We start from the raw sequence: 530176 nt of genomic DNA, 5'->3' as shown, positions 1-530176 counted from the left end.
ACTTAAGATGAAGCTTAACCATGTAGGATTTCTGATGACCTCTTGGTCTTTCTCTCTTTGCAGTCCAGTGCTTTTCATACATTAAGTGCCTGAAGAGGATTTAAAGACATTCCTAACAAAGAAGACAGGAAGGAATCCACCTTGCCAAATTGTCTGAATCTGAATAAATCAGCATGTCTTGCAGTCTCAATTTCTCCTTTTCATCTTCACCTTATTATAAAAAAAATCACAAAGAAGGGACTTCTTCAACCTGTTGGTAATCAGAGCAAGAGTCTGTATTAAACAAAGTGTACTACAATGATGCTGAGAAGATGCGTCCTCTGACATCCTCCTCTGTAAAATGATTCAGTCAGTTAATTCTTGGTGCTTAATTCTTCTGTCAATTCATAACAAACACATGGCAAGAACAATAACAGTAATAAGCCTTGTCTGAAGACAGATGTCTTACCTCTATGTTCCTCTTGAGATATTCCCCCTAAATTATCTATAACTGCAGGGATGTTTAGAGGAAACCATCAAAGAGGTAAAGCCATAAAATTCCAAGGCTGAAGTTTTCAGACTCTCCATGAATGCAACAACCAGCATCTTCTTAATTTTATAATCTTCAAATTCATGGAGGAAGAATAACACTACATTATTTTGGAAAGCTTGTTTCTCTGGGGATAGGAAGAGCCTAGCCCTCTGCTAGTGGCCATTCACAGCATTTATAATGAGATCTCTCCAGAACACGCTGGGAAAAAGCCACCAAAGCACTGCTCTGACTTGCTCAGTGTCTGCAAAATTGATTCAAATCCCTGTCCAAACCAAGGATAGTGCTAACTTGAAATCAAGTTTCCCATCTCTCAGAAGATTGTATTACCTCCTATCCTGTGTGGAGCAAAGGAATCCATGCCCCATCCCACTGCATTTTGGCTGAGAGGGATGTTCTCTTTGCCTTTCCGAGTATCTAAGACCTTTGCTAGGTCATCCATCAATGTCTCAAAGTGAAATAGGAGGCTGAAGAGCAAGGTGTTTCTTATAACACAATGCCAGGTTGGTGACAGATCACAGGGAGTGGTGGGGTTCAAGGAAATACCTGGTTCCCATGGTGAAAATTCATCTTTCACTGTCAGAATCTGCAACCCAGAACATGCATTGCTGTGGAGGGCAGGGTTTTCTTGGAGGTGGAACATCAAACTGGCACAGCAAGAAAACAACACAGCCAGAACAGCTCTATCTGAAGTCCCAGAATAGTTCTTATTCCTGTCTATAGTGTGGAAACCACAAGTCTCGTATACCCCTGGCACAGGAAAATTCCTCATCCCAGTAGCACAGAGGTGGCAACACCTTCTTAAGAAAATTCTAAAATGCTTTCAGCCTATTTCTTTGTGGAATGCCTTTAGTTTCATTTTTACTTCACATGCTCAGCTGTAAGCTAGAGATCTGAATGACAGGAAACAAATCCTAAAATCCCATAAGTGTTTGCTAATTTTCTCCAATCACTGTGCAAATCAGGGCTATTTGTTCCAGCATTACTAGGAAAAAAAACCAAAAAAAACCAAAAAAAACCATAATACTGTATGTTAACTGCACCTCTCCTAAAGCTCTTAAATCCAGTTCTCTGATGGAAAGGGTTTCATTAATTACAACACAGAGTTCTGATATCATCACTGGAACAATGCTCCTGGTTTTTGAACTACCAACAAATCACCAATTTGTAGGTGAACCCTTGCCCTGTCTGCATTGACTGCTTCAGCAGTCTGGGCCTTTGTGCTCTCACTGAAGTTTCACCCTGCCATACATGCACTGAGTCATGGTGATTATTTCCTCACTTAAATTGTTTCTTCTGTCTCTGCCTGTCCCTGTTAAGTGAATACAAATGGCAAAATATGTTCACTCACTAGAACGGAGGAAAAACAACAATATAGCAGCATCTTATTGTCTTTTTCATCCAAGACATTTTTATAACCCCAAACAACCATGACTTCAACCAGCATACAACTAGCATAATTTGGACTGTTTTTACTGTTGTCAGTGTCATACTGGATTAGGCCCTAAATAACTATAATTTAGTCCAAAACATCTCTTTCTGCAGCCCAATTTCTCAAAGTTCCTTTTTCCCTCTTCCTCCCGTCATATGAACTGTGTCAAATCCCTGAGTCAATCAACAAGCTAATAGAATGCCTGGAAGTATGAACAACAAAAAGGGTAATATATAACAAATACATCCCTGCATTCTGTGGAGCAGAGCAGCCATATCAACTGACATGTAAGAATGGTTTCTTGAAACCAATGGATGAACAATGTTGTCACAGCCTGATGCAAAAGTAAAAACTTTAATTGAAATATTTTTGCAGACATGAGAGGCAAAATTTCATTGTCACAATATTAAGTTCATGGAGTAAAATGGTCTTTTTCATCATTCCAAATGCAAAGTCATAAAATATCTTTTTCTTGGAGTTGGGATTTTGGTTTTCTTTGGTTTTGGGATTTTTTTAAAGGATTTTAATGCCCCCCCTTATTATAACAAAAAATTGTCTTGTGTGGAAAATCACAAAAATTCTGGTGACATCATGCCTGGGAAACAATTTCTCCTTGAAAATGACAAGATATAAAAAAACCCCAAGCTTCTGAGCACCTCAAGTTCTATTTTGCAACTTCAGAGCATTTTGTACCACATGAAATGGAATTATCTAGGGTTCTACAGTAAGGCTTCACAGTAACCATGTGTGCTTCACTTTCAGAAATGTAATAAGAATTAGGAAAACAGCAAAAGATTGGAAAAAGCATTCCCCTACAGGAATTGGATTTGAGCTCTGATGTCTGTTTATCTGTGTCAGTATACTAAAGTGTCTTTAATCAATGAATGACGTAGGAAGCATTAATTTCTTCATACCTGAACATACACAAATAATGCTATCTGAGAATGTAAAAACAAATTAGCAAGGAGAGGTCATGTACTGCATTTTCCCTCTAGACAAAGAAATGTAAATTTAATCATACCCTTGATGGATGAGACACCACGAGAAGTATACTTGAGAGGATAAGAAGCAAATGTATGAGTGACTAACAAATACAATTATCACAGATACCAAAGTTCTCAATAAAGATGTTAAAAATTAAACAGTAATTTCTATCCAGGAAGAAGAATATCTGGGTATAGTCAACTGGGTGTTATTAACAGTGGATTTAGGGGGAAATAAAATAGTAAAATAAAATAAATAAAATAAAATAAAATAAAATAAAATAAAATAAAATAAAATAAAATAAAATAAAATAAAATAAAATAAAATAAAATAAAATAAAATAAAATAAAATAAAATAATAAAATAAAGGTACTTTGCACAAGCAAGGTGTAAAAGTTGTAATAAAAATTACTCCAAGAGGGTCTGAGAACAAAAATGAAGAAACCATTAACTTGATGTCATGTTCTCTCATCATCATCTTATGATCCTGATAGTTCATCTTTGCCCACATGTGCAATAGGATGAAGCCACCAACCTTAGTGGGTGAAATAGCCAAGAAAAGGGCTAGCTGCAAGAAAGTGTGTGTATCACAGTTTTAACTGCACTGTTGTGAGGCTTTTTCTCCATGGCAGTATTAATTTCCATTTTCTTTTCTTTCTTATGTAGTAATTAAAACTTGATTATAAACACTCCTGGATAAGACTATTAAGGCTTTATTTATACTAACAGTACAACATTGGCTTTATATATAGGATGTGTTTCTCTTTTGCCCTTCCCAGTGCTAAGACTGAAGTGATGCACCTGTACTCCCTCCCTACATCAGTGTTCTGGCTGATGGGGGTTCACATCTGATTTACACATGCCAACAAGTAATTCTCTTTTCAGTATGGTTTTACACCTGATAGCCCCATTCAACCCAGTGGTACAACACTTTCCACCCATGATGTCTGAAGAGGATTTTTCCTTTCACTTCCCTGCTGGCCCCTGCAGCCAGACTGATGATAACTACCACAGCACATTTCTACTGGATCCTCTGCAGCTTGCCCCCCACTGCATCTCAAGGTGAGAAGAAAAGCAGTCAAGATACAGAACAGTTTTCCTACTTTCCCCAAGGTCTTCACACCTAACAAACTGGTCCCCATAAAGCTGTGAAAGAAAAGCAAGGCTGCTCTTGCTGGTTTGATGTGCCAGTAATCATATTTCGATAAATATCTCAGAAACAGCTTACTTGAGAAATAAAAAGAGCAACTCAGCAAAAGGACTTCATGAATTTTAAAATTAAATTAACTTGATGTTAATTTATTAAATTTATTGATAGAAATTATCTTTAATGTTAAATGTTTTCAGACATTACTTTATTAAGCCTACCCAGGGCAGAAGTATTCATAAATATTTTAAAACAAAAAATTATTAAAGTACTTTAAGTTGTTTCACTAAAACAATTCTTCTGTGATTGCACACGCACATAGGCACTGAAGGAATTGTTCCTCCACATAATTTGGTAGTTTTAGCTGGTTGTGTCAGACTGGGTGCCATCTGTATGATGCCCTGACTTGACAGAAATATGAATTGGAGAAAGTAACAACAGCACCATCCCTGAGAAAGGAGGGAAACCTCTCTATACCACTGAAAGCAGAACACACAAACAAACCTCCCACTGGGAACAAACCTGTTCTACCCTGTCTACTTGTTAATGTGCTTTATTCTTGCCAAGCTGTATGCAGAGAGGTTCTGTGTCATTAGCTAACACAAATCCAGGTTCAAAGAGGTCTTTGAAGTGACAAACCCAAAATGACAGGGGATGGAAAAATAAACTGTGTACCCAGCAAGGCTGAGCTCTCTTTAATGATGAGTATAACTGGAATACACAATAGATCAGAAATATCAGCTTTTAGGCCCATTACACAAATATCACTCAATCAGTAGTTATGAATTAGTGAATGATAGTGCAGGGACAGTTCAAAGAATGCTGAATTTTCATGACAGGGTTCTTAATGCACAGATGCATAAGAGCAGGACTCCTAGAGTTACAGCCTTCAGATCACAGAGATGTCATAGCTTTTTTCCAGCAATGATGCTGTGAAAATTTGCATCATTAGAGGGTTTAGCTTGTTGACTGCATTGAGATATCTCATATATACATGTGACACTTGGGGCCTGAATTAAAAGATGTAGGTCCACAGCAGGTAGAGTATTGCAGCTACATGGAATGCCAGGAATAAAGGCTCTGAGGGCAGGAGTAACCAATGGGACTGGACTAGAAAAGGTGAGGAAGAAAGAAATATTATTTATGCATGCAGAGAAATTCAAACTTGATATGGTGTTGAATGGGAGCCATCTGCATCCTGCACTTGTGCAGGAGATCAGGCAGTGCCCTCCCTCCCCTCTGCTGCAGGAGCTCAGTTCTGGCAGGATTCTCATATCAGGGCTGTTTCACAAGAGCTGATCTATCTGTGTCTCTTAAACCAGATGTGATTTTACACAGGATTTTCCTGAAGCCTGTGACACACTGTGTTAGGGACAGAACCCAGCCCAGAGGTAAAAGGAAACCCCACAGCTTCAAGCCCTGAGGTTCACCAGGGTGAGCACATCCTGCCCTGAGCTGTGACTTGTGTGAGAATATCTGCAAGTCTGCTTTGAAAACCTCCTGTGCTAGTCAGGCTCCCAGACCCCCAGTGGCATCTGAACTAGGGGCATTTTGAGCACTAACTGAGAGACATGCCAGCATCTCTTGGGCCAGAGAACAAGAGCTGAGCAAGGTCTCTGAGGACCCCAGTGGCACATGACCTGTGGCGATGATGTGTCCGTCTGGTCCCTCTCCTACACACTGGATTTACTCCTACACACCCAAATACTTCCGTGAATCTCAGCGCTGAGCTTTGATCTGCATCCTCTTTTCCTTCAGTCGTGAGTGCTTTATCATTAGCCTGTCATCGAGCCTAAAAGGACTGATGTCACTTATTGTTCTATCCTGGACACTTTAAACTTAGAAATTGAAGGACAAGAAGCTACAAAGGATACAGAGTATACACCTGGGACCTGGGAGCCAACATCAGAATCAACTGGTTTAACAGCATTCAATCTCCTCTTGTTTCCTACTGAAACATTCAAAAGAGGCCAACTCTAGGCTCCTTTAAAAGAAGTTTCAAAGCATTTGGGAGTTAAAGATGACCTAGTTTGACTTCAGATAACAACTGAAGACAGAGCAAAAAAACATAGTAACTAACATTACAAAAATTTGTGAAAACTGTATGTTTTGTTTCTGTAAGGAAGAAGGTAATTAACAGCAACCAGTGAATAATACACAAAGCACAATAAGCACAAAATCCCATTTATGTCTTCCGACAAAACAAGAGCTAAAGAACATTCAACTATAACATGCAGCAATGCATTTACTCAGATTCAAAGCACCAGTTGTCCCAAGATCTCAACAAGATCAAAAGTAGAGCTTGGTGTGGCATTTTTCAGAAAAGCATTTTTTTTTTAATCAGAGAATGGATGCTGGTTGAAAGATAAAACATGTTTTCAGAAACCTGTTTTGACAGAACTGTTTTCACTTGTCTAGGATGAAAATGCTGGTGAATAACAAAGAAAGAAACATAATTTTTCACCTGTTCTCCCACCAAACCAGCATGCTGGGCAATGCGTCTTGTTGGCATGGAAAGCATGTTCAAAACCTTGCCACAACTTAGAATTTTAATTTCTTTCCTTCCCTTCTCAAGCAAGTGCTGTGTGAGCTCACTCTGACCCAGCAGGAAGACACAGTTAGAGAAAACATCTCCTGAAGGAGAGGTCAGCACAGGTTTGGGAGGAGAAAATGTTCAAACCACAATTTTGCATTCACGTACAAACTTCATCTACAAAGCAGAAGGAACAATCCTATTCACAAAAGGCTCAGAAAATTTTTGAGCATAAATTTGTTTTTATCTTGCATTTTTTTTTATTTCTCAGCAACCCACTTGATGATAAACAATGCTGAGAAAAAATTAGCCATCATAACAGATACTGGAACCATTAGCAAACATGTTGTATATGTTTATACTTCTCTCTAAAAATACCGAGTGTACTCCAAACACAATGGCCAAAGAAAAGAGCCCTTGGTAGATTTTTTGATATATATTCCTCCATACTAATGCCCATTTACCTGCTTTTCCTTCCTGTCAAAATTGGAAGCAGACATCATTACAAGTCTAATGCAGCATGACCATCTGTATACTTAAAAAAAGGATACACAGGGAGTAGAATAAATGTCACGGTGTACCCACAGTTGCAAAATACATGTAGTACTAACTTTAAAAAAAAACAGTAAAATGGCAATTCACATTTCATGAAGTATGATATATTAGACCCTTTTCTATCTCATCAGAGAGTAAAAATAACAATCAGAAGTATCCCCTTTTTAAGTACCAATGATCCCAGACAGAACACAGCACTCTCTGCGAATTGGGAAGTGCTTACAAATTTATGATCTCTGAAATCATATTTCCCTGATATCAAACAGTAAGCAAACAGCTCTAAGACTGTTATAGGGAAGAATTTTGATAGTGCTGTAGGCAAATTGGGCATGCAAACTGAAAGGCAAATGCCTTCTTTGAAAAATCTTTAGTATTGTGGCCTTCTCTGACTATAATTACCAACCTCTCTTTTTAATTGCTTGTTAACCATGACCAGCCTCTGCCACGCTGACATAAAATTAGCAACATTTCATTGCAATATTGAGTGGTTCACAATTTTTCTTTTCCAGAAATATGTCGACTTCCTGAAGAATAATGACAAGATCTGGCTGTAGAGTAGTATAACTGCACTTTTCTTTGATGTACTTAGAAGTGTCAAGTGTTAAAAGAATAAACAACCCGATAATTGCTAGTTAGAACTAAAGTAGGTCTAGAAGTTGCATTTTGTCATGAAAATTGTGACAAGAGATGTAAAAAAATTACTTTAGCTCAATCATCTTCGCAGTCTGTCTCAGTAAAATAAAAACCTGAAATCATTGCTCTAGTTCTTGGGGACTGAATGTCTCTAATTCTTTGTTCTAAAAAGACAAACATGGGTGTGAAAATAATGCTTTAAACACTGTGTTTTCCAGGTGAGCGGCTCAGTGCTTCTCCAGGCAATTGCTCATCTGTTTTTTATCTAAGGCAGATGCCATTAATGCTCTCAAAGCATATTTTCATTGCCTAAAACAAATGCACACACAAAGCCAAGTGTCCTTACTAACTCAGGGTCAGTTCCTGCCACTCCATTTAAATTAATGAGAATCTCCCCAGAATATGAACTTCAGCAGTTGTTCTTCATGTTCAACATCAAATTGGCTTTCATAGTGGAATTAATGATGGGAAGTCAAATATGAAACCCAGAAGTAATGATTTAAACTACAAAATACTCTGACAAGAGCAGTGCTGTAAGCACGTCCTGCAGGGTTTTCCTATCAAATGTGTATCAATAATCAGTGTTGCATGTTCCAGACATAAAGAAGACAGAGTATAATTTTCTGATCAGAAAAAATTCCCTGTTTATTTGACACATGATAAATTTCTCTTGCCGAAGCAGAATGAATATATAGGCAAAATCCTCAGCTGGCATTCAAAAAAGAGGCAGAGATTCCCTCATCCCTCTATCATTTTCCTCAAAGTATTTGCATGGAAGCAGGTTGGCACTGAGATGAAGGTATATTTCTCTCTTTCAGATGGTTTGTAGGTAGCTGAAGGAGAAGGCAGAGGCAAACAAACCCAAGGACTACCTCAATCCAAAGCAGATTCTGCTTCAAGCCTTGGGTAAATCTTTACAAGGGCCAGGCACTCAGGAGCATGAAGGACTCCCTACAGTGGCAGAAGGGCGCCCACCTGGGTACTGCTCATTCTCATTTTTCATATTTCCTAAAAAGTATTTATTTTAAAATGTGGGATTGATATTAAATGCCATGTTTTGCTTAAAAATACCAAAACCATTTCAGCTTCATAAATTTCTATCCAATTTTCTTCCAAGTTTTTCTTTCTCATGTTTCTAATCTAATGATTTTTAAAATTCTCAAATTTTCTTGGTTACCCACCCACCCCTCAAATCTGCATTGCCTTTTGCCAAATCTGTAGGCTTAGTCACCAGACAGGCTGTAACATTTCTAGGTGGGAGAAACCTCTTTTTAATTACTGGTCAGCCAGGTAACTAAGAATACAAAAGGCACAAAGACTGATAAAAGGCAAAAGTAAAAGAGAGATCTGTCCATAGCTCAGAGTTACTAGACTGTACCTCTGTCCTGGCACTGGCCATTGCCACACTTTATATGGATAAAAAGCAAAAGAAAGCTTTACTGAAAGATAATATAAAGATATTTTATTTATGTATTTAAGTCTGCTCAAGGCTGAGTGTACCAGGTGGGAAAGCTGAAAAATACATGAAAATATAATAAACAGTGTGTTCTGGTGAGCAACATTTTCATATTGAGATAGAGTCATGAAACAGAATTGAGAGATGCTGTGAGGAATTTGAAAATATCTGAATTGTGTTTGGTCCTACCAGAAATAGGGACCCAGTGAAGAAATATATCATCTCAAATGGTGTCAGTGTTAATGATAATCCCTGAATTCCAGGTCAAAATGTGAATTTGACACTGATGTTATGGTGACACTCTCTGTGCTGCAGGGAGAGCTGCTGACAAAATGAACACTTGTGGACACACAGGCAAAGCTGCAACACTGGCATATACTGGCATTTAATAACTGGTTTCACAGCAAGGAAAGTATTTTGCCCAATCCTTTTTTTGGCTGTTGTTTCGGAAAAAAAAGTTCAAGTACAGCTCTAGCTGGAATGGGTAAGACCAATGCTGAAGTTATTAGGATAGCTTTGAATAAAGATGTGCAACCACCACAATTTGTGAAGGACCACAATGGGCTCACTGAATTTTGGTGGCACCAGAGTGCCTGATTCCTTTAAACTCTCTTGAAATCCCCAGTACACAATTTAACAAAGCGTTACAATAGAATGCATTTCCAAATTATGTCAAATTGAAATTCAAACATGGCTGGCTGCACTAATACATACTAATGGAGCAAAACACTCATACCCTTAATCCTCACTGACACTTCTGGTTTACATTCTTCTCTCCAGTGTCTCATTATGCATGTTCTCACTACTCTTATAAATTTTCATTGATGTGTCTTCTCCCTTACTTAAAATGCAAACATCTGGATTAAATCAACTAAATTCACTCTGTCAGTTTTGCACTTACTCAATAGTTTTTTAAACAGAGCTTCCAGCTTGTCTGTATTTTCAAACCTCCATCATTAAGAAAACATGAACTCAGTTGGTAGTTTCACTGTCTGATCATGTTCCTTTGAATGATTTGTGCTGGAATGTAAATATAATCACTCTGATTTGGTATTTGCTAGCAAGCTGCAGATTCAAAAACAAATATAGATATGTAGCTACACAGCCTACATCTTTTATTAACAACAAATTGAGTTGAATTGAGCCCCAGTCTGAGTGAGCATTTCTTGCCAGCCCTGAGGCAGGTGGGTGTAACTTGTGCTGCTGTGACGAGCCTCTGGTACTAGAAATGTTTTTGGGTCTTAGCCCAGTTTAGCATGGAAAACTTTGTCCAGTTGTAAGAGTAGCTCCACCACAGGTTTTATGTTTTTCACACCAAGGGATTATCCTCCCAGTATTGCTCTTTGGTGTGTTGAATAACAAGCCACATTTCTAAATTCTTTTCTGAATCATGCTTTGCTGAGCTCTCCTCAGCAGGGCACCTGTAAGGCCCTCCCAGAGCAGCCAAGCTGTGTCACAAACAATTAGGCAAGTGTCTCAGGAGCACTAAGAAATGTGGAGAGCACTTGTGAAATAAAAGCTTTGTAAAAAAAAAAAATAAACAACACAGGAAAATTCTAAGCAGAGAGAAGACAGGAGCATGCCTGACAAGCATCTTTATCAGCAAAGGTGTTACCCTTCTCCCACATCACCCTGCAAATGGAAGTCTGTAAGTAGGACATAAGGGGGTTGTGTAAGCCAAAACCTGATTGAAAACAGTTGGTACTCAGGGGGTTATGATGGAAAAATTTTGGTATAGCCTTACAGAGCCCAAATGTATCCTGCCTGTGACCTCCTCTCTCCCCTATGCTTCCTCAACAGACTTTCACCACTGATCAGTATCTTGATATGTCTCAAAACAACAGCTTTTCTTTAGGGTCCCTCTACAGCCCATGGTGGTGCCTTGAAATTAATGTAAATAAATATTTTCATTTTCAAGCAGTGTTCAGCTGGAAAATAGAAATCTTTTCAAAATGCTAATAAAAATCCAATGCTTTCAAAACTTTTTAGATGTTTATCTATAAAAATTCACAAAATAGCTCTCCTCCCACAGCCACTTTTGGTTTCAACTGATTATTGCCAGAAAAATAAGTGCAAATGTCCTGATTAAGTCCTGTAATAAAATGTCAGGCAAGTAATGTCTGCAGGAATGAGAAACAATTAAATGTTCAAGTAAAACAATCAAATGCAGGAAACTATGCTGTGAAAGTCAAAAGTCACAAGGCCAGCAGAGAAAACTTGGAAAAAGTACATAGGTGACTAGAAAAAAAGCTAAAATGAGACTTTTGTAAACTCATCAGTGAGAAGAAATTATTATTCTCCTTTGTGAAAAGAGTAAATGAAGGAGAAAATAGAATATAAATAAAATTGTCAGAATGAAGATCCAAGAGATGTGAAGCTGACAAGATGTAGGAAAGAGATTCAGAGAAAACTGCAATTAGGAAAAATTGAACATACCAGAATAAGGCATCTTGGTCATATTTCTCTGTAAAAATTATAAAGTTCACTGTTATTGCCTTAAAGATAGAAGACAGCTGCAGCTCAAATATCTCTACTTTAAAGGCTGTTGTCGTCAAACTACCAAATTTGTTAATTTTAGCAAACCAATAATTTCATGTATTTAGGCCAATAAAGGTACTTCACAATTTTTAATATATGCCAGAAGTAGCAGATAATTTATTTGTTGAAAAATTCAAATGGATGGAATTACTTTGTGAACAGAGGTTTTCTTTCATTAAGAAGATCCCAAAATGTGGAAGGGAAGCTACCACTTGACAGCCAAAAGCAAACAAACTGCATGGCCTTTAAAGAGGTGTAATCCTCTGATACAGAAGGAGATTGCAGATATTCACAATGAGGTAACATTTTATTCTTCAGGAAAGGAAAGCTGAATATGTAGATGAACTGCTCAATGAGTTGAGTCAAATCCAGTCTGCTAAATTTTTGCCATCAGATATGAAGCACGTGAGAGAAGTAAGAAATTAAAACAAGTTCTTAAAATACTGGTAAGGCCAGAGTTGTTGGGATGAAGATTCTTTGCTTTTTCTTTAATTTTATGTGAGGGTTTCTCTCTAGTTCTGTTCATTTGTGTATATATTCCACTCTTACCAAGACTTCTGAAAATGTGTAAGTTCTGAAATTTGCACAGAGAAATTTGTGTATGGAAATGTCTCTTTCACTCTTTCTAATGTGACTGAAAGAGATTTTTTTCCTTAGCTGCATTTCTTTCCATCTTTTGTGAAGGATAAAGGATTCCCTTTGATCACTCCACATCAACCTTTTTCAACTCTGTGCTCACTTTACATCCAAATACTTTGGTTTTATCTGTCATCTCCCATAGCAACGGTAAATTTCATTTCCTTAATGCTGAAATCAGTTAAAACTTTGAAGATCTGTAGCTGCTGTGGTTAGTGGGAAGCACGTCTCATCCTCTCCCTCAGTCTGGATGTCATGCTGGAGGGATAGCAAAGCTACTTTAGTATTAATTTTTCCTCAGTAACAATACCTGTGTGATTTATATGGTAACACCTTCCAGCAAGACAACTGACTTTAATCTCTTTGCAGTATGTGGCACAGAAAAATAAGTAACTTCCCACTTGACTGTCACACCAGTGAAATACATGGAAATGTTCTTCCTTTAATGAGTATTTTACATGAAATCCCCTGCTGCCTACCCTGGGCTGAGGCCAGGAACAGAGAGATGTGAACATGGGGGGTGACCTGGGGTGGGGAGTGAGTGACATTCCCACCCAGCAGCTCCTTAAGTTCCCTCCTCCGCTAATTTGCTGCCAATGGAGTGGTTTTTCCTGCAAGCACCGTGGGTGTTTTCCTGCTCAGGGGGGAGCAGCTGGCTGATGTGGAGGTCAGCAGGGCTCAATGTTCTAATCACTCCATGCCTGGGAGAGTCAGGTACCACTCCCTGAGTACCAGCTCTGACACCCATCATCCTCCTTGAGGAGAGCACCCAGCGCTGCCAGAGCACTGAAGCCACACTGCTACACAGCTCCAGCGTGCTCCAAGCAACCAGAGAGGGAAAGGGGCTGCACAGCCTGCCCTGAACACAAAATGGAGCACGAGTATGGAAGGAAGAGGGCAGGACCCCGCTCCTTTTGCTCCCCAGGAAGCAGCCTGTGTATTTTGTTAGAGGAGATGATTACCAGAATCAAAAAGCTTTCCCCATCTTCAGCATTCTGACAGCCAGTTCCCTGGCTGCAGTGAGGTTTACCAGCAGGAGAGGAGTAAGCAGAAAAAGGTGGAAAAGACTCCATAAACCCCAGTGTTTTCTTTTCTTTGCTCTTAATTTTCAAAGCAGAGCTACACTCTTCTGAGACAGAAATCCTACGACACTTTTGAGTGTCTGTACACTCAAAAACATATCATCTATTCATTATAGATATTTTGCTGTTCTTTACCCCATACAGAAAGCCCGGATGTGTTCTATGACACTGCCCAGGAGATCATGCTTAACTTTCCACAAACAATTTCAATTTATTTTGAGCCAGTGCAGTTTGTCGAGACCTACTGTTGTCAACAAAAGAGCAAGCACAGTTTTTTCAGTCTGTCTGGGTTTTACTTCCTTTACTTTGTGAAGTGTTTTGTGTGCTGATACAAAAGATACCTGGAGCAAAAAAAAAAAAAGCACATGGTTCTGTTGGACTAAAGACACTGTCAGGAGAGACTTTTTTAATCCTTTCACTGAAGTTGTGCTCCTGTTATAGTCCTGTGTCCACGCCTCCTTTTAAGATGCTTTTTATTTTACAAGCAAACAGAAGTGAGTTCTCACTTCTGAGAAGAACTGAAAAGAACTGAGGAGCTTCTTAAAACACAAGCAAGATCTTGCTCACAAGGATGGCAGTAATTTCCCACTTCATGTTCTGTATCAAACATAAATCAACAACAAATCATCATAACAGTCTGCATGGTGTTTTTTAGGTATTGCTATTAGCTCTAATCTTGCAGTAAGCTGGAAAGGTTGGTAGGTGCTATGTAACTTCTCAATGTGATTGTCAGGGCCTAACAACTTGACATTTGTAAGTTCTGAAGAGAAACATATAGAAAGAGTGAAAAAAAATAGTTCTGGTGCTAGGACCACTCTTGAAAAGCACTCACTGACCATTCTAAATTGCACTGGACTGTATGTGAAGACATAAAAATGCAAAGACTAATTTTGTACACATAAATGCTGAAATGAAAGTAAAACCTTGCAGCAAAGCTGCATTCTCTCTGAATAATCTCCAGTTCCTTTTTTTTTGACACCAAAGAAAGCTGGCACCATCTGCCCCAACTTTTTCACCAAGTTTTATTGAAATAGAGCCAAAGACTGCCTATTACCCTTGTTGAAGAGTGAGAAGAGCTGGGAAGTCATAGAGTGCATTATCTGCATTTAATGTGGTGCACATGCTCATTGCTTAGCCCTATTAAAACCATCTCTCTTCCCAGGGCCACTGGTTCACCAGAAGCTCTAAGGACTCTGACCATCCCTGGCTCTCCAAATCAGCTGCTCACCCACTGACTGCAGCTGCTCCTTCAAGAGCTTGTTTTCCAGTCTTACTCAAAGATGAGACTGATTCAGGCTTTCCCAGCTGTACAGCCCAACTGACTGTCACACTTCTCATGTGGTGAAGTTCAGAGGTCTAAAGATGTGCACTGGCAAGCACACAGAACTTGGCAGTGTTTAATTATTAAGCTGCTTCAGTGCAACAAACACGATCAATAATGTCTTATAACTTAGCTTCTTGTGTAAACACTGTAGCAAGTGTTCATCAGTGAGGTATCTTCTTACTGCACATGCCACTGTACTTGCCATGGTGATGAATACCTTAAGAGTGAAGTGTAAGTACTTCAGGGATGCAATTTTTAAGAAGTTTTAAGTCAGAGAAATGGAACCACGGAGTTGAATCAACCCAAGTCACAGAGCTGTAAAGCCAGATATAACCCAAGTTGCACGTCCTCCTCAACAAATCACCACAGGTGTCTTGTGCACGCCTTTGTCAGCCCTTTGAGAACCTCAGTTACCTCCTCTTTAATGCAGTGTCTGAGTGCTTATGGTGCTCAAGCTCCCCATGCAATTGAATAATTAAAACAATTACATTTCTTAATTTTTAGTCTTCATAGTATTACTTTACCTTACCATGAGATTCCTGGATCAGCGAACTCTTAAGAGCTCATTGAGATCATTACAGTACGTTCCTGAAGAGAGGAAAAGAGAAAATATATTTTAAAAAGTATAAAGAAGAAGGAAGAGGTACTATTTCAGTACTTCAAGAGCCCTTCCCTAGGATAATTTCACTCCCTGACTTTTCAGCTCTCACTACATGTGCTCTTGCTCTGGCAAGTCTTCCCCACATGCAGTGCAGTGGAGTTGCTCTTAATGTGCAGCAGAGCTCAAAAAAGGCTGTTCTGTCACTGGCAACTGCTGGGCCTGTGTTAGTATCTCACTGCTCCCCTGTCTTGCTGCTGAGGAGGTGACAAGGTCTTACAGGGCTAAATCACTGAAAGGATTCCCCCACCATGATATGCCCAAATAATGGAAGTTTGTGGCTAAGCGGAGGTGAAGTTCATTGCAGTTCTGTTAATGAAAGGAAAGCTGAATTTCACTTTTTTTATTTCATCTCAGCAATGGAGAATCCTGCAAGCCATAGAGAGTGGGTTTTGATTTTTCAGAAGGGGAAACAGATACCTACATTTCACGATTTGGGATTATGTTGTGACATTATGCCTTGTATTATATTATGTTTTCTCACCTGTGTTTAATGGACAGATGGAGTGCTGACCATTGGTCTTAAAAAGTGCTTAAAAATTATTTCACCTCCAAACAAACAAAAAAAAATAAATTAAGAAATAGCTGTTTGTCATAAAAAATGTTTCCTCAGTAAGTGCTGTGCATGTTTGGCAGATTTATATGCATTTATGTTGACAGGTTTCTTGAAATCCCCATGAAAAGAAAACATAGTTTAAAGCCACAGTTTAATGCTCTGCTTCTCTCAAAGGTTGCCTGACACTAAGAGGTTACCATGTTTCATTAAGACAAAATTTCAAAGGATGAAAGCAATGACTGTAATCAAACCAAACACCCAACTTAAAACATCAGTTCATCCGCCTCTCACCTGAATTTCGTTTTCTAGGCTATTTCATCTGCAACTACAATGGCATAAATACATAACCTGAGATAACTCAAGGCTTGTTTAGCAGTATATATCTAAGTAAACAACTGCTGAGTACAAAGTACAGCCCCAGCACTGTAGCACAGTCGATGGTGCTCAGGTCTCTGCAGTGTGGCTGCAGCCCCAGCGCTGCAGGACCATGGCATATTTAACTGCAATTATTTAGGGCTGAATTGCTGAAACCAGTCCAAGTGTGACTCCAGCAGGTTCCCAGGTGAGGAACTGGCTACAGGGCAGGGCTTCCCTTCAGCCATTTACCAACTGAAAGGTTGGGAGGCTCCTACTTCCATCTTGCTGCTCAACAACACTTTAGTTATGTCCAGATCAAGTGTGGGCTGCAGCTGACAGCTCCCTAGAGACAGCTGGACCAGCTCACAGCCACCCATGAGAAAACCCCTGGCAAGACTTTGTATTTGCACCTCACAATGCACAAAACTTGTCTTCAGACAGTGAGAACAATCTTGCATAAGAAAAACATGATTTGATAAGCAAAAGCTTATGGTGCATCTCAGAGCTGGACATTCCAGCTCCAAGTGAGAAGTTTCTACTTTGTTTCTGCACATGCCTACTCTCCTTCTTGTTATCTTATTTTCTTCTTCAAGAATTTTAAAGATTTTACCAAAATTTTGTGAACCAAATTATGTTCCTGCTATTTTTTTTTTCTAAATTTCATTTTTATTATCAAGAAGTAATGTGAAGACACGGATAAATCAAAGGAATAGACCTTTTGTCTATCTATTTTTTCACCATACAGTTATACTGGAAAAGAAGGAATTATACAGAAATAGTTGTTTTCTCCAAAGGAAACATGAAGTGTAGTCACTGAAATGTTTCTCTATTAGAAAACTACAATGGTCTAAGCCAAATGCTTAGTACAAGTCTTACCAAAAGGAACCAAATAGAAAACATTTAGCCCAGTAAGACTCACAACTATTTACATGTATAATACAGATATTTCAGCATGACAAGCATTAGTCAACCATTTTGCCTCTGTCCACAAATAAGTACACACAGCTGCTAGCTGTCTGAGAGAGTGCTGGGGCTAAGCCCTTGAGATAACCCACTTATTCAGATCCCTAAAAACAGATTTAGGTGCCTTAAAAGAGTCTTCTAAATTTGGGAGCACTGTCCCAGATGTCTGGGCTGATACAGAACTGTAAGAAATTAAATACTCCCTCATCCCACCACAATAAAGGAACAATATCAGACCCACTTTAAACTTAGATTTTGCCTTTTCCTTGGGTGTACTGTACTTCAAGGAGTTAATGGCTTTATTTATATCTGGGACACTGTCTCTGTCTCCTTTCCTTCCCTGCTCAAAAACTTCCACCATATCTGAAACTGATATACTACCTGCAGAAAGTCCTCTGAATTTTTTTCATTATCTCCATTAGCATTTTGCATTTTTATGCCTTTGATTCATGTGTAATTGGCATTTTTCCCTTTCTTCTCTTCAGTGGACTGTGCTTACCTCTCCTTTTTTCATCCACATAATGCCCCAGGTAGTTTTAGCCTTTCTGTTTCACTTCCTGCTCTTCCACATTTCAATATTTCTTTACTTCAGCTCATTGTTCACTGCTTGTCAGCAAGGCTTCTATCTTTTCACACATGGAGGCACACTAAAGGCAGTCTGATTTGAAATGTCACCTATAATCTTGTTTTTCATTCCAAGAATTTTATGAATTCTTACAAAATTTGGAAAGCCATGTTCTGCAGTCAGTTTGGTAACATAAATCCAATATTCCTCTCAGCAGTAACTCCAGATTACAACGGTATGTACATAAAAAACAAAAAAACACAAACCAGCTTCCTGAACTAAAAATGTATTTTCTAGTATAACATTCTTGTTCCATCAGAAAAAAAAATTTAAAAATAGTGTAAATTAAGGCTTTTCCTTGTTTATTATATGGAAGACATATGCAAGAAGTTCTAATATGATAATGTAGGAATGTATCGGTGTTCATATTTTTATAGTAATGCCCAAGAAGTCCAGGAAAAATCATGGATCTTTTTTTGCTAAGAACACTAACAGCTACACATGCTGAAGAAGAGATAGTTTCTAATCACAACATGATTAGCAAAACAAGGCAAGTTCGAGATGAAATGTAAAATGAGCTCGTCAGGAAGCCAAACAGATTCCTTGAGTGGAATGTGTTGTCTGAAAAACTCATTCCTCGTCTTTGCCAGCTCAGATCTCTCTCACACAGAATCTGATTTAAGCTTCAAACCATATAAAACAGAGGGAGTTTTTACTGTTTTCTCTCTTTTTCTGCTATGATTTAGTGTCTACTTCTCTTTGAAACTGAAGCTCTTGCTGAGAACTGCTGGAGCCATCAGACCATGTTGCAATTTTAGTATCTGGAGAAGTAAGGTAGGGAAAAAAATTCAACCATCTTTAAAATGCATATTGTTCTGAATATTGATAATCAGAAGGAAAAGAAAGAAAAATGGTAAAAAAAAAGGTTGGGATGGGGGAAAATTTTCAAAATCCTTCTCTACCTTGGGTTCCTATACTAGAATTAATCTGAAGGAGTGTTCTGACTCAATCTCGTCAAATTAAAGAAGACAGGAATAGATACATTTTCAGAGAAGGGTTCCAGAAGGACAAAGGTTCCTGCTTGTACAGAGCAGTCCCTGTTTCCACAAGTCCTGCTTGGTGAGGGTGTGCAGTCTGGGGATGCATTGAGAAGCAGGAATTTTATTCTCAATCAATGTGAACTGTATTCATTTGGACTAGAAAAGCTTTTCTTGCAGCTGCTTGTCCGATATGATGTCTCTCTATCACCTACAGTGTTTCTCTACATGTACAGGCTCACAGAAGAAATCAGTCCAACAGCCTCTCAAAGCAAATATGATCCCACACAAAACTTGCTGAAACATTTCCTGATGCAGCTGTAAATCAAACAAAGGGAAAAGAGCTGTAATTAATCTTAGAACCAGAACAGCTGCTTTCAAAAGACACAAAATTGTCCAGGAGTCTGGGATTTTAACTGTCTGATGGAGAGCAGAGCCCTCAATGTTGGATTCATTTCATCACCAATAAGTGCTCAGCCAACCATTCATATATTCATATTCATCCAGTCTATGCCATTTAAACCTGTACTTCAGTTATGTGAAAAAGCATAATCAAGACAAGAAGGAAAGCTGGGTTTTAAACTCTCAGCAATGGTTTTGCAATTCATTTGGTGTTCAAGACTTTCTTGGAGTCCAAGCTCCTAACTCATATCTGTACATAATAATCTCAGCTTTTATTTGGGGAATGGAAAATAAGTTTCCAAGTTTCTGGCCCCACAAGTTTCTGTGGCTTGGGAAGATAAGAGGAAATATGTACAGCCTAAGGGTTTCCAAATCAGAAAAACAAATTTAAAAAATCTCAGAGGTGATCTGCTTTAAAATCCCATGATTTATAATCTGCTCTGGAATTACCTTTGGCCTCTGACTTAATTACTTTTGTAAACATGGACTGTAAATACTTCATTTCCCAAACAAACTTAACAGGAGCCTCAGTTCTCATCATCCTAAGGTTTTTCTGTCATACAACTTTTGACTAATTCCACTGTAAAAATGGCCTGTACAATATTTTTAGGAGTGTTTCTTTAACATCTGCTTATTACAAGACATTTTAATATACTGTTGAGGGACTATAAAATCACCATAATTTATCACTGATGCAAAATAAGGCTGTGAATAAAACACCTAAATAGGTTGTTTTATTCTTATTCCTGTTCTCAGTGAATATTTGGCTTTGAAAAGCAGAAATCATAATAATTTTAATGCAAATTAAGTTACCTTATTCCCTCTCCACCACCACACAATCAAATAAAGTGGCAAGGGAAATTACTGCAATTCCCTGAACTTGTTTTGCTATGCACAGAAACTTCTGAATACATATCATGTGAGGCAGTAATTAAGTTCCTAACTTATTTACTTCTTCTATTGGGGCTGCTTCATCTGAGCCACAGTCTTTTGGCAGGAAATCCAAATTTTCATCTATTATGAGATGCAGAATATCCTGAGCTGTTCTAGCTGCTCACAGTTTAATTTAGATATTAACCATAAACACACCTGGGATTAGACAATGGCTATGCACTGCCTAGAAATAAAGAGGCTATAGAAATCCCTGTGAAAAATCTGGCATGAAAACATAAGCATTGTTCACGAAGAACACAAAACAGAGCTTACTTCCAGAGGGATTTGAAGTATAAGGAATGTGAAAGAAGCAGAGGCTGGAGAACTGCCTTTGCTTTACACAGGTCCCAAACAGGGATTCAAGAGAGCAAGTGGGTTTTGCAATTCCACAGGCTCTCAGCATCTCCTGAAAGGCTCTAAGATGAATATTTCCAAGCAAGAGAGAGAATAAGATATCTGGCTGAGGGTTATTGTTGTGACCAGCCACATTGTGAGAGGAGGAACAGCAGCAAAGGATAAGAATCAAAAGTCGCTGCATCACAGCCTCCCACCTGTGTACTGAGACCAGATTCTCCCAAAGACTATACAATTTTAAAAATTTTACAACAATCAGGCCAGAAATGTAAGGGCATCAAGTTTCACTGGAGAAATGATACTTTAATAGCAAGGGCTTGTATTTTTTCTCAATTGTCTTGCTGTTCTGCCTAGTTTTCTGGGCTGATTGTAAGCAGAGATTCTGCCTGCAGACCATGCACACACTTTCAATATTCTTCCAGAATTAAAAAAAAATCTGCAAAGGTGATTTCAGATATGGAAGGCTTTGTTTGTGTGTTCCACCACTACCCACATGCCCTTTCTCCTGTAACTTCCAACTTATTCTGCTCATGAAGAAAGTAAAATTTATTTTAAATAAGAGCATCTATAATAACTATTATATAATAACTCTGTCATGATTTTACAAACTTATCCAGCCATATCTCCTTTATTTGTTTTAGCTGAAAGGGCTGTAGTTATATTTTAGCTTATTAGTGTTACAGTCATTTCCTTTTGTGCTTATATTTGTGCCTGGGATTCCTTGATGTTTCTAACAAAGAGAGGCTAAGAAAATCAGATTTAAATACTCATTGATACATAAAATTTTATTAAAAAAAACTTAACAAGTGATGAAATACTATATGATTACATTACTATTAAAAATACAAATTTCTACTTAGAAGTTTATTTACTTTGTTTCCATTACAGATGTTTTGACAACTTTATTAAGAAACTCCCTTGTTCCCTCATTGTTTAGCTCTAATTGCCAAATGTGTGTTACTGCTAAATTAGACTGTTGTTGCTATGAAAATAAAGCATTCTCAGGATAAAGCCCAGTTGTATCAGTAAAAACATCATCACAAAATGTAAGTAAATACTCTGAAATGAGAAAGAACACCATGGATGTGAGGTTAGCAGGATTCAGTCCAAGCTGTGGACCTTGGCCTGTTACAGAAGAGACTGTCAGACGAGGTTTTCTGCAGTGAGTTTGATGGAGAACTGCCAAGCTGGGCTGGCTGGGGGTAGCAGCCCTGTGAGAAGGGCACTTTGCAGCCCCAGGGGTGACAGCAGCCAGCTGCAAAAGGAGCCAGAGCCAGAGCTGGGGGTGAGGCCAGCACACTGCTCCAAGCGGCACAGGGCGGGTGGCAAAGCCTGAGCTCCCAGAGACAAGGACAGGAGTGTGGCTGAGGTCCCAGGCAAGGCCAGTCATGGGCACTAGGCCCAAAGAGTGGCCCCAGAGCCTGGCACAGGCACGCACCGAGAGCAGAGAGGCTCACACTGGAGACAGGGAGAAAGCTTTGCACTGGGAGGGCAATCAAACAGCAAGGATTGCCCAGAGAGCCCTTTGCAGCTTTTCCACAGTCAGAATAAATCCCTGAACATCCTGGTATAACCACACTTCTGAGCCAGATGGGAAGTGAAGGTGCCTTCCAGTTTGATTTCTTATGAGAGCCTATATTTATGTAAAATTTAAGTTACTATTTAACTTCATCTTAATTGTCATATTTCAAACATGAGTGCAAAAATGTGTATCAGTGGCATTTTACTTACACCACTCAAGAAATTGATTAATACTGATTTACCTTTTTTATATCATTTCTACAGACAAGTGCTGGTACAAAGAGGAGCAAAGAGCAGACTTGTATCTTAATATTCATTTTTCTTGCATTGTATAACCTGTACATGATACAGTGTTTTTAATTGTCTTCATGTTTCAAATGGATTTATCCTGTAGCACTTAGACATCTTTTGCATGTATCTTGTGCTCTCCATAGAATACCGTTGTTTAACAACTTAATACACTATCAGATGCTTCAAAATATCATGTATTTCCCTACCAAGCCTGTCATTTTTCCCTTGGTGAGACAAGTGTTACAATGGCTATTTAATTATAATAGAAGGTAACTGATTGGCTTCTTTGCATTTATCAGAATGAAAATGTTTCTATTAATTTGCTGCTTTGTGCTTTGGCATTGCCACTGATGTGTGCAAAGAGCTCTGATGAGAATACAGAGGACCCTGCTACCTCAGTGGATGGGGGAATGTCATCAGGAAAAGAGAAATGTGTTGCATGCCCATGGGGTTTTTTTTGCTAAAGCAGAGGAGTGTGCACTTCTCACCCAGCAATATTCTATATTAGCAAACATTGCTAATGTTGCTGTTTAATTTCAGATGTTCAAATAGATCAGTGCACCAATTCTTGTGGTTCTTCTGATATCCTCCAACAGGCCAAACTGAACTGCTTTAAATACTTTGACAACAGCTGTCTAGAAATGTGTGTCATTTAAGCCCTGTTCCATTCAATCACTTGCATTACCCAGGTGACAATGTTGCACTCTCGTACTTGTAACCATAAACCTGTAGCACATGAATAAAAACTTCTCCATCCTTTTTCTGCCTCACACTCATCCTTTAACATCCTGATACCTGATACCAATTTAGAAATTCATTTCAGAATGGATTTCCAGCACACTAATAAATGTTCAGGGCAAAAATGGGAACGCATTGATAAGGCAGGTGGAAGAGGACCCCTCTATGCATTTTTGGCAATATATGCAGCCAATAAAATGCAACCAATAACTGCAGTGCAGACTGCATATACCATGAATAAGCACACTAGATTCATAATGCAGGTTATCAGCCTCTGGATCAGGCTGCACCTCTAATTTCATAGAAGGGGAAATAAATTTATATATTGTCAAATACTAAATACAGCTTCTATATCTCATGATCTACGTACCTGAAACCTGAATAACACAGAACATTGACCAGTCTAGCTGCATCTGGTTTTCTCGGTATTTTTCTCTAAAAAAGAATTTTTTGGAAAATAACATTAAGAACATCAAATCCAACCACTAATCCAGCACTGCTAAGTCCTCCACTAAACCATGTCCATAAAAGCCACATCTACATACCTTTTAAATACCTCCATGGATGGTGAAAATGACTGTTCCTGAATGAGTGAAGGGCTTCATCCTCATCAGATTGCATCCTGTTCCTTCATACATCAAGATCAGCTTAAATACTCACCCATTCATCCAGAGAATCTGCAAAGTGAGCAAGCATCATTTCCATACCATCATTCAGTCCTTTAATAAAAGTACCAAACAGCATTGCAGCTAGGAGAGACCTCTGAAGGTCCCTCATGACACAGCTGTGCACCACTCAGTGCACAACTCATATCTACCTCTCTGAAGCCTCCAGTTAGTTTTGAAGCCCTTTCATTATTTTATTATTTATTACTTTCATTAAAATTTTCCATTTTACAGATAAAAGAAAAAGCCTGAGTTATAAAAATCGGGTAGGAGAAAAATTTGGATTGAAATTTGAAATGTAGAATTATGAAAGTCAAATAAAATTACTTAACAGTCATGCAGTGGGATCTCAGGTATACAAATAATAGATATTGTGTGTAAAGCTCTAAACCCTTCATTCAGTAAATAAGAGCTGCTTTTCTCAACCTCAAAGACAAGTTTTAAAAAACAGCTACTTAATAAACATTAATTCATGTGCACCTATGAATAAGAAACCACTTACCCTCTTTGTGATTCTATTCACAATGAGCAGAACTATTACCATATTTTATCATTAAGCTATCATGAGTTTTGGAAATAAAATCTGCTTGCTGGGAAATGAGGCTTTCATAAAGGAAAGGCTTATTTAAAGTTCATTACATGCATAGAAGGCTATCTAAAATGTCCAAGTCCAGGCACTCTGAAATTACAGGGGTCATCTTTGGAGGAACCACTGTTGCTAGGAGACTCAAGCATCAAAGTACCACAGATTTGTAATTTACCCTTTTTTTGTCAGGGATGTTGATGATAAATGTACTCCCCCTGAATGCAAAGGCTTTAACCAGGCCTGCATCATTTTGCATGAAAAAGGGGGGCCACAACCTCACCTTACTGTGTTCTAAGCACTCCCCAAATTCCTGGATTCACAGTAAAACAGGAGTTGCACATTTCCTACTCTTGGAGTAGAAGTGTTTTGCCATATCCCTTTCCCATGTCATCCTATTCCATTAACAACTCTCAAAGGCAACTGGCCCTAATGGCCAAGATAAGGAGAGTCAGCATTTAAAGGTCTGTGATTTAAAACATTGCCCAGTGGAGGAAAAGCAAGGGGAGTTTGGGGTGAGCAGCTGAATTTGAAAATAGCTCAGACTGCATGAGAAGATCGAGCCATATGTGGTGGAAAAGATGTTTGTGGATTTTTGCCTGGATGTAGCTACAGCTTCAGATGCACAGAGGCACCAGGATGCACCCCTGGATGCAATAACCTATTTGCAACTGTTGACCCTGGGGATCTGGTATCAGAAAACAACCACCTTTTGACTGGGCAAAAGAAAATGTTACACCCATCTTCAAAACAGGCAAGAAGAACTCAGGAAAACTACTGGGCAGTCAGCTTCACCTCCATCCCTGGAAAGGTGATGGAGGACAACATTCTGGAAGTCATCAAACAGCATGTAAAAGAAAAGAAAATCTTTGGGAGTAATCAGCATGGACTCACCAAGGGGGAATCACACTTGGCCAATCTGACAGCCTTCTGTGATGGCATGGCAGGGTGAAGGAAGAGCAATGGTTGTTGTTTACCTTGACTTCAGCAAGGCTTTTGACACTACCCTGGGATTCTGGGATTCTCTGAGCACATCAGTGCAATACTTTCAGTCTTCCCAAGGTAGCAGTCCCAGGGCACTGCCAGCCTCATAATGAACAAATACTTACAGAAGTTATTTTGAAGAAGTGAAATGAAAGTGCTGAAGGCAGTCTGCCCTTGAAATGGTTGCAGAGGCTCGTGGACACCTTGACTGCAAGATTACTGAGATGGTTCCAGCACAAATGAACAAATACAAAGTAGAAAATAATGGAACAAGGACCATCCTCATAAGGACAGGTTGTTCATGACTCTCTGTACCAAGTCCAGGAAAATTCTAACAGCAGTGTGAATTAAAAGAAAAGAGGAAAAAAAAAATGGGTGGGGGAAAGAAAAAAGGCCAGAAAGTGTTGCAACTGTAACAGAATAACATCTGAGACACTTCTATACTAAGACACTGATGACCTGATACTGAAATAGACTATTATGGGAGGGCCTTCAAGATCCAAGGAACAGCAAGGAAAGAAGGGGAAATGCCCAGACAAAGACATACACAGTTTCACAGGTAACTACTTATTTGAACTGATCTCTCTGGACAATTTGAACTGATCTCCCTGGATGGGAGACAGGCTTTTATTTACACAGTCTGGTTACCAAGTTCTACCAAAATGACTTGAAGAATTTCACTACATGTGTGTTTTCCTTGATTAGTAACAGGTCTGAATATGTATTTCTTTAACATCAAGCCAAATTTTGATTATTCCAAGCCAGCTGCTTCTCAGGGTACCAAAAAAGATTCTATAAATTATTTATTCACATGATAGGGAAAGTGTGTTTCTTCCATATCCATATGAATTATTTGGGGTTGGAACTAGATGGTCTTAAGGTCCTATCCAACTCCAAATTAAGTGAAAATCTATACACAGATCAGGACTATAACAGTCTGTAACCCTGAATCCACCAAAAGCTTGACTCAAAGCTATTCCTTGAATAGTACTGTAATCATTCTTTGCTCTTTCAGTGATACCTCTGAGTCTCCAGTGAGTGCACAATACAGCACTTTCATTCTCTGTAATAACCATAAAATCTGCAAAATAATAAATTCGTGAAATGGGCATTTGTTTGCTCCTCCTGTATTATACAGCCAGGACTTCCTCCCCAGGTAACACACCACTGCTGATCCCTCGAGATGGAAAATTTAGGGCCTTGCCTTCCACCTCAGTTTTAAGCCATCCCTGGCTCAGCAGCTCCAGACAGTTGTCCAGATCAGGAACAGAAAAGCTCTGGTCTTGGTCTTATCTCTGCCCTCCCATCGCTGTGGTCTGCAGAACACAGGGTTTCAGCAGCAGGATAACAAGTCCTTGTTGCCAGGAGATGATATCCATACCTCAGATTTGCAGATGTCTACCTATCCAAGCATGTGCCAAATTACATTTAACAGTGCCAGAGTCATAAAGGAGTTGAATGCTAATTCCAATCTCACACTCTGTCAAGATGAAAACACACTTGAGGGATCTGTTGACGTTTGGTTCCCCGTGCACACCCCAATTCTTTTTTCCCTTGCTGTCATTCACATCTTGGCTCATTTGCATCTTGAACATAATGATAATCAGAGCAAGACTACAGGGCATGAACTCATTCCATATTTACTCCTAATCCCAGAAAGGTGATCAGTTCCCATAGTGAGCAGATTTCAAAGTGCTGCCATTTCAGCACCTCTGTGTCAGGTGTCTTTTGACCTCATAGTAACTCTGCAGGGACTTGGGGTTTTGTCAGCATGAGCTCTGTAGAGCTTACCTGTAATTATGAATCCATTTACTTAGTACAGTTCTTGACATGTATTTTTTAATTTATAGATGTTTTAAAGATAATTACTTAGTTTCATTAAAAATAAATCTGAAATGGGAATACACTGCTACAATGGTCATATTTCACATTAATAAAAAGAGATATTGACATATTGTAGATGCAAACAAACCAGGGAGATATAGTGAGTATGGCCACTTAGGCTGATTGAAAGATGATTGAATAATGGTCATATTACTGTGAGAAAAAGTGGCTTCCCTCTTGAAAAATAATTATGTTTTTCTGTCAAGCTGCAGCAAACTAGGTGGGAAGCTTAGATTGTTTTGCTCAGTCAAAAGATGACAAGAGTATGGATGTAGATCTGTACATTTAATTTAGGTTCATTTTTTAATAGAAAACTGCTATTTTAAAACAAAGCCAAAGTTAACTCCAAATTCACTGAGATGTTGTATTCAGATATTTAAGTATTTTCCTCCATTGTTTACAGCCTCAACTATTTACAAAGTTGTAAACTGAAAACAGTTTTGTTATTCTCCCATAACTCAGTTTTTAATTGAATGTATTTCACCCACAAAATAATATCAGTCTGGCTCCACTGGGAGTATAAAAAAATAATCTAAAATTTATTGTGTTCACAACCAATGATTTTCATCAGTTACACAACCCTGCTCCATTTTGCTCCAAAAGACATCAAACATTAGTCTCCAAGGATATGGCACCAAATGACCAGGCTCTTTGATTTCTCTTGGGAAATCAAAAAGCAATAATATTGGTCTATTCTCCTAGAGTGGTCAGGAGTAAACTTATTATCTGTGTTCAGATAATAACTTTCAGAATGTGCCATCATTTTCCATCATACACGTTTCCATTCCAAGCAGCTTAGAAAGGGAATATTTTATCTTGAGGCTTCTTTTTTTTCTACACCCTGAGCAAATGTTAAACAAGATTATGGCAGTACCTGAGAAATGAGCCCTTTTCTCCCCTGGCTTGCAAATCTGGTATCCCTCATCACAGTGTCTTACTGGGGGCTGTGGGGGCTGTCTTCCTTCCTGTTTGCCAGCTCTGGGGCTGGAGAATTGCAGGTTAAAATCCAGGTAGCTTGGTTCTGTAATAGCTCTACAGAAAGAGATGTTAACCTGGAAGCTACACAAGTAAAACCACCAATTCAGGCAGTGAACACACTGCTACTCTGCTGTGCCAGTGCTATATTAATGATGCAGCATCTCACAGCTGCAGCAGAAGTTCCTCAATTTGAATGGAGCTAAAGGTGAATCAACTAGTTTAGATATAGAGGAATTAGAAATTAGTTCAAAAGATCCTCTCAGACTAATATACCTGAAAAAACTGTGAAACATTTTTCCAAAAACTGCTCCAAGCAGAATGTGAACTTTGTGTAATGATCATGATAGATGTTTTACCTTTACAGTCTGATTTCCCAAACCAAAACTCACTTGAAATGCCAGAGAGGATCTGAAATGTCTTGGTTTAATATCAAGAGAAAATGAGATCTGAGAAGTCACCGGAGGCATAGAGCTCTGGCAGTGTACTGTCCCCTAGAATATATTATTTCAAATTATCAGACAACTTTGCCACTTCAGAGTTGAATGCGTGGCTAGCAGGGATGTAAACAAAGGGAGCTTGCTAAAAACCAGGTTATTGGACAGAAGCTGAGCATCACTGGGGCAATCTGCCCCTCTGCCCTCCCCACTGGAGGCATCCACGTCCCCACTCATGCTGCTGGCTCTGCACAGCAGTAGAGGCAAGCACCACCCCAGAGGCTGCTGGGTCACACAGCAGAGCTTTGATCCTCCACCACAGGACCCATGGCAGTATAGAGCCTGGTCCAGGAGGTACCTGGAAAGAAAAAAACCCACAAGGAGAAAAATCCGACCTTTTCCAGAAAACTGTGTGTTTCTGAACCACACCCTTCAACGTGGGGAAGATATCTCCTATTCTGAGTCTTCCAATAATCACATCAAAAACCAGCAACAAACCTCTTGACCAAAACATCCCCTAAGCGTGGAAGCTGGAACAATTTCAGTGTAAGATGAAGATGATAGAACTTATCAAACAGATGTGGAAGGTGGCAGATATCTTAAAGGGGAAAAAAAAAATATGAGTACAGCAATAAAACAGTGTGACAAAAAATATGCATGCATAGGGCAAATTGCACTTTTTTTGAGTGGCTGGAGTTCTGGAATGTCGTATATTTCTATGCTTTTCTTTGACATCTTGAAATTCTTTTAATATCTTTATTCAAATTAAACCAGTAATTTCCTTTATAGATATCTGTCAGACAGTAAAAGTCTATTTTCTCCGTATACTCCATGTATACAAAACTCCTTCATATTTCAGTATTATTGGCTTAATAAAAAAAATAAATCAATTACAAATAGCTTCAAAACTGACAGTGAAAGCACTGAAGTCATAATTTGTAGAGTTTTGGGATACCTCTGACGCTTCTGAATTGAATGGGGCAGCAAAAGTGGACTAAGATTGGGGAACACTGCACATCTTCCAGGGACGTTTTTTTTTAATTGTAGATTTTTAAATAAAGAATTGGTGAAGAAAACCAGATTTCTTTCATATTAGTCAAAATAGAAGAAACTGAAAACACTGAATATAAAACACAGCTAGAGTCTCTGCTAAGAAGGCACTGCCTGTGAAAGGTCCATCATTTTCAAGACTTACAGCAACACAGGGGAAAGGTTATCCTGAAACAAAATAGCTTCCACATCCATCTCCACACAGGTTTAGGAAGGTTGCCAGGATGCTCACGTGTTATAGAGTAGTAAAATTCTTTCTAAAGGAGGAAATGCAGCTTTTCGCAGAATATGTTAGACCTAAGGACCGGAAAAAAATTAAACTGTAACATCTCCATGGACATGGAGAACAGAGGGAGATCTCATCAGTAAATTATTGTTTATTTTTCAAGTTGTTCATCAGATATGAAATCAGTGATATCCACTTTAAATGAAAAATTGAACTGAGTGCATTTAGACAAGGAGATCTGAATCTCCTAGGAAATGAAATTACAGGAAATAATATGGATGACTTGTAGATGGCAGCTTTGCATTGTGGTACATGAGATATTTAGCAATGTCACTGCTGCCTAGCATGACAGTTTTCTGCATATAAGTCACACATGACCATTAGGCATGATCCTCCTGTGAAAGAATGCTATTTCCCTATTTTGAAAATATAGCTTAAAATTTCTGAACAGTAATTCCAAAAATCCTAAAATACTGTGGCTATCCATGGTGAGTTATGTAATGCCTGCATTTCAGAGTTACCAGAGGGTTTTGTTCCTGGAAGACAAAGGCAAAGAGATGATTTTGTTATTTTTCATGGTGTACTATCTATAACATAAGTAAGGTGAACACCAGTGTTAGGGAAATAATACTCTTGTTTATCAGACAAAAGTCCTCTGTGCCTTAGGGGAAATTAGAACTGTATAATCTTTTGCAGTCTACATTTGAACACAATTTTGGCTTCAGACCTTTCTGACTTCACAATTACTAATCTATGTTAGCATATTAATCACCAATTCTACATATGAAGCAACACCTCAGCACATCAATTGTTCCAGCAATTCAATCATAAAAAAACTGTACATTCATATATGAAAACTAATAGATGTAAAACGTAAGTTAACATTTTGAAAATCACTTCTACATTACAAAAGACCAAACCATGGATTTAGGTGGTGCCCAGACCCCATAGTACCCCCTCAGCACTCCTGTTGGGTGTCAGCTGTCTCCAGACAATTTGGAAATGCAGACCTCACTTTTTCACCTTCAAACACGCAACCAAAGTTTGTGGAATAAGTAGCAACAGTTTGTTCCCCAGTGGGTTCCAGACACAAGGTCAGATCTCAGGAACTGATAACTCCTCAAGCTGAGTCATACATTTCTAGCACTCCCCCAGCTGATGGTTACACAACAGAAAAGATATTTGCACTTTTTCAGCTCTCCAGTACAGTACATCAAGAGGGATTATACCTGTAGATGGTACAATCCCATAGTGACTGTATTTGAAATAAATAAATAAGATCTTTCTCCACCAATTAATCATTTGAAGAATAGAATGTAAAACAAGTCTCAGCTGGCCTCTCCTACATCTTACAGGATTGTCTGTGAATGGGCACATCAAAGCAATGACCCAAAGCAGTTAATCATTAATGTCATTGCCTTGCCAGAACACAGAGCACCTGCCAAGCTGCACTGATCATTTTAGTCTTAATGTCTTGAGAGAAAAAGCCTTGTCAGAGGCAGATAGATATTCTTACATATCCAACCCTATCAACTGCTTTACTTAGATGCACATTACTAATCCAAAGCCTGAAAGCTGTATTACAGCACTTACTGAATGGTATCTAAAAGAGAGAAATCATTCACACTTGATTATTTTGCTCAAGAGCCCACAGGTCTAGAGGATGATCCTAACTGTGTTGTAAATTAAACAGCTGCTGTGATCTGATTGAAAAGGCTCAAGTGATTTAACCAGTCACAAAAGCTGTTCATTAGAATTACAAAACAACAAAGAAAATCTTTGGTTGGTGACACACCATCATATTTTCAAATATTCAGCATGGCCAAGAGGACAGGACCTTGTGTATGCTGTCCCTCTCCTAAGCTATCACACATTCACACTGCTGGTGTTGTAGAACACCTATCCAGAAAACATAAACATCTAATTTGTTTATACCAGCCCTGAAGATCCCCTCTTGTTCCACAAATGAGTTTTTCAGTTCAGTCAAATAAAGACCATTTGTGAAATGTTCATTTAAAAGAACAATATCCCTCTACCCATCACAGTGACAAGTAGAAGAATTAGGAATGAGCCACAGATTGCTTGGTAAAACATTCCCAGTTCGTGAATCCCCTCAAGATACCTCAAATATGGTTTAGTTCTTCCTTATAAAATGTGCTTATTTTAACACCTTTCTTCATTTTGCAGTATAATTTATTATTCTGTTCACATTTGAACTAACACATGCAATATTTTACAGTTTTTTATTCTTCCTACAAGGCACAAGGACTGTTTTTTCTATCACTTCCTCATACGTGATTCAAATGGTAGCTAAGGAGACATTCATGATTATTGTCAATCAATATAAAAAAAGAATCAGACTCATATTTTCCTCAGCATTATTAGATTTATGGTCTCCTTGGTTTTATGAATATTTCTACTGGGCTTATATCCATTATAGCCTTACATCTATTATTGCTACAATATCATCTTTGAAGGAATAGAAACATAGAAAGGAATTCAGCAATGTCCTGTTTGGCCATTCACTTAAAGCTTTAATAACTTTTCCAGGTTTTTGCTTAATAATTCCATTAAAAGCATAATTTCTTGGATGCAGGCTGCTTCTAGAAAACAAAGTTAAAGTTTATTACAACATGAAATAAATATGTACTTTATGCTGTTATTCAGGGAACATAAAATATTTAAATTTTTTTCCACTCTAAGTTGTAAGGCATTTTGCTTATCTGCTGCAATTTTGTAGTAATTTTAAAAGGCCACAGACCTCTTTATAAATTGGATAATACAGTGCACTGCAGCCCTTCCACCAACGAATGCAATGCTATGCTCCCTGCAGTCAAGTGGATCAATGCCTGGTTCTACAAAACATTTTGAGCCTCCATAATGAGCACTGCTTTTCTTCATCACTTGGGTTTTCTTATTTCCTGCTCCATTTTAATGGCACAGCCAGGGAGATATTGTCAATGCAGAATCTCTCTCTAACACTAAATAGAAGGAATTTGTCATTTCAGTTAACAGTTGTGCCTTGTTATTTCTGTGCTTAGGGAGAAACAACAACTTCTCCATATGGCCAAAGTAGCTCTTTAGGAGAGATTTCCTAAGGAGAGAGCTTTGCTTTTCTTACTGGGATTGCATTGCCCATGAGTTTTGTTTTGCCTTCTGGTTTCATGCCAAGAACTTTAAAGCCTGAGTGAAATATCACAAAAGAAAAACAAAAAAACTGTATCTAACATACCTTTCACTGTAAAATAGAAGTATTTCGATTCAATACTAGGTATTATAGAGGGTTATGATAAAATACAACACAAAGTACAATGTCCCTGTACCATATTCTGTGCATCTGCAGAGTTGCTCTGAAACCCTGACAGCGAATGCTACATGAGCTGGTTCCAGGCCACACAACAGCCAAAGATGCAGCTTGCTCGACAGCACTTCTTTGAGTAGACCAAAGAGAGACTTTCTAGAAAAGACAATCAAGCTTATCTCTTTGCAAACCTGACATCACTCTGATCCATCAGGAATCCCCCTGCAGCTCCCATGGCTATAGGATGGGCCATTGGATGGGGCAATCGATTCTCAGTCTTGGCACAACCAAGATATTGCACAGCTGCTCCTCTGGTTTTATCCAGGTGTTCTGAAAGAGAGGGAACAGATAGGATAGAAACTGGGACCCCTTAAAAAAAGGCACTTTGAGAAGAATTTATGGGCCTGGTGAGTGAAAACTTCTGGGCAGTCTGTGGACCAAGCCCTGCTCCTGCTGAGAACAGGAGCAACAACAGCCCTTGGTAATCCCACTAACCCTGCCTTCCTAAACCAACACTTTAACTTCCCAGACCTACTTGTGTCATTAACACTGAACATGATAAATGTTAATTGTAACAATTTTGTTCCATTATGGATTTTTCTTTGTCTATTATTTATTTGATTCAATTCAGAAATTTTTCTACATTATTTAAAAGGCACCTGTCTTCAGCCTAAGAGTAATGCAGTAAGACAACTGTAGAACAAGCTGAATTGATTGGAAAATGGATGAAAGCTGTTATATTTAATAGAAACTATTTTGTTTCTGAAATGGCATGTATATGTCACCATCCAATTGACTAATACTTGCAGTAAATCATCTTGTAGCTGATAGCTGTGGTGATGTGCTGGGATTCTTCTTTTCTAGGTCTTCAATGAAAAAGGGAAAGCTGGTCACAGTTGCAGTAACATAGAGCCAAAGTGTTAGATAAATTAAGTGATGAATTAAAGACCATGTTAGAAACACAGCTGAGAAAACTTATGTGAGGGCAAGCACATGGCAATCCTTTGCAGAAACATTTATATGGGTAAGAAAAGCCTCTGTGAAAAAGTCCTTAAGGTTACTGCAAATAGAGCTGAGAGTAGTTTAATATGAAAACCTGCATCGGGGAAGGACAAACCAAAGCAAGGCTGTTGCAACACAGATAAATTTCAATGTTGTTCAGCACAGATAATTTTCCAAGGTCCAGGAAGAATCATAAGGTTTGGTTTGTTGACAAGAAATAAGTTTGTAGGCTATGATATAAATTATAAATTAATTTGTGGTGACTCCTCTGAAATGGCAGAAGGAAATGCAGTGGCTGCATTTCATCAACAAAAAATTGCTTAACCTTATTAACTAGCAGATAAGAGAGGCAATGAGCCACATGGAAACAAATAAGTTTAGGGGTTACATGCTTTTAACAGTCAGAAATGTGAGTGAATTCACATACCTGCTGACATTTTGCTTACTGCAAAATTCTTAGTGCCACAGAAGGTAATGACATTTTTAAAATAACTCAAATTCAACAATAAAGCTGAAAGCAAATGCTATGTAGCAACTTCTAGAAACAGCTGAATACGTTTTGTAGGTGATGTGGGAATTCTGTCCCTCTAGATCTGTTTATTAATCTGAAATAGAAATTGCAGAACTGAATGAATGCTACAGAAATAAGTCCCTGATCATGGTGGATATAAAAGACTGCCATTTCCCTTAGTAGTCTTGCTGTGAGGCACATTTTTTTCTGTTTCTGTGTTTATCTGCTCCAAATATTCTGCCTATTCTAGGTCTGAGAAATGAAGTTAGTATTGGAAAAAAGTGAACTTTGAGTCTATGTTTTTACAGGCTCTAGAAGAACTAAACTTTTATGTTAAAAATTATATTTCTTTTAGTACAGAATACAGGAGAAAAAGGTTGAGATATTGTAGATAATCTCAAACTCGCAGTACAAAAATCAGAAACCACTTACTGGCTGCCTCTGGGGAGAGTCCAATATCCAACAAACCATTGAAATTGAGGCCAATTATATGTTCACATTCAATCCATAACAGAAAATGAGCTCCTGGTTATTATGGCTTATTTTCCTTCTCTATATAATGATTTGACCTGGCCAGTGAAGAGACTTAAGTCACTAGATTTTATTTTGTCCAGTATGACTCACATTAAATTTCCATGGTTAGAGTAAGTTTACATGTAGATATTGACACTTCTGGTCCATCAGGTCAGTCATTTCCAACTTAAAACCCTCTTGCTGAAGGTACTGCTGCAGCAGAAAAGTAATTTATCATATTGTGATAATGAAGTGGAAGAAAAATATGTGTCATTAATTTCCTTTGTGAAAAGGGCAGATTTTAAAAATACAGATTAATAAGAAAAATTAAAAGATCGTGGATTCTGATGTTTCACTGCTCCTCTCCAACCAACCCACATGGTGGTTGAAGGTCATTTTGAGTGTCACATGTTCTTCCACTGACTGTAGGGCTTCACAAACTCCTGTGGTAACATACAGTCAGCAGATGTATCTCTGCCTTCCAGAGCAGTGATAGAATTTTTCCCTGTGGGAAATATGTTCCCAAACACAAACAGCAATTTTCTCAGCTGGTAAGGAAAAACAGGTTAATATTTCCACTCTTGTCTTACTGTGTAGTTGAAGGACTAAGTTTTGGTCTGTGTTTGCATTTGCAGCCTAGTTAATCTCTATAGTAAAAGGCACACATGCACTGTTACATATTCCCAGAGGTCCACAGTTTGTGGAAAAGTTATATATGTAGAAATAATATATCTTACATACACAGTAAAAGCTTCAGCACTACTCACCAGGCACTATATTATTTTAGGGTATCTTAAAATCTTACTGGAAATATTATAACTTACTTAACTGGAGTCCTGGAAATAATTCTGCCATGAGTTCATTGGGAAGAACACAAGGCTCGTGAAGAAGATGAGGGTCCATCTTAGATGAGCAAAGAGAGAATTCCCAATCAATGCTGGAATAAACCCAAAGACAAGATCATGAGGTTTCATTAAAAGAATTGCTCTAAGACATTCAGTGCCAACTCTTGTCCTAGATGATATCAGCATAAATAAGAGAAAAAAACAGCAGCCATAAACAATTTTGCACTGAATTTGGTGTAAATTATATCATAATTTAATAACATCACCTAACAACTTTTTTGTATGTGAAATACCCTAAGTTATCAGTTCCAGTATATCTCAACCCTCTTCTGGCAGTTTTGATGCTCTCACTGTTTCATTTGCCAGTTTTCCTCCTGGGAATATATTTGCCATCTAAGTTTTATGACTTTCTATACTTGATACCATTTTATGCTTATGTTTACTAATAGTTCCAGACTAACCTATGAAAACAAATGCTCTTTTGTTCCACTAGTGATTAGTTCAATCAGGTAGCACCAGACTCATCTCTACTGTTTCTCAATTTCTGTATTTCAATATTATTTTTATTAGGATTAATGCTTATAATCAAAAAGACAGCCAGGCTTCACATTTTTTTAAACCTGACTCAAAGGTTTTTAAAAAGAGCAGGTCCTTACAGAAGTGTTTGGAGTCCTTCATTATAATGCAAATGACAAACCATGACGATGTTGGACATAATAAGCCTATTCTTGAAACACATTATTTGAAGTGAATTTCTAGACTTCCTTAGAAAAGGTTACTATTGCTAGCAAAAGACAGGCTTCAAGAGGTTTTTGTTTATCTCTTGGAGCTAAACCTATTTACAGCTGTGGAGAACCAGGACTACAGCACTTTGCTACTGTCATTAGGAAATAATTCTGCTTTCTTGTTTGCTGTTCCTACCCCTCCTTCCCAGGAAATTATGCCTTATATACATACTCTTTGTTGTTGTTTTTGCAGCTTTTCTTTTCTCTGCAGATCTTTTCCCCTAAACTGTGATCCTACTTCAGATGGGAGTCATCTTTATCATCATATCCAAGTTCCCCAACCATCATTTTCATTCTGGATGCAATCATTAAACAGAAATATAATCAATCATTCTCAGTAGCAAGTTTATTTAAAAAAACACCCAGTACATAATTCTACATGTCATCAAGCTCTGCTCAACACTTTCCAAAATATCTGCTGTGTAAATACTTCCCTTTCTGAGAACATTTGTGTTCTTAGTAATAGCACAGTAACATGCTCCGGGGAAAACAGCCCCTGGTGCTCAGAGGAAAGCCACTGCTAAAGGAAGAAGTTGGTGGTGGGTGGGGCTTTTCTGCCATGTTTCATTTACCCAGAGAATTGGAACAGGACTAGATTAACCTGCACATCTATAATAACATTGCAGCTAATGATCCAAGCCCAGGAAGATGGCAAATTCAAAGCTTCATTGACTTAAGCACTCACAGCAGCAGCTTCCTATTCTGCAGAAGAGGAGTAAAGTCCTAGATTGTCCCTCCCCTCCCCTGGCTCCCTCTGATCCTGTCTCATAAAATAAGTTGTTGCTTTGTAGAAACTTTTGTGCAACACTGAAGGCACCTGAAAAGCAACTTGACAGTGAGGGCTGTGGCAACTGTCTCTGATAATTGCCACAGTGCAATTGTGTTGGAAGAGGATTTCCCAGACCACAGGGAAGGATGCTGAGCATTGTTCATTGCCCTTCCTCCCCCAGCCTAAGGTACAGACACTGCTGACTGCATCCCTCTGCACACTAGGGTCAAAGGAAGGATTACCTTTGTTCACACTCACCTTGAAATAATGAAGATAAAAACATGAAATAGGAGAGCAATTTAACATCTGGAAGCAAAACCTACTAAAAAAAAATGATGGTCCACATATAATGACATTTTGTCATCATTGGAAGTCTCAGAAAAGACATGAAGAGTCAGTGACTCTGCACTGCCTCTGAGACTGCTGGAAGCACTGAATGGCAATGCAAAGGAAATCTTATGTCAACTAAAACAGGAATAAAAAGGTATCACAGAGCATGCATGCAAATATATTTTAGTCTTGCAATGTTTTATCTAGGAGAAAAACAATGGGGACTATCATCTACTAAATAAAAGCAGAAAAATAATTATAGTAAAAAGCCAAGCAGGAAAAATTTAATTTCTGAAATGTTTTCTCATTTACTTTGCTGAAAGCTTCTCCTGGTGAAAAGGTCCCACAGCATGGAGTGTGACTGTTTTAATTACCTGCAGTGTTAGGAGTTGAAACTTGTGAGGGAAGGGGAAGGGGAAGGGGAAGGGGAAGGGGAAGGGGTCACTGGTTTGCAGGTGTACATTACAGAAATACCAATCTTGTCTCCACCTTCCACAGCAGAATGACACCTCTCCCATCTCCTGCATAACATCACCATGGTACCTACATCTGGCACTTGCTCAAACCATCGAATAAGTGTTTCTGCTCAGCCAGGCTGCCCTTAGAAATCTACATGAATCAATTTCCATTAACTATTCTAGTTCTCTCATCTTTCATACCTTACTCTTCTCCCACCTAAAGTTTTGTTCCAAATGAAGTGCAGCCACTTTCCTGCAGGGAGTGACCTCAAAGGGCAGGAGCAGCTCATAGAGCAGAACTGCACCAATAGTAGTTTCCTGGGTGGACAAGTCACTGAGGCAGAGTGGCTGCAGTTCCTGTTACAGCTTTTCTAACCACCTTTTGCACTCAAAAAGCATTGGATGAAATATGTGTCATTGCTATTATTTTCAGTTAGCTGCCTGAGACTGAGTATAAATGTGGCCCAAGCTCAGCAGCCATGACTTTATACCCTCAGCATGTCTTCAGTTGCTAATCCCTACCTTAATATACATCAGAGATCCCACCTGCAGATTGCTATTCCCACATCAGACAGCTTCTCTGAATGTAGGACTGAAGGTAGGAAGGAAAAGCAGCACGAGATATGCAGTACATCACTGGCACAGATACAGATCTGCATAACAAAGAGCTTTGTGCCTCTTATGAAAAGGGGATTATATGAAGCTCACACGATTTTAACCATCCCAGCTTTAACATTTCTTGTAAAGCCTACGTGTCAGTTTGGTTAAATGACTTTGGAGAAGTAGGAATCTTGTGAGTCTCAGCACTTCTTTCTGGAGGTGGCAGGCTGTGAGACACTGCTATGCTACAACAAAGTAAAGAATATGCACTTCTTCACAGCTATGAAACAGAAAATATTTGAATATTCAAATGGGATTTTCCTACAAAAATTGCAAATTTACTCATTTGATAATGGGACACTTTAGTGTGCATTTCAATAGGATAAAAATCTAGTATTGGTGTCAGGTAAAAAACATTTTTTGCAAAAAATTTTTAAAACAGAATTAAAACATTTTCAGATCATTAGTCAATCTTTTCTAGCACCAGTGGTCTGAAAGGAGCTCATTTCAGAGCCTTCAAATTAAATACTAGAACATATCTACAGCATGATATACCAAGATGTTATACCCTGATGATATACTTACTATTATTTCTCCAAATGTCCTTTGAGCACAGTTTCCTAACTAAAGCCACTTCACCCTCTCAAGTATATATTTACTCAAAGAACTATGGTTCTATGGCTTGTATCTTATTTATCCATACCCCAGAGCATGCTTACCAGTACATCAACTTGGCAGCTGCATGTACATTCTAAAATTAATATCAAAAAACAAATAGCTGAGGTAGGAGAATGTGCTGGCAAAACTAAATAGGAAAAATTAAGAACTGACAGGATATTGTGACAGACTTTAAATTTTAAAGCTCTAACATACTGCTGTAATATATTTTACAGTACAGAAACGCTTAGAATTAAATCCAAGAATACAATTGGTGACTTAATCTGTTTAGCTACCTTACCTAAGTATAAAAGCCAATAATTTCAAGGCTGAAGAAAATACTTTTACTTACATAAATTGTGGACCCAAATTGTTCACTGGTTAAATTAAACAAAGATAAACAAATAATATTACACTTTATTTCTTGCTTTAAATCCTCTGGTTTCAGCCTGGATCTTGCTAAACTTTTCTCCACAAGATTGAAGAGCTACCTGGAATTGGAGCACTGCTCATTCTAATTAAGTCTTTAGCCTTCTGGATAAAACGAGAAATCTGAACTTCTGGGTCCTTTCACAATCAGCAGTTGTGAATCAGTATATTGTGAAGGGATAAGGTGAGTTAGAATCATAAAACCATAGAATATCCTGAGTTGGAAGAGATCTACAAGGATCATTGAAGTTCAACTCTGCTCAGTACACCCCAGGAATCACACCATGTGCCTGACAGCACTGTCCAAAGGCTTCCTGAACTCATACTTGGTGCTGTGAGCACTGCCCTGGGGAGCTGTTCCAGTGCCCAGCCATAGTGAAAGGTGATTTCTGAAGATCACCATTGAGAGGCTCTCTAAGGAGACAGCAGCTGCTCCTTTCATCACTATTCCTGCACTGTGTGCAGTGTGACATACACAGTCCCGGTGCACTGATGTGGCTGTGGCTGCAGAGCAGTTTTCTGTCCCATTCCCACTACAGCTGGCTCTAACCTATTTCCTAACTGAGGCTGACGGGCCCTTGCTCCTCCATAAACTGCTGGCACACCACTGCAGCAAAACCCTTGTTTGACAAGGGTGTAATATAATCATACCATACATGTCAGGCACATTAACCCAATGCTCAGAAGTACCTGGAGAAAAAACCCCAGAAATGTCAGTCTGTGTCATAAAACACATCACAGGAAAGGGGCATCTTCTTGATTTCTTAGCAGCCACAGAAGCATGCATCACACTGCTTCTTCAAGCTTATACACAAAGTCTTTATTGAAAATATACATCGGTGTGCTCTGATTCACCTCTCTCTGACATCAACAGAAAAAGCATTTTGGGTTCAGAAGATTACATAAAATTCAGGTCTGTGCACTTTCACATTCGAGTGATGTTCATCCAAGCTAACATTGCACTTGGTCACTTTGCCAAAAATTAAAAACTGAAATGAGAACCTCTGTGAGGAACTGAAAGCCATACCAAATGTAAGCTGTCTACAATGGGAAGTAGAATTCAGAAGCCTCATAATAAAAACCTTACTAAAACATTTAAAAATTGCTTTTCCTTTTCAGCAGTATTTCCATTCCTTTCAAAACTGTTCAGCTGGAAATAAATGAAACTTTTTTGGGTGATGTTGCCATCTAATTTTAAAAGGCCAGCTAAATTTCTAGATGTAAAAAATTTATTTTGAAATAACTTTTGGAATATACTGTTTTTCAAATAGGCAACTTCCCTGGTACTTGTGTATGCAGTGCTTCTCATACATCAGGCTCTGCCCTGAAGTGGATTACTGAGCACTGCTATAGAACAAGCAATAAATAAGAACAGCAGCTTACTTCACATATCTCTGCACATGTTTTCACTTTAGATACCTAAGTATATAAATCATGGTTTTATGGTTCTTGTAGAGAGAGGATTAACTGGAAAATTGAAATCCTATTCTGGGCACTAAAACACTCACGTGTTTTCTTTTGGTGTCCGAGCCCCTTCTGGGAACTGATGCAATCTCATTACAATTCCATAAAGCTTTAGAGATTTTATCGCATCGAAATTGCTGTTAAGTGATCCAGCACTTCCTTGCATTTCACACCATTTGTGACACTTCATACAGTATCTGGTCCCCAGTAGTGTACACATAGGAGAGAGAGGCACTGTTTGTGCCACAGACTTGTACAAAAATTTTGCTTCTTCCTTAGAGGGAGAAACTTGGTTACATCTCTGCAGGGGATCAGTGCCGAAACTGCAGTGATCAACATCACAATCAGAACAAACTTATGAGGTTTTCCTACCAGAGGCACAAAGAAAACACTTCTACATCAGCAAAAAAATTAAACTTCCAATTAAGTTTCTCCTTATCTATCATAACATAGACATAACACCTTATCTATCTCCTACAATAAAGCCATTATCATGGCAGCAGTGCCAACTCTACAAAAATATTTTCTAGAATCAAACGTCATTTTCTGCCCTAATACTTCCACTTTTGACTAGAATCTTGTGAGTCTCTCAATTGCTCTAATTCAAAACAGGAATGAGACAATTTTACCTTGTTATGGTCACAGTAATATTATTCTCAAAAAACTATTGTTTCTAAAATAATATTTTTGAGCTCTTGTGAGAAATGATAACATCTCAAAGTTTAAATATGATAAATCAAAATATTTCTCTGGTTAGGTTTGTCTCTGACAGTTGCCATTCAGAATATTTGTTCTGTGCATTTGGGATAATTAATATTGTGCTGCACCTTGAATTTTGCATTATTTTCTCAGAAATCCCAACATAATGGAAGGTTTTTCAGTTCCAGTGCTTATTTCCAGGACAATCTATTGCAGATGAAGTTCCTGGAATGAAACGCCCATATGATGATGTCAGTGAGAAAGTTGTTGTTGTCTTTAACAAGCCCAGAATTTCCTTTTTATCTCCTCAGGAGAAGAAATATTGGTTGCACCTGGCAACAATTCAGTGCACTGGTCTGACTTCAGGACTCCAGATGGCATTGGGTGACCTCAAAGATCCATGTCACCTAATATTCTCCACAAAACCAAATTTCAGTACATAAATACTTTATCCTGATTTCCTGTTATCTAGCATTGTCCTCTTCAGGAGATTCCTGGGTTGCATGCTCTTTTCTGAGTATTTAGTTATTTTAAGCTCTTTTCCAAGAAATTGTCTAGTCTCTCTCTGAGTCCATGGTAAAATCCCTTGAATCCAGAAGCCACAATGTCCTGGATAAGGGCATTCACAAGTCTACAATCAAACATGCAATGTACTGCTTCCTCCTGTCTGAACTGTGCTTCCCATTATTTCTGTTCAGTACTCCTACTTCTTTATTTCTATAAAGTCCCTATCTTTTTCTCCAAGCTTGCTGTTATTTTGTGGCTCTCACCCCAAGGGTCTCTTCCAGCCAGAAGATTCACCAGTTGCACAACTCTTCCTTGTGTAGAAGCTGTTTCACTTTTTTGATCCCTGTTTGCTTTTCCTGAACCTGACCATGCCAAACCCCGACCCTTCCACCAAGTGGTGACACCACTTTGAGGCCCATTAGGGGAAGTCCACATAAATTCTTCCTGCATTCATCAGTTCATCTACCCTGAATCCTATATGACATTCTGTTGACTGATCATTCAGACCTGTCCCTTCCACCACATCTCCTAGTCAGGTGTCACTTTTACCACCCTGAATAACCTGCTACCTCTGCCCAATTTGTAATGTTCATGTCCTTGTACAGATGGCATGAAAAAGAATCCCCAGTAGCAACCTGGTGGAAATGCATCAAGGACAAAGTTTGCTTTGGCTATGGGTTTTAATATACTGAGAACATCAAAAGGCAAGATTTCCCCTAGTAATTCCATGCACTTGGTTTTGTTTGCCTACTTCCACCGTATAGGCAAACATGCCATTAAAAATGCCAGAGAGGAGTGTTTTCTGTAACATATGAAACAAGAAAACATGAAAGGACTGCATTGATTGTGCATGGAGAAGACAAGAGTTAGAAAACTTAATGGTCTTCCAACTTGTCAAAGATTGGAACAAAAATGAAGGCAGCAAACCATTATTCATGTCCACTGAGGACAGGACAGAGAGTAATGAGCACAAATTGCTGCAAAGGAGAAAATGTGTAATTATCCAGGATAATTAAAAATCTGAAAAGACTTTCAGGAAAACTGGGCTTGACATTATTGAGGTTTCTTTAAAGAAAGCTGAAGTATCTGCTAGGAAATATTGCAGCTGTATTTTTCATCTCAGCTTAAGGCAGTGAATGGAGTGGGGTTAAGTATGCAGATTTGTCTGAACTTATCATCTTTCCAGTGAGGAAATATGAAAGAAGAATTCAAATTTCAATGCTTAGAGAAGAGTTTCGGCCACCTGTGAACATGATCTGATTTTCAGAAGAGCTGAACTTCTTCAGCTCTTACTAGATACAAACGACATGTAGATACTAAGAGTCTTGACATGCTGGACTTTTCTCTTGCTTTGACAGCTACCTAAACCAGACTTTACCTTCAGCTACACAGGACTTAACCATTTTTTCACTAATAATATTCAAATGGGCAACTCATTTTACCTGTGAGATGGAAACACAGGAATATTTCATCTTTTGGCTTATGTGGAAGTGTTTTACACATCGTCTGAGTCAGAAGGGGATTGTGGTGACTGTTTTATAGAGGTGTTTCTGTTACTTTTCTCATTCTGCTTGAATTCTAAAGCTTAAAGTCCCTTAAGAAGAGAAGGTATCCTTCTTTTTTATTGATCAGTAGGTTCTGTGGTGTGGGGAAGCAGATATCTCTGCCTTTGTGGGTGTATGACATAAGTGATGCCAAATGGAAAACACACAGATCGTGCTGAATGCTAACTAAAAAAGGACTGAAAACCTCTGTACCTCCCAAGCACTTGTCAGTACAGAGACAGGAAAATACAATTATTTCTGTTTTGAATATCCCAGACAAATGCAGACACTCAACCTGAATATCCGTATGTTTATATGATAATGATGAGTAAAAAAAAAAATAGCTGTAACTTTAGACATTAGACAAATTTAGACATTGCCATAAACAAAACACAGCAGAGTATCTCTGCATTGTGCACAGGATACCACAAGGTGCATGGATCCTCTCAGAGATTGGGATTTAGTGCAAGGAAGGAAATAGCTGGGAATTGTAACACCTGCATTTGAGCACCTGCAGTGTCAGTGGTGAGGAAGATCTTTCAGATGAAAAAGGCAGGGGGAGAAGTGCAGTAAGAAGCAGAGTCAAATATTCAGATTGTGAAAACTGGAACAATGCCACTCAAGTCAATCAAGCCCTGACAACTTGCAAAAGCCAAAGTGTTACTCTAGAACATTATCAGCAGAGTTTTTATGTGTTGTGCTATCTCCCTTTATCAAAGCAGAAATTGCTCACAGATGCAGAAAATTTATTACCTCTGGAACAAACTCACTTCCATCAGTTTTGAGAAGGTTTTGGACAAGCCTATGTTCTAAGACTGTGAGTATCCAGCAGACTGTTTCTGAACTTTTTTTTGGTAAATTAAAACTTCTGACAGGTATTAATTAAAGTCTGCAATGTTCCACTGCTTCAGTAAGCAAGCTAGATGGTCCAAGAGCTGTGATACAATTAAAGGATGTGAAATGAAACCTGTCTTCCAGTTCATCTATCAATTGCTGAAGCAGCATAAAAAAGGTCTAAGCTCCTGAAAATGAACATGCCATAGATACAGTTGTGCAGAAGAATGTCTGCCTTTTGGGAAAGACAGGTTAATCCTTCAGTTGACTTCAACCAGTAAAGTGAAAAGCTATCTTGATTTTTTTTTCCCTTCACTAAAGCTGGAAGTTGTGAATCTAACAGAAGGCAGAGTCCCTGACAAGATTTTAATCTCTCTCATAATTGTAATCGTGTTGACATAATATGGTGAGATTTCTGCAAAGCATTTCACTCAAAGACATTCAACAGTCTGATTTTAAAATTTTGGCACAACCTACAAATTAATGTTGTCTTTAAAAACATTCAAATTATGGTTAATAAAGTCACCAACACATATCGATGTTTGCGGGATGGAGAAAAAAATTTAAAAAAAATAATCCTGGATGATGTTGTTGCACATTGTTACAAAATGTTAAAAGTGGCATAATTTTATCAGACACTAAGCCAAAGCAATTAACAATTATAAACAATTAGTTCATTATTGATGCAGAAATGGCTTTTTTTTAATGACAAGAAAAAGGCACTCCTCTGAAAGACCAGAAAGGACCTTTGGGAAATCAACTTCTAATTCTGCATAAGGCAGGCTGACAACATTCTCTGGCTTCAATCATGACTGACACAAGGTGCTTTAGAAAAACCACATTCTCTTACAATTTCCAGTGATCACTCCATCAAACACTTCATACATTGTTCTATTGACTAGCCATCCGCATTCGTTTTAGTAAAAAAATAACACATTCTCACTAAAAATGCAGCAATGATCCTCATATCTGCCCTAAATGGAATTGCATCCAAACCTCCAGCCTGCAGTGTGGCAGAGTTATTTGCCTGCTCCAGAGGGGAGCCCTGGCTCAGTCAGGGGTGTCAAGCAGAGGTGTGAAGAAGCACGAGGCTGTGCAGAACAGCCTGTGTGACTTTCAGAGCAGGAGCCCCTCACACTCTTGCTGCCTTCTGCAAGGCAAAGTTAATGGGAAGGGAAAATCCTGTGCTGTGGAACTACAGCACATTGAGAGGATAGAGGAATTTCACATTACAGGAAAAAGTCCTCCACTTTCCATCCCCTAGTTCCAGAGCCCAGCACACACGGCCAGAAGTGCAGAGGTCTCGAGGTAAATAAATGGTTTTGCCACTTACACAGGCATGTTTTTTCTTTGCTTGCCACACAGGCAGAAGAACTAAAGGACTGAGGATATGAGAGTCAAAATATATGCCTGCTCTTAATATAGGAACATGTGCCAAAGCAGAATAAGCTTTTTAACTGCTCTAAATTATGTAACTCTTCTAAAAGCATTGTGTAATCCACTAGAATCCAAAATCTATACACTCATCCCAGAGAAGAAATTTACTGTTGTAAGACATCCCTTAAGGATATGGAAATAACAAATATCTGATAATTAAATATGTTAACAGTATAGAAACACTCACTGAGAACTTATTGACTAAGCCTCAAGATGGAAAAACCAGCAAAGAAAAATGACAGTCTCAAAAGCCTAGAAGAAAGAGCAAACATAGTTATGTTAATAATTATTGACAAGGGTGAAGAATTTTGTATTGAACAGAGATTTTCTAGGTTTTTAATCCAGCTTGTCAGAATTGACAGTTATATTACTAGACAGTATTACCTCATGATATGTCTGTTGTTGAGTTTGAACCTCATTCATTTAACTTTTCCCTTCTACATAACAACAATTTTGGCCTTTGTGATACTAAATTAGAAGAAATAAATTACATTATTTTAAACTATCATATTTGCCTAGTTATTAATGGACATATATAAGCACTCTGCAATTATTAAATTGGCTAAAAGAAATCATAAAACAATGTACATGCATTAAAGCATATAAATGAAAATTACATTTAACATTTCAACTATAAAAAAATCCTTGAACTTGATGCAGAAGAGGTGTACTGATTTAGTGCCAACATTCTGAGTTTTCTCTTTTGAAATCTTTAAATATTCTCCAGAAGTCAAAATCTTTAGCATAAATCATGATTACATTAGGTTTTACATTGATCTTCAGTAAAGCTGGTTATCTACAAGACAGTACAGTGTAAAGCCTTATGAAGAGTTCAAATATTCCAGAGACCTCATTTATTGACCGGTTAAATAGCAATAAAAAAATTGTTATGCTTGTTGCCTCTCTGAAATTGTGATGTACTTAGACTTGCATAAGTTGATTTCCAAAGCTCTTCTGAATTTAATAGGTCCCTTTTCTGTCAGTTGTAAACTACTGCCTTAGCTGATTTTTGGCACACTGTTCTGAAATGCTGGCAACTTGGCTGGGACAGAATACAATGAATGGTAGAATGGATGAATTACCAGAAAAGCAATTGTTCATAACAGATTAATGGGCATGCCTAATATTTCTGTAAACTTAATGCCTCTCAATGCATATACAGTGTCAGCAACCTATTTTTGCCACATGTTCTTTCTCTGAAACCCATTATAAGAGTGGATTCAGCCATGCTGTTAAAACTTCTTTGTAAGAACAGGAGATATTGACACACACACACACACAAGTCTTTCCTCAGGGGCCTTGTTTAAGACATAGAAAGGCTGAGGTGATACAACAGCAGAGAGCAAAATGTGCCAGAAAATATTTGCAATTGTCCATTTGGTCAGTGGCTCACACAGCTATCAGACACTATCCCGAAACCTTTAAGGCTTTTGTATGTGCTGTTTCATACATCTGCCAAAAAAACCTTTTTAAAGAACATCTGACAGAGGTCTGACAAGAAGAATGATTTCAGGTATGTTCCAGTCAAGAGGTTGAAAATTGTATTTTTGAAGCATCAAAGGAAAAGCAATATGTTTACACATCTCATTTTCAACACAGTCAAATCCTCATCACTATCTCATTCTCAAAGTTGTCATTATGGCATTTCTTTCCTCTTGAAGAAAGCCTCCCTACACATTTTCATTACATCAATATGTTTTCTGCCCCTCCCCACTAAATTCAGGCAAATTACATGCTTAGAGAGAATTGAGCTTTTGGTTGGATATGCTGTGCTTTATTAAGAAACCACTCTTCTCTCAAAACTGTTGCTGCTTCCACCATGCAGATCTTAAAAATCCCCAAATTCCATGACACAGAGAGATCACTTTGGTGTGCTGACCCCTCTGATGTCATGCCATTCACTGAAGAGCCCACTCTGACGTAAATTAAAGAGAACACACAGTCTGCAAGGAGATTAAAAAAATTCATTCTCAGTAAGCAGAATTGTTTGATGGCTTTAAGTCAAACTCCTTATACCAGCATTTCCATAACAGTCCAAGTATTCACCCTGGTGCATTTCTTCTGGCAGCATTCACTTTGAAATAAGAGAGTTTAAAGAGGATACTTTTGTATAAAAAAAGATCACTGTAAAGAAACATTCTCATAAACAGGTGGGAGAAGAAATAGGACAGCACTTAGATGTACAACTGGCATACAAGTAGTTGTGAAAGGCTGTGATCAGCTTGGAGGTATTAAAGCAATCTTAAAATTGAAGCTTTCAAATCATATTATGTTTGTGCTCATCAGCTGGGAGTCATTTAGGGTGATCTTGGCGATACTAATCTTTTTGAAGATGTTTGTTGAAAGAAGCAGCTAAGCAAATGCATTCACTTGAATTTAAAATTGATGAGGGGGACAACTAAGCACACCTGCTACGAAAGCATGTGGAACAACTAAGGGATGGGAAATATAGTTAGGATTTAGGGCATCTCACTATCTTCCCTGCTTGGAGAGAATAAGATGCCACGAACATGAGCTCTCCCTTGAAATAGCCTTTAGAAAAACAGGCTATATTCCCCCATGTTCTGAGCACTCCACTGATAATATTTATAAAATGCTTTGAAATTTTTTAACTACAGAGGAAATTTAAATGCAGCTTAGGGGCTAACCTTCTTTTAGACTTTCTTTGTGAAGATACAGAAGTGCTACATAAGTGCTCATGAGTTATTACTCACCAACTCTTATTAAAATAATTCAGGATTAGGCCAGTTTTGAAGATGAGGAAAAGACAAAGGTTGGGCTTGGTTTATATATCACTAATACTGGTGTAAAATGAGTTCAAAAGGAATACAATGCCCTTCATGTAACCAGGATGACTCTCTTTTGATGTTGTTACGCAAGCCAACATGCAGACAAAATCAAGAGCACAGTTGAAACGATTAAACATTCAGGCCTGGATTTCTCCTGCCTAATTCCAGAAAGAAGGATTCTCAAATTAGCTGGGCAAAATCAGTTACAATTCATTATATAACACATGCAAACAAAAACTGGCTTTTCCTTTGTATCCTTGGCTGAAAAATCTGGTTTTTTTCTACATGAAAGCAACCTGCTATGCTCACTATTCTTGTTTTTTTTATTGTTAATTCTACCCGAACCTGCTTGTACTTTTTGTCCTGTTCTGTTACTATACAGAAAGGAGCTTGGCTTTTCTCAAGGAGAAGTCATTTCCTTCTGTACCCAAACTAGTTACCTAATCCACAGCTGAAACGCTTCCAGTTGGCCAAGTAGCTAAAAGTAAATAATGTATCCTAACCAACTCTCTCATCACAAAAAATTAAACTATAAGATATTGATGTAGGTAGAGGCTGGTATCAGTGTAAAGTCTTTACTGGTGCAGCACATTAGTATTTTGTCTAAAAATGAATAATACAGGTTTCTTATAGACTGAATAAGTGTATCTGATGAGCTGCTTGGCCAGGTTAACTGCACCATTTGTTATGACAATTCATTAGAACTACAGCTTCAGATTTTTCTACTCAGGGCTGAAGTAAAAAGCAGACTTTTGCTGTCAGGGGTTCACAGCTGTGGGACAATATCCTATCTGAAAACTGAAGGAGAAACGAATTCAGAACTAGTGAAGACCTGGGGATTTCAAAAGCATTTCCCATCATCTTTGCTGGAGCTGTTTCTTAGAGCAGTGTTATTAGCACACTGAGTATGAACTGATGCAAGTCATTCTACAAAACTACATGTGAGATGTGGCTGTAAAATCTGCAATTGCAATTTAGGTTGAAGGATTCTTTGATTGTAATTAAACTCTAATTCCAGTGCAGGAAAGGTGAATTGACATGTTCTTCACATGATATTTAATTCTCAGATATCGTTGCTTCACCTTTTTCCTCTGGAAGCAAGACTCCAGAGTACAAATTATCAAAAGAAAGCTATAATTTTGGATCTGACATAAAAAAATATGTGTGACTCATAGACACTATGCATCTGTTATCACAACCCTAAATACATGATTATCTGGTAGATTGAACCAGAGTTTCTGGAAGAGAAAGTTGCAGTTTCCCCTTTGAATTACATTTTAGGTTTGGTAAATAATCACAGGCACACTTTTTCAGCTTATTACTACAATCAAAGTAAAGCATAAAGCACTTGGCAAGTGACAGGTGTCTTTTAAAGAATAAAGATGATGTGGGGGTGAGAACCAAGATGCAGGAATTCTGCAATAGGATAGAAAATAGATATAATCTTTCAATAAAACACTGAATATGGTGCAAAGCCTGTAATACTGCCTTAAAAGTGAGATTCAGAAATTGAGGAAAATTTTCTATGGTAAATAAGGAATTGGAGTGTTGACAGGGATGGTAGGATTCTACTTTTTAGAGTTTTTAAAGAATCAGTCTTGGAGCTGATGCTAGCTAATGTTTTTAATAATTACACCAACCAAAAGAAAATTACCTCAATGAAGTTTCCTGGTGACACAAAATTTAAAGAGAATTTATGAGTACATCAGATGTGAAGAACAGTGGGACTTTGAGGAAACATGCAAAATACATTCATGCAAAATACAAATTTAAATTCACCAAGTACAATTTGATGGGGAATCACAAAAACTTGCAAAATTTTCTGAGCTGCAAACAATATAAAAATAAACTGGCAGTCTGAAACTAGCTAGGATATGTACTTAGCAGCTATTTGTGAGGTTAAAATCAGTCTTTAATATTCTATATTTATAATATAATTTTATTTATTATTATATAATTTAATAAATTATATAATTTAATAAATTTATGCTCTGAAGCACTAACAGAGCCTTATTCACACTCAGTGATTAGTGTTTTGATCTTGGAATATTTTTCCTGTTTTGTAACAGGAAATAGTAACTTCAGCATTCACAGTCACAGTTCATATCTATTTTTTAACTTATTTTCTTTGGAAATAAGACAGATAATATCATCTGTCTTTCCTAGTGAACTGCAGTGCTATTGGTCATTTTTCTGTCCAAGAAGAAAAAAAAGTTGACATTTCAAAGATGATTATGCTCTTACTGTCATCACAAAAAAAAAAGATGGGAAAAAGAGAACAGAATTTCTTGAAGACTTCACACAGAAAATCTGCAAGGCAGAAAGACCTCATAAAACCTCCAGCGACAGGAAAAGCTTTATGTAGCACTTGCTACCAAAAGAACTAAAACTCTGGTCCTGGAGGAACATCCCGCATTTTGCAAAAGATATGGTCAACATGTTAAAACACAAGACCTAAAAAATCAGTGTATCAGCCATGCAAAATTGCCACCAAGAGGTGAGTGCTGCTGCTTGTTCCTGATGGAATGGATAGACTTGTGAAGGATTTGGTTGTGTGAAATATTTAGGAAATTATGATTTGATCCTGACTTGGAAGAGGGCATTTCAACGTTTTAGTGCCTTCCAGGGAAACAGTAACAGCAGACTGAGAAATGCGTGTCATATATCAACATGCTCACTTCTGTGCCTGTGCATATTCTGTGTGTTTATGTGCTTTGCATGCTGCTTTCTCCTAAACACTGAAAGTTTGAGACCTGCCTGGGGCTCTTCTTTTCTTCCCACATGGTACTGGAAACAAAATATGGCAGGGAGGGCAGGAGAATACCTAAATTTTCTGCTATCTAATCTATATTTGCACTGCTGATTTACAGTATTTGTAGAAGGACCTCATAGCTACTGTAAATTATATGATGCTATGGGATTTATTTTTAATTATTTTTAGTTGCAAATGGTACAAAGCTAAGAAAAATGATTTTGTAAACTATATTCTGAATAGAAAATAATATCTGAATAGAGAGGAACTAGTTAAAGGAACAGTTTCATGTATATCTTAATTTTGTAAATGAAAAGGATGGACAGAAAGTGTCAGTATCAGCATTTACAGCCCAGGAAATACCAAAAATAATGAGCCAAGTTAATATCTGAGTACCTTCTAAGCATCCAAACAGCCTTCAAAGTTGCAGAAGTGATTACTCAAACCAGAGACTGGGGTTACCAGGTAGCTTTTTAGTAAAGCTAAACGCAGCCACAGAAGAATACAGCTTCTGTTAAGTCACTGGTCTGACTGTCAGAGTACATAATTGATATGGAATTTTACTTGCTTACCCACTGATGTATGAAAGCACTTTAACACACAGTTCACTTAAAATTTCTTCAGAGGAGCTTAACATTTCTTTAGAGACAGGAGTGGGACATAGGCAAATGTCCCTATGTTTGCTGCCCCTACTAGCAATACAAATATCCCACAGGTGTTTGTCAGATTCCTCTGTGCAACTGCATTCCTTACAAGAATCAGTTTCCACCAAAACCTTTTGGCTGGCCAAAGAAACAAACTCCTTAATTCTGACCTGATAAACTCCCTGAAGAATTCAGGGTTGGGGCTTTTTGCTCCTGTTGCTTCCTTGTTCAGCACAAAGGCAATGAACAGGCATCAGGCTGCCAAACACTTTTCATCACCCTGAGCCCTATCTCTCAGGCCCCTGGTACCAGCCACCCTGGATTAACGATTAGTCCACAGCAAAGCAGCTGAACTTTAATTCCCTTGATCGTGTGAATAAAGCCCCTGAGTCCATGATTAAATCAACCTGGTTTTCAGACACTCTGGGGCTCTGAAGCACATTTTATAACCAGCTAAGCAAACTAAACAAAGCTTTAATTTTCAGTTAAGGCCTCTGCAATGTGGTGTTTCTTTTCCATGGGGGAGACTGAATTGCTCACTATCCCATCTTTCCTTTCCAGTGTCAATATTTCCCACAGTTAAGAAACAACTGCTGCTCTAACAAATTGCACAAATCTGCTGAACATTCCATGTGTGATTCCAAGGCTAGAGACAATTAAGCATTCCCATTCTATAATAATAATAAAAAAATTTAAAAGACAATTCTGATGTATTAAACACATCGAGAGATTTTTCTGTATTTTGGATAGATGCATGCTCAGGCACATTCTTGCAAAATATTACATCACCAAATGTGTCTTTTTACTTTATAGAGGTCTGTACAAACTGATAAACCATAAATACAAAGCTGAAACTTTAAATACATTGAGTTACTTGTCTGTAGTTTAAACATCTTCCACGGTGAATATTTTCCTGCTTAAGATGATCCAAAAGTTCATTAATCATGAAAACCACACCTGTACTTCTTTAAATGCTATTCTTTTAACTAGAAAATTTGACAACACTGACACCTGCTCTTAGGTAGATTTGTAAAATGAGGCAGGCAAAAATTGCTACATAACTATAAAAAATAAGAGGATTTTTCCAGATGTTAAATTGTATCCTTGGTTCCTGTTCTTTGCATTAATATCTATGTTTCCTTACTGATATGTTTAACTATAAATTATTATGCTATACTGTAAACTGCTACCACAGACAAATCTTTCTAAGAGATAAATAAAGTGCAACAAGAGAGTTCAAACAATTGCCTTTATTAGCCTGTGCATAATTCAGCACTTTGGGGTTTTTTGCTTACAGGGAACACATGAAGTATCTTTCTGTGTACCTGCATGGTCCTAAACTAATTGGGCAGTGTCTCACAAATTGCATAATTGGCTGAACATTCCTAGCCTTCTGATTTTAATCAGGAACACATGGTGCATATCAATAGACTACTTCATTACGCCTCAAGAAGATCCAGGCTACTGTCCATTTTCAATTAAATTGTATTTTAAAAGAACAGCAACTTGACCTTTCAGAATACCACATAATAGGTTTAAAAACTTAAGCAGCTTTGGGTTTTTTCCCCCTGGAATAGCTAACTAGCAAATAGAAATAAGCACCCCTTACTGCAGTATGTCACCAAGGATCAGCCTTCGACACAGCTTTGGATCCATTTGCTTTCTTGTGATAATAATAACACCTGGGAAAAAAAATCAATTGCAAAAAAGTACAGTGTTTCTACACAAAAGTACAGTTTGTGTCTCTACTGCCTTGCAGCTTCCTGTTAGCATTTGCTTACTAGAAGAACATAGAAGCCACAAGAGAGTGGGTGTGATCAAACAGAAGAACATTGAGGGGGCTCCATTCCCAAAAGGCTCATGTTTTTAACCAACAATAGCATGCAAGAGAAAAATTATGAAAAAGCCTTTCTAAAGGTAACAAGCAGATCACTGCCAGAGCTGAGAACAGAACATGCATCTTTGAAGTGGTCAATTCTATTTATTTCTCCTTAATTCAAACTCTGATTGAAATATCTATTATTTTAAGATTCTCATGACATCCCTGAAAATCTGTACAACAGCCAAGAAGATTTTACCATCAGCATAATTTTCCTCTAATTTGGATTACTGGGACTCTTTTTGTTTCCCTGTGGTGACAGCAGTTTTCAGCCAGCATAGTTCTGTGCACGATCCAAAAGGAGAACTGAAACAGCAGCAAGCCATTAGATAGCCAAAGACAGTATTGCTCAGGAACTTTTAGTTGCTATGTGAGATTTCATAAGACTGAACAGAAGTCATGAGAGGCTTTTACTGGAACATATCAGCAGTTCTGGGAAAGCTCACAGGAAAAAAAATCATGCCCCTCCAGCCTGTGCTGGCCATGTTGCTGAAAATCTCCCTGGTCTCTTAAGTTGATGGGTTGTGTTAAAGAGCTGGCTCACTAAAGTGCACTGTTCTTTATTATAATAAATATCTGTGATTCATGTGCCCCAATGTTTAGGAATAATACTTTTCTCAGTTTGAATGTCACAGTGGCCTTGTGTAAAGTGACAAAGCACTACCATATTTCTAGAGCTCAGAAACAATCCTACACAATGTGTTTGTTCATCACCAAATGAGATGAAAGCATAAAACAAAACCAAACATAACAATAAAACTGAAAAACATATAAAACTATTCACTAAGCACAATAGCCTAAACAAATGGTACACAGCATCTCTGCAGAATGAGGTCAGAGGTGATTTAATAATCTAATTGATTATTAGAGACTTTAAATGTCCTTATCCTATATCAATAGAACTATTCCATCATCTAAAAACATAAACAGGCACCTACCACTCTCCAGCTAGGAATTCATCTAGCATAGGTAAAAAAATGACCTTTATTTCAGATATAAGTAATTTTTTCTTTATTGACAGGTTCTTCAGTGAAAGTCAATCCACTTTTTTGGAAGTACACTTCCTTCAGACAGTCACCCACATGTAGTCAAAATACTACTAAAGAAAAATGGAACAAAATTAAAGTTCTTAGAAGAGTATATTGTGGACATGACGGAATATTTATAGAGCATCCTCCTGGGCCCTGGATAATCAGAAGCCTAACTTCAAATATTTTAATTTAGGTATTCAGAAATACAATTCTGTTTTTCTGCTGTCAGAGGAACATTTAGATTTTGGATAAAGTTAGCCTTTGTGAATGTTAATTCTGCTGTCCCAACTATCTTCAAAACACAGACCTTTAAAATGCTGGTGTGGATATTTTTCTGAGTTTAAACCAAAAATATTTGAGGATAGTTCAGCTGGACTGCCAAAGGCATCAGGGTCCAGGAGGAACAAGACAAGTTATTCTTTGTCATTACTTTGTCAAGTATTTTCTCATGAGCAAAGAAACCAGATGTATCCAGATGCCATAGCAGCCACCTGACATTAATTACATCCAAGGATAGACAGAAGATGCAATTCATAAGCAAAGGTAATTGGGGATTTCAAAGACTTGCTAGTTAATATAGTGATGTTTTGTCACTGGAAGTCCTGAAACAAAATATAATATCATTTTAAAATCTGTGTTTCTCATCTCAATAAGAACCTATGCTGGAGCTATGGAGTTCAGTCCCCTGGTCTGGCTTGTACAGGAGGTCAAATGAGACAATTCTAATGGTCTCTTCTAGCCTCTGAATCAGTGAATAAAGAATCAGCAAATATTTCCATGACAAGTTATAAAAATAGGTTGATCATAATAAAAAAAAGGATCAAAAGAAATAAAAGGTTGTGTTTGCCTACTAGCATTCAGAAGTGTGACAAAAATAAGCACTTGAAGTAATAATCATTGTAAATTATTTAAAAAGCAAAAGAAAAATATAAACAATGAAGCTGAAAGCTTCTACCAACACTTGGTCATCTGCTTCAACCCCAGGAAGGGCATTGCCTTCTGTGTGTTTTATTGTTTTGTTTGATTTTTCCTAAAGGTCACAAAACAAGATTTTCTTCTCTTTTGCACAGGGCTATTGGACACCTTAATAGATTTCATTATAAGAGCATTTCTCTGACATTCAGTTGACATTTGACTGTTCATGACCTCTCCTGGAGTGACAGAAAATATGTGCAAATCTACCTAGGAATACACTACATGTGTGGTAGAGAGCAGGAAAAAAATTTCAGGTAGAAGCAACATCAGAATCATCTTTGACATGATCATTTTCACATGTTTTAAGTGTTTGAAAACACAAAGACTGAAAAAAGCATTACTCCAACTCTTCTTCAATACTTAAGACAGGAAAGTCAATAATGGCATTTTTAATGTAGTTGTTTCAGCAGAAAAAGTGACTATGGACTGAATTGAGAAAGGGATTATATTTAAAAGTGCACAACAGACTTGCATGACTTGCTCCACTTGCTTTATCTTCACAGTACATACAAATTAAGTGATAGGTAAAATGAAATATAGTGTCTAATACAGTGTCTAATTTCAAAATGTACATTGCCCTAGAAAAAAAAACTTAGCCAGAAAAACTTCATCACATTGTGAGTTGTATCACCATTGCTCTCCCTTTGCCAAAAAGACATTGGCTGTCATTCACCTGAAGGAATTCCTCTCTTTTTCAGAGCATTCGAGGAGACCGGCTCCCAAAATTATTCAGTAGTTTGGAAGATGCTAACTGGTAGTTTGGGCCACAAGCCCTGCAAAGGACTTGCCATTTTCCTTGGGTTCTTGGGCTCCTTGCCAAGCCAATCACCTTGAAACTCTCAGGTTTCAAGCTCATACAAGCTCATACAAGCTTAAAAATAAAAGCCTTAAAATTTATGCCTGCAAAACAAAACATTTTGTTCTTGATCATGCTATTTAAAACACACTTTAAAATATAAAACATAAAATAAATAAATTGACATTTAAGACAAACCTGATATAAATGCTCTTTCTTCCCTTAGACACATTCAGTGGAAGCTCAGCACCTTCTAAAGAAAAGCTATAGACAAGAGTTCCAGCATTCACAGATCCATTAGAAGCAGTGTACAAACTACAAATTGAAAAACATCAATTGGAAGAATTGTCTTTCAGAAGGAGACCTCTTTGAGTGTTTATTCAGAAACAAAAGCTAAAAGGGCAGCAGCTCAGTAGCCTTCATTCTCTGAAACATTTTCATTTCCAGATAACCTAAAAGGTTAGCTTGCAAGCTAGCAATCTATCCTTCATAAATATGCCTCTTTAAATTTTAATATTACTTTAATTTTTCTTGAAAACTATTCCTGTCATACTAGTAACAACTGATGACAGAGCCAGCCCTTAGGAGGCTCCCTGTTCTCCTCTATTAGTCTGGGGAGTAAAGCTGTCTCCAAAATAAAGATACCCAGACTGCACAAATTACTTTCATATTAATGTTTAAGTACTTGAAGTATGTTAGGTGATGTATTAAGTACTCAAATGTACTCACATGTCTGACTCTGCCAAACACCATTCTCAAACTAAACACTTAGTCTTTGCAAATCAAGTATTCCCCTCCCTTTAAAACTTAAATCCACTGGTCTCAAAGCACTCCTAGCAGATTAATCTTCATAAAGAACACAGTGGAGCTTTCATTTTCTCTCACAAGACCAAACAGTGGTATCTCCTATTCTTCTAAGAGCCACAAAATGCACACTCAACACAATAATCTCCTTTGGGGAATTAAAACCCACAACACTTGTTTCTCTGGAGAATCTTCTAAGTAATGAGATTTATCTGACCAGCTAAGAGCAAGGGCATGAATCAACAAAGAGCAAGGGCATAAATCAATGGCCTAATAAGTTAGGATGCCTGCTCCTGGGCCTGGATTCTAGTAAAGAAGAACATGCCCTCACCCTCTGGGGAAAACACAAAAAGTTTCTAAAGGGAAAAAGAAAAATAAAATCCACCTTTCCCAGCTGAATACTCCTACCAGTATTAGTGAGAGGCACACACTCTGATCATTATCGTTAAAATTCTCCTTACTTCAGTTTGAAACAGTGGAGAGACAAGGGACAAAGAGCCCTCCACCAGCACCGTGGGGGCTGCCATAGTCGCTGTGGCATTGCTTGTGCCACCTCCTGCTTCTGGCCTCCAGCTGAGTTGGTGGAAGGGAGGACAGCACAAACCAGTACCAATCGGAACCAGGGACTCAGAAGCAGTAGTTCCATAGATGTCATCACAGCTCTCAGATTCTGTGCTGCAATTTGCTCTTCTGGAAAGGAGGATTGGGAGAACCAACTGCTCAGCCCCTGCAAACTTAGCTAAAGGCATAAATCCACCTCCTGATCAATACAACTTTGATGACTGTTAACTATGATCAATACCATTCCCCCCCCAGTACCTATGACAATCCAGACTTTCAGGGAATAAAGCTTGCTAAACTTATTATAGAACAGTATTGCCCTCCTGTGGCCAAAGAATATTCCAAAGCGAATCTTATTAGGGTTTCTCATTTCTCTCATTTAATTAAATAAATTTATCTTCCTTCCTTCCTTCCTTCCTTCCTTCCTTCCTTCCTTCCTTCCTTCCTTCCTTCCTTCCTTCCTTCCTTCCTTCCTTCCTTCCTTCCTTCCTTCCTTCCTTCCTTCCTTCCTTCCTTCCCTCCTTCCCTCCTTCCCTCCCTCCTTCCCTCCCTCCTTCCCTCCCTCCTTCCCTCCTTCCCTCCTTCCTCTGCTACACACCTTCTTGAAAGGAACTGACAACTGAGAGATTCACCTGCCAGCCTCTCCAAAACCTAGATCCAAAGCTAATTTGGCATAGAAGCTGAACAGAAAACTAAGCATAGATGATGCTCTTCACATCAGAAATTATTGTCTGCATTCATCTTCAATAGTGACACTTGATAGTGACAGCATTTCTTTCTGTGCTCTGTCATTAATCACTCCTCTTCTACATCAGATTTACTGCCTTTTTAACAATCCAAAAGTAGAATGTGCCCATTTTCAGACTGAGACAATCTGTTCCTCCAGTGGGAGCAAGCATGGGCCTTCCAGACCTTCCAAACCCATGTAAGAAAACCAATTTTCTCCGATTTAAAAGTACTTCAAATCAGGTCCTGAGTGACTTAGCAAACACAATGTAAGAGTCTGCAGACACACAGCAGTAACAGAGACTACAACGGGGACTGACACTCGGCTCCCCATGGCAACATCCAAGCCCCCAGACTACAGAATTGCTGTGCAAAGCAGATTACATCATCCCACCCCTGAACACATACAGTTCTCTCTGAAATTCCCATAATTTAGCCAACAAAAGTATATCTTAACCAACAAAATTACAACTTTTTCTTGGACAAAATACTTGGATATAATAAAAACCCCTTAAATATTAAAAAAAAATATTAAATATTAAAAATCAGTCACACATCTATGAAAACACTGTTGCAATAAAGGATTCACATAAATGACAGGACAAATATAACTTAAAGCAGTCTAAATTCTTCACCATTATGTCAAAGTGTTGTTGAAAACCAAGCTACAGTTTATGTGGAGATCAATTTTACTTTACATATTCATGGAATGGGCTTGGCCCAATCTATTTTACCTGCCAACAGTGAGTTAATATGACTCAGCTTTTCTGCCCAGCTGTCAAAGGCTGAAGAAATAAGGATAAGAAACTCCATCTTCCTTTTCTGATTGCCAGCTATGCAGCACAAAAATGATTAACGTTTCCTTTTCACAACATATATGTCTTTAATCAAGTCTGATTTCAATTTATACGTATGTTCCAGTATCTTCTTCACTGGATTTTTGTGTTGCTCCATTCAAGTTAAAGAAACAGTTGCAAACAATCCATATAGCCAGAGAAAGTCTGGGAATACATCTGTGCTCAAAATATGCAAAAATACTGCCAGTCATTTCTGGAAAACAAACAGACCAAAACAGAGGACAAATAGGAATCCTGGGCCACAACAAACTTCCTTGGACACAGCCCTAGTTTTCAATGCACTGGAATGCAGCCAACAATGTCTACTCCGAAACATAGTTTTGTTCTGGTTAAAAAAAACAAACCCTTCTGTTTCAGGTAAGTACTGACAGCAAATTTTATTTGCTGCCTAATTTATGAACAATTAATTTTAATGATCGTCTCTAGAGAAGCAGCATCTGCTTAGCATTAGGTTCCAGGAGAGTCTGTAGAATGTGATGAAAAATGAGAACTTCATACCCAGCTGAGTACACAGAGACAGGGAGAGAAGGATAAGGAATAATTCTCCATCTCTTGGAAGTATCTGAAAAGGTTTTTTACCTATGCTTCCCTTCCACAAACATTTTGTACAGACCAAGCATATAGAACTGCAGTCTGGAAGGAAGGAGGATATCTGAAAAGGTTTTATCCACAAGATGACAGTGAACACAGCTCACTTGCTCATGAATTCTGTGTAATCTATGTTAAGAGTCACAGGCTTGCTAGTATTTGGTTTAATTGGGCAGAACAAGTGTGTCTTCTGGATGGAGGTACAAAAAAACAACAGCATTTTTCCAGCTCAAGCTCCACTGCAGTCTTGCAGAAAGGATATTCACTGGCCACATCTTTCAGCAACACATCCTGTAGGACAGGTGAAGAAGGACATCAGATTTCTTCTAGGAACCATGGAGACATCATCCATTTCATTTTGTGTACCTTCTTCCTAACCCTATGGCAAGGAAAAGCCATATTTGGACGTTGCTACTCAGTCCCAAGTGCAGTAAATTTTTGATTGTTCATTTTAATTTTCCGTCTTTTCTTATCAGCTTTTATTTTGGATGCTATCTAGGAAAAACAAATAAAAAATAGTAAATGGCTCACATTTAGATTCGCATTTATTTTTATTTTTGGCTGATGGATTTGTCAGCAGCTCAGTATTAGTTATCTCACATGTAACAATCTCCAGAATCATTCTTTTCATTTAACCACTTTTCCCCAGAAAGCAATTTTCTTGACAATTACCCTGATTTCTTTTCTTATGGTAGCCTATCTTGCAACAGCATTCAATTGAAAAAGAGAGGATAACAGGATGCCAGCAGCTAGTACAGCCTTTTCTGCCTCTCCTTTGCTTTCTGACCCAGTCTGTGGCAAAGAAAGTCAGTTCAATCATCCCTCCCATAACACACACTCACCATTTCTATTCTATTTGTAAACTCAGTGCTCCTTGCTGTGTTATAAAGCCCTAGCTGCTCTCCTTTGCAGCACACCTCTACCTGGATAATGTGTACTCCAGGCAAGGAACAAGCCTTGCCTTCTGGCTCCTAAGTCCTTCTTCAGGCTGCTGCACACAGGAACTTACAAATCTATGAGAATTTCTCCCATTCTTAAGAATGATATCATCTCATCCCCCTCTGCAATTATTGTCCTTTTGGGTTCATTCCTCTTGAGCAGATTTTCAGCCACTGCTACTCAGGCTTTGTACATCTGAATGTCTCATAGCCAACAAGGATAACAAAATACCCTGCAATCAGTGTTTGGGTGGTAGAGTCCTAACTCAACTGCAGTTTCTCCCTCCTTGAGGAATTCTCTGTGATGCCCACTAGGAAGCACTAAGATCTCAGACATAGCAAGGGATGCAGATTTTTTTCTAGCTCTGAAATCCTCCCTTTGAACCTTCCATAGGAAGAGTAGTTATTTCAGCTGGACTGGAAGAACCCATCTGCTTATTTGCTCCATTTTCTACAGCTCCCATGACCCTTCTTCTGCCTAAATAGCTGAAAATTCAGGAACAGTAATGAGAATGAAACGTAATGAGAATTAAAACTACTCCTTTTAACATTCTCAGGTGTTCATGCCGCAGCTTATAATACTCTAAAATGCCAAGCCACTGCTGAAGACTGCTCACCAAACAGTAAATTCCCTGTATAACAAAAACCTGAAAAAATATTGCTGCTTCTCTTCACGAGTTCTGATAACAAACATGCCAGAAAATAGAGATGCTTCTGTATGTCTCAACAGATTTAAAAAAAGATACTGAGCTACAACTGAATACAGTATATAGCTACAAGAGGAAGAAGAAGAAAGTAAGCAAGGCAGAGAAGCAAGAGGCAGAAATTATTCATGGCAGCAGGACACGCAGCTGTACTTGCTGAAAACCTCCTACTGTCACAGCTCACCGTGAAAATCAGCACTGCAGAAGCCATTGGCACTGCTGTCCTACATTTTTGAGGAGAAATGGGGATCAAGTGAAACTGCAATCATACTTGGAAGGAGCCCCTAACTAAATTCCTGATGAAAAGGACACAGTTGCTCTGATAGAAAACTGATCTAAAGGAGCACATCTGTCAGGTTTGTTTCTATAGTGCACTGTCACATTCCATAAAGGATTCAGGAGGAATGGAGTTACAATCTGTTATCTATAATAGGATGATGAGAGAAAAATACAACACTTAAGTATATGGTTTTCAAGGGGATGGCGCATGGCATTCTTCAGAATACTTTTTGTAATTCCATGTTCTGTTCCACTGAATGCCTCTTGCACTTTTTCTGTTTTGAACTAGACCCAACCATGAGTTCCACTGATGGGCTTCATCTCAGAGGAGCAGCACTTTACAAGCAGGTGAGATACCTGTTAGCAGTTCATTTGTTCATTTTACATTCATTGTTTATTTTATACTAATAATCTACAGCCCAAATTCTATTCAAAAATTATACCTATACACTTACTACTAAAAATGTAAGGAGTCTCACAACAGTGTAGTCCATGGATTATAAAACATTAGTACCAGAATTATGAATCAAAGATGGTTTCTGGAATTCTGAGTTCCTGAGAAAAGATCTCTCAATTTCAAATCTTGAACATATTCAGTACCTAAACACCATCTCATTGAAACAAGTTAAGATTCCACCTAAAAAATCTTCTAAAAAATTCCCTGCACACTTAAAAAAAAAAACAAAAAAAAAGCTATCTAGAGCTGCAGTCAGAAGCACTAAAACAAAGAGCCAAGAATGTCAGTGAGTTCTTTGTTTCTTCTCAAACCAAGTCGTGGTTCACTTTAATAATCTGTAAAGATAATTGCTGAAAGGGCAGAATTGATAAGTTGGTTTTCATACACTTATCTTCAGCATCAGCCTTAAACAATTTAGCTGAGGAAGTAATTTCAGGAGGAAAAGGGCAATAGTAAGCTGTTATAACTTCTGAAAATTAACTACTCTGGAGGGATGTCTGCATAACATTATACCAACACTTGCTTTTTTTCTTCCACTAAAATTAAGTGCATAGAGGAAATAACCCACTTTATGAGAATACATATTTTAAAACAAATTCCAAACTGGTTAGTTCTCTTTGATGTTCCAGTAATTCACACTAAAGACATAGGTAAGAAGGGAATGTAAAAACAAGTTATTTCCCCAGTTCATCTTTTTGGCATGTTATGTAATTCATATTTTCTGCAGTCTGACATTGTTTAACTTTCTGTTTGAATGCACAGAATTAAATCCAAGGAAAATAAAAAGCTGTTTCACAAAAAGTTACATAGATTAATTTAAATGCAAAAAAAAAGGCTCATTCACACTACAACAGAGTAGTTTTCCTACAATTCAAACTTGGAACAAAGCAGACATAAAACTTCTGATGCTGGAAAAGGACACATTCTCTGGGTTTGCTTAGACAGGAAAGTGAGAGTGACCCATGCAGAGAATCATGGAGACAGAAGCTGTGACGCAGCCTGCTCTTCTGTGAGCTGAAGACAGAGTTTTCCCAGAGAAGGCAGGTTTACAGCAATGTCTCAGGTACAGCTGTCAGCCTCTGGGCCACTGAGGGATGAGTGTGTAAAGTGCTTTTAAGACAACTGTGACTTTCCACCCCAGTGAGCTATTGCAGATGCCTCAAGGGAATATCACAACAATGCAGGTCCTTTTAGCCCTGCTGAAGTAGTCAAAATTTATGTCTAAAAGATGATCCTGACCTTGGTCTGAGATTTACAGAACAGCATCCAGTGAAAGAACAGGCTTAATCTCTTGACAAACAGGATTGTATTTTCAATGAGAGAGCTCAGCTCAATTAGTCCAGCTACGTAACTCTAACTGTCTTGTCCTGGAAAACTTAAAGCACATCTGAACAAATTATCTTTAATTTAAGGTGAATTACAGTACAAAGAGCTACATATCTCCAAAAAATCAATGTATAAGATTCACAAAGATGTTTTCTCTCTTATTCCTAAAAGAAATTAAAATAAGCAATAGGTTATTTTGCTCACAAAACCATAGTGAGAGATGGATGCCAGGCACAGAGAATGATTTGTATCACCAAGTAAAGACAGCCAGGTATCTCCAAAACTATCTTGATTTGTAAAGCTCCTGTGCTATCAATTCCTAACATTAACCCAGGAGAGTTTGTCAAGAATGAACCTGGATCTGCACAGGGCCAAAAAGCCTTCAAACTATTAATACCTAATCCAAAATATAAAAAACCCCTGCAGGCACAAGCAGAGCCAGTAGGATTCCACAGGGTTAAGGTACTCAAATATTTTTTTCACTGCTGAGTGAGTTCAGTTTGTCCAGCCTGGAGAAGAAAAGGCTTTCAGGGGACCTTAGAGCAGCTTCCAGTGCCTAGAGAGCCCCTGCAAGAGGGCTGGAGAGGGACTCTTAATCAAGGAGCATAGTGACAGATAAAATTGCTACTTTCTCCTTTGTTTTCCCCTTTTGCCAGTCTTGCCTTGATTTTCCCTGGGGCTCTTGTTATGGAGCTGCATGTACCAGCCTGGCTCTTGACAGGTTTAGGGTCTGGCCAGTCCATGCCAGGGACCAAATGGAATCTGAAAGTCACAACATGGTGGCTGGTGCTTCCCCTTCTGTGGCTTCCTTGCCTTCACCAGCTCAGCAAATCTGGGTTTTCATGACAATGTCCTTGTTACAACACACTCATTTTCTCTCCACTTCCCCATTATGATGCTCTTATCTTCTTACCATTTCCCCATCTGAGGCCCATCTATGTGATCCCAGCATTGCTGAGTCCTCCCAGAAGCCAGGTATGATCTCCCTCCCCAGAAGACAGCCCCATCCCCTTTGATGGGACACCCAAGTCCATGTGGAGAGCTGGGAGTGGGTGCTGTCAAAGCAGCAGGTGGGATACTCCTGTGCACCTCTCCCCCACAGAAATGAAGCATCAGGTCCCCAAGGAGGAAGGTGAGTGCAGAACATCCCCCTGAGCACCTGCCAGAGCAGATTTTAGCTGGTACCCAGCTGTGCAAGCAGAGGCCCCTGAACTGTGGAAGGTGCTCTGGTCTCTCCCTCATCCAGTTTCTGGTATTAACCCCACTGGTACCCCAGCACATTCTATGGGAGACACTGGTGCACCTCCAGGCACTGTTCAGGCTGTGCCAGTGAGCTGACAGCAAGGTCACTGTGCCAGCAGGACAGGCTCAGTGTCCACCAGAATGGATTGGAGAGTTCCCAGAGATGACACTCCATGGCCCCCAGCCCCACACCTCCAACAGTCCCTGGCACACACTCTCTTTTCCCCTCCTGCAGTACCAGGCCAGAAAGCTGAGCCAGACAAGGACCAATGAAGAGGGATTTTACAACTTTTCCCTGAAAACCAGCAGGAGCTGACACAGTTGGCGCAGAAAGTGAGGTTAGGGGTTTTCATGCCCCTGGCAGTGCACAGGCCAACAACCCAGCAGGGACTCTCTGGTAGCCAGCTGCAAACCACCCACTCGACCCTCATTTACCCAAAGAGGTTCATTTTTGCAGAAATTAGGTATTTTGAGAGGGTACATGATTTTATCAATGGTCCCTGTGGCTAGTGGTTCTCACTAACCAGGAAGCCCACGAGCAGTGCTGGGCAAGGGGTAACCAGGCTCCCCAGGGCCTGCACCTGCCAGCTGGGGGGTACCTCAGACACACCACTACAGCAAAATTCTTGCTTGACAAAGGTAGGATACAATCAATTCCTAAAGACCCCAACAGTGCACACTCAGAAAGCAAGCTACAAAACTTGCTGCTTCCTCCTTCCTTTCCTGTGCCTGGCCTTGTTCTGCTTTTCCTCAGAACTCTGGTCAGCAAATTTCATGTCCCAGCCTGGCTCTCAGCCATCAGGTCATTGCAGCAATAGCAGGGCTCACCTCACGGGGACCTGGGCTCTGGCCATTCCCACCAAACACTCACATGGAATCTGAAAGTTGCAGATCTGTGGCCAGCGCTTCCCCTTCTGGGGTTTCTAGCTAAACTGGGAAATTCTGGCATAATTTTGCTATCATGATGCACTCATTTTCTCTCCTTGAAACTCTGGGTGAATAGGAGGGAAGAAGCAGCAGGGACTGAGCATTGTGTAGAGGAAAACCCTGCAGCCACCCCAGCTCTAGCCCTGCTTGTGTTCCCTCAGCCCCTGCAGCACCAAGAAGTCCACAGAAACTATAGGATCATTTACATTGGAAAAGACCTTTAAGAACATCAAGTCCAACCATTAATCCAGGTTACAAAGTCACCACTAAACTATGTCCCTAAGCATCACATGTCTTTTAAATGTCTTTAGGGATGGTTACTCCACCACTTCCCTGGGCAGCCTGTTCCAGTGCTTGACAACCCTTTCAGAGAAGAACGTTTTCATAACATGCCCTGGTTCAATGTGAAGCCATTTCACCTCATCCTTGTCACTTGTTACCTGAACAAAGAGAGAACCTCCACCTCACTACAGCCCTCCCTTCAAGAAGTTGCAGAGAGCAGTAAGGTTCCCCTCAGGGGGTCTCCTCTTCTACTGTCAAATAAACCCAGCGCCTTCAGCTGCTCCTCGTAAGACTTGTTCTCTCTTGAATCTGAAAATCGCAGCCCTGTGGCTGGCACTTCCCTTTCTGCAGTTTCTTTACATAATTTTCCTGGTATGATACACTCATTTTCTTTCTTGAAACCCTGTGCCCACCCAGTGGTGGTGGTATAAAAGGAGGTAGCAGGGGCTACAGTGCAGGGGAGAGCCTTACAGACACCCCAGCTCCAGCCTCACTTGTGCCTGCCTCAGTCCTCCCAGCATCATGAGGGTCCTGGCTGTTCTGCTCCTTGTGGCCATCTGCTCCCTGGCTGAGGCTGATGTCAGAGTCTCCAGGAATGCTGCACTTTTCCAGAAGGACGGTAGGCTTTCCTTCCCCAGGAGAGAGCCCCATTCCCACTGATTAGACCCTCATGCCCATGGAGAAGGCTGGGAGCAGATGGTCATCACCTGTGCAGGGACTAAGCCTCAGAGACGGAGCTTTCCAGGGGATGATCCCAGAGCACTCAGCATGGGTGATGATGGCAAATCCCCTGGGAGCCACAGGCAGAGCCTCTGCCACAGTGTGGGGTCTCACTGGGCCCATCTCTCTGCCCCCACAGAAAGCATACCCATCTCCTGCTGCCTCGCCTACATTTCACGCCCCATTCCACCCTGGATAATCCGCTCTGCCTACAGGACCAGCAGCAGCTGCGTAACGCAAGCCGTGGTGTAAGTACCAAACATTGCCTGGGTGCAGGGTGCACCAGCCAGGGCAGCACCCCAAGGGTGTTTAAGGTTGTCCTGGATGGGGAAGGGCAGGGACAACCAGGGTGCTACCAGCGAGACCTAATGCAGGCACCCTGATGCCCTGGCTGAGTGCCTCAACACTGATTTGTTTCCCCAACAGCCTGGTCACCAAGAACGGGAGGGAGGTGTGTGTGGACCCCACTGCTCGTTGGGTGCAGATATACCTGAAGCACTTGGAGCTTCTGGAGCACTGACTCTCTGCTGCTTCCCCCGGGCAGTGGGCTCGGCCCCCCGCACAAGACATGCAATAATAGTGCTTAAGCTGCATCCTTCTTCAAAGGGAAAATTTATTACAATTGGCCCCTCTCTATTTCTAAAATTTTTTAGTGTAGCTAAAAAACTCAGGCAATCAAATGCATAAAGCTGTGCATAAGTACACTCAAAACAAGAAGAAGAAACCTGTTGGAGTTTATAGAGCATAGAAGTTGAATTTATCAGGAGAGAGACTGAAAACTCAATCAGTATTTCAAAGGGAAAACCACCTATTCCAAAATTACTCATGAATATATGTACACTATAATAATGAGACTAAAAGAAGCACCAAATCCTAAAACTGATGTGTAGAGCTGCAGAAGATTTGGGCAAGGCTGATGGGCTTCTTTCCGCATAATCTGTTTGCTGTACTTCCACGTGTACTTCAAAGCTTGTTTCAACTTCAATAGTGTTCAATGCAATGTATGGTGCAATGCTTTTGCCCACTTCTGCAATTCAGTCTTATAGTAACAGTTTCTAGATTAATAACATTGAAAATCTCCAATTTAGGAAAAGTGTGAAAGAGAAAACACAAGACTTATATTACTTACAAGACAAATATGACAGTCTGGTAAAAATCCTCCCTGGGACACTGTTTTTGCAAATCTCTTTATAGTTTAGGCAATCTGTTTGTTCTTATATATACACCAACCCCGGATTAAATACTCTGCATTTTCACAGCATCGTGGAGGTTTGTTTTTTTCCTTAATACAGTTTGACTTAATCCCCTCCCAAAACCACCTGTTGACCATTGAAATCTTTGGCTGGCTCCTTGAGGAGGACACACTGAGGCAGGAGGCTGGCCCCACCAGGACTGGCTCCCCGGCCCAAGAGTTGCACTGTGAGCACATAGCACCGAGCCCAGAGCCATTCCCACACTTCACCCCTGGAGAACAACCCAACCTCCGTGTCCCTGCATCCTCCTGCCCACACCACCACCCATCCCTCTGGGCTGTCCCTCTGGGCTGTCCCTCTGGGCTGTCCCTCTGGGCTGTCCCTCTGGGCTGTCCCTCTGGGCTGTCCCTCTGGGCTGTCCCTCTGGGCTGTCCCTCTGGGCTGTCCCTCTGGGCTGTCCCTCTGGGCTGTCCCTCTGGGCTGTCCCCCTAGTGTTCTTCTCTGCCACCACCAAGGGAGCACGGGGGAACCGGTGCCCACTCTTGCCTTCCGTCCTCCCCGAGTTGCCTTTTCCTTTTCTGTGTACCTTGGATATTGTTAAAATCTGTAAACTTTGTTTGATGAAAGTAGTGGTGTTCGAACCCGCTGTGTCCCCTCGTTCTCGCACAGCTGACATCAACACCGACTGCTGGGGGGGAAACTACGCATAAAACGTGCCACGTTCGGCATAATTTGTAAAGCAAGCACCGAGGAGAACGGCACGAAGATAAACAGCTCAAACATAAGTTCCCTCACTCCCCACACCCCAAACCACCTCTGCATTTCCAGCCCTGGCCGGCCTGGCCTCCGCTCTCCCAGCACCGACCCTCCCTCCCGGCCGGGGAGGGTACGCGGGGCCCGCACGGCATCTCGGGAGTTGTAGTTCCCCGCCCGGCTCGACATGGCGGCTGTGCGGGTGCTGCCGGCCCTCACTGCCGCGCTGCTCCTGGCTGCCGCCGGCCAGGCTAGCAAGTACTCCCGGGAGGCCAACGAGGGGCTGGCGGCACCCGGCGAGAAGCGACGGGAGACCGGGGAGTTCCGGGTGGTGAGGCTGAACCAGATCTGGGAGAAGGCGCAGCGGGTGAGTGGGGCGGTGCGGGGCGATGGCGGTGCTCCGAGGGGGGCCCGAGGTCGGGCCCGGCCGCTTCAGACATTCATTCCGCGTCAGGGAGACGGGGACGAGCGGGGAGTGTCAGGAGACACCGAGGCTGCCTGGCTCGGGGCTGCGGTGGCTTTTGTTCTGTTCTCGGGCACGGCTGTCCCGACCGTGGCGCAGCGAGGGCTGCGCTCAGCCCCGCGCCCGGCGCTGTCCCGGCGGCGGGGAGCAGCTTTCTCCCGGGCCCGGGGACGTGTAGCTGAGTCCTGGGAAGTGCTGGCCTGCCCGTGTTTATATACAGCACCTAATCCACATAGCCAGGAAGCGGGAGAGAGGGGAAGCCCCTCTGGTGCCATAGAGGATCTGCGGCTGGCTCCAGCGCTCGCTGGTTGAATGTTTCAGCCGTGTTCAGGACTGCGATACCCTCATGTGGGTGCGGGCGGTGGCCTCGGTTCCAGAAGTTCACTGCAGGAGAAGCCCCTCCACCCTGGCGGTTCTGTCAGCTACATTCCCATCGAGTGCTGTAGACAAATGCAAGAGGACCAGCAAATGGGTATCACCATTCCCAGATGAGAGCCTTGATTTTGACACTGATTCTTGAGTTTCTTTCACACTGGACTACAAAAAATATTTAAAGTGAAAATAAAATCAAATTATTTCATTACAGTGAGAATATTTACTTAGAACTAAAAAGAACAGCTCCAACAGGAGGAGAAGTATGCGCTGTACATATCCCTTGAATATTGCGGATCATGGGAATTAAGGTCGTGACCAGCAATGATTCAGTTCTTTCAGGCAAAGAAATACAGTTAATATTAATTTTAGATCTTCTGTATCCTGGATAGCCTGAGCTATTGAATTGGAGGTAGGGCATCCTTGGATTCAGCCAAAAACTAGAATTCTGCCATAGTGCTGCCTCCCAGTGTGCTAGAGGAAGGTATCAAAAATACCCTTTCCTCGATGGGAGAAGGATGGAATAGGGCATAGGAAAGCGTGTGTTAATGAAACTCCAGCTGATGAACTGACAGCTGAAAAAGAAACAGCACTGGGACTAGAGATAATCTATAGTAATAGTAATGTCAGTTACCTCTCACCTTTCCAATTACAGTCTTTTCTCATGTTCATACCTGGCTCTTCTGGAATTAAAATTTGAGGTGCTTTTCATCATCTTTGTTAAGATACTAAAATATAAAATGGATTATCTGCCAGTAAAAAACTAAGGCTTAGTAAATTCTATATGTGTGGGATAGATTAGAGATGCAAAACCTACTTGAACTAAATTTGCCAACATCTAAATTTCACTTTGAGTACAACTGTCAACCAGTGTGTGTTTTATAAACTGATTTTTCAGTATGTCTGGGCAATATATGAAATAAGAGGAAAACTATGCCTTTGTGTTACATCTGCTTTGAAATACTTCCATAATAAATTTGTAGTAAAGAGCTCTTTCCTTTTGGAGGCAAGAGTGTAGGTAAGGATGTAGCAGGTAATGATTGCAGCCAGCCCAACAGCAAATGATGTAATTGTAATGTTTGACAAATTTCCAGCATTTATTCTCAGAATTGCCAGGTACCTATGTTGGATGTTAATGTCCAGGCAGCATAAGGAATGAGTTTAAGGAGCTTGTTGCTTGGTTATTTAATCATTAAACTTAACTTTTCACCTCTGCTTCTAGTTAGTTATTCCAGCATGTGAGTGATGTTAGTAAAGTGATGAGGAGTTGACCGTTGATATTTTTTACCTGGTGTAGTCAGGGTCCAACATGGGATAAAGTGAAAGGAAGTAGTTTTTGAACTGAATACTTTAACTGATGTATTCACTCTGTATGACATAAATGGGGCAGGCAAGGAGCTTCCAAAAGGTTTCAAAGGATTTATAATGCTTACAAGGAGAGTTACTTCGGTTTCCTACTAAATTATAATGAGAATTAGAAAAATACTGCTCTAATTGGGAGATATTTGAACAGAATCTTGTTTTCTCTTAAGGGACAATGGGCTTAATGTAGTTTCTTAGTTTTTATTAAGACTTTAACATGTTTGATTGATGATGTCTCTAAACTTCCTGGTTAGAAGTTCTGGTATTCTTTTCTATAACTTTTAGAAAACAGGAAGCTGTACATGTTTATGGGTTTGCACTAACTGCAGAGGGACTCTAACAGAAATTGCACTGTGTAGTCTTTTATACAATAGTGGGTTTCTGATGACAAGGTCACATATAAAAGATTTTACTGTATCTGCAGTACTTATGAGCTAAATTACTTATCTAATTATGCTTGGCTATTTATTCCTGTATTTCCTCAACCCAACTACATGATGTCCACACTACTTGAATGCTATATTACATGACTACCAAAATGCTTGGCCATTCCCTTCACAATTTGTGGCAAACCTTTCACTCAGTCTTGAAGCTTTAGAGCACGATTCTTGCTGAGGAAAAATGTTGATACTTGGTGCCACTGCAGTAGTGACCTTGGGCTGTCTAGGTAATCCTGTACCAGAAAAGCAAATAAATACATGATTAAGGTTTTTCTTTTACTTTAGCACATACTAAGAACCATAAATAAAGTGGTTCCTTCTAAGTGCTTTGTTTCTATAAAGCAGTTCCCCAAAAGTAGATGGTAAAGAAGGCAACAGAGACACTCCTTTGCTTTAGTATTAGAGGGATCTGAAGGTTTATTGTGTTTTATAAGTATTCTATTTAACTGTGATTCTAACTACTCTAGGTTTTAGTAATTTCAATAAGCCAAGTACAAAATGCAGAGAAAATAATAGTTTAAAAATCAAAATAATTATATGCAGTGGCACAAGGTTAATTAATAGGACAGCTTATGATGGAAGCATAAACAATGATGTGGATAGTTTCCTGAATTCCTGTCAATAGGAAGTGCATTAGCTCAAAGTAATGACAGTTTTCCCAGTTACTTTAAAATAACCTGCTGACACACAAAGGAGCAGCTGAATCTTTTCAGCATCATTCTGATGTTTAAAAACAATACTGGGTTCTGAGTCTGTGTTCATTAAATATCCTTCCTCACTGAAAATGAGCATTTTTATAATCTGTTTAATGATTAAAAGAAACCTTCAATAGATAAACTTGTCCTAGGACTGACAAGCCCGGGTAGTTTAAGGCTGGTTTTATCTCCTCTCTTCTCTGGGCTTCTCACCTCAACTTCTGTTTGTTGGCGTGCATGTAGACACAGACAAACGTAGTTCTGAAGTGTTAAGATAGTTTGTTACATTTCTTTGTTTTAAACTGAATAACTGAGGTGTCTAAAATCTGGAAGTTCAGGATCAACTCACAGCAGTGCTGCTGTGACAGATTAGTCATTGTTGCTGTTTTCTCTGAAGCTCACAAAATTTCAAGCTGACCTAGCATTCACTTAAACTATTTCTTTTTTCCTATCTTCAGCCTCAATGTCTTACCTTTTTTTTCCTAGTATGTCAGACAGGAATACCTTTAGGTTTTGTATGTTTTAATGCACATAAACCATGCAAAGAAATTATCTGAGATTTTTTTTCATCTTGATCATAGTAAAAATTGCTGTTGAAGTGGCTCTTTCATCTGCATGGCCATCCTCAGTAACCTGGTAGACTGAAAAACTGTACTAACCAATAAAGTTTTTCAACTCATTATAACTGTATGGTTGGAAGATGGTCCACAAGAAAGCACATGTGGTTGCAATGGCATGTTGTTTGAGAGGAATTGCTGTGCCATACTGGTTGTTCTGCATCTGTTCTGGTTTCTGAAGGTAGTTTTCTGTAACTCTGAAACAAAAGGGGACTCCAAGTAACTAAATACAAACCTTTGTCTGTTCTTGTTAGCTGCATCTCTCTGCTGTGAAACTGGCAGAGTTGCATAGTGATCTAAAAATACAAGAAAAGGATGAGTTGAGCTGGAAAAAACTGAAGGCTGAAGGTCTGGATGAAGATGGAGAGAAGGAAGCCAAGCTCAGACGCAACTTAAATGGTAAGGTCTGTCTTGGAAAGAAGGAGTTTAAACTTTGCATCAGACACACACATGGTTAGACACTTGTGTTTAAACTATTAAATAACAGTTTGTCTTTCTGGACACTGAGCACACAAGTTCTTTGGAGGCCAGTAGGGAGCTGCAGGAGCCTAACAGATTCCTTTGCTCCAAATAGTTGCAGAAGAGGTCATAGAACCTGGGACACTGTGTTTTGAGCTTTTCCTCTGTCAGCTGTAAAGTCCAGCTCTGCAAGTCACAGATGTAGCCAATCTCTCACCTTCCATACATCCATAGCTGGTTCTCATGTTTCTGTATCTTCTGTTCCCTTGCAGTCATTATGACTAAATATGGAATGAATGGAAAGAAGGACTCTCAACTAGTTGATACCAATTATATTAAAGATGGCACAGAAAGTGACACACTAGATGATCCAAGACTGGAAAAATTATGGAGCAAGGTGAGTAAGATTTCCAGGAATTGGAGTGTAGGAAATTAGTATTTCTTCACTGAACTCTTAGCTGTGTCTTCTGAGAGCACTCAGACTGGGAAATTAATAGCTGAAATTAATACTCTTTTGTTAAGTACTGACCAAGCTGCCTTACTCTGTAGTTCACATCTTCATGCCCTGAGGGTACCCTGCATCCAGACCATCCAGCTGTGGCAGGTTGTCTTTGGCAAATAAAACACCCACATTAGTCTGAAGGGTGGAGCCTGGGTCCCCTCAGCTCAGAGTATTTCCTCACATTTCCCTGAACTCATGGCTTCTCTTAGTATGAATGTCATAGTGTGTGGTGGTTTTCCCAGTTTTCTTATTTCTGTTTATGGATGTTTCTAAAATGATGCATTTAAAATAGAACCATTTTGTAGACCGTCTAAAACTGAAATGAATTGTGGGGAACAGTTTTAAATAAGGACTTTCTCAACCCAGTATTCAACTGAAAAGTTCCAGGATTTGCATTCATGCATAAAAGGGGAAGATGTACTGTCAAGTTTGGGCAGTTAAAAATGGCAAAGTAATCTTCAGAAATTAAATAATTCACATTTTAAGAAGCAACTAGTCAGGTGGATCTAAAGAATTCTCCCATGAGTCTAGTGCAGTGGTAGTAAAGCAGAAAAAAAGATTTGCTGAATTTTAAAATACTACTGTAGCTAGATACAAGCTATCTCCTAGCTCTGGCAAGGAACATCATGTCCTGTGTTTTGGGGAGCAGTAAAATGCAATAGGAGAAATATTCCCTAAGCAAAAATAAAGGGTCTGAATAGGTTTCAAAAATACTCACTTTTGATCAGGCATTGCAGCAAGTATGCCACCAGATTTGTGGGTAGTGCCCCAGCTGTCTGGGCAGCACTTCCTTAATAGTTAGAGAGCAAGTGCACTGATAAGTGATAAAATCTTCATGCCAGTAGAGTAAGATGAAGTAAAGACTGTGTTTAATATCAGGCTGCATCCTTCATGCAAGTGGTTCCCTTCCAGTTGTCTGTGGAGCTCCATGGCCCTTATTTCTGTATTAAATTATTTCCCATGGAGTAGGAATGCCAGACACCTTTCACTGGGTAGTCCATAGCAAGTCCAGCTTTATAAGTCTTTTTAAAACTTCTTTTGACACGATTAGAGGCATCTTATCTGTCAACATCTAAGTCCTGACCACATACAAATATTAAGAGAATTTAAACAAAAAGATCTAAAGGAAAGCTGCACTTAATAATGTGCACTAAATGTGGTGAGAAGTGGGATGTTGATGGCACCTGAAAGCACTTGGTCTGTAAAGCATAAAGAGCTGATGTTTCTTTCAGGCCAAGACCTCTGGGAAGTTCTCTGATGAGGAGTTGGATAAGCTTTGGCGAGAATTTAAGCATCACAAAGAAAAGATTCGTGAATACAATATTCTGCTGGAGACTGTGAGCAGAACAGAAGGTGCCTGAACATTTCTCTGATATTTCAAGATCAGTACAACTCTTTTCTCTGTCCATTGTTTCCATGGCTTTCAAATTTCTTTGTAACTCCTGACATTTCTGTCAGAACCGCTTGCAGATACTTCATGGATTTAGTTCGGCATTAGCTGCCAAAATTCTTGCCAGCTGACGGAAATTTTGCCATTTCAGTTTTGTGATTTTGCCTGAATTTCATGCAGGGATGATGCCGTCAGATTAGCAATGATGGCCATTGTAGCTCACAGGAAATGCAGCAAGCAGAAATCCACTGCTGCAAAATGCGGTTCTAAAGTCTGCATAACATGCATGTTTTATCTCACCAAGAGCAGATACTGAATATCTTAGGCACCAAGCCTGAAGTTTATTAGAGCATCAAGGATCTGAACCCAGCTTGCTATAATAATCTGAGCTAAAATTTTTAGAGCTGAAGAATTCTAAAGCTGACAGTTTTGTGTTTGCATTACATAGTCCAAGCTGGAAGCTGCTGAAAATCATTTCACCCTGAGATGTCTTGGTTCATTAAATGTCCAGGGTAGAACTCATTAAACTTCCTTATCCCATTTTCTTGGGAAATGGCTAACCTGGGAAAATTAGAGCATTTCCTTACTATAACTGAGTGGCTGGAAGGGTTAATATATAAAGGCATTTCTGTAACATTACCCTCCAGAACACCAAGGGACATTGATCTGAATACTGACCTGAGAAAGGAATTCTTAAAGTCTGATATTGATTCTTTATTTGTGTTTAACTTAATCCTAAGAATTTAGCTTCTTTTATTCACCTCAAATTTGGGGGATTTTTGGAGTTTCTGACCAATCAAGATTTGGCCCACAATCAATAACATTTACTGTTCTTCAACAGATATCCACAAAAATGTTATCAATCCATCTGAGGAGAACGTGGTGAAAGAGGAAATCTTGCACAACAAACACAGAGAACTCAAGGAGAAGTTAAGAAGCATCAATCAGGGGTTTGAGCGTTTACGTAAAGTCAGTCACCAGGGATATGACACAACCAGTGGTATGATACAGTGGGGTTTGTGCTTATCTGGGATATGTTTAATTTTTTTAAAAATTTAAATCAGTGGGCAAGTAAAAGGGTATAGTCACAGTATCCCAGTGCATCTTGTACCACAATGGGCTGAGGAGATAAGGCCAGCTAGTTCTGTTCAGAACCAAACACTGGGAGCCTAATGAAAGGACACAGTCAGTGTGTTAAGAGGATAGTTCTGTCCTCCATACCCCCGTGAGAAAGGATACTGCCCCAGGAGGGCAAGTAAATGAGACAACATGCAGGGCAAGCAATGCCTTTATCCAGTTCCTCAGGTTTTTTTTGCTTTTAGAAACTTAGTAGTAGAAGTATCTAGTTCTATCCAGTACTTTAATACTTCTCCCTTTGCATCTAGATAGATCTATTAGAAGCGCAGTGCTTATTGTCTCTGCTCTTAATATCTATATGTATGTGAAAAAGCATCTCTTCATCTTTCATAGAAGTTGGGCATTAAAATCGTTGTGTCCAGATTTTCATTTTGTTATATGTGTTTGTTTAGAATTTGAAGAACCAAGAGTGATTGATTTGTGGGACATGGCCAAATCAGCTAATTTCACTGAGAAAGAACTTGAATCTTTTCGGGTAAGTAGAATTCCAGTGACTTCTCTTGCAGAAAGATATTTTACCACAACAAGAAACATTCAGTGTTACTCTGATTGCAGCCACTTCTGTATTACCCTCCAGTCACTATAAAAGTCATGCTGCCTTTTTAATACTTTAGATATATAGACATGTATGTAACTAATCATATGCTGATTCTGTTATAATCAGCAGAATGAAAATTCTGAATCTTCTCAAAACAAGTGTTGCTTATTTTGAATCTGTGAAAGATCAGGCCCTGCTTCTTTGTTGCCAATGCAGCGATCTACCCCTCTTACCCAATGTCTTAATTATGTCCTTGGGAAGCACTGAAATTTGTAGACCCAGCAATTTCCCTCTCATGCCCATGTCTGGTACTGTTAACTTCCCATGTTGGAGCTGTGTTGAGCTGACACAAAACTATTGTGATAAAGACTGCTTTTCAAGGAAATAATACAGAAATTCATTCCTGTGCAGCTCATACTACTTTTAATCAATTCAAGCTGTACAGATAAAAGGTTTTTCTTTTTAATCTGTCTGTTTATCAGATTTAAAAAGAGGCTTTTTAAAAAAATTGTCTGTCTCCCCTCAGTCTACTGTTCTTATACCTAAATTTTTATGTGATGTTCACTGCTCTCATCTTGTGGCACCTCACAGCCACACAGAGTCTTCTTTTGTGGACTCTGCAGTGGGTCAGCACCTGCTTTCCAAATCAATAGTCTGGTGGTGATGGTAATGGATTGTCCAGACATTCTTAAAAAGCAGGGAACTGAAAAAGCTTTCTGTGCCTGACTTAGTAAAGTACCATTAGGAGTGTCTTGGCAAGAGAAAGGAAGGCTTGGAAAGAAATTCCTCTGAAGCTGTGTGTATTTGTTATCTTAGGAGGAGCTGAAACATTTCGAAGCAAAAATTGAAAAGCACCATCATTACCAGAAACAATTAGAGATTTCACACCAGAAACTGAAGCATGTAGAGGGAACTGGAGACAAGGATCATCTGAACAGAAACAAAGAGAAATATGCCATGCTGCAAGAAAAGACAAAAGAACTAGGATATAAGGTCTGTATAAATCCAGTGTTACATACATGTTGAAAGTTCCCCTCAGTAGCAGAGGGGAAGTAGATTATCCAGTGCTGACTTTTCACACAAGCTGAATGACTTCCAGAAGGGGAGTTCAAGGCACATCTGTTCACCACGTTTAATACAGCATACACATAATTGTTTTTTATGAACTTAATCCCAAAAGGCCTGAAATCTTCCTGCTCTCTGCTCTTTCTGTTGTTACAAATACTCATAGCAAAATCTGAATATATTTCTATATTGATAATTTATTGACTTCCTGAAATTTGTTTCACGTGTTTTGTTTTCCTCATAGGTAAAGAAGCACTTGCAAGACTTATCCAGCAGAATCTCTCAAGGTCTTCAACACAATGAACTATAAAAATTTTTCTGCTTCATGGGATCAGTCTATTAACACAAAGCAGTTAATATGATTTTTTGAACAGGGCTTACCAAGGAGACCTTCTGAAATAGTAAGGATTGAACAGATGTGTCCTGTAAGAATTTTTTTTTGACTACTTAATTACCAATTTTGTACTTGCAATATAAAATTAAATAGATTAAATATTAAGGTTACACATCTTTGATCATATAAATATTACATCTGAATCAAGTAGCAGCCTTTGAAATAATCAGCTTTGTCAAAAGGCAAAAGATATGTGAACTCTCAAAGGATTCCTGCTAGTAAAAAAATACTAATCTTATAGTCAGGTAAGGTATTCTTATCAATGAAAGCAGACACTGAGGTACAGGAAGGTTAAACAGAGGCCAGAAAAGTCTTTATTTCAATGCTTGGCCTGTTACATTTCCATTTACTTAAGGTAAAAAATATATTTTTACTGATTTTGAGCAGTGGCTCAGAACTGCACTGCTGCACTGTATATTAGTCTTTCTTGTGGATGGGGGAGGGAGTAAGGAGGGAACAAGTACTGAGGTCAATTTCCACAGTTTAGTTATTGACTAACACTTGTGTGTACGATTATCATGTTCATGGTTGCTTTGGTTTTGCTACACTTGGTCATTAAAAAATCAAAAGAAGATATTGGTGAGGCTTTTTTTTCACCTTCCCTTTCATATAGTGAGAAGTAACCAACACCTGTTTTTTGAGCATGTTGCTAATTCCTGTAATGTTCATCCATACATTAGTTTTTAAGAGAGGAGGGGTAGTTTTGCACCACAAGGATCTGTTTCTATGGTCTGAGTAGACAGAAGGATTTCTAAAGCAGCTTATCTCTGAGTGTCTACTCCAGTGCAATCTCCAGTAAAGATTATTATTACTTCCCCTTTCAAGACCAGATTTTTCTGGTCAGAACTTTGGCAGACATCAGACACCTGGGTTGAAATTGTCTATAATAACAATGCTGACTCTTCATTTCAAATGAAAGTTTCAAATGAAAGTGTTCCAGGAACAAGACCAAGCCCAAGGTCCAGTGTGGGTGAATTACAGCTGCTTGATTGAGGAGCTCTGTCCCTCACAGATGGCAGTGCTGAGGTGTGCTGCATTAGGCAGCTGTCCTCAAGCCTTGCTCTCCCTGCCTCTTCCATGAGAAACACTGAAGAGACACATTCAGTCAGAATAGGCCTCTCATCCTGGGTGATCATGGGTTAAAAGTAAAAGAGTTCTTTACTTAAAAACTGTATCTTCATTTGCAAGTGACTGAAACCAAAACTTTGGTAGCACTGTTACTTTGAGATTTCCTTTGATGCTGGAATCTTTTTTATATTTTTTTCTTTTTTTACTTTTTTAATTTAATGCAAGCTAAGTGTTATTTATATTCCAGAGAATCATTGTCCACCACAACAACAGGCCACCACTAATATTAGCAGTCTCCATAGAGATGGTTCTGTTCATGTAGTTTATGGTATACCTTTGCTTGGCAAGCTAAAAAAAGTAAATCCAAAAATAGCTACAAGTCATTTATGAGAAATTGCTTTGTTGTTTTTTTTTTCAAAATGCTACACAACTGTCTCAAGGACAGAGACTGAGACCCTGAATATCACAAGGGTCTTGGTTTAGGGGTTTGGGCCTAGCTGAGGTGGATGTTTGCTAAGTGATTGTTTGCAGGTGGTTGCACGGTACACTGCTCTCGTTCCTGCTGGTGAGCAGAGGCTTGCAAGATATGGTTTGCTCTGTACCCTACACCTGCCCCCTTTGCAATGGAATTCATCACAATGATCATTAGTCTCCTCTGCTTTTGGCCCTGTGCCCTTTTGGCCCTCGCTTTGTAAAAGACTATGAAAAATACACCCCAAACTTGCCCTCCTTTGAGATCTCCCCAATGGACAGAAGACTCTGCATCGATGGACAGCTGAGTGGACTTCAACATTGGTAGCTATAATCCCCTTAATCTCTTTTTTTTTATGCTTTGCTTTCTCTTCCCTCTATCACATATTAGTGCTGATGAGCACTCAATAAAGTGTGTTTTGCTGTTTAAGTCCCTGGTTTGCTGATAATCTTTTGTACTCTAAGATGGAAAAAATCACAAATCTCACCTTGTGGATCGTGACAAGGGCACAGCACAAAGCTGGGTTTCATCTTCAGTGTGTACCTGAAGTTTATGCTTATATCCTTATCCAAGAATTTGTGAAGAAGTCTGGAGCAGCAGAAGGGGTTGAATTCATGGAATGAATCAGGGTCTGATCAGTTACTAAGTGCAGAGGTGCTTCAGCAGAGGCATTAAAGAGACAATGGCTGAACCAGGCAGTGGCTGTGCTGTGTCTACCTACCACACCATGACAGTAATTGGGCTCAAAGGCCAGGTGGGCTCAAGCAGAGAGAATGCTTGGCAAATGCTGCAAACTACAAGAGGCTGGCAAAATATTTACATGTCACAGTAATTTAAAACTGGGAACAAGTCACAGCTCATCGGAGGCAAAGGTTGGAGACAGGTCAGCACAGTCACCTCGCTTCAGTTGCTGAGCAGAGCTGTTAATGAGTCATCAGGCCCAAAAACTGGGCACACAAACCTAGAGAACAAAAATAAAAAGGTCCCTGCACCCAACTTCCCCCTGAAATAGTCTGTGGCTGAGTTAGAGTCTACAACAGCATAAGGGAAAACATGAGCAATAGTCTCTGTTCCTGTCAAGGGCTTTCCCGACTTTTTAAGGTTTGGGACAGGCTAGGGAGGTAAAAAGTCTGATTCCACCCTAGTTTCCATGGTCTGCACCTCACACATATCAATGTACGTACAATTCAGTTCATTGTTGCAGCTTTAATCCTCCAAAGACTGTTCATGTGGTCAAAATAACAGAAGTGGGTAGTGTTTGAGACATTAAAGATTAAAACATAACTTGAGTCGCTGCTTCTGTGTTTCTGTAAATAGCAACAAAAATTCAAAGACGAGAAAAAAGGTACAAATGAGATATACCTACAGTCCTGTACCCTGTGAGAGGTGAATAATGGAGTTCATACATTCCATGGAAGAGGCATCTGAAAAGGAAAGAACTAACACTTTTCTACAGTGCTTGAATCTTCTCTTCCTTAATAGGTGTTCTAGCCAATCTTTTTGTAATTTTTCAAATTAACAAGTCTTAAATGAGAAACAATTTGAAAAACAAAAGCAGGAGCAAAAAAAAAAAACCCAAAAAATGTAAGAACTGCATTTCTTATGAAAAAAAAAAATGGGAACATTTCATATTTTATTATCAAGTCAAATTCTGCCCTGAAAAGAACCTCAATTTAAGTAAACATGTCAGTAACTTCATGTAGGGACAGATTTTATTTGTTAAAAAAGGGGGTGGAAAGGTGAGAGAAATAAATACATAAGGCACTAAATGCAACAAAAATAACCAAGTCTTTCTTTAAAAAAGCACATCCTACATGTTGATACAGCAGCTAAGATGGCATCATTCTACCAAGACAGATAAGGAACAGCACTGTAGCAGATTTATTGCTGCAATAATTTCCCCTCTCCCCTCCCATGGGATCCTGATGAATGATAGATCTGGCAATAGCAGGAGTATTTAAATTCACCAAGTAAAGATCATTTACATTTTGTCAGGTGAAGTGCCATCTGCCTTTTCAGATCCTGTTTCTGCATGTAGGGATCCCTGTGCTCAGCAGCTGCTGGGAGCAGGACCCTTGGCTGGGCTGTCCTGCTTGCAGTGTGTCCAGCTCTCCCTGTGGGGTTCCCTCAAGCCAGGGTTAATGCAGATTTAGGTAAAGAGACAGAGAAACCACCTTCGTTTCCAGAATGTGCTGCCTCAACAGCTGATCTTGGCTGAGCATTTACCAGTAAGTAGTACACAGGAAGTTCTAAAGTATGTTTCTTCATTCCATAGCATTTAATGAGATTAGAAGAAATAAAGTAATTTAAGTCAATAAATAGAATAGATTATTGCTTTTCATTACAAACAGACCTACCTTTGTAATTGAGAGCTGGGTGCTGCATTCTCTGTATGCATTATGTTATCTATCAAAGTGCATCTAAATACCAGAACCAATGTTTCCACATACATACAGTTAACTTGTATTTCAGTCCATTCACCCAGCACCTATTGGGAAGCAGCATGTCAATCTACAGAAAAAAAAAAAAAAGACTGTGTGGATTTATTTTACTACATCTACAGGCATAAAATGGAAGCATTCATACAATCTGAGCAGTAGAGCCAAAATAAATGTATAAGCTTTCCTCCACAGTAAATATTTCAAGTTGAGCCATATTTGGTACAGCTACAATTGCAACCCAAATGCTTTTATCAGTAGCCCTTAAAGCACTTTCATATCCAAATGTTCAAGTATATTATCCCAGCACTCAAGAAAAGAGCAGTCTCCTAAATCAGAAACAGTATGCAGATATTAATGCTTAATATGTGAACTTGGTTCCTTTCACTGATGCATTAATTTATCTCAAAAGCTGTCCATTTTAATAAAACTAAGCATTTCAGTCTCAAAGGTTGTCTCTCAATAACAGGTCCACTGTAACTTAAACTTGCCAATTTCTATAGGCAAAGTGAGCATCAAATCACTTTGAAATAAGCCTCCTACTAAAACAAAATGGTGTTTAATGTTCTACAGTTGTAATTTTCCAGGCAATTTAAAGAGAGAAGGAAGCTACACTATTTTAAGAATAAACACACTGGGAACTGGAAACTTGCATGCGAAAACCATAATTTACAATGCCTGGCATTGGATCTTTTAATCCAACCTCAAAATTCAAATCTCAGTTTCTAATTCAAGAAGACGTCTGAGCCAAAACCATTAACTAAATGGTCCTTCAGTGGGGAAAGAGTCCATTTTCCAACAATTTCAGATCAAAGTTCTGGGTCTCACATTTACATTTTGGGATGGTTATGTCATAAACAATATTTGCATTAGCCTCAGTTTGCTGGTGTCACTAAAACCCTTGCTACCAGTCTGTTGTTTCAGGCCTTACACAAACTGACCCTCATTCTTTGCAGAACTGCAGAACAAAGTTTTTATTCATGATTATTAATTCAGGATGAGAATCTGATTTTCAGATATGTTCTTAGAAATTGTTATCCTTCTCATTTTAATGTCATATGTACAAACAGCTTTTTAGAAAATTTAGAATTTTTGAAAGAACAAAATAGCCAATGTAGCCAGATAGGACAGTCAGAATTCCAAATCAAGGTGCTGCCACAGTATGTGTCTGGGATTACAGGAGCAGGAGTGACCCAGTTTAGTCACAAGCATACCATGAGAAAAACATGAATTTTCATCAGCTCCTTCCAGCCTAGGAACAGAGCAACTCACAGCTTCGACCACGTACAGCAGAGACAGAGCAAGGTGCAGTTAATTTGGCATATTTGGAAGTGTTGCTGCTTGGCCACCATGTTTTCTGTTATCCAGTTGTTCCGTCTCTTCCTGCAGTGCTCAGGGCAAGCTCGTGCTGATGGACAGAGGGACAGGGTTCCCATCACAGCCCACACTGCAGATGTTGCCAGCTGCAGGCTGTAACTTGTCAGATGTTGCCACTGTAAAGGAGGGCTTGGCCAGAGGCAGACGTGCTGAGGAGCATTTGCTGCCTGCAGAGCTCCAAAGCAGCACAGCTGGGGCTGTCACTCAGGAAAGGCATTCCCACAGCTATTGCTTATGGTCACTTATGGTCACTTACGGTCACTACTGTCATGAGTGCACCATAGAAAGAACAGAGACAGCAAATCTGAGATCAGGGCCTGGGCTTCCAGCAGACCTGAACCCTCTCTACCAAACACCCCAGCCACTGCAAATGACACCAGTGCAGCTGAACACAGAACTAGGGGCAGGCTCAGGTTATGGTGCTCTCTGTTTCACTTTATCCTCTTTACAGACACACATCTTCTGGTCCTGCCCTTCTGCCAGTGCTGCCAAAGCACAGCTGCTGTTTCCTGGTTCTTTGCTAACATCTACTTCATCAAATTCCCAGGAAGATACTTTCCTGTGCTTCCCAATTTGTGTCCAGGACTGCTGGCTGTTGGCAGTAAAAGGACAAAATGTTACAGCAGCCAAAGGCAGGCCATGGGGTACGTCCTCCAAATGTGGCAGAGACATAGGGGAAGATGAATCTGAGTGATTCATTACATAACAAAACTCCAGCATCCAAAGACCAGGTTCCTTTCTGAGCATCTAATCAGCTCTATTTTCTGTATATGGACTATCCATAAATTGCCAGCTCAGCCCACAGATGAGTAAAATTTAACTTATACAATAGCAGATGCTAGGGCTTTTTTATTTATTTATTTTTCTTTTTAAGGATTTCACAACCATATAATGTAGAGAAAAATTACTGTCATGCTAAATGTGCTTTCTGATCCCACACCCCCCCCCCCACTGCATATTCCTCAAATAAGTTGACACATATTATTTCAGTAAAATGGTGATGTTACATACGCCTCTGTGTACACAGTGGGATAATAAATTTGAATTATTTCTAGATGCTCTGATGCAAGCGAACGTTTGAAAGTATATGTTTTAAAGTTCACTCACCCTCAAGTTTTTACTAAACTCAAAGTTCACATGTCAGCTGCACTTTCCTAAACCTGCTCAGTGTCTTACAAAGCTATTCCTTGTGTCAAAATCCAGGTCAAGATTACATGTATATTCCAGCCATTCAGAGAAAATTGATAACTGATTTATCAATATTCACCAACTGATACCACTCAGAATGAGGCTACTCTGAAGCCTGTCATCTTTGGGATGGGATGTAAATAAGATATTTCAATTGGGAGGGAGCAGTATCAACCAACTTATCCCCCTGCCTCACCAGTTCAGGGCTGAAGTTAAAGCATGTTATTAAGAGTATCTTCCAAGTGCCTGTTAAGACTGACAGGCAAGAATCACCTCTCTGGGAAGCTTGTTCCCATGTTTGGCCAGCCTCTTGGTGAAGAAATGTTTCCCAAAGTCCAGCCTAAACCTTCCATGGTGCAGTTTTGAACCATTCCTGCACATCCAGTCTCTGGATACCAGCAAGAAGAGCTCAGCACCTTATCTGCTTCCCCTTAGGAAGCTGAAAGGAGTAATGAGTTCACCCCTCAGCCTCTTTTGCTCCAAACAACATAAACGTAGAGCCCTCAGCCTCCCCTCACAGCCCTTCCAGCCCTTCCAGCAGCTTTTTTGCTCTCTGGACACATTCAGGGACCTGCCCTTGCTTCTTAAATTGTGGGGCCAAGCACTGCACACAGCACTCGAGAAAAGGCTGTACCAAAGCTGAACACAAATTCACCACTTTTTCCCACCTGTTCATGCTGTGTTTGGTGCAGACCTGCTCCTTACAAAATTTCCTTTCAATTACTTTTAATTCTCTCAGCCTTATTCTGCTTTGCTTGTTTTAATTGCTGTATGAGATTAAATTAACATTTCTTTTTAACCTAGGTTGTAGAACATTGTTTGACTGGCCAAATGAGAGCTGAGGATCTTCCCAAAGAAAATATGACATAAAAAATGTAACAACATTGTCATCTTTAAAGAAAAACATAATTTTAACAGTAACTCATAAAATAATGTGTCTTCCTCCTGTGGTTATTTTAGCAAGCATGTGTCTTATTCCAGACAAACTAGAAGAAAAACTTACCAACCCCTGCATGTTTCAGCCTCTCATGGAAAATGTAATCACCATAGTTCAAATTCAAATATAGTTTTCCAAGCTACACTAATTAAAACTGTTCCGTTTACAGCAGAGAGGAAAAATGAGGATTTTTTTCCAAACTCTTTTCTAAAGACAACTCTCAGGGCAGATTTTCACAAACATTTGCATGCCTAAAGACACCTATTGGCATTTTCCACAATTAAGTGCTGGAGTGCTATTAAAACCCAGACAACTATTTGCATTGTTGGGAAATTAAATCCCTCCAAACTCCAGCCCTCCATCCTGCAGCACGTTACCTTAGAGAAAATTCCAGCACCCAAATATTTGCATATAAATCTGTTCCACAGCAGCTTATGAACAATGCCATAAGCCCCACTGAAGCAGCAGTCACATCTGGCAGTATGTTTATCAGGAAGAAAGAGGAACATACACAGTACCCCAATGCTTATGCCCAAACTTGCCAAACTGCACTTGCTGACAGAGTTTACTTATCACCAAGAGCACTTTTGCCACCTTAAAGTCCTTCAAGAACACCTTACAGAAGTACCAGCCACATCACATTGCTTTGTTCTTCTGGTAATTAATGCTTTATGCTCCTGGTAAAAACAGGAGGCGATCTGACTCTGATAGAATGCTAAATTAAAAATGAGCAAGTCCTTTTTATCCTCAAAAGTTACAAGTTGCATTTATTTCCAAAAGTGTGGGAAATATTTTGATTTTTTTATTTTTTTTTTTGCAAAGAGCTTTGAATATGGACTCATCCCATAGAAATCACAAACTGTATTTGAGATCACTCATGCACATGTCTTTATGCATGCTGTGTAAACAAGCACAAGGCTGCTTGTAGGATTATGGTTTCATTTCCAGCATACCCAGTTCATTAGAGGAAGTTGAAGGCAAATGGTTATATTTATTTAGGAAAAAATGTTTTCATTTCTGTGAGCTGCTGTTGTCCAAATAAAAAAGCTCTAGTTTCTTCAACAGAAATGTCAAGCCTGTAACTTGACAGGGACATACAACCTGCAAGGTACTACCAAAAGAACCAGCAAGTTTTTAACAGATGCAACAGTATGGCTCAGCCTCCTGCTTCAGCTGCTAATATAACTTAGTGCATGAGAATATAAAGTGAATTTAAATACTAAGAGAAAGTCATCTGTTCTATTTTTTCCTATTCAAGTGAAGTAAAAATTATTTAAAATAAATAGAAATTACTGTGACATACACGAACACATGTGCACAGAGAACCATGTGCATGCACAGATTCACAGCCCTGCTCAACCTGAAAGAAAAATTTTCTTAAATTGTCATTCCTCTGTGAAGCCAGAAGCAATCTGATGACCTTTACTATTGTGTCAAATCCTTACCTGTGCTACAAGTCCCAGATTTAGCATAAGCACCATACAGAAAGGCAGCCTTTGTAGAGACTCTGGGTAATGTATTTTCCTGGTAAACAGATTTTTGCAATAGAAATACCACCGTTTCTATGTATATAGAATTATTATATATTGTCATGGAAAACACTGCATTTCAATGCATCAGTCAAGCTATGTTCATCCAAATATTAAATAGTCACATAACAAGAGATTTAACCTTGCAAGTCCTCTAGTGGAGGATCCTTGACTGAAGAACATTTCAGTCAGACAAACCTGGCCCCAGGAAACCCAGGCCATTCCAGTTGTACTGAAATTTAAAAAGCAGATCACCACTGTCCACTTGTCAAAGGAAAATCTTTTAAACTTAGACTCTCACAAAAAATATCTCTCTTCCCTTCAGAAATATGCTAGGTGGATCAACAGAAAAATACTTCTGAACACCTGACAGATAAGAATGGCAATTGTCAACTCTCAAACACTTTTTTTTTTTATTTGAGAGATTGCTGGTATTTTACATTAATATTGAGGCTACATTCAAATAAATCTATAGGTTAAATTTTGCCTCAAAAACAAAACCCCACCTCTCATTCTAAGTCAGTAAAACCCTCACTGGCACAAAACTTCACCTCACCAATAGAAATTAAATGCATATCTAGAAAACAGAATTTGGCTCTGATACTGGATCTTAAGAGGACACAAACAAAAAAATCTTAATACCCAAGATGTCACTCCTGGCAACTTCTGGAAAGCCAAAACTTCTGGAAGCTGATATGTTATCAGAAGAAATTTTGTTTCCTTCTTAAGTACATTTCTTTGTTAATCTAGTGTCACTGACATACATTTAATACAACATTTTATTTAAATAATATTTTATATAAGGACAAATAAAAATAATTACATAGATAACACAACATGGGAAATTAAATTTTGAACAATTAAATCTTACTGTACAAAAGCAAGAGGTGGCAGACTCATGGTTAAGCCTATTTTACAAGATAAAATCCTCTTGTGCCTCAAGTGTAGCATCTCTGGAGACATCCTCTTACACAGAACTGGTCTTCTGCTACTTACAGACAGCAGAGAATTTTTCAATAAACTTTTTAGATTTAAGGTGGATGCTGGTTTTACATTAGGAATAGCTTTTGTGATATAAAAGACTCAATTTTGAAAAGATAATGTTTCTTTTGAATACCTTGGTTTTAAAATATGCTCTGTGAGAAAACTGAGACCTGATTTTTCAGTGATACATATATCCAGAAAAAATTGCTAAGAATTACAGGTACCCAGCAACTACAAAATCAAACTCATAGTTTGACCTAGGCTTTTTAAGAACAGAAGCACCCAAATGCCCCTCCACATTACTGTGGTTTATAGACATAATTAAATAACTTGTTTGTGTGCTCTTGTCTGTTTGCATGCACATGTGCATCCCTGACACTACAGCTTTTACATCTGAGACTTTTTCCAAAGCTGCAGGACTTGGTGAGGTATAAAACTGAATTATCAACAGGTATAGTTGAGCATGTTCATAAATAAGCACATAAATTGAACAAAACTGTACCTGCAAAAAGAGCAGACACTGAATTTTCTTGCTTTCGTAAGGGTCCATTAATATATTAACAGAGGTTTTACATATTTTATACACTCAGATATATACATATATTTTATCAGTAATGTGTGCTTACTTACACACATATGCAAACATCTGTGTACACTTACCACACACACACTCACACTCCCTTATCTACACACATTCAAGTTCTTTGTTTTCAAAGAAAATGCCACCATTTAATAGACACTGAAATTGGTTCCAGGCTCTCCATGATTTTAGAATTATAGAAAAAGTTAACTTACATCTGGCATTGCATTTGACAAAAAAAATCTGGAATTTACAACCAAATTAAAATAAAAGGAAAGACCAAACACATCCCTCACGCTATCAGCTTTCCAATTAGGAATCAAGATATCGGAATGAATCTGGTATAACTGCAAGAGGCAATGGCAGCATTTTGCGTGAGTGCTTTTTTAAAATAAACGTGAACCTTTTGCAAGATGAATTAGTATGAATTTGTGGCGTGCACAAAGTTCTTTCCTAGGCAGGTCACTGCTGAGCTCCTTTCTTCTTCTGCTCCAGCTCCTGCAGGCGTTCCTCGCGGCACTGCGCGTGCTGCGTCCCCACTTTGTGCGCTGTCTCGGTGGCTGCAATGTCAATCTGGGCATACCGGGACGATCCACTCCCTGAAACACCAAGTGGCATCCTGTAAAAGACTGCATCCCTCGCATATTCCTGAGTAAAAAAGCTGTTGTGACAATTCCTCCATGGATTTCCTGGGTTAATTTTTTCCAGTATTATAGAAAGCTATATAAAGAAAGTAAGGTGATAACAATAGCTGAAACAAAACACCTCGAAAGCTTTGTTATCTACATATTTTAGTTGTCTGGTTTTCCTCAAATAAGCAAATTAACCTCTTGCATTTCTGCCCCAGGTTCAAATCTCCACCCCTATTACTTCTATTACTCCCAGTCAATGAAATAATCGAGCTTGGCTCTTCCACTTCTGGGAGGCTTCCTCACCAGGCTATGAGTCAGGAAATGAACACTTGGTATTTGAACAGAAAGCACTTGTGGCAGCTGGCAGTGTTCTTTGTGTGCATCAGGCACCCTGTGGATGTTTACCAGAGCAGCCACCTTCATCCTCACACAGAATGACACTTCAGCTCATTTTTCTTGGAGACAGGGGAGACAAAAGCTGCATCAGTCTGTTAAGTTATATAGTTCTATATACTAGATATATAAGGCTAGAGGCTGGGAAAACTTTAATATGAAAAAAAAATATTTCTGGTCATTAAAGGAACCTTTGAAGTTAAACAATTTGAGTGGGAGAGTAGTTGACATTTAGGAAAATTTATAGCTTTTAACTCTTCATTTTTAATGCCTTGGTTCATTGTCTTTAAAACTAAGAGAAAATATTGCTTTTACATTTCAACAGGATGTTGTAGAGACAGCTACATTAAGGTCTGAGAGAAGCTTAGACTTACTTAATAAAAACATAAAAGCATTTAAAAAGCAATGGGAAAAGTGCTAGCATTTCAAAGTTAATAAAATTGCTGAAATTAGAAGTATAAAAATGAAAATCTTTATAGCTGAGAAGTATAGATGGAAAACCCATCAATATCAATGCAAGCAATTAAATGCCAAATTCTGATGAGGGGCTTTCTATAGCAAGGACTGCATCTCTAAATGACAACACATGGCAGATCTATTGCATGTTTATGTGCTAATTGCCCAAGTTAAGCATTAGAAGGAAAATACCCATTCCAAACAAAATAATTTTTTAAAAACCAACAAAAACATTAAAAAATTAAATAATTTTCATTTTCTCTGTAGAACTTTCATACACCCTCATGGAGAGCAGTTAGAAAAACACCGTGTTCTGTTCTGAATTATTTGCTGCATGGCTCCAGAGCCAATGTCTTCAGGAGCAAGCCCTGTACACCCACACCCACAGCCCTGCTTCTGAAGCCAAGAAAGAAAAATGAGGTAAGTGTAGTTGTAATATGCAATGAAAATCTTGAGAACACAAGCAAATTACTGTCTTTCAAACTCCTGAGTTTGAAATGTTGACTTTAGAAGGAGCGCGGATACAATCACCTGTCAAAGGAATGCAACATCTTATAGAACTTCATTACTCAAAAATCATTTCCAAGAAGAGATGCCAATTAAAAAAATGCCTCAGAAACAGGGGTTGAACAGGGTTCAGCTCCTCTGTTTGCAGAAGCCTGTGGGTAGATCATTCTTGTTGGAATCATTAAGGTTGTAAAAGACCTCCAAATCATCGAGTAAAGCTCTGACCAAGCTCCACCATCAACTAAGCCACAGTACTAAGTGCCACATCAAGTCATCTTCTGGACAGTTACAGGAGTGATGACTCCATCACTTCCCTGGGAAGCCTGTTCCAATGCCTGACCATCCTGTCAGTGAAAAATTCTTCCTGATGTCAAACCTGAACCTCCACTGGGCAGCTTGAGGCCATGTCCTCTCCTGTCGTTGCTGCCTGGGAGAAGAGGCCAACCCCCACTTGATTACAAACTATTTCAGGCAGTTGTAAGAATGATAAGGTCCCCCCTGAACCTCCTTTTCTCCAGGCTGAACACCCCCAGCTCCCTCATCTGGTCCCTAAATGAAATCAGGATTCCACATACCCCATACATTCTGAATATTCTTTGCTGTTTAAAAGTAGACTTCCTTACCTCTTATGCTTGTGCTAGACTCTTGAAGTTCCAGTTCCATGTAGTGAAGCTGTTTTTTGGAAGTAGGGCTGACAGGGATATTGACATAGGTGGCTGTCTCACTGTGGGGTCGATCTGGTGTAGGGACATCAGCTGAATAACCTACTGCCCCTTCTAAAATAAGTAACAAGTTACAACAGGCACTGCTTGCAAACAATTCCTCAGGGGTAGATGGGACATGAGAAAAGCAAAGTTAAATATCCTGAGACACTGATCAAGACAGGATCTATGCAGAAGGCCACAGACAAGATCTTCCTGTGTTGTGGAAGAAGGCAAACACTCTGCAGATCCTCTAACAGCAGCACTACCTTACAAGGCCTCCACCTCTACCTTAGGTTAGTAAAGCTTTATATGAAGTAATTTGTTCTAGGAAGATGTGAACTACTTTATTATCTGCAAGACAGAGAGCAAAATCAGTAGAGGTTCTTAAATCATGTCCCAAAAACAGGGACTGAAGAGCTGTTTCAAGCAAAGGGAGGGCAAACTTGAGGAGACAACACTGACAGCTTCCCTGTGCAGAAATGGAAAATATAGGAATGATGCCAAATGAGGACAACAAAGTATTGAAGGACTTTGAATGAAAGTACTGCAGGAAAAAAATTGTGGAAAAGCCCTTTTAAATAGTAAAGATCACAAGAACTTTAGATGAAAGCCTACAGAATTTTGTAGAAATTTCTAAAAAACACACAGACTAACACCTACTAGGAAACAGTTCCTATAAAACAATTTTTACTAAAAAACAAACTTTTTTGTCTTTTTTTGGTTTGATTCTCAAGACCTCATCTAGCCCTGCTTTCAATTATTTTAATTTTGTCTGCCTGTTCAGTCCAGTTGGAGCCCTTAGCCTTAAAGACTTTCCACCTTTAAGTCAGTTTGAGACAGAGGAGTGCAGAGGGAAAACATCATCACTTTGAGGTTTGCCTTTTTCATGAAGTTCTCCTCTTAAGCTCTTCCTTGTCCCCACAAAGAACTCATATCAAACATTTTTTTGTCTAAACTGCTGCTTTTCCATTTTGCCCATTTAGACACTTCTGAAATGTGAATGGAGAGGTAGTAAAGTATCAAAGCATTTTAGAGCATAGGGGAAAATGACTTCTTGTATCCAGACAACAGCAGTTGTGAATAACCACTGAGGGAAACTTCATCTTCTTGGAAGTATAATGAGTAGCAGAGATAACTTATACAATGTTAGGCAACAGTATGGGCATGTTCCAGGATAATTGAATCTCCCCAGGCTTAAACTGTTTAAATCAAAGGAGTCTACTATACAGTCAAAAAGCTGAAAAGACTGGAAATTTGGCCAATTTTCTCACAGATTTTCATTAAAAAAACAGGAAAATCCAAAAACTATACAAACATTTCTCTGTCGGTCAGACTTCAAGATGTTGTTGCAAAGCAAGATTAGGAACAAAATGACAAAATCAATGCAGAAATGAATGCAGAAGGAATTTTTATATTTTCATCAAACATCATTCTCAGAAATTATTTTCAATTATTGTGTCCAAAGTATTGCAAAGGAATTTGGCCTGATTGAGCAAGAAGAGAGAAAAATCATTGCATTGACAACTTGCATCACAAAAGGTTAGAAGTTGCAGGCAAGTGACAATCTTAAGTGCAGTCACGAACAGTCATGAAGGAAAAGATAATTTTTGAAGTCTTTCTGTCTGCTGTTAGAGTGATGTAACAGAAGTGTTAAGTGAAGCACCCTCAAAGTTAGCTAGCATGAAAACTAGCAAGATCCCCTACAGAACTAAATAGTTAATGGGCTTAAGGAAGTTGAACATTATACCTGATGCAAACAAACCAAGTGATTTTCCTGAGAACTAAAAAGCTACACATGGAGAATTTATAGGGCTTTGTGCAAGAAAAGCATAAGAAACACACAGAAAAACAAACAAACAAAAAAAAAAAAAACCCTAAAAGCTGGCAACAGTCAAATATTCTTCTCAAAGGAGGAAGTAGAAGAAAAAAAAAAATATTGGGCAAACTGGAATGGAAGGAAGGGGAAAGCCTTCTGTTTTTCAGTCTGTGGTGTCTCAGTAGAAACTACTTTCTTTGTATGCACAGGAATACTTGGTTTTCATTTTTCCTTAAAAATAAAACCAAACAAAACAAACCATTTTAGGCACTGAAAACTGGCTTTTATTTGCTGGAAGAGAAGGGTTTATTTAAAAAGTACAAAAGAGTCAAATGTTCCTACTAATGCAAACATGGTGCACAGAGCGAGCCATGGGCAGTGCTTTCAGCAGCCACTCCTGGGTGGACAGGGACAGGAGGTGTTTCCAAGAGGGGTCAGAGGGACAGTATTTGAGAACATTGTGAAAAGAGGATTTGTGAGAAAAACAGACCACAATGCATGGTTACACCATTCTGAAAGAATTGGTAGAATATCATGATGGCTTGAAGAGAAAGGGGGAAACTGTAGGAATCAAAAGAGATAGTCAAGCAAGTAACAGGAGAAAAATAAAAATGAAAATTCAGTGGCCCTCAACTGAGAGGAAAATAAATAAAAGGACTATAATTGGGGAGGGAAGAAGAAATTTATATTTGAAACTGGTGTTGCAGTCTTTCTTTCATCAAGTGTTATTCATATTTTCTATGCAATATAGGCACTATTCTCAGAAATTAACAATAAACTACACAGAAAGAAAACCAGCACTATAAATGCAGCCCAAAGATAAGTGTGTGAGCATGCATGTAAAGCTGAGATGTTCAAAGGGCAACACTTCAAAAATCACACTTAGAAGAGACCTTAACAATAAAAAAAATAGGGAAAATTAAAAAGAAACAGGAGTTGTTAGTGACCTCTGACACAAAAATCTGTACTCACCAGGTTCCTCAGAACTAGTTGGAGTTCCAGGTTCTGAAGGAAGTGTTAGCATCTCATATCCACCTTTAGGACCTAGAAAACAGGAACACTGTTAATGGCTTTGGATTTAAGAATTTTACAATATAATCAAAGCCTATTCTTTTCTGGTTTTGACTTGCAACCTTATAAACTAAATCAGACAGAATAATCTCAGAAAGCACAAACAGTGGCTAGTGCTGACTTTTCTGTAATGGTGATGTCAGCATTTCCTCATGAGTGTAACACCAAGGAAACAAAATTTAGGACACTTTTACAACTATTCACACTGCAGGCCACTGAAGTCAACAGCAGTGCATTTTGCTGTACATCAGTGTGGGAGCAGAGCTATCTTGCATGCATGATTCAGGGAGAAATGCGTGGGTGATCTTGGGAACACCTGGAAGACTCTTGTTAAAATTCCACCTCCAGCATGATGGATAACTTCTTGATTTCTGAAAAAACATCAATAATGCTTAAGCTAGCCTTTAGAAAGAGAACTTTGCTTTCCAAGCTCAAATCACCATGTTTACATAGAAGTCAGGCTGCACATCATCATTGGTCTTTCCTGAGCATGAAGCTGAAAGAGATGCCTATATTTCTTCACTATTACAGACTCCATCCCAGTTAAAACCAGGCAAATAAAAATGCTGTGTCCATAGAATGAACATATTGCAATTAATTTTGAATGACAAACACACATAATTCTATCTGCTGGCAGTGTTTTTTTCCTCCATTATTGTAAGGAAGTATATTTAAATGTAGTGGGTGTTTTTTCCCAGCACATCATTGTTAGGGTACAGGATTTCTTATGGTCTGAGGTGAACTTTTTTTGGTGGGTGCCCTTTGTTAAAGTGATGGCAGCATTTTACTGCTGTGAATAAGATTACTGCTTATACTCAGTCACTTATCTCATCTGTCACTGCCTCTTCTAAACTTATCCCATCTGTCAATGCCTTTCTGACAAAAACTCCTCAAAGCAAAAAACCCAAAGAAATACGTAAGCCTTACAAAGGGAATCAAATCATGCATTACCTTAAATTATTTTAAACTTCAGAAATTATTAAAGTTTAAATTAGTTTCAATTTACATGCACACACATACCTCATAATTATTTTTACTTACCAGCTTGGAGACTGTGCCCTCTATGCACTTTCAAAGACCCAGAAGCTGCCAAGACAGAAGCACCACCTGTTTTCAAACACAGAGATTCATTAAATCTAAATACCTGTTTCATTTTTAGCAGATGTTTCTGAAATATCTAGAAAAAAAATAAAACAAAACATGAAGAATTACAGATCATTGTTCTTCATTCAGGCAATTATTTTATTTTTTTTAGGGGTTTTTGTGGGTTTTTTTGGATTTTTTAGTGTTTTGCTAAATTCTTTATCCTGAGTTTGTGGCATTAAAATCTAATTTAGTTGTTTTCTTTCTTTAGAGAGAAAGGAAGGCTTCTATTAACCCCAAGGATGCTGTCCATCCCTGCCTGTGGTGGGTATTACCTGCCTCACAGGGAAAGCTGTCTTCAGCTAAGAAGTAAAATGACAGCAAGAACTGATTTAGGAGATCCTTTGCGATCCATAATGTAGCTTTAGCAACAAAAGTTCGAGTGTTCATTAAAATCTGGTCAGACTGGATCGAAAACCTACGAGAATGAGAAAACTGCCACACTTTAGGAGTCCCCCACCCATGTTCAGACGTGGACACAGCAGGCCAGGGGAGAGGGAACACAAGGGATCTGGTCTGTGGGGATTGAATCCAGGCCACAGCACGTTCTTGTGAAACAGCCTCCCAGTGTTCCAGCCAGGAAAGCTTCTCCATGGGCCAGATGGCACAGCCAACCTCCCTTCCCAGCCTGGTTCTGGCCAGCAGGAAGCTGCCCTAGGGAAATCTGAGGAAACAAGAGCTATCAGCTCAGAAACCTGCAGAGGGGTGCCCAGCACTGCGGCTTGTTGCACACACACAGTTCTCCTTTCAGCAGCAAACCCAGCAGCATCACCTGCTGCTGCTGGCTGTGAGCATCACTGCCCTGGGGTGCCTCTCCCAGATCCGCCCCAAAGCAGGACAACCACCCCATCCAGCCCTGAGCCTCTGCTCCCCGGGTGGGAGGGGGTGTCAGGAGCCCTGCCACGGGGGACAGGGCGGCTCTGCCATGGGCTGCGCTAAACAGATAAAATTAACACTCCTCTAAACTCCTCAAGAGCCTCTGAGCAGGTGAGACACCGCTCTGCACATTGCTTTTAAAATAGCCCCCAAAAATTACCACAGCTCTTATGCAACATGAAGAAATTCTGTAAGATAAATATTCTGAAATATCTTAGAAAACTGCATGGCCTGGGAAGCTAAAGAAAATGTCAATTACTTTTTTTTTTTTTCCCTCCTGTATGAAGTATACATACCTTCTAGATTTAGAATTTTAGTTCTAAATCTAAGAATTTCCAAGCTTGTAAAATTAATCCTACAGTTTTATAAGATGAATCGAAAAAAACACTCATTATTACACATAATAAGAACAATGGATTAAAATAATACAAAATTATTTCAAAAGGGCACAACTGAACTAAAGCCTTTAGTTTGTTGTCTTTATGTACATGAAAGCATATACAGGGTAATCCAAGGCTACAAAGTTCAGGTTTAAAGTATGCCAAACTGAGAATCTGATTTTGTATTTTAACAAATGAGATCAGACTGTAGAACCTTTACAGATTGTGGAATTCTAGTGAGGACTTAACACCTAAAAATGTTACTTGGAATTTTGTTTTTAACAAGACTGCTGATAAAAATAAATGCAAAAATAGGACAGCCCCAGGCTAGCTGATTTACTTATATTTTTACTGTAACTCATCTTCCTTTTTCTCTCATCAGGGCGTCCTCTCTCTGCATTAAAAACGTCAGAAAATGGTTTATGAAGCCAAAAGCCTCACCTTCCTTTGAAGAAAGATTACAGTCATATGCTAATTCCAGCTTCATCACAAAACTAGTGTGGGGTTGGGGGTTTTTTTTCCCCTCAAAAACTTATGGCAATTCAGCAGAAATTATTCCAGAGGCATTGTGGATTTTTAAGCAACATTTTTAGGATTTGTGAAGAACATGTGGGACTTGAAAGGAGATTTAAAACAATAAGAAATTCCAAACCATTTATGGTCAAGATTATATTTTCCCATTCAGAGCTTATTTAAAAGAACCATGTTAATGTTTCAGGATTTGACCTGTTACATTTTCCTTATTTTCAAATCTGGCAACTAACAAATATTTACATAGTCAAATCTCTCAGGGAATTTTTTTTTAAGCTTTGAACTTCATCATGTAAACACATATCAACAGAGATCAACCTAGATATTTACTTCTTTCTTCTTTTCAGCTCTATAACTGTATAAACTGGTTTGTTTCTTATTCATTAATTCTAGGATAACACTTGCAGGAATGGAAAAAGCAAGTTAGAAAGATACATTTCTTAGCAAATGAAGTATCCAGCAGGAGACAGACATTAACATTATTCTTTTCATTTTACAAGGGATTGTTAAGAATTTTATTTTTTTTTTTCAGTTTCCCTTACCATCCAGTTCTGTGTGGCTGACTTGCTCAAGTCTTTGTCAGACCTGAGTATCTCATCAAGAGAGTTACTTCTGTTCTACTCTCTTCAGTGTGTAAGAGGAAGAAGATATTCAAAATGTGACAAAATTAAAATAATCTGCAGGATATTTTGAATTCTGACATTTGATTAGATTCAAAAGTTTAATGTAGCTCCATGAAGACAACAACTATTTGAAATATTTTTCTAACTTTATAGTTATTGTTTTATGCTCATTCTTCAAAAATAAGGACAGTTTACAGCACATGTGCTACAAGAAAGAGCCATGAAAAAAAAGAAACCAACCAAAAAAAAACCAGAGGGAAGATGGAATATTAACTATAAACTGAGCCCAGACAGTTTACATTTTCAAATCTTCTGGCCTACCATTGCATGACCACTGAGGAGACACACACAGCCCTGCACTGCATTCACCAAGTGATCACTTCTCACTGCCCACTTCAGGTCACAAACTCTTCAGGTCTATAAAGCTTCCTGACAAGGAGTGAGGCCAGAAGAAAACACCACATTCTGTGATAAAACCCTGTTTCTTGCTGAAATAAAACTTGCTTTATTATGAAGAACTTTGACCCACTCACCCAAAACATTCCCATCTCCTTTGAAAACAGATACCTTGCTTAAAAGAGCATCCAAAGGCCAAAGAGGCTGACTGACAGGAGAAACCCTGCAAGTACACCAGGAGGTTGTTCCATGTAAATGTAATAGGAGACTTCCTGCTGCTGTATATTTGCCCTACAAAACTTCCCTGTTTGTTCTCTTCGATTTTCAAAGTAATTTCATATATTTTCTGCTATACAAATGGCATTATCTGCAAGACATAAAAGCTGAAGGGGATTCTTAAGAATGCTTACTTGCTCTACAGATTTCTCCATATTGAGCAGTGTCTTCTCTCTCTAACAGACAACTTTAAAAGTGGTAGAATCTCTCAAAATTAGAAATGCATTCAAGCACTCTGTTCAAATATTGCTCCTCAAAAATGTCTATTTAGTCTGTGCAGAAAAATAACAGAGGATCTAACTACCTCTAGCTATTATTCATCTTCCCATGCTGCGGGCAATTCCAGCCCAGCCTCCTATCCTTAAAAATGCAAAAGCATTGAACCAGAATTATTATCATTTTCCTGTGCTAGGAAATTCAGTTTCCTGGGGTTTTTTTTGGGTTTTTGTTGTTTGGGTTTTTTTTTTAAATACACCTTCAAAGTTGCTTTGAATACATTTAATTCAAAAATCTTGATACACGTGAAGGTCAGGACCTACAATGGCCAGGGATGAAGGTCACAGGCAAAACCAATTTTTTTTAAAAAAAAATTTGAAATAATCACTATATGTGCAAATAAAGTTCTCATCTTTGTGTTCTAGAAGGCTGGGATATGTAATTTCCCCAGATTTCAGTGTCAGAGAAGGCATGGGGAAGCAAATCATGAATAAATAAAGGACAGGACTAGAGGGTCACTGTGTCACTTTCTCATCAATTTCTGTCACCCCCTATGCAGGGAACAGGAACCTGCTGGATCTGCTCAGCCCAGAGGATGAAGCAGCAGAACTGGATCATTCACTGGCATGGTTTCCCCACAGTTTTCTTTCCCCCCTGGAAAATGACCCCTTTTACTTCAGACAGTCACCAAGGCAAACTTATAGCTTGTAAATGCAATATGCATTTTAATCAGCTTACTTTTCCTGAGCTCCTATTTTTCTTCCCTTACAGAAATATTTTGAGTGCACTTGTAGAATAAAGCAGGACCAAGAAAGAGCATGTCATATTATGGCAGGGTTTAACTAATCAGTTTTTCATTAGAATGATGCTTTTCTATTACAGAGTTTAGCCCTATAAGGTATGACATCACATACCTATTGTGGACATTGTTCAACACACAGTCCTTTACTGGCTCAATAAAAATATCAGAGTGCACTTGATCTTCCTACATCTGAAGAGCTGACAGCATAAATCCTGAAAAAAGTGAGAATTGTAAATTGTTTTCAACCTAAGCAATAATAACCACCACAGTATGGCCTGGATTCCTCCTTCTCATTGCTCTGAATTAATTCCTTAAAAGCTGACCCCTAAGCTTGGAATAAAAGTATCGTGCTGCATAGGTATGCAATAAAAATATTTTTAAATGTACAAAAAAGCACCTAGTTTTCCATCAGAAAAGCTAAGCTGTCAGACAGCTGACTTCATTTTCAGCACCTGTTATATATTTAATTTTATTCTTTCTTCTTGTCTGCCTGCCTGGAGTCCCTCCCTACCTAAGAAAAATTTAACAGAGATACATAGTTCATAATCAGCATTCAGGTGATATTTTAGCTGAATTCCAATCCACAGCATTGCTTTATGTTTTTCCCTTAATTCATCCCCTCAGAACATTTCCCAACAAGCATTGTGTAGGTTTTGTATTGCAAGCTAAGAGGCTGCCAGAGAGCAAGACTGTCTGTTGCAATGCTGAAGGATTTGCTCCTATGGAATAAAGGGGGAAATGGAAAAGAAGAGAGACAATTTACAAGTCAAAAAGCAATATGGAAAGTGTATTGCTTCCCTGGGAGCATATTTGTTACTTGCCCAATACAACATTCAATTCTGGCTTTTGCAAAGCCAGAGCCCATGGCACAGAGGCACAGGGAGATCAGACCTCCCCCCAGGAAAGTTTAATTTGAGTGTGGAAATACTCAGGGCTGGGCCTGGCTCATGGGAATGCCCAGGAAACCAATTCCCCTGTGGGAATGTGGAAAGGATGAAAGTTTCTGAAATATGGTGCAGAGAGCTGGCATGAAATGCCTTCTCCAGGGACTGCAGTGTCCCTAAGCACTTCTGAAAGCTCTTCCAGCTTCCCTTCTCTAAATAGGAGTCTTGGGATTCAGGCTGCTCAGCTCATTTGGAAGGGGTTGGCAGCTAAGGACAGAAATAGTGGCATTTCCCTAAGGACAAAAATAGTGGCATTTCCCCTCCACACAAAACAGCCTCATGACTTAAACATCATTCATAAAAGATTGCGGTGACAGAGTTCTACTCAAATGAGAAAACACAAATATTTTGAAGGAAATCATTCACCCTAATGAGTAAGAGCTGCAGGTTCCTTACCTAAGGTGTTGCAATGGAATAGAAAGGAGAACAGTATTTAAGTAAGAGGCTTAAATTACAAATTTAAATTTCTAGGAAATATATAAATGTAAGAATAGCAGAGGATTTTGGATGATTCAAGGTGAATTAAGGATTCCCACTGCAGAACTAAACAAACATCTCTCAGACATACACAGAAGAGCATTCAAACCTCAGGGCAGAGACTCTGGCTAGAGAACTGCTTCATTCCTATTTTTCCATCAACACTTTGGTTTATAGTGCCAGAAAGATAATGAAGATAATGACAAGCTCTTCAGCTCACCATTCTGTAAAGGAATGAGCAGTCTATTATTTCACCTCTCAGCACTGAATGTGGATCTTATTCATGATCCCTTAACTCAAAGCACGTAAGCAGTTCCTGAGAAAAAGACCTACATCTCTGAAATTGCAACCACCAGATCAAGATACAGGATTTTTTAAGCAGTCATGAGAGTCTCTCTATGGGTCCCATGAGAACTGCTCACACAAAATGTACTAAACTGAGGTGTCCCCAGAATCCAGCAGTCTCAGGAAATCTGAATCATATTTTTGAACCTCTATCTTGTCATGGTATTTTGAGGTCCATCAAAACTATGAATGTGGTCTATTATACTTGAGAGCACACATCCACACATCATATAACTCCTAAGAATCCCTTACCTTTATCTGTAATACAAAACTATGATAACAATGGGAACATTTTCCTCCTACAAACTCAAGTAATTTAATTCAGTCTCTCTTTCTAATCAATATTTACAAAGTTATTTATAACAAAGGCAACCAAATTATTTAAACCAGAATTAAATGATTCACCCCAACTTGGTTTTTTCCATCTAGTAATACAACTTAGAATTGTTGCCATATTTAGAACACTTTTCTGTTTGCCATTAGAATGAAACACAATTTTCTAAAGTTACTGAGTCTGTTGCTGAGCATATCTAACTAAAAGGAGAAAGGGAATACCCACTTTCCCTTCCAACAAACTGAAAAATACACAAACAATTGATCCGTGACTGTTTAATTCTGTATCTTGCTACAGAATTCAGGCATTCAAGAGCAAAAACATTGCATAGAACCTGTGGACACCTGTAGCCCAGGAAGGAATTGGTTTGCATTCTACAGTGTGTTTGAATGAAAATATGATTAAAAATAAATTTGTTTGTAAGTGAACTGCTACATTAGGAAATTTTATATGTGGGTATTGTGTCATTGTATAATCATCCATGCTAGCAGAGGCACCTTGCCATGGAGGTGCACAATACAGGCTTTGAAAGTAGTTACCTCAAATCAGTGTGTCTTTATTTTATTCTCAACAATTGATAATAATCTCTCATAACAGAGAACCATAGACAAGTCCTAATGCAGTTGCTCTAGTCCAGCAGAACAGTGTGAATGACTGGGACCTTCAGCTTGGATTAAATATTCAAATGCTACAGAATATTATGAAAGTTTTGAAATGACAAGTCCAATTATACTTAAAATTTCATACATATGAAAGACAAAACTTTAATATGAAGAAATAATAATAATATTAATAATAATATTTAAATTAAATATCTAAGGACAATAAAAATGCAATGACACAGAAAACTTCAGCTCCTTTTGTATTCTGAAAAATAGTTTTAATATTGAAGAATTAAATTGTACTGGTATATTGGAGTATTTGAGAGGTGAAACCCCACAAAGAAAGCTTCAGTCACTGACTTTAGATGCTGCATTTGTCTTCAGCATTTACACATTGTACACAATGTCTTAAGCATTTACACTTATTCCTGCAAGAGTTCTTTCCATAAACTACATTTTCCCAGTGTACCAGACAATAAAACACACCTGCTCAAACTTCTTCAGTCTTGCAGCTTCTCTTTCTGTTGATACAAAAATCTGCTCTGTATTTCTGCAGTTCCAATTTGCTTCATGATAGGTTTTATCAAAACAGCTAACTCCCTCATATGCATGAATAGTCTGAGATTAAGTTTTTTGTCAGATGTTGTTTGCATCCAAAATTAACTTGACACTGAAATTAATACAGAAATAACATTCTGCCCACCACATGCAGCAGAAGCTTCCCTGTATTTACACACATTTTAATCATAAGTGTTCTGCTTTCCTTGGTTTGAGTGGAGGACTACAAACTTGAGTATGAGAAAGATAAAATTAATGATCCAATTTGGGCTTCTACTTACACCTCTATAAATCAAGCATAATTCCACTGGCTTGAGTGGAATAACTAGCAACAAGATCTGCTAAATGCTTCTGGATTTTCTCCTGCTAAGACTGACAAAGGAAGCGAGTTACTTCTAACCTTCCCCAGAGACACTTTCTGATCCTGAGTATCTTGCTGGATTTGTCCACACAAGTACCCATCAGCTATGCTGCTTTATGTATTTGCCAAGGTTTTTAATGGAGTAAAGAAACCCAGCCACAAAGAGCTGTTCCATGCCTATTGGAGGTGGATATCCTATGAAATTTAATTCTGATGAATTATCAGGTAAACTATTTAAGGAATAAAAGGCATTTAAGACACTAACCAAATTCTTTGCACAGATTCTCTCTAAGGTCTAAGATGGAGAGAAACTACACAAAACCAAACGCTTATGAAATGTTTTCTTTGAAGTAAAATGATAATTCAAAGGTGCCAGATCAATTTGACAGTGAACTCAGTGACCAACACATTCTACTGAGAGAGAAGTTTACAATGCAAGGATGGTCAGTGCCTTTGCTAAAATAATCTTTCCAGGCCAGATACTCAGAGTCCTCTCATTAGTGATTTTGTTGGTCAATCAACAAATAATTTCACTGACATGAGAGAAGCATTTCCAAGTTGCTGCTAGTAAAGATTCATTCCTCTGATTTTGTGTTATTTAGGAAACTGTCTATACACACTGAACATATAATCAAGTTTGCCTTGGTGATAATATCGCCTAAAAAGAAAAATTTCTTGGTATTCTTTGAGAAAGTAAGTAGAAAAGGCATTAAACAGCATTTTAAAGAATCTGACAACTTTGAACCTCTTCAAATTAACAAAAGAAAGAGAAAAATAAATATATTCATCTTTTCAACCAGGGTTATTGCAGATTACAATGTATTTCAGAACTGCCATACATGAATTGCAGCAGCAAAACCAACCACGAACAGGACAACTGTCAATATAGTATTTAATTCTGCTTCCACAAATATTCTGTTCTTCTTATCACAATTTGAGACTTAAACATACATCATTGTTAAATAAAGCAAATAACAAAAGGCTCCTACCTGATATAGCTGGTAAGACTCCAGACTGTAATACTGCTGTTCCCTAAAGAAAACAGAAAATTTTAGAATGAAAAATCTTTACAAGAAGTAAAAATTTGACAAAATGCAGGAAGTATACAAAAGTAGAAGGAAGAGGAGGAAATCAGAAATGTGGCCAAAATTTCATTTTTGAAAGAGAAAAAACATCCCAAAGCATTTCAGAAAACATTAGCTTATACTTGAAAAAGATGCAAAAATGCCAACAGAAGCTTGATGTGTGAAATTATATCAGATCTGGGACACAGTTAAAGATCATTTAAATTCTAGGAAAGACAACAAATAACTACAAGAATCAGCTTTGATTGGATAAAGAAAGGAGCCTGAGATTAAAAAAAAAAAGCAGTGTTTTGTTATTAAATGATCTTTTCAGTCTTTAAGATTGTCTTCATTTCCCTTTTCAATATATCATGTTTTATTGTTTCTGCAGCTCTGAGGCCTCCTGCTGCAATCCTCTGTAAAGCAGAGACATCTCTAACAGTGGCAACTGCAAAGGCAACTCAGCAGAAAGAGCAATAGAGACATGTAAAAGCTACCTTTTATAATTCTACAAAACACAGCAAAACATGCTTTTGCCTGTAGGAGAACTTTTTAAAATTATTATGTCACCATGTAGAAATGTAAGTGAATGGTTTTCAAATGCAGAGCATCAAGCAGATCTCAACCCACCCTCTGATTACATCAAAGGAGAAAAGGGGTAAGTGACCTCACTCAAATCATATGCTTTTGTCACGCCTGCTATGATACTCAGACAAAAACTAACATGATTATCTAAGGCCTCATAGTATAACACATAAATATAGGTGAAATATCCTTCTATCATGTAAGCTTTCATCTGTGGCCCAGGAGCTGAGTGCTGGGGTCTGTGATGCATGGCACTGGCTCCAGCACGACACCCACCGTAAGCAGATATTCACCATCCATGCATCACACACCAGGAGCTGCATGGCCAGGGCTATTTTAGCTCTGGACTGATCTGGCTGCTCTCAGATGACACTCACTTTTTATCTTCTGCTTCCAAATATCTTGGGTAGAGTTCAATGATAGGTGTTTGGAGAAGCCACTGGTTTGATATGCTGGATCATCATTCATATATTAGCTCAGTTGGCCTAAAAAGCTAAATAAAATTTAAGCCTGGCATTTCTTTCTGTGTGTACAAATAACCACCATGGCACATAAACCTTTTCACAATCAAAATGAGATTTTCTTTTCCTCCTTCTGTGTATATTTGGAATATCTTTACCATCCTCTGACCTTTTTTTTTTTCCTATTAAGGTTTCATTTTTTTTATATCCAAACTTTCACTCACTTTAAATTTCAAAAAATATGTGATTGGTCACACCTATTCTCATTAAAAAAAAAAAAATAAAAAAATCAGAAGTTAAAAATATTGTCCCATACAAAGAGGAGCAGGCCTACCACTCTCTGTACAACTTTTCAATGATTACATACCTAATCCTGCTCTGGTGCTGCTTATGGGAGTTTTAATCTTTGGGTCCAAGATCAACCCAAAAAGTCTAGATCATCTAATATAAGCTCCACAGCAAGGAGCAAAGATTCTGTACTGCACAGTTTCCTGGCTACAGAAGTTTTGCCAAATTCATAGTGAGAAAAAGCACCAGAACAGCTTTGCAAGCTCACCTCTGTGGCATAAAAAGGTGCCAGAAACTTGCAAGTTAGGTGGACAGAAACAAAAGAAGGAAAATATCATCTTAAAACTAATTCTTCCCATTATTGGCTATGATGGATAGCTGATCAATATTAACCAAGCATTTTCACTGAGCAAAAATATTTTGCCTCCTAAAAAGAGTAACCTACACTTCCAAGAAAAAACAGATTAGCTTCTGTAGGTTTGAATGCAGAGCAGGGCTCCATCATCACTGGCAAGAGGAAAGAAATGCCAGTCACCTGATAACTGTGTCAACATTTCAGACACACCTCATCAGCCACAGCTTATGTAATTCCCTTTGTGTATCTTTAGAAATAAAGCTTTTCTTTCAGCTCATCTAAGTTTGGCAGCTTTTTATAGCTCCATTATTCTGTGCCTACTGAGAGTTAGAGTTCTCAGCACAGGAAAGATGAACCTCTTGGAGCAGGTCCAGAGGATGGACAGAAAATGATGGGAGGGCTGGAGCTCTGCTCCTTTGAGGAAAGGCTGAGAGAGCTGGGCTTGTCCAGCCTGGAGAGAAGGCTCCAGGGAGGCCTTGGAGCCCTTCAGTACTTACAGGGCTTTATAAAAAAGATGGGAACAGATATTTTGGCAGACTGTGTTGTGATAGGACAAAGGGTAATGGTTTTAAAATAAGAGTATAGATTTAGACTGGATATAAGGAATAAATTTTTTACTATAAGGGTGGTGAAACACTGGCACAGGTCACCCAGAGAAATTGTGGATGCTCCATCCCTGAAAATATTCAAGATTAGGCTGTATGGGGCTCTGAGGAACATGACATAGTGAAAGTGTCCATACTCACTGGTAGGGACTCACAGAGGGTTAAACCAGGTGACCTCTAAAGGTCCCTTCCAGCTCAAAATATTCTGTGCTTTTCAGGTCTCTTTTGCTTTAGCCTAAGCACATATGTGAAGTTTTGTCCCAGTCTGAGTTCTCAAGACTGGAAGAAGAGTTCAGCATAAATGAGAGCCTCCCAGATTCTTCTTGTTATGAAACAGGACTTTGTACTTGACAGTAATAGAAGCAAATATTTGCATTCTGAGATTTTTATTCTGCACATACCAAAAATGCACTCATAAACAGAGGCTTGATTGCAACATTGGTCAAATGCTTAATTTTCACAGAGGAGATGATCTAGATTGCTTTTTCTCCTCTCCCTTTCTTTATTTTAAAGCTACACAAAATATCCAGTTTTTCAAGAGAGAACCATGAAAATCTTGACTCGAAATCCCTGAGCCCCTGAAAAGCAGGAGCTGTGAAGCAACAACGAGCACTCTCCTGCCTGCTGTGTGTAGCTGGTGGCACAAGCCTCTGACTGCTTCACATAGTTTGTGTTTAGAGGGAGGCAGCAGATTACAGACACATAATATAGTGTATTACAATAAACTTGAACTATCAGAAACTTCTCAAAGGAGCAAAGGGCTAAATGAGAGATCCTGTAAGAAGATTTTGAAATCAGCATCACAAAGAAAAGCTTAAAGTGTTTTTAGAAAATGGAAGAGCAAAAGTATGTCCTAAGTTCTGCAAAGCTCAGATATTTCAGCAAAATGAACCAGTCCCTAGTGAAATTGACAGTTAAAGTACTTTTCTTGTAAGGATTAACGATTATGACTTATTCTATTATTCTAAATCACAGTAAAGTTTAAAGCTTGAATGCTTAGGCTGCCACAAGAAAAACAAAGTTCCCAGGAAAGGTCAATAAATACAGGCACATGGCCTTTAAATGTCATCTGCCTTGATGGGCTGTTTCACCCAGCAGCTGATCAGGTTCAGAAAAAAAGATAAAAAATTTTTAAACTCTATGATCCTTCCTAATAACTCCAAATGAAAGAAACTCCTGCCCATAGCATGTTTCAGGCACAGGGCTCCAATTTCAGCCACAAACTCCTGATTACTCAGCTTCATCTGTCGCAAGCCAAGTGCTGCCCTACAGAAAGATTGCTGAAGTCAGTTCAGAAGCATCTCCACTTGCTCAGCCAAGCCCAAACATCAGCTATTTTATGGGGCATGAAGCTGGCAATTTCAGTGGCACTGGCAAGCCATGGGCTGTGCCACATTAAAATATACCCCTTAAAATACACCCCTGTGGGATAATCAAGCTCTGCTCATCTACAAGTTACAGGTGTTATTTAAAAAACAAGAGGTGAGAAACAACCAAAAGTATTGTTTAATTCTAGTCCAGATTTGTCGCTGTTTTCTCTCTCATACATTTTTGACAGAGTTGTGATTCATATATGCTTCTGCTGAGAGGCATCTCCTGCTCCTTGCTCTGGGCGTCCCAGCTGCCTGCAGCCAGGAGCCACAGGTCACACAGCCCAGAACACAACCATCAACAGCAGAATGTGACCTCCAAAAATGACACAACTTGCCTGCAGCACACTCATGGGAGAGAAAGAACAGCTGGGCTGAGTTCCCTACCACAAAAGTTGGGTCCATCTGCCAGGCAGCAGAAAATCTGATGGTGGAGTCTCAGTTGCAACACTGAGGGGTCAAATTTCAAGCCCTGCTACTGATAATCTATCAGCTCACAGGGAAACTGACGCAGCAACAGGGCGCATGATTTGCTCTTGTCCTTTGCTTTCAAAACCAGACCTAGAGTTACATCACACTGGACATCACACTAGGAGTGTGCTGAACAACTAGACTGAAATGCAATTGCACAGTCACATACCAGTTTTTCCAGGGGACATGTATCACATTCACTGCACAAGAGACACGTGTGGGTACAATCAAGATGGCATGAGCAATGATAAATCTGTCAATTCAACAGTGAGGAGCTTAACTTTTCAACCTAAACAACATCCTTTTAACATCATACACACATCTCATTATGCACAGAAGTATTCAGACAGAATTCTAGAGGAAGCAGCTATGCAATACCATCCCAGGCATATAAAATACCTGGTGTAAAACATGTCAGTCTTTTGTGCCTGTTTGTGTCTGTCTCCAGGCATTGCTACAAGCCAAGCTTGCATACTTGCTAGACAAAAATATAATTCTGGAGAATGTACAGCTGCCCAAAGCAGAAACCCTCACTCCAAGTCGATATCAAAGTCTGAAGACACACAATACCAAACCCTCTTAAACTGTCCTAATACCAATATCAGCCAGACAGCTTGTGATTACAGAGACATGCCCAAAACTGCAAGTACATAAATAAAATAAAAACACTCTGACACCTCTGTCAAACTGAGGGTTTGGGTTTGTCTTACCATTTCTTACTAATTTCATAAGGTTTGAGTTTCTTGTGGTTCCTCAAACTGGTACTATGGGCTGTAGATCAAAAAAAAAAAATTATTTAATACTTCTGTATTAATTTTTGAATTTGAGGGTCTCTCCTCTTTAACCCCAGGTAAAATTCAGAAGCACTGGTTTCTATCCAGCATTTCATTATTTCATAGAGATTTTGTAGGGATACATATAGTGACAATCTGCAGAGAGAGGCTGCAGTAGAAAACCCTCTAGGGAGAGCTGCATAAGAAACTCAAACGGAAAGATGGACACCAGTGGTTGTGAATATTGCTGAAGAGATGAGCTCATCTAAAATTCTGAAGAGACCTCACAGGACAAAGACACTGAAGTACAGTCAGAGAACACTTCACTCGTGGTTCATGATACAGGAGGATGTTTCACAGTAGGAGCCAGGACTAGGCTGAAGAATTCCACCAACCAGTGGAAATGGCTACACCAGACATAGCAAAATGCCTCTGAAACCAACTTTAATCCAGTATATTTGATAAACACAGCCAGAATGGTGGAAGAGCTAGAAGACAGGAACTAAAAACAATTATTCATGAAAAATAAAAACACCATATGCAAATGTCACGGGATATATTCCTCAAACTTAACAGTGGGGTCATAGCATCTCCTGATTTCAGAGCACAGAGCCCTAAACAAATACACCTGTGAATTGATGCTGGGTACATTATACAGTGCATTAACATCAGCCTTCACTGCCTCATCTTTCACCAGGTATCTCATAATAATCCCTCTACCATTCAGGGCATTAAAGACTCCTTACACATTTGCCATTAAAATAAGCCACACTCAGCTCAGAAATGATAAATGCTTTCTCTCCAGTTGTGAGATCTAAGAATGAAGGGAAATAACCCAATATAATCTGAAGTTCAGTATGTCATAAATTCTTAGGGCCAAAATAAAGACAACCAATTGTTCCAGGTAATTGGAATCATCTACATTGTTCCCCCCAACTCCTCAGCTGAGCTGTCCTGATTTACAGTAGTGGATGATGTTCTGCAGTTTTATGGAAAGGAACAATTTTTAATTTAAGCATTAAGATACACTGCAGATTTTCCAATTCGAAACAGTGTTGTCAGCTTTTTAGAGATGTTTTCACAGAAACATTAAATTCCCTTTTCCCCTTTCCAGAGCCTTGTTCTCCTCAGCTCCTGTTAAGCCACCTCTCCTAAGGCAAAGACAGAAACTCCTGCTGCAATGCTCATGCTCAAGAGTTCAAACACACTTTTCCAGATGTGGGTCCAGCAGTGCACCCACAGCACTGCTTCAGCCACCCCATTCCCACAGGTGAACACAAGTGCTCTTCCTCAGCTTGCAGCTGAATCACAGAAAACACTATAGCTTTAGCCATGCAAACTGAGTCTGCATTTCTCTTTTAGAAGTTGCAAGGCCCTTATGAAGAGACGTTTGTGAAGAATAAAAATCAACATTAACACGTTATACATTTGTATTCTTATAGAAAGACAGTAAAATGACAGGCATCTGTGCCTGCAGCTGCATTTTACCATGAAAGAATATATTAAATTTAATTCAGTGTAGACAACTGGAAGGAAAATAACTTTCCTATTTATGTTAAAAAATACTTTTTTTTAGAGAGACTAGCACTTCTAAAATCTTGTCAAATGCAATGGAAACAAAGTAATGTGCACAAAGTAAGAGGCTTCAATTCCGTGTATTCTGGCTTGTTTCATATATTCCAAATTCCAACAGGGGGTAGCATTACACTTCTGCAAGAACATTTGTTATTTAGAATACACTGTTTCCCCACATTTGATATTCTGAGTTTTCTTGTACAACAGATCTGTTAATTTCCACTCATTCTGCACCCAAGGAAACCACATAAGGCAGAGGCTCCAGCAAAACTCCCCTAATACTGAAAGTGAGGCTCAGATGGGCCCAGCCAGGTATGAAAAGCAGCAGATTTGATAACTGTGCAAATCATCAGTGTGTGGTTCTCAGCTCATGCTTCTTGCTCAGCACATGGCACAAACAGGAGAGGCAAGGTGCTCACAGATGGGATGCAACAGCTCCCTTTGCATTTTAAAGTTCACAAGACTGACTGTGCCCCCACTGAGCACCTCAGTTCTGCAGAAACACCTGTAAAAACCTGACCAATGGGAAGTACTGCTGTACTTTTTCTCAGAACAGCACAGCCCAATAGAAACCACCGAGTTCTCAGTCAGAGCATTAACCCATTTCAAGATAGTCACAGTCAGCACAAAAGTACTGTGGAGCAGGAAGCTTGGAGAGGCTGAAAATAAAGAAGGACCATCATTATTATCATATGGACACACGTGCTCACAATGGGATTCAGGTGGCCTTGCTCTTGTGGTTAGCAAAGCAGCAATTTATGGAAAATTTACATACAAAAGTGCCTTAATCCCCTTTACCCAAGTTTTCTGTTTGCAACTAGATTTAAAATCCAAGTCAGCTATTCAGGAAGAAAAGGGATCTCTTTTAGCAAATAAAGAATTCAGCTACAACTCTACAGCTGCAGTGACAGCAAATTGAGAAGGACTCAAATGAAAGCATTTCAAAAGCTGGCAAAGTGAAATCTCAGATTTTAGAGACAAATTAAACCTGCCCCTGTGGGTTCTTAGAGACAGAGAAAGTTTATGTTAAACTTTAATTACCATTTTGAAACATTCACCTGGGGAAAGCCCTAAGAAAAGTCTTTTTCTTCCTCTATTTCCCCAATGACTGTTGTTCCACAGTGTGAGCTTAGCTTCTGCTGGCACTAAAAATACACTTGTGCCTGTCTTGTAGCTGATGGAGCTATGCCAATTTACATTAGACTAGTTACTTGATTCCTTCCTTCCAGCCCATTCCACATAAAGACACAGAGAAAAGAATCCTTGTTATAACCTGTGCATCCTGTTCCACACAGAGAGAACTAGAGTGGGCTTAATTATGGGCCTGTGAAGAATAAAAATGAAAGCCTTGCTATATGATCTTCACATTCATTTTCCTCCTTTTTCAACCTCATATTTAGAGCTAAAGTTAGTCAACTTCTTACAGAAAAAAATTATTAACAAGATAATCAGTGATCATCAGTAGAAAGAAATGGATGGAAGTAGAAGGACAAATAAGGGAGGAAAAGCTCAAAATAGTAAAATTAAGACAAGTGTTTTTCTTTATTCCCAGCCCATCACTGAAATTATGGTTTGTCAAAAGTAATGAAACTATAATTAAGCTGCACAGCTTCAAAGGATACAGATACTTAACTATGCATGGGGGGCTGCTCCCAGGCTTCTATATCAGAGAGCAGTGCAATAAATTATTAGGCACAATTATATCCATAGTTTTTTTCCAAAGCCTCCTGCAGTAGTTATCTCTATAGCACGTGTGTTCTGCTTGACTTTGTGTCTCCAGGAATGAGATGAATCGGCAAACTTCATCTGGAAATATTTTCCTTGTGCTACAGGGGATTCAAGTATACAGTTACTAGCCCTGATATAGCCCACTTAGCACTTCTCTGTCCTTCTAATAAACCAGATCTGGAAAAGGTTTATATTTCCTTAATATTTTCCAGGCTCAAATTACTAGTACATCCAAAATTGCTTCCAATCAGCATTGAATTAGCAGAGGATTCCACAGAATCCAGACTACTGCAGAGGATGTGGCTAGGGGAGAGGGAACACAGCCAGAGTTCATGTCCCACTGATTCCCAGCTGTTGAAACAGTCATTTTAGTTGACTGACAGCTGGCTGCTGCACTTCATCCTGCGAATAGCCCGATATCCTCATGTGACAGGACTTAGGAGCACAAAGTCAACTTTAAAGCCCCTTTTCCATCTACACTTTGGACTCCTGTGGGATTGAACTTCTTCAGAGAAAGTCCCAAGGTCTGCTTTCTTTCATCTACCCTGTTTTCGGAAAAAAACATGGAATGACATAAAAGATAACTCCAAGGAAGACGTACAAGCAGAGTTTGCATGCAGCAAAGGCATTTTACTGCAGCCTAGAAGCCCTATTATATGTGAGTGGTATTCACTCACCCCATCCTGGCTTTCATTTATCATATTAATCACACTTATTTTGACCTTAACATCCTCATCCCACCCGAGGAAGTTCAGTCTAACTTTGACACACACACACAATTTTTGCATTGTTATATTGATGCTTCAAAATTCCCTGGAGCTGAACCAGAGTGGAGAGAAAAACAGCAGTAGGTCCACATAACATTTTTCCCCTGCACTTCTGTCCTGAACTCAGGGGTTGAATTACTGGCTGAAGTAAGATAGTTTTTCAAGGCACAAAATGTTGTTACACTAGCAGGGATGGCCAGAGTGCAAGGAAGCACTTCCCTCTGCAGTGTCATTTAGGAATGGAATAGAAAAGCTTGTGTACAACTGTAAAAAGAGCTTTTTTCACACTTTAAAAAAGCTTTACTCAGCTGGTCAAGTAAAGTAACTGAGGTTTCACTGTGTCACCTTGGTTCTTACCCGGAGTTCCTACATTTCAAAGTTTAGCCAGAACCAAGGGAACTCAATTGGGTCAACTTGCTACCAAAAATACTGCTCCAGAAATTCCTTGCAGTCATCTGCTCTCACACCTCTTATGGGGGAAGAGTTCAGTTTTACCTGATCCCTGTTTGAGCAAAATAGCTTTTGATCTAATAGAGAAAGTGGGGGGGTGGGGAAAAGGTCGTTGCATCCAAAAAAAAATTGGCAAAATTTTATTTTATGCAATACGACTCTCCATAAGGATTTTAGAAAAGAATACATTAAGAAAACATAATACCAGTATAGGATTATCCTCATTCTGTTGTTACAAATTGGCTTGAAGTTCAGGCATATCCTCAAGCATGTTCTTGATACCCTGCTCCCCTCTAAATGCTAAAAAATCGCTCAGCCCTCAGGCTAATCCCATTCTTAGAAAGAACTGATCTTCAACCGCCGTGTCCTCAGTCTCAGATTTTCTGAATCCACTGAGTGTAAGGGCTCCCACATTCATAACTCTTTTCTGGTAACTGCAGTTCTTGAAAGACACCATTCTTCAAGCTCAATTCCACACACAAAAAAATTCTCTTGAAAAAGCTTATTCAGTGCCACTGCTTTATGGACTTTCATTAAATAGAAAACCACTTTCAACAATTTGTTGAAATTACAAAAATTAGTGATAGACTTGCCACCATTTTAAAACAAAAATTCTGGAGCAGCTGCTTCATCCTGGCAGGCTGATTTTTTTCCTTTAGCAACTCTCATTAATGACTTCCTTTTCTGTCCACAGGTGTCTTAAAAGGCAAAGTTTCTGTCTCTCTCACTGCCATGTGGACAACATTGCATTTAATATAATCTTTAGCACTTGGACAAAATTTTCAAGATCCAAAGTCCTGTAGAAACACCATCCCATCAGCCAACAGCCTTGGGAAACAAATATATATACCACAGAGAGAGTGAGGTAAGCTGGTCACAAGAAAACCCTAACACAAAATCCCTGCATTAGTCTAAATCTCAAGTTTCTAACCTCCTTTAATAAACAGTGTCCAAAACAGCACTTTGCCATCACAAACTCCTGCCAGGGGTCTGTCTGCTATAAACAAGCAGCTTTATAGCACAGTGGGCAGGTTTGTCAAATGCATTCAACACTAAGCCAGGCAGAGAAAGAACACCAGAATTCAGTATGGATTCTTTCTGTATTCCCTGAGGTCCACAGCAGTCAATTGAACTCTTCTACTATGGGACAGAGTTCAAAATCTACCTATTTTAAATATCAAAGATCCATCTTATTTATTTTAACTTGCATGCAGCCCCAATCTCTAATGAAGTGAACATTTTAGCTTCACTGATTTCAGTGGCCTTGCTTCTAGGAGTGTCAGAGGAAAGGAGATGAAGTCTGGACAAGGCTTCTGCTGAACTCAGAGGGACATTTTGGTCAGAACTGTACAATATTGCATGACAGGTAAATTTGATAGTCTTATCTTCCTTATGGGCTTTTAAAGAATTCCTTCTCCTTTCTGCTCTAGACAAGTTTCTTTGCATTTTCAGCAGAATCATTCAGAACTTTGCATAATAAAGCAATACATAAAATTTCAAGGTACTTTAAAAACAGTCCAGCCTGAAAACTGGTAGGCATTTTTGTATCACAATGGCTTATGCACATATACTACCTTCTTTGCCTATGGAAAGCATTCATTCAGTTCTGAATATATAAATGTATTTCAGTGATTCATTCCTCAAATTGGTTTCAACATAATGAAACCATGGAGCAGGTTCAATAGAGCAGGTAATAAACCATTTTCTATTCTGTAGATTTGTTGCCACATATTTTCTTGCTAACAAATGCCAAAATTTTATTACCCATATGAAGATGTTGCTACCATATTATTTAATTTCATAAATGTAATAGCTGGAAAAATTATTTGCTCTTTCTGACTAAAGTGATGCAGGTTGGAATAGGGTCGAATATGACAAACAGTAAGGATTTGCCTACACCCCAACACAACCAATACCTTCAGATATAATCTGATTACAATTAATTATAACTCATTCTAATTCTGCTGACATATTATTGGCCAGACTGAAAGTATTTCCATGGATATCTTGAAGTAATAAATATTTTGGGAACCTTGAATTACCAAAACTAATTCCACTCCTATGCCTTGTCCTGAGTTGTGGACAAGCTTAAGCACAGTTTGTATAATGTTGGAACACGTTTCACCCTTCTAATTTGCATGCTTCCAGTTTTATGTGGCTCTGTCAAAAAAAGGTTGAAAAAGTAGGAAAGGTCACACCCCTGCTGAGCATCTATTTTCAGTCCTCTCATCTACTCACAGTGAGCTGCTGTCAGCCCTCCAGACATCCCATCTAAATGATTGCTATCCTACTGACACTCGCCAATTCCTTCTGAGCCATGCAATTACTTTGATATCACTGACTCTTAATCAAAACAAAATATTTCCTGCATAGTCTTTTTAATGCACAACCTTAAAAACAGAATGTTGGCAGGCATTGCAAACATTTTCAGAAATGCAAATCAAGGAATTGAGGTTTTTTGAAAGAAGCTTTGTTTATGATCTTCCAGAAGGAGACAAACCATATGGGAATCAAACTTGGAAATCTTAATCCAGGGCTGCTACTGAAGTTATTCACTTCCCCTGCATTCAGCTCCATGCAGTCTATGCTTTCCTTACATCTTTTTTGTGTATCCTTCCTCTGCAGGTGAATTTTACTTTCTCCCTTTTAGAAAATGAAGTTAGAAAGTGTCTGATAACACTTTGTAGGATTCTTTTGAATTTTTCCATACATAAATGGATTTCTATTTAAGGAGGGAGGTGGGGAAAGAAAGAAAGAGAAAAAAAAAAAAAGTCTTAGATTTTCTCATTTTGGCCACATTCTAAGCAATCTGAAGAGTCTCCTTTACATCTGGATCAAAACCAGAAACTCCACAAACCCTACATTCCAAAGGGAATAATCTTTTCCAGCTTTTATTGTCAGATGACTCCTCCTTCAAAACATTTCCTTCTCTATCTTCAGAAAATCTCCCAACAGAGTAAGAAGTAGCCATTGGTATTAGTAATAATAAAAGCTATTACCCAGCTTGATTGTATTTAGGGGAGGAAGCCAGTTTTCCCATTTGTTCATTGTGATGGGGATAGAAAGTCCACACTGTGGTTTACCAATATCTCCAAGGCCCTCTGACAGAAAAGCAATCCAGCAGCACTTGTTCTTGGTACAGAAGAATAAATTCTGCTGAGTTACATTGTCTGCATTCCCTCGTGTAAGGAAAGATGCTCTCTTCTCTTGACATTGTTATTTCACTTACCAGCGCTTCTGTGGCAGGCACTTCTTTTCCCATTACAGACCACAGGCTGTCTATTCCCCTTAGTGGCAGATCCCAATAAGTGTCAACTCTTATTATTCCAAATTTAGATTAAAACCCTTATTCTTTGCACAAAAGTTGTGAGGATTGTTTCATGATAGATGGAGAGTACCTTGAGTACAGTTTTTTAGGTAACCTCCTACAGGGCTGAAAGCAAGTGAGATCTGCACTGCCCTGGTAGGGTTGGCATGTCTCATGTGTTACTGTGACACCTCAAATCCAAATTCTTACCCCTTCACTTCCTCCATGCACACCTTTGGAAGAGCTGGGTCACTTACATGAGCTCTTCCCAGCAACAGCAATGGAAAAGGAAGCTGGGTCTCTTCTTGATCACCTGGGAGTGAAGCCTGCTGCCAAGAACATTACAATACTGTACGAGTTCACTGAGGAACTGGGAAGGAAAAAAAGTCCTTCCCTTCCTGGAAGCTGACATTAAGCAATATCTCTGCACAGTGCACAAGCAGACCTGGATGGGAGATGAGACCAAGAGGACGGAGATCATCTCTACAATAGACTTGGGCTCCTGGCCAACACTGCAAAGAGGAAAACAAAACAAATGTAGCTTTAAGCCTGACACTAAATCCACCTGTTTTATGCCCCTTTTCTCTGTCACCTTCAACTGGAGAACATACTTTTGCTTATCTTTGATCTGCACAGCACTGGGAGCTTTTGTCAGCATAACCAGCTCCAGAAATGACTGCATTTCATTATCAAGAGCAGCAGTGATCATGGGGTTTTTTTTCCTATTTCAGAAAGATGCCGTGTGGAAATTGGTGGGCTTTAAGATGTTTTTGAATCTCTGAAAAGTCTGAAGAACCACACTATTTTACTGAAAAATTTCAGAGCTTTCAGAGCCTTTTACAATAATGGTAAATGTAAGTAAAATGCCAGCTAGCCAAATCATTGTCCAGTGCAGACACCTCATTTAGGGGTGACACGTTGAGAGATGCATTCACTGCTGGTTCATGTATCACAGTCAGGAGTCATAGAAAAACAACTGGAACTAAATCTTGAAAGAAAAGAGCACAAAAGCAAGTTTTCTAATTCATGCAACAAGTCAGCAAGACCCAGATACAGAAACCTCTCAAACAAATCATTTGGGTCAATATGACAACTGACTTCCAGGTTCCTCTGAGGTGCAAACTGTTCCTGTTATAGCTCTGACTGGGTGTTCGTTGCCCAACTGCCCAGAGCTCTGAGATTAAAGCAGAAATACAAGCAGCAATAATGCTGTAGAAGATGACGAATGCATCCTTCTCAGCTGAGAATTTAGACAGCTTGTAGATTTCTTAAAGGTGGGAGGAAGCATAAAATGTTACAGCACCACACATCAATACCGTAAAAAAAAAAAATCTTTGAAAAGAGATGTAGAAGATGTGCAATTACAAATAATCATGTTCCTACACTCTCAGAGAAAGCATGGAAATAAACACAGTACAAGATAAACACATACGGTTTTCAGTCTCCTGGGAAGAGGTAATGACTCCCAACAGAAAAAAAAATAGCTAAATTAAGGTTGTAGCTAACAGTACATTGTGATTTCTTTAGTATGTTTTAGTACTACATTAGAAAAGTACTTGATTAAAAGCCAAGAAAAATTAAAACATTCTCAGTTACACAGATATGGCCATGTAGTCATGCAGCTGCCATTTCTCAGATTTCACTACGCAAGTTAACACCTTACAGGCCTTCTCTTTACCACTTTCAAAAGTAACATCTACAAGGAAAGGAGAAACACCAGCTAACTCTGGGGTTAAGGGTTTTGTACAGGATTTGGAGGAATAAGGCTATATTCCCAACCCAGTGACAGGCTGCTCATGACCCTGGTGAAATTAGTCCAGGCAAGACAGCAAGAGACCTCAGTGTAGGATGCTCTAGAGCTCAAGCCTCTTCTCTGCCTGAAGTCATATCAGCTGTGCTTCTCCCTAGGCTTAGTCTCTCTCCCTGGTCTAGAGTGCACAGGGGACACACAGATATTCACAGCTTCTCTGGAACACAGAGACTCTGCACTCACCCAAGGCTGCAGGTGATTAACCAGCTCTGAAAGGGAGATGTGGAGCTGCACGGTCAAACACGGTAGTAAAGAACCTGCTCAAGGATGACAATAAGGCATGCACATGCCTTCCTGTGCAGTTGTAATGCAAAATAAAACAATTTCTACAGGACAGACTAAAAGAGTTAAATATCCTATCATCTAGCCAAACCAACTCCTCATTTAAACTGAGACCCACGTGCCCCCAAGGCAGGTGGCAGCTCTCCCTAAGTTGTGTAGTGTTCTCAGCCCCTCAGTGCTGTGCAACACTCTGCCTGACAAAACCTCTTTTATCCAGCAAGACCACAACATTTATACATTTTCACTTACTACAGATACGCTGGGAGGTTCAAAGTTTGAGGCACGGAGCCACTGTGGTAGCAGGAATTGTACACCTCATAATTTGGGTAGATCAGCTCATAATTTGGGACCATATTGTCCCCAAAGAGGCCTCAGTATTTTAAAATCATCAACTTAAGTAGGTGGCTGAATATCAATAGAGATTGATGACAACAGCCACACACAAAGTGACAACTTCTTTTCCCCTCTATCATGGCAAGTTAACTACCAAAGCAGTACTCGTGACTATATTTCTACATAAATAAGAACTCCCACTGACATAAATATGAGTTTAGCATGAGCTAGCCGTACATAAATGTAATTCCTACTAATAGGCACATTTGGAGCTGTCAACAGTGATTTGAGTATAACACTAAGTAGCATGAAGAGACAGCAATAAACACTCCATATTAATTCAGCTTGCAAGAAGAAGGAGGTCAGGGGACAAAAAAGCAAAGCAAAATGAAACCCAGAACTTGTCAGATGGAAAAGGACAAAACCAGTTGGAAAATAATTTTATTTTTCAGACTTCTAAGAAAATTTACAAACAATGGTGGTGTAAAAAAAAAAAAAAAAGGAACACCCTATAAAAAAAATTGACATTTCTCAAACTATAGCATCAAAGGAAGTTACAGAGCAACAAGCATACAATGAAATTCTATTCATCAAATTAGTATTAGTTAAGTAGTTAAAAAATTTAATAAGTCAAGTCTAATAATAAATCTCTACAGCTTACTCAGAAATTGTAACAATCAATTCTGAGCTTAAATTATACTTACAATAGACAATGAATTCACCTCTGCAATCATCTACAGCACTGAAATCAACTAGGTCAAATTACATAGCAAAGGCACACCTTGGGAAGTCTGTAAAGGACAACTTGAGCACAGCAAAATTACATACAGCATAAAGCAAATCACCCTGCATGCTTGTTTCTTAGTCCCCAGTGTCTAATATGAAATACAATATACAAATAACAGAAGCAATATTTAGTAACTCTTTTCATGCTGGTTCTATTTTTCATGCAGAGTGACAGAAAGGCTTCCTTTCCCTGTTTTCTGTTTGAGCCTTGGCACATTCCCAGGGCCTGTCCTCCCTGTTTTCATCATCATCCTTGTCATTAGAGGAGCAGGTAGTTCTTAACAAGTCAGTCCCAGGCAGGACCCCCACCATGGCCCCTGCATATGCACATCTTCATCCTGCAACCCCTCTCCAACTCTCCACATGCTGAACTCCAACATGCACACACAACATGCCCAAACCTAACCTCCATTCGCCAAAGCTTACAGATGGGGCACAAAACAAACTAATGCTTGTAGCATTAATTACTGCTGCAGGCTTTCCTCTACTTGGGTCACTTTGAATAGTAGGCATTTAAAAGCCATTAACACAATTTAATTAACAGCTTAACTCAAAATTGCACAGGAACTCCAAACACCGGCACACTAAAGCTTTTTGAACGCAAATTTGAATACACATGATAACCTGGTGTTTTCATCAACCCATAAATCAACTCTTCCTGACCCTAACATATATATTCTGTTCCAAGTAAAAGGAGCAATAACTATTTTTTAGTTACAGTCTATGGATTTGGGCTTTCACTGTGCTCATCAGGAGAAACGCCAAAGACAGAGTCCATTAAATACTGCTAAAATAACTCGTTCTTGACAGTTCAAGAGAGTGCATCAAAGGGTTATTTTTTCTTTCAAAAGTAAAAACAAACCCATGAATCATCCCATTTAATGAGACCTCTTTCGTGACTGCTTATAAATGGGTTCTTAAAAAAAAATAGCAGATGCGCATATCTCATGTTAAAACAAAAGTTAGTAAGAAGGTTGCACCAGTGTTTATCACTGAATTTGTTTACATATAGACAATATCTGAAATTCTTGCCAAGTTATCTTATTAGGGCTGCTAGAAACACCATTAAACCTGACAGCACTTTGCAATAAAAGAGGTGGGTATTTATGTCATTGGGGTCAACAGGCAGTTGTAGGGACATAATTTAGCTTTTAATGATTTTGAAGATACCAAATACTCACTTTCATCTTCCCATTTTCCACAGATATCCAGGGTAAGATCTGATATATTCACATCTAAACCAACAATTCAGACCACAACATTTAGACCATGTGAGCTGATTGTACTTGAATTACTTTCTTTCCTCCCTGCCTATAAAAAAGCCACCTTTGAGCTTTCTAATCCCAAAGCAGAGCCCTTCCAGAAATCAGTCTTGGTCATTCTTCCCAAATTCTCCCTACCTACAAGGAGCAGCCACAAGAAACCAACAGCAGATGCACAGTTGTGCACCCCACTGCCCGCAGCCACACTTCCAGAACTGGGCTGGAGGGCTCGTGAGGATCTGTGGTGCCAGTGGTTGGCAAGGATGGCCTTGGAAGATCACTGATCCTACTGACCATAGTCTTAGAAAATGTGTCCCACAAGGGCCTCCCTACCTGCCAAGTGCTACAGGAACATCCAAGGTGCTGTGATGGGGCTGTGCAAGTGTCCCAGGCAGACAGAGCTTTCTAGTTTGCAAATATGCAAAGGCACTCAATGACAGAAATGCATGAAACACCTCATGAGAAGAAAACAATCCACATTTATAACCTTTTCATTTTTCTTTCATCACCTACTAGGCATTCAAGCCCTTTTCATAGCAGTGGTTTATGTAATCTCACATTTAATTAAATGTACACACTTCACTGGCAGTGTGTAATTCCTCATGAAGAAGTCTCTCTTGTTGAATCCTTGCTTCACACATTCCCTAAATTAAGCACTCCCTCTAACCTTCCCAGCCTTTCAACAGCTCACTAATACAAGCAGCTTTACCTTCTTCTAGTTTAGCAAACACATTCAAAAAAATCTTCTCCAGCATGGATAAAATCAGATACATTTTCATGCAATGTATAATTAATGTATAAAGCTTACTGCCATAAAAAGACAAGAATGTAGCAGGTCCAAAAAGAATTTATAAGAACATCAAAGTCTTAGCAACAGATACTGGCAAATGTCTTTGGAAAGACAAGTGAACCTCCACAGTTTAGGTATTAAGTCGTTATGTGACTGGTGATCAAAAATAAATTTTCCTGCAAATAAACTGTCCTGTTTGTAGACTGCTAGTGAATTTTTGTCTACCTGCTCTGAAGTACCTGTCATTGGCCAGTCACATTACTGCACTGCCATGCTGACTTGAATATCTTGTATTTCCCCAGTGAGAAATGGGTCTAACCTGGCTTCTCGTGCAAGGCGTGTTCAAACTACAGTGACAAGGAAAAGAAAAACATCAATAGCATAAAAGTATGCACTCAGATCTCCTTAAGAGCAGCACATACCATTTGACTTCTTTCTTTGTAAATATCAGCAGCAAGACAGGTCAGTGTCTTCCATGCTTGCTTGCCATTATATGACAAATCCAGTGCCTGCAAAACTTTTGTCTTTCACTTACATGTACCCAAAGCCAAAATTGGCTGATTTAAAAGTAATGATTGTGGTCTATATTGTTCAGTGTTTCCTTGACTAGGCACAGATTTTGAGGAAACCATGTGCTAAGCCTCTCCATTTCAGAATAAACAACAGAAAAAGTTATTACCTGTTCAGAGTATAAAGGAAACAATTTTACTCATGACCTACAACTTACATAAATTTAAATTAATCATGCTATATTAACTAAGGTTCTTTAGCATCCGCTCAATGTTAGGTATTTACCTTTAGTCCACCACAGATTGGACAAGATGAAAAAAGAGCTCTTGTCATCCCAGGGTGGGGGCTACATGTGTCACAGGGGTCAGCTGAGGCCCCACCAGGTGGTGACAGCTCACTACTTTTGGAGTCTGACACCTGTCCTTGTGGTTTTGTGTCTGACCACCTTGAAACAAAATCCACATATGTCTCATCACTTGAGTCCTTGCTGCTTTCTGTGAGTAAGGATGAAGGCCTCCCTCTGTGCTGGCCGTGCTCAGGTCCCCTCCGTGCTTCCAAGTGTGGAAGTAGCAGTTTTGGGTCACTGGCACCTTGAGCAGGCAGGGCCTGGTCCTTGGGTAACGTGGAATCTGCACTCTTCAGTTGCACTTCTTTAGAAGCTGCCTGTAACACACTCCTGGGTATATCATAAACGTGTCTGAGAGAGCTGGGAACCTGATACTCTGATCCCACAGCTCTCTGGGACTCACTGTGAGGACAAGTACATAGACTCTGATCCGAAGGAAAGTTCAATGGCAAGCTTAGCAGTGATCCAAACTCATCACCGTGGCAAATGTCTAAGCTCCCAGCATAGGAAGAGAAGCTCCCAGAGTAGGAAGAGTGACTACCAGTAGCTATTCCACTGTCAGAAGAACTCTGACGACCTATTTCCTGCAGCTGTCTGGATCGGAGCGGCTTCGGAGGGGGTTTAGCGGTGCCACGTGCCCCTTCTGGAAGGGTCTTTTCCTCTCCCAGGTGAATGCCCTTTGCAGCTGCCAGCCCATGGCTCTCCTGAGAGGTGCTGGCTGAAGATTGTTCAGGCCACACTGTCAACCTGCTCCCAACACTGACATCTGAGTGGCTGGTATCTGAAGATGAGCTTGAAATACTCCTATCATCTCCTAGAAAAGAAGGAAACCCATCAACCTGTTTAAAACATATTTTACTTTCATACAGTTAATTGGGTTGCTGTACCAAAATACAGTCGTACATCACTGTACAAATAAAAATAATACTGTTATAAAAATGTTTACATATCTATATACAAAAATACCTTTGTATATCTGTCTATCTGTGATTCATTTATGGCTATATTGCAAGATTGTTTTCCTCAATTACAGTTGCAAGAAAGGCATTTTAACAGGTAATTACTGCCTTCAAAGACAGAATATGAATTTTTGAAAAATAAAACATTGGCATGAAAGGGCACCAGGACAAAACACAAACATCATACAAACAAACAAATACAAAATCAAACAAATACAGAACCATTTTCTTGTAGCACAAACAGAGTCCACAATGTTATTTTCTCCTTTCTTAATAAAACCAATGCAAAAAAAAAAAAAAGGCAGAAACTGCATATGAAGTTGGGCCATGATTTCTGAGCAGAGGAACTGAATAAAAAAAAAAATCAGCATGCTTATCTATCAAGTCTCATTTTCTGTCCTTTCAGTTAAGTCTAGTAGTTATGTGCTAATTAAGAAAAACCTCAGGAAGTCTCACTGGAGTACAGTCACAAACCACATTACCCAGCAGTGTCTAGGCCAAAGCAGCCATGGACATGTATATAAACACATAATTAAGCTCCTGAGGATATTCACAGGGACATTTTTTAGGCTTGCAGGCTTTAGAATCAGGAGCAAAGCAGGTGTTTGGATGATCCAACTTCAGCTATTAAACAGTTCAAATGGCAGTTCAGGGCACAGGCCCTTTTACAAATCCAGTGCTAGACACCAATTCCACTTTGATACACTACCAACTCCAGAGAAGGCATGTACAGAGAGCAGAGGAAAGCACAGGAGTTCTATGTTTTACTGCAAAAGTCTGCTGTAAGCCTGATGTGTGAGCCATACAAGTGAGTCCATCGCATGGGCTGCACTGACAAAGGTACTTTAGCAGATACCAGATTTGATGTAGACAGTTCTTTTTGAGTTTTACATGCAAAAATTCAGTAGGACTCAGCAACCTAAATGGTCCTCCTGGATTAATAGAGTTTGATTCAAAACTCAGTCTGCTGAGTTTAAAACCTCCAACCTACATCAAAGGACTTCAGACAATGCTGTTAAAGAACTGCTTCATAAGAAACATAACAAACCTAACGTCTTGACCATTTCTCTATTATTTTTCTTGTAAGCTCCACATCTTATGAGACAGGCCATATAACTTTTAAAGCCTGGGCAGGAAGGAACATAACATATTTTTATTTAATTAGAGGTACTTACCTCCACTACCTTGGCGACTTGTATGGGACAGCAAGCTCAAGCGCTTTTCTAATTGCAAAGCTTCATGAGCCAGTCTTTCTTCTGAATAGGCTGGATTTGTACTTGGATCTTTAAAAAGAAACAGAAAATAAATAAATCAGTAAAGGAGGTAACATGAAAAATAAATTTAAAAGAAAGGAAAGATAAAAAGACATTCTTATGCTTGAAATGTTGATTGGAAAAATGTATGGGACAACCTGACTTCAAGCACATCCTGGACATAGTAATTTAAAATTAAAAGTGTCAAAGATTTTCAGAGATTTTACCCAATGTCTGTAATAGTTACCACCAGGGGCAGAACATCGAAGAGAACAGCACCAAAGTCAATAGCTACAGAAATAATTAGCATCCAACAAGTCTAAAGAACTTGAAAGCTAATTTGACCCACACAAAATCTGTCCTGAATTCACTGGATTCGCTGGGAATTTTAACGTCCAGAAAGATCAAATTTTTCACCCAAGAAATTTCCAAATCTACATCATAAAGCCAGAATCACAGCCATTAAACTGACATCTTACAATCCAGATCATCTATTTACAAAGACTTTGCTTTCAAGTTGGATGTTAAGAAGGTCATAAAGTTCAGATGTCAGAGATAAAAACAACCAATCTGGTGGCTCTGTCTTCATGTTTAATACAAGACAAGTCAGGATTATAAAAACCACTTCTAAAATGTACTGTCATGGATTTTCCCCATACATTTTAGTGAGTTTGCCATTCCAGCTAAGATTATTTCACTGGTGGTGGCTCATTATATTCCAAAAAACAGTAGAAAGACCAAAAATTAAACAGAATGTGGAAGAAGTCTCATCAGGGAAACAGGCCAGTTTCCTCTAAATCATTTTTTTTCCAGCAGGCACAACAATAAAACCAGATGTTGGAAGTAATTATAAGCCTTATCCAAACAGAAACCTTATGGATTCCTTCAAATAGCACTGATGAGCGTGTCCTGTTCAGTGGTTACAGGAGATATGGTCTGCTAACTTGTTCATCATCAGAAACCTCAGTAATTCTCATTAATACACAGGGAAAGTAATCAATGACAGTGAAAACAGATTAGCTTCCTCACAACTGCTGCTCTTGTGTATCTGATCAACTGGGCAGTAGAAGCACACCACAAAAACACTGAATCATTTAATAAGAGGGGGAAAACAGATGAAAAAGGCTATACATTCTTGTGATTGAGTTAGTAGGACAAAAAACAGTTGGAAAGATGAAAGAAAAGCTTCATTTTCACCCCAGGTCTTTTAGTTTTAAAAGACTTGGTTTTGATGTTGTCAACACAGCAGTCAAAGCAAGCTCATAATCAGGGGAAGGAGCACTGCCAGGTCAGCCAAAGCTCCATGGGAGCTCCCTACGTTATCAGCAAACTGCCACATCTCTCCTCCCTAAGCATATTCACTTTCTGACCTGCCCTAGGTAGGAAAAGAAATGACAGTGCTGAACTTTCTAACTTTCTTTCTCATGTCAAGGAGGTTTCCATCTTTGGCAGTCTGCAATCTGGGTAAGATGAGCATCAAAACTAAGATATGCACAGTCCATCTACAACAACATACACTGGGCATTCTAACAGGGACAAGGCAACAATGCCCACGACAAACAGAGTCTGTGACCTCTGTGTCTCCCAGCTCAGACAGTGCTTGACACACTTCAGACTTAAGAAAAGAAAATAGGACTGTTTGATGTGGATTATTTTCTTGGGTGTCCATTCCTATTTACCCAGCAAGACAGCTCGCATTAGCCATTGACTAGTTCAAACCTGCACAACTGCTCAAACAAACCCCCAAGGTTTTCATATGGACCTCTGCCAAAGGAAAACACAACATTTGGCCACCAGCACCTATGGTGCAACCCAGACAGGTCCATGCAAGGATCTGCTCAGTAGCATACAGCATTACAAGCTGCTATTTTTTAATGTCCTCTGCTCCAGTTACTCTGCCCTATCTAGTTAAATGCCTTGTGTCCAAAAAAGGTCCAAGGAAGATGTTCTATGAGCACTTTGAGTATAAAGTTGTCGTACCAGATCAGCAAATTTGGTCAAAACAAGATGCAAACAGACACTAATCCTTCCCACATCAAAGAACTGTGAGTAGGAAAGGTCCTTTCACTTTCCTCACAATATGATTACTTGACAAATGCACATTTTCAGAACATTACTAGGGCACCTACACAACAACTAGATTTTTAAGTTAAAGATGTCCCTCTTACAGAAAGCAAAAGATATAATTAAAAACAAAACAAAACAAAAAACTGGTCAAACCACTGATCCAGTAAAATTGGCTTATAATAAAATACATGAGGTAGGAGGGAATTTGAAGTCAGACAGTTTGGACTTCACACATTCAATTGCCCCCAGGAGCCAAATTCCCTATCAGCTTCACAGCTACAGAACACACCAGGTTTCACCCAACAACATGAAACCTCTAGGCATAGAGTCTGTCCAATAGAACTAATAATTTTTTGGTTAAACTTCTCCTTAAGGACTGCCTATGAATAAAAACATGTGTATAAAATTGTGTATAAAGTTGGATTTGCTGGCATCATCCTCTGCCTTTTGCATGCCCAACACACAATATCTAATAACTTTGTAGCAATTTGCCACATTAGTAACTCAGGGGGACAGAAGCAGCATGACCGGTACCAAGACAGCTGTCCAAGGAAGTTCCAACAGCTTCTGCCCACACATCTGAAAGCTGCTCTTTAGTATTAGTACTTTAATTTCCCAAAGCCTTAACAAATGTATCCCGTCCTGTGATTCACTCAGGCCCTTCAATTAATAAAATTTTTTATCATTTTCCAATCAAATATGGATCCCTTGCTGTGAGGAAAATGATCTTTTATGAGAGGCAGTCATCGGAATCATCTTAAACACTGCTTTGGGGCAAAGGGGAAGGATTACATCAAATTTAGCTGGACTAAAAATGCCTCTGCTGGAGATTTTATTTTTATATTACGTTGGTGGGTATTCATTAAAGCCACATCAGCTGTTCATCGTGGGAGATTTTGAATACTTTGGTAACATACGAATAAAGTGTCACAGTAATTCAAAGCTCCGGGGTTGTTCAATAAGCACCTGTCAGGAAAAAATGTATTGTATCCAGTTCAGTCAGCAGCTACCTAATTGGCTTCATGCATCTTTAAAATGCAACACTGGTTAATTACTTTGTTAAACAAAACTAAATAGGCTGAAATCTCTCTTTTTCTTCTTCCTGTGTAACTGTAGTCACATTTGTAAATCAGGCCTGGACCCTCACCTTCTTGCTAACATTTCCACACCTTGTAAGATGTCTGGAGGAATGAAAAGATGTCCTAAAAGTTTGAGGAGGATCCACTGGGTACTGCAGAAGGCAGCCATAGAGCTGTCTTGCAATGGCCAAAGGTCTATCAAGCTTCAACAAAAAGAAAGAGCATCAGATGGATCCTCAGCAAGCAGCACTACACACTCCTCAGTCAGTCACAAAGCAGCCTGAAAAAGCTTCCAAAATTAAAAGAGAGCATCCAGACTATTAACATTACACCTGGGGTCCTTCCAGACTGCAGGACTAATCTGTCACATAATCAGATATAGAGAGTACTGGTCTGCCCACTGAACAAAGATATCACTGATGGGCTCTTGGGCCTTTGCTGTGCTCAGGTTTGGCATTCAACATAAATCTTGCTAGTGAATAAAAGGAGTTGAACACAAACATTTATCAAATATTAAGCATGCAATATAGTATAGGTTACAAACCATGCAATCAGTGATTCATTACTAAGTCCATGTCTAGACTTCTGTCAAGACAGAAAGAAAAATTCTCTGGACTGTTTTCTAAATTTCTCTTCAAGAGAAAAAAAGAGATCATACTAGTAGCCAGTTAGAGCAGGTCTCTTTCAGCTGGGGAAAACAAACCATCCAAAGCCATTACTCCTTAGTGTCCTTTATTTAAAATATTAGTCTTCCTAAAAATACCTACAGGCACCCATACCTACATGACCTTCACATTCCCATCTTCTATGTCTTTTGGGGGCGGTTTATGAGGCCTGATCATGCAGCTTTTAACAAATCAAAACCTCCAATCTGCTATTTGAGACATCAATAGGAACATTTTGGTACAATTTCAAAAAATTAATGGACTCCCAAAATAAGTATGACAAGTAACAAATCATAAAACTAATGTTCTTTTCACTTTCCAATTTATTTTGAATGTACACATAATATCATTTTTTATTGTGAGAATAGTAATTTGATTGATTTTCAAAACATTACAGAATAATTCAGGTTGGAGGAGATCTCAGGAGTTCCCTAGTCCTACCTGCTACTCAAAGCTGGTCTGCTGAGAGATTAGACCAGATTTTGATACTTTGCAAAGGTAAATCAAGATTATGAGTTCCACTGCCCTGGATTTTCACTGCATATTTTATAGCTGACATCACAAAATACGTGCAGCAATCATATAGCCATGTGATAAGAACATCATGTTTTTTAGGAAATAAGGCACAGCTTTTAAAAGTACAGTCCTAAAAAGAAGATGTAAATATTGTCCTTGAGAAAACACTCCTTTCACATCCAGCTTACAAATTCCATTTGGATACTGGCTATTTTGCATTTATTTAAGAATCACTATGGCAAGCAAGAAAACTGGTAATTTCCCAGTCCTCTCAAACCATTCTCTACCATCTCCTACTAATTTCATGCTAACACATAAATATTTCAGCAACCCTTTTAACCATATTGTTGAGCTGTTTGTACATAAAGCAACTGGCTTCATTCATTCATCTTTTCTACAAAGACAGACTACATTGATTGCATAACATCTATAGATTATATTTGTTCTGTGGGTGTTGGTGTCACTGTCACTGTTTTTACCATATTACATTCTTTCTCTGTATATCAGCCCTTTGTGTATTTTCCTTGCTTGAAAATACCACACTGCTTCAAGCATATTTCATGTTTAAGTTGGAAAGGTACAGGCAAAGGCAAGATGCTGAATTCAAGTAGCAAACTGTGAAGACAATGTTTCTCTAAAAGCTTTTAAATTGCACAAAAGAAGAATATTGCATACATAAAGTGCAGTTGAGGCTGTGTAGCATTCTGCATTGAAGTAAATATGAATTACATAGACAAGAGGTTTCTTGGTAGAATCCCCAAGCTTTGATCTAGTTTTGATCTAGTTACCTGAACTGTACAGATAATTAATCTGTTTACAAGCTGATGCTTTCAAAGGGTGAGTCAATTTCAGTACTTGACACATGGTGTGCAGCTGGTAGACTTGACCTTTTCAAGAAATACAGTACATTCTGGGTAACAACATACCTGATAAGGAAAATTAGTTTATGGATGAATCACGAGCACTGTACATGTGCCTTAAACAGATCTGTACAAGCTTCTACATGAAGTAATAAATAAAGGAGAACATAAATTTATATTTATTTTTTTTTCAAGGAATGTACATAAGAAGGGACAAGAAACTGGAAGAAACAAAGGTAGAAATACACAGGATGAATGTTAGAGGGCTCAAGGTAGCTTGGACAAATAAAGGCAGAGGATTCTGCAAGTACAAGAGCACAGCTCTTGACAAAACACTTCTCCTGTCCAGGGAAACAAGATGAAGTCAAGTGGATGAGGTTTTAATGCCAAGTACCTTAAGCACAGATAAGAAATGAAAAGACCTCAGGAAAAAGATCTTCTCTTACAAAAAACCAAGTACTCCCTAGGACACTCCACATCTACTTCATGCACCTCAGTGAGGACAGAGCTCCTGAAGGAGGGAAGAGATTGTGGTATGTGGCACAACAACCCACAAACACCAGAAGTGATAACTAACATGTGAAAGCAGATTTACTCCTACGTGCTTCTGAAAAATGAATCTTCAAAGATTGTGCTAAAATTAAAATTTAAAATAATAATTTTTTAAAAAGACAACAGAATAGTTGTTTGTAGGCTTAATTTTTCCAGACAGAAATTCTTGTTACATGAGCAATATAAAGATTGTATATATGTATTTATATATACATATAGTTTTAGATATGCAGAAAAAGGTGTCCAATAGCAAAGCTTTAAGTATAAACACTGATTTTTGTGTTACTGTTGTTGGGTTTTTTCTGTTTGCTTCTTTAACACTCCAGTTAATTGAATGCAAACATATATCATCACAAGAATGACTTTTTTGTCTACCATTCTGCTAGATTATTTAATTTACTTCTGCCTTACAACCATGAGAAAGACAACATGAACTGAGTTTTGTGTTTACTGCATTTACTATATTTTAACTAATAACTAATTTTTCATAATTTACTTAGACAAGCTTCACATAATCTAACGATCTAATAGTCTAAAGATCTAATCTTTTCCATTGCATTTCTTTCCTGCAATTATCTTAACCTTATAACAGCAATAAAACTCTGTCAAACACTTGTTAACTGCCTAACACTTACACAAACTCAAAGTATTTCACAAATCCCAGCTCATCCTTCACCATTCTTGCAACCTATTCCTACTGTATTCCACCACCAAACCATAGACAATTTTCTGCAATCTCATTTCTACACTTTTGTCCTGTCTGACAGAGTCATTCTGACTCAATACTGTATTTCATCTGCTGAAATCAAAAGACAATAGTCTTTATTATGATGCCATCCAAACTCCTCTTTGAACATCGCAGTACATGCAGCATTTATCATAAAATAGGAGAAGGAATTTAATCCTCACGAATCAGGAAAAAAGCTCAAGCTGAAAAACATAAATGTGATGTGGAGGCTTGACAAAGTTTTCTAAGGCTGAAAAGACTTGGAACATTGTGTTTTGGATAAACTCAAAATGCTACAGATAGTTTCCATTAAACTATCAAAATAGCAATGCAGACATGGATCCAAGTTAAATGTGTAAGTTTAAAACTAAAAGTTAGCGTTCCTTTGAATTCAAATTGCCATTTTTAGTACTGTTAAATAGAGATGGCTGGAGTTAGCAGTATCACCAGAAATATGAATGAGCCAGAGCAGCAGGGGGAAACTGGGTACATCCAGCTTATAAATCTGTAGGGTGACATTTCAGAATGAAAACCACTTTGCACTCCACACACCCTGAGTGTCTGCAAGCTGCTCTCACAGCAGCAGCAGTGGGTGCGAGACATGACAAGTTCCCACTTCACTTGGTTACTCTATACTTCCTGTATTAACCTGGGAGCACTGGACGCAAACCAAAAGGGCCCTTGGTCGGGGAGATGCCGCGGACGATGCAGTCGAACAGGAAGCTGATCTGCTCCCCTTCAGTGCAAGAGAGGAAAAAAACACCAGCCCCTGCAAGAAAGCACAACATAAATATGCATGGTTTTCACCTGGAAATACTAGAAATGTATTTAGCTGAAGATACTTATAACGTAGCAATCAAAAGAGTTTTAAGTGCAAGCCATGAAAAGAAGTCAACAAGATATTCTCCGGGGAAGAGAAAGAAAAAATTCATGTCAGCACACACACACACTATACCACAAACATACATACAAATTCAATAGCTGTCTAATAGTTTATGTTAATTTTATGACATTCAGGCAGTTAGAGCAGTATCCTAGAATCATAGAATGGCTTGGGTGGGAAGGGACCTTAAGGATCATTCAATCACAATCCCCCCTGAATGTCAAAACAGACACCTTATTCTCAACAGCTGCCCAGGACTTTTATTCTTATGGACACCTAAAATTTTACAGGTCAAACTTCACCATGCAGAAAGTATAAAGAATACTTAAAGTGTCTTCAAAAGAATGAACTAAGTTAATTCCACTTTTAACCAGTTTTAAGCAAGTGAGCTTTTTATACACAAACAAATTAGAATTTGGTTATATTGCTGGATTATAGTATAAATTTTCCTAGACTAAGTCCTATGTGTCTATAATTAACAGAACGTAACACAACTCCACAGGTTGTCATCAGATCTTTACCCTTTGCTCTATTCTGATATTTGCTTTCCATTCATTAAGAATAGCCCCAAGCAAAATTAGAATGAGAATCACTAAATAAACAAACAAGTTATGAGCTCCATGACACATGGCTACATGAACAACACAAAAGACTAGAAGGGCTCCACAGAACATTTTATAAATTGTCAGTCCAAATATAAATCACATCCGGGAAAAAAAAAAATCTTAAAACATCAGATGAAAGACCACCCAAGTAACCAGAAATTTCAGGGAAATAAAACTTCAATACCAGACAAAAAGGGGAATTAAATTAGTATATATATCTTGAGAAAGAGCTGCCACTCCAGAGCTAAGCATACTAGAAAACTCCAATATCAAATCTTAAACCTACAGTAGGGTTTTGTACATTACTTTCCTTGGGACTCAGGCCCTTAATCTAGACACATGTTTGACTTCTGTATGTCTCTAGCCAATTCTGAGTTGCATATGTATTTTTTTCAATTTTACTCGAAGAAGCAGAGCTGATCTTGACCAGAATGATTACATCCCCATTACTATTACTTTCCAAACATATACCCTGTCATATCCAACAGGATACTCACATTTCACTTAAGCAATGTATACACTTTTGACAACTTGACAAAGGGCTGTGGAATTCAAACAAAAAGGATTAAAAAAAAAAAGGAACCACAAACCACAATACCTATTTGAGTAAATTAGGTATAACCAGCAAGCTGTGAACTAACCTCTCTAGGAAAAACATATTCTGGTCCGTACACTTTTGTCATCCTCAATTTATGTCACATCTAGGTCTCTGCCAGTTCTGCTTAAATCTATTCAAGACAACGCTGTTAGAGGCATCTTCATAACTTGATTTGTCACTCTACCACATTTGCATCTCTTCAGATCTTACCTATCAAGAACTCTTCAGCCAAAGAAACATGAACACAGCCTGGCTTCAGGATCAGAGGCCATCTAGGAGATTACAACACTAATCACACAGCCTGACAGATATGAAGTTTTCTGCTGCAGACTTGTAGTCTTGCCCTATTTCCCCTTTCCAGGAGATGCCAAAGTCAGAGAACATTGTATTAGGATAAAAAAATCCCGAGTGCAATGTATTCAGCTTTTTCTTTGAGCTGATTTCTCCTCCCTGAACAGAGTACAGAGAATCTACAGGAACATGACCTTTGCATTCCATGCATCATAAGCAAGCAGGATATAGACACAACATAGCAGAGGACATTCAGGTCTCAAGTACAATGTTATACTACGTGGGCTGATAATTCAGCAGAATCCTACACCTCCCTGTTGCCACTCAAAAAAAGATTTCTCAAATATTTCTGTACATAAAGAGTACATCTGGACCACTTTGTTCTTTTATAACCTTTTTCAAGAGTTACTTAAACTCCTAAGAGGCTTTACAAACCTTTGACTTTAATGGAAACAAAGAAAGTAAATGTGTGTGTGTGAGCTGGCTGCTTAACTCACAAGATTTTTTCTGCAAATAACTGTCAGTAATTTGGAAATCCCAAAACCAAATGCAGTGACCTTTATATAAGCAGTGCAAAGAGTGGATGTTCATGTGCATGTGGATACAAATTCAACATAAAAATACAATAATTTCTTTATAGAGTCTATTATTCATATAAGCACCTTAATTGCTGACTGACTCTCACAGGAAATACTTTATTTCTAGTTTTGCAAGGGAAGGAAGAAGTCTGAGGATCCTTGAAAAAAACATCAAACGAGATGAATGAGTAGGTAGGGCTTAACTAAAGCAAACATAAAAGCAAATTATTACATTTCTTTTCTACTTTCTTGAGAAAACTGAGAAATTCACTACTGGAAATTGCATACCTCAGTCATGTGTTGGAACAGTTTTGGTGCACAGGCATTTAGAAGTCAAAGAATGTGTGGTATGCATCACTGTAATACCATGCAGCTGTTCACCAGACTGAAAGGCTCACTCAGCTCTCTCCATGGGCTGTGAGACTTGGTGGAAAGCAGCCTCCAACCACTTGCACAAGACTGAAACACCCAGCCAGCCTTCAGTGGCAGTCAGCAGTAAAGCATTGGACAGTCTCTCAAACATTCAGGACAAGCTGCCGATTTCATACAGCTTCTAAGTACTTAATCTTGCCAATGTTGATTTTAACATTGTTAAAATTGTTTAGCAAACAATTTAGCATTGTTAAATTTTGTTTAGCACGCCCATGGGCGAACATACTTTCAACATGGACAGTAGCCAAAAGTTACTTCTCTCTGTGGTGTGTGTGAAAGCAGGGAGGAAAAGTCAGTTCTTCCCCATTAATTACTACTCCTAAAGAGTGCCAGACAATCCTAGAGCCTGAAGCCTTTTAGCTGCTGGACAGGTAGGAACTGCAGCAGCTCATTCCATGGCAATCAGCATGTGCATCCCAAGCCTGGCCTTGAGCAACTCCCTTCAGAGGATATCTCCCACTGCTCTTCTCTCTGGGGAAAATGACAAAGACCACTCCTATTATTGCTAAATAAGATATGGACATGACTACTAAAAATAGACAAATAGATAAATGTTGGTTATCTGCAGTAGGCCTAAGTAGGAGACAGCACAGAATATCTGCATATAAACAGAAGTTTTAATCAATGCAACCCAGAATTTTTCAAAAAATTCCAAGTCTTTCCCCAGTTTAAGCACCCCTACTACTTCTAAATTTTAAATAAATGAAGGAGAGGAAACAAGAAAGGAAAGAAGGAAGGAAGTACCAAATTCTATCAAAACACCAAAACTATCACAGAAATACTCCTGCTTACCTACAATTAGCATTTATTCTTTCAAAGGGCACTAAGGGTCCTACAAGTTCCTTTCTCCAAGGAGATGCTGAAAATATGAGGCAGCTTTAAACCAGGCTCTGGAAGCTAATCCTGAAGCACTTGAACATTGGAGAGCCTGAATTCTCATGGTGTTAATGTGCCCTTTTATGACCCTTCTTGAATTTTTTCACACTGACCTCCAAGTGAAGATTCTCCTGGCAACTGGTCATTTTAACTGGTGCACACTAATTGAGCTGGGAACTTGGGAAAGTGAGAGGCTCCTTTTTTTCCAGCCTGTTCCTCCATGTAAACCTCTCAACTGACTGCTAGGACAAGACACCTGCTTGTTTGAAAACAGTGTGTGACTAAGCTTCAGCTACAGAGACAACAAAATTTTTGACCAGGAAATAACTTATTTGCAGCTTTCAGAAGCAGAAGAAATTATTTTTTTTAATCTCTAGTGGTACAATTATGATGTTAAGAGCAAGAGGAGTTCAGAATGTAAATGCTCTTCTTCCTATTTATGAATAAACTTGTGTGAACCATCTTGAAAATGCACCATTTAAATCAGATGGTTTCCCTCTTCCTGGATTGAGCACCAAAGCCTTTGGAGTTGAATTAAACCTGTACTAAGCAACAGAACATAATGAAGTATTTCATATTTATAAAAACTTTCATGAGGAAGCAAGAAACAGAAAACTAAAACAAATGCATATCCTTTTAGACCTCAGTTCTACCACAGATATACCCAAAAAAGCTCCGCTTCAGTATGAGGCTTCATATGTTTTATTATGGAGAGGAGAGGCAATGAACCACAAAATTATTAGTTCCTTTTAATTAGGTATTTATTACAGTGATATTTAAACCTTAAATTCACTAATCCTCTGCATTCAGAGCTCCACAGGATGAATGTGTGCAAAGATACAGTTTAACCTGTAGGAAAGTAACATTAATAACAGAGTCTGCATAATATACTACACTTACATGACAAGGTAATGGATAGTGCTTTTGTTTTGGAATTAAACAACTTCTGTAATAACATATCAATTTTTTTCCTGAGCACTACTTGTTTACCTCAAGAATTGCAGAGGACTGAAGTAAAAGATATCTGGAGAAAGATGGTCTTTACCAACACACTTCTGTAACGAATAACCAGAACTGTATTTTTCTTTAGGTTCTATTTTCAAAAAGCCATTTCTTATAGTGGCAATATTAAATCAAGTGTTTAGACTAAACACATATTTAAATGTTGTTATGCCTGCGGATGTGTTTGACTGCTTAGTTAAGGGCAACAACTCCTTTAACAAAATCAGCTTGAACTTGTAAAGAGTTTCCAACTGTGGCAGGCTGTTTTGTACCAAATTGACTATGCTGTTCTCTTTGAATGCACACATGCAGGGGAAAGGCAAAAATACCCTTTCATGGCAACTAAAAGGTCTCAGCTACCGACAGACACATTTCTTAAGAAAGATCCACAAGGTAGTGGGACCCTTTCCAAAGCACTTTTCTAATTCTGTTACCTTGTAACCTTACAAAAATAATAATTTCATATTTTTAAAAGCATGCACACTGGATAGCTACTGATGACCTCGTGTTTCTTACCAGAAACTAGTGTAAGTTTAAGGGAGGAAAAAACCCACAAAAACCACCACAGATAATTCAGGTTCCATCACCCAAAGCTCCTCATTTCACAGAATCATTGAGGCTGAAAAAGATCCTGACATAATCGAGTCCAACCTTTGACTGGACACTACCATGTCAACTAAGTGCCATGTCCAGTCATTTCTTAAACACCTTCAGGGATGCTGATTTCACCACCTCTCCAGGCATCTCATTTCAATGCTTGACAACCCTTCCAGTGTAGAAATTCTGCTCAAAGCTCATCCTCAGTCTCCTCTGGCACAGCTTGAGGACACTTCCTCTCATCATGTCTCCTGTTTCCTGGGAGAAGAGACCAATCCCCACCTGGCCACACCCTCCTGTCAGGTCAGAAAGAGGTCAGGAACTTGCGTTTCCACTCCATAGAAGTATAGCTACCAGAATTTACAAGCAGAGCAACAGTATGCAAGTCCCAGAAAGACAATATTTGGATTTGGATCAACTCTGAAATCTTCTAATTTTTCAGTTTATTGAAGAAAGTATGCAAGTCAATCAACTTCACATCCAAACTGGCAATCTGCATATCCACCTGTACTCACAGATCATCAATTCAGCATGGCTTCAAACTCTGCTTATTAAATTAAAACCTTATTAAGATAAATCTAATGATATGTTACTGTACCTGTGCATTAATTATCTTTTTGAGATCTTGCACACATTTTGTCTGAAGTGAGAGTTTGAGAAGTTCTAATTTGGCCATTGAAACAAGAGCTTTATCTCCGTGTAAAGATGTACCTTAGCTACCAGGCTATACAAACTAGCTTCAGCTTGCTTGCTTTCATTTTGACCCCATAAATGACACAGCTCCACTCTGTAGTTACAAAGCTGCTAATAGCAAAGGGGCCAGAGAGTTGTTCTAACTTTTAGGAGCAAAAAGTACTCTATGGGATTTAGAAATTAGCATTTACACAATGAGAACATTGATGCTGCCTGTAATCTCAAAGCTCCATATCACTTTCCCCTCACCAAATGACAAAATAATTAATCACAATTTAATAACCTGAACATTAAGCTATTTTACCTTATCTCCTGCATAACACAAGCCATAGAATTCCATTACCTTATTTTTGCTCTGTGTCCAATAGCAGCTTTTGACTAAACATCTTCTGGAGAGCCACAGGGCAATTTTCAGCCAGGACTGCACACAGTCACATTTCTCCTGAACACCAGGGTTGAAGCCTGCAGAAATCTACTCAGAACAGACCCTCTGATAAGAGGCTGCCTGTCTGACAAAATAGCACAGCTGGTTCTACAGTCTCCACTTGGAACGAGAGCGCATTTACATTTCTGCAAAAGGCATCAAGCAGTGTTTAGAAGAGAGGTTCCATTTGTACTTACAGAAGCCGCACCTGGTTCCCCCTTCAAAGATGAATCCGTTTGGGACAGCTCCGTAGCGACGCAGATCTGAGAGCTTCCACTGCCCCATGACACTGGGAGGAAGGTCCTTCACAAGGACAAGGATGTCATTGCAGAAATGCAGGGTAGCAGGCCCACTCTCTAATTTTGTGCCAGGGGCTACAAAGACTTGAAATCTATGAACTACCAAAAAGGAAAAAAAATTACTACAGAATATACAAGAATATACAAGAATATACAAGTTGTGTAAGTCATTCTGTTCAGCTGTGGTACTTGGACCAAACCCTGCCCACACCATGAGACTCTGGCATAAAGATCTATGTGCAGCCCAGACAGTCACATGTAAGTGGCTGTAAGACCATTACTCCCTATTATGCCTGTTTAGGATTGGAAAAATTCACCATATCTTAGCCTAATGCTACAAATTATTAAAATTGCAATGCTACATTAATTTATCCTAAATTTCCAGGCTAATCCCTATCTCAGAACAGTCAATTATCCAGCCAAGATTTCACTTACCTCTTCCATCCTTGCATCATTACGTGCTTTCTGTCTCCTCTTCTAACCTGTGTCTCTCCCACATCCATGCACAAAAATAAAATGGTGCTCAAGGAGCCCCAAAGCCAAGGCTCAAAGAACTAAACAAATCTCTCTATCACTGACTCATCTGCAACCTTTAATAAACTGCTTCACTTCCTCCCTAGCAGTAAAATGAGGAAAATTACATTATTCTGCCTTTGCAATTCTTTCATGATTTGGTGACGGTAGATGCCGAGACATTTAAAATTACTAGGAAACTATGTTATTTATAAGTAACAAAAACTTTCGGATGTCAGTTAATTTTTCATATTTCACATCCTGAATTTTAAAAGGGTGGAGAAATAAAAAGAAACACCTATCTCATTCAGGTTTACAAAATCGAGGTTCAAATCTTAATTCCAGTGTCATCTGTGTTGCAGTATCCTTAGCTAAAGTAGTTATTCTAGGGTGGTCTCCCATTTTCTCTTCCAGGGCTATTGCATTCTGAATAATAAGTTATTGGGATCACTTCAAGGGCTCAAATCTCAGTGTTTCAAAGGGAACAATTTAAGTGAGCAAGCATATAATTCTCAAACAATTGTTTTGAACTCCACTACAGTTCTAGTTTCTTTCATATTGTGATTAGACACAAAAAAAACCCCTCAAACCCAACAAACAAAATAAAAACAAAAAACCCACAACAGATTTTAAAAAAACAAACACTTGTCTTAGTAGAGAGAAGCATCAAGACTCTTAAAGTTCCAGGAGGAGGTTTTTGGTGGTGTTTATCAAGAAGAACATAAATTTAGCTTTTGGTCATGTGTCAAAGATTACAAAAACAGCTCCCTGACTACGAAATCTATGGGGTACCTCCAGGTACTCTCAGTTCTTACATCCACTCTTCCCCATTTCTTGTCCATGCTTCCTCAAGCATCACAAATTTCATCTGGGTCTGAGTCCTGCTTCTCATCTAACTGCTTGCTGTATTCTTAGTCACGATCTGAGCTGAAAGCCAACTCCTCATCTATGACATGCATTTGCTAAGTTCCCTAAGGCTCCAGCAGAATTAGCCACAAAGTCATCCGAGTGAAATGTGCAAGGAGACAGAGATAGATCTAACTAACCACAGCTCTGCTTACAGCTCTGCCAGTAGCACTGCTAGGGAGCAATTCAGTAGTCACACCATGTCCCCTTTTGGGCACGCGGTTGTTACGCAACCTGCTTAAACATCAGCTGTGAAAAAAGCAGCAAAACCATCGTGATCAATAATGCTCAGAAAGGAATATTTAATGTCATTTGCACTCCTCTGCTCAGTTAACTCTGCCCAGTATTTTCCTGGCAATTAAACCATGGGAGAAGCAGCATCAGGATTCTTTCTGCTTCATAATCGAGGAATGAAGCCCACTCTTCACACGATCAGTTGCAAGTTACAACAGCTGCTGAAAACAAAGAGCTCCAGCCCAAATTGTAGACCACTGTCAAAACACAGCCTACCCAAATTTGAACAAAGCCAAAGTAAAAGGAAAAGCATATTTGAAAATGAAGCTTTTTCCATACACGGTTTTCTTGGTAAATTAGAATTTTTTTCAAAACTCTCCCCATTGACTTCTCCTACTCTATTAAAAAAAATAAAAAATCATTGTGAAGACACAGAGCTGAGTATATCCCAAATATAGAATAAAAGGTACTACTAAAATCCATCATTTTCTTCAGCCCATCTTTTCACAGTTATGCACTGACCTGCAATATGCTAACTTCTCAAAATGAGTTGTGAGCCCAAGCACATTCCAGGAATCACATCTACCTCATCTGCTAAAAACTGAGAGAAAACACTGGGAACTCCAGTGTGAACACCTCCATTCTGTGGTCCTCATTCAAGAACAGTCTCAGCTCCTTTCACTTTTTTTTTTTGCTTCCCAGACTCTGAGGTCATCTCTCCCTAGTCTATTTTTATCATCCAGCCACCTTATTTTCAAGGCATACAAAGGCACCCTTACTACACTTCAAGAAAAAACACCAGTCACCATCCTCTCTTCATCTACATCTTCTCTTTTTTCTATTTCTTTCTACTCAAATTAGACTCACTTTGACTTCGTTCTCCTAATTGAACATGCACTGAAAGATAAAATTCTGAAAAAAATTTCAATGCTTTGGTTTATTCTCCTGCCCTGAAGCTTTTTTACAATTACCTTTATATAAATTGTTGCCAGTTCAACCAATTACACTTGTTTTCATACTTCTGCATTTCTTCACTTACACACAAACAATCTCTCCCACTTCAGCTTTACTCCATGGCTGCACATGTCATAATCCAGTAGGCTTTATTCCTACCTCATTCACAATTTTTCTTGAAAAAAACTCTGCTGCTTTTGCATGTCCTCCAATCCCAACCATAACCCTCACACATAGATTGAGATTACTCCAACACTACATCAGTGCAGGATCATAAAAAACAGACCTACTCTGTCATATTCAAATACTCCTTCAGTTTTAGGACAAGTCTATGCTATATATAGATCCCAAACCTAGTAAAAAAAAAAAAAAAAAAAAAAAAAAAACCACAAACAAACAAACAAAAAAAAACCCTAGCACTGGAAGACTATAGAACTGTATCACCAAAGTGCACCAACCACTCCAGCTACTCAAGCTTGCATTGTTCAGTAACCCCTCTAACCTTTCCTGTTATGCAAGGCTTCATATTTGATAGCCCTGAGAGGTACAGCCACACATCTCACTTCTGATAGTTCTACATATTTTTACTGTAAAATTCCCAGGCCGTCTCTCTACATATGCACTGCAAAGGAACGAGCCCACAAACCCAACAGATGGCAGAGCATATGTAACAAATGATAAAGATCGCTAATGTGTGTCTCCCACACACCTACCCTCCTTCCCTCGTTATGACTAAACAAACATAAGACAGATACTATGGATTACCAACATTATCACTCTTTGTTCACCACAGTACATTTTAGAGCTGCTAACCAAGAAAATAAAATAGGAGGACAGAGAAAGGTGAAGTTAGCTGTAAAGAATGTGTCTGATGACACTCCTTATTGCAAAAAGTCTCTTTCTGAAATGGCACAGTAGCAGCAATAAGAATTTTCAATGCAACACCCAGTAGGCAGCTTAGCAAATTGGGCATGAACTGGCAAAGTTCTACTCAGGAATTATCTCTTAATTCAGGCTCCCTCTGAGTCCTTTTGCCAGGATCCCTGAGTCAGTTGTAGGACCAGAAGTAGAAGTTTGATTACTTTGTTTCAAAGCTGCACACCATCAGTGTCAAAATCAAAACCCCAAGTTAAGAGGTGTCATAGCTATCCATCAGTACTGGGTGGTACTGTAGTCAAAACCTATTGTAAGGGATACCTGTTTTAACATCTCAAGGGGAGAACAGTATCTCCACTCTCTAATGAGTGACAATCTTGTCCTGAACTGCAAATGTTCTATTTGCATTTTTGCTTCACTTTTTTTTGCTTTTTTTTTACCCTGGGGTTGGGGGGGGAAATTGTTAAAAAAAAAAAAAACAACAAAAACAGTGTGATAAGAGAAAGGTTACCTTCCCCCAAACTGTAGCGTATTCGTACATCCCAGGCATACATTGTTTCCTTGTTCTCAAATCCCAGCATCACAACTTGGGAGAGACAGATGATTGCGAGGGTGTGATTCAGGCCCTCGTAGGAGAGCCCAGGATCCAAGCCACAGATGTCTTCTAAGGTCATGCTGCTCCTCTCCTTATGCCCTTTTGCTCGTTCAGATTTATCCTTGTACACCAGCATGAGCAAACAGTCTAAAAGGAGCAAAACTGTCAGAGATGATGATGCAGAGCACAGACCATAACAAATTTCTCAGCACTCTGCTGCAATACAAAGCAGCTTTAGACAACTGCAGGATCAGCTCGACCAAGTCAATGTAAAACTCCGACTTCTTCTCCCAGCCCACCCCCAGGTAGTTTGTAGTCCTTGTTTTCAGGAAACAAACACTGAAGGCATGTTTCAAGGGTAATCTGCAGCCTCAGAAATAAGGAGGCCAGTAATAAATCTTCCCTATTTTACTCAAAGCCCAGAGGCATTTCAGATCCTCTCCTGAGTCTGGCAGGGACTGACTCATTAATTCTGAGCATTAGGAACTGTGCTAGGATAGCTGTTCACATTACAGACCGAGAGGCTATTGTTGTCTGTATTTTCATTAGAACATACTGAACCACAAATGAAAATCTCACAGCAGCTCACAGATTACCCAGCCACTAAATGGCAAGCAGAGTGCACTGCGAGACTGTTCCTGCCGGCTCAGGTTTCCCAGTTAAATGCTACCCAGCAGCCACTGCTAAAAACCATTATGTGCCACACCTTCTTTTATTTATTTATTTTTTCATGTTTGCTTGTGTCACCAGTTGTTATAATCCCTTCCCAGAGGTGTTTATTGCACAGCAAGTATGCAATGGAAGAAACCAGTTCAAGTGCCATGGCCCCATGGGGAAAGCAAGCATTTCACAAGTATACCCAAAAGAAAAGGGGAGAAACCTCTCCCACCTTTTGTATTTATGACAAAAGCAGGCCTCTTTCCCCCATGTTCATTTCTTATCACACAGCACTCAGACAAAGATGAAATTAATGGTCAATATCAAAGCTGCAACATCCACATCTTGAGCTGAGCTACAAACCACAAAAGACAAAGACCCCCATGCACCAGTTTATAAATACTGGGGATGGTGATCCCAGCCCCACTGAGGTGCCCTGCAGCTCTCAGCTGGGCAAGAGACTGGCAAAATCTCCATCCAGAGATGAAAAATGACTGAACTGTCTGCTAACTAATGCAAAGCTTTGCATGGATGCCCAATTGTCTTTGTGCACCTGTTAACAAAAACAGCTGCAACCACGGTATTTGAACATTCTGCAATACAGTTACGTGTCTAAAGAACGGCTATGGTTTACATACCAAGAAAAGCAAATCACCAGGGACTTTTTAAGTAAACCTGGCTAATTTAGCTAGAATAAAAATAGTACTTTTGAGGAATAAGCTACATTGTCAGTCAGGCTCCACCATCTACCCCCTTCAAAGCTGGCTTACATCAGAAACTCAGGCCCATATTCACAGGTCTATATACTAGCTCTACGACCAACAGATGCCCTTTTACACAGGGAGGTTTCACAGATTTAGATGAGATCCAGGTATTTTAAACACTAAACTATAACTATAACAACTCAGGTAACAAAGAATTACTAAGAAGCCTTCTGTCTTTCTTGCAAGATCCAAGAAAGGCTGCCATAATCCATTCTGCAGCAATGTGGATTCACATATTCTAAGTGTAGGCAACATTTAGCCCTGGAAAGATATACTTTTGGGCCCAAATGTTTTCCCTGTTGGGAACAGATGGGGAAACCTGAAGCCTACTTTTCCCTCTGCAGCAGTAAAACATCAGCTCTGTGTAACATTTTCAATTTCCCCTTCAGAAGCATGGAAACGATCTTATTTTTTTTTTTTTTTTCTTCCTTAATTCAAAATGTCATTTTATTTTTAAATTGAAGTGATATTTTCTGTCAAAACACTGATCAAAAATAACTACTGAGCTTACAATGTCAGCTTTTTTTTTTCTTTTTTACAGCCAGCAATCACCCTGAAGAAATAAGCTCCCCCTCCAAGAAAAAATTTTAAAAAAATATTAGAAGAAAAAGAAAGAAGAAAAAAAAAAAAAGGTGCATTTTGAAGGGGCACCAAACCCAATGGCTGCTCCTGGGAAAGTCACTTTTCCCGTTGTTTTCAGTGAGAGCAGGAGCTCGCCCCGAGGCGGGACGCGGCTCCCGGGCAGCGCAGCTCTGGGGTGGCCCCGCCGAGGGCTCTGCTCGCCCCGGGGAGCCGGGCAAGCTCCGGGACCCCGAGCCCCATCCCCACCTCCGGGCCCGCCTTACCTGCCACCGGGGAGGGCTTGCGCAGCACCAGCCACCTGCTCTTCCACTGCAACGAGAGGCAAAGGGACAGGGTTAGCCGGGGCCGGGAGGGGAGAGCGGGCTCTCTCCCCTCAGGACAAGGGGGCGGCGGTCGGGGACCCCCGCGGGCCGAAGGGGCGCCGGGAGCGGGGACCTTTTTTCCGTCTCTCAACTTGACGTGACCCTCCACCACCACGGAATCCGTCATCTTCAGTCATGATTCCGGACAGCTGCGCCGGCTCTCTGCGCCCGCCCCGCGCTCCGGCCGCCCGAGGGGTCACTTCCAAAATAGCTCCGTTAGGGCCCCGCGCGGGCGGGCGGCCAGAGCGGCACGGCCCGGCCCCGACCGGCCCCCGGCCAAGGGGGTCTGCGGGCCGTCCCAGGGATTCTTTGTTCACGTGTTTTACTTCTGCGTTCGGGCGGGGGTCTTTGATTTTTTTTTTTATTTATTTTATTATTTATTTTATTTTTATTATTTATTTTTTTTTTTCTTTCCGCAGGGTTTCAGATCGCGAGGCGCGGGCCGGGGCACCCGGTGCGCCGCGGACCCGCTCCGGGCGCGACCCCCGCCGCGATCCGGCTCCGGACTTTACCGCTGACCGCGGGGCTGCCCCGCGCCCGGGCGGCCGCAAAGCCCGCACCGGATTTACTGCGTGGAACGGGGCCCGCCTCTGGCCGGCCAAAACGCCCCCTTCCCGCACCTTCCTTATAATGCCCAATTTTCACTTTTCAAAAATATAATTACAGCTCTCCTTGGCTCCCAGAAGGCACTGCCAACTACCCCAGATAAAAATACTCTTCTCACTTTTTTTTTTCCTCTTTGCAATGCAACTGTCACAAGATAACAACCCGCTTACACCAAACCCGAAACAGCTACAATTAATAGAAAAAGATGCGTTAATGATGTCCTCAGATTTATTTCCACGAGCAATGGACTAATTAGAGTCCATTATTCCAAAAATACTCCTGCTGCATCTTATTTGATGGTAATTAGTTCTTCCGCTTTTTTTAAACAGCTCTACAGCACATTTTTCTTTCAGTAGCATAATAGAAGGGGGTTTTTTAGAAGTTTGCATTTATTTCTTCCTTTTAAATCGGTCAGTTTGCGTGGAATAACATAGAATTTAATAAAATCATCTTGTGTGTTTCATAATGAATTAGGGAAGTATTTGTTCAACTGGCTTTGCATTGTAATTCATTTCAATATAGAGTTAGGAAAGATGTCCGATAAAAAATTTCACTAGTACATTTGAGTTTGGTTTTTCATTTTAATGAAAGCAATAATCACTTAAAGGGGGTGAAAGATATGGGGAATGAGTTTCCATGGGGTAATGCTCAACAGAAAGGCAGGAGGAAGATGCTGGAGCACCCCATAGGAACGTGACTGATGTCAGGGTGTGAGAGGTCAGGACATCCCACATAACCTGGACATCTCCTTGCCAACCCTACTCTGCACTTGTAATACAGTGCTAATCACCTCACAGCTGATGCTCAAATGATTTTCACTTAGTTTCACCAAGTCCATGCAGTCACAGTGGATAAACTGGCTGCTTTGAAAGCCACAAATTCATTTTAATGCATTCAAAGTATTCAAATTAGTACCAGCTGGAGATTTGTCATTTATACCCTTGAGGGCAGAGAACAGACCATTCAATATATTTTTTTAAAGTGTGTTATTGTTTGTACTGGTGTTGCTGTGTACTGATGCAAGCAGCATAGATTCTTGAAAACAGGACAGCTAAAAAACTCTACACAAATTGTCAGAAACACCAGTCTAACACTGTTCCTATCAAACAGCCACCTTCTGTACCACAAGAGAAGACCAAGAGACTATGTACAACACAAAACTGCAAGATCATACTGTGCACAGTGTGGACAGATATTAATTTCAAAGCAGAAGTCACAGAACAGATACAGAAATTCAGAATGGCTTCATCTTAGAGTGCAAACCTGTTCCTGATGAATCCCTTCCAAAGAAGAGCAAATATCTCCTTCCTGCTGATGCAGCACTTGTCTCAGCAGCAGGTACAGTTAGTCCTGTCACACGCTCACATTCATTTTAGGGCATGAAGCAAGCCAGACTCATACTGCAAATGGCCAGGGAGGCAGAGCCACACAACAAGAGTCTACAGCTTGTTTTGAAATCAAGATCCCAGAGGTGGATATCAGTCTTTCAAGCTACTGTTTAAGTATATCAATAGCTGAAAAACATCCAGGTGCTTACATCTGCCCCCTGGAAATGTGTATGACACTTGCACTAAACTAGGAGCATCGCCAGCTGAAATTGACCCTTACAGAGAGATTTTCCAATGCCTTCCAGCACTAAATGTTATTGCATCTTTCTACCAGCTCTCAACCTGCAGAACAACCTACAGAGGGATTTAAAGATCTTACTGTAACTTTACACATAACAGACTAAGTTCAAGAAACAGAGGGCAAATGTTTTTATTAAACAGTTTACAGATTTTTCTAGATTAGCATTGTTGTACATTTGTACTTACACACATGCAAGTTTTGTCTACTTTTTCTTAAAAATCTCTTTTAACTTCTGATAACATTCACCGCTACTAAGAAACCCATGAGGACCCTGCAAGTACCATAAAACAAAACACACATCTGAATATCTAGGCACCACTTTAAAATTCTATTACTTTAAAGCACAACTTGGCTCATTAAGAGAGTTAATAAGAGACTTAAGAGAGTTCATAAATGTTCAGTGAAGAAATATATTTCACATCAACACTTAAATGTACACATCTGACATGGCTAAAGGTTCCCTGTAACAGGAAAAAAAATAATTTTCCATTCTTTGTCAGACTTTTTCTGTTGAATCATTTTCTGCCTGTTTCTGCTGATACAGCTGAGTCCACTGCCTCTAAACAGCTCTGTATTGTAATAATTGCTTTGACTGTTCCCATAACAATTCCATGGACCGTGACAGTAAAGCCTGTGGTTTATGATATCACCAAATCCCTAAGAAAAATGTCAAGCTGCACTCCAGCCATCCAGGTGAAAGATCTGCTACAAGAAACCTCCTTTCTGAATTATCTAAATAGTTGAAAAACTTGTTAATACAAAACATCTACAACATCTTCAAAACACTGTCAAATTAAAGAAATGTTTAGGGATTTATCGTCAAGGTGAAGTATTTCCATTGCTATCCTCAGGGCAAGGAGCAGGTCACAGTCTGCAAAAGGTCCTGGCTGTATCAACCTAAATCAGCTGCTCCAACTTCCAACATTTTTCAGCAAAAGACTTTGAGCTCTCAGGAGGTGTTGTGTTAACCTTGCTGGAAAATTGCACACCAGACTCAGCAGAGCTCTGAGGGATGTTCCTGATTTTACGTCAGTGGAACATAGAAATATGTTTATATAAAAAAATGCTTACGTGTGTGGTTGAAACAAAACCTAAACCCTCTGGTTTCTTTCCCCAGACCGTTGTTGCAGTTAGCTGAGGGGCAGCTTTACCTACATTGTTCTCTTGGTGTCTCTCGCCCTGAGCTTCAAGAGATCAGTTCTCAGGGAGAAGGAATTTCATTTTTGATTCTCCTGATTTTTTTTTTATTTCAACCGAGAATAAAAGGACAATATTGTTGCATATTGGTTTTGGGGATGACAGCTCCACCAGAAACTGCAAAACACATCAAATAACTTTTTATGTAATCCACTAAGCAGACATAGTTGTCGATTTTTTTGCACTGTCTCAATATGTCTGGGATTTTTTATTAATACAAATAAAGGCAGAGGTGTGTGTTGAACAATCCACAGCCCTAGAATGCTAGATCAAGGCTGCTGGCATCAGATGGAGCAGCCTGCTTTTTGTGGTCTGGCTTGGACCTGCTAAGAATTACCATAACAGTTTTCATGCCAGCTTATAATAAAATATTTATGTCACTTTATTAAAACCAAAAGACTCGTGAACCCTGCTTCAAATGTGGACTGGGACAAATGTTAGTGTATTTAACTGCTCAACGAGTTTTTCTTGGGGCTATTTTCTCATTAATCCATTTTACATAGTTTGTCACTCTTGTATATACTCCAGGTTTGTTGACTCTGCCACAGCCATCTCCCCAGCTGATAATTCCATAGAGGTAAGAGATGTCATTTGTCTCACAAGCCAGAGGTCCACCAGAATCTCCCTGCATCAAAAGTAAGCAAAGGTTATCTAATTTAGTTATCTAATTTAGTTATCTAATAATATCCTCATAGATAGAAAGACAGAAAGCAGTCAGAAGATGAGTTTGGAAAAATCCTAAAATAGGAATGCTTGCATATGACATTTAAACTACAAATAAAAAAAAAAAAAAGAAAAAGCCAAGCATTTTACTGAAGTTTGATTACAGAAAGCATTTTTAGTCACATTCAAATATAATGGTGGATTTTTAAATTATGCATTAAACAATAGTATAAAAAATTAGATTTTGTTTAAAAATATTAATTTTTTGGATTCAGACACCTACTGAAAAGCATGGCTGATTTAGATCATTTTCAATGGAAGTGAACAAGCCTTTGAGGTTTGGCACTGTTGTAATATCAGCACTGCATGGAGGGGTTACATGGGTGCATTTGGAGAGTTTCTCAATGCAGTTTATTGCAACTTTCAGAGCATGTGTGAATTTTCAAAGAAAGGTGTTGCTTACAGCCATACTTTGTGATTGTGGGATGCTGTAATGTTATGTAGCACATGGGATTTTGCATGTGTTTGAATTTGCTACTCACTATTTACCTTGTCATTAAACCATAAACCAAAAAGCAGCCAAAATTACACTACAGCAAGGGTTAATTTTGACCATTTCTACTTATTCTAAACCTTGAAAACATTCAGGTCAGGAATGTAAATATTAATATAAAATATATTAATAAAATGTGTTGATAAACTAATAGTATATTAAAATTAATATTATTGTTAATACATATCAATAATTATTAGTAGTTATAGTGATAATTATTATTACTATTATTATTATTAATATTATTTTTATTCTTAGATTGACTTTCTAGAGAAATTAAAATGTTAGAAATTAAAAATGTGATTTAGTAAAAGGCACTGGTGAAAGCAGCCAACACTCTAGTTATTTGAGACCAAGGAGAAATCTATCATTTCCTATTGCAAAAGAAAATTCCTTGAGAGCAAAATACATAGAAAAATTGTGTTTCCTTTATACTGAAGATTTCTGTGATAAGTGAGGCACATCAGATGAAGTCTCATCTGTTTGAGTATTTTTCACAATTAGTCTAATTGATTGCAGCTTTGGCATCAATGCCCTGATCAAATGAAAAAATGTTCTCAAGAAAATATTTTTAAAATAATCAAGGAAAACACATTGTCTGTTTGAAGTTTCTTGGTCTTGGAATATCTTCATACACAGCAGATGGTTTACAGGTTAATATCCTAAGTGTACATTAAGAAAACCCAGAGGTCAGCTACATCTGTGGATACATTAAGAGGTCTGCATTATTTCTCCTCAGACCACACTACAAGTTATTGATTCACTAATAATAATTTCATGTCATGAGCACTGTTCTTCAGCAGCATCTGGGACTCTAAATTGCTGTTCCTCAGACTTTGTAACTCTCTCTAGACCACTTGTTTTGTGCCACTCCTTTCTCCTTCCCTCTACTTTCTTTTCTCCTTCTCATTCCTGATTTCTGTTTTTCCAGGGCAGGGAGAATCAGCTGTAATGCTGTCTCTTGTATTTGCACTTCCTGGGAAAGGCAAGGGGAGCTGGGCAAGCAGGGCAGCTTCCATCTCTGCCTCGTGTGAACCCTTGCAGCCTCAGTCTGAGCCTTGGCCTTGAGCCACTGCTGGCTGCTGCCATTTCACTCTTGACACCTTTCTTTGGGTATGTTTATGACCCCTGTGGGGCTTCCAGCACACAGTATACATGATACCCTTTCCTGCACTTACATGCCAGCTATTAGCTATGTGCTGCCTTTTCACAAATTTATGTTAACAGAGAAAAACCCTCCTCCTTCAAAATGAGCTGTAGATGAAATCTGAAGTTTTATGTCAGGAATAATCTGAGCCTTCATTTTAAGAAGTCTCATCTATCACCACAACAATTCTGCATCTTTATTCGGAGCCGAGGTGTGACATAACTGAAAGAAGTAAGAGCATGAGGTCATTCCGTGAAAGACTGAGGTTACATAACACAGTTTCCAATTGACTGACATTCTACACCATTCAGTCACATCCACTGTAGAAACCTCAGCTCCTTCCTCCAAGCCTCACCACTGCTGCTCACCTCCTACCCAGGTGTCCTTATTTTCCCTCAGGCAAGAGGCAGCAGCTCTGGGATTTGTCCCCACACAGGTTCATGCAGGTTTTCCTGCCAGCACATCCCTGCCAGCTGGGCAGCAATCCATTGCCACCACCTGCAGGCTCAGCCAGGAGCTAGAGCAACACACCCTCCAGTGCACAGCCACAGGAGAATGTAATACCCTGGAGCCCTTCTGTAGAGCTTAATTGACATTGAACATGATGAAAAACGAAGGTGGAAGCAGTCACATAAGGTTCTTTTCTTTAGGAACACTATAAAATCAAAAGTAAGAATTGTAAAACTGCAACATTTCTGACTAAAATACATTTCTATCACCTGCCTGGAGATGACACCCAGCATTACCTGACAAGCATCAGATTTGCTATCAAAGTAGCCGGCACAGAACATATTTTCTGTGAGTTCTGTTCCATAAATTTCAGGACTTCTGCACTTCTCCTCTGGAATAAGTGGAACCAGTGTTTCTTGGAGGACATCTGAATAACCAGATATATCTTTAAAAAATTCCCAGAGAGGAAAAGAAAGTCATTTTTATAGAATGTCAAGAGCATAACAGGAAAGCACAAGGCACGATACAACACATTTAACACATAATAAACACATTTAACACCTCTCAGTAATATTCATGTTGTGGATATCTTTAAAAAAAAATAATTTTTATAGTGATCACTTTCTGATCCTCCAGTCAGACTCCATAAAATAACAGTATTGCAATGTCCAGCCATTAATCCACTTCTCTCATTTTCTAGACACTTGGGAACAGTAGCCCAGCACTCCTGTCCTCACCTCTTTTCATATGTGATAATAAATTATCTATTTTCAAAGGCTCCATTACTTCTTTTTGTCTTTAGATCACACATTTAGACTGGGATATTTGCTCATAGTATATCTGTCACCAAAATGTGGCAGCCAGCTCCTCAGTCCTCCTCATCTACCTACATAGGTCTTTGCTATCTCAACATTGAATGGACCAGACTCATAATCCTGAAATTCCTCCTCTGAAAGGATGGAGTAATTTTTTCCACCTTTCTCAAGCTGGATGTAAGCACTTCTTAGCCTAAAGTCTATCTGACCTTCTCCTATTGATTTTTTCAAGGTTTCTTGAAACTTCTCTGCCTGAAGAAATCAGGGGAAGGATTCACTTTACTGAAATTCCAGGTGTTGGCACTCCAACGAGCTACTTCCTCCCTTCCCAGTCCACTGAGATCTAGCTAGCTCATTCCATCCCAGAACTGGTGCAAACATTTGGTCAAGGGAACCACACTCCATATTCCAAGGCCTATAAAGGAAGTTCAGGATGAGTATTTCAGATGTAAATGCTGTAAGCTCCAAAGGTAAGTAAAAGGAATCCCATCAGAAGTCCCCTGCAAAACATTTTACCAAACTCTCTGTTGTATGACATATACCTGAGTGTTATGTTTTTATTATCATCATTTCTTTCTACAGACACCAGCTCTCATTTTACTCACTCTCATGCTTGTGTCCCCATCCAGAAATCTGACATTTCAACTGGTCAGGGAAAACAGTGTCACTTTCTGGCAGGCAGATGGGCTGAACAAACTGGGACTTGACAGCACAACGTTGGCCATTCTTCTTCAGCTTAATCAATGCTGCAGAACAGAAAATACAGAAGGAAGAAAGTGATTGTTCCCTTTCTTTAATGGGATTGGCAGTAATGGGTCTCAGATACAAATTTAATTATCCCCTAAGCCTCTCTTAATTAAGATATTTCAATCAAAGACAGACAGACTCATCTCAACAGCACCTGATTTCACAGCAAATTGAAGGCTGAAACATTCAGCTACTCCCCTTGTGGGAATATTTATTTTATGCTATGCTCACTGAGCAGATTTTGCTTCACTGCCTCTGTAGAGAAGGGGGAAGATTGAAAATACATGTGTCTCCTCCCACTTTATAGTTAAATAACAGTGACAGATCCCCAACTTTCAGCTGAAATAAGTGGGATGTGCAAATACTCACTGCTTCTGAAAGCTTGGACACTGGCCTAATTCCAATTCCATTAAAAAAGCTCCAAGAGCTGGTGTATTTTGTGTCCTGTTATCACTGAGTTCAGCAAAATTCAAGATCTTTAAGGAATAAAACATCAGGACACTTCAAAACCAAGCTCTTGAAGCTACAAAGTATTACATAAACTACCCAATCTTTACTAACCAGTCATGGGGCTGAAAAGAGTGTAAATATGTAGCTGTGCAGCATCATGGGATTGATACTGAAAGATTTCAAAAATTGGTTCCCGTGTAGAAAATCTCTTTCACTTGGCTGTAAAGGGGGCTTTGTACTGGGTGGAACTCGGGCAGCATGTTGGTTTGGCCACACCACTCAAAGAGAACAGAGATGAGGTAATGTGGACACACCTATTAAACCTTCTCATCAGGCCTTTTGGAAGCTCAGAGTTTTGTGAGCACATCTGTGTGGGAATCAAATTACCTCACTGGATAGTCTTATTTCTCTATCAGCTACAGTTTTTGGTCTTAGTGAAATATAGAAGCAGCATCTCACAGCCTGAGAAGCCCACATAAACCTTGCTCCCACACTCAGCATCTTGCTCTTCCTCACCTTGCTCCTCTTCCCCACTAACTCTGCCTGCTTCTGAATCCCTCAAATTTCCCAGCAAACAATCAGTGTGATAGTTAGAAAATTTTCAGCAGGACATAACTCTTTTGTTGCATCAGTAGAAATCACTGACTGGACAGAACAAGCACCTACATCTTCCCCCACAGAGAGGTGTGGCAGAAACAGTTTCTGCCTTTTCATTTATTTTTGCTATTGGGCTTGCCTTAGGCACTCCATGTCCAGCTCTCCCTGGATTTGGACATAGCACACTGGTGAGGCATGCCTACCAAATTTCAGAGTAATTAAAAAAGCTATGAGATCTCAAAGAGTCATGGGTGATCTTCACCAGAATATTTCAGAGCAGAGTAACGCCTCAAATCTAGTGTCTCCTTGTATGCTGTGACAGAGCTCCCACCAACACAGAACTTGAATGCTTTTTGCTATGGAGTAGAAAATACTCACCATCTGGGAGCAAAAAAGCCAGTACATGCCTGACGTAAAATATTCCCAATGTCGGGCTATTAAATAATCTCACAGACAAATGCTCACCCAGCTTGATGCCCTGGGGTGACACAACAACTTTCACAAGAGCAGATCAGAAAATAAGAAGTTGCTGCTCCATTGTCATTCTGACTAATATTATAAGGTCAATCAGAAGGGCATTTAACTTCTGACTGATAAGACAGTTGATTTTTAAATCTTTCTCAGTGTAAAAACTGATTCTTAGTACCACAGATTTTCAGAGCAGATGGGGTTATTACACTCATCTAGTCAGATCCTTTATACAATACAGACAATAGAATTTTACCAAGTAATTCCTGCATCAAGCCCACAGCTTCTGGTTCAGTTGAAAAAATGCCTAATCTCACAAAGACTTGAAGTGATGATGAATCTGCCACACATCTAGGTAAATTGCTCCAAAGGCTAATTATCATAATTATTTAAAATTTGCAATTTATTTTTCATCTGAATTTGTCTAGCTTTCAGATGCTGTTATAACTCTGGTAGAACTAAGAACCCTCTGCATTCAAAAGCCTCTCCTAGTATCCATGATTTTTCCACTCTAAAGGCAGTTTCTAACAGACCATCTAAACTTGAAACTAGGTCGAGTAAATGGAAAATAAAACTGTCTAAACAAAACTACTCACCAATATCATGTTCAGTAGGATTGAATACGGAATACTGAGGATGCAAGATGTATTTCTCTATTTCAAATGTCTGTGTTACATCAGTCGTTTTATTAAATATTTGTTGACCCAGAACTACTCTAATAGTGGATTTTAGTGGACTGTAATACAAAAGAGAGAGACAAGCAGTTCTTTGATTAGCAGGACAAATGCAGCTGATTTTCCAGTGGCTGGGTACCCTATGAACCATTATAACCTCAGCCTCCCATCATGTCCATTTTTTACCCTCTCACAATGCCTTTACCTGTTTCCCAGGCTTCCTGCCTACAGAGGGCAGTGAAAAAGATGTTACAGTGAGACCCAGGTTCTGTGGGTCCTGATTAGCCTAATTAGAGGTTGCTTCTTCTTGAAAGAAGGAAAAGGCCAGCACAGGCACTGCTGCCCAGCCGCTGTTTGACTAAGAAACATCTTTGGGGGGTGTAAACCTCTTCTAGAAGCTTAACTGAGTCAACTTAAACTCGAGTTAGCCAATGATTACAAAAACTGCTCAGAAAGAAATGAGGGATCAAAAGATGAGTCAGTGATGGATATCTCATTTCTCTGGGCAACCAGTCTCCTGAAAAACATTACAGGCATGGGACAAGATTTAAAGGTGCTGGCATGTTGACAATTCAGGAACATCTGGGAAGCTTCCACCTAAAATATATCACCAGTTCTGAGATTTCCTTAGCTATGTTAAATCTGTTGTCCAGAATCAAAAGCAATCTGGTGAAGTCCCAAAAGCACATGGATTTAATGGGAAAGTTCACAGCCAGAGGAGAACACAGTATTTGCAATTCACACCATCTTTTCCAGCTATCAGTTTTTTACTTTAAGAAGACCACAGTCCTCTGATATCCAGTGTCCTAGGAAAGAAAACTGATGAGTACAACTGGGAGGTAAGGGACATTTGAGAATAATCAGGAAGTGTTTAGGAAAGTCAATATATTCTCTAGCTTTGAAAGCAACAGTATTCACATTTCTCTTGTCCTAAAACCAATTCAATCTGCATGAGTCTGCAATGAATTTAGTTAGGAAGTGTCTTCAACATTGGAGCACTTCTTATGTTTTGTTGTCCAGTTCAGGAGAAGGAAATATCTGGTGTCACACATCGTGCACAGAAGCAGAGTGGTTTGCATCATTGCAGTTTCCCTGGTTGCATTTGTGCCCATCAGGTACAAAAGCACCACAGAACCTCCCCAGTATTGAGGACACAGCAAGGAACAGCAGCCAGGGACTCAGAGAAAAGAGATTCTGGACAATTGTAGTGCAGAGAGACAGCTACAAGAACTGTGCTTAAGGTTAACAAAGGCAAGGGTAAAATGTATTGTGTATTACTAGAAAACAAGAAGACAATAAAATGTTTTTCAGTCAATATGTAAGGCCATGATTTTCTCAGTATTTTTGCAGTAGTAAATCAACCTCCTTGAAAATCAAATTTTGGGCCTGTAAAACAATGGAAGTTCACTTTCTGGAACAGTACTTGGAATAATTTTAGAAGCACTGAATGGTTCTACTATGACTTATAGATGGTTCATTCAGGAAAAGAAATAAAACAGGAGGGGTTACAGAAAAGAAAAAATATATTATTGAGCTGCACAGGTATCGATTGTCTCCTAGTGGAAAACAGTTGGAATTGTGACTACCAGAGGTACTAAACAATCAGAAGAGCACAAATTACAATGCAGTAATTATGGAAAATCTGTATGTACCAAACGACCAGCTGGAAGTGGGTGGAAATGTCCTGAACAGCTGCCAAAGTTAGTAGCTATTTCACAACATTTGAAAAACAAATGCATTGTGGATTGAGCTCCAAATGCTTCAGTACAGCATTCACAGTGGTATTATTAGCTCTAAAGCTATCAGTGTCTATATTCTGGCAAAAGGTTTTCTGTTTCTCTTGGCTTCTTTACTGTGCAAAGGAACAATGAGTATCAAATGATGTAATATTTTTCCCTTTAATGTTATCTAACTGAAATCAGGGAAAGTGTTGAACATTTGTAGAAAATTAAGTATTTAGAATAAAGTAAGAGCATCCTATAATCGATATTTTCTCCAGTGTCCCACAGGAGAAAAAAAAATCTTTTTTTTTTTTCTTTTTTCAAGGGAAAAAAGCTTCAGAAGTTTGACAGTTTAGTTCTTCCATGTGGCTTTTTGTAAAGCTCAGCCCACTCTATTTGTGTCAAACAAGAGTAATTTATCGTCTCCAATAAATCATTGCTTGGCTGTCTCAGCCTTTCTGAACAAAACACAGCAGTGAGCATAGTCATCTCTGTTATATCTCAAAACTGGCATAAACATTCAGAAAGGTAACCAAGAAGAAGAGAAATACTTCTATTCCCCTGCAGATTCTTGCACATGTGATGCCCCATTCTATGTGCTTATTCTGCCTTATACCCTACCTTAGTCAGGGTATATCCTTTAGTCAGGGTGTTTAGATTCTTTGAGACTCCTTAAGGAGCAAGATAAGGGTTTATGAGATTAAAATAATCCATGCCGTTTTTTAGATGATGGAGGGTATTCAAATTGCCAGAAATTCCTTTGGACACATTGGTCTTTTATAATCTCATCTTCTTTCTTGTTTGAGTTCAGGTTTGCTGTGAAGACCCACTGTCACACTAAGGGGTGAGTTTACCTGTTAGCAAAGCAGTGTGCTGCTGACACCACCCAGCAGGTCTGAACCAGGCTTCCCCCACAGAAACTCTCTCCAATATATATAGCTGCTGTCCAGGGGTGAGATCCAGGCAGAGATGAAGATCCCCCAACAATCCTAGGTCTCACAAAACTTCTTTTTTTATGTCTTCTTCCACATGGTTTTTTGGTATTTGCAGAAGTATATACTTTGTCTGGAACTGGTGGCCTCCTTTCCCTGCTTGCTGAGATAAAAAGGGATATGACATCAGACTACCAGAATCTTTATGTTTTGGAATTAAACACCATGGCTCATACATCTTCAGGATGTCGACCTCTCATTGCTCACAGAGGCCCACTCCCTTTTCTGGGCCTGTAATTCCCAGGGTGATGACAATTTTTACCAGAGCATCAGTCATTTCTTGCACCTTGCACATGGTAGCAGAAAACCTGGGGATGTTGGCATGATTGTGACCAAAACAGTAGTATAACACTGCTGCTATTTCAGGACAAGAATCACAGATTTTTATCACAAAAAAAATGCAAAAGATGCCCATTGTTTATGGGAAATGGTAAAATATTCAGCACTTCTGGGAACAGTATAACATTCAAAATTATACAGTGAAACCTTGTTGTAGTATCAATAAATTTTCATTCATTCATAAAATGGACTTTAAGAAACCCTTTACATACCACAAGTTGGAAGGTCACAATATGCCCAAGACAAACTGTTGTCCTTCATGATGTAACACCAGGGCTTATCATCATCATCTGGATTTCTGGTTAATTCAGGGGAAGAGGGAATTACAAGCATTAATGTTGTTCCAAGCTTTCCAAAGGTTTTCTGCTTTTTCCTCCTGCACCCTGCAGAGCACTGACTGGACTCTCAGATTTTGAGCCTGCTGACAAAGAGCTGACAAAGCACTCACCTACAAGGGTGAGCAGCCTTTCAATATAATTCTTCATCTTAAAACTATCCAAGACTAAGGCTCTCTAGGACCTGAAATACAGACACGACTGAACACCTGTAAAACTTGCCTACAAGTATTTGGATGCGTGAGCACGTTCACAGCGTTTAACTACAGCCCACACTGAAGTGCTTTCACAGGTATCAGCTCAGCTATTTTCAGAACTAAATCCCATGGGAGAGATTCCTGTTTTAGGTTATTTTTTAGGCAAGGAGATTCCAACACAGGTAGAATCATAGAAAATCCATAACAAGAATAGCTAGCAAAATGAATTTGCAAATCTCAGGTTCACATTCCCTGGAGAGTCTGAGGAAATGAAAGACTATTTCAAGAAAATATTGTATTCCTCAAAATGATTGGGGAAAAAAAAAAGAGGAGTAATGGAAATAGTTTAGCCCTTTGTTACCTTGGTGTTAAACAGATTTGGGATGATTCCATTAGGGTTTCTCTGTGGTACAGCCTGTCTTTATCAGTGCATTGTAAGTAACCAGAAACCTGCCCAGTTTACACCTCCAAGAATATAAGGAGACTTTGAAAACCCAGAAAGATCTTTACTAAACCAAGAAAAATAGACAAGGTAATCCAGAGCTCCAGATAAGCAGTAATTCTAATTTCAGTTGGATTTATCACAAGCACTATCTGTTACTGTAAGGTTATTCAATTATTTTTTACTTTTTCAATCTGACTGCTCTTCAGAAAAAGATTAGAGCACTTTCAAATTCTCAGAACTGAAGAAGCAACACAGGTTGAGTCATCTTCCGCCAACAATGTTTCTAAATTAGACTATTTGAAGAAGAAGATATCTGCAGGATTATATAGTACAGCAGAGATATCCCCAGAAATTGTAACAAGCTGACAAAAAAGTGAAAAGATTTTTTCTCAGCTCTGCAGAACATGAACACATCAGCTCCTACACCATTTTGTTCTCTGCATTTCAAATCTGAAAGTGAATATTGGGCATAAATGATGTAAATCAAAGGGCTCAAGTTTTATCAAAGCATGAAATATGTGCCAGATAAATTGCCATACTGTACTGGGACACCATAAATCAAATACTGAAGTGTTTGCATGACAACCAAGCCCCGGAAAGCAAGATGGGAGGGTTTAAAGGAGGAGATAGAAATTGTTTATTGTTAGTTTCTGTTAAATGGGGAAGAGCTACTTTCAGCATGTGTGCGTGTTTTTTATCACCAAACAAATTAAGAAGTCCAGTAGGTTCTGATTTTCCTGAACTGCTGGTCTAATGGTTCCATTAAAAAAAAAAAACAAACAAAACCACACACACACAAAAATAAGCAGTCAAGCAAACAAACAAAATCTTAGGCATCAACCAGTAATTTATGGAGAATCATCTCCTGTTTGGCAGGTTTAGGATTTTCTCATCTCAAGGATGAGAAATGTTATCTCTAAATATAAACATTTCCTTTATTTGTGGATATCCATTGAGCTCATGGAGACCTCAGAAATAGGGGGAACATAAGGTGACTGAGGAGAAGGCACTAACCTACATAGCACAATCTATTTTCATTATAGCTTAACAGAAAACTTCAGCAGAAATGTAGTTTATCACTATGTGGTGCAATCAAAATTCAAACACTGTGAAATCTTGTTTGGCAATAGTTTTCCTTTGCAATAAATCCAAAAAAGAAATTTGACATCCCATTTCAACCTTATTTAAATAAAGTGCTTTGATTTTTTTCATTTTCAAATAACTTTTCTCTTTTGAAAATATTTCTTTATGGTATGTCTTTCACAAGCAAAGAATAAGAAATTAATTTTAGACATTTTAATTTAGCTGCTGCGTTGATTTTTCCTTTTGGATAGCATTAATGAACAATGTCAAAAGTTTTGCATTATGGTCTCATTTGGAAAAAAATCAGTTACCTAGAGGAAAAAAAAGGACCTGGAATTTCCAACATTATTTTGTGTCTGAGCTTCTCTCGGCAGACCCAGCTATTGATTGAGCCTACCTACCAGATCTTGTCTTTTGCACAATCACTCCTGTCAGGCTGGCTGATTACTAAAGTCATTTTAGCTTTTCTGAGACGTGGTAACCCCTGCTTTGAGATCCCTGGCCCTTATTCCCACAACACATCCATCTCTTGATGTTCAGACACAAGCCAAGCAAGAACTTTGCTCACCTGCAGTAAGGGAACGGCCCCAGGCCAAGCTGCACTGCTTTCCCAATGCTGTCAACATGAAGCTCTTGGTAAAGCAGGTCTGAATTCCAGGGCAAGCAGCTGTGTCCAGAAATGGTTGTCTTGGCTGTACCTCTGTAATCTGTGCCATTGCCAATGTAGCACCGTTGGCTCGGGACTGGCAGAGGAAGAGACTGGTCAATCAATGCTAATTGCATGTTAAATACTCACTTCACAGCTGAGGTCCCAAATCACAGCCAGAGGACCCAACTCCTTAGTGCTTTTCACCTTGCACAGGACCTGAATGACCCAAACAAGGATTTTTTTAATAAAGAAGAAAAGGAACCAAAGAAGTTAAAACATCTGCTTAAAAATAATAGTAAGTTAACTTCATTTCACACAGGAGCAAGTAACTACTCAAGAGACAGAATGGCAGAAAATTAGACCTAAAATTTGTACTGTGTATGGAAGATTTCAGTCAGCAATCTGCAGCAGAGTCAGCAATATGGCTGGGATTCCTCTGGTCTAATTTTAGACACAACTGAGCTCATCTCTGGAGGCTCCCTTTTTAGTTAATTAAGAGAAACAGAGATTTCTAGTTCCAAACTGATCCAGCCTGTTTGAGGTAATGTTTTTAAGATGAGGTGGACCCCATACACTCCTGTCCACATTGACTGAATCTCCAATGAAAATATAGAGTGCTTAAGGCAACCAGCTCAAGTAGAGATATAGTACTAAAAATAATCCTGCCCTGCAAGAGCTCCAAAGGCCTCATTTTTGAAAATACTTCTTTTAATGGACTCATATGTACCCATATATATATATGTATATATATATACATATATACATACACACTATACTCATGTATATTACAAATATGTAGCTACATGTGGAAGATACATCAATTTTGCAAAATTCTAACTAGTAGGTTGAATTTTCTTATTTGAAATCCACATCTGTGTCACCTGCATATGGCTATTTCTTCGATAGGTCTGACACATACATATTCTATGACCTGTACACTCAGCTGCCAAGATCTATCAACAGCACATACCAGCATTATAGCTGAAAAACATATGGGGATGCACTTGTATACAGATAGCTACACTGAGCAGAAAGCCTACACCTCAAAACACAGCTAAGAGTATCCCAAAGGAAACACAAAACCATCTAATGCACAAAGAGGATTAATTGTGACCGAGCCTCAGAGGGTTCCTTGTCCCAGTCATGTCAACGTGACATGTCCTTGACATGTCACAAGATGGGTGGAATCTTCTTCTGAACTTATAGACATACTTAAAGATATAACATCATTGACCAACTGCTGAAAAACACCCTCTGAGGATGATCCATCATACCACACAGTGCAGACAGCAATTGCCAAAGATCTGTTTATTTTGACAGAATAAGGTGACACATGAACCAGAGCACACAACCAGGACTGAAATAACGAACCACAGTTCTGAACTGCTGCTGTTAATTACCCTGCCAAGTCATCAGTGTAGTGACAGACCTCAAAACCACAAGTAAGCATATGGCATAAATCTGGGAGACGAAGGTCAAGAAGTTTGGTGGAAGAACATTAGTTAGCATACAAACAGCTAAATCCACTTTCTAGCTTGGCCTGGCAGACACTTCTGACATGCTGAGACCACATTTTCTCCCACCCGCATCGTGAATCAAATTCCCTTTATTCAATGGCTATGAATATAACATTAAATCAAACTCATATTTTAACAGCCATAATCTAGGATCTCACAGAAAATAATTTGTCTATCATTTGTATTGTTAGCAAGAGTAACCATGTCTTGGCAAACCTGCCATTTATTTTCTGAGCAAGTTGCAAGTTACACTGCTTTGTTTGCCTGAAATGGTCATGAAAATACCACAATCATGCTGTATGCTAATTTTTTTCATTTATGCAGGGAAGTGCCAGGTATTGTATTTACTTGTACTGTATTTATTGCATTCAGAAACAATTTAGAGTGAATACTTCCGTGAGACTGAAACAAGAGATTGTATTTCAGTATAGACCCAGGGCCATATTCTGTAATACCAATGATTTGGACGTCTTGCAGATGGTGTTTACAAGTTGTGCTTATCCTTGTCAGGCTTAAAATCCAATGTATCTCTGTTTCATCAGGTCTGCCAGTCATTGCTAAAGCTGCCAGCATATTTTAACTGTAAGAATTTGGCTTCTTTCTAATCATTTCTCACATTCTCCTTCTGTAGCTAAGAAGTTTAGATTACATCTTGCACTTGTTGAGGGGAACAGTAATATCGCTCAAGAAGGTTTTTTTTTTCTTTTTGGTTTTATAAGAAGCATTTTGGACAAAGGCATAACTTTAGTTAATCTGCTATTTTGTGGAGAAGATCCTGAGGTGAAACAGTTGTTTCATTCCATTTCACAGCTTTCCATTGGTCTGTGCTCCACTCCAGAAACCTTTATCTGAGTGGTTGGCAGCAGCACCATGGTACCCACTAAGGCCATGAGAAGTATCTGCAAAGCTTTATACGTTTTATCACCTATAATTCAGGAAAAACAGTTTTAAAACATATCTCTGCAATTATTGCAGTCATATAGATCTTTTGCCTCTAATTCTCTTTTTTGGAACTGTTAGAGCACTGAAAAACTCTCTTTTTCCCTCTTTGTCAGAAACAGTGTGTAGGTGGTCTGCTTTCAGCAGCTCTTACTGGATTGCTCTGACTGGGAATTGTTCAGTCCCAAATCTATATAGTTTCCACAATGTCTCATAACTCTGAAACGTATTTATTTTCTTATGTGGAAGAAAGTCATGGAGGATGAAATGTGTGTTTTCTTATTCATTGACTTCCCTGTGCTACCACCCAACCACTGCTAAGAGCAGAAATGGCCTAAACTTTCAGATTAATATGTTTTGATGCAAATGCAGATTCAACTTACTCTGCAGCCCTATGCCACTATTGCCCTTGTTCGCTTCTTCTCAGAAAAAATATTCTTAAAATTTAAAATTAGAAATAATTTCTTGTATTTTCTTTTTTAAATCCAAGGCATTCCAATAGCTCATGTAAAATATTCCACATGTGTTAAGATTTTATATTTTATAAACAAGTCACAACAAATATTTGCCTTTTCCAATAAAACAGTTTTGGGTCTTAAAATTAACAGTAACCTGAAATAGCAGTTATCCAACCACTTCTAATTGCTAACTTCCTGAAAGCATTTCACAAGACTTTTTGTCTCCAGATCTTGTTTCAAGTCCTGTAGTTACATACCTGAAATTTTTTTAGGAGTTTGTTTTGAAAGTCTCTCTGCAGAAAACAATGAATCTTTCACATTTTCTTTTCCCCAAAACACCTCACCATCAATTTTCCTGATGTTTTTGAGCTTGGAATGTAATTTGTTTCCAGATACACATGAGCTGTTTCATTCTATTTATAAAAATATGGTTTTCCACCAATGGCTCTGATTCTGGGACAGGATGGTTTAAAGTAACCCTTTCATTCAACAATGCTTTGATTTATCCCTGACCAACATGTAATGCTTTTATTAAATACACTGTTAGATTAATTTTTTGTATTGCTCTGTATAAGCTAGTGGCAGGAACAGAGAGGGGGGAAGAGGAAAAGGGCATATCCAACATAAACCTCCCCTGACTCAGCTTTGTGCTGTTTCCTCGAGATAAATAGCAAGGAACAATGACATTTTACGCTTCTGCATAAATTTGTTGCTTTCATGGCCTCAGCATCACAGGACACGTTGCTCTTCAAGCCATCTTTTACAAGGATATTACAAGCCAAATTTCCTTGCTACAGGAGCTCAGGCTCATCAGATGCCTGCAGAAGGGTTTTTCTTTTCTTCATTTAGCTAGAAGTTCCCTGATCTCCTCTCCTGGGTAGCTGTGAGGTGTCCTCAGAGATGAAAGGTGTGAAAGCCTTTGATTTCAGGGAGTTGCACTTCCCGTGCTGCACGGGCAGCCAGCCACTACTCTGGGCTGGCAGTAAATGTGTGAGAGAAAAGAGTCTCCAGTACTTGTGGAGATTGCTCTTACAGGCACCTCATTTCATCACATTATGCACTGAAACACAGACACACACACACCCTGCCAGGTGTTCTGAAAGCAAATATTTCTGTGCTAAATGAAACAAACACCATGAAGAGAGCTTTGAAAGACATCCACATGAACCTAGTACTGCTCTCAAAGGAAGATTTGGCTTATCTTCCACTGTGTCCCTATGCCATTGAAAATCTCTGTAAATATCTAGGAAGTGCCCAAGTGAGCACCAGACCCCACTGAAGAAATCAGTTGCCATCATTTTCACTCTTTAATGATAAGAATATGAAGTCTGATGACATGGGGCAGAGGATTGCATGGCAGCAACACCAGGACTGGGCTGTTCCTGACTTGAAGCAAATTGCTTCACATTTTCCTACCTGTCTGTGAATGTGAGGAGTAACAGCACCCACTGTAGCTTTCAGAGTTTAAAAATTAATGAACACATACCACAAGTGAAATATAAGGGGACCTATTATTTCAACATCGTTCAATCATACTGTTATAATATTTACCTAGATTTCAGTATTTCTGTTTAGGGTCATGAACAGCAGACTGCACTTATATATAACAAATAATTGATTCAAATAATTGTGCCACTTTCTGGTTTGTTGAATAGCAGTAAAACCTCTGGACTGACAGCAGCTATCACTAGAATGAATCTCCACTGAAACTGCATCTTGATTATGACACAATCTGTCTGAGCTAAAAAATAGGCAGAAAGGTAGAAAAATTGGCATCTTTTTGTAATCAATAAATCTAACACAAAATTACCCTGCAAAAGAAGGATGAATTTAAGACTCTGGAAAAAAAAGTGATTTACATGCACAAAAAATCTCTTTAAGTTGCATCCTGACATAAGGATGGCACACTTCATTTACTGAAACTACGCTTATTTTTTAATATGTTTCTTTTTCAAAGTGTCTTTGTACCTTCATACTTGCCAGTGCTTAGATCATTTGAGTTAAAATTGAAAAGATTTATATCTGTTATAAAAGCTAGTGTACAAAGCTACCTTCTGAATAAGTTGAATTCTTTAATATAAAAGTTTAAATACAGAAATCTATAAACTCTGCCAGTATTTTCTTACAGCTTAGAAAAGTAATATCCTAGATAAGAGAAAGGACTGGCTCTTTTTCCATTTCATTTTTCTATTTATTATCTTCAATTCTAGTACAAGAGTTATGATTTACAGTCTCATAAATGCAATCCAATAGGTAGGTATATAAAGCTAATAGAAGCAATGTATTTAGGAAATAGGTTGTCAAGAGCTAGGGGAAAGAAATTCCAGCAACAGCAAGCCAAGATCAGTGCTATATTACTTTGAGAGTTGCACAGGCTGCCATACGGGATTTTCAAGAATATCTGAGTGCCTAATTCATAGTCAAAGCTCTCATTCTTTTGAATATACCTGTAGGTCCTGATGTGCTTAGAGCATGAGCCAAAATAACTCTCTGGGCAGGAAAAGGAGCAGACTGTATCAGTTACTGATGGTCAGCAGATGAGCAGCTGCTCTCTAGAGAGACTGTAATGAGAGGTGGGGGCTCTTGAGCCCCTGAAGCATCCAGAGAGGACTGAGTAGATGGGAGAAACAAACAATAGAGTAATTCTAGGATGAGCTGCATCACATCTTCCACATCTTCCTAACTGACAATCTTCCATCTTCCTCCACCTTCCTAACTGACAATTATCCAGGACAGATTGCATGGATTAAGAGGTGTCAGTCCCCTCACACTTCAAGAGAAGATGTGCCATCTATAAAACACAATGAACGGAAACCACTGTCACGTCTCAAATAAATCAAAAATAGGTTTAAAAATACCCTATTGGCTTTCAATTAACCAGCACCCAATAACACTGCTGCCAAGTCAGGCACTCTCACAAAAGTAAGGATAAAGCAGCTGCTTCATATTAGCAGCTGCTAATATTAATCATATTAGTTTATACTAGGATTACAACAAAGACTTGTCACCTAAAAAAGCAACACTGTAGGAATACAGAGCAAAACACAGAAAGCTTTGTGTCCAGCAGTATCTGGAAAATGCATGTCTACATGAAAAGAAGTCATCAGTGGATCTTGAACCTACTCCTATCTCTGACCAGAGAAATTTTTTTCCTCTTCTTTGGTATCTGCCTTATGTCTCAGTCTTTACAGAGGTAGTCCTTACTGTATGCCATGCTGCTACCAGCATAGCTCACTAGCTCTCCTCCCTAGCCCACACTTGCCAAGGTGGCAAACATAAATTACTAATCCATAACCTCCATGAAAACAGTACTTCCTTCTTAATTTTTGTTTTTCTCTACTTAGCCAAAAGCTTTATTATGGTCCTAAAATTATAAAGAAGGCTGGGAGATAGGAAGAGCCTGTCTATCACTGCTCACATCTCCCACCTCCATAAATGACATGGAATGGTTGTTTTGCAAAGCCACATCTGGCTCTGGTCTCCTGCTCACCACCCCCTGGAGTGGCAATGAATCAGTGCAATGAATCAGAGGTGTGGACTTAGTGGACAATGCCATGCTCACCCATTTCTTCATCTTCCAATGCCTCCTACCATTAATCATCACAGGCAACAGTCTACTGTGCAGGGTTTTTAGCCATGTAACTCCATCACTGCAGAATTTTTTTTAATAATTCAAAATCTGATAAAAATCCAACCCACCATTACTATCTCTGCAGTGGTGGTCTAAGCATTCTCTTCATTATCTTTGCATTATTAACCCATGCTATCCCCTCATGCAAATTCCATTGTGACCTATAAAACTTGTCCTGTGCAAATAACATAATCACCTCTCCAATATTTATACATAATGTTGCTTTTTTTTATCTGCTGTTCCATCTATTTTTTCACAACTGTGGAGAAATAATGACTTTATTCTTTTTCAACCTAGTTTCATTACTAAGCCCAGCACTGCGTACATGCAAGCAACAAGCATCTTCTCAGCTCCACTTAGAAATCCTTTTCAAGTCTTACTTACAGACCTACTTGTCCAAGTTCAGTGGGGGACTGACTGACCAGTTAAATGCTCATTTATCATCGTCAGTCAACTCACCTTATTGTTATACTTCACCCTATTTCCCTCTGCATTTCTAGAAAGTAAAAAAATTAAACACTAATCCAAAAGCATTCTAGTACAGGGTAAATATAAACCAGAAAGTTAAAATTCATTATTTTCTGTCTTCTTCAGGAAAAAAAAAGATTTAAAACTTTCCTTCCAGCCTCCAGAGCTGAATTTCCTTTACTTTTTTAGTAGAAAACTGCCAACACACTATTTCAGTAAAAGAACAACTAAAAAGGTGGGTTTGCTGTCATTTTTGCTAATTCTATTACCTCAAACTCCCCCAGTTTAACCCCCAAAGATGTGGCCAAGAAGGTTTTTTTTCCTGTATGCAATTACATATTCAGCTATTCTATCATCTTCCTTTTCTGAAAATCCTCAACCTACTTCTGACATACACCACATCTCCTTACATAACCAGAAGCCTTCCACAATTAGCACTCCAGCTCATGCTTTCTTTAAAGATATGGTACCCCTCTAATTCCATTATCCATAGCCTAATGAGGAAAATACCCCAAACACTACAAAGCAGAGTTTTCAAAAATCCCTTCACCAACTTCACATTTCGTCATGACCAAAATATTATCAAAACCGTTATGGCTACCTAAGCTTTAATCCAAAGAAAACTCAAAATATATAATCCTCTGAGCAGTGTTCCCAGTATGCTCACACTGAGTGCAACCCACAACCATAGTGGGCAAATGCTTCAGGAGAAAACTTGGTGACTAAGAAAACATGATACCAAACCCCCACTAACATATCAGTATATTAATAAAGAATAAATAAGAATAAATCAAGAATAAGTTTAAAATAGAAATAAGTACCCCAAATTTACAAACAACCAACAGTAACAAAGCAGTGGTAAGAAAAAGGAAGTTCTTTTACATGGAAATCTGGCAAAATATATATTCATTTCCAGTCACATATTATCAAGTAAGGCAAAAAGTGTGAATGCAATGGTGGGGTTTCAACCACAGAAACCTAAAGGCACTAACTCCAGGGAAAAAAAATTCTACATCTCCTTCTTTTATCCTTTAACCCCCTGTAACTTTTCCATAAATGCATATTAAAATGAATTAGCTGTCCTCTGGCCAGATAACTCCTCCTCTGTCTTCAGCTGTGTATTCCTTTGCTTTTATCCAACATCCCCACCATGGCTCCTATCTGATCAAAGAAACATAAAATGTCAAAGTAAATTTACAATTACATGTTTATTACTGTTTGTCATCAGTAATTACCTCCAGTGAAACTAAATATTTCTGAAGTTAATTATTTACCAAATAAATTTGCTGTCCATTCCCTATGCCAGCCTGGGTTAGAGGTAAATTATTCCACTCACATCTTTCTCAGGTTTCACTTCTTGCCCACATTTACCACTGCAAAAGTGGTTGGATCTGGGCCCTTTTGATGATCTTCTGTGTTCAATGAGACAACCACTGCTACTCTTGATTGGACAATGGATTCTGAATCTTCACCTAGAGCCCGGATTCAGAGCTGTCTCAGCAAGAGTGTTTTGCAAAGAGAATGCAGCTACTCTTCTAGCACAAAATCCTTATTTCTGAAAATAGGTGTATATTTAAGGGCAATTATTATAAATTGAACTTGATTAAACATGGCTCTTTGAACAATTTTAAGCAGCATCTGTCTGGGGAGAGATTTATTGGTGATGTATTTAATTTCCTTCAAAATTAAACTTAACTGAAATCCTGTGCATATAAACTGTCTCAGAACACTTTTTTAAATGGCAGTTCTTTCTTTAGGACTGAAAGTTTCTTCTTTAAGAAAAAAATAATGTATTGCCACAAAGAATAGAAATCTATGTTAGAAACTGTCTTTTGTATATCAATCTCCTTTATTACGGATATCTTCTCTCTTACTTTTATCACCTCTCCTTTTTTTTTGAAGTCAACTCATAATTTTCCAGTTGCTATACGGTCATTTATGATAATCCCCTAGATACCTATATATATATATACACACACATATACACACACACATATATATATATGACTGTTTGCAAGAGAATTTTAACATCAAAGATGAGTTTTGAGTACTGACAGGGACACAGTAGTCCAAAAAGTAATGGACGGATAAATAGGTATCTTTAAAATCACAAAAGTTATGATTATTCTGTTACTCACTGTTCAAAGGGGAAGAATAAAATTACCAGGCAGTAGGTTTTTTGTTAACAATAGAAAATACTTCTTTTCATCACATCTATTTAAATTCTGGAACTTCTTGACACGGAATGCTGTGAAAGGGAAAAGTATAAAGGAGTAATAAAGAGTTTAGACAAATTCATGGAAAACAGGTAAAGGTCTGACAGATATGATGGTCCAAGCATCTGCTGAGTCCTCAACCATGAGAAGTGTTTCTCAGTATTTTCCTGCTGGTTTTGCTTCTCAGTCTACTGTACCAATGCTTGGGTCACAGTGGTACTTAGATTTGTGATCTGATAGATGAAGGATGGTCTTTCATTTATTAATATTTGTTGAGTGTAATGTTAAAATAAATTTGCTGGTTTTCCATTAGACACATAAGAAAGCTGGTTATTCTATGTGTAAGTCAGAGGCAGAGGACATCAGAGATACTTCAAACACCTTACATCTTGGAGACTTCCTGTTTATTAAATTTATTGATTTCTGCTTTAAAAACAAAAAAAGGAAATATAAAAGGACATTTTTGCATCACACCTTATCTTTAAGGTTGCCTCTTTAACTGATAATTCAGAATAAAGTACACTTTGGAGAGGAAATACTGCAACACTTTCTCTGAATCAAGCATTATAGCCACCACCTATTCTGACTAAAAGGTAACCTCATAAGTACGTCCTGTTAGACAAGGGAAACTATACAAGACAGTAAAAAGGAAACAAAGAAAAAAGCCATCTCTGTTCACTGCATCAAACTGAAGCGTCAAAGAAAAAATTAATCCAACAAATATTTAAAAATCATTTCTCAGTGCTCAAAGAATACAAGCCTATAGCACTTCCACCAGAATGCCATTGCCCTACTGTGGTGATACTACCAGGTCTAGAGACCTGAAACATTCATTTAGAATTACTAAATCCTGACGAAGAGTCTTTTTTTCTTTTTTAAGATTCTTTGCAAGGCCCCGACACATAAACACAATCCTTCAGCTCCTGCTCCATGCAGGGGTGTTAGGCAGCTGAACACAGATGGATTGTAAGACTCCAAAGCCACTTGTTTAGCAAAACAAATATTTGCTTTATTGTTTTCAAGTAATCAAAGCACACCTGCTTATTTTTTGTTCTAAGTTAGTCAGACAGAAACTGGTATGACAACTACAGAACTGCCATCCTGATATTTATTATCCAGGCCCTACTGGGTGGATGTCTGTGTGCACCATTGTGCTTCAGGCAGGGGAAGCTGATAATGAAACAGGAACTGGAAAAGCAGTTTAATGTGACAATGAGCAGAGTGCAGCCCTGCCTGAGCCCCAGGTCACACGTGTGCTGTGCAGCCCCTCACCCAGACCCCTGCAGCAGCATTCCCAAAGCCTGGGGTATCTCCCAGTGGTGACTAAAGGACAAAATAACTGAGCTAAAATAGCACTCCTTATGAAGGACTTGAAAGAGTCACAAACCCATTTTGCATGATTCACCCTGTGAGTGAACAGTCAGGACCAGCTCAGACACTGTCCAGTTTACCCATTCACTTCTGCTGTTCACTATTTCAGCTCTACTGCTGGTCTACCAAATGGATATTTTTCCCCCAGCTAGAATAGATGGCTACACCATTTGTTAACTATCAGAGGAACAAAAAGAATGCCAGATAAAAATTGCAGTGTTCATTAACAGGTTTTTTACCCCACTCCCCATTCTGATTAAGAAAGTGCTCACCAAAGCTACTGGGAGTCACGTCCTCAGTTTTGATGAGCCATGATATTTATGCACTCAGAAAGACAAAGCCAGTGAATTGATGGGGTCACAGAATGGTGTGACAGAAGGTCTATTAAAATGTATGCCTAAAATGTGCATCTATTTAAAAAGTAGCCACTGGCATAACTTGCAGATATAGCATGCAAAAAAGCTTTGCCAGCAGATTTAACCCCTGCAGGGACAAATGTTAAGTCTTCTGGAGGAAAGTTTTATCAAAACTATGCAGCATCTAAAATGCAAAGCAGGACTAGCACATAGATACAAAAAAGCAGATTTCTGTGCCCTGACCCACCAGAGAAAGGAAGGGGTTTTGTATAAGCTGTGCTGGGCTAAACGTGATATTAACTTAAAGTGTAAGGTAACCCAAATGGTGAGCATTTTCTTCATCCCACAGTCATTTAGTGCTACCAAAGAATGGCTGCTACATTCCCTGCTTTATGAGGGAATGAGTGGATCTGTAGTGAGGCAGTAGCTCTAGAGTACAACTCTGTGACTCATTCTGCAAAATGGAGGTATGCACTTATTTTATAGGCATGTGAAATTGGGTTAGAATTTGTATGTTTGGTTTTCTATAAAGTAAAGGGCACAAAAATATATTTTTAGAGCCAGAGTCTCAGTGGTGAAATGTGTGCTGTTTTTTACTGGAGAAATATATTAAGCCCTTGTTCTGTGTGACTCTTTAGTTGTTACAAGAGATGTCCTTAAATGCAGAATACAGCAGAGCCAAACCCACCAGTCTTATACCCAGATGAAAACTCCTAATTCTGTCTGCCTGTAGGTTGCTATACTTACCAATATTGCAATACTTCCCTGCATAATTTTCTTTGCAATCACATACTATTTTCCCAGTGGAGGTAACCATCTTGCACTCTCCACCATTCATACAAGGATTATGAACACAACCTACAAGAAAACACAACCAAAGATCAAACCAAAGGTACAAATTATTCAAGGGAATTGGTCCATTTTAACTTACTCTAGTAAATCTCCTCCATGCATATGTATTTGGAGGAAGTTTTTCTTTTTTGCTTATCTCAGACCCTTTTGTGATATTGTGATAATTGTGATAAATTGTGATAATTGTGATAAATGAAAGAAAAGGAAACTCGACTGATTTCTGCCCACTAAGGTCTGTCTCATTGTTTTCACTGCTATTGGATAATGTCAGCTATTGAAAGATACTATCAATGAACAATAGAAAAAATGGGGGTGGTGATTATTATTACTAGTGGTGATGGTATTAACACTTCTTTCTCTACAGAGGGCTCTGCCAATTCCAGGCTTGCCACTGAGCTTTATTAGAATTTAAAATAACATATCTAGGAGGGAGCTCAGTTAAATATTTAAAATCTGTGAGGATGTATTGAGTGCTACCAAATTTCCCAACTCTCACATAGACTCTCAATGTCCTAGAAAGCCATTGGCTCTCCCTACTTTAGTTTCCAGTCACATAAGGTGGGAATAAAAGCACCTTCATATTTCCAAGGGCTTTTAGGAAACTTATTTGTACTGTAATGTATTTGAGAATCTGGCCAGGGTAAAAGTTAGCCAGACTGAGTAACAGAATAGCCATACCAGAGCACATACATGGGTGAGGCACATGGTTTGCCTCCCTCCAAACATCTCTTCTCCAAATGAAAGGTGCTGTGCTGGCTTCTTCAGATGGGTGACAATTCAAAGTGCATATCCTGTGCTGGCTGGCCAGGGTGTTGAGTTCCTGGAGGAGGCTTCATCACCCCTGCCAGGAATGGGCCAAAAATCATGAGGACTCTGGGGCCAATGCAAGCCTTATAGGATCTTGGAGGCAGGTGAAATGTACATGCTGGCAGTTTAAAAGTGGGATGGGCTTGGGAAGAAACACAGTGTTGAAAGAGCAATATGAAGTGATTGTTGGTGTGGAGGGTGTGCCTCTCAGGCAGGTTACAGTTTTGGATAAAAATTTTACCACTTCTACTGTACAACCTGTTGTATATTCTTAGGTGCTGCAAATCAGGGTTTCATCCCTTTCAAGGAAAACACTGAAGTGTGTCCCTAAAATTCATCATAAGGCATATAGCTGCTTCCCAAAATAAGTATGGACACACTGAAGGGATTTCCTGAGTCAGTATAACCACTCACTCTTGGAAAGGAAAGCTAAAATATTGTGTTTTAGAGAGGGTACACAAGCTGCAAGGGCAGCATTAGGGTGTGCAGCCCTGCTCAGGCTTTGACACACTCACTGTCCTTTATCCCACTCCATGCAGACCTACAGCTGTGGTACAAAATATTGCCTTACTTTTGTGTTCCACACGCCTGCACTCGATGTGGCCGTCCACACACATGCACTGCTCCACTTCTCCTTGTTGGACTCTTGACCAGCTCGCACCCACATCAAAGAATTCATAGAGACTGTTGTCAAAACATTTCTCTGAAACAAAGTTTTACAAACAACACAAGCTTTCAGATGTTATTTCTTGCAAGAAATGGCGCCACAATCTCTTTTATTGTTCCCTGCTCACCCTTTTTTTTCATGCTGAGCAGATCCATGTTTGCTGACAGTGCTTCTGAAGCTAGCCAGCCTCCATAGTGTGGAGGCACTGAGCCAGTGGAGCAGCAGCTCCAGGAACCTCGGGACAGAAGTGACTTTATCCTAAAGCCCAGAGAGCAGGACAGCATCACTGTACCCAGTACATGCATGTATGTAAGGGATAAGGCATCACCTGAAATTGTGCTACTTCTTCATGTCTCTGTGCATTGCCTACTAGATATTAGTAATTTCCAAACATGTGAGGGGTATTTAAATCTTAAAAACAGCAAAGGAAGGGGAAGAGGTTTTTTGTGCTTCCCATGCTCAGAACATATTTGGATTTATAATTGTACAGTCAAGCTATTTTCAGTTGTCCTGTCAGGAATGGATCGTCTGTCATAACCATTTGGAAATCCACCTACACAAACATTCATGCTGCAGTGGTCTTTCCCATCACAACAGCACTACCTTTTCATTAAGCAAACATTAATGAGCCCTTCTTACTATTCGTATTTCATGTTGTAACACTGGTGGTAGAAGACACTTACTCAGCTGGCAGTCCTCGCCCGTGAATTCCTCAGGACAGGTACAGTGGTACATCCTGTGGCTGTGAGTGAGAGAACAGGTCCCTCCATTGTGGCACGGGTTGTCTGCACAGTGATCTAGAGAGGCCACAGAAGAAGTTGTATGTTGTTAATAAGTATGGTATAAGTCCTGCTTTGTCCTTTTGGCTCCATGAGCCATTTTGGTTCAATGCTCAGTGGGTTTAATACCATCTGTTAATGTAAAACAAAGTTGGTCCAGCCAATTGACAGTGGGTTTGTTTCCAGCTGTAAAACAGCTGTATTTATTTACCCAGCTTTTAAAAACCATATGGTAAATCACTGAGCTGACCCTTCACCCCCCAGACTAAGCTGTCTGAAGGTGGTAGGTCCAGGCACACCTGAAGTCACCAGAGCTGGCACTGTGGTGAGGAAGACGACGGGACAGGTGCCCACAAGATGGAGCTGTGCCTTTACACTGGGGAGGGAGGAAGGCTGCAGTGCTGCCTCTGCCCTGCTCCCTGCCCTGCAGCCTTCGCACTGCGACATCCACCACCGGGACCACGCATCTCTTTCAAACTGCACAAAGGACAGCCCTCGGCAGAAGAATTTGCTATGGGATTTTGGATTATGTCTAAAACTAATGGACAGCTGGCAACAAGGGAAAAATGATGAAGCAAACCAAAAAGCACATCCAAGTAAATCACGCCAAGAAAGATGAAAACTGGACCAGTCTAGCATATCTCCATTTACTAGGGAATTTTCTGAATGATGGGAAAATGTGGTGGGAGAGGAAGTAGGTGCCAGGAAAACTCCTGCAATAGAAGCTTCACTTGGCAATGTGCAGTGCAAAAGTAGTAAGAGTCTTGCTGGTCAGGCAGTGTTTCTGATTTCAGGCAGTGCCAGAGGATGTATCTCCCCTGAAGTTAACCAACAGCATGTTTACATCTGTTCCAGAGCTGGCCCAACATCTTGTCTGCATTCAAACCTTCCTTCTAGTGCTAGTCAAACACTGCTAGGCCATCTGCAGGGTTACTCAATCCAGGTGCTTCAGCTAGACACTGTGTCCTGAGCATGGGATGCAACATGTAGAGGCACAGGCACACATGAACAGGGCTGAAGTGATGCACAAAAGGTGTATCCTGAAGTTTGCTCCAGCACTGTAAATCTGAGATTCCCCTGCAGGGATCAAAATATTTACTTCAAGAGAGAGTGATGTAATTCCTATCAGATAGCAGGTCTGGATGTATTCACTGGTAGTTTCAATCCAGGATAACATCAAGGGAAAGCAAGTAAAGTCAGTGACATTCCTACTCTTCCTGCTGTTGATAGTTATGAAACTTCTAATGTTGTAATGTTTCCTCAAAGGAAAATTATGTATTTCCTATTCCCACTACATCCAAACCATGACCTGATCTCCAAGCCATCTTCTGCTGTAACAAATGCTCAATAAATTTTTGTACCCTTGTTAAATCTTCAAATAGCACTTCCACTCATTTATTTCTTTCTCAATCTGTCCCTCGCTACATCCCACCCACCACTCCATTCTGACCTTCCAGGCATGTTCTGTATTGCTCCACATCTTTCCTGGAGACCAAGAACAACTTCTGTTCATAAGCAGATGGACATATCTCACTTCCCAGTGGGGAATCCTGCCCACTATTAACTATCCAGTGACTGGGCAGTGCCAAGTCCATGCTTTCTCAGACTGCCTAAAGCACCCTCATGGCTAAAACACTCCATGCTTGCTAGCTCTCATCTTGACTGCAGCTTCACCTCTGCCAGTCTCTGCTGACTGAGCAGTGGCCTTTTCTCACCTTTCTGCCCTTATTTCCCAATAAAAACTTCCTGTTTCTGCCAGAAAAAACTTTCTGTTTTCTGCCAGAGCTCCTCCTGAGTTGATGCCTCTTCCTCTTGCCTGCACAGCCCACACCACTGTATTACTTCTTTCTGTATCAATCAGAGGGATCTTAAAAATACTGTCTGGAAATTTTCTCCCCCATATTTGGGTCTCCCTGGTGTTTTGGTCATTTGTCCAAGATTTCCAGACATTCAGAGAAGTGGTCCTACCAGACTTCCCAAAATCTGGAAGTCACACCTGTAGGGGCATTTCACATTTATGGATATTTGTACATATATGTGAGCTATACAACCCAGCTGGCCCACGTGTATGCAATACTAACACCCCCCCTCCAGCAGAAACTTCCTACCCAAGCTTCACTTCATCCTAAAGCCAAAGCTTTCTTGGTTAAACTTTCCCTTGAATTTGGCAGATGTATTTTTCTGGATCAAAGCCTCCAGCACTTGCTTAACATTGATTTGTAAGCACCTCCAGCATTTTGAAGTTGACTTGTCACATACATGTGGTATTCTTGGCCTGGAGAGAGTTTGTGCTTCAACCCTTGCTCTAAAGAAGATCCTTCTCTATGCCACTGCTCACCAACCTCTAATTGCCAAAGGATACTCTTTCCCTGAAATTCCATTTTTTTCTTGTTTTTCATGAAAAATTCACCCAAAGATTTAAAACTTTAGTGGATTTTTCAGAAAAAAATTATTTTTATTTTTATTATTTTTATTATTATTTTGCACATTTTAAAGACCAGCATTGATCAGTTTGACTGCTTATTTTTTCCACAGCAGGCAAAATTTCCTTATTTTGCTTCAAATTCCCTTCATCCATTATGTTGCTTTTCCTTTCAACATTTTCATAAATCTTGAACCTTTCATAAACCTGTTCTCTTGAAGCTATAGTTAGTGATCTGTTAAACATTTCCCAAGTCCAAATACAGTGCTTGCTGCTTAAAAAAAAAATCAGCTAACTGGTTAGACTTACATTTATAAATAAAATAACAACCAAAAACCTTTTATTTAATTTTTTTAAAATTTAAATGCTTCCAGAAATAAAGGGGCTATATTTTATTTTGCAACAGCCAGCAGTGATCTCTTCCAGCTACGCCACTACCCCATCTTTTTTTCTCTTTCCTTTCCTCTCTCATATTTTTTTTTTTTTTCTGGAGGAAAACCAGTAGCCAGGAAAAGCCCTCAGTGATGTTAGGGTATATCCACAGAGATAACCTGGCAGGCAGACAGGACAGCTTTCTTGCTCCAACACACCCATCCAACACTGTTGTGGGTAACAGGCAAAAATGAGCCAGGAAACCCAAAAAGGCCTGCAGGCAGCCAGATGTCTGGCAGGATAATGGTAATGGGCAGACAGAGGGACAAAGGTGGCACAAAGTACCCCCAGATGTGTGACACTGGGCTTGGAGAGCTCTTTCAGCTCCTGGAAGAGTCTCCTTGAGTTAGCCAGCTGTCACCATCACAGTGAGTGCTTCACTGGAGGATTAAAGCAGTCACAAGTCACAACTACCAACAACATTTTAAGCTCTGGGAAGTCACTGATGAATAATAAAGTGCAGCCTTCATAACCTGACTCTTGTAAGCATGAACTGCCCATAAAGTCTATGTTCATGTCTGCCACACTTGCATTACAAAGTTGTGTATATTGCTGCTTGTTTTGGGGCTAGGTCACTGGCCTATGATCTATTGTTAATCTGTTTTAAAGCCGGGCTGGAAAATAATTTAAAGTAGTTACATTTAAAAAGGTGATGCTGTGCACTGCTTAATTTTAGACTGTCAGCGTGATTCAGCTAACTTGGCTTTTCAAGTGCTCTGGTAGATTGCAATCAACTTGGCAATAAGACTCCTGACACTGTAGGAGAACTCTCTGAAAGGGGCTGGTGAAAAAAGCTCTTCATTTGAAAGTGGGAAGTGAATATCTAAGGCTACTGGTTATATCCTGCAGGCTAAATAAGATGTGTCTCATTTGAAAATAGTGAGATGGCAAAAATAGGAATATGATCAGAATTTTAACACAGATCCAAAAAAAGCCTCAGGGGCATGAAGTTTGACCAGTGCAACACCTGATTTTGTAAGCTGGTCTGTGGCTGTATGAAATGAGAATTTATATTTTTATATATATATATATATATTCCTTATAAAATGGGATTCCCCAGCATCCAGTTCATGAAACATGGAGCCAGGGATACAGAGATAAGCAAAGGCCAGTCACTGAGGGACTGCTGAGGACAGGGATGCATATTCCAAGGTGAGCTTTCACCCAGTGTGTCAATTAAAGTGATTTTTTATATATAAAGGTGACCTTACCACAGACCTTGACTTCCCTTTTAGACAGACTTTCGCAATGAGGTAATTGTAGCCCTGGAGTGTGGTGACCACATGAAGCCACAGAGCTGTTCAGCTAAGTAATCCTTTCATTATCCCTCAGGACTGCTGCAATGAACATGTCTGGCCTCTTGTCTTCTCTGACAGCCCAAAGCTCAGGGAAGTCTGGGCTTGAGATCTGCTCTTTCCCATGAGATCTCAAGAAAGGAAAGCTGGAAGTGCTGTCTATGTTTTGCTTCAAATGTTTCTGTACCTTCGAAAAAGTTAATTGGTCAAACAGACAGAAAATGCAGCTCTGTAGATGAAGGGAAAGCTAAAAGGCACATCCAAGCCATGAGGGAGGAGATGATCACCTCCGTGTTTTGCTCCAGCAGGAGTTTGGATTTCCATGCTGGCATTACCATAATTTCTCTCCATGGCTTTGAGTTAGTCAACAGACAGTGAATTAAAGACTCTGATATTCACAGTCTAATGCTACGGTTGTGCAACGTCACACAGAGATTATGGAAACAGCTGATGTGAAGGCTTGCTTCAAAATAAATACACAAATAAAAATTGTGCTGAAGGCACTGTCCCTCCTTCCTGAAGGTGGCAAAGTAGGAGCCAGGCATCTGGAGCAACTCAGCAATGGCTTGCCTTACCTGAGTGGTCTCTGGCCAGCAAAGCACAGTGTCCCCAGCTCCTGTCCCGGTCAAAGTTATGTGTTGTTGAACACCTGAAAAGAATCAAAGGTACAGCTTAGTGCATCTTTAAACAACCTGGATGTTTACACTGAAACTACAGGGCCTTCACACTCTGGCATCCTGGAAATTCATGATTGTTTTTTTCTAATTAGCATCAGTTTCATACAAACTCATTAAGAGTAGAGTAAAAAATATGCTTTCTTTTGTTAAAGTCGCTCTGCTCCACTTCTTTCAAATTAAAAGCAGATTAAAAATAAGATGTAAATGCAGGACCTGAAATTTTCAATGAATCATTTAAAAAAACCCAACATTCTTTCTATTTCTGGGATTAGAAAATGAAAGGCAGAAATAAAAAACAAAACCAAAGCAAATAAATTATGTCTTCTTTACTTTTTACAAAACAAGCAAAACAGGACCCAGCCCATTTTTAATGCCTGACAGTTACTGTAATAATCTGTGGAGGCAGGAGACTGTCCACAAAAAGGAACTTTTCTCTGACTTTCAGTGACAAGCATATTTCACCCTTTTTGCACTCAGTTCCTTTTCTTATTTTGGAACTTGCAAGATGAAATGAGGAAATAACTGACACCGTGGTGATTTCCAAAGGCGCAGATAAAACCTCTCCAATTCTCAGGGTAGGGGACTGAGTCCTGCACACCCTCAGTGGTGGTGTGTTCTCTCAGACTGCCATCTCAGGCTCAGAGCACTCCAAGGAGCACTGAGCTGTTATTCTTCTTTTGCAGGAGTAGATTTGGAGTTTACGTCAAGGAGACACTGAGAGCACGTGACTGAACTGAGGCTGAACCTTGGAGGTCCATGTCCTGTCCCAGTGCACCATCCACTAAAACATCCTCCCTAGCCAGTTATAATGCAGAATAATAGAGATCAGCTACAGGACATCAGAAAACACTGGAGTTTATTTAATGTGATGGATGATTTATTTTCATTATGCATGGTTTTATCATTCCTTGAGCAGTTGTGTGGTCAAATTTTTCACCCTAGGATGTTACAAGTTAGATTGAAATTTTATTGTAGCTCATGTCTACATTTTAACTGCCCTATTTTTCTTCTTAATTAGATGCTATGTGGTATTTAAAATGCTTAATTCCTATGGAGCATCTGAATAGGCCACATATATTAAGTTTGGTGACCTCAATTATACAAGGTGCTCTAAAAGAGGTGCTTGGTAGTCTGGTGCAGATTAACATGGCACATACTTAAAGAGGCTGCTCTCTCACAGGAATTAAGGCTGATGCAAATGCTGGGAGTTGATGGGAATTTCTCAAAGATCCTTTGGTGGGAAGTGGACTGTGCTTTCTTTAAAGGGTGGTCTAGTATGCACGAGAAGGAAGATGAGAAATTAATTAAAGTGTCCTCAGCACTGCTTGTGTCACTGTCCAGCAGCAGCCAAGTTCTAATCAGAGGAATCACAAACGTTTCCATCTTAAAAGATTTCTTGTTGTCAGAGACCCCAACAGAGGCTTCTTCCACCAGCTGTCCACAAAGCATTGATCCTCCCACTCGATGCTCTCCACAGCCAGGCCTCCTCTATTGCCTTGCAGTGGCTACAGTGAGGTTGGTCCTCCCTTGTGATGCCAAGCTGCCTCCTTGGTGCCAAGCTCCTTGCACAGTGACATGCTCCTTTTATATTTTCCACTACAGATCTCACTCTCTGTAAGAATCTCAGCTCATCCTCAAAGCTATTTCAATTGCCTCCCTCCTTTTCTTTTAAAAATGTTTTGTCTGATTGGAGGCTTACCAAAAATGTGGTGACATTTCAGTCTTGAGGAATGTTACCTCCAGCAGCTAAACCAACCCAATGGCCTTATTTTTTCTTTATGCTATTTGCAAATGCACCCACACTCAAAATTTATGGGATAGCAAATACCTTTACATAAGCTTGTCATATAAAATGATTAACATGAAAGTGAAAACATAAAGACAGAAATACTGAACTCATTATATCAGAAAAGTCCACTACAAGGGATTGATTTAAATAACATTTTCAACCCATAAATGGTAAACAACATGGGAATGGACTAACAAAAGGGTGTGTCACAGAAGAGGTCTAACTGGCAGGCAGGATAAATGGAAAGCAGGCCGTTTTTCCCACCAGTATAGGGAGCCTTAAAAATAGGATGTTTTGGAGAACAAGCGAAGCCCCAGGCCAGGTGTAAGGAAAGAGCTTTGCCAACATACCTGGAGTTGTCACTATGTGTGAGACTTGGAGGTTGCTTGAGACCTTTTTAGTGTTGTCCTGACCATGAGACATGGCCATGCTTTGCCTGACAACACCAGACCAACCACTACCAGCTCCAGGAAAAATCACAGCCTGATGTTGGACATCTCCCAGCTCAGCCCACAGGTACTTCTTTCCAGGACTGTCACACACTCCCCATCTTGTAATCCAGCTGGCCAAAAAGCTGTCCCCTGCACTGCTTTTAGTCTGTGACCAACATATCAAAACTCTTCTTGTTTCCAAGGAAGATGACAAGATCATATCCTTCCTACACAGACCTAAGCTCACCCTTGCACAGGGGCTCCACCCATCCAGGACTCAAGCACAGGATGAGGCTTCCACAGGATATGAGTCAACACCTTCCAAAGTATAGCCAAAATCTCAGCCAGGGCCTGCTCCTGCTATTCCCCTTGAGCAGAATCTGAGGAATCCATCCCATCCTGGGACACAGGGACAGGGTGCTGGCAGCTTCCCTGCAGCCACAGCTTGGTCCTGTTCAGACCACCCTCTCCTTTTGCTCTCACAAATGTTCACTGCACCCCCATTTTGTCTGTCCCTACACTGCTCCGTCTTTCCGGAGGTACCAATGAAACTCAGTAGCAATTCTTTTTCCTCAGCACAAAAGGAAAATTTGCACTGCATCTTTAACAAGATATCATGTAGTAATAGGTAATAGGCCACTAAATTGAAATTTATCTGTGAAAACAGATAAAGGGGGGAAAGCAATACAGGATGCTGTTAAAGGAATTATTTTATTTAAATAGTGCAATTATTTTGTCTTCTTTCCTGTATTTTCAATAAATATTTATATAGATACAGCTTGTTTGTTGCTCTCAAAGAAGGCAGGGAGAGCTTTCTGCAGTAAGGAGCAGATTTATGTTGAAACAGAGTATCTGTGTCATAGTGTCATATGTAGTATGAGAAAACATAAATATAAAGCACATTTGAGTGGGGTTTGGCCTGCACTGTAAGTCCTGCCTGTAGTCCTGACCCAAAGTATAACTTGAGGACTGAGGACATGAACTTAAATGCCCAAGTCAGCTCTCTCCTGGTCGGGTTTCCTGGAATTCACCCCCAAAGAAGCAGTTTGGACCCATCCTCCCATCATCCATTACTAGCAGCTTGCAGGAGGCAGGAGCATTAAGGGCACAAGACTTGCCCTCACCTGCTGCCCACCAGGTGCCCTGGGATCAGTTATTGAGTGTAAGGCCAGCCTGGATTAGTGCCAAGTCACACAAAAAATGCACAGAGCAGGTTTCCCAACTGCTGTTTGGGGCTCTTTTCCCGGCATCTCTGTGCCTGAAGTCACACGTTAAGTTGCTTTTAGCTCATGAGTGATGAGCAAACACTGGTCAGAAGGTCACCCATAGGGTGAAATGATCTGTCAAATCCAAATAACTCCAGCTGTCCTCCTCCTCATCTCCCTGCTTGTAAATGGCTTTTAAAAAGTCAGAAGCATAACAGCAAGTTGTTCAAGGTCAGCTCTAAAGTGTGCTCTAACCTTGGACCCCATCCATTCACAGGTTTTTCCATTTCTGTGGCCTAACTGGCTAAAAACAAACACACAGTGTCATGTATTAACAGGATCTCTCTTAAGCACTGCATGAAATTAAGTGGGTACTAAGGTCAATCTGTTTGTGGCTACAGTTCATCAAAGACAGGATTCAAACTGGTAAATTATTCCAGTTCCCTTTCTTTAGTTAAGATAGTCTCAAATTCTTGTTTCCTGGAGGCTTTTATTAGCTGAGTTGTATTGGTGGATATTGGGGAAATTCTGAAGCGTTTTCCTAGCCTGAAGCTCACTGTCTGTTTGTGTAAGCAAGTTTATGGGGTGTTTACATTACAGCAGCACTTACACTTGAAACAGATGTGTCATCAGAAAGACACCAACAGATCATGAAAGAGTTAGACAGTCCAGTATAAAAAATGAGAGTTTTGCCCTGCCTGGGTGAGTAAAATAAACTCTAAAATATTACCTCCACCCTGAAAACAGGCAAGTGTTTTCCTTGCATATGGCTCATCTGGGCATAATTTTCACAATACTGGCACCCACATATTGTCTGCTTTGTTGCCTTTGATTTCAGTTAACGTATGCCTATCATATGAATTTGTCTACAAAGTTTATCTTTTTCATTCAGTGCTTTAATTCAGTACGGTTCCCACCTGACTGCCCCTACCCCAAAAATGGACCATGAATACTTCTAACAGCTTCTGCAAAAGTAAAAGAGTAACCTTTGCCCAAAAGGAGACCTGTCCTTAAACACGCTAGTAGAATAAATCATTAACCAACAAACAGGAGTAATACCTCACTTCTTAGTACTGCACCAAAGGGGCTCTGGTGCCAATCTGGATGGAAATTAGAGACATGGGGGCCAGGAGAAAAGAGCTTTCCTCAAAAATCTGATACTCTACTGCAGTACAAGTACAGCCTGCACAAATCAAACAGTGCCTTAACCAAGTGTCCTCTCTTGCAGGTGTCTGTGTCTCTCTCCCTCAGCAGAGGGTTTCCACCAGGTCATTCTATAGGTCCTGCTTTTTCTGTACAAGCTCTTGTCACTCATGTAAGTTGCACTTCCAAGAGGAAGGGCAGCAAGGAAACATTTCTGCAGTTCCTGAGCCTCCTGTGGTTGTGGAAACCCAGTGCCAGGGCTCTCTTCCCCCAGGCACATCTTGACCCGAGGGCCATGACTATCAGCAGCAGAACTGCACCAGTCTCCCTGGGCACAGCATCAAGCTCATGTTAATTATTCCAAAAGCAAGATTAAAGAACTAAAAAATGGTGTTTAATTTGAATGCTGTTTTCATTTATGAACAATGTCAACTTACCATTTCTTTATGGAAAATGAATTTGATAAACAAGTGTGATAAAACCTTCCACCAAACCGGAAAGGAAATTTGCATAAACGTCCATCCTCTGTAAACACTGAAATACAAATATAAAAAACTCATAATGCAGCTGAAAACCAACCCACAAATTCTATTATGTACTATTATATGAAATTAAAAAGATAGATATCTGCAAGTTTTTCAGCTGTACTCGGGACTCTGTCTCTGCCATGTCTAGTGCATAAGGAGCAGCTTAAAATCCTACATAATGACTGAATCAACAAAGATTAATGGACTCTGCAGTGGAACAAATATCTCAGATCATTTCAGTTCAAAATATACTGCCATTTCTGGTAGAGCAAATGCCAATTATACCCATTAATTGCAATTATAATTTCTAATTATGTAGTATTGTAATTGCACATTAAAATAATTTCTGAAGTTATATCCTTTCAGGCTCTATATCACATTGTAATATCTGTTTAAAATAATTAAGGAACCAGACAGTACAAACTGAAATAGAAACAGTCAGGAGAAAGAAGGTTTTAAAAGTTGGGGGTAGAGAGAGAATTTTAATCATACCACCTTCCCTTGGGGATAAGCAGGTTCCTTACAAATGGGGAGAAACTGATGGGACCAGTGTCTAGAAAGGGCAAGTTTTATATTTGCCACATCAGTGATGGCAGTCTAAGGAAGGGTGGTGGGAGTTCAAGGAAGGCTAGTGGGAGTCTATCAGAAAAAATCCTTCAAGATTAGTCTTGAGAATGAGAGAGGCTGAAGACAAAAAAGACAATGAAAAACTGTCATAGCTTATTTAACCATTAAACTAAAAGTAATCTGTTTTGAAATCCCAAAGTCTGAATGGGAAACCAGCCACTGCTGTAAGAGAAAAATGGGGCATTCAACCAAACCAGCAGCACAGCACATTTCCATTTCTCAGAGACAATGTACAATTGCTCCTTGTCCTGAGTTTACCCCTCCCATGATGGCTGAGGCTTCTGCACACTCTACAATATCTGCTAACTCTCATAAGCCCAGAGATCTCAAAGAGCTGCTGAGGTCAATTATTGGCATTATGGAAAAAATAACCTATCCTTGTGGTCCAACCCCTTCTTTATCAGTTGGAATTATGGTCACTCCATCTGCCCTAACTGCCTCCTTCTCTATCAATGTGAAATAGCCACTGCCATCCCCTCTGCCATCCCCTTGTCAATCCCAGTTTTCATTCTCTGAATTACACAAATGTTCCATTATCAGCTTTCTCTGTCTGACAACTCCCAGTATAAGTAGGCAGGAGAGTTGTGAAAATACATCCCCATTCAGAAGATACATTGCATCCCAAAGGCCACTGAAGACTGTTATAACCTATAAAGCCACTATTGATGGCCCAATGCATATAATTTTTAACAGCAAAAGCACAGGACAATAACAGCTTTAAAAATGGAAACTGCAATGTTCTCCCACAGCCAGGATGTCTGATTATTGGGGTTCCATCAGAACAAATGCAACGCAGAAAGCTGCATGCAACACAAACCCTTCTCCCACAGAGAGATCAAGGGCCAGGGTAGAAACTGAACCTGTACGTACAAAGAGTTCATGTGCTCGAAAGTTACAGGGCAGCTGCAGTTCTGATTAAAGGTTGTTGCACATCCTCAGCCACACCACCTTGTGAAATAATATAAAGCCATGCCAGCTCAGACAAACTAAAATCCCATCAGCACCTTCCCATTAATCTGCACCTGAAGGAAAATTACCTGAGACTCCTGAGCTAATCTCAAATTCCCCTTTAAACAGAAATTAATATTGGCATAACCATTCTATAATCCTTATTCATGTTGAAACAAAGACAGGTTTCCTACCGACTTGCACAGCGCGGATACAGACAGGCAGACCATTCTTACTGTCATGAAACCTACTGGATTTGACTTGGTACCTTGTGGGCGAGTGAACCCATGCTTTGAGCCTCTTCCTGCCCCAGATTTGTTTTGCTATAAAGAGAAAAAGAGAATGTGGATTGGAGACACAAATTCACTATGGGAACCACTCTACTGTTAAAAACCTGCTTTTCAGGGTGCCCTGAAATTGTGTTTCTCCCAGTGTTTCTGAGAAAATCTTCTTATTTGCTTGTGATTTTTGGTGGGGCACAGTCTGGTGAAAGACTTTTGAACAACATTGACTTTTGAAGGTGACAACTAAACCAGGAAAACCCAGCACAGCACAACAAAGGCCAATTTATCTTTCTATATCTATATATATATCTCTTTCTATAGCCAAGGGACGCATCTCCTATTCCTCTCAGCGGGAAGCATAGATGCATTCTGGGGCCAGTTCACAGTTACAAATAATATCCCAACATTTGCCTTTTTCTGTTATTTAGCTGTATCCCCCAGGGCATTAGTTACAAAAGCAACTTCTAACTGTATTTGGGTTTGCAAATCAGCAAGCAAAGAGCACTAGGCTGAGCTGATTTTAAGCCACAGGAAATAATAGAAAAAAAGGATAATACGCATAAAATGCTGCTGCCACCAAAGGCGGTGGCAACTGAACTACAGCAAAAAATATATCACAAAAGCAGTCAAAGAAGCACACATCATTAACATAGAACTGGACAGGGGACATAAAAAGTGAGGGTTAAGAAAAAGCTGCTGCTGAGATATATAGAGAGTACTATATATATAGGACATATAGAGGATATATAGGATATATATAGGATATATATAGGAAAGAACAATTTTTGCACTCTACACAGATTCTACCACCACCAAGCAAGGGCTTCAGCCAAGAATGATCTTCACCTTGAACATGAGCATTCCTCTCTATTTCCACATGTAATATCTGAGGACATACTTTTGTAATTCGCTGAGATAGGATTATAACATAATCTAAGCATATTTGAGCTAGTTTTAACCCAGCTAGAGAAATAAGGTTGATCTTAAGGCCACAATGCTCACCATAAGGCAGCAGTGGACTATTGTCCTGCTAGTCCATGGTAGATGCCAGGCTGTGGTGGGGATCATGTGCTTGACAGACATAGCCCCAGAAAAGACACAAGATACGTGCTACAAAAACACTGAAGGGTTTGGCATGGAAACAGGGAGAAGTCTGAAAAGAAGATAGCCACCTAAGCTGGCCTGTTCACTTTCCAGACAGCAGTAATGTCTGGCAGTGGAGCACTCTCCCTCCATGCTACTGCAGGTACCTGCTCGTGTCAACACATTTCTGAGATATATTTTTTAAGGATTTCAGTTTTTGTGGTCCTTCCTCCCCTCCCATTCCTCCTCCATAGCAAGGCAAGGATGTAAGCAATTGCTTTAAATAGAGAAAGGTATAGCACCAGCTATCCCATAGTCCCCCCACTCAGTGAGCACTGCTGCCAGCCTTTATCTGACTAATCCCTTTTGTGTTCCCTTCAAATCTCTTTTTCTGGGTCAGTTCAGTGGCTTCACTCATCCATTCCCAAGGCAGCCTGGCCCTGCCAGGCATCATGCAGCTGATCTACTACTCTGAAAAAGAAGAATCACTTACCATCCTTGCACAGTCACTGCTCAGAGTCAGCGCCAAGACAACAGTGAGAGGAGCACAGACTTTCATCTTTGCTCTCCTCTCATGAAGGTTTTGCCTGGCAGAGGAAAACTTCCAGGGCTGGACTGAAGCAGGAGGGTGAATCAGGAAGAAGCTTTCCCAAGGGACTGTGATTTACTCAACTTTAGGATATTTTAGTTTTCTAAGTAAGCAGCCCTGTTATCGCTGTTAATCATTAATGTCTCTGTGGGTAGAAGGGAATGCCCCGTAGGGAGAGACTCTCCCTAGACCTCCAGGAGTGAAGAGTATACAAAGTGCCTGACCCTTGGAGATGGTCCCAAGATTGCTGGTGTAATCAGCAAGCACTGAAGGGCAACTCCAGAGAAGTCGTTCCAGTGTTGCCTGAACTAGAGCTGGTTTATCATTTGGATGTTTCCCTTTTCTTTCTCTTCAGGAGCTAATTAAAAGCATGGTATAGAAACAACAGGGAGCTCCAAGCAAGCCCATTCAGGAGATGGCATTACACTGCAAAAATATGGACCAGATCAATGCCAATACCAAGGATTACTCATTAACAGATGGTTACCTGCCCAGCCTTGACTTGCAGCAGCAGCCTTCCAACAGCAGACTGGGAAAGTTAAAAAGAAAGAAAATACACTTTACTCTGATAATACATTTTGTGTACCAAAAAGCTCCCTTCTACAACCACCTGAGCAAAGCCATCTCTATCTGATAAGTGCCTGTCTGAGATAGCTGCACTGCAGAATCATTTCGAATACAGATGCAGAGGGTATTGCTAAAACTGAGATTTCACCAGAGCAGTCTATTTCAGCTCCGCCTTGCCCCACAACCAAAATCCGCAGGTTTGGCTGGTACAATGGTGTCTGTGCTTGAGGCTTTTGCCATGTCCTGTCAATCAGGGACCACACCCCTTCACACCCAAAATCCCCAGAGCCTGAACAACAGAAAGAATACCATAGTTCTTGCTTAAGTTGTGTGCTGCCCTTTGAAGTTTCACCAGCACAGCTATGGAAGGGATGTGATTCTTTTCAATTTTTTTAACACAACAAAGCAATGGCAGTAGGACCCAGTGGTGAAGCAGAGCTATCCCTGCACAATTTTGACGTGATGGTTTATCATGGTGCAGGGAATTTGCACACTGCTGTATCTTTCATCACAGTAATAACTCCTGTTAGTTCAAATAGGCCTATATAGGTTTATGGATTAAACTTTGCTACTCTGAGCAAGGCTTGGAATAGCAAGAAGCAGTCAAAGTTGGAATTTCCTTCTCAAAATCTAGCAAAGAGGCAGAAGAAAAATCTTTGCCTCTATGCATTGCTTGTTGTCAGAAGACTTGAAGTAAATAAAGCTTCAGAATAGACTTGTGGAATAGATTTGTCTTATTTTCACTCATTTTAAACCTGGAAATAGGATGTACAGACAGTCTGATCTGCCTGAGAACACCTAGCAAAGCTGAAATACAGATTTTCACTTCCTCTCCTCATTCATCAGTCTGGCCATCAGGTTTCAAATCAATAATGCCTATTCAATGCCATGTAGACATCTACTTACCATACTATACTGAAATTTTGCAAAGAAAGGGTGAACAATAGCCATTACCTGCTATTCCACTCAAGAGTTCACAAAGGTTTTGTAGAAAGAGAAGAGTAGGGGAGTAAGGGGAGGAGGAAGATACTTCTTTAAAGTTGTGTAAATACCTCTTCCACCCATTTCCAGAATAAAAATCATCCATTTCCAGGACCAAAACCACTGTGTTTCTATGGTGACCAATGCATGCTGTAGGGAAACATTTTTCCATGCCTAAAAGTAATGGAGAAGAAAAGTAAGGATGCAATCTATTGTCAGTGTGTCTACTCCCAGTTGTTGCAGTTCATGCTGTAGATCTCCACAAGAGCTGCAATGTGTCCTTCTGGGGAGTCACAAGTCCAAGCTTTTAGCTCCTTAACAGGAGAAAAAGGAATAAACACCAACATCAGGAGTCACTTCAGCTGGTAGGACAGTACTGGCACAAAGGAAAAGACATCAAAGCTGGGAGTTGCAACAGCTGCCAGAGAAACCCCACCATAAAATGGGAATTACCCCTGAGTAATGTCTGAACAGTGATTTCAGGGTTCAGATGGATCTGAATCACTAAAAACTCCAAGTGCTCCCTGTACAGTGCCTGCCTTTGTTCAGCAGAGAGGTGTCTGAACAGGTCTTATGGCCATAGCAAAAAGGCAACATCTGAGGTGTGGTATTTTGGTAAATTATGTTGAATGATCAGTGAATCTTTCAGCTATTTATAAACAGAAGAAACTTTGTCTGCCTCCTTCAAGAATTTCATAGAACTGTTAAAATGGGTTTTTTTGAGAACCATTTAATCTCATTGGCAGGAAACTAGTCAGAAAACTACAGACTCGGTTTTAATACAGAATTCTTATAAACTTCTTATAAACACAGGGCTTTGGGAATTCGGGAGTTCATAGGTGCAAAGAGTATGATCTGTGCCAAAACCATTGTCCCACAGGTCAGGCAGATGAGCCTGCAGAGCTGCTCTCCACCACCTTCCAAGTCTACTCATTTGTGACTCACTATTTCCAGCCTAGTGATGGAAACTTTGTATAGAGAGAAATAAGAATCAAGTGTCCATGGAGCTAATAACAAGAAAAATTACAAAGATATGGAAACAATCCATATGGAATTCAAGATAAATTCCCTAACATTCGATTTTAAACCTGGTCCTCATTTCAAATGAGGCTCTGTATAATACTAAATGGATTTAAATATATGTGTATATACAAGTACATAAAATATAAAGAGAGAGAATATTTGGAAAAAAGAACTGGAGAAAAAGCTGGCTTTGGAGTGATAGAATATTTGGCAGCTCTAAAGCTTGGAGCATTGCAACTCATCCCACCAGTAAAACTCCAGCTAGAGTCCAGTTCTTGTTTTCAAGGAAAATTCCATTTGCCTTTTAAAGAAAGGCACATTCTGATTCTTAATTTTTCTGCATATAATATTGAACATTTCCTGCAGAACACAAAACTCAAATGTATTTGAAACCATATTCTGCTACTACTAAAGACAATGAAATTTCAAAACAAGATGAGGAATTCTTTTTCATGTTTGCAGACTGTAATCCTCCTGTATCAAAGGCTAAAATACATTTGTTTCAGCAGTCTTTTTCCTCTTTCTACTGACATCATGGGAAAAAGAAAAGGCAAATAAACACACAGTAAATGAGGAGAAAGAGACAGAAGTCTTGCTGTGGCTGTATAACAGATACTGATAATGCTGCCTCATACATTTGCCTTTTCCTCATTTCCCATACTGCAATGCTTTTTATTACTGTAAATTTAAAAATAATTAATAAAAGCTCAGACTGAGGCCAGCCTTTGAACTACTTAGTAATAATGAAACAATATTAACAACTACCCTAAATCATTAAATATCACCAAAACTCAAATTAACTGAGTCAGCCATCAATATGAAATAATAAAATTGCAGAGGGTTTTTTTCATCAATTAGTTGACTAGACACAAGTGGAAAAGACAAGTCTAGACACACACACACATACACACACAGATATCCATTTGTATTCATTCCTCTGTACCAGCTACCAAGGTAGTGAGAGGGCTGTCTGGTGGCTGCATGTTCTTATGTTCCCCATTTTTACATTATTTTCTGATCATTGCAAATGCTTCTGAGGAAACTTCTACTCAGCTACTGCAAAACTGAAGAAAAACTATAAACTTTTCTAATGACTGATTCTCCTCTGTATTTTTGCAAATTTCTAAGCTTTTTCCTAGTGATAAAATAACTCGAGCTAATGAGGTAGTGCTGCACCCTGAGATGATCTGGTTTTATGGCTTTAGCTGACATTATTGCTACAAAGCCCAGACCCAGATTCCTGGATAAGGAGGCAGTTGCAGGAGCATTGCTGGCATGAGGAGCTAGTGCAGGATCTAAAGCCTCTCTATGTGTGCTCGGTCCAAGACCTTTATACAACCTGATGAGTACTTGTGAACAGGAAGTAATTAGAACTATTTCTGGCATTAAAAATACAACTTTTGACTTATCTTTCAGGAATGTGTAGGATGCAAGCAATCATGTGGCAATTCTGCTCCTGGAACACTAGCAAGGGATGAGGTGCTAACATGAGACTGATGTACAAACCCAACCAATTCCCTTCTTTTTTCTCTGGGGAACCTGCAAGCCACACTAGAGACCTTGTTGTCTCTGTCAGATGGGATTTCTTTAATCTCTGGTGCTTGATATCATTCTCATCATCCTGGGAGCCATTACCAAAACTCATAATAACTGAGTCTGAGTGTCTAATAATTAGTGAATATTCAAATCACAATAACTGAAGTCAACACTCATGGGCTAAAAGCATAGTGACTTTTTTTAATAAGGCAGCACAGCAGCACTCTGAGTGCCTGAGGAACCCTTCCTCTTCTCTCCTTCTAACTCCTCAGTCCTCCCAACACAGCAGGGCACAGGTCACCCCTGTCTCAGCAGATGGTGCAACCTCAATCTTGTCACTCACACCCAAAACCAGCATCTTCACACTGGGTGACAAATGAGCCTCCACCTTCTCTTATGTCTTCTAGAGTGGTGCCTTGAGAAAAACCATTGTGTTTTGCTAAAGCAAAGATAGAAAGCCAATGTCATTTTCCTTGTTTGCTTATTTCAACAAGAAAAAAGAAAAGTTTTGGCTCAAATCAAACTGGGCAGTTGAGTTATTTATATGGGCCTTAAACAGCTACATTGCAACCATCAACATCTCTGTGTGTCATCCCTCTTGTTTCCCTGGGAGCTTCAGAAATCCCAGGGGAAAAAAATTACATGGTTTTGGCTCTCAGAAAGAACTGGAAGCCCAGTCTGTCCTCTCCTGCACCAGACTTTGCTGTCCCCAAACTGGGGATAATCTCTGCCAAACAAACTCTTTTACAAATGCCGCTCCCCACTCCTCGCAAGGCTGCGAAAAGCACAGCTGCCAGAGTCTGGCTGCCGAGCAGCTGGGATTCAGCAAACATGGAATGGGTGCTGCAGCACTTAGCAGATAATCCTGGGACAGAAAGATATGCCTTCAGCCAAATGTTTACTCCTCCTCACTCCTCTCACCTCCCACACTCACCCAGAATCTCTAGCAGCTCTCCTGGCTTCCCTCACGCACAAGCTCTCAGCTCTGGGATTTTCTGCACCGATTTCCTTTCTCTTCTCTCCAGGGACTGAAGCATTTCTCAGATCTATCATGTTATTTCTTCCATCTCACTCACTCCTCACTCTCATCACCTCTGACATGCTGGCTGTGGATGTCCCATCCTGGCCAGTGACCTTTGCCAGCAGCCTCCAAGGCCTCAGAGAGCACAGCAGCAGAGGGAATGTCATCCATCTGTGCACAAGATGGTCTCAGGGTGGTTTTGGGTATTCCTCCTGCCACTGCCTTCTGCAGGGCTTGGGACCCCCTCTGGCAGCTCTTCAGGCCTTCACCTTTCCATCACATCTCCGCATGGAGAGGGATCTGCTCCTGGATTTTCTCCACGTGGTTCCTCCAGTTGGCCCTGGCATGTTTCTGTTAAACATCAAGCATCAGCAAACCCCACACCGTGGTGTTTATCTGACCCTCCTGTGCTCTTATCTCACTGCTGCCCCTCAGACATGACCTCTTTGATCTTGCTCTAGCACCTTCTCTTCCCACACTTCTGGGCCTGCACTCAGGGCTGTACCATCCCTCAGCTGAAAGTATCAGAACTTACAAGTTCCTGTCCAGTCAGAGAGTGTTGTGTTCACCTCCCTCCCCAGCCCAGAGCTGCAAGCCTGTTCTCACTGCCCGCATCCCACAGGAGCAGGCACAGGACTCTCCACAGCCCAGCACCCTGGGCCATTTTTGTAATAGCTTAATGTGTAGCTCTCTGTGAAATTTGTCCAGATGCAGCCACTGCAGTTGTATCCATATATTGCAGGTACATCTTTTTAATGCCTTTACCTGCAGCTGTGCTTATGGATTTTTTGGTGCATCCAAAAAAAGCTTTAGTTCTGCTATGAAAAAACAAACTACATAAATATAGCAATGGAAGAGCTGGGCTTCAGCTGCAGAAACAAAACCAAGCTGTGCTTATACACTCCTAATCACACAAATCTGTGAGTGATTTAAAGCTCTACTATGATCCACAATATGCAGAATCTTAATTTATACATCCCAGACCCAGATCTAACCAAGCTTTTAGAAGTCCATTTCAGGATAACACCTAGCTCTGTTACACCCAGATGTCATGATATATCTAGAATACTATGCCTGCAACCAGTCTAGGGTGTGTTTGCATGAAGAGACTCTTCCTCCTACTGTATGAATAGGAGTGGAAAATAGGTAACTGTATTTTTCAAGGACTTTGGTATAAACCTTTGCTGATAACCCTGGCTGAAACAGTAGGCCCATATACAGAGGCGTGTGGGGTTTTTTTTAGCTGTGTACTCACTGAAAACTGACAAGAAGAGGTGTGGAGGCACCCACCTTCCACCGATGCCAACACATTTAGGTAACTTGAGCACAGGCTGATTTGCAATTGTTAGGCACGTACATTTTTAGCTGTGCTCAAATTCCTGCAATTCCACCCACTTTCTTCATTAGCATATTAGACGCCCCCATGGCATACTTTAAAATGGTCTATAAGTCAGGCATGTGTGAGGGATGTGGCTCCACTTCTGCAGCTGAAGGCAGCTGAAGTCTTCCCTTTTGAAGGGGAAAGAGCACTAACAAGGAAGGGACAACCTCATGGGAAGGATGCCAGCCCCACAGCCTGCCTTGACTTTGGGGTCATTTCCTATGGTAGGATGGAGAGCAGAGTTCACAAATAATGATCCAATTATTCTGATTGCAGGCCTAATAGTATCCTGTATGGAAACCTGTGTGTGTGTGTGTGTATATATATGTGTGTATATATCTACATTTTCTATATGTTTTTGATATGTGTGTGTGTGTGTGTGTGTGTGTGTGTATAAACCAGATAAACCAGATGTTTTTTCTGCTCTGAAAAGAACTGCTATGCCAAGGGCTGAGGAGCCAGCTGACACCAGCTGATCAGCCTTTTGGCCATGGTGGCCAGGGGAGGCCAGACAAAGAGGTGGTCTCTGCTAAACCTGTGCCCTGTGCAGGGAGTGCTCCCATCCCTCAGGGTCACTGAGGCAGCTGCCCAGGGCCAGCAGGGCTGCTTGGGCACTGCATTTTTCAATATCGTTGTAAAGGATACTCACCCTAGATTTGTCCAGTAGTTGATCTAGCACAATGTTTGCTGGAGTTTTTGCATCCCAGATCTAGTGGCAAATCTGTAAGGGGCTCTTCAAGCTTCTCCCTTCAGTGTCCCTGATGCCAAGATCTTGTTCCCATGCAGGAAAAGGACCCTTGGATCTCAGTCCCATGCCCTGGGGTATATCTGGGAGAGCTGGTGATATATCAGGTAGGCAGAGAGATAAGGCTGCCTTATCACATAGTGTCCCTTAGCAGGGCTGCTCTCTCACTGCATACAAAAACCCCACTACTGATGCCTCTGTTATCTCCCTCTGCTCTTGCCAGTCCGTGGTCTCATCCTGCTGGAGACTGATGCACACTTTTTTCACCAAATCAATAGGGATTCTGTCCCTGGAAAAACTCAAGGGCCATTTTTCCTGCACTCCAAAAGGTAAGGCAGGCAGAGATGCACCCCAGGAAGAACCTGGGTTCCCTTCTGGTGAGCAGCCCTCTTCCCACTGCACAAATCCTGACTTCAGAAGTGACTGTGTACAACTCACATCCTCAAGAACAGGCTTAGGCTAAAGATTTCACAACATGGTCAATATTCCTGCTGTATTTCCTTCTCTCTCTTTTTTCTCCCTCATTTTCTTGTACTTCCAGTGCCACTCCTTGTAATTGCTGCAGAAATGTAATTGCTGCTCTGTGTAATTGCTGCTGAAACAATCTGAGCTGTCATTGACTTACATTGTTCACAGATCAGGAGGAACTGGCAGATGAGAGTCACCCCACCTAGCTACATAGATTGCATATGTATTTACATCTGAGGTAGGTATCAAGGCTCACAGATTAGGCAGTGGAGACCTCAAAAATATAGAAGTGTTTAATTTAAGGTATGAGTCACCTGTACAAAAGTGTGTTTCAGCTCAAGGATGAAACAAATCATTCTTATATACATGGAAGGTATTAAACAAACAATTCTTTATATCCACAGACAGTATTAATTACATCCCTAACAAATACATGAAGTTACATCCCTGTTTCGGATACAAAGGTAGCTTTGGACACCTAAAGTTAGGCAAGATCCCAAATGGGTTCTCCTAAAAGAGAAATCATGTCTTTCATATCAGCTCTGCTAAGTGTACTTTGAACTAAACTGGACCTTCTTTTGCAAACAGGAGGCTGAATCCTGTTGACTACAGAGTGTTTAGTGAGCAAAATTACCTCTTACCTTATATCTTATGATATCACAGAGTGGGTGTTTTAATGGTACAAGTTAATGTCATTGCAATGAATGGCAGCAGAATCTCATACATCTGCATCAGTCTTTTCTCACAAGAGCATAAAACAAACAGGCAAGATGCAATGGGAGAATCAGCTTTTTCCAAGAGATGGAGGCGGTGCAAGACCAGCAAAGACTCACCATCCAACACCTTCCCACAGGAGAGGAACATCTGTCTCCCTTCACAATCTCTCCAGGGAATGAAGTTGCAGCATGTGTTGCTCTGGATTTTCTAACACACAAACTTTAGTCAATGAGCAAGGGCAAGATCAGAGATATGCTCCCACCACCACGGATTATCTCCTGCTTGCAAACAAGTTTCAGCTAACTGCTCTGCATACAGAGGGCTGATCTCAGCCAGGCATTGCTTCATCCTGGCCAGAGCACTGGCTCTGGAAATTTTTAAATCATGGAAGAGGTTGAGGTTACATAGGTGGTTACATAGGTGGTGAGGGAGCTCATGCTGTTGGTATACTGGTAAATAATGGCAAATAGTTACTGAAAAGGATGCATGTGCAAGTCTATAAATGAGGGAGAATAGTAATTAAAGTAACAGTAATTAAATTTCTCCTTATCACATGGTTTCATCTTTCTAGAAAAGACTCAAATCATTAAGAAATAGTCCAGCTATCTCTTTCAGGAATGGGGAGAAGCATTAATTTCATTTTTGTGCCCTATCCTAAGAATGTGCCACTCCAAGAGGGATTAGTTTTATTCAGATCAACTTCTAGCTGGTCTTTCATTTGTTTATGAATGTGCTCTGGAATCGAGGTGCGAATCTGCACAATAACTGAATTCTAGACTATTTTGAGATTGTGAGCAGATCTTTGCAGGCAAAGAATGCAAATGAGGAACAGGTTGGTGCTCCCTGGCAAGGCAGACACAAGGTATTTACAAATACACTTCCCAAACTTGGACTCCAGGACCTTCTCCAGGGAGGGGGGTGAACACCCTTACAGCACCCATGCTGACACTTGTTGCAGGCTACAGGCATCTATGGAAATGCTCCAGTGGCTTTGCAGCTCTGTGTACCTGCAGGGGTGGGATACACATTTATCACTGGAAACTGGGAAGATATTATCACAGACAGCAATACATGGACTTGGAAGACAGGTTTCATCCCACTCCCATCAGTCATCATTTTCCACTACTGGTACATATTTCTCTTACACCACTACTGGTACATATTCTTGTATTCCTCTTGCTCTGGCACAGATTGTTCCAAGCACAGAGAGGGATGTGGATGAGAGGAAGTCATGTGGAGAAGAACTACTGAAGGACTGAAGCACCATTGTGTCACTGATACAGCTTAGTTTACACAGGCATTGAATGCCTCTAGTCTCCCTCCCTCTCTCCCTCCTTTTTTTTCTTTTTTTTTCTTTTTTTTTCTTTTCTTTTCTTTTCTTTTCTTTTCTTTTCTTTTCTTTTCTTTTCTTTTCTTTTCTTTTCTTTTCTTTTCTTTTCTTTTCTTTTCTTTTCTTTTCTTTTCTTTTCTTTTCTTTTCTTTTCTCTCTTTCACTTTCTCTCTCTCTCTCTCTCTCTCTCTTTCTCTCTATCTCCCTGATAGACAGAGTATCTGTATATTTTAGTAGTGCTAGCAGCAAGGGCAGAGCAGTTCTGGCACACTGGTCCCCTCAGACCACCACACAGAGCTAGACAACACACCAATACTGTGCAGAGGAGAAGCCAGAGGAGGATTACACTGTACCTGGAAACATTCGGCTATTCAGGCTTGCAATCCCTTTGTGTTGCTAGAATAGAGCAAAAGGAAATAATTAAAGGCTAAAACCATACCCTACTATTATTAAATTCCAGAGGATGAGCTATTTTTAAGGTATATAAATATTTGGCAAGAATTCTTAACGATCCTCTATTAATGGAATTTCTTTATGTAGGCTAGGTTTAAGAAGATATCCTTGCAGAATCTAATAAAATGCATGTGAGTTCTATGTTGTCTCACGCTTCCATTTAAACTGCAATGTCTAAATGGCAGCAGGTCCCAGAATAACTGAAAAAATATTTTTCCCATCTTTTCCCTACATTGAAAGTAAATTTCAATTAAACATTATCAGCTCTAGTGATATAAATTATTTACTTACTAGATACACAATTAACATTTTAATGAGTTTGACACACTTAAGATTCTATAAACATTATTGTGCAGTACATGATTTCTTAATACTTTGGGGAGACAAGGGATGAGAAAGAAAACCAATGTGTGGTTTCATACTAGAAATGGATCATATAGATATTTAAAGACAAAACCACAAATAAGGATACAAACCAAATTCTGTACAGCAGCATTTTAAGCTGCACAACAGATTTATCAGTTGGGACAAAAAATATAAACAATTTTCATATCTTTCACACAAATAATTCAGAAAGCATGCTGGTTCATGGGCGACATCTTGGATTTGCTAATATTTTGAGTAATGCAGGCAAGATTTGCAGACATGTGATCATCCAGCACTTCTCAACAGGGGTGTTTTTTTCTGGAAAAAATCAAGAGTAACTGGCTAACATCACAGTTAGTCCAGAGAAAGGAAATATTTCAGTAAGATCAATGAAAACTTTTCCTGTATTTTAAATGGCATTGGATTACGGGCCACTAATCTCACAGCTCTTCATCACCTCACCATGCTGAATTTGGGATGCTATTCCAAGAGCACTGAGAGAGCCACTTGGATGTGCCACTTGTTTTGCTGCAGGGTAAACACCCACACTATCCACAGAGCAACTCTGTTGTCACACAGGTTTGCTACAAACCCACAAAGCTTGGAAATCTGCCTGTTCATGCAGAAAACAGGGTCATTTCTAAACCCAAGTCACTGAGTTGTGGCTGGGAACTGGGAGGTGCCTCAGACCTGTTTTGGCTTCCCACACCCCTCAATAAGGACCTGCTGCTGTCTAACTGAGCCTTTGGAAACTTTTCAAAATCTTTGAGAAATTGTGAAAAGATGCCTCCAGGTGTTTGCATCATACTACCACACACATTCTCCCTGTCTCCCAGCTACCAAGTACCTCAGGAGAGATCATTTTAAATAACAGTATTTGCTGTCGAATATGTGTTGGAGAGGACTGGGGTGAGCAGCAGCGCCACTGCTGAGACACAGCTACTGGCAAGGATTTCAGTTTTGTGGCAAAAATCAAGCTCCTTCCAAAAAAATAAAACTATGCTCATGAGTCCTGGTTATCTCTGCTACAATGAGACAAGGAGATGGCCGGCTGAGCCACATCTTCTGGAAGTTTTCTGCTAAGAACATTAAATCTCAGCGTCAGAAGAGAAGCAGTAATAATGTAATTCAGGCTACAGCAAAGGCATAAAGAAACCAAAACTTGCAGGCAGAGAAGCAGTGCCAGAAGGACACAACATCTTTGAAGGACATTAAATAACCCCCAGAAGATTTCTAGGGGCATGAGAAAGGGCAACAGAGCCAGGTATTGGCTCCTTCCCACAAAGCAGTAAAGCTCTTGCAGTCTCTCTGCAAAGCCTGTTTACGTGTCTCCATAACCCCTTAGTTCTTTGTCACACAGTCCCTCAGAGCTAAACTCTGCAGTGATTCATTTTGCTTGTGTGTTATATCACAAACTTGTTGACAAGGCACAAAACTACAGTAATCCTATGGGGGAAGTCTCATTGCAAGTTTGCTTGTATGTATATTTTCTATTCTTCACAAAGCCTTTAAAATTAAACCACAATAAAACTGTGACTTGTGGAACCAATGAGGCTGAAACCACTACAATTGAAAATCAGATACCATGACAACAAGTGAAATATAAGATAACTGCTATATTAAATAAAATTTGGAATGCTGCAGGATTTTCTGAGTGTTGGGATTGGAGTTTTTTTATACCACTGGTTGTTACAGTTTCAGGTTTTAGTACTGACACAGGTCAGTAGATCTCCCCTTCCACCTAAAAGGATGGAAAGACTCATTTTATTTATAATCACAGGATTATGAAGACAAAAGACTAACTCTGCACAAGTGGAGTTTCCATATGGAAAAACTGGGAAAAATAAAAGAAAAATAAAGCCATCTAGAATTCAATTATCTTTAGGAACAACTGGCAAGATAAAGGATCAAGTTATGAAGCAGAGCTTTGATTAGGCTGATTTTTAACTATAAGTAGGTTTGATTAGCAGTGTAAATCACAGTATGAGGAGGCAACTTAAAATCATATTATAATGTTGAAATTACACAGTAATTAAAACTAGACCACATCCCTAGTAAAATATTGGAAGCCATCAGCCAGAGACAGGCTGCCCACATTCCTTTTTATTAACTCCTGATTCCAGCTGGTTTAGCTTTTATATTCTGCCAGACATTGAAAGGAAAGCTAATATTATTAATTTCTAAGGAATTAATTTTTATTAGTTCTAGCTAAGAAGTTACTCTTTTAAACAATCTCCCATTAACTGGCATGACAATGTGGCATGGGGAGAAACAGATTTTCCCATGTCCCTTTGTTTACAGGATTTCCAGGCATTATGCCAAGAGTTTTCTCTAGGTTAAAGAAAACTCCATTCTTTCACATACTTCATTTTCCTGCAAACAGCTTGACTCCCATGTTGTCAAATTCCCTTTGAATCCTTGATACAGTCAAATCCATTTTGTTGCACCCAGATTTTATGAACAGCACTTCCATTTGCTTGTTTTTCTGAGCACAGCAGCTTGAGGACAGAAAACAGAAGAGGGTGGAGGAGAAGCTCTTTGACTTACACCTGGCTTCTCTTAGCTTCATCTGTTGGCCCCTAACCCTTGCATTAGAAAGGAGTGTGAATGTCAGTCCCCCCTCCATGGTACCCAAGGCTTTTGAGCTGTTCTTGCATCTCCCCTCAGCTGTCTCTTTTTCCAGATGAAGAATTCTGTATTGCTCTCTCCCAGTCAGTTGAGTGCCCTTACACAATTTAAGATAAGCAACCTTGTTTCATCTAAAATATTGATCAGAGGTTAATAAAAGGCTGTAATGATTGCATTTGAATTTCAAGTTTTTATCTGTCAGATAAGATACAAAAACATCAAAGTGTATCCCAGGTCAAAAAGTCCTCTCTTGAGTTTGACTGCTGTAATTTTAATTTTGATTAGAATAAACCTATTAATTTTCCAGAAGATGGGAAAAAATTATGGCCATTTATCCATTTATCTCTGAAAAAAAATATATGCTCAATACAAGGGCAAGTATTAGCAAAATACTACCAAATAAAATCAAAACACACACACAAAAAAAAAACAACAACAAAACAAAAAAAGAAACTCTTTAAAAGTACATAAATATTTAAGTCTTTTCAGATCACTGGGCTGTGTTCTGCCAGCTGCGTTTCCCAAATCTCTAGTAATCATTACACCACCACGATTTTATCATGACTCTAAAATTAGTTTAAAGCTTGAAAGTTTTAAAAAGCACAGCTATTTTCACAGCATATACCTTCATTCAGGCCCACACTGAGTTGAGTCTAATATCAACAAGGATTTTTCCACAATATGAAAAGCAAAATCAACTACCAGTAGGAAAATAATAAAGTATGAAAGCCAATGGGTATCCCTTAATCTCACTGGAGAATTTGATGTAACACTTAAGCATTAAGATTAAGCTTTTGGAATCTTAGTTTATGATCACAAAATCATACTTTTGTATGATCTGTATGACCTTTGAGTTTAAGAAACTGAATTACAGCATCCAGTACTCTCAGCAATTCAGAAAATTCATGATTCTTGGTATGCTTTAGAGAAAGAGGAATTAATCAATATTTACCTTGATGCTTTGCACCTCCTGCCTGTGTGGATCTGCAGTCCAGGAGATGACTTTTTAAATCTCACAATAATTTCAAAGCAGTGAACCCCCAGAACTCTCTATATCCACTCAATGTGATGAGCAGATTTCCAACACTCTCAGTTCTTCGTGTACCCTTTTGCATGTCCAGGCTTATAACTTCTCCTGAAGAAATGGTTATGGAGGAAAAGGAGCAGGTGGCAAAACCAACATGTTCAGCAGTCTTAAATATCTTTTCCTTTGTAAAACTCCACCTAAAGCTAGAAAATTAACTGATAAAATGAATATAAAATATAAAATAAAGTGAACAACAAGTATGAGAGGCACTGAACCCTTATCAAAGGATCAATAACCAAATGACCTTTCCCCAAAGTGAAAAGGCACTGAAAGCAATGATGAGGAGGGACCCAATGAGCTGCACACCACTGTGTAATTAGATATTTATCTCTGGTATGGAAACATCACCAGTGCTGGCTACAAAAGCAGCTGCTATTCCCAGCACAAGAAATTCACAATTTCGGTTTGTTTTTTTGTTGTTGTTGGGTGGTGGTGTGTTTGTTAATTTGTTTGGTTTTGTTTTTTTGTTGGTTTGTTGTTGTTGTTGGGTTTTTTCCTTCTTGCTGCTTGTATAACTATGGTCTTATTGCATATATCTAGGCAATGCATTAGACAAGACTGAATTCCACTTGGACCTCTTCCCAAATGGTATGAAACAGGAAAATATTAAGAAAATATTCCTAATCTTTTTCAGACCGGTAACTAATTTTACTTACACTTCAAAAATCTACTAAAACAGAGAAGCCTGAAGACAAGGGAAAACCATTAGAAGATTAAACTGAAATTATCATAAATAAAAAGTTTGTCTGTAATAAAGACAAGAAGAGTAGAGGTCAAAAACATAATTTTAATTGCACTGTTCAATGGAATCATCTCAGGGAAAATAATACAGAAATGGAAAAAAGCAAAACCAAATAGCTCGGTATTTTCATTGGAATACTACTTTTTCATTCTAGGACTTCCAACTCGTATCAGAAGTGATGGTCTCTAGCAGGCTCTTTGAAGGCAAGTGGATATTGAAAACCACTTATATCTTGCAGAAACAAGTCTCTAAGACATATCTCCATTGCTGCTGATGCCAAGCAAAGTACCAGAAAATTTAATTAAAAGCAGAGATTTAAACAAAAGTAGCTTTATACTGATTCTCAGTGGCCTTATTCTTCTCGCTCTTGACAGCTATCAGAGATGGAAGATCTGATGTCCTGTAAACTCCAGTCCTCATCCTCCCTTGGCAAGATCTCAGTTCAGAGATGTAACCTTCAAAGCTGAGGTTGCCTTCAGAATCATCACAGGAGCGTGTGCCAGAGTCCTCCAGTTTGACCCCATCCACATCGATTATCCTGTTTACAGGGAGCTCCATTCCAGGGTTCCCTCTCACACCAGGAGGATTAAAGCTTCTGCTGGGCTTTGCTTTGTAAGAGGTCTGCTCACAGGAGTTTCCTGAAGTCCCTTGTGAATCATTTTTCTTTCTGTTTGCACCTAACAGAAGAATTAAAAACAAAAAAACACAAAACAGGAGAGTTACGTACCTTCTGGTTTTAGCAGTTTTCAATATTGCAACCTTCTCTGAGGCCCTAATGGTAGTCAGCTGGATATTCACCCATCAAAGAGACTGATTGATGTACCATGTAGGTAACTAAACACTAGAGCTCAAAGATAAATGTGAAATACTAATTTGTATCTTCTTAATGTAGCATTTTTCAGAGTCTTTTAAAAAACTCCATTAAAAGTAACTACTTAGTATAATTTTGTATACCTCTAGAAGAAAAAAAATTCTCACACCAGCAAACCCAAAGATGAAAGAGGAGAATACAGACTTTCCACTGGGGCAGAATGGGAGATGTTCCCTCAGCTGAACTGGTCTTTAAGACCCTTCTGAGATAGTATTTTTACTTGGCTAGGACTTAATTCCCTAGCAGACTAGTAAGGGATTACTTGAAGTTCCAGTTCACTGTCCTGAACTGCAACAAAACAATTATGGGCCGCAATTTACAAGACAAGAATAAAGGAAACAACTTGGCAGAATCACCAAATCACAGGATGGATCAGGTTGGAAGGGACCCCATGGAGCATCTGGTCCCACCTCCCTATCAGGCAAGGCCATCCCTGAGCACATGGCAGGGGATTGTGTCCAGACGGTTCTTGAATATCTCCAGCGAGGGAGACCCCACAGCCTGAGTCTGTTGCAGTGCTCAGAACAGTAAAGTTCTTCCTCATATCCAACTGGAACTTCCTGTGCATTGATTTCTGCCCATTTCCTCGTGTTCCATTGCTCTGCACCACTGAGCAGAGCCTGGTTCCATCCTCTGGCACCCTCCCCTCAGATATTTATAAACATGGCCGAGATCTCCTCCAAGCTGATTCTTCTCAAGGCTGAACAGGCCCAGTTCCCTGATTCTTTCCTCCTAAGAGAGATTCTCCAGACCCTTGACTAGCTTCGTAGTTCTTTGCTGGAACTGCTGTAGGAGCTCACCGTCCTGAGGAGCCCAGAACTGGACAAACACTGCAGATGTGCCTCACCAGGGCTGAGCAGAGGGGCAGGATCACCTCCCTGACCTGCTGGCACTGCTCCTCCTAACACCCCACGACTCCATTGACCTTCCCAGCCACAAGGACACACTGCTGGCCCATGGACACCTTGTGTCCACCAGGACCCCCAGGTCCTTCTCTGCAGAGCTGCCTTCCAGCAGGTCAGTCCCCAGCCTGTGCTGGGCCATGGGCTTGTTCCTCCCCAAGGTGCAGGACACTGCATTTGCCCTTGCTCAATTTCAGAAGGTTCCTCTCTGCCCATCTCTCCAGCCTACTGAGGTCCCTCTGAAGGGCTGCACAACCCTCAGAGGTCTGAGGGCTTTAAACACTCAAGAAACACCTGAGTTACATCTAAAATCACAGTTGCCAGGATTCAGGCCTGTTCTCTAGACTACACACACAAAGTCATCACTATCCCAAGAGAGATGTAGTTTAAACCCTTGTGCTGCCAAAAGCCAATTTTGTATTAGATGTGACCCTGCAAAGGACAAGAAGCTTCTTAAAGCAAACACACAGAAGCTGATTTGCTGCTGTTGACACAGGCTGATTTTCCTGTGTCAACAGCAGCAAGAAAGGAAGGATGATGGAGTTGATTTCAGGATTTGCACCACAGTTAACAACATGATTTCTGTAGTTGAGGTTCCCCCTAAAATGCTATGAAGAGGGGCAACATTTTCAGAGACAGAGAACTGCTTTTATAAGATCAGACGGAGAGCCAAGAAAAAAAAAGAGAAACTTTCAAGCCACAAAAGCAGATCTGAGTAGGGGGCTTCCCTTTCATATATCATTTCCTTTTTCCATATATCTTCTTATCCATCCTTTAAAAGACACCATCTTATCTGACAGGCTTTACACAAAGCATTCTCAAATTCTGTGCCACAGTACATGCAAGTGCATGACCAGCATGTTTAGCCACACAAATCCCATGAGACTAGTGTGGTTAAATCCCATACCTCTCTTTCAAATCTTTTATTTGTGCTTATTCCACAAAGTGATTGGTGCAGTTTTATGCAAGGAAAAGAAATTTCCATGTATAATCACCGTAATCAAGAACTTTTTGATATGGAGAATGGAGGAAATGCAAATGAAAAAGACAAAGAAAGCACTTTCATACAGTTTCAATCAAATCACTCCAGGGTCTTCTTGAGGCTTAAAGCTTTCTATTTAAGAAAAATGAGTTAAAATCCTAAGTAGTGCAATGTTTAGTGTTTTAGCTACAGTGAAGCTCCACATGAATAATGTGGTTATTTCACTCAGTAATGCTTGCTGTTTTTTCAGAGGAATTAGATCAAACTCCAAACAAATCAGCTGAGCAGAGAGAGGCAGAAAGCTCCCAACCCTGTTAGCCCAGCATGACTCCAGCCTACTAAATAGCAGCTAACATTTAATGGGACTATATTACACTTTGTGTTTAAATCTCCCTACTGAAACCGAATATTGGCTAAAATTTAACTGCTGCTTGCATGGCTGTGCTGCAAAATGCTGCTCTTCTCTTCTGGAATGTTTATCTTAACATGAGTGTACTAAATTGTTCTCTTGATCTCTTTAATCTACTATTCTACGCCCTTTGAGGAAGACCTGTGACTCTCCTTTCAAGTTGCTTTAAAAGAGCTACAAATTGCTGAAATGCCTCCTAATGACAAATTATCACAAATACATGGCATTGACAGAGTATGAGTCATCCAGCTGTCCTAGCACTGAGAATGCATCCTCCTATAAAGTGTCATGTAAAGGCACATCTTTGATTGGGGTGGAAGGTCTCGTATCTGCTGACCTGGACTAGGTTGAAACGTTTACCACAGTCAAAAAATGCAGCCTGCATGAACAGGGCACAAGAGATGAAGAAGCTGGAAACTCCTGCTGAGGAACACTACAGAAGGTGCAAGTAATGCTGTATTTACTTATGTGCTAAGCCCTTCTGCAGTTAAATATAAGAAATGCCATTAAGTCTTAGAATTATGGTGTCACTGAATCATCACACAAAGCAACTGGATGTGCAAGTTGTCTAATAGAAACACTGCAAAAATAAGGTCAATGTTTGCTCTCAGGCTTCACAAGACATAAGCTCATCTGAACAAGAACATCCACATTATAAACATATTTTTCTATTAATGGCCTTTTCAGGAGCAATCTCTCTGTAGCATCAAATAAATTACTGCTAGAGGCAGGGCAGCATTAGAGAACATCTTGTCTAAAATACCAGTTCAAAAGAATATGGAATTACTAAGGGATGATATTGTGAAGATGATTTCATGTTTGCTGTTAGGGTAAAAAAGATCTTAGCTCATCTTCACCAAACAGGAAGATGTTTTCAAGAGTAGCACTACACAGAAAAATTACTTCAATATAATTTTTTTCCTCATTTTTTTTTAAGAAAAAGCTTTTATGGATCAAGACTATTTAATTATAGGCGAGATTTGCCAAACCAGCTTATGTATAAATGTATCCCACAATTTTTTAAGTGGACTCAAGATTTGCATGTACTCAGTGGAGCTTTATGATGAGGTTTCAAAGAAGTTTGCAACACTTTTACACTGGTCTCCTTCTCACATTTTCTTTTTGAGTAACAAATACCTGAAGACCCTTATCTGTGCAGGGACCCTCTAAGGTGCAGAGGGCATTCACAGGTAAAATTTCTCCTTATATATTCTTGACTGAAGTGATGAATACCTCCATGGAGAGCTCTGTAGATGCTTTGCCATGTATGAAGCATGTCAGGAATGTCATTACATTTTCCCAGATCTAATCTCTCAGATGTCCTACCTAACTTCAGTAGAGAAAGGAAGACACTGCTTATGGCAGCAGTCATACAGGTGCATTTCCAGGCTGGAAAACAACTTTCACACCTATTGGTAATCTCCTCACTTGCTAAGCATTCCACACAGCTCTCAGAGAATTTTCTTTCAGTCTGATCTCGTTAATATGTTCGAGCTGATTTAAAGATGGGAAGTCATCTTTTGTCCTTAAACCAGAGATCTGCTGTGTTACAGACTCACAGGCAAATGACTGCTTAGAAGGCTTAGCTGCACCCATCTGCATTTTTCCAAAGGTGACTAAAATCAGGCACTGTTTTGGTTGATCTCCTGATTTTTGTTACCAACGTTTCTCTTTTTGTGATATTTGGATTTTGTGTATTACTCGAGCACTTTAAATTTAACATTATTATTATGGAGAACTACCTTTATAAAGAAAGACAAAGGGAAATCTTCTGTACAAAATATTCCTCAAACTTTAATATCTAAGCAACAATTACAAGACATTGTCTTCCAAGTAGTTTAGGAATAAGGGAGCATTTGGCCAAATTCCACACAGGAATGAGGTCACAAAAAACCTGGAAATTTCAGGAGCAGCATTAACTGCCAAAAATGTAGATGATAGGATCATATAACCCTAAGTCTAATGCAGATGTCTGGGGATTTAAAGGTCTCCTCACAACACCTTGCAATTATATTGTTTCTATACCATGAATTCATTTATTTTCAATGTGCTAAATTTTTGTTATGATTTTTAATCAAGTCTCTTTCATGTAAATTGAGTGTTTCACTCATCATTCTACGTTTGCTAAAATCCTACTGTTCTTGCCAAAATCATTACCTATTTAGATAGTTCTCAGCTCTACTGAAAGACAACAAGAATATCCTACTGATTTTCATATCATTGACCCCAGGCATTTGACCTGTAATGTCAGAGAGGATCTGATCTCAGTTAAATGGAATTTTGACTAATGATTTTGTACTGACTTACAGCAGATAAAAATCTGTTTGAAGGTAGTCCATAAAACTTAGAATATAACTCTTGTGAAAAGAAGCCTGAAGTTTTCAGGGGCTGCTCCTGGAACTGGTGATTTACAGACATATACCACCCCCAAAATGTCATCAGTCATTCTCAGTCTCCAAAGCAGAAAGGCTCTGGGGACATGTGCAGTGAACATGGGAATCTGGGCAGACACTGTTCCAGTCTCTGGCTCCATGGAGCCTATCCCAAGGTGGTATCACACTGCCTGGGAGAGCATTTTACGTGAGGCTGAAAAAAAGAGCCCTGTGATGGTCACTTCTATAGTGGGTGCTCATTTCAGGGTCCTGAAATATGTCAGTATAACTTCTTAATATGGATGCAGTCTGGCAGCTTCAGTCTGGGCAAGACACTTATCCTGTCCTAAACTGTTAGGAAATGTTACTTCTACATTTTAGCCCTCCCACACAGAGATTATTTTAAGTGGTGGATGAATGACTTCCACACTGGCTGACATACTGTTACTACTGCAAGTATCTTTGTATTTTTTTTTCTTTTTTAAAGTTTGTAAAGTGATTTATGCTTCTGAAGGGAAAAGGATACTTTACATTTTAGTTTTAGAATACCACAGGTTAAATTTTCTTTGGCAGTTTCCTTCTTTTTATCTCCTAATTGATCCAGCACCAAGAAGAAAGCAGATTTAATAAAAGATTCCTACCTACAGTTTATGCTAAATCTTTTCAAAGGAAATTTTACTTTATATGCTGAATTTCACTTGCATGATGAAACTGCAAGTACAGCATATGCTCAGTGCCTTGAAATCTGACTCAGTAAAATGAAGGCATTGAGCCAGGAAATGGGTTATTCTACAAAGCAGCAATATTCTACATTACCAGTTTATTTACCTTTTTCCTGGGAATTTTGGGAACACATTTGCAGCATTAAGTTTAGAAACCGGCAAATGGAAATCCTTTCATTGCACTCATCTCCAAAGGATTCAAGAAAAGAACAAAGCACCAAACATTATTCAGAAAGACAAATTTGGAATATCACACGGAAGAGGGAGCTCACCAGAGGCATACAGATGCCAAAGAGGGAACACTGCAACCTGTGTTTGCTCAAGGCAGGACCCCTTCATGTCCACGGCTGAAGGGAACTGCACACAATGTAATTCAAAAGCCAGGGACAGTCCACGAATAAATTCAATTAAAAGTTCTGAATTTTGATCCAGGCAGACATCAGACATGTACATGCTCAATAACACTGTCCAATTTGCTCAAACTTTCCATTTCTCCACTGCTAAAACTGAAACACTTTTTGATTACTTTCCAAGCAGTAGACATGATAACTCTGCAGCAGCCTACACATATTCAGCCCTCAGTGTGATTTTCCAGCATTTGTTAAACTTTGTTTTGGCTTTCCATCAGTGGTGTGTAACAGCAGGTGTAATTGCTGCAGAGAGCCCTTTGTTGGGAAATAGTGGATTGAATTACTTGAATCCATTTTAATTTAATTTAATCTGCCATTCATTAGGTTATTTTTCAATTAAGAAAGTCTAAAATGTGGTTTTGCTGGACTACCAGTTACATTTCAACCAATAACTCAGCAAAGTTCATTTCATCATCAAAATGCTGCCATGGGTTGGCCTAGATCTGGGTTTAGCTCCTGTGCATTTGGTTCAAAGGGCAGCTGTCATTTTTCTAACATTTCATCCAGTTGGTGATAAAACTTGCAATTCTTTCTAAACTGTTAATCTTGTTGCTTGATCAGAGTAAGTTTATATCTCAAATAATCATCCCCCAAGGTCCTCCTTGCTTCCCATTTGTCTACTCTAAACTCTCCTTCTCCCCTGTTTGTTGTTGATCACGACATGTACTACATGTAATTCTCACATTTAATGATACCCTGATTAAAAGATTAACACATCCCAACCTTAGTATTTCTGGATTCTCATGAGTACTTATTTATTTATATTGATCCAGAATCCAATTATCTTCTATAAATTTACACAGAACCAGTAACGGATGTAAGTTACTGCAAGAAAACAGCCTTTGTTAAAAACAATGCTTTACATTATTCTTACTCTTTTAAGTCATAATCACCTCATTTTCTTAATTTTTTATTTATGGTTCATTCATGTGGTTATCTTGATTTACACAGGGAACACCACTGAAATGTCTCTAAAATATGCCACATGAATTAAGAGATTATATAAAATATTAGTCCTGTAAAATGTTATATAATTTATTACAAAAACAAAGGTTTATTTTCAAATTTTGAAGACAGACATGTTGCTCTTAATCTCCTCTTAATCTCCTTAACTGTCATAAATCTTTTTTGCACTTGGAATTCATTAACATTAGAAGTGAAAAATTTAGTGGCCAAAAAAGTGAAAGCTACAGAAATACCACTCATCTCTAGTCTAATTATCTGATCTCTATTCTTCAGCTGTAGAGTACTGCATCCTCTCTGTGAATAATTTTAAAAGAGTAGTTGGGGATTTTTTGATTTTTTTGATTTTTTAAATTTTTTTGGCTTTGGGAACAATAGCCAGTCCCAGACTCTGAAGGCTACCCTGCATTTTATTTCCACATAATTTATCTTTCACAACAAACCCTAGAGCTGGTACTAACTACTCCATTTCTGAAAGATTTCTTTCCAATAAGAAAGGAAGCAAGTTTATTTTGAGGCTACAATTGCATATCTATTTCAGAAACAAAGCTGTTTCTTAAAAAAAAAAAAAAGCTATATAACTTTAGACTGCTTAAATTAATTCTTTAGCTTTCATAGACATTTTACTAAAGCGTAATTATATAGAATTCACCATGCTTTTATTTTCTCTATCTTAACCAATGACATTGTATTCTTCTTAAAAGGTAGTTTTGAATACACTTTTCAATTGCATTGCTGGATCCAGTCTATACATCTCCTTAAAAAAAAGGATCTTCATACTTGGTAGACAATTCCACTGACTCTAACTGTAGTGCCATTTTGAGAATAATTCTCATCCTAGCTGAAAAAAAAAAAGCCCCCAAAACAACAGGAATTTCTTTAAGAGAAGGAAGAACAATTTGATGGTCTCAAATCTACAGTCTGTGCACTTCAATCTGGATTGCTGCAAACTGTCTTACTTCAGGATGAAATGGGATTCCATGAAAAGCCCAGTTTCTATGATGACTAAATGCCCACCTACTTTGTAGTAGTGGCAAAAACCATCAAGAACAACTCAGAGCAGTGGAATATTGCTGAATAAACAACCCAATGCAAGGCCTGTGGCTTAATACTCACAGCTCTTGAGGAGACTAAGGGTTTGGGAGGCTGCCTTTCCCCATGGCAGCTATTTTGCACTTGGGTAACACACGTTCCCAACCCCTTGGGAAAAACTGGACAAAATTCAAAGTACCCAGACTATACCAGGCAATTAAAATAAGAAAATTATATAACAAATTAAAAAAAAAAAAAAAGCCAAGGAGATTAAATCAGCATTTTAACACTTAAAAAAATGAATGCATCACTTCAAGCCAATCACATCACACAATAATTATTTCTTCCACAGATGGGACCACCATTATATGCAGACATGAAAGAATGTCTTCAGATCCCAGAAACCTGATTTTTAAAGTGGGAAATTTGCCAGAACTAGCAGGCTTATTCAAAATAAAGACATTTTCTCTTGATGAGTAACGCAACTAGAACCAGTAATGATTCCTGTGTTGCTAACTGATTTGCTATTTACTTCATAGCTAAGTATTAATACAGTATAAAAATATTTCACTTATTTCAGAAAGTTAAGAACTGAGTTTGAAAATGTGTTCTCAAAAGCTCAGAGTGCATCAGAGCAATGCAAACCTTATTTTACTGCCTTCCATTGTTCACATTTTGCTTTCTAGATCATCAAGTGAAAAAAACCTCAAGTGTTACCCATTAGGGGGATGGACACTGGCCCGGATTTACAACATCAGCAAACTGCCCCCTGCAGAACTTGAGGGACCCCTTCATTCCTCCCAGTCCTTTTCCCAGCATTTATAAGCCCAACATGTGCAGGGTAAGCACACACGATTTGTCCTTAGGCCAATTTGGAACCAAGAATAGAGACCTCTTCAAATTATGTAATCATTATTTTTCTTTATATCCCAACATTTTAATTGAATAAACCAATCAGAAATGCAATTTCCATTGATAGGGGTTATGAATGAAGAACCATTAAAGCACTTAAAAAAGCAACCATTATTAATGATTTAGTCCTCTGAGATTTCGATTCTTGACTGGAGAGTTTCCAGAAGTCTTTATTATAAAATGATGTACATCATCAAACAGCCTTTCCATGCAAACTCCAATCACAAAAAGAGAAAATTTTTGTTTTAGCCTGTGTTTTTTCCACAAAATCACCGTTCTTTTATAGAATACAGTTCCCATTAAACAATAGCATGTTGTGAGAGGAGCAGAGAATACAGCTAATATATACCAAATTTATTCCAAAAAAAAAAAAATCTGGTTTGTCAGAAAGCTAAAAAATTTAGATCTTTAGTTTTGAAAAATTAGTTTGATTACTTACTGTCATGAGTGACTGACAAAATGATAAGACACAATTACCACTCACCACTGAAAGTAGAGAACACTGGTTGGAATACATGCTAATTAAAATAAATTTTTTAAAAATTAAGTTCAATATGGAACTTATAATAAAATATTAGCTATTTATTCTGAAAAAGTCTGAATAATTTTAGAATGGGAACTGCTAAAGGACTTTCAACTGCTTTCTTTTCTTTCATGGAGGCCCACAAATATGTGGGAACACAGTGACTTTTGGAAAAACTGGATTTTCATCCCCCAGAACACAATGAGACCTAGTTAACAGCACAACAAGCCTCTCTGCAGAATTTTTTTATTTATTTTTTTTAATTAGGCTTCACAGTGCTGTTATGTAGGACCCATCTCAAAGAGTGAAAAGAGTAGTGTGATCCCCAGCACTCAACAACCAACCCCTCATTGCTTACCCAAGACTACCAAATAAAGAGGTGGTTACTTTGGTTACTCCACATCAAATGAGCTGAGATCAGCAGCTCACTCCTTAAAGACCAGGCAAGAGTTGTTTTAATTTAAAATAAGAAGGAAAGTAATGAATATAAAGTTTAGCCCAAGAGCCCAAAGACAGAAGAAATTCTCCTTTCAGGAGTTCCTGTTATGACCAATTGAATCTCCTGTCTTATCTGACTTCTGGAGCACATGCCAATCCTATGGATTTCACATGTGACCCATCAGCATCTCAAGACAGCATTTTCCCTTTGATGTCTAAATTATTTAAAAATCTAACATTTGTCAGCTTTGTCTCATGGTAATTGCTACTTCATATCTATTTAGCTGTTTATTATAAGAAGGTAATTTCAATCAGAATTCTTAATCCAGGACTGAAAGAATTTTTAAAGTGATGAAGAAAATGAAAGCTTAAAACCAGTTTGCGTAACTAGAGCTAGAATTTATTACTCCTGAGAGAACAAGGATACAAAACACATGTGAAAACTACACAAAGATTTCTACAAAGTAAAAAGTAGAAAGTGGGAAAAGGGAAAGCTACAGCTCAGTGGTTACACAGAAACTTATGGCATGCATTAAAATATTGTAAATTCATGAAGTTTTTTTTAAGTGCAAATGGTTTTTTTAACAGTTCTCACTGAAAAATATGCAAATTGATACCTATGTTGTACACTTGACATATTATCAGAAAGACACCAACACATATCTATGCATATATACATCAATATGTCTGAAGTACATTTTGTGGTTCTGTTATTCATAGGCACTGGTTACAAGTCCGTCCAATACTCAGTTTCAGAAATTAAGTGGTAGCGCTTATAGAACATTTCTCAGATACTACTAATAAAGGAATTGGCTTTTAAAATACCAAGAGGATGAAATCATTTGCATTGCCATTTATAAGCATCCAACAACCAAAGAAGTATTTACAAATCATCAACCATACAGATAAAGAACAGTATCAAATACTCTGTGTAAAAAGATAAATAATTAAAATGTATATTCCCACATCACAAAGAAATGTGATCATACAAATATGGCACCATATGTTTGTGAAACATCAAAAATAAATGTAGCACATAGATACCTCTTCTTATATTTTACATTAAAATGCACAGTACAATGACTGTAAAATGTCAATGTCACGACACCCATTGTCTTCAAATTCCTGTTTCTGGTAATAGCAATTATTATTAGAGTCCATGTTTATAAAGAAATTCCATACTTCAGCCTTGGGCTAATATTGCTCTGGGATATTGCTAGACCATGAAACTTACATCCTAAAAAAGTTACATATTTTCTTTAAAGTTATCTAATAGAAAGCTACTTGATATGTGAATATTCTGGGAGAAACTGTGATAAATGCAATCTATTTCTCTGTGTAGCAAAGTACAGGTTAAAAAAGATAACATTTTTATTTTGAGTCACAAATAACAAATTCGTTAGTGAAATATATTTTAAGTTGAGGCTTATCCATTTAAAATTTTAATCATAAACAATACTGCAATTTTCAACACATAATTAGGGTTTTTGTTAAAGTACTCAAACTTCCAAACCCTAATCATGTATCTCATTATGAGAAATGGATCAGAAAATCTGGAAAAAAACAGTGCTATGGAGCTCAAAATGCTGATACCCTGTTTTGTACTCTGAGGGTGAATGAGATAATTATAGCACGTGGATGTATTTCAAAGGTTTGTCTGCATGTGGCCATTTTTGGTTACATGCCAAATCCAAACAAAAGTACATTGTTAAAGGCAACCAGAAGTATTACAGTTAGAACAGACTAAGGCAATTAAAATCTTTTTCCCTTCTTTTTTTCGGTTAAAAAAAAATAAAATTAAGGTGCAGAGAGAATTTTCTTTGTTGTTTTAATGGGTGCCAAATACTGATTAACAGTGCCAAGGAAAAGTAGTTTTACACAAAAGGAAACACTATTAAAATCTAGAAATACCTGAATTGGATCTTTGATATCCAGATTTTTCCTGATTACCTGCAAAAGGAGTTGGGGGTGGATAGTTGGCTTCCGTGAGCTTACTGATGTCTGACAGTGGCGTTGGTGGTGGCGGTGGTAGCAAAGTGCTGTTAGGGCTACTAATATCTCCTTCAGCCACAAGAGTCAAGTCTGCCACATTTTCATCATCTACCATCTGAATGCCTTCGGCCTGCAACTCTCTCGACTGCCTTTTCCACACCGTGGCATTGTTCTCCTGCGCGTGCGGAATTGGAGACAACGGAGGGCTAAAAGGAACACTGAAAGTCTTCTGGCTGTGGAGTGCTGCCAAAGCAGATTTATGTTTGTTTTCTGAGGGACCCATTTTCTTTACTGAATTTTCATTAAAGTTTTGCACGGACTCCTGTTTTCCACTGGGTGATGTACATCCATCACTGCTATCACTTTTTGAGACTCGCTTGCTGAGGCCTTTAGGACCTGCAGGAGTAGATGAGGTTGGTTCTGGTCCAGTGGGTGGTAAACGAAGAAAGTCAGGAAGAATAAGGTCTTCTTTCCTTAGCAGTCCACGTTGGTCATCTGCTCTGTTACTTTGTGCTTTGGATATGAGTTCAAAAAATTCTATTGGGGAAAAACCCAAAATTGACAAGTTTTTGTCAGAAAGTGCAATGCCATTAAAACGTACATTTTCAGCACATTTATTTTCCATGAAGATCTTCAATTCTTTCAATGCTGCCTTGAAATAAGATCCCATGTTAATTAGGAACTTTTTCAATTGCAGCAATGTTCACTAGCATCACTATAATTAAGACCATCAGCATTGCTATTGTAAGAGTTTTGCAGTTTAGAACAGCTGCAATTCACTGAGCCTTGAACACGTCTTCTATTTTATGCAGTTAATAAATCTGTACACACACACAGGATTTTTTAATTCTTTATACAAAACAAGGCTCTAGTCTTACAGACAATGGGTGCACGTTTTTATATTCTGGATGGGTTTTACCCATCTTAACTCAAAAATAGCATGCCATTTGAACATTCAAAGATTCAGAATGTTGCAAACTTCCTCGTTATATTGATTTTCTCTCAGAGTAATTATACTTTATCACAGTTTAAATTCAATTCATGGTGTAGTTTTAAACCAGGATATTATCATCGCAGGGTATGATCAGATGATGATTTAAGTAACCCCATTTTACTTGGAGCTGCATTGAATCAGTAACTTACAGGTAGTCAGTAACCATCCAAGGAGCCATTACCAAAAGCGATGGGCCAGCTTTTTAAAGAGGCTTTAACATAATTAAAAGTGATTTTCTGATCATGTCCCTAATGATATCCAATGGTTTAATATGTTTCTATATATAAATAATACTCATAGTAGATCAACACTGTTCTAAAAAGTTTCAAAACTTGGCAACAAGAAACTTATCAATTGTAAGCCAAGAATTATACCACTCCTCAAAAAAGAAGCATTGCAACAATAAACAAACTCTTTGGTACAAAACATAGACATATAAAAATATGTAATTCTTAATATAGGGTCTCTGCATGTCCTAATTTTTCAAGAAGAAAGCACTTTAACTACAGAATATTAAAAGATGCTTAAAAAGGCCATCTCCAACAGATTAATTAAAATCAACAGTTCCAACCCAGCTTATAAATACTGTTTGAAGCAAAAGCCATTAAGAAATAAAGCAACAGTACATTAGTATCAGTTTTAACTTAGCATAATATGAAGTCATACACTTGCACTTGTATGACCTTATTCTTAAATCCTCTACTCATACTTGGCAGGCTTTGCAATGTAATCGTAAAAATCACTTTTTAACATGCTTTTTCAAATGCCATAAAATTTGAATGTAGCCAAGATGGAAGCTTCAAAATGCTTCTTATTGCCAAAGTTTTGCAAAATGGCAGTAGGCATATTAAAACATGCAACATTTCTATGAAGTGTCATACAAAAATGTTTCTGAAATTTCAAAGCTCATAGAACAGTTGTTTGGCTTTGCATTAAAAAACAGTCTACAACATTTGGTACGCATTTTCCAAACTTTGACAAATTTCACAAAACTCAAAATAAAATGTGAAAGCCTCGAATTCTGAAGTTTTCAAATTATGTTAATGTTTTACTCAGTCCTAGGAAAAAAAATGAAAGTATTAAAATGTGGAAAACAAGTTAACAAAAGAGTAAGCAACAGAAAATAATTTAAAATGCACTAATATTTTGTCGTAACACTTATATTAAAAAACATCTATTTTGCAGTAGAAGTTTTAGCCATAGCATTTTTTTTTTCAGTTCTAGTCAGTGGACATTTACTCACTGATGAACAGTCACAGGTAAACATTCATTTGCTGTATAAATGTGCATAAGCAAGTTTTGGATATGCATATGGGGTAACTTCAGCAGTAAATTTTAATCTGTGGGTCAAATATGTCCTTTGAGGCTTTTTTTTTTTTCTACATGGGAAAACAGGGAGGAGCGTGTAGGGCTGACAGACAGGTAATCACTTCAGTTCATGTCCTAGGGCATGGGGTGTTATGCCAAAATTTCTAGTGCTACATCATTTTTATTTCTCTTTTGCCCATGGACATCTTTCTATAAGAAAGCAAATTCTCTTAAGAGATTTTTTCTGATGTTGTCACCAGAACTATTAAGATGCAATGAAATTAAAAATAGGACTCAGGAAATGCAAGATTACCTCTGCTTATTTCTACTTCTGAACACCTTTTCAGTGCATTTGCTGAATGCAAGTTTTCCTGTTGCCCATCACGTCTCCTCTGCAGTCAGACTGCACTGCCCTGGCTGTTACAGAGTTCAGCAGAAAACTTACAAAAATTCTTACCTGAGTACATTTGGGTCTACACTACCGTGCAGTGCCTGTCGAACGCTTATATGAGGTGAACAGAAAGCCAAGCTCCTACACAGCTTACAGAGAGTATCAAATGGGATGTTCAACTGCAGTTGAGTAACTAATTCCTTTTTATTTTACAGGAACTAGGTACCCCTCACTTTTGAAAATCCCACTGGCCACCTACATTGGTGTATAGGTATTGTTAAAATTTTACCTTCAACTTAAGAAAGCTTGACAATTCAAACACACGGAACAAAAATTTAATGGTCATGACTATGATTTTCACAACACAGTATTAAACACATGGTAGCTACACAGACACAATTTTTTTCTAAGACTACTTATGTTAATATGTAAGCTATAAAGTTCACATACCCTCTGCTTCATCCAAATTTATTTTCTGACATTTTTTTTTCCCAATCTTTGCAATAGAGTCTTCTCTCTTTGACAGCCGGACTTCCCTAGCATTTTTTCCATTTTCGCCTTTCATTTTGATAGAATTAGACTTTCCTAGAGTTCTTCCCTCTCCCTGCATTAGAAGGAAAGTTAAGGTACTACTTACATTCAGACTCTATCATTGTATACATATTATGGCCTAAAGGAATGAGGAAAGTTATTTTGGAAACACATTTCTCTAACACCACAACAAATGCTTTAGTTTAGTCTTGATTATGGCAAAGAACATTTTCCATAGCAGATCTCAAAAATGTAGAAATAAATATAATACTATTTACTCTGAAGAATTCACGTAACAGAAAGGGCCTTTGAACTACAAAGTAGTTCAATAATTTTCAAACATAGATAAGCCAATGAGACACGAAACAACAAACACAACACAGTGAAAGAACTAACTGATTCATCATGAAGACAAAGTTCTTCACAAATAAATGCTGTTGACAGTGGAAAAATATCAAACAGATTACAGCTATATTCAATCTAGTTACATAATTTGACCAATTCAAAATCATGTGTGAATGCAGCCTTTGATATAGAACTCTAGAAGGAAACAGAAGATGATCTAATGGAGAAAAATCGTTGCAGAAGACTTACAGTAGATCCTTGACTTCTTGAAGATACAGTTGCAGTCTGTTTTACTAATACGCCTCTTTGTTTTTCTGTAAACATAAATATACCTTCGGTAACTACCAATTTATAATCTCCCAAAGAAGCAAGATTTAAGGGACAACGGTGGACACAACAGATTTTTGCCTTAAAATTGCTCTAATATACATTCAGAAAATAAAGAGTGAGTACAGTTGATAACCCTGATACTTTTCAGTAAAAACCTACCAGAATCTCCCTCCCATCTTCAGATTTTCCTCACACTGGCATTACTTTTAAAGTTAAAAGGTGCTGAAATTTCACTGACATACTAAATTCTCATTTACTTTAGAGCAAATAATCATAAAATCTGGTAATTCAGGTTGCGATTCTCAAAAGTATAATTTAAAAAGAAAATCAGCAGAAAAGACCATTGAAAGGCCATGTTGAATCTTTTCCATCCTGTTTCATGCATCAATTATTTTGTAGACACTGCTGTATCCTCTTTGCCATCTTCTAAGTTACCAAAAGGCTCCATCAAATTAAATCTGCCTACAGAAAATACAGTAACAGAATCTTAGCCCTCTTTCACTGGTACAATGCCACAGAACCAACCCACTGCCAGAATGATCCCCTATGATTTAGGCTTTTACAGCAGCTGGCAGCACACTGGATTTAGGCTTTACTTGTAATCCTTAAACTAATTATCTCTGAGAGTATTTAGATGGAAATCTTTTTTCAAAATAACAATTGGTTCTCTTGGTTAGAAAAATGACAAATCTGATTCTCCTTAATAAATACCTCCATCTTTATAATCCCAGTTATTCCTCAAAGATGATCTCTGCTCTAAGTCTGTTTAATTCAACCATATCTAATTTAGTTTTTGAAAATAAGTGTTCAGTATCTCTAAAAAGTCTCCTAATCAAACCTTTACTCTCAAGGCTCCTTACATTAATCTAGAGTGTTAATTGGCAAAGAGATTGTCAACTGTTTAGCTGATAAATTTTTATTTTTCCAATTACATTGCCTAGGGTAATCACGAGTTCTATCCTTTTTGGTGTTATTTTCAGATACTTTAAGCTGGAGAGGTAGGCTCTACTACTTTCTCAGGTTTAAGAAGGATACTATGATAGCAGCATACATAGCTGCTGTACAAACTGCATATGTTTTCCTCATACAGAATGTTCCTTACTGAATCATTGCCAAATGCACAGAAGATATTTGACACTTCATTCCTATTATTATTACTGTGCACTATGTTCCTAAGTCTGTGTGTGGATCTGTGGCTGAGCACAAACAAAAAATTCAAATATTACTACTGCAAAATTTCTTCCAGCAACAGTAAAAGTACATGCTATCAGAGATTCAACTAATCTTCAGTCTTCAGCAATTGCACTGCATTTTAGTTAAAAAGAATATATGCCACATGTGATATATCTAAATCACATTTACCTCACCTTCACATCAACAGGAAAAACTAACCATAGTCAGGGTTTATGAAACTGACTTGGAACCATAAACTAAAGCTTTTATACAAACTTACCTCTACCCTTTGATGGTTCTTTTTCCTCTAGAACAACCCGTTGACCATCCAGATTAGATATAGGGACACCAAGATCAAGTGGTTCCTGCTCACCGCTCTAAAGTCGGATCACAGTTTGTATGTAACAGAGAAAAAGCTGTTTTCAGAACAAATTCATGCAGTCTGACATAGTTGAAAGAAAATGAGCAAAGCATTTTTATGCTTCAGAGTAGCTTCAATATGTTCCTCTACCATTCTAAAAATGTTTATTCCAGTTGTGTAAAACTACCTCAATTTCAATAAGCATAACCGTATTCTGTGAGAAGAATGGTATTTGGGGAAAAAAGAGATATATGGAGAAAAAAAAAACATCCCATTTTCAAGTGTGCTCAAATATTCTAGCACCATTAGTGTGTATGTTCAGCAAATCATGTTTTTCAGAGGACATTTAAGATTATTTTTTATTCTAAATTGACTGTATTTCATTAATTTTGTAATTTCATTAAATGAAGTTACCTTTATACCAACATGCTTTTTAGTTATCTTAAAAGCTTGGACTGGTTCAGCTAAGACAGCACACATACTAGAAATACCACAAAATTAACTTTACATTCCTAGGTGTTCCAGCATAATAGAGAAGAGAACAGCCAAGACTTCAGTAGTAGAGATGTTGAACCTCTACGTTTTGTGAATTTTTTCACAAAAAATTTCTGCAAGGGGATTTGTGGAAAATTTCATGATTCCCAGGATAATGGAACAAAAGCTTTAATCCAGCCAACTCTCCCTGGCCAATAATGGAAGTTGAGCTCTGGAAGAAGCAAAGTTCAAGCTTGCTTATTTAGGATGTAGGATTTATTCGGAAGAGAATATAGAACAGGTATAGACTATTAAGCATAATGGTTATAACTACAGTGCATTTTATCTCAAAATGTAGCTATAGATATTTAAATGACTAATTCTCAGGAGAGGAATCATTTCAGGGACTATCATATGATCTTCTCCAGACAGAAAATATTGCTGCTTGAATTACATCAAAGAATACTTACTAGTCTCGCCACAAGTTCATTAAGATTTAAACCATATTTTGCAACAACAGGCCTTAAGACCTCTGTTACTGGTTTGGTGGGTTTCGCCTTCAGACCAACTGACCGATTGATAGGAACAAGATCCAGCCTGAAACACAGCAATTGTAACATTAAAATGTGAAATATTCCAGTAAACAAAGTGAACAGAAATATGTAAAAGCCAATCAACAGCAAAGTTATACCAATTTACCAGCTAGTAACTAGCTGGAACTGCAGTAGCATGAATCTGTGCTAAATTGAAGCAACAAAAAAATATTTTATTGTTATTTCTTTATTGTTATATTTAATTTATTATTACTTATATTTAACACAAACAAAAATTGTACTGTTTCACTCTCCAGAGCTGAGTGAAGGCCTGAGCCACGCTATTTCAGACCAAGGAAAAGCATTCCACAGCACTTCCATATTTACAGGGAGATTATTGTGACCAGTTTGGTCCAGGAGTCCTTCCAAAGTAACTCCATGCCTGAGCTATAGATTTAGTTGCAAGAAAAATATTTCTTCTCATTTCCACAAGACAAATTTACAACTTCTTATGCAATTCTATAAGATGGATTTAGAAAGTATTTTCATTTTTGAGCAGACTAACAAACACAGTGAAATTCCAGATGATGCTACTTCTTTAGGGTTGGTGCCACTGTATGATGAAATATTGGTATAAGAGAAACTTATATACCAAATCTGAAAATGTAATAAACATAGAAGTTACAGGCTAAAGACAGCTCTCTCCAGAGCCTATTTTACAATTTTGCATTATTAAGACAGTAAAAGAATAATGAAATACAAAAATCTAAAAAAAAATTTAAACCCAAACAACAATTCATTAGCATATATTTTCCTGCATGGAGCTGTGCCTGGCTTTGGTTTGATATTTTTTAACACTCTTTATCTGTGCCCTGAATCCTCCATAAGCTGCATTTGATTGTAATGGTACTATAGTATGAAATCAAGGACAAGCTGATTACTAACAAAACAATCAGAAGAAATGTACATCATATTACTATTGTCAGTAATCTTGTCAGTCACAATTAAATATAAAACTCATGTTTTAGCTCATAAAAATTACTTAAATGACAATATGTTTAGTCATGTTGACTTTTCCACAAGAAGCCAGAATAACTGAAACTTTCTTTGAATTCAACAGTTACTAAATTCAAATGATCCATTTTAATCTTTCTCTGGTAATTTATACAGAAGTGGCAAACATTGAGGTAACTAAGTATAGCCACAGATTATTTCTCCTTTGTCTGAAAATGTTCCAAATATTTGACTCTATTTGCTTATATAGCATCTACCCAGAGAAGGGAAAAATGTAGAACATTTCTATATTTTAATTAACACACAAATAACATATGGTACTGCCTACTTAAAGTTCCTTTTTAACTTGGAGACTCAACAAGCTCACACCTAATAAAAAGACTGCTCAATCTCAATTTCAAAATTGAATATGCTATGGAGTATTTATTAACCTCAAGTACCTTTAAATAGAAATTAGCCCAGCTTCCTCAGGAAAAGTAATATAGAGCCAAAATAAGGCATGCCTGACAAAATAAACTTTATTCACTTCAAAAGTCGAGGTCAGTAATGTAATACATTTTACTTCAATGTTTTTTCCTGAAATAATTATTGGATTCATTTTGGAAAAAAATACAAATGTTATTTTCAAAAAAACACACACTATCAAATATATTACATAAAACTAAATGTATCACGTACTGCATTATATTATATCCATCCTAATAATATAACATTGACTTGCTTAAGATTCAGGGTTCATGAGATGAATTTTATTTATACAATTAGTCTTACTATAATTTTTCAGGTGGGCACATAGTTACAGATATAACTGAATGGGAACATGTCATCAATATATAGATCATTTAATTTTAAGACTAGGAGACTCACAGTTCAGTTTCCATGTCTTTCTTGTGCAACTCCAACCTACTAAACATGTCTCTTTCTGATGTGGAGTGTCCCTCTGGACCCAGAGATTTGTCCAATGCTTTCACAGCTGTTTCAGCTTGGGCTTTTTAACATCATAATAATATTGAAATGTCCCTAAACTGGAACACTGGCACCAATACCCCGCTGGTATCCTAAAAGCAACCCAGAAAGCTCCCCCCTGCAGCTGCACAGCCCCCTGTTTCACTACACAGTGAAAAACTGGCAACATATCCCTTATTGCACTTACAAAAAGTAAAATGGAAAATGGGGAAGTGGAAAAGGCCAGAGGAAGACATTCTTTTTGACTCTTACCGAAATAAAGTGCGTTTTTCTAAGCGCAGGTCCCGAGACTCCAGGATACTGCTGTCTTGGTGCAATACCAGGGGCTACAGAGCACGTCAGGGATAAAAGAAGAGAGAGCAAATTAATTTTAAACTATGTAAAAAAGAGCAGCTTTGTTGTCAAATTTTCTTAAGGTTACTCAGAATATTATTAATATAGGTTGCACACATTATAGCAACTGTTGCTTTACAATATGGAACACAATTAAAGAGTGTTTTCCTTTGGCTAGGTGTGAAACAATGACCAAAATTCAATTTCCACTGGAATCAGCAGGTATTCAGGAACTTGGATTTTAAAACAAAACTAGGTTCTTCAACTTACATAAATTATATAGAATGATGAATACAGCCAGCTAATAGTCTTTAAAAGCTTTAAAACAAAAAAAGCCCATAACTATGAGCATTCATTGATTTTTGTCACCATAATCATCTAGATGGATCAAAAACATGAATTTAAGAGAAGAAATACTTCAGGCCCACAACTTCTCTTTGAATTGGAGACAATTCTGTTGGACTAAGCCATCACACACACACACTGCACCATCCACACAGATTGTTGTCTTGGAAATTTCCCTCAATTTTAAAACCTGCACCTCATTTCTAGCATTAATGCACCCCATTCATCTTTGAACTGAATGTCACGATGTTTTTGGGCTTTGATGCTGTAGCATCTACTACCAGACATTTGTTTTCCTCGTGGATAATTCAATTCTCCTTCAATTAACCAGCACTGCCAATGTAAAGCTATGGGCAGAACCAGGAGATAAGTGAGAGTATGGAGAGAACAGAATCCCTTATTTGCAAAATGGGCACTAAAATGCTTCCAGAAAACCCCAGGAAAATGCAGTACCTTATCACCTCCAACTAGAAACAGGTCCACTGCAGCTATGTTGATGCCATGTTTCTCACAGACCCCAGAGAGCACCTCTTTGATGGAGAACCCCGATTTCACAGCCATTTTGCTGGATGAACCATCAGGAAGGTTTACACAGCAGTATTTGGGGGATTTGTCTTTATCTGGTACAAATGCAGGCAATCTTGAGGTCTCAGACTTGAAAGGAAAAAGAAAGGTCAGCGTCCAATGGGAAAATTAGGACTGGGTATAAACTTTTAGATTCTGCACAGATAAAACCAAGCCAAGAACCATACTTTCTACCGTGCTTTAGAAATCCTTCCAAATACCACAAATATCAGATAAATTTAAATCCTGGGGGAAAAAAAATTAGATAAAGATCACAGTACTGCACAAATCTAAATTTATTTCTAGAACAGATGAGTTTTATACAGCTAGTGTGTAAAACAGTTACAACATTCACTAAAGAACTCCTAAGTAAAAAAATATAAAAGTAAATAAAATTTTATTAAGCATCCAAATAGTTAAATGTCTGTGCTCAATAATTTCCTGCTGATGTAAAAATTACCATTGGCACCCTATGAATCAACATTTAAGTGAAGAGGAATGCCTTTAAACTACAGGTTCCTCAATTTTTCCTCTCAAAATTTCCTCTTCTTTCAACATAATGTGAATTCTATGCACAAATACAACACAGAGAAATTAAAATTTTAAAATTCTTTGCTTCAAGACCATTAATTGTTTTTATTAAAGGGAATTAGAACTACAATGTTATGGGCTATGCACTAGCCTTTATTCTAGAGTAACAGCAGAATAGCACCACTACTACTAAATAACAAAAGTATCTTTGAAAATTGAACAAAAAGCTCGCTTAAAACTTAAAAGGACACTAAAAAAATATTGGTTTTACGGCCTTTTAGGGTACTTATCATTCTTTTTTTCTTTAACTTGGTGCTTATCATTTAAATCACCATAACTTTCTGACTTAAATCAGGTGGGAGTGGGAGAGAAATGAGGGGTTGTTGCTTTAGGCAGGCTTTGCATTTTCTATTTTTTAAGACAAGACTTTTCTGCAACAGAAATAAACATGACCTCAGCATGCTTGTTTTCCTGATCAATATTTTTAGCACAGGTAAAATTACACAGTTATTAGTTCATGGTTAATTACACAGAATCTAGTCTATTAGAGGGATATCAAAAGCACAAAAAAACTCTAAAATTTCCTTTTTTTAGATTCCTCCTCCATGTCAACACAGATAAAATATTACATCTATGTTTTATTAATACTGTTTTAATTTTGCACCTCATCAGTTTTACACTGTGAAGGTTGAACTTCATGGTTAGAAATCAGTGTCTCCATTTTTTAATTTCTTAGTGTGACAAAGTGTTTGCAACAAACTTCTCAGGTTTTTAGGATTTAGTCATAATGACAAGAACACACAGCTTTAAAAGACACAGAGAAGAAACACAACAGACACTGGCACAACAAAAATCAACCTAATGCAACTTGCATCCCCCTTACTGCATAGGCCAAGAAGAGGGAAAGCTTTAACCTGTGGTTGTTCAAAACAGACTCTCTCTTCTGCAGTAGAACAAACTATTTTTCAAGAGCTAGAGTCTTTAAAAGGGAAACTTTATTCTGGTAGTTCACTGGTGCCTGATGCTAAGACAGACAAGAAGACAAGATGCAAAGCATATCCAAGGACAGAATAAGAAGTAATATATGAATACAACTGCTATTGCATTTCTAACACTCTAAAATTGCTTAATACTACATCCTGTGCTCCAGCTGCATCACTTAAAAACCCTTTCCCAAGGCTAAGCTACATCACACTACTTAGAAAATCAGTAATTCGCTGTTTTATCTGCTTGCCCACTGGTTCATTAGTAAGAAGCAGCCATTACCAAGTCAAGACTAGCAGTGGATGACATGGAGCCTTGTGATTCCCTTCTGTACGACAATCCATTGGACTGAAAAGAATCTGTTTGTGCAAAGAATCAGCAATCAGTAAAAAAGGCTTATTTTATTATTTATCATAATACAAAAAAATATTTCAAATATTAGCTTGTTGGGTCACAATTTTTTCTTTTTTCATTAAAAGGAAAGAAACCACCATATCATCATACCGTGCACAGAAGCATGGAAGCCAAAGCAACTTTTGGTCAAGTGTTTCTTGATTATGTAACCCCTGAATAAACCCATTTGTTTTTATATTAAAAAAGAAAAAAAAAATCTGTTCTAAAAAAGTACTATTACTTTAGCTAATTAGATTTAACAAGATTTCAGTATTTCATCTTACTAATTATTCTGTCTCTTCAGATATTCTCAAGGGAGATAAATATTTTTAAAAGTCCAATTATGGTGTTAGAACACTAAAATCTAAGACAATTACTAGTCACTCTCAGAAGGTTATGTCTATGATCTCAGCAAATGCCTTTGATGTCTTTTCACATATGACTATGGAACACTCAAATTATCCATGTGATCAAGGGTACCTCATGGGTCTGGGCAGAAGTAAAAACTACAGTATCAAATACAGACCAAACTTTGTGCTTTGCTGGAATTTCTTCATTATTTTTAATTTAACAGAATAATTTATTGCAAAACTTTCATGTCCTCTAGAGGCCATGTACAGGTGCTTTCCTAAGGGAACTCTTCCCTAAACTCTCAAACACAATTAAATAACAAAACAGCAGGTCACAAGGGCTTTCACACCTCTGACTCTCCTATTTTAGTCAGGGAAGGTGAAAACAGATGGTGGCTGCTCAAAAGTGAACATACCTGTGTGTTACTGATAAAAGAAAGAAACGTAGGATAACGCAGATGGAGGAATTTTTAAATAGCTGTAACTATAGCACTCTTTGCTGTACTGCTCCTGGACTTTTCTGTAAAGAATTGAAATGATCTTTCCATAAAAATAGTAGGGCTCTGCTTGAAAAAGCAATTACCACCACACAGAAAGGCAGAATGTGCCAAAAAGCAGGAAAAAAAAAAATCTTGTGGAAGTCAGTAAAAACAAATTTAAATATTGTCATATTTTCATCTATTTACTTGTACATCTTCTTCCACAAAGCTGCAGCAATATTAGCCTCACTACGGCCTTCTGACTCAATAGTTGTCTTCCTCTGCCACTCCCAAGAATGCACTTGGATAGCAACTAACCATGGTGAGATTAGTCACATCTGTTGCTGAGACACCCTTGAAACAAAGTGGAAAGAGATACTCACCGTTTGGATAATCACCATTTTCTCTCCTCTTCTGTGATTTTCCCAAACTCTTACTTCTTGACCATGAGAAGAATGTTCCCCTTTTTTTCTTCTCAGTGTCTTCCTCTCCTGACTCTTCATTTAAAGATCTTCCTGACTTTGACTTACCACTTAGCTATCACCAAAACACAATTAAATCACTGGTTGGATCACAGTTGTGAGTATATTGTCTAAAATAAACGTTCCCACACTTCTTCCTAAAACAAGAGTGTGATGGCCAGGTTAGCTGCCTTCTTTACCCCACGCACAAATGTCTGTGCCAGCATCCCTCTCAGCAGCAATCAAAAAAACCCAAAAAAACCTCACCAGTGGCAACAAAAAGAAATACAGAGATGGAAATGTGCTGCTTGGTACGGAGTACAAAACTGTAGCTGGAAATGAGCCATCAAGAGCTCCAGCAAATATAAAAGAACTGTCCCCAGCTCACCAGTAATGCCTAAGTTTATGTGGAAAGGCCTTTTAAAAGACTGAATTTTACTTTGGTGCTTTTCCTAGGCTAGGCTTGAACGTGAACAGCTTTCAAGGACAATGACAAAGTACTGTTTAACATTTACAAGTATAATCTAGTATTTATTAGAGCTGAAGAATACAAATGTCAGGAATGTTTGATATTAAACTAAACTTGCTTTTAACAAGCTAGTATTCTTGTTAGATTATAAGAATATTCCTTGAAATGCTACTTTTTAAAGGTTCCTAGTCATAAGAATACATAATGGCAAATGGGGTAATCTGTAGTGATTGACATGAAAAATGAAAAGTTATAATTTACCCATACAGTTATGTAATGCTATGGTGGCATTATCTACAAGAAGAAAAAATAAACCCTAAATAATGTCAGGGGATCAGTCAGTATGACTACTGGTCTAATTTTTAAGCAACTGTACTTATTTAACATAGAATTATCTTAGTTTAGCAGGCACTAAGAAATTAAAAACTACCCTCTGCAAAAATAAGCTAGTTTAGGTTAAGCTTTCTCCAAAACTTCTAGGATAAAATTTCTCCTCTCATCAAAGGTTAAATTATCATGTATTAATTCCCAGATTCAACTAAAATATGCTTCTTAATCCTTACTTTTTATTTGTACATATATAGTTAAATAATAATGAAGTTTAAAATTACATTCAGAAATTCAATATCTAGAAAACTGATTCAAAGGCAAGGATAAAAAAATAAGTATATTCCTGGGTACATAAAAATTTTGTAATTATATTTACCACCATCTCTAACCACACATTATGATTTTATTTTATATGTTATCTTTGATTTTCTAAAGAACTTGAAAAACATTATTTAAAAACATGGTTTTGAGATAACAGCAATGCAAAGGTCACCTTTTTTGGTGTTGACATGTTGGACTTCTCTGAACTGACGCTGTGTTTAGAAGTGGGGCTGCTGGGAACACGCTGAGGATCAGGAAGAGGACGTCCCTCCACTTCAGCTAAGATGCATTCTTGGTAAAGGGGGGATTTGAGGAAGCGAGTATAGCTATCAAACTTCATCAAGTTAAATATCTGAAATTAAACCACAATGGATAATGGTTACATACATTCGAGTAACACATCAACAAAATGATGCTACTTTGCAACAGGAAACTCCCACAAAATTTAGGACACCCATGCTGTAAACAGCACAGGTATTTCTGTTTAGATTTAAACATTGTTTATACCTGGCTAAATATACTGCACCCATTTTAAAGTGAAACATAATTTGATCTATTCCCTTATAAGGTTCAAGAAAAGTTATGATTTGTGCCAAGTGCAAGCTGAGATGCTGTAGAGTCTTGACACCATCTTCTTTTACTGCATTGATGCCATTCTATGAGGAGCATGTAGCAAGCTGGCCATTTAAAACATTTTACAGGTTATTACACTAATACTGCATGTGACAGGATTAAGCTATAAAGTGTGTTTTAAGGCAGCTGTGAACAAGAGAAGTTAAAATATGCAAATATGATACAATCACAATATGCAATACACAATGATACAAGATACACAAAGTGCTTTACTGACGTGAGGAGAAGCTGAAAGTCCTTTACAATATCTATAATGTTCACAGAATCATAGAATCATTTAGGCTGGAAAAGACCTCTAAAATCATCACGTCCAGCCATTAACCCAGAACAAGTGACAAGTGTTTACAGTAAACCAGGGCCATGTGCCCAATGATAAGGAAAAGGCACATCGGTATCTCTGGACAATTCAGTAATCAAGGAGCTGTAGATCTTGAAAGAGAATAGTTTACATTAAATTATCAACATTTATCTTTAACCACAGAGGAAGAAAGCAGCTCTATACCAGGCCTGGAGCAAATATCTGAGGCTGATTTAACCAAAGCTAAATTTATGAAAGTGAAAAAGAGCTTTTTTTTTAAATGCTAGATAATGTTTACATTCTTTGTTCCATTTTTGCAAACCTGCTGCTTTAAGTAAATCCATACTTTCAGCTCTATATCTTCTCTGGTGATTCAGTTTATCTGAAAAAACAGTGTGAATGGCTACTTCTTTGGACATGACAAATTCCCCACAGGCAAAGGAAGGTATGCACCACCCAGCAGGTTATGGCATTCCCAAGAGTATACAGGAAAGTCCATCACTGAGACAGAGTGGCCCATTTGCAGATGGAAACCACGCTTCACATTGTGCAGACACATCCTTCTCAACAGGCTTTAGCCCAAAACTTATCTTGCAAACAGCAAGATAGAGCAGAGAGAACTTGATCCTGCAGAGTCACAGGAACCTGACTCAAACTGAATGCCAACTTCCATGTTTCTGACCTTCCCCTCTGTATATTCCCATTCCTGCTTAGATGCTGCCTGTCATCTTTGTTGGGCCTTCTACTGCACTGTTTTTCACATGGCAAGCTCTGGAAAAATACTTCTGTATATGCTAAATTTAACAGTCTGCAAATTAAACATACATAAAAACACAGCAAAAAAATTACAACCTTTTAACTTTGCTGGACAGAGTCATGAGAGTGTAACTAATTTACCTTGAGCTGATTATCATCTGCCCTATGCTTCTAGTCTACATCCATGATTTCCTATATTTAGCATTATTATCATATTTGCATATCTTAATGATTTCTGCATATTTGGAAACGGCTAGCAAATGTTTATTCTTACAAATAAGAAACATATATTTTAAAAGCATAATTTGAAGTTTTCAGATAAACAAGAGTAGAAAAACTTATATCCATATCAACTCTACACAAAGTATGTTACTTTTATTTTAGTATGTTCAAGTTACCTACACTGTCCTCCATCCAGAAACACTGAAAATGCTTGCTCTTAATTTACAAAAAAGAACAGTATCCTAACTAGGTACTTTGGCTGCATCCACACTGCTATTACAACCTCTAAGAACAAGATCACAGACAAATTTGTCAAGACATGGACACAGGGCAACATCCAGAGGTATTCCCAACAGGCAGTGCTTGAGAGAGAACGGCCTGAAAGTGTTTCCAAGGCACTTTCCCACACAATTCTGCAGCTCCTCTGCAGCCTTACAGCAACATTCCCTGTTCCCCAGCACCACACTCATCCAACAACCACCACAGAGCAACACCCTTGCACTCTGTGGTCAGTGCTCAAATCTAAAAAATATTGTGCTTTCGCTTTATGAAGGTTGTGTCACCACCATGAGCTGAACTTTGAGAGTCTGTGGGTGTGTTGCAGTAACTGCACAACCCACAGCTGTGTGTTCTCAAGGTGGTGCCATCCACCAAGACCCACAAACTGACCTGCAGAACCACTCACTGATACAAAGAAATTAAGGGTCACCAAGCAGCTGATTTCCCAGCACTGACCTCAGCCAGGCAATACACCACCAGCATCTCAGACAAGCTCCAAGGCCATGTCCCTCAGCAGAAGTAACTCTTATCCTGCTTAACTTCATTTTCCAGTGGAAGGAACTGACTGAGGGATCTGAGTGAGGCACTGACAATTTGAGATAAGCAGGTCAGGTACAGACAGGCTTTGTGGCTGGGACTGGACCCACAGCAGGACTTCTTATGAGCATCTTCTCCCACATTATGAGCCCTCCAACTAAGGATACAGCATTTTCAAAGGGGCAAAACCTGCATCAGCCCTGTCACCTGATTCATCAGGACTCCTTATTCTCCACCAAACAAATGGGACAGGATAAGGAGGAATTCAGGCATAGTCTCCACAACACCAGGATGACAAATGTATGGAAAAATGTCTGGGAAGGTGGTGACTGGTAATTCCCACAGAAGGCTCAGGCTTGGGAGGTGTCTAAGCAGTAGCTATAATGCTGGAAGCTACCAGACCAGCAGTCAGACCTACCTTTCCATCTCCACTTTGCAGGAGGATGACACTATACCCAGCTGCTCAGATTGCCCACTGAGATTGTGACCTGGTTCATTAAAGCTATGGCCTTGATTTCAAAATGATGGCATCAAAATCACTTCTACTAATAAATTGGTAGGGTGGAAGAGTTACAAAAGAGATAACTTAAGAAAAAAAGCTAGAAACTTAATTTCTACAGGAAATGTAAAGTGTATCCTGTTGTTGCATGACTGTTCTGATTATCAATAATTATATAAAATACATCCACTTCAGAGGTCTTCAGACTCCAACAGTTTTAAAATCTCTTTGCCTGACAGCAGTATTAAAGCATAAGAGAAGAACTCCTTTAATATAACTGACATTTTAAAAACCAAAATTAGATACTATTTGTGTACCCAATATCCACCAAAGAAAAACAGCCATATGCAAACCCTCTATGCAATGGTGCTGCAACATATGGAATTATTTATTTGCACTAAACTCTCATTTCAATAATAGTACTTTTCAGATTATTTTTTAGTTTAATGACAATTTTCTCCACACATAACAGAAAAACAGTCAAGTAGCCTTTTTTTCTATTCTTCCAACAGAGTCTAAAATATACAGCATGTAAAACTATTTTTATAGATCATAAAGGAAAAGATAACAGACATAAACATAGAGCATTCATGGTTACTATGGTTACCTGAAGTTGCTGTTCCTTGAACATATCTGGATGGGGAGAATTGAGAATATCATCTGCCAGCTGTGCCTGGCTGTCAATATTAACTGGGGTTGTAGCTTTGCTACACAAGAATTTACTGAAGATCTCCCGGGCCCTGTAAGAAAGCTACAGAAAAGAAATGCTAAATGTATGTTGGTTTTAAAACTGTATTTTTAGCTAGGCATTTCTTACACTGATATATTCCACCCAAAAACAGATAGCCATTCCTGAATCTTTCATATATGTATTTTTCATATATCAGGTTTTGCCAGTTTTAGGCCCATAAATAGGGTTTTTCCTTTAAGATTACAAATATTCATCAAATATTTCTTAAACAATAAAAGTTGTCCTCCAAATAAAAGTTAAAATAATCAAGCAGTGAAGCACAGCAAGTATTTTTTAAAAAGGAGAGTAGTTTTTTTTAGATTTTAGACCTTTTACATAACAACCGTAACTATTTAAATACATCCTCTAAGATTCCATTTCTAGAAGTGAGAAAAAGGTAAGTATATATATGAATATTTACAGTCAAAACCACTGATTTTTAACTTGTTTACTTTGAAATACCCACATCATGAAAATAATGAAAAACCCACCAAGTTGAGCCCACAGCCCTTAGGGGTGGTGTTCAGAAAATACATTGTTTGAAGACAAAAGTAGAAGGAAAAAAACCTCATTAGTAGACAAAATAATTAAGAGAAACTTGGGAGATTAAATTGCTTCCACCACATAAATCTGACTAGATTTGGCTGTGGTGTAGACAGAAGTTTTGCCAACCTGCACAAAGTTCAAAATTCACCCAAACTGCCTGACCAATGTAGGATTCCCTCAAAAGGATGAGATAGAGATTCTCATAATTTGTGAAAAAACATGAGAGCCCTACCCTTTGAGCAGCAGATAATCTAAGTTATTTAGAAATACAACCTTGGCTGGTGGAGGCAGCTGAAAGAGTGCAGGGGCGCTCTCCTTGACATGTTCCATTTACTTGCTCTGCACTTGCATACACTGGGCTACCACTGCTGGCCATTTACAACATCCAGGATACCTTACATTGCTCTTACAGACACTGCAAGTTACAGACTCTGCACTTTGCTGTAGTTTAAACATATCCAGAATCTTAAATTTAAGTCATCCCACCCTATTTTAGTGATGTCACAGTACACAGACCAAGCACAGCTCCATTAGTTTCAATAATTTTGAAATAATTTCTGAAGAAGCAACACATGGTACTGAAAAATAACATTGACTTACTTCTTTTTTATCATGTGCAGGTACATGGTTAAAATATTCACAGGCCTGCCAAAATAAAATATTTTCTTCACTAAATTCTTTCCGTAGAAATTCCTAGGGGGAAAAATAAGCAAATAAATAAATGTCTCAAAGAAAAGTTACTTGCCAGCTTAAACAATATATTTCTAATGCTCGGAAAGTTTTCATAAAGGTGAGTTTTCAGTCTGTCTCACAGTCCAGTTTTCTTCTAAAGTAAAAATCAATGCATGTCCAATACATACCTGGTGCTCCCCCTCCCTCTTGTGTCTTTTTAAATGTATATAATTTAGAATAATGCATCAAGTTACAATCAAATCTTTTGCAAGCAAAAGTTTGAAATGTCATTCTAAGTACTGTATAAACTGATGAATAAACTTCTAACAAAAATTTAAATAGTTTGTAAACTAGATTTTAAAGTGACACAGTAAGCTGTCTTTAATTGTAGTTCTGCTGATATAACAGAGTAGATGTTTATTAAGAAGTGCCCATAATCAATTCTGGATTCCTTACAATGTCTTTTTGTATCACATGGCAACTATAAAAGGAAAATCTTTTATCACTGTTCGATGTTTTAGCTGTGGTTACATGGTTTCTCTTTGGAAAACACTCACTGAGAGGAAAAAAAAATATTTCCCAGTACAACATGCAATAATCAGGATATTTATATTACAGCATTTTAAAGTCCAAATGAACACTGGGACTGATTCAGCTGGAAAACTCTACAAGCACAAATTGTCTCGTATTCAAATCTGTATAATTCAATATTCTCTCAGCATTTTAAAACATTTTAACCATCGGGGGAAAATAAAGATATAAAAGCAAAAACACTTGATCCACCACAACCTTCATTCAGTCATCACAAGGGTATCAGTGAAGCTTCCTTATACAAAGCAGCCTCAGAAAGCTGTGCAAGAAGAATCTCCACAGAAACAAACTTAAGTTTATTTGTGTTTTTCAGACTTACATAGAATTTAGGGAGTCCAGCTGCAAGAAAGCAATTGAGATAAACTACAATACAGGAAATCTAAATGCCCAAGCAAGCTCTGATTTTAAAGTTCTTCAGATGCATAAGCTGAGACACCAAACGCATAAAAGACAATCCAGAGATCAGTCAGGGGAACATTTCTGCACTTTACATGTAATTACATATTAAAAGAGAATCAAATTAGTGAGCAAGAACCGGGACACAGCTGCCTACTTCCCCCTTGGCACATTCCCTGTGAACCTAGAGTCCATCTCCCACTTGCTTCCTTGTGGCCACAGGATTTGGGCACAGCAACAACTCAGCTTCCCCAGGAGGGCTGAGCAGTGCCCCAGCTGGAACATCAGGCAGCTTCACCCACAGCTGGAAAGCTGCAGAGGTTGGTCTGAACCCCTGGAGGGGGATCCTCCAACAGCTCCCTCACCTCCTGGCTGACTGCTCTAAGCAGCAGCTATTATGCAAAGCGTGAGTTATTTGCAAAACATGCAAAGTCTCTCCTTCTTAGAGAGTAATTCCTGCTCTGTGACAAAGCTGTCCTCAGGAAAGGCAGATGCTGGATCCCAAATGCACCAAGACACTTGCTATGCAAGCATGAATTGAATGCTGGTGCCTCAATGTTCCTGCATACTGGCAGCAATCTGTAACTGCACAGGCTTATGGCAGCCAGGTTAGTAAACCTAAGCAATGGCTCTGGGCATTTCCTGGGCCTCAAAAAAATGGTGGTGAACACCATAAACTTTAACATTCCCTAATTGTTTTTTAAAGTGGGTATTCCTTTCAGACATGCACAGAATTTTTCTGTGTTTATAAAAAGCAGTTCTAATTAGAATAAAATGGAGGGAAAAGTAAAACTTCCAGAATATCTAAGGTTGGCTTTTGCTGAAATGAAGTGTACCTTTAACCTTTTAATCTGGAAATTCATTAAAATTATATGAACTAGGTTTTATGCTTATAACATAAGTTTTGAAGTGTCATAGAAGCTAAAAATTTAATGCAGCAATTTCCTAAGTGTACACAAGTTCACTGAAGGTTTACAAGTAATTAGAACTAAGTCAGCTACTGAACTTCCAGTAGGAGCCCCACGAACTGCATCATTTGTCATGTGGACACTAACATCAGATTAGAATTGTAATTTTTCTTCCAGCCTGACAAGAAGCCTCAGTATGAAAACAGAAATGCTATTAACTCTCAGACTACTCTGCTAAACCAAGGAACATAATATCCACGATGTATTATTTTGCTTTCCTCTTCTCTGTTTCCGCAAACAGATGTTCTCTGTTAATGTGGGTTTTGGGTTCCCCCATCAGTTAACATGGAAGTCTGTTTATTAACCATTGTGATCTCTTAATACTTTTGTATGAAGCAAAAGAGTCTTTCTGAGTTAACTGCAGATTCCAATAATGTACCTCTCCTGTACCACAGGTTTTCTTATATTCTCATTGTGAAAATCACTTGGACAGCACAAACTGTCCCTGTGTAACACATTTAGAATCAGCAGCATACTCTATTCTCAGTGCAACAAAGCAAAAGTATATACCCTCAGTTTACTTGCATGCAAAATAGAGATGATGTTATTTACAACTTCATAAATGTACGGTGCAGAACAGTATTTATGTATTGCAAAGTATTTATGCTTTGCAAATACTCAGCATTACTCCTTCAAGCTGCAGTTTTAATCAGTGCTCAACTACCATAATTACTTCCAAAAAGTATTTCTAAAAACCTTTTGCAGGAAAATAAGCCACTTTATCACTGAAAAACTCCTCTCTGTGGCTTCCAATGTTTCAGGAGATAGATGTGAATAACAACCCACTCTTAGGAAACTACCAAAAGTACTTCCTTCTTTTTGTACAAAGGCTACAGACACAAAAAAAAAAAATTTACAAAATGGGGAAGCATTCTAAAAGTTCCCAGACAAAGCCAAATATAGCTTCCATTTTCACCTGAAACTTCTGCTATGCAGAAATGCATGGCAACTGAATATTACTATGAGCTCTTACTCAACTGTGAACTTGTGTAGACTCAGAAAGATGCTCAGACAACAACAGAGCACATATGAACTCCTGTCTCTTGTCCTGTGCAAGAACAGTATCAAGAAAACAAAAAAAAAAAAAAAAGAAAAGAAAAGAATACAGGAAAATTACTGCAGCAGTATCAGGTATTTTGGAAAGCCTCTTATTGTTCCTCAAAACTCACCGAAAAATATTTAACACCAACAGAATCCTGAAGAAGACGCTCGAAGGAAACAGCCCAGCTTGCAACTCTCCTTTCCCGCAGTCGCCGGCAGCTCTGCACGCTGGGAAGGCTGGCATTGCTACTGAGGCTGTTTTCACTGATGCAGTCTTTCAATTCAGGGCTATTCAGCTCTGTTAATAAAGGAAATTAAATCTGTTAATAAAGTACTATTCACTTTTACTCTTCAGTATTGTTTATTTGATTTGTCACTGCTTTCACTTATCACTCTTTGATTCATCCTGTTCACAGTGGTACAAACTTCTAAATATCCCTCTCCCATTTTTATTAAGAGCACCTGCATAGAGAAAAACATCCCAAACACCTCTCAAGTTTCTCGTGTTCCACTGCAAAGAAAATTAAATGAGTGTCTTAACAGCAGTCCCCTGGCACAAATAAAAGGGGCAGGCCCAAAACAAAATCTTTTTTCTTGTTTCACAAAAAAAAATACATTTTCCTCTTTATATTTCCTCACACTAAGGGCTGCACTCCTTCATAAGATTATCCAAGGCAAGTTGACCTTCAAGAATCCACTGTTCACCAGAATGTGGGCAAAAACCTATTAGGTGATAAGAGAAGCAAAATTTCATATATGCTTCAATTGGTAGACAGGCAATCTGTGAAATTTTACATGGAAATACAAGATTCCCATTAATATTGAAAATTTAGGAGAGGAGTCAATTGTGGAAAAGAACATTAGGAAAGTGAGCTAGTAAGGGATGCCTTCCTCATCCACAAGAAGTAAAAGAAATCAAACCATAGATTCTCAGTTTATTATGGTTTATTACGGGATCCCTTCCAGACTCCAGCCAACATACTGGAATAATCTGGAGACTCCAAGATGAGAAATTACCAGATTCTTTAGATCTTGAAAAAACAGAAGTGATTTTATTCTGAGAAACAAATTAACAAGAACCCATGGAGAATTCAGGGAAACACAAAAAATCCCTGTGTAGCAGCCTAACAATTTCAAGTAAAAACCCCGGGTCATGTCAGTAAACAAAATAAGCACACAAAAAATGTCAAAGGGACCATTTGTTCACAGAAGTTGAAAGGGGAAAGAAATGGCTGCTCTAAGAGAGGGAACTGCTTACAACAGGGCTCTATTCACAGATTTGTCATTTACTTCTTGCACACCCTTTTACAGGACGGTCCCTCCACCTCCCAAATGTACACAAATTTGTGTACAAATGTAAAACTGGTAATGCTGCACTCACCACTCACAATTCACAGAGGTGACGTAAGGCTCAGTTCCTGGTGGAGACACAACTAAAGCATGAGCTACCTGGTCTGATCTCCCTACTTTAAGCAGGACAGGTTGCATGCTCATAGAGAGATGTCAAACTGAATGAGATTCTTTGATGAAGGGATGAAAAAATCAGACATTCAATTATTTGAAAAATTTGCAGTAACAGATGTGAGAAAATAATACCCTCAAATTAAATAGATGGTATATTCAGCAATTTTATGCCAAATGGAAAAGCAAGTATGCAGCTCACTAAAGATGTGACAATCTGTTTGAGAAAACTGAATTCACAACCAGCCAGAAATGGTCTACACTTCACAGGGACATTTTTATTATTTTCCTCAGTTAATCACTTGGACTAATTAAAGCAGTGAGTAATTTCACCAAAAAACCCCTACTTAATATGATCTCCCAAGGTCTCATTTCATGTTGGAAGTATTTGAAAGCACTTTGCATTTACAAACTTCATGTTACAAAACATTACTGTTCCTCCCTAGAAGTAAGAGCTTTGAAAAAATACACCATTTAAAAACAGCTACAAGCATTGGAAAAAGAAATGAATATATTTGTAAAGATAAGAGAAAAAAATGTAAGAGTCCTGAAACTTCATTTTTAAACATCTTCTTAGCTCAGAAATATTCACTAAGATGTAAAAGTTAACTACTCTGAGTTTCTGTAAGCAAAGCTATTTTTTAAGACAAAAATAAGTAAGACAAAGATACAAAATTAGATGAGGGAAGAACAAAATGTAACTTTGTATTTTCAACAATGATAATATTTAAGGGCACTAGTAACAAATCAGTATACAAATAATTTTCTTCACCTAATCATCATATTAATCAAAGCTAATTATAACCACTCAGCAAATAATGCCAAGTTTTCTTATACAAATATTTATTCACTTTTTCCTTTAAAACATATGAAAGAGCATAAGCAAGTCAACTATTAACTTCATTAGAGAATACCTGTCACCACAGTGAAACTATTGTGAAAGAAGTTAATGTGAATCTGAAGAGAATGATATCTAAATTTATTATCTGAAGTATTTTGCTTTTACTCTGCAGGTGGATATGTTCTATTTTACAGTCCAGGATATAAATAGACACCCACTTCTTGATAGATCTGGAACAGTTTCAGATACTGCCTCACTCCTGGAGGGTTCAATCCCCAGCGTTCTCCAGTGATGAATGATGAAAATTTCCTTGTTCCTTTCAGGCAAAGTCAGAAAGGCAAACTCATCCCACATACCAAACCCCTGAAACCTACTTGGCTGACAGAAATTAGGGAGGAGCCACACCAAGTGCTCAACTCTGGATCCTGGAGCCCCAGTGCCTTAGGACTCAGGAGGGATTGGGAAGTGGCAGGCACAGCAATCATCAGCCAGTCAGCATCACCTCCCTCCCAGTGGCAGCAGAGAAACCAAACTGCAATTACAGCCCCCAGTGTTTACACCGGTGGGTAACTGCTAACTACCTTTAATTACTACCAGCTGCCTGCTCTCTCCAGCTCCTCAGAGTCACACTCCTCTAAACTGCACTGGCTTCTCCCTCCTCTGATACACTCCTGACTCTGGAGATCCCATGAAAACAAATGAACCAAAATAAGACTCTATTTCCAACAACCAAGGTGCTACTGGCACGGGTCCTCCAATGTGTTAACACAACATTAAGGGATTACTCATTCCCAGTAAACTGTCTCTGTTCTGGTAGATTTAATTTAAGTAATTCAGATTTTTTCAAAAATAACTATTTTAATTTATACTTAACCCTGGCACAGCCTTGGTTTCCCTTAATGAAAAAATGCAGTTGGTTTGCTTTTAAAATCTGTAGAGCTCTCTGCTCTGGTACCTGTCAAGATGAAAACAATACAGAAAATGTTGTTTGCCAGAAAAGGCTTCATTATTCTGGTTTCTTTTACCACCCAGATCATCAGTTGCAATTAAAACAGTTACAGCCTAGTGCAGATACACCATTTGGAAATGGAGAAAAAGAAAGTCAGATGGAAGGAAAAACACCCCCCAACACTAACATTAGTACCCAATTCATCCAAATCACACTTAAATGAAGACTGCATAAGGCATAACGCCTGCTCCACTGCTCTTGCAGAGGAATGTTTCCAATGTAAGACTCCAGCATCAGATTTCCTGACTCTCACAGCTCATGCATTCCTAGGTACACACAGCCCACCTTGGAAAGCAGGAATGGAGAAACTTTCCAACTGGGTCACATATTTCATCTAATGAGCCCTCTGTGATGATCATCAGAGGAAACAGAGAGCCCTGACTCCTTCCCTCAAAGGTTCTCACCTCAGGGCTGGTGTGCAAAGCGGACTCCTCCAACCCCTCATAAAGTATTTTTAAAAAGAAAAGGAGCAATTGGGAATCTCAGGATGCCAGAGTTTAATGAGAAAAAATCCCAGCTCTGCCTGGATAACATGGAGTCCAGCCGTGCTGGGACGTTTCCAAATGCCTGCCTTCCTTTGTCATCACTGTTGGAAGCTCTGACTTCTCTTGTATTACCTGTGAAAGGAGGCTCCTTGCTCAAACATTTCAAATCCCAGGGACCTAACTTTATTTTTGTTCTGCTTGATAGCAACCATGCCTAGTGAGGAAAAACTACTTTGAATACAAACTCATTCAGTTTCCCTTATTATCTTTTGGAAACACAGAACTGATACAGAATGGGACCTAAAAAAATCCCAAAACCCAGTATTTTCCACTTTTTATGCTTACACATTCTATGGAGGGTCTTGGCTTTATTTATTTTACAAAAACAGTATTATTTAAGGAAATACAGGCATTTAACCAACTAAATCTTGAAAGTATTCAGGACAAGACAGATTCAGAACTTTTGGTTTAGATAATATAAAGCCATAAGCCTGAATACAATAAAGAAAGGCTCTTTTGTATGCATTTGTATGTATTTTGTATACATTTTTCAGCCTACAAATACTTCTTATTGTTGTGAGAAGCTAAGCACATTCCTGGTAATCATCGGAACACATACAATCATATAATTAAGATATTCTAGTTAATCACTAAACACATTACCTGGATAAAGCTGATAAGAACCACTGTGGTGCCACTTAATCAAATACTTCAAGCCCTTCACTGAAAGCCATCCTTCTGAATCCATACCAAGTTCAGCTGAAACGTCCCGGAACCCATTGGGTGTAGATTACTCTGACTGTACAGCACATTGTTCCTCTGCAATTTTGGGATGAGGGAAGCTAACACATTTCCCCACAGCAATTCCTGGGAGCCTCTAACACCATTCTAAACAAATTGATTCCTTACCCTTGTGGCTCCAAGCAGAGGGAAGCAATAGTATACTTAACACAAAGCATTATAAAATGCTACATAAATAATTTAAAGAGAAGACCTTTTGCCACTGCTGCTAAAGGAACTTGAATTATTTATGCTACAGTGGAACACAGCTACAGTGAGCACGCTCCACCAGCAGAACTGTCAAATAAGTCATATACCTGTTAGAGGAAATAATCCATCTGTATTTATAGTGTAAAAAGCATAAACAGTGTTTTGCTTTATTTTGCACTTCATTGCAAATTTTTTGCCTTACCTTCCTCAGTTACTTTTTAAAACACAGTATTACATTATTTATTACTGCAAACATCAGATTCCTTTCAGAAACATCTTTACGAACATTTTTCCTTATGAAAATTCTTTCTACGTGATGAACACTAAAAGCAAAAATCAGCAGAAACTACAGCAAAGTAGTATCTTAGGAAAAAATATGTGCATATAGTACCTGCTAGGCTGAAGTATTTGGAAATAACAGACTTCAGCTTTGTGGAACTGATCTCTGCAGGGAATAGCAAGTGAGAACTGACTCAGACATTCTCACTAGCTCAGATACCTCACCACCTCTGTCTGGGAGACGAATGATGATGGTACTTCTGTTATAGATCCTTTGACCTTAAGGTTTTCCCTTTCTAAAGTGCCTTCCAGGTATAAATAGCCAAGTCAGACATTAGCTGGGGACTATTGATCATCCCTGTGACAATTCAGATGGCACAGTGCTCAAAACATACGTGCTGTGTACACACTCCCACTGCTCCCACAGTCAGCAGCAAAGGACAGTTTCTCAGGTGGGAAATAAGAGAAACCTGCTAATTACAGGTCGCTGTAGTAACATGAAATGGTTCCTGCTACTCCTAGAGCAGAGGTGCTGCAGATTAGTTGATATACAGCAGTAATCTTACATCTAAGCATTATTACAGTTTGCATTCTGATTGTCTGCAATTCATTACACAAATCAATTACAGTTAAGAGCTGCCACTGGTCAGTGCGTCTGGAAACAACATTAATTTACACGTTAGCTCTCTTGCAATGCCCAAGTGCAGAGTTCTGGCTGATAAGAACATCCCAGCCTTGCACAAGTTAGGATGTAAAATATAAAATAAACACAACAAGGGGTAGATGGTTTCCAGGGCTGGGCTCCAACAAAATAAAAGCCATGTGACATAAATCTTCATCAACTTTGGAAAGAAAATGTACAAAGAACTGTTGTGCCTTCCACTATACTGAAGAGATGTATATAAACACATAATTGCTTTTTACACGTGAATTTCCTTCCCAAACTAAAGCTTAACAGCAGTATTTATAGTATCTAATTATATGTAGAAAGACTAATATTAATTAATAATACCAAGTTGAAGAGAAGGTCCTGGAGAGACCTTAGAGCACCTTCCAGTACCTAAAGAGGGCTACAAGAGAGCTGGAGAGGGACTTCTGACAAGAGCAGAAAAAGGGTAATAGCTTTAAACCGAAGGAGAGTAGATTTAGATTAGATATAAGAAATTTTTCACTCTGACAGTGATGATAGCACTGGAACAGGCTCCCCAGAGAAGCTGGAGATGTCCCAAGTGGAAGTGCCAAGGCCAGGTTGGATGGCAGGGGGGTTTTGGGAACAACCTAAATCATTCTGTGATGATAACGGTTTAGTCTAGGAAGGGAAGTATGCAATGCTGTACTAATGGTTTCACTGGTGAAATTTTCTCAAAACTAGACATACTCTCAAATGTTGAAGTCTGTGGATCTATTTGCATTTTAGTGGGATTAAGGAAAACTGAAAAAATTTCAGTGCTGTGCCATACTCAATGAAAGTAAATGCTAGAAAATGTAATTCACTCATGAATCAGAACTTCAATGCAGCTCAAACTGAATTAGAAATTTATTTAATCTCACTTTTTCTGGTTACAGTCTCTCTGGCTCCTATTTTTCCAATTCACTATCTGGGTGTTTAAGCATTGATTCAATATTATTCAATATAGTTCAACTACTACTTTTTACACAAATTATACCCCTTCTTAAGTAGCATTTAACAATGAAGAGAGAGTTCACGTTAAATTCTGAACTAGCTGAAAAAATAGGGAATACAACTCAGCAGAAAATTGCACATAACCTCTTGACTGTTCTTTCACTTCAGTAAACTTACACGGCCCATAGATTTCATGAGTTAAAAATATTGCATAGAATTAATTGTGAAAACAGTTACCTACACATTTGGAATAAGACACAAGTCATATTAGAAGAACCAAAAATAAGTGGAACTTTTAAAATTAATTTTCAGCTGGAAGGATATAAATCTTGAAATAATTATTGTATGAGTACTATCACAGGGATTTCCAAGTCTGGATAAACAACAAAATAACTTTCATTAACATAGAACAAGAACCCTCATAGAGACAAGACACAAGTACATTGCATTTTACTTTTTTTTTTTAAAAAAAAAAAATCAATCAAATTTTTGGTTCCCAACAACTACATGCACAATCAGAAAGTCTGTGGTCTGCTTTGATTTTTATATCAAGCTGGTAACACGTTGGGAGGAAAAAATACGTATTTTTTTCCCAGAAAAAGACATGCTATGTTTTAGAAATAGAAAGCAGAATAAACACTACTATTTTCTGTTTTGTTGTTTTGCCACTTTGCAGACAACACAGAGTCTACCTTCTCATCCAGACAGAAGTACAGTAAAGCATTAGACTGTGTCAGCAGTAGAGAAGGAAAATACCTGACAAAGTCAGCCACTGGAAAGCGGCTCCAGCAAAAGGACCAAAACAGTAATGTTTTTCTCAAGTGCAGTTTTAGTCTTACAAGGAATCAGAAATTAGGATATGAAGAAGTTTTGTAAATAGTATTGCTAATTTGCATTTACATTTGCATGAAGTATAAAAAAAATTATCCTTACAATTCCAAATATTTTTTTTCCAATTTCACTGCACTGATTATGGCAACACAGCTTGTTCCCTTCCACCCTTTCTATTTAATAAATATGTCTTGTAATGTTGTCAAAAAACAGCAAATGCAAAAATACATGAGTTTCTCTGCTGGATTAAGTGAACCAACTCCTGCCAGAGAAGACAAGGAGAAAAGCCATCTCCTGTATACCCTATCCTATACAAATTCCTTTATTCCATTAAGGAAGCCTTTTTAAACTGTTTCAATTAATTTCAAAACTTCAGAGAAATCATCTTCTAATGTTTAACAAAGAGTGGACATCCTTTAAAACATTAAAGGCATGTTAAAATCAAAACAAGCCAGCTTATGTGCAATAAAGAGGAGTTTACTTAGAAGTTCTCCAGAAGTGCAAAAGCTCCATGCTGGGATTTTGGAAATATGAAATTACTTACCCCCTTCTCAAAAAGGATCACATTTTAAAAAGTTCAACCTCAACAAATGTATCAACATAGCTTACAACTTAGAAGCTAGAGCATCTCTTTAAAAGCAAACAAGGTATGTAAAGAACAATGAAACAGAGAATGAGATTTTATCTACCATCCAATTACACAGAAGTCTACTAGCTCTGCCTCTATTATTATGAATGAGGAAGCCTAGTAATAATAAAAAATGTGCATATATAAATGTACCATAAAAAAAATATTATGCAAATAAAACAGGGAAAGTATGTGAACACAATCCTTCAATATTTTCACTGGCACAGTTCCCAAAGCAGCCACAGAGTTCTGCACCACCTTGGACGTACATCTTGTAATATATCACATAATTTACCACATACCATGTTGCTTAATGTGGAAAATTGATTATTTTTCATTATAAAAGTAAAAACAAGCTTCAGCTTACCTCCATCAGAAACAGTTGCTGACTGCAATAAAAAAGAAAAAAAGAAGGGTTACTGAAGTTTCATAGCAAGTATCAGAAATCTCTGAGCTTCACTTAGTATTTGCAGTGTTAGCTACTTGTATCATCTAATTAATAACAGATAATATTAGAGAGGAAAACCTAAAGAAGCCAGCTGTTATTTCTCACAGGTTTTTTTCTCCCCAGCATGAAATTCACCCCAGGCCTCTCAACCACTACTGTCCAGGAATTTGATACCACTAATATTTACTGGAAGAAGTATTTCCTGCTGTGGTAACTACACTGCTCCCAAAAGTCCTTATTAGATGGGGAGAGACAATCAGTTGGCATTTGTGACAACGTAGATCCACAAAGACTGGAAAACAATATGAATTAAAACAATACCTCACGCACTTTAATTTGCTGCAGTATTTGGAGATACATGGCATTAAAATGGAAACTCACTGTTTTGTCAATCAGGTGATTCTAAAAACTTTCCCTGTCGGTCACTTCTGACCGTCACAGAAACAAGAGGAAGTTCAGAGTGCCTGCAATAAACTAGAACTTAACTTCCAATAAGTAAGAACTCCTCACCACCTCTACCTGTATTGTACATCATATTCTCAAGGACAATTAGTATTCTAGTGAAATGCCGAAGTTTATGTGCTTATCTACCCTAAACCTCTCAACTCTGATCATAAAATACCTCAAGGCATCTAACACCTCATTAAATCCAAGTACTGACCATTTCCCAAATAGGTACTCCAATGCTTGAACCTTGACACTCAGCTAAGTGAAGTCTGGAAGAAGAGAGATTTTTATATATAATTTTGCATTGATTTTTTAATGACTAATAGAAAGTATTTTTACTTCAGTTTGGCCAATCTTTCCTTGATCATTGAAAGTGTCCTTGAACATTTAGGGAACTTTCTGAATAGTTAAAAAAAATACTGTCCTCATTTGTATTGCTCATTAAAAACCTAGGAAAGAATGCCCTACAGTATCTACAACCTCTTCAAGGTCAGAAACAGAAGAAGAAAAGCACAAATACATACACAATTCAAGCTAACAGCTACCTCTTCATAGTCTGTATTTTTCAGCCTTGGCAACAAACACTCCCACTCTTCTTCAAAATTCACAAAAACATTTGGTAATACCTTCTCCTTTCTTCCTCTCTCTCACTGCAGGCTCTCACACTGCTGTTAACACTCTCTTGAAGAACTTGTTACAAACTGCTGTGGTCTCACCATTCCCATCACCAGGAGAGGACCTGATCTAATCTTTGCCACAAGTATTCTGGGACTTTCAAAGTCCCAACTAACCTCTATCGACATCATTTCCCTGGTGCTGGCTCAGATAAACACAAATACACCTCTCATGAAAAAGATTTTAGAAATGAAAAAACGGTGACACTTCTTGCTTAACTACATAAATGCTTCTGGATCTGTAAAGCATAATAATGTAATGAAAAGTATATCCAAGCATCTCCCTTTAATAATTTTTGGTTCAGGCTTCCAAAACATAGTTCTGGTTACAGTCCTTCACTGGGGTTAGGACATCTTCTCTATTTCTATTTTTCACAAGCCTAGTGATCATCTTATGCATCCAGAAGCCATAACTTAATTCATGTTTGTAATTTAGAAAATTTAATTTGCATTACTGAAATGTGGTTAATAAATGTGATTGCTTAGAATTTCTTAGTCACATTGCTGTACAGTATTAATGAATAAACAATTTCAATGTCATTTCCAAAGAATGAAGTAAAGGATGACTCAAAGTAAAGTAACAGTATCAGTTTACAAATTAGACAAAAAAAAAAAAACTAAGCACTTTCAAAATATCTGTATTTTAGGAATGGTCATTTACTGTGTCAGCTTTCATTAACCTAGATTCAAACACCAAGTACAATTCTTCATGGTTTTGAAAGGTATGAAGCAAAATTAATAGGATTTTCATGACAGCAGAAAGAATATTCATACTACTTCTGTCAAAAACTGGTAAGTTAACAATCAAAAAATATAATTTTAAAGTGAAAATGGTGCAATTTCATAGAAAAGTTCAATTATTAGTGGACACAAAGTTTTATCTCAATCCATATAGCATAAGTTAACGCAGTGAACACACCACGAGTTGGTTTTGCATGTTTATTTTAAATGCTTTGTCTACTGCATGCTACATTACGTGTACCAGCATCTTAAAATCCCTCAAAGCAAGGCCTTAGTAATTTATGTGTTAGAAGATTTTAGAAAAGCACCTATAGGAGGAATATATTTTACATTACAGAGTCACTAAATACACTTATCTTGTTCCAAACATTTTCAGTTTATTTCTATAGATCACAGAATAAAATCTATTTTAAGGACATTTCTTTCAATTCACTTGTGTAACTAAATCCACCTAATTCAATAAAACCGAGAAACTAAAGCTTGTAATTACTGTGTAAGAATTCACAGTAATATATTCAAACTACATTTCTGAATACTTAGAAATCTCAGTATAAACCTGTCAGAAATTGCATGCAGTCCACATTCAGACAAAGAAGTTTCTCTTCTAAACTGTTCAGCTGAAACTTGTCTAGATTTGTCTTTGAAAGGTATAAGTTGCAAGACCAGATTTTTTTAAATACTATGATGATCTCATTTTAAAAATTCACTTTATGTTGGGGGCTGTTTTTTGTTCTTCAGCACTCATGTTTCCCATCAGTGGAGAAAATTTTCTCTTCAGGACAAAATTTGATCTACTACACATAAAAAGTTTGATTATTTGATGAAATTTAACACTACACACATATTAAGAACCACCTATTGAAAAACATATGTATCAGAAAGCTATAAAATTGAACAGCTCCTGTAGGCAGCCATTTCTGAAAGAGGAGGAAAGTCAGGGCATGACTCTGTGCCAGTTAGAGCTAATGTGATTATTTTTTTTTAAAGTATTTAAGTGTTCAGTTCCAAACAACAGAACATGTATGTTGTGAATGTACACATGAGCTGTCATCCAGAGATAAAATCTAATTGTATGAAACCATCAAATCTTTCACAACCAGATAAGAACTGAAATTGGTTCTTCAAATTACCCCAGTTACCAAATTGGTTTAGGAAAAAGCCCATGGTATATGCCAGGAGTCTGATGGTAGCAAATTACTAAAATTCAAAAAATAAATCTAATTTAGGAAAGATAAAATGCCTTCCAGTATATCTCTTCATGGGAACTCTGCTTGCTCACCTAGCTGGACTAGCAGCTGAGTTACAAACACTCACACACATCCTGCAACATTGGGGGATGCAACTCTGCTCCAAGGACCTCAGGGCAGGATCTTGATCTTTGTGATTTGAGAGAGATGCTCAGTGCCAGGGCCAGCAAGCTGAAAAGTGGCTTCCCAGTTACCAAACAGCATAAAAGATGTTCTAGGTCTCCGTAAAGTGGCAAATGTTTCAGCACATATTTGATAGCATAAAGTTCTGAATAAGAGTAAACATATTCAAGTTCCCTTTGCAACATCTCTCTTTGAACCAGAAGGGCCCACGAGCTTTTGATGCTGTGTTCAGGATCTGTTACCAATAAAACTAAAATAATTTAAGCTTACAATAATTATCAGGGAGAAAACTACTTTGTGAGTACCTAACTTATTTTCCAGAACAGAAGTAGACAACACAGTACCTTGCACCAACAACAAGGTACAAATGGAGAGAGGGCATAGAGGAGAATAATTCATAAGGCTGAAAGTTGACAAGTTTGAAACAGGCTGTATCTTTTAGCTTTCGTGGCCTGTAGTCTGCTGGATGTGTGCACCTCTGCATGAAGCTTGTATGATGACATCTTTCAAGTGACAAACTCTTATCCACTTAGTTCCATCTTTCATGCTCCATTTTACATGGATCAGGTCCCTAGTCACTACTAGGTGCTGTCCAATTCTGACATAACAACATCATGCAGAAAACCAAAAAATACCCTACCTATAGCCCAGATATTATATTGAGCAAATAAATCCATGTATACAACTACCCAGGTAACACAATACAAAAATGTCCTTTTTCTCCACCTCAAGGTTTGTCACTCAAGTCGAAGTCATGCTCAAATTCTGGAGGAGAACAAAGGGAAAGAGGGGGATACTGGCAGGGGTGACACATACTGGGAAATGCCAGGCCTTAGAAATAAAATGGAGCAACATGAAATCATCCGTGCCATTACAGTGGGGGTGAGTGCTTTCCTGAGTCAAAAAAGACATCTCTGTTGCCCACTCCTCCTGAGACACAGAGGGTAAAATTTGTAAGGAGAGTGAAGATGCATTTCTCTCTCCTATTCTAACAATGACAGAATCACAGACTAAATAGAAATGTCTATTCTTTTCCTGGGCATCCAGAAAGATTGAGAATAAAAAGGATTAAAAATGACCTCTCTGTTGGCTTTCCAAAGCACACTTTCTTGCAATACAGGCACTGACTTCTTGCTGCATCCAAAGGATTCTGAGTGCTGCCAGAGTCTGTTACTCACCCAGTACAACATCACTTCACACACTTTTTTATGAAGTCCCTGTAAATAAGCATTTCAGGTTTGAATAGCACACCTAGCTCCACCACCTTCTAAATCAACTTTCTCCTATGATTTCAGTATTGAGGATAACGCTCGGAAATCTGCTGTGTTCTGAAGATTTACAGGCTGAATACAAAGAGGCAACTTTCAAACATTCTGTCACTTATCTCAGGGAAAGCTTATCACTCAGTTGACCACCTGCTTGCATCTAGTTTTGCTCAAACTACTTCTTAAATCACCTGAAGCAACTTCTCCTTTTGCCAAGGTAGGAATTATGAGCAGATCCCAAGGTCTTCAGTCACATCACTGCAGGATTTACATAATGCATATGTATTTTTAAATATATTACAGCATCAACATAGTTCATGCCATGAACTCCAGTGGTCTCAGGGAGGAGAGGGAGATCATACTTCAAAATATGGCATACACAGTTCTAACATTTTTAAAGAAAAAATAAAGCCATATTACTTGTCAATTATTGCTAGCTTTTCCTTCTAATAAATAATCTGAAATGTACTTATCACCTAAAAAGTAGCATAACATTACGGGTTTCTTATCCCCATTCCAAAATATTGCAATTAATTTCATTATTTAGAATTCTTTGAGAAGAGTGCCCCTCCAGAATGCCACTTAAAGGAGGACTATTACACAATTCCACTTTTCAATTCTCTACCACCAAACTGCATTTATAACAGCTAACACAAAAGCATTCAATATGTAAGAGTTCTGAAGAAAAACATACTGTATAGCTACTGTACAATAACTTCACTGAATACATTCAGTATAATTTTGTCAAATATTTGAATCTATAAAAAAAAAATATGAAGAATAAATGATGTGACATTCGGAATTCCTGTAAGAAATAAATGTTCAACTTTTTACCCCAAACAAAACCAATCCTATCACATATAAACACAATGCCTTAAGTGCCAAATCATCCCTAAAATTATTTTTATAAAGATATATACAAAATATATACAGTCTTACCTAAAGATGTAATATTGATATAATGCTACAGTAAATATATACAAAATACACTGCACATAATTAAATTAGGCACAAATTATAAACATATTGTTTTTTTAGCTTTATACACATTGGGCATAGTTCATAAATACATATCAAAATCTCAGTGTTAGCTGGTATAACAATATTACTTTTCTCTAAGAATAAATTCCAACGTTTGCATTTACAAAGGAATGTTAACTCAAATACTTTAAAGTAAAAGAGCTTAAAGGCTAAGCAAAAAGCATTCTGAAGCTGATACCATGCTTCTCTAATTTCTTGCCAATAACAATAGCCTATTCTAATTTCTCACTGCAACAATGCCTTGCTTTAGCTAAATATAATTCATATCACTTACCCGCTCCTCGTAAGAAACAGCAGTTATTTTTCCTAGCAGTACTCTTCCTAAATTCATCTTCACTTAATATGGAAAAAGCATTTCCTTAACACGTCGGCTTCTCAAAGATTAAACTAAAAAATTCAACGCTGTTCCATGCCTGTACATGCCAGTAAAGTTTAAAGGCATTTCGTATGAAGTTCTATTTTACTCCCTTTATGTTACCAATAGCAACAGGCCAATGCAGGAAGCTGTGGTTCGTCAGGGATTCAGATTAGATCTCAATTATCTCTCACCAGAAAAGCTCGATCATTTTATATAAATCATGCTGATTGTATTTGAGAACGTTTCCTATAACAAATCAGGAAAATAAAATGACACTGAACCGTATGGTAGTCCTGTATTCAATAAAAGAGATTTCCAAGACAGTTTCCAAAAAAACACTAGTTAATCACCCTAACATTAGTTAGAGAAACGTTTACATAGTAAATCACTATTTTCAGAGGTTTACATAATGCAAGCCAGAACAAAATAGGACCTCAAACAGTCCATTCTGCTTAACTTTTCAGTGGTTAACACTATAAACTGCACGTAAAAATCCGCAATACAAGGAGACTTGGAGCATTTCATTAAACCTAAAAGTAGCCTCTTGTCACTAAAGACAAAATTCTTCTTTCAGAAACCAATTGCTATTCTGCCCTTCCTCCCTCACGACCTGAACCTGTGCTCAGCTGATGTCAAGAGAGTTCTGTGCACAGAGCCCCAGGAACAGAGAGCAAAATAGGCTCCTTGCAATGAAAGAGGGAAGTGCAATTCACTTGCCTGTGACAGCGGTGTCTTCAAGAGACTCTATATGGAAAGCAGAGCATTTCAGGAAGTTTACTGCTGTCCACAACAGTGACAGTACCTAAATCATTCACTGCTGTTATTTTTAAAGCAATTAGAACACAATTTTCTCCTAAAAATAAACACCAGAATTGCAATCCAGGAGTGATTATTGGGCATTTTTATGGTAGTGGGATGTCCTTAAGCCCTAGGTGGACGTGCTAGTAGTCATTTAGGAAAGAGGAACTTTCTCCCTTGTTCAGTGCATGTGGAACCCCCACATCCATACAGTTCCTACAATGAGCCCCTAATATACAAACAACCCTGTGAAGAAGGCTAATGTTACTTGGAAGTTAAATAAAATGAGGAAGGAGAAGAGCCTTTACTCCAAATTTCATGGTGAGATTGACTTGCTACAGCCAGTATGTAAAAACCTTCACATCTTCCCATTTTGCATTTACGATGAAGAGACTTGGTTAACAGAAAAACTCAATCTTCTCAATTTAATTTAGAGTGATCAGGGAAGAAATTTAATTCACCTGCAGATGAAGCCTATTCTAACTAGAATTTTAGAGGCATAAGCCAAATGCTGTGATGGACAGTTAGTGTTTTGATTGATTACTTGTTTGAATAGACACACCACTGCAGTTCTTAATGCTCCTAAAAGCATTTAACATCATGACAAAATGCAATGGAAACAAATGGGTGGGTAGAGAGGAAGAAATGTGTTTTAAAAATTACAAATGACACCCTCCATTATTCCAGGATTTCAGAAGCAAGTGCCCTATAGTACTCGCACAGAGGAAAAATTTTACTGTGTGTGGATAAGTATTCAAAATGTGGAACTTTATAAAGAAAAAAATGCCAGAGCTGTTTAAATACTGCATCTTGTTTGACACTAAACCAAGTGGGATGCAGAATGTATTTTCACTGTCAATACTTTAACCAATTAGAAACACTATTACAAATAATCTGGAGCACAATATTCCTTACAATGGATGAGCAAAAATCACAAATGGATCAGAAATGCTTGAAAGAACTTTCCTGCAAACACCCCTTGGTGTTTGTTGTGTTACCCTTGGGGGTAACACAAAACAGGACTTTTATCAATAGCACTTACACTTAACACTCAACCTAAATTCTCTAGGAATCACCCTAGAAAGACCAAAAGTACTCACACAATTTTAACAGGTGAGAATGTTAGCCATAAGAAGGAATAAGAGAAAAATGCAGCAGTGGGATGTAGCTGCAAGACCAGCAGCTCGCTGGAGCAACTGCAGTGAACGTTGTTGAGAACACTGTGGGTGGGCAATGTTTTACACATTCTAGGCACTCACACTCAGCATTGTAAAGTTAATAATCCCTTCATTTAAACAGACATTAAGAACTGTTGATTTTGTTTCACTGAACTAAGCATTACACATCCATGCATTTTCCATACAGCAACTCTACTAACACTGAAAAATAAGCTCTAGCAATTAGACAGCAGCAGTTAATGATCATGGCTATGAAGTGTCATGTGGCACTGAAAGCCCTTTAAAAAATTCATATCCCTCTACATTTTCACAGCTTATTTCAGCAGCTACAGATATAAAATCTTGTGATTTTGTGTAGCATATTTGTAAATCGAGCAGGCAACTCAGAGGTCAAAGGTCAAAAGCAGAAGGAATGCTAATTTGCAAAGCTATTAATGGAAAGTGTTAAAATATGGTACAACAGCTTTAAAAGCCTTATTCAGATACACCAAAGACGACATTTGTAAACCCACATCCATCTGCTTAGGAGCTAAACTGTGGGAAGGGGTAGCGACCCCAGATAGGGTTGATCTGTTTTTCTCTCCTACCCTCCCTCCACTTCCTGCTCATATTTGCTTTTGTACATTTGTTTTCAGAGCAGAAGAAGCTGAAGAGAAAGACAGAATGACAAGGAGCTTGGATAAGTTTTGACTTGCCAAAAGATTAATAGGATTTATTATATCCCTGACTCCTAAAGAAGAAAACACACACAAAAACCACCAGGCAACCAGAAAGAGGCAATCCCCTGGACCAGCTCCTCGTCACACAGAGAACTAAATGAGACATTGGCAGAATGAACCACCAAAAATCTTAAATCTCATCAAGTATTGTTTTTTTTTAATGACATATTAAAGTAACAACTACTTGCATGACAGCCACATGTTAAGAATACGATTTAGCTCACTGACTCCAGTTACTGAACTAAAAAGCAGGAGCATCAAAAAGCCTACACATAAATTAAGAAAACTCTGCCATAAAATAAACCGGTTTTTCCTCCAATTCTCCAAATTTTCTGTAAATCTGTCTAAATATATTTCTGTCAATGATTTGTCAGCTAATCAACAATAAACAGACCCCAATAAGTGCTACTGAAGAGAAGAGGAAAGATTCTCTCATTTACAACATTGTGGATTCCCCCTGTGAATTTTGAAGAGTCTTTCCTATTCCAATGCAATATTAACAAAAATATTTTGAAGCCAAACTAGCTGGAACTTGCTGGTGTATAAATAACTGAAGTACAAGCTGCCTTGTCAGACGCTGAGACTTCCCCTAGAGTAAATCCTGCGAGGCAAAGGGAATGATGCAAATGACTGTTCCGAGTGCCCTCTGCTGTCTGCAGCACTGCTCAGACTCCTGCGCACGTTTTCTAGTGCTAAGTTCAAAATTTGCCATCCAGAAATCCACTTAAAAGAAAATTAAAAAAAAAAAAAAATCTGTTTCTATGAGCCGTATTGTAAGGTTTGAAAAATAATTCTACAGGACTGCAAAATGAAAATTTAAAAAACGTTCTTTTGTAAAAACGTTTGTGAGCAATTCTTGGTTTTATTTTCCCCTTCTGTCGATCAGCATATTAAGATAACTGAATTCTGTCCACTAATAAAAGCATTATTAAGCAATAGCTTAACCTGCACATCCATATGGAAGGTAACTTGCAGTCCAACAGTAATTGAAAATTAAACTCCATATTAAAGAGGATATGATTAAGTGACAGATCACTGAAATACATTTAGTCACTTCTGAATTTCCTACTACTGATGTAGCCCCTAAAAATTAATAGATTTTAAGGAAATCAACGTAAAAGTGAGCATGAAAACTACTATATTTTAAGTAAATAAAACATATAATATCTTCCCATGCTTTGCAATTATTTATTTCCCCCCTGATTTTAAAATATTAAAATTTTGATGCCATACTTACTTACATACTTACCATACTAGCATTTAACACAATTTCATTCTGAGATATACTCACAGAAAGAATAAGACTACAAAGTCAAAACTTGATAATACAGCTAGGATGCTTACTTGCAAAAGAAGTGTTTACTGAGCAACAAGAAGCCAAATCTGATCTAAGTCTCTACACCTCAAATTTTGCATTCTATAAATACTTTTCATTTATTTTCAGTTATTTTAATAACTCACACCATCTGGATTCTGTTTTATTGGATAAAAGTCCAGCTGGAAGAAGAAAAATTCCTTTAGCTGCACAACTTTTTAAAAAGCACTACAACAATTAAAAGGTAACATATCTGTAACGACATTTTTCTTTACGGAAACACTTGCAAGTATAGTAAAAATTAAGTGAAAGTTTTATTTTAAAAATTAGAGAAATATCTGTGTATCTACTACACTCATTTTAAAAGCAATACAATGCTGCTAAGGAATTTTAAACATGGCTATAAAAATGGTGCATTCTTAAATTTATAGCAGAGCTTATATAGAAAGTCAACTTAAATACTTATACTTACGAACTTGGTCTCTTTAAAACCTCATTGAATCCTTAGAAGCATAATTTATCAAATTTCACTGCAAGATTTCTTAGCTCAGAAGACTATTCGTTAAATCATATTCCTGTTTTCTGCTCGCTTTAGACAAACAAAACTTTATACTTACAGACACTTGACTATCAGTAAAAGTTTTCTCCATGTATAAATGGTTTAATATCTCATTGTTAAGAAACAATCCTTCAACTTTATTATTATTATGCTCTTGCTGAACACATATTTACTTCTTCCAGAGTCCAGTACAAAAATGAGCCTCCTCTGTCTGCTGCCCTATCAACACCTCTCCCATTCTCCTCCCTCCCCAGCACATTCCCCGCCCTCAGTACTGGTTCTGTATCTTCTCATCAAAAGGAACAGGCAGCTTTCAAAATGGTGTTTAGGCAGGTCCTGCGTAACAATAAAGCTTCTGTAAAGACAACAGCCCTGCTGAGGAATCTGCTAATGTAAAATACACTCGCTGAGGGCCTACAGGACTCTGTCGTAAAGGTTTGTCCAAACTTGTTTAAGCACTGAGTCAACATCGCTTTCTCATACAAAGTATTCCCTTTTTTAATCCTTTCCCCTTTGATGAGCATGTCACCTGAATGAACCAAGTCACCAATCTCTACTAAAAATAATTAAAATATAATCTAAAAATACTTTTAAAAAAAATACTGTTAAAACACGTAAGACTCATAGAAATTTTCTTGCAGTTTCTGGCATGTATGTACGTGTCTCGGTGTGATTACAATCATATGTATGCATATTGTGCAACCTATCTCATCCTACCAAAACTCTTGTGAGTAAGCAAAGCATTGGCATTTACGAGGAACATGTTCCAAGTGAAACATTACTCTCATAATTTTCAATACCACACCTACTCTCCAGACAGACCCACGGTATCTGTGCATTTTCAGAAAAAAAATGCATGCACTTAAATGCATGCAATCCTTAAATATCATCCCTCAGCCGTTCCTTTGCCCAGAGTAAGTTGTGGATGGGCTTTTTTAATTTTTTTTTTTTAAGTTTTAGAAGTAATAGTGAAATGTTTTAATGATTTAATGGTGAATACAAAAAGGTAGTAAATAAATAGAAAGCATCTAGTAAAAGTTCTCACTGACTCTTTTTACTTTCTTAAGTTTCACTGGACAGAAAAACGCATGAGGACAGTGAAATTAGGTGGTACAAACTTCTGACCAAAATCCCAGCAGTTTAAGTGTGAGAGAGAATCAGAAACAATTTGCAAGTGCCATCACTTTGTGCTGTATGTGTCCTGTGATTATGCTCTAGAAATACCAATCCAGTTCATTCAGTAAAGCTTATTGATTCCCTAACATCAACCACTCTCATCACACAGCAAAAATCCCTCCTTAGTTATTATTTTGTCATGTGATGTGACAAAAAGACATACCAGGTAACAGGAAGAGCAGCGAGGGAGGGCAGGGACAGAGAGGCACCAAACCAGTCAGGCAGTTCCTCATTCCCACTCATTCCAGGAGCTGCCTGGACAATCTCAGCTCTCGGCAGAGCATGGCCAGAGCCATCAGGGAATGCTCCCAGTGCCCAGGGCAGGCACCCAGCACCAGCAGATACTACAGCCAGGCAGCCCTTGACACCAAGGGAGAGGTAACACAGCTCCCTGTGCCAAGAGAACACCCACAGTCCCAAAGCCAGGGAAAAGCACTGCCCACCCTCACATCTCTGCACAGGAGAAGTTCAGAACATGGGTTTATCAAACCCAGAAATGTTTCCAGCAGTGGCCACACATGGAAGTCTACCAATGAGCAGTACAGGGAAACGTATCAGACTTGCCCTGATTACATTCTCCCAGACTCCAGGGATTTTTAGTTCAAGAGATTTCCTGAACCTGATGTGGCTTGTCTCCTTAACAATCCCCAGTGGCTCTCTTTTCCAAATACTTGTCCACTTTCCCTCCAGGACATGCAAATTTCTTGCATCCACAGCACTCAGTGGTGAGGCATCCCACAGACCGACTCACCTCCCACATGAACCATCATGCTCTCCTGTTTGTTTTGCTCCTGGCTCCAGCTATCTTTAATTAATGGTGTCGACTTCTTGTCCCAAAGGAGAGAGTGAGCAGTCAACCCCAACTACTTTTCCTATGCCACCCATGATTTTCCACTCTTTCTTATACCTTTCTAAAGCTTTTCTTCTTCTAATATAGCAGAACATTTTAAAATAGAGACCAGGATGGAAAAAGAAACCACAGTTGTATACAATGAAATCATCTATTCCTTCTGTAATAATCCATAATACAGGATTTTGCTTCACTGCTACTGTACTGAGCTGTTGTTTACATGCAACTCTCCCTTAGAACTCAAAGATCTCACTTCTGAGAAGAAACAGTCTACTGAGAAACATATATATCATTTTTTATATGAAGCTAGAGCTATTTTTCCTCATTTGTATTATTTTGCATTTATCTGCATACATTTTCATCTGCCATTTTGTTGCCCAGTCATTCAGTCCTATAAAAGCAGCCTGGTCTCATCTTCAGAGACTGCTCTTGCCCTTATTACCCAGAGTAACTTTACCTCACTGCTCACTTTATTGGGAGGAGCCTTAAAAGATGCCCTTGAATCAACAAATGTAATATAAGAAACTGCAGCAAGAATCAGCCTTAAGCAGCAAATAGTTCTGCATTTCAGAATCAGTGCAGTAAACAGTAGCATTATTCTGCCTTAAAGTCACATGCCTCAGAGCCAGAAGAGGGAACAGCTTCAGTTCAAAGAGAGTAAGCCAAATTTTTGAAGAAGGCAAGGTTAGGGAGAAAGACATCCCTGAGAGGTTGCCAGCCTAACAAGAGCTCCATTTGTGTGAGCATTGACAGTTCTGTCACTGCTCAAGGAAAACAGAACCAAAACAGCAGAGCCAATGCTAAAGCCCAGTATCTTATATTGCTGAAAAAAGGAATGCAACTCCCCTGTAGCTTCAGGTGGTTACTTGAACTTGCTCACCCTGTCTGATCCTTGTAGTTCCACAAACTGCAGAGGTGTTTACAGCCTGTGAATTCACCTGTGTCCCTTTAATCACACATCTTAAGAATGGCAGTACTGTCTACTACAAGAAAATTAATTTATACAGAATACAAGTTTATCTCTAGTCTCTGAAAGCCATGTTCTCTGGTTCTGTGGCAGAAATGGGCTTGTGGTGGGGAACCAAGCCTGGAGGCAATAAAGGCTTGGACAGCACTTGAGTGCCAGGGTTAGACAATCTGCTGATTGCCTCCTCAAGAAGAAATTTCTCTATACAGCGCCAGCTGCCTTTGCACATATGGTAACCTAATTCCCTAAGGAATCCATCCTAGGCAACACTGTGGGTTTCTTCTCATGCACCACAGCATGGGGTGAGCACTGCCGTGATGAGCATTGCCCATATGCACCTCACAAAAAAAGCAGAGATGAGATCCAGCTCTCAGCACATTCTCTGACTACTCTGCTCTTTACATGAAAATTTACATGGCAAATTTCTCCAGAATCTGCAGTAAAGCAAATATCCCAAAAGCAGGAGAAAACAGTAACATTACTGAAGGACAGTCATTTTACCAATTGCAGTAGCAGAAAATAAATCCCATTATTCTCAGTGACTGTGAAAAAAAGCACAGTTTAATGTTCTGGATTATATGTAGAAATAAGTACCTCACATTCACAATAAAGAGATTGCACACTACTATTGATTGATCTGTTGACCAACCCACCTTTGTCAGATACTTTACAAAACAGTGTGAGGAGTGCAAGAACTTTCCATGAAAGAGTCCAAGTAAACTTAAGAGCAGATAGTGAAAATCTTTTTAAAATCATGGTATAGCATAAAATACCAGCAAAAACCTAGCAGTAATGCTAGAGCACAATCTGTGAGGAAAAATAAAATGTATACTACTAGCATGATGTTTCCTTCTTCAAAGAGATATAAATAAACTACATGATAAGATCCCACATGCCAAAGGAAAAGCCTGAGCATGATCCTCTAGAGAAAGCTGGAGAGTCTGAAATCCTTAATAGAGTAGTCTAGAGAATCAAGTGTGAAACCAAATGATGCTGGACAGAATGACAGTCCAGACAGTGCAATTCCCTGCTTGCCCCCATGTTCTGGCAGTGTTTCCAGGACAAGCGTGTGCCCACTGTGCAGCCCAGCAGGAGAACAACTCCAGCCAGAACTGCAGCAGCCCAGAGTCTGAGCAAGGCAGAAGAACACCTGACACAAACCACTGGACGTTTTCAAAGTCTTACTGATCAGCTCCATGGCCACACCAGTAATTTATGGTAAAAACATCAATGTGCAATGTCATGACTGACTGACACTATTTGCAGCTACACACCATGGTTCAGCAAGAGGTCCCAGCGTAGTCAGGGAGTCTGAAATCAATCACTAAGCACACCTCTCACTGCTCCAGAGGCTGACCCTGGTGCAGAGGGAAAAGAGACGCAAGAACCTCATCTGTGGGCACAGATCCATGAAGCTTCCAGCACAGCAGTGTCAGGGGCTGCTCAGTACTAGCACCTAGACTCCAGAATATCTGTATATGAGACTGGATTAAGCTTTTAGGAACTCATTATCGGCATGCTAAAAATACAGTACTGCCCTTTACATACAAAAATGGAGATTTTCTCACTCATGCACTGTTATTTCACAATTGGCCTTTCCTCCCCCTTTCATGAAAGCTGACAGCAAAACTGCCAATTTGTTGGTTATATTTTAGATAAAAATTTGGACAAAATATTTCCAAAGATGCAGTTCTTAAAGGGGGTACACAGTAGAACATACTTTAAACTAATTGGTGAAATCCAAGACAAAACCAGACGTTCTTTTCAAATTTTGAATTCACTGTTATAAGCTGAGAATGAAGAGGCCTCTTGAGTTAAATCATGTACTTATACTCGCTGTCGTGGTGGCATTGTGGCCATGGTGATGATCTAAGAATATCAATAAAGGAAACTCTGCAGGGAGAGTTAATACTTTTTATTAGGTCATTTAAGAGAGTGGGAAAAGTTTGGAGCATGTTTAGATGTTCTTGTCTGATTTTCAGAGTATACTAGTTGGTCTAATATAGCTATTATCTCCCTGTGTAAGCTTTGTCTGATTATTTAAATCAGTCAAACAAAAACAGGTACCCACTTAAAAACTTCTTATTAAGTCAAATGAGCATTTAGGGGGAGTTTTGCCACCCACAGATGCCAAAGTTAATATCCAGCAGAGACATGTCATCCATTAGTATAAAAACCTCATACCAAAGAGATGTGCTGTATTCTTTCAAATAAGAGATGAAATGCAAAAAGAAGTTGATTCAGTAGAACTAACAAAACAGAAAAAAAATCAAGCATTATTATCTAAAATAACACCTAATAATACTACAATATTAATGGTTATAATTAAGATGGAACATTCCAACAAAAGTCCTCACACTGATTTTTAGAAAGAATACATGATACATTCCAACACTGAAAACATTAATAAACTCTAGAAATTTGATACAAATGTTGTTTATAATATAAAATATGGCTTTAAGGTTTCCAAAACAGGATGAGAACAAGAAGAAAAGCTGCAACAGCCATCTTTTCTTGTCCTGATATTTAGTTAAAATAATTAAATTATCTTTAATTTTAAAAATATCTCTGCATTAAATGCTTATTTAACAATACTTAAAGAATTTGACACTTGTTTCCGTAAGAGATTATGTCTCTCATTATACTACTCTGCCCTATTTTTAACCATAGAAAAATGCAAAAAGCACAAGTACCAAAATGAATTTCAGGAAAAAAAAAAACAGCTTTGAATGCTCTTCTTGGTGAGGAGGAACCTAAATCTTTTGACTTAAAGAAAATACTGCAAAGTTCTCCCATTTTTACAGACGTCAAGAAAAATTAAAAGATGAGTGGAATGAGCTACAGTTAAAAGTGTTAGCAAAACTGGTAATGAATAGAAGAATTACAATTACTGTGTTTAAGGTAAATTTTTACATAGGTAGTATTCTACTGTCTGCAGTCTCACAGGGACACCACCTTTAATGCGTTTATAAACACCTTTTCCAGAACAGAATTGTGCAAGAGGATCAGAGTAGTGGCATTTACCTACAGGGAAGAAAAGTGGGAAGAAAGACAGGATCATGCCCTCTCATTAAGCCAAATATCAAATAATCATAAGGTCCTTTTAGCTTGAGTTACACCTTGAAAATATGAACCAGATATATGCTAAAAAGTAAAATTGGTGCAAATCACAGAATGTTAACATGGGTGTTAATGGACACTATTTCATAACAACAAATTATTCACATAGGAAAATTTATTGCTAGGTAAAAGATAAATCTGTTCTTAAGAAAACCAGTTTTCTTGTAATTTAATAAAGAAAATTTTCTAAATACATTTCTTCTGAAAACAACGTAACTGGGGCACATACTAGACATGCTCATTTTCTGAATTCAGTTCCAATTTAAAGAATAATTAATCATAATCAGCCCTGCTGTGAACAAGCACAATTTCCACAGTTCAGAAATTAAATTGTGCATCTTCTGTTTTATGAGACATTTCCCCTACCACAATTACAACACAACATTAACTTTATATTATAGCACAACACATTAATTTTGCACTCTCGTCCTATTTTGATGCCTGCATTTTTAAAATAATCTTGTATTCAGTTTCCATTAGTAAAAACAGCACCTAGATGTAAATCCTACAAACTTGTCTGGTTTTTTCTACGTATAATAGAGCTTCTGCAGATAAGAGGAAAATACTTATGGAGGGGCAACTATGCCATTAATTCTAATCTGTGTGCATATAGCCAGGTGTAGTCTAACAAGTTAAAAGAAAAAGTGACATTTTTTCATGAAATCGAGTTTTTATTTATTAAAATATCTATCAATATGCTGTATTCTTGGACAGATATTTCAAAAAATAAATAAATAACAAATTTCAAAGAAATCACGCCACCTTATGGCAGCAGTCAGCAACACCGACAGCTGGTGTTTCACACAGTGTTCATACTTCAACAAAAAATCCAAATACAAGCTTTTTAGACCTGTAAACTATGAACAGTCTTCAGCAAATGCCCATAAAAGAAACTCTAGAGAACCTACTTACACTGCTCAATTTAGAAGATTAATTTGGATGCCAGCAGGAATCAAACCCACAAGCTCAGAGAAGTGTACTAACTTCCAAATTTCATGTCTGGATTATTCCCTTATCCATTCTGCTAAGATAACTGAAAAGAACACAAAAGCAAGCAAGTAGCCTATACAATACATGGTCATTATTCCAAAGGTGGAGTCCCCAAGAATTTCCTGCTATTGTTATTTCCTCTTCCACCAACCCTAAATAGACCTGAAATAAACTAAACATGTACTGACAACATTGTGTTCTACTACACAGAGTGTAAGAGTACTTGGGACAAGAGCTGAAGCAGCAGTGTTGAAGTCTGAACCAAAATTAAAACACCTCATCACTATTTTATTTTGACACACATTGCTGGGATATCTAGGATATCATTCTCTTACAACATACAGAGTCAAAAAAAGATTTCAAAGTGAAAAGTAGCTGGACAGAGAACAGTCTACACCCACACAGCTACCTGTAGTAAGGGCATTCATCCAAATACAGATTTGAATACAGACCATTCCTTTGTCCAGTCCTATTGTGACCCAGAATGAAACTTTCCCCTTCCAAAGTAACTCAGTAACAATGAGAACGTTGGGACACAGATTGACTCTTAATCCCTCCTGTTGATGCTACTCTGTTTATATACACTGACAATACCAACCAGGACATAATGAGAGGGAAAAAAGGACTTTTTAGGCCAGTAACTATCATATCTTTCTGAAATTAATGGGAAATTCCAAGTGTCTATTTTAATGAATATTTACACAATGTGAAACAGCTCCAAAAACAGAAATTAAATTTTATTTTTGATTTTTAAAACACTCAAAACACGAGATGTGCAAAAACCTGCATGAAATTCCAGTCTGTAAGACTGTGGAAAGAACCATGTTTTTCCTGTTGCATGTGAATTACTAGCACTAGACTCTTTGGTATTCTGAGAGAATTCGCTCTTACTGCAACCAGAAATTCTGTCAAAACTGGATATATTTAACAGCAAACTTTTTCAATTTACAAGAATCATCATTTTCTGATTAAGAAAGATGTAGCTAGATGGTTCCCAAACCCCTTTATCCAGAAGTTCTTGCTGTGCTTAAGTTATGCAGTTACTACGTTAAAGTTATGAGTGCAACAAAACTAAGTATTTTCCATAACTAGAAAAAAAAGCAAGACACTTAAAAGCTTCAGAGAACATAGACCACTATGAAAAACAGAAAAATGGAAAAACATCTGAGAAATAATTACAGTTCCTACCTGCATTCCCTAAGCATGACAGAAGCTCCTCCATACACTCTGCTCCCTAAAAATCCACTGCACTGAGCTCCCTTCTCCTTTACCTCAGAGTCAGTGAAATTCTGTTCTTCCTACATTTTCCCACAGCAGAAAACTCCAAGTGTCTCCTTCTTTCCTCCTCCCATCTCAAATGCTTTTTAAACACCTCCTTCCCATTTAGAGGGCTCAGTGTGCCACATTCCCTCCCGTGCTGAACAGTGCTGTAGTACGTATTCCATGGCTCTTGTGCCAAGAGCTCTACACAGATTTTTGCTTCTCCCCAGTCACCAGACTTCCCCCAAGTAAGCATGGTAAAGGGGTAAGGGCAGACTCTCTCCATTCACCCTCACATCACTGTGGGTCAGGTTTTCCTGAGGAGGTGTGCTAGGAGTGAAGATATAACGAAGCCATATTCCTGCAGCAGAACAGGAGGATGGCTTTTCATTCCTTGTTTTCACCAAAACCATTATGGTTCAGCCACTGAGACCCAGACATCAGCTTATCTCACACCAGATGTAAAACAGCATAATATTACACTTAAAAGGACCCAAAATCAACAAGCTGATTAGGAATTCCCTTTTCTCAACTGCTGTCGAAATTTATCAGCTGAACAAAAAGCAGAATACGATAAACATCTGATTTTTCTATATATCACGATACATTCATTTCTGAGACATTATGAACATTTTGATTAGCAAAAGTGTATTGTTTGGATTTACACACAACCAGCTGTGACAGGAAAAATAAAGTCAGAATTCCCCACAGAAAGAATGGCCACTGCTCCCATCAATGTAACCTATTAAAGAAATACTGAAAAAGACAGGTTGATACCTAAAATCTGCATTCCCCTCACAAAAATGTCATAAGATAGTAAGTTACTTTATTATACTAATACTTTACTAACTTTCTTTCAGCAATTATCAGCATTATCTACTGTAAGTTCTCCAAGACACACTTCTACATTTTAAGTGGAAGTTAATTACCTCAAGGTCATCCAGAGAGCGAGTAATACTAAATCGCTTAGATCTTCCAAATGATCTTCGAGCAGAAGAACGTGGGGGAGGAGCCTGATTTAATCCCATTGAATGTCCAAATTTTGCACCCTAGACAAAAGAGAAAATACATATTTATTTACTTCTTTCATTTTAGTACATTACTGATCATAGTGAGATCTGAATTTTAAGGAAATGTAACAGGACCTCAATTTCAAAACAAGTTGGTCATTTGCCATGCCCCTGGCAAATCACATACTAAAATTCTTTAAAGTTTGCTTTTCCAGTCTCAAGTCAAATATCTTAAACATTCAGCATTAATTTACTGTACTAACATGATTCATCAGTTAGGTTGCTAAAACATACACATAATATACATCAGTAATAAAAGCAAGATGATCCTAGCTCTTTCCTGTCTTAACTAGAAACCATTTTACTACAAAATATTTGCTTTCTCTATAAGAAATTACTGTTCTGGAAATCATCTCATCCAGCTTCTCCTGGAACATTTCTCCGTATTTTTAAAAATCTCATTTTCTTGCTACTGTGAAGTCCAGCTTTTTAAATCACACAGTACAAAATTGCAGGAACTTTTGTTCTGTGGAAAGCAACTCCCTCACTTGGATGTTCCACTACTAGAATTGGTGCCGCAGTAATTAAATCTAATGGTTTTCTCTTGTCCCCATAATCATATTCTTTCTCCCTAAAAAGTCACCAGATGTTGGTTAAGCTACTCAGCGTGTACATATCAAGTTTATTCCAAATGGCAAAGTGTAAGCTTGAACCTAAAATTAGGCACACAGTCGATGACTGGTGCTAAGCAGATGTACATAAACTCACTACATTACAAAAACTTGTGATTATATGCCTGAAATTTTGGATTCCTTTCACTATAATATTCAATGTGGGGAAAATTCCTGCCAGTCTACTGCTGGTTTTTTGCTTTACAAAATAAAAGACTTTAAATCAGAGCAAATTCCCTTCTGTTTCACGTCAGCATCTTTCTTCATTATAGTAAGCTTAAAAAGATATTTATTAGTACTTTTATAATTGCTCATTTGGTGGACTTGTAATATTTATTAAGTTTTCTATTTGTCTTCTTTTCTTCCTTTGGGCAAGTTTCTGTGCTCCAAGTTCTGAAATATTTTGGTCTCCCTTTGATCACTCATTGTAAAGTCTACACACATCATGTTAATCGAAAGAACAAATTTTGCATCCTCATAGCCTCATGCCAACAACCACTCACACAAAGCAGAGAAGAGCAGTTAGAACATTGTACAGCCTCAGAGATGTCTGCCTGTTTGCTAATTCCCATGGAGACAACACTGTTCTATAGCAACTGGGCTCTGGCCAGCACCAGTGTTCTCAACAGATTCTGTTTACAAGCTCAAAGATTTGTCAAGACAAAACAGGAATCTGGATCCAAAGTCTGCAGCAGGGTTCATCCCCTCAACAGGCTTGAGAGTTCAACTTCATTCAGTATTAAAAGTGGTCCATTTTTCTCTGAAATCTCTTTCCCTTCCAATTTTCAATTTACTAAGGGTTGGATTTGTTATTTTTTTTATTGGCTGAGAAGTAAATTGGGCAGGTTCTGCCAAAGCAACCTGGAAATATAGTAAGTGGATATTAGCTTCCAAGGTTTTAAGAGAGCATTTAAAAGTGCAGTATAAACAAGCTAAGATGGTTTTAGCTAAATGACCAAAATGTGAAGAGAGGTAAATTGCTCTCTGTAAATGCTGGCAAGCAACACCCAGTGGGATGAGGACAGTTCCTGTCTTTTTGAGCAACTTTTTGAGCAACTTTTAAAATCATCTGTCCATCCAGGCAGGTACTGCTGAGGTGGTTCACACCTGCCTCATCCCTTACAGCCACACCAGCCTTCCCCATCTGAATGGAAAGCTTACACCTAATGCAGTAATCTGTGCCACACAGTGAACTTCACCTCAACCCCTGACGAAATTCAGCAGTATCCCTTACTGTGGCTGCACAGCTGAGCAAAACATTAACATGCTGCATGAGTATTTCTGTTAGAACAACATGAATATACGTGTATATCTATTTTATTTCGCCACTAGTCAAGTATGACCACACTAGTTCTGTGATTTTTAATTTTTTTTCATTTTTAACCCGAGAATTAGTGATAAAACTCTCAGACTACCAAGAACTCAGCAAATTAATGGCATCATTAGTGAGAGTACAGTCGGTACTTTGAAACTAATGAAACAGTTACACAATATGGATCCTTAATGGTCTTTGATGTGTTTCTTAAAAGTAGATGCATGCCTGAAAGAACTCCATCTTTCACTGAAAATAAAAGGGTGAAAGGGAAGAAAAGAAAAACTATCAGTAGCACACATATCTATACAGAATAACAAATACATTTTCACTTTTCATTCTAGTTCATCCCCAAGAAAGAATATAAATTGTCCAGCATTTATGTAAATAGTAGAGACTGCCATATATGATTCTGGGAGATTAGGACAAGCACCTAGAGAACGTGCAGTCAAAAACTTTTTTAAACAGTAACATTATAAATTGAAGGAAGAGGAACCAACTGCCTAATGACAAATCTAATTAGATTCCACTGAGAAGTAGATTCTAGACAAGATTAATTAGCTCCACATGCCCCATTTTGGAAGTAAACACTGCTTACCTATTTGTGGTCAGAAGTATAACAAAGAGAAAGAGGACAAAAACCACTAATAAATTGTGTGGTATTAGAAAAGAGAAAGTAAATTAGTATCCAATCAAAGTTTTTATTTATGGTTTTTGACACTGTTATGCAAAACTGACTACTGAGCCTTCGGTGGAACAGTAAAGATAAACACAGGTTAAGAAAAAAGAGACTGGGAATAAAACAAAGCTTAAGCAATGATTACAAAATATAAAAATGAACTGAGCTAACCATTGCCCCAACCTATCTGGATAACAATTGCAATTAAGAAAATATTTTCAACCGACAAAAGTCTCTTCCTTGCTGTGAAAAATCAAATTAATAATTTAGGAAATTAAAGAGGGCATTACTAAAAAAGCCAAAAAACTGCAATTCACAAGTATTTAATTTCCTGGGAAGTCTCCCTTTTCATCTTTTCTTGACTCTATTCCAGACATTCAGACTATGAAGGCAGACCTCCTTCTCCAGATCAATTAAAAAATTGGCTATGCATAAACACATGCACACAAATAAGGAAAGAATCACGTATTTTAAGCAAACAGCACCGTTTTGGCAAATGTTTTTCATGGGACTCTGAAGAGCTGGAAATAAAAGCATCCATGACTTGAACAGAAATCAGGCATTGAAACTAGAATGTACTAATCAGCACAGCTAAAGAAATCCACAGTATTTGAACACAGAGAGATTGTTAGTGCAATGACTGATATTAATGTCATTTGTGCAAGTCTGTTAGACATAAAGAAATCATGGTACTTCAAAAGCCTCTATTACACTATTAAACAGATATTAAAAACCACTAAATTATCCCCAAACATTTCAGAACTATACATGTATGACCAAAAGAATGGCCAGGTTGGAGCAACCTGGTCCAGTGGAAGGTGTCCCTGCCCATGGCAGAGGCCTTAGAACAAGACGACCTTAAGGTCCCTTCCAACCCAAACCACTCTATGAAAAATATGCTGTTTCATTCTCTGTTAGTTGCCAAGCTAAAACACTGAAATTTGCTACATGAACATTAGGCTGTAGGGTTTTTTGGTTTTTTTTTAAATACAGATTGCCTATAAGCCCTAGAGCTATTCATTATACTACCTTTAAAGATTCTCTTCCAAAAACAATGTTGCTAAATCTATGAAACTCTACAAATACCTAAATAGTCAAGAAAGTCTAAGAAATTCTATCAGAGTACAGAATTAGAAACTAAAGTCCACCTGATGTTTTAGTAAGTACCTTAGAAATTTTAGGAATCCAGACAGCAACAGAAGAGCTCAGAAATTTGTGAAAACAAGTTGATCAATTAAAAGCATGTGCTACAGCAATACATCCTCTCCTATTTGCAATGCAGATACTTGCCACCCTGCTACTACTATCCATCATGGTGAAAATATAAAAGAACATATCTCTAAAAGCCTTTATCCTGTTATGATTTGGCAGATGGAGAGGAAAAACAACAGAGGATTAAAGGAAGTAGAGTACTGATGCTCTAAAAAAAAAGAAATCCATTCCTTTTTTAACTCTTATAAAAAAGTGAAAATTAGAATGGACTGAAATACCAATTAAATGTATAATTGTAAGAGAGACAATTAATGGGGTCTGTGTCTTTTATTTTTTTAATAAATTACTAGATCACCCCTTTTTTTAGGCTAACAGGAAATGGCAAGTGCAAATATGATGAGGAGAGAATGAAAACAGGTCACCAGGGGAGGACTGATATAGCAGCATTTTGTGAACACATCCAAGTGAGAATAGTTTCTGTCTGAGAACAAGAATGGTGTACAAGAAAAGTACAAATGAGAAAGTGGAAAACGTTGTACTTCATGTATTAACAAGGCAGAGGGAGTGAGGAAGGATGTGACTCATGTCAGACTGCAAGCAGACAGAAAGAACAAAAAGGTTCCAAGATGATTTTCACAACTCTAATTACTTAAAGATAGAACAAAAAAGGATGGGCTCTTAAAAGAATTTTTAACTGATAAACAAGTTAGGCAGCAGTTCCATGTAAGATTTTCAGCAGCTGTGGCAGCTCAAGGGTTTTGTATGTACCTCTGACCACTCCTGCAAGCTCAGAAACTGCAGCAGGCTGTGCCCTCATCTCCACTAACAGTAGATGAGAGTTTACAAAACGAAGTAATCCTGTTTCTAAGGCAGATCCACAGACAGTCATGCCAGCACAACTCATGATATTCACTGCCAGCTCCAGCCTGAGCACAACAGGAACTCTGTTAAGCTAGAACTACCAAAGAAATGCAACATGAAACTATGACAGCCAATATGTGACTGAAACCTGGAGCCTGAGTGCACAGAAGTCGATGAAACCTGATCAATTATTCAGAACACAAAGAAACCAAACACCTTCAGGAAACACCTTCAATTAACTTAAAGGCATTCCCAGCTATAACACAATACCATGCTCCTTCATATTCCAGCAAATGCACTTATAACTATTTATATATGTATATTTATATCTATATGTTATATCTATATTTATAGTATTATAACTTTGTAACAAACTATCATATACAACAACCTGAAATTTCCATTTTGTGCTAAATAGTCTTTGTTCCTCTCTACAGTTATTGTCTGGATATTACTAATAAATTTTCTCTGGTACCAGTACTAAAGCTGAAGGTGCAGGGGTTAGCAAGGAAGGAGACAGGCAGCTATTGGAGTACAAGAGACTAAGGAAGGGGGAAATTTTTGTTAGGCGTTCAGGCATCCCTGACAACAAAAAAATACTGTGAGCTGGCAGCAGGAATACAGAAAGGGGAGAAAAGGAGAAAGAAAAACAGTGAGGCTTTAGGCCAGCTTCCAGCAAATTTACAACTTTTCATGGAAAACACATTACAGTTTGTGATCTTGAGAGGAAACTAACGGGACTAAATGTGATGGGACAGAGATTCTGCCTGCTCTATGGAAGAGCAGCAAGAAAGAAAGGAAAAATCTAAGAAGGGAAGCTAATTGAAAATGTTTTAAAAGCACTGACAAGCCTGATCATCTACATTTATAGAACTATGCTTTCAAAACTGTTTCACAACAAAACTTAATCTCACAAGATTTGAGTGCAATAGTTTTAAAAGATTAAACATTTGATTAAAAAAAGCATAAGAAAGTAATAAAATGTGATGAACAAAGTTCTAGGAGCTCTAAGACAAAAACATCATTACCAGCTTGCATTTCTTTTCATAGAAAATGTTTTTCCTCCTGTTCAGGTAGAACAAGTACAATACCCTATGTGTCCTGGCAATTTAAGAGAATACAAAAGGACCACATACATGCTAGAATGGTCACACAGAACTGCTCGCCTCAATTTAATGAGCTCAACTAATTAAGAAGCTCAACAGAATTTTGTACGTTCTATGTGTCACAGAACTTAACCATACTAACTATAAAATTACCAAATTTTAATTTGTCCTATTTCCAGCTACTGAAGCTTTTAAAACCTCCCACTGTTTTTAGGTTTGATTCTGTGACTTTGTATGGTGAAATGCATAGTAGTTTGGAACCCATATAATTTTTTTTCATATAATTTGAAACTTCTGTGAATATTCAAAATTTGCCAAATTTAATCATGGCTGTTGAGCCCCTCAGCAGAAGGGTCAGTCTAGATTGGCAGTTCATCTTTAAAAAGAATGCAGGTTTAAGATTTCAGAAAGAAAGCTGCTGATTTAGACCTTTTTGAAAAGGGATGGGAAACAGGGATGTCACAGGAATGCCAACAAAGCATACAAAAGCTCAAAAAATAGTGAAAAGATCACAGAAAAAAAAGCAGCTGATGCAAATATTATTCTGCCATCAATATTAGTCTCAAATCCTGATCTGGACTGTGTGGCTTTGTCTTCCTGCCTTGTACACTCCCACCCCAAGCATCCACTCTCCTGACTGACCGCCCGGTGGGAGCCTCTCTGCCCCAGCATCAGCAGCTCCCCACCCAAAACTGACAGTGAAACTCACATTTCTTGTAAAAGGAGGGTCTGTGGGGCCTGAGAACAGGATAGATTGAAATATGGGGTATGTTGGGTGAGGACTTCTGGTGTTCTGAAAGAGATGAAGGACTCTGGGGGTAGCTGGGAGCAGAACTGGCTGTGGTGCCATGCCAGGCAGCAGTAAACCCTGGGGTACAGGTGTCTGTGCTGACGGGGGGCTCCAGGTGCTACAGCCAAAACCAGAATGAAGTGGCACCCTTCAGGCTGCCCTGCACTTGTGTCATCATCACAGAGGGACAGCACCTCACAAAACCCAATTAGATGACAGAGGGTTAATTTAAAAAGATCTATCATAATTCAAACTTTGTTATCAGCTTTTCTGCAGCCTTTAATTACACTGCAATTCCTGTAATTTTTTGGAGGTTTTTCGGTTGGGATACACTAGGATGACAAAGAATTCAAATGTTATATTCACCAGTGCTGATCAACAGATTTGATGATGACTTTTAAGAATACTTTACTGATCAGATGATAATGACACATTTCACTCCCTTCTAACCATTACAATGCCATTTTAAATGCCAGTTTGGTCCATGATACAATGAAAAATGTTGCAAAAATTCATGTAAGATCTATATGGACTCCAGGAAGACACAGAAAAGAGACTGTCATGACATGAACATCCATGAAAATGAAATTTAATGCTTGTCTCCTATACTAAGGAAATTAGGCATAAAACACTGACTCAACTACACTTCAGTAACTATTCTAATCCCTTATAAAGAAAGGGAAAAAAACAATAAATGTTGATGCTATTTATGTTATTTATGCATATTTATGCAAAATCAAGATCCTTTTCTCAGTATAACCAGATAAAAGTATCTTCTGTAAGTTGGAAGTCTGGTAGCTGGAAATTGCAGAGGAACAGAAAGACCTTACTACACTAGGAGAAAATGTGAAGAAAAATACAAAAAACAACATAACAACTATTTTCAAATCATCTTGAACATTAGATAGGCATTAGCTGGAAACATTAATTCAGTATAGCCAAATAATCAGTAACAATCAAAACTCTGACCAGAAATCATCATTAAAAAAAAACCAAAAAACTAAGAAATAAGACTTATGAATACATTGCCTGTTCACATATTTTTAAAACTGCTTATAACTCTGCTAACCCAGCTATAATATTAAAATAATATTATAGAAACCAATTATATTTCAATTATGAAAAAAATTTTGGACAGGATAAGATTAAGCTGACTTCTGATTGGAAAGCATGTGATTGTTGATTGAGGTTTAAAACAAAAATAATATCACTACAAGATTCTTAGTATTTCTCAGGACAAATACTAGCAGGTATGAAATGAAACTATACAGAAAGCACAATAATGTGGTGTTTTCTTTCCACACTATTAAACTGCAGAATATAAAAGTCAAGTGTTATCAGGAATGCCAAAAGTACAAGTTCACATAAGTTTTAGCAATTCTATATTAATTTTTGTTAATTAAAGATTTTTATTCCACAGGGCTCTATTTCTTGTCCAGTGAAAAACTGGTATTTTACAACTCCATTTCTCCTCTAAATCTTCTCCTTTCTCTGAAAGGAATTCAGATCTTTCTTAGTACAGACAATAACTTTACAATCTCCCAACTCAAAGCTTTTATGTTTAAAACATAAATATTAAGCCATTTTTCATTATTTCAATTCATTCTGTGTTAATCATTTTTCCCATGCCATTTTCTTTCTAGTACACAAATTTGAAATGAAGACATTTCACAAAAATCAGCCTCACTCTACAGACATTTACTGTCCAGATTTTATCTCATTTCTCTTTCAAAGAAACACAGACAGCATTATTTTGGCTTTTTATGCACTTTGAAAGATCCTAGAACCATTTTAAAAATAATTTTAGGAGATTACAATTCATATAAAAAGGCTGCATGGAATTACTAAATATTTACTTGCTTTTCATTTTCTCTATGCAAAAATAAGAGGACCTATTTTTTATAGGTTATCTGCCTCTTTGCAGATTAATTCACAAAAGCACATTCTCAGATCTAGCTTGGTGTTTGGGATTTTTCTTGAGTTCTCTTTAAGGTATATAGGTAGCTCTCAAATCAGATCAAAGCCTATAAATCCAAAAGTTAACAATGAATCATACTGAATAAGTATAGCACTCCAGCAGCCATTAATTCTGCTTTAAAAACAGCTGTGATGGAACAATTTAAGCTAGTGAGCAAACAGAATTCTAAAGGAAAGGGAAAAAAACATGTAATTATAAAACAAAAAAACAAATATGGGAACCACAAAGCTTTGCCAACATTGTCTCTGCATCTAAAATATCTGCTTTGCAGTTAGCTCACCATCCAGTTACCAACAGTAAAAAACTGCAATTCTTGAACCCGAAACAAATTACAGATTTCCACCACAAAAGAAAGAAAAATTAAAATTTAAAAACTCCTTTTTATCTTGGACAGCATATCTTTTTCAGGAACACTTACTTTGGAAACAGACAAGTCTGAAATAGTTACAGTTAAACTTCTGATCAAAACAGAGGAACAATAATAGCTGCCCATAAACTAGGTGAGCAAGGAAAGATGCTTTAGTCAACCCCATAGTACTGCTTACCTTTCTTCTCTCTTCTACATTTTTACAATATTTTCAGGAGCTTAAATTATGAAGGTTACCAAGCAGTTGATATATTTTATTGCTTAAAAAAATAAACATTTGCAATACAATTGTCCAGTGAGTCTCATAAAATAATATTTTCTATTTTGTCTTCCTCTAAGACTTACAAATAGGATCCAACTACAAATTCACACTTTTCACCTACATAAACAATAATGTGATCAAGACAGAAGCATAATAAGTGTGAAACAGTAAAGGATTTCTAAAAGCCAATACCCAAAATTGTAAAAACTTTTTAATTCCATTTCAATAGATCTGTCATACTCAGAATAAAACTAGGACCCAAATGCCAGTTATCAGACACAGGTTATAAAACCTCCTCTGATCTTCAAATTTGTACTCACTGCCACACGATTAAAAAAGACTTTTTGTAAGAAGAGAATGGTGAGAGGACAATGCCTAGGATTCTGTCCTTATGGAGAGAGAACTCAAAGACTAAACTGACTGCTATGAAGCTTTCCAGTGGAAAAATGAGTATTTTCCCAGTAAAACTTAATTTAAAACAGTAATGGGTAGACATATTTTTGGCCAGGCACTAGCCTGAAAACAGAGAGTGAGGGTTGAACAAAATCAAACGTATTTATATTAATTTAGCCTAGAGGGAAAGGAATGCTTCCCTGTTCAGCAATTTCTTCAGTCCCTTGCCAATTCTAACATCCCCTGATGTTTTCATATTGCTTATGGTGCTTTTCATTTGCGTCACCCAAAAATCATGCACAGGAGTGAGTAGGTAAGTGACTGGAACTTAGTGGGATGCTAAAGAAGGTGGAAAGAGCAATGCAACAGCAAAGGCAGGACAGTGCAACTGGAATTACAAACAAAAGAGCAGGAATTATTCCATTCCCAGTGGCACCACAACCAAGCTACTCATGTTGGTGTCACAAATCTCACCTACCCAGCATCAATCTTAGAGAAATTTAAAAGCTTCTTGTGCCTAGAAACCTTCCCTAGCTGTTCTCAGATTGAAGGGCACCTTGCCTTCCATGACCTGCCTTTTCAGTAAATTTCAGCAACATCATCAGGCCTCTCCCTGCTTGTTTTCACCTAAGACCTGCAGAAGACATGGATACCTCCAAAAAATTCTCATTAGGTGCTTCAATAGAAATCTGTTGGTGTGACACTTTAAGAAACACCAGAAATGTGAAGTTCAGTACAGGGAACAATGTGAGAGGTGCACAGGGACAGAGATATCTTCTAGCAAGTCTCAGTCAAAAGAGGTTGACTAGAACCAAAGTCTCCCTGGTTTAGTTCTCCTCTTGGCATGCACACAAACCTTTTTAAAAGGTTTTAGGGAAAAAAAAAATATACAGCAATCGTGAAAGTATGTGTTTAGTAATTTGGGGATAATTCATAATTACAACATTTTAAAGAAAACAAGAAACCTCATTAACAACAAAATTAGGCATTTTTAACTATTTTATATGATTCACACTTATATTGAATTTTAAAATGCTTTATAGTAGTACAAAGAAAATTAATATTTTAAAAGTGGGTTTACCAATTATCACAAAATCACAGTTCTAGTCTGTGAGCTGAAAATATCATCACTAAAGGGAAAACAAAGCTCAAAAAATGCATTTGTTTGCTCGTAACCTGAGGTCTAAAATGCCACAGCTATTCCTATTCACAAGAAACACTTGCCAGGCTCACTTCTGAAAGAGCAATTTTAAATAGAGATGTTCACCAACCCTTTCTCACATGTGCTCTTGCGTGCTGTACAATTCACAAACGTTTTGTAAGCGCAGCTATAAAATCTGGAAGTAGTTTATGCCCATCTTACCCCCTACTAGCATTGTACAGTACAGCATATTTTTCAGAATTGCATGCTGTGATCATCACTGTTTATCTGCACAGCAGCTCTACTAGTGCAGAATTGCATCCAGGAACTCATGTGTAAGGAAAATTCCAAGGATGACAGTATTTAATATGGAAGTACAGAATCCATCACAAGAATCTTTAGCTTTGGTCAGCTTTTCTCCCTCTAGTGGCTTCTACATTCCCATTCATAGGATGTTTTACCTTCAATATCGATGTAAAAGACAATTAAATGCAATTTATGTACTGTTCTGCCAAATGAAGACTTGGACTCAGTCACCAGGTTGTAAAAATATCTTCTAGCAAGTCTCAGTCAAAAGAGGTTGACTAGAACCAAAATCTCCCTGGTTTAGTTCTCCTCTTGCCATGCACACAAACCTTTTTAAAAGGTTTTAGAAAAAAAAAAAATAAATACACAGCAATCTGAAAGTATGTGTTTAGTAATCTGGGGATAATTCATAATTACATAACTATAATATTTTAAAGAAAACAAGAAGTTCTTGTTCTTGTTGCCACCAGGTTGCAAAAATATGAATGTAATCCTATGTGACCACTTTATACACTTCATTCTGTGACTGGAATGAGTCTAAGCAAGGTGTGTAAAATAAGTCCTTACCACTTAAAAAGGTCACAGGAAGCTGAGAACATGTAATTTTCTAGAACACAGGAGCTAACCCACCTGAATAATGGTTTGGAATGGGCAGTTTTACCTCGTCCCTTCAGACAAACTAAAAAAAAGTCTAAATTCCATATTTATGAAAATTAACTAGGGCTCTAAGATGCAAATACAGATTTTCCCTGTTTCTGCAGTACCTGAAGCACAGAGGTATCATTAGTAATGAGATCCCCTGATTATTTTCATGAAAGATTTAAGATGAGAACATTGTACAACTTCATCTCTGTGAATTACTCCAAATAATCTTTATGAGCTTTTCTCATCTGTTTCAACAGCCTTCAATAATACTGAAAAATTAAATTAAAATGCAAAAGAGTATGTAGTCTTAATGAAGAGATGAAATACTAAAGCCATGTAGGAACATTTTAAATGTGTCTTGCAAACAAATTTGTTATTAATCAAAGAACAGAATGCCTATTTTATTATCAGATAGATTTAAAATGGAAGATTGAGGTACTCAGTGTTAGTTTATGCTGATTGAGTGATGCAGTAGGTGAAATATTATTACTCTTTACCCACATATAGAGCATCTTTCATCTCCAAGTGTAAAATTTTCTATGAGATTTTAATTAGTATAATCTTGACTTCCCTGGAATAAGTGTTTCTGAAAAATATCCAATCCATATTACTATCAAGGATAACACTGCGAACACCAATTTATTGCAGAGACCCCAAAGGAATTTCAGCAGCATCCAGTGCAGCACTTGGGACCAACATCCACCATGCACCTGCACCAGGTGCTGCACATAAAGAAGCCTTTTCCTTGGTCCATCAGCAAAGAGATCATGAAACACACAGACTTCAGGGCAGCAGATAGAATTGAGTCTGAAGTGGTTTGGGTGGTCAATGTTTACAAATTTAGTGTTTCTGTTTGGCTTTTGAAAGTGTGAATTACCTTGTATTTAAGAACACTTGAAATTTAATTTTATTGTGGATCTGGAAAACATTGCTGCCTGTAGCAATGTTCACCTTAACAATACACTCGTGTGTAACTATTATATATACTAGTTTATTTCTTTTTATTTCCAGCACAAAAAACATACAATAGAACCTACACAAAAGTTGCTTGCTTTGCAGTGCAAGAAAAGCAATAAAAATAATTTCTCTTTCCATAGCAAAACCAAAATGTTCTGAAGTTCTGCAACCTAATCCCCAAAAAGGTTTTGTTTCTAACAGTGTGAAACAACTAAAGAACCTCTACTGTCGTCTGCTTGATCAGCGGTTGCACATTTTTAATCGGCTGAGAAAAAAACACATTTTTTCAAAACAGATTTTGAGACCGTGATGGAAATCTGAAGCAATCATATAAGTAATGAATAAAACTTTCACATACAGCCTTTTGTATGATTTTTGTGCTTATTTTTTTTAAAAAAACAAAAGCTAGTATATATAATAGTTATACACTAGTGTATTGTTAAGGTGAACACTAATAAAAGCATGGAATAACAAAGCTTCCCAAAGGCTAATTTGGAGTACAAATTGTCTTTCCCTGGAGTCAGCAAACATTTGAGATACAAAACTGCTCCTGATCCTTTCAGTATCAGAACAATGGCCTCCACTTTCTAGAATTCCAGTTATCAACAACAGACTCCCCTGAGATTAGTTCCTTCAACAGCAAAATATGTGTGCCACAAAGGATATGTAATCATGCTGAATACTCTTCCCACACCTTTTTTTGTTTTTTTAGGTCTCCTCATTTTGTCTAATAGTAGACAAAACAAGAGGAAACAGTAGTTTGGAATAAAATTTGAATTACAGGCTTGCTGGCAACATGTTAGATTTGTGACCTACCACTACCAGGTTTTCATGTCAGTTTTTAATGCTAGTTGTGTTGAGAGTTTTGCTGAAGTTTTGTAATAAAACAGTCTTATTCAGTTAAAAGTGCATAATCCATGTTTTTGACTAATAATTAGACTACATCTCTATAAAAATAGAGGCCACTAAAATAACAACATTTGCAAGTCAGCCTTCTACAAAAAGGAACCAGACTAAAGATGCAGACTGTTTCCATTCTTTTGCAGCTGAAGGTCAGAAGAAACTGAAGTTGCTAAAATGCCATGCCTCCTTTTCATTTCTGTGCCACTGAAACATTTGGAAACAATGAAGAGACAAGAAGAAAAGTGAGAAAGCTGTAACAGACAACACTTCCAGCAGAAGTAAAACTCCAGAGCTGCACTCAATTAAAGAGGAACATGCAATGCCTCTGCAGACGAGAGAGAAACGTATTATTTTCTTCATCTGAAATTTTGTAATATATAATTATAATACACATTAATTGTATTATTACATATTATTAATTCTCTATTATATATTATATTATTATAATACACGTTTAAATTTTAATATGCAAATACTACTGTGTAAAAGTACTATAGGCAGATGGGTTTGGGTGTGGGTTTTTTTGATACTGTTAAGAACCAACACCAACATATTCTTACCTTCTTATCTTCTTTAGATTTCCTGATACTGTGTGGAGGGCCAAATTTGTTCTGAATGCAGAACATCTTCTTGGACCATTCACTTTTGTGAGATTTTAGCTGAGGCTGACCAAAGCTGCCATCGACTCTGTATCTGTCAGCTGGAATCTTACTCATTGGTGGGGGAAGGGTCCCACAGTTGACACTCGACCAGCCATCCGTGGAGTCAGTGTACGACTCTTGGTCACTGGCATTTCCATGCTGCCACTCCTGTAAAACATGCACAGGCAGCCACCTCTGATTGCCCATGCCTGCAGCGTTTTTCTTTGATGGAGGTACTGAATTTCGGGAGGAAACCAATGGAACTTCAATACGAGCAGAAGGGCTCAAGTGTTTGCTTACGTTTTGGGATTTATCATTCTGAATTACTTCTAAAGGGATGTTTCCCTCTTGTTCATGACAGAAGCCATTCCAATGGGAAGCAGGCTGATTTTGTCCCCTTCCTACTGGATTTTCCCATATGCTGCTGGGAATGTGTTTACTTGGATTGGTCCCTAAATCAACCACCAGAACTCTATTATTCTTTTCTTCTTGATTGAAATTTCCAATTCCACTATCACTGTTACTGCTCGTACTGTTATTCTGATGAGCATCTGCATCACCATCAAGGAAAGCCCTCGCACGCATTCCCTCGATCAATTCCCCCATATCCCTGTACAGGACAGAAATAAACTGCAGGACAGGTAGAGATGATGTTGGAAACTCCAGACAGCCATTTGTATCTGGATCCGCTGTACATTCCAGTCCAAAACGTCTTGCTATACCCTGGTGAATTTTATGATGAAATAATTCAGGATCCACCATAAAAACATGGCAAGATGTCCTCAGGACCCCTTCATCTTCCTGAGCCAAGCTTGCATCATCATTTGTCTGCATTGTAACTAGTCCAAAGAATCTTCTATCATCCGGGCAAACAGCGCTGAATGCCAGTTTCTCTGCAGGATATTCTGCCACAACACCCGATTTGTCACTGCAGAGCTGAATACAGTCATGCATTATCTTCATCATCACCAGGGAATGGATTTTTTGCTCTGCCCGCAGACGCCTCATGCACCCACGAATGGCCTGCAAACTCTCAGTTTCCAAATTTGCAGTTGTTGAAGGAAGTTCAATGGAGCCTAAGTAACCTACAATCATGGCAACATTCAAAATGCTTGCATCTAATCCAAAGTCTTCCGCACTCTCCAGTCCAATTCTAAAAACTGAATCATCATTCAGAACTTTGGCTATATCTTCCTTTGACAGTAGGTTTGGATTGCTTACACTTTCATTGCCAGTTTCAAATTTCATAGCAGCAGAAACTGAAAATGATCTTTGCTTTGGTGCAGAATTATCTGAGTTACCAGCACAAAGAGCAGGATTCTCAAAGATCATGTTAAAAATGCCACCAGACTGCATTTCTTCAACAACTTTCTCTGCTCTGTTTATACCCAGAGCTTTAGAGTCAGGTTTGGGTTTCAGCCACCCCTTCCCATCATAAAAACCAACTTCTTCATCACTTGAACATGAATCCACATGACTAATCCCTTCAGCAATGACCATGTGCAGGACTCCAGAACATTTTCCTATAAGTTTCACCACATCTTCGTGAGAGGCTTTTTTCACATTGATTTCATTAACAGCAAATATCTGATCTCCTGCTTTAAGCCCAACATAATCTGCAGGGCTTCCTTTCATCACACAACTAAGAACACAAGGAGCTTGTCCAGAAAGGGTAAACCCATAACCTGCTCTTCCTCGAGCAACTTCCACGCTTCTTATCCGTAGAGGAGCATGCATGTTGAGTCGACGTTTGACTGTTTCTCCTGCTCTGTACATTTTGGAGTTTTTTCCCTAAAATAGGAAAACTTTCATTTAGTCCACTTTTTTGTCATGTTTCAGGAGTATCATTCCATCTGATGAAGATCTAAAGAAAGAAAGAAAGGACATCTTAATTCTCATCATATTTCAGGTGGTTTAGCACCCAGTATTCCCTTTACTGGTGAGAAAAAGTTGCTAGTGAACTCTACCAAAAACTGTTGCCAGAGAATTAAGGAAACACTCAAAACAGTTTGAAAAGAACAGGTACCAGAGTGTTAATTTTAGTGACGAGAAAGGAGTTGCTTTCTCAAATGCAAATAAATGTGGCTGTCCAAAAAGACAACATGACAGAATGGCAAAGAACAGGATCCAAGTCTTTTGATGTACAGTCAGTGTTTTTTATACTAAGCATGTCTTCCCCAGCTCCCCCACATTGCCTACTATTCAGTTACCTTTCTGGCTTACTGCACCATTGTACCATCACTGTGTTTTACAGCATAGAGAAAATCTTTATTTAAGCTCATACATCCTTTCCCAGCAAAACAAAAATGAGTACTCATGCTCATCCACTCATCTACACCTCACCCCCTTTATACTCATTGTACAGAAACAGGCACCACATGTATCACATAAAAGACATTAATTACCCCTAGAGTTGCCTGTATCTCTCCACTGACTGTAAAGGCAGCTTAAAGTATCTCAGACTTCAACTTCCTTACATACGTTTCACTCACATATGCAATGACAAGTGGGCATTCAGTCATGTATCAGACCAGATCACATTTACTGTTACACACATCAATTAATCTACTCAAAACAATTTGTCAGCTAGCAAACACTGTAAAAATGCATTTCAGACATCATTCCAACATCCATGTGTTTTAGTTTAGCTTAAACACTCAAAAAAACACACAAAAAACCCAAAAAGGAGTGAAAAAGACACACGCTGCCATAATTGATCTTGTCGTGACTTTACAATTAACATATAGTAGCTTTGTATGAACAGCAAGAAGTAGAATATTTCACTAAATTTTGGTGTCAGCACTTAAGTCTGGATGTCTTGGGCAAATTCCATTGTTTTACAGAGGTTTCCTACACTAAGCAGGTTAAAATGCATGCAAATGACTAACACAAAGAAAAAAGAAAAAAAGAAATGACAACTTGTGCAGCAAGGAGATAGTTTCAGAAGTTAAACAATATGAACCCTCACTTCCACAGGTCTGGAGCATGACTGACAGAAATAACCATGGGACTACAGCTACACAAAATTGCAATAAACTCCATCTGAGCAAGAGAGAACTAAACTGACAATAATCGCTCTGAGTTGGGCCGCAGGCTTATTCTTAACTCACTCACATTGTAACATTCTTAAAGAGTATAAAGTACTTGAAAGAGAGTATCTTGCATATGTGGGCAAAATGCAGGCAACATTTTAGATAAATACATTCACATCAAGATATAAATACACATACACACAGAGACAACACATGCTTTTATTGTATCTAAAGTGCTAAAATAATGGTGTCCCACCCACTACTTGCATGGACAAAAAATGACCAAGAAATCCTACTGACATTGCTCTCAGCTACAGAAAGAACAAAAGAACCCACACTCAGAATGTGATAAAATCCACAGCACACTAATTTCACAATATTCCTCCCTGGGTTAGAACAAACAAGGCAATTTCCTCAAAAGTTTTACCAATTAAAAATCAAACCAAAACTAAAATACAATTTAGGATGATAGTCTTAACTACTTATTTAGTATTACTTATACTCCTTTTACATACAAGCTCCTTGGTTACCAAATTGAAGAAAACACCGCTGTTGTTCAAAGTTTCTGCTAAATACTCAACTGAAGGCTGTAATCCCCACAGGACCATTCCAAACCCAAAATAGGACAGATTTCAAGATGCCAGAAGACATCCAGTTGGCTTTACTTTTGGGGGGTTTAGTTTTTATTTTTTTTTTAACAAAGGGACATCAGGTTTTTTTATGTCTCCATGGTGCAGCTGTGACTATTCAGTGTAGTATGGTTTTTTTAAATTGTTTTAATATAGCAATTATCCAGCTTCATTAACAATACTTTTCCTATAATTTGAGACAAAAAAACCAAAACACCTTGACTTTAAGAAGTAATGAAATTTCCCACTTAACCTTTAAATGGAAATCATAACATAGGAAGTGCTTTGCAAACATTTAACCAAACTTAAGTCTTATGCTGCTATAAGAAAGCCTCATCAACTTGCATCCAATCTCATATTTTAAATGCAGTTTGACCCTTTCCTGATGGGGCTAAACTTGGGAACCAAGAGGTCACTGTGCATTCAGCTATCTCTAATTAGGTCTAGTACTTTTTGAGAATAATCATTAAATATTTCAAGATATAATTCTCAAAAAAAAAAAAAAATAGAACCAACAAATTCCCAACAGTAAATAAAAAGCTTCTATCTAGGAGCATGAATATATACATGTTCTAATTTGCCTTATAGTGAATATCTCTGTTCTCAGTTGTCTGGAGAGCAGCCTAATGTGATCCCTGGGTACCCTCTGAATCTGTGCTGTTAACCTGGTCACCATAAAGCTCAATAGCATCTCCCTCCTAAAATTGTGCTACTAGCTTGCAAGAGGAAGCAATTAAGAGAGTATGAGATTATATATAATCTCCTTTTAAAAATAAAGAGCAGATATTACTAAAAAACTTAAGATTCAATATTGTAATGTTGAAGCGGATTATAAGAAAAAACACATTTTTCACAGATATTTCTCTAATTTATAAAATAATATCCTAAATGCCACTATAAAAAACACACAATGAAAATGTAGTTAGGCTGCTCTTGGGAAGAGATAAACCCCAATGCTGTCTTACCTCACAATTCTGCATTTGCTAAGAGTGCTTTTCCTTTTAAGTCTGTTCACAAGTCAATTTACATACTTGCCTTCCTAACCCATGACCCTTACACATCAAGCACTTACTGTAGATGATAACCACTGATAATGAAATGTCATTCAAAAACCAGACAATATAAAAACAAAACAGCAAGCTGCTAACGTGTTATTTCTCTCTAATAATGATGTTCCAGAGGTGTGAAGACCTTCAGCTATTAATAGATTTGTGAAATTTTGTAGATGCAAAGTTAGGACCTAATTCAACATTAAAGAGTTTTTGCTATTAATGTGTCTATACACTAAAAAACCCAAAACAAACAAAAAAAAAACCAAAGAAAAACTGTATTACTTCACTAGATCACTTCTTCCCTCCCTCAGTACCTGAATATTACTGTGCAATTTTTATGCTAATTATACCCAGGACAAAAAACAGATCATTAAATTTATCTAGGAAACCTCAAGACAAGGGACAAGTATCTCTTCTGCAAGAACCCTCAGCACCCAAATATGTTTTACTGCAATAATGTCATGGCAGCCAAATAGAAAAATTATAAAAATAGTCTTTCTCATAAGCAGGTATTAGTTGATTGTCAAACTGTTAACAGACTAGTTCAAAACTAAATTATCAAGTTATCTAATTGCTAACTTTTCCCCTAATTTCTTTGTGGATTTGAAACCTGGAGCTGAAGAGATAGGGAACAGAAGTGTCACAAACTTCCACAGTCCCAAAGTAATCATGTCTGAATATCCTTTTCCTGTAAATAAATTACAAAATGTGTAGCATATCCAGTGAAACAAAAACACCACTTCACTTGCACTGATATAAAGCTTTGTAGCTTTTTAACTACAAAATATTTCACAGAACATTTCAGGCAAAAACACTAATATGTACACATGTCCAAGTATGTGAAATAATTTGTCCATACACATCAGCTTTGACACAGAACTGCAAAATAAAACAAAACATACAAGTTTTCTGCCAGCATACATTCTGGTCTACAATTTGAATCAATTATTTGTGGGGTATAAACCACCAAAAATACCAGTTACAGTTGAGTTGTACTGTGTCCCACAAACACTGCATTTCTGTATGAAATGCTTTTACATATCCATGCTAGCTTTTCATGTCATTTTCAAACCCTCTGCTCCAAAGAAAACAACATGCATTTGCTTACCTTCAGGGGAGAGAGGTAGTTTGTTTCCTGCTTCTGCTCTTGTTATCTCATAGCAACAAAAAGAACAGAAACAGGAGGCACACTCCTGCTACAGTCTGTGTTAAATTGTAACTTTACAGTTACAGAGGGCAGCGAGGGAGCCCGTGAAGGTCAGGAGTACAGGACTGACCACCACCATCTCCCAAAAAGCCCCTGGAAATGAGCTGGTACTCAGCACCACAGGATTCATGTAAATGTGCAGAGACACTGTCTGGCTTCATTTTGTTTTTCAATAGTGGGACTGTAAGAGAATAAAGTATGCAAAGTGGAAGTGCACAGAGGAGACTGTTCCCTCATCCCTCACACAGGTCTTGAAGTAATGCAAAAGACTCTTCTGGGATGCCAGTTGTTGAGGCAGAACTGATGCCAAGTCCCCACAAAGCTCAAATGAAGCTATAATATTTGAATTCCACTAACTATTCAAATGTGGTACATGTTTATAGACAAGTTACACAAGAAATGTAACAGCACAACCTGTAGAAGACAACTACCAGTTGTTTGAGAACTTGGGCATGACAATGTTTTAACAAAAAAAAAAAAAAAAACTCATCAGCATTTCACAATTGGCAAGACAGACCATTATGTTTCCTTTAGGTCTACCTAGTATGCTCATTCAAAACTACTGACTGTAATTAGTAACAGCAAGCTAAAAAGTCGCTGTTAGTAGTAACTCTTCTCCCACTGAAGACAGAGTACGAGGTGTAAGGAACACAAACAGGATATTTGCTGTTTTGTCTGATACGACGCATGCGACTAAAGACAAAGTTTTCTAAAGCTATTGCACAGACAGTCATGCGCCTACAATTCAGACTAATTTATTTGCTGTATTTAAGAAGGTGGAAAGGTTTTGTTGGCAGTTATGCATTTTTCTCTCTTTCTTTTCTTGTAAACTCGTTCCAGATCTGTTGGGACGCCTTGCAGAGGGGCGGCAGCAGCGACAGCCAGGCGGGATGGGCTCGGGGACAGGCGGGACGGGCGCGGGGACGGGCGCGGGGACGGGCGCGGGGACGGGCGCGGGGACGGGCGCGGGGACGGGCGCGGGGACGGGCGCGGGGACGGGCGCGGGGACGGGCGCGGGGCGCTCTGCGGGGCAGCGGGAGGGGCACGGTTGCAGCTCTGCACACCCGCTCTACAGCCCCGCTCTGGGGGAAGCTCCCGGCGCTGCCCTCGGCGGGTGCGGGGACATCCCGTGGGGACCGGGGGCCACCCGGGGGGCGGCGGAGCGGAGGGTCCGCGGCTAGAGCAGCGCCCCGCGGGGTTAACCATTAACTGCCCGGCTCCCGGGGCAGCCGCTTCCCGGGGGGTGGAGCTGCGGGGAGGGGAGAAGCGGCACCTGAGCCCGCAGGGACGATTTGAAAAATCAAGCGGTAAAAGACGGGAGGGCGCGGAGCTCCCGCGACCCCCCCGCCGCGGGCGGACCCGCCGCCCCCTCCGCGCTGTGCGCCGGGGGTCGCGGGCAGCGCCGCAGCCCGAGGGGCGCGCACAGGGGCGGCCAGGAGCTCCCGTCTGTCCCCTCCCTCCCCTCAGCCCCCGCCGCCACGCTCCCCTCCCCCCCTCGCCCCCCTCCCGCCGTCCATCTGCCGTCCCCGCTCCTCCCGCCGCATCCCAGCGGGGTCCCGGGCCGGGCGCTCGGCGGCGAGGGGGATGGGAGAGCCGGGCGGGCTGCGGTGGGCGCTGCCCCGCTCAGACCCACTCACCTCTGTCCCCCGGGACTCCGGCTACTCCGCCGAGGCAGCGGCTGCCCCGGTCACCGGGGAGACGGCGCCGGGCTCGGCCGCACGGCGCTGCGGCCACTGGCTGCCCGGCGCTGTCAGTCACCGCGCTCGCCCGGCGGGGTGGCGGTCGGGTTCCCGGACAGAGAAAGGGGAGAGACAATACCCCGCGCCGGAGGACTACAACTCCCGGCGTGCTCTGCGAGCGGCCCGCTCGCTCCGGCCGTGGGGAGCTGGCCGCGCGGAGCATGACGGGGCGCGTAGTTCGCTGGTCTCCCCAAGCCGCCTCGCCTCGCCCTGGGCTCCGGCGGGGCGCGCAGCGCGCAGGCGCGGGGCTGGCGGCGGCCGTTCGAACGGGGCTGGCTGCGGCCCCGGGCGGGACCGGACCGGGCCGGGAGCGGGACCAGGCTCGGTCTCGGCCTCACGCCTCGGGCACGGCCCGTCCGGGAACCAGAGCGCAGCCCCGACCCCCGGACGGTGCGAGGACAGGGACTAACGAGCCGCGGCTCGGAGCGCAGGTGGGGCAGGGAGGCGCTCGGAGCTCCCTCAGACAGGTGTGCCGCGCCTTTGAAGGCCGGGAATAAAGTGAGACAGCCCGCGCAAGGTAAAGAGACAGGTGGGAGGGAGCAGCGTGACACTGCCTTTTATCCGGGGAGGCTGAGGCGGCAGGTGAGGCACTTGGTAATAATTAAGCACCTAAAGGGCAAAGCGTGTGTGCGAAAGGGGAATTCTGCCGCCCGGATGGAACGAGGCACAGGCAGCAAGTGCTCAAAATACACCGGGGACACCTCTTGACTTCAAAAGGGCAACATTGGTAACCCTTATTTTAAATAGGAGGGGGGGGGGGAAATGTTAACACCAGTTAAGAAATGTATAAGGAATATAAGAGAAAAAGGGAAGAATTAACCAAATCTCTTTGACTTTCCTACAGAACCTGAAAGGATTTTGTGGTCTTAGCAGAAGAATGTCATCTTTGTTAACATGCACTTGTAGAAATCCTTTGTATGCAGGGTACTTAATTTTATTTCTCTCTGTGCAGGAAACCTGACATTGAACATACCAGGCACAAGTTAAAGGAGAATTCTTTCCTTTTTATGGGGTTTTGTTGGGTTTTTTTCCCCAGTCTCCAGAGCAGAATATCCATCCCGCAACTCATTGTTGCTGTTATGTCTGTAAGATAATGTCTAAATTTTACTACTGTGGCTTAATGGTTTAACTTCAATAATTTGTCTAATTCTTATCCAGTTTTGGAAGTTGTTTCTTAATAATTCCTTTCTGAGCTGAAATGCTTATAGGATACCAGAGTCTTCAGGAAAAAGCTCTTTGGAAAAAAGGGATCCTGCTCCTCTACTCTGGCTTTCTCATTCTGCTGGTTTTTTTCTTTGTCAGTCCATCCCAAGGAGCTTTCTACCAATCTGAGACATTTCAGATTCACCTAAATCCCAGTTTTGTTACCTCTCTTATCCAATTTTATGGGAAAAGCTTCTGAAAACTAAAAATAACCAAATAAAATAAACATTATGTCTTTTTCTCATCCTCACAGAAGACCCCATCAGAGATCAGTGTAATAGACTTCTGAATTTCTTCAGATGTACTGTTTCTCATAAAAGTAATTATTAAGTCCTTAGGGAGGCTAAAAATTCAAAATGCAAGGAAGAAAATTGAGTGGTTGATTTTAAACCTCACAGTTAATTCTTTCCAGTTAGGTACAATAATTTTAAAAAATAGGCCAGTGATTTAAGTTTGCCCAAAGAAGCTGTAATTCTTTATCCTTTTGACTGGGAATATGTCACAGGCAAAGAATTGTGTTCCACAAATCAAAATGGTTGGTTGGGGTTGCCATCCCTTAATAGCCCAATTATTTCCAGCTTCCACATGAGGTTGTCAAGACTTTATATCTTTTGCCACTACTTCTGTTGCCATGTTACCCCAACAGATCTAGGATTGATTTGCACAACCTCCTTGCCTATAGAATGGAAAAATTATCAATGTATTTCAGTCTGACCTAGTAAACAGCTGTAAATGAAGAAAATCTCTTGGAAAGTGACAAGTAAAGTGGAATTATAAGTATTCCACAGAGGTAACTGCAGGTGTTCCACTGTTTCTTTATGGAGTTAATACACAGGAGTTATCCTTTATTTTGCTTTGAAGAGGAGGAATGTTGAAAAGTGCCATCAGCATCTGCTAACTATAAACTAATTACTCCATGGCAATGTCAGATTGCCCCTTCCAAATAATCTGAACCTTTTGTATTTGTGATAGCCAACAGAATTGCTTGCACTTTTGTAATAGCACAGGAGCATGTAATTAGTCTGACTTCACAGAAGTCTATTTTGTACTACAGCAGAATTTCCTATTTAAGTCATACTCAGGAAGGAAGAAGTGAGAACTGAAGACTGCCATTCCAACAGGTTTGCTCACTCTTACAGTCAGAAAAATCCAACTCATCCAGAATAAATTTAGTGCTTTGCTTCAGTACTTTTGGAAATGGTGATTAAGACTTCATGTTATAATCTGGAACAAGGTGATTAATGGTCCCTCAAAAATCCACACAGGGTCTCAGCTGTAACTTGCTGTTTTCACCACTGTTGGAGACAATAAAGGAAGAAAGGGTGTGAAACAAAGTGATAGGGATTTGTGGCTTTGGGGCTGGAAAAGCTGTGGCTTATAAGGCTAAGTAGCTTAATGTTGGGCATACAGACATCTCAATCACACCAAGGGTGGCTGTCACAAAACAGCTTGTCAGGCTTCATCTGGAGAGGTTTACAATGCATCCTGTAATGGAGTGTGATTTTTGCTGCCACAAGCACCAGATGAGAAGTCAGAAAATAAACATAGTCCAGCATCTGACACAAAGTCTGTGGTTTTAATTACCTTAGTTAAAGGAATGGAAGTGTTGGTTGTTCCAAAAAGCTTTTTAGACATACAGAAAAATCCTCACATAAATATCACTTTTATCATTTAACGTTTTCAACCTGTTTAAAGTAATAAAATTGTACATGATTGTCAGCATCAAATGCTTGTTAAGTTTACAAACATGATTCCAACTTTCCTAGGTTGATTTTATTCTGAACAGCAGACTATATATCATATACATTGTAGTTAGCTCCTGTTGGCCAGTTAATACATAGCTGGGAGCAAAATCATTATTATAGAACTTATTTTTTAATTCCAAAAGCTTGTCCTCCTTCTGGTAACGAGCCAGTTCAAAGGGTCAGCAAGATCATGTTTTGTACATTGAGGACTGCATGAACACACAGCCATCAGGATCTACCTTGGTGTACTAGTTCATCTAATATTTAGAAATACGTTTCCCTTTGTTTCGAACATAGTTTTCTACCTGGTGTGAGATGCTCTTGGCAGTGGGAAATGGAAGAAAATATTTTTGTATAAATGCATTTTGGTTTGGATGATGGTGTTTTCTATCCATGCATGCTGATTTACAAAAACTCTTACAATGAGCTGTGAAGTAGTAGAAATAAATGGGGATGAATACTGATCCTGTTAAATCTTGACTGGCCAACGGAGGACATTTCCTCTGAAATCCTATTTAGGGATAAAAGGATTGATCCTTTTGCATCTACTTGGCTTTGTAATTGTGTCCTTACCTACTATGATATTTAATTAAACATTAAAATATATTCAAATAGATTTTGTGTGAAAAGGTTCTTTTGTGAACCTTTGTGTTTTCTTTTTAAATGTGAATGGTGCCACTTGCAAAATTGAAGGTTCAAATAGTAAACGGGAACAACTTTTGTGTGTGAAAACTGGCACAACCAGGCCATGGTCCTGAATGTGCCTTAGGAAAGCACTACAATATAAATATAATATCCTATGTTTAATATCCTAAGCAAATTACTTCCCCTACAATAGAATTGTCTTGATTTGAAAAGATAGGTGTCTGCTAAGGAAGGCAGGAGGCTCCCTTGAAATGGAAACAATGTAAACACACACACACCCCTCCTCAAATTATGATTTTGAAATCAAGGGGCTCTCAGGCAAAGATATGGGAATAGTAATAGCACTTCTTTATTAGGAAAATTAAAATAAAAATGCAGTAGTACAAAAAAAAACTACACTGACAAGTCAGAATACAACCTGACACTCTGTTGTTCAGGGTGTTGGTAGCAGTCCAATTAAATGGTGGCTGCAGTCCTCCTGGACAGATGTGGTTCTGTTGAAGCAGTGATCCTGTAGAAGGGTGTAGTTTTCCTCTGAAGGTCCAGTGGTGGTGTAGAAGGGTCTGGTCTCTCCTCTGGGATCCAGTGGAGAAAGGCTTCCTGTGGTGTTCCAAGTCTCAAATTATATCCAGGTAGGAATGCTTGGCTCCTCCCCCTGGGTGCATCATCCCATTGTGAGCATCTCACATGCTCACATGAGTCTCATGCAGTGAGACTCAATGGCCCATTAACAGAAAATATCCCCCTGAAGGGAGGATGGGTCATGGAAGAGATAAAGAACACTGCCCCACCTGCTTTAACAACTGCCATCTCCGGGTTATGAGGGATGGGTCATGGAAGAGATAAAGAACACTGCCCCCCATGGTTTCAACAGATGGTAACAGAATACCTACTTTTGGTTACATCTTGCATTGCAGCCTAAGATAAGAATGTGCTGTATTTATTTTCCCAAATTCACTAACAGGGTTCAAATGAAATATTTTGCTGCAGTCAAAAACTGAAAACACAAATTAGTGCTCACTGATGTAAATTTTTCTTTCCTTAACTATGGCTACATGTTGTTAAAGCTGATGTCATGTTAAACATTCAGCGCTGATGAACCCTAATTTATAGAACTAAAACATCTACATCAAGGACACAAGCATTATTAATACACCCCTGTCAAGAATTGGAAACCCAAGAATTGAGTTTGGCCTTACTTGTTATCAGTGAAAGCACAGAAACTTCTACCCACTATTTCTTGTGGGCAAAGAGTTTAGACCCAAAATTCCTCAGTTCCTGATAAATACCTTGCTGACCCTAAATGAGTGTAAATTTTTTGTTTCATATTGTGTCATGGACAGCTTCTGGTATTGTTAAAACACATACACCAAAATGAAAAAAACTTTCTAGTGTACTTCTTTCTTTTTTTTTTTTTTCTTTAAAGAGATTGTTGGTCTTGTTTGTTTATTTTATCTTTAAGCCTTGAAGCTTTAATTTTCTAATTCAAAACTGCCTTACTAATTAACCTGCTGTGGCTTTGTGGCGCCATTGAAGCTCTATCTCTTGTCCCATTGGGCTCATTTAAGCAGAGTGCCTTCAGTTCCATTTGGTTTAAAAATGTGTATCATCCAGCAGCTGAATTTACATGTTCTGAAGAAGTAGTATGTATTTTTGGGGCTGTAAGGAAAAGGGATATCTCAGGGAGTTACTCCTTGTGGCTCTGAGTACCATGCCAAATAAGTCATTATTGTCTTATTCTGCAATGATAAGAGAGCAAGCAAGCTCTATCCTTGCATCTAAACAGCAAGCTAAATTAGGATCATACATGATATCCTCCAGTGGTCTGTTCCTGTCTCCTTCATTTTTCCTCTTTGAAGCCATTTCCAGTGTGACTCACAGGTTCATGCACCATACAAGGGTGACACATGAGTACTCTGCTGGCTGAGTTATCACTAAGCACATCTGCTAAGTGATGAGGTACAAATGCCAGTCTAAAAATGCCCCTCATATGATTACATTAAAAGAAACAGTGAAAATAAGAGCCTGAGGCACTGAAGAGGTGACATGAGTAATAGACAGAGAAATCAACTTTGCACATTCCTATTTAACGTAATTCCTCTGATTAAAGACCCTGGCTCCAGGACAAACTATGCAGCATTAAAGTGAGGAGGAGGGATCTTCTACTCTCAGCAGTTAACCCAGGAATCAGAGAACACATTTTACCTTGCTCCAGTCGGTATGTGGCAAAGTCAAGTCCAGGCATTTTTCCATTTTCTCATCCAAGCTTTTTACCTCAGAACTTTGGAGAGGACAGAAAGTCTTGTTGGACCAAGTTCAGTCTGTCTTTATGATACCTGCCAGACACACAGCTCTGCTTGTGGTTATCTCGTCTGAAGTTCAGCTGACAAGGCATGGCATAACTGCAGTGACATTTAGGTCCACCTTGGCAAAGATGGTTCTGGTGCAAACAGCACCCATTCTTAATAACACAGAATGATAGGATTCTGCCCTGGCTCTCAAATCTACTTTAGCTCACAATGACTTAATCTTCCCCCACCTCATCACTAGATTCTAAATGGCTTTTAAAAATAAATTAGAAGATATTTGTGCATTCCAGGTAAAAAACATCATGATTATTAGTATAACTTCAGTAATTAAAAACTCATAAAATGCACTGAGATATACTTACACAGAAGAGGATAAACTTTTTTGTGGTCCACCAAAACTTTGGTTTCATCTAAGAATAGACTTTCAGTTATTCTGAATGACCTTCTGAAATGAAAGTTGATTTGTTAAGAGACATTTTGGCCTTGATCGCATGTGTGGAGTTCTTCTCAGTACCTTTACTATTGTGTCTTAAGTTCCTCTCAGAACTAGGTTAAGGTCTTGCCTCCTATTAAAATTTCAGTCCCGTGGTAAAAGCTGAATGTTGATGGATTATTTCAGCCTGTGGTGGCCTATTTCCTCTTTCATTTTTTTAAGGCTACAACTTCTGTTGTGACTTGCATGAACCACGTGACCCAGGCATTCCTGCTGAAGTCCTGGTGATTATGGCTGGTCTTCCAAAAGCATTTTCACATTTTTCCTTGACAACTGGCATCCTCCAAGTTATTGCCTAGCATAAATCCTAATTTAATCTTTTTCATAAGATGTATTTTTCTTAATAGTGGATTTAAACCAAATACCTTACACATCAAAAGTACTTCTTTTTCATTTGGAGTGGGCAAGGGAAGATCACAAGACTTTGCTGTGTCTCCAGCTAGGAGATTCAGAGGCACAACTGCAGCTGTTTCCTGGTATCTCAGCATAGGGCTGTCAGCTGAAGATGCTGGTACCCTTGGCAAGCAAACCACAATGCATGTGGGACGTTGCATGGAGCTCATCACACAAATGAACACATACAGATAATCTTACAGAAGGAAAGCCTGCTTAAAAATAAAGTTCTTCAATGTACAGTATGCCTTTCTTAACTAGCTTCCTAAAATAAGGCCATGGATTATTCTCATGAGAATGCACAAACCAAATCACAGGTACTTCTTGGCAGCAAGGAGAGACAAAACAAGTGCATCATCTCTGGTATAATCTGTATTATGCCATTTCAACTGTGGTGAAATTCAGTCTCTTTTTTTACTGAATGTTAACCAATGTGAACTAGCTCTAAGTATGCTTAAATCTTTAAATAAATGAGCTGCAGATTTAAATCCTATGTGGACAGTTAGTTTTGCTAAAGATTTAACACTGGGGTATTTAATCTTCATTTAGTAAAGTTCCAAGTTACGTTAAATGAAAAGGAAAAAATATAAAACCTTATTCATGCTAGTTTAAAGAAAGCATAGGCTTTATAGTTAACATAAGTTCACATGGGCAAGGTTTTATGCATTCATGAAAGAGATTGCATTTGATCTGATTATATTGAATTAAAGATAAATTATAGTTAAACCTCTAGGGAGAAGAATGAGGATCATGGAGAGTTTTTTAAGTAGTTTTAATTAATTTTCTAAATATGTTTACTTTGCAGTTCATAGAAAATTGATATTCCTATACCTTCCCTCAGTGACACAAGCCTTCCTCAAGCTGTGATAAGTGCTTCTCAACATTTCAGTCTGTTGGAAATATTATACCTTTAATGGTATGCACCAATTCATCTTTTTCCTCACGATGCAGAGCAACCCAGAACTTACCCCTAAGGTAACAACATACAGTTAAGTGTTTTAGCTTGCTCCAAGGTAGATTCCCTGTGAGGCTTCCATGGAGGATGAAGGAACTTTTGAGTTCTGTCAGTTTTTTAGGACGCTCTCCTGGAAGCACAAAACCGGTTCATGGTCTTTAAGAGTAAGGAAAGTAGGTGGAATAAGAGATTCCCTTGGCTTAAATGTGAGCTTTTGAGTCTGCTCAAAACCAAACAAGCCATACCAGAGAAGAAAAACCCATGGAGAACTACAAGGGCATTGCCAGAGTGGGCAGATGCAGTTACAAAAGCAAAAGCTCAGCTCAAATTGAAATTGGTCAGAGAGGTCAAAAAACACAAGAAATGGTTCTTTGGGTATATAAACAACAAACAGAAGGAAATACTGGCCCACTGTTAAGCAGCAGAGGTGAATTGGTCACCCATAATGCTGAAAAGGCAGAGATTCCCAACACATTCTTTACCTCTGTCTTCACCTTGGGACATATGGGAACAAAAATCCAGGTTTATACAAACACCGACAGACACTGTCAGTGAAAGAAGAGCTTGTCTGTGAACGATCACAGGAGCCTGACCCCTACAGATTGATGGGTCCTGATGTTACACATCCAAGGGTTTTAAGAGATCTGGCTGATGTAATTAAAAGGATGCTCTCCATAATCTTGGAGAAGTTGGGTACCAGGGGACATCCCAGAAGACTGAAAGATGGCTAATGTCACCCCATCTACAAGAAGGACTTAAAGGAGGATCCAGGAAATTACAGGCATGTCAGTTTTACTCCACTCCCTGGGAAAGTTGGGGAACAAATTCTCCTGGGGGCTATCACAAGTCAAATGAAGCACATGATTGGGAAAAGCCAGCGGGGATTCACCAAAGGCAAGTCATTCTTGACAAACCTGATCACCTTCTGACAACACAATGACCTGCTCGGCTGATGTGGGGTGAGCAACAGACATTGTCTCCAAGGCTTTTCTATATGTTTTCCCAGAGACTCCTCCTAAAGTAATGGATGTATTAGGATCTAGACAAGTGGTCTATGCAGTGGATGGGGAACTGGCTACCCAGATACAGCCAGAGGATGGTGGTAAATAACTCCTATTCATACTGGCAGCCTGTGACAAGTGGGGTCCCCCAGGGAGCAATACTGGGCCCACATCTGTTTAATACCTTCATAAGTTATCTGGAGGATGAGATCAAGTGTATCCTGATGAAGTTTGCTGAAAATACCAAGCTGGGGGGGGGAAAGCGGGCACTTTGTGAGGGGGAGCCACCCTGGAGGAAGACCTGGATAGGCTGGAAGAGTGGGCTGCCAAGAACTTTATGAAGTTCCACAAGGACAAGAATTTGCACCTGAGAAAATACAATCCAGGAGTGCAGCACAGGTGGGGATCTGGCTGGCTGGGGACCAGCTCTGTGGCAAGGGACCTGAGGGTCCTGGTAGACAGCAAGCTCAGTATGAGTGACCAGGGTGCTGCTGCTGCAGCAAAGAAAGCCAAGAAAGGCTGGACCAGGGTCCCTTCAACCTGGTACTATGTGGTAGTCAGATCAAACTGAGATCTTATAACCTAATTACAGGTAGTAATTAGTCAGCCCTACATAACTGGATGTCATTCACTGTGGATGACTGGTCTGCTTTTATAGAGCATACCTGAAATTATTCATCCTTATTAGAAATGTGGTTCAATAAACACCTTAAAATAAATTGTAACAGAATGAAAAATTTCCAGCCAAAAAAAATATGCATAGGAAGAAAATTTCACACCCAAAATGGCAAAGTATTTCAAATGTTTCTGTTAAAACACTAAAAAAGATCAACACAAAAGTTTAATGATGCAGTCTCAAGCTTGCAGACACAGGAAGCTTGCTACCATAAAATCAGGGGAAATAGATTAGCAATCTAGAGACCAGATGGTTAGTATTTACTTGCTGACATAACACCACCAAATGTTCCTAAATTTCTTTTTTAAATTTGTCTTTCATATTACATTATCAGCATAGGAACTGATCTTGCAAACATATACATAAAGATTTCAATATATTTATTCATTTGGGTTGTCCCATTGACTTTGGAACAGGAAACTGTTCACAGAACCAGGCTGTGAACTTAGGGTAAGTCTACAGAGTTGTAAAGTATTTGCCTACACAGAATTGGGCAGGCTAAGTCTGGGGGAGAAAAAATAAAACCCTGTGTATGTGTTTTTGTTCTGGTTTTGTTATTTTCAAGAGAGCAGTTTATGGAGAATATGATAAAAGACATTCCCCATCCATAAATATATCTCCTTGTCTGGTGAATAACTGTTAAACTTGTCAGGGCCTGAAATAAGCTGAAGTCTTAGAATGCTTCTCCAATTTGAAGTCAAGGAGTAAAAAGAAAAAAACATTTACAAACATTTTTACCCAGCAAATTGTTAATACCAGCATGAGAAAATGCTGCTTAATTATAACAAGATCCTCCTACAAATTTCATAACCTCTCTCCTCTGCGAAAAATATCATTGATTCCAAATGTTTGTTCAGAGCCCTATTTTTCTCTAGTGGGAAAAACTGTCACTCCTTGCTCTACACTGTTTGTAACTTGTTTAAGTAATCTGTAGGGGCTCTCTACTCAAAATATACAGAATTTTACTAGCGTTAGTTTTTCATACTCAAAGTTTTCCCCTTCAGTTTTAGGTTTTTCCTTCATTTCCACTTTCTAAAGTGTTGTGTTCCCTCATCGCTGTCATTACTGGGGTTTTTTTTGGAGGCATTTACATTTCCCCTTTGTCCAACATATTTTTTCCCCATCCTCCATCAAAATCTGCTTTTCAATGGCTTGCATATTTCTCAGTGTCATTTCCTCATCTGCCTCCTCAGGTTCTTTTTCCTAGTGTCACATGACTTACAAAGTTACATCAATTACAAAGTCACCTGCCTCCAGGCAGTGTATTTCCTCCACTATTTAATTTTTCCATTTGCACCATCTGCGTGTCTATATGTAATACAAGCACTTCACTTGGTGGAAGTGATATCAAATGGAGTTGACCCCGTTACTGCCCTGAAAATAAGAAATTTGTTTTCCTATGCTACAGCTTCTTTGTTGATCACACTTCTAGAAGCCATGAGGGAGTTCCTTTAATGTCATAGTTAAAATGATAAACTTGGGTAACCCCTCATGTGCTCCCCTTGAATACATATTATACTCAGCTCCCTACTCATACAGACACAGAAGTAGTATCTGTTTTGCAAAACCAGGAATTCTACCAAGAATTTTAATTCCAGGCAGGCCTTTCAAGTTATAATTTGTCTGAATATCACAAATACTTAAATATCTGTACTTACAGCTAACTGCCCCATACAGATTAAAAGGCTGTGAATACCTTAAACAAAAAAAAGAAATCCCCACAAAAAAACACTCAACCTATTTTTTCAAGTAAATGTTCAGTCTTTTCAGGAACAAAAGAAACAGCAGCAAAAATAAACTGTGGGGAATTTTCAATTTGTTGCCAAAAACCATTAGAAAAGCTCTCTCATACATGAAACTTGTAATATTTGTTTATAGCTTTGCTGTGTTCATTCTTGTCATGGGGTAGCTTTACCTTTAAGACAGCTTGGAGGGAGAGGAAGTTGAATAAGTAATTTTTTTAGTTACTGGTTTAAAACCACGACAATTCTCTAGCCAAAAACGGGGCTAGAACACGAGTAATCTGCATGGATAAGAATAAAGCCTTTTGTTAAAGAGATGATTATTTAAAATTGAACTTCTAAATGTAACTACTAAAGTGACGTTACATAGAAAAATAAGTCACAACTACCAGAAAACACCATTTCCTTTAAAGCAGTTATGTAAGAGAATGTTTGGAGTCTCATCTGGAATGACATGTATCATTCTGGTCACTCACCTTTAGAATGCATGAACTCAAAAGAACAAAAAAAACAAAAACAGTAATCAAAATACTACCTTATAAAAGAGTATTATCCATCAGAAAAAGGGTTGCATGAGGCATGACCTCTGGCTCTCAAGAGTAAATGCTAAATAAAGCAGCAAAATCTGTGTTGATACAAGAAGAAATTGGTATAAATTAACCAGGAATAATCCTAGAAGCAATCTAATAAACTGCATTTATCTGTCTGTAATTCAGCTCTTTATATAATTTTTGAGACAACACACCTAACTCATTTTAAGATACAGGTCCACACATTTACAAAAGGGATTATATGACATGGCTCCTTGTGGTAGCAGGCAAGGAATAAGATTTTCTCCATTCTTAGGTTCCTACAGATCTGGAGCTGTAATGACATGGAAGGAGGGGGGCTACCTACTCTACAGTACAAGGTTCAGCTGTGCTGCCATTGTTATTGCTCATTAATTGGATTTAGTTGCTATATTATTCAAGTAGATAGTAACAGTAAATACTATTCATTCCTGTGGTGTCAGGAGAGAATTTCTTTATATCTTGCTGTAAACAGGTTAAAGTGTCAGGAAGCACTGAACAAGCCTACCTGAATCTGTGATAGATCTGCATTTGAACTGTGTAAAACTCTTGGGAGAATCAGAAAAGAAACTTGGCATTTTTCCAATCTTGCAATATCTGTAGTAAAGGTGGGGTGAGGGACAGTTACTTTGTTTAAATTTCAGCAACCCCCATTTTCTCCAAGTTCAGTCTTCTACTGCCTTTGCCTTATCCTGTTGTCATTAATTAAACTCTATAGGAATGGGCCACATTTAGCTACTTAATAATTCTTAATCTTCATACCTGGAGGATACTCTAAGAAATATTTCCACATATTAATTTGCTTGGTGAGTATAACCTTTATCCTGTTCAGCAAGCATAATTAGAGATTTATTTGTTGTGTCAGGAATTCAAAATGTTTTAGCTCACCTGTACATAGGCAACAACACTTTAAATTATATAGGAGAATGCAAACACCTTCAAAGACAAAGTTTCAAGAGGGGACATTATTCAAGAGCGAGAATGAAAAATGGCCTGAGTTTCTTGTACTAATTCTTTAGTTTTTATACTGAAATCCAACCTTTGCTCTTGCTTATACAGTAAAACAGGCAGAAATATGTTTTTTTTAAGGAGAACACAAAAGGAAAAGGCATATCGGAAATTCTGTCGGCCAATTTTCGAATTTAAGTGGAAGATTACTTCAATGTCAGCTTTCATGGAGGAGCCAAACGCCAGCTGGTGCTCCATCTCTGTTCCCTGGGTACAATGCTCCGTGCCTGCGGCTCCCTCGTGTGGTGCATCCCTGTCCATCTGGGCATCAGCACAGCACATCTTTACCCTGCAATCAGTAGCTGTGAACCTCTCAGTGTGGTTATCATTCCCAGTATTCTTTGCTATCCCAAAGCATACTATCTGCCCAGCAATAAGGAGTAAGTTTCTACTTTTTCTTTATTTCATTTGATAGACATTATATATATGTATATACACACGGTACAATACTTTTCTTTTGTGATAGAGAATAAACGAAAGTTTTCATTGCTGGTTGTTTGTTAAGTCAAGATTCCAGTTAATAATGAAAAAAATCAAACGTTTAATATCAAAAGCAACTTCAAGTATTTTCTATACATTTTAGTATTCAGTATATAGTAAGGTGGTTTGGGGGATTTCTTTTTATATCAAAAAACGTATTTTAATAGACTATTTTTACCCTCATACTTTAGAGTACTATTCATATCAGGCATGGAGTTTAAAATTATGTATCTCATGGTCCCAACTAGCTCTTCGCAAGAACCATAGGTCACTTATACAATCAGGCATATGTCTCAAAACAGGGTTAAATCATCAGCAAAGTCAAGGTGCAATAACCATGTTTAGAAATGCATTATTTCATTCTCCTAAAACAGATTATGCTGCAGTCCTTGATGTGAAGCAATATACAACACCACTGTTTGCAAAACAATACCTGACTTAGGCATAAATAGTACTTCAGTTCCCCGAGCTATTTATCCCTTAACCTTTCTGTATAAAAATAATTCAACTTAGGTATATATTGCACTAATTTTATCATACTGGATAGCTCTCGCCCTGCATTATGTTTTCTTTGCTGAACTAGGATTACACTAGGGTTTTAATTTCCATGGAAAATGTGGGAATAGGGCAACAGACACACATATGGTGTGCAATAAATGTTTATCTATAATAGCAAGAGTAATCTCAGAGGCATTCACAAAGGAAACTACACATTAGACTTGGAGATCATTTTCTCCAGTAGATTCATCATTCTCTCCTGTAACTGTAAGCTTTGAACTTGAATGATGTTCTGCTGATCCAGGATCCTGCGCACTTCTCTACAGGTTTCTTCCATAGCTCTACTCAACTTCTTTTGTTCTTCCAACATGGCTTCCATTAATTTTAGCTTCTTCTTTTGGAAACTGCAGTTTTGCATTTTTCTTTTCTTAACTGGTCTTTCTTCAGCTCTGAAATGTGAATATTTGTTAGAAATTAAACTCATATTTATAAGAAGAAAGAACCCAAAATTCGATAGCATATTCTTGGCCAAGCTACATCCTAGACATATTTAAATTCCCTCTCAAGTTTGTGCCAAAACATAAGTATTCAATGTATTATTGCATAGTGTTACAGAGAAAAAGAAAGAAAAGGGGGGAGGGGAGGGGAGGGGAGGGGAGGGGAGGGGAGGGGAGGGGAGGGGAGGGGAGGGGAGGGGAGGGGAGGGGAGGGGAGGGGAGGGGAGGGGAGGGGAGGGGAGGGGAGGGGAGGGGAGGGGAGGGGAGGGGAGGGGAGGGGAGGGGAGACAGGAAGGAAGGAAGTTTTACATCTCATTGTTTTTAATAAGAATTTTCCCTGCAGAATACTAGGCTTTTTTTTTTTTTTTTTTTTTTTCTTAAATCTTGACATGCCTTACACATCAAATTTATACACTGTACTGGGAGAGACATTTGGCTTATCTGGTTATTGAAACTCTAATTTTAAAGTTGCAATAACCATCCCAGTCTAGAGAAAGTGCTGCATGGCTACATGTGGTGGTATCTTACAGCTTGTTTTTTAAAGCATTGCATCAGTAAGGCTGGTCCCATTCCAGAATACGAGTCTCAGAATTTGCCCTTCTGTCAAGACACAGCAGTGTCACTGACCACTCTTTTTTTTTATATTCCACCACAAAACATTATAAATAACATAAAATCCTGAAAAAGCAGAAAAGTACCTGGGGGTTCTGGTTGACAGTGGCTGAGCATGAGCCAGGTGTGGCCCAGGTGGCCAAGAAGGCCAATAGCACCTGGCCTGGGCCAGCAATAATGTGGCCAGCAGGACCAAGGCAGTGATTGTCCCTCTGCACTCTGCACTAGCTAGGCCTCACCTCCAATCCAGTGTCCATTCTTGGGCCCCTCATGACAAGAAAAACATTGAGGGGCTGGAGCATGTCCAGAGAAGGGCAATGCACAGCCTCATCTGAAATATGCAGAGCTGCCATTTGGAATTTGGGGAATATTTTAAGTTTCCTCTATGTTTTACCATGCTGAGTTTCTGTTTTGGAAGAGAGATAAACATGGTAATAAAGACAGTGCTCTGAAGGTGTAAAGGTCACATGGCTGTTCTAACTTGGGGTGACAGAGCAACACAGGCAAAACCAGCCCATGTGGCATACAAGTGAGACCACACACAGAGATCTGTGTCTCTTTAACCTGCAGCCTAAGAAGGAATAATGCTAAAATGTGAAGAGGAAGAAAGGCAAGTAGAAGGCGTATGTGTAAGTGTACTACACATCTGAGGAACCTCCAGATAGAGCTGGATAACTCCTTTCCTAACTTAAAGTGAGAGACCATGTCTTCATTTACACTTTTTGTAACTCCAGACTGGAGTCCCCAACATCAAAGATATCTGATGATGTGTCTTGAAGTCCCTTGACACAAACAGCAATCTAAGTTGTGTTCTGCCAAAAGCAGTATCCTTTCTAGGTGAAATGCAATAATGAGATAGTACAGCTGTGACTAGTATGCCATGTCAACATGCTGCAGATTTTAAGACATCCTTGAATAAGGATAACTTAAACTCTTGAGGAATGTGTTTTTATTAATGTGCAGAAAGGTAGTGGGGGTGAGGTCACTCAGCTGTGGCAGATTTGTATCATAATTTGATTCATGTTCTTATCCTACTTGACAGGCTTTGTGCAGCAGCAACTGTGACATTCAGATCTGTCAGCAGGAGAGATAAACAATCCTTAGCACCTGAAAGGCTTAATGCAAATATATGAAAAAGACACAAGCCCCTTGACATTTAAGAGTGCAGTGACCCAAAAAGGGTGAGATACTATCTACTTTGGAAGGTATACAATAAACTCAACTTTGTAGGTTCTATATAGCAGATTTGTGGCACTAAATAAATGTGAATAAAATAAATACATGCTGCTCTGCTCAAACCGTGAATCTGCTTAAACTGTGGGTCAAGCTTACTTCTGATCACTGGAATTATCACAGTCTCACAATCTTGTGAGAATGGGTCTTGGCTAACACTAAATTCTGTATGTCTCCCTTAACTCTAAGGGCCAGAATTATTTCAAATGCAGTTCCCGAAGAGGTCAAGCACATGGAAAAGATCTACAGCAATGTAAGACAACACTTCATCTGTTATTCCAAGACTTCCATCACCGTAGTCACATTCGCAAAGAATGTGTGCTTTCTGGTAGGCAGAGCAAGAAATTTTCTGAAGTGGTAATATTATTTTAGCCAAAGTCACCTTTTGAATTTAAACTTGCCTTCACAGAAGATATAAATGTTGGAAACCTGATTAATCTCTATTCTCTTCCCTATACAGTAATAGAAAGTAGCTGTGGTAAGACCTCTTTTCTTGCAACCAGTACAAATTCACTCCACAAGAGGGCTTGTGTGTTGTCAAGGTAAGCACTGATGAGAATGGTCCTTAATAAGGAATAAGAGAGAAAATCTGAGACTTGTCAATGGTACTGAGATGCACTGAGTATTGTGTGTCTTTCTTGGTAACAGTAGCCACCGTTTGGGTTTTAATTTCAATTGAGACAACAACAACAAAAACCCATAAAAAACCAAGATGGAGTGATTTAGACTGAAAGATCTAAAAAATAAGCCTTATTTTTAAGAGAAAAGAATCTTTGAAGTGTTTTCCTAGAGTCTGTAAAGGATTTTACCTGTTTTTCAGTTAAATCCATCAAAGAACTGTAAGTCATGAAACCGTAGATCTAAGACAGTAAGTGCCTTGCACAGCTCCAGAGAGAAAAGAGCAGCAAATTTTTACTGTGCCAGCAGTATCTGCACTGTGCTAATAACTAAAAACGTACTCACTGAAGAGTACTCGCTCAGAACTGTGTTTCAGCACAGAGAAGTGCCCCCAAAAGCAATGACACAAGGATTCTTCAAGGTCTCCCAAGTACTTTCTACATTTGTTTACAATAACAAACACAACTTGGTAATTAGCCTTCATTGAAAAGAAATAGTTATTTCAGAAATGTTCAGAAAGTCCTAGCTCTGGTGATGGTACCATTCTCTTTTTCTCTCCACTGACTGATAGTGAAAGGGTTCTATGGTCACTCACAAGTTCACAGTAAAGAATTGGCACTTACAAACCTCTCCTCTTGCAGAGTAGCTGCCAAAAGGGAGCTCTTGAGAAGGGCCCTACAAAAGAAGGCTCTAAAGAATCTAATTTAAGAGCAAAGAGCACTTGCAACATGAAACAATGTAAAATGTCTAGTGATGCCCCAAGTGATGAGTTATTTGAATACTGAAGTGTTTCCTCACATACCAAGCAATGTTCATTGAGAGGTTCTAGATGTCCTGGGCAGCATGTCAGAGACCCCTCTCTGTCAGTAGTTTTTTATAACAAATTCAAGAGGAAAGCAGAGATAGGAATATGTGTTCAGCACCAAGTAACTGAAGCAGCATCAGTATCCTCAAACAGTTCCAGCTAGGAGCATGTCTACTTTGCCAATGTATAGGCACAAAAATAAGCAATGACTGACGATTGCAATCAGTTCCTGTTGCCCATTCTCCGTGTTGCATTTCTCTGCAGCCAACGCCTCTGTGACAGCTGGGGTGCAGCAGATCCTGACAGCATCCAAAAAGCTGCTGAAGAAGCACCTCCCTCTTTGCCAAGTCTAGTGTCTGAAGGTACATTTTGAGGAAAACCTCAGGAAAAAGAGATCTAGGGAAGTAAGGACCTCTGCACAAACTGCCAGTACATTTCTGCTGAGCTTCCAGTGCCTACAGCAGAGAACCTACAAGAGATTGGCACGGGTATTCCTCTGACCACGTGAATGAAGTGTGGAAGAGCTCTGGCATTGGGAGCATATTCCAAACAGAAACTCACAAAGCTATTTCCCTGCTATGCTCTAAAACAGACAGACAGGGTTCCAAGAAAGCAAACCAAGGGAAAGAAATTATTTCATCTCACCTAGGAGACTGAGCAGAAAAGACTGTGTGTAATGGACATGAGGGGGAACAAAGCAAAACCTCCAGATACAATCAGGCAACGTATTAGGGAAGTCTCAAATGTATTTGCTGTCTGCCTACCTAATAACAATTTAATTCATTGTTCAATTAAAAGTTCCTTGATTGATTGCTTACACTCATCCAATACGGCTTGTTTCGGGGACATGTGTGAATAATTAATGAAGCAGGAGTTGAATACAAAGAATTCTCTGTTTATGAAAATGTATTATCTTCACAAAACCCTAACAACACTTCCTTATTTCTGATTACTTCATGGCAAACAGGTCTCCAGCACCATCAGTTCTTGGAATTTATGGCTTTTAACACCCAAAAACTGTTTCTCACTGGTTTGGGTTTTTTTAGCTACATACAAATCCAAGCAGACCTCCATAATCCATGTCTCTTTATTTAAAAAATTAACAATGATTTGAACATAAACAATATTAATATTAGAGATTATATAAAGATCTTCAGAGCATAAGGACTGAGGATGAGGCAACCTGGATCTTCTGATAAACTAGGCTCATTCAATCATTCAAATGCATTCAGGAATTAATGAGACTCAATCTTGAAGCACAGAAAAGAACCACAAAAATGGCTGGGAGGCTGGGCAAAGCACCTTGCTAGGATAACAAGCCTGCATAATGAGTTAAGATGTACTACATAATGCACATAGCCTAAAGCTCAAACTTCTTTGTAGATGATGCCCATTCAGATTTAAATAGCTGTAGCATAATTTTAGAAATAGTAAAGTCTTTGCCAAAGATGTTTCCCAAATTAGCATCATCAACAAGTTGTAATGCACTTCTTTTAATCCATATCATGGCAATTCATGTTGCAAATTCTTACTTTTTCGTCTATTGTAAACCTTCTGTACGAAATTCATTAATCTACATTTAAAAATTAAAAAAATACTAAAGACAGTATGATCATGGCACACAACCATCTTGCCAGAAAGCAAAAAATACTGAAAGGTTCTCCAATATACTGAAAAGAAAAGTAAGTAGAAGTAGCAGCTGAAAGTTTCATTCACTAAATTCACATTAGAAACAAGGGACTGGTTTAAACAACGGTTTGCTTATCACTAGAAAGAAGGGAAGAGTGAATTCTCCATCTTCTGAATTTATCAGGTCTAGACCAGACATTTAATATTTCCCAGAGTCAAACAAATAACAGAAACAAAGAAGCGGAGGACAGCAGAGACAGAGGGCTCCTGAGTGCAGAAGTGCCCTGCTGAGGGAAGGATAATATTTCTAGGCTCCACATCAGAATGACCAAATTCAAATGGTATCTAACAAGAAGTCAGACTAGATAACACAGTGGTTTTATTATGGTCTTTTAGCCTATGAAAGTAACTCTTTCACCCCCATTTTCAGGACAATAGAAATGGCAGAACATATGAAGTCTGAACTACATTCACAGCCTGTATAATTATGTTCTGTCATTATTTTACTGCGAAAACAAAGACCATAAATTAATCCACAGGGTGAAAAACACTGGTTTTAATTAGATAAAAAGTCATTTATAGTGGTGTCAGGAATTTGGATTTTAAAAATTTAAGCTGCAGAACAAGACTCCACCACATTGCATTATATTTTATGACCATAATAGAATAATTCTATTATTGTCAGATGTTTTGTACTGTATTACAGTCTTAGAGCAGTGTTAGAACAATACTAAGCAAATAGCAGGCGCCCCTTTAAAGGGATTCCAAATGTTTTCCTCATCTACACACTTGAAACAAAAATTAAAATTAATTTTATCTCACATTAATTGTATTATCACTAACAAGCAAAATTTGGGTTTTGTAAGAAGGTCCCAACCCCAAAGTTTTTCAAACAGAATGCAAAGAAAACCAGTTTCAACTATTTTTAGCCTGACAATATGTATGTACTGACTGAAGTATAAAACTTGACATTTTTCGCAATCATGAAAGCTAAACATTCAACTGAATTTTTTTTAAGCTATAATTTATATAGCCAAGTAACCTCTTGCTATGTTCAAAGATACTGAGAAAACACAAAGCTGACACTCTAAAGCTGCGTTGGAGAGTTTAAAGGAATAACAGGAAAGTTTTCAGAAGTTTAAGTTATTTAGGAAGATCTACTGTTTGAAAGTATTTTTTCCCTATCAATGGTTGCCATAACATTAGGATTTTTATTACTGATGAAAAAAAATCTATAATGTAAGCTGAAAAATATACAGCTGCAAAACTTCTGTATTTTACATATAGGTATGAGTGTGTATTTTTCAAAATGTGTTTCAAAGTAATTGTTTTACATAGCCGTGAAGTAGAAAAATAGGGAACTTGAGGACCTAAAGCATTCTTTTGATTTCAACTCCCAGAATTGTCTTTAGTTCCCTTTTTGAATCTGTTGGATCAATTGTCTAGGGTTCAGAGGCAAGGGCATTGATTAAATAGCCAAGATGGACCCAAATTTTTTATGCTAATTCTATTCTCTCTTGTTGGCTATTTCAAAGTGTTTTTCAAATACAGGATGACACACTAATTGCTTAAGCTGAAAACTGCTTCCTTCAGTTCATAATTTTCCATTAGTAACTCTAAAAGAATTGACTTCCTGGTCTTACCATGGCAGCTCTAAGTGATTTTAACCCATGTGGTATCATTAGCAAGCACTGTATTTTCTTCTGGCCAAGAAAGGGTTCCCTAATCTGCTCTCATTCATCAGCCTAAATTAAACAGGTCAAAGCTGGACAAGCTTTTCAAACCCCCTATGACTATTGGAATAACACATTTTCTCCTTCCAGATACATGCCCCATTATTACAAGTGGTTTCTTATTTTTAATCCAATCGCAATGCTCACCTCTAATATTACACTGATCTCTCATGTGGTATCTGCTGCTCAACTTCTCCATTTTTTTGAAACAGGAGAACTGTATTTTAACTTGTGTCTGTTTAACTATCTTGCTGTTAAATGATATTCACAATATTCTATTGCACAAAATTCTTTTATAGTGGAGACTTCAAGAGCACGGCTGAATTCCTACGTTATTCCTAAGTTATGGAGGTCCGACCATCTTGAGAGCTGCCCTGCCATTCCCTCCAGCCCCCAGACCCTCCTGAGCCATCCAGAACAGCCACTCCAAGCAGGCAAGAGCAGCATTGCAGGGGGTGAGTGGCATTACCTGCCCCAGACTTGCAGCCAGGTGAAAGCCAGCCTGTGCCACTAGAGGCTAGATTTAAATGAGCTGCAGTTTCTAAATTTAGCCAAACAATGTTAAAATACTTTTTACTAGAACAGGTTAGGTTATTGCCTTGGATAAAGTTAAAAAAAAAAAAAACAACAAGCCAGTGAACCTGAAGCTGGCTAAAATGCATCATAACCTAAATTTCCAGAGCTTATAATTTAGTGAGTGATTTAAGTCCATTTTAGCTGTAAATGAAAGCATCTACATGAGAGTGGAGGTCCACCTGCAAACTGTGGGCACAACAGATGTGGGTTTGGGGTTGATTAACTTGATCTCTGTGAGGGCTGTCTATGTTCTGTAGTGAAACCTGGTGTGGTGACCTCCTTCCTCTCTTATGGTACAAAATCCGTCTCGTCCTGGAGTTAGCCCTAAGCTGAAAAACTTAACATCCAGCATTTTAAAAAAGCCTGATGTTATCAAGTAGTCAAGTGAATATGCTCCACAATGTTTGTGGAAATGTGACCTTCTAATTAAATATTAAATGTTATTGTAAATCCCATTGGAATAAAGTTATTGCATCTGAAATGTGATTGTGGAGTTTGCAAACCCTAAAGTCAAGTGAGTTTGTGTATCAGGAATATCAACTACTTACAATGAACTAAGATAAAAAAAATTTGTTGCTTGGAACAAAAACGTTGCTATAGTTCAGAAGTTATGCACTCTAATAAATATTCATTGCCAAAAAAAAAAAAGTTTTAAAAAATAATCAGCTATTCAAGGATTATTTGCTTGAATGATTGAATGAATTTACCTTAGTTTTATTCATCCAAGAGTAGGTCTAGAAACAATAATTCAAACTTGCTCAGTTGGTTCTTCTTCCAGCACAACATCTTTACAGTTGCATGACTGACAGGTAATTTTACTGTTACAGTTAAAGCCTCGCAGACCTATGATAAGGATCTCTAGGATCAACGTTTTTACTGCCAGAAAACTGTAATCAACTCTTATTTCACACCACTCTGGATGAAAAATGAGACCAGTAAAGTCTAAAATTTGTATCAAGAGTACAACCCTGCCTTTTGTTAAAATGCTGCATTCCAGGGAGCTCCAATCATATCCAAAAAAAAAAAAAATTCAAAAAAAGAAGGAATCATGTTTGCATTTCAAACTAGCATTTACTTTGAAAAAAATTACATTCTCAATTGTATTTAAAATGTTTCAATGTACTTTCAAACTGCATAAGCAGCTTTTCTGTGTCCACAGAAATACTTATTTTGCATCTTTTCACCATTTTAATAATAACTGAAGCCAGAAAAATTTCATACTCATATCAAAAGGAAAACTAGAGCAAGCCAAAAATCATCTAAGCAGTATGTTATATCTCTGATTGCACCGCAGGACTCTCTTGAACATGCCTGTACTCCTTTTATGAACACTCTCCCTGATGTGAGCCGTGACATGCATGCTGAGTTTTGGCAATAATATACAACTTTTTGCCCAGTTCTCCTACTCCCTTCCAGTCTTTCATAAAGGAATAAAGAAAATGCCCTAATTCAGCAAAGTGGCTGAGATTGGGGAACAGATCTCATTTGTGATTTATAGAAAAAATACAAGAGATGTTAGAGGAAAATGTGTGAGGGTGTTCCCTTTACACAGCAAATTTGGTTCATTCTGCAAAATACTAAAAAGAGGGGAAAATAGATGCTACCTCAGCTTGTAAGAAAGCAAGCTTGATGAGCTCTCTGAATGTTCATCTTCAAAGCATTCTTCCCTTCCTTCATATGTAAACTGGTTATATGGCAAAAACAGAGGTGTAGACTTAGCTGATGGAGACAGCGAGGCCTCTGTCTGTGATGTAGAAGGACCTGGCTGCTGACTTTCATGCATTTTCACATCGCTGTGGTCTGTCACTTTGGATAAGATCCTATCAATGGTTTTGTAGTAAGGCCAGTCAGGTGCCACAGTTTCACTGTCAGTCATGCATTTTAATTTCCTGTAAGAAAAGGCACACAACATTAAAGCTTGTTTTCCTACAAAAAAAGTACTCTTCATACAGATCTATCTCAAAACATTTGTTCTGGTCACATTTAGGAGTCAAACTGAATGCTTTAAATGAGATTGAAATTAAACACTTTTCTTCTTTAACTTCCAGTGAAGCCTTTCAGGTTCTTTTCCTAGGTTTGACCTATTAAAAAAGGTTGCATGTAAACCCCAAATGAAATTCAATACAAATAGAGAACATTACAACTTCTAATGGAAACAGGACTGTGTTCATGGTTGAATAATTTTCTTCCCTTTAAAGAATATCCAACTAACCAACGTGACAGCAGTCCCTGACAACTGGACTAGGCAACACACCACAGCCTTTACTAAACTGAGGGCAGCCCCGTGCTTCCATGCTTTGAAGAATGAATATTTATTTTCTATAATGAATACAAGTGGCTATAAATATAATGCATATCCTTTTTCTAATATTGCCTAAAAGCCCTGAAATGCCTTGGCAAATATCCTTGTAACAACCATGAGATACAGACATCTGTTCATCTGTTACAGAATAAAGATCAGGGTAGGCAAAAGTATAGTTTCATTAATATACAAAAAAAAAAAAAAGGAAGAAAACCCCAAACCTAAAACATTTAATAATGCATTACAAACAACATGAACAAAAACATTACATTACAGTGGACTATCCACCATGACCCTGTCTTTCACGTGTATCTTACTATGAGATTTATTATTCAATCCTCAGACAAGTTTACTGCTATCCCAGTAGTTACCCAGTGTTATTTTATTTTCTTTTACTAAGAAATGTAAAACTTAGGTATATAGATGTAGTATATATCTCAAAGAAATTCCAGGGACCCAAACTTTCTCTTCATTTGCCTCTCCCAGTTTGGATCTTGTTACTCTAAATTGAAATGCAGGAAGGGAACACAACAGGAAAGGCAAGACCAATGACATACCCCATTTTCATAAACCAGATTTAATTCAAATTAACAAAAAGCTGAACCAAATCTGATTCTCACAGCTAGAGGTTTGCATCAGCAGGAAAAAAAAAAAAAAAAAAAAAGGATGGAAACTATTCCTGGACACCTGGCCCACCCTCTTTTTCTTGACGCCTTTCAGGTTTTTCCTTCTCAGAATCCATCCTGCCCACACCAGTCCTGCAAGTGGTAGAATTAAATAACATGTAAACATGAAAAAAACTGTGCCAAACTTAAAAGTGAGAACTTGAAGTTCTTCCTTTTAAAGCACTGTCAGCCTAGAGTAAGGGGAAATCCACTAGTGAGAAAGGAAGGCAGTAAGATTTGCTTAGATTTTAAAGCCATTTAAGGATTCTTTTTTCCTTGTCCTTGCAAGGTCTGATGAGCTTTTCTAGCTATTTAGAAATGCACATCATAGTCCTGCAAAGCAAAGCCTCACAGCCATCCATACTTCTATGCCCTCTATGCATTCAAAATTTTAATTTCATACATATTTCACAACCTACTGCTGTGATTTCATAGTCAGAGAATATCGAGCACAGTCTACAAATACATGCATATCCATCCAGCACAGACAGAAAATAGCTAAACACAGGCCTGACAACAGCCATCAATTAATATTGATTATTTTTAGTTCAATTGTTGAGGCTATTTGCATGAAAAACGTATCAATTATGCCACTATAAGCTAGTAGCAAGACTACATGCCACATTTGTTTGCCTGTGTTGAAACCCTCAATGTGTTCAAGCTATGGAGTTTAAAACTGAACTTCAATTATGCAATGCACTCACCGTGGTCAGTCACCCCCATGGGTGAGACAGCAAAAGCCAGGGGTGACCACATCTCATCAGCCACTGCCCAGCCCAGCAGCTGCATTCAGATGTTTCATGGGTCATGGTTTGAGCCTTTGTGTCAAAAAGGGCAGGACAAACTTACAGCTGATTGCTGACTGCTCTGGAACAGGCTTGTGTTCAGCCTAATGTCTGCCAGGAGCCCCGAGTCCCCACCAGCAGAGCTGCTGCCCAACCAGGCTGTCGCCTGCCTGTTCTGGCATTTGGCCATCCCACAAGGAGGATTTTGCATTTGTCCTTGGTGAAGTTGATGGGAACCCTGTCAGCCCATTTCTCGAGCCTGTCTAGGTCCGTCTGAGTGGCAGTCCTGCCCTCGTAGGTGCAGACTGCAGCCCCCAGCTTGGTATCATCCGCAAAATAGTGGACATACACGCCACCTTTGCCTTTGGATTGTTGATATTCAACAGGGCATGTCCCAATACAAAACACCTGCACTCCTCCAGTGGGAATGTGCCTCTAGGCAGAATACAAACCATTAACAACCACTCTGTGCCCAGAGATCCAGACAGTTTTCTAGCCAGCACATAGTCCCTCCATCTGCAGTGAAACATCCCATCTGGCTATTCCCAGTCACCACTTTTTCCTTTATGTGACTAGAAATTGCTTCCAAAACTTCTTGCTCAATGATCTTCTGAGAGTCGAAGGGAAGAACTCTTAATTCCTGTTCCTGCCTTTCTGAATATCCAACAGCCTTCTTCCAGTCCCTAGAGACCTCCCTCAGTCTTCACAAACTTACAGAGATGACTCCCGACTCAGTCCTTTTCTTGTGCTGCTATTTCTGATATGCAGGCACACCCGCCTGAGACAGCTGGGCAGTGAAGGCTGAAGTAAAGATACCAAGTATCCTCAAGCTCATTACTTGCATCTCCTTTCATTAAATCACCCACCCCTGCGGTGATTCTTGGGGCAACAGTGGTGTAACTACAGTCTGGGGGATGGGAGGTTGAGGGCAGTCCTACAGGGAAGGAGTTGGGGGTGCTGGGCAATGAGAGGCTGGACATGAGCTGTCAGTGTGCTTGTAGCCCACAAAGCCAACCATTATTATGGGCTGCAGCAAAAGCAGCATGGCCAGCAGGTTGAGGGAGGGGATTCTGCCCCTCTGTTCTCCTGAGACCCCACCTCAAGGGCTTCAAAAATACTCAGAGGGCTGGAGCAGCTCTGCCACAGGGACAGGCTGAGACAGTCAGGATTGTTCAGCCTGGAGAAAAGAAGGCTCTAGGAAGACCTTATTGTAGATTCAGACTGGATATAAGGAAGAAATTTTTAATAAGAGTGGTGAGCCACTGAAACCAATTGCCCCGGGATGGATGCTGCATCCTGGCAGTGTCCAAGGCCAGTTTGGATGGGGCTTTGAGCAATCTGGTTTAGTGAAGGTGTCCCTGCCCATGGGAGGGAGGGGGTTAGAAAGAGATAGTCTTTAAAGGTCCATTCCAACCTGAACCATTCTATGATTCAATGGAGAGTTTCCAGGAGCAGATATTTTGCCTCAGTAAGTTGGTGCCTTTTCATTGTTGTTTGAGCTCAGCTGTGTACCCAGATCCCCTTTTTCTACAGAACTATGACAGTTTTGAAGGAAGAGCTGGTGTTTATTGTCTGCTCACAGAGCTGTAGAGTTGCAGTTATATAAATGCAGGTTTTTCTCTGGCTCTCAATGTATCGAATGGATACTAATTCTACTTCTGACTGCTTACCATAGCGCTGAGCTAAATAAAAGGGATCACTACCAGGATGTAGACAAGAGAAGTGTGTTAGCTTAAAAGCAGCACCAGCAGCAAACATCTACCTGTATGGAGTCTGGCTCAAACACACAGAAAAAAAGGATGAAACAGGGGAAGAGATGAGAAGATAAGGAGAAAGGGAGTGTCAGTCCTTTGGAAGAGAAGTAGAAATGCTGCAGGTGGAGGTAAATGGGGAGACCATTCAGTGCAATAGTGTTGATGGTTTAACTTTCTGGTAAAAACAAACCAAATAGCTAGCTTTGTTCCAATATCAAGTTCCAGGATTTACTGACTTTTAAATATTTTTTTCACACCTGTCAGGAGTCCAGAAAACCTAGTGAGACAGCTGAGAGCCTCTGCCTGCATTGAGGTGCATGCAACCCTGGAAAAACTGGAGTCTAAAGCAGAGATTAATTTACTGCCCTCAGTCATTAGTGTAATTCATCACAGCAATCTTAGTTGCTTCCAAGAGACAGAGTTGGGGCTTTGTTTGTTTTAATGAAACGTGAGGATGTTAAAAGAAACAGGACCATACGAAGCCTGGAGTGCAATAGTCCAGAAATGAGAGAGCAAGATGAGCCAAACATTAATACTTTGAAATTGGGCACATCACTGCCTGAGTGAGCAAGCCAGGCAGGAAACATGAGGTGGGAAACAGAGGTAAGCGAGAAAGTCAGCAAAGCTTGCAAAGTAAATTCACACTGAGTTTATCTAAACCTGTTGCTGTTTCATGAGGTTCTATTAAAATCCAGCTGAGAGCAGAGGCAACTGAGAACTCTCTCCAAAAACTCAGGGATCAAAGTCAGATTTCTGGTGGTCAACTACCCAAAGCATGCCAACCCAGTTAATTTGAAAAGTGATTGCTTGTCTTATTCCAGAGACGTGAATAAATTAATGGACTTTGAGATCCCACTGCCAAAATGCTCCACTGAATAGACTGAGACAACTGTTGAGTCATTTGTTCTGCCATTGACCTTTTTTCAGACTTTATTCACTGTGCCTATTAATTCACCTTCTAAAAGAAAACTATCACAGTATTATGTTCTATAGAGGTTTGTTTTTTTTAAATCATCATTATTTAGTCAGCAGAAAGCAAGCAATCTATAACTTGCTTCATTTTTTTTTGACTTTGCTTAAAGCAGTATTACTTTTTTATTATTATTGCAGCATTTGATATTACAACTTGCCTTAAGGAATGGATACAAGATCCATCTCCTGGGGTTTCTAGGAAAATATTTCAAAATAAATAATAAATAGCAACTATTTATGAACCAATCAGTGGTGAGGAAAAGAAGGATGATGAAAGTACAATACTAAGTTGTGCATCTGCCATAAATTATTGAAATTAAAGGGAAAGATAGTAAAATATTCAAATTCAACTTTTTGCAGTAATTTGGCTGCACTCATATTTTATCATTTGCTGTAACAGAGGTCAAATTTCCCAGTTGCATAATGTCATAGAGTATAGCAATGGGTTACACAAGCAAAAATGTTTAATTGCTATCATGTACACATGAAAATAAAAAATTAGACTACTCTTTCATTCAAATCATAAGACTGATTCAAATTTACCAATCATTAACATTAATTGACTGCAATTCAAATCAAAGAGCAACAGCTGCATCCTGTTTTCTAGGCTTTGCGGAGGGTGATGTTTTTGAAAATAATAAATTTGCATTCACACAGTTCTTATTTTTAAACATCAGAAGGAATCAGTCAAAACTGTGGACCACTGTGCAATCTGTACAAACCCTGCTTCCTTTTTATAAGCCAGTGTGTATTGTGTCAGTGGCAATATTATAACAGCAGTCACAGAGCACTGTGGCACAGTGGGATCAGCACATTAGCAGTGACAGGACAGTGCTTTCTTTTAAGGAATAATTACAGGATCACATGAGCTAATAGCCCCAGTAGGCTGCACAACACAGAGAACTGGGCACATTCTCTAAGGGATGCTAAACCTCAAAAGCTGGCACCCTAATCTCAGGAAAACTTTTGATGACCAGCACATCTGAAAGCTTGACTTTGAATTCCAGGAAGCTTGACTCAGCTCTTCCTTCTTCCAGGATGGATAAATGGGGAGGTTCATGCAGCTCACCACACAGGTATCTTTGAAGTGGAACATTAAAAACCTGGTGGCTGATCTATCCACTGCAGATATTTCAGATTTTACAGCAATCCCTAAAAGCAGAACTTTACTTAAATACACCTGCAAGAAAGAATTTTCCTTCCACCTTTGGTGCTGTGCAGAATTTTCCACCCAGTCAATTTCCAAGGTGGATGAAATGGTCCCTTAATATACTGAGACTCCAGTAAGAATTACTTCAGGTCATGGTTTATTTTTCCCTGATTAGTTTCCTCCAAATGCACTCAGACTACAGTAGTAGTGCAGAGGAACACAGGAACCACTGCCAGATCAGTCCATCATCTCACTCTCTCCTGACAAAGGTCAGTGCTGAATACTTCAGGAATTGTTTTGACAGACAGCTTTTGAGAGCACATTCACCCATAAAAACACATGATTATTTTTCCATCAACAGCCAGTAATATCCTGAAACCTGCTGTTTTTCATAACTCTACCTAACTGGAAGACAAACAACATCTGTTTTTTTATTTAATATATCTAATCTTTAGTAAAAATAGTAATAATACTAAAACAACCTGCTGCTCTCTTGGTGTCAATGATTTTCAGTGGCAATGAGTTCCACATGCTTATTATGCAGTGCCATATGACTTTAACTAGTTTTATATGACTAGTTTTATATGACTTTAACTAGTTTTACAATTTCTGCCTTGCAATTCTTATGAATAACTTCTTGTATAATGAAAAAAAAAAAAATCTGCTTTACAGTCTGAAAAACAGTGCATATTTTTATGCCCCTCTAAAACTCCTTTAGCATTCACAAACTTTTCCACCTCTCTTAATAAAGAAAGCTTTCCACATCCCAGCCTAACTGTTCTCTGAACATCTTCTCATTCTCTTGTCACCTTGTTGAAATATAGGGCAGGCAGAAATAAACACAAGAATTCAAGAAGGAGGAAATAATGAGATAAAATAGGTTTCTTTTTGGCATTTTAACACCTGAATAATATTTTCATCTCAGATATGGAGGAATGGAATATGACTGCCCTAAAATTGCTTATGTGACAGATGCTCATGCACACTGAGCTACACCTGAAGTAACTTTACCTGGCAGCACAAGATCCAGCATGGGATCCAAACACACTCAGAACCAGGGTGAATACCTGGGGTGGGAGCCCCTTCTGAGCCCCCTGCCACTGTACACACCCATATAGGCTGCTCTTGCTGCAGCAACTGTGATAATTATTGGCCAAGAAACACTCCTTCCATACTTACATATATGTTTGTCTGACTCGGGCACCTCCTACTCATAATGAATGGCTTGCACTAAGCAGAATAAAGAAAATAATATTTACTGAACTGCCTCTTAGGATGCCATGGGATCCTCAAACTGGAGAGCACCATTATAAACATGTTCACTGCTTTCTATTTCAGAACCTTATATGTTTCAGATCATCAATATCTGTTTCAACAGATGTCCCGGGATAAGACACAGGAGTGACAGCACTTTTAAAACTGAACTTGGTTAAAAAGACAAGTAGAAATAGTCAAGTACTGCTTTTTCTTTGTATGGAAAAAAAATACACATATATGTATTCATCCATATACATATGTGTAGTAATTTGTAGGACAGGGGTTTTATGTTCCTTTATGAAATTGTAACACATAGCTAAATAATATGATCTGAGTAATTATTTTAATGCAGTTTATTTCTGACTGTTAAAGGGAGAGTAGAGGTCACTCCACCTCTGCAGCACTGTTCAGAGTTGCTTAAAGAAGTACAGGATCCTGAAGTGGGGGAAGAAATAAGCTCCTAGGTGCAGAACACCCCCCACCCCCAGTCCTGGTACTGGTGCTTTGTTCTCCCTGTCACACTCTAGTGTTAGAGTTACACTAACCCAGCATAGTCATTACAAAGTATTGTCCCAAAATAGAGCATTTTCCCACTCTCAGGATCTTCTTTTCCAGTTTGTGCCACAGTGCAGCAATGATGCTCAGAAATACACTGATGTAAAGCATCTTCCTCAAGTGTCCTGCAGGCACCCAAATGCAGGTGAAAACTCAGCTGCCTCACAGCAAAGCCAGCAGTCGGTGGCCACTCACGTCATTTACAGTTTCACCACAACCTTCCCTATCCTCACACACCACCAAAAAGTACCCAGAAAACTAGAAATTGTGAGTAACAGCTTCTGCTTGTCCCTGTTCTCCATACCACCTTACCTTGACAGCAAAGCACACAGGCGTGTGAGCAAACAATAAGAAGATGCATTTTATATTCCAGAGCACAAAATGAAACAGCTCTGTGACAGCACAAGGCAGTTTTTAACTCTCCTAAATTAGCATCTCAATCAATAAGCAGGGAGCTGCCATGCACTGCAAAATAGAAAAGCAGATTGACAACATGCAACAGAAGCATTCTTAGAAGTTCACAGAAATAGAAGGATATTTCTTAAAAGTGCGGTTTCTCACACACACACAACAGTACATGTATGCGAGTGATTTTATTTCTTCCCTCCCCCCAGTGCAACTTTAAAGTAAAAACATTAATTAGAAAAAAAATGAGACTCTCTGATTGATGACAACACTGTAAATTTAGAACAAAGGCTGACAGAAATAACCTATTCCACTTGGCAATTACGGCACTTAACTATCGTGCAGTGTTGCTGCTACAGACACCTGTAAAATCTCAGTGCCGCGAGATGCAATTCCCAGCAGGGAGGACTGCAGATTTAGCAGACTAAGCAAAAGCCTGGTAGCCAGCAACTCCCGACTCCTAAATCTGCATCCGAGTGTGAATTGCTGGGTGATGCTGGACAAAATTTTATCTTACTTTCAGCTTTTTCATCTCCAGTCTGGGTGAAGAAAACTGTAGGAAGATTACAGCAGGGTTGGTAAAACATTTTGGAGACGTTAGCATTTGCCACAAAACATCAGGTTTAATATTATGGCAAATGATGTTAAACATTATGCTTGTGGATCATAGAAATGTAGAAGGACATTCAAAGTTAAGGGGTTTACAGGATTTTCCCTAGTTTTCTATTTGATGAGCAGTCTCTGCATTAAATACAGTAAGGGTGCCTTACAGAAAAGCGAGCAGTTTTAACATGGTTGCCTGCTGTAATAACCTTTTTTATTATTAATATGAGCTTTGAGGAGAGATTAAATAAAAGAGTCACATATTTGATTTTCTTGCATTACAAGCACCTAGCTCAAATCACCACTCAGAATTTCCAGTATGAGGCATTTTGTGCTTCACAGAGATAAGAATTAAAAAAAAAAAAAAAAAAAAGAAGAAAATATTTCTGTTAATTTCTAATTATTTTTCTCCCCGCAAACAACAAATCTCTGCAAACAACAAATCCACAAATGCCTCGCATTTTCTGAAGCCAACTTCCCCTCCTGACTGCTTGCCTGTTCTTTATCATCCCCTCATAGACACCTCCGCCCTCCCCCCGACTCCTTTGGAGCAGTATTGACGGTGCACATTGATTCTCTCTGCAGATATAATAGTTCTTTCACTGCTGCTGCTTATAATTATAGCAATGTGTGTCACTCAGTAATAAGACATTCAATTATTCTTGGCCCCGTGAAGTGTAACCCTTCAACTCATGAGACCAAAATCGAGGAGCATCAGCCCCCCCCAAACATTATTCTGTTCTAGTTTCCTTTTTTTTTTTTTTTTTAACTTTGCCTTGCAATTCCGATCCTCAGTGGCCACTTGAAACTGCAGGAGTTTCGCTGCAAGGAATTGGCTGCCAAGCTAACACAATCAGTCCCCTCAGCAAAGAGCAAAAAAAAAAATAAATCTCTTTTCCCCATTAAATACATTTCCATCCCTCTGCATCATAACAATGCCAGCTAATTTTAAAGAAACAAAGTTGTCCCAGAGTTTGACATGAAATGGGGGGGACAAATTAACAATGACGTAACAGCATTGGCAAGAGAGAATTTTAAAAGCGATATGAACAATCTTCAATCTTTTATCGACAGATTTCCTCTAGGAGACTTCTTTCTGAAAGGCAAAAATCACTGCGCCGTCCCTGCTAAAATCTCTTAAAATAAAAAGAATTAACTGAAGCTTACCTGTACTGGAATGTCATATTTGTAATTTTTATCTTTATTTCCTCTCCGTGGCGAATTTCTCCAGTCATTTCAAAGAGTTTGTTAGCCATTTTCTCATAAACTTTGGCATTCCTTTTAGTTTGTTTCAGCTCATCAAAAAATTCTTCCCAAACCAGCATTAAACCTCTCATTTCTGCATCAGTCCAGTTTCTGGCCCTCCTGTGTTTCTCAGTCTGAGAAGAGACAATGTAACTGGGAATTTCTGCTGCAGCCATTGCTGACTGACCTAAAAGGGTTTTAAAAGAGGACACTTAATATAGATTGAGTTTTTAGTTTAGGTTTTTTGTAGTGCAAGACATGCATATGTGGATAAAGAATTTGAATGACAACAGAACATATGAAACCTTTTTGCAACAGCTTGAAGCTTGAGTGCACAAAATGGGGCCTACATCTGACAGGCAGGAATTTAGTTAAAAGCTTTTAAACAGAGAAACGTCATTTTGATGTCACGTTTCCATAGCAACAGAGCAACTGCATAAGCTACAACAACAAAAACCTTTTAACTGAAAGCCAAAGAATCAGGACAAAGTTGACAGGCCATCAATATTAAAGCTTTTAAACACTTTAGGTTTAACAAAAAAAAGATCTATGCAGCCTTTGAGAAGCTACTTTTAAGTTTCTACTTCTTTTTTAGCTTTCCCTTACCTTTTAGGCAGACAATCTGCTAGCAGGGGGTCATGGTCGCCTGAACGAGCTTTTAAGTTGTGCCTTGACAGACTCTCTAGGAGGTTGCAAGGACTGAGGCCATGTACACAAAAAAAAAAAAAAAAAAAAAGCTTTTTTTTTTTTGCAAAGATATTCTGCAAAAAGAATCAGCCAGCTTTATGAAAACTATACATCTCTAAGCTAATAAATGTTTAAGCAGGCAGGCTCATTAAAAAGGAGCCTGCATCTGGGCTTTAGAACATGCAAAAAATAGTATTTAAGTGTTTATATAGAGAGAAATATATACAAAATTTCAATATAAAGACACTTTTTTTTTCCCCGAGATGTTTTGCTGCTGATAAGCACACACTGCAGTCCTGTCAGTATGAATTTGCCTTTGTAGGTATGTATTACTGTATGTGTATTTTGTATTCCTAGTAATTTAGATGCTATTTATGCAGCCTGTGTTCTGCCTTAGGACTGCAGCAGAAGCATTTCACCTGCTTTATGGGCAACCTAAAAGGATTATTCAACGAGTTAAAAAAAGGCTGTGAGATGCTTAGAACTGTGAATAAATTGCTTTGCTGTAAAACAAGCATTTTGAGCTGGTTTTTATATAGGGCTAAATTGTGCCAGCAGTTATATCAGAGAAGCAGGGCTTATTCATTGTATTAAACACTGCAATACAAGCGGTGGGCCAAATCCTGCCCCACTTACACTCCTGACAATAATCTTCCACAAAAGAGTGAGATGCAGGAACTGCATTAATTCCAGCAGTACGACCAGCTAAACAGAAAGATGTTCATTTCCTACAGTCCCAATAGAACCGTGTTATGTAAAATATAAATAAATAATACACAGACCTTTCTTATTATTATTTTTCTGTTTCAGCAATAACGACCTCACTGCAGGGCATTTCCTGAAGATTAATGACAGGCAGGGGTTAATGGCCTGAGGCTCACCCAGTCAGTCGTTAATCCCCAGGAAATGTTCTGTGCCTCAATCCTTAATGCTTAAGTATCCTATAAATTGTAAGTCTTCTCATAACCACATCCTTGATCTTAACAATAGTTTAAAAATGCACGGCTTGGTTTGCATCCTGGAGATGGCAAAGAGAGCACATAATGTTCCTAAAAGGTACACTAGTGACATTTGTGGGACCATTGCCTTCTTTCTATTTTATTTATTCTACTGTATATTACAAAAGGCACAACAGCATACCATAGAACAAGGTGGGGGTATGGGGGGGCGGGATAGAATTACATCTAGTTTACATAGGAACTTCCACTGATCCAACCCTGAACATCTCTGCCAGAAATATACCTGCTGAGTCACTGCCTTCCTAAGGGAAAAAATAAAAAGGAGAGAAAAAAAGAAAAAATCCCCTAGCTTCCAAATAACTGCTTTTAACTACTAATATGACAGCCTAGCAACTATTACCTTTAAAAATGTGTAAATAGCAGCATATGTTGTGGTGATGATCTTGCATGGTTTGTCTCTTGGGTGGCCAGCTGGGAGACGTCACATGATCAGGGGACAGATGGTGGTCAGAAGAGGATCAGCTGATGACACATTCATTTTATTAATTTATTGTTTTGTTTTGAAATTCCCATCACCTAACCTTGGGCTTCAGGCAGCTCTTTTCATGAAACCATACCAACCTCAGCTGCCTGTGGTCGCAGCCAGCTGGGGATCACCAGGACAAGTTTTAGGAAGTAACGCAGAATCCAAGAGGAAAATACCATGGCCTTGGGTCTAACTTGGAACTAACATGTGCCACTGTAAAGCCAGGCTTGCTTTTCAACCTTTAATCATCCATTAGAGGTTTGTTTTTCTCCCTCAGACTTTAAACCACCTACGTTGTGAAAATGCCGATTAACACCACTAAAACCCATAGTATGATACACACAACTTGTCAAAACCCAAAGATATGTGTGGTCTCTGCTTTAAGGATATTTTTAATCCGGTTTCAAGTACAACAAGCAGGACAGTGTGGGTGAAAACCTTTCCAGCTGCACCAAGTTTTTCCTGTCCTAGTCCACAGCTATTCCTTCCCCTCTCCATCCACATGTGCCTGGCATATGTGCAGCTGCTCCTTGTGCTCCACGCTGGCCCCCAGACCCCGGGATCCCGCAGGAGGGGGGCAGTTGTTTCCCTGTGAAATTCACATCTCAACTTTTCTATATGCTGTTTCCTATTAGTGTACTTGACAGACTGATATAGTGGTATAGTGCTATTTAACATCTGTTATATAAAAGAAATGCTTTCTAATAATACGTCTCTTATTCCCCTCCTTCAGCACCTGAAGGGAATCTGAGCTTCAAGGACTCAGGTCCTACCCCCTCCTCTGAAAAAGTCGTTGATAATAATTATGGAGACCCCACATGCCTCACCAAAGCACATGTGCCAAGTGCTTGATGAAGTGACTGTTTTCCTACGTGGGTCTGAAAGCAAGAGAAGTTTTTTTATCCCCAAATAATTCCTGCACTCTTTGCCAAAGCCAGGGGAGGGAAAATACACCTCACCAAGCTGTGCCTCTCTGCTGATGTTCAGCAGACCTGTGCAGTCCCTAGGCATCACTGAGCCCTTGTCTGGGTCCCCGAGTTGGGATGAACAGCTAGGACAGGACCAGCAAACCTTTCAGGGGAAGAGCAGCTCTGTGTCAGCAAGAGCAGACCCTGCCCAGGATGGGGGCACCAGGAGGAGAAACTCTATTAGCATTCAGCTGCTTCTTGCCCCTCCCAGGTTAGAGGCCAGTCAAGATTTATCATCTGCCTCAAAGACTGGCTGGTCACCGAGCCCAGAATAACTGCTGACATGACAAGCTGCAGCTCTGCCTGCCTGAAGGCACTGATACCCCTCCTGCACACCCCTCTGACACTGATGGCAGTCCTCCAGCACCAGCTCCCTCCAGACCAAGGACCAACCTGGCACCGAGCACCACGCAAGGAGCTGAAGCTGCAACTGTTCTCCTCAATACAATAAGGGTATTAAGTCTCACAAACCAATGATATACATAGCAGGGCTAATGGGTACACCTTTGTATGTGACTTCAATCTGTAGGGGAAAGTTGTTCTCCACTCTCCTGCTCACCCCGGTCCTTCCTCTTATGGGCACTGCTGTGACAAGTTCAGAAGATACTCTTGTGAACACTTCACTGTTCTTGAGTATCTCACTTGTGCCTTTCCTCTCAATGCACACCACCTCAGAGGAACATGAATTTAATGATCCTCTTGCAAATCTGTTCTTCATATCATCTGTCTAAACACCCTACCTTTTTTGCAATCATTATATATCAGCTTGAATAATAGCTCTCACAGCTGTTCCACTTTTCATGGTGATCTCTAAAGATAACAAACCTCAAACAGGCTAGAAGGGTTTATAATTTGCAGCTGTGGATCTAATGAAGTTCCCCTCTAAATACTGCTCTCACAGAGTTTAGATAACTCCATTAATCCTTACATATCTGTTGACTAAACCTCAGGTGATCTGTGCTAACTGACTGTGTGTACAGCCTTCAGCTTTGCAAGGATGGGCTCATGCATGCCAAATAAAACTTCCTTTAGCCAAGTTTTAGGGGATGGTGTTTTCCCCTGTGCCTGCAGGGGAATAACGGCTCCAGTCACTCAAGCACCAGACCCAGCCCACTAACTGAGCCCTTACATTGTGATTACAGAAGAGCATGTCCAATCCTGCTGGTGGGGACTGTGGTAGAAGTCAGGCAGAAACTTCTGGGCAAATCAGAATTTATTCCACTTGGATACAAGAGATTTCTCCAGCTTCTCCTAAATATACTTCTGTGTCTGAAATCCCCATGGGAGCTGTCTACAGGGATGCTGACACACAGGATGCCTACAAGGATGCTTAGAAATGGAAGAACATTAGCTTTGGTTCAGGAGAATCTTGATATCAACTGGCAGCAAACACCCTTTTAGGCAGCAACTTGGAACAGTGACACCAGGAGGAGGGGTTTCCTGCTGAAGGAGCATCACCCCTCAAAGACACAGGTCCCACCCTTCAACACATGGGTACCTCAGTAAACTATTTTGTAATGTCTTGATTACACAAAACAGAAAGAAAAAAACAAACAAACAAAACCAAACACCAAACAACACTGCTTTCACCCTTTGTGTTTGGGGCAAGCTGTTAAAAGCGAGATTGTCCAAAGAACAGGCTGGTCACCACTCCTTGCAATCCTCTGGTCCAGCCCACCAGGAGCTTATACATGTGGGTAATAACAAATCTTGGAACTGGATAGTGACTGCAGAGCATGTGTTCATTCTCTGGGAATTTCAGTGCAGACACACCTTGATAACGCTGCTTAAAAGGGTGCAGTGCTGTGTATGTGTTTGTCTAAAATCATTTGGAGTTTGGATTGTGAGGGGATACTCCTGCCCCACGCTTCCCTATCCACTGGGCTAGAAGAGAATTATGGGTTTAGTATCTCTGACTGCTGCCTACTGCAGTCAGATTAAATGCAATGCCAGTACAGAGAGGCTGGGGAACAAGACACTGGAGAGCAGCAACTGTGAAAAAGGACTCAGGAGTCCTGGCCCATGACAAGTTGAATAGGAGTCAGCAGTGCCCTGGCAGACAGGAAGGACATCCATGTGCTGGAGTGGATCTGTGTAGATCCCTTCCAACTCATGGTCCTTAGGTGATACTATCATCCTCATCCTCTGTGAGACAAGAAATACTCTGTGAAATACTCTGTGGGAGAGGAAATATTCTTCTAGTACTTCTGAACATCTTGGCCAGAGAAGATAGGCTGGGACAGTTGATCAGGAGGAGAAGCTGCCCTTTTTTCTCCTCCATAAAACCAACAATGAAGCTGCTGTGCTCAGAAGAGTTCTGGAAAGAAGGTGCTCATGCAGAGGTAGGGAAGCACCTTGCAGGCAGTGGTGCCTGGCTTAGGAACTCCAGTGAGATCTTTGCACTGTTCAGACTGCCAGTCCCCTTGGGTGATGGGGTCATGGGGGTTTGTAAAGGCTCAGAAGCAACAGGAAACCACAGGGCTGTGAGCACAGAGCCATCATGTCAGTGTTGTGGAACTGCACACAGACACAGCTCATGCCACCCTACTGCCTGTGAGGGAATTTTAACAGCACAGCAGCATTTGCAAAGGAAGCCCAGAGCTATCAAAACTGCAGGAGGGTCTTTTACAAATACAGAACAAAAAAAAATTATTCAGGCTGAGGAAAAACAGTAGGTGTCTCGAGATATATACAGGAGAGACCAGAAGGGACAAGTGCCAGCAACACATCACTGAGCAAAGGCCATTGCATGGTTGGATAGTTTTTATGTACATCTAAAATGTATAACACCTGCCCAGAATTCTGACAACAGAAATGGGTGCTGTGGAGGAGGCTGGCTGAAGGGAAGGCATCCTGGCTGACATGGGGCAGAGAAGATTTTGGTATGACAAAACACTTAGAACAAAGACAAGATAAAATGAATGTTTCCACACAAACACCCTGCCACGGGGCTGTCTGAGTGACAGGTCTCCCTGATGGTGGAGCAGGGCACTGGACAGATCAGGAGGAGCCCTGTATTCAGGGAAGGTGCAGGTGAGCCAGAGGAAGCTGGAGAGGTTTTTTATTTTATTTTGCAAGAAGCGTCCTGCTTAAATATCACTGTATTCAGAACATTTCCCAAAAGCATTTTGATCTTGCTGAACTGGCAGATTCTGACCAAAAATATCTCCTTTGCCTATTTTAGTAGTAACCATGGAAGCCAGCTTTGCACCGACATTCAGTTGGAGAGAGGATGGCGAGAGACAGCGAGGTGAATGCAGACAAGCTGGGAAATGAGGCTTCAGCAGTTTTTGTGGTCAGATCAGGAAGTATTAGCAGGCAAGGGGGAGAACTGGAATTACATGGGGCTTTAGAAGAAGGAGCTCATGGACTGCAGGGAACCCAGAGAACTCACTGTTTGGAGAAACCAGGTACAGATTGATATGTTCATAGTAATTAGATTAAAAATTACAATACTGAGATTTTTTTTTTAATTACTTTATTATTTTAAGTTTAGCAGAATCACAGACACTTGTGCTGCAGACCTTAGTTTAGCATATTGGAGAGGGAAAAAAAATTCCCTTATGTCCAGAAGGTACAAGTAATCACTGCCCAAACGTCTGGCACTTACAATATTATGCAGGCAGGATGCCAAACTAGATGGACTTTGAGTCACACATGTTCCTAAATTTTCAAGCATACAGGAAAAGACAGGCCATATTATTAAATATTTAGTTATATAATATTGAAAGCAAAGCACATCAATTCTACATGTGTCATACTCCATTTATAACAAACAGAGAATTTCCTGGATTTCCTCTTAAGAAATAATTTGAAGGTCCTTAGCATATGGAACAACTCTGCAGTACGTAGTATCAGACATACTCCTTTTTCTGGCAAACAAGCAATAAATCGTATTACAATGAAAATCGCTCAGTTCCCATTGAATGGTTTCCCAAATCCCACTTGAAAGAAATTATTTTGGCCCTGCTTACAGGGGTTAGTCAATAAGTCCCCCTGCCCTGTTCGGTTTTTAGCACATTTGAGCAAGTTTCATGCTGAAAAGTGTCTGATTCATCAAAAACTGCTCCTACAACGCTGTGCAAACATTGCTCTTCCAGAAGCAAATTCCCCCGAGAACCTGTCCTAAACGCTCCGCTTTAGACACAAAGCGTGAATTAATCCAGTTTGGATTTGAGATGTACGGCACAAGAAGAGCAGTGTACCCCGTGTGCCGGTGCCGTGACTCAGCAGGGCAGGAGGGAGCAGCCGTGTCCCGGCAGGACAGGACAGGCGAGCGGCTCCGCTGTGCGCATCGCCTGCGCCCCGGCAGAGCCAGCGCTGCTCGGCCGCCCTCGCTGACTGCAGGGGGAGAGGCGGTGGCGTTCAGAGCATGGCCAGAGGGGTGATCCATGCGGATCCCGAGCGAGGGGCAGCCCCGGAGCGGGGCTGCTGCCGGGGCTCTGTGCCCAGCGCCTTCCAGCCCGCTGCTCCTCCGCAGGGAACGGCGCTGCGGGCCCTTTTCCAGCAGCCTCAGAGGAACTGCAGCGCAAGTTGCTGGCAATTCGCTGCCAGAAGCCCGGCCTCGCTGCTCACAGCCTGCTACTGGCTTGGCAGCCTGCTGCATCCACCGCACAGCTGTTTGCATCCCCGCACCGCCTGCCCCTGCCTCCCCGCCAAGGCTGGCACAGGGCGAGGCCGGAGCAGCCCCTTGTCATCCCTGCCCAGGGCACCCTGCAGCCCAGCCGCGGGCAGAACCTCCCTCCGGCTGGGGGGACAGCCATGGGATTAGCTCCTGCTCTTCTGCATGTTAATCACCCACACGGCTTCAAAATAAAATGCATTCAAATCCAAAGATGTCTGCCAAATGGAGAAAGGCAGAAAAGCTCCTGCCTATCTTGCGTCTCTGCTTGGGGACCCAAGGCTACCCCCAGTTGCAGCTCTTTCCCCTAACAAGGGTTCAGTCAGCTCTGGAGCCCCTCAGAGGGAAACTTAAAGATTTTTAAAAAAATATTTCAGATAAAATATTTAGGGCGCTGGAGATTTTCATATCAGTTCATAAAAGATTTAAATACTAAAATGTAAATGGTGTTTTGGGTATTACTGCAAGGCAGCCTCAGGAACGGGAATTCAAGAAAAGTGTTGCAACCTATGAAGCTCAGACAGTACTCTTGAAAGTATACTTAAAAGCCTGCCTCATCTGAGAGCTGCTATAAAGGTGAGTAACACCAAATTCACCAGCACCCTCCTGCTGTGACAGAAAATAAGCATATCTGCTTCAGTGGCTGTTAGTGGAAGTTGAGACCATAAAAACAGGCAGATACCATTTCTGGGATGGGCTGACAGCAAAATCACCCATCCCACAGCATCCATGTCCTTACATTGGAAGCATATCCATGTCACAAGTGAACTACACTTTATTCCCAATGCTCAAACTGTTTCAGGAGAGTGAAGTTCCCTAAGAGCTACTGATGGGGCCCATGAAGTCCTATGTGGTCTGTGTTTGCAAATCCTTGCCCCAAAAGGATGAGTTCTGCCTCTGTGCAGATGATCCACAAATTCAGCTACTACGACACTGGGCAGCATCTCCAGACAAACACAGGATTGGGAACTTAAGCATCAACTCTCAGCTCTTGGGATAGGCAGGAGGATAGGCAGGACCCATCTCAGCGTAGAAAGGTTTATTGCAATATGCATGTGTAACTTTGCCTCTTTTAGCAGAGAGGTTTGCAGTATTTGGGGTCCTGTGATTCTGATGCCTGGAGAGTCTACCCAGAACAGAGGCTAGACAGTGTTAAAGGAATAAATTGGGAATGTATTAAAAAGGCCCTCAAAGGATACAGCTTGGGCAGTACAAGAGCCTGGCCGAGGCTACACCCAAGATGGACCACAGGTCACACATTTCCACACTTTTATAAAAGTTTTGGTCCATTTACATACTGGGGTTAATTGTCCAGTTACAGCTTCAGGTTATGAAGTCACATCCTCCCGGACTGCTCTCCTCAGTTTGCTGTTATTTATACTTTTTAGGCCTGAAGCTACAATGTTGTCCTTGATTCTTGGGCTGGAAAAGGATTGTTTTGTCTAAATAAACTGTGAGGAAAACTTGCTAACACTTTATATGAACTTCAGAGTTACATTCTAATACAGTACAGAATCTGGAAAATAGAAAAGCTAAAACTTAAGCCATCAATCCTTCTTGGTTAAAAGATAGTCTTGTTCCTTGGTCATCCCAGGGACAGCCAGGAGGGACCATCTACCCCTCTCACATCCAAGTGTGCCCCTCCAGCCAGCCTTCTGTCTCAGGACCCAACATCTCCCCTCGCTGCCTTCACTGTAAGCCTGGACTGCAAGTGCTGTTATGTTCCTCATTGACTCCTGGCTTCCTCCAGCTGTTTTCCCCTCACATTGGCTCTATGCTATTTATCACACACTCCTCTGCTCCAATCACTTTCCACCCACCAGGCTTCAGTTTATATTCCAGCCTTAAAATGCCCCTCTGATCCAGGCATTATCTTGCATTGTTCTGACTAAATCTAAACCAAGGAGTGTGTCCTTGCATCCTCTCTTGGCTGCAGTGCAATGCTGCCAGCAAACCCATCAGCCCAAGGACACATTTCCCAGCTGGCACAGGAGCCCATCTGCCTCCTTTGGTAAGTTCTCCTGAACTAATGCACATCCACAAACCACATTCGGATGCAAACTTCTCCAGGTTCAAGACCAGCTGTCCAGTACCACCAGTGGTTTTAAAATCTTGTTGGGTGCTTTTATTTCAAGGTGGCATTCATTGTTGTAGCCCAGAGGATGTGCCCCAAGTTTAGGCCTGTGCAGGGAAAACAGCATCATTTGCTTGGCTAGAAATACCCACTGCAGTGTGGTTATTCACAGAATTATAGACTGTCTCGACTGGGGAAGGGCCCATCAGGATTTTCAACTCCCTGCTATTCAGAGGACTACCAAAAACTGAGCCATATAGCCAAGAGCATCGTCCAGACACTCTATGAACTCAGTCAGGCTTAGTGCCATGACCACTTTTCTGGAGCCTGTTCAGTGACTGACCACCCTCTCAGTGAAGAATCCCTTTTCTAATGTCCAGTCTGAACTTCCCCTGATGCACATCTGGATGCAAGCAAAGCTAAGACTGCACCAAAAGGAGTGTATCTGCCATCATCCATTTCTCAGCTGAGTCAATCATGCAAGTGCAATCAAAAAGATTAATTTAAATTATGGATTAACTGGCCTCAGTTCACCTGTAGCAGATTAGCAAGCACTCAAATTACTTCTTTTTGGCAGAAAAGCTGCCTCCAGTAAGTCAGCAAAGATTTTTCTGAAGAGTAACAAAACTGAAGAGCTATGGACCAGATTTTCGGTACTGAAGAGCTGAACCTATTTGCAGCTGGGCTTCATAGGGGACCAGGTATATAGAGCTTAAATAAGAAACCTAACTGGGGTGTTTGAGGGGGAAGAGCAGACCTGAAGTGCATGGAACCTAAAAACACACAGATGCAGGAGACACTCACCATGAAGATGCAAGTACAGACAAGTTGTCTGAAGGGAGTCCATGGCAGATGTGAATGGCACCAGGGAATTCTAATTTTATTTCATCCCTGATCATTCAGCTGACAGATTTCTGTATAGCCAGAAAGATCCCCATGTTCTTAGCAAGTCTTCAAGTGCTCAGAAAGTTTGGATTCTTTTGTTACCAAACACAGATTTCATGACTGTAGGACAAGGGACCTAAACAAAGAAACAAGGAACCACCATCTGATTGCAGAGAAATGAGACTAAACAATTTACAGCAAATCAAACCAGTTCACAGCACAGTGTCTCATTCTCTTTTAGTGGCCAGTGTTTTCCATTCTCTGTGCAAACAGGACACAGTGTTTCTCAGGGGAGGCACTCTTGTGCAACTGCTATTAGAGGCAATTGGCCAACTCCAAAGGACTTAAAAAGTCAGCCCTCTTCTCCCCCCACCTCACTCCCCTTATTGTAAAAACTACTTGGACTGGATTTAGCTCCTCTTTTGCTGTGATTTTAAAAGAGCTCAACAGCCTGATCCACAAACCTTGCCAAGCACGGGCAGAAAAAACACAACTGCCTCTTGTCAGCATCTCACCAGCCATACAGATGAAAATATTCCCCACGCTGACTTTAATGCCTGGTAGCAATATCCCAGTGGCTGAAGCCACTCAAGCAGACCAAAAATGCATCAGTCTAAAACATTCAATGCTTGTGTCATGGTTTTCTCCATTTGCAGCTTCTTTCCTCTCTGCACACTGCACTTCATGGTAACTGGACAGGCAGATTATATTAAAGCTCATGCCTCCTCTGTCAAATGATTTCTCATCAAGTCTCAGCAGGAACTAATTGAAGATTAAACTAATCATTCCTTGAGGCCTCTTCTGGAGTGTTTTATCACTTTTTGCGAATCCATTAAGGAGAACTTAAGTGAAGTGCTGATCTGGCAGGACCACTGAACACAAGCTGGAGTGACTGGACAATCCAACACACATGTGAGAAACAAGGGCTTCAGACATTCTCTATAAGTGAGACAAGACCAACCTTCATCCATTTCTTCTGGCTGTAAAAACCAGCTTAACAAAATGGCGATAAGTGTTTTCCAAAATAACATTCTGCCTTCCTGAAAACAAAGGAGCAAGTCTGACAAGAGCTGTTTGATGTTACACAAAATATTCCTGCAGAATTCTCTGATCTTCTCTGCCTGAAATCTGGAGAATACCACAAGCAGCCACCAATTACCAGACCACTGTAGCTTGTGTTGATCCCTGCTTTAACCTGCTTCCACAATAGCCAAATTCTTCCATAGACTGATCTGTAGCTTCATTCCTGACCTCTGATCCACCCAGAGCCTCTCTGGGTATTGTACACAGCTATCAGATAACAACAATTGACATCCAGGCTTCCTCCAGCCTCGGGGTAAAAGCCATAACCACTGGGGCATGGCAGACCCCCAGATGAAAAAAATTAATGTACTTTTTCTGCAGTGCCTTGCAGGGTTAAAGGAGTCATTTATCCAGATATGAAAGCTGAAAGAAAGGTCCAAAAACCTTTTTTTTTGTTTTGAAGCAACTGAAAACACCCCCTGGAATGGCAGAACCAGACGCTTCACTCAGTAATAAAATTCATGGTCCCAAAAGCAGAATCACACTTACACTTACTAGTGTTTGCTTTGAAAAAACTACACATTTTCAAGCCTCTTCTACTGTAAAAGCAGAAGAGAACCCTGAATATTGGTTACCACAACTATAAGGATTATTTTGAGAGTATTTTATACATCTCATCACTGTAAATGTTTTAGAAACATTTTTGTGCTATATTCTACTCTGCCTCCCTATGTTGTTTTTATCTTACAAGTGAGAACTCCTTAAGGCAGGCATCACATACAAGTTCCCATCTAAGCATTTAAAATACTACAGTCAGTGTGAGTTTCTGGAATCAGTCAAAGTTTCTGGAACCACTCTCACTTTTAAGATAATTTAGATGCCTCTCACTACTTTCAACGTGCTGCAATACAAGAAAGCAAGATCAGCTTTGGTTTAGATTATTAGCATAATATGATTGCAGTGCACTCAGAAATGGTAAAAAAATCAACCCTCTTTCATTCCCAATTGCTCAATTCAGTATGAAACCACAGTAAAACTGTAAGCAAATCTTGTGAATTTGTTTTCATTTGAACTTGACAGAGCCAGCATCTGTGTCGCTATTTATTTATACACGCACATATAAATACACACAGTCTTTATACACATGTATATATACACACATTCACATTATTTTACCTGGTTGCTTTCTAACAGTAACTATTCCAACGTAAGTCTTGGAATAGGAAAAGAAAGAACAGCTGAAGCAAGACCAGGCCCAGGGAAAGGTCTCTACAGCCACATTAAACCTCACAAAGTGGAAGAGCATCGTATTTGCCCTCCAATAACTCAGAAATGCATTGCATGTCCTTACAGACTGCACCATCTCAGGACAAAACCAAAAATCAAAACCATGCTTGGACTCCACAAGTTGTTTTTCTGTGTTCTGTAGTGTTACATAAGGATCACCGAAAAACGAAATTACTTTGCCTGTCTTTAAAGCAGTAATCTCATCAGGGAATTGTGCAGGTAAAAGCTTGGGGAAATATTAAGTCCAATATGGAGCTGCAAGAACGCTTGTCCCCCCATGAGGCACAAAAAGTTGCTGGACTCTTAAAACTATGAAGAAAAAAAGCACATTTTAAAATACACCTCTCCAGCGTACTGGCTAAAATCTCTGAAATGGACCATCCACAGAGCACCCCCAGAGCCAGTGTATCAGAAGGAATCAAAAGGTTCAAGGATAAAGCACTGACCAGTTAAACCCTGTGAAAACTCAGGTCAGTGATCACAGAGAGCAGATGTGACATCAGGGGCTCCTGTGCCCAGGAGGTTCCAGCCTGTGAAGGGACTGAAACAGTGCCCAGCTTGACCTCCTCTGGCTGAGGAGACAACACAGCACTTCTACACACTCAGAAGTTCCAGCCCTGAACCACTTTGCTCCATTTCCTTCCCCAGTTTTTCAGAGGAGCAGGAGGAAAGCACAGGCTCAACACACAAACTCGCATTTTTTTACAGTTTTGCAACTTTAAGAACTTTATGGTGCGGAAGAGAAGCTTCAGTACCTGCTGTCCTCGGAACAGAAGATCCTCCATGAGCCTTCAAGTCAACACAGGACTCCTCACAGCAGATCACTGACCCAGAGCAGAACTTCACATCTGGGGAGAGAGAGTTTGGCAGGACAAGGCACCAGGTGGGGAGGGGAGTGAGGAGACAGCTCGTAGCAGCCCAGAAGGGTCACCCATGCTCTTCCAGGGGTATCCTGAAAAGGTCTCACAAGGTGGGTTTGGTTTAGTTTTCAAACTCTAGCCTTTCAAACTGCACCAACAAAGGCCTTCCCCATTCCCATCATAATTAACCTGAATCAGCCCATAAGCCTTCAACAAACTCTTTCCTGTGTGCTGGAAACACAGCTGCTCACTTGAAGCCTAAAGGATACGACAGACACTCTCATCTGCACATCTCACCACTGCCAACAAAAGATGTCTCTTTAAAAGTCATTCAAGTTTCACCCAGGGCACCAGCAGGTTTCATTTTTCCCAACTTTTCTCATCTGCCCAACTTTTCCATTAGCAAGTTAACACTCAATGCTCAGCCTGCTGTCCTTCAGAGAATCACAAATCTTTCTTTAACATATGGTGGGTCCTGAAGGTACTGTAATCTCTATTTTACACAAGGAGAAGGCAGAGACAAGCAAAGGGGGGAATTTCTAAAGCTTCTAAATGACTGTGAAATTTAGACTGTGAAAAGTAATTTTCAAAAGAGAATTGGACACTCCAGAGCTGAAGTTAACCTTGCACGTCCTTCGGTCACATCTCACAATGAAACACCCTCAATTCACTTCAGGCAAGGTCCTCAAAGCCACACAGGGACCTGAAGAGTATCACAACAGGAAATTCCAAGTCTAAAATGCAGACCTAAATGAGCCATGACTTCTCCCCTCCTCCATCCTAACAGTCCACAGGAACCAACTTTTTCACCAAAACATTTGGGTACCTCAAGTTTTCCTTCCTCCATGCTGAGATCCAAACATTGTGGCCAAGCTGAACTTCTCAGCACTGATGCCTGTGCAGCCCCCTCGGGTCTGGGGAGTCGTGGGCACGGCCAGCCCTCCTCAGCTGGCTCTGGTGTCGGTGTGAGGGAGCAGTCACTCCCAGTTCCATTTAAAGATGTGGCTGGGGGATGAGGGTGTGGCTGGGGTGGCACCAAAACAGCACCAGCTGCCAGGGCAAGGTGGTTGCATCCTCTCCCCGTGGATAGAGGCACTGGGTTTGGACTCTGCCTCCAGGGCTGGTTTTGATTTTTATCCAGAGATGTTTTAATGCAAATTTTATAGTAAGCAGCCTCGGGAATGCTGCCAGATACCTGCTCCCCACCTCCCTTTAGGTAGGCAGCAGTCAGGCCCTCACTTGCTTCTCCTCTCCGGGTCTGCGAATCCTTCCCTGCACCATGGCACAACTTCAATAGGAAGGGCTGAGAGGTTGCCTACAGCCTGGGAAGGGACAGGTGGATTTGAATATCCCTTGGGAGAAGGAGGACCCAAACCCAAGTTCGACCACTTCTGAGATGAGTATTAAAACCATTAAGTTATTATATGAAAACCACCACACCAATCATTTGTATCTTAAGCAGCAAGTGCAAGGCTGTGAGCTCAGACCTGAGCAGCAGGGGCAGGTTTGACTCACCTGGCCGGGTTTGGAGCTTGCAGAGTGTGGGAGCTCTCATGGGATGCAGCGTGAGAGCTGGCATGGGGACACAGGTGGAAAAAGGGTCTCCAGGAGTCTGGGCAGACACCAAGAGAAGGACTGTGGAGGGAACCAGATCCTGCAAACAACATCTGTTCCCACCATTTGAAGTGCCAACCTTATTTTAGGGTTAAAATATCAAACTAAAATCTCTCTTATCACCACCAAAGTGCTTTTACCTTGAATTTTTAAGCGTTTGTTTAAGCTGAGGTTAAAAAGAGTCTGGGCTCCTTGGCTAAGCAGATCATAAAACTCTCTGCAGTACCATACACTATAGAAAGTTTCTAAGTTTTCCCAACAATTGTGTGCCTAGTTAGCTTCTTGCTCCTTCTTCATCCTCAGAGCTTAGCTGCAAAAGTTTAACTAAAGGCATTTCTTAAAGAAATTTTTAGAGTAGCTGTTAAAAACACACTGGCTAACAGATCAGAGTAGCTATTAGCCAGTGTGTTTTTATCACAACCCAGCATAATAAAGTATCAGCTAGCTGTACATTTCATTGTTAGGAAAAAGGCTTTAATTAAAAGAGCAAGTCCACACGTGCGTTTTTAAATATTGTGAGCCTGATTTTCTTCAAATTCGTTGTTTCTTCCAATTCTTTAGATCTGTATTTGAAAGAAGAGCAGGCAGCACTATTTGGAAGTTGCAAATAAGTATTTTGAGAAAAAAAAAAATCTCACAGAAACAGACTAGCCCTAAAAATAGGAGGTATGAGGTAGAAAAGTAGCACTTTTTGATAAAACAGAGGTGTCCCTCTAAATAAGGATAGATGAATAGGCTGAGTAAATAGAAATATTTGCAATTCATTTTAGATATTTAGCAAGATATTTTTGTAAGTAGATGTACAAGATCTCTGGAATTTGTTTCAGGCCCATTCAGAAATAAAATCTGACACAAAACTTGGATTTAGGTTTCAGACTTATCTCGGTGACACAGTCATTAGTTTATCCAGCAGCATTAAAAAAGAACAGCAAGTGCCCTAAACTTCCTCCCACAGATTAAGAAAGCTAGAGGTAAAATTCTCTGTCATTCCACCCTGATGATTTTTAGACAGAATTTCCCACTCACCTTAGCAAGGTGATAATTAAAAAATCTCTGCCAAGGAACACAACCTCCTCACTGGACCCCCACAGCTCTGAACACACCTGCTGCTGGAATTTGATATCCTGCATCTAGAGCATCACAAAGTGTTGGGGAGACTTGTGTTAGGAAAAAGTACACAGTTGCACAGAGATTAAGCTCCTTTTTTAAAGTGTTGTTGTTTTGTTTTTTTAATCGTCCTAAGGAAAAAGAAGAGTGAATTCTGGATTTTGCCAAGTCTGAACATAAGGACACAGACACAGCTTATGGTCCGTCCAGCCAAGCACCTGATGGCTACAGAATAACACACTGTTGTGTCTCCAGTGGCTTGCTGCAGCTGTTTTTTCTGCATTTGCAGTGGTGTGGGAGCATTACAAAGTTTAATATTGCTTTTGTCTTTTGGAGAGCAATGCCAGCCAATTCTCTTTGCACTATCACATTATTTAATCAAATATCCAAAAATTAATTATACCACATGCCAATACAGAGCGCAGTTTTATTGGCCCTAAGTCAGGGTTAGGTTGTGCTTTTGTAACTAGAACTCTCTCTAAATATGCTCAGCTTGAATGAGCTGTACCCTCTGCCTGTTGAGAGGGATTTCCCATGGGCATTTCACAGGATGGATCCACACCCCACAGGGGATATCTGAGCTCAGGGCTTTTTTTCCCCACAGCACCCCAAGGTGCAGATCAGAGCTTGCCCGATATCCACAGCAGTTGCTGTATTTTCTGTCAGTGTGTGTTCTGCACCACAAAGAAAGAGAATCCAGACTGCAGAAAACCCTGCTGCACACACCATCACTTTCCTCTGAACCCCGCTGTGAGGAAAGCCTTTGTGCCCACTGTGTCACTCCCCCAGCACGGGCTGCCACCCAAGGCTGGTGCCACCTCCACCCCTTACTCAGAGGCAAGGAAGCTCTCGTTGTGTCCTTTCTTCTCTTTCACATCTCAGTTGAGAATTTCCCTGCTTGGCACTGGAGCTCAGCATTGATTTAACTCCCCACAATCTGGCAGTGTTTGTTTTCTCAGACCAACCTCCACCATTCTCCCAAAATATGGAAGGAAGCAAAGACCACATGAGGAAAATCCAACAGTCGCACACAGCACTCACCAGCCCGTCGTTCACGCCAGCCCACACCACCTTCAAACCCCTCAGCCCAGCTGCCAGGCAGATATCCCAGCGAGATGGACATTCCCTGCAGAGCTTCAACCACACTGTCACTTCTGTGGTTGCAAAATACAGCTAAAATCTGAAAAAATATCCCCTCTACTTCACACTCTGTCTAGGTCAGTCGCCAAAGATGCTCCACATGAGATTGCTGGTACAGCACTCAGTAGCCCTAAGAAGCAGAAACTCCCAATGAATGCTAAAAAAAGACAGTTTCTACTCAGATTTAAGCTATGTCCCTTGACAGAAAGGGTGGTTCATCAGGAGACTGGTCTGGCCTCTCAAACAAATACATCAAATTCTAAATATTATTTGATTTGATCCAAATGGATGCCTTTTCTGAGCACTAACCAAGATAAACCTGTGTGCTTCAAACAAGAAGCAGCATCAGACTTGCAAATATCTTTTGCATAGACCAGGGCAGCACCTCAGCTTTTCTCTTCTGACAGTCCTAGTCTCAGTCAGAGAGTGCCCAGAGCCTTCCCAGTTCCCCTGGCTCCCAGAGAACAGTCTCTAGGATGTATTGTAATATATTATATTGTAATATTGAAATATTTGATGTTAAATGGTTATGTGGATCACTGAAGGCATCTCCCACTGATTTGTGATGTTTCAATAACTTTAAAAGCAAGAAAATAACATGCATCAAGCAATGAAAATGAAGGATTTTTTTCCTACATGGACTATAGAACAAATTTTGGGCCACTTAAAACAGACATCCTCAATTAAAATTGTATCTGGCTACAATGAGGTACTGCTTTTGTTATGACTGAGTCATTATTGCACAGACTCGATTTTTAGTATGGGAAAAAAGGGAGTTCAATGGTATGGAATTATTTCTCAAAGTAAGGAAAACTGATATAACAAAAGGGAAGAATTCCTTTAACTATGGCTGTATGAGGGATTTTGTCAGCCCAATTATTCTGCAACAGAAACAACCATGAACTCTTCTCTCCCAATGATTACCTCAACCATCTCTCTGAACAGTATGAGCAAAAAATTCCTCTGTACCTTCCTTCCTTTAATGAGGACTATGGGAAACAGCAGAGACATCAGACACTTTACATGCTTACCTCTCCCCATATGTCCCACAGATGCCAAAACTCAAAAAATTTCCCCTCCCTGATGTCAAAATAAATATGAAAAAGGATTTTCACAAACATAAAAGAGACAGGGGAAGGGAAAATTGGGCAGCTTTTCAGTGGGTATGATAGATAATTCAGATGCAACCCAAAAAAAAATGTTTTAGAATCTAGCTCAGTTTTCAGGATGAGTGACACTGCTGAACAAGGGGGGAATGCACAATAGGTGGTGTAACAAGAGTAGGACAGCTGTCTACTGACATGTAGGCAGAGCTGAACAAGCTTTATGCATTCAGGGACCAGACAGTTCTCTGGCAGCATTTGAGAAACACATGAAACACATGAAAAAGCTGTGTGCTGTGGTGCCAGCAGGAGTAGAGTCTGGACATGGTGATCTCAGGGGTCCTTTCCAACCTGTGTTTAAATCTCTTGGCAGAGAAACCCTTCTGTGCCTATGACCATCCTTGCAGCTTTCATATGTCCTATTTCTCCTTCTGTATTCAAGACAATTATTACACTGTGCAACACTTGGGCATATTGTGGATTTACACACAAACCTTTTTTTGGTTTTATTTTAGGTCTTCTTTAACATGTTTTACATCCTATTTTATCATCCTGATCACTTCTAAGGATAGAGCTGATACCTTCCAGGAACTACTCACAATGACAACAAGATATTTTCCTGAATAGTGACATCTCTGTGGATGCCCATGTACAGTTCTTTTCCCTTTCTGCATTACATTTCAGATGTCTAGATTAGGTGAGAAAATGGAGAATATTCACAGCCAGTTTTAATTTTAACCTACCTTGAAAATTTCTTACTGAGTTTGTCAATTCTCCTTTTTTCCCTAGAGCTTTAGTAAATAATTTAACAATAGAGAAACCAACAGAGATTCTTGCCACCTGGTGTTGTCCTGCAATTTGAAAAAGGATGACTCAATCCCACCCTCTATTTTACCTTTACCTAATTAGAACCATTATCAGTTCAAAACTACAGGAACACATTCCCCCTTTTATTTCTTGACTGTTTAGGGGGTTTGATGACTATTGATAAGGGACCTTGGAAGTCCAGCTATGCCTTATGGGCTGAATCACCTCTGCACAAGGGCTGCTAGGCTTCAAAGTACACAGATATGTGACAGCTTCCTTCCACAAAGTTCATTTTTACATTGAGCCAATATCATATTTACAAGCCTTCATTTTATTTTCCATAAATTTGACCAAGGCAAGCTTGATTTACAAGTGTACCCAGCCCTTTAAACATCAGTTGCATTTGCCACCTTTACTTGCCACATAAATTATTTAGTTCATATCAAAGGAAACCATTAATTTAGAAACTCCACATTTGGGACTCTTGGGTGGCTACCATGGCTACCACCTATTTTTATCAATAGTATTACGCATTTATCCAATTGTTCTAAACCTGTTCTGCTGACACTTCAGTTTAAAACACAATTTCAGATGCTTTCAGATACCAAAATTCTCCAGAAAAGAGAGCTCCCTGAGATGTTTTATAATGAACAGCAAAGCAAAGACTTATTTAGCCTTGCTGTAACAGCCCTCTGTACTTTGAGTGCTCTTATTGCACTGCAATTGCCTATCAAGCCTGCTGATGGACAGGCTCCCTACCCTTCATGTGTTTCAAGGGGTTTTCTCATTGTTTCTATGAGTTTTGCAAGTTGCTCCTCAGAATTGATTTGCCTGCCTTGTTTAACTTGCCTTATTTAACTTGCCTGTATGCTCCTTTCTATTTTCTCTGTTCAAACACAACCTCCACTTTCTGAAAGATGTCTTTGCACTCCTAACATCATTCTGCTCTTCTACTGAACAACACCAGCTTTTCAGAGTCCTCCTCAAACCTTTTGATAGAAGAGGATACAAGCTTCTTTGAGCTCATGTTATAAAGTCTTCTCACCTGTTGATCAGCTGCCTGTTCTCTGCAAGTATCTTACCCTTTTAGCTGCTCCTTTGAACAGCAAAATTCATATAATCATTCATATATTTACCTATTCCACCTCTTAAAAATTGTATTGTTGGCACAGAGACAAGAGAACTGAGTTTGTCGTGGTCATTGCACATTGCTCTGGGTTAAAATCAGCATTGTCTTTTCCCCATTACATTAAATCACAGAATCATAGAACAATTTTATGTTGTTTCACATTCCTGCGTTGCTTTCCCTGTTGTCTCTCACATCAAGGTCTTTCTCCTTTTCTCAGTTCAGTATCTTTGGTATTTCTCCATTTACCTCTGCAGAAAATCCCATTCTTCCCTTGGGCTTCACTGATCTCTCTGGATAAAAAGCGTCTCAAACAAATACAAGTCTCCCCTCCAAATTAAATTGCTCCACTTGGCAAGGCAAGGGCAGCCCATATTTCCAAAACAGACTCCTCATATTTTCTCAGCCAGAATTTTGATGGAGATTTTTCCAGACAGTTTCATGACCATGTTTCAGTCATCACTGTGCAATGGTACCAATTACAAACACAGTCAACATCAACACTGCCACCTCCATGCCTCCCTGAGACAAGAAATGTATTCCTTTAGCCTCTTTTTCCTTTGTTTCCCACAAGAGAGCTGAAGCTCCCTGGAAGGGCAGTTTTTTCACACCTCCAGGATAGCTTGGATGACTATCCTAAGAAGATTAGCTTTTGTAATGCTTCCTAAAAACCACCGTAAGGAGGATCACTGACATGGATGACTGATTTTCATCCAGGAGATTCTAGCATTGTTCCACTATCTCATGCATTTACTAGGATTTCACTTCCTTCTGGAGCCTCAAGGGAAATTTCATAATCAGCACACCTGGTATGTGTAGTATAAATAATTAAGGGGATGCCCTCTCTAACGATCAGTGCAGAAAGGCTGTTCTGCTGCAAGAAACAGCCTGGATCACAGCCCTGCTAGAAAAAAGAACTATTGGGATTGTAAGATCCTTTCCATTTCCAGACTCAAAAAACTTCACGAACATTTTCTGAACCAAATGGAGTCAAGGTAGAGGGAATTCTCAATCAGCGTGTTTATGAGCGGTTTCAACATTATTCTTTCTATGCTGTCAGCATAAATGGTACTTTGTCACCTTTCTTCTATCCCACAATTTAATTTATTGCTTGCCTTAAGAAAAAAGATCATGACACCAATTTAGCTTATAATCACATCAAGAAAAACACTTTATGTGACAAATCTGGCAATAAGCCAGCATTGCATAAACTGGTTTGATAACAAAAATAGGGCAGACCATATAAAAGAGGATAGAGATCATGAGACGCCCTCCACTCTTGGCTTTATCAGCAGTTGTTCAGCAGTTTGCAGGAGCAGTAGCTGTTGCAGCCCAGACTCTGGTGCTGCTCTTTGGTGGATTTTCCCCCAGAAATTAAGAGCCTCAAATTCCTCACAAAGTGGACATTAGAAGAAGGAATTACTTTATTATCATAAATGGATAAAATATGCAGGACATACAGATTCATGTCTGACAGCTCACACTAACATGGTGGTAACATCTGCACAATTTTGATCTGAAAGGGTTCTTTTGATTGGTTTGGAGTTTTTTCCCCTGAAAGTAAAGCCCCTCCATAGCTGGACATTGATTGTATATCTATAAATTTTCACTTAAGTGCTTCATGCCTTTCTCTGCTTTACCAAAATAACCCTTTGTTCTGAATTTTTCTTTCTGCTACCTTTGATCAATCCCTTGTCATAATCTGTATTTATGACTTACTCTACAGATCCCTCTTTGGAAATATTTCTTTTCTTTCCCTAAACCCAAACTCAAATTTTACTTTAAAGCTTCTAAAAGAAGTTTTATCATATCATGTGGTTCAATTTATGGTGCCATCTGTAACTAAAGTACAGCACAGTAAATGACATATTTATGCTTCGGAATCCAGTTTTGCAGATAACAGAGGTTAAGCAGCTCATTTAAATATGCCTCTTTGATACATAACTAAAATAGATTCAAACAGTGAGATTTGTTCACCATCATTACTCCCACTTTCAAACACATTAATTGGATACAGGAAGTCAGATCAAGAAAGTCAGCTTCTCATCATGGACTGTGTTTTAAATTCTGATTTTCTTTTTACAGCTAAAAAAATTATAATGAATCATAATATCAAAATATTAGACTTGATATGACCGGCACCAGACATGCAACATTGTGTAAATACACTCTCACCCTTTCAACTTGCCCAGCTACCTCAGGTCCATCTGAAGCTCTTACGTGTTTTTCTAAAGCAGATTTGAAAGACCTATGACTAATTAAATCTATTGCTATTAGTGTGGGTAGGCCATACTTAAATTAAAATTTTAATGAGTTATGAACCATAAGCATATTCATTACCAGAATTTCTCTCTTTCTAGAACATAATTGGATACTATAATTGGACTGATGGGGCACATCCTTACACCTGCACGTTGCTTCAGGGGGACTCAGCTTGCATGCAAGGATCCTCTAGAACCTTCTGAAGCACGAGAAAGCTTCACAGGATTACAGTCATTCTGTCAAGACAAATAAAGACTCGCCTTAACCTTCTTAACTTCATCTTGGTAACATCAAAACCTTACCCCTCAATCTCGAAAAAGAGAAGGAAAGAGTTACCAAGGTAGAAGGATCCAGGCACCCCATGATAAAATTCAGTATTTGGTTTCAGCACAGGCCTCTTCTTATCCTTCACCGAGCAGCAGGATGCAGGGGATGTGTTAAACCAGCAAAAAATGGGTTTCAGTTTAGGAGGGCCCTGGGCACGTCTGGAGTGAACAGCCCATAGAAAGCCTTCACAGGCTGAGCAATATTTTCCCCCTCTTTGAGAAGAAAATGTGTGACTTGAAAAGGCACAGAACAGATTTACCTCCACGGAACGAGGACAGCTTCAGTGAAAACTCAGCACACCTTTCTCCTCTGCCTGCTCCAGTGGGACCCCTCAGTCCCCTGGGGCTCTGAGCCCACTGACACCCCCGTGCTCCCAAGCCCTGGGGACTGAGGGGTTAATGCAGCTCGCAGGCATACATTAAACTGAGCATTCCACAGAAATACCATCCTGAGCCAGCAGCCCAGAAGGAACAGCCAAGCTGACAGGTTCTGTGTGCGGGCAACAGGCAAAGACAGCGGCTTTGGAGATCAGCAGCGATGGGGCACTCGGGAACCCTCAGAAACCCACGGCACAGAAAAGCAGCCATTGTATGAAAAACACCCTGGAAAGCCATTTATGCAGCATTAGCTGTGAAAGTTGTACTTGGCTTTAAGCAGACTCATTTCGAGTTCTACCAGCTGTTTGAAAGACAAAATACTTCCTCATTCATTTTAAAAGCTGTGGCTCTGTCCCCCCCTCTCTTTGCATAACTTGTGGTAAAGACACACACCTAGAGGAGAATATAGGTCCTGTGGCTGTGAGTATCCCAGACACTGATCTCTACCAGGATATATAAACCAGAGCTTTAGCAATCTCTCAGGACTCTGCTGTAAAAGCAATTGGAGCTGCAATTAACAACAGCACATCTTAGGATAGGGAAAGACTTCTAACTAGAAGCTAATTAGGAGGGCAAACACTGAAGCTTGTTAGCTGAGATGCTAATGAGAATTATACTTGAGTGGCAGCAGACTAGCTATTCAGAGTTAATTAGAAACCTCAGCTGATAGCATATTGCTCTTAAGAGCTTTCAAAACAAACAACTGGAAAAACTGTCCTGCAGCTAAGGATCCAGCATGCCATGTTGAGTAATTCCTGGGCACAGGGAACAGCCAGAGGATTACACTTAAGGCATCGGGGCAATTTAACAGCATGTGGAAATGGAAGAGAGGAGGTTTTTAGGAGGTGCACACTCCCGTGGATTTTCAAAGGATCTGTTCACCCGTGGGTGGCAGCCCTGCATTACACAGTGCTGGTGAAGAAGCACCCAGCTGCACCCCAGGGTGAGCGGGGGAGCTGCCACATGCCCAAAGAATCCTCACCAGCCTTGTGCAGAGGTGGGATAAGGACCTGGGCTGGCTCAACAGCAGCTGGCAGCTTTCATATTCCCATCCCCAGCCTCTCCCACCCCAGCCCTCAGCTCTCATCCAGGAAAGCTGCTGCTGGGAGCTGTACCAGGTGAAGCTGCAGCTGTGTGCAAGTTGCTCTCACCATTCCTTTGCCTTCCTGGGGCACGGGAGGGGTTTGCTCTCCCCCTTTCTTCGTGCAGTGAGGGGACAAAGAGTAAATCAGGGTACTTAGACGGGAAAAACCTGTTAAATGTAACATGGCTGCAACGGGGATGGTGAAGTGTGGCCTTACCTGGGCTGAGTTGCATGGCTGATTCCTGCTCTCAGCAGAGCCCGGGAGGCTGAGCAAGGGGGCTGCGTGTTTAAATGTTTCCTCTGTGCCTGATTGGAAGCTCAAGAGCCAGTCAGGGGCAGGGGAGAGGCTGCTAAACTCAAAGTAGGCTGCTTGTTTCAGGAAAAGGTTGGATACTGGAGAACCTCCACACTGCGCTCATGAAAGCTAATGGAAAACGTTCAGTCTCACAGGGGAGAGAAATGCTCCAGAATAATTGGGGGATTTTCAGTTTTGCAGAGGCCCTGTTTGCATTAAAACTTGCAGCAATTTAACCAAAACCTGGTTTTAATTCTATTTATTGAAACCAATTGCAAACCCATGTGGATACTCTTAAACAGATTCAGCTTTCGTAAAGAAAAAACACTGCAAATCAGATTTCAATTAAAGCACAGAGAAGCAAAATGTTTTTACACAAATGGTTTTACACCAGTGTAATTAAATAGATTTCAAAGTTTAACTTTAGTTTAACTAAAGATTTCAAAGTTTAACTTAAAACAAATGTGACTTTTATGCAGATGTGACCTGGCAGTCGCTGGCTGTTGGTATATTGGAGGGTTGGGAATTTTGCATACTGAAACCTCCCTGTGAGAGTCTTGGGAGCAAATAGCTGTAAATGCACCCTTCACACAAGCTTTTAGTATCTGCAGTGGTGTGTGAAAGTATAAAAATTAAGAGTAGATACATTGTCAACTGCAATCCATACATCTATTTCTTTCTTAAAGGAAAAAAACATCCTGGTGCATAAGCAGTACGCTGAAGAGACAAATTTACTTCACTAGAGCTTTGGGAACCCTCATTTTCACTCAATTTATTTGAAGCAAGAGTCCTGGATTGTGGTTATTCAGGTTTAACAGGACTTGGAAATGCTGACTGAAGCTAGAGGCAAAATTCCCCCCACACCAGAGTGATGTAGCTCTGGGCTTGACCATGCAGCAGCTCGCTGGAGATGATCCCAGCCACAGCCACACAGCTGGGCTCAGCAGGAGCAGTCCACTGGTGACCAGGACATGATGGGGGGTTTCACAAACCATTTCAAAATCCAAACTCACAAGTGGCTGGTGCCTGCCATCCCAGAGCTGGATGCATGGGCTGGGGGTCACTTGCACAGCTGCTCTGGGTTTAGTGCAAAGAGTAATAAGCTGCTTGGCAACTCAAAACAGGCTAAATAGAAAAGCAGAAGAGATTTAAGTAACTCATATTAATGCTTCAGAGAAGATTTGCTAGTGGTAGGGATAGTGGTACCTGTAGGCAGTGCTAACAAAATGCCTGGACACAATCCAGCCAGCACAGCACCACAATGAAAGGCAGCTGCTGTCCTCTCCACCCCTCATCACTTACGGCTTCTGGTAGATTTTCCCTGTAAGAAAGACTCTGAAAGAAGCCTTCCCAGAGCTGCAGCCCGGCTTGGAAGCAAATCAGGGCAAGGCTCTGGGTGTTTCTGAGGCTTATATTTCTGAGAGCAAGCAGGTAGAGCTGTAGGAACAGGTGGGCAGAGCTTGGATTTGGCCACAGACTTGTTTGCATCTGTCTTCCCTTTGTGACTGTCCCAGTGCCTGGAGTGGAAGGCTGGGACACTGGTGTCGGACACAGCATCATCCACAGGGTGTGTATCTCCAAGGAGTGCTGGGCAGCAATGCCAGTGCCTGAGCTGACAGTAAATTGACCATTAAAAGGTCATTTTAGTTTTCTCAGAATCATAGCTAAAAACTGAGTCCTCTGCATACTTTATGTTACTTTGCTAAGTAATCTCCTTGCTCCTCAGACTTCCTGAATACAGCAATAATCTTCCCCCACAAATGGATTCAGGAGGATGACACACAGTCTTTTAACCTAGCAAGCAAACTTTAACTTTCCCCATTTGTTGTGTGTGCTTGTTGCCATCTTCCCTCTGCAGGGATAAATGTACAGCTCTAACCCTGAATTTCATCTTTGTTTACTGTCTCCTGACTGTGAATCCCTTTCAGTATTGCTAACTTCACACTGGCTTGCACACAGCATCCAACTCTGCAAGAGCCCAATTTTCCTTTCAGGCTGATGATCTCCTGCTGCAGCAGCATCAGCTCCCCCTGCCAAGGAGCCCTCCCTGCCAGCCCTTCTCTCCTGGCCCATGCTGTACACCTGCAGCAAAACTACACAATCTGTGGCAGATTTTACCTCTTTTTCTCCCCCAGAACTGGGCTGCTGCTTGGCTCTCATTGCAGCTCCCTGGGGATCAGCGTTTTAGCTCTGCAGGACATACTACCCCAGGTTTTAATTTTTTATCATGCTCAGAGCACTGCCTGCTGTCTCTTAAGCTTTCATATGCACTGGGGAATTTCTTTTGCTTGGCAAATATTCGTGGGTTTATCAAAGATTATGTCTGGGTTTTCTAATAACGGGGTTTCTAGTAATGCCTCTGAATTGACTTTTTTTCCCTAATTCTCAGTCTGATCTCTCACAACTGACATAATGCCCCAAAATTGTAATACTGCACCTTTAATCTTAGATCACTCACCAACCCTCTTTTTCTTGAGGGAAGAAAAGAGAAGAAAAAAAGGTAGTATCAGGAGCAGAAGTCTCTTCTTTGTTAAAGTCTTTGGCCTCAGGTCAAGAAGGCTTTTCATGGGAAAGCCTTGCCGTTCCCTGGAGAACTTGCATAAAACCCCATTCTCTGCTGCTGCCTTCACCTCTGTGCCCTCAGAAGGCAGGGGCTGTATCTGTTTTCCTGTGCTGCTTCCTTCCCTCCACATTTACTTTTTGCTAATCAAGTACAGCTATTGCATCACATGGGAGGTGACTAAAGGAACTTTCAGCCTTAAGAAACTTTCAGCCTAAAGAAAGTAGTGAATTCAGGATGATGCTTTCAATGTTCTATGAATTATTAGTATCTGTTTTATCAGGCTATGTGTTACTAAAACAATTTGGCCACAGTTTAATATAGGTAGGTTTCTACTTTCATGTATGTTAAGCACTGCTGTATTTTTGTTATGACCTGTAATCCCAGCATGCTGGAATTCCAAAACACCCTGTATGCCACTTATTCTGTTCTTACCACACAAGAATCACACTGTCATTTGATTTTCACTCGGCTTCCTGCAAGTTTCCCTTCTCTCACACCAGGCAGAGGAAGTCCCTGGACCCCACATGTCCATCTCTGCATCCCTGCCCCCTGTGGTGATGGCAGCAGTGCTGCTTTCCCTGAGCACATGGCATTGCTCTGTGCTTCTCTAGTAATTTCTGTTGCTTTGCACTACTCCTACCTGTACAATCTGATTCTCCAAGCCACCACTTGTGTCTCAATGCATTTCTCTTTAACTTTATTCATTGCATTTTACTTCCTGTTCTTGATGTCTTTGTGTTCTGTCTTTGCACACAGGAGCACTACTCAAAGTGCTTTCCCATTATGTCTCTGAGCTACCCCATCGATTTTCTTTGCTTGCACACTCCCTTCCTTCCCAGAAGTTCTACATACGTCGTGCAGGCTGTGGGAGATGGACAGGAGAATCCATGTGATATCCTGGGCAGAAGAAGGTTTACTGTACCCATGCCCCATCAAACAACTGCATCAGTGCAATGCTGAGGCAGAACTAACACATCCTGCTCCTCACTGGGACTTCTCATCCTGGCCTTGACTCTATAGGAAGGGCAGTGATCACTGGGCTCACATCTGCCCAGTTTATACTTGTACCAACACCATCAGCAAGGATCACAGACATTAGTGAGCTAAAAACAAGTTCAAGTACTCTCCAGCATTTTTTCTCAAGCTTTTATTCCCCTTAATTACTGCTGAGTTCATCTTGAAGATTTGTGAACATCTTGCATAGCTTGGCCATTTAACTGCTACTTTTCCTGATTCTTGTTAATACTTGTCATTTTTCCTATCAAAACTCATTAAAGGATTTTTTTCCCTTAATTTTTCAAAAATAGGATTTTCCCCTAGCTTGGCAAATCTACTCCTGTTCCCATCCTAATCTTTCTAGAGAATGTGCATTTCTCATTACCCTTAATAACACATCTACTCCTTTTCTTGCTTTTCCTTTTTCTGCATGTCTGGCAGTTCTGCAGCTTTCCTCTTGTAAGCCAAATAAAGCTCAGTTTCTGCACCCATTTCTTTTCCTACAAGTCCAGCTGTGGCAGAAAGCCTAGGAGCCTTCACCATGCCTTCTACTCACAAAGCAATTCTGAATTTCTGGTTTTATCCACAGATAGATACAACAGCAGCCACAGCCAGCTCACATCTGCCATTGGATACAAGCACAAAAAGGTACCTGCTCCAGAACAACAACTGAGTTTTATTCCTGTGATTGTAGGCCACATATCCACATGGAAGACAAGGTGGTGATCAGCAGCCAGCATGGATTCACTAAAGGTAAATCAAGCTTGACCACCTGACTGCCTTCTACAAAGGAACAACCACCTGGATGGCTGAGGGGAGAGCAATGGATTCTGTCTACCTTGACTTCAGCAGGGCTTTCAACACCATGTCTCACGACATCCTGGTAGGCCAGCTCAGGAGTTGTGGGCTGGGTGAGTGGGCAGTGGGGTGGATTGAGAGCTGGCTGAGTGGCAGATCCCAGAGGGTCATGAGCACTGGCACAGGGTCCCATTGGAGACCTGTCCCCAGTGGTGTCCCCCAGGGTACTGTACTGGGCCCTGTGTTAACTTGTTTATCAGTGACTTGGGATGAAGGAACAGATGCCTCCTCTGCAAGTTCCCTGCCAACACAGATCTAGGAGAGTGGGCTGTGCCCCAGGGAGCTGTGCAGCCCTTCAGAGGGACCTCAGGAGGTTGGAGAGATGGGCAGAGAGGAACCTTCTGAAACTGAGCAAGGGCAAATGCAGTGTCCTGCACCTTGGGGAGGAACAAGCCCATGGCCCAGCACAGGCTGGGGACTGACCTGCTGGAAGGCAGCTCTGCAGAGAAGGACCTGGGGGTCCTGGTGGACACAAGGTGTCCATGGGCCAGCAGTGTGTCCTTGTGGCTGGGAAGGTCATTGGAGTCATGGGGTGTGTTAGGAGGAGCAGTGCCAGCAGGTCAGGGAGGTGATCCTGCCCCTCTGCTCAGCCCTGGTGAGGCACATCTGCAGTGTTTGTCCAGTTCTGGGCTCCTCAGGACAAGAGAGACACAGAGCTCTTGGAGTGGGTCCAGCAGAGTGTGACAAAGATTATTAAAGGTCTGGAGAGTCTCTTCTGAGGAAAGGCTGAGGGAGCTAAGCCTGCTCAGCCTCAAACTGAGAGGGGACCTCATGAATTCACTGCAGTATCTGCAGGGAAGGTGTCAAGAAGATGGATCAGACTTTGCTCAGTGGTGCCAAGCAACAGGACAAGAGGCAGCTGGCAGAAAATGATGCACAGAAGTCCCACCTGAGTATGAGGAAGAACAGCTTTACTGTTTTGAGCACTGGAACAGACTACACAGAGAGAGTGTGGAGTTTCCCTCACTGGAGATACTCAAGAACTGCCTGGACACAATCCTGTGCCATGTGCTCTGGGCTGACCCTGCTTCAGCAGGGTTGGACCAGATGCCCCACTGCGATCCCTTCCAACCTCACTCATACTGTGATTTGGTGAGTCTCCTCACCCATATCCCGACAGTTCCCCCTCTCCAGTACAGACTCCTGCTGCAGCACTCCCTGTCAGAGTATTGTCATAAAAACATCTACCTTTTGCTTGTAAGTTACCACATACTGCAAAAATCCCCATTGAAGTGTGTGCAGGAGTATCCCCCAGAATGAAAGGCTCTGTATGCATTTAATAATGAAATGCCCATTTCATGTTTAGAACCAGATGAAAGGACAGATAAGAGCAACTGGAAACAGCTTGGATATTGCAGCTTCAGCCTGATAAGACTATGCTTTTACCCTACTATTCTAAATATGTCTTTTTTCAAAACAAAACTATTTCATAAGGAGTTTTATAATAATGGGAGAGCTTTCATGTCCCATCTGAAAGGGCTCCTTGAAACAGATTTAAAAAGAGAACATCAAGGAAGGCATTAGGACTGTACCTCACTCTTTCATCAGTATATATAGTTCATAATGCACATCAGGTGCCAGGGGAACTGCTGTTCAAGGTTAAAGCAAGGTCCTTATGAAAGGGGCAATTACTCTCTAGTGACAGATAAGGAGAAGAAAGCCAAAGCTAAACCGAGCGAGCAGGAGAGGCAGGAGTGCTCAAAGTTAACTGGAAAAGCTACAAAAGCCTTTACCTCGGGAAGAGGCCACTTCAGCACCTGGCTGTGAATTCAGGTTTAATCTGTCACCACTAGTCCCCGACAGGCTCTCCCTCCCCACGCCTCAAAGGCAGCTGGCACAGCCCCAGCGTGGAGCAGACCTGCCGCGGGATGGGAGGCGCGTGGGGCACCGTGGGGAGCAGCAGGACAGGGAGCCCTCGGCTGCACCAGGGGCTGGCCTGCACTCTGCTGGGTTGCTGGGAGAAAAGTCTGGATTCAGCATTCTTCTTAAGTACTAAAAGCATAATAAAGGCATGTTTTTGAAAGGAAAATGAAAACCAAAGCTCATGTCCAGTAGCACCAAATTAAGTGGAGGATTCCAGGAATCCCAGTTCCACTCATGGGAAGGCCTGGAGTCACGAAGGCTCACCCTCAGTGGAAGAGAGTGAAATTGGGAACATTTACATGAGATGGACAAACACAAGTCCACAGGATGATGTGGGATGCATCCATGGGGATGAGGAATCTGGCTGATGTCAGACAGGCTGTGGCCATCAGAGGAGGCTCCTGAGGACTGGAAACAAGCATCACTTGTGTCCTCCAGGAGGAGGATCTGGGGAACTAGTGTCTGATAAGCCTTAATGTTGCAATGAATGTTTGTACATCAAAACTGTGTAACTTAGAAGTTACTACTTTTCAAAGAAGAAACTTCCTGGAATGTGATCAAGAAACCAAATAAGGCAAGAATATTACCCGTGAAAATTCAAAACATCAGACTCTCTCTAGAGAAAAATGTAGCAATATCAGGAGATGCAACTGTAACTAGAATAAGGAGAAAAACTTTTAGTATTTTTGCTTTTCAGGAGAGGGGAAAAAAAAGCACATTTGCTTTCCTCAAGTGGATGAAAGGCACCTGTATAAAAAGAAGAAACACAGTTCTGGCTGACTCTGGAATAGTAATTTACAGGGAAAACTGTAGTTCAAAGAAAAAATAAAGTATTTATTCTTTTCATGATCAAATATAAAGGAACACTCAAGGTCTAAGTCTACGGATGAAGAACACTAGTAAGAAGCAGTTTGAAGTTCTGCAACCTTCCTTCAACTTACTATCACAGCTTACTGAAAATAGGTTTCTTTTCCTTGCTGCTCTAAAACACACATAGTGCAAGAGAAGACTAAACAAAAAAGCTGGGAGCAACTTAAAAAATGTCCTCACACCTTTAGGAACATTCAACATTTTCAGGTGTAATATGGCAAAGTGCACAAAGCCATTGAAGGTGAAGAATGAGAAGATGCTGTTTCCTGCCATTTCTTGGTCCCTGGGCTGTATCTTGCCATCACATTACATGAAGCCTCCCTTTCCCAGGAGGAATCATCCTGGCTCTGTCCTGCAATGTCCTTAAAAGTGTCATAAATGCTTCTCCATCCTTGGGTGTGCCACAGCTGATTGGTCTCCAAGACCTCTTCAAGGTCCACAAACTGTCTGGATGGTGATATATTATACATGATATATCCAGGTGATGATACCTCATATAACTGCATGCATATATATTTGCACAGAGAAAATGGAATGACCTGCAACAGGCAGCAATGAATCATCCAACAGCTTGTGGTTGTGAATTTTATTTTTTTTTTTAAAAAACATGGATACTTTTCCCTGTCCATAACTGACCCTCAGCAGACAAAAGGTCCTTTACTCACATATAGCACACACTAGGCTGCTGCACAAATCCTTTCTTCCTGCTTCACATTCTGGAGCTTTAGAGCAGAAAAGCACAAGGGAAAAAACATATATCAGACAACCCACAACCCTTTTTGGGCCCTGCTAAAATGTCAACTTTTAATTATTTTCTTTTGAATGAATGCCCATCTCATGACAGGCTTTGAAAATCTCTTCTAAATAAGTAATTTAGGGCTAAATTCTTGTTTATGCTACTTGGTTTCTAAAGTCATCCTGTCTACATGAGATTTTATAGCCAATAAAACATGACTGAATACACATGAAATAATAAATTTGATCTCCTGTCCTGATTTTTTTTCATGTAATTAAGCTACACAGAATAATACAGTTTAATCATTGTTAGTTTGGGACTGGCATTTATATTTCATCTAGAGTTAATGCAGTCAAACTGAGAACAAAAGCAGAACAGACAAAGGAGAGCCAGACCTCACTAAGTTAATAATTAATAACCACTTTGAGGATATTTAACCCATCAGCAAAAACAAAAAAGAACTTTGGGCACTCTAAGTCTCACTGCAACAAACCGTGCACCTCATACTTTCACCAGTACATGCGGTGCAGCAATCTTTTCAAGTGTAACACAATAACTCACCATGGCTTCTCACAACATTCCATCATCACCCCTGGATTCATCATTATTTTCAAAGGTATAATAGGCAGCTTGGATTTTTGTGGACCTAAGAAACATAGATTTGCTTAATCCTGTCATCTGAGACAAGTCAAATCAGACCAAGTTTGCTGTATCTTTCCCAGGGATACTCTCAAACCCCACAGTAGGCCAGTGGAAGAGTTGGAAAATTAACCTGTCAGCATAATACAAGCCTCAGTTTACCAGTGATAATGTGACTTGGTCCCAGTTAATGTTTTCTGAAGCAGCAGGTCCTTTCACTATTACTGTTAGTGCTGCCTGCAATTTTCCCAGCTGCCAGATCACATTTCTCACTTTTTAATATTATCAGATCACACTGCAATGGGAACAGGTATTATCCACAAGCTCACAGTTAAATAACTGCAGTATATAAATATGCTGCTTCAGTGAGCACAGATAGAACCATTCCCAAGACAATCACAAAAGCAGTAAAGCAGCAAAAGTACAGACTGAAACATCATTTGTGAAAGCATTCGATTTTGGTACTGATGAAGATAAACATCTGAACACTATTCTTCAATTGCTACATTAGTTAGCAAAAAAGTTGCAAGTTTATTTGGTCCCCTTCTAAAATTAACTTTATAAACTCCAGGTACTTTGGATCAGTCTTATCCTCTGTTACTCAGTCACAAACCAATCTATTGATGACCTACAACTTTTACTTTAAAGCATTCAACAGGTGAAATATTTACTCTGGCAGCCAAGGCAGGGGAAAGAAGACAGGAGGAGAAGGAATGAGTTTAAGCCACATTACCAAGAGATGGAAGGATCAGAAGCCTCAAAAGCACTTAAAAATACCTCCCAGATCTGCAGCATCCACTGTTCTTTTAAAACAGTGGTAGTTTGAAGTAGTTAAGAAGGCAAAGAAAAATTACTATGAACAAAGTGTAATTAAGAGTATCTGTCCAAACTTGCCTGAAATAAAAGTTAAACAATTGTGTTATTTTCATAGATGTTAAATCAAATGCCAAAGATGGTATTTGAAATGTCAACATTAACAAGACACACCAAGAAAAGTTAAGTTAGCAAGCTTTACACTTGTCTTTCCATTGGGCAAGACAGATGCTTGAATCCTAGAGCCATTTAACAGCAAGACAAGGATGAAAACACATTTACTGCCTCTCCTCAGGGGAAGAAAGGGGTAGAAAAGACTAAGATTCTAATTCAAAGTTGTTATTTCAACACTGACTTGAAGTTTTACAGTGCATGTAATTCAAGATGAGCTAGATTAGCAAAAACCTTGTATTTAAATGGTCTGACTTAATCTGGCTCATAGCTCTGTGGGCATCTGGTGCATGGTCAAACCCAGCCCTCAGGGATGCAATTTGCTTGGAGCCCAAACACTGCAGCCTGGCTGAAAGAAGTCCAACATGTAAATAATGAGGTAAAACAGTCAGGTTGCACTTGATCAAAATCTACCCATGATATTTGCAGCTTGAAGGATATGAAAACAGCACCTGGGGTAAGGGACTGCTCTGCCATACCTGGATGTGTACACCATGGGAAAGATCAGAAACAAAATTAAGGCAGAATACGGCTGCAATAGAAGAGCAGAAGGTTTGGCTCACTCCGAAGATAACATTCTGTATAAACTATATGAACGTTTTCATGTTCCTACTTCCAACTTTTTAACAAACCTACAGGTTACAAGTCTTTTCATCTCTTCAAACAGTTATGCAAACTTATGGTATAATTATGTTTAATTCTACAGGCAATCAAAGCTTTTTGTCTTGTAACTGGGGTGGAGCCCTGCCAATTCCCAAACGATGGCTGCAATACTCTTTACAGCTGCACTGCCTAAAAAGTAGGGAAAATATCACAGTACCTATATAGGACAGGAGTGGAGAAAGCAAAAAAGTTGTAGTAAATTAAAAAGTTCTAGTCTACTAAGTGTAACGCTTCATTTCCCTGTGCCTGGCAATTCATCTTTAGGGGTAGTATTTCCAGAAATTAAATGGTTTTTCTTCTCTGAGTGACAAAAAGATGAAGACTTTATTACTCAAAACAAGTCTCCAGCTCTGCAGACAAAGGCACTTACCACAGCATGGTTCTGTCCCTCAGCTCCACGGCTACACTAAAAGGTGACACAGGGGTGGATCAGTCGCCACCAACTCCGACAAGGAAAAACAAGATGGAAAAGAAGTTACTTTGACTAAGGACAAAACCAGCACGTGCTTTCTACATTAAGCTACTACTTCAAACTTTATGCCAGAGTTTCCAGGGAACAGCCAAGTGCTGCAAAGTTAATCAAAACAAGATGTCTCTGAGCTGTTGAGTACTGCAAGAGATCCTCCAGTGTTCAGCAGCAGGACCACCCAGAAATTTCTTTTAAGATGCAAGCCCAACAGCTGGGAAACCATGCTTCGGCAAGTTAAACCATTTCTTCTCCTCTGTAACATTATCCCTCCCCAGGACTGCTGTGGATAAATACACTCTCATTCACAAATACAGCTGTACACTTAAATTTTGCCTTTTCTGATCTCATCTAGAATCCCTGAGAAGTTTTGGCAAGCATGACCATTAGATACAATTAAAAGCTCAATTGTGATAGTTCTTGGTTAATTGCAAACAGCACAGTGATTGTGCAGTGTAGCTACATTTGCAGAGAGTTCAAGTATTCTTGCATGTCTTAATAACATTCAGTGTTTGACAACTGCTGAAAAGAAATACTGGGGAAAAACTAATAAGAATGCATCGAGCCCTTTTTTTTTAAATAACCAGAGAAAAATCACTTACAGTAATAGTTGCATTTTATTTTCTCTTTTAGTTTCAATGTGCAGTATTTTCAGCATTTTTTTTTTAAACTTAAACATACATCTAAAATTATATGCTATCCTTTTCCCTTGAGTACAATTGCTTTTCACGTTGGGGCTCCAAGCTTTTGCTCATCATAGCCCTCAGACTACACCCCACCACAGGGTGCGTTATCCTTGTCAAGTTTATCCAACTTGATGGTGTGTGTACACGGACTGATGGGAATGATAAGCTCACACAAAATGCACATGACAAAAGCAGCACATGCTTCACAAATGCTCTGCAGCATTTATACCCAGTTACCCAAATGCAGCTAAAAACTTGATATACAGTAGAAGCTCTCCTGGGTATGACTGTGGGATTCTCAAGATTTTTAAATGGATACATAGGTAGCATGCACAAAGAGTTCATCCATAATCTCTGTATTAGGTTAAATTAACATAATTAATTTCCCCAAAATTTTGCTACATTGCTTACTCTAGTTTTTACAGCAGCTTGTTTTCACTTTAAAATACTTAAACTACTTAAAAACTAGCCAAGTATTTTGCCCTCTTGTAACTTTCGTCAATTGTGTCCTTGTAACCAAAATTGTTTTCAAAGAGCAAAGCACCTACCATTGTCACTCAGTTGATTTCTACCTTTAGTAAAAAGTTTAGTTGGGATTGTACACGGAAAAAGTCTGATTTACACAATGAATGTACTCAATTAGTTCCCCGTCTTCTCCCATCCCTTCCAACCACCGGGTAAGATCCTGAATGACTGAATTTAATTGAACTGCTTATTGCTATTATTTATTGCTCATTATACTCCAAAATTTATTTTATTATGGAAGCATAAATGCCCAGCTCTGACAGCTCCACAAAATCTTAAGACAAACCAGGTCTGCTGCTCTTGAAGAACTGTCTTTGCAGTGCTTTTGACACAACCTCCTTATCTGCTATACAGTTAACAGCCACTGAAAAAGGAGAATGGCAAGACAGAATGCTCTTAAGGCAAATCTACTAAATATCAACAAAATACTTTTAACCCAAAGGGTTCCACTTGTTCCCCCCTTCATTTGACCTAAATCTGTTCACTCATTACTCAGTGCTTTTGGAATGCTGCTGGTGGTTCAAAAGCAATGTCTTGGTGCTAAGAAGGCATTCCTACCAAAGCAAAAGTAACACACAATCATTTACTAGATGCTTTAGGCAAGAAATGACATCTGAGTATACACTTTGTATATAGAGAGATTTAAATAAACTCACATTCATTTGCAACTGGAAAACAACATATATAGTAAAGAAAATGCTTTGAATCCCACAAGTAAGAATTGGTTTACAATAAGTTGTCGTTTGCAACTTCTCACTTTTGCACTCAGTGCAAGGGAGGGGGCATGCTGAAATGAAACACAAAGCAAACTTTATTTAATGGTCCAGTGGGTAGCTGGTCCAAAAGCTATTTGTAACAAGTTGGCTGGCATACAGTGTTCTTGGGGGAGGGCCACGTTATAGATTCAGAAATGTAGTTTCTTTGACAACTGAATTGTAACTGAAGTTTTAAACATTCATCTGTCTCAAGTATGCTCCCAGTCACGCCATACCTCTCATCTTACAAGGCTGCAAAGAAGCCACTTTCACTGAAAAGCACATTAATGGTGCTGTCTGCTTTGTTTAGCCAGGACACCAAATTTATGACCAAATACATTTCTACCCAGATCTCAATGAAAAAATGAACAGCCTGATTTTCAGAATTAAGCTTTCTGTTTACAGAAAATTAAAAACACTCTGTGAAATAAAATCTTGCATAAAGGCAATCTCAAAGGACAAGCAGTCTTTTTATTTCCTTTAAATCCAACATCAGAATCCCTTAATGGCCACTATTCTGCTGTTACTGCCCCAATGGCACACCTCGGTGGCTTGTGTCACTAAAAGCAGACAGCAGTGATTTTGAGTATGATTTCATTCCAAAAGAAATGAGGGTGTGGAAAGAATGTGTAGGAAGAAGACAGGAAAGTGTGCTGCAGTGAAATGTCTGAACTGAAGCACTGCTGCAGTGTGCTCCCACATCAGGAAGACCCTTAAGCTACAACTCCTTCAGGTCACAGAGAATTTCCCAAGAGGAGGTGCCCTTCTTTAGACACTTAGGACACATTAGAGGAGGTATATATACTACAACAAACCTCCAAGAGGTTAAAACAGATGAAGTTATTACTACCAGTGAATCTGTGTGAGGTTAAAACTGAGTGCATCAGCTTTAAAGCCTGTCTTGAAACAGGTAATGCAAATGTTTTCCATTTCCCACATGCTCTAAGGCTAGCAAGAGGCATTTGAGGAATGGGAATCAGTCACATCTAATGTTTTTCACCCAGCTGTGCTGACTGCTTAATTCAATGTATTTCTTCACTGGCTTGAAAGATTCTATAACAAGTACCAAGCTGGTCTGTAAAGTTTCATAAAGGGTCCAGCTCCTATGATCCCAAGGTAAAGTAACCAGCTGGTCTGTGTTAATCATGAGGAGCTTAAAATTATGAAGAATTTAACAGTTTCATAACACAACATATACTGTTATATGGTGAAAATTTGACTAACCTGATGTTTAAAAAATATATTAAAATCTATTTTAAATTCTGGAAAATAGCTTACAAAAATATCTTCACTTAAACTATATATCATACAAAAACTGACTGGTGTGTGGGTTTACAGTACAAAACGATTACTGGTGATTACAAAAGGGAAGAGTGATCTATACTACCCCTTAATGCAAATACAGGGCATTATATCTCACTGTCTGCAACTAGACTTTTATCAGAATTAAGATAATTTCCAATATAATTCAAAAGCTTTCAAACAGTATCTATTTTATTAAACCTTTCTCTGAAATCCTGTTCAGTTTCTTTTAAAAATCACCACAGTGCTGTGGCCCAAGGAAGAGTAACCCAACTAAGGACAGAAATAATTGCTCTAGATAATAAGACCTGTAGAGAGCTAAATACAGCAACATCTACAGTTGTTTCTACTGCCCATACTATCAATTTCCTCTACCAGTTTCTAAAAGGAAGCGACACCAGCGGACAATTCCTTGGTAATCAATTTACGGGCAGAAGCAACAATTTTTGGTCTAGATTGGAATTAGTTTAAATACATGGATTTAATAAATACAAATATACACATCTGTATACATTAAATGTTGTCACGTGTATAATTTCAACATATACATTATATACAGAAATACATACAGTACATGCTCCTCCTGACAACACTATCTCATTTTTCCAAGTGTCACCAAAAGGTGTGATAAGAAAATGAAGAGAGGTTAAATGTAGGATCTGACAGAGAACCAAGGTATCACTTCTCTATAATGAAAGACTTAAATACAACTAAAGACAAATGCTGTGCTAGATTTCCTCATGTAAAGCTTAGGAATCAATGGCATTCCCTGGGTGGTGAGTAAAAGCTAAATCTGGCCCTGTGAAGTGTCCTGAATTCAAGGATATTTGTGTTTGTGTCTGAAGCATTATGAATACAACAGGTAATAAAAGAGGTTGTGTAATCTAACACTTTAGCCAGTCCCAAAGTAGACCACAGCAGCCTTCTGATTCTTTACTACCACCATATATTTGTTTACATGAGAGTGGTCCAGATGACTCCATGGTCTCAGTTAGGAAAGGTCAAATGGTTGTTGACTACTGGGGAGCTTGCACCATTTTGTCTCTTAAAATGCTGTGCAGCAAAAAAGATCTCAAGTATCTAAAGTTTGATCTAGAGTGACTAGTCCTCTTTTTTACCATTATGTTTCAAAATAAGAAATTCAAAAGAAGCTACAGTAAAGTGGATCACAAGAATGCCTCCTTAGTACAGTTTCTCAAGACAACTTAATCAACATATTCCAGTTTTAAAGCACTTTAAGAAAAAGTGAGATGCAAAACAAGATGTAATCTATACATTAAGATGGATTTCCAAAAGGAACATGAATTCAAGCACAAGGAAAAAAAAAAGGAGGACAATACAGATGTCAAGACATTCAGTAGCATGGCTTTTGTTCATCTCCAATTACAGCACAGCTCATGCACCACACATCTTACAATTTTACATACTGTACATAATATAGAAATATTTAAGTTAAAATTTCTTTCACTGATATACTGTACTCAAATTTGAAATCCTGAGAAGAAAAAAGAAAAACGTGTGGTTACGTATGTGCACTATATCTCTGGTATCACCAACACATACACCACTGGATATCAGAAAGTCCAGAGAGAGAAATTACATGCTGGAAGTGTAAATCATAACAGCCATTTTCTCTTTTCCTTGTTCAGAAGAGACATTAGGAAACAAATTCTATTCTGTACTAGACAACTGTATATACAGGTACATAAAACTATGAAGTTGGCTAACGACTGCAGGTTGCAATAACAGTCTGTCAGTGTCTCACTGGCTGCACCACAGCAGAAGAAAGGACCCGGCTACACTGCATGTATAACAGCTCTTATTTTACAGCAAGGATGTGTGGCTCACATTAGTCCCCAACACTGCTTGAAAAACACTGACATACTTCATTCCACTTAGAGGTGCTTGGTGTCAACAGCAACTATACTTCTCAGGTGACTTCCAGTGCTGCAGAGCACCTGTCCATGCATGCTGGAAGGAAAACTGGAAGGACAGGTCCGTTTTTATCACAAATGCAACCCCAGTTATTTTCTTGATCTCACATTCCTCATAATTCATATTCCAACACTAGTCATGCAGTTCCACTACACATCAGGATGTTCAACATGCTGTGACCTTGTGGACATTTTGCAAACAAGCCAGTAGGCGATGGTATGGGGTTCCTGGAGATGCTACCACCTCAAACACCGACTGGAAGGCTCTCCGATCCAATTCTTCATCGATCTGGTGTCGGTAGAAGTCTATGGCAACCAAACAGAAGATGTTAACATCCACTTGCTCTGATTTTCCCATTCTGCTGATAATATGTGGAAGACTGAAATAGAAGTTAAGGTCATGAAATGACAGATGTTGCTCCTCTTATGGTTTAGCAGTTTAAACACTGTTCTCCATTAAAACAGCTTATTCTTAAGTTCACCAATGACATTCAAGTGCAAAATACTGTCATCTGGAAATTAACTGCTACTAAATAAATCCTATTTCTTCATTAACATCACACAATTTCTTATCCTCAGAAATTAATTCCAAGCTAGCAGTAGTTTTCTTTATCCATTGGAGCAAACAGTGCAATCACAACTGCTGGGAGCCAAAGAGCACTGCTGCAATTAAGAGTCATTAGGATGTTTCAAACATAACAAATGGCCACTTTTTTGTCTGGTCACAAAATGCAGTTATTTTTCTGTTTGTTTCAGGGGTTTGTATATTTGTTCTTTAAATAAACCCAGCACTAATACCACATATATATATATATACATCTTTTGTCTGTTCCTATTTATTTGGCTGATGCCATTCCATTGCCAAAGATCACTATTAGTGCAGTGCACAGCCAGGAGGATAACTGCAAAATACAGTTTGCATGCAGAGGATAATTCTCTTGATTTTGAGTTTGTTGGCTTCTTTCATTTTTTTCAATATATTTTATCTTGCAGAAGGAATACAGAGCAAAGCTTTTAAAGGTCACAGCAATACTATCTTGGTGAAGCTTTTAGAAAGTCTTCAAAGTAAGGACTTTCCCAATCATCTTGTATAGTCAAAAGGAACTGATCTTAAAGCAGTAGTTTGAGATAACTTTGTTCTCATAATCTGTTTAGATGTTCTCTTTTTTCCCCACAAACTCGAGGTACCAAGAGCACAAAGCAATATACACCATTACTATCTGCAGTAAAACTGACTTTTTTGTGTCTTACACTTGTACTCTAATCCTTTAAGGCTTTATACTATAATTACCCAGAAATGGCACACATTCAATCTTTTTAGGATACATTGCTGAAATCCATTGACTGGTGGAAGCACTGACAAAAAAACAGGAAAGACTCCACATTGCCATTGCCACGGGTGTTCTTTGTGTGAAATTAGAGAGAGAGAGCATCACCCAGTCACGGACCATCGATGATTGTCCAGTGCTATGCAGTGTCTGGAACACCTGCAAAATATTGTACACAAGAATAAAGACATGGTGGATAGATATGGGAAAATGTTCAATTTCTCTTGTAAAGGTTCTCTCTGGCTATAAAGCTCTGAGGGCCACAAACTGGATTTCTGAAGACATCTCTGAGTCAAATGAATTACTCAACTGGACTCATGACAAATGTGCCAAACTGAAGTAATCACATAGAAATATATAACTTGTGTGGTGTCCCTATTTTTTATAGATCACATGTGCTGTGCACATGCACTCTCCAGTGATGCCAAGTCCAGTAGGTGCTGAGAGCCAAAAGCCCAGAAGTCCAGCTGAGGCCACAGGGGTTTGCCTGTTGGGTTCACAAGATGATGGCTCACTCAGATCTAGAATCTGAGCACCAGGATCACAACCACTAATTTTCTGTTTATTTTCTCATTAGCAGTGACTGAACTGTCCTGCTGTGAGCTTTGGCCTCCAGGTGACATGGCAATTCTAGCCCTTGATGCTGCCTGGAAGCCAAAGCTCACAGCAGGACAGCTCAATCACCATGACTGGTTTGTTAGATCTAATAAAAGTCGTATATGGTCCTTTGGCTGAGCTGTCAATTATTTAGAAATTTTCTGAAACATTTGAGAAAAAGAAATGTATCAATACTACCTTATAAACTACTGTTGCCATGAATTGTGGGTATGGCTGCTGATTGGACAAAAATTCCCCAATGACTTTGTTCATTACATCTTGCGGGGGGAAGAAATCATCAAGGAACTGTGGAAGAATCCGAGCCACTACTCGAGCTTCAAAAGGAAATCCCTTCCTGATCCTGAAAATAATAAAAAAAATCAGATATTTTATGATTGAATTCCAATACATATATTGTTCTTTTCCAATTTAACTGGCAATGGAAAGAACATTTTACTTTCATCTCTGAGTAGGCAAGGTCTCCAATTAATCTAAATCTTCATGTAATCTTAGTAACAGACTACCCAAAGAGATAGACCCAAAGCTTGTCAGAAGCTGTTACAGATGTGTCCTTACCCCACACACTCCTTTTTACTTTTTTAAATAGTCAAATTTTTTGAAGGTCTGGAATTGCATCAGAGATGAGACTTACCAACTGGAATGCTCAAAAATCTAAACAAGAACAAAAAAGGACAGGGACATCATTCCTTCTAGTTATCTGCATTTATAAGCAGAACACTAGTTTTCATTCATAACATTTTGGCATTTTTTATTTAAGATCAGACTGACCAACATATCAAACATGAAAAGCAAGTTGTGTTGCTGTGTAAAGTGGGAAAAGATACTCCAACGTACAGACAATTTTGTTTAAATAACACCAATTGGAAAGTCTTTCTAAGAAAAGCTGCATCTGTTGATGTGTCAAGATCAAGTTACAATCATGTGATTCTTCCCTGCAAAAGTTATTTTTTGCTTGTAGCAGTCACATTTGTTTTGCTAGCTCTTCGAAGTGATACATTCAAAAACACTCAAGTACTGCTCTAGTTCTGTTCTCACCAAGTGCAGAAGTGAAATCCTCCTCCAGTTTTATGGAAAAACCACTGAACACTTTAAAAAATGTAAACCATTATCCACAAACTAGTACACAAAATCTAACAAGCTATACTCACTTAAGACAGCTTGAGATTGTCAGATCAAAACAGCGGTTTTGAAATGTTACCGTTAATGAGTTCCATGTGAATACAGAAGTTTTACTGTATCCTTCCACTGCAATTACTTAACAGCCTCAGAAAGAGCAACTCTTGTGAGGGGGGAAGGGGGGAAAAACTTTTAAACTCTTAGGGTGGTTTGAAAGATTATTTCCTGTAAACTGTAGTTATATCCTTGATTATGTAGGAGACATCCTGAAAAGCACTTAAGAGTTTGACCTGAAGGGAGCTGGAAATACATTTATGAAGTATTATGGTTTGTGCAACACACAGTATCAGTTAGGACATGTCTGGTTTTCATTTACATTCCTGCACATTTGTGCTGCCTTCAGCAATTTCATCAGTGTTACTGTGTATACCAGGAGCGTAACTTTTAAGCAATAGTAAGTGGAGAAACATCATTAATTAACTGTAAGAACCGTCAAACAGAGAAGTGACCACACAGATACAAACAATCATTTCCCTCCCAGAGCACCATTTGCATGTTTTGTCCTCTTACCTATCAAAAAGGACAGACACTCGTTCCATAGCGACAATCACAGATTCACTGTCAGGAGCACCAGGATTTGCATCTGGGATACGGCTGGGGCTGATTTTTTCCTTTCCTAAAGCAAAATAATTTGTTACAAGTTCACTGTGGATGTTAAAATACACTTCTTCTACTCTCAGTAACAAAAGTAAATTAAGAAAATTAGCACTGTTAGTAAGCCAGTCTCCCAGCACATCAGAAGCATAAAAAAGTGAATACCTGTGTACATGCAAGTCAGCATTAATCCCAGGGCTGCCATGGCTCTGTGGGGGCTCTGCACATTCACCCTGTCAACACTCAGTTTAACCAGCGACTCACTGTCCAGCCTGGAAAGCTGCTCTGAAAGGAGGAGTCGTTCCAACCCTCTCAGGACACAGTGATAAATAATGGATGGTGTTGATTCATCATTTCCAGAAACCATGACTCCACACATCTGAAATAAAGCAAAAAAGCCAACTACTTAGTTTTGAGGTGTATTTAAGGTCATCTTCTAGCACCATACCACAATAGTATGGAACAGTATCAGGTATTAACACATGTATATGTATGCTTTTGGGTTTATGTATGAGTGTTGGGTGTATGAGGCATCCATACATATGGACATACATGTAAGACAGCTGTGTGGCAATCTCAGGTTACACAACTGACTAGAGGCATCACAACATACACACCTGTATAATTCCTGCAGAGAATTCAGGCCCTACATCAAGTGGGTAATTCTCGATCAAATAGAAAGCAGCTGCACACATTACCAAAATGTGCTCTTGGTTATGGATATTCACACAACTGCAAATGAGCAAAAACAATAGTGGTCACACCAAAGTTGTTTAGGTCATAAACAGAGACACTATAAATGATTTCTAGAAATACAGAGTATTTTTGAATATGAAACGTAAGCCCTTTTTAAAATCACAGAAAGTATTGCTGAGATGCCATAAGAGAATGTTGATTATCATGAAAATGACAGAAAAATTAGATTTAAGTAACACAATTTACCAAAGACACAAAAGCCTGTACTATCAAACAGTTTTCTCACCCTCAAATATCATTTCGCTCCGTAAATTAAACCTAAAATTGGATGATATTTTCAATGAAAATGCCAAAACCTGCTTGATACAACAGCCTGCTCTAAAATGTACTGGCAACCGCCAACAACAGAGAGCCCTTTTGTTCACACATAAATATGCAACAGTTTGGAGCCAGGGGAAAGGGAGAAGAGTCTTACTGTGCTACTCCTCTCAAATTGGAGAGCAGATACTCGCTGATAATTGGAATGAGTTGCTTTGCTGTCTCGTCAAGCAAGTCACACTCAAGGATATAAAGAATTCCATGCAGAGCTCCAATCCGACTCGGCATATGGGTGCTTCTTAGGGTTGATTCCAGCAGCCGACTTACTGGTTCAGCCACAGCTTTATCCTAATACATCCAACAAGAGTATTCATTAGAAGTCAACACTGGTTTAAATACTGGAAAGTCCTGTCATTTGGAAATACTTGGAACAAACTGAAGAGCAGAAAATAGTGAAAAAACCAGAGCCTGGTTTAAATGACTTTGAATAAATATAACAAGACCAATACAGACAAGAGACGAGTTGTAGATTAACTAGGAAACTAATGCTACTTTGTTTTATTTGTATCAAGTTATCACAATTTAAAATAAAAAAAAAACCAAACTAAATAAGGATTAGTTCAGTAAATAGTATGTGCTATTAATACAGGACTTGAATGATTGAAATTTCTGGCTTTCCAGCTAAGTACAAAGTATGCTTCCCTCTGAAACAGACTGGCACAAGACAACTATACTTTGCCATCCACTATCTACCTACTCAACTCATAGCACATCATGCCACTTATTTGTTCTCTGAGACCACTGGTACTCAGACCTAAACATCTTTCCCTCCTCCAATCCTGTGATCTGGATGAGGGAATCAAGTGTGCTCTCAGCTGGGCAGGAACATTGATCTGCTGGAGGTGAGGAAGACTCTGCAGAGGAATCTGGAGAGGCTAGATCAGTGGGCCCAGGGGTCTGAGGTTCAGCAAGGCCAAGTGCCAGGTCCTGCCCCCGGGTCACAACAACCCCTGCAGTGCTACAGGCTGGGGCAGAGTGGCTGGAAAGCGCCCGGTGGAAAAGGACCTGGGGGTGCTGATTGAGAGTGGCTGAACACGAGCCAGGTGTGCCCAGGTGGCCAATGGCTCCTGGCCCGGGTCAGCAGTAGTGGGTCCAGCAGGACCAGGGTAGTGGCTGTCATCTTGCACTTCACAGAACCATCAGGTTGACAAAGACCTCCAAGATCATGGAGTCCAAAGCACCACCATCAATTAAACCACAGCACTGAGTGCCATGTCCAGTCGTTTCTTGACCATCTCCAGGGATTCTACCACTTCCCTGGGCAGCCTGTTCCAATGCTTAACTACGCTTTCAGTGAAGAAATTCTTCCTAATAGCCATCCCAAATCTCCTGTGGCACAACCTGAAGCCATTTCCTCTTGTCCTGTCATGTGAGAGAAGAGACTGACCCTTACTTTGCCATTAACTTTCAAAAAGTTGTGGAGAGTCATAAGGTCCTCCCTGAACCTCCTTAGGCTCCCTTAGTTAGGTCAACAGTTGGACTCAATGATCTTAAGGGTTTTTTCCAACCTAAATGATTCCACAATTTTATGTTCAGTATTCACAAGTCAAACTAGTATCAGATACTCCACTCCCTGTTTTCAAGTACCACAACTTACTTGAATATGCAAAATCTATTCCAAATTTTAATTTTGGAAAGTCTTTTCCTTACTATCTAAGTAATTAGTAGTAATTCCTTGCTTTACCTTGTTGCTTTACTCACAAAGTGTCTAAGACACAGGCCAGTTTGAGATAGTGTCTGCTCTCTAGTTGCTCTTTCTAAGCAGATTTTCTATATAACTGAGCATAGAACAACAAGCAACTCTTGATGGAATCAACTTCTTGTTTTTTAAGTGTCAACCAAGCTGTTATATTCAGCTGTTTGCTTGTGAGAAGGTGTAATTAGCTCACTGAGTGGGAAATGACAGCCTAGTCAGAAGAAGCTGATCTCTAAAACTGTTTCTGTACGTTTGCCATCATCTTCCCAGCCTTCCCTTGCACAGTTGCTGCTGCTGAAAGCCCCACCCTAAAAGCTTTTCAGAATTTCTTTTACTGCTATTACCCATATAGCTTTATGCTAGTCTGAGAGTTCCTAGAAGTGCTAACTCCTTCCAAAATTATTTGTAATTTTTTTTTTTTTCCCTAAATAATTCTACTCTGAAATGTTCACTGGAAAGTACTTCTGGTCTACACATTTCAAGACAGAATGATGCAGTGGAGGGAAGAGTGAGGGAAAGAAAAGGGATACCTGACTATCTGGGGCTATATATTCATCACATGCACTGTCCCAGACTCCCATGAGATTACAGCTGTTCACCAGTAATACAAATCTAGCAAAAGCTGTTCCACAAGTCCTCATTTTTGGCCTGAAATGTAACAAATGAGGAGTCTAGGGCAAAGGCAACACTGAACAGAATAAGACAAACCAAAAAGCATATTAAATTATGCTCAAACCTCAAAAAAAAAAATCAAACCAAACACTTTCTGTTTAAATACATGGCAATTGGAGATAATGTTTGCAAAATGTGAATACATATCCTGTTACTTCTTAGAGCCATGCAGATCAGCTAAAGGATATTCTTAGAGACAAGCCATCCTTACCAAGTACACCAGGTTTTGCAGCAGAAGCTGAGTTAGCCTAAACACTCATGAATTTGCAATGAACTTTCTGAGAATTTCTTACCATTCCAAGAACAGCAGCAGCTTTACAAGTAGCTGGTATCAAATACTGTACAAGAATCTCATCTTCTGAAGGATGCACCTTTCGCAACTCTGTCAGTGTTGTGTACATCATCTCAAACTGATTCCTTTCTGTAAATAAGTCTGACACTGCCAAAAGCTGTATGGAAATTAAAATTGAATATAAAAAAATCCCATTAGCAGACAGCCAAAAATTGACTCTCCCTTCTATTATAATTGTGAGCAAAAGATTCCTCGGTTGATCTATTAAATGTGTAAACATTTACTCAAGGGTCTGAAATAACGATTAACTATTGTTGTCCAAAATTTATCCCACCATTCATCTCAGATAATAATGACCTCCAAGTCTTACAGAATCAAAGCCACTATAGTAAGTAACTCTGGGACATGAACAAACATTGCTATTTACAATGTACTAAACCATCCCAAAACACAGAGCACATACTTCTCTTGCAAGGATAGTTTCATTTTAAGTCATAAGAATGATAGAGAAAAACGGCTGTCAAGATACATTCCACACCTGTGTTCTTTAGTTTTGCTTCTACACTTAATAAGCAACTTAATTCTCAAATACACTGTTGTTCCATCTTCATTTTTTACAAAGGCATAGGATAAACAAATCTTGCTTCAGCAAGCAGTAGTAAAATATCAACTGTCATTAAGTAAAAATAAAGTGTTTGTAATACGGCAGCAGAATAGCTATCCAGTTGCTTACATAGCTTAAATGGGTATACTGCTGTAGTTACTCAAGTTATGTTTCTGTTCTGACCATGGAGTAACACTGCCAAGAAAATTCCGTGTCTTCCATGCATTAAAAGACGCTTTATAAATGCTGCTTAGCTCTGAACACTTGGTAACATATACTGAATAATAATTCAGACTTACTGATCGCACCACTTCACTGATCAAAATAACTGGTGTTCTCTTGCTGGGGTTGGATGGCAATATCCACTGACTGTACAGTTCAAGCAAGAACTGAGAACAAGAATGGATATCTACACCAGCCCGGTGTTTCCTGCAAGGAACATTAAACAAGAGTTAAAATAGCTATTTTCTTAAGTCCTGCTAAAATGCTTGATTTGAAATAATACAGTTATTTACCAGCATCCAATTTATAAACCCAGCTTCTTGAACTCAATATGAAGAAACAAAACCTTATCTATCACTCAAAAGAGAGAAGAGAAAAAAACCAAGATACCTGGTGTTGATAGGAGAGGTTGGTGGTGAGGAAGGAGCGGGTACATCATTCTCATCTTCTTCATCCTCACCCCACTCTTCTTCTCTTAAGGGAGTGATATTATTTCCTAACCATATGGAATGTATAGAGACCTTGCAACACACACAAAAGAGAAAAACAAGTAGTAAAGAAGTGAACTTAACACCCCAGTAGTCAGCCTAGGAAAATCTTAGAAGCCAAATATATTTTCCATTTAAATGACAGGAACACACAGTCTTCTGGTTGAAGAGACATCCAGTTATGATCTACCCTGCATCACTCAGAGTTTCAGTTTCTATCTGAAGTCAAGCAATGCTTCTTAACTAATTTTTCAGAACTGGAAGAAATGTAATAAAAATAAAGTTTAAAGTTGAGCTTTTAACAAACCTGTCCCAATTTATAATCCATATCTCCTATTTCTCGTTCAGTATTGATCTGCAGTAAGAGTTTCTCATGGCTGATAAGAGCACCTGTAACAAAACACAAGATGAATTTTTAAAAAGTGCATAACAAAGCACACATGAAAATGGCTTCATTTCCTGCAAACTGGATTTCAAATTTTTCTGAGAGTACCTTTTCCACTTTTTAAAGGCAAAAGAAATTCAGTCTCCCCTTCTCTCCCACAAACAAACACTTACCTGTAGTTGCAGGAGAAAGTGATGGAACAGGGTCCCAGGCTTGGTATAAGTGATGAGTAGCAATATTATCTCTCTTAGACACCATTGCCTGGATTTCCTGTTCAACAATTCCCCTGATAACACTTAGCTTCCTCCCAAACCTAAAAACCCAAGAGAAATCAATTTTAGCATATTTTTCCTTTAACAGTTTTGTGAAAGTCTGGCTTACTCTGTAATGTTATGTGTCTATGCTCATTTTCAGTATTAGGGAAATGAAAATGTTGAAAAATACTTTCTGTACTATTGTTTACTAGATTTTAAGATATCATCTTTTTCACATAATCTTTAAAGTCAGCAGGTTCACAATGCAACTTCTATGTAAATAGATCCATATATATACTCTTCTACACGTATTTTTGCTACAACTAGACTAAGTAACTGTCATTATATATTAACCACAAGTTTTCATTTCATTTGAAAACAAGGGAAAACAAATACCTTGTGTCCAGAGCTTTTAAAGCTTTGTTACGGGGCTGCTGCTCCAAACAGCTAACTGCTGGATTGCCTGCAACAGGTATGGTCATTGCACTCAGCACCAGGGAGGTTATGGCTTGCACTGCAAGAACATTGATTTGGGTCCTCTCTGTATCTTCCTGTAAAATGAACTCACTGTAATTTGAATTGTTAAAAATAAAAAATAAAAAATCCCAAAAGCTCTGAATATCAGTTTGTCAGGTTTCACTAAATTATCATTAATAAGCCTGACACCTACTCTTCTTCCCATCCAGAAATCTATGTGATATAAACAATGCACACAAAGCATTGACTGCAGCAGCAACACATCCTTCCTTCTCATCAGTCACTCTGCATGTATCCTCTCTTGTCCCAACAGCATTAAAACCTCAAGATGTCCATTTTGGAACTTTTAAAAAAGTGTTTAGCTTCTTTCTTTGCAGCTATGTATTAGTTACTTGTTGAAACAAAGCATCAGACCACAAAAGCATCTGATCCTTTTTAGAAGATGCAAGATGGTAACCACCAATGTTGAACTTTCAAAAAAAAATTTTATTTCAGAAAATATTAACATACTGAAATTCACAACAGCTTAAAATATTCACAACACTTAAAATATTTGCAATTTTGAGCATATTGGTGTGCCTTGGAAAGCATGGGAGCAATGTTATTCTTGTTCCACAAATACTCTCTACATGACAAATAAGGAACAGCCAATAGCTAGATTGCCCTAAGTCTGACCCAACGTGGCCATTATGCAGGAAACAGTTAAGTCAAGGCATCCAAGCCTGTATAACTAATAGAAAATGCTAACCCAGGGAAGAGGGATGATGATTCCCTATTCCTTTTTGCAGTCTGACACTAGGAAGCAAGGGAAGCAAACCCCTCTGTCTGCTACTCAGGGTCCACACTTTGTCCTCTGAATTCTTCAAACTGCTTTAGGCCCTGCACCTACCATCAGGACCAGCCAGGAAAATAATCTTTCAGGTCAAAGAACTAGAACCTAGTAAAGTAAGTTTGCTAGCAGTTTAACACAGCTGAAGAGGGAAAATCTCTTTCATGACAGCCAAGTTCATTCTCATCTTGATTTTTCACAGAACCATCAAGGTTGGAAGAGACCTTCAGAGACCATCCAGTACAACCATTAATCCAGAACCATCATAATCACCCCTAGACCACATCCCTAAGTGCCACATCCAGACCCCTGCTGAACACTTTCAAAAACAGTGACTCCACCACTTCCCTGGGAAACTTATTCCAATGGCTAACCCCTCTTTCAGTGAAAATTATTTTCCTAATATCCAATATGAACCTCCTCTGGTGCAACTTAAGGAGTTCACTTGAGAGGTGGCAGACAAGACCAATCCCCAACTGGCTACACCCTCCTTTCAGGTAGTGGTGGAGAGTGATGAGGATCCCCCTGAACCTCCTCTTCCAGAGACAAAACACCCTCAGCTCCCTCAGCCCCAGTTTTGTTGCTGTTCTTGGACAGAAATATTTGTTATAGGAATTGATATATAAATACATATATTTTGGTATATAAATTGGACACAAATTGTGCTATAAATTTCTTCAACTCTGACCCCCAAATACTCTCCACTGAATTTTGAACATTTATCTGAGCTAGAAGCCCAGATATCCAATATACAGTCTACAAGTAGGAGCAAGACACATGAACATGCATTTTCAGGTCAATTAATTTCTAGTCAAAAATCTTACAAAAAAAAAACAACACAACCTGTATTGAGTGATGTACTAATAAAGAGTTGAAACAGCTTCAGTAATTTTTTTCCTTGCTATTTGCATGCTTGCAGAGGCTCTAAGCCAGAAGATGGATGTGTCTGAACTCACCACGTTATGAGAAAAAGGAAATAGAAAAAATTCCTTAGTGTTAGTCACTTATTTTCTGCCTTACAGTTTTATTAATAGAAGCAATTTTCTTGGTTTAAGTAAAATTTCATTTAAAAAATACAATGAATGACATTACCTCTTGCTGGTTCTCCTCTTGGTCCATTACAATGGGCTGAGTTACGAGCACACCAAGCAGAGTAGCCCAAGTCTCTTCAAACTGAGTACGGCTGATCCATCCTACGGAAACACTCAGAGATAGCCATTTATGTCTCAATACACATTTAAACAAGGAACAACATTTAAAAACAGGTACATTGTTTTCACAGATTTAGTTCCGTACCACTTCCTATTCATTTTGGCATTTTTTGCAATGAAACAGGCTCACCAGGGAAGTGGTCACAGTACCAAGCCTGACAGACTTTACCAAGTGTTTGGACAGTACCCTCAGCCCCATGGTGTGACTCTTGGGGATGGTGCTGTGCAGGGTCAGGAGCTGGGACTCAATCATCCTTGTGGGTCCCTAATTCAGCTTATTCTGTGATTCTGTGATCTACTAGGTGTATGGAATGGCAGAGAACAACACCACAGCTTCTTTCCTTCAGCTCCAAGAAGGTTGAGAGAACTGGAAACATTGTGCTGAGACACCCATAAAATGGTTTGGGTTGGAAGGATTCTTTCAAGATCTTCTAGACCAGCCCAAACATCCGATGTCTGAGCTGAAGGTAGGTTACCAAGGTATCTTATCACAGGACTGTATACCATGCATTAATAGAAAAAAGTGTGAGGGAAGCAAAATATTCTCAAACATGCTGTCAAGCGTATGCTCCAGAAAACAAGTGGTCATTCTGCAAGAGCACACTGAAATCTCCCTGAGCTGGAATAACTTTTGGCTTTATTTCTATAATTTATTCTCTTCATTGAACAAAATGTAAGAATTACTGCAGCACAATTACTAACCTGCTCTGAAATATTATCTGTCTTCCACATAAGCAACAAAAGTGAGCAAACGGTTTCAGATACAGTTATTCAGTAGTTTCAGAACACAGTTAAATGCCCAATAAGAACCAAATGTATTCATTTACTTTTGCACATACCAAGTGTATTAATGCGATAGATGAACTCCTTAAAAATTTCCTTTTCTTGAAGAAATTCTACTGGAATTTCAGGAAAAACTGTGCCAAAGTCACCTAAAGGCTTTGGTGACCAGCCTAATTTCCAGACCTAAAAAAATATCATGAAAGTTTAATTATCCAAACCAGATACAGTATATTTATATTACAGCTCTAAATATACAGGCATTCAAAGGCAACAAGACATCAGTAAAAAAAAGTAGTTCTCCAAATAGAAAAACACCCAAAGGAAGATGGAACATCTAACAAAACTTATATACAATGTACACCCTATTTTATATTTCAGGGCCTTTTCCATCTACTTTTCCATACTCCCCATTGTAAATTAATTATCCAGTTTTATGGTCCAAGTTTAGATACAGAAGCAAGTAAGTTCCTGTCACATATTTCAGTTTAGAGACCATGCAGAAATTATGCTGAATCAGAATTCATGGAAGACAGTTCACATGCTATTGATGTCTGAAAAAGCACACTGATACATGAGAGAGGGGGCAAAAAAGTTTCAACTAAAGAAATTGTTATGTTTTGACATCCCCTCAAAAACAGAGCACAGAAACAGAGGAATGGCCTTGCACATGTTGTTACTCAGTGTTCAAAAAAAACCTGATCAAACCAGGTTAAAGTTGAAATCCTACTGTTGTAGAACTTAAGATGCTTCATCATGTTTGGTTTTCAAAGTTATTCAATAACTTTTAAAGTCCTGAAAGCAAAGCATAATAAACATACCAAAGGAGGTACTCTGGTGTAGCTATTCACTAGAGGCAGCCTTGCTAAACTGATGATGATGTTCTTGAGGACAGGAGTGAGAAATGCAGGGATGCTGCTGTTTCTTTTGTGCCCCAGTGACAAGACAGTCTGTAAGCATTCCACCATCTCAGCTATCATTTCACATGCTGCAATAATGTGCTTTGTTTCTTTGTTGGGGGAGAAAGAAATTCAGCTTTATGAATCCACTCAAAAGACAAATAATTTAATAAGACAGAAATACAAAAAATTCTTAACAAAATAGTATGTTCATTAAAAAGGACAAAACCAGAATAAGGACACATATAACAAAATTTTAAAAATTTAAAATCCCACACTTTAAAAAGCTCTGTCTGTAGCATGCTGCACAGCTAACAGAATCTCCCAAGAGAAAAATTTGCATTAACATGTAATTTTCAAGACAAAACAACTATACCTGTCAAAAATATGGCAACCTACTTTAATAGACATTTACCAAATACAAATAAGGTCTCAGATAAACTTTCATTGTTAAAAATAATAGTAATGGAAAAACATTTCTTCAGTGAAAGTTTAAGGCAGAACCAAAATTTACTGTTTACTTACTCTGTACATTTGAATCTATTTCTCCCTCACTTAAAGGTTTTGAAGTATTCTTCTTTCTTTCAGGACTCAGAAGTTGATTACCAGGTTCCACAGCAACTGAATTGCAGAAAAATACTTGAATGATACAGCTATTTATTACCTATTTCATATAAATTTTTTTAATCAACACCACATAGTAGTCAAATGTTTGGCATATCAGAGGCATTTGCCAAGTTCAAAAGTACACACTAAATTTTAAGTGGAAAATTGAAGTAGTATAAGCTAAATTTGTCAAACAAATAATTAATAAGGACTCAAATGAAATATTCCAGACATGCAGCATTTGATCAGTGATGACTGGCAATCTATTAACAAAATTTTTCTCCTTGCTGATCAAACTGCACTCACCTGCTTCTATGATAAATCTAATGCAGTTAATTAAAGAGCAAGCATATGTCACATGAGCTGCAGAAGACAACAAACTCCAGAGATTAGGCTGCTGTAGTGTGAGACAGCAACAGTCCAGAGCAGCCTGAAGATCTACACTTAATGGAATCTGGTCATGCACTAAATGCCATGACAGTGCCTGTACAAAAAGAGAAGTCTCCCATTAATAGCAAATTCTCACAACAGAACAACTTCTAACCAAGGGTGACTTTTTTATCTCAGCAAAATGTAAAGTTTAGCAGCAAATAGTATTGGCTTTTTCCTGAGAGAACACTATTTATTTTAAGTACAAGAAAATGATGACATTTATATACTTTTTATTAAGGGTCCCAAAAATCAGCACAGGACCTGTTCTCCCAAATGCCAGCATCATTCCATCAGTCAATCAACCTCTCCTTGCATAAAGCTGTCCTTGTCCCACAACCCAGATCTGATTTACTAGCACAGGTCAAACACAAAAAAAACCTGAAGAAATTTCTACAGTTAAGACAAAAGAATTGCCCCAATCAAAAATTACTTAGTGGTGATCAGATGAAGATAGGGCTGTTCCCTCCCCCAACATTTCATGACATCTTTAATTATAGTGTAGTTTCTTACCTCTACTGACATCACTACGAATTTCAGGATATCATCCTCTTTGTCAGGAGGAACACGGAGACCAGCTGGTAGTTTTGAGAGTAACAACAAATATTGAGCCAGTGCACGACAAAGTGTCATCACAGACTGATACATCACCTCATCTCCTATAAAATAAGACTGGATGAAATCTAGCAGTTTGAATTTTTTTCCATTCAATTAAATGTTTTTCAGAACTATTTCATAAGCACTTTTATGCCAGGTACCTTGATACTTTTTTTTATAGAAAGTTCATGTATTCACAAGACATCTGTAAAGTATCTTTGCAGAGGAGAAAATAAACTTTAAAAGACCATTATTTCTATTACCAAAGATATCGCTCAGTTTTTTCCAGTAGGCTGATGGCTCAGTTGGCAATAGTGGTTGAAAAACCTGGTGGTTGGCTGGAAGGTTTTGTACAGCAGAAGACACATGATCCAGAGTCACCTTCCGAGCTGTTTCAAAGAGGCTGCTCTTCTGATCCCTTGAGATCTCATTCATGCTAAGGCTTAAACAAGGTGCTAACAAGCTTAGGTTGAATTCCTGAAATAAAAAGAAATTGCTTTTAAAGTGAAGCTAAGAATCTGGTGGTATTATTCTAACATACTAATGTGGTGGTAAATTTACAGTTTTTTGATTAACTAACTTACTATGAGCACCTCTACTCAATTGTGTAACAATGTGGTTTAGCCCACATTGGCTCCAAATTTAAATTCCAACCAGTACCATAGTGGAAAGAAAAATCAATATACTTATTCCAGATTTTCAGGATAATGTGTGAATAAAGCTTAAGGATGACATACACACAAGGAACTTTCAAGTAATAAGTTTTCAAACAAACAAGTCAAGTATCTTTTAGGAACAGCTTCCCCACTATTATTTCAGCATATCAGCTACAAATATCATGGTGAGAATTTGAACAAAAGACATTCTTGGATATAAGTTATCCTTTATGCCAGATCTACTGTCTGTGGCCTGTTGCTGGCTTACTACAAGTCATCCAGTACAGATATTGAAGAGGTTACAGAAACAGCTGTCCTTGGAAGAAACTGTATGGCAAAACAAGACTATGTAAAATGGTAAAATTGGATTATTCTGATTGCAATACATAAATAAACCTTTGCTTCCACTCTATCTATTCAGCCTGTACTACTAGTAAGTTACTATTAGCAACATTGCTAGATACGGATATCCACTGTTTTACACAAGTATCTACTATTTTAGTTTCTAAAGTTCAGTGAACTAGTATTATTAGTATATATTATCAGTACTATACAAATTTGAAGTGTTTACATTAAAAATGTAAATACATTCCTCCATCCTCTTCTTGTGCCAAAGTTACCTTGCTGGTCATGAAGGAGTTCAGGTCAGGCTGAGGAATCCGATTTACCAGCTCTGCTCCTTCTAGCAGTGCTGAGTCAGACTTGATGTAGCACTGTGACCGCACTAGTGACACATACCAGTCCTTTAATGATCAAAAAAAGAAATGTATTACACTCTTGTTTTCTGAGAACAACACAGTATATGAGGGGCAGAGGGAGAACTGCTCATTAGTATTGAATATCTAAGACATCTGTAGGCTACATTATATTAAAAAACCCCACAAAAAACCTCAAATTAAAAAGCAAAGCAAAACAAACAACTGGTGAATGGAAATGGATTATATTAAACTGGATCAATGGATATTCAGTGACAAATTGTCTATTTCCATAAAGTCTGGACAGGAAATGAGGAAAAATGAATCTTAATATATAATGCAGGTAGTTGTATTAGGATCCTAAACCTGAGCAGACTATCTAGAAAAAAAGTGTGGAATACTCAGGAGTCACACTAATATAACAGTAATAACAGAAAAAACAATACCATAACCAAGGGAAAAAAATTATTCAAATATTCAAGTAAACATTATATTATTATTATATATACATAGTAATTATAAATACTAAAATAAACAGCAAATATAATAAATGTAAATGATAAATATAAGTAACTATATTGTGTATATAATTTTATAAATATTTATAAATATTCAAATAGATTTTATGACATTAATTAATTAATTAGAGCACAACTAAACCTGTCATCGTTGAAGGAGCATCTGGACAATGCTATTAGCCACAGGATTTATTTTTACGTAGCCCTGTGAGAAGCAGGGAGTTGGACTCATTGGCCCTTATGAATCCCTTCCAACATAAGATATTCTATGATTCTGTGAACTATGCAGAAGTTGTGGGGGAAGCATACAAAAACTACTTTTGTTTAGAATTTACAGTGACAAAGGAGATTTTTAGGGTAATTTGAAGACAAAGCTATGGGTAATAAATGGTTTCTGGGCACAGCATTTTCTCCTGCTGTCCAAGTCTCAACATCTCCCCATAGGCAGTAAATGCTCAGACTCATCCAAACTATCAGCTAATCAAATTATTTTTGCCATCTCAGTTACATAAGTTTCCCATTACTGTGTCTCACTGTAGAACATGGAGGGATGAAAAGGAGAAATTATTTGTACCATGGGACAAACTAGAAAAAAGGAAGCAAGGCCCCAAGACTTGCTCTTAGCCTTCCACTTCACATTGTAAGCACGTCTGAGTTCATGAAAGACAGAAACAGTTCAATATTCTTGATTGTACTCTGAAAGTAATTTAAAGCTGCGAAGGAAAAACTGAACAAGCAATGTTTAATTTCCAAGAGACAGCCAACAACTTTCAGCACATGAATAACACTAGTAACTGTAGCAAAACACATCAAGAAAATGAGATTATTTATCTTCCTCTACTGAACTGTATATAAATCTTTCCATTAAAGCTGAGCAAAGAAACCAAACTTGGTAAATTTTTCACAGTATTGTCAATATAACAAACATCTATGTTTGTGCTAATTATCCATCCTAAGTTCAGCCAACACACATGAAATTAATTGCTGATCTATATTTGAGATACAATATGACAATCCTGAGAACATTAACTGCATAGTAAAAATAAGCTGCATTTAAATATTTTGTAATGAATAAAGCTTGTTTATAGCCAAGGCACTTTTAAATTACTCTTTCTAAACACAATCTTACTTTGTCTAGAACGACATTCTCTAAAGCTGGTTGGTCTTCTCCATCTAGTGGGTGTGAGGTCACCAGAGGTGAAGGACTGGTTGTGTCTGGTGCCACCATAAGACGAAACCTATCCAAGAGTGAGTAGAGTCTTTGGTGTCTGAAAACACAAGAGCACATCAGCAGAGGGCTATCTTAGTTTTGCACAGAAAACCAGCAAGACATCCAGTGACTCAACTCCAATCCCAAGACAGAAAAGCAGTAGGGTCTTCAGTTTTCTGATAGATATATGCAGTCATATAATGCAAACTTTCTTCAGGGATCAGAGGCCAAAATTAATTAACTCAGCACCACCAACAAATAAAGATTTAAATTTAATTTAGCATTAAAATTTCTTATATACTCAAGCTTAAAATCCAGCTTTCTTTATCCAGCAAATCTTTTAATGAGTAAGAAGAATCAAAGTTAGTGTGCAGATTATTTGACTGCAAAAAAATACATTTTAACAGATGCTAACCAAAAATCCACTAAAACTGTACTTCTATATTTAAAAAATGATCCCTCACTATAATAAAAACTCCAGCTTTTGGATTTATGTTAGTGTCAGATATTTTTTTTCCCTTTTTTGGTACAGGTTTTTTTATTTGGATTTTTTAAAAATTCCACTACTGCTATAAAGAACTTGTACAAAGTAATACTTTATTTTTATTTTTTTTTTTAGTTTTTTAAAAAAATTAAATAGAACATTACCTATGTAGGCACATTACTATTGATCTAATTCAGTCTCACATTTTAGCTTTTTTCCCCTACTTATTTCAGTCAATAGATATTAAACTCAAACAGTAATGACATGACTAGTAAATAAGCATCTTTCCAAAATCAAATAGAAGTTTTTCAAAAAATGAGTAATTTACTCCTTTTTATACCAGCAGTTTAAACAGCCAGGAGACTAAACAGCTGAAACTTTTAACAGTTGTCTGTGAGAAAAAAAATACCAACCTAAAAAACCCCTAACCTCACTTAGCTTGAACTGCCAATATTTTGCAAGTTTGAGGAAAATAAAGTTGGCTTTAGTAAAACAGATTTTGTTAAGTAATTAATTTGCAGCTGCTGTCTTTCCAAAGTTAAATACAGAGTAGGATGCAGGAAAGAATTTGACACAACCCTCTAGAGCTTGCCTTAGCTCTTAAGTAGTTCTTACTGCAAATTCAACATAGCCAACACAACTGCCCCTTGGGCCAGAAGATGCCAGCAACTTATGAGAGGCTTTACTCCTGGTTTACTCCCAGGAAGAACCCACTATATGACCTCCAGGAAAAAAGCTACAATGGGGGATAACAGAGTTAACACAATTTGTATCAAAACATTACTTAGTTTGACATTTTAATGGTATTATGGGTATTACTTACCTTGCTGCTAATCCACTGTTTTGAAGGTACTCCTGAATTCTATCCAGTTCTTCAACTGGTAACTGAGCAATGCTGTTCTATATGAAAGAATCACAAGAATTTTATAGGACAGATATACGTAAAATCTCAAAAAATATTTTTACCAGATTAACAAAGTTACAGGCAGATAAAGTGAAATAAACATTCACGTATCTATATACTAAATAAGAAAATTCATCAGATGAAATTACTTCATCATATTTTGATGTACTTTAGGTCACTGCTCTAGGTAACACTGGCACTACCCAGAGTGCTTCCCAGGCAGGGATTTCTCTGTACCTGCAGAGTTGCTGCCAGCAGCATCTCCACGCGGCGGCAGGCCAGGGTGTCCACCATGCGAGCCAGCACTCGGAAGGGAGTGCACAGCAGCTTGTCCACGTACAGCGTCAGCACAGCCCCGGACTGGCTCAGGTGGATTCCCTCCAAACACTGCAAGGTCTTCTTCAGAGTTGTGGGCTAGATGTTACAACAGCACAAAACAGAGAAACAGACAAAAAAATTACAACCGATTTGGAATACGGTGATCGTAAAGCTGAAGGGGAAGACAATTAGAAAAAACTAAAGCAGACAGCAACCTGATCAATATAATCATCTCTGTGTGAATGACTTACTGGGTTATTAAATTAATACAAGCACTAAGTTGTTTGATGTGTAACTGCAAAAGCTTACTCTTACAAGAGTAAGCAAAACATAGGGAGCAAAACTTATAGGGGGGAAAAAAGCTACAGATTTAAGTGAAATTGCAAGAAATTTCGAACACTAAGAAGCTTCAACTTTTTCTGGAAGAAGGCAGGAACACGTGCATAGTCAAGACATGTGACAGTACAGAAATCCAGACAAACCTTGGGGATTTTCTGAGCGTATGTTAAGAAACAGCAGTAGTAACTCAGGATCAAAAGGGTGTGCAAATAATTTTTAAAATTTCATTATTTTTTTTTTAATATGAGCACCGATTCAGCACTAATATTCGAAAGGTAGAAACACAAACTAGTTTGACTCATTAAACCAATCTTGGCTTAGAGCAGTCTGTTAATACCAGCTATTTTAATTTTACTGTCTTTCCTGATAATCACCAAGCATTTCACACAGACTACATGTTCCATTAAAACATATTCAGTTTATTAGTTGATTCTGCTGATACTCAGCTACTGAAGCTCAGACTAATATCACGTAACTTTAAAGCTGCCCTAGATTTGCACAAAGACAATGGAAAGAGATAGGAAACAGCACTGAAGCTACTCAGGGTGCAGGTGGCACAATTATCTCTAGATTATTACCACATTAATCACAATTACCTCTACAGATAGTCCAGCAAATGACATTTCCCATGATTAAGAGAGATGCATATAACCTTATCCCTACAAAATTACCTTATCCCTATCATCTGCTCCTTTTAATTTGAAAACTAAAATAATCAACAGAAATAATACCCTGAATTTCTCAGTGGTTTTCCCTCACCAAGAGGCTACAACTTTCGGAACAGATCAGTGGGGAAGGCAAGAGCTCACAAATCATTTTCATACTGCCCAGGCCTATGAAGATGGACTGGTTCCTATTTCTGCCTCTGTAGTTAGTTTGCTATTTATACTACTAAGGCACTGAAATCAAAGTTGGAAGTTACAGCTTTAATTTACCCATCAGATATTGATTATGGGGGATAATATCCATGAAGGAAGAAAAGTATCTTAACCATCTCCACCTGAATTCATAGATTTGATGGACTGGAACACATCTAATACTGAAGTTGCTAATATAAGGTTTGCTGCTTGCATTTTTAAATGACTTTAAAATAAAATTAGAAGTTGATAAATGACCCAGAAATGTCAAACTTTGCATACTTATCAGTTAAACTTATGCTGACATGAAGCAACTTTATTCTTTACAAGAAGTCAAGAAGTTAAACTTACAGCTGCAAGATTCTCACAGCGTGACTGAATGGCCTGGATGAAGAGACCACTGGCTGCTGAATTCCTGTGAACAGCACTGATAAAATCTTGTACTGGAGGCTCATGGGACAGATTAATCAAGTCTTGAACATGATTCACAATAAGCCAGGTCAGGTGCTCTGAATCATGTAGGTTTTGACACTAAAAAGGGAAAAAATTAAAATCTGATTGCAGTAACACCAATGTTAAGATTTTAATTACTAAACATGACACAACATGAAGCTTCTCATATGTCATTCTTGTAGCTATTTTGAAATAAGGGCACAGAATGTCTGTATCTTAATACCACCATCACTATTTTTACATGATAAATTTTCCAAATGTTTTACTCTCATTGCAAAGTAAGGTATTTACCATGAACATGCAACTTATGTTCCTAAAAACCATATAAAACAGGTTAGAAACAAGTAAATCAAGAAGGTTGATTAAAAGATGCTGCTTTTAATGAAATGTGTTTCAACGGTATTTGAAATAAACATGCACACAGAGTTGTCTTGTAAAATGTGATTTTCATTTAGGCTTCGTAAAGATTTCTTTTTACTACTGGCCTTTAACACAAAATGAAGAATTTCTGGAAAGCAAATCCAAAAAGATCTGTCAATAATTAATGTCAAACCTCTAAAGGCTTGTCAACACAAGTAGTGTCGATATGAGCATATCTGTAGTGTTAACCAGGCAATGCTTAGAGCTTGTACAGTACCTCAGTAAAGATGTTTTGAATTATTTTACCTTGGAGGACCTCTAATCTGACTCTAGTGACTGTCCATTAGCACTTGAAGTGCTTCCTAAATATAGCTTTCTGTTCAGTTGAACCTGAAAGTAATGCAGTTTCCTTACCTCAAAACTGTTATGAGGTGCAAAGCCAAGTGCAATAGCTCCTACTACTCAAGACTCACTTCAAAAGTTCCCAATGAACTAAATTGTAATATTGAGGCAGATAAAGACCAAAGCCACAGAAATTGTTCCCACCAGAGAACCAAAATGGAAGTTTTAATCTTAATGTAATACCTCTTTTCTTATGATGTAGAGATGGAAATTTATTGTCTCCTGGACACTGTGCACTGCTACTGATGGCAGGAAATCTGCAACTACTTAGTGTGCTCCAAGCACCCCCTAAGTAAGGGATGTGATACCCCAAATGTAATTCTATTGCCCACCAGGTAATATGGTAATATGTCTTGACAAGCCAAGACAACTCTTAGTTCAGAGCAGAAAACAATGCCAAATGAGGTCATACCTAAGCTTACAGAAGTACCATCTGAAAATGAAATTACTAGTTTCACTGATCTTCATTTTTCACTTACCACACTTCACTCTTCAGTTAACACATATCAGTAATTAATGACCGTCAGCATGATGAACTAACTCAAAACTAAAAGTCATAATTCAAAACTTACAACGTAGTCACAAAAGAGAATGAGTGCTCCTCTTCTCACTATCTCACGATTGCACATGCCACGCTTAGATTCCAAGTCAGACTCATCACTGTCTCCAGATATATGAGGGCTAAGCAATTTAGTAGTAGAAAGGCTGTGTCGCCTGCAAAAAGTACATTATATGTTGTTAGTATTTTTTTAGTATGGCTACTGAAGCATGAACAACCAAAGCGCTTGGAGCATCCCACATGACATGACATGTCTTTCCCTGTAAATTTCATTCAAACATTACATTTCCTTGAAGGAGACACTTTGCTTCCCATCAGATCTTTATTTTTTTGTAGTATTGCTTATTACTTCTTCAGACAGTCTAAAGAACTGAATGAGTTATGTAAAAGAAAAATACGGGCTGTTATATCTTTGGTAGGATAACAGAACCTACTACTGTATTTTCTTCTCAAACCAAACCAGTGTTGTTAAGAACTTAGTCTAGTGTCAGATTAAAAATGATGGCCAACCCAGAAAAATCACGGTACTGGTAAAGAATAAAAAAAAAAAAAAATACTGCTGTTTTAGTTCATAGAACCATCAAATTTGCCTGTAAGATCATCAAATTCAACCTTTAACCCAACACCACATCATGGCTCACTACTACACCATATGCTGATGTGCCACATCCACACACTAGTGCCATTTTCAACACTTACAGGGATGGTGATTCCACCTTTCCCTAGACAGCCTTTTCCAAAGCCCTGCTTTGCTCACAATCCTAGTAATTCCATATTTCCACAAATTAGAATTATATATTTTCAATATGTAAGGTTGAACTGAAGCAAGAATCTCACATTTGTGAAAGTATTGATGCACTTCAGTTGTAGAGCAAGACAAGACTGCCCAACACTAGCTGCACAAGCACCAGAAATGTCTCTCAAGTCGTTTGTTCACCTCCCTCTACAGCTAACACAGAGGAATACCCATCCTCACAGGAGGTCCCTTCCTTATCCACTGAGGACAAATCATTCCAATGCCTGACAGGTGGGATAAACTAACTTCAGACGAAGAGAATACTCATTTTAGAACTAATCTCCAAATTTCAGGCAACTAGTGTTAAGTGAGGTTATTACAGTGCTCGATGCTAATGAACCAGCATGGTGCTAATACCATGTTTTGACAGCATTTAGCAACAGACCCACTGAGAACAGATAATCCTGTAGCAACAGCTACAGTTATATGATCAGATTGTATTGTCACAAACACAACAGTGTCCATCATCTCCACTGGCTGGTTATCTCCTAGAAAGTGAAATATGAGGTCTCCATATAAACATGAAACACTGACTATTTGGCTATAGTTATTTTCATAGTTTTAATAAAAAGTAGTAGACAGATGAAGTTTTCTTGCCTTAGAAGTAGAGAGATTACCTGGCAGTTCTGAGGAGCAATTGAGTGCAGGACACATTGCCTTAGTCTGGAAGTCACACCAATATTAGAACAGACAATATGTACACACGAAGTAAAGGCAGAACTACACTTCATAATCCAAGCAGAACCATTCAATGGGCTGACAAGGCTTGGCAGAAAGCAGCTGGATTGTTTTAATATGATTTTAGAAAATATATGAAACACACTACCAGGGAACAAAACCAAAACTTACTTTGGGGTTTGATGCACTTCCGACCACCAGTTGTAGTTAGTGTAATTGACAAGAAGCAAGATGTGACACCAGAGAAGAACTAAAGAAGGATGAGTGGGAATCATGGACTGAACAAGGTCACTCAGACTTTCAAGAGTATAGAAACTACCATCAGATCCATCTCCTGTAAAAAGTCTGGTGGCTGCAGCTGTGATTCTTCTAAACATCCCTGAAAACAATAAAACCATGTCAGAGTAACAAAGTTCTAGTCTGAATTCTGAAGCTTTAAAATTATTCAGGGTAGAAACCCTGCAAGAAAGGTAAATTCTAAGCAATTTTACAAATTCAAGGCAAGGGATGAAGTTTGCCCAAGGGCAGTATGTAAACCAGAAATTATCAGATCTCAGACTCAATAAAAAATGTTTAGATAGGTTTTGTGACAAGTCTCATTAATCTGATACACGAAAACAGTCATTAAATTTAAGACTGTCTCCTGTGGACCAGGGTTAGTTTGTTTGTTTATAAATTAAAATACAGATGGTCTAATTAAGAACCATGAGGTAACTACTACTCTGCATGTTACAGAAGAACACCTCCAAGTATCATACTTCAGAGGATGGCTTTCCAAATACACGTAATTGAAACTAAATTTACTCTCTTTCATCCAATTTCTAAAGTGCAAAAATTAGGTATTTCTGCCACTACCCTGAAAACAGAGCACTCAGCAAAAATGCAGAATTTTGCTTTCCAATTTGCTGATTCTATGTTTGCATGCCAAAACAAAGGTTGGGAAAAACAAAAATTAGAAAATGGTGAGGAAACAAGGGAAGCTGTCTAAAGGTATAGGGTTTTCTGAGTTTCTGTGAGAAGACAAGACCAGTGGGCAAAAACTTTCTTCACTCAGTCAGTTCAGTCAAAAACCAAGGGCTAATCAGAATAATGAAGGAAACCTGCAGTGTTACTTGGTTTCCTTGCCAGACATACAGAAGAATGCAGCTGTAAATTCCACAGCCATGTGGACCAATTTAAGCTGCCCCCAGGACTGACAAATACACAATGTAAATAGCAAAGAATGGGAAAAATAGCTGAGTCTCAAATCTCTGGTTCCACTTCTCAGCAAAGCAGTGCTAGCCCCATTCCAGCTCCCTGCATTTGCAGGAACTACACCACCTAGTGACTTCCTACAGTCATAAAAGCCATTGCATGCTCATCTTTTTACTTTGTCCATGCCTTTTATTTCTAACTTCAAAGGAACACATCGAGAATGTTCACTTAAAATCTAGTAGCTTCCTTGAGCTGGAAATACAGGATTCAGCAGTGCTCACATTTTGAAAACACTGCAACAAGTAAGAAGACAAAACATCCAAGTAGAACAGTGGCTAGAAATGACAGAATACAGCCTGTGTTTCCAGACACAAATTGCTGTAAGCTACACCCATAGTTAGGAGAATGTAACTTAAAGAGAAAATAATTATGGAGGCTCTAACTGAACAAAAGAAAAGTATTACAAATTCAGGCAGTTAGTTAATCCTCAACCTAAACAAATATGTTATGACATGAAAATACAGCCCAAGTGTCTGAACAACTTTTCTTTTACTCTGTTACACCATACAGGTACTAGGGGTAATAATATACCAGAAGTTATTTGTAGTTTTACATTACACTAATTTCTAGAGAACATCTAATCCCAATGCTCTGCATGATTATTTGAATATTTAATTTTAATTTTGCTTGAAAATTTCTACATAATTCCCAGCAAGACTCCCAGTGCAGCCTGGAAGCCAGACGCAGCAGCAGAACTAGCTGAGCCTTCCTTTCAATTATCCCCAGCTCCCACTGTGGAAGAACCCACTGCCCCAATTTCAATCACTAGCTTCATTTTCTGATTTCATCGCTCCTGGCTTGACACCATTTAATCACTTTATGCCAAAACACCCTGGTGTAAGTTATTTGTTATAATACTTGATTCAAATATTTCGCCTAAACATAAATTAATAAATAATTAAAATATATACTATAATAATTACATAATTATATATAATAAGATAGTATAAAAATATTTTAAAATTACTACTGTAACAGACACATATGAAGAGAACTGTCACTGTGTCTGTCCAGAGCTCTGGGCCCTAAAGCACACCTAAAACAAAGATTATTTTTGTGCTTCTTCACACATACTCCTGGAGTCTGCACCAAGGTTTGGAGGACTCCCATTCTACAGACCAAGGCAACAGAGTCAGTGTTCCTTATCCCATGTCTGCAAGGAAGCCCATGAAGCACCAGGGACTTGTGCCAAGACCTTTTAAATTGCAGTCATCTATGAGTAAGTAAATAAAAGTTGCATTTCAGCTGCAAGCTGAAAATCAGAAAGCAAAACGGGCAGTCATAGCAAAGAAAGAATAAAAGAAAGGCAAGATAGAACTACTATTCAGAAAATAAGACCAAGGACTCAAGCTATGGACTAAGGAATTACCAAAAGGATAGATATTAGGTAGCCAGCAGAAGTAACCTAAGGGAAAATTTCCAAACCCAAAGAAAGGAACTCAAGACCAGCTAGCTGGGAAAGTGCTACCACCTTTCCTAGTTTTCTGGGGTGTTTTTTAGTTTTGGTTGCTTAGTTTTTTGTTTGGTTTGTTGGGGGCTTTTTCACTTGTTTGTTTTATACATTTTTATTAATTACAGCACAGCCCAAGAACCTTCCTTATCATAAGTCTGAGCTAGTGGCCTGTGACTCACTATTTTAAGCTAGACATACCAACCAACCTCCAAATTGAGACAAAACTTGAGAAATATAGCTAGAGACTTGGAATGCTTTGTGGTTTTTGTAATGAAAAATTTCAGACAGTAAAGAGGAGAGATGAAGAGTCACTACTTACATATTTCTGCAAAAGGACAAAAGAAATGTGCAAAATGTGCCCTGCATGCATGAGCACCATGTTGGTAAGTTCTCTACATGGAGTAAGATACAACATCTTCAGCACTTACATATTCCTTCTCAGTAGTTCAATGCATTTATGAGTTGTCTTGGAACTTAAAACCACCCTACCACTGCATGCTACAATATTACAAGTATTACCTGATTTGAAGATATGAATTAAGCACATAAGCAGCGTGCCCAGCTCCTGGCAGTAGAAAGTGTGTTGCTGCTCATTCATGTCCACTTTTAATTGCTTGGTAACAATGTCTTCCAGCAGAATGCCAACCAGTTGTAGTAAGAATCTTGAAAGAAACACATATTTATAAATTAATAGAAAAACTATCAGTCTTTCAGGAAAATAAGAGGTTAGGCTATGAAACTTTGGTTTGAAAAATAGAATACAAAGCTCTTGTCCTTTCATACTAAATAACATACTAAATTAAATGCTACAGAACAGGTTCACCTAAAACAAATAGGATGCTCTATGATCACAAGCACTTTACATATTAAATCTACATTATCTCTCATCAGCTACAGTCACAGTAGTATTCATATGCTGGCCCAGCTCACTTACAAAGCAAATATTCAGAATGCTGTGGTGCCTTTATAGTGATTTGCTAAAAGCAATTGAGCTAAATCAAACTAAAAACAATCTGTGACAGTTACCACAGCTCAGATGAGCAGGGGTAACTCAGCAAGTCACAGTAATTCACCTGTTTACCTCACCTCATCTATCCACACTCTACTACACAGGATCTTTATCAAAACTCATATCAAAATGAGACAATGTGTGGTGTCAAAAGAAGCACCAAAAGAGGGCATTTTAGGAAAGCCATCCTGGCTCCTGGCCATAACCATTACTCCATTACTTACATCACTGCTGTTGGACATAAGGTCACAATCTGGGTGTCCAGAAAACCCTCTTCCCTCTACCCACAACACTCAGAGTGAGCTGAATGACATGAAACAGTATTCTATTCCTACCTGAATAAAATGTTATTATTTTCTTAAACAGCCATTTCAAATGCTTCCGACTACATTAAAACATAATGCCTTAATGATGAACACTATGTCAACATAACACTGCTGCCATCTCTCCACGCTTCTTTTGCCTGAAGTTTGTCACTGTCCAAGGACATCAACATGGGAAGCCGACTAGACAAAGCTGGACCTAACTTAATAGATCTGAATCCCACTGCTGCCAAGTTTCTAATACAGAACCTGGGCTTCCACTTAAAGGGATGATTCATCATTCAGTTCCCACACAGAAAGGAAGGAAAGCAGTGAAGTTTCTGGACCTGATTTTAGTAAGTCCAGGATTCACCCATTTTAACAGCTCTATTAGGTCCTTCACTTGGCTTGAGAAGAGGTACCAGAACAATTCAAAGTCCTACTAAAATCTGCACAACTTCAATCTCTGTCCATCTCAATATTCCTTTCTCCACACACACTTGTCCCACATCAACTTATTAACAGACTTGATTCCATTCAGACAAGTTTTATAGATGTTAAATATTGCCCAATGTATTTGTGATTTTTTCAGAACTCTTTACCTTTCCCCCAAGTCATTCAAAAGAAAGTGTACCTGGAAAACGTCTCTTCAGGTGGGTATTTCACCTGTTTGACCTCAGTGCGATCCTCTGGTGTGGACCCATTATTTTCTCCACATCTCAGTCTGTTGATTGCTTGACATGAAATCAAATATGGTGAGAAGGAAAGCTCTTGTATACGGGATAGAACGATGTCTTCTGTTGACTGTGAAATCAGAACTCGTAGGATAGCTAAAATTCCAGAAATCCACAGCTGGACAGTGCTCACTGATGCCTAACACAAACACAGAAACACAGAGGATTGAATACATTTGAAGTTAAATTACACAACATAGAGAGGCATTAAAAAATTAGCATTTTCATTAACTTAAAAAAAATCAGACCCTTTTGAGAATGGAGCAAACCAGAAATAAATTTTAAGAATAGATCTTAAAACTGCTATTCCTGCGGTAACTGTCAAGCTAATATTCACTGGTAAACAATCTCTCAGCTATAAAAACAATACTAATACTTGCATAAGAAAAATTACATTTACCTATTAAATTGCATTCTATTTTATTGTAACACCACCTTCCTTCACATTCCTGATCCTCAGCACACAAAATGAAGGAAAGTAATTCATAAGCAGAACACTACTGTATCAAGTGCTCCCAGTTGGTAAATCCCATTAATACTAGCCAGTTTGTTCCCAAATTCTGCTGCTGGTACTTTATCACTTAGCTAATTATTAGAGAGAAACACATTCTCTTTTGTTTTACATGAAAAATACCAGATTCTCTCTTCTTTGAAAACAGTAGCTTACCATTGTTTTAGGAGTAACAAACATACTCCTTAAAAGCATGTCCACAGGGCGAAGAGATGAAGGGGCCAAAATCTCAAACAAAGTGTTCAATACTCCCAAAGCATCATGAGAGTCTATATGCATCTGTGAAAGAAAAACACAAAACTAATTTCTAATTGTCCACTAAAGGTAGCCTCAGCACAAAATTAACGCTCCATATTTTAAATACTTCTAAAACAATCTGTGTGTAATAAAGTTGTTCTTTACAGTACAAAATTCAGAGCAATGAAAAAAAGCTATGAAAGATAAATTTAAGTTTCATTGCAGGCCTTCCTAGATGTGAGTTTTGAGAACATGGACAAAAATCTGTCATATGAAATCTATACACATTTCATTTGGATAAATAGGCCTTATTCAGAGAACAAGACCAGAAGACTGACTTGTCATAAAATTTAGAGATTTTTCTCCTCCCTGCACATCCTACCAGGTTTATTTATAGATTGCTGTGCTGGTCACGATTAAACTTAAGAGGTAACTAGGAGAAAAGAATCCTAATCATCAGAAAAGTGAACAGCTACAGTGGTATACATGCAACAGAGGTAGGACAGCTTACTTGAACAGTTTTTTAGATAAATCATTAAGCAATAAACTACAAAAAGCAAAGGCCCTATCCTGCTCAAATAATTTGGACAATGATATTGTGCAGTCATATAAAACAAAACAATTTCACTTTATCAGCATTTTATCTCTGCTCTAAAACTGTTGTCTGATCCTGCCCACTCTCCCCAGCCATGAGATCTCCTCACAGGATTGGGAAACTGCCATCATGTAGCAAAGAATATCTGGGGCTAGAGCACTTCTGCTATGGAGACAAGCCGGGAGAGCTGGGGTTGTTCAGCCTGGAGAAGGCTCTTGACATCACCTTCCAGTACATAAGGGAGCTACAAGACAGCTGGAGAGGGTTTTTTTGCACAGGCAGGTAGTGAAAGGACAAGGTGAAATGGCTTCACACTGAAAGAGGGTGGATTTATATTAGGAAGAAGTTTTTTACTGTGAGGGTGGTGAGGCACTGGAACAGGCTGCCAGACAAGGTATGGCTGTCCCATTCCTGAAGTGCTCAAGGCCAGGTTGGATGTGGCTTTGAGTAATCTGGTCTGGAATCAGACCCACTGTAGCCACAAAAAAAATAATTCTGATGTTCTAGGAACATGGGACAACCTTCACACCATTTAGTAAGTGTTCTGATATAATGATGTATCTAAGAGAAACAGAATGAATTTCCTCTGGAGACAGTCTTGATTATACTGCATATACTTCATGCACTTAAAAATTAACTTCATCACTTCAAAGACTTAATTTCTTGAAGCAATTGTTTTTTTCCAGATATGGCAACCACAATTTTAAGAAAATTTGTCTTCATATGAAAAAAAGGAAAAATCAAATACTCAAAAGGAAGAATCAATACTATTGATATATACATTACAGCAATTATTTAAGGTGTTTGTAGAACTAAAATAATCATATAACCTGTTGTTTTGCAAGCATTGGGAGAATGATGTCAGCTATTTGCCGGGACAATCTCTTCCATTTGTCTTCATTTTCTTTATGACACTGCTGCAGTACCAAGATGAACATTTCTAGCACCTGAGGAAAAGGAGAAAAAAAAAAAATAAGTGAACACCCATACTAACAGAAAACATTCAAGTAATGTCACAGTAGGAAAAAACATTCATTTCAACCATCTACCAGAAAGACAAAAGGGGGAAAAAAAAGCCCCACAGGAGAAATCACACAACATTTTTAAAACCCTATTTTCAGGTTAAAAGCCTGTTCTTAGTTACGAGTTTTTTTGGTAGTGGTTTTTAAAGAATTTTCCAGTTACTTTTATAAACTAGAAAAAAAAAATTTGCTTTGTACTTTTTAAATAGTATTTGTTGAAGGACTACTCAAACAACTGGAAAAAGAATCATAAATCTAAATACCACACCACTTATTCAACGAAAAGGGGAGGGAGGAAGAAAGAGCAATTTTCCATATGTATACTCTGTCTTGACTCTAGCTCTAATAAATTTTAAATTTGGTCAAGGAAACAAACCAGACATTTTTATGGGGCTCATTCACCTGACACATGTCATTTTCATATAAGTTTTAAGACACAACATAATGGAGCACACCAAGCAAGGAGCACTTCTGGTAGCTGTATGTGTCCTAGGTTTGAGGGTTATAGAGACCATGCTTTGAAGGACAGGCAGACAAGGGACACAGCAAGCAAGCACTTGTAAAGGAAGTCCAGGTAGTTCAGATTTGGGAGAGGGACATTCCCTCTATTCCCTCTACATGACTTCCTTCCCAAAAGATTTTCTCATGAGGGAGAAGATAGGAGTGATTCAAGGCTGAAAGACAACTCTGGAGCTCCATGGGTGGCAGCTCCAGTTGTAACAGAAAAATTTGAAGGCAGCAGCTCTTGGAGCTTCTCAAATGTCCAGGGAAACCACTGCAGACCATCCAAACCACAGCCAGGGAAAAAAAGAACAGCCCAGGGATGGTTTATACATATTGCACCAGCAGAACGGGGCAGAATAAGAACTACAAATGGGATGGTGTGGGAAGAGCAGTGCATGGGTGGTCTTTAATAGGTTAAGTGTGTCAGAAGGGGATCTGCCAGCAATTGCAGTACCTTATGTAACACAAAGTTATTCACTATTTCACATCATGTGTCTACAGAGTGTCATTTCATATAGTTATATTAGTCATTTTATGATTATAAAACTACAAATTCAAAAGAAAATGTGGATACACAAAATTACCCCAATCTGAACACGCAGTTCTAACAAATTATTTTGACAAGATGTACTGACTTTTTTCAGAAAATACAGTGCTTACATTAGCATACACTAGAATTGCATTTTCACATTATGAAAGAAAGGCACATTAGGTTTGTTAAGCACCTGAATAAGCAGTAAGATCCCATGTTGATCATGACACTTCTCTTAAAATTACTTTTATGTTTTTCTTTAAAACAAAGTGTATTGACAAAAGTCATTGTTACACTCCTACAAAGCAGAAACATGTTTTCCAAACTCATAAAGTCTGGGTCAAAGTAGAAAGTCATAAAAAATACCTAATTACCAGTGTCATTACCTTGTTCAAGTAAATGTTATTCAAGATACGGTTATTGTACAGTAATACCTAAATCATCTCCATGCAGCATCTTTCCTAATTTTAAACTTGTCTCTTTTTCCATTTTACTCCCATTCTTCCACCAACCTTCTATTTATTGTCTGCAATACAGCCAAGATCATGATCCTAACTGGAGCTTTCTAGTCCTTTGTCTTCTAGGCTTGACTAAAAAATTCTAGAGATATGTTACTTGACCTGAAATACTAATTTGTAGTGCAGAACCTTTCCCATAACCTTAAAAATCTTTGCATACTCCCTCTATAAGGGAAGATATCACACAGAGTCCAGCTATCCCAGTTTTGTATAGAAAATCATTAATATTGCCTGAAGCACTTTTAGCAGTCACAGCAATGTTACCCTTTCACAGACCACAAAGAGAGACCCTTCATCCTCTCCTACCTGATGGTACTGGATAAGTCTCAGCAGCATTGACACTACAACTTCCTTCTGAGTTTCCAGTTCTTTGCCAGCATCAGCTTTATTTGTTCCTCTTAACACAAACAGATCATGAACAATGGGTTGTAGAGCTGGTATTGCTGAAATGAGATGTATTTGTCTTAGTATGAGACAAATCACTCCTGAACAGTGATTTCTTGAATTAAAAATTCAGTTACTAAAAGTAAATTGGGTTCTAGTTCATTAAAGGTTTTACCCGTATCTAAAACCCCACAAACCCCATATTTATCATGCATAATGATGGCTATTTTTTTACTTCTTCTACAAAATTTGTATTATGGGCAAATTTGCCCAGAGAGCTAAAAAAAGAAATTGTAATAAAGTATTTCTCAGCAGAATCACTGGAAAGTATGAGAGAGATGTTTCTACTTAGAGGCTAAAAGCAGAAGGAAATGGACCAAAACTTAAGATCAAAGCCTTGCACATACTACTAAGTTGTGAACTTATTACTGAATAAAGTTCCAAATAAAACCTTTGTTGCAATTATGAACAATGCAAAATGTGGAGCAGCAGTGTTAATATGATATAATAAATTTCCTGAAGGAATTAAGTGAGAAGTATTTCATGTCTTAAAAGTTAGTGTCTTTTGGAACACTCAGTATGATACCAGTTTTCTATAGCTTAGTAGTCAACCCTGGATTTACTGCTGAACTACTACTAATAAGTGTTGAGTTTTTTCTTTTTTTTCTTTCCTTCCTTTTTTTTTTTTTTAAGAATTACCATGTGTAACAGCTTTCCTCCCACTGGCCATGATACCATCACACAGCTGAATGATCTTGGGAATTCCAATTATTTGTTTGGAATGATATCGCTCATAAGACAGCAACACCAGGAAAAAGAATATGTTAGGAATAATTGCTTCAGACTCCCTGAAAACAAAACAAAAAATTAAAGTGTCAAATTTTACTTGCACAGCTTAATTCAGTAAAACTCATCTTTTTACAGTCAAGGTTTTTTTTTAATAATATGTTGTTCTGATTTCACACAATACTTCTGTAATTTTTGTGCCCTATTCTGTACAATGGGTATTTTTTCCATGGGACTTCTTTCAAGCTTTGCCCATTGCAGTTACTAATATAACATACTGTCTAATGCACATTAGATTATTTCTGTAGAAGATCCACAGAGAAAAAAGAACAAGTTCTCTCTTCATTAAAACTCAAGTGTGAGAAAAACCAGAAATAACTGACATTAAAAACTTCACTGCCTTGCTTATGATCTACTAGGTCCTATACAACCTGTACCAGGTGAGAAGAGCATGTATGGATTCACTGTGAATCCACAATATGAAGAAGTAGCTCCCCCTTAAGCAACTGCATCTAGCAATGAAATGCTGATTTCTGGAAATACCGCTTTGGCAGGGTGTCCCAAAATTACGGAATTTGCAATACCAAAATGGAGAAACAAAACAGTGGCAGATTATTATTATTATTTTCCATGTCACTTCCTGACTTCTTCAGTCACATGGAACCTAAAACATCTGAGAGTGTTACCACTGGAGCCAGAGAATAAATGAGCACATTGCCCAGAAGAGAACTCTCACTTTTCTGATAAGGCAGAAATAACCAGCAAATCTAATCACTACTTGTGACACATCACTAATCTGTCTTTCAGAACAAGACAGTTGCAAACCCTCATTGTTCAAAGGATCTTTGCCAATTTCATACCTGAACTGTCCTACTTCAATGTATTCAAACTGCTTTAGCACAAATCCAATAAACACCTAAGGAGAGAATAAAGTGTGCATCAGAACAGAGACATTAATTTCCATTTGAAACCATTTTGACAGTTATAGACAGGCATTGAAAATCATTTGCACTGCATTATGAAATGTTCCCTCTGCAGTAACAGAAGATGGAGAAACCTGTTGAAGCTTATTCCAGCTTGCATGAACTTATGCTACATTTAACCTGTAGTCTGTATATTTTTAAGTATAACTTCATCTTTCACTCATGGAATACAATATTTGAGTTATTACGGTGAAGAAGTTAAGAATCAGCCAAAAATCTAAACTGAGATAAAATCCAAAGCACTTATCCATTTAAAAGTATTATCTCTTTAAGAACTTACAGAAAACTTAAGTATTGCAAGTCGTATTTGGTTATAAACCTGGAGATAACTGTAGCAAATAAAACACTTCTAAGCAAACCACTTAAATTTTATGTTATAAATTCACTGCTCCTATGGATAACTACACAATTACTGCATTTGCCAGTAGCTCCCCTCACTGCCATTAACATCAAACAATAGTTGTCAACCATGATGCTCATTATCAGTCATAAGGAAGTCCACACTCTCAGTATGGAAGTAGGTATTTCCATTAGTAAATGAAGTTTTATTTAATAAAACTGACTGTATTGTCCCCATCATTTTATTCCTAAAGTCAATCTCATGAGCAATTCTTAAATAGTTGTAGCTGAACTGAGAAAGTCATTTATATGCAAAAAAACCCAGAAGTATGAAGCTATTTGTGGATGGAGGACAGGAAACTGAGTCCCACCCTCCTTTAAGTCTTTGTTTTCACTTATACTACAATGAATGGACTGCTGGAAATATTTTTTGCTGCAGATGTTAATTGAGCCTGTTGGTGAGACTGCTGTATGACAATTTGCAAATGTGGTGAGGTACCAACCTGATCAGAATCCAGAAGACAGTAGTTAACTCGCAGCTGAACCAGTTGAGCAAGCAAGTCTAGAACTTGTCTCTGCAGCTGTACTGACGTTGTTGTTGTGTATTGTTTCAATGCTTTTATGACAAGGGGTTCAAATAAACGAATGTGATTGTGAATAGCATTCTGTAATAGAGAGATTTTAAAGTAATCTAACATCTGAACACATCTCTGATTCAAAGCCAAATTAGTTTTAAAAGGAGGAAACATGTTTTAAGTCTAAGGTACAGCTCTTTCATGAGAACACAGATACAAGTACCTTATCAGCACGATGTTTTGCTGCACTGGAAATGCTAGTTTTCAGCTGTGTAGAAACTTTCTGCAGCACATCAAACCATCTGTTACAAAAAAAATACAAAAAGACCCACACATGTTAAAAAAAATACAACAAATATTGTTTGTAAATGTATCCTTAGATACATTTTACTGCGCCAATGCCAACTTCTCCTTATCTACTTGACTGCTTCAAGAATCTTAGTAAAACCAAAGAGCAGAGACAACCTACAATACACTGACAAGAGATTTTCTAGTCTTTGCTTAGTTATCCTTCTCCCTTTCCTTTATCATATTGACTATTTGCTGTATTTATAAATTAATAATATACTTTTGAATACAAGCATTTAAAACTATTATTCATTTAAAAAACTTCAATGATACTCATTTTAATGACTTAACTTTGCTTTAGAAAACAAGTTAATGATAACTGCATTCAGGATGTCCTCACTAAGACAAGTTACTCTGCTTAGGTCTGCATTTTCAAGTTACACAGCACCCCAGTGATATTCACATTTATGAAAAACACTAAGAACAGACTCTAGTTAGAGTTAACAGTACGGTGTAAGGGAAGGAAGTTACCCTGAAGCATCATGCTCCTGCTCAGCCTGAACCATGTTCCTCAGACTGGCATCAGCAAGGGCCTGTGTGAAGTGTGTGTACGGTGCCATGAAGCAATAGTGGTAGAGACCAGGCCTCAGATTGGAGGAACCCAAGCGCTGAGCTTTGCCTTGAGCTTTGTTGGGGTTTGAAGACCAGCCCTCGTACTGAGAAGCCAGATTTGTCCCAAACAATGTTTTCAATAACTAGAGAAGAAAATTGGAAGGAAAAGACGAAAAATTAACATTTCAGGAAAAAACCCTTGACTTTTCTCTCACCATAATTCATCTTTGAGGACTTAAACCTAAATATTTTAACTGGAAGCCTGCAAGAAATCCATAATTAGGGCAGTCAGTTCTTTGCTTTCCAGGGTTTTTTGATGCAGTTAACTGGCTAAAGAACACTTTTGGTAAGGTAGGAAACAAGCTCGTTTTCTGAACATTAGCTAAAATAGTTCTGTGAAGCAGTTCAAGAGGAAACTACATCATTCAGATAGTATCAAGTTACAGAACAAGTAATGAAAATGAACGAAAATATGCTGTTTGCTCCACCTGGGCCAATGTTTCTACATCCCACTTCCCTTAAAAGCATGGCCAAAGGAATCAGGATTAACACTCACATAACACAAAAAATAACTCCTTACCTGCTGTACACAAACTGTTGCCATTGTTGGCTCTCTGTTGAAACATGATTTTAGATATCCCAAAATTTCTTCCACACACTAGAAAATCAGAAAAACAAGTGCATTAAATTGTGTTTTTCTTGACGATATTTTTATATATTTTTTCATATTATATCTTTATTGTAGAAAACATTACAGTGAAAGCTGGTCAGTAGCACAGGTTTTTGTACTAAGTAAAACTACACTAAATTAAGGGAAATCATGGAATTAAAAAAATATAAAATTCAACATTTTCCTCCTCATCTTAAAATACTATAATGTCTAACACCACAGTCAAAGAGAAAAAGTATCAAGACACAGGAGAGGGAGAAAGGCAATAGGTTTTCTGACATTTTGTATATTTAAATATGAATATAGGGAATGACTGAGGGCAAACTATTTGGCTGGGAAGAAAAATCCCCACATGAAACTTAAAAAGTAAAAAATCATTCCAGTTTTCAACAGCAGCAAACTGGAGAATTTGCTTTAGCACATTATTCAACTTTATGGAAGCACAACACTTCTAGGACTACTGCCCCTTGGAAGAGTAGCAATTTTGAAATCACTGATACGCGTTTTCTCCCAGTAAGGACCAGGGATACAGGACAAGTTAACTATAGAAGAAAAAACAAACAAGTCTTATACCTTTCCAATGTCCTGAAGAGTAGCAAGTTCCAAGATTTGAGAGAGAACATCTAAGGCAGACCGTAAGAAACATCCAAACTTCTCATTAGTGTTCTGGAGATCCAAAGTAACCTGTTCCCAGAAAATAAAACCATGTTTTCTCTTAACAGTTACTCGACAAGGAGATACAATTTACTGGAAGAAGTGGGTATTGACACAAAATGATCACTGGTATAAAATTTCAGTGTATTTCACACTGACAGCTTAGACTGCCTTATGCATTGCTGGAAAGGCAGGACTCCATTTTGACTAAGAAAAAATAGGGATCTTCTTGCTTGAGGAAGGCCTAGGACACTGACAAGGAATAGAGTCAGATGATGCATTTCTGATAAACACAGTAGGTGTAATAAGAGCACAGTCCTTGAAGTGTACATATCAGGTGACCAACTCTCTAGGGAATGCATTCTCTGTCACCTCAACTAAAAGCTTCCCCATCCTGGAATACAGTGTGGCGAGGACAGCCATGGGGATTTACTCAGCATTGCCAAGCCAGCAAAGAGTCATTTGGTACCAGCAACAATGACAGCAGAGAAACAACAGGGTGACAATGCCTATCATGGGTTCTTGTTTGGCCAGTTTTTGTTTTTATTGGTGGTAGTTGTGATCTTTATTTAAATTCTTTTTTTGTGTGTATAAACTGTTTACACAGGTAAACAAGTGAGCTGACAGAGGCAGAGACTGCTTGAAAGAAACCAAGCCATTATCTAAGCCCATTGCAGTCCAGTCAAACAATATCATGCAGTACCTTATAATTAGCATGAGTTGCCTTCAAGACATCATATAACTTCAGGTATGATGGAAGATGATAAAAACTTCCTACCGAAGATGATTTACTTGTTGGAACAGGTCCTGTAGCATCAGTTTGCCTAGAAGCTTAAAAGAATATCATAGATTAGCACAATATGCATTTTCTAGGTTGCTCATGACGCACAACATAATTTACCACATCTGCATTATTAAACAGCATGGTTTTTTCAATCCATGTATATTCCAAACTGCAGAAACACACAGTGCACAACTGGAAAATGAACAGCATTCCAATGATCCAGCCTGCTATGGTGAGAGAAATTAACTCAGAGGGCTCAGTACTAAAGTAGGTGTACAATTTACAAAACTTAACAACTTGATTTAACAAGTGTTTCCTTCATTCATTACTAAGGTAAGAAAAGGTTTCAAGATTCAGAATCTAATTTTCAAAAGCAATATAAGCCACTCCTGCCAAAAGCTGGAAAGCAACTTTCAAATTTTTTTTAAGTAGCATTCATGCAAAAATTACTTTAGTCAATAGCTGAGTAGATTCCAAAGAAGTGAGGAAAAAGATTCAGCAGTGCTTTGGTTCTGAAAAGTACGGTTAGTTTTCAGCTTATAAAAACCAAAACAGTAAAGAAGCCACCACCCACAGCTGCCTTTCCACCAATGCAATACCCTGCCAGCCTCTTGAACTGAAACTCCAGAAAGGTTACTCAATTTTATTTCTTCTCTCTCTGTCATAACCACATGGTGTGGGGCAGGTAGATAGAAGGGTTAACAGGAATGATATGCCTACCTGGACTTGCTTCACCACTCTTTTTAGGGCTCATGGGCACAGATGCCTGTTCCACAGACTCCCTCTCTTTCCCCTTTCTCCGAATCGGACTAAGAGAAGGTGGGTTTGTGAGAGAAGGTAATGCTGCCTAGAATTAAAAGAAGCTTTATTAGTTTTGTAAGCACGAGTAGTTTTTCTTCTTCTACACAAATACAACCATGTTCTTTTATTTAAACTACCCTTCATTTTAATGTCAATTAGATTGAAATGTTTCAGGTTCAGGACATGAATTTCCTGTGCAAAAGGAAATAGTTCAAAATATTCCCTACTTTATTTTCAACTTCAGCATAGGCCAATGAGATGAAATTAGAGCTCAATGACTACAGTTCCTTTTGATTCTAGATAAAGGAGTGTCAAAATGAAATTCAAACATTTTTAAAATATGAACAAATTACTGATCTTAACAATCCTGTCTTACAGTTTCTAAATCAGTCTCTAAATGTATATGCCTCAAAAAAATCTCAAAACCCCCCAAACCTGGAAGTACCTCATATAAGCTGTTTCAGAAGTCAAAATATTTTACAGGATATTCAGAAGATAAGAGAATTATTTTTAGCTCCAAAAGGAGCTCAGTGCATTACAACCAGACAACGAACCCAGAAGTCAACACATTTCCCAGAGTATGCAATCCAATACTCCAAGTACTCTATATACCCCTCACTGAATTAATGTTTCAAGTGAAGTCAGCAGGAATAAAGACTCAAAATTTAGGGTAATATTTTAAACACTGCAGAACTGAAGAAAAAGATGCATTTTTTTTTCTTGTACTTGCTTTACTACACAGAGCGGAGTCATTATCAAGGAATTAGATACCTGTATCAAGTCTAAAATGTGTTCAACAGTATTTAAGACACATAATTTTATTTTTTAATACATACCTTTACTGCTGGACCAGGAGGAACATCATCCATCACATGTGCACAAATATTAATGACCTTCAGAAGATGAGAAAAGAGCTGTTCTACTAAAGTGACAAGAGCTCGATCCGCCAGAGCTGGCCAGGGCTCCTCCTGCTTTGCAGCACCTTGGTTTGCATCTTCTTCAGCAGACCAGGGATTCTTTAAGCACTTGGGAGCACTTGCTGCAATTACAGGAAATAAAACACAAAACTTGGAATTAAGCACCAGAAAATTTTGAGGGCAGAAATGGTTATCATCTCTATATGACCAGAAATTCAATCAGAATTTCAAAGCCAGGAGTAGCCACAGAGTTTAAAACAAAACCAAAAAAAATTTCAGTTCTTTGTACCCAGCTTGTACTAAGCATGGCCTTTGGCAACTGGAGAAAATTTGCAACTTAGCTACGAAGAGGCAGTTTCTCTTCAAACCTCCTGGGTGCAAGCTCCTTCTTTATTTCTTCTGCTTAATCTTGCAAGCTTCTCATGGCATACCATCAGAATAGAGTCAGATATGGCCCTTCTAACCCTAATGGTAAAAATATTAGGACCGTCCTGCTTTTCTTCTCCTGCCTTACCTGCAAGCAAGTTTCCAGCCAAAATCAAAGCATCCTGATGTGCTGAGAGGTCCAGTGGGAACCACGCTGATGAAAGGAGAGACAGGACCAAGCCAGCCATACCAATGGTGCAGCCCTTCTGAGCTTCGTCTGAAGAACTTGGCTGGGAAACACTGGAAGTTTAATTTTGGAACGTCAAGACTTTTGTTTTCACCCTTTTGGCAAATTTAAAGTCTTGTGAAAACCAACAGTCAAGCAGATAGCTAATCTAACGAAATGAAAACTGTGTTACAGAAATACACATTTAACACTCAAATACAACTTCTGAAAGCATTTTGCATCAGAGACCTGACAATACTCTGGGTTCTTTAAGAGCCATTACCTTATCTTTAACAGCAAATATCAAGGCTATAGTGACATCTACTGATGAACTGAAGAATTCTGTATTTATTTGCTAACCACTACAGTCCTGAACTATCTTAAGTGTTGTGTATATGCAAGGCAGGGATGGGAGACACTAGCTGTAGTACTGCAATGTAACAAAATTTTAAATTTTAAATTTTGAAGCGACAAGAAATTAATTAAACAATTGCATTCCATCAAATCCTCTGTATTTTTTGAGTGAACACTATCCAAGTTGGTAATTTTCTGCTGCATTCTGTATTTTCTTTGACAATAATTATAAGACCAGATTTTCCCATGGAAGTCAAGTTTAAGTAAGACTAAGCAGAGATCACCAGATGTTTGGCAGAATACTCTGTGAATTACACACATCACTTCAAATCTGTACGACCTAAATACTACAATTTCTTTCAGGAAAAGACTGTACATAACCACTAAATAAAGGAAGCCTGGAAATCTTTCAAAATATTTTTTAATTTGAAATAATTAAAATATTCTAATATAGTTACTCTGGTTAACATAAATACAGGAGTTTCAGAAAATTAAACTGTCACTAAGTATAGCTATTATTTTGCTGAAGCTCCAGAGGTTAATTATAGTGCCTTTATTTGGTTTTTGTAAAGTATTTTCACAGGTAACTACTATTTACTTCACATACAGTCAGAAATCCATGACTTAATTCATATTAAGTGGTACAGAGCTGGAATGCAGCAGTTCTAGTAACCTCTTAATCATAAGAGCAACACCTAAGATAGGAAGGTATATTGGTAAAATTCTCATGTTACTATCCACATTATTATGTTCTGATTATCAGGAACAATAAATGTCCCTATCATTTCACAAAAATAAAATTACAATTCAAATTAGTATAAAAACTAGCCAAAAATTTGTGAAGAAGGAATCAGAGGAAAGGGCAAAGGCTATATCATTGGATCACTTAGACACATCTTTAAAACAACATTTTTACGCTAGCTAGAAGATATATTGATTTTATTTTCCGGTTAAATACTATTCACATCCTGAATTACTTCATTTGTTACCAATAGACCACACTTTTTATACTACATATACAGAGCACATCACACTTAGGGCCAGCAAGGGCCTGCTGACAAAAAAAGCATCTGAGGGATGCTTGCTTTTTTGGGTTTGGGTTTTGGTTTTAAAGCAAGACAAAATTTCCTAATTGAATAGTGTAACAGACACAATGACTGCAACAAAGAAAATCAACACAAATTATGATAAATCTATTTAAAAACTGAACAGCTGCACAGGTGCACATCTCCAGTAGCTACTTTTACTGCTCACATGGCACAGCACTAATAATCAGAGGCAAAATCAAAGCTTTTAGGCTGCTACCTGTACATTTTCATCCTGAAGAAACTCTTCAGAATGAAAGAAATTTGGGACTATCATGTATTACCTATATTAACACTTAGGACCAATTTAAATGCACCTGACACTATTATAGAAGCCAAGATGAACCAACTTCCTTGACCCACCATTTTTCAATGTTCAAACTTCAAAGAGCTACTACAAAATACAATATCTCAAAGATAAACATCCTTTCAAAAGCATGGAATATTTTCTCCTATATCATATTTCAGAATGCTGACTATATCTATCTTTCTGTAAGACCAGTTGCAGCCAATCCCTGTGACAGACACTGTGGATCCAGGGATGACAAATACTGGCACTTAATACCCTGACAACAACCTGAGGTTATAGTCTTCTGTATTCTGCATGAAGTTCTTAAAGAACTGCTAAGATAAGCTTAACAGCATATACCTAAACCAGAACTTCCAATGCCTGGGTCCACTTCTGTATCACAAACATGACTTTCAGAAGCTCGATTAACAAAAGAGGGAACATACCCACAGTGCCATCCCACACTCCAGGTGCAGACTGGAAATGTTGTGGAGAGAAGACACAAAGCTTCACAGCAGCCAAACTTAAAAGTAAACATGAAGAACTGAATTAGTTTCACCACAGGAAGAGTTAGCAATATGATATCTTGAGAGTGAGAATTAAATCTATTACTACTGCCATTGTCAAAGTACAAAAGCTGCAGATACAAATATAGTCAGAAAATCATAAAAAATAAAGCAAGCATGCAAAAGAGGAAGAAGTCAGCTACTGTAGGCAATAAAACTCAAAGGAACTCGTATGTACAAAACCTCACATGTAAGAAAACTCACCGTAAGTGCTCTTGTAGTGGATATTGTCAGTGCATGAGAAATTGCTGCAATAACCCTTGAAAGGTTGTTTTCCATAGTAACATCTGTTGGACTTTGCAGCATATTGTAACCTCTGTATGTTCTGAAATAAAAACATTTACACCCACTAAAACATGTATTTTAAAACTCCCATCCCAATTAAAAATTATTAATTTTATTACTTTAAAACTTAAGTATTTAAACTTAAATTACTATTATATATTTCACAGACTGCTTGTATCATGCAAAACCAGAGAATAGTCTAAATACCATTTTATACTGTAATATTTTGGGGTTGTATTAGTAACTACTATTTAATTCATAAATAAAAATATAAATAGTAGATCAACCGTCAATATCTAACTAGATACTTTGAGAAATGACCACCAATTTAAAGTTAGTCTTTGCTGCTGCTCAATCCATGCATGCTCACAAGCTTGGGATTATTGCTGTAGAAAAAGTTAATTTTCTATCCAGAATTACACTGAATCCACAAAGTTCTATTGGGTCCATACTGTAGTATGTATCTTAAGTGACACGATCAAGATCATTTACCAAACGATATATAATTAAAAACTTGTATGACAAACTGATAGAAGCCAACAACCCCCATAAATATATACAACTCATACTGTCTATAAGACAAAAGAAGTACAGCTGGCAGCAAAAATACGACAAGATCACACTATCAAAACTAGAATTTATCTTTAAATTATAAAGGGAGTACATCCTTCTGCAACTACAATCATTAAATAGGATGTGGAGAGTTAGAAATCTGGATCAACACACATGAAGAACTGTAACATACATAAAATTAGCTTGAAAAGCTGCACCCCATTTTATAATTTAATGGACAAGTAGGGGGACTTCAGAATGGGGAGAAGAAACTGTCTCAAAACAAGGACTCTCAGTGTGTGAGCACATCATCAGTAACTCTCAGCATATCCTCTGAACATGAGTCAGTTTCTGTGGAGCTTATACCTTCTACAGATGCTCCTACAGACTAGAAAAGGAATTCATAAACAGGTGGATTTGAAGGATTTAACTACAATATTAGACATTACAAAGTGAAATATGAGTCTCCATTCCTTTTGAAGCAAAGCCAGACATGTAACACACCTGGTGATAGTGCTCACTGCAAAGTGAGATGGGGGCTGCGTTTCATGCATGAGGAGTTTCAGGTAGACACTGCTTTGGTCTCGTGCCACTGCCACAACTGGGTCAGCCTGTCCTTGATCACAGTTATAAAAAAGCTTTGGAACAAGCCTGAAAGAAAATTAAGTGTCAAAAAGAAAAATCATTATTCAGATATTATTTAACACCCAGTTTAAAGGACATTTAATATACAGTTCAGCAAGTTACATATGGTAATTACATGCATCTAATTGTAAATAAAAGCTGTTACCAAAATTCATTAAGTTAAATTCATCTTTATATAACTGCTCTTCATTACAATCAAAGAGCTCAAGTCAGGACAAAGCAACTGCTCCAGACATACAGTAATAGAAATAAAATGTCTTTTCTGGAGATACATCCCTGTACATACTACAACAGATACAACAATAGATTACTTCTCCCTTGCTGTTCCCTGATCTTCCCAGATATTTTCTCCATGAATATCTGTATCAACTGAGAAATAATTTTTACCTGAAAAGAATAATTTTTAACATCTGATTTCTATACAGCAAAACCTAAACATAAAATCAAATCCAGTCTTCTTTAACAACAACATTTCCAACTCATGTAAAAGTGAAAAGCTATTGTACACATGCTTTTGTAATCTCAGTGAGAGTACTTCCAATGAATGTCCATACTGGATGTTTAAAGGGGTTTCTGCAAGCTTGCAGTAGCTTTCCTGAGCAGGTTAAGTCTTTTCCTATCTTAACACACCTCCTGTCACTAAGTCAGCATGAAGATAGAAAAAGAGTTCAACTTGTTACCACTCAGTTAATAAAATAACTCCATTTCAGAATCAATAAATAAAATAACAAAAGCAACAAAATTTATGATGCAACAGTTCATGATTGCTCTGCTGAGCTGCTCTGGCAATACAAACACTTATAAATGTCAGAACTTGAAAAGTTTTGTGCTCCTTTATTTGTTACTGGGAATGGACAGCAATTAATAGTGTAAAGAAACTAGGAAAGAAACTCCTCTGATAATAAAATATACCAGGAATTCAGTATTACAGCTCCCAAATTCTTTAAACATAAAATTTAAGTCTTTGAATCCCAGTAAATAAGCTACCAACTAATCCTTACCCTTTGGTCCATTTATCTGTACAGCAACTATAATTGTAGTAGGTTACAGCAAACACCTCCTTTGCAAACAAAATTAGCTGCTGCACTATGATCAGCAAGCAGAAAGGTTTTAAGATACACTGTGTATGACCATGTGAAAACTACAGTGCTCAGGAATTGGGACAAATCTGTAGAACTGCAACATTTTAAGTTGATCAGCCACTGCCAGGCTACTGAACAAACTACTTCAGCATGAAGAAAAATATTCTGAAGAAGTTGAAACTGAAAGTGACCCTCAGAATGTAATTTAATGTAATTAGATTGCTAATGGAAAGCAAGGTACAATTGCCTGATGAGTCAGAATGATGCATGTTCCTGGTACCATAAAGATGCATTTGTTTCCCCTTTCTCTTTTGAACAATTATATATCTATATATTATGTATATTAGAAACACTCAAGTGATTATTTTAGTTATAGGTATACATCAATATGCAAGTATCTTTATAAACTACTTTTTCTTTTCCTATTAATAAAAATGTCACATATACCTCATTAATGAAGCTGCAGCCACGTGTCTCACTCTTGGATCTTCATCTCCGAGCAAACTTATTACAACATTTTCAAGTACTCTCTCCTGAAGCTTTAATAGCTAGAAAATAAATTAGCAAAGTAAATAAAGTTCACTGATCATTTTCATCAGTTGACCATATTGTTAACAGAGTTAACAAGTGAGATTTCATCTGTCATACAAGCCTGCAAGACCATCTCTACCTTAACACTGTCAACCACATTCTCTAACTACATAAATGTCAATTTTTCATAAATTAAAAAACAACAAGCCACCAGAGAAAACTAAGATATCTGAATCTCCATAGTAGGCATATTCCCAATTCTAGTAAGTTTTAGGACGTGAGTCTATTTATACAAAAAAATACAACAGCGCTGACAGAATTAAAACACAAATTGATGACATTGCACTGGTACCTTAATCTAAAAATATATACTGGATTAAACATACTGATTGAATAATTTACTTACACCAGTATAATGATGAATACCTCTGTGCAAACTCTCAGCCTTTCCTTCCAAGAAGTTGACTAGCCTATAACAAAATAGAATTCAGAGTACATTAGTTAACATTGTGTGTTATTTCTCCCTTCACTGCTCTGCGGGTTCTTTTTGTTTATTTTTTTAAAAACACCACTATAGGGAAAATAAAACTAGTAAACAGTTTTTGCAACCTTTAGAAAAGGTAAGCTATTTGCTAACCTACTATCTGGCTAGTGTAACTGAAGAAAAATAGTCCTTCCATTTAAAAAAACATTAGTTAAAGATATTGATTATAATTGTATTTTTCCCCATGCAGAGAATCATCAGACTATTTTGAAAAGACAGTAACACATTCCAAACATCACTACTCACAGAGAGTCCACTATTGTATGACTGTGGAAAGCTTTAAAAATTTTCATATAAACATCTTTTGTCTTTCAGCTTGGAAGAACCAATAGAGAATGAGATAATGTAGGAAAAAGAATAAGTCATATTTATTTCAGTGTTCTCAGAAACTGAGTGACTACAGAGAGCTGACAACAGAGAACAAGTCAGGGACTTTCTCTTCAAAAATACACAAAACTGCACAGAAAAACTGAGATTCCAAATTATGTGGTCCCTCTCTAATCACACATTTACGGAAGACTTGAAAAACCAGACCAATGAACTAAAAACTTCAATACAGTATTACTAGGATTGGGCTTGGTTGTGTAGTCAGTGGTAACTTGACAAAGGAATTCATACAGGATTTACTGATCTGAATTAGTTTTATGAAACTCATTAATGCTTCAGAAGAAATTGCACCATTACAGTTACAGTTTCCTATGCTTCACTGCACTTTCAGCTACTACACCCAGGGAAATACATAAACACTCACCGAAAATCTACCTCTGCAAGTGTTTCCAGAAGTTCTGTCCTTACAAGCCAGTATGAGCTGTTCTTCAGAGCAAGGAGGTCAACGATCAATTGCAAACCTAGTTCACTGTAACTGCTACTGCATAAGCTCATGATGCAATGCTGAGAAGAAAAAACAACTTTCAGTTATATTATAGCAGAGATTCTCCAAAAAGCAGAATGAAAGTCATCAAAAAAAACCCTGTTTTCTTTAGAATACTAAAAAAATTATTGCATAAGAGCTAGGTACCTTGCAAAGCCAGAACACCATCTCCACGTGAACTGCTAAAACCTGCTGCTGAAATTAACCTCTGGAGTGGAATGCAGGCTTTACAGATCAGAGGGCAATCCTCCAAAGGAGGGCTCACAGGGCTTAAACACCACCAGCACTATATTCTCATCTGTTCAAAAACAGTCTCCTAATTTCCACAGGGTACATTTAGATACCCATTTCTGATTTCCAAAGTTTTGGAAAAAGTCATACCTCCATATTTTAAGGTTCATCTACACACACAATGTGTGACCTTTGGAAAAAGTTACAGAACTCCACACTTCCGTGTCTTACTTAACTACACAAAATTTACTTCCTTGTTTGAGGATTAACAACCCAAAAGGCTTAGAACATTTCTGCCAAAATGAGTAAAGTTAGGCCACATAATATACTGAGAAAAAGCAAGAGCCAAAGTTTACTAGTATTAAGTTGCCTGAACTGAACAATTCTGGTTAAGTCTTCTAAAAAGCCACTATCACAAGTGTAATTGCACATGAAATCACTACACACAAACATGAACATTGCTGAACAGAAGGTTAAAAAGACACCCTCATTTACCTACCCGGATTTCCTTCCCTCAGCTGTATCACAAGACCCTCCTCTTCGCACATAGAACCATATTTTCCATACACAAACTATCCACATTTTACTAAAATTTATGCTTTGCCTCACTGGTCTTCCAGCTGCAATTGTCACCTACCCTCGATAAAAGAACTCCCCTCAGCCTCCAATTTGTCTGTGTTCTACCGTACTGGAAAATCCATCAATGAAAGCTCACTCCTTCACCCCTCTGCTTTATCACCAAACACCTTCCACAGATTCTATTACAGAAGTAAAATTCACATACTCTAAGTTCCACTCACTAATTCAGCTGTCATCTCTATTTTAGCAATTGCCTGAGGGATTTCTCACCCAATTTGAATTGCTTGTCTTCCTGACACTGAATTATAAAAATTATTATTTCAGAAAATAATTGCTATTTGACTTGTCATTTCTCCAAATACAGGCTACAACCAGGTGTTACATGTTCACACTCCCCTGTTTAGTTTAGATATCCTTTTTATCTACTGCACTCATCCTACTGTTGGTTAATGTAACATAAAAACTCATACCAGTACATTTCTCATGAGAAACATCATGAGTAGATTATAATGCTACACAATCTAAACACAGAACTATTTTTCTGCACCAGTAAAGTTCTTCAGTAAGAAATAATTTTATGCTCCATGTTTAGACATCTGCACATAGCAACATCCCAGTAAAGAATCACAAGCCTGTGATCTGTAGTGGTGCAAAGAAATTCCTACTGCTTACCCTCACAGCTGTACAAGCCAGTTTGCATGTAACAGAGGATTCATCTTTCAATGTTTTCTGTAACAGAGGTATGCAGTCTATCAAGGAAAAGAGATTTCCTTTAAAAAAAGAAAATAAAAAAATTGAGCAATGAAACATTGCAATCTTACATTAAAAAATAAAAATACATCCATTAAATAAATTGTTACCTGTTGAGCTTCTGACATTCATTAGCCATTTTTCCACATCAAAGCGGGATTTAATTAGAATGGAGTTGACAATTGTTCCACAGAGAATGGCAGTAGCTCCTCTAATCTGGGGATCTCCATGATCAATATAGTTCAGAATGTCCGACACATATTGCTCCTCTAAGAAAATAAGTTACAACTACTTTATTTTAAAAATACTAGTATTAGACTTTACTGATTCAAAAAAATGTTACAATGGAGGTCTCAACTATTGGACAATCAACATCAGCACATCCAGAATATGCCCACCATAGTTCTCCCCTTCTGAGATCCCTTTCTGTGCATGCAATCTACAGATCAATCACACCTTTCATGCCAATGATCACATATATAAAAACACTAGTGATTTATTTCAACTGTACACAAAGTGCTCCAGGGAAATGAAGAAGCATTTTGGTCAATGTATCAAACCAGCTGCATACTCCAGGTCCCTGTGATTCATTTGTAAAAATGAACCTAATGGCTTAGAAACTATCTATAAAGATGGACTGAATTAAATCAGAAGAAAACATCTGTAAAATAAACAAACTCCCTCTACATACTCATTGTTTTAAAACAGTTTCAACTTGTCAGAAGCTCTACAAGCTCATCCACTGGAACTTAAATCTTACTACAGAAAATATACCTCACCACACACACAGCACGTTCATTCCAATTTGTGCAGTATTTGTTCACAAATATTAAACTGGGTTTGGAGTTTTCAGCATAGATGCTGCCTCACTTATTTGAAAACCCACACTATTAAAATGGATTATGTGAACTGCAACATACCATACTCTTCTCCCATTGCCTCCAGAGGTGTTTTATACAGTTTGCTGAAGAAAGACTCAGGGTGAAGTGCAACAGCTGCTCCAACACAACTTACTGCCAGGGCTTTTACACTGACTCTCACATCTCTATCAGGAACTAAAGCTGCAGGGAAGAAACAAAAATTATATAAAAGGGAGGTATTTAGAAGATTCATGAATTGTTTTAAATTTAATTAATAACGCTATATAAAGTAAAATAGCTTAGCCTGGACAAAAATATGAAGGCAGAGGAAGCAGTTCCAGTATACGGCTGCTTTTCTGCTTTCCTCAAATAAACTGTATTTGAAATATACTTGAAATACTCAAATACAGCCATAACATACTTCCAGCTCACTTCCTTTCAAAACCAATGCATTATACGGGCACATGAGAAAGTAAGAGTTTAGAAAAGGGAAAAAGAACAAAAATCTTAAATCAGACATATACCATGACAGGAAAGTGTTTTAAATACAACCCCAACCCTGGATGTACTTAAAAAAAAATGTAGATGTAGCTTAGGGACTGCCACAGAAAAACATCCAATATTTCCAATAATGTGAGATCAAAACAAGACAGAGCAAAGTGACCACATTTCCAATTTTGTACACTGAGAGACACAGAGAACCAATGAAGCTCAAAGACAAACATACCTCCTTTGTCCCCAGTGAGCAGGAAGGAAGCTGACAGCAGCCTCACACAGTGCACCAAAGGAGCAGAGTCTCTGTCAGTATAGTGTCCAATGTCCCCCTTTACCCTGGAGGGCTATTGAAGGCAAATCACAATGTTTATACAGAGAAAAATTAATCTTCAATTGAAATAAAATATTAGCACAAGGTTTAGAAATACTGCACATCCTCAAATGTATAAAGGTTTAATACAAAATGAATATATAATATTCATATGTAGTTTAATATATATTCCCCAAAAAAGCCTCAAAATGGAAGGCTCTGGAGAGAGAAGTTTACATCCAGTACAAAAACTGGTTCAATTTTATTGCAGGAACATTATATTGTAGATTTTTCTCAACTACAAGCATCTGAAGAGCATGCTAAACCACTTGTTGCCATCAAACTTTGGAAACTTTGTATGAAAAGCATATTATTTCTAAGTTGTTTCCGAAGAAGACACAGTTTTCTATAGTCTGACACTTAGAATTCCCCAATAGTCCGAGCTCAGCTAATTCTGCCTGCCAAAAATGAAACTTCTGCCCCAGCTCAGAACAAGGTCCAAAGATGAAGTCAAAAAAATGTAAGAGGAAATCAGTAACTTGTAGTTAGAACAGCAGGAGGCTCAAAGACTAATCTCTGAGGAGATCATGAAGTTACCTACACAGGTAGCAATCAGCACAAAGATATTTCAAGTAAAAAAGTATCAGTGTAGCCTACAAATGCACAGAAAAAAGGGGTTTGTGCTCTCAGTAGCATGTTCTGGTATGGCTTTGCTGGTGATTGCATTTAAGATATCAACATTTAGGTATTCACCTTATGCTAAATAAAATTCAGGCTGTAACTCAGATTCCCTATGCAACCTGAGTTACGTTGACCTATAAGGAGGTACATCACATATACAGGCTTCCCACATTTACCACTAATTTACTTCATTGTAATGGTGAGTTTTAATTTTTTTTTTTAAACATTGTTGCTTTTGAACTGTAGAACAGACCGCTGTGACTACTTCTCACCTTGCTCTCATGATCACCAGCATCTGCTGAATCTTCTTTGGATGTAAATCGATCCACACTGCTATCAGAAGGCTGCCTACTATGGCTCATGGTTTTCAGCAGGTGAGACTGCTGAAGAGCTTCAGAAAAAAGCAATTCATGAAATACCATTTCAGATGCAAACTAAAACCACTTTAATTAAACTTAATTATACAAACATGAAAAATAAATCAGCAGTGATCAAAACAAGTGATTGATCACAAGTGTTGAAATATATTCCTTATTTTACATATCCATCTAGTTGTTTGTTTTTCATATCTGTTACATGAGTCTTCACTCCCTTGGAAGTGCAGAAGCACCTGAACATTTGTCTTAATGGTGTCACCAGTCTGGGCCACCCCTATATTTATCAACATACCAAGAGAAGAACTTCTGAAGGAGTCTGATGAATCATCTTGGAGAATATTTCCAGCTTCATCTTCCTCATCTTGTAGTTGCCCAATTTGCATTCCAGAATACTGCCCTTCAGCACCCTCCAAAACCTAAACAGTGCAAGGACAGGACTTATAATAACTTATCTTTACACAGAGTAATAAATTTGAAACATGCCGTGTTAGTAATCTAGAAATAGTCTGAAAGCAAATAAGAGCCTGATAAATATTAGCGTCCAGCTGCATGTAAACCCCAAAGCACTTTCCCTCCTCCTGCAGCTCTGAGGCTATTGGAGGCCATAGTTCCATCTGAGAGTCTCCAGCTGAGCCATGAACTTGGCTACCAACAGGAACAAAGTAAACCACTCAGTCCATTGCTGCCCTGCAGCTCCCCTTGCTCCCTTATCACAAATGTCTCTCTCTCAGCAGTTACAGATCACAACCAACACCTTTACTGCCACAAAATGACCCTGGCCCTTGCAGTTAAACTCCCCCATAACCTTACTTGTCCTGGATATGTGAAATCAAACTAAGAACAAACTGTAGGACAAGAAAGGACAAATAAAGTATTTTCATTTCTTCATTAAAAACCAGAGACTACAAGGATGGACTCATCTGGAAGAGAGTTTGACCTTTGGAACCAAGGCAATATATAGGCAGTAGGTATGTGGACAAATAACCATAAAAATTAATCATAACAATCAATGGCAGTAAAGTAAAAAAAAAAACCAACTTCACTAACTTTATCAGAAAACAGGACACTTCTTCAGTTACTTCCTATCTTTATAAGCACCTGGAAATTGTTCATTAAGAAGCTTGTGTGTAAGTAACTTGGACAACCACTTAGTCTGTCAATTATGAAAACATAATTTTACATGCAATTACAGCTTGTAAACAGCATGCCAACTGACACACTGAACAGTCTAACAAGAATTTGCATAAACCCATTGTACCAATAAACACACCTTGTCAATAAATGCCTGCTCACTTTGGCCTCTGCACTACCATCATGTAATCCAGAGAGCAATTATTGTCACTCCTTTGGTTCTTGAATCCTCACACTTGCAAAAGTATTTGCTTATATTATATTTGATTATAAATTTACTATTTTTTGTAGCACTAAGAGACTATTACTTTTCCAAGTTACTATCAGAAAATTAGAGTCAAAAGTTTGATAATGTTTGAAAATGTCTAAAGAAATTCTAAGTTTTCCCCCTTTAGAATTTTCTGCTCTGGTTCCCAGTAATTGTATTTTTGTTGTTTTTACTACAACCTCACAATACACTTGCCCAAGAGAGAAAAATGTCTTAAAATAGATATATTTTATGCATATTTCAGGTGTTCATTAGATATGTAACTGCTACATTTGTAAATCATGCAATATTTGCCCATTATAGGAGAAATCCTTAAGATGGAATAAAAAGGAAAAAAAAAAAGATGAGTTGTGCTCCCAAGTGTAAAAGCACAAGCAGAAGGCAGTGTGAAGCATTGTGCTCCAAAAATATTCCTTTATTATTCCAAATAAACTGTTCACCCTTTTAGAGAAAAGTTACATTTAACACTTCCAATAACCTCCTGCACCAAAATAATTATTAATATATCTAGACAAAATTAAGCATATACTACTAAGAAGATGTATTTATGTCGAGACTTTGATATTGCCATTCTTTCAGTGAGCAAAATCTGTAATGCCTTCACATGCCCCACCAAGAGAACACACTGATTATAGCTTTGTAGCTTTTCATTACTGCTGAAGCGAAAGTGTTAAAAGGAGGTCAAGCTCTCCAATAGAGGTGTGAGCTGCTGACCTTTCCACTGTTACTGGCTGAGGATTGAAAAGTAGAAGTCGAGTAAGGAGACGAATCCAAGTCTGGGCCCTCCATGGAAGAGCTCTGAGATATGTCGGGCCCCTCAGTAGAAGGAGATCCCCCCTCTGCCCGCTGCACACTTACAATTTCAGAACTGTCCGAAGGGGTTACAGCAGAGTCTGGACCTTCTGTAGTAGTCTGAGAGCTATCACTAATTGGTGAGGAAGCCTGCGTGCCATCATTCAAATCCATAGTGGCGTCTGACTGGACAGCACTGATCTGGCTGGAGCTTCGACTGAGCACTTCATCATCTTCCCCTTCAGTAGCTGTACTTGTCAGGTCACAGCTTGCCAGGTCCACAGAGTCTGACTGCAGCGTATGCTGGGAACGGGGCTGCTCCGTGATGATGTCGTGTCCCGTGGGATCTGCAGCTGAGCTCCCCCCCGACCCAGCTGTCGACACACCTGATGAAGAAGCCAGTTCACTGGTTATCTCGCCCTTCACAGAAGCTGCAAAACACAGCCATTTATGAGTCAGTCCAGTCCAGTGCTTGAATTTGTGCTTCACTTTGGAAATGAACACACAGGCTAAAACCACATATTAAACTAGGCTAAAAAAAGTGCATAATGAAACACTTAAACTATAGGTAGGAAAATAGGTATCTTATAAAGATGCCACTCGATCTCTACCAGTAACTCCCATTAAAAAAAGAATGCTGCCAACTTCATTAAGTTTTACACTCAGCAGTATTTATCGTTTCAGTTGTGTTTACCATGTCTTTTGCATGCCAATACTCTTTCTCACCACTAACACATCACTTACACTGTTTTGTATACAGCAATAACAGAATGTATTTGCTGACTACGCTGCTAAAGAGAAAGGCAGGTACCTGCAAACGATGCAGCGCTGACATCAGATCGGGTTTCAGAATCATCATCCAAGCCTTCCTCTTCACCAAGAAGTACTTTACCTGAGAAGTGATAAGAGAAAAACCTTTAGTTTTCAAAAAGTACAGTCAGCTTGAAATGTTGAGCAGCTGAAGGCAGATGTGAAATCTATCTTTTAAAAAGTTTATCCAAATAATTTTTCAAAGCTATGACGTAATGGATGAAAGGAAGCAGGGAATGAAAAAAGTGCACATCTAGTCCCTCACTAATTCATCAGGAAAGAAACAGGCAGCAGTGACAAGGAAACAGAGTTAAGTAATTTCATTTACCAGTGCAACCATTCAGGAAACTACCTACAGCTAATTACTTCTAGTTTATTCTTGTGGACTACATTTAGGATCCCACTGATTTCATCAAGTATGTGCTATTCCTAAGGACTGGATACCGAGCATCTGGATGTCTGCCCTCAATTCTGAAGGGCGTTAGCGCACCACAAGTAATAGAATAAATAACCTCTTCCTCAAGGCTACAAAAACTATCAAAAGCTGCTTGGAACTCCAAAGATAACAGAACGGAAAAAGCCCAGGGGGAAGAGCAGTGCAGAATAGAAGCACAAGACAACACAGGTGGGACAGGGTGATGAGCCATGGACAACCATTGAAAGCTAAGGATTACTAAGACAAAAAACCTTCAGAGATGCTTTTTACCATAAGAAACTTGAGAACCAGCAGTTCTCAACAACGGGTTCTAACATAATCCAACCAACACAGAGTCTGCTTACTCACAGAGCATTATCTACTTAAATTACAGGCAGTGGAAAGAGAAAGATACCTGCAGATGCACACTGCCTGGAAGGGAACCAAGGACACAACTGCACTGAAAACTTTATCCATGGGACAGCACATGGAGTGCAGAGGGAGCTGCTAAGCCCATCCTTCTTAATAATCCTTAATAGGGATTCACAGTAACTGCTGTGAGAAGGATCATTTTGCTTAGACCCCCAAGCTGCACTGGTAGTCTAAGATTGATAATGCAAGAAACTAATGTTTGGATAACTCTGGGTGATACCTTTGCACCTTATTCAAGTTAACTGGAGGTAAAAAAAGCATTAATACACTTTTGTATTAACTTCTTTTTCTCCACTGCTTTCATACATAGCAGTACCACAGTAGAATTATCTTCCTCTGAAAATATGCTCAAACCTGTAAGGCAGAAAAGTAAACACGACATTTCCATATACCATCTATGTAAAATTACAGTAACTGAGAACTATTCCTATGAATGAATGAGTAAAATCCTGCTAGGAGTTTCCAACAAAAAGCACAAAATGTAATATATTCTTCTCTATTCTTTTTCACATTTACATCCATTTCACTGAAACAAACCAGGATGTTCTTCTGCTCTCCATGGCTGACCACCTCTAAAAGTGAAAGAACACTGAAAAACAATCATTAGGCACATTAGGTTTTGTATGCTTATATGTATTAAATGAATATATAACACAAGCGGCAGGATACTTTTCCTTTATTTAATAAGAAAAAAACCCCAGTTGCTTTCAAAACATAGGCTTTGATTTCAAAAGGAATTTTCAGCCTCTCTTGCTAATAATCTTCTCAGGTTGAAACATAAACCAATATAGGCCAGCTGCTCAGAACTGAAGTTGGTCTAATGCAGCAAGATTGGCAAGATGTGAAACAGATTTCTGTAGATCAGCCTCACTTTACACCCCTACACACAAAGAAGCATTACAGCTTGAGAAGACATATCCATTGCCCACTACTCTACATGAATGCAAAATGACTTCAAGGGAGGAAGTGGGAAGAGGTTTGGATTTTCCCTCCTTTCTACAATGGAAAGCAGCAGAAAATGAACAATTCACAATCTGAAAATAAACCAATCAAAAATTGTGAAGGGATTTCTTTAAATTGTTTTTGCCATTGTTTAGACCATAAAATCTCCAATAATAATCTTGAGAAAAGATGAAAGCTGATGACTCATATATGTTTTCTCACCAAGTGAAAGATTAGTGTTTTAACAAGTACTTTAATTGAATTTACACTATTATTAATACTTCAAAGTTACACTAAAGACTACCAACAAGACCAAGAATGTAAATGATAATTTACCATTTTTTTATTTACATGTGATAGGCATTGCGATAGATACCGCGATTTGTTGCATTCTGTCTCACCTTTGAATGCTGCAGCAATATCTACTTTCAGACACCCATTCTTTCAATCTGTCCTTTCTAAACTAGAAAAAAAATAACTGCATCCATAAGCACTATTTCATTCAGCTTTAACCACTAGTTCACATTTTGATATACTCTTAAAGTATACAGATAAGGTTTAGGCATTATGACATTCCTTGCAGATAAAACTGAAGGACGTATCAGGGAAAAGTATAAGCTGTAATGGTCCTTCAAGCTCATATAATCTCATTTAGTTTTAAACTACTTTTCCTTGAAGTTTTTATCTTCAGCACTGCACACCCCTTGCTTACTAATGCTTGCAGTGATTGCACTACATTCACACAGTTTCACTGCAGCATCAACATTTTGTTCACCTACTGCAGGTGATGAAAATGTTACACAGCTGTACCTAGACTGATTCTGTCATAGTGACATGACTGGTTTCAATCACATGTAAACATACGAATAAATATTAAGTACTTTCATGCACAACCTCAGAAAAGAATACTTCAGAGCAAACTGTATTCTTTAAAATCCTGCTAAATGAATTACCTATTGAAAAAAGAAATTAAAATGTAAACAGCAAGACAAAAATGTGTAGAATTAATCATCAAGAACAGAAAAAGAAATAACAAAGCACCATATTGAAGCGTGCAAACATACACATGCATTAGTGAATTACAGAGAAAAAAACAGGCCTAACAAAACCAGGAAAGTTAACTATTTTGCAACTTACATTAATGGTTAAGTACTACTATGAAAAAGAAGAATGCCCTATTCAGAGAGATTATTTTTCCATGTGCTCTTAAACATTTAAAACTGCATCAATAACCATTAGCATAACTTTGCCAGTGAACTACAGCAAAAATAAAATCATATTGCTTTAAATTATTTTAGAATATCTTGATTGCAATATCAGAAATTGCATCAGAATTCTTTCATTATTTATAATGATTAAACTCAGCTGATAACACAGGCAATTGTGAATGAAGACCCAAATTCAGCAAGACAATGAAGTGGGAAGGGGGAAAAAAAACAACCCCAAAAAAATCAGGAAGGAATGCAATTAAAGATTTGTTTTCAAAAATAATCACCTTTATGCTTTCTTGCAAGAACAGGGCTGCATGAAGACCCCCCTCCAGCTGCAAATCACAGAAAGTAACACATCAGGGCAAAGACAGAGCTAATGAAATCATGAAGGAATTCTAATAGCCATGAATGGGAAAGAAAAAAAAATCCAAACAAAAACCAAAGCCAGGAAGAAATAGCAAACTTTTTGCTTTTGAAGTCCAAGGTTTTTGATCATTCGCCACAGAATTACTTTTAATATTATGTGCCACTTGTGTGTAGCTTGCTTTCAAAAATGTGTTCTAAATTTCCCTGCTATGATTGCTTCCAGCTAATAATTTACCTTCCAGAAGCAGCAATATTGGCTGACCATTAGTTCAATACAGACTCCTTACAAAAATCCAATCAGACACTGATTCTTTTGAAACTGGTAGCAGTTAAGAGAATTTCAAGAACATGCACTCCACAGACAAGAAAGCTGATAGCTGATTTTAACAGTTAAGGATAAGCTTAAATCATGCTTAAATTTCATGCTGGTTTTGGTATTCAGCAAGAAGGTCTCAGTTAATACAAATTCTGATTAGATCTGGTTTTAGGAATCAAAGTTGTCAGGTGATTGGTAAGAACAACATTTCTTTTGTGGGGTAAAAAAAAGTCACCGTATTCAACTTGCTTTGTGTAACAACAACAAAAAATCATCAACACAAACTGTAAAAAAAAAAAAGTCGGAAGCTTGTCATTAATCAATGAATGTATAGCCACTTAAAAGAAGGAGGGAAAGAACTTCTACTGTACCTGGGGAAAAAAGAATGCCATGTATAGGCATACATTTCATTTAACCTTCATGCTTTCGCTAACACTGAGAACTAGAGCTGATGATGTATGTTCATTTCCTTTTACTCCAACTATCAAAAGCAGAGCTTACCTATAAGTTCCACTATGCTCCCACTGCGGCTCCTGCTGGCAGGTTCATCTTTGGATACACTGACCTGAGCAATGCCCCCACAGGCAGTCAAGGCATGGAGCAGTTCAGGGGGGGGTGTTCTAAAGAGCTGCTGGAGCAGTTCTAGAGCTCCAGTCACAACATTATGGTCCTGATGCTGGGTATAGTGCAGAGTCAGTTCATAAACCTGAAAGACAGCAGAGTACTGGAATAAGTCTCTATGAAGACAGAACATATTATGTGTTTTATCCTATACAACATCAAATTTCAGCAATGAATTAAGAATAACTGATGCTTGGGATATCTGATCTTCATCACAATCTTCCAAAGGGGAAATGTCAATTAATTGTAACCACTTTAATGCCTTTTCAGTAGAAGTCTGTTGTTTCTTCCTATTGTTATAGAAGGATCACATCAAAGGCAACATAAGAAGTTTTTGGCTCCTATGGGCACACCTAACAAGTACTGCCAATTCATTTTTCTGGGATTTCTGGTCATTACTTATCAATAATTCCTGTCACTGGACCAAGTATCATTTATCAAGATAAAGAGGAATTTGACAATTCAGAGTGTTCAGTATCAGACTAATGCTGGATCAAGATTTATTTCTTTTCCTCATAATTACTACTCTTCAGGTAAGGGTTATTACTCATATTTTACCTGTATAAGTTGTTCTGGTGAAGGTGAAATCTCTGTTTCTTTCCTTGTTACACCAAAACTGCCTTTCAGGCTGGTATCTTTTACTTGTTGTTGCAATAAAGGTATGAGATACCTTAGTGTAAGTAAAACACCCAGAATTAAAAGAGTAGGACGGTCATCTTCTACAGGAACCAACAAGCCTGAGGGGAGAAATGAAGTGGCCAAATAACTTACTGATTTACTGACAGTGGTTAGCTTCAATACAAATGGTATTTCATGTAGCCCATATAATAGCTTCTTTAAATAAAAAAACCCAACAAAATGGAACAACCAAAACTTAGCAGCAACTTAAGAGTGCTTTCCAAATGTAGAAACACTTGAAAATATGTATTTTATACTACTGACAATCAATTAAGCATGGGAGATCAGAGGACCCTGTCTCATCTTCCCTGCCTCCTACTTTTTTACTCCACAAAAACACATAAAATTGTATTTTTTGTTTTGTAATAGCTGAATGCTTTCACCAAATGATCTACACTCTTTTGCTCCTCTCACCTGCCTCCTCTCTCCACTTGACAGCTTACACCCAAGTGTAATTCCCTTGCTCACAGATACTATCCTAATGGAAGATATTTGCACTCTGCCCTGTTTTTGGAACTTTCTTCCATATACCTACCTGCTAAGCACAACCAACCCCAAGGCATATTACAAACTAATATAAGTTATGGAAGAAAACACAACCTTCTACCCAGGCAGGAATAAAAAAAATCAGAATCAATTCTTTAAGTTCCCATTTGTTTTTCCGTTTGAATTCTGCATCACTGCCAAGGACATTATCACACATCACTTTAGAGGGAGGAAAGTCACAACGCAGCATTTGAATTTTTCACACTTTTTGAAAGCAGCAAGGCTAACATGATAACACCTCATGTATCTGTTGGTCTTTCTTATCTCTCCTTTTGCAATAGTCTACATAGTTCATGTTTCTACAAAGTAAAGAACCCCTTGTCAATGACAAAACTAAGGCAAATTTCCAATGACAGCCAAAGATGTCTCTCATCATGACTTGCAAAACAACCTGAAGACCATGCAAACTTCCCAGCTGAAGAAATATGGAAGCAATACCTGGTATGAAGTTGTGTGCTTTAAATAAAACCCCCTCCATTTCTGCTCTAAGTTATAATAATCTATGTTATTATAGTTATAATAATCTAAGTTATAATAATCTATGTGGTGGTTCTTCTAAGGTCACAGGGTATGTAATCACGGTCCAGAGCACAGCAGGGTACCCTCCACCCCAGACCTGCTGCACCAGCAACCAAACTGATGGACCATGCAAGTCTTCAGACTCCAGACGCTGCACAAGTTCACCCAGAATCCTTAGAACTCTTCATTTCCCTCTTCATTCCACCTGCTTCCCAAGCCTCAGCTACTTCTTTTCAATGTTACTTACTTAGCAGCACAGAGAGAGACAAAGCTTTAGAAGTAACTTCCTCTAACTTAACACCAGATAGAGAAAGTATCAGCAGAGTAACTGGTAGTCTAAGTATCCTTCCTTTACCTGAAAATGTTTCACTTATGCAAAGTGATACATGGAAAAACATGTAATGTTACTTACACATAAAGTGAATTTTTTGCCCTGAATCTTACCTAAAAGCACATTCAATAACCAGGCATAAAAATACTGTGTTCTTCGTGAATGTTGACAGATGCTTACTGCTGATCCTGCTGCTGTTCGACGGATAGTGGGGGAACTGGACTTAAGATTAGCAATGAAAGCCTTCAACAAAACCTAAAAAGAAAGACACCTTACTTAACTTTATATCAGAAGTGAACTAAGAAGCCAGCATATGTATTTTTCATTTATTCAAAACATTACTTCATGCATCTCAAGCAAAGGCAACTACTACCTTAATTCAGACATGCAGCTGTAATACTGCTTTCTGCACCGTCTGACTGGTAATGCTGATAACTCACCATGCTTTGGGATGTAACAGGGAGCACTGCTAGGGTTAAGAAAGGTACCTTAATCTCATTGTCGTTTGCAAAATTGCCAAAAGCTGCCATGATTTTGGGTATTGCTGCAGCCAGCGTCTCTTGTACTGATTCTTCAGGTCTCTTACTTATCCGTGTTAGACAGGGCAAAAGGTTCACCAAGTATGGCCTAAGTATGGCACAGGAGAAAAACTAATTTAAGCTCAGAACAACTGTACCCTTCCAAGTATTTTTAATTCATACTCAAGTTCTGTAGTATTACTAAATCAAACAAAACTGTACCTGATAGCTACACAGAACATAGGAAAATAAGAAGAATCTTCTGAATGCAAGAGAATATACTTAAAAAATACACGTCATTATCTCCACTAGCTTTTCCCCCTTACAGTAATGTATAGCACAGAACTAAAACTCCATTAAAAAAACACACTGATGAAATAATTCAGAGAGAATAAGGTGGGAGCAACTCCTCCAGCCTCCTAATTACATACTTAAAGCTGCCAAACAGTAACATTTTGTTAACATCTGTATTTCTTTAAAAGTTCTTTGGAAAGTCCATTATTAGAATGTTTACCTGCACTTTTGAGGCCGAACTAGATGGGCAAGCTCAGCAAATCTCCAGAGTGCAGCACGCAGACTTCTTGAAGCACCATTCTAGACAGAGCATATAACTATCACATTTCATCATGCAAAACCATTTCCTACAAAAAAACTACCAATAATATACAATATACAAAAGTGTATATTTTACTCAAACAGATAAAAATATAAGGTGTCTAGAAATCATAAATTTCCTTTAGCCAAAAGGAAGTCAAGCCAGTTCCATGACTTCTTCTTTTTTCTAGCTGCTATTAGGAGTTTTCTGAGTAATCCAAAATGAGTAATAAGTAACACCACAAAAGAAAAGGAAGTGTCTGAGATCTCTGCTCTGCTGAAATCTGCTTAAAATACCAGAGAAAGGCATCAGCCAACAAAGAAACACTGATGATATGAGAGTCTGAAAAATTACTGGAACACTTGCAGAGATATAAATACAGCATAAAATTGACAGCAGTGAAGATATGCAAATAAACAACATTCAGCTTCTGAGTGCACCAAGGAGAAACCAACATATTCATCTGTAGCATGTCATAATGGAATGACTACTGAAGTTGAGTAATTATTTGCCTGGACTGACAGCTTCAGTTGGGCACCTGACTTGAACTAGAATGCCCTTACACTAGTGTCTAGGGATGTAGTACAATTCCTTAGTGTTGTTGGAAATACAGAAAACTATGGAAGTCAACAGATACCTAGGATGGTGTCTACCTAATGTAGTTCAAACCCAACCAAAATGCTTCTCAAACTGAATCACACGAAGACAAAGCTGAGATGTTTAAAAACTGTAATTTCTTTATTACTTTCTTTAGCTGATGTATCAAGGGCTTGCAACCTTGTTAGCATAGCAAGTAAAAAATACTTGCATCTAAATTACAGAACATGCATTTCTCAGGTTCACAGCCAAACACCAGATTCTGGCATGGCTTCTGAAGTGATCCTGATGCACAAACAAAATTCAGTCTGCTGGATGATCCTGTTGCACATGCTACCTCTCTCTCACCTGTCATGAATCCAAAAGCATCTTTCAAGAACAACTGAACACCAAAATATTTCCTCCTACACCTGGTTATAAATGGGCAGAAACTTCAGAGAAATTTTTATGTTGGCTGTTTTCTCTTAATTAGGTAATGTCCATTTCCACACCCTTAAAAATATTGCATGGCATTACGGTACAGCAATACAGTAAGATATCCATACATGGCCCTACATCTAACAGAAGAAAAGCTATGCACATTAGTTTTGTGACTTATCTTCTAGAGTTCTATTATCCCCCCAAAAAAATCCCAGTATCATTTCAGTCTTACAAGTAACACCTGTATTTTCTGTCTATACAAGCATGACTACATGTTTATAGATGCAAGAGACACAATTTCAGTGATACTGTCCTAAACATAGCATTTCTCTTCTCCAGTCACAAACTCCAAAAAGGCTATTAGTAAATTTCTTCCTGTGGACATATCTAAATGGCAGCTTTTGATACCTGCTTCAGTATCTTTTCCTATGCCTCTGTAAGAAGCTGTAAGTACACATCACACATTCGGAAAGTAGTTATATCAGGTTACTTCAAGCCTTAATTCTCCATTAGGTTGTGTCAATTAAGAAGGTCACTGTCCTCTGTCTACTTTTCATGATCCTTTTGGTTTGAGTTATTCTTTCCAGCTTAGTCAGTGGAGCAAAACATCATGAATCTGCCTCATTCCTTTGGGTGGGGAGTCACTAAGGTTAACTTAAACTGCTGTTTAAACCAAATGCTCACATATTTTCTGCCAGATAAGCTTTCAGAAGTGGCTAAATCAAAACAAAGGGGACAACAGTGAGGAATTCAGTAGAATAATACATTGAAACAGTCACAAATCCTTCTAAAATGAAGCTCTGACCTTTATCTTAAAAGACAAACTACTAATTTATAGTAATGCTACATTCCAATATACTAGAACACATACTAAATACCACACTTCAGAAGAATATGAAAGAAAAATCACTCACCTTTTTGATTTCTTTATACAGTTCCAACTGTAACCTGGGAAGATTGGAATCCATCAAAGCCTGCAATAAAATTGATTGATAACATACTGTATCAGAGAGGAGGTGCTTTACAGGAAAGATGCTACACTTGCAGTAAAACAGCTTCAAACAAGGCACAGAATTATCTAATGGTCCCTGTATCTGATGTATAACTAAGAAAGTGACAAATACTAAGAAGAAATACCTTTATCCTTCACACAAATATGGACAAACTCCACAAACCCTAACAGTTATTTACAGTTAATATTGACTGTTTTATCAGCTCTACCTGCAAAAGGCCTATGGGATCAGCCTACAAGCAGAGCCAACCTACTGTGTTTTCTGGCAATCAACAGCAACAGATACTCATGAACAGAATATTAAAACACAAGAATAGCATTTACAAGCAGCAAAAGGCATTCCCTCCCCCACTGTCAAGCAGGCTCCCACTAATTCTCAGACTGAAGCTGTATCTGTACCATTACCTTTAGCAGCCCCTGAAAACCCTTTGTTTCATGAATCAACCTATTTTCTGCATTCAGTTAGTACGCACACCACAAGGAGTTGTGCATACCAGAAGTGTCACATCCCAGGATGTAATCAAGCATACAGCAACCTCATGCACTGCAGACCTGCAGCCTGGCTAAAACCCAGTGTACATGAAATTAAAGTAAGGACAGAAAAGTAGTAATTTTCTGTTTACCACTTGATCATTCTCTACCTTCAAAGTATCAGAGAATAAGAAGATATGAAAATATAATCTCTTCATACAGAACAACTTGTACATATGTGGTTAGCCTTCCTCCTCCACTTTTTTCTCTAGTATGTACTACAATTTATGAACATTTCTACCAGCTCTTCCTCTGATGAGACCTTTGTACAATGTGAAAGTGCCTACACTGTGGATTTATATAGTACTACAAAGTTTAGTATTTAATTTTTTATTCCTTGCCCAATAATTTATTAATTTCTAATTTTCTATCTGCCTTCCTGATCAGCAATAAACTCACATCTTGACAGGATTACTCATGATGACTACAAAATCTGACGGCACCCACTGAGTTAGAAGCCACAACTGTTTAAGCACAGTCAGTGGAGCCTGTAGCTCCTCCAGAGCATGATTTCCTCAGCCTAGAACTATGCTCCAAAACTCCATCCACCCCAATTACACCAGCTGTTACAATACAATGGCATTGCCTTCCCCAGCAAAATCTTACCCGGGTTGTATCTTTGTATTAACATAAGCACCCCAACTACAGACTGCAGGTGCCTAGATGACAGCAATAGGATTTAACTTCACAAAACTTAAGTTTTTATGAGAAGTTCACTACCCCTATATACATGAGAGTATCAAGCAACACAAAAAGGCACCAGCTATTACTTGGCTTCAAGGCTAAGTTGTTTATAACACACTCAACTGGAAGAACTCTTTTTGTTAGTGTATAGCTATATTTTTAGTAGTCTAGAAACTATAATGTCATCCCAATTGGAAAAAAGCATAGTCAGCTCTAAATCACTACAAAAATAAATTCCAGTTACTGAGACCAACTGTACTGCAATCCATGTGAACAGTCCCACCGGTATTATTAGCACAGAGAACACTACAACATCGTGCATCAGCTTCAGACAGCTTGACCTTACCCACAGAAACCTGCAAAGTCCCAACTTGGTATTTTTTATTCTAAGGGCATCACCACAGTTATTTAAATTTTGAGCCATTTATGCTGTCTTTGAGGTTCTGACAGGTAAGTGTAGTGATACTCAAAGATTACTTACAGTGTGTTTATCTCAAGTGCTCAGCCTTATCTGCACAGAAGAGCTAGTTTTCTAGTTATAGTAACGAGCATAAATGCCAGACAGACACACAGTTACTCAAGTAATGCTTACATCCACAGTCTTATTTCAAAAGAAGCTACAAAGCATCACACTAGCAAAAGAATTAGCCTCTAAAAATGCCTGAGAGACTAGAAAAGGTTGAACTTTGGTTAAAATGCAAGCTTAGGGGCCCCAACGCCTGGGTTCTACTTACCATAAGCATCACTGATACTTGCACAACCAATAATAAAACTGGGCATCTTTTTGCTTCTGCATTTATACACAAGTGTCTGCCTAAGTTGTTAAATTGCTTCCACACAACATAAAGCACAGAATACAAAGTACACCCAGCTACCATAGCAGTCTGATACATCCATGTGTGTGGAATATCACAACTGTTACCATTTCAGAGCTGAGACCAACTGTCAAGCTTAATGACTGATAGAAGACACCATTATTTAAGATCACTTTAATCTTAAAAACAAAACAAACTAGCATACAGACATTTTGAAAAGAAATTAGGTTTTTCCAGTTAACCTGAAACATGTCAGAGAGCAACAATATTAGAGAATTTATGAGGTAAATTTTATACCAAGCCTACGTAAGTGTTTCAGGGAAAGTAGGAAATAAGCTTACATTCTTTAGAATTATTTCAGAGCAGCTTTTAAAGCAAACAGAGTTAAATAATAACGTATGTATCTCATACAGCAATCTCCATCAAACAGGAAAACATTCAAATCAAAGTGAAAAGAGCAAAGTGCTATTGGGCAAAACAAAAAAAGCAAGGACTCGTTCCCTATCATTATGGAACACACTACACAATCTGTAAGCTTTCTCCATACAACTTTCAGCCACAAGCTCAGCCCCCAAAACTTAATTAATTCAGACATCAATGTTTAGGCTTCTTGCTTCTACACACCCCTTCATGTGAAACAAAATTATTATTTGCATATTTCTAAAGTACTTAAACTTCACATCAACTACATTATTATGCAGATACATAACAGTGTCTTATAGTTCAAGTATTTCAGAAAAAACCTAACACAAAAAAAAGGCAAGTGAAGACAAGCCTGTTCTGGAAGCAGCAGATTCTACAAATTACCCAAAAGGTTCATTTTAAGATCCTCTGAATCAAGATTGAGACCTTGTGTGACCTCCTATGAATGCCCATCTGCTATTCTCCAACAAGCTCTTCATTCTGGACCACAGCAGGGGAATAAACAACCTCCAGAACACCACATTTATTCTAATTACTGCCTGAAATCTCCTCCTCCAAGTCTCAGCAAGCCACACTACCTTTCAATCAGTTTCTAAATAATATTTTTACCTTTCCTCATGCTAAGTGTCTTTATGTTTACAGAACAATAATAGCAGTACTCCTCCCACACAACAAGATGATTTCAGAAAAGCCCACATTCCTGTTTTGGTTAACTTGAAGAGAACAAAGTTAATGAACAATTGAAGACAAGAATAGACCAGAACAATGAATTACATAAGACAAGTTAAAAGTTAAATATGTTGATCTGGGCATAAAACGCCCTCCTAAGAGAGAAAGAGCACATATAGAATTCAGTAAAGAAGTTTACTTAGCCTCTTACATTATGAGACATTATCAACAGTAAGAAAAGCAACTAAAAGAACATCAGTGTGAATTCAGACAGGACACGGCATCAAGAAGAGACAAAATCTGATAATAAAAGCTCTTACTTTAATAACTTTATTAAGGCATTCATCTGCAACCATCCGGACATCAGATTCTGCATCCTCACTGCAGAGGAGAAAGAGCTCCATAGCAATGCCCAGCAGTTTCTGAAATTCTGGAGAATTTCTAAATAAACAAACATTAGAAAATTACAATGTGCACTATGAAAATGGACACAAATGATGTTTTTGAAAGGGTTTTATAATCTAACTACATACATACTATACACACATATACAAGAGAAGACATTCAGTGTACTAAAGCACTTCATTAGCAGTTGGGAGATCATTTTCCAACTCTTTCCTACATAACCTGGTAAAGTATTTGACCTCTGTACCCAAGTTTCTCTCTGCAATACAAGGAAAGTGCTCACCCCACCAACAGGTAAACAAAAGTCCTTCCTAGATTTTGGTTAAAAAAACCCAAAAACCATGCCATTTCAGTTTTAAATAGAAGCTCAGCATTTAAAGCAAGCAATTATAAGGAATCTCCCAACAACTAACACTCCAAAGTTGTTATTCATCCTAAAGAATTAAAGATATTAATAAATAATCAATGAATTAAAGGCACTGTCTTACCTTAGTGACTGAGCAACTATATTTTCACATATTGTTAGACAATGATTCACTCGATCTTTCTTGGTAGCTGAAAGTTCTTTCTTTCTGAAGGAAGAACACAATGATAATGAGTGTGAGACAAGAGTTCAAAAGTGACCATTCAAACACTCTTGCTAAAGTAATGTCTAATCATTATACAAGAAAAAGATGCATTTGCACTTTCTGGCCACTCCATAAACAGCTGTACACCAACTACCTGTAGACCCAGGACTTCATCTGCAGCTGCTGCTAAGAGCATATGGGCACACAAGCAAAGGAGAAATATAAACTTAGAAGAAGACTTAAGAATGAATCATTTAACAGGGAATATCACACTAATTCCATAACTTTCACTGAGAAAATGCTTAGGAATGAAAATTGAAGAATGAAGAAGAGTAAAGGGAAAGGATGGAAAAAAATAAGGCAGTCCTAGAACAAAGCAAAAATAAAAGAAACATAGAAAGAAAAAAGGCTGGAGAAAATGAGAGAGAACCAAAAATAACTCTTTTAAAAAGACCCTCCTCCCACATAGTATCACCTTAGACTTTTTTTGTCTGCCAATGTCTTGAAACTTGGAGTTCTAATAAATGGACCATTTTGCATCTGAACTGCAAAGGATGACAAAGAAATGCTATCATACACTACATTCCTCCAAAGGTAATTACAAAAACAGCAGAACCCTAGGCCAAGCTGAGTGTACAATAAAGAGTACAAAATGCAGAGAAACAAAGAATGTGTATCTACAAACAATAGAGAGCACAACATGAAAAGCTTCTCCTTTGCAAAATGTGTTTAACATTCACTTCAACATAATACAAGCACTTGGAATAGCAGCTTTTCCCTGCTCCACCCCCAATAAAGGAACTGAAAAAAGAGAGTGAGACAGACTCCTAGCTCTGACTGTGAAATTTTATTTCAGTGCGCAGTCTCTCCTACTCCTAACTTTACAGACACAGAATCACTTTTAGGTAAGCAGATGTTACTTTTAAATAATTAACCAGTAGCAATACTGGAGCAAAACCACCCACCCAGAGGTATCTCTCCTGAGTCTTTCTCAATAAAGAATTACTAGCTTCTTCCCTCACATTCACAGAGAATCTTCCCTTTTGTTTTCTACGTAAAAATTGATCATTTTCAATTTTTAATTCTCTCAGTAAAAAATGGCAAAAATCACAAGATAGCAAAACAGTGCTCCTGACCTGAAAGTCAGAAAACGAGAACAACTCAACGAGCCTTGAGTTACATGAACAGCAGTAACACAACAAGACCCAACAGCAAGTAGCCAATAAGCACATTAAATTCAGTCAACTCAAAATATAGTGTTAGACAGCTGCTCTATTTAGAAACTTCAGCTCAAATAATAGTAGAGGTTTTGAAAAAAAAGTCATTATTTGCGAGTATTCCTGTGCCTTTTCTTCCATCAGGCAGGAAGTGAGCGGTCCAAAAGTCTGTGCTCCCAAGATTTCAGTTTTTCTCACAAAGAAAATCTCATCTCACCCCAGAAATACTTTCTACTTTTAGAATTTTAAGGAATAGCTCTGAACAAAGCCATTTTTTCTGTTAGAGTTAGGCATCATTTTATCAGGCAAACTAAACAGCAAAGAGGCTCTCTTCTTGGACTTAAGACACTGGCATAACATGAGCAGACAATCTGAATTTTTTCAAGATACACAATGTCTTTCTTTCTCTCCATCTTGAAAAAGTGCCAGACTATTTAGCAGCACTTCAGATCATCTCTAACAAAACACCAAATACTGTCCAAGATGTCCAACTGATTTTGCAATGTCAGCACCACCAATGTGAGCAGGCATCTCAGGAAACAATTAAATAATTTCAACTTTCATGCTAATTTTACCCAGCTGACCCAATCTCTTATGAGCATCATTTTCAGTACATATCCAACCCAAAAATAGAACAGGCACATCTAAACTTGCCCATAAGCTCACCACTTCAGACACATGACATTTTGAAAATACTGCTGACAAAGGCTACTTCCAGAATAAAGTTCTCTATTATCTACATAAAACACTGCCCTAAGCAAAGCAGGCAGTGGTGTTCAATACTGCTCAGACTAGCAGATATCAATCTCTTGGACAAATTTCTGCAGTGAGCTCCACTATACACATAATCTACACCTTGCTGAAACAAGTAACTTCAAAACCTAAAAAGGCCTGGCTAGATAAAATATAACTTCCAACAAAATAATTTAAAGAAATGAAAGGTGGAAGGAAAACACTTAATCTACATTACGTACATGCACATATTTTCTGTGCCTACAGAGGGAGAAGGGTAACGAAACAGTATCTAGAGAGAAAACACATGATTTTTTTTTTATTTTTTTTTTTTTTTAGTTTAAAAAACCAAACAAAGCTCTATTCAGAAGTATTGTGAAGTCCACAGGCAAACTGCTGATGAGCATACCCAGGGGGGCAACAACAGCATCACACATTTGATGAATCAATCACGCACATCTGATGAGTAACAGAAGGCAGGACATACTGGAAGGAGCAATTATCAATAGGAAAGCTCCATCTCACATACAAAGGAGTTTAATCTCCTGTGTATTTCTACTAACCAGGAAGAAAAACAAACAACATAAGAAAACCAGCAAGTCTAGATCATTTTGCCTGCTGAGTCCAGATGAGCTGACTACAAGGAGATCCAGCTCACTAATGCTGATTTTTATTAGACCTTGAAATTAGGAGTATGTGAGGAGTACAGAAGTTCTAAAGCTGAGCCAGTGATAAGAAAAAAGGGGCAAACCAATTGGCTCAACATTAATCTTGACAAAAAAAACAGAAACTAAAAGCTATAATTTTAATAACAAACAGAAATCTGGATGGATCAAGAAATAAACTCAGTCCAAATATGGGGGCCACTGGAAACAAGGTATAGTAATGCAGGCAGTGACGGATTGCCAAATTAACTAGAACTGGTCTACTACACACCCTAGACATGGTAATGCCAAAAAACCATCAACATGCCACTTCTGACAAGCAGAGTAATAGGCAATATCCATGCAGTTTGTGTGATCTTCAGTAAAGCAAAACATTAATGCTAGGCCTCCATATAGCACTGATGAAAGCAATCTATGACCACAGCTTTAGTCAAACATAAAAGATGCAGAAAAATTGAAGAGAAAAAAAGCATACTGCTTGGAGCTTTTGCAGTACCTTTTACTGTAAGGATTAGAATCAAATGTAAAAAAAAATTGAAAACAATTACAGTAAGTGACTACGAGAAAAAATTGACAAGAGAAAATGTAAAGAATCCACTTTTGGATTCGCAAATCAAACTCTAAATTTTTACACCATATTAGTGAACTTTTAAGTTAGTGGGAGCTTTGTAATCCAAAATAAAACATCCAATTTGTAACAAAATTTAAGAGTCTGTAAAAGCTGAAAAAATATAAGGAAGAAATTCAGTTGCCTAAGCAGAAGTGTATAGAAGCAATATGACAGAGATCAAGTTAAGTTTACATAGAAGGAAAAAAACTCCAACAAGAGATAAGAGGGGACCAGAGACTGCCGTCTGACTGTAAGGCATAATATAAGCATAACACATGATTACTCTTTATTAAAATCTCTTACCTTCTCGGTAAAAGCTTGGATTTTATTCACATTTTAATAAGAAGAGGCAGGATATCAGTGTTACCAAAAGTTCTGAAGTCATTGTCTTACAATAAAGGGAAGAAAAATACAGATACCTGCTAGGTAAACAATTAATTCTTCCCTACCCAAATCTCTAGGATCTTTAAACATTTCATAGCAGGAGACAGTCCTCAGTAGGATGACAAGAACTTACTACACAGCACTACAAGAGATTTAACTGTTATTTACATAGAACCACAACAAAGATGAACACTTCTCACCAAACACAGACACTATTTTCCCTTCCAGTCTTCTACAAACAAGAAAAAAAATAAGTGCAGATAGTACTGTGAATTACATTCAATACATCATCTGCTATTTCAGTAAAAGTCTGGGAAGCCTCAGCAAAGGCTGCCACAATAGCTTTTCACTGGGTTTCATGAGGCTCAATGCTGTCACTGAATTTGTACAATTCCTGGGGGCATACAATCCCATCAGCTTTCTAAAAACAGCCTATTTTTAAACACAAAGCAAAGTCAATGAGGACAATTCCAACACTAATTTTTTTATGTTTACAGTAGAATATGCCTAAATTTAGACCATCAAACCAAGCATAATATCCCTCAGCAAGCATCACAAATAATTTTAAGGATTCTCTCTTGAAATACCACAGCCTCTTTCACCAGCAACTTCCAAGACAGAAATTTGAATGGCACATAGGATAGACTGGAAATAGATGCTCATCCATGTCACACAAAGTAAAAAAGAAAAAAAAATACACAAAACAGAGCAATTAGTCCCTGCAGACCAGTAAGGCATCTAAAAACAACTAGCTCATGAAGAAGATAAGGTTTTTCCCCTATTAAGCATCAAAATTGTGGAAATGCATTGTGATTGTTTGAGACAACACTCTCCAAAAAGAAAAAGCACCAACCGTGATAATTTAGTTGGCAACCATATCAGAATGTGCAGTGGGAGCAGGTGGCCAAGAGCCCAGTGCCACTGCTTCACTTCCTCTGCCAAAGCCACAGGAAACTGCCAAGTTAGAAGTTACCTGCTCCTCAACCCTTCTGCTTCTCCCTCCTCCCCAACAGCAAGAGAAAAAGCTCTTGACTGTAAAAACTGTGTGACTCATATCTTTATCCTGTAAAAACCTTACTACCTTCACAACCTGCTCAATAAAAGCTGAATTTAGAGGATGCAATCGCAAGGGGCAGCACCGTAGTACTGAACAGCTCCTTGCCCTGGTCCACCCAGTAATGCCCCCAATAGGAAACTTGAATAGCTCAAGGATCTAACAACTGCTGAAGCACCAGAACTCAGACTTCAACTCTATTTAAATATTCAGTTCACAAGCACCAAAATTTATTTTTAACTTCAATATGAACTTTCAGGGCACTATTCTGATAAAAAAAGAAGAAAACCGATTGAACAACAATCTACACTTAAAGATACAAAAAGTGAATTACAGAGTGGAAGAAATTTCTCTTGCTCAGCCTTGAATCCTCCTTTCAAGGAAATTGTACAATCAGAGAGTTCAGAGAAGACACTCATGCAGAAAGTGTCAAGCACAGAAAAACAAGGCCTCAGAAAAAGCGCTTCAGCAGTTATCACAAGAGAAAATGCTGGAAGCAGTGCTTCATTCAAGTTATGCTTAAGGGTTTTTGTCTTTTTTGCAGCAGTGTACTAGGTGAAAATAAGGTTTGCCTTCCTAGAACCAGCCTGTGAAACCCACACAGCATTGCTGTATCTCCATTTCCCGCACCGGTGAATTTTCAAAAGCACTTGTCCCGAAAGTTACTCCGCGTCTGAACTTCGGCAGAGAACCGATAGCAGCACCCCGACAGGTCTGGGGGAGCCGCCACCTGCCAAGGGACAGGGCAGCCCGAGGGCCCGGCTGGGGGCCGGCCGCGGGATCGGAACCGGGGCGGCCCGGCCCGGGCGGGCCGTCGGACACGCGTGTCGGGAGCCCCCCAGTCCCGGGCGAGGATCACTCACGGTCTCTGGAGCGATTCCTCGGGGAGGGTAGCCGGGCCCTGCTGCTGCTGGAAGGAGCGCAGCGACTCGAAGGCTTTCGTCAGCTTCTCCATGGTGGCCATGTCCGTTCCGCCCGAGCCGGCGGCACCGGCCCGCGCTCCGACCCGCTCTGTCACGGGCGCCTGGCGGGTCCCAGAGCTGTAGCGCTTCCGCTGGCGCTGCCCCCGGGCTCGCTCCCGGCGCTCTGCCGGCGCTCTGCCGGTGTTCTCGCGGGCCCGGGCCCGTCACAGCCACGATGAATGGGGCGGGAGCCGCTCGGGGCCGCGGGCGCCTCCCGTCCGCCCCGCCGCCATCTTGGATCCGTCCCTTCGGCCCCCGCGCGCGCCCCGCCCCCGAGGCTGCCCCGCCCCCTTGAGCGCTGCTCCGGGCCGGGGCTCGGCTGCGCATGCGCGCACGGCATCCCGGGCTGGCGTCACGCTAGCCTTTACATAGGCACAGGGGCACGCGGGCCGCGAAGGGGCGGGGCAGCATCGAGAGCGACGGGCGTTCTGGCCAATCAGAAAGAGGCTCAACCCCTCGACGCGTGCCGGAGCGGCCGGGGACTGCAGTGCGGCGCCCCCTGACGGCAGTGGCCGTGGTGCCCGGGAGGCCGCAGTGCCGCGCTTGGCTCTGGGCAGGGCTGGGCAGGGCCGGGGATGCCACCGGCATGCCACGGGCGGAGAGCCGGCCCTGGGAGCCTCTGGCAGCCCCTGGCACTGCCCCGCGGGGAGCCGCGTTCTCAGCTGCACGGCAAGGACCGTAGCAGCAAGGCGAGAGCACTCGCGCTGTGCCCGCATGTCACGGGTGCACAGCAGGTAACGCACCCGCCCCCTCAGTACAAGTGGCGGCCAAAGGCGCTGCCGGCACTCCGGTTTTATTTTAGGCTGCAGAGACACTCTTACAGGAACAAGACACTTAAAACTTGGCAGCGTTTGTGTTGGCCTTTCAGCGCTCCTCTCCTGAGTGCGGACTTGCTTTATCAGAGGATAATTCTTGTGCACACATATTAAACATACAAGATACAAGACAGTATAGAATATTTAAGTCATTGATTCGATTACTAAACACTTAGAAAAAAATCAGTAATATTGTGAAGTTTCCAATTGCGACCACTGATTTTAATATATCTACTTGTTAATACAGACTTTAAATGACAGCTGATAAGAACTGGCAATTCAACTTATCTCACACACATGAAACTGCTTCCAGAAATAAAAATCAAGAACAGCTCTTGGAAGTTCTAAGAAAATAAATTTCCAGTAATTCAACTTGTTTACTGTTAGCAGACATGAAGAAAAAAAGCAAAGCTCATGTCTCTGAATATTCAGGCCAACAGAAGTCGTAGACCACATTCTTGCCAAATATCCACAAGAACAGTGCTCTGCCAGTTAACTTTATCAGCATGTTAGTAAAAGACATTTTAAAAACTATTTGAAACATAGTTTTTAAAATGTTTTAGTTTCCTTCTATTCTGGAAGGAAACCTATCCTCAATCCTGAAAGTAATTCAACTTAAACCTTATTTCATTATAGAAGTGCTACAAAATGTGAGCTTTTAAGGTAAAACCAGTATTCTACCCGATTACTTTATGATAAAGCTTGCAGAAACATTTCTTTGGAACATGTGGATGATCATGAATTTTTTATGAAGCAAATGATATATGATAAAAGATGACAGCAGAGTTGGAATGTTGCACACTCTGTGCATGTGCCACTCCACACTTTGAAATAAATTCAAGCGCAGTAAAAAGAGCGTAAGCTCTTATCAAAGATTAAACAAGCCACCAACCAAGCCAGCCCTTGCAAGGCTGTTTTGAAGCTTTCGATCAAAGTGTGCCAGTCCCCTGTGGGCTGCTGACTCACTGGCAGGAGCGCCAAGGCAGTGGCTGCCCACAAGCTCCCTGCTCTTTGTTCTCCCTGTCCTTCCGAGCTCTATCGGCACTGAGAGGCTCATTAACTGTGAGCAAACTGGAAGGTAACTCAGGGTATCAGGTTTTAATTTGGTGAATACCTTATCAGTATTCTCCCAGTCCAAACTGACTGATCCATGGTTTCGTGTGTACCATGTCACTGATACGCCCCACAAACACCCGCACTGGCAAAAATAAAGCAGTGTAAACCAGGCAAGGGGCAAGAAACAGCAAGGCAGGATTAGAGAACAAGCATTTTTGTAAAGTCGGCGTTACCTCAAAGAAAAATGAAGTTCCAATTAACAGTGCATAACTTAAAGATTATCTGAAATTCAGGGATTGGCAACTAATTAATCTCAGCCTCTGGGAGAAAAAGAAAAGAAACATGCTCTTACCTTGTCTCTAAAGCTACCTCTTGATTTAATATTTCCAAGATGAACATGTCCAGAGTATTTTTCACCCTATCCTGAAGTCCTACTTTGGCCAGCTTTTCTGCATTTCCATGAACAGTTCAGCAGTTGGTACTACTCCATGACACTGCTGGCCCATGTGCTTTGGCATGTGCATGGATAATCTGCAATATGTCACAGCACAGTTGTGTTTTAAGGTGATTTAATTTGAAGCTCTTTTGTAGGGTATTTGGGAGCTTTGTCCTTCAACTCATAAAAATAAATGTGTTAATGAAAAACAGCCCATCAGAATAATGTTGTTTCACATGGAAACTTATGCAGAAATCTTGATCCAGACCATGAGATAAGGGATCAATTGATCCAGTACAGCAGAACTAGGGCATTTTTTCCTGGATTTGACTATCTTACATTGGTAAAAAACTAACACAATGCAACAGACATTTTCTGTTTCAAGAAATTGGATATTTTTTTAATTACAATTTTCCTTCTTTTTTTTTTCCTATCCCAGCTACCACGATTGACATGGTAAATAAATCACATTAGACAGTAATAAATGTGGTTGATATATGTGGCAGTGTTTTGCTTTTATTTCAGGAATTACAATGCTAGAACATCCAGGGAAACAGCTCACACAAGAACAGTCAGTGGTTTGGAGATGCTGGAACTAACACATCACAATTAACAGTCAGCTTCCTATGTTTAGAAAGAATTCTGGTGTTTTGGACACAACTGGATCATGGAGAAAATTTACCTACATCCCATGTGCAAAACTTAAGTTACACCACAAGAACAATTATGAAATAAAAAAAGAATTGTTCATTCAGCAGAAGAGACATCATCATCACCAAAATAAGCCAGGCAAGTAATTAAAATAAAAGTAAATATGACTTCAGCTTAAAGATGCTTTTCAATAATTAAAATTTCACTTCCTAAGGAGAACTATTTTCTGAAAATCTATACTAAAATAATAATTCCAATGTTGAATTCACATAATGCTAAATTGCAAACCATAGAAAAATATTACTTTTGTTGTCATATAAGTTTGTAACTTGCAAACAAGTATTCTCTGTGTGTACAAATGGCAATGAAATCTTACATCAATGTAGTTTGAAAAATAATTCAAGTGCATTCTAAGAATGGATCATTAGTTGGTTTTAATAGCTTCTATCATTGATTTATAAACTAGATGATTTTGGAGATTCTCTTTCATACTCAAAAACATTCACGAGTACTGTTTTAGGAATGATTTGGGGGGGGGGGGAAGAGACAAGAGTTATTAAATGCTAAGGTTTGTCAATAACACACTTGTTACAGACATACCACAGTTTGGTTTTTTTTCTACTTACTATTAGTTTTAAGTGCTCATTTTTTCAGCTGAGACTGTTCTATTGTTGTGATAATCCAGAAACAACACCATCTCTATTATGAACACACCTCAGGGGGCAGGGGGAAGCTGACAGCTTTTTTAATAGAAAAAAACAATCCTGAGGCATGAAGATTCTATTCTGCTGCTCACAACATTGAAAATGTTAAGCAAACCATTAAGACACTGGAACATTGTTTCACAGTTTCTGAATTTTGAGCTAAATAGAGAGGTTGGAGGTACGCACAAGCGGACATGAAGATTTACATACACAAATGCTTGGAAGCACATGCCACAGGAAAGTGGGGTTGATCTCATGCAAATAACTCCATGGAATTCCATAAGTCTTTCCAAATCTTGTACCAGTATAACATTGGATTGTCTCACTGCTATTAAAGCCTTCTAACACAAGGGTCTAGAGAATGAAGTCATGCTGAATTACAAGAAGTTTTGTTGGCTTCCCCCATCCCACCCCAACAGTTTACAGAAAGTAAAAGGCTACATAATCACAATCTGCTATTTTCCCCCTTCTTTGTCCCAGTTTTGTCCTAAAAAAAAATCAAGAGCTAAGTTCATATTAAATTTCTTGCATCATGGTATTTTGCTTTCAGGTGCTCTCCCCTCTCCTTAGCCTTCTCCTGCTTTCAAGATGCAACTCCAAACTCCTAATACTCCAGTAGAGACCTTTAACCAATGTTAGTCACCTTAGATTAAAAAGCATAACATCTTCTGCTCCGCGTACTGTGTAAGAAGTGTTATGCTGATTGCTGATCCTTCCAGTTCCTTGTTTTTTCTAATTTTTTAGGGGATTCACATCACCTATGATCTATTCATTATTATATGTTTGAATTTCTAGCCAAAAGGGACAAAATTATAGTACAATACTGCCATCTTGAGCCTACTGGGGAAGAACCAATCAACTAACAAAAAAAACCCCCAAAAAACAACAAACAACAAACCCCAAACCCAGTAGAATTTAGGTCATAATCCTGCAAACATGTACTCACTCAAAAACATCTCAATAGTACTAGTCTGAACTTAAGAAATAACTTGCGAAATTAAACTAAGTAAAACTTCATAAAAACAAACAAATTCTCACTTTATTTCAAAGAGTTCCTTCGTCAAAGGAAGTGGACATGTAAATAACCACTTCTTAGGAACAATTTCCCTTTTCTCTTCATTTAGCCCTCTTTCTTCACAGATTCTGGAAATCTGGAAAATATCTGTTAAGCCTCGACACTCCAAAATAGAGAAGCTGGTTTTATTTTTTCAAGTTAGGATTCCTCTCCATCCAATAGAGAAAGAAAACTTGAAATACATGATAAATAGGCTTTCAGATTTTTTTTAATATTTGTTAAAACAATTTCCTGTATTTTCTTCATAAAAATTATTCAGCTTGTGTCTATGGTATTCTTGCCCAAATTTCAAGTTACTCTACATTAAATCCAGACTGCCACCCTGTATGTCTGGTATTTATACAGTCACCTTTGCCTCAGAACAGCAAGCCAAAGATCTTAAAAATTCAAACCCCTTAATCAGAGAAATGATGACTTCTCCAGCCACATAGGTATTTATCAAACAATTATGTTACTTCCCCATTTTCCATTCCCATCTTTTTAGAGTTCTTCTATTGCTGTGGTACAAAATAAAGAGGGTCAGGTCAGACTGCCAGCTCATTGTCTCACACATAATGGTTCTAGCCAACACCCTTACTTCAGATATTTCTGTCAAGCCTCCCATCCCTTCACTATTACATCAGACCATCTTCCAGTAATTCATTCAAACTCTCTCGCCCTCTGCCAATTTCTCCCTTTGCACTCTCTAAAAGAGTAATTTTGCTGTTTTGTATGCTGTTTTAGACTGGAGGAAAAATGCACTGAAAACATGGAAAAATAGACTCATTCCTTATTTCTGTGGCACAGTAGCCAAGTAGGGTTCTGCAGCACACTGGGATTTCCAATTTTTTCATATTCTAATCCATTAAAACTTTGTATTTATAGACCAAATATTGTGAATTAAAACCTAATGATAGGCTTGAATATCAAATATATCTTGTGAGTTTCTCTGAAGCAGCTGAAGTTTCTTCCAGTGGATCTGCAGATCACAAGAGAGACCTTTTTGAGGTGGGGGGCTATTCAGTTGCTCTGTGTGTACATGTGTGGTCTGGTTGGTGCCCCAGAGATTTGAAAGGAAAGAAAATGCATACACAGTTGAGACAAATCTTCAGAATACATAACAAAACATGAAACTAAAATCATGTCTCCAACTCCAAGGGCATTCCGTTCTATTTCATGTACCCAACTCAGTTTTGAAAACAGAAGAGGCTCTCAATGAAATGTGCTCTTTAAATTGACTCTCATACCCAGATTAATAGTTTAACTGGAAACTTTACAAAAGGTCTGACCTACTGTCCAAAAGAATGGAATTTTGTCTAACTTTCAAGCAACTTTTGTCAGTTTCACTAATGAACATCAAGTAATCATAACAAATTTCAATACCAGCTCCACATCTGTATTAGACAATCATTAAAGACATGTTTTAATATTTCTGTTTTAAAAGGCAATAAGAAAAAAAATATTTACATAATTAAATTCAATACTTAATGCTACCTTGCTCTTCCCCCAATGGCAGTGATTGCTGTCAACCCTAGAACATTGCATATTACAACATAAGCATAGAGGACATTAGTAAGAAGAGCCCATGCTTTGTTTTTTAACCCATTATAAAACCGTAACATCCTATATGGAGTTAAAAACAAATTCATTTACAGAAAATAAAATGAAAGGGTGTCCCCACAGGTAAAAAGAAATCCTTTCAATAAACACAACAAAGTTTTCAAAATATAGTTATCAAATTTTGGCATAGGTCAACTGGCATGGTTCATGCCAAGAAATTCTGTGGAGAAGATGTGTAACATGGGTAGAAAAGAGAAGAATGGGGTACTTCAGCTTGTTACAGGATTAAGCTAAATGTTCAAAGCTCTCTTTATACAGAAATGGAGAAAGATTCTACAGAGCCTGATAATAAAGAGCAATTCCTAATAGCTGGCCACAGTGCACTGAATTCTTTTTTTTTCTTTATCAGTTGCTTGAGAGATACATTAGGTAATAGTACTGCCATGCTGCTGGATAATACCAGAATTGTTAAATTTATCAGTACAGCAATTTCATAGTTAAGAAAACTGCTAATAAAGATCCTAATAATCAAGAAGAGTTTTACCAGGAGCATATGAAGTCAAGTTACAGTGATGCCATAGATATTATCTCTGTGCTTTAAAATCCTTTTAGTATTTCTAGATTCATTCCACTGGGGAAAAAAAATAATCAAGATAAATCAAATACATACAGAAACACACTCACTCAAATGGCACTCATTGCTTTTTGTACAATTAAGCTTTAGTGAAAATATACATCTTAAAACAAATGAAGTACAAATGTACAAAAATCCTTGAACTCAGATAAAAAATATATATAATACAATTTGCTACAGAGATATAAAACATTTAATGTTTGCTCATCATTTCTGATGAGCATAAAATGATTTAAAGTCTGGAGGACTCCTGCTCATCATCACTGCAATCAGATTTAAAGCAGACCTGCAAGAGAAGACAAACAGACAGCTCAGCTGCAGAACTAATACTACTGTTTATTTGTGTGTTTTATGGGACACAGAAAGGCTGAGGGGGTGGGTGTTTTTCCAGCACATTTTATTCCATCCTAACTCAATGCTTTGGGAAACTCAAAGGAATCCACAATTTCAACCCCAAATCTCAAGTCATTAAAATTTAATTAAAGTTCTTTCCTTCTTTTAACTTCACAAGACAATTAACTGCAGTCCTATTGGTTCAAAACCAACTGAAAACTCTCAAACCATATTCATTTTTTAGGACTTCTCAATACATGGAATCATATCCTGGGATAATTTGAATCCTGCTGATTTTTGGCTGGAAAATACTACAGTAAGACACAGGCTTTAGCTATGTGAGAATATTAGTACACTCAACCATCCCTGCTATTCCATTACTCAAAGTGGGGGAAAAGTGTACTTGAAAAGGTGAACTAAAAATGAAAGTACTATTATACATTCCATTAGCATTGTACCATTTTAGAAAGGTGAATTGCTAGCTGAAGACAAAAGATTTCTTCATGCAATTTTAATACACAGCCTTGCTGTGGCTACTTAGTGATATGCACCTAGCACTTTTAAAATTCCATTTCTGCTTGAAAGCAAAAGTAATTTCTACCCAAGTGTTCACTATTGGAATATACTCAAGTTTCTCAAGACAATTCCTCTCTAAGTGCAGGCACACTGAGCAAGCAGAATTCTATATAACATCTTCAACTGCAAACTTTTACAAATAGTCTACTTCTTCCATCCTGTAGACAATTACAAGACATGATGTGTCTTCTTAGTGGTAAACACTCAATCCTCTGACCAAGAAATTCTTCTACTAAATAGTAGAAGTCTGTATGTAAGAAAAGGCTGTGCATTATCAGCTATGTAGAGATCTATCATGTCATTGTTTCAGTGAAGGCATTAAAATGCCTAAGATATTTTAACATTTGTTCTGTGATGCTTCTCATTTCTTTTGGGGCTATTTCTACTTATTTCCTTATTTATTGGCTAGATACTTATTTAACCTTATAAACTTATGTATTACTAGTTTTTACACAGGGCATCAATTATCTCAGAAGACATATCCACAGTTTCCATTAAAAAAAGGCAAAATATATAAGAAGCAAGACCCAAATTAACCTCTTTAGAAAATGAAGGTCTATAGCACAGCTTTTGAAAGAACGCACTACCTTTAACCCAGTAACTAGAGGAGAACAGAATGCTGAGGTAGGAGTTACAGGGATTGCCACAATTTCTGAAATGCGGTGGAGGGACAAAGCCGTAACCAAACAGATTTCAGTAGTTTCAGTATCCAGAGAACAACTTGGTTTTCCTATCACAAATTAATAATAATAAAAAAAAGAAAAAAAGAATGGAAGTTAATTTCCTTGTGACAGAAAAGAAATGCCCTTACCTCTCCACTAAAAAGTCTGTGAAAGAAGCCTCTCTTTGGCTTAGGAGACTTCTCTCTGTCTGGTGACACAGTACCATCATTTTCATATGCATTGATATCTTCAAAGCATCCCGTTTCAATCATCTTTGAAACATATAAAATATAAATGAAATATCTATAAAAGCCTATCAAACAAGTTCCAGGCATTATCTATTTACTCTGCCTGTGTACTCCTAACACTTAAAAATTCATCACCCAAACTACACCACTGTCTCTAAAAGAAGGCACAAAGCTGACATTGACCCTCCTTGTGCACTCAACCAACTAAAGGATAGCAATGAGAGCACTCTCACACAAGTAAGCATCAGGTATTCCCTTGGTTTTTTTGCATTCCTGCCTTCTGCTCATAAGGCAATGGAGAGAAGCTTTTAGAACCAGAAACACATTTTCCTTTCAGGTATTCTGTTCATTCCAGAGCAGTCCAGACAAAAAAAGGGTATTAGCTCTATGCCCTGGACTGAACTTAATTAATAAACATGACACAGGAGGAAAAAAAAGATATAATGAAGATGAGTCTCTGGACAGAAGCAAGGGAATTTGAAATCACCTTTGTCTGTGTACACAGAAACAAAATAATGAGTACAGAAAGGACAGCAGGAAGAGTGAATGCCAAAATGTAACCAACAGGCAGGGTCAGAAGGGGGGAAGTGGCTAATGCCCAAATCCAGGTGGCATTTACCAGTAAGTGCCATCCGTACCTATCTGTCACAACAGCAGGCAGCCAAATGAATATACCTTGTAGAGGAAGAGAGGGCATAAAGAGGAATAAGAAGAAATGAAGCCTGCATTTTTTGTAAGCCATGGCATTGGGTAAATTGTGGAATGGTGAGAGAAAGTCTTGAGACGCAAAGATTTGAGGGAATGGTGAATAATGAATTAAAAGAAAAAATAAGCACAAATGTACAATGAAATCTACAGTTCTTCCTTGAAGAAAAGGAATTGCCATCACAAAAATTCCACAATTACTTCCAACTTTATCCTTCTCTGCAGGGTTAGTTATTAGGCCACAGTGCATTTTTTAATGACTAGATCATATTCTGAAGTTCAGAATTACAACATAGTATAGGACATACTTCTTTCTCCAAGGTTCACTGTCTCTCAGTGAAAACTTTCTATGTCAAATGACAGCTTTCCAAATATCCTTCTTAATGCAATGCAAAAAAGCAAAAGGAAAACAAAAGGGAATGTACTTTTTTCCTCCAAATTGTTCAGAAATTGCTTCTTTTTCTGTTCAAGCTTTAAATAAAATGCAGTCATACTGAGAGAGAAATGACACTAGGAGAATTCAAGACAATAGTAATTTCAGAAAGTCACGAATAAATTATAATGGGGGGAAGGCATTCATAACAAATTTAAGTAATTGTTACTGAGTGCTCTTGCTGAAACAGTAAACAGGATTTGGATTGTATGCAGAGGCAGAAGAATTCGAGTACGCTATGCAGACTACTAGAATATTTATTCACTAGGTACACAAAAAAACTTCTAAGGGAAAGTCTAACTCAACTGATATTGAACTGTTTGTTTTGAAACCTTGAAAAAGATGAGTCTGCAATTCTGTATTACTGTCACTTGGATACTCTATTGATACACAGGCTATACACAAACAGCTTGCACTGCACCTATTTGCTTTTGAACACTTGGAATAACATCCCATCCCTCTCCTGTGAACAGCAGTACTGACTAACATGTGACTGAAGAACAAGGAGAGGGTGGTCCTACTGATACTAATACTGTTCTGCAAGCTGTGCCTATGATGACAAGATGCCAGAATTTGTTTAGGCAAATTTGCCATAGTGTACAGTTTTTGGGAAGTTGTCTGTATTTGCAGAATTTATTTATTTTTTTCTGAAGCCTGTCAGCAAAGAATTCTAAAGCAGAAACCTCTTTACATCTCCTAGAGAAAATCATTAAAATTTTATATTTTATTAAATATTCTATACTGCTGTAGTAAAAAAATAATCTTCTATGAAATGTACATTACCTCATTTTGCCAAGGGATTGAGACACAACCTGTCACAAATTTGGAATAGAAGTCATCATCTGTGGTATCCAGGTTCACTCCTTTTACTGTTGAGAACTGCTCAATGTCCAGGACATCTTTACAATAAACGGCACGTGGCTGCAGTACAATACAAGATTGCTTCATTAACGTTTTTGGATTTGCAAACTTAAAGTTTGGTTTTATTTTCCCTAGATGAGCAAAAGGGAGCAAAACACCTGCAATTTTACATTTCATATTGCTGATCAGCAAATTACACTATTTCATGGAACAGAAATACAAAGATTCTCTTCATAAGGCACCTGAGCAATTCTATCCATCCTGCAAGTAACAGGAAAGAAATATCAAAGCCAGAAATAGCTTGTCTGGATCTCTTAATGGTTGTCATAATTCACTCATCTTCTGTCACCTTCCTTTCAACTCCAGAGTGTTTTCTTCAAAGCTACTCCTCATTTCTTCTGCATCTGAGCAATGGAAGTGGACTTTGAAGGGCTAAAAAACCAGCTACAATTTCCCTAGGGAAATACCACTATTGCAAATTGTTCTGTCACAAAACAATTAGTTATCATCAATAGCTACAATGGTATTCTCCTACCAGTCTAACTAACTTTAAAGGTTTTTCTTGAGTTCATATGATTGCAAACATAGAATTATGACAGTTCTTGCCTTTTTAGATACTAATCAAATCTGTCTCACCTACTTACATCTGGCAAGAATGGAGGTTCTAACATGTTAGCTTCCAGCCTCTTGAAGTTGATGTTCCTGAAAATAGGATGTTGCTTTACAACAGCAGCTCCTCCTTCAGTGCAACCCAGTCGTTCCCCTGGATTTTTAGCAAGTAACTGCAGATACATGGAAAAAAAGCTGATCCATGATACAATCCCACAAAAAAAAAACCCAAAAAACAAAAAACTACATACAATGTCTTTCAATCTGTTTATTTTGCTACTTGGCCTCTTATTAGGTAAATTTATCATGTATCAAAATTAACTGGAAACCCAAACAACTACATTCTGGGAACAAACATATTTTCAATAGACAAAAGAATCCCTGAAAGCACACGATTTGAAGATTATTTCCAAAGTTACATGAAAATATTTTAATTGATGCCATGTTGAGAAGACTTTACAGTACAGACTTTGCAGTAGGGTTTCCTTTCAGGAAATACAGACTTATATTTTTTCCTATAGGCTTAAATAATGCACATATCTTGCATAAAATAGTACAGAAAACTTGTGAAGCTTTCTGTATAAATTTAAGAACAGACAAGATAGAAAAAAAAAAGCCATTGTCTTGTAGATAATGTTTTAGGTGAAGATACTGGTGTACTACTCAGCCACTTGTTCCCACACAGTATCCAAGTTGAGCATGCTATTGTACTCCACCTATAATTACAAGTGGTCCAAGCAATACTAGACTATTTCATTCATGCGATGAATAATCAATTTATGCAGCTTTTGTCCTGAGAAAAGTTCTGAATTCTTGAAGTTTCATAATTGAACAGTTCATGAACAATCACAAACTTTCATGTGAACTAAAGAAAGCTTTAAGAAATCCAGTTCTGAAAAAAAATCAAGATTTTGAAATAAAGTAGTTGGTCTCTTTAAAAGTATTAGAAATTTAATTTTCAAACCTCTATGTCTCTTCACCCACCATCCTGCAGATGGATTTTGCCTCCTCTGAAAACTTGTCTGAGTATGTTTCCTGGTCTTCCTTTACTCTCCGGTCAATCTCATCCCGTTTAACTCTTTCCTTATGCTTCCTGAATGGAGACTGTCCTTCAATCATTTCATAAATCAAACAGCCAAGACCCCACCAATCCGGACTGAATGTATACTTTTCATTTTTGAGCACTTCTGGAGCTACAAAACAAAAACAAACACACAATGTTTCACTTTAAATTGACTAATTGCATATATTGGAAAAACTCTCAGGTACTCTCTTTGGATTCTGGACAGATATGTTTGTGTGACTGCTCTGTTCTTCAAAAAGCTTTAATTGTGAGAAGTCTGTTTATATTCAAGAGAAAAAGTTTATTTCTTTAATGCTTAAACCCAGTATTCTTTAGAGAATGAAAAAAAAAACCAAACTGAGAATGAAGTTTTCCAAAGCATGGAAAGAAATGTACTGTCACAGTAATTTCTCTGTTTACCTGTAATCATAAATCTCTTTGAATCTCAGAAAGAATTACGTGCTTTCTTAAAGTTCTGCCCAAACCTAGAATTTTCAGATAAGTTTTCATCAGTAGGCTTATAATTAAGTACTAACATCTACAAATGCATATAATAACCTTTCTTCTTCCCATAACATGTCTAGTAAGTACTCCAGGTTCAATACAGTTTTTATATTCACAGAAGCAAATTTTCTGGTAAAATGTAACTAGCACAGGATGCTTTACATACCCATGTAACCAACAGTCCCAACACGTCCTCGGACAGTTTCACCTTCTGGGATCTGCACAGCTAATCCAAGATCTGAAATCCTGATATGTCCTATTTATATTAAAATAAATTACACATAGTCAGCAAAAATAATGAAGTATTATCACTCTTAAAATGAAAAATTTCTATTGCACACCTCATAAAAAAACCCACTGCAAAATATCAAAAATATTCATATAGCCCTAAGTTTATGTAACTTGAGAGCATTTTATTCAGCTCCCCCTTAAAAACGTAAAGAAGGAGAGGCACAGATATAACTGATTTTCTGAAGGTCATACAAAAATAATTTGCTCTTAAGCACTCTAATTCCTAGGTTTGGCATAGGCTGCTGTTCTTGGACAAATAGAAATGCTCATTTCAGATTCTGTATCTATGCATCAGATACTTGTGGTTTTCCGTTCTGTATATCCACCACAAGCACTTAGCTTTCTGTCTTCTTAATAAAACTTCAAATTAACTTAATTTATTCCAAATGAGAAAAAACTGTAGCCTGTACTGAGAGAGCTTGCTTTCCTGTAATGAAGTACCCCAATAATGCCAAACACAAGTACTTGGAATAGCTATCCCCACTTCCACCCCAAACCAAGAGTAGCGCAGTCAATAACCTACTCAGAATTGTTTATATTGTAACATGTCAGTTCAATTATGGGATTTCCTCTTCTCGTTAATCACTCCTAAGTGGATAACAGCTTCTATTGCACTTTATCAGCCAAATTTCTCAAGTTGCTGACCTTCTATCATGCATGGCCTTTACAGCTGTACCTTGAACACAGAAATCATCTGGCAATAGACTGGTTTGTCATGCACTGCTCAGTGGTGTGTCGCTAAAGGACACAAAATGATTTACATGAATGTCTCTCAGTGTTAGAACAGGAAAAAGTCACTTTATTTTCTGACTCCAGTATTTGTAGTTTCTTGACAATGATCAGGGATTGGACAATCAAGCTACTACTTTCCCAAGCACACTGGTCATGCATAACATACATCAAAAGACGTTTCTTAGAAGGAATGTGATAAACAACCCATGTTTCTAGAACTTTCATGGGAAAGTAACTAAAACTATGAGAACATTATCAGAAGGCTTTAATTTTCCAGGGCGACAGTGGGGAACCAGTCCAAGCAGGGCAGTGGGAATAAATCCACCCCATCTACTCTCCCTTTACATTCCCACAGACAGATATAGTTCTTTGTTGGATAGACTCATGAACTGTTTCATGTACATTCAAGGTATTTCAAGGCAAGAATTGTATTGCCATTTTAATTTAAAAACCCATAACGTACTTTCTTAATAAAAAAGTAAAAGTCCAGACAAGACAATTACATTTTCAATTCAATTTTAAAACAACTTGTAGAAAGATTTATTGCCAAAAAAAAGAGCAAAACCCACACTTAATTTTCTAATTATTAGTTATAAGGACAGGGATACTGTTTACAGAGACAGCACAGACTCACAGAATGATTCAGGCTGGAAGGGACTTTGGAAGGTATCTAGTAAAACCTTCTGAGCAAGCAGGCAGCTCAAAGTGTCCAAGGTTTTTTAAATACTTATTTAGAAAGCCTCCAAGAGTGGACACTGCATCACCTCTCTCGGTAGCCCATTCCAATGCCCAATTAGCCTTTGTGCATATATGCTGTGGCATTCAAAAAGTTCTACAGCATCAATATTAGTTAACAGCATTCCAGTTTCTTATGTACATATGTTAGATAATCAGGGGATGGAGAGAGAGAGTGGAGAAAGTCAAGTACCACTCTACATACTGGTTAGAAATAAGTAAATGCTCTGGAGCAGCAAATGCTATTTTAAATACATTCAGATGTTCTTCTACTCCCTGACATCTGATGAACCCCTTTTCAAGTGCAAGATCTGAGCTCCTGAAGTGATTTTCTAATTAGTCCCCTGTGCTCTCTGGAACTGGATCAAAATATCCCTGGCAGAGAGGAAGCATTCTAGTGCAGTCCTGCCAGGCTACATTTTTCCTCAAAGAAACCTTCAGCTTTTCCAAGACATCACTGGAGAGAAAAATTAAAGAATGCATTTGATGTCTAGCAAAGCTTTAGCTCTTGGAAAGTGACTTCTCTCAAGCATCATCTTTTTTGAAATTTATCAGTCAGAACATGCTGACTTTAAAAAAAAAATACTGTGGTAATGGCTTTAAAAACAGTTTTTCCTCAATGAAAATGCTCAGTTGTTACAAGAACAAACTTGTAATATTCATCCATGGCTTAGAAGAGAATTCCTGTACATGTTCCACAGTCAGTTCAAAAGATTCTGGTAATGACTTGCATATGAAGTCATTAAAGAAAATTAATTTGGCTTTTGACAAACAGAAAACTAGAAACATTTCTTCATATTGTTTGTACTTCCTTGATTCCTTCCAGCCACATATGCATCAGGGACCATCAGACATCTTTTAGTCAAAATGTTAAAATATAAATACTTCAGATTTCTTCTTACTATCTAAACATTCTGGTTTACTAAGTAAAATTCTGGTCCCCATCTAACAAATCATGTTTCCACAGCTGACGAAAAGACAAACAAAACAAATCCATATAAAAGTTTTTGAGATTTTAAATCAAGAGGAGGGGGAAAAGGAGGAGCAAAAGTGAAAAAGTAGCCATTTGAAGTTGAAAATTGGCCTTTCAAATATAATCATGGCTGACCCCCAAAGTTTTCCCCTGCTTTCTAGAAAGCACGGCAGCATTTTCTTTGGTAAATTAAGATTCATCAATTAGGTCTCTTATAATGAAGAAATCCCTTACATATCTGGCATGGTGTTAATTAGAGGTGTAATTCCTGATTTCAAAATTAATTTTAATTTTTACTTACCACAGTCATCAAGAAGTATATTCTCAGGCTTCAAGTCTCTACAAATAAAATAACAGAAATGTGAATTAGACAAAGACAAAACTATTAGCCCTCAAGTGCAACAGATTCAACAGAAGGTCTCTTGGTTCTGACGGAAGCAATTTTTCAAGTTCCACCTATAAACAAAAAAAACCTGTGAAGCTGATGGCCTATAATGTGAATAGTTTAACCAGAGAACTCAAGTTATAATGTATATTGTTAATTTGATTTTTATTTTTATTTTTTTATATATATATGTGCATTTGTGGTATGTATCAGTAAGCATGTGGACTTGAGATGTCTCTTTGATTTATTCTACCATAAATATAAGCCAGAAATAGCCATGTAAAACCCAGTAGTTAGCTAAAGAATCAGTTATTGGAGTAGATTATTAAAAACAATATTCTTGTATACATGTATACATACAGTTGTGACAAGAAGAAGAGACTGAATAAAAGAAAAGGTTACACAGTAGAAGTATAAAGAAAGTATTCTCAGTCCACCACTAAGTTTGTTTTGCTTGTTCTGTAATATTAATGCATAAGGGGTTAAATGATGTAGGTACAGAGACAAAACAGAGCATTGAAATCATACAATCTCAATTGCAATGCATAACACTTCTGATAGTTTCATTAATTCAAAAGCAATAATAAGTTTATTGGAAGAATCTGAAATTAAAACAGAAGAAGACTATGCCTATTCAGAAGGTTGTGACTATCCTGTTACCCTTGTGAGCACAGCATGCAATGCAGCCAGGGACTGCTAGAGCCCTCTGTGAACTACTTCAGAGTGGGCAGGAATACAATCCCATACTCCTAAAACTTATTTATTAAAATCATGAATTAATTTGCTTTGTAAATCATAGTTTAGTTTAATTTTACAAGCAAATCTTGAATCAACTTTATACTGTTCTAAGATATATCAAGCATCAAGATACAAATCAAGAAGCAAGAAGACATAAGAGATATATTCCTAGGGATATGCCATGAAAAGGACAACTAAACAATTTTTTTTTATTCTTTTCCTACAAAATTAAAATACAAACTTGTTTTAGTAAGAAACAATATGTTCAATGTTGAAGAGATGTGGAAAAGTACAAGTAACTGTAGATGACACTCACCTGTAAACAATTCTCTCCCTTTGCAAATCCTCCAGACCACAGCACAGTTCTGCAGCATAGAAAATAGCCCTTTCTTCATCAAAGCCAGGATTTCCCATGTTATATATGTGAAACTTCAGATCCCCTCCATTCATTATGGTTAATACTAAACACAGGGCATCTTTCGTCTCATATGTATAGGATAAACTAACCTAAAAATAGGGATGGTGAGAACACAGCCATTATTCATTCATAAACCCCAAAACAATTCACAAATCTTTTTTCCAATAAAATCAACTTATGAATCCTTTTTCAAAGCAAAAAGAACTAAACATGCAAGTGGAAAATCACTCTGGCAGAGTACTGGAAGACACAAAGGAATTGAGACTAATTTGCCTGTATACACGAACCAAACACCCAACACAAAAGCTTAGTGGCAAATCTGTTTAGATACCTGAGAGCTCCACCCAGAACATAACTTTACTGATGATGCCCCTCAGTTGCATGTTACCTGTATTACTTTTTGTCCAGATAGCATTAGCATATTCCTTATTTTATTGGTATCTCAGAAATTATGCACTGCCAAACCATCTTCCTGAACTACAAGACTCAAAACTGCCCTAGAGAAACCCAATTTATTTTAAATCAAATGTATAGTTTCTATTCCTACCCCTGCCTCCCCGCCACCCCCCTCCAGTAACTGCATATTTCCCTGATTTAGAACTTGCCAACAGTAAAGACTCAGTACAACTCCTCAGAGTCTTTCTTCCCACTGTACTTGAAATGTGGTGCTAATAGGCAAAGACAAAGCACCACTTTTTTCTTTTTTCAGGTTTTAGGTAAAAGATTCTAAGTCCATTTAAAGTTTTAAGGTAGACTTGTGAATTAAAAAAAAGCCCTCCCCATTTAGCACAATGTAATATACTACAAAATTAAACTGTTTAAGTTACAAATTCATTTTCAACAGAAAAGCTATGCTACACAGATGATCATCTGGTTAGGATCTTCAAAATTACCTAACTTGTACTAAGAGCAATGGAATTCAAACATATACTTAGCTTACATTAGGTAAACAAACTAGGTAAAAAAATATTTTTTTTTTACTCAATATATGTATTTTAAATGCAGTACAAGTAAATAATTCCTTTAATCAATTAATAGATCCAAACACTTCCTTCAGAAGCATAAATATAATACTAGAAAATAAAACAAAAATAAATATAGAAATCAGCTACTCAAGATGTAGATTCCCACTTGGTTTTAACCTGATGTGTCCAGCTGTCACTGTGTAACCTGTGACAGAGGCATGACAAGTTATCTACCCACTTCCAAACCAGTATTACTGCAAATGCTAGACCTAGATCTTCTCTGTTGCATAAAAAACCACCATTGGATAGCAAGAGGAAAATAACTCATGCTCATTTTTGTAAAGCAATTTTAATTTCAGCTTTTAATTTGCAGTGTTTACAGATGCTGAAAAAATGTTAATCAGAAACAGAAGTTTCACTGTTTTAGTAATTTATGGATAAATTCAGGTACTCTCTGGATTCAGTTTTAATCACTTTAAGCCCAGAATCCTTGTTCAAAAACAACATTAGCATATTTATACAAAACCATAATTTACAGTAGTTTAAAATATTAATATATCTGACCAGCAGGTTTTTCGTTTTTTTTGTAGCTGGAAGTATTCTACAGTGAGGTTTTTTTAATACATACAATATATCAGAAAATATCTACATACATATTTTATATACATATCAATAATAAAATATAAATAATATAAATATTTTCACTATCCTCTAAAAACAGGTGCTCTAAAATCCTCTGAATAGCAATACATATAAGTATTGTATAATATAAGTAAATGGATTTCAAACCAAAGCAAAATGTACTTGAAATTAACATTTAAATGACATTTCAATTAAAAAGTAAACATTACCTGGGGAAAGTTTTACTTGGTGTATCTTTGAACATTTTTTTCTTTCACTGCTTAGTAATTAGAGCTACTAACAGACCATAATTTACATAATAGCATCAGGTTTAGGTATTAAGACTAAGATTTCCATTACATGGAAGTGCCATAAAAAGTTAATTGTTTTACATCCAAGATACCTCTTTAAGCCTTGTTACACAGCAAAGCAATATAACCTGAATCAATACACTATTAAAATGTCATTTTTATCTCAAAATATAACAGCAACAGAGTAGCAAATGCTATGAAAATACCTCAGGATATAAAAACTCAACTATTAAACAGAAGACAAAGATTCAGTAGCATCAGCATGCTGAAATACAGCCTTATTTCTGGATGTGACAAATAAAGCAGGTGGACCAAAAAAAAATCCCTGAGCACAGAACTATTCCAAATCGCACATAAAACATATTTGTCATTGTATCAATCATTTCTCTTTACAGTCATGCACTCCCTAAATCAATTTAAAAGAGTTTTGTGCCTACAAGTTCCTGGAAGAGACTGAAATGAAGTAAACAAAATGAGATAAATTTCTGAAAATAGATTGGAAGTAGATACTTACTACAAACCTACTATTCACTTTTTCTAGAATCCTTTTTTCATTTAGAGCCATTGATTCTCCTTTCCTCTTCTTTATTCTCTTTTTTTCCAGCTTTTTGCAAGCATACATTTTTCCTGTTGCCCGTACTTGACAGGCACACACCTACAAAAACAAGGATGGTGTGTCAGATGCTTGAGGTTTTTTAAAATTTTTTTTTAAAGACTAAGTTTAACTTTCTTTTCAAACTCTTTAATGGTCTCAGAAAATTACGGTCTGTAAGCATCAATACAGAGCCTTCCCTCATGAAACAACTTTAAAGGTTCACAAAAACTGTAACAGAAGTAGAGAAAGCGATTATACAGAGGCAAACACATTTCTTTGGGGTTAAAGAGTTTAGTAAAACTGTGGATCCTGTGTTAGTGAAACAAGTTACTACAGTAATGCTGTTAAGTGTCTTAGTACCTATTAAGGACACATTCACATCACAATCAAACAGGAGAACCATAATGGTAATTTAGTAGCATGCCTTCTCCTTCCATATTGGGCTCTGGTTAAAATAAGCATGGGGGGCAGTTCAGTGAATTATAAACAGAATTAATAAAACCTATAGATTTTAAATTAGGTTCATGAATACTCAACATAATAAAAAAATTGCAACTAAATGCTCATTTCCAAATGAAATTTCTAAGCAGAAGCAACTGTTATCAGCCAGTTTTCTGCAGCTTTGTGCAAGACCTACAATGCTCAAACTAAGACGTCAAAACCATTTGTATCAACAATAGTTTGCCAGGTGATGTGTCAAATCTAGATTTATAGAGACAAGAGTAAAGCAGACTCTTCTTTTATTCCTTAAAAACTGCCTTGCAGAAATATACTTTTGCACTCACCTCTCCAAATCCACCTTTGCCTAGTACTCGGTAATGCCTAAACGTGTGTTTGGTTACTGGCTGCCTGATTAACAGAAAGAAACAATTATTGCAACAGGAATTACAAATATTAGTAATCCCTCCCCACCCCGAGGTCTGTCTTCATTTTCTCCTTTCTATTCTGACGTATTTCTGAACAAATGTTGCCTTAACATCATGTAGAAGTACTATAATAAGCTGAATTTCTAATGTAGGGGTGCTGTGCTAAGAAACATGGGCTCCCTCATGTGGTCACCAGGCACTGCCAATAGCAGGAAGAAAAGCTGGTCAGCTCGGCCCTTTGCTGCCCACAGTTAGAGCCTGTGTGTTCCCGCCACAGGCCATTTACCACCTCCTGTTGCCTCCCTTAATTGACACGCTGGCATGCAGAGTGCACTTCAATGGGATCATGCTTACAATGTGGCATTTAAAAGGTAAACCATTTCTGATTTCACTTTGTTTTTTCACAAAAGAAAGAGCTGTGATATGCAAGAGCAGTTCAAGAACCAAATTGTTAAGGTATTGCGGCAGAGAAGGAGGAACAGATAACTGGAAGCAATAGAGCTGTTGACCACTCTATGCTAAAACTCTCCTAAATGTGTCAGAGCAGGACTATTACAAGGTGGTGGGTTTTTCTGTGTTTTGCCTTAAACGAGCGTTCATTGTTACTGCAGTTTTGTTCTCAGGACAAGAGTGGAGGTTCATTTAGTAGAAAATCTGAGTAACATACCTAGTTTTCTTACTGGCTTTTGCTACCAAAATAGACACTGGATAACTGGAATTTACAACAAAATTAGAGCTCAAGCACCTTAATGTTAGAATATATGATCACAATACCCAGGGGGCTGAATTTCAATTGATTTGTAACAATTTCAGCCTTCTGAAAGACTCTGGACACTCATCTAGTATTGATATGGACGGCCAAACTAGATTCTGAGATATATATATAAATGTATATATATATCTTGCTATCTTGTAATTATTAGATCTGTATCTATACCACCCTAAAAAAACCTAACAGTTAGCCCAGTGGGTTATAAAACTAGACTAATCTGTTTATTAACCATTAATTAGACCAAGTTTGAAACTAAAGGATGATAGTATTCCCAAGAAAGACTGGTATTCCACTGCACACTTGACAGCCAAACACTGCTGAATTTGCATTTACCCAATACCACTTAAAGAGTTAAGATTTACCACTTAAAGGCTACAGACAGACAGTTCCATTGGAGTATTGGTTTTCTTGCTGTCCATCAACAGCATCCTTTACATCTTGTCTTTCAGATCATAATTTCTTAAGACAGGCAATCTCATTTAGCATTCATCTCTACAGCATTTCCAGCATAAAAACCAAAATTTTCCACAAAGCAAAGCTAAATTATAAAGCAAGCAGAAATAAACTTACTTTTCCAGCCATTTCCACTGTAAGAAACGGGAAAAATACACACTCTCCTGGTAAGCTTCAAAAGGTCTTTTGCTTAGATATTCATGGACAATTCTAGCAGGAACATAAACAGAAAAATAAAATCCATCTTATTCTGAAAAAGGCTCCTGTTGAAGCAGGAGGTGCTATCAATCTACAGACAGTATTTAAACATATTGATGAAGCTGTAGGCAGAAAAACATCACCGTATCTACAAGTTTTAACATATTCTTTGGACACTGGTAAATAAAATTTTATTTTAGGATTTGATATTGAAATGCAAAATGCCATATCTAAACCATGAACACCAAGTACCTTATCATTCCCTTAACGAAACACACCAAGATGGAGGTGGGGAAGGAAACAAGTCATTCAAACTGTAGTCAGGTATTTATTAGACAGAGGAAAGGGAATGACCTACATGAGACAGTCCATCTGAGACATGTTTTATGAGGTGTTCTCACACAGCCCTTTCCATTTTAAATCTCAGCTTGTTACAAAGCATGCTATTTCTGTTGCCAGGGAGATGACCCAAGCAGTGACAAAACCTGTAGTCATCCGTCAGACGTGATCAAGCACGCCTTGAAGAACCAGAAATATTAGAAACTTAAAGGCTTTAGAAAGACATGTAACACTCATAAATACGTACCATCCCTCCAAGAAAAGCCTCCCCTGCTACTACTGTGTGAAATACCACTTCATGACTGCAGAACGAAACCAAGTTGTATTGTTTTGTGTTAACTATCACAACTAATCCTCCAATCAGCCATCTTAATTCCACATAAGTGTTGGCCTCAGTTAAACTTGTTTTCAAGAACCTTAAATGTCTGACATTGTTCATAAACCTTTCAAGCTTCAACTTATAACTTCATACTTTTCTGAGTACGTTCATCATGGAAGAGAGTCACTCAAAAAGTAAGAATACAATAAAGAGAAAAACCATTTATCTTACAGAATTCTTGGTGGCAGACAACAGTGTGATTTTATGTAAAAGCAGCATTAAAGAAAAAGCTCTGCAAAAGTCAAACATCTCAATCACAGCTGAAGGAAATTTAGTCCTTTAATAAATCTGTTCCAAGTTTCTTTCTTTACTCATTTCAGGAACTCAGTATTTCTGGATATAACAACTTCATCTTTCACTTTCCTTAGAAACACACAAATTTCTCTTGTAATTCTCAAATTTAGCATTAGGCATTTTTAACTTACCTAGTACAGTCCATGAAAAGATCCTTAGAAGGGTTCTTTTCTAGTCTTGCTCTACATTCATTTACTGTTTCCTGAGGTATTTCTGGCAAGTGTGCTGCAGACTTAAAAAAAGAAAGGATAGCAACAATGAAAACAGTTAAGTCAACAGAAAAACTAAAAGTTTGGTATTCAAAGATAAATTAAAATTTTTAATACAGGAAAAGGAAAAAAAGATTGACTAAAGAGAAAATCAAGGAAGTATTTGAGCAATTTTTTTATTTATTTCCCATTACAGAACAATTAATTGAAAGTTATTTCAGTTATTTACTATTTCAGTATCTGGGGGAACAAACTTGGCAATGAGTCAAACTTCTTTTTCTTTCCAAAAAAAAGCAAGTAACCTCTTTGGCTTGGCAGGATGGAAAGGAGAAAGAAACACAAACACAAGCTGGGAAAATATTTCAAATCAGACCAAAGAAATCTGGGGTCTTTTGAAAAATGCATGTGACTTATGGTAGTCCCAAAGAAATTCTCAAAAAGATGTGGCAAATTTAGATTCTATCTTCTTTTAAGGCATCTTCAAGACCTTTTGTATACCATGTACAAAGCAAGAGAAGCAAAAGGAGCATCTATTAATAAAAAGCAAAGATCTAATTATGCACCCACAGAAAAGCTTCCACTGGATACCAAAAAAACCTCTTTGATAAATGAAAAAAATCAGCTATTGATGATTACCATGGAAAACTGAAAGTAACAGAATGCTTCAGAAGAAAACAGCATTTCACTATGTGAAAACCTGCAGCAATTCTGAAAATTTACAGCAAACTAACCAAGGACACACAGGAGTCTAATGGACTTCAGACTACAACACCCTTTGTTAATTTGCTTTAAAGTTTTCTTTAGGTGTCAAATGGAGAATAAATTGTAATGATAGTAGCTATAAAAGCAGAGATCAGTCCAGTTTTTTGATTTCAAGTTGATTGAGCAGAATTTTAGAAGGCAGCACACCTCTCAGAAAGACAAAATTGGGATCAATGAAGTTTGAAAGTCTATTTACTAAAACCAATGCAACCACTGAGATCTCTCTAATTATCTGACACTTACAAAGCACTCGAGAAAATCTTTTGCAGTATATTTACCCCATTAGTGAAGTACGTCTCTAAAACTTTGAGGCCACAGTCTATGCGCTTTTCATCTGAAGATACCTCATATTCTGCCTAGGGGAATGGAATTGAAAATTATATTATGTTCTGAGCCACGTGGCATCTTTTACATAATGATAGGTAAATTTTATAATGAATAACACAATACTCCTAATATAAAAGAAACAGAAGGCTATATATTGAAACATGTATGAAGAACAGTCCTAAGGATAAAAACAACGCATATGGAATTTAATCTTTAGAAAATGTATGAAACCTAACAATTAGTCTAAGTGCAATTACAGAAATTGCATCGTAGAGGTTAAACTAGATCAATTACAATAAAATAGTATTTATGTAGTATTGTAGGACAGAATGACCCAGATGGAAAATAATTGAGAGTACAATAATCAGCTTTTTCTTCACTGTACTTTCTTCCCTTCATGTATTATTCTTTGCTACAGTTTTGGGTAAAACCAGGATAAAACTACTTTCTACAAGCTTAAAAATGAGATCTAAACCAAACCCTACATCATTCTTTGAGAAAATGAAACTGAGTAAATACAAATTTTGAAAGTTTTTGACTTAGTAACATCTGGTAGTGGGATGTAGAAAAAGAGAATTGTGCAACACAGTGCATTTTACAGATAAACAACTGGCAGCTGAACAGAGCTCCAGAAGTAGCTACTTATGGAAAAACCCACAACCAACAAATCACCACACAGATACTATTACTGAAAAATTCCAAGAACTACTTACTATTAATAATTTTATGGAATAATTTAGAAGGAGATATCAGAAGTTACAACATTTAAAGACAACACAAAGTCTGGGGAAAGACGAATTAGAACAAAGCATCTCAAACAGCAACACGTATTAGGTTTGTTAGCTGGGCCAACTCAATTGGAGCTTATTTCATATTTCAGTATGTAAATGCATGCACCTAGGAACAAAAAATATATGGCAGACTTCCAGAATGGAGGATTGTATCAAAGAAAAGAACAGCTGGGCATATTGGGACAACAGTCTTTAGAAACCTCATTGGACATGACAAGTAATTGATCTAATCAAAAGTTATTTACCTTTATAAGGAAAACTAGAACACTGAAAAATGACAGTTCAAGAGTCAAACACACACAATACTGGAAATAACAGAATCCCTGATTTCCAGTTCTGCCATTAATGACAACTAATCCTCACTGACTCACTACTAAATTATCAACATCTTTTTCTATTGAGACACTTCAGCACGCCACTCAAATCTATCAATCCAAATGCAAAACATTATTTCTGCCGTTCAATTCCACAACAAAAAGTCTAAAGGACAGGAATTCTTCTGCAACTGAAAATCAACTTGAACAAGTCAAAAATGTTTATCAACCCAAAGTTCAGCAGTGTATTTAGCACCTTTGACACTAATTTAATACAAATAGTTAGGCATGCTATTTTACATGGATAGTGTAATTTAAAAGGAAGCTTGAGAAATGGCCTTTCCAAATAATTCTGTAACTTACAGGGAAGTTTGAGCTGTTACCCATTCTTTTTCATATATGAGTAACCCTGTCCCTAGCTAGCGAAATGAGTCACTAGATTGGATAACTCTAATTCTTTACTTTAACTTCTGTCACTTACATTCAATTATTTCACAACTCTTCTTCCTGTAAATCCAAGCTGACTCCAGACTTTTAGGTCACACCTTCCCAAGAACTGGAGCTTACCAGGCTCAGTATTCAGTACAGGTAGACAACATAGTATTGGTACTACCTTGATTTTGGACTCCTGAAATAATCACACTGCAGAAATCACATTGCTTCACGTAAAAGAGTCAGAAAACTCTATTAACAATGATGCAAGGTTTTTAAGGCTATGACATTTCATTTTGGGAATTTTTTTTTCCAGAAGACTAAGTCTAAAATTTCTTTAACAAAAGCTAAACAGCCTCAGCTTTTGCTTCTCTGTATTTTCTTCTTTGTATTGCCTTACAAAGAATATCAACAAAAAAACCCCTCAACTCCCAAAAGAACAAGCTTGCTGAAGTCCAGTGTTGAAGTCCAGTCCACAAAAGGGAATCAGGCTAACTCAAGAACCACCTGTAAGAGATGGTAGGTATTTTATCTCACACCCTTGATCAAGACAGGATGCTAATTTCAGATTCTGAGAGTCACTAAATAAAGGCTATCTTGTTTCAGTGATTCCCAAGAATAATTCTTCACCCTGATTTTTTAAATGGAAGTTAAACAACAAATAAATAAAAGTAAATTGTGAAATCATTCCTTACATCAGATTATCTCAGCTATGCCACTCTTCGTTAATTCACAGAAGTGTTGCAATCCACACAACATTATAGGTTACATATTTCAAAACAATTCAAATTTTTCAGTTAGTGAAAAAGTTACTTCTTAGAGAGTTTTACCCGAAAATGACATCTGTAGAGCAAGGACACACCTGCTTTACAGTCACGCCTAAGATTCATTCTCTTTTGTGCTGCCAAAGATTCTGCTACTGCTTATCTAAGACATGAGGACTAAAATGTGTACAGAAGTTGTAACCATTAAGGGTACATCCACAGTTGTCAGTGCATGGCACTCATTAAGGGCTCTGGTTTATATTCACTTCAGCAAGAAAGCTTCACTGTTCTGGATTTCCATTCAATCTGTTCCGTCTCCAACTGTCAATCTAGTCTCTGGAATTTGGTGCTCAAACAGCTCCTGGGAGTCACAAAAGTGGGGAGTAAGCCCAATAGCACACAGATTCATTGACAAATGTAAATAATTCCATTTATTTGACACTCAAATTCCTTTTCAGCTGATCTAGTGTCTCAGTTTTTACTCCCACGGAGAAAGGAAGTTACAGTGAAATGGGAGGCACAGAAATAATCCCGTGTACATTCCTTACACCCTGCCTCTTCCAGAGCCATCTTGCAATCCAATATCGTACTTTGGGATGCATGCAAGCAGCAGCACTACCCTACTTCTGTCTCCTTTGGTCATTTGTTCTCTGTGTGTAAGAACAAAAATGGCTGCAATGAGAAAACCTGTTCTTTCAGCAGCAATCTCAATTTGAGACTGTATCATATTGTTCTTGGATTAACTGTGAGGGACAAAGAATCAAAAGCTCTGAGCTGTTATTCTCTCCTCTTAAGGGATGCCTGCCTAATCTTCTCATTACTCTCCCCCTCCACAAGAGGGTTTTGGACTGAAGATTTTTTGCGAAATATAGCTGTGGGCACACTTCCTTCCTTCCCTTGTTCTTCAGCATTAGATATCAAGATGTAAATATATCAAGACCTTTTTCCCTTGGTCTCAAAAAAATTGGTTTTTCTCCTTCCATAGATGGTTCTCTAAATTTCCATCTCCATTGTATGGTTTTTAATTAGCACATGCTGTGTAGCCTAAGGCTTTCATGCAAGTTGCAACATTTTAAAGTATATGTTTATAACATTTTGAAGCCTGAGTATAGCAAGTAATATTCATAATACAGACATCTTTTCAGGCTCATACCAAGCAGCATGTCTTCCTAAAATTGCTTCTCTCTCTCCCATCATGCCCATTTCTGTAGCTCTGACTATACCAAGATGGCAGAAACTTTATAGTAAACACCAAACATTTTCTATTAAGTAGCAGAGACAGTTTTTTGACATCCATCAGAAGTTACAGCTTTACAGTCAGCAAAGACTAGACCACACTACATTTTCAAGTACACAGCATTAGGAAACAGGTGTATAGAGATAATTAATAAAATGGTTGTGTCTTAACCACAGCAGGCAGCTAAGCCCCACACAGGCACTCACTTCCCCCCACTAAAAACCAGAAGGTCAGAAGTGAGAAATCTTACAGTTTGAAATAAAGACAGTTTGATGAAGCTGCAGTTACAAGCAAAGCAAAGTAAGAAATTCATTCATTTCTTCCCATTGGTAGGGAGATATTTGGCCATTTCCAGGAAAGCAGGGCTTCATTCTCATGGATAACGCCTATCTGGCAAATTGTAACTTCCCCCCTTCCTCTTTCTTTCCCCCAGCTTTTATTACTGAGCACAGCACCATATGGTATGGGATATCCCTTGGGTTCAGCTGTCCTGGCTGTGTCTGCTCTGAACTTCTTGCACACCATCAGCCTCCTCACTTTTAGGGCATCATGAGGAGCACAAAGACTTTGACACTGTGTAATCACTATTCAGCAAGAACTTAAACATCCTTGTTATCATGTTGTTATCAACATTATCATGGTCTAAAATCCAAAATACAGCACAAAATGAGCTACAATGAAGAAAATTAACTCTATCCCAGCAAAACCAACATAAAAATAAGATATTTACATACAAGAATATATAAGCAACTGTCTACTATAGCCATAATCCATTTCTCACTGCTTACCACTGCATCCAGAAATTCAATGCATCTTTTCAAATCTGGTCTGGAATCACAGAACTGTCTGAAGAGAAGTCTTCCTATTGGCTGTTTGTCACAAAGCTGGTTATAGTCTCTTTCTGGGAAAAAAAAAAAATAAATATCTTTATTTATTTTTATTTTTATAGTAGGATAATCATTACTCCCATCTGAGGTCAGAAAAACACCACTAAAACATGAAGATTTTACATTAACATATTTATCAAAGATAACATAAATATGCAATGATGCCAAAGAATAGTGAAACACTCTTCAGTCACATTTGTGTTCTATTGACTATCCCATTTACTAAAAACACACTGAACTATACGTTTAAAGTTAATTTGGGTTAGGGTGCAGAAAGCAACCACACTGTGAAACAGTAATACCAAAGCAAACAAGATTGTTTGGAAAGAACGAATACAAAAGGTTATAAAATCTATTAGAAGACACTAAGGAAAAATGTAAAATATATTAGCGTCAATTTAAAATGAGAGTCCTTTTTCTAATTCAAAGTTTTGTAAATCTATTCTTTAGGAACAGTTTCCTTAAACAAACAAGGAGCTGTGATACATTGTTTAATCCTCTAATAAATTTTATTTTCTCCGAAGTTCTCCATCATATTAGAAGTGTAATAGTTTTATTTTTTTGTTATTTAGCATTTAGAAGCAATACAGAGTCCTTTCCATTAACAGCACCAAACTGTTACCCTTCTCATTCAAAGGAGAGGATTTTCAGGACTCACCGATGGAGCACCGAATACCCTCACAGTGACTGACAGGGGGCAACTTCAGCATCTCTTTCCATTTTTTACTACGCCCACTCCGTTTGCCTAGAAGAAAATATGAATAAAATTGAGAAAAATTGAACATAACATTAACAGCATAAACCTAGGTCAGTTCTACACAGATGTGTCAGACTACTTTTCATGCCTAGAAAGAAATCCATCTACAATGATATCCAAACCAATAGCAAATGTGATACAGAAGAACTTTTATGCATTTTTTTCATGCTTCATGTAAAGTCTTTTCCAAGACAAATATTTCACATTTTGGCTGTGTATGTAGAATATCTCTCCAGAGAAAAGACAAATATTTAGGTATTATGAAAATCACAAACAAAACTGGAACATTAAAGATGAAACAAAAAATAATTTTGAGAATTATCTCTCAACCATGGTAAAGAATGGAAGAAAATAAAGTTGAGTAACAAAATACCAAGAACAAAGTTCTTAAATACATTTTTGGATAATAAAGTTGTACATAAATATTCTCTCTTTAAGGGCAGTAATAGTAGTAAGAGTAGACCCCACTAATAAATGAGAGGGCATAGCTCAAATACACACTGTTTACTCTAGACCACACAAGGATACCAGGAAGAACTTAGCTATTGTAAAATTTAGATATTTTCAATGCTTCAGATTTCACAGCACTAATATTGAATTAGCATCAATTAAAAAAAACTACCACAGTATTTTTCTCTGTTTCTAAAAAAACATATCTGTGCTACATTTTCTATGTTACATTGGACTTTCAGCACATTACCTTGGCCAATTTCATTTACAGAAGTTCTGCATATTTTTCAAAAAAGCAGAGATAGACAGGAACATGTACACACACTTTCAGATCCAAAATATTTTAAAAGATTTTACTAAGTGATATGATCAGATGCATTTCCACATGACAGAGCAGCAGAAAATCTGCACAGAAGCTTTCTCACCATACCAAAGCAGTACGTACTGCTAACCACAATGGGAGAAAAAGGAAGGGAGTTACCCAATGTAGTGTGAATAGAAACTAAGCAGCAAAGGGTACCAAACCCTTTCAGAATTAAATCATTAGGGTGAAAGGAACTAACATCTTCAGAATAACAAAATACCTATTTTTTTAAAGACCCTCTTTAACATACAGCTTCTTGAGCCATTCCACCAACACAGTTAGACCAGTCCCAGCTTAGTGTACCTTAGCTCATACCAAATTTACATGATCCTTGCTAACAGGAATATTGACTTTGTACTGTGCTGCTGCAACAAAACATGCTCAACTCTAATATCCCTAGAAAGATAAAACAATAAGGAATAAAACACCTATAAATGTTGGCTTGTGGACATTCTTTGAACTGACACCTACTCTCTAAATAAACCCAAACTTCTTCTGCACTTCATTTTCCAATAATCATTTTGCAGGTCTTTTGCCTTCCATAAAGTTTCAGAACACAAAATATGGAATCTACCTCCCATCCCATATTTCAAGCAGTACCAAAACTAATAAGTTAGTATTTAGAGTATTTAGTATTAGAGGCTGTAAATACCAGCATCATTAAAACAACCTGTTTCTATGTTAACAAAATATTTTTGATCTTTAAAAGAAGTTGAATATATGCTTAAAGAAAATCAAATCTCACAAAGCATAGAGCCCTTCTAAGAGAACTGAACACAAAAAAAATAAAGGAATATTTACATTGATAGCCTACACATATATACTGAATAACAAGGCTTGGGTATAGATTATGTGATCATGAAAAATAATGGATAGAAGTGTCAGGTTTAGCTATGTAACTGAAAAATACACTAAGCTGCAAGGTCCACAGAAGTTAAAAGTCTTCTATTAGAAACTACCCAGAAAGACTCAACTGTGCATGACACTATGCAATCAGTACTGATCAAGAATGATAAACTGACCTCAAATTCATATCACAATGCTGTTTGGAAAATATAAAATGAACTGTGATATATATCAAGAATACCATGTTCTGAAGCACTGTCAAAGGAAAAACCCATCCCATCCCCATCCAAAAAAAGGAAAGGATCACTAATGCATTTTACTTCAAGTCCAACACAAAAAGTGATATATTTTGCCCAATATTTGGCCAGTAACTTACGATGTGACCATTATGAACTTCATTTTACAAAAAGAGAACACATGCTAGAATGCAACTGAATTCACCATCCTACAGAAGTCAATAAAGGCTACATATAAGTTATTAATGATACACAAGAATCAGTGGTTTAGCAGTATCCACTAAATCAACGTGCTCTCACTTTTCTCTGAACTGAATGTTCTTGTATTTACAGCAAATGCACTGTAGAAGTCTGTAGGTCCCAGTAATGTAAAGAGTCATTTCTGGTAAAAGTTATGGCAGGAGGCCAATTTGTTTGTCATGTTATTCCTTAATTGCAAAATCCTTTTCCATTTCTGAGGCAGTTTAAAAGAAGTATCAAATCAAATTATAACAATTGTGGTTTGAAAGTGTCTTAATATTGATTTCAGAGCTTCTATTCTGAATCTCATTCTAAAACACTTCAGATAAAACTCTTCTACCTACAGAAGAGCCAGAAGCCATTAGGTTAAGGTGCTTTCTGGTTGACCTCTGTGGCTCACATGAGTTACTGCTTTTGCCTCCTTCAGATGGAATCAGGACTAAAAGCAATGTCCAGCTTGAAGCGATGCATCTTGTACAAAGAGAAGAGTAGATGCAGCAATACACCATTACAGTGAGGAGAAACTTCAATTACATTTTCAGGTACTAAAGAACCTTAACTTTTCCTTCCCCACCAATTACTTCTTAGAGTTACAATTTCAACAATTTTAACTCTTTTCCTATTTTTGCATCTTAAAAAGATACATACTAAATTCCGTTAGATCACTGTGCCAGCATATAGTATAGGCAAAACATTTAGATGTTTTATTTCAACTCTTTTTTAATCTTCAAAGAAATATTTGAAAAATTTATGTAAGGCAATGCAATTGGCTTATTCATCAGTAAAACCACAACTAATTGCAAAAAATGAAATTGCTGTGGCTGCAAACTATGTCAAGAAATAAGAATATGTTTTAAGTCCTCAGATGCAGTTCTCAGAGCCAGAGAGATCTTCCTTGCAGATTTGATCTGCAGACTGACTCTCATTTCAGTGAGCACAATGCTCACTAAACATTATTAAGTCAGTTTTCCTTGAGGTAAAAAAATTTGGATTCTGTCATGCAGAATCCTACTTTACTGGCTACTACACTGACACTGAGATTCTGGCATGGAGTTTTTTGGGGACCTCTGTGCCCCAGCTTTCCTGTCTGTGCGGGGCAAGCACTGTGTATCTGAGGCTCAGAAGCACTGGGAGGCTGAGCAGCGCACAGCTCTGTAGCATTGGTGTGCACGATTGCTACAACTTCATTCTTGCAAAACTGATTCCACAAACCAGATTGTCAGATACCAGCTGAGAAATTCATACTAGACCACACCCAGATAAGCTTTGAAAGCCTAAGACTGCAACAAGATGGCAACCTACAACACGCCTTTAGTGTACAAATCAAATCACTTGGTTCAAGGAAAAATGCAAAACAACTGATGCAGGAGCTTTACATCATCTACACTTAGACACATGAAATTAAGCTGAGTACATACACTGTTTTAAAATATTTCCCACAGCAGAGGCAATTGCAGGCAAGTTTCCTAATAGATTTAATACTCACATGAATTCAAAATCTTCTAGTTCCAGACACATTTTCCTTCATACTACTCACAAAAAGGATTAAAACCTTCCACTAAAAAAAAATCAAAACATTCCTGTTTAACTATGGTCTTATGCTATACATACATTTATAAACACTGCCCATTGAGTAACAAATTTCCATTTTATGCCTCTGTTGTGCAAGATCCACCTTCAAGACACAAAACAGTGTGCAATTAATACTTCATCTCTGGAATAGCACCAAGTTCAGACTAGATGACAAGCTCATACCATCACTCAGGGAAGGCTGTCATGCTTCCAGGTCTGGAGACAGCTCATAAGGTACTGCTGTGGGGGTTCACAACAAGATAATCCATTCTGCAGGTCAGATGTATTTTTTGTATCAAGTTGTATTTTGACAAAATACAAGCTTGTATCAACTCAACCCTGGGCACAGCTTAACAACTACATTAAACAGAGTGGCAACACTTTTCTATGGAGAAAGGTTTGGGGCTTTTTCCCCAGAGATATGATAAATACAAACTGTTCTTAGTAAACTCATGACAATCACCTGGCTGAAAATTCAGGTTTTGGCACAAGGTTAGCACCTAACTCACCAGCATTACAAAGGCCAAGGTACTTCTGAATGCAAACAGAAGCAAAAATGCAAGTAGTACAATAAATAAACAAAAGATATCTATAGATTACAGATTGTTACTGCATTTATAAGATAATAGTCCCCACACTCCTGGATTCAAGTACATGAAGTTGGACTTCAGCAAGGTAATACTCGAATGCTCTTGCTCATCTGACTGTCAAAGCAGTAACACTGCAGCAGTTAAAAGCCCAGCTCTCTACGTGAACATTTGTGCCGTTTGTTTATGTGCACAATCATTTATTGTTCCCACAGCTATAACCACTCGAACAACTGGTTCTTCACATGGGCTCTCTATCCAGCCCGGGTGATCATGTGCACATGTAGGAATGCCAGTGCACACACTGTGCCCAGTCTCTGCACTTCACCAATTAAGTGTGGAATGGAAAGCTTGTATCAACTCAACTAAATGTAACTGATCTGAACTAAAATTTATTTATCTGTTTTTGCAAACATTGTAACATCTCTGTATACATTTTGAGACATCTATAACCAGCCAATGAACAGGGTTTACAAGGGGAAAAAAACACTAAGAACGCTGCAATTTTACAGTCAACAAACAAGCATGACAGTACACTTTTTAGAATGATAGTACACTAAGAATGCAACAAATATTAAAGAAGTAAAATTGATTTAAGCTGATTGTGAAATTTGTAATTGCCACATTTAAAATAAGCAAAGCAGCAGCATGTATCAGTTACTAGACCTCTAGTGTTGTGTTTATTTAGTAAATGTAATTATTTAAGATTCCAACTTACCCACATGCATTCTCCTTACAGTTCATTAAATAAAGGACAAAAAGGCAGGCATTGTGCATAATTCTGTACAAACACAGGAAGACATGTTTCCTGCCACAATGAGTTTACAGCAATTTAAAGCACAATGCAATAAGAGTGCAATAGAACATAGGAGGCAAATGAGGGAAGAACTGACATCAATTGAAAGCAACTACAAAAACTCTCAGCACTCTCCTGTTAAATTTCATATTTGCTGGTGGTGGACATTCTGGCTATGAGTCTGCCTTGCTGTCCCATATGTCCTACCCTCAAAATAATTAAAGAATTTAGTTCAGTTCAATAGCCAAACTACAGTGATCCGAGCAATCTCCACAGAATTACGTTCCTAGTTACAAATACACACAAAATAGGATACCTTCCTTGTATCATCAACACTATACTGGAATATTACCTTATACTGCAAGCAAAAGTAGGATTTGTTTTGCTTGCAGAATTATTCCAATTGCTTTCAAGCCCAGACAGATAAAACTCACTATTTGAGTGGACTGCTTATTTTCAGTGAAGAATACATCATTAAGACAATTATCCTGGAACAAGTATCTTAAAGGATTCACTTAAGCCAAGCTGTGATCACATTCTGCTGAAAGGTTCCTTCCTTCTAAATCCATCTTTGGACTGCACCTAGCAATTATCAAATCTGCAGGAGCCTACTGATCCATCTGAAAACTAATTTTGGGAAGAAAACCCCAAACCCAAAACATCCAGCAACATAAGGATAAAAACCACCTCAAAAACCCACATAGCCTAGATTGGTTCATGGATCCAGCTGGAAACTACCTCACCCATTCTTGCAACCACAGGCTAGAACCATACAACCCAGAGCTGGGGGATTATTTATTTGAGGCATGACCTTAATTTAGCCAAAATCAATCATGAAACAGAGGATATTCTATGCCTAACAGCAGAGCCAACTCTCATTCCCAAACTACTCCTGCCATAGCAGTATAAATAAATTTTAAAGTGGATGCAAATGGACCAGGTATGTTTAAAATGTACTCTTGGCATAGATCCTCACCTGGAGTAAACTGTCACTGACTTCAAAGGAACGATGCATCTACCCTTTGGGTGTATTTTTTTGAGACTATTACTTTAGGCAATGAAAAAAGAAAGATTCCTAAGCACTTTAAAACACACATGGATTCATTTCTTTCCTTCCCAACATCACAGACTATGTGTGGGATGCTGAAATGAATTTGGGGCTTACATATACTCAAAGGATTTACTGAGAGTGACTGAAATAAAAACAGAAGATATACAGAGAAAAGTGAATATAAAATAAAAATTGGGGAGGGGAGATTTTTTTTTTGTTTTGTTCATATGAAATATGAATAAATAACTTTGTTCATATTTATTATTTCTCTCCATTTATGGGACAAATTCTTCAATGTCATTCAAGTGAAACAAATTTAAAATATTTTTCTGCTGGGAAAAAATGAATGTATTAATTTCTCTGCTCTTATACACAACTTGAAAACATATTGTTGCACTTTTCACACAAATATGAGTAAGGAGAACATGGACTAGCTGGTGTGAGAGCTTACAATCTCATTTCATACATCACTATCACTTACCTGGTTTATCTCAGTTCCTGCACTTCAGCACTTGTAAGATCAACTTTGAGTTTGCTTTATAATCACTTGTTTTTCTACTGAGTCACCTGTGCTTGTTCCACCATTGGGTTCACCATAAGAGGAAGTTTTCCCTTTTTCTTTCCCATGTACAAGTTTCTCTCAAAACATAATGTACACACAAGAGGAAAGAGCAGGATCGACACAAAGGGCCACTTAACCCAGGGAACTGGGACAGGGAATCCCAAAACACCTTGCACTACAGTTGAACTGCAGTTTTCATCTGAAGGCAAATTCCTCCATGGACAGGTCACCTTTCAGCACAAGAAGTCAACTGAAAAACTGGACAAGGAAAGAAAAACTGAGTACAGCTCCTGACTCCTAAATCTATACTCCATGAAGTACCAAAGGATACTTTGTGCCATCATATCATCTTCTAGTTGTAGGTACATTCAAGAATCATATATTATGTTATCATTAATACCCACATGTAAAAAGAACTGGCATTTGATCATTTACCAAGTGGCTTTAAAAAAATATAAGGAATCCTGATGGCTTCCCTTCTTAACCTGAAGAAGTATTGCAGTTGCTACAAAGACATTACAAGTCTTTAATGAAAAGAGACAGGCTTCTATTAAAATGGTGTTTTATTGAAAACTATAAATATCCTCTTAGAGACAAAATTTAAAGTTTTGAGGCTGGGTGGAAGCTGGGGTTTCATATGACCTGAAAAATGGAATTACAGACAGCAATAGTATTTTATTTTTATTGTGTGGGAGAAGAAAGTAGCAAGAAAAGATCAATTTTATCTGAGTTCCTTGCTCTCTAATAACATAGATCAAACTTACTTTCTATGTATCAGATCAGATTTAAACGGTAGACATGAACCTCGCTGTTCAAGGTGTGCTGATACTGCACACCTACAAATGTAAAACCCAAAATGATATTCACATCCTAACAACATTCATATCCAAAACTATTAGAGTACCTAAAATTCAGAGGAAAACTTTGTGCACAAGTCTGGGATGATGATTTTGATTGTTAAATCTGGTTTATGTGCTCAGGTACAATTTGGTGTTATTTATTGGGAATTTCTGAATTCCCATTAGCCACCTGCCATACTATTTCACCAGAAGTGGACAGGTACACATATTTTATTGCTTCTATATTTACAAAATGAAAATTACATATCTCTGGGGTTAAAAGACTTTGTAAGATGCGTTCAAGGGTACAACCATGTACTACTCTCATCTTTATCAGAAAAGAATCTCAAGTTTGACTGACCCATGCAAGCCTCATTGATTTGTTTTGACATGCACCACAAAGAATAAGAGCAGAGTAGTTTACATTGTTATTTTATTTGCCTGTACAACTGATAAGTTTATCCAGGTGAACACCTCTCACCCACCCACTGGACGTGGCTAAAGCCTATACATGAAAATAAGTAAAGCTGCTATTGTATATTAGCTTTGGATTTTACTTTCTTCCATAAGAAATAATTCTGCACTTTTCCATGCTATCCCACTTCTCCATACACTATAGAGTGTCATAATATAAATGTGGGAAGGAAAGTAACTTGAAAGTCTGCTCTTCTGTCCCACTTGTTGGGCCCTTTTAGCAAGGAATATATTAAAACATCTACCTCACACACTAACTTTGCAAATTCCATTGCCTTGCAGTCTATCAGGCACGTAAGAATAGAGCTGGGACAGGGATTTTATAGAATGGTCTTGACAGATGGAGTAAACCAGACATTCCCAGACCAGCCAGAGCATGTAATGCAGAGAAAATAATCTCATATCAATGAGTATTTTGAAAAATGTGACATAAAAAGTACCCCATGCACAGGGATTGATACCTGAAAAGGTAAAAGACCTTCTACCAATTATCAATGGAGTTCTAGAGTTTCAAAGCCAGAATGCGCAGTTTTTGCACACATTTACACAACAGAGCCCAGGCCAATTGAAGGTATAAAGAGAGTAACAGATTTTTACCATTACTTTTTTAAGTTTCATGTCAGGTAGAACTGATCTTCACATTAGCTGCTCTCAGAATTTCATCTAGTTCATTAAAATATCTTGTTTGGTTAGTTCTACCACTATAATTGATTTTAAACATAGTGAAATCTTAACTAAAGAGGCAGCCTAACATTAAGCAGCCACTTAAAAGCCTCTGCAGATTACCACTCCGCTCTTTGTGGTGAGGGTTTGGGCACAGTAAAGTTTTGAGCCAGATTCCACTTTCCCTTCATTTCTCAGATCACTTCAATGCAAATTCCAAATTCAGGCAGCACCACCACAGACATGTTACTGTCAGTGAAACCAGCCAAAACATGTCCTCTAGTTTGAGGTGGTCTCTTCAGCTAAGGTTGGAAAATGGCCCAAAACTGCGATCACTGTTCTGTTTTTTAAACCCCACTTCAAAGTCAAAAAGCTGATTTTCCTCTCTTGCTGCTTAAGGCAAATTTAACTGGATACACATATGGCGTAAGTGCCAAACCCATTTAGAGTTGGAGGAACTTGCAAAACATACAGAGGCAGATTCTACTGTTCTTACTCACTTTAAACAGCTCCAGCTTAACTAATGGGGCTTCTCAACACAATTAAGACAAGCAGGATCCAATCCAAAAAGAATATGCACATTTCAGGGTTGAAAAATATACTCTGCACAAAGTACACTGGTAATCCAGGGAGACTTTCAAGTGGCCATTTAATGGACAGTTATATACACGAAAAAGCAGTAGGACAATCTTAGTTCAGGATGTTTTTTAAACAGCAACCATGTGCTATACTAAAACTAATTATCTACCCTAAACGCTTGCTAGCTGGGGGGAGGAATCCTCAACTCAAGGTGTTCTGGACAGTTAAACTGTAAGTGTTAATCTAATGCAAAATAGCATACTTTTGTATTAGGATAATACAAAACATTCGACTGCAAAGTACAGGTCGCATTCAACAGCTACGTTTTTCCCAGGCAGGAATTTCAGCAAGATGGAGTGTAAGGTTTTTCCAGAAACGATTTATATCACTTTATCGTTTATATCTATATGCATTTACATTTGTAAACAAACAGACAACTAAATATTAACGACTCTTTTAAAACATCCGGTTAAAACACTATTAGAATCAAGGGGGAAGGAGAAAGGGGTGTTTTTTCAGGAGCAAAGCAACAAGCCAATAACTCCAAACAGATCCCGCGGGAGGAGCAGGGCAGGTGCCTCAGGGCACTGCCCGGGACTCACTGCCCGCTGTGGGAGGGCTCCTCCGCCACCTCGAGGGGTCCCCGCCCCGCCCGGACCCCTGCCCGGCAGCCTCTCCTCCCTCCCAGCCTCTCCTCCTCCATCACTTCCTCTCCCCCTCCTCGCGGGCCCCTTTCCCCCTCACCTCAGACCCTTTTCCTCCCCCGATATACGTCCTCAGCCCGCCCCGCCTCGAACTCCCGCTTCTCCTCCCTCTTCGCCTCGCCCCGCGGCTCTCACCCTCCCGGGCTTTCAGCAGCACCGTGTTGGCCACGATGTTCTCGATTTCCATGGTCGGGGGCTCTTTCCCCTCAGGGCAGCCGGAGCGGGGGCCGCCCCTACAGCCTCCTTCGCCCCCTCCTCCAGCTCCGCCACCGCCGCGGAGTCAAGCCTCGGCTCATCCGGCCCCAAGGACCTCAGCACTGCGCTCGCCTCTTCCCCATCACCCGCTGCTCGCCCCGGCACCGCGCTCCCCCTCCCCGAGGGCGGAGACGGAGAGCGGGCAGCACCCGCCCGCCCCGGCCATGGCTCCTCCGCCCGCCTCAGGCAGCACCGCCCCTGCGCTGCCACCCCCTCACAATTACCAGGACTACAAGTCCCAGCAGGCAGAGCGCGGTGTGCACTGAGGACACGCGCGCAATATCTCGTTGGCCTGCTGGGACACGTAGTGCGCCAAACCTTCCCCGGCCTCGTCCCAAAGCGGGCGGGAAGCAGAGAAATAAATATCGCGGTACTTGGGCAAAGTTCTCGCGAGAGGTGGTAAGCTGCCGGTACGCATGTGGTGGTGCTGGGCACGGCGAGTTGAGGGGGGCGTTGGGATCACGCTGCTTTCTCTTCTCTTTTCTTCCTCCTCTCCAGTGCTCTCTCCTCCGCCCCACGCCCCCCCCAACTCTCACGGAGCTGTGGCGGGGGGCAGGGGTCAGGCCAAGGGGAAATTCAGGGGGTTTTGCGCCCCCCCCCGGGCGCCATTTTGCTCGGCCCGTTCGCACCTCCAGCCTTGACCCTGAACACTGAGGGCTGAGCTGCTGCCTCTCCACCGCGTCCCCGCGGGCAGCTGGAGCAGAGATGGGGAAGGCGGCGAAGCGGAAGAGAAAGGTGTCAGTGCCCTCAACAGCAAAGGGGCCCGTGAAGTCGGCGATGGCTGTGGTCAAGAGCAACCCCTTTGAGGTGAAAGTCAACAGGCAGAAGTTTGATATCCTGGGGAGGAAGACCAAAAATGATGTGGGGCTGCCTGGTGTCTCACGGTCCAAGGCCATCAAGAAGGTAAGAGGACATCCAGAGCAGCGAGGAAGGATGGTGTCTGTTTATATGGGGAAATTATAAGGCTGGAGCCCTCTCAGGTTAAGCGACTACCTCTGCTGTGCACAGGAGTGGCCGGTCACCTCTGATGATGCTCAGGGGTGATAGAGAGCTCGGGGAATGGCTCCTGCCAGCGCAACCCACAGGGTTCAGTAGTACAGGTCTTCCTTACTGCTTGTGTGGGAATGGTTCTCTTCATTAGTTACCCAGGTCCAGAATACAATGGCACGTGTTGTCGGCAAGTAGTGGACCATAGAGTCCATTACATTGGTTGGTTCTGCTGATCACAGGATGTTAAGCTTCTTGATAATGTAACGTTGGTGTGAAAGATTGAAAGGGCACTAAGGTCGGGATGCAGTGAGAAATGTGTAGCTATAAAGAAACTACTGTTGATCTGGAAAACAAATGCAGGTGATTTTCTGTGCACTGGTTAAATAGAGATGTCGTAGAAGTATGTTGGGATATAATGATCTGTCTGCTGCTGTCATAAGAATGACCATACAACTTGAGTAATTTCTTTATCTTCAACCCTTGTACAATTTTCAAAATGCTTCTTTTCCTTTCTCTATTGCCATCAATTTCCTTTCTCAATTGCCACCTGACCAAAATCTGTGATGCATAAGGGTGAGAGAGTGTGTCATACTATGCATCTGGGATTCCAGCAACATACCTCATTCTTGGGTGAAACACTTGACTTTTTAGTGGTCTGTCACTTCAGACAAACCAGCAAAGTTAAAACCTCTGTAGATTAAGTTAAAGCTGAAAAAAGTGTACTTTGAAAGTATGTCCCTGAGATTCTCTGACATGTTAAATACATGCTGTTGTTGAACAGAATTTAAAGCACTTACTGAAAGGGCAAGTGCAGCAAAAGCACATGGTTTATCAACAGATGGTTTATCATTTTACATGTATTGTGAAGGTAATGCATTAAGTCTTTTCTTTTTTATCAATAGGAGAAGTAATCAATTGAGTGAAAAAAAGCACAGAAATGCTTTCTGGTACCAAATGTATTAAGAGGTATTAATGTTCATATACAGTGTTTCAGCTGTATGATATTTGTATGGTTATGTAAGTAAGTAGAACTGGCACAATATTAGATGAAACCTGAGTTTTAGTGTCATTTACAACAGCATCTGAAAATTGTGGATGCTCAGAGAGGCTGCAGAGGTCTAGACTAGGAAACCCGGCCTTTTCCTTTAGTGAAGCACTTTGTGAGATTCTAGTAATGTGAATGGCACAGTATCTTTCTGTAAGAATCAATTAATGTGCTCTAAATAAAAATAGATAATTCTTCAGCCTAAACACAGCCAACATTTTCTTTCTTTAGAAACTATGTAATATCTTCAGCATGAAATTGTAAATTAGCTTTCAGATTTTGTTACTGTTTGTAAAGATTTTTGGAAACTTCATGAATGTTGTACATCACATTTTAGGATTTGGGGTTTTATTTTATAATAAGATAAATCAGATATTTGTCATGAATTAGTTCACTGGCATTTGTCTCCTTGCCTGTCCCAAAAGTAGAGCACATAGTAAGTACCTTTTATAGGTGTGATAAGCTTCTTTTTACTGACTGGATGCTTGACCTCCCCATGCTCAACAGGGCTAGATTTGTGGATCCACTTGAGTCTTTTATGTCTTAGATGAGATGACCAAAGAAAAGTTCAGCTGACTTTTGCTAGCTTTTTTTTTGCTTTCTGTAATATGTTATTCTTAGTTTACTAAGCTTGAGATGCATCAAAATCCTCCAGTGTAAATGCACAGGTTTTGTATGTGATAAAATGAAAGTGAGATATGGAGTAACATGTTACCTTCACATGGATGCTTATAAGAGAACTTAATCTGAATGTACTGTATGAGCTTCCCATCTTTTTTCCATGTTAATTTTTCCTTCTTTCATTGCATTCTGGTAAATTATTATTTATGATATAATGGCAGTATAAAGATTATTATCTTGATAGGATACCATGGAGTCTTTTTTACGTTGACTTTGGAAGTAGTTACTCTCTGTTCTTTTAATTCTATCTAGTTTTGTCCTTTTCCTTCTAGCGCAATCAAACATTACTGAAAGAATATAAAGAAAGAGAAAAGACAAATGTGTTTAAAGATAAACGTTTTGGTGAATATAATACCAAAATAACTCCTGAGGAAAAGATGATCAGACGATTCACTCTGGAAAGACAGGTAAATGATTGAAAAAAAAAAAAAAACAACAAAAGAAAGCCAAACATAAAACCACAAGGCACACTTGAATTTTTACGTTGGGAGCGCCCCCTTAATAGAGGGTTTTGGAGGGTAATGCTTTTTTTTTTGGTTTTATAGGTTTGGAACTTATGAAAAAGGAATTTTTTGTGGAAACAAATTTTTTCATTAAATCATTTTGGTTTTGCAACACAACTGTTTGAAGCAGAGATTTCTTTGAGCACTGACATGCAAGAAAGCTAGTTATGAGCAGGTTCATTGATTAGTTGGTTTTCTTTGACTTCTTTGTTTTAGGAGTTAAATTAGGAAAATGCAGTCACCATCAAGTATATTCTGTAGCTGACTAGACCTCTGTAACTTGCTGTCATTCTGTACTGTGAATTGAATGTGCAGTACTGTCCTTTCTGCCTCATCATACTTCAGAAGTCTCCAGAACTAAGCAGTGTAATTTTTGTAGGTAGGAGGCTATTTCATTAGGCCTGAAATACAGTGATTAAAAATTGATGTTACTGATACATAGATAAAACTTCAACTTCCCTAGATTTCCTGAGTTAGTCCATTTGTAAAAAAGAGACGTGACACTCTCACTTAAAATTTATTTGAATGAAAATATTGGTCTGGCAGTCTCTTCAGCTAGCACTAAAACTGTAGGTGTTATTTCGTTGTCTGAGAACTGAAGATATTTTGATATTTCATTGGTTTGTTTTACTGTTCTTAGCAAAATTATGGAAAGAAGAGTATCTATAATCTTAATGAAGATGAGGAATTGACTCACTATGGCCAGTCTTTGGCAGAAATTGAAAAACTAAATGATATTGTTGATAGTGACAGTGACACAGAAGAAAGAGGAACACTGTCAGGTAAGAAGTGCCAGCTGGTGTTTCACTGGTAATTTTATTACTGGTAAACATGTACATCATGTTCAGTACTGTCTCTCATTGAAAGAGAATATCATGTTCTTGGTTGAGATGTTTAAACCAAATTTGATTACTTCTTAGCCACACATAGACTGGCCCTCAGGATTTTAGCAGGGGTTAAGTTGGACATAAAACTGGCAAGCTTCTTTAGTCTATGAGCTTTTCACCATAAACAGGTACCTGGATTTTGAGCCCTTTGACCAGAATCTGAAGTGTCAGTTTTCTGGTTGCTTTCTTGCATCTCTGGACCTACCTGTTAGATAAATACTGGAAAAAAATATGATCTTACCTCATACCAAGTATTTTTCAGTGTAAATTATATGTATGACACAATCTCTTTTGGTATGACTATTCCCATAAGGATGGGACTAATGCATGATTAGTTCAATAGTTAAAATTGCTCCCATTCTCAAAGAATAGGGAGATACTGTCCTAGCAGCAGCGCTCTTGCAGTCATGTGGATTTGAAAGATTCACATTCTGCTTTTTTTTCCCTAGCTGAATTAACTGCTTCTCACTTTGGAGGGGGTGGAGGCCTGCTTCGTAAAAAAGTATCAAGTGAGCAGCAAGATGAAGAGGAAAAACCTAAGTCTAGGAAAGAACTTATCGAAGAGATGATAGCCAAATCTAAGCAAGAAAAGGTGAGTTTTTATCCCTGAAGTATAAGTGAGCATGGTTAAGAAGCTGTCACTATAGTGGCATAGATAACAATGAAGGAAGCTTTCTCAGAGGAGTCCAAGCTCCTTGAATAAAGTCTGATTTTGTAGGCATTTTAGATACAACTTGTTTAGCTGACATTCTTTTGTATCCCCAAATCTCCCCTTGTGTTCACACCTGTTTTCTGAATGCAAGCCATGTACCATTCAGCATAGCTCTATACTGCTTCTTTAAAAAGAATGTTTGCAGCTTCAAAATGTTAAGTATTTGAAATTATTAATTTGTGAAAGACAGTGTTTTGGTTTTAAGTTGTAAATGCTACGTCATGTCCATGTGAACATAACTACTGCATTTGTCTTTGTTTTATTTTTCTAGCAAGAGAGGCAAACTCGGAGAGAAAGTGCCTTAGAACTGACAGAAAAACTTGACAAAGACTGGAAGGAAATCCAAGCCCTTATTGCCCGCAAAACCCCGAAGTCAGAGAGCAAGGACAAAGAAGCAGAAAAACCCAAGGTGAGGTTTTGACTAGAGCAATTTCCTTCGTTCTAGTAACTTGTAGTTTTGACTTGTATTGGTTGAAGTATAAGGCCAAGTTCATCACTTCATAAAACAAAATGTTGCTGCCATTCACATTGAAGGAGTTGCTGTAGTTTTAGCACAGTCTCATCAGTTGGAGGAATATAGGTTTTTGTATGATTTCTCTGATTTTAATTAGTTATTGCTTTTCTTTAGTTATCAAGTGAGAGCGAGGATGCAGACTGAACAATGCTCTTGACTACAGCTTATTTGTAGAACAAATTTTCTTGAAGAATTAAAATTGTTGGGAACACTGACTTGAGTGCCTTTTGAGTGTTCCTTTGATAGAAAAACTTGTACTTGACAATAGACATTTACTTGTTGAAATTGGGCTCTGTCCCTTTCAAGAAGGGAATGAAAATAATTTACTTTTGAGTAGGTATTCTATGGTCTCATGCCTTTTCTATCATTTTTATTCTATCCTAAGGGAAATAAACTTGTAAATCTAAAAATAGCCATTGTATTGAGCTTTTTTATTTTTCTTCTAGAAATGTGTATTTTCATGCATTTCCATTTATTGTTTTCAGTAGAATCCAGATTTTATATCACCAGCTAATTAGTTCAGTCTTGCATTAAAATCCATCTGAAAGTACAACAGAAAAATAGTGGAGCAGAAGTTCATATTTTGGTCTGTTGACTTCTGTGTTTAAGTTGCCCTGTGGCATGTTGAAGCTCATTGAATATTAGCATCTCTTTTTATTATCTTTAAGCTAGGTTTCTGTGTAACAGAACTAGCAAAGGCTTATCTCATGTGACAGTGGAAAATGAAATGTAACTTATAAATTTATTAATTCTGGCTGTGTTTTGTTAATAAACAATATTTCAAAGGGCTTCTAAAGTAATAAGTAATCCAGTTATTATTTATGATACTCTTTTTTTAAGTTTTTCAGTTGTGAGTAACTTAAGTAAGGAAGGGGGAAATTCCAGAAGAGTTTCCCTTCAATTATTCTTATCGTTCCTTGTCTTAACTCTGAGTTGAGTGTTCTTGGAGCTTGCTTTGGAAGCAGTCCTTTCCTTTTACCTTAACAGTCTGATTTCTTAGCTGTTATTCTGGCAGAGGGATGGCTGCAACATAGAATAATGAAACTTAAGATAATAAACAATTGCATAAATATTTCTTTAGCCTGACGAATATGATATGATTGTTCGAGAACTTGGATTTGAGATGAAAGCAAAACCTTCAGAAAGGCTGAAGACAGAAGAAGAATTGGCCAAAGAAGAGCAGGCTCGACTCCAGAAGCTCGAGGTATACCATTTATGGCTGAGATTGTTTAGGGCCTGTCTTTTGGGAATGACTGTATAAATTCATTGCTTGGCCTTAGATTTTAAGTGGCTGTACTAAACTGCAGTTTGTCAGAGGGTGAATTCAGGAAATCTTCTGTTTGTGTTTGTAATCTCATATTAAAACAAAAAAGAAAACCCATGGGCCTAGTATGTGACTGTGGAGGTTTATGAAATGAGTCAGTCTTCCTTCAGTAAAAACGTAATGTTACTTTGATTCGCCTTTAAATGTTTTAAATTATTCAGAGTTGAGGTGCTTCTAAGTTAGTGGAGTATCATGTTGCACAGCAGTTGAATTAATACACTGGGCAAGTAATTTACTGCTTTCTTCTGCTGTTGCAAGAGCCTTTCAGCGGTAGCATGTGCGTAGCTTTGCTTTGCAGAGAGATACGAATGTCTTGGGAAATGTTGCATGCTATTTCTGTTACATGGAGCACTGAGTATTATGGGAAAATGGAATAATTTGGTAAATGTTTCATTTTTTCTTTCTTTTTGTTTTGGTATAATAAGAACACATTTAAGACTGTAGGGAATTCTGTACCTTCAGATTACAGCAGAACAGAGAGAGACTTTTTTATTTTCTACTGTTACCCTCTTAGAGTTCGATGCTCAGTCTGTATCCCAAGAATCTTAGGATGTGGTTGTGTTCGCTACAAGCTTGTTACACACGTGCAAAACAGATAAACACTGTAGAATCCTGAAACACTTTGGAAGCTCTTATTTTCTAATAATGATGTTCCATAAGCAAAAGAGATAAATTTTAAACCAAGAGAGCACAATGCTTCTGGTTAACCCAGTTTTAAAGCCTTTTAAATAAGCTAATCCTGTTGACTGTGTGCTCTTACCAGACTGTACTCTCTACAAAAAATAGGTATGGTCAGCTTCTGCCCATGATTTCTCAAGTTGCTGTTTTTTCTCTTTTCACCAACTTTTTGAGTAATCCAAATTAACTTTTTTCCTTGTGTTTTCTTAGTGGTAGTATATGAGAGATCTTCTGTTTTGGTGTAGTTACCTGATTGAGCTAAATGTCTCACATCTGTGTGTGGTATTTCTTGTGAAACACAGGCAGATCGATTACGTCGAATGCATGGAATAGATGAAGAGGCAAATAAAAAGAGACCCAGCCACATGTCAGCTGATGATCTAGCTGATGGCTTTATCCTGGATAAAGATGACAGACGTTTATTGTCTTACAAGGTAAGGTTTAAAATTTCTGAATTTTCAGAGGTCTTTAAAGAAGATTAGGAAAAAGCTGGCAAGTGAACTCTGTGGAGATATTAATCCAACCTCCTGCTCAGAGCAGGGTCAACTATGAAATCACCAGTTTACTCAGATCCAGCCTGTAGTTGGAAAATCTCCAAAAATTGAGGCTTCTCAGAGAGATGCACACTGACTGCCTGTACTGTGAAGAGATTTTTTTTAATCTCCAGGCTGAGTAAGCCTAGGTCTGCCTCTTCTTGCAGAGCCAGGTGTCCCAGCCCCCACTAGTCCTGGTGGCTTTCTGCTGAACTTGCTGCAATTTATCAATACCTTTATTGCATTTGAAGGCCCAAAACTGGATGCTGTGTTCTATGTGGTCTTAGAAGTGTCAAATCTCCTGACTGTGTTCCTGCTGTTAGAGTAGCCTTCTCTGCCACTGGCCTGCTGGGTTGAAGAGACTCTTGAGCATTTCTGGTTTGTTTTTTTTTAAATTTTTACTGTACTGGTACAGCTTCCACTAAATTTCAGCCTAAAGATTAGTAGATTTCTGACATATAAGGTGGCAGGGCAACATAACCTTAAAGCTGATATTACGAGTCGTGTGACTGTGGTGCACATGTGGGCTGATTCGGTCCTCTCATACACAAGTAACAAGGGAACTGCTGTTCTTGAAGGGGAGAATACGAATTGTGAATGTGAATTTAACAGGTGATTAATAAAATCAGGATGGGACCAAATATGTATCTGATATGCTATTTTAACACATAGAAGGAATATATTTTTATATGAAGAATGTTTCTGTAAGTGATGCTGAAGTATTTTAATTATCATCTTGTAGTTTTCCTTCTGTGTGGTTTCTTCTGTTCATTGTATGCTACCTCTTCTTACAGTTTCTTACAGCCCTTTGAAAGTACCCTACTTTTGTATATCTATATGTATGTTCTCTCCCTAATATCTCTTATTTGCTGGCACTTCTGACATTCACTGCCTGGTTAGGGCAGCAAGGCTTAAAATCTCTTCATGCACATTTAAGATAACTTTCCGTGGTGATTGTAGTGAGGTGCTGACACTTTATCCATGTTTTCTCTATGGACAGGATGGAAAAATTAATATTGAAAATGAGGAGGAGGAAGGAGAGGAAGAAGAGGAGGAAGGAGAGGAAGAAGAGGAGGAAGGAGAGGAAGAAGATAATGAGAATGAAGTAGAAAGTCAGGAAGAATCTGCAAGTGAAGATGAGGAGGATGATGCAGCAGATAGCCACTTGGATCTTGAATCTGATCTTGAGAGTGAAGAAGAAGCTGCAGGGAATAAAGAGGAGAAGAAACACAAGGCAGATGAAAATGAATCACATAATGTGGAGAAATTAGATCCAAAGAGAGAAGCTGCCAAATCGGAGCTTCCCTATACATTTGCTGGTAAGCAAAGGACTGATCCAGAGATCCCTTGTTGTCAGGAGGTGTTTAACAACAGTTAAACTTGTTTTTCTGCAGTTAAACGGTCAGTTCTCTGCCCTGTAGGTCTCACATTCATTCACAAAGTTTTGCTTAATTGTTGTATTCTACTATTTGAAGAGCAGCTGTTCTTAGTAAGCAAACCTAATCATGCTTGGAGAAGTAGGAACCAGATCTGTTTCATCCTAGGGCAGTTTCTGTGCCTCTGAGCAGCTTCAGAATTTGAAGATAAAAACAGGGGAGTGAAACAAAATTACCCATGCTCCTTTCTGAAGGCAAACAGCTTATCCAATCCAAAGTGCTACTGTTTTACCTAAGAGAAGCCAGAATAGTATTCTGTGATCTGTGTTTGGTTTTATGTTTTTGTCAGAAGATGCTTGGAGAGACAGGATTCTGAACTGTGATGTAACATTGCATTATTGTAGAGACACTCAAAGTTTGGCTGGTCTTGGGTCCATGCCTAGCAGGAAGGAGGAGATGCGTTTCAAGTAGTACACAAAACATTCATTCATATTAAGTACATAATTAATCTAACTATTGTCCTAGTGTAGATTTCTCTAACAAAAGTATCTGTTGCAAGATTAAACAACCTTTCAAACAACTTCCTTAAGTGCTTGTGTTTTCCATCAAAAGAAGATGACTTACTGCACAAAGCCTTTTGAATTGCATTCAGGCTTTGCTTTAACCCGAAAGCAGTCATCCTAAAATAACTCAAAAAAATCACAATTAGTTACAATGTCTTCTAGCATGTTGACTTCTGTAAAAAACTGCATATATATGCCATGGTTGTTGGGTTTTTGTTTTTTTTTTTTAATAATTTCCTATTTGTGGCCATATTGTTAATTTCTTAATGTTCTTCACACAAAAGCTAATTAGGTGTGAATTAAACATAAAACTAACTGTATTATGGTAATTTTTTGGTTAAATGTGTGTTTAGGTTTAATTCTGCTTTGTGTCAACATCGCATATATGATAAATAGAGGATGGTTTGAGTTTTAAGCATTGAAAAGCATGTTATTTTCTGACTTAAGTTCACAGAAATAGTGCTAATAGATTATTAGTGTTTAAAAGGTAATTATTTAAAACATCTGTGGTTTCTTTTTTTCTGAAGAATAGTATTTTCAGATTGGAAATTTGTTGCACATTCACTTGAATTAAAGATGTAAAGTTCAAGATTTTTGTGTGGTGAATTTTTGTTTTTATTTTCTAGTTCCTGAGTCCTATGAGACATTAAAGTCTTTATTGGCTGGAAGGACAATAGAACAACAGCTTATTATACTGGAGAGGATTCAGAAATGCAATCATCCAAGCCTTGCAGTGGGAAACAAAGCAAAGTTGGAAGTATGTTTTATGTTTAAAGTAACTTTTAATTCCAGAGTAAGTTTTAATAAATATTCAGGGAGCAGTATAAAATATACATGTTTCTATGTTGTAAGTAACAGTAGAATTAATGTGATAATATTAATTTTCTAAGTCTGTATCACTGTTTAAGAATATGTGCAATGAAGAAAAACTTAATAATTTTAAGATATTATGCTTCTTGCAGAAATTGTTTGGCTTCCTTTTGGAATATATGGGAGAGTTAGCAACTCTGGATTTACCAGAGCTCAGAACAATTGACAAACTGGTCCTGTAAGTATTAAATCCTATGGACTTTTGCTCCTTCAGGGTTTAAAAACAAAAGCTACCTAGAGTAAAGGATTTAAATTGTTGCTTGTTTCAAATATCCTGTAGAAACTGTTGGCAGCTGCTAACCCTAAGCCTTTATGTTTTAACTTGGTTTCATGTGTTACTTGATCTACTAATTGGACCAAGAGATTTTCAAAACCTCAGAATGTATCTTTTGATCTGCAAGATGCTTTTTGTAGGTAGCAAATAAGTAGTACCATACATGCATGAAACTTCTGTATAGGAGGTTATTTAGACAGCTGATAGAGGATTTTAAGCACTGCAGTGACACTGTGCAGTTTCTCTTGCAATCTCTGCTCTTCCCATGAGTTTTAGTTCTGTGAATTCACTCAGGGAGCTAGATGAAAATGGAATTGAAAGTGTTATAGTAAGCTCTTATCGAAGTTCCAACTAAACACTTTGCAGGAAGTTGTCAGTTTGGCATTGTTGTCTTCAAATATCTGACAGGCAGTTAGGCTGTGAGGAGAGAGCCAAGTTTGTCTCAGAGGTATACAGCAAAGGACAAGAGTCAATGGGAAAGGGCTTTAACAAAGGAAATTGCGATTAGATTTAAAGAAAAAAATCTTCTCAGAAAAGGTACTGAACATTAGTTTCCCAGAGAAGCTGTGAAGATGAACAAAACTCAACAAAGCTATGAGCAACCTGATCTGGCTTTGAAGTTAGCCATGCTTTGAGCAGAGGGCTGCATCAGATTGTCTCCAAAGGTCCCTCCCAAACAAAATTGGTCTGTGGTTCCTATCTTTACTTTGCAGGATAGAGAGCTTTCTTTCAAGAAGTTATTTTTATATAGTTTTCAGCAGATGTTTTTTGTTTCATGCTGAAGTCAATAAGTTTGTAAAAATCTGTTACGTACAGCATTAGCATTTATTGCTCTGTTGCATTCTTCAGGAAGATAATGATGGCTCTGAGCCATTGATACTGTCACACATGGTTTGTACCAAAGAGGAAATACATTTTGGTTGTCTTTTGGTACTGGGATATATTAATATAACTGCAGACAAATTTCACTGAAAATACTGGGAGGCCAAACAGATGCAGGCTCCAGACTGCATATGCCTGTAGGTGCTAACCATAGGCCAGGGGCTGATCTAACTTTGTGTTTGGGATTTTTTTCTTATTTGCAGTAATAATTTTGCTAACCACATTGCTGCCTTACATGTTGTTTAATATTCCCTAAGAGTGTTTAGAATAGTGGGCTGTCTAGTGTAAGCCAGCATACTTCATTGCAGCAATATCTAAAGTTAGGAGATTCAGAAGGATACTGAATGACCATAGCCAATGATTTAGGAGTGTATTTTAATGTTTAAAAATATTTTTTATCTAAGATTTAAAAGCCTACAACTCAAGGATTCTCACAAGGCCTAATGAAAAATACATGTCTCTGTAAAATAAAGTATTACAGTAGTAGTAATCTATATTCTAAAAAATATTAGTTGCAGACAATTTGTTATTGTAACAGTGTAGATGGAACACAAGAAAGCTTCCTATGGGTGCTTAAAAATCAATTTTTTATTAACATCAGTGGTGTAACTTGATTATGACTTAAATTTCTTATTAATAGGCCATTGTACAATCTCTGCCAGATGTTTCCTGAGGCAGCCAGTGACAGTATCAAGTTTATCCTTCGAGACGCTGCACATGATCTGCAAGAAGTAATTGAAGTCAAAGGCCGTGCAACATTTCCAGGTTTAGACACGGTAACAAATGCATTTTGCTGGGGTTATCTCTTTGCATTAGTATAGAATGGTAATAAGTGCAAGATGACATTATGTAGTGAATTATTAGCATCTATGACTTTCTAGGTTTTCAGTATTTTAAATTGCCTTTCTGGGGATAAGTTGTAACAAAAATCGTGCAACAACAGAAAAACCCCACCCCTAAGAAGCAAACAAAAAATACACACACATTCTTCAGAGTAGAAGTGTAAATATGAAATTAATAAGGGGGAAAGATCTTACAATTGTCTCCAGTTTTCATAGCAGAACTTTGTTTTCCTGATGAAACTTAAATAGGTAGTTTTAGGAAGAAGTGATGTTATCGGTTATGTTGTGACATGTTTAAAAAAAGTGCTTCATAGAAGTGTGATAGCTGCAATATCTCTTAGGTTAAAATAACAAAAATACCAACCAACCAAACAAAAAACCAACCAAGAAAATATTATGGATATAAAAATACAACATTTCTTAGTACTTTATATACAATAATGGCCAAATTAGTGTCTTGGAAAGAATTTCTTTCCTTGTTATATTGGTAATATCCCATTTTCACTTTCCATGTTAAATGTGAACAGATTCCTTTTACAATGTCTAGGTAAATGGCTGCTGGGGAATTCAAGAAGGCAGCATATGGAAAATGAGTATTTTTTAATTGTAATAAAGTTTTAAAGACAAACCATAAATCTAATTCAGAGGGTGCTACTTGTTTTCTGTCAGCTTGATGAATTTCTGCTACCTAATGGAATAATTAGACTATTGAAGGAAAATAGACTGAAGGCTAGGTTCTTACAGCTTGGAAGATATATTGAGTTCTTCTGAAGAGTCTTTATTCAGGATATTTTGGGTTTTGCAGGAAATACATTATAGGGAGCTTTTGACTTCTGTTTTTAATTTGTCACTGTCACCCTTGTAATACCAGTCGCACTTCTGGCATTCATTCCCTTCACTGGACTTCCAGTTTGCAGGCCATCATGATCCTTTAGGGTGGAATTATATCACTTTGTATTCTCAAAGCACTTGTTTAGATGAATATTCCATAGATCAGTTGTCTTAGTAGGTGTTTCATATGCCTACTGTTATCTTAGCCTGCAATTCAGAGTATTTAGTAACCAAAACACTTCAGGAGAGTATTTGTTTACAATGAAAGAGGAACAGAGAGGAAGCATTAAAACTTTACTTCCATCTGCTTTACTGTGTAAATATCCACTTAAATAATTTTCATAATTACCTTTGATGTTTAATTTTCATATGGTCTTGATAGGTCAGTTACAGGTTTCTCAAGTTCCCTTCAGTAAAAGTGTACCTAATCACTGCTTAGTTCTTTTGGGTGCAGCTGTTTGTTGGTGTGTGCCAGTGCCTGTTCATTGTCTGTGTTGAGGACTGGTTGAAAGGTGTCACAGGTCCTGTGTGGCCACTTGCTCCTGTGTTTGTGGTGTGAGAGTATATGATCGTGGCGAGCTGAAGGGGATCAGATATTCTCATGAAGTAAATGGGGCTGGGAGGCAGAGTTCCTTCTTAGTTGCTTTTTCAGCTGCCTCAGTCCGATGTTAGACCTATAATGGGTATCTCATAATGGATATTCCTTTTTCTCATCTAACTTAAACAGCTGACTCAATAAATAGGTTGTGCATCATACCAGATTTCTCAATGTATATTGTAGTATTTTTGACTACGGTATGGCAGTTATTTGTTCAAAAGTTGCATATGTATAAAGTCAAGGTCCTGTGAATAATATCTTAACTATATTTTGCCTTATTCTGTTTTATGTGCAATCAGCTTATTTATTTGAAAATTGTATCTCTGCTGTTTCCAACTTCTGACTTCTGGCACCCAGTTGTAACACCTGCTTTTATGTACATGAGTCAGCTGCTTACTAAGGTATGTCTGTGATGTTGTACCTCAGTATATAACTTCACATATATTATTTCTTCCTCGGACTCCAAATGTGTATGTTAGCATTAATATATATATAGTGGCAATGTACTTGCAAAGGCAGCTTTGTGTTTGGTATAACCACAGAGAGTAACTGGAAGAAAGGGTAAAGAGGAATACACCCTTGCAGACTATAGTCCAATTTACAAAACCTTATCTCTTCAATTTTTCAAGCTGTCACAAAAGAATTCCTTCTATGGGAAATTACATGGTACTAATAGAACAGACTGAATACAATCTAAAGTCATTCATTAGGGGCTTCTTTTCCATATATTGCATTTCTTCATAGTTGAGAGGTTATGTACTTAAAAATTGGCAGGATTTGTGTTCCTTGAAAATGTACCTAATGCAGTGCACCGAGTTAAAATATGTCCTTATTTTTCTATCCTAATATCCTGTTTATATATTTCAAAAGTCTTGAGCTAATTTTTCTATTGCTGCCAAGTTGCTCTCAGCATTCTGTTTCACTGGTTCATTTTTGAAGAATTTATTGTTTGTAGTTTAGCACCTTCTAGTGGCTAAATGAGTTCTGATAAACCTGTTACTCAGTCCTGCAGATACTCTTCAGCTGAGGACCAGGGAAAACCAGTGTGGTTCTCATCAAAGGCTGTAATTTTATAGACTTCAAATGCTTACAATGTAGTTAATAATTCATCTTTTTGGGAGATCCTGCATTTGTGATGTATGATGACTTTTAATTAGGAATATTTTGTTCTTTTTATTTCTTTTAGTGTCGCATTGCAACATTGCAAGATGTTATTAAAGGGTTATTTATATGCTGTTTGTTCCTGGAATATGTATCTCTCTCCAGAAGATTTGTACCAGAGCTCATCAATTTCCTTCTTGGAGTACTTCACATCTCTCTACCCAAAAGCCAGGCCCAGGGTGAGTTTGTTTAGAGTAGACAAGTATTTTGTTTAGAGTCTGTTTTAGTGTTGGGGTTTATCTTTTAAATTTTTTAAATACAAATATTTCACACTGATTTCATTGTTTTTTGAACAAAAGGCCAAAATCATCTGCTAGTTCAGCCAAACACAACCTTCATTCTTGGGCATCTTGTTATGAGCTAGATCCTTTAGTGTTGTTGGCAGGAAGGAAAGGACTGAAGTTATTAAAGGAAATGAACTCATGTTGGCCACAGTGCAGTATTTTTGCAATGTTGTTGTTCTAAACAGATTGTATGATTGGACTGTGTTCTGAAATTTAGAGTTCCTAATGGATTCCTGAAGATACAGTACCCTGTAACTTCACAGTGAGGCAGCAGCTCATGCTGCAGATACCCTTCAGCTAATAGCAATATCACCTAAATGAGAGATGTACATCACAAAACTGGTTTTTTTCCTTATTTGACATGGATTTGTAGTAGTATAATAGAGGGCAGCTATTCCCACAAGCAGGATTAGTAACATAAGTGTGTTAGCTTAACAATTTGCACAGGGATAATAAAATTATCTTCTCAGTGTGATTCCCTATGTTAGAATTTTTTTTTAATTTGCCAGTCTCTCCAATTTTTTTTCCTTTTATTAGTTTCTGTCTTTAAAGTTATTCTGGTTCTGGGGCTCTTTTCTGTTGAACAGTTCAGTGACAATAATTTACTTTTGAGGAGTTTTGTCAGAGCATAGTAACTGATTCATGTGTTAATATCTCTGTCTGGGCACAGCATACAGGAGGAGACTCTGCAGGCAGGATATTACCAAGTGAAAAATTAAATTATTTGATAAACTCACAAGATATTTGGGATTTAATGAACTACACACTATGTATTAGTATGCTCATCACTCTTGACAAGATCCTTAAGAATCTTGTCTCTAATAGGTGAGGAAGTTAAGCTTCTGTCAGTATTCCAGTACTTCAGTAGGCAGCTCCCTTCCTTTCCCTTCAGGACTTCTTTGCATTTCTATGCTGGCTTTTTTATTTTTGTTTTGTTTTGTTTTGAATATTTGAGCTACCACTGATCCCTTTTCTTAACAAACCTATCACTGCAGTTTCACCTAGGCTGTACTATACAGACCTTTCCCCAGCTGCCTCTCACAGCTTAGCAGTTTCCTCTGAAGTGTGAGCCAAGGTTACACAGCTGGGCTGCATCAGAGCTAAGCCCTGGATTCTCAGAAGGCCAACAGCTGAACCCTTAGAAGGAGGTGGGAAGAGGTTATGGAGTGGGTGGGTTACGTAGTACTAAAAGTATTTTCCTCTCAGTTGTGTACTGTCTTAAGAGTATTTGATCTACTGAAGGTTTTGGTAAAGTTAAAATAGAGGATTCTGCAAAATTAGATAAGAAACTTGAAAAATATTTAGTGGTAATTACTGATCAATTTTTAGTTACCTTGTTTAAAATATTTCTTTGTATTCCTGTTTATTTTGCACTAGTTAAATTTGCACGGTGTTGGTTCCTGTTAGCAGTGAGGAAAAGCTCAATAAAAGATACGTTAGAGGCCCAGTGTTCTCTTTGAGAACTTTCCAGTCAGCATTGATGTTTTGAAGTTCCCAAGGTATCCAATTGTGTTCTTAAATATTCACGGTGGAAGTTTTGGTGGTAGTTGTGTTGGTTAAGCTATCAACACAGAATACTTTAAAATAAGCAGACATGCTGCTCTCTGGAATGTTGATGCACCATCACACCAAAAAAATTCTTGGTGTTCAATTTTAACATTAAGTAGAGTCAGCAAATAAACTCATAATGTTTTGATTTTATTATCTTGATCCGTAAATTTCTCACTTGAGAAGGATATATGGAATGCAGTTCATAAAAGACTGAAATACAGTCTGATTTAGAGTAAAAACTATTACCTTAAAAAAGAAAAACTGTAGGTAGAGGAAGTGGGAAGGAGTTGTCATGGTTGATAGCTTTAGCTAATTGAATTGTTAATGAGATCTGCTATCCTCTCACAAGTAAAGCAGATAATAAAACACACATACCTTAGTTCCTGATCTTGCATAAGCCTGTGTGTGTCACAATCTGTTACAACTTTGAGTCTCAAGCCTTAAAAACCTTTATTTAAATTTTCTTCTGGCCTGTCTTTGAAGAGCTATGTACAGTATTTAAATAATCTGAGCTTAAAGTTTGAAAAAGTTTTGAAGTCAATTCCACTGCAAGCTTGCAGGACATAAGGAAAACAAAGAGGAGGAAAAAACCCCAAGGTCCAGCGCAGAGAATGCAAATTATTTTGTCCCTTAGCCATGAAATTCCTTAGATGCTTCTTTCATGTTGCTGTATAAGTAGTTTCACAGATCAGCTTATGATCTGTGCATAGGGATTCTTTAGTGTTTTCCATATGCCTTGCTTCAGCATATATTCTGTGTTCCGTGCTCCACCTGTTTTAAAACCCCTCAGCTGGAGTGGGAGAGGACTTTACAGTGTGTCTGACAGCCCCTGCTATGGGCTCACAGGAGAGGTTCTGTGGCGGCAGCTGTGGCTCTCTCTGCTCCAGGTCCCTGTGCCTCATGGCCACCTTCTGGTCAAAGCCATTTGCTTGTGACCCCGTGGGAAAGTTGTGTACCTATCCAGTGTTCACATCCAACCTGGTCTTGAACACTTCCAGAGCTGGAACTTCCCACAACTTCTCTGGGTAGCCTATAATCCAATGTCTCACTGCTCTCATAGTGAACAGTTTCTTCTTTTTATCTAGTGTAAATCTACCCTCTGTCAGTTTAAAACTGTTACCCCACATAACTACACTTCCTGATAAAGATAAAGAGTTCCCCCCCATCTTTCTTGTTGGCCTCACTTAAATACTGGAAAGTTGCTGTAAGGTCTCCTCAGGGCTTTCTCTAGGCTGAACAACCCCAGCTCCCTCATATGGGAAGTGTTCCAGCTCTCTGGTCATCTTCATGGCCCTCCTCTGGATGCTCTTGAGCCAGGTCTGTGTCCTTCTGTGAGGACCTCAGAGCTGAACACATTCCTTCAAGTGGGATCTCATGATAGTGAAGTAGAAAAATCCCCTCCCTTGACCTGCTGCCCACACCGCTGTTGTTGCAGCCCAGGATGCAAAGGAGGCTTTCTGAGTTGCAAGGGCACATTGCCAGCTCAGAATTCAGGTTTTCATCCACCAATACCCCGAGTCCTCTGCAAAGCTGCTCTTAATCCACTCATATTGCCCAGTCTGTATCAATGTGTAGGATTGCCCCAACTCAGATGCAGGACCTCACAGCTTGTCTTACTGAACTTCATGAGGTTCATGTGGTCCCACCTCTGGAGCCAGTCAGGGTCCCTCTGGATGGCATCCCCTTCCTGTAGAGTATCAAGGACACCACTCAGCCTGGTGCCACCTGCAAGCTTGCTGAGGGTGCACTCAATCCCACTGTCTGTGTCCCCAGCCAAGATGTTCAATATCTCTGGTCCTAGGACAGAGCCCCTGACACTCAGCTACTGGTAACTGATCTCCATCCAGACATGGAGCCATTGACCACAATTGTGGCTGTGACCATCCAGATAATTGCTTATCTGCTGAGTCATATACCTGTCAAATTCATGCCTCTCCAGTTTAGAGACCAGGATGTTGCACAAGAGAGTCTCAAATGCTTTGTACAAATCCAGGTAGATGATATCAGTTGCTCTTTCCTTACCCATCAAGGCTGTAATCCTGTCATAGAAGGCCACCAAACCTGTCAGGCACAATTTGTCTTTGATGAAGCCATGTTGCCTGCTACCAAGCACCTCTGTGTTTTGTCTTGGTTTCCAGGAGGGTCTGCCCCACAATCTTGCTGGGCACAGAAGTGAGGCTGATCAACTTGTAGTTTTCCTGGATTTCTTCTCTTTTCCTTTTTAAAAATGATGGTGGTTTTTCCCTTATTCCAGTCACTGGGAACTACAACTTTTCAAATATGAAAGTGGTTTAAGAGCTTTATCTTGCCATTTCCCTCAGGACTCTCAGATGCCTTAAGGTCCCAGGAACTTGAGAACATTTGGGTTCCTTAGTCTTGAGCCTGACCTTCTTCAATGGACAGTACTTGGTTCTCCCAGTCCCTGCCTTTGGATTCTGTGACTTGGGCAGTGTGACTAGAGCACTGATCTATGTCCCCATAGTTCCAGTGTTTTCCATTGTTTTAGAAAAATATTAGAAATTTAGAAAAAAAAATAAAAAGTATTTTTAAAGGTATTACAATTAAAATTGTAGAATGAGTTGGCTGTTTTTCTTCAGAAAGAATGCATGAATTGATCTTGTTTAATGACTGTTGTTCTTGGTTTTTTAGGCTATACTGTAGTGCATCCATTTACACCAGTGGGGAAAAATTTAGAATTGCTATTGGTGTGTGATAAGGAGGATCTGATAAGTTGGGAGAAGCAAAATGTGCCGTTGAGTATCGTGACTAGATTAAAGGAAACCAGCAGAACAGAAATAAATCATACCAGGTATGTAAGAAGTGCAGAACAACAGAAAAAACACCAGATCATCTGTTGTGTTATGTCAGTGACAGTGCTCTTTAGAAGTAAAAACAAGGGTAGTGGATAGTTCTGCTGTGTTCAGTGCACTGACATAAAGATTCGTTGCTGATGGAATGCTTTTGGTATTTGCTTAGGGGAGTGAAATTTTTAGTCTGAATTAACAACTGTTTATAGTTGTAACTGGTTCTGCCAAGCAGTCTTAATGGATTCTGCTAACAGTCCAAATTTAATTAATTCAGCTGATTTTAATTGAAAATCCACTGCAGTTTCTGCAATTGAAATTATTATTTTTTTGTGCATTAACAGGTTATCATGTCTAGCCCTGTGTTTTGACCTTATTAAAAAATGTGCAGCTCTCTATGAACCTTTACCATCATTCCATGAAATAATGCATCCTGTCAGAGTACTCCTTACACAACATGTGCCAGTTAATGAATATCCTGAAAAAATGCAGGTATGTATTCCTCAGGATCTAAATAATCTGTATGTTTTTTTATTAATAAATTCTGTGATCATCATCTGTGCACAAACAAAAAAAAAAACAAGTGTAAGCATTAATTTTTTCGAGGGTCTGGCATTTTGATGTTCCTGTGGGAAAAAAGCACAGACAGTATTTAGAAACAGACACCATTGTATATGGTGTCTTGCCTATCTAAATGAAGAGAACAGCACTTGGCTTGTTTTAATGTCACTCATTCCATGAGTGACATAATTTATAAAAGTAATATGGACATCTGGTTACTCTCATACAACTGGGGAGCTAAAACTTATAACTGTATAGGTAAAATGAACATAAATGTGCCTGGTCAGTTCCTTGCCTAGGACAGTTGCTTATTTTCTAGCAATGAGATTCAAATTTGTAATCTATCTCTTCTGAATGTAGCAAAATCATCTTCTCCTCAAAGAAACACTGTAAAATGTCCTTAGAGAACAAAGTTTTATTACTTAGATGAAGTCAAATGGCCTATGTTTCTGGACATCAAAATAAAAAAAGTCATTCTTAAAATTGCCATGAAAGGAAGAGTCTGAGTTAAACTGTCTTTAGTCTTGCCTCGTCGTCTGTTAGCTGAAACTACCAGCAAGCAGACCTTTCCTGTTGTTCATGATACCATTTTAATAGACTTCCAAAAGCTTTTAGGAATTATCCAACTTGGTTTACAGACTGTCAGTGTTAGCACTGTCCTAATGAGTAGCTGTGTTAACCCAAGGAAAAAAAATGCATGAGGAGAACATTACTGTTGATTCAGTTTACAATAGATTTTGGTTTATGGTGGTTTTGATATGCTTTTACAATTGTAATTTGTTCTGCATTTTCAGGAATGGTATCACAGTGCTCTGAAAGAGCTGGAGAACAAAGTAAAACACTACACCCCACTGATATGTGAGAAAAAGAAGCCAGTGCCATTGAAACAGTATACTCCTAAAATTGTGAAAGTGTAAGTAAAGAACACTGGATGCAAAGGAAAGGTGCATTTAAACCTTAAGATTTTTAGATTCAGTATACAAAACAGAACTGGTTTTCTGCTAGATTTTGTGCATAATTCACAAGAGGCCATCTACTTGTGTGGTAGGGAGGGAACAAAAATTAAGGCATTTTAAGAGCAAATATTATCTTGTAGGAAAAATAGCACTGAAAGTCAACTCTTGCCCATACAATGAATTTTAAATTAACAAATTTCAAGATGATTAGATGGTTATTATCTGCTTAGGTGCTTTACTGAATGCTCTGTCAGGCACTGAAGTCAGAAGAGCAAGTAGCTCATGTGTATATGAAATATATGATGGTAAAAGATGGATGGTGAAAAACACTAATTTAGTTTAGTAGATTATAGAACAGTGTTCTGATTCAGGAGATCTGCTTTATATTGGCTGCTGATTTATTTAGCCATATTGGTTTACTACAGGGGCACAAAGTGTCTGCTTTATTTATTCTAATAATTGAAGAAGACAGCTTCACTCTGCCATACACACTTATCCCATCAGACTTCTGTGAAAAGCATCTGCTGAGAAGGTCTGCAAAAATTTAAGATGTATGGGGAAGTTCTATCTTTCTGCAGATGACTTCCATTCTTGTGGTCTTGCTTTTTTTAGTCTGTTCAAAGTGCAGGCTGCATATGGGAAATTGAAGTGTGGTCATTGGCATGATGATGAAGTGAAGCTAGAAGGTCTGGTGAGTGTTTTTCCAGTATATTCGTTGGGCAGATTCTTATTTTTCAGCTTATTCATATAATATGCAGGAATTAAAATACTGAGATCTCATACAAAACCTCTCATTATAAGCATGAAAAACTTGTGGGTTAAAGGTGTTCTGTGCTCATGCATACATTCTTATTTCAGCTTAGAGTTTGGAAGAAAGCAGGCAGGCAGCAAGAAGGAGCAAGAAAGAAAGCAGCTGATCCAGAGGCATAAACGTGAACTTAAAGGAGCCATTCGTGAGATTCGGAAAGATAACCAATATCTGGCTAGAATGCAGCTGTCAGAAATCATGGAGAGGTAATGTAGCCTTTGTTTCAGCACCACTTTGGGGGTTGTTCTGCTCTGCATTCATTTCTTCACTGCGTGCCAAGACTGACATTAATGATCAACCATACTAAACTTAATAAAAAAGTTATAAATTAAATAAAATTGGAGGATTAAATAAAAATAAATATACAAATAAATAAAATTTAAGGAAAACCAAACATTTTCAATGGAGATACTTTAAACTATTTTCAACTTTGCAGTTTCATTTCTCTAGTTTAAGAGGATGCAAAATGTATTTAGATGGTGTGTTGGTGAAATTTAAGAATTGTGGGGCTTTTTATGAATTAGTAATTATTCTCCAATTACACTTATTTTCCCTAATGTAATCTTTCTGAAATATTTTATATGTTGATTGTTTGTTTTACAGAGATTCAGCCAGGAAAAGAAAAGTGAAAGAGCTTCTTGGTAGCCTTGCTACACAGGAAGGTGAATGGAAAGCAATGAAAAGGAAAAAATGGAAGAATTAAATGGGACTATCTACAGCAGGAAGCTTACTGCCATATAAAACACCCCAATCATGGCTTTTGAACAGATTTTAATTACATTTTTTGGATGCATTCTTTTTGAGCAGACAACATCATTGGATCTGTTTGAAAAAGTGAATCTGCTTATTAGGAAAGTCCACAACTTTTCATAAGGAGAATAAAAACAACAGTTTTGTACATGGCATGCTTCTGTTTTATTTTAATGAGAACATTTGGATGAATAATCAGAATTCTAAGTCTAAAACCTGATCACATGCACCTAACTTGAACTACACACACACAAATTCTACATCAGAAACCTTTTGTTACTTCAGGCTGGTGACAGGTCACTTGTGAGGTTCCATTTCAGGGCCAGTTCTCTTCAACAGCTTCATCAACAACTTGGACACGGAAATCAAAGCCACACTGAATAGTTTTGCTGAAGACACTGAACTGGGAGGAGCTGCTGACTCCCTCAGAGGCAGAGAGGCCCTGCAGAGAGATTTTGACATTCACCAACCATGTGAGGTTCAACATCGTCAAGTGCTGGATTCTGCGCCTGGGGTGGGGCAGCCATGGATGTACAGACAGGCTGGGGAATGAGGGGCTGGAGAGCAGGGCCATGGAAGGGGACCTGGGCATGTCCTGGTCAATGGAAAGTTGGGTCTGAGCCAGCAGTGCCCTGGCAGCCAGGAGGGACATCCCTGTCCTGGGGACACCAGGCACAGCATTGCCAGGTGGGCAAGGGAGGAATTGTCCCTCTCTGTGCTGGGCTGGGGCAGCCTCACCTTGAGTGTTGGATATAAAAGCTACAAGAGAGTGCCCAGTGGAGAGCAATGAAGGTGGTGAAGGGCCTTGAGGGGAAGCCATGTGAGAAGTGGCTGAGCATGCTTGGTCTGTTCAGCCTGGAGGAGAGGAGAACAAGGAGAGACCCCACTGCAGCTACAACTTCCTCATGAGGGGAAGGGGAGGGGCAGACACTGATCTCTGCTCTGTGGTGACAGTGACAGGACTCAGGGAATGGCCTGAAGCTTTGTCAGGGGTAGTTTAGATATTAGGAAAAGGTTCATCTGAAACATCTCCCCTGGGAAGTGGTCACTGCACCAAGCCTGACAAGAGTTCAAGAAATTCTCAGGCCTGTGGTATGACTTTTGGGGATGGTCCTGGTTGGACATTCTGTCATCTTTTTTTAAGGTTGAGTAGTTGCAGGCAGCCCTCTTGATGGTAGTATAATTTAAACAGTAACATATTAATTAGTCTGTAGCATGCTAAATTATGTGTTGAATAATGGAATCAACTCTTAAGTAAAAATCCTTTTTTAAAGCTTTACATCCATTCATCTTTTCAGTAAGTTTTGAACTGATGAGCACAGCTCAGAAGTTCTTAATAATCTAGGGTGATGACTTAGAATTCCTCAGTGTGTTCAAAACTGTCTGACTTAAGGGAACAGTGATATCCTTAACTTTCTTCCATTTAATTTATCATGTATGTATAATCACTGATAACTGCCCAGTATGACTTTGAGAAACAACTGCTCTTCAAACAGAGCCAATAAACACTTCTAACTCTTTCTTCTTATACTGTATTTGCAAAGACATGTTGCAATGGGACAAAGAGCACCACAGTTATTGATAGGTGCTAATCTGAACTAGGTTCACTGCTCACTTATATATTCGCTTAATATTTGGTAAATTCAGCAGTAGTGCTTAATATTTGGTAAATTCAGTGATGCATTGAACAAAATTGTAATGTTTTCATGGAAAACTGTTAGGAAAATAAAATTGCCATTTCCATTAACATTTCAATTTCAACTGAAAAACAAACTATAAAATAAGACCAGTATTAAGAATGAACGAAGAGCTATGGATCTTTACAAAAATGAACACCCAAAGCTCCTGCCACTTTCAAATGCTGCTCCTAGATCTGATCTGTGTTTTGGCCAATAGGTAACTGACACATCATAATGCTCTACTTACTATTCATGAAGAAAAATGCTGTCAGATAATCTGATTTAGTAGTTAGGCTTGGTTCTTTTGGACTGGCTTAGAATGTTTTCTTCTGTTTTCTGGGGTTTTTGGTTTGGTGTTGGCTTTTGGGGAAGGTTTTTTTGATTGGGTTTTTGTGGTTGGTTTGAGGTTTTTTTCAAATTAAACTTGTAGTGGAAGCAGGACTAAAATTAGGAAGGGGTGAGTTGAAACACAGCCTTTACATTTAGTCTCTAAGGACAAAACTGTCTTTGTTAGGAAAGTCTTGTTTCTTAAAAGAGAAAAGCACTTTATTGAAGGAAAAGGCTTTTATTAACTGTCAGTGTGACTAGTAATGCAAGTAATATGTAAATAGTAAAATTATCATCAGCTTTTTTTGGTTTGCAAAAGCACTTGCATTAACTGTTAAAATGGGCCAGATGTTAAGTACCTGTGGGGAAGATACTTGTGTCATGCAAGAATTAGTAAGATTCCTATGTTTGAAATCCATTCACACTTTTAAAAAATAAATTCATTTTCAGTTAGCTTTGCTGAAAAAAGCAAAGCTAACTGAATTTGGAAATTTTGGAAAAGCTATCTTCTGAAACCTCAAAGGAATCTCAGAAGATTAGATACCTCCTGTTTTATTTCCATTTGGCACAGTATGAATTTTTTTCTTTAAAACAAAATCTTTTTAAGTCAATAACTTGAGAGTGAAGTAATGAGGAAGGAGCTAACTTTTATGCTGTAAATCAATACTTTCAGTTTGGACTTTTAGTCACAGTCTATACAGCACAAATAAACAGTTAAAAATTATTATTATTTATTTATCTGACTTTAGCAGTAGCTTCAGAAGTTTTGTCCAGAATGGTATTAGAATCACAGAGATGCTGACAGAGGCACTTTGATCCTGATTTTTGATACCACTTACAGCTGCTTTTTATTCCTCAGTAAAGGAGGTAAAAAAAGAGGGTAGAGACACAATGATAATGTTTATGGGACAGGACATTTTCTGGGACAAGAGAATGAACAGGAATGTCTTGTAATGCTGATGAACAAAAATGAAGGCTGAGGAAACCTCAGCTGATAGACTTACTCAACTGTTTTGGAATGTCAGACTGAAAGTAGTTCTGTTTGAAATCTTGTTGAATGAGAATCACTGTATGTGCTTTTACAAATTATATTGTCAATGTTTAAAGTCAGATTTAATATTGCAAACCTAGGACTAACTGTGATGCTTACCACACAGTATTTTACATGAGTAGGAAAGCAAGACTACAGAGTCTTGCCTCAGCTTATCAGTCAGGTCTGACAGTTTTGCCATTGCTCAGTACTGCAGCAGCTGGGCAGTTGCTCTGATGTGATAGGAAGGTCTGGTCATTTGGACTACAAAGGGGGCTTGAACATGTTTGAGTGCTGGCAGACCCTTTCTCATAGAGCTTCTTGAACACCATTACACTTGCCAGGCATTGTCTTGTCTCTTCATTTCTTTTAATCCAGGACTTGTCATAACAGGCCTTTTGACATGTCAGTTATCAATTGTAAATCTGTATTTAATTATCCAAAAAAAGAAAGTATTCTGTACCTAGAATCAAGTCATCACACACAGAAAAGGAAAATTACCATTTTGCTTTTAGTTTCAGGTAGCTTGTCTGTCAACATCAGCTGTCCCAAGGAATAGCTACTTTGAATAGGAATATTGTAAAGAATAGGGTTGAGAACAAAACTGTTCAGCTAGAAACTGCATAAATTACCTTTTTTGTAACAGCATGAAAAGCTTCTTCAAGAGTTTTGTCTTTTGGTTGTCAGTTGGAAGCTGATAAGCAGTTTGATATTCTCAGTTGTGCCTTGCAGAAGTTAGCATCTACCATGGTGTGTCCCTGCTCTGTGTAAGGCCACCAACTTTCTGCTGAGCAGAGGCCCTTTGGCTACTGGGCTGAGGCTGGTGTCAGCCACAGGAACTGGTGGAACTTTTTTCCTCTTCTTGGCCTTTCTAGGCATTGGAAAAGTCAAACAGAAGCTCTGACAGAACATTTGGCAGCTTTATCATCATTCTGAGACTGAGGTGTTAAATATTTAGGGAGTCAAAAGCATTCTACAAATGTGCTCATTGTGGTCTTCCAGGTGTGTCTCCTAAGATAAGCAGGTGTATTTCAGTTCTAAATATCTTGGCTCTGCATTCTTGCTTAGTTAAAAGACTGGTTTTTGTAAGGGGTTGGTTTAGGGGAAGTTGGAGTTGGTTTTTATTATTCTTCAGTAAATTAGGTCTGGAGTGGAAAACTAAAATCTTCCATGCAGTCTGAACACTGTGAGTCTAAAAAATTATAAAGATGGCATTAAGTCCTTTAAAATATTGACATTAGGGCTAATGCTGCTTTTCAGCAATAGAGTAGGAAAGTAAAAGCCAGAGTAAATGAGCCATTACTTCAGTAAAATAACAAGACTGATATAATAAAAAGATCAGTGTTAATAAATGTAGTCTAGGAACCAAATTTAAGTTATCTGTCAGATGTGCAAGATTTTGGACTGGAGAGAAGTGGATAATGACCTATCTAGTTCTAGAAACAGTAATATGTTTATATTCAGGATTGTATGACATGGTTGACTGCAGTAATACAACTGGGCTCAGTGAGCTGCAGAAGCTTTAGACCAGTAGATTTAACAACAGAAATAGATGGGTTTTTTGTCTCAATGGGGATTTTTTAATGTATCTGAATTCAGATGGTGCCTGATCAGTTATATATAGTGATAAGAAGCCAGAAGAATACATTTTTATTTTTTTTCCAGATATTAAGGGGTTATTCATACTTAGTCCAGAGCACCTCAAAAAAGAAGTTTGCCTTGGAGTGGGCTGCAGTTGTGTAATCATTCAGATTTCAGACTATGTAGTGGATCTACCATATTTTTCACATCAAACCAAGTACATAAAATTCTCAGGTATACATGAGATTAGCAGCTCACTATTTGAGTTAGCTAGTTAGATAACTATTGGATCTAACTGGCATGATAATCCTGATGTTATGCTTACATAAGCTTCTCCAAGTCTAATTAGCTGGCAATCCATGAGAGACGTCACTGAGTAGGTCTGTGTCCCAAGTGCTGATAACTACATCCACCCCGAACTGCATTGCCTTCGAGGAAATCAGAGGTCTTTTTATAACCTATATCAATTTGCTTTATACACCTTGCTGGCAGAATCTTGCCTGTTTAAGACTGTGGTGATGGATCTGCCTAAGTCCACTTGTAACTACATCCTCCCATGTTAATTAGGCAGTTGGACACCAGACACGCCTGGATAAAGGTACAGTGCTCGGAGGCGCTTACAAGACCGCAGCTATTCATGTTCTCTGGGCTAAAACACGTAGTGTTGAGGGAGAAGTTTGATTCAGGAACAGAGTTACATCTTTTGCAACTACCTTTTTGTCTTTGTCAGACAGCTCTTATCAAAGCCGCAGCTAACTGCTGCTGTAGCAACAAACGAAACATCGCTCTCCTCTTATAACGAGTCTTTCAAGACCGGTCTTTAAGGGCAAAGGAAGGGCTGTGGTGCAGGTACGCGGTTCATTTCCGAGGCCGCGGCGCTGCGCCGGCTGCGAGCTCCAGCCCCGCCGCGCTCCGCGGAGCCGCTCGGGCGCGCCGGGTCCGTCCTCGGGAGCGGCTCCATCCCCGCCGGAACAGGAAGGCGGCCGGGGCCCGCGGAGGGCCGGGGAGGAGCCGCCGCCCGCAGCATCCCCGGGGAGGCTCTTGGCGGGCGGGGGCCGCCCGCACAGCCCGGAGCAGCGGTAGGTGCCGGGGCGGGGGCGGATGGGCGGCGGGAGCGGCGGGGCAGGGCCGGGCGCGGCTGCCCCGGCGGGTGCGGGTCCCCGGGAGCCTGGCGGGAGAGACCCCGCGTCCTCCGCCTCATCTCTGCCGGGCCGCCCCTTCCCTGCCCTGGGGACCTGCGGCTTATTCTGTGCCTCGGCCGAAAGCCTGCCCTGACCCGAGCCTGGGCTGTGGGAGCGAGGCTGAGGAGCCCTACCGCGGCTGAGCCGGGCCCGGGAAATCTTACAGGGGGATAAGGTGAGGTAAGAAAACCCCAGTAGGTTGAAATTGCCGGTGCTGGCAGATAACAAATCTCAGTTCGTGCGTTAGGGCAGGGCCAGCTTTGGTGCTGATCCCTTCCTGGGAGCCGCGGCATCAAGCCCTGGCCCTGCGGGCGGAGGACAGGGACAGAAGCGAAGAGACGCAAGCGGGGAATCCTGAGGGAAGGGCTGGGGAGAGGCAGCGAGTGTGAGGGACTCACCTGTGAAACTCACCTCAGAAACAGCTTCCCAAACGGAGAGCCCTCCCTCTCCCAGCGCGCCTCACACAAGGCAGATGTCGCCGCGGAGGTAAAGCGTTCTGTTTTTGCTGTCAGGATGCCAAGGGCCTGTAAAATGTGTGGTTTCCTGCCTAGCAAAAAATTACGGAGAGGTTTGAACAACAAAACCGATGGAACACAAAGGCAGAAACATGCAGTACCTTGGGACATTGCGTAAGGGAAATTGCAACCACACAGCCAAAACTGGAGCCAAGTGAAAGGTCAGCACAAGCATCGATGAGTTTGGGCTACACACTGGCAGAAATGTTCCTGAGGGAAAGGTGTGAAGAGTATTACCTTTGTAAATAATCCTGGAATAAAGTTCTGTTTGATCATACAATTCTATGGATGACTAAACAAATTGTGTGGAAAGACAAGATAGAATCTGCTTTAGTGAACCCATCCCTCAACCATTGGCTGGATTGACCAAGGGCCAGAGAGTATTTGCTTAAAAGAATGGTTATTTTGGCTCCATGTGCTCTTTTATCATTTGGGTAAGCAAATAATGCTGAATATTTGTAGCAGTGTTGATTTGCCATTTTAAATAAAAGGATCTTGAACATATATCTGCTAAATCAGACCAGTTTGGTTAAGAGCATTATGCCAAGAGTTTAGTAAATGGATTGCAGGTGGCCCCCATTCTGTGTTTATTTATCTCATAGCAATTGAACTTTAATAATGCTTCAGTGCTAATAAACTGACTTCTCAGGTAAAGAAATGTCACAATAATATTTATTGCTGAGCATGACAAAGTGTTACAGCCTTCAATTAGTGTAGTACCATTTTCTATGCACAAGTGTCTTGTGTATATAATATGGTACATCTGGTCTGGAATAAAATTCATTGCTGACTTATCGAAGTCAGTGAATGTTTTTTGTACTAATTTGCCTTGGATGAAATTCTGTCTCCTTTTCTCTTTTAGTGCAACAAACTTTCAGGGACTTTTGCAGTAGAAGGGACTAAATTTTATTCTTTTATGACTGAGATATCATGTATGTTTTATAATTCTGAAGTTTGTAGTTCCATGGTTTATATATTACTCATTGATTTTGATTTATGTTGAAAATTAGTTTGTTTTTGGGATTGAGACCAACTCCTTTATTTGTTAAAGACTGAACTATATATGGCCTGCATCCTTGCTTAGGGCTTTATGATAGTTTTGGAGTATTATCCAAGATAGTTGATAGTTCTGGTATTTCTGACAAAATAAGAACGCTGCTTTAATCATTTGATGCCCCAGGTCAGTAGCTATCACCTGAAGAAAGAAATAAAAGATGGAGTTTTAAAGTTTTCTTCGGTTGTTTCTTGTGTTGCTGTCAGGGGTTTATCTTGAAGACAGCATTCATGCAATAGTTAGGAAGTCTGCATCTTTCTTTTCTCTTTCATAATTGTTGTTTTGGTCATTTCTAATATACACTGAAAGCATAAATCAATTCTTATGTGGATGTGAATATTTGGAATAGAGTGCCCTTTCATACCCGTTTTACTGTAATGCTGAGTTGAAACCTGTAGGAAGGTCGTATTAATGTCGTTCACACACTGACAAACTTCAAATGCTCCTTAGTTCTATTTGAGGTGCTCCTATAATAGAGTTAGTTGTTTTATTGCCTTTGTAGCGTGTTCTTGATGGGAGAAAATTTGGTGCTGAGTTGATAACCTAGACTAGAGAGTTGAGGCTCTTGTTCCCAGGTAGATTAATATAGCCAGAACTTACTTCTGTAAAGCCTTGAAAAAGTAGGAATGAATCAGCAAGATACTCTTATGAAAGGCCTGCAAAAAGCTTCCTGTTGACTGGATATAAAGGCAATTTTTTTTAGAAGCAGAGCACTGGGAACATGGCCCTGCGAGAGAGAGGAACCAGCAGCAGCTCCACCAATGACAAGCAGGAACAGAACTATAATCGTGTTATTACAATTGTCTTCCTGGCACTCTTCATCGACTTGTTGGGATTTGCTCTCATCTTGCCACTCTTTCCTTCCATCCTTGATTATTACAGCCAGACTGAGGTAAGTAATAAGAAAGTCAGCCCACAGAAAGTGTTAAGATCTTGAGGAAGGAATGGAAGGAAAATCACCTGCCTTGGGGCAAACCAAACAGCTGTAGGAAGATTAATAATTACCTGGCACATATAAATGGTTCATGGACTGAATTTGTCAACATGCATAAGACTCTTCACCTTTGTTTTTAAAATGAGAGATTTGATTTGAAAAAAAATCAAGTATTTCTTAGGGACTTGTCCTTGTAGTTACTAATGTTTTTGTGTCTTACACTTGTCACTTGTCACTGGTGAGGCAGTTCATAATGGATCTGTGTGCTGGGGTTTACTGAAGAACTAAAGAGATGAGAGCTTTTATCCCACCTGAGAATTTCACAAGGTCACTTGCTCCCTCCCCCAGTGTTCCATCTCAACTTCCATTCCTAGCAGGGAGCTGGCTGCTGCTCCAGGAACAGAGCAGAAGGTTCTGTTGGATCCTGGCTGTGCAGTTGCTGACTGTTACCCTTCTCAGATGTTAATGGCATTACTGGTCAAGATGAACAAGTTGTTGTGGAAGAATTGTTTTTGCAGCCCACACCTCTGTCTCTCAGCCCCTTTCTAATACCACTTCAGCTTACAGCTGTAGGCTTTGTCCTTCTTACAACCATAACTCTGACCCAAACCATGGGTTCTGATCTCCAGGGTCTTCCCCCGCTTCCAGTATATTTCCAATAGGCAAGATCTCCACCTTCTTTTCCAGACCTTCTTTTTTTAAAGTCCTCCTCCTATTTTTGGGAATCATTCTTTTTTATGCACCACCTTTTCCTTCTGCATCTGCAAGCTTCTGGTTTTCCCAGACTAAACAGTCTATGTGCAGCAGGGCAGAGTGTGTCTCATGTTGCCTTTTTAATTGAAAGATTCAGGGCATGCCTGTTTAATTCAGGATTTAGCAAGTAATGGGCCTGAAGGCTTGAGAAAGTTCAAATTCAGATATTCCTCCACCTAAATGTATACTATCTGCTGTCTGTTAACATTCACAATTTAAGCTATTTTTGCCTATGATCAGTGAGGAAATTTTCCCTCATGGGGAGGAAGAGGGAAGGAATTATCTAACACTGTCTCTAGTTCACTGAGCTCTGATGCTGTCTTTGAAGATAAAACTGCCTTCTTGCTTCTGTTTCCCTGTTTTCTATTTTTCAGGATGGTTTCTATTTGTCATTGCAACGTGGGGTTGACTGGTTTGCAGTGATGGCTGGGATACCTCCAGAGCGGAAATACAACAGTGTCTTGTTTGGAGGTAGGTAAACTGAACAAACAAGCTAACAGCCAAAAAGCAGTGTTCTTTCCAAGTTATTTGCAATGTTGATGTGAAGAATGACAAGAAATACAAAAAAACATGCTTACCTGTTATTAGTTCTACATTTAAGTAACACAGAAAATGTCTCTTAGAGTAGACTACAAATGACTTTGTTTTTGCCACACTGACAGCAATAAACAGTTGGACAGCCCCAACTCTTGTCTGCCCCAAGTTTTTGTCATTTGGAGATGCCTAGACAGGCAGGAGAAATGGGATAACAAGAACCTTGTGAAATACAGTAAGGATAAATTTTAAGTCCTGCCTGTGGAAAAAGTAGTCCTTGCAATGATACAGACTGGACACTCACTTGTGGCCCTGGGGGTCCTGGTGAGCAGCAAGCTGAGCATGAGCCAGCTCTGGCAGCAAAGGTGCCAGCTGCTCCTGGGGTACATGAAATGAGTCAGAATCAGTGGATTAAGGGAGGTGATCATCTTTCTCTGCTCAGTACTTGATAGACCATATCTGAATTGTTACATTCAGTTTTGGTCCCCAGTACAAGGAAGGGTGTCTGTACACTGTGGTGAGTTCCATGGAGGGCTCTGAAGATGGACAGTCTGTGGCCCTTGGCTGGTCTGCAGTGAATGGCAGCTTTCCAACACTTGTGGGGAGGTTATGGAGAGCTAGGATCTTCACTGAGGTGTGTGGGAGAAGGAGAGCTAACAAGTATAAGTAGAAGCAGGGGAGTTCAGACAGGAAATAGGGAGAAACATTTTTCCAGTGAGGATGATCAGTGGAACAGGCTGCCCAGAGCAGTGTCCATCCTCAGAGATTGTCAAGCCCTGATTGAGTAAGGCCCTGAACAATCTGCTCTGACTCACAGCTGACCCTATGAGCAGGTGGTTGGAGTAGGTGATCTCCAGAGCTCCTTTTTAACCTGAATTATCCTATGATCTTACTCAATTTGTTCTACAGATTGTTACAAAAATACAGGCCTGCTAATCCTTGTTTGACTGCCATCTGAGGGTCAGGAGCCTGCTGTGCTGGGCCCTGGCAGTCACAGAAATTACTCTCCTTTCACAATTGATCTGCACATGATCAGAGATCAATCAGTAGGAAGCACTAGAAACACAAACTTGTGAGTTCCAGCCTTGCTTGCTCCTTGGGTGGGTATAGTGCAGCCCTGCTTCTAAATCTCATTAGTCTTATTAAAAGCAGCAGAGCTGCTGGCTTGCAGGACCCATAAGCATTTTCTGTCACTAGGACACTGGTGTGGGTGAGCTCCAGCAGGAACAGCGAGGGAAATATGTTGTGTTTCACATCAGAGACTTCTGACTTCTTGCCATCTAGACAGTTGTGACAAAACTGTGATTTCAGAGTATGAAGATATGAAGTTGTCTGGGTTAATTTTACTTAGGCTCTCTCTACCTGCTGAGGCTTCCCCCAAGATAAGCAAAAGCCTATTAAAATAAACTAAATGAAGCAGAATACTTAATTAGAATATATGTGAATGTGTTGCTACTATTTAAAGTAGTTAAATTTGGTATAACAGGCATTAGGAAGTTTATAAGCCATTTTCCTCTTTCCCACCATATCCCTGCAGGCATGTTTTTCTTTCTCTGCTCATTTTTTAGTCAAATTACTGGCTTTGAATGCTAGGAAACAGTTTTCTTTAATCCCTCAGAAGCTGCTTTCTGTCTCCACTTCTGGCTTGACCAGAAGCTTCCTACTTTCAACTTCTCACCATCTCAGATTGTTTAGACAAGGGGCGGGAACTCCCAGTCAAGTCCAACTTGTTGCTTTTCCTTTTACCTGCTGTGTCCTGTACCCTTGGGAGTGCTGTGTGGAAAGTTTCATTATAGTTGTGATGTTAGGCAGAGGTTGCTGCAGCCTTCCTGCAGCCTGTATTCCTTCACTGCCCTCGTTTGCCACAAGGAGCATTGGATTGGGAAGGTGCTTGCAAGATCGTCTTCTTGTTTCTCCCAATGCCAGCCATATTTTTCATTTTTGGTTAGACTGCAAGCTCTTCAAGGCAGAAACTTCTCTGCCCATGTCAGGGCCCTGAGGGCACCAATGCTTAGCTGCTGTGACCAGTCATCACCCACACATCACCCAGTGATTCAGGAGCTGTATTTCAGACTTTGTCTCCAGGGCTGTCTCTGTCTCCATCCTTTGGATGGGCCTCAGACCTACATTGGAGGTGTCTTGTCTCCCAGCCTATATCACAGTGCTGTTTCCACTCCTTTCTCTGTCCCTGACTCCTGCTGCTCCAGACTGGACTCCCTGGAAGGGTGTGTTGAATAACCCTTTCCTTGTGTGGGACTGTCAGTGGGCCCTATTGGCAGCACCTCCTCTGCCCAGCCCATCAGGTTGTGGGGCACCCAGGCTGGTGAGGGCACTGCCAGTGCTGTGGTCACCCTCAGCTCCCAGTTCCTTCCCCACTGTGGTCCAGCCCTGTTTTTGCTGCATGCTGGTTTGGAAATATTTGGCATGAAAGGGTGTTTTTACAGTGCTAGAAACACAATGAAGGGAACTGTGTGTCATAAACTGCCAGTGTAAAATTCTGTAAGATTTTTTACAGTTTTTTTGAGCTTTAACTTACCACAAGCAGCTCTTCTCAACAAGGTGTTCAGTACCAATATTCTGCCTCCCTCAAAGTTGATGGGAGCAGAACTTCTGGCCTGTCTCAGCTCTGCCTTTTAAAGCTTTGATAGCTGAATGATCTGGAACATATAACCCAGTTTTTCCTTTAGAGAAAAAGCTGTGACAGCAAAGCATCTTTTGCCTCCTTGTTGAAAGTGTAGTGCAAATTAATAAGTCTGTGAAGCTAGAAATGGCAAGAGAAAAGAGGAATTAAAGATCACAGAAGCTGGAGGCAGATTTCAAAAGATTCTTGGCATCTGTTGGAATCACTCCTACCTCTTAGGGTGCCTCACTAACAGCAGTGCTTAAGTCTTTCTTTCCATGATAAAAAGGAAAGAAAAACTAATTAAGTGTGACAGAATCAGGTTCAAACAATCAAAAAAGTCTTAAAAGAACTGTGACTGTTGAAGACTGTGTGATCTCTGCTTTAAGAACAGAAAATGTATGTAGTCAGCAGGGAAACATTGGAGAATCATCATTCCATAATAACCAGTGAGTTTCAAACCCTTTCTCACCAGTGAAATAACCAGAAAGTCATCCAGTTTATGCCTGTTACTCTGATCTGTCTGTGCATCTGGTCTGTCTGTATTTGCTGCCTTAGTTAAGTAACAATGCAAGGTTGATGTTCTGAGAGTGGCATGGCTTCAGAGACAAAGCTATTGTTCATAGCTGCTGTTCTGCATTTAATTTCAAGTTTTTATCTCACATAGTGTGATAAATCTCAAACAGCTTGGCTGTCTTTGTATTTAAGATGAAGGCAGCAAGCCTAATGATCCATATCTTTTTATCTTTTTTTTTTTAGGTCTGATTGGCTCGATCTTTTCCCTCCTGCAGTTTTTCTCCTCTCCACTCACCGGTGCCGTGTCAGACCACTGGGGCAGAAGACCTGTCATCCTGATGACAGTGGTATGTGTCACATGCTGATCTTAGTCATGGCATCTCAATATGCAGTGGAAGGCACCATGAGCTTGTGCTTAGCACAGAAACTGAATTGTGACAGTCACAGTTCAGCTCTAGAATTGACTTTTCTAGATCTGCTGGTTGTTGACTCTTTCTTGCCAAGTCTCTTGGCCACACTTCCAAGTGTGAGTGCTTAAACTGAACTTCCCATAGAAGACACCAAAATACTTATCTGCTTCTGTCATTTTCCAAAATCCCTTTCCCCTGTGTATGGGAGAATGACTTCAGATGCTCTGTTGAAAAATGTTAGACTTAATTCCTATGTATTTTAGCTCATCAAGTGATTAATGAGGGTTGATCACTTCATGACCTGTTCCACAAAGCCTGGAAATTGTTTGTTAGGAAGTTCTATATATCACTGCAAGATACATTTCTTATAAACATGAATATTCTCCTTATTTTGAACTCAGATTTCTCTTGAATTTGGAAACAAATGGAGTGGAATGTACAAAAATGTTTTGTACCCAGGACTGGTTTAGCTTCCACAGAATTTTTCTCTTCTAATTTCGTTAGAAATATCACAATTATTAGTTATTAATTATTATTAGTTTGTATGGACTTGTTTCTACTTATATTGCTGTTCAAGACATAGTGCAGTGTCAGTCTATTCAGTCATTTCTGTTACATGGGGTTTGGAGCAGCCATTGAAAACAAACAAAAAATGTAAATATTTAGCTGGGAAATGAGCATTTTGCATTGCTTTATAAAGAACCCTTTCTTGCTTCTGCAGATGGGTTTGATAGCATCATACTCACTCTGGGCTGCCTCTCGGACTTTTGGCGTTTTTCTTCTCTCCAGGATCATAGGGGGAATAAGCAAAGGGAATGTCAGCCTGTCCACAGCTATAATTGCTGACTTGCCGTCTCCAAAAGCACGGAGCAAGGGCATGGTGAGTTACACTTGTGGGGCACATGTTTAGTTTAATTGATTTTGGATGCTCAGTATGTCTTCCTCAGTGTATTCACTGATCAAGTGAAAACACGACTTTACATTCTACCTTGCTTCTGGAAAGGTGCCAGATCGTATTTCTGGGACTTCTTGGACTTTTGCCAGTGACCTTCACCTACAAGTGAAACACAGATGCTCTAGAGATGGGAAAACTATCTTGTTTCAGTAGTAGAACTGTTAATCCTTCTGGTAACTTTAATTCTGGTTATAATAGCTTAGAAATCAAAAGATTTTATGGTCCAATTTTGGCAGCTGGAAGCCAATTAAAGGGCAACAACTTTTCCTCACCTGCCCAAGCTGTGGAAGCACAGCAGCACAGCAGTGTGCTCCTGGCTTCCTTGCACACTGTGCTGGCTTCAGGATCTGAGCTCAGTGGGTAAAGGATGTGACATTTGGCTGACTGAGAAGTATAAGCAACTGCCCTATCCAGTTCCAGAAGGCAGTGGCCAGATGGAAACACCTGCAGGCTGAACTTGGCCTGTGAATTACCAGTTCTATCTTTCATCCTATGAAAACATTAGAGGCCCAGACTTCTCTTACCAGATTGTTATAAGCCACTACGGAGGACAGCTGCTTCTTGGGAGGGGAAGGCTTTAGATTTCACAGTGATAGCTAATGAGTCTTCCAAGCAAATTATTATAATCCTGGTGAGCCAAAATGCATTTTTATTTGTGAAGAGAGGTAGCCTTACAGCACTGGTGAATAAAATGGGTCGGGGCCTATTTTTAGGGCCTTAGAGTAAGTCACTTAGTGCAGCATGGCTCACATCCACATGGCTTATATTCTTCTCTATTCCAAAGCAAAGTAGGCATGTTCATTCTGCTTTCTGGGAGGTGAACAGCATCTGACTGAAGCTATTCCCAAACAGTGATGGGCCACTTCCTGTTCCTGCCACTTCCCTGACTGGACAAAAAACAAAATTGGGTATTTGGAAACAGCAGGCTTTTCACACTTCATGCTCTTTGCTGTCCACTCCTTGCATCCTCAGGGTGATTGGGTTCTGTACCTGGTTCCAAATCATTACAGAACCTGAAGAAACTGGTGTCTAAAATTCTCTGTCTGTGTTCACTTCATCCCTGCAGGCCATGATTGGTGTTGCTTTCTCCCTGGGCTTCACCCTGGGCCCCATGATGGGTGCTTACCTCGCCATGCAGACAGAGAAAGGAGAAGTCTTCTACCTTCGTTCAGCATTGTCAGCACTCGTGTTTTCTGTGGCTGATTTAATTTTCATCTTCCTCCTTCTTCCAGAAACGCTCCCCAAGGAAAAACGGGTAAATGGACGATCGGTCTCAAGATCTGTGTTTTCTGTAAAAACAAGATTTGAGAATTGTTGAAATACTGAAACTGTGAAGAACAGGCTTAGCCAGTGTCTCAGAAATTTAGCTCATTCCTGGGATTAGGATTATTATTAAGGCTGGTGTCAAAGCAGTTGTATGATCATAGAATCATAGAATATTTTGGGTTGGAAGAGACCTTAAAGATCACCTATTTCCAACCCCCCTGCCACAGGCAGGGACACTTTCCACTAGACCAGATTGATCAAAACCTCATCCTACTTGACCTTGAACACTTCAGGGATGGTCCCATCTCCTAGCCCAGTGTAATACAAAATCTTTATAGTTAACATGACTGCTTCATTACTGGTTTTGACATATTAGGTTTAAATTTCTCAAAACCTTATGTGAACATGGGAGGGAGACTGTGAAATTTAAACTATGACCACAAGGATTCCTTGGGGAAGAACTTCAGCAAATCATAAAAGTAAGTGCATCAGAGACTGGATTTTCATTTAGGCAGAAGGTGATAGAAGTTTTCTTACCTATCATCTTGTATTTGCTTGAATATTTTGAACACTAAAATAACAAATTACTTTTTTTCTGAGCTGTTCTGTCTTCTACAGATAGAAAATACCTACATGTGTTAAAATTCAGTGACTGACTGGATTTGTGGGGCCAAACATTTATTAACATTAGGACTTAATATGACAGTGTGATCAGACACTGTCCAAAGTATGTCTGATTAAAAGTCTCTTAGAACAGTCTCCTTTGTAGAGTGAGAGAGTTGGAATCCAGCCCTGGCTATCTGCACTTGATTTGAGGTTTTCACTGGATTGGGTCTTTGCTGTGATCCCTGGTTTCTAGGCAGCACTCAGTTTTTGGAGCGTGCTTGGTCCCTGGATAGCCAAACCCATTTGACACTTAGAATTGTTCAGGAAACTGAATTATCTGCAATGATCCTACCAGGGCAAAACTTTGCACCTTCCCTGAGTGTTTCCCATCAGGTTGTGTCCCATGTGAAATCTGTTGCTCATACCATGTTCCCAAGCACTATAGCTATGTTATTTTCCTTTAACAACTCATCCATGTGTCATCTGTTCCTCTTTCCTATGTGGCTGTTTCTAAGCCTTCCAGATAAAATCCTGTTTTAGTTAGAGCTGCACACTCCAGGAAGGTGGCACCATGGTGATATGGGGAAGTGCTGCAGAGCAAATCTGTATTCTATAAACAATTCCTCCTTTGCAGTAGAGTGATTAAATGGTTTCAGTGCCTTAGGATCATGTGATGACTGAATAGATCCCTCCCCCTTTTATTATCCTCTTGAAAGTTCTGATCAGCTGGTCTGTATTCACCAACACCACTGAATTTTGGTAAGGAAAGGAGCTCTCTGTCACTGCTTTTTGTGGCTCTGCTCCTGTAGAGCAGTGGGTGCTGCAGTTAGGTGTGGCTCAGGGCCAGGTCCCAGCCACACAAAGTGCACAGAATGTTTGGCTGCTCATGAGAAGGTGGTTTGAGGCTTTTTGTGGTTGGTGTCAGTGCTCCTGTGCTGCCAGCCTCCATGTGGGCATGTGATCCATGTGTTCCATCATATTTGTAATTTCAGTTATTAGGCTGCTCTGCTCTCTTCTTTGGTAATTCCTCCCACTTGCTTGAGTGGGAGTGAGCAGTTTTCTTGGCCTGTGGATGACAGAGGAAAGACAGGTATATTGACTCTTTCTGGAACTTGGCTGGGCTGAGCTGGAGCAGGTGCTCCCGCAAGTATAGGAGTGGAATATGTTGGAAGGACAAAGCTGTAAAGAGAGGGGAAATCATCATGATAATTGTCAGGAGGATGTGCCAGTGGGATCAGACATCTGTTTCCTTGAAGTTTGCTGTGTTCTCATTATACCCTTGTTTCTCTATCAGTCTGCTTTCCACAGGAGAAGGTGTTTCATATTGATTCATGTTGGAATTAACTTGTAGGAAGGGAAAATGGAGGGGGATGGGAAACGAGGATGTGTTTTCATTGAAAGAGATCAGCATTTTTACTCTCTTCCTTCCTCTTTTTGTCAACTGTTCCACGAGTTGATCAGGTGAAGAGAGTCAGACGCTGGCCTTATGGTAGCCAAAAGAAGCTCCTGCTATGACCTGACTGAAAGGAGGCAAGAATAGGAAGGTCTCTAGTGGAAACCATCCCCTTTAAGAGCTTTTGAGTTAGTTTTAAGCTAAGCTAGCCATGAGCAAGGCTGCCTAGATGTAGGGAGAGTCTTACAACTCTTTTTTTCTGAACTGTGTGTAGGGCTATGCAGTATCAGTAGCAGACTTGTGGAAAGACAAAGCTTGTGCTCTGTGCATACTAAACACGCCTGGTTTGGAAGGTAAGGCTGCAGCTTGGCAGGCCCAGCCTGCATTCCTGGTGTGGACTGACTGCCTTCCAGACCTGTTACTGAGTCTCTCTGCATTAGAGGAAAACAGAATGAGCAAAGACACTCTGAAAAATGCCTGCCACTCAAGGTGACTTTTGGGGTGATCGTGAAGTAAAACTGAGCAATTATGGAATAATGAATCATAAGCATAGAAATGAAATACAAGTTAGATGTTGCAGAGTTTGAACCTGCAAGAAACTAAACTTCATGCAGCTGCTGACATTGACTGAAATTGGTAGTGTATACTTTTTGGGGGATGGTAAAACTCTTTAGCCAGTTTTAGGACAATGTTTTCATTATGGATCAGTAGATGAAATAATTTTGAGACCACTGTTTCTATGGCAAAGATAGGAGAAACTGAAAAAAATTTATGTGCACACACATAAACCCACCTACATTAAAAAAATCTAATAGGTATATATATTTCATAAAACACTTAAGATTCTAAACATGTGCAATTACAATGTATTCTAATTGCACCAAACTAAAATCAGCCTTGTGCAAAGCTGTTTGGCATCCCGTCTGACATGGATAATAATTCAATACAGGTACAAGCTACAGGGTATTTTTATTACTGGCAAAGATGCTTGCAGGGTGTTGCTTGTGCTGTAGTACTCTGTGCTGTAGTGCAAACCCCATCTTACCAACACATGCAGGACCTGGGGATTGCCACAGGCCAGCTTCAGGAAATCCTCTTAGACTTCTCAACAGGGTGAGCAAACTTCTTGGGCGTGTCTGTTTACTGTCTGCAATAAATGCAGTGGGAGGGAGAATAAACATCTCAGTATGTTCTGTGTGAATCAGCAGCTTCATGGCTTCAGACCAGCCCAGTCTATTGAACTGGCTGCTGTTGTGAGACTAATGGGCTCCAGACTCTGCTGCCAGGTACTCAGAAGCTCTGATTATCAAAACAAGACAGGGGTCACATTAATACCATATTGAAAGTTGATTTGTTTACAGCTTCATTAAATCCAGCTTGCAATGAGTTCCCAGGTCATGCACTGAGATTAAATTCTGTTTATAATCTGACCTTTAATCTCTACTCTCAAAGGCACATACAATAGCTCCCTCCCTCCCTATCTGGGAAGAGAAGAAAGCTCATCAAATAGAGCCTGTGCAGTGCTTTGAATGTGTGAAACACTGCATGTGATTATTCAGGATTCTTGAGTGTCTTATCTCTCCCTGTGACTGTTGTGTAAAGTAACAAGCTAAATTTTACTCCCCCAAAAAATTGTTTCCCTAATAATGTAGGGAATTTGATTTCTCATCATTTAGACATTATTTCTTTTAGTGTTTTGTTTAATTTTCTATATTTTAGAACTAAAAAAAAAAAGGTAAATTAACTATAGATGGAAGGATAAGTGCCTGTGGGTAAGAAGCAGGGAGAGTGCCACTAGGTGCATAATTAGGTTGAGATGTATACAGTACAAGGCCCAGAAATGTTACAAAATATGTCTTCCTCTTTTAAAAAACCAACCATTGTGGCTGGGGCAGAATTTCCTTGGAAATTTCTCTAAAATATCTCCAAAGAATCTCTGTAAAAATATATTTTCCTTCTCTTCCCCAGGAGGTGTCACTGGCTGGCTAAAATAGCGACCAGTCCCAAAACAGACCAGTGTTTGATGTGCTGCACATACTGGTCTCAGATTTGTAGCACAAGAGCAGATCCTCAGCTTCTGTGAGCTTGCAGGCAGATGTGCCATTAGTTTCCCATTGTGATGATGCAAAAGGTGAATCAAATAAAGCCACCCTCAAAGCTGTGGAGAACGAGCCACTTCTGCTTTGTAAGAACCAAAAGAACATTTGTCTTCAGTGAAAGGTGCTATCAATGCTCTACCTTTCAATTACAGTTGCTGGCACCAGTTCTGAGTTCAGAAAGTCTGGGTTGTTATTGGGGCCCACTCAAATCCCAATGCCAGGTGCCTTGTTTTATCTCAGATGATTTGTGTAGGTGTAGAGGCACATTTGGTGGTTACTGTCAGTTCCTAGCAGTGGTTATTACATCAGGGTTTTAAATAAACCTCTTTCTGTCTTTGATCAGGTCCCTTCTGTGACATCTGGATTTCAGGCAGCAGTTGACTTGCTCAGTCCTTTGGCTTTATTTCAGTTCTCTGCAGTCACCCGAGGAAAGGAATCCCCTTCAGAGCAGAGTAAGTGTCAGATGGCTTTTTACAGTAACACTCTGTGTCTTTTTGTGTGTGGCATTGGTCTCAAAGTGAAAACTGTACTCATACCATTCCAGAAGCAGGACTTTGTTTATTCATTTAAAACCCACCTTAATAGTTTATGAACAGCCAATCAGAAGTTCCACTGGACCTTGGTCCTTTTATTCCCAAGAGAAGGTTTTGAAGACGAGTGTTTTGAAGATTTCTGACATGTTAGTTGTGTTTTCCCCAGCCACTGGCTGCAGTAAGTGAAGAGATTTAAAATTAGATCAAGACATGAGCAAGGGAGATGTGAGTTTGCTTATTCAAACTGAAAACCAGGAACTTCAGACTGGAGTTTTATTTCTCAATTCACGACTTGGAGATGTAGGATTCTCTACATCTCTGTAGGACTCATTTTGTGGCGTGTCTTGCATGGCTATTTAAAATAAACATGTGAGGTGGGAACTGTATATTCTCAACTGTATAGCTGATAATCAACTGTATAGTTGATAAATGCTGCTACAATAGAAGTGTTGTGGTTTTATTGTCAGGCTTTGCCTGGAAAACACTGCCATGTTTCTCTCCCCACCTCCCACCCCCTTGGAGTTTGTTTGGGTTTTTTGTTTTTTCAGATCTTCAGAATCTCAAAATTTTGGGCCTGGCCTACTTCCTGTACCTCTTCCTGTTTTCTGGCTTGGAGTACACACTGAGTTTTCTCACTCACCAGAGATTCCACTTCAGCAGGTATTGCAATAAATGTTGTATATTTTGACTGGGATATTTTCCAAAATCTTGATTTAAGGTCTGTTCATGTATTTTCAAGAGAGGGTTTCTGACATTAGTAAAACCACTCAGTAAAATCCCCCCTGCATTCTGTGGTATTTGGGCTTTATGAGAAGAATTTATGAAGTATAGGCACAATGTTTATTAGGAAAGGAAGTACTCAGTCTACAACTTCTAAGAACTGGGGAATAAATACCCAAGATTAAATTAAAGCTCCTGAAATAGGTATAGTTGTGCTAGTTGCACTGATTATAGCAAAACGTTTTCTTGATCAGAAGAGTTTTTGGGTATCAGGACAAATCTTGAAGCTCAAAGAGGTGAAGGATGGGGGGATATCTGTATGATGATATTTGCTCATCAGCAAATTCTGCATGGCATATGGTGTGCAGTCATGTTAAGAGCCTGATTTCCTGTAGTCAACCACCAGAGAAGAAAGAGAACAGAATCCACCAACAGCTCAGCTTGAAATACTTTTCCTTCCAGCTCATAGGAAGAATTCCAGCCAGGAACGTGAAGTTGCAACTTGATTCCTGTGCATGTCCTTCCCTTTGAGTAACTCTCAGGGGGTTGTCTCATCTTTCCCTGTCTTTCATTATAGTTTGTGGTTTAACTAATCCATGTGTGTCAAGGAGAGGTTTTGTAGCACACTGAGCTTTGTTGGGTCCTGTGCATTCAGGGCAGCCCTCTGAGCTGCAGAGCCGTGTGCCAGCAGTGCAGTCTCTGAGGCAGCAAGCTTGTTGTGGAGGTGAGGCCCTTCAGTTGAGAACATCCACACAATTCAGTCAATAAGAGAGGGGAAAGGGAAAATTGAAGAAAATTGAAGGGCAGAGGGAGTGATGTCTCAGACTTCCCAGTGTGACACCAGATCACCATCATGCTGTGCCTCGCTGACCTCCATCAAACCCTCCATGAGCTGCACCTTGGAAACCAACATCTCCCATGCACGTGGCACAGATGTTCACAGCACAGGGTCATCGATGTCTTCAGTCTTTGTGGGCTACTCCAGAAACCCTGACCTGCCCCACAGCAACCCAGAGGTGGCTGCAGCACTTGCTAGCATTGTCCCATCTATACAACAAATCCTTGGAGTTTTCCCTTGTTGCTCTCTGCTTGCCATGGCAGCTGCTGCCAGAATTGTGAGAGCTCTGCAGTGCTGTGTGAGCCCCAAAGGATTTTTGTCTCCCTTGCTCAGGGGAGGGTTGGCAGGGGAGCGGTGGAGCCCGAGGTGGAACGCTCCGTGCGTGACTCTGTAATCTGTGTTTTTGCCTCCCTTCCAGCATGCAGCAGGGCAAGATGTTTTTCTTTATCGGAATAACAATGGCTGTGATCCAGGGAGGCTATGCTCGCCGAATCAAGCCAGGAAATGAAATCAGAGCTGTAAAAAGGGTAAAAAAAAATAAATCAATATTTCTTTTTCTTTCCCCCCTACAAATCAGATATGTTAATTTTCAGTCTGAAGTGCAGTGAAGGGTAGTTGGAGGTTATAACTTTATTTGTCCAATCAAAAGACATTTCTGTCTTGTTTATCCAGCTTAATGACTTCTCAAAACTGATTGTTGGGCACTTACCTGCCTAACTAAACTTTGGAACATTAGAGCCCTTTCTTATGATATGAGCAACAATACTATTGAAACTTTGTGTTCTTCATACTTAATTGCAGTAAGGAATGAGAACAGATTGTCCATCTGTGCAGATTAGGTAAAATATTGTGAAGAGCATGTTTTGTTTCAGTGACTTCTCTTGCAGTGCTGAAACTACTAAAGCTGCTTCAGGGCTGATCTCTGACTCTCTTTCTGGGAAATTATTTTCAATCTGGCTAACTTTGTGTGTGACAGGCTTTCCCTAGAGTATATTTCACTGCTGGGCAGGGAGAAATAGATTCTTTTTCCAATCTTTGGTTTCTGATCATCAGTATTACACGTAACAAAAGCACAAATCAGTGTTCAGACTGAGGTTTCACTGACAGAAGTGTACATTCCTTTGTTTTACTTGGCTCTTTCCTTACAGAGATACTGCAGCTGCTATGCTGGGATGACAGGGAACAGCTCCCTGCAGTTTATACAGCTGTGGGGACAGTCAATGTGTTGTGTCCTTTACATTTGTGTGTGGAACTAAACAAAGCACTACCTTGGCTCCTTGGCAATAGGTTTGCTTGGACTGTTAGAGCCTTGATTAATGTATTTTACATTATTTTGAGGCCAGTGTGATTTCAGTGGTGGCAGGGTAGAATATTTCCAAACCACTACATTCCAGTGAATTGACTCAGCTTCTCTTTAAGTGATTTCTGCTGGTGAAACAATCTCCACCCTGGTTCCTGGCAGGCAAACATTGATGTCAGGCTGCTGGTGTCACGTTTCCCTGTGGATGAGCATCAGCTGTGCTGCTTCATCCTCCACATCAGCTTCACCCATGTGCTCTGCCAGCCTGCTGTGTTTGCTGGCACTGCACTGCCCTTTGCACCTCTCATTTTTACACTCCTTCCTCAGCCCTGCTCTGGGAAGTGCTGTTACCTTAAACACTCGTTTGCTGGGCTGATGGCTCCTCATGAACCACTTGTGTCCACTCTGCAGAGAGCCCCAGCCCTGGGCACTCTTTCCCATGGATGCCTGTGGGTTTTGTGGGACTTCCCCCTTTTGCTGAAGCTATTCTGGCAGTTTGTGTATCTGCACCATATGGCAAATGTGGCCTCTCTTAGCACAGTGGTTACAGTAGCTCATTATTACTGAATCTTCAAAATGAGGCACTCAGTGGCAGTGAATACCCTCCTTTATCACACACGAAGCAGATCTGATCTGTCTTTTCTGCAGGAGCTCTGTAAGTGAGGGGGACATCACAGGGGAATGGAAGTCCAGCTCTTGGAGGAGATGAAGAATGCTCTTTATTTTGGGGACTTTGAATACCCTCTCCCCCCTTTTTTCCTCTTGGATACTGAAATCTGAAAGCAAAAGATAAAATCAGCCAATAATGCTGAGAAAAAGCAGAGAAGCTGTAGTCCTGCCACACACAAGCTTTTTCTTTTCTTGTGCCAGCTCAGGAGATGAAGAGTTAAAGCCAGATTTCTGTCCAGGTCAACACAGAATGAGAGATAAAATCCTGACAGGACAGATGTGTAGAGAGAGAACTTGCATGTGGTGTGCAATCACGTGATAGAGGGAACAGAAAAGTTCATTGTGCTGCTGTGTGGCCATCCAGGTGACTTTGAAATGTCTGCTTGGGAAGAAAGGGTTTTCTGCTTGTAACTTGTTTGCTGTCTCATCCCCCGAAGGGAACTGGCAGGACACCTAGAGTCAGGCTTTAACAGGCTCGGCTCAGATGTAACCGTGTGACTCACTCCTTTTGTAGGCTATTATGTTGCTGATTCCAGCGTTCCTGTTAATTGGATGGGCTGCAAATGTGACCATGCTGAGTGCTGGACTGTTGCTGTACTCCTTCGGTGAGCTGTTCAAAAGGCACTGCAAGCTAAGCACAAATGATTTCTCTTCATATATTTATTCACACTTAAAAAAGAGGCACTTCTAATTTCAAACTAGAAGTAACAGAAAGTTGACACTTGGGTTTATGAAATATGAACCAAACGGTGTCTGGGGTTTTTTTCCGATGCTGTTTGTATCACAGGAAGCTGTCATGGTGGTATTTGGAAGCATCCCCAGTGCCCCTGTTGTCCTGTCTCATCGTGGAGCTCTTGAGGATGGGTTTTTTCACCCCCTCTTAACAGACCTAGAAGCAAAATATTCACTGAATAGCTCAGCTCAGGAAAAAAAACAAGACATCAAATCTTTGTACCTAAGTGGTGTTGCATCGTTTTTTAGGCTGGAAACCTGCACACTCTGAGGGTGTTTGGACTGAGGAGAGTGAGGGTCAGATGCTTTCAGTGTTTGTATAAATTCTATTCTGCCAGCCTAAGCTGTTCTTCATGGAAGCAGTCATGAATGAGGTTGGATCCATCTAATGGATGTCTAAAAAGAGATTTCAAGTATTACCAAGCTGCTAACTATTGTTAAGCAGCTCCATATATAACTTGCTACAAAAGTGGACTTCTCCACTGAAGTCCACTTGCATGGTACAGCTTGATTTAGTAGTAGACTATAAACCACAAAATGTACCTATTGAGTCTATTACTTGTCTGGGGCCAGCTGTGTGTTTGACAGGTGAGGAGTGAGAGGGGATGTTCATTATGTTTAACCATATTTGACTCTTCCCTGGCCCCTTCCTGTACAGACAACTCCACCTCTTCCCAGTTAAGCCAGCTAGAAATGCCCCCTGGGTTATCTTCCTCTTCTCTCCCTCCCTCTGCCCAGCAGCTGGGACACCTGAAGTTTAAGCAACCTTGATCATTCTTGCTCTCCTGTTGTCCCTTCTGTCCTTTCCCCTTCCCCTTCCCCTTCCCCTTCCCCTTCCCTTCTGCTTTATACATTTGAGGCACTTCTTGTCAGAAAAGGCCCCTATTTCAGTAAGAGGGCAGTGATTGCTGAACAACTCTTGTCTTTGTGTCCAAAAAATTTTGTAACCTTTTCTTCTTGGACGTGACTGTCTTCTTTCCCAAGAGAGCCTGTAGCTGCCTCTCGTCCCTGAGTGCAGTGCTGTGTGCACAGGGACAGCGTCACTCTGGCTATGGCCACCTCATTGTTTGGAACAGCAGCGATTCCCTGCTCCACCTGAGAAGAGCACAGTGGTTTGGAAAGCTGCCAGCTGGCTGTTCTGCCCTGTCCATCCCTGTCCCATGGGCTCACGGCATGAGGGATGCTGATGTGAAACATCTGCTCGGAGCACTCACAGCTCTGGGCTCCTCCTGCAGGTTGGCTCGGAGTGGGTGTTCCCTTCACTGAACTGGATTAAACCTGGTGACTCAGTGGTGGTAGAGTGCCCAGAGCTCAGCGTATTTCTCTGCAGCAGGAACGCTTTTGGGCCACACGTTTGTCACTGTTGCTCTTGTCTGTTCTGAGCTCTGCTGTTCACTGACAGTCTCTTCTGTGGATTTTTCCAGCTGCAGCCATTGTCATCCCGTGTTTGTCAGCAGTGGTGTCAGGCTATGGTGAGTGTCCTTCCTGCTCTGACCGGCTGCCCTTGGCCACATCACTGACTTTCGTACTGACCTGGCTCAGACTGTAGGGAACTGACCCTGAGTTGAGTGAAGCATCAACAGGAACAGTTGTGGGTCCATCTCAGGCCCTGCTACCGGGGAGCACAGGAAGCACCCCCTGGCTCACTCCTGTGTGATAAAACTGGTAATTTCAGCACTAACAGCAATGATCTGCGTGACCATTGAATTTTGTGCTGTGTAACACAGCTCAGGCCAATGTGATGGGGAAACTGCAGCAACCTCATTGCTAGTGGTGATGAGGGAGAAGTGGGCAAAGGCCACAAACAGCACTGAGAACAGTCTGGGCTCTCTGAAAGAGATACCGGCCATCCCTGCCAGCAGTGAAATAATTTCTTGCCAATTCCTTAGAAAAGACCTTCTGAGAAACCTTCTGGCACTGGTTGCTATGTAACCTTGTAAAGTAGATGTAGCTGTGGCGCCAGCTGTGGATAACATGGCTTTGGGGCAGCTGGAGGCCAGGACTGCAGTGCTTGCTGAGGTGGAAAAGCAAGGTTTTGCTCATTAATATCATTTTTATGTTGCTCTTATTTAACTTGCATCCACAGTTCTGTGTTTATTGTACACGTGGGACTTCTCAGAACATCTTGTGTACAATGTGAGGCCTTTGTTTTGGATAGGTTTGGGGGTTTTTGGGAGGTGTGGAACGTGCACTACAAATTGTCCCAATGAAGCACTGGTGCCAGGCCCCGGTGTTTATGCAGTGAAGCAGTTGTGAGGGCCTTGATGGAGGGCAAGTGCAGACTGGGGACTGGGTGAGAAATGATGGGAGGGGAAGATGCAAGTGGGAAATACCCCCAAAGAACAAGGCTCCCAGAGCTCCAGCCATGCCCAAACTCCACAATGTCACACTCTGCTTGCACAGGCACTGCCAGCCAGAAGGGACGAGTCATGGGCATCCTGAGGAGCCTGGGCGCCCTGGCCAGAGCCCTGGGACCTATCCTGGCAGCTGCAGGTGAGTGTGGCCTCGTGCTCCTTCCTCTCTTTGGCACCAGACAGCCCAGGTGGGGCAGAGGGGCACAGGTACCCCCTGCATGGGGTCAGAGCCCCTGAGCATTTCGGACTAAAGGGACAGAGGAAGGGGAAGCAGCCTCAGAGCTTGAACTTGGGCTAATGTTAACACCAAACAAGCCAGAACCTGTTACCTGAGTGCAGCCACGTGCCAAGCTCCTGGCACTCTCTGGCTGAGCCAAGGGGTCAGCAGTTCTGCTCAGCTGTGCAGGTACTGTGTGAGCACAACAGCTCTGGGGACATTCACACAGCTGCAAGGACAAGCACAGTAACAAGGTGAATCCCCTTTCTTTTGCAGTTTACTGGCTGGCCGGGGCAGAGATTTGCTTCACTATCTGTGGAGCTTTTTTCCTTGTCCCCTTGGCTCTACTCAGGTCTATAAAACAGCAGACAAAGGAGAAGTAGGAAGAAACTACAAAACCCTCACCAGCGTCCAAGGACCTCTGCAAGACCTGACTCTTGGCACCTGACTGCCGAGCAAATAGGAAAAGGGAGATTTTGATCTTCTGGAAGGAGATACGTGATGAACATTTGCAGCAACAACACACAGCAGTTGTTTTAAGGTGGTCTCTCAGCCAGCTGGGTTAGGTTTGCAAATAGAAAAACACCAAACAAATGAAAACAGACACACAATCCCCACAAAGAGTTGAGTAAGGCATTAAGAGCAGCAGAGAAGCAGAGACAGCACAACAGCAGCAGGCCTGGAGCCCTCCCCACTCACTGTGCTGTTGCACTCAGGGCTCTGCTCCTCACCCTGGGCCTGTGCAGGGGCTGGGCTGACACAGAACAAACTCTCAGGACCATTCTGATGGTGTTTTTGTACAAGTGGTACAAGAGTTCTGCAAATGCTGCATCCACACCTGCATGGTGGTCAAAGAAAAGCAGAAGCACAGTACAGGCTGCCTGGTACCCCACTGGTACTTTGGTACAGGTGGACTATTTTTAATATACAATTAAATTTGGAGAGATGTTTTATATTTCTAATACTGTGTGATGTTTTTGATGACAAAGCCCTGTTCTTTTTGCATTACAATAAACGGTTACATTGAACAATCCTGTGGTCAATTCATTACAGTTGTTACACCCCTCTGAACTGAACATCCCTGTCTGGCTGAGGCAAAAAGGGGCCAGAATTTTACCCAAGGTGCCAAAGACCTCCTTGAGGGAGCCAGCCATGGATGACAGCACCATGCTGACCCCAGCTAATGGGTGGGGGAAGGAACCTCCATGTTCTGCCCACTGCTGGGAATCTGGGAAGGGATCCCTGCAGTAGCCAATTTGAGTATTTTCTGAGAATGAAAGCCATCGTTAATCAACACACTACATTAATCATTAAAACAAAACTAAGCAACTGAGGCTATGGAATAAAAATGTGCAAGTTTTGAAAGCAGAGCATGTTTTTTTTTTCAAGAGTTTTATTTGTGAGTAGAACTTAATGATACAAGAAAGAAAGAAAAATACAGGACTTTATTCTGCCCCAAAGTGTGTAACCATACCATACATGACTACATTTCATATTGTAATACAAAGAACTAAAAGAACAAACTACAAAATTAGAAATTAAGAGTCATTGCATATGTGGTCAAGATAAATGGAGGGACTTCAGTGAAGAACTGAAACATACAGCAATTAGTCATTTAGTTACGACCCTGCAATAAAACACAATTAGCAAAATAAGTGTTGTTTGCTTCCTAGTGTACAAGGACATACAGTGTTAGAGCAGAAGCTGAAAGCCATTCGTGCCATGCAGTCCTGCCTGAGTGTCGCTGTCCGGGGGCTCCGGCCCAGTGCCCGCCTG

General features: G+C 38.9%; 11 protein-coding genes and 2 long non-coding RNA genes across 49 annotated transcripts; 5 read left to right on the top strand and 8 right to left on the bottom strand.

Moving 5' to 3' along the window:
* Positions 1–21444: 21444 nt before the first annotated feature.
* On the bottom strand, positions 21445–70082 carry LOC111928414 (uncharacterized). 7 transcript variants are annotated; one of them, XM_086891687.1, is made up of 10 exons: positions 53069–53201; positions 37158–37280; positions 36180–36292; positions 33521–33659; positions 30533–30564; positions 29948–30099; positions 29251–29350; positions 23770–23901; positions 23595–23659; positions 21445–22307 (listed from the first exon to the last, which is right to left on the bottom strand). In XM_086891687.1, exons 8-10 carry the CDS (start codon positions 23784–23786, stop codon positions 21766–21768), a joined length of 624 nt encoding a protein of 207 aa, XP_086747813.1. In that variant the 5' UTR covers positions 23787–23901; positions 29251–29350; positions 29948–30099; positions 30533–30564; positions 33521–33659; positions 36180–36292; positions 37158–37280; positions 53069–53201; the 3' UTR covers positions 21445–21765. The 7 variants fall into 7 exon arrangements, 3 of the variants coding, with proteins under 3 accessions (XP_086747813.1, XP_086747814.1, XP_086747815.1); XM_086891688.1 differs by lacking the exon at positions 29251–29350 and having other exon boundaries at positions 53069–53180; XR_015287627.1 differs by lacking the exons at positions 21445–22307; positions 23595–23659; positions 23770–23901; ... (2 more) ...; positions 30533–30564; positions 53069–53201 and adding exons at positions 60405–61610; positions 69998–70071 and having other exon boundaries at positions 32200–33659.
* On the top strand, positions 66197–69251 carry LOC111928230 (C-C motif chemokine 3-like). The gene is made up of 3 exons (XM_023925575.2): positions 66197–67889; positions 68130–68238; positions 68417–69251. Exons 1-3 carry the CDS (start codon positions 67793–67795, stop codon positions 68508–68510), a joined length of 300 nt encoding a protein of 99 aa, XP_023781343.2. The 5' UTR covers positions 66197–67792; the 3' UTR covers positions 68511–69251.
* On the top strand, positions 70055–81339 carry LRPAP1 (LDL receptor related protein associated protein 1). The gene is made up of 8 exons (XM_023925574.2): positions 70055–70303; positions 74140–74284; positions 74617–74741; positions 76079–76199; positions 77078–77236; positions 77766–77848; positions 78728–78904; positions 79221–81339. Exons 1-8 carry the CDS (start codon positions 70124–70126, stop codon positions 79284–79286), a joined length of 1056 nt encoding a protein of 351 aa, XP_023781342.2. The 5' UTR covers positions 70055–70123; the 3' UTR covers positions 79287–81339.
* A 1260-nt stretch (positions 81340–82599) lies between these two features.
* Positions 82600–147190, bottom strand: DOK7 (docking protein 7). Of its 6 annotated transcripts, none has more exons than XR_015287623.1 (13): positions 146777–147177; positions 146605–146650; positions 144255–144485; positions 140159–140359; positions 133632–133751; positions 126439–126546; positions 124244–125118; positions 105376–105418; positions 96564–96629; positions 95424–95495; positions 92555–92707; positions 90347–90542; positions 82600–83421 (listed from the first exon to the last, which is right to left on the bottom strand). XR_015287623.1 is itself a non-coding variant. In XM_023925576.2 (12 exons), exons 1-12 carry the CDS (start codon positions 146828–146830, stop codon positions 90406–90408), a joined length of 2106 nt encoding a protein of 701 aa, XP_023781344.2. In that variant the 5' UTR covers positions 146831–147190; the 3' UTR covers positions 88769–90405. The 6 variants fall into 6 exon arrangements, 4 of the variants coding, with proteins under 4 accessions (XP_023781344.2, XP_023781345.2, XP_086747811.1 ...); XR_015287624.1 differs by having other exon boundaries at positions 83166–83421; positions 92555–92668; positions 144255–144500; positions 146777–146955; XM_023925576.2 differs by lacking the exon at positions 82600–83421 and having other exon boundaries at positions 88769–90542; positions 146777–147190.
* A 1852-nt stretch (positions 147191–149042) lies between these two features.
* HGFAC (HGF activator) lies at positions 149043–190041 on the bottom strand. The gene is made up of 14 exons (XM_023925578.2): positions 189878–190041; positions 188286–188340; positions 186353–186449; positions 181246–181319; positions 176426–176539; positions 175647–175778; positions 174164–174274; positions 162380–162554; positions 159964–160049; positions 159275–159515; positions 156622–156761; positions 154369–154509; positions 153245–153393; positions 149043–150760 (listed from the first exon to the last, which is right to left on the bottom strand). Exons 1-14 carry the CDS (start codon positions 189941–189943, stop codon positions 150590–150592), a joined length of 1752 nt encoding a protein of 583 aa, XP_023781346.2. The 5' UTR covers positions 189944–190041; the 3' UTR covers positions 149043–150589.
* Positions 190042–205043: 15002 nt separating this feature from the next.
* RGS12 (regulator of G protein signaling 12) lies at positions 205044–290334 on the bottom strand. Of its 6 annotated transcripts, none has more exons than XM_086889508.1 (18): positions 289910–290334; positions 282272–284216; positions 268048–268167; positions 248210–248231; positions 239823–239992; positions 236627–236719; positions 235358–235501; positions 231699–231878; positions 230329–230482; positions 229006–229082; positions 227098–227298; positions 226219–226292; positions 223924–224050; positions 222899–222995; positions 221365–221429; positions 220690–220843; positions 217466–218083; positions 205044–205695 (listed from the first exon to the last, which is right to left on the bottom strand). In XM_086889508.1, exons 2-18 carry the CDS (start codon positions 284126–284128, stop codon positions 205334–205336), a joined length of 4515 nt encoding a protein of 1504 aa, XP_086745634.1. In that variant the 5' UTR covers positions 284129–284216; positions 289910–290334; the 3' UTR covers positions 205044–205333. The 6 variants fall into 6 exon arrangements, with proteins under 6 accessions (XP_086745634.1, XP_086745636.1, XP_086745635.1 ...); XM_086889510.1 differs by having other exon boundaries at positions 217505–218083; XM_086889509.1 differs by having other exon boundaries at positions 282272–284143; positions 289910–290247.
* Positions 290335–290448: 114 nt separating this feature from the next.
* Positions 290449–319828, top strand: LOC111928235 (uncharacterized). 4 transcript variants are annotated; one of them, XR_015286914.1, is made up of 9 exons: positions 290449–290528; positions 297605–297774; positions 302832–303191; positions 305837–306018; positions 306260–306323; positions 306531–306612; positions 307758–307855; positions 311155–311310; positions 317202–319828. It is a non-coding gene; the product is annotated as an uncharacterized LOC111928235 (long non-coding RNA). The 4 variants fall into 4 exon arrangements; XR_015286913.1 differs by lacking the exon at positions 290449–290528 and having other exon boundaries at positions 296732–297774; positions 306260–306398; XR_015286915.1 differs by lacking the exons at positions 290449–290528; positions 297605–297774 and adding an exon at positions 316859–317065 and having other exon boundaries at positions 301789–303130; positions 305880–306018; positions 317202–319823.
* Positions 303135–348222, bottom strand: MSANTD1 (Myb/SANT DNA binding domain containing 1). 4 transcript variants are annotated; one of them, XM_086889515.1, is made up of 6 exons: positions 337841–337981; positions 336910–337002; positions 323731–323823; positions 323047–323311; positions 313036–313320; positions 303135–304177 (listed from the first exon to the last, which is right to left on the bottom strand). In XM_086889515.1, exons 4-6 carry the CDS (start codon positions 323298–323300, stop codon positions 303937–303939), a joined length of 780 nt encoding a protein of 259 aa, XP_086745641.1. In that variant the 5' UTR covers positions 323301–323311; positions 323731–323823; positions 336910–337002; positions 337841–337981; the 3' UTR covers positions 303135–303936. The 4 variants fall into 4 exon arrangements, with proteins under 4 accessions (XP_086745641.1, XP_086745638.1, XP_023781354.2 ...); XM_086889512.1 differs by lacking the exons at positions 323731–323823; positions 337841–337981 and adding an exon at positions 348179–348222; XM_023925586.2 differs by lacking the exon at positions 323731–323823 and having other exon boundaries at positions 336910–337106.
* On the bottom strand, positions 345312–347347 carry LOC147652921 (uncharacterized). Its single transcript, XR_015286916.1, has 3 exons — positions 347271–347347; positions 346510–346579; positions 345312–346409 (listed from the first exon to the last, which is right to left on the bottom strand). It is a non-coding gene; the product is annotated as an uncharacterized LOC147652921 (long non-coding RNA).
* Positions 348223–359492: 11270 nt separating the features above from the next.
* On the bottom strand, positions 359493–439274 carry HTT (huntingtin). 3 transcript variants are annotated; one of them, XM_023925587.2, is made up of 67 exons: positions 438841–439274; positions 433235–433318; positions 432662–432782; positions 429122–429181; positions 427110–427189; positions 426566–426704; positions 426191–426332; positions 424562–424740; positions 423884–424088; positions 422985–423032; positions 419702–419782; positions 418957–419321; positions 416992–417115; positions 416595–416713; positions 415564–415675; positions 414897–415037; positions 414087–414245; positions 413899–413996; positions 412297–412436; positions 411408–411471; positions 410918–411018; positions 409248–409394; positions 408111–408231; positions 407787–407863; positions 405535–405686; positions 404940–405142; positions 404023–404149; positions 403222–403349; positions 402438–402548; positions 401775–401852; positions 401114–401337; positions 400518–400596; positions 400223–400384; positions 399258–399313; positions 398311–398459; positions 397534–397670; positions 395482–395598; positions 393976–394098; positions 393209–393447; positions 391783–391925; positions 388728–388935; positions 387096–387237; positions 385660–385839; positions 384032–384208; positions 383714–383790; positions 382326–382464; positions 380604–380726; positions 379591–379804; positions 379244–379389; positions 378608–378785; positions 378221–378316; positions 377618–377805; positions 376856–376982; positions 375898–375998; positions 373896–374050; positions 373419–373558; positions 373168–373250; positions 372763–372893; positions 372450–372579; positions 371548–371703; positions 368984–369174; positions 368430–368544; positions 367978–368191; positions 367729–367834; positions 366220–366382; positions 365423–365583; positions 359493–364476 (listed from the first exon to the last, which is right to left on the bottom strand). In XM_023925587.2, exons 1-67 carry the CDS (start codon positions 438939–438941, stop codon positions 364263–364265), a joined length of 9291 nt encoding a protein of 3096 aa, XP_023781355.1. In that variant the 5' UTR covers positions 438942–439274; the 3' UTR covers positions 359493–364262. The 3 variants fall into 3 exon arrangements, with proteins under 3 accessions (XP_023781355.1, XP_023781356.1, XP_086745568.1); XM_023925588.2 differs by lacking the exon at positions 422985–423032; XM_086889442.1 differs by lacking the exons at positions 422985–423032; positions 423884–424088; positions 424562–424740; ... (5 more) ...; positions 433235–433318; positions 438841–439274 and adding an exon at positions 421891–421953.
* A 2462-nt stretch (positions 439275–441736) lies between these two features.
* Positions 441737–478846, bottom strand: GRK4 (G protein-coupled receptor kinase 4). 2 transcript variants are annotated; one of them, XR_015286909.1, is made up of 16 exons: positions 478487–478846; positions 468290–468376; positions 467533–467645; positions 463158–463235; positions 462040–462140; positions 460816–460908; positions 459393–459456; positions 458527–458667; positions 456014–456204; positions 454876–454913; positions 452010–452099; positions 451261–451469; positions 450304–450449; positions 449590–449727; positions 447570–447692; positions 441737–446135 (listed from the first exon to the last, which is right to left on the bottom strand). XR_015286909.1 is itself a non-coding variant. In XM_086889500.1 (16 exons), the coding sequence occupies exons 1-16, from the start codon at positions 478536–478538 to the stop codon at positions 446082–446084; spliced, it is 1710 nt and encodes a 569-aa protein (XP_086745626.1). In that variant the 5' UTR covers positions 478539–478846; the 3' UTR covers positions 441737–446081. The 2 variants fall into 2 exon arrangements, 1 of the variants encoding a protein (XP_086745626.1); XM_086889500.1 differs by having other exon boundaries at positions 450312–450449.
* NOP14 (NOP14 nucleolar protein) lies at positions 478719–501737 on the top strand. 5 transcript variants are annotated; one of them, XM_023925592.2, is made up of 19 exons: positions 478719–479005; positions 479105–479509; positions 481595–481729; positions 482466–482607; positions 483162–483304; positions 483696–483833; positions 485020–485142; positions 486243–486374; positions 487474–487792; positions 489039–489169; positions 489375–489460; positions 491079–491214; positions 493009–493110; positions 493896–494049; positions 498355–498514; positions 498854–499001; positions 499865–499983; positions 500885–501040; positions 501438–501737. In XM_023925592.2, the coding sequence occupies exons 2-19, from the start codon at positions 479312–479314 to the stop codon at positions 501535–501537; spliced, it is 2622 nt and encodes an 873-aa protein (XP_023781360.2). In that variant the 5' UTR covers positions 478719–479005; positions 479105–479311; the 3' UTR covers positions 501538–501737. The 5 variants fall into 5 exon arrangements, with proteins under 5 accessions (XP_023781360.2, XP_086745622.1, XP_086745625.1 ...); XM_086889496.1 differs by having other exon boundaries at positions 478807–479016; XM_086889499.1 differs by having other exon boundaries at positions 478850–479005; positions 479301–479509.
* Positions 501738–507188: 5451 nt separating this feature from the next.
* Positions 507189–529431, top strand: SLC75A1 (solute carrier family 75 member 1). Of its 8 annotated transcripts, none has more exons than XM_086889507.1 (13): positions 507189–507280; positions 509655–509843; positions 511013–511109; positions 514552–514655; positions 515440–515598; positions 516740–516928; positions 521381–521489; positions 522119–522230; positions 523547–523655; positions 525612–525702; positions 527254–527301; positions 528233–528322; positions 528677–529431. In XM_086889507.1, exons 2-13 carry the CDS (start codon positions 509673–509675, stop codon positions 528781–528783), a joined length of 1386 nt encoding a protein of 461 aa, XP_086745633.1. In that variant the 5' UTR covers positions 507189–507280; positions 509655–509672; the 3' UTR covers positions 528784–529431. The 8 variants fall into 8 exon arrangements, 6 of the variants coding, with proteins under 6 accessions (XP_086745633.1, XP_086745629.1, XP_086745628.1 ...); XR_015286910.1 differs by having other exon boundaries at positions 507193–507280; positions 526862–527301; XM_086889503.1 differs by having other exon boundaries at positions 507202–507280; positions 509658–509843.
* Positions 529432–530176: the final 745 nt, after the last annotated feature.

Source organism: Cyanistes caeruleus, chromosome 5 (assembly GCF_971803275.1).
Source record: "Cyanistes caeruleus chromosome 5, bCyaCae1.hap1.1, whole genome shotgun sequence".
Lineage (NCBI taxonomy): Eukaryota > Metazoa > Chordata > Aves > Passeriformes > Paridae > Cyanistes > Cyanistes caeruleus.
This window is presented reverse-complemented; position numbering and strand designations above follow the sequence as displayed.

Coding starts and splice junctions, on each gene's coding strand:
- LOC111928414 (XM_086891687.1), bottom strand. Junction 22,308..23,594: donor CTGTGTTATTCAGGTTTCAG/GTACGTAGATCA, acceptor ACATAAATATAG/GCTCTCATAAGAAATCAAAC.
- LOC111928230 (XM_023925575.2), top strand. CDS start 67,793: ATGAGGGTCCTGGCTGTTCTGCTCCTTGTGGCCATCTGCTCCCTGGCT. Junction 67,890..68,129: donor TGCACTTTTCCAGAAGGACG/GTAGGCTTTCCT, acceptor CTGCCCCCACAG/AAAGCATACCCATCTCCTGC. Junction 68,239..68,416: donor TGCGTAACGCAAGCCGTGGT/GTAAGTACCAAA, acceptor TTTCCCCAACAG/CCTGGTCACCAAGAACGGGA.
- LRPAP1 (XM_023925574.2), top strand. CDS start 70,124: ATGGCGGCTGTGCGGGTGCTGCCGGCCCTCACTGCCGCGCTGCTCCTG. Junction 70,304..74,139: donor TCTGGGAGAAGGCGCAGCGG/GTGAGTGGGGCG, acceptor TGTTCTTGTTAG/CTGCATCTCTCTGCTGTGAA. Junction 74,742..76,078: donor TGGAAAAATTATGGAGCAAG/GTGAGTAAGATT, acceptor TGTTTCTTTCAG/GCCAAGACCTCTGGGAAGTT.
- DOK7 (XM_086891684.1), bottom strand. CDS start 146,830: ATGACGGATTCCGTGGTGGTGGAGGGTCACGTCAAGTTGAGAGACGGA. Junction 133,752..140,158: donor GGGAACCAGGTGCGGCTTCT/GTAAGTACAAAT, acceptor GCTTTCTTGCAG/GGGCTGGTGTTTTTTTCCTC. Junction 126,547..133,631: donor TTTGCGTCCAGTGCTCCCAG/GTTAATACAGGA, acceptor TTCTTTTTAAAG/ATCCAAGTACAAATCCAGCC.
- HGFAC (XM_023925578.2), bottom strand. CDS start 189,943: ATGAAAGTCTGTGCTCCTCTCACTGTTGTCTTGGCGCTGACTCTGAGC. Junction 175,779..176,425: donor GGGCGAGGACTGCCAGCTGA/GTAAGTGTCTTC, acceptor ACTTTGTTTCAG/AGAAATGTTTTGACAACAGT. Junction 160,050..162,379: donor GGGCCGTTCCCTTACTGCAG/GTGAGCAAAGTT, acceptor TGAATTAACCAG/AAATCCAGATGATGATGATA.
- RGS12 (XM_086889508.1), bottom strand. CDS start 284,128: ATGTACAGAGCAGGAGAAACAGTCAAACGTCGACTCAACATGCATGCT. Junction 236,720..239,822: donor TTGGTGTTAAATATTTTTCG/GTGAGTTTTGAG, acceptor TTTTCCCCCTAG/GAATTTCTACGGAAAGAATT. Junction 229,083..230,328: donor AAATGGTGATTATCCAAACG/GTGAGTATCTCT, acceptor TTGCACAAACAG/ATTCTTTTCAGTCCAATGGA.
- MSANTD1 (XM_086889512.1), bottom strand. Junction 323,312..336,909: donor TTCTGTTCCGAGGACAGCAG/GTACTGAAGCTT, acceptor AAACCCTTTTAG/GTCAGTCAGCAATGGCTGCA. Junction 304,178..313,035: donor TTGCTTTCTTACAAGCTGAG/GTAGCATCTATT, acceptor TTCACATTTCAG/AGCTGAAGAAAGACCAGTTA.
- HTT (XM_023925587.2), bottom strand. CDS start 438,941: ATGGCCACCATGGAGAAGCTGACGAAAGCCTTCGAGTCGCTGCGCTCC. Junction 429,182..432,661: donor GCCTTAATAAAGTTATTAAA/GTAAGAGCTTTT, acceptor ATTTTATTGCAG/GCTTTGATGGATTCCAATCT. Junction 424,089..424,561: donor CACCAGAACAACTTATACAG/GTAAAATATGAG, acceptor GCTGTCTTTCAG/GTTTATGAACTGACTCTGCA.
- GRK4 (XM_086889500.1), bottom strand. CDS start 478,538: ATGGAAATCGAGAACATCGTGGCCAACACGGTGCTGCTGAAAGCCCGG. Junction 452,100..454,875: donor TATACTTCTTGATGACTGTG/GTAAGTAAAAAT, acceptor TAATATAAATAG/GACATATCAGGATTTCAGAT. Junction 451,470..452,009: donor TGGGACTGTTGGTTACATGG/GTATGTAAAGCA, acceptor TTTGTTTTGTAG/CTCCAGAAGTGCTCAAAAAT.
- NOP14 (XM_023925592.2), top strand. CDS start 479,312: ATGGGGAAGGCGGCGAAGCGGAAGAGAAAGGTGTCAGTGCCCTCAACA. Junction 493,111..493,895: donor TGAGTCAGCTGCTTACTAAG/GTATGTCTGTGA, acceptor TATTTCTTTTAG/TGTCGCATTGCAACATTGCA. Junction 494,050..498,354: donor ACCCAAAAGCCAGGCCCAGG/GTGAGTTTGTTT, acceptor TTGGTTTTTTAG/GCTATACTGTAGTGCATCCA.
- SLC75A1 (XM_086889507.1), top strand. CDS start 509,673: ATGGCCCTGCGAGAGAGAGGAACCAGCAGCAGCTCCACCAATGACAAG. Junction 522,231..523,546: donor CAGAGATTCCACTTCAGCAG/GTATTGCAATAA, acceptor CCTCCCTTCCAG/CATGCAGCAGGGCAAGATGT. Junction 527,302..528,232: donor AGCAGTGGTGTCAGGCTATG/GTGAGTGTCCTT, acceptor CTGCTTGCACAG/GCACTGCCAGCCAGAAGGGA.